The 568,095-nt window shown below is 39.0% G+C and overlaps 9 protein-coding genes, 2 long non-coding RNA genes and 1 other non-coding gene across 34 annotated transcripts in view; 5 read left to right on the top strand and 7 right to left on the bottom strand.

The window, feature by feature from the left end:
* HEATR5B (HEAT repeat containing 5B) overlaps window positions 1-64,491 on the bottom strand; it is an 85,748-nt gene extending 21,257 nt beyond the window's left edge. Inside the window, exons 1-27 of one of the 4 annotated variants that reach the window (XM_027113379.1) lie at window positions 64,419-64,491; window positions 63,398-63,545; window positions 59,724-59,935; window positions 56,130-56,238; window positions 54,394-54,543; window positions 50,022-50,193; window positions 47,991-48,148; window positions 46,736-46,985; window positions 44,066-44,221; window positions 43,126-43,376; window positions 41,246-41,357; window positions 39,928-40,080; window positions 38,771-38,870; window positions 38,120-38,229; window positions 37,136-37,299; window positions 36,255-36,430; window positions 33,648-33,753; window positions 31,721-31,911; window positions 28,693-28,852; window positions 24,960-25,149; window positions 22,252-22,421; window positions 16,142-16,286; window positions 13,219-13,458; window positions 12,090-12,341; window positions 9,819-10,000; window positions 7,618-7,686; window positions 2,443-2,622 (exon numbers count right to left, since the gene is read on the bottom strand). In XM_027113379.1, the coding sequence (XP_026969180.1) occupies window positions 2,443-2,622; window positions 7,618-7,686; window positions 9,819-10,000; window positions 12,090-12,341; window positions 13,219-13,458; window positions 16,142-16,286; window positions 22,252-22,421; window positions 24,960-25,149; window positions 28,693-28,852; window positions 31,721-31,911; window positions 33,648-33,753; window positions 36,255-36,430; window positions 37,136-37,299; window positions 38,120-38,229; window positions 38,771-38,870; window positions 39,928-40,080; window positions 41,246-41,357; window positions 43,126-43,376; window positions 44,066-44,221; window positions 46,736-46,985; window positions 47,991-48,148; window positions 50,022-50,193; window positions 54,394-54,543; window positions 56,130-56,238; window positions 59,724-59,935; window positions 63,398-63,523 (4,284 nt within the window). In that variant the 5' untranslated portion in view covers window positions 63,524-63,545; window positions 64,419-64,491. Of the gene's footprint in view, window positions 1-2,442; window positions 2,623-7,617; window positions 7,687-9,818; window positions 10,001-12,089; window positions 12,342-13,218; window positions 13,459-16,141; window positions 16,287-22,251; window positions 22,422-24,959; window positions 25,150-28,692; window positions 28,853-31,720; window positions 31,912-33,647; window positions 33,754-36,254; window positions 36,431-37,135; window positions 37,300-38,119; window positions 38,230-38,770; window positions 38,871-39,927; window positions 40,081-41,245; window positions 41,358-43,125; window positions 43,377-44,065; window positions 44,222-46,735; window positions 46,986-47,990; window positions 48,149-50,021; window positions 50,194-54,393; window positions 54,544-56,129; window positions 56,239-59,723; window positions 59,936-63,397; window positions 63,546-63,670; window positions 64,312-64,418 lie in introns of those variants that run through there. The other 3 variants (XM_027113378.1, XM_027113380.1, XM_027113381.1) reach the window with 3 other exon arrangements.
* A 98-nt stretch (window positions 64,492-64,589) lies between these two features.
* On the top strand, window positions 64,590-77,328 carry GPATCH11 (G-patch domain containing 11). Of its 6 annotated transcripts, XR_003434094.1 has the most exons (11): window positions 64,610-64,722; window positions 67,431-67,548; window positions 68,389-68,460; window positions 69,379-69,605; window positions 70,437-70,478; window positions 71,256-71,376; window positions 71,498-71,588; window positions 73,025-73,141; window positions 74,052-74,133; window positions 74,846-75,381; window positions 76,928-77,328. XR_003434094.1 is itself a non-coding variant. In XM_027113386.1 (10 exons), the coding sequence occupies exons 3-10, from the start codon at window positions 68,402-68,404 to the stop codon at window positions 74,899-74,901; spliced, it is 795 nt and encodes a 264-aa protein (XP_026969187.1). In that variant the 5' UTR covers window positions 64,596-64,722; window positions 67,431-67,562; window positions 68,389-68,401; the 3' UTR covers window positions 74,902-75,276. The 6 variants fall into 6 exon arrangements, 5 of the variants coding, with proteins under 5 accessions (XP_026969184.1, XP_026969187.1, XP_026969185.1 ...); XM_027113386.1 differs by lacking the exon at window positions 76,928-77,328 and having other exon boundaries at window positions 64,596-64,722; window positions 67,431-67,562; window positions 74,846-75,276; XM_027113383.1 differs by lacking the exons at window positions 67,431-67,548; window positions 76,928-77,328 and having other exon boundaries at window positions 64,590-64,722; window positions 74,846-75,276.
* A 4,030-nt stretch (window positions 77,329-81,358) lies between these two features.
* On the bottom strand, window positions 81,359-115,796 carry EIF2AK2 (eukaryotic translation initiation factor 2 alpha kinase 2). Of its 6 annotated transcripts, none has more exons than XM_027113372.1 (16): window positions 115,669-115,796; window positions 108,433-108,567; window positions 107,959-108,079; window positions 105,874-106,022; window positions 103,980-104,103; window positions 103,543-103,619; window positions 103,278-103,374; window positions 101,692-101,726; window positions 99,988-100,059; window positions 98,270-98,392; window positions 95,358-95,474; window positions 93,716-93,896; window positions 90,179-90,307; window positions 85,366-85,470; window positions 84,253-84,306; window positions 81,359-84,175 (listed from the first exon to the last, which is right to left on the bottom strand). In XM_027113372.1, the coding sequence occupies exons 2-16, from the start codon at window positions 108,549-108,551 to the stop codon at window positions 84,053-84,055; spliced, it is 1,626 nt and encodes a 541-aa protein (XP_026969173.1). In that variant the 5' UTR covers window positions 108,552-108,567; window positions 115,669-115,796; the 3' UTR covers window positions 81,359-84,052. The 6 variants fall into 6 exon arrangements, with proteins under 6 accessions (XP_026969173.1, XP_026969175.1, XP_026969174.1 ...); XM_027113374.1 differs by having other exon boundaries at window positions 99,988-100,044; XM_027113373.1 differs by lacking the exon at window positions 115,669-115,796 and adding an exon at window positions 112,665-114,190.
* An 18,374-nt stretch (window positions 115,797-134,170) lies between these two features.
* CEBPZOS (CEBPZ opposite strand) lies at window positions 134,171-140,398 on the top strand. The gene is made up of 5 exons (XM_027113371.1): window positions 134,171-134,231; window positions 136,779-136,894; window positions 137,944-137,988; window positions 138,629-138,713; window positions 140,195-140,398. Exons 2-4 carry the CDS (start codon window positions 136,780-136,782, stop codon window positions 138,709-138,711), a joined length of 243 nt encoding a protein of 80 aa, XP_026969172.1. The 5' UTR covers window positions 134,171-134,231; window position 136,779; the 3' UTR covers window positions 138,712-138,713; window positions 140,195-140,398.
* Window positions 138,557-161,158, bottom strand: CEBPZ (CCAAT enhancer binding protein zeta). Its single transcript, XM_027113370.1, has 16 exons — window positions 160,950-161,158; window positions 156,349-157,838; window positions 151,110-151,341; window positions 150,367-150,556; window positions 148,862-148,950; window positions 146,540-146,593; window positions 145,898-146,000; window positions 145,720-145,788; window positions 144,126-144,192; window positions 142,840-142,940; window positions 142,329-142,386; window positions 141,827-142,014; window positions 141,338-141,427; window positions 139,881-139,939; window positions 139,703-139,784; window positions 138,557-138,892 (listed from the first exon to the last, which is right to left on the bottom strand). The coding sequence occupies exons 1-16, from the start codon at window positions 161,103-161,105 to the stop codon at window positions 138,753-138,755; spliced, it is 3,168 nt and encodes a 1,055-aa protein (XP_026969171.1). The 5' UTR covers window positions 161,106-161,158; the 3' UTR covers window positions 138,557-138,752.
* A 46-nt stretch (window positions 161,159-161,204) lies between these two features.
* On the top strand, window positions 161,205-177,746 carry NDUFAF7 (NADH:ubiquinone oxidoreductase complex assembly factor 7). Its single transcript, XM_027113369.1, has 10 exons — window positions 161,205-161,298; window positions 161,607-161,770; window positions 165,902-165,982; window positions 166,944-167,054; window positions 170,679-170,892; window positions 171,669-171,727; window positions 172,415-172,525; window positions 175,088-175,231; window positions 176,556-176,729; window positions 177,259-177,746. Exons 1-10 carry the CDS (start codon window positions 161,247-161,249, stop codon window positions 177,472-177,474), a joined length of 1,326 nt encoding a protein of 441 aa, XP_026969170.1. The 5' UTR covers window positions 161,205-161,246; the 3' UTR covers window positions 177,475-177,746.
* Window positions 177,747-180,873: 3,127 nt separating this feature from the next.
* On the bottom strand, window positions 180,874-258,099 carry PRKD3 (protein kinase D3). Of its 2 annotated transcripts, XM_027113360.1 has the most exons (19): window positions 257,977-258,098; window positions 249,363-250,320; window positions 220,089-220,227; window positions 218,427-218,558; window positions 217,461-217,618; window positions 211,835-212,027; window positions 208,735-208,812; window positions 205,870-206,053; window positions 204,440-204,563; window positions 202,153-202,230; window positions 200,691-200,967; window positions 197,780-197,832; window positions 195,137-195,209; window positions 193,980-194,086; window positions 189,350-189,511; window positions 189,015-189,113; window positions 186,490-186,757; window positions 184,334-184,419; window positions 180,874-183,571 (listed from the first exon to the last, which is right to left on the bottom strand). In XM_027113360.1, the coding sequence occupies exons 2-19, from the start codon at window positions 249,648-249,650 to the stop codon at window positions 183,398-183,400; spliced, it is 2,673 nt and encodes an 890-aa protein (XP_026969161.1). In that variant the 5' UTR covers window positions 249,651-250,320; window positions 257,977-258,098; the 3' UTR covers window positions 180,874-183,397. The 2 variants fall into 2 exon arrangements, with proteins under 2 accessions (XP_026969161.1, XP_026969163.1); XM_027113362.1 differs by lacking the exon at window positions 249,363-250,320 and having other exon boundaries at window positions 257,977-258,099.
* LOC113623840 (uncharacterized) lies at window positions 228,027-230,138 on the top strand. Its single transcript, XR_003434093.1, has 3 exons — window positions 228,027-228,240; window positions 228,994-228,997; window positions 230,112-230,138. It is a non-coding gene; the product is annotated as an uncharacterized LOC113623840 (long non-coding RNA).
* Window positions 258,100-258,318: 219 nt separating the features above from the next.
* QPCT (glutaminyl-peptide cyclotransferase) lies at window positions 258,319-307,507 on the top strand. 6 transcript variants are annotated; one of them, XM_027113368.1, is made up of 9 exons: window positions 258,319-258,375; window positions 287,690-287,836; window positions 294,206-294,484; window positions 295,568-295,609; window positions 298,999-299,022; window positions 299,711-299,887; window positions 302,191-302,290; window positions 305,271-305,387; window positions 306,866-307,499. In XM_027113368.1, exons 1-9 carry the CDS (start codon window positions 258,334-258,336, stop codon window positions 307,009-307,011), a joined length of 1,074 nt encoding a protein of 357 aa, XP_026969169.1. In that variant the 5' UTR covers window positions 258,319-258,333; the 3' UTR covers window positions 307,012-307,499. The 6 variants fall into 6 exon arrangements, with proteins under 6 accessions (XP_026969169.1, XP_026969165.1, XP_026969168.1 ...); XM_027113363.1 differs by lacking the exon at window positions 258,319-258,375 and adding an exon at window positions 279,125-279,300; XM_027113367.1 differs by lacking the exons at window positions 258,319-258,375; window positions 305,271-305,387 and adding an exon at window positions 279,119-279,300 and having other exon boundaries at window positions 299,711-299,897; window positions 306,866-306,979.
* LOC113624211 (U6 spliceosomal RNA) lies at window positions 271,598-271,703 on the bottom strand. Its single transcript, XR_003434257.1, has one exon. It is a non-coding gene; the product is annotated as a U6 spliceosomal RNA (small nuclear RNA).
* Window positions 296,698-299,045, bottom strand: LOC113623838 (uncharacterized). Its single transcript, XR_003434092.1, has 3 exons — window positions 298,739-299,045; window positions 297,371-297,414; window positions 296,698-296,806 (listed from the first exon to the last, which is right to left on the bottom strand). It is a non-coding gene; the product is annotated as an uncharacterized LOC113623838 (long non-coding RNA).
* Window positions 307,508-564,889: 257,382 nt separating the features above from the next.
* The window catches only part of CDC42EP3 (CDC42 effector protein 3), a 23,246-nt gene continuing 20,040 nt past the window's right edge, over window positions 564,890-568,095 (bottom strand). For all 4 annotated transcript variants that reach the window (XM_027113359.1, XM_027113357.1, XM_027113356.1 and 1 more), the window contains exon 2: window positions 564,890-566,890. In XM_027113359.1, coding sequence (XP_026969160.1) covers window positions 565,890-566,654 — 765 coding nt within the window. In that variant the 5' untranslated portion in view covers window positions 566,655-566,890 and the 3' untranslated portion in view covers window positions 564,890-565,889. The remainder of the gene's footprint in view (window positions 566,891-568,095) is intronic.

Genomic DNA, 568,095 nt, shown 5'->3' with positions numbered 1-568,095 from the left:
GGGGGGGGGGTAAGTGAGATACAGAAGCGGGGTAAGTGAGATACAGAGGCGGGGGTAACTGACAGCACTTAGCTTGGAACAGTCCCCTCCAGAGACTTATGCTTACTACGTCTACTCTCATCCTCCAGGTCTCAGCTTAAGTGTCGCTTTCTCCAAGCAGCCTCCTCTGAGCCCTCAGACTATTTTAGGTGCCTCTGCTGTGTGTTCACCACAGTCTGGACTTCTCCTATAACAGTCATTATTTTTGTTGCATATACTCGTTCACTAGTTTGTTTTTCTCAGTAAAGGTAGAACATCTGGCTTGTGCACCACTGTATTCTCAACTTCTAGCCTGGCACAGAGCCGATGTTTAGTAACACCGCTGAATGAATCAGAGAGTGGGAGGTAAGAGAATGAGAAAAGGTAATCCTAGGTTAGAGGAAAACTTTAAAGTAATAATAATTATTATATTAATAACAACAGGTAACATTCACTGTGCACATAAATAAGGTAGTTATTGAACAAAGTTATTATTACCTCATTTACTTCAAAATGTAATTCTGTGAAATGTGCATAATTATTATCCACACTTTAGGGCTGAGAAACAAGGTTTAGAGAAGCAGTTAAATAACTCACCCAAGGTCACATGGGTAAAAGGAGTTTTCAACTCACACTCATCTAAAGACTTGAAGGTAACAATCTGAGGAACTGGAAAACTAATATCCTCAATTTTTTGAGTAAAAAGTAGAAGCAAAGATAGATCTTGAGTAGAGAAATCTAGAATATATTGGGCCTTTCAGGAAAAGGACGAAGGAAAGGAAGCTAAGCAAGGAAAAGAGTCACTAGACAATATTACAGGCTGAGGCTCGAAGTGCAAATTATTTAATTATAGAACGAAGTTACCCCCAAATAAGAAAAGCGTCTCAAAAAAAATGTGCATTAATAATTTAGTTATGTGAGGTTTTGATCTAATTTGTTAAAAGCAATTACTTATCTTCCATTCAGTGCCAGATAACAATGCCTGGTCCTTTTACATACCTCACCTTAGAAGAAGACATTACTGCATTTCCATGTTATAATGAAAAAACTGAGTATCTGAAAGATCAAATCACTTGAACAAAATCACAAAGATGGTGAATTATAGAGACAGAACTTGTTCTAGGGCCTCTGATTCAACATTTAATGCTTTTTATACTGAACTATGTCAGACTTCTTAGTAGGTGAATCAAGCACGTTAATGCAAGTCAGCAGAGAACCAACTAACTGGCAAATGGTCTTATGATCATCCAACTACATACCTGTCTCTATGTTTGGGAAATTAATGAATGGGGCTGGAGAATTAAGAACAATTTTAGAAGCTATCTTTTTAAAAATCATTCAATCATTTAGAATATAATTTCTACAGACAAGAAAAGTAATAGTAAGTTTTAGTTAAAAATTAGATATGTGAAAATTAACATTGAATTTCAAAGTAAGAAAACAATCACATTATAGTATCTTTCTAATACTACTTTCCACCTAAAACTATGGATTTGCATTAATTTGAAAAAAATTTTATCAATAAAAACATTTTATCAATGCAAATATTATTTTACTTCTCTACGCCAAAAGATGGCAGCAGAGTGAAAATAAAGGAACACTCAGGGATACTCTATGAAAACAACTTGATCTAAAAATCAGAGAGAAAAACTAATTTATACAATATCTTACTGTTCTACATTTTCCTTTTTTTCTCCCCTTCTGTGACAGAAATAATCCACAAAAACCCAGAGGTCCTTTATCTAAACTATATCATCTGGATGTTGCATGCCTTGAGCCAGCAATTGTCTGCTGGGTGGTCACAGGCTGCTGATACCATGGAAATAGGTAAGTGAGATACTGGGTTGGCAGAGGAAGGAATAAAGAGCTACTTGAAGTACCTGAGTGCAGACAGATAAGTATTTGAAAACTGGCAGAAGAGATTTAGAAAAGTGAATTTAAAATAGTATCATTATTTTTAAAAAGTGGCTATGGGAATAAAAGAGGTAAAAACAGCTATAAAACAACAAAACATACAAACAACAACCAAAAAACCCTACAGCCTCAGTATCAGTGGGTGGTGGCATGTCTCCTAAAATTTAATCAAATAAGATTCTTGGCATAAATTTTTTCTATTTTTTTTTATATTTGTAGGTTTTCCCAGCCTAGTTTTTCCATAGTAAGTAAGAAGAGCCCTTCTTCAACACAGATGTTTTTAAAACACTGATTAAAAATATAATTTTCAAAGGTTCAATAAGAGTTCTTTTGAGACATAAATGTATATGCATTTCAGTGAGAAAGAGCAAACAGCAGATTTTTTAAAAAGCACTCTATAGCACAGGTCAGTTTTAAACAAAAATCAAACAAAAATTTTTTTACCTACAGGAGTAGGGGAACATTTTCTCATGGATGGAGAAATGGTTAAAAACAACAGGTCATGGTTACCTCTGCCCATGCTTTGAGAACAGCCAGTTTTTCCATGGTTGTGGCACTCTCGCGGTAGAGTTGGCTGGAAGATCCTTTTCCGGCCTGAACTTTGTCCAGTGAAGAAACAAGCAGATTGTGTACTCGACGGAGATCATTGAGATCACTGACAACTCCACTTCCAATCCATGTACTACATACCTAGCCAAAGGAAAAAAACTTTAATTTTTATAGTAAGAAGTTAACATTAGGGACTTCCCTGGTGGCGCAGTGGTTAAGAATCCGCCTGCCAATTCAGGGGACATGGGTTCGAGTCCTGGTCTGGGAAGAACCCACACGCCACGGAGCAACTAAGCCCATGTACCACAACTACTGACCCTGCGCTCTAGAGCCTGAGAGCTACAACTACTGAGCCCGTGTGCCACAACTACTGAAGCCCATGCACCTAGAGCCCGTGGTCCGCAACAAAGAGAAGCCTCCACAACGAGAGGCCCGCACACCGCACAACAAAGAGTAGACCCCGCTCGCCGCAACTAGAGAAAGCCTGTGCACAGCAACGAAGACCCAATGCAGCCAAAAAAATAAAATAAGTTAGTTAATTTTAAAAAAAGTTAACATTAAACATATAGAAGAATGGAGTAAATATGATTGTTTCCTAGGGGGAAGAAACACAAATAAAACCAATGAACAAAACAAAACAAAAAAACCTCAATGCTATGCTTTAATATTATTTTTTTAATAAAAAATCAACAGCAAGTATGGAACTTATTGTACTCCTATGTAGAAAACAAAACAATATATACTTAACATGTTTCCAGTATCTAATTTCCCAAAAATTTTAACAGAAAAGAATTTCCACCCAAATCGGTTTGGTTATGAATAATTCTTCAATTCAACAACATCTCTGTTTACTATAGGCAAAAGGTTATTCTGAGTGCTATAGAGGAGTTAAAAAAAAAAAAGTAAAGGGAAAAAATCTAGTCCCTGTCCTCAAGTAAGTAAACTCAGATTAAATGAACACATGAGAATGTTTTATGACTGTCACACTGCACTTAAAAAGAGAGAAAGGGGCTTCCCTGGTGGCGCAGTGGTTGAGAGTCTGCCTGCCGATGCAGGGGACACGGGTTCGTGCCCCGGTCTGGGAGAATCCCACATGCCGCGGAGCGGCTGGGCCGTGAGCCATGGCCGCTGAGCCTGTGCGTCCGGAGCCTGTGCTCCGCAACGGGAGAGGCCACAACAGTGAGAGGCCCGCGTACCGCAAAAAAAAAAAAAGAGAAAAAAAGAGATTAATTCTAGCAGGAGAAATGGGAATGTTTAGATATCAGGAAGTTTTATGTGTATAGATACAGGGGAGTTTCACGGAGGAAGAGACAAGATTAGGAAAGTTAACTGGGATCAGATTACAGTACAATTTAAATTCCACGTGAACTGAATTCAGACTTGTTCTGTAGGCAGTCATGAGTTTCTAAGGCTTCTGAGCAGGGGAATATTATTAGAATTGTGCTTTAGGAAAACTGCTCCAATACTAAGTATAGGAAAGCATGTGTTTAGACAGTGAGTACTGTGTTCAGTCACATGACTATTATAATACCACGGAACAGAGATGATTCGGATCAAACTGAGAATCAAATGAAAAGAAAGAGGCATCTGAGAAAGACTTGGAAGTAGAAATCACAGGATTTGGAAACCAATTACATATTTTTAGGGGGTGAAGGCAGGGACATGCAAACAGTATGAGGCGATAATCAAAGACTACCAAATTTTGACTGTCAAAGTTTCTAACCCGGATGAATGTAAGGAAGGTGACACCACTGTTTAAGAGAGATAACATAAGAACAAAGAGAAGTTTGGTGGAGATGAGAAGTTAGAGAACATGATTTTGACTGTGAACTTTGTGACATGCTGAGTTCAAAGTACCAGCAAGAGACACATGGAAAGATATTCAGTGGGCAGATGGAAACCTGGGTCTGGATTTCAGGAGCAGAGACAGAGGTAACTAAGTCGATCTAGGAATTCTCCACATAAAGATGATCACTAAACAGATGGTCCTAGGTAACTTTCTTCAAGGACTGAGGTATTAAAAAGAAAAGCCTTAAGGACAGAACACAGGGAAAATATACTTCAGGGACAAGTAGAATAAGAAACTGAAAACACCAGAAAAGCAATAGGACAACCAGGCAAGTGTGGTGATACTGGAAGCAAAGGAAGAATGCCAAGATGGAAGGGGCTGGGCTTCCCTGGTGGTGCAGTGGTTAGGAATCTGCCTGCCAATGCAGGGGACATGGGTTTGAGCCCTGGTCCAGGAAGATCCCACATGCCGCAAAGCAACTAAGCCCGTGAGTCACAACTACTGAGCCTGTGTGCCACAACTACTGAAGCCTGCGCGCCTAGAGCCTGTGCTCCGCAACAAACAGAAGTCACCGCAATGAGAAGCCCATGCACCGCAACGAAGAGCAGCCCCTGCTCGCCGCAACTAGAGAAAGCCCACACGCAGTAACAAAAGCCCAACCCAGCCAAAAATAAATAAATAAATAAATTTATTATTTTTTTTAAAAAAGAAATCAATCATTACTATCGTCTCACTCAGCTTCATGTCAGGGCCAGGTGAGTATAGTCAGTTCAGGCTTCGTTATCAAATAAATTATGAAAAATCTTTTGGTTTTCAGAGCATTTGGATACTGAATCATGGTTAATGGATTGTGTTCCTATATTTGAAACGTTTAAAAAGTTGAGAATAAATATATATATAAACTACTTCATTCTCTTATAATAATCTTATTCTCAAAGAATTCAAAACTAAATTAAATAAAATTCAATAAGGACATTTAAAAACTGTTTGTTACCAATACTGATGGCAAAAAAAAAATACCAGCCACAACAGTGCTGAAAATATAATGGAATTTAAAGTGAAAATAAAGATTAAATATGAGTGTGAAAATAAAGAGTTGGTATTCTTAAGGAAAATAACATTTTGGAGATATTTGATACTATTTCTGTGAATTTTGGTAGAAATATAACTGAAAGTTGGGGGAAACTGTCAAAATCGAGAATTTGGTGCTAAGTTTGCTTTGCAAAAACCTAAGTACCTTCTCCACTTTAAAGAACATGAAACCAGAAAGTGCAGATACTGCATTATAGATTTGGTTTATGAAGAAAGACAAAGCAAAACTGAATCAGCAAAATCATACTTAGAGAAAAGACTCTGGCCTTATATCAAAAGAGTGGTGAATGAATGTACACTTACAAATTTTAGACTGAAATAAAATATCTAAAGTATGTATTATGTTTATGATTCCAATGCTGCTTTAAATGATTTATTAACCTACTGATTACTGTCCCCAACTGTCCTCAATTGAAAACATTTGAGGGTTTTCCTATAATATCTAAGAATTACTTGATTTTCAGGTTCAACATGATGTTTACTCTAGTAAACAATCTGGGATGCCATGTTTCAAGATCTGCCCGAAGCCAACTCCTTCGGTTACCTTAAAGAAAGAAACTTGCAACCCAATGCTCCAGCTATTTCAAAACCAGGTTTCCTCCCAGAAACAGGACAGGAGGTCAAAAATTTAAGCCTGCCACTAGAAAAGAAGAAACTTCAGAAAGCAGGTAGGGCCACATAAGAAATAAGAAGTGTTCTTTTTCTTAAGATTTTTTTGATGTGGAACATTTTTAAAGTCTTTATTGAATTTGTTACAATATTGCTTCTGTTTTATGTTTGGCTTTTTGGCTGCAAGGCATGTGGGATCTTAGCTTCCTGACCAGGGATTGAACCTGCACTGCATTGGAAGGCAAAATCTTAACCACTGGACTGTCAGGGAAGTCCAAGAAATAAGACGTTTAAGGCAAATTCAGTAATGGGAAATTTTCATACTACTCATTCACAAGATGAAATTCTAATAGCTTTTGCCTTTCTGATGATCAGGAGCTTTATAGGATGTTTTGTCTGCTTAAATATTATGATCTGAAACACTACCATAATACATTTAATTATACATGACTGTGATTTCTGATGTCTGTGTGCCAGTATCCCAATCTAAATGACTTAACCTACTCTAACTCCAAGGTTTGTACCATGATCCACAGACTTCTGTCTTAAACAAGGCTTCCTCTTCTCTCTCTAGCCTGCTGTTGGTAGAAGGAGTTCATTTCTCTGAAGGCCACCATTAAGATAGCAGGCTTCAGAAAAATAAATTCTAACAGAAGGAAGAGGCAACTCATTGACCAAAGAGTAATCAAACCTATTATTGCAAACAGCAGAACATTCTCTGCATAGAGGACACATGTAGCTTGACTGAATTCTAAGCAATAAAGATGGAATACAGCCCTGTACTCCGGAAAACTGAGAAGGATGGAGTTGCTTCTCTTCTATCCTTAGGTTAGCAGACAAAGAATTGGATTTTTTTTTGAAAGATTAGAGCTTAATGCACAAATCCTTTTTCAGGACAGAGCATGAAAAAGATGAACTTATTAAAGGTGTAGGAACATAGGTGCTTCTGTAACTCTCTTCAGAAAAAATAATATGAGAATAATCCCCTGGAATCAATTTTGCAATAAAACTTCCATATTGTGAAATTGTCTTTAGGATAATTTTAATACACAGAAACTTGTAGAATTTTCACAACCTGTGGTCAAAAACCCTTTTATTACCTATTTATTATTACTATATATTCTTCAATGATTATAGATTTTGAGATTTTACTTTTATTCTAGTCCCTCTTATGACTTTACATCTCCACTGACTACTGGACAATGTAAGAGCTATGTATTCCAAAGTCATGTCCTCAGCTACAGCAAAAAAAAATGTGATTAATAGTTAGTACTTCATCATTTCACACAGAATAAAAAAGGAAGCTGTCACTGTTGTATTTCTGAGATAAAAATAAATACTATTTGGGGCTTCCCTGGTGGCGCAGTGGTTGAGAGTCCGCCTGCCAATGCAGGGGACACAGGTTCGTGCCCCGGTCCGGGAAGATCCCACATGCTGTGGGGCGGCTGGGCCCGTAAGCTATGGCCACTGAGCCTGCGTGTCCGGAGCCTGTGCTCCACAATGGGAGAGGCCACAACAGTGAGAGGCCTGCGTACCGCAAAAAAAAAAATAATAATACTATTTGATTTTTCTCTCTTGGAAGTGAAATTCTAAGATATCTATAATTTATAGAAGATAACTATTGAAAATTCTATTTTTCTTCTTACCTGGCAAGCTTTTGCTATTATGTCTGATGGAGTATCTTGTGAAAAGGCTGGTCTTAGAGCAGCTCCCACCTAGAAAAATGAATACAAGCATTTTATTTTTAAAGATAAGTAGTAAACCTTTTGTGTCTTTGGAGATGAAAACACACAAAACACATCTTTGTTCCTTTCCTTTTTATCTCTCTTTTTGGTGACAATAAACTCAATTATACCATTCTTCTTTTGCTTTCCAGGAGATTATCATTATCCAATCTGCAGGATCCTATACCAAACAGGCAATTAATCTTATTTGTTTTTCATTTATTTTTAATAGTAAATAGGATTTTCTGACAAAGCCACATGTTCCCAGAGATAACAGAAAACTGCTTTTTTTTTTTTCTATCTATATTCCTGAACATATTTCTAATAGTATTTACTTCATGGGTGAATCTCATATAACTGAGATTAAAGGCTCAATTTCTTTAAATAACTGAGTAGCACTAAAAATTCACATAGTCACTAAAAGACCTTAAAAATCATTTCACCTCAAAAAGAGACGCTTTAAAAGAAAGTTGCTCAAGAAATATTAATGTACTGTTATCATAGTAATAAGTGAAGAAATATGAGCTTTAGTTTTTTTTATCCAAGTACTAACCAGGTCCAGCCTGCTTAGAGCTTTAGTTTTAATAAGCCAGTATCAGTCACAGATTCTTAGATATATTACATTTAATATGTAGGAGCTGAATTAGGAATTAAATATAGTCAACTCCTAATTTGAGATTTCTTCCATTACACCAGGTAAAGATACCTGACTTAGATAATTTACTTTTAAATGGTTTATGAAAAAAAAAGTGAGAGAGTGAGAGAATGTGTGTGTGTGTATGTGTTGAGTGTAGAGAGAGAGAAAAAAATCAATGTTAAAGGAAATGAGGCAAAATTCTCAATTGGCAAATATGAATGAAGGATGAAGGGTATAAGACAGGTTTTTTTGTACTATTCTTGCAATTATTTCTGTAGGTTTGAAATTATTTCTAAATAGAAAGATTTTTTTAAAAAGACCTTCATTCTGATAGGTTGGGTATTTGGGAGTAAATAATTATATACAGGTTTTCTACAGCCATTTGGCCTAGAAAGTATAACTTCTTTACCTATACTTATGATGGAAAAAAATGGACTATACATTATCCACACCTTTTAATTTTGTGTATGTTTGAACACAGATTTTAGATGAAGTATGATGTGTCTAGAGCCAAGATTTTGGTACAATCACAGTGAAAAAAAAAGTTCGTTCTTTTCTTACATAAGTTTTTTTCGCCTTCATATAATCCATTACTAGGATTACATCTATTGTGCCGCTTTTGAAGAACATAAATATAGGCATAAATTTCAAGGGAAACAAGTATATCTCTGTTTAGAATATAATAAAAAAATCTTTTGAAAGTATACAATTCTTTCAGTAATATTTTTCACTATTATTAAAAGTTAATTTATCCTTCAGCATACAAGAGGCAATTGCTTTTTTTTAAAAATTTATTTATTAATTTTTGGCTGTGTTGGGTCTTAGTTGTGACACATGGGATCTTAGTTGCGGCATGCGGGATCTTTCGTTGTGGCGTGTAGGCTTCTCTGTGGTGCACAGGCTCCAGAGCACGTGGGCTCACAGCTTGCGGCACATGGGCTCTCTACTTGAGGCCATGAGCTCAGTAGCTGTGGTGTGTAGGCTTGCTTGCCCTGCAGCATGTGGGATCTTAGTTCCCCAGTCAGGGATCGAACCCGCGTCCCCTGCATTGGAAGGCTGATTCTTTACCACTGGACCACCAGTGAAGTCCCAAGGCAACTGCTTTTTATTTAAAAAAATGCTTATCAAGTCTTGGCATATAAAATAACAGCAGTAAATCCACAACACTCTTTAAATGTTCCTTTTATCTTTTAAATGGCATGGCTAAATATCTAAACATAAGACTGGAAAGCCAGGCTGGAACATCTATTCTAGTTTTATCACTAATACTACATCATGACTTAAAAATAGTGACAAGTTTTATACAATTGTTTCTTCAACTGTGAATTGATTCAAACTGTGTGACAGGCAATGGGAGTAAAGATATGCATTCTACATGAATAAATAGGTTACAGGTCCAAATACATTTCTCCAGGGGATCTTCACTTCTTTAATCTTCACTTTTCAAAAGATCAGTTTTAATTTTGAAACAAATAAAATATCTCACATTGGCTTGATACTGCTCCAGAATCACATGACCTGGAAATTCTGGCTCAGGCACAGATGCAAACTTCTTGATAATGTCTTCAAGTGCTTGGAGCCCAGCCATCCGCAGCTGGTTACTATGATCGGTTGCAGCCATGAATGCCATGCGAATCAGGTCAGAGAGATGAAGTACCAAGAGATCATCTAAAAATAAAAATAGAAGGCAAAAAGGAAAACATTTCCAAAATTAAGTGTAATCACATAAAAATACGGAAAGAAATAAACTTCTTTAAAAAAGCATTTATGATCCACATATTTCACCATGTTTAAAATAACAATGATACACTTTCAAGAAAGTTTCCATGCCATAATCTCTCAAGAATATTGGTAAACCTTTATACAATAACACTGACGACATTGTAAACTGACATCTGAAGCAAAATAACTGGTTATCATAATTTTCCCCAAAAGATTTTGTAATTTTTTTGTCAGCGGAGGTTGGCAAATTTTTTTTGTAAAGAAACAGATAGTAAATATTTTTGGCTTTGCTGGCCATATAATTTCTAACATAACTACTCAACTCTGCTGTTGTAGTATGTACAAAGACCATATGTACACAAATGGTTACACTGTGCTCCAATAAAACTATTTATAAAAACAGACTGCAGGCTGGATTTGGACTGCAAGCTGTAGTTTACCAACCTCTACTCTGGAAAAGATTTTTATAAGGACAAGATGTAGAAAAGGGAAGCCTTTTTCCTTTTAGCCTTAGAGTAAAGGCTGCCCTAGATCAGTCCTATCAAAGCTTAAAAGCAAGGCAATTGTTCCCAGAATGAAACTGCTATTGCTTCTCTACACAGTCTCTACCTACACCCTCTCTCAAATCAAGACCTCTATCTTTTTCCAAAATCCAAGGTGATGAACTCCTAACGTGGGGGAGAAGAAAGGGGCACTGGGCAGAAACTCCAAAATGGGGAGACAATTAGGGGACTGATAGAGGTTTATTGCATTCTGGGATCTTCTGGCCCACAGAACTATAAGTTAATAAACTTCTGTTATTTTAAGCCACTAAGTTTGCAGTCATTTATTATAGCAACAATAGAAAACGAATACATCCAACCTCTTCTACCTGGAAAACCCTCTCTCTGCCTCTAAAACCCAGCTTCAAAATGATCCCTTCTGTGAGGTCTTCCCTGGTACTTCAAGAAATGAGTAGCAGTTTTTTATGTTCCCAAAGTACTCTATCCTTCCACTATTGGGATATATGATTATTTTTGAGTGATAACTTTGTCTCTCTTTCTTCTACACTAGAAATTCTTCAAGAGCAAGGACTATGTTTTTTTCTTCTTTGGATCTCCAATGGGAAGTAAAGAACAAGATTCGGTAAATATCTGATGAATAATGACATGATTAAAGACACCCTGTTCACAACATATTGTGCTTTGCTGGTACCCTATATTCAGATTCCAATTTTATACATAGTATAATACTGTTTTACTTTTTGTTTTTTAGTCCATTTGTGAGTTTTACTGCTTCTTATACACAACAAAGTAAACTGAAAGGCATTTTTAACATATAGACTTCAATACAGATAACATATACGATGTGTCTTCAGATATTTTAAAAAATGACACGATGACGAAGAGACAACAAAGCGTAAGATAAGACAGTCTGTTACTCTACTACCTCTCTCAGATTCTCTAGGTTTCTTCATTTGTAAGTGAAGATACTGGCCTGATGATCTCTTTGTAAATTCCCTATAATATCTGATCCAGGGGATATACGGTATAAAAGCTTACAAATGATCAAAAAGTAAAAGGTTTCAGTAATAAACACTTTTCACCTTTTCAAAAATACCTAATAGCAGTTCTGAAATCTGAGAGTTTGAAATCTTCCATGGCATTCATGAATTCTGACATTCTCCAAGGCTGGGGATTGCCAAACTCACTTTATTTATTCACCTTAAACTTTTCCTAAAAGTAGGATAAGGTACCAAGGAAACATAAGTTACTGCCATCATTATGCTTAGGGCCATCATTATCCTTAGGGCAAATGATTAAGATAAATATATCTTAAGATAGATAGATATATAACTTTGGACTGCTTTCCTCAACTTATCTTCCCAATAGGGATCAGAAGTTGGACAGTATATAGAGAGGACAGAAAACAAAGGTAAAAGGCAAGAAAACGTACAATAAATGAAAGGCATAGTCTAAAGCATGTTACAAAGCAGTAAAATATTTCAAACCTATAAAAATATTCTGGGGAAAAGAAGTACTGATTTTTAATTTACTTGTAGGGTTTCGCAGTTTAGCAGAACGTGCCATAGCAAGGTCAAAGTGAGCCTGGTCTGCATTCTCACACAAATTGATGATTCGACACAGGCAATCAGCAGCAAATACTCGAGTGGCCCAGCGAGGTGCCACAAAGGGCTTTGATTTATCTTCTTCTCCTAGTGTGGTAAACATGGTATCATCATCCATCTCATCTTTCTTTTCAAATTCTTCATCTTTTCCACTACTTAAGGGAGTTGCAGTACTCATATCTGTAACAAAAATAAAAGCATATTATAACAACCTTACATATAGCAAAAACGATGCTTTAGAAATAGTACTGTTTGATGATATCTAATTTAAAACCAGTAGAAAACAGTAGAATTGGCAAGATTTTTCTTTTAACAATCAATAAAAAGCCAAGGAGGGGGAGTGGGAGGTACAAACTATTTGGTGTAAGACAGACTCAAGGACGTATTATACAACATGGGGAATAGAGCCAATAATTTTGTAATAACTGTGAATGGAAAGTAATCTTTAAAAATTATATAAAAATTTACAATAAATAAAAAATTTAAAAAGATAGCAGCCATCAATTTTCAACTTGAAATTCAATAATATTGTTTTGTCTTCATTGTATGCACTTTCACAATGACTTTACTTTTATGAAAGCTATGATGGTTGTTCTGTTTATGACAGCCATATAAAGTTTCTCCTTAAAATAAATATATTTAATTTAAAAAATAAATAAAAATAGAAATTAAAAAACCAGGGAAAGAATAACATAAAAATATTTTATATATTTCACTAGTTTTACATCTTATGTCAAATGACAGAGTAGCCTGGGATTTTTATATATGAAAATTAGTTTGAACTTAGTCATTTGTCAAAAATAACCAAAGTTCATTAGTTTGTAATATAATTTAATCTTCAACATTTTACAGGGATTTACAGATTAAAAATTATTAGTATTTTAAAATGTAAGCTCTATGTATCTGTAATGTAATATATGTATCTAAATATATCTATATATGGTGTATATCTATATATGCATCTATTTCTATACATGGTATATATATCTATAGATATATATCAAAATTAAATAATTTTCATTATCTTAAGAATATATTTTATATATTAAATACATACCACTTGAAGCTGCTAGGACATCTTTACAAAGCATTAGCCAATGGGAAAGTTTTTCTACAGCCAGTGATGACAGCATATGTCCCAAAGTATCATGAATATCAGAACATAATTTTCTATCAGTCTCCCGGTCTAGCATTCCAAAAAGAAGTCCCTCAAGACCAGTTTCTGTTATATTAACACCCTGGTGCCGGCAATGGACATCACTTCGAGAACTAGCTCCAGTTGCAAAAGGACTGACATCTGAAAAACAGTTTTTACAAATGAACTTGTAAAGGATTTTATCGTATACTACAGGTAACAATTATGTTAAAGACCATGATTTACATGTAAATTCACAATAACAACAAAAACAGCTAGCTATATACACAATTTAACTATGGTGTCCAATTTACCTATCTTTAGAATTAGAATTTTATCTGACAATAAAGGTAAAAACTCTGATCTTTAAGACTGTTTATTCTGTGGTATTTTAAACAAATCTCCAGGGAATGCTCATTAAATATATATTTGATTTTAACAACAAAAAGTGTGGGAAAGAGACATTTTTAAATAGATTTAATAGTCTGAAAAAATTATTGCTATATATGTTGGGTGAACGAATTGAAACTTAGTCTTCTAGTTCAGATTTTACAAATCTATAAAGCTAGAACACAAATTATAAATAGATTATATCCTAAAAGTTTATTTAAAAATTGGGAAAGGGGCTTCTCTGGTGGCGCAGTGGTTGGGGGTCCGCCTGCCGATGCAGGGGATGCGGGTTCGTGCCCTGGTCCGGGAGGATCCCGCGTGCCACGGAGCGGCTGGGCCCGTGAGCCATGGCCGCTGAGCCTGCGCGTCCGGAGCCTGTGCTCCGCAGCGGGAGAGGCCGCGGCAGTGAGAGGCCCGCGTACCTCAAAAAAAAAAAAAAAAATTGGGAAAATCCTGCCCAATCAAAAGTTGTTATGAAATAGTACTTAAATTTCTTGCTTTATCTGAAACTCTTTTTATTCTTATAAACAGTAGGAGTAGAACAACTGGCAGCCTTTAAGAATGAATACTATTAGGCTCCCCGAAGTCCAAAGCCCTCTGAACCTTGAAGAGAGTGATAAAGAGGGATGAGGGCTGAAAAGTGGCTTTTTAAAATTGAGTCACTCCAAAGACAGAATAAGGGGAGGTTTGCAGAAAATAGCCACAGTGAGGGGAATTCAAAGACAGTAGGAAAGGGAAGGTTCCAAGGAGGGAACATTACGGACAGATTAGGCACAGAGGCCTATTTTTCACTTAGCAGTATACAGTGAATATTTTCCCGTATCAAGAATTTTACTTCCATGACGTGAATAGAAGAAAAATGCTATCTTATGATTGTATTAACTTGCAACTATTCAATCACTAGAGGTTAAAAGTATTCATATGTTGATATTTCTCCTTTGATAAAACACCTCTTTTGTGTGCTCTCATGATTTTTACAGATGCATAAAAGAGTTACCATAGCAGATCCGAGACTACCCTATTAAGGCCTGATATTACGGGAACTGGGTTTCAGGAAGGTTCCCATCATTTCCTGATAAAAGTGGCTTACTGTGCCTAAATCATCTGTACCAACAATATAGTTTATGCTGAACATCTGCTTTCCTTCTGAGAGTCTGAACTTTTGGTATATGCCAGGCAGACCACGCCTATTTGACCAGTCCCCAATAAAAATCTTGGGCACTGAGTATCTAGCAAGATTCGCTAGCAGACAACATTTCACATGTGCTGTCACAACTCCTTGCTGTGTGACTCCATGGGGAGTGGACTCTTGGAAGCTTGTGCCTGGTTTCCTCTAGACTTCACTCCATTTATCCTCTCCCTTTGCCGATTTTGCCTTGTATCCTTTTGCTGTAATAAATCACAGCCATAAGCGTGACTATATGCTGAGTCCTAGCAAATCATCAAACCTGGAGGGTGGTCTTAGGCCCCCGGCACACTAATCTGTAAAAGCTTTAAAAATATTAAAATATAAATGCGCACATTTAATACAATAAGCATATTTTGAAACTATCTTTCCCTCTCTTAGTTTGTCTCTTTCAATTTTGATTATGGTGACTGACATCTAGAAGTTTTGAAATTTTACATGTATTCAGGAGAATTCTGTAACTATTTTTGGTGCTGTTTTCTCTCCAAAAAGCAGTGATGTTTACTGTTAGACTTTTATAATAAACTTCTTTTACATTCTACAGTACAGTATGCTTGTTAATAGAGCTCTTATTACACTATGCTAAAACTGAAGTTATTTTGGTATGTTGCTTCTTAGTATCCAAGCAACTTCTATGCATTAGGAAGTAAAACTTTTCTCTCACAATAGGGGAAATCTCTGTCAAGCTCTGAAAAAGTTCCCAAACCACCTATCCCTAGAAACAGAAGACCAGCTACAAACTCAAGCTATACTTAAAACTCTCCCAAAAGCAAAAAGAACTGAAGAAAGCGAAGATCCACCTTTCGTTACCCAAACATCTACTGACATTTCACAGTTTTACTGGTTACTTTGGTCTTACCTTCTTCAGGGAAAAGTTACATCACAAAAGGTTAACTACTGTCAAAGACTGGAAGCTTTCAGGTAACCCTAAAATAGATAATTTCTCTTTTCAGAAGCCTACTAATGATACAAGGCAATATCCTTAGTCATCCCTTATACAGCTAAAACATTCTCAAGGGATGGCGGAAGTGTCCAGATACTAAATGCTACAAAAAATTTTTTTCAGCTATGAAATTTTAAAAAAGGTAAAAATGTAAAGTTACCAAGAAAACTACATGGGAATTTTAAAAATGATAACAGTTTTATTTTACCTAAAAGAATAAGAAAATTGACCATATTTCAATGCAAAAATGTTATTTAATAAGTAATACTCATTTGAAATGTTAAAATACTTAAACAAAAAGAATATTGACCAATAATATAACTTACTAGCACCACTGCTCTCTTTGTCCCCTGCATTTTTTGCTAGACTCATGGCATATTCGCATACTTCAGCTGCTTCTCTTTGGGCAAGCTGCCGGAGACATGCCACAGCTGCTCGTCGAAGTAACAAATGGGAACTACATAAGTGAACCTGTAAACCACAACAGTTTTAGACTTTTCTTAAAAAAAGCTGTAATCTCACTTGCCTAATGAATATATATGAACACCTTACTTGTGAAGAGGCTCTTCATTTAACCACCTCAGTTGTTTAAGATATAGCCAAATAATGGCCTTTTCAATAAATAGTAATACCAATAAAATGTATAAAGAATATTTTAGTAGCCTATAAAATAACTGCCCCAAGACTTGGGCACTAAAGATCACAAAATATACTTAGATTAAAATCCAGAAAGATCTTTTGCACATCTTATTTTACACATGGTCGTACTAAATTCTGTCAACGAAATTTTTTAAGTGCACAGAGATTAACTGTAGTGAATGAACAGTTAGGGGGCAGAACACACAGTAAGAATTGAAAGCAAAGCGGGGTGTATAGTAAAATAAAAAACCAAAATCAAGCAAACATAAATATCTGAAAAGAACTGCAAAATGGATCCTTTCGGTATAGCATTTTTTTTAATCTCACATGTTCGTGAAAGAATCAATATAGTACACTCTAATACATGAAGTAAAGTATAAGAGGCAGTACTGCATAATAATTAAGAGCTCAGACTCCAGGTGCCAGACTGGATTTGAATCTTGGCTCTGCACTTACTCCTGTGTGATTAGACAAGTTAGATAAGTTACTTAACCTCTCTGTGCCTTGTTTGCCCATATGTGAAATGGGGATAGTAATTCTTCACAGGAATATAGTGAAAATAAAATAAGTTAAAATAAGTATTTTACTTAGAACAGTGGATGACACCTGGTAATTGCTCAATAAATGTTAGCTATTATCACTATTACTATAAATCTGACTCATTGAGAAAATATTATGTTCCATATGCTGCTTTTTAAGCAAAGAACTAGGTAATATATTTTAGAAAGAATCTCATCCAGAAATGATGGGGGGGGAAATAAAATAATAAATAAGTGATGTAGAATACATAACTCCTTCACAATGCTAGATAATATATTTTATCCTCTTAATATAGCATTTGTAACTTATTTTTGTGTAAAACTCACAGCCCATGAAATTACGCCAAGTATTAAAAAAAGAAAATATAACTGAGGAGAGAAAACCTGACAGATCAGATTTTTTTCAACAGAATATATTTTTTTCACGTCTCTTCCTGAAAATAAAGACGTTTTGGAACTGGCAAATATCTTATAATTAGAAAAGTTAAGCATGATCATATGAGATGGGAAGAACAAGTATCTCAGAGTTTCTGCCTTTTTATCTGTACAATGGGGACAATGTCCACCTTACCTCTATCTTACACAACTGTGGTAAGACCAAAACATTAAATATATATGAAGCAGAACACCATAAATTTAATTACATAAATTTAATTACAACTAAATAGAATTATAGCTAAGAAAATACACTCAAGAAATGCTGACTAGCAGAATCAAAGTCAAAGAAATAAAACATTTTAAGGTTTACAAAGTGTTTTCAAAAACTCAATTTCAATGATTCTGAGGTGTACTCTCCCACCCCATTTTAACATCTCTGATATTAGAGATGCAAATTATCATTAATGGTGTCTTGCAGCCACTGTAAACCAGGTAACAACAAAGTTGTATTTGTTTGAAAACTTTCCCTTGACACTTCCTGGTAAAATCCACAAAATGTCAGGAATAAACCATATTAAATTTGATAAAAATATACGGCTTCGTGCAGACTTCCTAGCTGCTTAGATATAATCACAATCTACTGTGACATCCATCAGTATAGCTTGGTGGAACCATGAAGTCTGTTCTCTTCTGTGTCTGGTTTCTTTTTAGCAGTATGTCTGTGAAATTCATCCATGTGATTCCATGTAACAGTTCATTCATTTTTATTGTTGTGTAATATTTTATTGAAGAATTATATCACTATTTATCCACTCTGCTGATTGGTGGACACTTAGGTTGTTTCTGGGTTTTGGCTAGTATGAATAACGAAGCAATGAACATTCCTGTACATGTTTTTTGCACACATGTGCATGCATTTCTGTCAGGTGTTTAGAGTGGAGTTGCTGGGTTATACTGTATGCACACTTTCAACTTTTTGTAGATTATGCCTCATTGTTTTCCGAAGAAGCTGTTTTTTTTTTCTTACATTCCACAAACCTTAGGAATTTGTGTGCTGCTTGCTCCTACATTAAGACCTCTACCTTCCTATAAAAAGCTCTGTTATTTAAACTTTATGTTACCTTGCTATCCTATCCCTTCTGTGCCTGCCATATACTTATATCATGGTCAACTGGATATCCCTGCTCTGTCACTGACGACATGGGCATTCAGCTCAAGTCTTCCTCTCACTGACATCTCCTATAATCTTCCCAGATGACGTAAATGCCATGTGTGGAATAAATGTGCACAGGAGAATGACTGGTCACATGGTATAAAAAGCACCCACTTGCCAGGAGGGAAATAACACTAATTCAGAGTGGTTGTTGTTCTTTCAAAAACACATTTTGAACAGTTCTATCATTAGATACATTTTAATACTTTTAGATCGTTTAATCAAGATTACTATGGTGAAACTTACCTCTTAATACATTTGCTGAAAAAAATCATATTTCATTTGTGTTAGGTATTACACGTGGTATCACATGATACGGCCATTTCTGGTGGCAATGACTGAGTAGAGACGAACATGAAATTGATAAAAATCATCACTGATTTCACTAATTTGGATGAATCCATGTGTGGACTGATTTTTAGAGAGTGTCAAAGATTTGGTAATGAATACAGCTTGAAGGGCATTTGGCAATGTGCAAACAAGTTAGCCACTTAAGTGGCCCCTCTGTCTCATCTTTATCTGCCATGCCATCTCCTTCCCACCATTCTTACCTCCCACCAGTTTTTTGGAAGAGGTTCAGGAAAGTACTCCAACATGCCTTGTAATAAAACCCTTGATGTGCTACGGAAATCATTTTGGAAACATTATCTGCGTTAACACATAGGAAACTCATTGTGTTCCCTACGGCTTACTGATAACCTCCACTGAGATAAAGAAATTCATGTTATTACTTGACCAGATCCTCTTAAATGTGTTCCACCTCATAAGGTCAACTTTCACAGAATAATTACATTTAAGGAGGAAAAAAATGGAGAGAGGAAGCAGACAATTTGAGGAGTGTGTGTCTGCATCTTCATCACATTTATCAGTTGCCTATTAGAGCTGTATCATGCAACAAGTCCACCTTGCTCAAGAGATGCCATCTGTGCCCTCAGAACTTGGCATTAGGCCATGGCTTTTGGCAGGATGGTACATATCTTGTTGCAGAATGCAATCTAGTGTATACTATTAGTTGACTATTTTCTTTGTGGATGTTCTCTGTAAACATTTCATGTGCATCTGGTTTCCACCCTGCAGCACACCTTGACGGTCTGGGACTGATTCAGTTCCCTCCGGTCTACGGTGAAAAGGAGCAAATCTTGTTGAGTAAAGCTAAATATACCACACCAGATCTAATGGCTAAGATCTTGGCCTTTCAGTTCCTTCACCTCCTCCTGCATAACCTTCTCTTCCCTTTCCTCAACAATATTCTCCCACGGTTACCTCTATGGTGCCCTTCTTGCTCCTCTTGTCTTTACCTTCCTCCCTCACCCAAATGAGATTCCATAACCCATCATTTCAGCACTGTCTTGTTAATATCCTTCCTCCCCCATCCTGCTGTCATTTAAGTGAATCTGCTTGGCCAAAGTCCAACTATGAATGTATCAGCATACCTGCTCAATGCCTGCACCTAAGATGTTTACAGCTGTTGGAGAAAAATCTCACAACTAGATGCACTGGTACCATCATAAATCACACGACAGAGCTGAAGAGGGTCACTAACCTCTACTGAACCCTCAGAACTATCACAGAATCTTTTATTTCTGCAGTTACTTCAATCTCCCACATCCCATTCTCCTCAAACTTCTGATCCTCCTCTTTGCTCCCTCATTCACAGAACTTGATCTTCCCTATTACTTGATTAAGAAAGTACCAGTCATTATATAATAACTCCCTCAACTTCCAGTCACCAAATCCAAAACCCGCCTGTGTCTACACTCATCCTCTCCATGCCTACACTCATCCTCTCCTCCTTTCTTCATTTTGCACTGGAAGAGATACTTGTGTCCTGAAAACTATGCCACTGGAAACCTTGGAGGAGTAACTATTCCCTCTCTGTCCTACACCTTTAACTCTCCCACCCTACTGGCTCCATCTTGTCAACATATAAACACGCTCACTCTTCTCACTACTGTAGAAGTAAAAGCATCTCTTTTGACGCCATCACCCACTTGACCTATTGTCTATCCTCTGTCCTCTCCTTTACAGTCAAACTTCTCGAAAGAAGTTCCTATTCACATTCCATATGTAACCCGGTATATTTGGGCTTCCGTTTGTACCACTCTACCAGATGAGCTCTTGCTAAGGACACCATGTGACAAAAGTCAAAGGACACACTGTAGCTGTCATCTCATTTGATCTCTTGACAATATTTGATATGGCTGACCACTCTGCTACTCCACCTGGCATCTGTGAACACCACAACCTCTATTTTCCTTTTTAACTCTCTGACTGCTCTTTCATGTTTTTTGCTGACTCTTTTTCCTTTACTAAATTTTATATACTGGGTTCCTCATTCAGCACTCTCTCCCTGGCGATCTCATCTACTCCTATGTCTTTACCATTTAAATGCTCATGCCTCCCAAGTGAACCTCTCCAACCAGACTTCTCTTTTCCGAGCTCCAGGTCCACGTAACTATTCAAATGTCTAAAACTGAATTAATGATATCCACTCTTTCAGACCTTCTCCTATTCGAGTGTTGCCAATCTCAGGAAGTTATATTACTTTGCTCAAGTCAGAAACCTGGGTCACATCCTTCCTCCATCCCCTAATTAATCAACAAATTCTATCAATCCTTTTTCCTAAATATCACTCAAATCCATCTATTTTTCCCCATTCCCATTGCTACTAACTTGGAAAAGTCATTTTCCTCTCCATCCCTAGACCACCATAATTCCTACCCTGTAGAGTCCATTCGCCACTATGCAGCAAGAATGAAATGTAAAAAGTGCAAATCTGATCATGTTACTCCCCTGTGGAACTCCTTCTACTGGTTCCCAATCACTTGCAGAATAAAGTCCAAAGTTTTAACATATCTAGAAAGTCTGCAAGATGTGTCACCTGGCTAATTGTCCAGCTTCATCTTGTGACCCTATGACCCAGTTCCCCCTCTTCTCTCTTAGCCTTAACCACACTGACTAAAACGTTCCTAAAATGCATCCCCTCCTTCTCATCTCAGGGCCTTTCACATATTTTTCCCTCTGCCTAAAAATAAGTGCTGTTACTCTAACGTCACGCTTTTCCCAAAACTAACTCCTATTTATCCTACCTACAGTTCACACCTTACATATCATTTTTTCAGGGAAATCTTTTCTGAATGCCTGGGTTATGATAGGCTCCCCTGTTATATGCTCTCCTGTAGCCTCTTCTAGCACTTATTTGTAAATAATCATTGTTGACCATATTCCCTTTAAACTATAAACTCCATTATGACAGAGGCGTCATCTTGTCTCATCCACAAATGTATCCCTAGTACTTTGCACAGTTCCTGACATATAGCAACCTCTCAATAAATATTTGTTCAGTGAATCAATTAACAACTGTGATGATAGTAACAGATCCTCAGAAGTTAACAAGCAAACTTTAGGAAAAAGAATTCTGAGTGGGAAAGACTGAAAATATGATACATTCTTAGCCAAGAAATGAACAGTTCATTAAAATATTTCTTAAAGGGTAAAAAAGAAAATCAGTGAATAAAATGAATAGTCATAAAGTGACTACTAAGCTGAAACTCTAGAATGGATAGCCCAGGAAACATGTTTTTTTGTTTTGGCCTAGTCTGATCTTTTGGGAAACAAATTTGGGGCTCCCTAATTAAATCAATGAATGAAATAGCTTCATACTTACACAAAGGCTAGGAACGAGACTAGACAGATTGACATGTCGTGGTGCAAACATGTGAAGCTGCTGAAGGCAAGATATGGCAGCTGCCTGCACGAGAGAATCTGAATGGTCCTGGGTTATTGCACAACCCACCAAACAAGAAGAACGGATTGTGGATATTGTTGCTCCATTCCCTAGAAGCAAAGTCAAAGAGAACATAAAGTACAATGATTTTATTAGTAACACCAAAAATGTCCCTAGAAAATAATTATCTTCTAAATAACCCCTTTCTAAACAAACAAACAAAAAAGTACACCTGAAATTAATACAACACTGTAAATCAACTGTACTTCAATTAAAAAAAAAGAATAACTGTTGAATTAATATTAACTAGTATGTTTGCTCTATGATTAGGTTTGGTACTGCAATTGTTAAACCAATAATCACTATAAGAAATGCCCTTACTTTTTTTCCCCTTACATTTTGACAGCTTACATTTTATCAAGCAAATAAAATCCTACAGAACAGGAGTCAGCAAACTTTTCTTTAAAGGGCCAAAAGTAAATATTTTTTACTGTGCTAGCCAAGAGGCAAAATCCACACTACTCTATTATGTAAGTGCCTATATAACCATTTAAAAATGTTAAAACCATTCTTACCTCATAGGCTGTTAAAAAAAAAAAAAAAGGACCAAAAAACCAGGCATCTGAGCAGATTCGGCCCATGGGCCATAGTTAATTTGCCTATCCTGCCTATCCCCTGTTATAAGAAAGTCATCCCAGAAATTCCTTTCCTTGAAAGCCAACCTCAAAAAAAGAAAACTTTATTCTATTCTATTCTATTTTTTTGGCCACGCTGCACGGCTTGCGGGATCTTAGTTCCCCGACCAGGGATCCAACCCGGGCCCCTAGCAATGAGAGCTAAGAGTCCTAACAACCTCTGGACCACCAGGGAATTCCCCAGGAAGTCACTTTTTAAAGGATGTAATGTACAGCATAGGGAATACAGTGAATAATATACTAACTTTACACAATGACAGATGGTTATTAGACGTAATGTGGTGATCAATTCATAATACATATAAATGTCAGTTGTACACCTGAAATGAATATAATATTGCATGTCAACTATACTTCATCAAAATAAAAAAAGGAGTTACTTTTAAGATAAATAAATATTTCTGATTACTATTCAGACTGTTTTGAAAACAAAAATTCTGCAAAATCCATACAAATGATTTCAAAACACAACTGCTTATGAATGATGATAATGTGTCTCTCTTAGATTTAGCTAGCTTTACATTTATCCCCTGATAAACTATATTCTCTTTTAAACCCATCATTGTTGTATTTGATTCTCTGTTCAAACAATAATACCACATCTATTATATAATAACGATAAATCCTATTTTCCTAACAAGATTAATGGCTCATCTCTGAATAAAGTTTTACTTCTTAAAAAAAAAATTAATGGCAATTTTTACAAAGGTAGGAAAAATAAATTGCAGTATTATATACTGTCTAGATTAAAATGTCTTAATTGCCAAATATAAGTGATTTAAAATTTTTACCAATGCAAAATAATTTTATATACAACAGAGACCAAACAAGGAAATCATAGACTCATGCAAGAGTCACATTCTAGTCTGAAATACACACTGCCTCATCAGAAAGTACTTGGTAAACACCTACACTTAATCAAAGGCACATATTTATACTCTCTACATCCTTGTGATATTCACTGAAAGAAAGAACTATCAACTTTTCTCAGAGGACACTGAGTCCAAGATAGAGAAATGTCTAAATCACATTTTTTGAATTCCTACCATTCATCCTTAAGATCTTTTCTTTTTTCACTTCCGTCTTTTTTTTTTTAATATCTGTCCGAATGGAGGCAACATATAGCATAGTGATTAAGAATACAGGAAAAGGAAATTTATCTGAGCTTCACCTCTGATTCCAACTACTCATTGGCTATACACACACACACACACACACATATATATATATATGTATAAAACCTTGGACCGCTTTCAGCCTCAGTATTTCATCTGTAAAACAGAGAGATATACCTTTATCAGGACTGCTGTCACAATTAAGTGAGGTAATATAAATAAAAAGCTTGATCCATTGAAAGATTTAATAAATGGTAGGGGAAAAAAAGGAATGCTCTGAAAGTGGCTTATATATTTTGCATAAATTCACAGTAATTTTCTTACCTGAGTGTTTAATTTAACCATTAGTAGAATTATTTCAGTGGAAGTGCATGGTAAGAATATGTGCCTTAGGATCACAAATCTGCTACTCCTTAGCTGAGTAACTTATCTTCTCTGAGCTTACTTCCTCAGAGAAAAACTAGATAATATTATCATCCATAGAGTTAAAAAAAAAAGTGAAGCTAAAGTCCATGAAGACAATTGTATGGCACTCCAGGCCAAAGGAACTCCACTTTTATCTTTGACTTCAAGGGGCTCCAGGTAACATTTCACTTAGATGTTTTCTCTGCTCATAACTTCAAATCACCTTCACATCACAGGTTTGTTGCAGGGATTAAATAAAATAGCACATGTAAAAAGCAGAGTTCCAGGTGTTCAGTAAATTGCAAGCATTCAATACATAGTAATTATTATTATTGTTACAAGATTTCTTTAGGCAACGTTATGGTGACATTCAGGAAGTTGAAAGACAGTAATTATCTATCTAGTCCCTTTACTTTAAGATGAATTTACTCACCTTGTAGTTCAGGGCCAACAGTAGTTATTATAGCACCCAAACATCTACCCAAACACTGATGAACTTCTGTATGGGAGGGTGGAACTGTCAACAGCAAGGTAAGAACTAGAGATAATGTTGGCTCCACATATCCACGATACATTGGGCCACTGGAATCCACTATCAGAGCAAGTGAATGAAGGGACCAAGTCTGGAATAAAATATGATTTTATTTTATTGTAAGTAATAGAGTATACTGAATTGATATTTAACTTAAATTTTCATAAACACCAACATCGTAGTTTTTTTTGTCAACATCGTAGTTTTTAATCAATAATCTAGAAATATATTCCTTAAGAAATAAAAGCTAGCACATAAGCTACCAGTAGCTAATAACCAAAGTCACTGATGTACAAATGCTATGTTTACAGTTTCTCTGTAGTGTGGCTTTGAGTGTCAGAAAAATAGTTTTGTTGATGAACTCATTTTTCTGTTATAATGTACATGTATTTCATACTTCCAAAAAACAATGACTGATATAATAAGTGTTTGATTTAGTGGTTGCTGTGGACATCAAATATATCTTTATTGCCTGTATTGTTGGAGTTTTACTAAGAAACTAGTCTGAAATAAAACAATCTGAAATAAAACAATGTTCTGCACTCAGATCTATTTCTCGAGCAATGACATTCACAAAACAGTTCCTCAAGTGCATCAAACCATTTCAGGCCCAAATTTTTGTTTACTAAGCACAAATAATCTTAGTGGCTAATAGTATTTGCAAAACTAACCCAGAGCAATGTACTGTAATCAGCACAGGCTTAAGAAAACGCAAAGTCCTTTAAGCTGCCCACATCCACCTGTTAAAGAACGAACCTTTTATTTTTGCTGTTGGCAGCCCCAAAGGAGAGCTGCACTACTGGGCTGAGGACAGAGAGGTCTCAACAGAGAAGCTACCCAACTTACCACCATGGCAGAAAAAAAATCCATACCTTAATTTCTATTACCTATCAATCTACTCCAATCCTAGGGAATTTAGCAACCTGAGTTGGACAATTATGTGTAGAAACCACACCTATTGACAAAAGTAATAGGGATATAACAGCTTGAGGGAGGAAAACCAGAATACACATCCTGGAGAAAAAAAATTAATGGAAGAAACAAAAGAAAGTATTTTAATAAAACTATCATAAGGATTTTTAAGACAAATAATTAAAGCACAAAGGAGATTCTAGAAGTGTTTTTAAAAAACAAACACACACCCAGTATTTATATTAAATTGTTCAGTAGAAAACTGGAAAAAAAAAGAATTATTGTTAAATACCAAAATCATTATCTTGAAGTTCAAATGGAAGATTATCCTGTAACCCACAGTGAAAATACAAAAAAATTAAAATAATGAGGATAAAGACAAGAGACTCAATATATAAATAAGTACCAGAAAGAGAAAAAGAAAAGATAAACTTATATAGAACTTGATGAAATTTCTAAGCTGCAAGGATAGAGAGAAAAATTCTTACACACTGTGAAACCAAAATATAAGGTTACAAACATACAGACATATTTCAGATAAGTTTCTTAGCAATAAAAAGATGGGGAAAAAGATAGTTATGATGTCCATAAGCATCATTAATTCAGAAATTTATTACATAAACCAATGTCTTTTGGGCATGTGAAATATATCCATTGTGTAAAAGAAGAAAATGAATTCATCATTAAAGTTTTATATCTGAATATTCAAAGCCACACTGCAGAGAAACTTTAAATAGAGTAGTTGCACATCAGTTGTTTTGATTATTGGCTTATATGTTATCTTTTACTTCTTAAAGAACATATTTGAAAGTTTTTATAGATAGCTGATGAAAAACTGAGATGTTAATATCTATGGAAATTTAACTCAAAAAATTAAGCTACTATTAGCCTCTTACACGCAACACAAAAAATAGTGAAACATTTATGAATAATGAAAAAAAGGACTGTGTGCCAGGAACAATATACCCAACCCAAATATCATTCAAATTTGAAGACAGAATAAAGCCTTTCTTTTTAGATATGCAAGGAATCAAAAAGCACACCAGTCAACGACCCTTTCTAAGATTATTATTGCTAAAGGAAGTTTTCCTATCAAGTAAAAATAAAATAAGAACAAAGATCTGAAGACAGGAGTTGAGGATACAAAAAAGAAAACATTATTGAAGACTAAATCTCTAGTAGTTACAACTAAATACATGTATACAATAATTTGACTGGAAAGTATAAATTTTGAGTTAGGATTCTTATAACAGAAGAGACTTTAGAAAAAACTGAAGAATGCTACCATACTATTCTTGTGCAGATGTGAGCTGAAACAGAAGCTCTGAGGAAATATAAGTGGTCCACGTTACAGTAAGATGTCATGTCATAGAAAAAGAATCATGTGAAGCAGTCACTTACAGGAGTGTAGTTTTAAGAAATTAAAGCAAGAGAGGGCTGAGAAAAAGGTGAAGACAAAGGAAAGATAACTAGCACGTACTCGTTGACAGAAAAGAAGAAAGCAGCAACTTCTTAGGTAAAATAATTTCACAGTTGTGTTCTTTTCTTCCAGATTACTATGGAAACAGCATTAAGAAAAAAACACAAAAAACAGCATAGCACCTCTTTAGGAGCAACATTACTTCATTTTTGATTTTAGTCCTTTTGGGTCTTTTGTGCTTTACACAGCTGGAAACCTTTACCAAGAAGTCAAAGGCAAACTAAGACTGTAGACGAAGAAGTCTCTGGTGGATTTTGCATTCTTTTCTTATGGTGAAGGAACCCATTTATTAACAAACTAATGACAGGTAGTAATGGCAATCAAACTTGTCTATTCCAGCTTCTGAGTCCCAATATGAAGCTGGCGAGTTGAATGTTATTGGTTTCATATACTCGATATTTTTAGATGCATCACTGGGAAATGGCAAATCAAGGATATTTTCACACATGTGAAGTTCTTGCCTCTTATTGTAGTTATACCTATTTTTGTATAAAATATTCAAGAAGAGAGAAAAAAGAAATTCAAGGAGTACACCTGAAGATTCAGCCAACACTGTACCTGGGTTAGGGTATTAGAGAAGAGAGAGAAGACTGCTATTAAAAGAAATTTGATCATCCAACAAATGTAAGGAAATACAAAGAAGAGGAAACATGTACAAAGGATGATAAATAATAAAAAGAAATCATGTTTCAAGGAATGTTGTGAATGGGTTAAACTCCCAGAATAAGAAAGACTTTAGGATTAGGTTCAGATACAAATTCCTTTTATACACTCATAAAGCAAAATGACAGAGAAACACCCTAAGACATTTTTCCTAACAGCCCATCAGAATCAATACTATTTTTACAAATAATTTTCCTCAAAATAATATTTTAAAATTTCATAATAGGGCTTCCTTGGTGGTGCAGTGGTTAAGAATCCGCCTGCCAATGTAGGGGACATGGGTTTGAGCCCTGGTCTGGGAAGATCCACATGCCGCGGAGCAACTAAGCCCGTGCGCCACAACTACTGAAGCCTGCACACCGCAACTACTGAAGCCTGCGCACCCAGAGCCCATGCTCTGCAACAAGAGAAGCCACCTCAATGAGAAGCCCACACACCGCAACGAAGAGTAGCCCCTGCTCTCCACAACTAGAGAAAGCCCGCGTGCAGCAATGAAGACCCAACACAGCCAAAATTAATTAATTAATTAATTAATTAATTTATCCAAAAAATTTCATAATAAACAAATCCATATTATACCTGGACTTCAGAGGATGTCCCATCCTGTGCTAGAGCCAATAAAATGCTGACGCTGGTCTTCAGATGTTGTCCTGAGCCGATACCACCAACATAACGATGCAAACAGCCCAGAGCCAAAGAATGGCCAGTTCTGGATACAACATCTCGAGCTGATTTCAATCTGGAAAAGAGTTATGCTTCAGGGATTGTTTTTTCTATTTCCCTATGGCAATAACAAGCTTATGAATCACACAATAAAAGGGATTTATTCTGGAAATCAGAAAAGATTACAATCTTTATTACTTCTTTCTCTACTCACTAACAAGAGTTAGAGATTTACTTTAAACTGGTTAAAGTCATACATTTCACTGAAGAAAGCCTACCTTTAGAGAAATATGAAAGAGGACCTACAACTTCACAGCTTTTAAGATTAATTATTCCTTGAAAAGACAAGAGCCATTTGAAATGTATTTTTTACCATTGGTGTTTTAAATAAAAGACAAATAAGACAAAAAGACTATGACTCATAATCACACACCAACATAGTCAGTTACTATTAGAAAACATTAAAATACCACTAAGAACAAAACTCCTAAAATAACAAAGGAGGCTAGAAAGCAACTTTGGATGCATTTTCAAAACTGTATTATAACTCTCAATAAGCCATCCATGATCAAACTTCTGTCACAAGCTCATAAAAATGAAATAAAGCCAAGATATGAAAAACCATCACCAAGACTCTGGCTGGTCAGTTTGCCTATGGCAAAGAAAGAAAAATTCTAAGTGCTGTCACGATGGAACAGACATTAAGAAATGTAGTAATGAAGGAAGTGAACTAAGTCCATCCTTAGCAGTATTTCTAATATACTATATCCTTGGATAAGTGATCTCTCTCTCTCTATGCCTCAGTTTCTCCATCTGTAAAATGAACATTATCATTACTCCTATATAGCAGTTGTTTTGAGGAATGAAAGAAGAATGAATGCAACCTGTGAATTCTAAAAAGCCTTATACAGATTAGAAAGATTGTTACTTTTCAGAGTTCATTTCAGTGAGCTAAAAAAAAGCTGAGCCAATTTTCTCAGTGACAGTCATCTATTCAATAAAGTAAGTAATCTAAGATACAAAAATATATCATATATATACTTTCCCAGGGGTCTCAGAGTGATTTTCAATTTGAATGGAAACTAATTTAACCAGTAATGGTTTTTATTTTTTTCTGAACTGGGTCTTAAGCAATTGAGTTACTCCCTATTAACTGAGAACGGTTTATAAGAATGATTCCAGTCTTAATGCTAAGATGGCATACGATTTTAACATGCAAAAACAGCTGACAGATCTGTATGTATAGGTGATTTGGCTTTTCACAGTTGGATACTATATCAGCAAGAGATAATGTTGATAAAAAAGTCTGATATAATGAAGTTGCAAGATATTGAAGCTTTTTCAAAATAGAACCAGATTTTGTCAAATCTAAGATACCACAGATTTTTCTTAATGTACCATTATTTTATATAACAGTATAAAAGAAAAAAATGCTGACAAATAATTATGACATTTCTTAGAGATTTTAGGACAAATCCCAATTTCAGATAACTTAAAATGTGAAAAAACAGATAACAAAATCTGTGTACTAATTAATTTCAGATCATAATAAATTATTTAGAAAAGCTAATGAAATTAAGCACTGAGAACACTTGCAAACCATTAACCAGACAGGTATGAATATGAATGAAATGTCCTTGTGTTTTACCAGAATAAGTATAAATACTCCTATAGGTATTAAAGCACTTATAAATTAAAACCACTTGTAACTAAAGAAAAATTAACCAGTCAAGAGTTTTCCAAAGAAATACACTCTTATTTTACCTACTATTAACAGAGCACAAACCATGAAACAGGTAGCTAAGACTGGTTCTAACTTTTAAAAATTCTTTAACAAAAGTTGATTTCAGGATTAATGAGAGACACTTGGAAAAGGCAAAGTTAATCTATTGCTAGAAAATAAGCAAAGTCATCCTGCAGAAGACTAAGTGCCTGGGAATGGTTTAGCTACATTCTGCCTGCTCACATTATCCTTAGTGAGTCAAACAATACACTGGGGCATCATCCTAAACCAGCCAAACTGCCACTGTGTGTGAAGACAAGGACAGCCATCCTCAGATACGCAAGAGTTCAGAAAATACTTCTTCCGAACCACTACTTCACAACCACTGCTTCTCCCAACCTCTCTCTTGTTAATAATTATGATATAGTTTGGTATAATTAATCCTCAAAATATACAATACTTAAGAATGATTAATTTGGGCTTCCCTGGTGGCGCAGTGGTTGAGAGTCCGCCTGCCGATGCAGGGGACACGGGTTCGTGCCCCGGTCCGGGGGGATCCCACATGCCGCGGAGCGGCTGGGCCCGTGAGCCATGGCCGCTGGGCCTGCGCGTCTGGAGCCTGTGCTCCGCAACAGGAGAGGCCACAACAGTGAGAGGCCCGCGTACCGCAAAAAAAAAAAAAAAAAGAATGAGTAATTTACATAACTCAAGTGTTAATTCTTGACCACTCTTGATTTTCAACTGCTCTACTTCAAGTACTTGATTAACAATCAACAGTCACTAATAACTGCATTTATCATCTTAATCATACTTATTTGGATCTCTGAGATCACTCTTTTAAATTAATATTGCCAAGAAATTCTTAAAAGCTAATGCTAAATGTATCCCCTGTTTCAGGGATAATTTAAGAAATGATAAACTTGGTAGTAGTTAGAAAAAGAATGGCTTATCCCAAAAAGTGAAAATTAACAGAAAGAATAATGGCGGGGGGTGTGGGAGGGCAGAGATAAGAGAAAAGGACTACATATAACTGAGAGACACCGTCACTAACAATCCTCTTGATTCTGTTATGTAACATTCAAGAGCTGAAACAGAAACCTGCACCACACTGAAAGTATCTACCATGTGGAAAATATACAGTCCAGTTAATAATTACTGATAACTTAAAAGACATCTTTGTGTATGAGAGAAAATTACTTGTTGATAAAGAGACCCACTTACTTGTCAAAGCTATATTGGGCCATTCTAGCAATGAAAGTTGCTTCTCCAACCACCTGAGCCATTCTTCCAAGAGCTTCCCCTGCTGCACATCGTAAGATGGGGTTTGGGTTGTCAAGGGCCCCCATAACTAGTGTCAGAGCAGATTTACGAACTTCCTCAGGTCCTAAAGTACTTTTGTTTTCAGCCAGGCCCTATGGTTATTTAAAAAAAAAAAAAGGACTGCAATCTTTGTAAATATACATATATCTTCACACATTATTTTCTTCAGCCAACTTTCCCATGCATATACTATGCCTAGAATTAATACATGTTAGACTGACAGTAATCACTTTCCTAAACAGGATTTCACAACATGATATATTACATAGCTGTAGTTGAATCAGCCCTAAAACCAACAATACCTGGGAGTGTCTCTATCCAAAGACAAATACTTAAAAGTTGTTTTTATACATAAAGGACACTGTATTATTAAATCAACTGTTATTTAACTGACTGAAATTTATCATTATAACTTTAAGGAAGGAAAAGGCCTCATGAACATGAAACTTTGATACATTTATATAAAAATGCCAGAGACGATAATTATGTCATAAAGAGTATATCCAATACATACCTAAAGACAAAATGAGGTAAGAATAATCAGTAACTGAATGTTGAACTGAATCAGTATGAATGTTCATCATACTAAATGTTAATATCTCTCTTCTAGTTACACTTACTGTCCTGGAACTTAAATTACTTACTTGAGACCAAAAATATAAGTCATGGTAGCTAGGGAAAATGTTAACTACAGCAGAGGCATTAGTGAGCACATATATGAAGAAATACATACTGTACAGCAATATTACAGCTGTTAACCAACCTTCCAACCACTGAGGGAAACTATGACCACCCCACTCCTTTCTTAAAAAACTCAGATGTTGGTAGCTGATGGTCTCTGAAAAGGGCATATACTAATGATTATATAAATGGTACAAGCCTTTATTTGTATAACCAATGCCTACATCCCTTTTCCCTGAAGTTTACAAAATGTGATTTAATTCATGCTCATTTAAACACTTGTACTTGTTGCCCTTTTAAAGCAGTGATATCTTATAATAAGCTTAGTGCTGAATAACATGACTTTTCAAATACATCATGAGAGGCTATAAGCTCCATAGTACAGTACATGAACTCTGAGAGATAAGCAAAATATTTGTTATTTCACTTCATACATGTAGAATATGAGGTTTAAAAAAGGCTAAAGGAACTATACAAGACAGAAACCTATTGAGTAGCTAAACCAGAACACAATCTCTAAATGCAGCACTCTTTTAACTACATAACAAACATAGCCTCTCCTGCTTTATGATCTAAACCACAAATCAAACTTAAGCTTTATCTAGTTAGCCTTCAATAGAATACCAAATTTCATTAGTCAGACATGTTTGAAAATTCTGAATATACCAGCACTTGTAAAATTTGAGGTATCAAATCAAAATATGAATTTTAATATTACTAAAATATAAAATACTTATTTAAATACAATGAGCCTAATATAAAGTTTCTAGTCATTTAAATGAAATAATATAAAAGCATGGTTATCCAGAGCTATACATATAAACGTAATAGTCTAGTTATGTCTGAATTACTATATTAAAGGTATTAATTAAAATCTTAGTTCAGGGGCTTCCCTGGTGGCGCAGTGGTTGAGAGTCCGCCCACCGATGCAGGGGACACGGGTTCGTGCCCCGGTCCGGGAAGATCCCACATGCCGTGGAGCGGCTGGGCCCGTGAGCCATGGCCGCTGAGCCTGCGAGTCCAGAGCCTGTGCTCCGCAATGGGAGAGGCCACAACAGTGAGAGGCCCGTGTACCACAAAAAAATAGAAATAAAAAATAAAATAAAATCTTAGTTCAGAATATTTGCTATGTTTTAAAAGTAAATACCTTTAGTGCACTAAGAACAGCTGTAAAAATATTAAGCTGCACAGCCTGCTGGCGAACACCTTTGGCTTGTTTAACACATTCGGCAAAGTGATCCAACATCTGTAATCTGTAACAATAAAGATCACATTAGCAATACTTTTTATTCAAACCTGGCCCAAAAAACAGAGATAAGAAGAAGGGTATAAGCTGATTGTTTAACAAATAATGCCCCATGCTATCTCTTTTCACTTCATTCCCTGGTCTAAACTGGATCTCCTACTTCTGAATTAATATACGGACATGAACTACTAACTGGCACAACACAAGGGACTAATATTAAGTTTCAATCAGCAAAATAATGTCATAATTTCAGTGGTCTTTAGTGTGCAACAAAGCGCCTGGCATAAAGTAGGTGCTCAAGGTTTCTTGAATAACAATCATTAATTGTGCATCTCTGTGGAAGATTTTTAAGTTGGAAATCTTAAAATGTGGCATAATTTTTTTCTCTTTAAAAAATACTCTCACACACAGAAGAAAATAGTACCTCATGTCCTATCTTTAGAAGCTAATTGGGAGATTTTTTTTAAAAAGATTTAGCTTTGGTCAATTTTGTTAAATGTGAAAAATCAGAGGTGAATTGGTTTTCTTGTTTCAAATTTTTAAAATGAGACAGTTATCCCTCTTCCCCAAATCACAGCCATTTGAGACTCTTCTGATTAAAGAGAATGAGGTCATATCAGATTCTTCTAAAAAGAATAGAGGTGGGGCAAAGGAATCTAGGGAAATTTCACTGGAAGGATTTATGCTCAATTATAAAAGGCCATGGGTCTCAGGGCAAAGCATTCTTCAAAAATCACATAGGAAGAAAACATCTAGCCTCCAGCAGGAACTCCAGTTAGAGGTACTTGGGGCTAAAGCTGACACTTGTACACCTGTCTGACACAGATCCACATCTATGCTGAAGAAGCAGGGCACTGTCCACACTGCTTTCAAGCACACGCCTGAAAAGACACACATGGTCTCCAACATAGACATCATGTGCCTATAACTGACCTCAAATACATGACTTAAACAAATTTTTTTCCTTACTATATTTATTTCTTTTAATTTGAAAAATATTAACAAAAAGTTCCTACCTAGAAATAACCATTGAACATTTTCACGTATTTTAAAATATCAAACTGGGATCACTTCTTGCCTTTTACCTTCTTCATTTAACACTATATAATGAGCATTTTCTGATATCAAAACATTGTCTCTGTAAAATGTATTCCAGCCTATCAACTTTCCATAATTTATTCACTGATTCCTACATCCCTGGATATTTATGTTACATATTTTAATAGAACTTATGTATTTTTACTTCATCTGGTTCCACAAAAGTGATTTAATAAAGTTAAGAGGACTTCCCTGGTGGCACAGTGGTTAAGAATCTACCTGCCAATGCAGGAGACACGGGTTTGAGCCGTGGTCCGGGAAGATCCCACATGCCACGGAGCAACTAAGTCCGTGCGCCACAACTACTGAGCCTGCGCTCTAGAGCCCGTGAGCCACAACTACTGAAGCCCGCGTGCCTAGAGCCCGTGCTCCGCAACGAGAGAAGCCACTGCAACAAGAAGCCTGCGTACCACAATGAAGAGTGGCCCCCGCTCACGTCAACTAGAGAGCCCACACACAGCAATGAAGACCCAATGCAGCCATAAATAAATAAATAAATTTTTTTTTTTTTTTAAAAAGATAATCCTGAATTCTAGTTACAGGTCTCATAACTAGCTGTATAATTTCTGACAAACCACGAACTCTTAGACCTAGATTTCTTTAGATTTAAAACAAGGACATTAAAGTAGATGCCTTATAAGATCCTTTCACCTTTAATGATCTTTAACATTTATGTGGCAACCAAATGTTCTTAAAGATAACCGGATGAAGTAAAATTTCATATTTAAAAATTTCCACTCAAATTAAAAACCAATTAATCAACTAACCTACATATGTAAAGATATGCTATCTTTTCTATACAACTACAACAATGTTTTTAAGGCATAGTTTGTAAAACCTGAACTATCTGTGAAGGTCTTGCATTAATTCATTTTTACTCCTTCTTCTGGGAAAATCACTGTAAGTATATAAAATGCTTACTAAGTTAAGTATGGTGTCTGTGGACACAAAGTATAGCAAATTAAAATGTTCCTATTAAAAAAAGAATCAGTTACTTCAGTGTTCCAAGTTCCAGACTTTAACCATCTGACAAATGTCATATTAGGGAGTAGACTTCTCACTCATTTAATTCCTCAGTAACAAGACTTGGAAAACTGGTGTCCCTAATTAAAGATACAGGCAAACCTACTTATAAACTGGCAAACAAACTACTATAATGAAAATTTTGTTGTTTAAGACCGAGTTCACAATACAAGTGGATATCATATGCTAGTACATGGGGTCAAACTTTAAAAACAGTTTCAAATTATGTGGAGTTTGCATGCAATTTATTATGTGCCACTTATGTTATTACATTTAGGAGACTATTGTTCAAACTCTTCTTATTGAAGAGTTAGCTTGGTTGGGAAAATGTACTGCTTGAAAATAATTTATATTTAACTAAAATCACCTTATTGACTTTATACTAACCGGTGTTTAAAAGAAACATGAGGAAACACTACACCAAAAAGAGCCACAGAAGCATCAATGACTGAAACTCCAAGGGGAAGAGGCCCAGGCACAGCTTCTCCCGCAGGTATTCGTAAATAAATGGAGGATGGATCATGCTCCAGGGCCCCACTTCCAGATGCACTGTTTGGCTGGAGCTGCAAAAGAAGGACATAAAAATCATTCAAGATCCACTTTGGGAAATTCACTTACCAAGTACTGGGCGTGACAAAACAGGGGAGGCGAGAGAAAAAGTAACAATGAAAGAACAGAATGATTAAATCTGAAAAATTTTAAATAGAGAGATATAATTTGGCCATTAAAAAAAGTCACAACAGTTCATGCAATTTTTTTTAAAAGTTTTGTTCATTCTAAAACATTTTTGCAGTAATGTGTAAGCAAAATAATGTCAGGAATAACTTAAACCCGCAAAAAATTTTTTAGAAGCGGCCTTTAGTAACTCTTTTTAAAAGGTACATAAGAAATAATGTGTTCAGTGGGCAAAAAAGGTTCTAAATCTTCAACCTACTAAATCCTATTCCTCTCTAACCTGTCACAAAATAAACTAAACCAAAACAAACACCAACAACCAAAAAGCTAGTCAAAACCGATCTTTGCCAATGAAACCACAGCGTACCTAAATACACAGAATATTGAATAAAGACAGTTCGCCAAATTCTAACTGTTGCTGCTTTCCTTTTTTCACTATTTATCCACCCCTAGGAAGGTATCTTTAAACGTCTAAGAAAGCTAAATGAAAATTAAACCTTAGTCTACAATATTTTCTTTTTAAATGACAATGTGTAATAGTACCATTGTTTTTCAATCAAGCTAGTATTTCATTTCACTTTATAGCTTACTACCTGGTCTTCAATTGATTTATGATCAGTTTCTTGAAGCCAGGAACCAAGAAGAACACTATCATCATAGTGGCAGAGGGATCTGAGGAGGGAAGTAGTTGTGTTGGCTGAGTTGTCAGTCAAAGTGAATTCTGCTACCAGTTCTCTAAGAAGTGCATTGAAAGAGCCTAAAAAACAGAACTTCAGGTCAGATTACAGAGAATACTTTTTAAGAAAATGACAATCACTGCCCACCAAGAGCAGCAATATGTTCAACAGGAGTAAAATAATTAAGTCCCCGTTCCCTTTTAAGAAAAACCAGTATTAAATATTTTAACACTGGTTTTAATACACAATAATGGCACTTCCTTTTTTGTTATTGTATTATGCCTTTTAGCCCAAATTATTTAAAGTAATCAAAAACTCAAATAGAGAAAAGATTTTTTATTTTAAATATATTAAATATGATGATTATTATTTACTATTAATTACTTAACGATGTGTGAACACTGAACCAGAGCATATCAAAATTCTTGGGCATGGTTGCACTGGAATATTAACATTTTATATGACATTTAACTTCTGCAAAAGTACATTACTATTCTCCCTCCAGATTCCTAAATTTTGGCTGTATTATAACAGTTGGGATAGTCATTAAAAGCATAGACTCTGAAGATGAACCAACTGGGTTTGAATCCAAGCTCTGCCACTTAACTACCTCCCAGACTTGTGCAAGTTACACAACCTCTAAGTACCTGAGATTCTTTATCTTTAAAGAAAGCTATATTTTAGCCTCATAAGGTTGTGGTTAGAGTCAAAGATGCTAATACCTGTTAAGGGCTTAGAACGAGACCTGGAACACAGTAGTGCTCAACAAGTGTTAGCTACTATGTATGAAGAAAAGGAAAATGGTTGCCTTTCTTTACATGGTCAGAACTCTATGATATTGTGAAGAACTGCAAAGGTAAACTGAAGAATTTTTATTAGACATCCACAAATTTTATTTACCTTCATAAGTTTTTGGAGGTAACAACGCCAAGATATCATAAAGTCTTAAACGGACCATTGCAGCACTAGCTTTCAGATGAGCTCCGTGGGCTTTAATTACAGATGGAATGCTAAAATGTCAAAAGTATAATTAGTATTAGCTTATTAGAATAAGCATTACTTACATTTTTTTCCAGCCATGTATCAATGTACCATCAAAGTACATTGATAAGTATTACATTTTTCTTTTAGTTTATTTTGTGACTTTTACTGTTAGTAACAGAAACACTATAAAATACAATTTTAGGGACTTCCCTGGTGGTCCAGTGGGTAAGGCCCCACGCTCACAATGCAGGGGGCCCAGGTTCGATCCCTGGTCAGAGAACTAGATCCCGCATGCATGCTGCATCTAAGAGCTTGCATGCTGCAATTAAGAAGCCCACATGCCTTAACTAAGACCCAGTGCAGCCAAAATAAATAAATAAATAATAATTAAAATAAATAAATAAAATACAATTTTATTTCAATCCACACCGCTACTGAAATTTTTAAAGTCACTTCACACAAATAAAATTTAGTACATTTCCTATATGATACTATAGGGAATTACAAAACATGGCTATTTATAAATATATAAAATTGGATGTTAATGTGTCCTAATTGCCTACTTACTGTGACATCATAGTCATGGCACATTCAATAGGGGTCATCAATTTTCTAATCACATCTTCAGTTAGGAGTTCAGGACAATGTGCAACAAAACTCCTCATTGCTAAATAAAAATTTTAAAAAGACATATTTGAAACAGCTTTTGTGAGGATGAACAAATTTATAAAATTATATAAAGGTACCTAAAATTTTTAATTATTACAAAATATAAAGTTCTAAAACAAGGTCAAACCAAAAAAAGAACCAATTGCAACTTTAGAGAAAACTCATTAGAAAAGGCTAGAAGAAGAGTGGACAGCAAAAATGGAGGGAGGGAAGATGTCTGTTAGAAAGATTTCTGTGAACGAGAATTCAGAAGTCTATGATCCCACGTGAATTCAGATAATTACAAAAAAAGCTGTTTCAGAACAGAACCAACAGTGGACATAATGGCCCAGTGAGAGGACATAGCTTTATTGGCTCTTTAGCAGTAGAGCTAAGACTAAACCAGCTCTTAGATGTGTGGGAACAAAACTAACACCTTGCCCTGTGGCGCTTATGGTTAAGTGTACATCTGTCTCCCACAGTTTGAAAAAAGAAGCACTTTTCACCCTCAGATAAAGCAAAAAAGGACAGGGTCACTCTGTGTAATTCTAGTTTTCAAATAAAACAAAACTTGAGCCTTTCCTGTAAGTTGCTGACTCCCAAACAAAAACAACTTTGATACTTTTTAAAATGCTGGTATCTAAAAGACGTATCAACTTTTGCAGATTTGATGGGAGAAAACAGCTATCTGTCCATTAAGAAAAAACTAACTGTAAACTCAGTAACCTTGGTAATCCTGTTTCTTTTTCCTTTAAATAGGCACTGGGCTTTTTTACTTGGTGACCCAGTGCTTCTTCAGGAGGAAGAATGCAATAACTGGGAATTAAGACACCTTGGTTGTTCCAGCTCCTAATTGATCATGAACTCTAACCTCCTTTTCAGAGTCTCAGCTTCATTTTTATTACGAAATTAGTAAACTGGTATAGATTACTTATAAAGTTTCTTTCTAAATCCAAAAGTGTACAGATTCATCATTATATATTAAAGTAAAAAATTGAAGTAATCATTTTCCTTCACTTCACAAATATTTTAGTAAGAAAATAATATCCTGAAAGTGCAGTCCTTTCAGTTCTTACCACATAAAGCTCCAGCACGACCTTCCAATGTTACCTGCCAGGTAAAAGAATCACCTCGGGCCTTCTCAGCCTCCAATTCCTTCAATGAACGAGGGAAAACATTTCGCCACAATAACAACATCTTGGGCAGATGGTAACGAACAACAGATGGTCCTGACAGAGAAAATGAGAACACCAAACCATACATATATATAGCATTACAAACAAAAGTCAAAGAAAAGAGCCCCAAACAAGCTCTAACAGTATCTATCATTTCACTGTATCTTTGTCTCTAATATTAACATTTTCAAAATGTTTCTTATTCAGTAAGTAAAATATATATTAAAGCATAATAAAATTCACCTAAAAACTATCAATATTTTTAGCATCCAACATAAAACAAATCCACAAAAAGTCATCTAAAAGAAATTACCCAAATATATTCAGAATGATGGATTACATTCTATCAATGATAAAATATATCTGGGACATATTTTATGATGTCTTTTCTATAAATATTATATATGTATATAAACATGTACATCCACTCCCAAACACATACATATATTTACTACTCCATTTTAAGGGCAATTTATATGGTTAATTTAGTTCTATGGAGTAGTATATTTAGAACCAGGAACCTATATTTCCATTGCTAAGGAATTCATTTAACATAGCACACAACATAAATTTCTAGAAAAAAAAGTTACCACTTTTTATTTTCTTTAAAAAATGAAGTCAAGGTTTAATTTCCAAAAGGTAGATGCATCAAGCAGTGAGTAACTTTGTAGCACACACATGCATACTTTTTATAGTAGAAGCCAAACACGTGAAGTAAAAAGTGGACACACCTTATCACAATGATAAAACATATTTCTGTTCTATGTACAGTGCAAAACTTTGCCTGCATCTCAGATTTGTCATAGCACTTAGGAAAGTGAAGTGCATAAAGATAACCCCAAGAAAGCAACACCAATGGGAGATGCCGTTTAAATGTGACTTTATCACGCTACTAAAATCATGTCACTGGTCTTTACTTTGGGCATGGAATATGCCCCATACTCTCATCTCTTTACATTAATACTAGGCTAATCATTTAGACCATGGCTATTCTGATGGCAAAGGGGAAACTTTGCTAACACCTTTCTCACTAAATGTACATAAACAGAAATTACCAAAAAGAGAAATCTAATACCAAATGATGAGAAAAACATCATTACCATTTTTTAACTTCATTCAAAGTCTAGAATGTGAAGTTGAATACTTGTAAATTAAAATTTCTTTACAGTCTACTGACAGTTATAGAATAAGACAAAATCCTACTCAAATATAATTGTACCTAAAGTCATAAGTGCTCCAAGCAAGAGCCATCCAGCTTGGGTGCGCTGTAAAGATAGCCTGCTATTTTGGGCAGCAGTTCGTAAGAGATCTTCAGCAATACTAACTACCATCTGCAAGAAAAGTTTAGAATTGGATTTTAACAAAATCAAGTAAGAAATACACAGCTAGTATACTTCATTAAGAAAGAAGTTATCCTTTTTTGTTGTTGCTGTTAACATGTTTTTAAAGAGGCAACATCAATACCTAATCAATTCTGATTGCTCTGCTGACTTTGAGAAGACCCATTACAACACAGTGGTTAAGAGTGAGTTCTAGAGCCAGAATGCCGGAGTTCATATCCCAGCTTTGTCATCTCCTAGCTTTCTGACTTAGGATAACTCAATCTCTCTGCCTCAGTTCCCTCACTGCTAAAATAGGAATAACAGGAGTGCCAACCTCACTCTTATGAGGATTAATAAATTAATACAGCAAAGTACTCAGAACAGCACTGGTCCATGTAATCACTCAATAAATGCTATTATTAGTAGTACTGTTATCCTACGTTTAAAGATTTGTTGAACTCTTATTATACATCTGCCATTAAGCTAATCTTATGGTGCTTATAGTCTTAGAGACAGAAGACATAGGAAAAATGGGAAGTAACAAGCAGCACATAATCAAATGATAATAGTACAGATGTAGTGGTCAGCAAAGAGACCTAAAGCAGCTATGTTTGGTGCAGGTGAACAAGAAGAGGGATGAAATTCTAATGTAAGAGATTAGCAAGAGCAAAGACATGGAGGCTGAAAAAAGCACGGAAGGAAAGCAAGATGACTAGTCTGACTAGAGCAGTGAGAAACTAGAATGAAAGGGCAGAATAAAGGCAAATTATGAAGGTACCAGTTTAGCAGACAAAGGTGATTATATTTTATTCTCTGATCCCTGAGTAGTTCCTAAGGGTCTCTGAGCAAACATAAAATACGAAAGTGGGGTGGAAGAGATGGGAGAAAAAGATTCCAAGAAGAATAATCAGTGAGGAGGCAAGCATATGACAAAGGGAGATGGAAGCCCAGATTTGAGTAGCAGCTATGGAACTCACAGAAATGAATGGACATGGGCCTGGTAACCCAGGAAGAAAAAAAAAACAGAAAAAAAAAAGATCTAGCCCCAATATAAAGTTGCAAATAATATTTATACAAACACAATATTCCTAAGAAGAAAATCTTGATAGTAGTATAAGGTATAGGAGAAAGGGAAAAAAAAGTAATTGATTCATGAAAACCATTCAACTTTTATTAAGTATTACCAAAATGCTAACTATAGCAATAGCACATTCTCTTGACGTTTTGAATATAGCAATGTGAATTTTTATTTCTAAAACCCCAAAGAAAAGCTCTGATTTCTAAAGAATTACTATAAGGGCTTTTTTTTTTTCCTCTCTCTAAAATAAATTATAAAATGATACTATACCCAGACAAAACTATTATTCCTGTATCAGGATTAAATACCAAATTTTAATTAGGGGGCTTCCCTGGTGGCGCAGTGGTTGAGAGTCCGCCTGCCGATGCAGGGGACACGGGTTCGTGCCCCGGTCCGGGAAGATCCCACATGCCGCAGAGTGGCTAGGCCCGTGAGCCATGGCTGCTGAGCCTGCGCGCCCAGAGCCTGTGCTCCGCAGTGGGAGAGGCCACAACAGGGAGAGGCCTGCGTACCACCATAAAAAAAAAAAATTTTTAATTAGGGTCTGTCGACTCCATATTAGCAGAATACTGTATCATTTATTATCACAGTAAAACTGTTTTTGTTTGATCACCCAGTTCAACATCAATCACAGAAGGTGTTCCAATAAAGACTAAAGTCCATGTGACAGCACTTACAATCTTAGGATCTTTGTCATACCTTTCCCTTGGCATGAGGAATGCCCAAAGGACACTGATGAACTCCACCTAACAAAGCAGCCATTGCAAAACTGTATCCACTAACAGCTTCTGGTGAAGTTTTCAGGTTGTTGAGTCGTTCTGCACACCTGTCTAGAAATGGTGCCAGCTGGAAAGGCAGTGCCACAGCCACACAGCGCAGACACCACGCAGCAGCAAGTCGAGCTGCCATGCTTGGGTGAAGAAGCACTGAAGTCACTGTCTCCAAAAGGCCTAAAAAATACTCAAAAAATTACTCTTAATGAAGTCACACAATTTCATGAGTTAAAAGAACTATGTGTAGGGCTTCCCTGGTGGCGCAGTGGTTGAGAGTCTGCCTGCCAATGCAGGGGACGCAGGTTCGTGCCCCAGTCCGGGAAGATCCCACATGCCGCGGAGCGGCTGGGCCCGTGAGCCATGGCCACTGAGCCTGCGCGTCCGGAGCCTGTGCTCCGCAACGGGAGAGGCCACAGCAGTGAGAGGCCCGCGTACCGCAAAAAAAAAAAAAGAACTATGTGCAACACAATAATTAAAATCATAATTGTTATGGTTTTATACAGATACATTTAGAACTGTGCCAAAAAACACATATATCAACTAATAAACAGGAAAGTACTTTAAGGAACATTTTCTACAAAGAACATAGTACATCCAATAAAATATAAATGTTGGCATAAAGTACTCAATAAAGTTTAGAAACAAAACTACCATGACTGTTTTTGATTTGTCTCCCAAAACTTTATTTCAACATTTAATTCAAGATTCACTATCACAGTGAATCCTAAATAAAACCCAACTTTTAACAAATGATGTAAACTGCTAATTACCATGATAAGCAACCAATCAGGAGTTAAATATCAATTACACCTATGACTTCTAAAAATATTGAAAAAAATATTCCAGCATATAAGTGAATATCATACCTATAGATGCTTCCTGAATAAGAGGGGATGCGGTGGCATTTAGGCTCTGCACCAGACTCCCAAGCTCCTGCAGGGCGCAAACCATCACATGCTGGCTTGCTGCAATGTCTGCTGCTCCAGATTTGTTTTCGCCACTAGTGTCATTCACTACCGCTTCTGGAAACACAAAATCATGTACGAATGTGGGTGAATTAAATTGTGATATAATTTTTTGATCTACGCAATTTATGTTTTTAAATTATACCAGCTGATACCTGACTGTTAAGAACTCTGTTTGTATGCTGAACATCACTAACAATTAGGGAAATACAAATCAAAACCACAATGATAAAAAGTCAATATAAAGAATTTAGCACAATGCCTACCCCCAATATACATTCAGTAAACATTAGCAGCTATTATTGTTACTTTATTATTATCACTGCTATTTTAAGAGCTGTAGTGTGCTGGTAGCATCACTGTCAAATTACTGACCAGAAAGAAGATCTATAAGGAAAGTGACTTTAGAATTTCTTACTGGGATGGTCCTCAAAGTTTCCATTAACTTGCTGGTCCCTGGCCCCACCTTTTAGCTTCCAATAGAATTGAACCATATTTAATCATGAAACAAATAAAAATTCCTTGTCAAATTACTAATTGAGAATATATTCTGCTCCATAAATTCCAGGTACATAGCACTATGTTTAATTCTGCTTTTACCATTTTAAAAATCGAATGGCTTAATGGCTTAAAAATCTGTGACCTTAAGATTAATAACCCTTAAATGACAGTAAAACTTTCTTATTTACATTCATTATGAATTACCAGGTTATAAAATGTAGAATAATAGGATATAATAGATTAATATACTATGGATTAAAATTAAATGCCTCTTTTCTTCTTAGACATTTCTGCACTTGGAAATGCACGAACTTTTTCTTTTAGGTACTAAGCTCTAAGCTCCCTGAACAGGTGCTATCTACGTGTGGCTCGCTGTTTTACTCCCACTGTTTGGCACAGTGTCTTTGACACTCAAACATTTCTTCAAGGAATAAATATACAAATATTTATAAAGCTGTGAACCTAGGACAGATTATATTTTAACATACCTAAAGAATGATACCTCATTAATTTAAACACCCTTTAATTCACAATTCCTAACTTTCAGTTAGTCCCATGCATTTAAAATATGGTTTGCCTAGTAAGCTATTATAAACAACAAAAACTATAAACTATTTGTGGATTTATTTTTATTAATTTTATAAGATGTTCAATATACATTCTCTAAATATAAAGTGCTGGATATTTTCTATTCATTAAATTCTTATTTCTAAAGACCCCTGTTAAGCAATATAATTTTTTTGTTGTTGTTGTTTTTTGTTTTTGTTTTTGTTTTGCAGTAGGCGGCTCTCACTGTTGTGGCCTCTCCCGTTGCGGAGCACAGGCTCCGGACGCGCAGGCTCAGCGGCCATGGCTCACGGGCCCAGCCGCTCCACGGCATGTGGGATCCTCCCGGACCAGGGCGTGAACCCGTGTCCCCTGCATCGGCAGGCAGACTCTCAACCACTGCGCCACCAGGGAAGACCAATATAATTTTCTTGATTAAAGTTAATGTATATTCCCAAGAGTGATAAAAGTAAATTATCTTATAGAATTTATATTTTACTTTGCGTTAGTTCCTTAATTGTATTATTATAAGCTCCAGGAAGGCAGGAACTTTATCTTACTCACTGTTCAAAACCTGAATTACTGCTTTGCAATCTCAAATGCTCAATAACTACTTGTTAAACAGAAAAGTTTATAAAATTGACACTTCCTAGAAAAGGATTTCTTTTAATTATGAATTACTGAGGTTTCACAGTATATCCTATAGTGGGCGAAAAACCACCTGTAACTGTTTCTCTCTAAATTTTCACATTAAGCCTATTAACGGAGGGGAAAACAACATGTATTTATAAAACAATAGGTTCCAAGAAGAAAAACCACAATAGATTATTCCTCAAAGATTCCTCAATGTGCTGCGGCATACCGGGAGAGCGATAAAATCGGTAGATACTAGATATAAAACAGAAAGCCTAACCTTACAAACACACTAACCAAATACTGAAAAACTCCACTTCACTGTAATTATATGTTGTTTGAATATCAAATAAGAGTACACAATAAAAATGACTATTAAAACACAGTCCAGAAAGGTATATGAACTAATCAGATCTATTAGTATTTATTAAGAATAACAGTAAAGAACTAAATGACTAAAGTAATCAACAATACAGATCATGACATTAATTCTTACCTACTGGGACTTCCCTGGTGGTGCAGTGGTTAAGAATCCGCCCGCCAATGCAGGGGACACGGGTTCTAGCCCTGGTCCGGGAAGATTCCACATGCTGTGGAGCAACTAAGCCCATGTGCCACAACTACTGAGCCTGCTCTCTAGAGCCCGTGAGCCACAACTACTGAGCCTGGGTGCCACAACTACTGAGTCCGTGTGCCGCAACTACTGAAGCCCGCACACCTAGAGCCCATGCTCCGCAACAAGAGAAGCCACCACAATGAGAAGCCTGCACACTGCAACAAAGAGTAGCCCCTGCTTGCCGCAACTAGAGAAAAGCCTGCGCACAGCAATGAAGACCCAACACAGCCAAAAGTAGATAAATAAATTAATTTATTAAAAAGAAAAATTCTTACCTACTGCTTTCATTTGCTTTCCAATCGCTTGGCATATTTCTTTGGCAGCTGCAATCTGGGCTTTTTCACCTAGCAAACTGCCCACAGTAGCTCTCAGGATAAAGGAGACGCACCGTCTGGAGTACACAGCCTCTACATGTGTTTGCGTTGCCCGAGGATGGGAAACCAGATCAAGTACATGAGACAAGAATGTGGCAAAGCTACGCTCTAACCACTGACCACCCAATGTTGTTACAAAAACAACATATGCCTGTAAATAGATTAAGATGCTTTAGATAAATTTATATAAATGAAATGAAATTACAGATAAAGCAACTACGTAAATAACTGATGACAGCATGAAAAATAAATTATCTTTGAGATTAAAATTGAGAAAGTTTAAAACTTGAGACCTTTTTAGTACTTCTAGCATGGGAATTACTGGTTGAAGTATCTTTGACTAAAAACAGCTCTCAGGATAATAACTACAAGAAGAACACAGAGAGAGAATGGTGCGGGAGGGAAGGAAAGGTGAATTCACCCTGGTGATGAAGGGGATAAGTTATAGTAATAAAACCCTAACATGCTAAATAAACGCTGAGCTAGAGCTACAAAACATTTGCTTATGACTGTAAGATACAAATGGTTTACTTCCATTTTATGCTTGTTTCTGGAATAAGGTATAATTGGATGATTTTGACTAAGATCAAAAAAACCATTTCATCCTATTAGGTGTTAATTATTATTAGGTGTTAATTATTATTAGGTTATTAACCATAACATCTTATTTGGTATTAATTATTATTTTGAAACTATAATTTCAAGTCAGGTTTAACTGCATAATTGCACTGGTGATTAATCAATGATGATAAATCCAAAGTACTAACCAATATTTTTAGCTACAAGAGTTGTTGGAAAACATTAAAACCTAAATGCCTCAAGTTACTTGAATACAATTTCAATTAAAACTCAATTACTTTACTTCTGATTTTCTGCGAAGTAAAATTTGGAAAAATTTTGTTAAAGACAGACAGATAGATATAGCAGACATAGGCTTCTTTACACATCAAATACCTACCTTTCCATATAAGATGCAATTTAGATTTGAATGTAATTCATTCGTTTAGTAAAAGAAATGTTTTGAAAGACATTTTAAAAATTATTTAATTTTAGACAGTATTAAAAATCTCTGTACGCGCTGTTACTTAGTAAGAGTCTTCCATGAAATTTCACACGTGATACCAAGAGAATTCTTTTATACATATATATTACAAACCTGTGTAACTCCAACTCTCACTTCACGATTAACAGACCCTCCAACTTTTAACATTTCTCCACCACTCTTTAAGAAACCTGACCCTCCACGTAGAAATCCTGTGGCCATGAGTTCTAAGACTTCATCAAATGTTGCTCGCTTCACATTCTGGCGCATTACTTTCAGGAAGAAAAATATATTTATAAGCAAATATATTTTGCTATTAAATAATATTTTCTAATAATCTAGCTTTAAAATTCAAGTAATTGCTTTTAAGGATACTTAAACTATTACAAAGGAGATAGGGTCATTTATTTTCTTATGATCTTAAAATTTACAATATATTTGTAAAATTAAATTCAATTTTGAAGCAAAAAAATGCTAAAAAAAAGGAGCTAGAAATTAAAACAATTCAATATATCTATGTCAAAATAGTCTAACAATTATGTTAGCCTTGATATGTGTAACACAACAAAGACAACGCACATTCACAGCAGATACTGCTGACTGACTGCAGCCCTCACTCCCAGTTGAGATGGACACAATACTTTTTTTTTTTTTGGCCACAGCACATGGCTTGTGGGATTTTAGTTCCACGGCGGTGAAAGCACCAAGTCCTAACCACTGGACCGCCAGGGAATTCCCAAGACCACACTTTCTATACAACAATTACCAATGGATTGAAACGTCACTGGACTGCAACCGACTTGCCATCCCTTGTAAAGACCTTCCTATTTTATAAAGTCCTTTCCTACACAGTAGCAAACATAATCCTCACAAAAATTCTGTAGGAGAGGCATAAAGTTCATGATTAACTATGCAGGCTTTGGAATTTGAATGCCTGGGTTTTAATTTCACTTAATAGAACACTTATTACACCACAAACGACACAATCTCTCTAAGCCTAAATTTCCTTGTTTATAAAATGAGAATAACAACAGTACTTAGGATTCCTAGGGCTTTTGAGAGGATTAAATAAAACAACTCTGTTATATGCTTAATTCAGTGCCTTATACATAGTTAGCACTTAATAAATTGTTACCTATCATCATCATCACTGTTATCTAATTCAAACACTGAAGTAATCATGATTAAAGATGAAGAGACCAAAGCTCAAAGGGTTTCACAGCAAATAAACATAAAAGCTAGACAGGCAGATCAGCTCGGCGCTTTGTGACCGCCTGGAGGGGTGGGATAGGGAGGGTGGGAGGGAGAGAGATGCAAGAGGGAAGAGATATGGGAACATATGTATATGTATAACTGATTCACTTTGTTATAAAGCAGAAACTAACACATCATTGTAAAGCAATTATACCCCAATAAAGATGTTAAAAAAAAACAAAAAAAAAAAACCCAAAACACATAAGAGCTAGGACATGAATCTGTAAGATCTGATTCTCTTTCTACAATACAGAGATGGAATAGGGGTAGGGACAACAGCAGAGCTGGATTCACTCAGCATCTACTCAGAACTGTCCCTGAAGCATCTCTATGGAACTGTGAGGCACAGTAGAAGTCACTGGGAAAATCAATGCTGTCTCTGATTCTGCTTATAATAATGGTCAAGAAAAATATACTATGCTATGAATGGGGATCTACTCACCAGGGACTGAAAGTAAGAAGGCATGTAAAGTGCCAGATTCCAGTCCCTTGAACATGATACAAAACCATTTCATAAATCTTATTTGCTTATATGTCCAACATACTTGATGCATGTAATGTTGCACAGTATCATCATAAAAAATGTCTTGACGGGGACTTTCCTGGTGGTCCAGTGGTTAAGACTCTGTGCTTCCACTGCAGGGGGCCTGGGTCCGATCCCTGGTTGGGGAAGTTCTGCATGCCCCACGGTGTGGCCAAAAAAAAAAGTCCTGACTATATCAAGGAAAATGCCATTTGGGTACTTCTATTTTATGAAAAAGTAGACAAAGATACTAATTTAAAGCCTTTAAAGTGACTTGCCTAGAAGTAATAAGTCATTTAGAAGGAAGCATTCCATATACCTTCAAATACCTGTTACAGTCTAGATCGGGGGCTAGCAAACAACGATACCTGTTGCTTGTTTTGGCATCAATGCTGTAGCCATGACTGTTCCTAAGAGTTTAGACACTGCCACCCGTACCCCATAGTTTGAGTTTTCCAAAGCCTTAAAGCAGAGAGTGGCTATATTTTCCAGTTCAGCAGTCCACATGAACACAGCTTCATTCTGTAGTTCTAGGAGACACTAGAATTTTTAAAAAAAAAAAGTAAATTAGAACTTCCACTTGAAAAGATGGATAAACAAGAACCAGATTTACTCTCTCTCCTGAAATAACTAAAAAATTGGACAAAATATATGAAACAAGTTTCAAAGACACTGGACATCAGGCAATGAAGGATGCTAATCCTTAAGAGATGGAAAATGCAAGTTGAACCCTACATTTGTTCCACCCTACTGCCTTGAGAGTTTCCAGCAGTTAGGAGGAAACTATAACCCTAAACTCCTGTATTAGAAAGAAGAAAGGTCTCTGGGGAATTCCCTGGTGGCCTAGTGGTTAGGATTCTGGGCATTCACTGCCGTGGCCTGGATTCAATCTCTGGTCGGGGGAACTGAGATCTCGCAAGCCGAATGGCGCAGCCGAAAAAAAAAAAGAAGAAGAAATGTCTCAAATCAACAACCTCTGCTTCTACCTTAAGAAACTAGATGACACAGAGCAAATTCAACACAAAGTAAGCAGGAAATAAAGGAAGTAATATAGATAAGAGAGGAAATCAGTGAACCAGCAAACTGAAAAACAGAAATGAAACCAAAAGCTGCTTCTTTGAGACTACCAATACAATCCCTGGTTGGGGAACTAAGATCCCACAAACCGCAGAAAGCAGCCAAAAAAAAAAGAAACCCACTTAATTAGAAAATAGCAACAACTGAAACGACACAAGAAATGAAATTTGACAAAATCCATTCCTGATAAAAACTTCTTGGAAGGCTAGAAATATAAGGGCACTTCCTCAACTTGATAAAGATCATCAAGGAAAACTGACAGTTAACATCATACTTAATGGTGAAGGACTGGATGTTTTCCCCTTAAGGATCAGGAACAAGACAAGGATGTCACCTCTCATGTTTTCTATTCAATATTGCACTGAAGGATCTAACCAGCCAGTGCAGTAAGAAAGAAAAATAAATAAAAAGCATCCAGATTGGAAAAGAAGTAAAACTGTCTTTATTCATAGACAACATGATTGTCCGCACAGAATACCTGATAGGATCTATTAAAAAAGCAAGGGCTTCCCTGGTGGTGCAGTGGTTGAGAGTCCGCCTGCCGATGCAGGGGACACGGGTTCGTGCCCCGGTCCAGGAAGATCCCACATGCTGCGGAGCGGCTGGGCCCGTGAGCCATGGCCACTGAGCCTGCACCTCCGGAGCCTGTGCTCCGCAACGGGAGAGGCCACAACAGTGAGAGGCCCACGTACCACAAAAAAAAAAAAAAAAAAAAAGCTGATAGAACTAGTAAGGCCGTTTAAGAAGGTTGGTGGATACAAGACCAATGTACAAAAATCAGTTGTATTTCTATATATTAGTAATGAACAATTAGAAATTGAAAAAAAAAGCTTTTAATCAATACTATTTAAAATAGCATAGAAAATGAAATACTTATGGATAAATCTGACAAAAGAGGTGCAAGATCTGTGCATTTGAAAACCACAAAATGTTGCTAAGAGTAATCAAAGAAGACCTAAATGAATGAGAGATAGAGATATCGCATTCATGAGTTGGACTTAATACTGCTAAGCTGTCAACTATCCCCAAACTGATCTATAGATTCAATGCAACCTGAATAAAAATCTCAGCATGTTATTTTTGTAGAAATGGACAAGTTAAAATTTATATGGAAATGCAAAGGACCTAGAATAGCCAAAACTATTTTGGAAAAGAAAAAGTTGGAGGGCTAACACTACCTGATTTTAAGACATTATAAAGGTACAGTAATCAAGAAAGTGTTATTGACATCAAGATAGACAAACAGATCAATGAAACAGAATAGAGATTCCAAAACTAGATCCACATTTATACGGACAACTGATTTTCAACAAAGGTGCAAAGGCAATTTAGTGAAGAAGAGTCTTTTCAACATGGTGCTAGAACAAGTGAATATCCATGTGCAAAAATCAAAACAAAACAAAAAATCTTCAATTCATACCTCACACTATATACAAAAATTAACTCAAAATGGATCATACATCCAAGTGTAAAACTATAAAACTAGGAAACATAGGAGAAAGTTTGGGCTAGGAAAAGCTTTCTTTGATACAATACTAAAAGCACAATATAAGAAAAACTGATAAATTGGACTTTGACAAAATTCAAAACTTCGCATCTTAGAAAGGCACTATTTAGGGAATGAAAAGACAGACCACAGAGTGGGAGAAAATATTTGCAAATCACGTATCTGATATAGAAATAAAGAACCTACAAAGTAGACTCAAAACTCTATAATATATGTGCCACATCTTCTTTAGCCATTCATCTGGTTTTTTTTGGGTTTTGTTTTTGTTTTTTAATTTTAAATTTATTTTTTATATATTTATTTTTGGCTGTGTTGGGTCTTCGTTGCTGCGCGTGGGCTCTCTCCAGCTTCAGCAAGTGGGGCCACTCTTCGTTGCCGTGAGCGGGCTTCTCATTACAGTGGTTGCTCTCGTTGTGGAGCACTGGCTCTAGGCGCACGGACTTCAGGAGTTGTGGCGCACGGGCTTAGTTGCTCCACGGCATGTGGGATCCTACTGGACCAGGGCTCAAACCCATGTCCCCCACATTGGCAGGCGGATTCTTAACCACTGCACCACCAGGGAAGCCCCCATTCATCTGATGATGGACATTTAGGTTGCTTCCATGTCCTGGCTATTGTAAGTAGAGGTGCAATGAACATTTTGGTACATGACTCTTTTTGAATTATGGTTTTCTCAGGGTATATGCCCAGTAATGGGATTGCTGGGTCATATGCTAGTTCTATTTTTAGTTTTTTAAGGAACCTCCATACTGTTCTCCATAGTGGCTGTATCAATTTACATTCCCACCAACAGTGCAAGAGGGTTCCCTTTTCTCCACACCCTCTCCAGCATTTATTGTTTGTAGATTTTTTGATGATGGCCATTCTGACTGTGGCACATATATACAATGGAATATTACTCAGCCATAAAAAGAAATGAAATTGAGTTATTTGTAGTGAGGTGGATGGACCTGGAGTCTGTCATACAGAGTGAAGTAAGTTAGAAGGAGAAAAACAAATACCGTATGCTAACACATATATATGGAATCTAAGGAAAAAAAAAAAGTCATGAAGAACCTAGGGGCAAGATGGGAATAAAGACGCAGACCTACTAGAGAATGGACTTGAGGATATGGGGAGGGGGAAGGGTAACCTGGGACAAAGTGAGAGAGTGGCATGGACATATATACACCACCAAACATAAAATAGATAGCTAGTGGGAAGCAGCCACATAGCACAGGGAGATCTGCTCGGTGCTTTGTGACCACCTAGAGGGGTGGGATAGGGAGGGTGGGAGGGAGGGAGACACAAGAGGGAAGAGATATGTGGACATATGTATATGTATAACTGATTCACTTTGTTATAAAGCAGAAACTAACACACCATTGTAAAGCAATTATACTCTAATAAAGATGTTAAAAAAAACTCTATAATAAGAAAACAAATAACTCAATAAAACAATGCACAAAAATTTTGAATAGACTCTTCATCAAAGAAGATATGGATGGTAAATAAGCACCTAAAAATATGATCATCATTAGTCTGGAAATGCGAATTAAAGCCACAATGAGATTCCTGTACATATCTCTAAGAATGGCTAAAATTAAAAAGACTGGCAATACCAAATGTTGGTGAGACATGGAGAATGAGGAAATCTCATAGTACTTTGGAAAACAGTGGCAATTTCTCCAAAAATTAAATGTAAATCTAAAATATGATCCAGCCATTCCACTCCTAGGTATTTACCCAAGTGAAAGGAAAGCATGTGTTGATAACAAAAACTAGTACACAGATGTTCACAGCAGCTTTTTTTGTAATATCCAAAACTGGAAGCAACACAAATGTCCATAACAGGTGAAGGAATACACCAATTGCGGCATAGCCATACAATGAAATACTACTCAGCAATAAAAAGGAATGAACGATTGATACATGTAACAACACTGAGAAATCTCAAAAGAATTATGCTGTTTAAAAGAAGCCAGGCAAAAAGAAAAAAAAAAGCACATACCACCTGATTCCATTTTACATATAATTCTAGAAAATGAAATGAAACTAATCCATGGGAACCAAAATCATGCCACCTTATTTTGAAACTTTCAAAGGAAAAAAAAAATCATTGACTGTTTCAGAGCAAGCAGGATAAGGAGCAACATTATAAACAGCCGAGTACTAACCTTGGCAACTGCACATCGAACAGCCATTGACCTGTCAGTTAAGAGAGACCTGGCATTCTTATAAATATCACGATGACAGGAAGCTGCTGCACCACCCAGTCCATTTAGAACTTTCTGTAGACTCATTAAGATTTCACTTCGCCCTTGAGACTAGAGAAGAACATAAAGCAAATTCTACGTTTAAATAAGAACATACCAAAAGACCAAAGTTCTCTGGGCCTAATGGTCTTACCTCTAAAGGTAAACAGTTAAGTAATGAAAAATAAAAAAGTATTTTAGAACGTCCCTGAAAGGTAAAAATAATTATTAACTTCAACAAAATAATTATTTGAGAAATTAGGTTACAATAAGTAAACATATTCTTATGTTTCCATGATCTGTTGAAGTGCAAATAATGAGAACATGACAAATTCAAAAGCTTCAATATAATACCTCAAGGATCCAAGCTTTCAGAATGTGAAAAGTTAAGTAAAAAGTACTTAAGAATATAAACCATCTAAAAGAGGAAGAAAACATCCAACACATTTTAAAAACTTTCTCACAGATATATTCCAAACTATCAACTTCTTGAGACTACTCTGAACTCTTGTTTTTATACTCTTATTGTGCTTGATTCGTATTTCTGATAGTATACTTATTCAAACATAGATTTCTTTCACTAGACTGTAAGCTCTTTGAGGTCAGGGAGTAGATCTTATTCATCTTTATATGCCTAATGCCTAAGAATATGCCCTCAATTCTTGCTTAATAAATTAATAGACAAAGAGTTCCCAGAAGAGGTGTTGTCCAAGAAATCTTTAGCTTTCCTAGACAAAGAATTAGACTATGAGACCAGTGCTTGGTCTATTTTCAGTTAACCCCAAATGAACAAGGAATTTTCAGAAGTAATACCAAACTGACATGACAAAACAGAACTATTTTTACTTCATATTAGTTGCTGTGGATTGAATACTGTCCCGCCAAAAGATGAGTTCAAGTCCTATGCCCTGTTACCTGTGAACATGACTTTATTTGGAAATAAGGTCTTTGCAGATGAAATCAAGTAAAGATGAGATCATACTATATTAGGGTGGACCCTAATCCTTATAATAGAAGAATTTGGTATCCTTATAATAGACCGGTATCCTTATAACAGAAGAATTTGGACACAAAACACAAGATGCATAGGGAGAACACCATATGACAATGGAGACAGAAATTGGAGAGATACATCTGCAAACCAAGGAATACCACCAAAGCCAAGGACGGTCAGCAACAACCAGAAGCTAAGAAGGCTTGGAAGGACTATTCCCAAGAGCTATCAGAGGAAGCACGGCCCTGCTGATACCTTGATTTCAGACTTCTAGCTTCTAGAATTGTGAGGCAATAAATTTCTGTTATTTTAAGCCACCCAGTCTGTGGTAATTTATTATGGCAGCCGTAGGAAACTAATACATTAGCTATGGCACAAAAAATAATATGGCAGTACAATAATATTCCTAGGGCTAAATAAAATAATACATAAACCTATTCTTTGTCAAGGTAAAGCATTCTTTCCCTTCTCCCTGAAATATGAGGTAATGTACATTAAAACAAGGGGCAAGTAATATTTTTTTGCAAGTAAAAATTTTAAATTACCCTCTTGCTAAGCAATATTAAGTACTACACTGACAGAGAAAAGGCAACATATATTTTTAACTAACATCTAACTCCCACCACAAGCAAAACATTTAAATAATATTTGTTGTAAAACTTACCTCTGCACTTTTCAGAGATTTCAAAAGATTATTTACTGTTTCTGGAAATGCACTGCCTAACATTCTCCCCATTTTTTCATAAAATGCTCCAACACAAGCCACTGCAGCCCTGTAAGAAGTGACATTTTCACCAGTCACTGTTCAGATTAATAATTTTATAATATTTTTCTTATTTTCAGAAATCAATTTGTATTTGTGCAGGACACTTTTGGCCACAAATCCTTAATTTTCAAGAACACCTTGTTGATTCTTGGCTATCATCAAAAAGTCTACAAATAATAAATGCTGGAGATGGTATGGAGAAAAGGGAACCCTCCTACACTGTTGGTGGGAATGTAAACTGGTGCAGCCACTATGGAAAACAGTATGCAGGTTCCTTAAAAAACTAAAAATATAGCTACCATATGATCCAGCAATCCCACTCCTGGGCATATATCCTGAAAAGATGAAAACTTTAACTCGAAAAGACAGAGGCACCCAATGTTCGTAGCAGCACTATTTATAATGGCCAAGACATGGAAACAACCTAAGTGCCCATCAACAGATGACTGGTTTAAGAAGATGTGGTGTAAATATACAATGGAATACTACTCATCCATAAAAAAGAATGCAATATTGCCATTTGCAATAATGTGGATGAACCTAGAGAATATCATACTAAGTGAAGTAAGTCAGACAAAGATAAATATTATATGATATTACTTATATATGGAATCTAAAAAATAATACAAATGAACCCAATAGACAAAACAGAAACAGACTCACAGACACAGAAAACAAACTTACGGTTACCAAAGGGAGAAAAGCGGGGAGGGGGATAAATTAGGAGTATGGGATTAGCAGATACAAACTACTATACATAAAATAGATAAGCAACAAGGATTTACTGTACAGCATAGGGAACTATATTCAATATATTGTAATAACCTATAATGGAAGATAATCTGAAAATTATATATACATATAAAGCTGACTCACTTTGCTGTATACCTGAAACTAACACAATATCATTAATCAACTATATTTCAATTTAAAAAAATTTTTAAAAAGAATACCTTCTTTATTCTGTATAATTGTAACAGATACTATGGATAATCAAATTGTATTCTTGTTAGGAAAATAAGAGAATAAACATATATTTACATAACAAATCATACCCATCCTTTGAAAGAAACCCAACCTTTCCTTTTGAGGACTTTCCAAATTATGTTCATCCACAATGATCCCTCTCTTCTTTCATTATACGTAAAATGTCAACCACTCATTCTGACAAAATTATATTGTTTCCTGTGTTGCAACTTGACAATTTTATATGTCTATATCTTATCCTGCCCTGCCAACGGAAATGTAAAGTCCAGAAACACAGAGGTGGTTATACATTTTTGTATTACTCACAGTGTCTGCCTCTTAATATATAAATAATAATAAGCAATTACTTGTAAAATTTAATCTAAATGGGTTTAACAGAACAGCTGACAACATAGAAGAAGAAATGTAACAGCAGCCCATCTCTTCCCATGGTAGGGAAATCACCCTACCATCACTCATGTAAACAGTAAATAAGTGAATAGCTCTGAGCTTAGCTTAGCGGCAGGAGCTGGGCATAAAGGTGTAGCCTCTGGAGTCTGGCACATCTGTACCTAAATCCTAGAACCTGTCACACAATAGCTATGTGTCCTGAGCAAGTTACTCTGAGGCTGAGAGAGATTAAATATAGTTTACTATTGTACAAGCAATTAACAGCAGAATCAGAGAATCGACCTTCACTTCTTTGACTCCAAATCCCATGTTTTTTTCAATACTCTATAGGCTGATAACAAAGCTAAAAATGACTGAGGTCACATGCCAGAATATATTAGTGAATTCCTAAATAGAACCCATGAATCCACTGGAAATACGTATGAATAATATGTAATAAAGTCTACTTAGCCTGAACTATAAAATTACGTGTGGATTTGCCAAGTGGTAGAGAACTAAATCACAAAACTATTACATAGCTTCAAACTCCAAAATAAACTGGAAAACACTAATACACTCTAATCTCTTCTAAAACTTTTGAGAGCTACATCTATCCCAAACAACACAAAACTTAATCACAACATATCTATGAAGTTGAAAACAGACCTAAAAATCAATGTCTGGGTTCAGAATAATTTCTCCATTTCCTCTAAGCTATGATACTGGTCCTGGCTCCTTGAATGTTGGTGTTCTAAAGTTGTATCCTTGCTATCTTCTCTTCTCACACAGTATTATAATACTCTTCCTAGGTAACTTTATCCATACTAAAGGGTTCAGCCTACTCTAAAATCTTCATTCTCTACTCACCAAAATGACATTCTCAGCTCAGGTCTCTGAAATCCAGACCAGGATTTCCAACTGCTTACTACATACTGTCACTTGGATATTCCCACTTGGACTCCAGATTCAGCATGCCCAGAATTGGACTCATCATTTTCCCCTCAACTTATTCCCCCCACTATTTTGTATCTTTCTGTAAGCACTGTATATAAGGTATAAATAAGCCACTTCTGTTTCCAATTATCAGTTTCCTTTGTCTAGAAAATAGGTTAGCAAACCACAGCCTGCAGGCCAAATCTGGCCCATCATCCAGCCTGCCACCTGTTGCTGTAAATAGTTTTATTGGTACGCAGCTGTACTCATTTATTTACATACCAGTTATGGCAGAGTTGAGTAGTTGCAACAGAGATGATACCCTATAAAGCCAGAACTATTTACTATCTGGCCCTTTCCATAAAATTTGCCAGTCCATGACCTGTCACATCCATCTTCCCCTTTTCCCATCTTAACCCCTTACTTGACTCATTTCCATATTTCCTCCTGGATGGTTGATCTTTGGCTGATGCTTCTTTAAGAAGGCTTTGTTGACACTGCTCTCCCGTCACACCACAGCTAAGTTTATTCAGGTGTTACTTTCCCGCCCACAACACTCTTCACTACTATAATAACTCCTGATTTTCTTATTTGACTCTTTCACAGGATGCGTCCCTACGCCATTATCCTCAAAACTTGCTCTCAAAATGTCTGCCCTTGACCCAGACCACAGGTATGGGCTTGAAATTGGGTCAAGCTCTTAATTTAGGAGTCAGCAAACTTACAGGCAAAATGGTCTCTGTCTCAGGTACTCAGTTCTGCCATTTAAGCATGAAAGCAGCCACCGCCTAAATGAAGGAGCATGTCTGTAATTCTAATAAACTTCATTTACAAAATAGGTGGCATGTTGGATTTGGCCTGTGGGCTATAGTTTGCCCATTCCTGCCTCAATCTCATCACCCACAAAATCTTTACTTTTCTTTCCATCCCAGCCAAGAATATTATCTCCTCCCAAAATTACCAAAAACCCCTGTGCAAATTGCTGACATCATACCAATTCTCTGTAGTTTGCTAAAAGTCCCAGGGGCAATGGAGCACATGTTGAAATAGAACTCCTTTCCCAGACCTACTTAGAGCTTTTATTGTCAGCAGCATATCTCAGGTTCCATCTACACAGGGGTCTTTATGATCAGCAGGCCCTTATTAAGATAAATTACTCTGAAAAAACAAGTTTCAAAGGTCAATCTCAAAGTAAGTACTTACAGTTTTGTTGGTAAGTAGGCTGCAGTGTCATCTTTATTTCTGATAATGTCATTACATTTATCAAGTGTTTGAAAAACAGTGAAAGTATCTCCAATGCTATAAAGGGCTGCAAGATTTTTAGCTAACAATTTTCGCGTAGGTGGTCCAGGTGAACTACTTATTAATCCAGTTAATTGTTCAACAAGTTTTTTCTGTTTTTCCTTTACATCAGTCTGTTATAAAAAAATAAAGATCATCAGTTTTTTTCTTATACATAATTTTGTTATCTTTTAGTGAAAATTTAAAAATACTTAACAGTTAAGGCACTCTAATAATTAAAATCTATATTACTTTAGGTATAAAACCATAAATGAGAATTTTCAAGATAAGGAAGAGTTCAGTAAAAAAATGAACCGTTCTTTCCTAGATTAAATATTCTCCTCATTCTCCTCCAATTCCACAAAGTTAGCTGCCAATAAAAGTGACTACTCTATATCCAAAAAGTTTCCATGCTGACTTATTAAAAATTAAAACCAACAGTCAGTCAAAGGATGTAAAATATTGGGTGTATGGACAATTGACATCTTAGAACTCAGCTAGGGTCCCCTGTAAAAGCAAAGTCAGTAGTTCATAGAGTTATAGGTCAGTAAAGGAAACCAAAAGAAACTCTGAAGAGCTCTAGGCAACAGAAGAAATATTCAGATCTACTCGTAATCAATGCTGGGAATTCATCCATCCATTAAAGAAATACTTACTGTACACTTATATGCCATGCACTATTCTAGGTACTGGGGTGCAAATGCAAGAGTGATTACAATAGACAGTCTCTGCCCTCATGAAATTTACATTCTAATGGGGAGAAACAGAGTTTACCAAATAAACAAATGAATACTGTGAGTTCTTCCTGTTTTATACAGATTAGTAAGAAAAAGGCATCTCTGAAAAGAAGTGAAGATGTGAGTTATGCAGATATCTGGGAGAAGAACATTCCAGGCAGGCAACAAGTACAAGGGCCTTGAGGTGGGAGCATACTCAGCATGCTTGAGGACAGCAAGAAGCCAGTGTGGCCGGAGCAAAATAAGACAGAGGAAGTAGCAGGAGATGAAGTCAGAATGATAGAAGGGAGCAGGTCATGCAATGCCTCATACACCATTGTAAGAACTTTGTATTTTATTCTCAGTGAGAGTCTGAGGCAGAGGAGGGACACGATTAAATGCTTTAACAGGGTTTTTCTGACTATTGAGCTGAGGATACTCTACAAGGTACATGGCTGGAAGCACGGTGAGCACTTAAGTTGTGGCAATAATCCGACAAGAAATGAGGGTGGTAACAATGGAAATAATGTGAAGTAACTGAATTCTGGATATATTTAGGGGAGAGAACCAATATGATTTGCTGATAAATATGATGTGGAGTTTGAGAAAAAGAAGGAAGTGAAGAATGGCTCTAAGATTTATGACCTGAGCAACCAGGATTATACGGTCATTTCCTGAGATAGAAAGCACTGGGGCAAGGATAGGTTTGAGACAGTGAAATCAAGAACTTAGTTTTAAATATGTTAACTTTGAGATGCTGTTTAGATATTCAAGAGAAAGAGGTGGAGTAGCTAGTTGGATATCCGGTAATCATTACTACATAGATGGCAGTAAAAATCATGAGATTAGATGATATCACTGAAGGATTAAGATGGGTTTTTTTTAAAAAATAAAAATAAAAAAAGAGTGCCCAGGACTGAGAAAGAGCCAGCAAAAGAGAATGAGGAATAACTAGTGAAGCAGGAGTAGAATTAAAAGCAAATAGTGTCTTGGGAACCACAAATAGGAAAAACTTCACACCAACTGTGCATCAACAGTAATGATAACAATTTATTTTTTAATTTGGGTAAAGGGTGTACAGATGTTCATATTATTATGCTTCATAATTTGGATATACTTTTTATATACTCTTTTGTATTTTTCAATTTCACAACAAAAAAAGATATTTTGTGCTTTAAGATAGAGGATCAGCTATGTCAAAAGCTGCTGACAGCTCCATTAAAACAGAATACTGACTGTTGGTTTGGGCAATACAAGATCTGTTTCAGTGTAATGGAGGCAACAAATACCCAGCTGGAGTGGGTTTAAGAGAAAACAGAAACTTCTAGTTAAAGACTGTAAATGAATCCATGCATTAACTCTGTCTCTCCAGAAACTAAAAGTATACTAAAGGGCAACCAAAAAAAAAGCACCAATATAAAAGGGCAAAGAAAACAGAAAAAGAATCAATGCAAAATATAGAAGCCAGGTATCCTCAATATGGAAAGTTAAGAAGAGCCCCAGCTTCCAACAGAGGACTCCTGAAAAGCTCATGTTTGTTCGTTGTTGCTCTTGTTTTGAGGCCCCAAATGCTTATGGAAGAGACAGTAAAGTTGTGTCTAGAAATGGAAGGAATGGTTGAGAGTCTATTTAAGAAGCTGTAAGACTCCCACATCTCTCTCCTCCATCCTGAACTCAGTGAGCTCGGGCACAACCGTGGGCTGGGAAAACTGCACTGAAAACAGGGGGATTAAGTAAAAGTTTAGACACTGAATGTTGAAGTCCCCAGCCTTCTCCCCCAAATCCTAGAACCTAGGCAGCTAGTCATGTACCCTAGGACACTACAGTAAAAAAGTCTCTTATAGGGAATGACTAGCTCAGAAAAACCTAAAGGGGTTCCTCAAAGAATTGGACTAGTCTATGGCGAAGCACACTTCACCCTGACTAGAAAACTTTTACTACTCACTCTAAAATTTGAGCAGACTGCCAAATTTTCCTCAGATGTTTGAAGAAAGCATCTAATTTTAAAGACAGCATCTAATTTTAAAGACAGAAAATAAACACACAAATAATGAAAAGTAACTTGGGTGAAAAGATTGTGAAGGAAGAAGGAAAAAGAAAGAAAAGCCTATTATTAACTCTTCAGAGAGACAAGTGAAGATACTGGAATTGCTACACAGCACTGAGGGACCACTTGATGTTGGAGATAATGAATTTAAAGTGACAGCAATCAGGGCTTCCCTGGTGGCACAGTGGTTAAGAATCTGCCTGCCAATGGCAGGGGACACGGGTTCAAGCCCTGGTCCGCGAAGACCCCACGTGCCGCGGAGCAACTAAGCCCATGCGCCACAACTACTGAGCCTTGCTCTAGAGCCCGCGAGCCACAACCACTGAGCCCGAGTGCCACAACTACTGAGCCTGAGCTCTAGAGCTCGTGTGTCACAACTACTTAGCCCGTGTGCCACAACTACTGAAGCCTGTGTGCCACAACTACTGAAGTCCGTGCACCTAGAGCCCATGCTCTGCAACAAGAGAAGCCACTGCAATGAGAAGCCCGTGCAAGACCCAACGCAACCAAAAATAAAAATTAAAAATAAATAAATTTATTTAAAAAAAAGAAGTGACAGCAGTCATATAATCATGTTTTTCTCCACTCACATTCAGATGTCCAGGTAGAAACATAAAGTCTCTATCCAGGCAATAAGCTGGATTTAAACGAGGTTTGGGTTTTGCCACAGGATAGAAAAGGACAGACAAATTCTTACTACAGTACAGTGTAATATTCTCAAGTTCCACAAATGACCTACAATCTCCAAAACATAATGTGTTTTCTTACAAATCATGTACACATAATAGTCTTTATATATGTTAACCCAGCTAGAAAAAAAAGTAATACCATACCTTGTTGGCAGCAACCAAGACTTTATCAAGAAATCGCAACCATTCAAAGATAAAAACTGGTCTCTTCGCTTCAGTGATTTGAGCCAAAGCGTCTTCATTCAGCAATAAACTGTGGGCTAACTCCATTACTGAAGTTTTAATTTCACACCTTAAATAAACAATTTTAAAATACTTGTAAGAACTTGTTAATATTAAAAGTCAAACTTAACAAATGTAATCACTAAGAAATGAAAAATAAGGCTTTACTTCTCATTTCATTTGGAGGAAACTTACATAACTTCCTTGAGGCAAAACCCGAGAACCTAATTTTAAAGGATAAGGGTGCAAACAAAAACAAAGGAAAGTCATGCTTGGTGAGGAAGAATGAAGAATGGGTTCAATGGAAAATTAAGATAAATATTGCAAATAAGGCATTATTCCAGAAGGAAAATGCCTAGCAAAATACGTCATTAACCCATTCCATAAACGGGAAAACTGAAGCACCGAGATCAAACACCAGCCGGGCCTGACAACCCATCCTCCTTTTTCCTCTTCCACTGCTCGGTGCACAGCACCCTTCCGCTTCCCCTGCTGCACCTGCCCCAGGAGGAGGTCAAAACGTCCCAGCAGACAGATCCCACACTGGAAGGCTCCGAGAGTCTTCCTACGGGGATGAGGTGGCGGCGGGAGGCCAGGTCCCCGCGGCCGAAGCTTCAGCTACAACGCCGGGCGGTCCAGGAACGCAGCTGGCAGAGGCCGCGCGCACTGCAGGTCCGGGTAAACCGGCTATCTGGAGGAAGGCAGCGCAGCGCCGGGCCCGAGGCCGTCTCAGGCCTCGGCCGGGTCACCCGGTCTGTCAACCCCAGGAGGCGGCGACTCGGAACCAAGTCCGGCGCCTGAAAAGGGCAAATGTTCATTACGAACTCGAATTCCGTCCCCAGACCTCTGACAACCTAGTGGGGGCCTTGGTGTGTGTGCGCGCGCGTGTGTGCGTGTATGTGTGTCAACGTGCACGCTACGGTGGCGGACGGGTCGGCCTTACCTCGTAGTCTGGCAAAGGTAGACGAGCCGAGCTCCGCGTCTAGAAGAAGCCGCTAAGGGACCCGGATGCCCCACCTCCCACACTTCTCCCAGCCGGAAGCGCGAGGAGAGCGCGTGCGCGGAAGGCTGATCCTGCGCAAGCGCACTTAACCACGTCTGCCTGGCCCCGCCTGCCTCCGATTTCCAATTGACACTGGCCGCGGAAACTCAGGTGGGAGCGAAGGCCCAGAGGTCCCGCGCAGGTTGGTGAGCGTCTGCGCAGCGCTAGCTTTCGCGAGCTGGCCTGGGGAGAGTACAGCTGCCAGGTAAGGAGCTGTGGGCGCCTGGTGAAATGATGAAGGGCGGTGATCTGTGCACTGGCTGTGACTACCCATCACACCATCACCAATATTCCCACCCGTGAGTGGTCGCGTCTGTGGCACGCTTGCACCTGGGAGGGGCGCGACAGGGAAGGGATCAGCGGCCCCTGAGAGGAGTGTTTGGGTCTGACGCGCTTCTTGTCACCTTTCTACTGTACATCCAACTACTTAGTCCATCTCTCCACTTGGATGTGTAATGGGACTCTCAGTACATGTGAAGCAGCACTCTTATTGCCACCTCCCTGTCCACTATCTGCCAAAAAACAAAACAAAAACAAAACCTGATGCTACAGTCTAACCGCTCTCAAAAACTGGTAACTCCATTCTTCCAGGTATTCAGACCAAAAGCCTTTTAGTAATCCTTGACATCGATCTTTCCCACCCCGCCGCCAATCCAGCAGCAAATCCCGTTACCTCTATCTTCAGAATATACCCAGAATCCGATCATTTCTCACCACTTACACTGCTGTCACTGTGATCCAAGCCACCGTCATTCTGCCAGGATTATCACCTTGTGAAGTTTATCCTTATCCTTATGGGAACAGATGATGCTAAAGTATAGTGTACCCATAAAAAGGGGGTTTAAAAAACCTGTAACGCCTCTGCATAGCACTTTAGAGCTAAGTAGTTCCCTTAAAAATAATCGAATCCTATTTGCAGTAGAAAGAGCTCTGAGACCTGGATTTTTTGTGGTGTTGAGCAAGTCATTTAGCCATACTGAGTCTTAATTAAAGCAGGACTAATTGTCCGTACCTTACAGAGTTGTTAATGGTAATTAAATGGGATAAAAATGTTTGATACACTCGGTAGGTGCTAGATCATTATGTATAAAAATACTGTTATTACAAATGAAGAATCTGAGGTTTAGAGACAGTGGGTGAATTACCACAAGTGCTGGATATAATCTTACATACTTTTAACTTATTGTATTATAATAAAAGGAAAATTAGGCAAAACTAAGCTGTAATGTTTAAGGATGCATGTGTGGGTGATGAAACCATAAGGAAAAGGAAGTGACTGGAAGGGGTGTGATAGGGTAGGGGACAGGGAGGGCTTCTGGGGGGCTGACAAGGTTCTATCTGCTGATATGGGTGATGATTTCTATTATCTTTTGCTGTAGAACAAATTATTCTAAAGTTTAGCAACTTGAAATAACTATAATCATTTATTATCTCACAGTTTCTGTGGGTCAGGAGTTTGTTAGTGGTTTAACTTAGCTTGGAATTTAAGAAGTTGTAATGGGGACTTCCCTGGTGGTCCAGTGGTTAAGACTCTGTGCTTCCAGTGCAGGGGGCGTGGGTTCGATCCCTGCTTGGGGAACTAAGCTCCCACATGCCGCACCACGCAGCCAAAAAGTAATAAATAATCAAAAAATTAAAATTAAAAAAAGAAGTTGTAAGGAAGATGCCAGCCCACAGTGAGCATCTGAAGGCTTGACTGGGGCTGGAGGATCCATTTCCAAGGTGACTCACTCATGTCACTCCCAAGTTTGTGCTTGTTGTCAACAGGAGGCCTCAGTTCCTCCTGCGTGGACTTCTCCATAGATCTGCTTAAATATCCTCACTATATAACAGCTGACTTCCTTCAGAGAGAGTGATCTAACTAACTTCAGAGTTAGAGTGATCTAAGAGCTGTAGTGTCTTTTGTGACCAAGAAGTCACACTCCACCATTTCTTCAATATTCTGTTGGTTACATAAGTCAACCCGTTCACTGTGGAAGGATGTTGAAAACCAAGAGGTAAAAATCACTGGGGGCCATCTTGGAGGCTACCACATGGTTACAAGAGTGTTTGCCTCATAAAAATGCACTAAGCTACACATTTATTTTATGCAGTTTTCTGTATTGATAGATTTACAAGAAGATTTTAAAAAAAGAAGACATGGCGACACAGGAAGAAAGTATTCCGTTACTACAAAATCAGAAATATAATTAAAGACCCTTCTTATCCTCATCATAGCTAAACACTAAGGATTTATGATGTTTGGGACACAGTGGTAGGCAGAGGGTATACAGGGGACTTATCTTTGTGGTTTACAGCCTAGTTGGGAAGATATACATTAAAAATATAAAAACCAGTACAGTAATACTGTTTTCATCCAATGTAATTGTCCAGACTCTTGGTTACAGTTGACAGAACCCCTGTTCAAACAAGCTTAAATAATGAGGAAACTTATCAGCCTATGTAGCTGGGAAGAATGGGAGGTCATAGCATTAAAGAAAGAGCTGCAGGAATCAGGGCCTTGAGAACTAGGGTTGGAGACTCATTGCCTTTAGGCCTGTCTCTATCTGGCTTCATTCTGCAGAACAGGATCTCTTCGAATGACCAAGAAGATGGCCATCCACAGCCCAGCTTCACATACTTCCAGTTTAGAAACCCCAACAAAGAGAGCTTCTTTTCCCTGCGATCCATATATTCGTATCATTAGGGAAAGAGATGCTTACTTGCCCTGTTTAGGTCATCCCCTCGCCTTTGCTAGGACATAAGGTACTATAACTGGCCATCTTGTGCCCAAGAGAGTATATGGTACTAAGATTGCCACCTTCCACTAGAACCACAAGGAGGGCAGAAGGCCGGGTTTCCAAAGGGAAGGATGGTGAGCAGGCCAAAACAGCATATGTGCACTGCAACAAGTGACTCCACTTTTGTATCCAGGAACTGGACCAGCAGCATTGACAGCACCTGGGCGCCTGTTAGAAATGCAGGACCTCAAGCTCCAGCTCAGAATCAGACTCTGCATTTTAAGAAGATCCCAGGGCAATTCATATACACAGTAAAGTTTGAAGTGTAGTTTATAATTACATGATTTTAACTACTTCGGATAGAAACTGTCCTCAAAAGTGTTTCCACATAAGTGAAGTGTTAACTATATCAAGTTACAAATGAACAGCTTGAACATAAAGTGCTGTGGAGAGAGGCCTGAAGTGGTCAGGACAGGCTTTTGTGAAGGAGGGTAGCCTAGGCCTAGGAGGAGGGAACTGTCTGTGGTGTGTTCAGAGGGCAATGAGAGAGACCATGTGGCGTGACTAATGAGTCCTAGAGGAGAGTCAGAGGTCAGATTATGAAGGATCTCTCTGGCTACCATGTGAAAATGATGGTTCCTCCACTGCCCACAGGGTAAAGTTTACAAAGGATTTGAAACTGGCAAGTAACATGTCCTGACATGTTTTTAAAAAACCACTCTGGAGAGGTTCTAGAGGATGGGTTGGAGGAGGAGAGGCCAAAGGCAATGAGACCAATTTGGAAGCAGTTGTAATAGTTCAGGTGAGAAAAAGATGCCTGAACGAAAGCAGTGGTCACAACTATAGGAAAAAATGCCTATGGGGGATAATATGGAGGAAGAGTTGACAGAGGTTTATAAGAGGTCAGGAAGGGGGAGATAGTGGTGACGTTAATTTGGAAATACAGGGATGAAGGAGGTCTTGGGAGGGGGAAGAGAATGAGTTGTTTGGATTATTGAGTTTGAGAGCTCCACCCAGAAGGATGTCAAAAGGACACTTGAATATGGAGTAGAGCTCTAGAGAAAGGTCATGGCTGGGAATGCATACAGGTTTATTTCCATTTTGGTAAACTGAAAATTAGTAATCGTTACTTTATCCTATTTGATTTGTAGATGGTTTTGCCATATGAAGCTGAAAATGGCAGAAGAGGAGGACTATATGTCTGATTCCTTCATTAATGTCCAGTAAGTAAATATGCACACTCCATGAAATGATATGTGTAAGACATTAGTGGAGATTTTTCAGCAATGCCATTGATTTTATATATTTTTATTTTTTATAAATTTATTTATTTAATTTATTTATTTTTGGCTGCGTTGGGTCTTTGCTGCTGTGCAGCCCCCTTCCAGCTGCAGTAAGCAGGGGCCACTACTCGCCGCAGTTTGTGGGCCTCTCACTGCCGTGGCCTCTCCCGTTTCGGAGCACGGGCTCCAGGTGAGTGGGGTTCAGTAGTTGTGGCATGCAAGCTCCAGAGCACAGGCCCAGCAGCTGTGGTGCACAGGCCCAGTCGCTCCGTGGCATGTGGGATCCAACCGGACCAGGGCTCAAACCCATGTCCCCTGCATTGGCAGGCGGACTCCCAACCACTGCGCCACCAGGGAAGCCCTAAGCAATGCCACTGATTTTAAAGGTGAGGTTGGAAGTTAGTCTTATTGCTTCATGGAAATACTTCCTACATGTCTATAGTACAAAGATACTAGAAATTTCTTCTTCCTTTTTAATGCTAGGTGTTTTTTTCCTGCCCCTGATTCTTTTTATTCCCCTTTTCCAAGGATATTTACTGTTTTACTTCATTTCATCTCATCGCGTCTTAATACCTGCTGTCCAGCTTTGCTTTTTATTATAGCCAACCTCTTAGAAAAATTAGTTTGAACCTACTATTTCTAATTTCTTCAACTCTGTACTTTTAGTTTCTTACCATATGGTACCAGCCTTCATCATTTTAACTAACACAGCCATTCTCAAAGGACATTGGTTATGTTCTAACAAAGATGCTCCTAGAGGTAGCACTGAAATATTAAGTAGTGTCAAGTGAGTAAGTGGCAAAGCTATGAGAAACTTGCATGTACTGGTCCAAAATAACCTTTTCCCTCATTCTTCAGAGAAGATATCAGACCAGGCTTGCCAATGCTGAGGCAAATCCGAGAAGCCCATCGAAAAGAAGAAAAGCAACAGGAAGCTAATTTGAAAAATAAGCGGAAGAGTTTAAAGGAAGAAGAACAAGAGAGACGTGACATTGGACTGAAGAATGCACTAGGCTGTGAAAACAAAGGGTTTGCTTTGCTCCAGAAGATGGGATATAAAAGTGGTCAGGCCCTCGGCAAAAGTGGTGAGTCACAGCCAGAAATAAACAGCTGTAATTTATTGATGAGTACCAGTGATGACTCTTTAATCTCTGTCCCTCTACACAGAAATTGAAACAACTTAAGCTTCCTAGGCTCTTACTGTTGCTGGCAAGCTTATGGAGAACTTACATCTTCCCACATCCACTTTAGACATGTGCCATCAAGAGCTGCTTATCTGCCCAGCTCGGCCTCAAAGGCGCTAACAAGTGGGATGGACGAGGCTTACAATGGAGGCAGCAGCTAAGAATGGTGACAAGAGAAGGGTTAAGAAGTACAGTGGCCCAAAGGACAGTGAAGCAACATCGAAGATGATGGCAGGACTCTGCCCTGCTTGCTCTGTACCTGTGGCAGCTGCCTGAGTGACCCCTCAGCTGGAGAAGCTCAGTTCTCACCTCTCTTTTAGGAATGAGATTGCTTATTAAGAGATAGAGGCCATATACGTATAGTAGCTTCTGTAAGCTGTTTATCTCCTCTCCTCTCCTTTATTGTCATTGCTTTGACCTTCACCTCGCAAGGCTTTGCTCTCTCTTGTGGCTCCCACCCTCCTGGATATATATCAGTGTTTTTACTTCTTAAAATCCTTCCTACCTTGAGGTGGCGTTGCAGGCTGTGGATCAGCCTTATCGAGGACTAAGTATTTGAAGGCAAGGGTGGTAGTTGATTGTAGAGTATTGATGTTCAGTTACAGTTTTGAGTATCATTGAAACTGAAGGGGATAAGTATAGAACATTATAAAGTTGCATACTGCACCTGCCTGTAGTTTGAGGAAGAATTTCTAAAGTAGTTTGTGTTTTGTTCTCTATTTTTTTTTTTAGGAGACGGTATTGTTGAACCAATTCCTCTTAATGTCAAAACAGGTATGTAATTATTTTTGAGGCTATTTACCAGTAATAACAACTTACACTTAAATTTAGCACATATATTTGCTTAATAAATACTTTTTTATGGTGGTACTGTTACAGTTCTTATCATAAGACACCCTCAGTAAAATGTTTCTCAGTTAAATTTCTAGACCTTTTAAACTAAAAATACAAGTAAGTTTTAGTCAGTATAAAATAAAATTTTAATCATAAAAATAGGGGAAAAAGTGTTGTAACCATTAACAACACAAAGCTATTTTTGTCCACTGAGTGTCCTAAAAGTATCCTGAGACAGATGTATCCATTAAATGTTTTTCTTAATACTTTGGACAAATTAAAGAGAAAAAATATATACTTTATTTGTTCAGCATATTTATATGTAAGTATGACAGTTGATACTGTTTTCCCAATTTGAAAAAAATGTGTGTAGTATTACCATCTTATTAGATCAGACCAATGATCTTTGTAAAAATCAAATTATGTGTTTGGGTTAAAAAAAATCTCTAGTGTTTTCTCCCATCCTTCTTATCAAATGATTTTGAGTGACTGTACTCAAATTAGAATTGCATTTAATCTGTAAGTATTTAGGGAATTCCCTGGCAGTCCAACAGTTAGGACTTGGCGCTTTCACTGCCTAGGGCTCGGGTTCAATCCCTGGTTGGGGAACTAGGAACCCACAAGCCGCAAGGTGTTGCCAGAAAAAGAAATTTTAAGTTGTCATGCTTTGAAATATAAAGTCAGTACATTTCTCATCAGTGTTTACTGTTTGAGCAGGAAAAAGTGGCATTGGTCATGAGGCATTACTAAAACGGAAAGCAGAGGAAAAATTGGAAAGCTACAGAAGAAAGATTCACATGAAAAAAGAAGTTGAAGAAAGAGCTGCAGAACAGTTTCGGTATTTTAGCAGTTTATAGTTTCACCCTTTCTTTATTGTGGTATGTTTTCTGCTACTTGGACATATAAAATGGATGAAGAGAGCACAGACCTCTAGTGTACTATTTTTTTCTTTGAATCAGAATGCGACTTAAAAATAAGCAAGATGAAATGAAGCTAGAAGGAGATCTTAGAAGAAGCCAGAGAGCCTGTCAACAGTTGGATACTCAGAAGGTAAGCCTTTTACCTGCTTTCAGTTTGGTAAAGTGTTTTGGCACCCAGTGTGATTTGCTCTGTATTTTTATTGTTAAAAAGAGAGAGAGAAAGAGAGAACTCCAAGCCTGGTGTATCTACCCACTAAAGCTTTCATTTAAGATGCATTATTGATCTATGATAACTGCTCCACAACAAAGAGAAGCCACCGCAATGAGAAGCCCGCGCACCGCAATGAAGAGTAGCCCCGCTTGCCACTAGAGAAAGCCCGCCTGCAGCAACAAAGACCCAACACAGCCATAAATAAATAGATAGATAGATAGATAGATAGATAAAAGTGGGGGGCTTCCCTGGTGGCACAGTGGTTAAGAATCCACCTGCCAATGCAGGGGACACGGGTTCGAGCCCTGGTCTGGGAAGACCAACATGCCGCAGAGCAACTAAGCCCGTGCACCGCAACTACTGAGCCTGTGCTCTGCAGCCTGCGAGCCACAACTACTGAGCCCACATGCCACAACTACTGAAGCCTGCGTGCCTAGAGTCCGTGCTCCTCAACAAGAGAAGCCACTGGAATGAGAAGCCCACGCACCACAATGAAGAGTAGCCCCACTCGCCGCAACTAGAGAAAGCCCGCCCGCAGCAACGAAGACCCAACGCAGCCAAAATAAATAAATTTATTTATTTATTTTAAAAATAAATAAATAAAATAAAGTCTCAAAAATGGGGACTTCCGTGGTGGTGCAATGATTAAGAATCTGCCTGCCATTGCAGGGGACATGGGTTCAATCCCTGGTCCGGGAAGATTCCACATGCTGCAGAGCAACTAAGCCCGTGCGCCACAATTACTAAGCCTGTGCTCTAGAACCCGTGAGCCACAACTACTGAAGCCTGCGTGCCTAGAGCCCGTGCTCCTCAACAAGAGAAGCCACCGCAGTGAGAAGCGCTCGCACCGCAATGAAGAGTAGCCCCCGCTCGCCGCAACTAGAGAAAGCCCACTCGCAGCAACGAAGACCCAATGCAGCCAAAAAAATAAATAAATAAATTTTTTTTAAAAAAGAATAAAAAAGTTTCCTTCAATTAAAAACAAAAGTCTCAAAAATGTTTGTAAAATTCCCTTCATATGTAAATAGATTGCTGGAAGCAATCTCTCTTTTCTCTATTTCCATAGGACATTATTTTGAATATGTGTCGTGATACTTAAGATTTCCTCACTGATATGTATCATTTTATACCCATTAAGCTACTTATACCCATAGCTTCTTTTCCCTACTAGATTGTCTGCACCTGGGAGGCAGTATTCTAACTGGGTTTTGCATCCCCATAGTTCATAGTGCTTTACTCTTAAAGCAGCACTCAGTAAATATTTAATTGAGAGAATGAATTCATGTTGACAGGAGCATACTTGTGATAGAGTTATGTTTAGCTGTGTTTAATTGGGAATAATTCTACATTTTCAGAATATTCAGGTTCCCAGGGAGGCATGGTACTGGTTGAGGCTTGAAGAGGAAACTGAAGAAGAGGAAGAGGAAGAAAAAGAACAAGATGAAGATGAATATAAGAGTGAAGACTTAAGTGTATGTGTTGGGACCAGTTCCGTAAGCCGGCTGTCTCAGCCTTGGCACGATTAACATTTTGAACTGGGCAGTTGTTTGTTGTCGGGGGCCGTTCTGTGCATTGTGAGATATCTGAGAGCATCTGTGGCCTCCACCCACCAGATGTCCATTGCACTTCCCCCTTGTGACAACGGAAAACGTCTTCAGACATTACTACATTTTCCCCCGAGGGGAAAAAATCACCCCTTGAGAACCACTGCATTACAGGTTTATTTCATGAACCCCAGAGCAAAACTTAATATAATTTTCCCCGTTAGCTTCAGTCTACCCTCTCACCTCAGTTTTAGTTTGGATGATGGATTAGCCGCAAATGTAACTTATGTTAATTTCTACCTTGTTTCCTGCTGAACTCCTGGAAGTGATTCTGAGTACCTCCCTCCCCCACCCACAAACAAAACAAAGGAAAAAAACACAATTCAAAGGAAGTAGAGATTATTCAAGGAAAGAATACACATTTCTATGGTTACTTTGTATAAAAGAGTATGTAGGAGACGTTCACAATTTGAAAACCATATGTTCCACTTAACTGGGAGACCATTGATGAGAACTTTAGTGGTAGAGAGAGACAGTTTCAGCCAGATTTGTTGAAAGTAGAAGGGGTCTTTAAAGGATGCTTATTCTAATAGAGCCAGCCAAGATCTATTGTTGAAATGTTAACAAGGGGTCTCTGTTGTGTCTGACAGATGTGAAAATAGGGTAACTGGTAAACTGGGACATGTTCTAATATATTCTGCCCTTGACACCTCTCCTAACTGGTTGAGCGTGTAGTAGAAGATTTAGGGCCTTAGGGTAATTCAGCATGATCTGAGAGACCCGAAAACCAAGATTCTGTTCAATGTGAACTATTAATATGCTTGTATCCTATACCTAGGTACTGGAAAAATTACAAATATTGACTAGTTATTTAAGAGAAGAACATCTGTATTGTATTTGGTGTGGAACAGCCTATGAAGGTAAGAAGATACTTTATACTTTTTAAAAATATTGAGTACAAACACAAAACATTGATTTTAGCTTTGATTTTTTATGAAAGTCACATTTCCCATAGACAATGGAAATTTTTTTATTCCCTCCAAATGGCCATGTTGGATGAATGCTTTAAAGAAATAGTGGACAGAGAAATAATTGAGGGTTGATTAAAGGTGCTTTTAACTTTTCAGAAACTGAATGTGCAGAAGGGAATTTTTCAGTCTTCTATTTCAAAAGAAATAGAGTTTTTAATCACTTCAGGATGTTGAATTTTTTTCATGCTTTATTTTCCATGACTCTTCAGCTACCTGAAAAATATCGTAAATTTTTAGAACTAATTTTTTTGTATTTAGGTAGAATACTATCCCTGAACCATAAAAATCAGAATGTTGAAATCCACTCCATTGTTTTTTCATTGTAAGGAAAGAAGTGGTTTAAAATGTGTCAAATGTCTTAACAGACACAAGTGCTTTCTCTTCTAACACACTTGCCCAAGTCAGCTTTGCTAACTTGAATTTAAGGACTTTGTACATGAGAGGTGAAGAATTTTGAGTTATTGTTGTATCTTTTCCTGGTTTGTTTAGCAGAGTAAGAAGCAAACACAGCTACAAAATACATGTCATGTTGAAATAATTTTCTAGAATAGTATACTATGCAATTTGTATTAATTGTTCCTTTTCCTCACATAAATTACAGATAAAGAAGACCTGTCTTCAAATTGCCCAGGACCAACTTCTGCAGATCATGACTAAGATTATTCTCAATAAAGTAGAAGCTTGGCAAATGTTATTGTTTCCTAGACAGTTGAGCAGTTAGAATTTCCAAATTTTTGATACCAGTAAAGAAAGAGGGCCTTTATATGTTTCATTGTTTTTATACATTAGAAGTACTTTGTACTTTAGAATATAATTGTTCACTGGCTTCAAAAACATAATGGAAAGCCATTTCAGAACACAAGTATTATAGACATGGGCAATTACAATTTATGACTCTTTTGTGACGTTTATGGAATTTAAGGACACCAACTCTCTTACTCACTTTGGAACAAATTGAGAAATAAGACATAGGAGTTAGAGATCAAAATATCAGCTTTATTATCAATGAAATAAAGAGCTAGTTGACTTGTTCTCCAGTCATGCTCCCTGCGAGATCTCCCTGGTTAGAGAGAACTGCCGACCTTGCCTCGGAGGGACAGAGCCCATCTTTGCATTAGGAGACCATTAGCTTTCAAGGTGAGAGAACCAACCCCTCAGGGGTGGGGCCATACATGCTCAGTTCCTTTTCCCAAAATCACTCATCAGATGAGACACCTCTCTGTTGAGACGGAATGAATACAGGTTCACAGAGCTTGTTCCCACACTTCTCTCTTCCAAGGAGCAAGAAGTTCCCTTCATGCAAGCATGAGAAGGAGGGGAAAAGTATTCCCCTCAGTAAGAGTAATGTCAGAGGCAAGGTTCCATTAATAGTACTTAATTCTAATCAGTTTTAGAAACAAAGTAGTGATGATATTCCGTAAAATCGTTGAGTTTTCATAGCAATGTGTATATCCATTATAAGTGAACAACTGCCCATTTTGGCTAAAGAAACAATAATTAGGAGTAACCTTAAATATCAGGTGATCCAACTTCTTAATCCCTTTGACAACATTCCTAGCAGGTGGTAATCCAACCTCTGCCTTTATTCCTCCAGCCACAGAGAGCTCACTGCCTTAAAATGGACCGTTGCATTGCTGGGTAGCTCTAAGTCATTTTAAAAGTTATTTTTCTGTCTTAAGCTGAATTCTGCTTCCCTATAATTTAACCAGATATAGCTAAAGACATACCATGTGGCACACCTCTAGAGAACTCCATCTAAGTTTGGGCATCAAAATCATGAACTTTTTTAAAGTTCACAAGCTCAGGTGCCACCCTTAGTGACTTGATTCAGCTAGTCTAGGATAGTTTCTGGATATCTATTTATTTTAAAGTTCTAAGAATGTGTCTGATTATCACCTGTGGATGAGAACTAGTGCTCTAGGTTAAACTAGAGCATGACTGTTCTTCGGATCAAGTTGTGACCTCATCTGTACAATTTTACAGCTCACCTTTCAGTAGCATTGAGCAAGAGATCAGCCTCTTTTTATTATAAACAGCATACCTGACAACATAGCAGAAGCTAACCTACACTTGCCCAAATTAAGATAATCAATGGTATGAGTTGTATTAGCCTCTGACCTAATTTGACCTAGTTCACTTGTTCTAAAGTCTAACTTGGGGAGCTTTAAAAAACATGATATTACAAAGGTCCCACCTCCAGAGATTCTGATGTAATTGGTCACTGTGGCCTGTGTATCACTACCCTTGATTCTAAAATGCAGCAGAGGGACTTCCTGGTGGCACAGTGGATAAGACTCCACGCTCCCAATACAGGGGCCCGGGGTTAGAGCCCTGGACAGGGAACTAGATAACACACACATGCCGCAACTGAGAGTTCACATGCCACAACTAAGGAAGCTGCCTGCTTCAACTAAGACCCCATGCAATCAAATAAATAAATAAATAAATAAAATGCAGCAGAGCTTGAAAACGTAGTTAACTTCTGGGCCTCAGTTCTTCATCTAGAAACTGAATTATGAGTTTTATGACTATAAATACATATATAAAATATTGGAGCTTATATAGTTGGATAAAACTGATAGTTACTTTTTCCATTTAAAAAAATCGTAACATTGTATTAACAGCTAAAACAAAGTATATCTTCTTCTTGGAATTATAGTCACATCCTTTCCTGTCATTTCAGCCAACAAACCAACATTCATTTGGACAGACCCAACGCCATGTGGATAATTTCAGACAGAATGGAGTTAGGAACTGGCTTCCTTTTCTCCTCTTACTGACTGTAGGGCAACCTGCCCAGTGGCCTAGAGTATTTTGAATATGTCTGTGAACAAATATGCTGTGAATGTAGGAATAACCTTGATGGAACCCATAAGTCCACCAGAGTTGTGGTCTGCATTTCCAGGCCAGAGGCCAGAAATTTACTTGTTGTCATTTACTTTTGTTTATATTGTACTATGTTTATTTTCAGAGTCCTATCTAGAATTTCTAAAATGTTTCATTTTCCTACTTATAAACCCAAAATACTGGAGCTTTTAAAATTCAAAATAAATAGACTTTAATATACTAAATTGGTTTACCATACCCACCTTTACTTTGTTATTTATCAACATTTAATTGTTGAAATTTTACAGTGAACATTATTATTATTTAGTATTAGACACATTTTGCAGGATCAAGTATATGAAATTCTTAACACTTTTATTCCCTACTAATTCAAAAGCACTTATAGAGTTCCTGCTTAAATGCAGGGTAATACACTTGCTGCCTTGGGGCAAATCAAAATGAGAGAGCCTGTCCCTGCTTTCCAGAAATTTACAAGGAGGGAAACACCCATGCAGGAATAACTGAGCTCCAAAGCAAACTGGTAGGTACAATACTGAAGAACTAAATAACTGAAGTATTAGGGAGAAGTTTCATTCCGAGTGGGAGATGGTAGAACACTATGGTAGCAGCACTGAATTTGGGCTTTCAGCATAACTTTGATATGCAGTTATGAGGAAGGCGTTACAATATGACCCAGCATTTCCACTCTTAAGTTATACCCAAGAGAAATGGAACCGTGTCCAGATAAAACTCATACACCAATATTCATTGCAACATTATTCATACTAGCCAGAAAGTAGAAACCTAAATGTCGATCAGCTGATGAATAGGTGAATTAAATGTGATATATCCATATAACTGAATATCATTTGGCAATAAAAGGGGAAGGAATTTCCATCCATGCTATACCACAGATGAAAACATACTAAGTGAAAAAGACCACATACTGTATGATTCCATTTACACAAAATGTCCAGAATAGGCAAGTCTATGGAGATAGAAAGTAGATTGGTGGTTGCCTAGAGTTGGAGGAAGATGAGGAATGGCTGCTAATGGGTACAGGGTTTCTTTTTGGAGTGACAAAAATGTTTAAAAATTGATTGTGGTGATGGTTGCACAACTCTGAATATACTAAACACCACTGAACTGTATACTTTAAATGGGGTGAATTTTATGGTATGTGAATTATGTCTCAATAAAGCTGTTACTTAAAAAAAAGATTGAAGGGAATTTCAGGTAGAAACCATAGCCGAGCGCCACTGAGCACAAAAGCCTATTGAGGTGACCCTGAACAGACCTGTGTGGCTGGGGCCTATTCAGGTACTGCTGAATGTGAGATGCAGAACGGGAGACCCCAGAGGAGCACAGCCCTGCCAACACTTTGAAACCCATTTCAGACTTCAGGCCTCCTGAACTGTAAGAGAATAAATGTGTGTCACTTTCAGTCATCAGTTTTGTGGTCACTGGTTACAGCAGCCCTAGAAAACCAATACAGGTCTCAATCAAACTGACCCCTCAAGAGCCACACATATTTGAGAGATATCTGATTTGCCTCAGAGTTTCACCCATTACACGGTTTTTAGTCAGAGTGTAAGCCAACAGTGGGGCCTCTGTACATCTATCAACTGTAGTCCCTGCATCTGTGACCATCCTGAGGACATGTCGTGACTGCGAGAGCTCACGGTCACAGACGTAGGGAGTGGACTGACATGATATAAAGAGTAAATATCTAAATGGAGGTATCTGCTGTGCTTTTGTTTCTGAGCCCTCTCCTCTATGTAATCTCTCCCTGGGCAATCCCTTGGATTCAAAGTTAAGCATCAGGGCTTACCTCCAGATAACATACACATCTCTTCTGTGTATGATTCCAGTTCATCCCTTCTCTCAAGTTCCTCTCCTGCATTTCCTAGAGTCTGCTCTTCACCCTCCCCTGAATTTATGGCAGTACCTCCAACTTGGCATCTCCAAATGAGATCTAGTGTTTTACCTCCCAAATCTGCTCCCCCTCACCTTGTTGACATGTGAAAAGCAGCCCCACTATTGGCTTAAATTCTAACTAAAAACTGTGTGAGACAAAATCTCTCTGAAATGTGCATGGCTCTTTGACGGGGTTAATTTGATTGAGATTTGTACCTTCTTTAATGGCATCATACTCCTGGCACTCACCATCCAACCAACCTAGAGGTAATCTCTGATGCTTACATTTCCCTAAATCCTCACATCCAGTCAGTTGCCAGCTCCTCTTGGTTCTGTCCCCTCCCATTGTTCAGGCCCTCTTAGCCTCTCGGACTTCTGACCTTTCAAATATAGTCTTTTCCTGCTCCAACCCAGTCTGAACACTTTCAAAGTATAGGTTGGATCACACTCCTGCCTAAAAAAAAAAACCTCTTTGTCACCTTTGGACGTTACTGGGATGCCACTTCATTCTAAAAATTAATAAATATTTATCCCATCTGTCCCATTCAACTTTAGGGAAAGTTCTTCATAGAAGAATCACAGATGATAAATGTGAGAGGTTTGATAGAATCCAAAAATCACTATTTTGCAACCCCTAATGAAAAAATGGATCCAGGCAATAATCATCAATGGCTGCTAACACCATTAGGTGAAAGATTGACAAGGAAGACTGATCATAGTAGATGACACCACCACAAGCCACCGACCAAACTTAAAATCACCGAAAGCAGAACAACCAGACATCATGTTCCTCCTGAAGTGAAGCAAAAGAAGGTATATAGTATCACCTAGGAGTATTCTCAGAAAAAAATTTCAGAACAGAATCAAATCAAGTTTCTAGATCTAACTAGACACCATGGGGATACCATCAGCCAAATCCTAAGTGAAGGAAATTCTGTAGGATATGTGACCTACTCCTTCCTCAAATAAATGGCAAGAGGAAAGAAGTTAAAAATGAGGTGGATGTTATAGAGTAAAAGAGACATACCAACTAAATGAAATGTTGGATCCTGACTTAAACAATCTACAGAAAGACATTTTTGAGATACGAAAACTCAGTACAGGCTGATTATTACATGATAGTTAAGAAAATCTTATTAATTTGTTGAGTGACAATGATGTGGTTTGGTTAAAATTAAAAAGATCTGTTAGAAATACATCTTTAAGTATTTACAAGTGAAATGATACGATGCCTGAAATTTAAAATCCTCCAGCAAAAGACATTTTTTAAAAGGAGGGGTAAATGAAACAGGAAAGACAGAATATTGATAGCTGTTGAAGCTGGGTAATGAGTACACAGAGTTTCATTATTCTAGTCTCTGTTTTTGTGTATGTTTTAACACAAAAACGTATTAAAATATGAATAATATTGAAATCATTCCATATTCATAATGAAAAAGTTAGCATGCCAAGAACCTCAAGCTATGCTGAACACTCAAGTGGGAAATAGATGCTATGAGTTTCTCTCTCAGGTAGGTACACTGGATGATGGAGTCTGGGAAAAGCTTGCTTTTAGACTTCTAAACATTTCATACATAGGTGTGCATGTACGTATATATGTGTGTATACACATGTGTATGTACACGCAAGTCTGACTTCATAGACACGCAACCTGTGTGGTTGCATAAGGCCCCATGTTAATTTTTGAACAAGGGCCTCACATTTTCATTTTGCATTGGGTCCCACAAATTATATAGCTGGCCATACACACAAACACACACACTTTATATGTGTATTTATACTAAATATACCTAACACAAATAACATACATGCTCTGAGTAAGCTACATATATATGTACCTATGTTAAATATGTGCACATTTAATACAAAATATATGTGTGGTTAGTAATAAAAATTTCCTAGAAGTTCTGTTTCTAGTGAAGCAGCTAGGTCACAATAGCTCTTCAAAATCTCTGCATGTATGTATGTTTTAATTAGCAAATAAGGTCCCTGGCCTTTGCCCCTCTCCTCCTCTGATAAGAGGGTACTTTTTTTTTTTAATTTATTTAATTTTGGCCGCGTTGGGTCTTTGTTGCTGTGTGCAGGCTTTCTCTAGTTGTAGCGAGCGGGGGATACTCTTCATTGCGGTGCATGGGCTTCTCATTGTGGTGGCTTCTCTTGTTGAGGAACTTGGGCTCTAGGCACGTGGGCTTCAGTAGTTGTGGCACGCGGGCTCAGTAGTTGTGGCTTGCGGGCTCTATAGCTCAGGCTCAGTAGTTGTGGCGCATGGGCTTAGTAGCTCCACGGCATGTGGGATCTTCCCGGACCAGGGCTTGAACCCGTGTCCCCTGCATTGGCACGCGGATTCTTAACCACTGTGCCACCAGGGAAGCCTGAGGATACTTTTTATTTACTATAGTTTTGAGGCTGAGAAAACATATACTCAAATAAATAAAAGCATCAAGGGATGCTTTATTTACTTCATAGTAGTAGAAATATTAAAGTGAGAGAAGGATATATAAAAGTATTCAATCACTATGTTGTACACTTGAAACTAATATAATAATGCAAATCAACTATACTTAAATTTAAAAAATGAAAGAAGGTAAAAATAAGGCCACATTCACACTAATTTGCCACATTCATTGGTTTTTCTTTTGAGTTTAGCCTTATTCATCAAATCCAGATAATATCAGTTTCTTAAAAAAGATTTCTCTCCACCCAGAAAAATTTCAAACCTACAGGAAAGCTCCAAGAATAATACAAGAAACACTTCTATATTGTCTACCTAGATTTATCAATTTTTCAATTGTTAACATTTTGCCACATTTCCTCTCTCTCTTTCTATATATATATGTACTATCTTCCTATATATATATGTATTATCATTGATTTTTGCTGAACATTTGGAAGTTGCATATGTCATGCCACTTCACCCCTAAGTATTTCTGCATGCATTGCCTAGGAATAAGACATTTTCTGGCATGACCATAATATCATTATCACACCTAAGAAAATTATCAATTATTCTATAACATCATTTAATATGCAGTCTATATTCAAATGTTCTCAATTACCTGAAAAATGTCTTTTATAGCTATTTTCTGGGTTTTTCTTTTTTTTTATATCCAGTATACAATCAAGATTCAAGCATTGCATTTGGTCATTGCATTTGGTCATTATATGTTTCTAGTCTCTCTGTATTTAGAAGAATTCCCCTACTTTTTTTTTTTTCATGATACTGACTTTTTGAGAAATCCAAGTTAATTACCTTATCAAATGACTTCTTTCAGGATTTGTCTAATCATTTCCTCATGATTAAATTCCAGTTAAACACTTTGGGCAAGAAAACTAAATAGGTGATAGTGTATAATTCTTACATCACATCAGGAGGGTCATGATGTTAGGTTCTTCCACTTTCAGTGATACTAAATTTAATTACTTTATTATTGTGGTGATAAGAGCTTTCCATTTTAAAGATACATTTTCCCCTTTGTAATATCATCTGTCGGACTATATTTAAATCCTTTTGAGGCTCCTGTTTCCCAACGCCTTTTCAACCAATAATTTTAGTATCCATTGATGAACCTTGCCTTAATCAAATACTGCATGGGAGTTGAAGACCATATTAAATGCTTTTAGTAACACTTTTTAGAAATTGCTATAAGCCTTCACAAAAATATTATCTATTACTATGATTCTTCTGCTAAGCCTAAATTTGGCTCATTTTAAAAATTGTAAAATTATACGACAATTCTAGAACGGTAGTTGGATGCTATAAAGCTTAAAGGAACCCTCAGGTTCTTCCAATATACAGCTCATATTATTTTCCGGCATTCCCTACAGCAATTCAAGGAAACAAACTAGTATACCCAATGTTCCTCAAATCTATCTTTTCCAGAACGCATGCCATGCCCCTTGCCCATACTGCCCAAATGCTCTCCTCTCTATTCATCTAAATCCTTCACATACTTGGAAGTCTCACTGGAGTGTCACTTCTAAGCCCTGTGCCATGGGTCCTCAGCATAGAGTGATCTCACCCCTCCAGACTGATTGTTTTCTATGCTCAGCTACTGTCTTACAGCATAGTTATCATCTCTTTAAAGTGTCTGTTATAATAGGTACAAAATGTATTTAAGAGAAATAGAATAATTATGCAGTAAACACTAGTGGACTCAACAGCCAGTGTAAGAAAAGAAAGTTAACTGTTACCTCGGAAGTCCGTTTCTCCAATCACATCACTCCCATCCCTCCTCAGAGCCAATCACTATCAGAATATAATAATAGTTCTCAATCCTTTCCTTCCCTTTATTGTTTTACCGCATTTGTTTGAATACCTAAGCACACATTTCACGTAGCATGTTCCTGAACTTTATACAGTATTTTCTGCAATCTGCTTTGTTTGCTTAATATTATGTTCCTGAGAGATGTGGCATGTTAGTTACATGCATTTAGTTACAGCATTTAGCTGTAATTCCTTCATTTTCACTATAAAACACTATATAGTATTCCAGTGCGTGAATACAATTTATGTATCCATTCTTCTTCTGGTGCACATTAGCGTTGTTTCCTGTTCCTTTGACTATAATAAACGGCATTTCTATGAACATTCCTGTGCACATGTATGTAGCAATGGAACTGATGGCTTTTCAGGAATGGCAATATACATGTAACTTTGCTAGATGATACCAAATTGCTTTCCAAAGTGATTATACTTATCTTTTCATGGTTACCATATTTCTCCAGCTGGATTGTTAGCTATTTTGGACAGAGATAGATCTTATATCTTTTTGGCCTAGAAACAGCAGGTATTTAATAAATAGTCATTCATTAATTGATTAACTAATTGGTATTAAAAAGAAAATTTGAGGCATTTCCCCCCCATCTTCATAATAAGGAGATGAGCGAGGGGAAGGCAAATATAAGAATGTTTTTGAAGTAAGAAAAAATGCAAACCTTTCTGCAAATGTGGCAAAAAATTAAGGGAGAAAGGAAAATAGAAGATAAATACCATTAATATTCCCAAGCAGACTTTAGACAGTTATAGGAAAATGGAGTATCAGAAGAAGGATACTTTTTTAAGTATCTAACATGTATTCCGTTTCTTTTTCTCTGCAATATTTCTCCACTCCTTCAAAGTCTTCAGTATTTTCAATGTGTTAGGTCGTTTCTTGGGATCCTTTGAGAGTAATTGCTGTAGAAGATTTTTCTGTAATGATAGTAAGAGTCAATACTAGGAAATAAAACATTGAGTAAATAAAATTCCGATTATTTTTAAGTGCTTACTTCTTTGTTGTCAAATACATCTGAGAAGGTGCCATTCCTTAGACCTTTAAGAATCTAAAAATTAAACATACATATTCATTAGGAAATTATTCACTTTGGAGAAAAAACAAACTTAGGAAGCACTAAAGCTGGGGATACTCTAAATCTGGGATGTTTCTAGATCTTTGAAAAATCTCGTTAGCCAAGAAGCAAGCAGGAATCCTCTCCTCCACCCACCCCATGTTATAACCATCCTGAACATTACAGCATGTTGAAGTGTTAAGAGCATCATACGAATTATCTCCCTTCATCCTTTTTGGAACCCTATGCAACAGGTACTTTCATTATTCCTGTTTTACAGAGAAGAAGGCTGTGGAATCCAGGTGAGTCCCTTTTACTGAGCTTCAGACTAGGATATCCAGTTGCATGCAGGCTTCAGTGGCTCCCTGCTGCCTCCACAAGAAAGTCCATATTCTTGCCTCAATTTAGCCCCAATATATCTTTCCAGTACCATCAACCACTACTTCCTTGACTGATATACTCCAATAAAAATGACACCGGCCAGCTATTCCCAAACACACTTTTCACATTCCTGTCTCCACATGGCCTTCTTTCCAATCTGGACTATTAGAAGTCAACCAGTCCTTCAGAGCTCAATTTAAATGTCTCCATGAAACCTAAATCCCTACAGCTGGCAAGACCTCCCTCCTAGCTGTTTCCATTAGACCTCATGCTTTCTCCTAAAACATTTACAGCATTGTCTTATGTTACCTTTCCTCCTAGAATATAAGCTCCTTGAGAACAAGGCTTATTTATTTTCATAATCCTTGGAGCACGTAGCACAGGGTCTTATGCAAAGCAGGCAATCAAAACAATTTTACAGAGTGACTCAATTAGGAAGAAACAGCTACAGTTTTATGAGATGTACACACCTTCCAAAGAAGACCAAAGTTTTTGATCTTTAACAAAAAATACTGGTTGCCCAAACATGAAAGGGATAAAAATTCATATTTCATTTGCAGTCAGCACTAATATGCCCCAGCCCATCCTGGAGGCAATAACTGTTTGCAGCAGCACTTTGGACATGACGGCCAATAATATTTGTTGCTTAATTCTTTCTGTGAGATTATTTACCTTCATTGTTTCTATCCCAGTGGAACATATGTGAAGAAGTTCTGCAAGAATTAGTCCCAGAGCAAAGATGTCCACTTCATTTCCATAGTCTTCTACACAAGCAAGCTGAAGAAACCAAAGTATATTTACATTTGTGACTCATCTGATATAAACATCCATGCCTTCTAAAGCCAAAAAAGTTATCTGACCAAAACGTATCACACAACAATGTATGTTTATTAGCAAGATGTGTGGAGTCTGACTGCCCAGGTTCAAACCTCTGTCACTAAATAGTTGAATCACCATCAATGTGGGAATAATCTCAACCATAAAATGGAGGTAACAATAGTTTTAACCTCATAGCTTAACTGCAGGGTTAGATGAGACGAGCAGGTGAAGCAGTTAAAATCGTGCCCAGTAAATCAGCTGTATGCAAATGTTCATAGCAGATTTATTCATAATATTCCACAACTGGAAGCAATCCAAATGTCCATCAACAGAAAAACGGATGAACAAATTGTGGTATATTCATACAACAGAATAGTATTCAGCCACAAAAAAGAATAATCTGCTGATATGAGCAACAACTAGAGGTTCTCCAACAGGCATTACTTTGAGTGAAATAATCAAATACAAAAGAGTACATACTATATGATTCCATTCTTATTAAGCTCAAGGACAGGGAAAACTAACCTATGGTAAAAGAAATCAGACCACTGGTTGCCTCTGGGCAGTGGAGAGGAGTGACTGACTGGAAAGGGGTCTAGGGGAATACTCTAGGGTGAGGAAAATGTTCTACATTTTCATAGGCTTGCAGGTTTCACAGGTCTATGCCTTTGTCAAAACTAAAAAAAAAATGTACATTTAAGATCTGTGCATTTTATGGTGTATAAATTATTCCTCAATAAAATGTGACAATATAGGATGCAGGAGATATTTTAGAGAGTGGGAGTTAAAAGGGAGCTGTCAGTCCCCTACTGTCTTCTACCTTCACACTTTGCAAAAAACTTATGTTTTTATGCTGAATGGTCCCCAAAGGAAGAGGTGTGTTCCTTCTTCATTCTAGACTCTCAAACCATCAGATGGCTCACTGTATTTTTTCTTAGATGACAAAATAGTAGGGGTATTTTGAAAGATATATTACCTTTCAGTAAAAAATTATCTTTAAAGGGCATTTATAAAAAAAAAAAAGATAGGACAAACAACCCCAAAAGATGAAAACAGACAGTAAGCAATCAACCAAAAAAACAAACAAAACAAAACAAAAAAGCCCCACCTACTACAGTAATGAGTCTATATATAAGCCAAACATTCATGAATTGATAGCTGTACAACAATATTCATAGCAGCAATACAGCGATACTCAAAGTAGCTAAAAGGTAGAAGCAACCCTAATATCCATCGATGTGACAGATTAACATAATGTGATATATCCATACAATGGAATATTATTCAGCCTTAAAAAGGAAGGAAATTCTGACATATGCTACAACATAGATGAATCTTGAGGATACTATGCCGAGTGAAATAAGTTAGTCACAAAAGGACCAACACTGTGTGATTCCACTTATAAGAGGTCCTTAGAGTATCCAAATTCATAGAGAAAGTAGAATGGTGGTTGCCTGGGGCTGGGGAAGAGGGGAATGGAGAGCTATTCAATGGGTCCAGAGTTTCAGTTTGGCAAGATGAAAAGTTCTGTGGATGGATGGTGGTAATGGTAGCACAACAGTGTGAATGTACTTAATGCCACAGAACTGCACACTTAAAACTGGTAAAGATGGTAAATTTTATGTTATGTGTATTTTACCACAATTAAAAATAAATATATTTAAAAAATCAGCAGCCTCACTAATAACCAATAACCCATTTTAATAGCAAAACATGATACATATCCAGGGAAAAGCTTTAAAAATATGAACAATATTCATAAAGAAAAAACAAATTTTCATTGAATGTTTTCATTGAAGAATATAAAAGTGGCCTTGAGGTAGAATATATTATTGCTCCCAATTGTGCACTGGCCTCCCAGAGAGAGCATGACACTTCCCCACCATGTGCTTGTCTTGAGCTGGCCAATTTGCTCTGGGCAATGACTTTCAGTGATGCCACTGAGGAGCAGAATCTTAAAAGCCATCACAAGGTTCTGACACTGCTTTCTGCAGTGAGGACAGAAATACTCAGATAGGGTTCTTCCTTCAGCCTGGGTTCTAGAATGAAGGAATCACGTGGGGCAAAACTGGGCCAAGACTGCAGCCATCACACCACGTGAGCAAGAAATAAACCTTTGGTGTTGTGTATGCCACTGGGAAATCAGTGTCATTTGTTACCATAGCATAGCCTGGCAAAAGCTGACTGAGGAGGATTTGAATAATTGGGAGAAATATACCAATTTCTTGGAGACTTCTTGGAGAAGAAGTCTCAAATATATAAAGATGTCAATTCCCCTCAATTGAATCCTTAAATATAATGCAATTGCTATCAAACATCAACACCAGTTGTGGAACATGACAAACTGATTCTACAGTTTATTTGGAATAGTAAATGTGAACACTAAGAACATTTTTTTCTTCCAGTTTCATTGAGATATAATACAGTACTGTATAAGCTTAAGGTAGAACATTTTTTAATTGAAGAATAATGTCCTGATATTTATCAGGACATTATATAATGCTATAATAATTCTATAATGCTAAAATATAAAACATTTTATAATGCTATAATAATTAAACAGGATGATATTAAAGAGGAAGAAGATTAAATAAATCAACTGGACAGAATAGAGTCCAGAAACAGATCCATAAGTGTGTGGGAATTTCATATATGATAAAATAGCATATTTATATTGTGTTAAATATATATATATAATTTACCGTTTTAATCATTTCCATTTGTACAATTTAGTGGCATTAAGTGCCTTCACAATGTTGCATAATCATCACCACTATCTATCTCCAGAAATTTTTTCATCACAAACAGAAAATGTACCTATGAAACAACAACTTCCCATTCCTCTCTCCCCTCAGCCCCTGGTAACCTCTGTTCTACTTTTTGTCTCTATAAATTTTCCTTAAAAGAATATTTTAGATCATTAACTATTTGATATATGGTGATGGGGCAGTTTCATACCCACATGGGGAAAATCAAGTTATACTCCTTCATATATATACAAAAATTAATTCAGCTAAAGTATCAATAAAAACACGAAATATTTTTATAATCTTGTGGTAGGAAGGACCTCCAAAATAAAAATGATTAACCCAGAAGCCATAAAGAAAGTATTGAGGGACTTCCCTGGTGGCGCAGTGGTTAAGAATCTCGTGCCAATGTAGGGGATACAGGTTTGATCCCTGGTCCAGGAAGATTCCCACATGCCGCAGAGCAACTAAGCCCATGCACCACAACTACTGAGCCTGAGCTCTAGAGCCCGTGAGCCACAACTACAGAGCCCGTGTGTCACAACTACTGAATCCCACGCACCTAGAGCCCATGCTCCGCAATGAGAAGCCACCGCGATGAGAAGCCCGTGCACCGCAACGAAGAGTAGCCCCTGTTCACTGCAACTAGAGAAAGCCCGCGCGCAGCAACGAAGACCCAACGCAGCCAAAAAAAAAAAAAAAAAGATTAAGCTACACCTCATTCATCTCAGTGACCAAAACTGCAGTCTGATAATTCCATAGTCTGACTGAGAGTGTGAGGGAGGAGGCGGCATTCTCGTACACATTAGTAGGAGAACATACTAGAGTCACTTATTTTGAATGACAATTTCAAAGCATGTATCAATTTTTTTTGAATTTTTGTATTTTATCTATTTTTTATACAGCAGGTTCTTATTAGTTATCTATTTTATACATATTAGTATATACACGTCAATCCCAATCTCCCAGTTCATCCCACCCCTGGCCACTTTCCCCCCTTGGTGTCCATATGTTTGTATGGACATCGGTGTCTCTATTTCTGCCCTACAAACGGGTTCATCGGTACCATTTTTCCAGGTTCCACATATATGCATTAATAGTATGTATCAACTTTGAACTGCACCTGTCATTCTAGTCAACAATTTCAATTCAAAGAATCTATCATTGATTATCATCGAAATATTTGTTTTTAGACTCAAAGATAAGGAGGAAGACACATAACATGTCTATAAATGTAAAAAGTTGGAAACAATCTAAATAAATGCCCATCAATAAGGCAATAGTTAAATGCGTGCCGGTATATCTATACTTTGGCATACAATACACTTGTTAAAAATAATGTGTCAAGGGCTTCCCTGGTGGCACAGTGGTTGAGAGTCCGCCTGCCAATGCAGGGGACACGGGTTCGTGCCCCAGTCCGGGAAGATCCCACATGCCACAGAGCAGCTGGGCCTGTGAGCCATGGCCGCTGAGCCTACACGTCCAGAGCCTGTGCTCTGCAACAGGAGAGGCCACAACAGTGAGAGGCCCGCGTACCGCAAAAAAAAAAAAAAAAAAAGTGTCAAATCTATTTGTACAGCTATGGAAAGATTATGATATACTGTTGAGTAAAAAAAAATTAAGTCACAAAATGACATTATAGTATCTTGTAAAATGTATTTATGTATGTTTTTATGTAAAAAGTCTCTGTAAATATGTATTTTTATCTGTATATTTTTTATAACTCAAAGAAAATGATCTAAAAGGATAAACCACAAACTCTAGTGAGAAGAGTAGAAAGGAAGGGTAAGGAGAGCTTTCCATTTTTATTCTATTTACTTCTGTACTGTTTTAATTTTATGAGAGGTGCCTATTATTTTTATAGTTAAAAAAATGAAAGAGATAAAAATATATATCAACAGAAAGGAAGGGGACCTCACCTGTTCTGGGCTCATGTATAGCCTAGTTCCCTGTTTACTTGTCCGCGCTTCATCATTTTTCAGGTATGTTACAAGTCCAAAGTCTCCAATCTTTATTTGGTTCGTCTCTACTAAAAATATATTACCTGGCTACAGAAAAAAAATTTTAACTTGTAAGTACCAATTTGACAAGACTTTTATCACACATCCAAATCATATTTAGTAACAGCTATTTTTATATTTACTTATAAGGCATTTACTCTTACATAGGTAAGCCCAAAACAGGAAATTTATTATTATCGGTCTTTAAAATGCTAGCTGAGGAAGTAAGGACTTTTTGGCTGAGAGCAGAGAAGGCTTGGGGCATAGCTGCCTTCAAATATCTTAAGATAAGTGGAAGGTGGACTCACCCTGCCTGGTCCCAGGGGACAGATCCAGGACTAGAGGATGAAAACAACCACAAGATTTGCCTTAATATATCCTGATATACTAATCGTGTGGTCCAAAGAATGGGAGTTAGAGAGTTCCCCATCCTACGAAGTATTCAAGACAGGGCTGGACGCCCACTTGGTGGAAACATTGCAAATATGAGTCCAGGATTTGATGGGGATTGAAGTAGACACCCTTAAGATCCTTTCTAATTTTGAGATTCTCAGAATGAGGCCATTCCCAATAATGCTGCAGAATATCATATGCAGAATTTCCCCTGGAGCCTTCCTTTACGTCTATTTCTCCAGGCGTCTGACAACTTCTTCACAAACGTAGCCCATCTTTTTTTTTTTTTTAATATCTTTGAATTGATACAGCCACTATGGAGAACAGTATGCAGGCTCGCCCTCTATCTTTGAAGGCATATCAAGTTAACTGGAAGCTGATGAGTAGCACTGAAATATTTTTTTTCCACGTAATTCTTTAAGCAGATTGAAAAAAAAAAAAGGAATAGAAGAACCGAATGACAATTCCACAACTTTGTAGAAGGTATTGACCAATATTCTAAAGACCATGAAAACATGAAGGTTGTTGATGAGGAAATTAATATTTTGCCATTCTTGAGAAAGCTACTTTCAATGCAATGTTGGGCTATCCACACACACACACAGACTCAAGGAGACAACACTTAGGAGAGGGCCTAGTAAAGAAACTGAAAGAGAAGAGACCATAAGCCCAAGCAGGTTGAAAGAGCAGCTTCGAAGAACCAGCCTGAAAAAGCCCATGCAGAAATCAGCAGTTAGATTAGAACAATTAATGGTTAGATTGGAACCTACCGCCAGTAACACGGACGGAAACCTGTAGACTTGTGGGGATGTAGAGAGAAAATGTGCCTCTGCTGTATTCAAGTTACAGTGTAGGAAGATGTTGGGTTTGCAGGTACAACTGCTGGTCCCACACAAGGCTACAGCCTGGCTCTGAGAAATAGGAGGTTGCATTTACGAAACTGTCTAAATATATAAGCTGGATGGGACTGTCTAATAAAAATATTAGATTGCTTGTTTATAGTTCATTAAAAAGAAAAAAACATGATGCCACATTTTGTCTAATCAGTTATGGTATGACTAGGCAAAATGTTGGATGGTAGAACATAAAAAAGGGTGCGAAAAAAAAAAGGGTGCCAACTGGGAATTCCCTGGTGGTTCAGTGGTTAGGACTCTGAGCTTCCACTGCAGGGGGCCCAGTTTAGATCCCTCGTCGGGGAACTAAGATCCCACAAGCCGCAAGTTGTGGCCAAAAAAAAAAAAGGAGCAAACTTTATCCAGGAGGTACAGGAATAAGGGCTGAGGCTGACTGAGGGGCCTGGGCCGATTGGGGGACTGAACTCCTCAGGCCCTAAGCCGTCACTCCACAAACCTCTGTGTCCATCACCAGCATTTTTGGTCTGGTTCTTAAGGTAAATGCTGGTCGACTTTATAGAATAGGGGCTTTATTGGGTAAAGACTGTTCTCTGGCAAAGCCACCAGGAGCAGGTATTTTGCAAAGCATCACAAAATAAGGTGCACACCTTTGTTCATATCTTGTCTCAGATATGAGAAAACAGTAACTGTAGCAGTGAAGCTAGGAAGTTGAAGAAGATGAAAAGAAGGCTCAGTAGTATTAAAGTTTGACCTTTGAGCACCTGCCGACATAGAGCAAACATTCTCTGCAGACACAAGAAAAGATCACTCCCCGACACGGAGCACAAGCAGTGCGGAATACAGAAGGGAACTGGCAGACCAGGTGGTGGGAGAAGGGAGCACCGATCAGAATTTCATTAACTCATCCTGACAAGGGTCTGGGAGGTAACACTCAAACTGCTGAGTAGAGGAAATGACTGTGTAAGTAGGTAATTTATTTGCAAATGATTATATAAATAGATAATTGTGTTTAATTTCTTATTTAACTCTACGATTTATTTCGAAGTGTAGGTATAGCCATTCTAAATGTAACCTTTTGAACAGAGTCATTATATCATTCCAACTTCAAAGAACACCTTCAGATACTGTTAAAAAAAGATACTGGAACGAGGTAGACTCCTACTTGAAGGCATCAGACATCCAGCCCCCGGGCAGACCAAGGATGCAATACCTCTTAAGGGCCATCTTTTTCTACCTAGGCCAAACAAACAACTATGTACATGGTTGCTTATTTTTCTCAAGGAACTTTTTGCTTTGTTTCTCATTCCCGGCTGTTTTAGACAGGTGGGATAAGCAGAGAGTCAAGGTCCACATAGACAAGGTGCTTCTGTCTGATCCAGAGTGACTGGGAAAGGCTCATAAAGGAATTGGTACCAAAGGGGACAGGCAGAGAGTGTCCAATGCAAGAACATGAGCAAAGATTCGGTGACAGGATTCAGCATGGCCAGTCTGTGATAAGCGTAGGCAAATCACAGGGAGTATGGAGGAGAGACTGAAAGCTCTTCTGTCTCTCTTCTTTCACTTTTGAGGAGGAAATGGGAAAACTGCTCAACTAGACCATAAAAGAAGCTAGGAAGCCCGAAGAAAATGAAAATACAAAGATATGCTACATGTTCCAAGGTTTGGGTTACTGCAATTTTCCAATCATGGGGCACAGATGTCTAACCAAATGCCAAGGAAATTCTAGACTCTGGACCTAGTGGCTGTGACTGCCCTCAAGAGTAATGACTGAAAGGTTAAGAGACCCATGTTCCCAAAGCCAGTTACCAGAGTCCCTTCTGTCTCTCAGACAAGCCTGAGAAGCAGTAGAGGCAGGGACAGAGCAGCCAGCTGGCTGTGCCAGCCACAATAATTATTTGCACAAGTGTTCAGTATACTAAAGCTCTTAGTGTTTACAACTGGGGTGTGACTCTCAGCCAGGATGACAAATAGAACCAGAAGTGAATGAGCTTCTTCCTGTGGAGCTCAGTGTCTCCGTAAGTTTACAGCCCTGGAGACCTTCTGCGTGGTTCTATAGATTGGTATTTGGGGCAAGTGCTAGATCCATTCTAACTTTAGAGGATCAGAGATGTTATTTCCTCATGACTGTCAATCGATTCTGAAACTAAAGAAGATAGACTTTTAAATTAACTAATTTATCATTTCCTAACAAAGTACTTTTTCCACTTACCTTAAGGTCTCTATGAATTAACTGTTTTGAATGTATGTAATGCACTCCTTCTGTTATTTGTGCAAAGAATAACAAAGCCAAACGTTTGTCTTGTTCCTTGTCTCTTCTACTCTCAATCCATTGCTCCAATGTCCCTTTATCACAGTATTCCATTTGGATGAAAAGGCACCTAGTCTTTGATCTGGGTATAAAACTCACAGTATGTTAGAAGTAGCAATACAAATAAATTTATTAAAAAATACACTTAAAATTCCAATGAAAAAATTGCACCTTCTTAAAAATGCCAAAATATGTCTCTAAACAAACCTAAATATAACAAATTTGAATCAAAACATTATAACCCAGTCTTTATTTAAATCATAAATTCCCAGGTATCCAAAGCTTTGTTTAGCTAAGTTATAAAGTAGCAGCCTGCCCATTCTTTGTTGCTGAAGGTCCTTGATTATCTTTGCTAATAGATAGGAATAGAAGCATAAATACAATGGAATTGCAGAAAACCAAATTTCATTAATATATACAGTAATTTTGAAACATTTTAATTCACCATTGCTCTACTGAGCATCTATTTTGTGAAAGGCACAGAACAGGCATCTAAAGATAAGAAAGTGAGTTAGACACTATCTTTGCTGTCATGAGGATTATAGTTTAATAGGACAGAGATAAAGGAAAAACAAACCTAAATAATAGTACGTAGATAAGAATTCTAAGAAAAGTGCCAACAAATTGCTATGAGGTATAGCAGGGAGGACTGATTTTGCTAACCATGGTTTTTTGTTTTGGTTTTGGCTTTTGGGTTTTTTTCTGAACTAAGTTGGCCTCAATACTAATTTAAATTCTTTGAGCATATATTGGCTAGAAAATAGAAAAAGGTAACCAGGAATTTGCTGAAAGCTGAAGAAGTCTGTATGTTGATGGTACTTCTGAAACCGATGATAAGGTTCTCAATTACATGGTGTGGAGACGGTGATGAACAGGCCCACAGTGGCCTCAGGATTATACTGAAAGGACTGTCTCCAAGAAACAATGGGTGACTTTCCAAGGGAGGCGCCAGCTCTTTAAAACCCTTCAGTCCCTTTGCAGTGGCTTATCTGAGACAAATCGTCAGTAATGCAAGGTTTGAGGGGAGGGAGCCCCCGTCACAGCTCAGGGTCTGGGAATTATTTTCACTGCCCACCACCTGACCGTAAGGGGTATAACTGCATTCAGAAGAGGCCCCTTGACTGCACCCTGCCAACCAGGTGAGAGGGACAGAAGAGGGCTGGCAGTGGAGGAAGGAGGGGAGCCTCCAAATGCAGCATAGACAGCAAGTTCAAACCTTCTTCACAAGACTGCGTTTATGGCCTGGACTGAAGTCAGGGCATGGGAGCAAGCCTGTACCTTAAACAACAGAGTCAGGAAAGCTAAACCTGAGATTTCAAAAACCACGGAGGACAATTAAAAAAAGGTTTTTTAAAGCAAGTCTGGAGCAAGAAAAAGACTATTCATTGTCTCCTTACCTGTAGAATGGAGGCATAACAGTGTCTCAGTGTTTCTGGCTGTGATTATTAAATGTAATAATTAATGGCCTTACCCAGTGGCCCACACATAGTAAATGACTGTTTCCTCTATCCCATCATGACTATGGGAATTTCCTTTTAGTTACCTTGAAGAATTTATGCTTTGCTCAGGATCGTAATCAAGCCCATCCCAACAACTGTGGTAGTGAACGATATTTGCATGATCAAGCATTGCCAAAGCTTTCACTTCACGCTCTACCTTCCTAGTCAAAAGAAACAGGGAACACAAAAGCGTCAGTATCCATCCCTGATAACAACAACAAAACGCCTCGAGCAACAGCAGACAACTACTTATATTCCCTTATTAAACAGTCACCATGGTTTCCACACGGAGTTTTAGAATGCAAGCCAGCAGTGCTCAAAAGGAAAGAGTGAACACACAGAAAAAACACAGCTGTTCTCACTCTCAACATAAGAGAAAAAAACAGTAACTTAATTATTCTAAACATCACAGTTTAAAAGTCATACGTAGTAGTCTGTGAACTGCCAGTGATGGAATTTTTTTTTTCTCGGGGGGAGCTAAAAAAAATCATCCACTATGTTTTATTTAGACGTGTTAAAATCAATTTGGATTTCATAAGCAAACCCATTTGGGCAGAAGTGGTAGGTAACACAAGCAGCATGAAGAATCTAATTCAGAATTTTCAGTGTGTGGCAAAAGTACACAAAGGGGGTGATCTATGCAGAGAGACTGAAATTTCATTGCACAATGTGGAAGCTTTACAGGGATGTGTAGTCAAGAGCTATGACAATTCTATGCCAAATGGAATAAATAAATTTGTGATTTCAAGGATGAGAAAATAAGCAAACATTTTATAATTTCTTTTTTTAATTTGAAAAGTTCTACATGATGTAAAATTTATAAAAATAAAGAAAAAAATTACTCATATGTCAACGCAATTCTAACATAATCATTTATTATTTTAGATTATTTATTATAGTCTTTCTTCATATACATGTTTACATATTTGTAATTATAGGGTATATTTTTATCCTATTTTTTTCTATATAATGTATTAGCTTTAAAATTTTCCTGATTATTATACAATCTGTATAACCATCATGTATAAAGTTTTTAATGTAAGATTTCAAAAGTATAAAGAAGTAGAGGAAATAGTAGAATGAGCCCCTACCTGGCCATCACTGTTTCATCAGATAAAACAGTTATTAACTCCTGGCCAATCTTGTTTCATTTATACTCTTACCTACTTCCTCATCTTCCCCCTGGATTATTCTAAAGCAACTTCCAGCATCATACTATTTCATGTATAATATTTACAGTACATAACCCTCATTTTTAATGACTGCAAAATAGCCATTGATCAGGGGAGAGAACAAAACATACTTAATCATTTCTTCATTGCTGAATATTTTGTTTGCTCTAATTTCTCACTGCTATAAATGACATTGTGATTGTGATTTTTATCTTCTTGAATAGCTTGTCCCATAATCTGGGTAATATCCTTGGAATAGGTTCCCAGATAGGAAATCCATGGGTCAAAGCATCTAAACATTTTTATGGCTCTAGATTAATATCTCCAAGTGTATTTTTCACCAATTTATGTTTTACCAATTTATGAAGCCACTAGAAATGTCCAAGACATTGCACCCTTATCATAATTAAGTATGACCATTAAAAAAGATGTTAGGGGAGAGAAGGAACAACCGTATTTCATTTCTGTTAAGCAAAACGATGAAGAAGGAAAAAGCCTTGTTTTGATGCCGAGTAGGTATGAAGGTATTTCAACTGCAAGGCTTTCTGTCCATGGGACAGAAAGTAGGTTGGTTTAACTGGATGAAGAACACCTGGGACACCATGCCTGCTTCTCCTTTGCTCATGTCATTTTCCTTCACCCATATCCCTTTTCCATGTCCTTCTCTAGTCCTTGAGGGATCAGTCCAGCCAAGTTACAAATAGTTAACAACTGCCAGAAAACAACAAGCAAGACTGGTGAACATGTGATTTAAGACCTGCTTCCTCTGTGTTCTCCTTCCTGAAGGAGTTCTGCTATCCAGTAATTGGAGTGGGGTGGGGCTTGGGAAGGGCACAGATAATACATAAGACAAACATGGGAAGCACTGGTATATAGTGGGAACACAGCAGACTGGTATTCCAGAGGATGAGCTCTAAATCTCCACTTTGTTACCACAATAGATAGTGTCCAATATGGTCATCAGGAATTCCTTCTCTCCACATACTTGCATCCACTCCTCAGAGTAAGAAGTAGTCTATTTGCCCTCCCCTTGAGCTGCTCTTAGTGACTCTGTTTAACCAATATAATGTGGAACTTCCAAGACTGCTCCCTCCTGGGATGAGTTGCTCTGGGACAGTCCTCAGAACCCAACAACTAAGCTGTGAAAAGCCAAGACCACATAAAGGGGCCATGTGGAGGTGCTCTGGTTAACAAGTGCCAGTGGGACTTGTAGCCACAGCCAGCACCACCGCTAGCCATGTGAGAGAGCCATCTCTAGCCATGTGAGAGAGCCTTGTCAAGCTCCTAACTGCAAATGCATGAAGAATGGCCCAGATGAGCACAATCAACTCATAGGACCACTAGAGATAGTAATAACTAGGTGTTTTTAAGCCACGACATTTTGGAGTGGTGGATTATGCAATAATAGACAACGAACACCCACTAGCTTTTACCTTTGTCAAATCAGTTCATATCTTTGGATCTCAGTCCCCTCATCTGTTAAGATAAGGAGATGAAACTACAAAATCTCGAAGGTCATCTTAAGCTAAATGATTTTATAACTTTAGTTTTCATCAAGATGGCCTCAAAAGGATGATCAGTGGTATATCCATTTTTTAATTGAAGTAACCACGGTAAAGTGAGATCATTTCAGAGTAAGCCAAGCTCCTCATGGTAGAATGACATTTTTAAGGAGGATTAAAAAATAATAATAATACGCTAGTGCAGAAGAGAGATACATAAAAAAGAATAGTTGCAGATTCAAAACACCTTCCCATTCAAAAAAATAAAATATTACTACTTACTCGTTATTATATTTAACACATTTAATAACATAAGTCTTCTCGTCAATTTTGTGTTTGGCTTTGAAAACTTGGCCAAATCCACCTTCGCCAATTGGTGTTATTTCTGTAAAATCTCTGATAAACCTTGAAAGATGAACGTTACTGTTATTCTGAGGTTCAGGGTTCGCTGCTCCCCACTCCCACCCTCCCACTTTCCCTTAACAGCACTGGTGAAATGGACTGTCTAATAAGCAGGACTCTCCTCTTCTGAATAAGAAGGATCCACTTCACAGAAATTCTTGAATTGCAAAGGATAGGTCTTCCCTCTTCCCATCCCTACATAACAGATCACCCCTGAGAGTCAGTCACCTTCTGGTTAAACAAAAGCCATGGTAAAGAATCTTATCCCAAGTATAAAACTTTAGAAAACAGTGCTACACCGTGTTCCCCGGCTACCACCAAGCTGTTACAAGAGAAATGAGCACATGCTCTGAGCCTGCCTACGTTGGCAACTCCTTGGGTTTCCCCTCTCCCTCATGCCCCACATTCCATCATTAACTCTGCCAATTCTCCTTCTAAAACACATCTGCTGGTGTCTGCCCACCTTTTCCCTTCAGTCCAAACTTCCATCAGACTCCCGCAGAACTTTGTTCACTGGACACTCCACTTCCCCTCCTTCCTCCGCTCCAATCCGTGATCCACAAAGCAACCAGTGTGATAAACACTAAGTCTGATCACATCTGTTTATTGCCTAGATCCTCCCATAGCCTGCCCCTGCATTCAGCAAAGCCCAGAAAGTCCTTGCATGGGCTACAAGGGGCCACCTGTTTGGCCCTGCCTCCCTCTCCAGCTGGTCTCATGGCCCCGGGCCCTTGCTCACTGCCCTCCCAGCACACGGCCTTGTCTCCGCTCCTCCGACGTTCACATCACCTTTCCCACCTTCACCTTCCCACATGCTCTTCTGCAGAAGCTCAGGGCCTCCCCACAAATGTGACCCCAGAGAAAGCTTTGCCTCGCCCCTCACTCTACATCCAAGGGTTCTGCTTTCATTTCTAACCATGTCATGGCTTTTCCTTCAGACCTCTGACCACGGTTTGTAATTACAGACTTTTTCATGTAATCATCATCCCCTCAAAACTCCAGGAGGGCAGGAGCTGTTTCTATTTGTTCCTGCTATAAATCCGATGTCCAGCACAGTGCCAGGTATATACTAGGTACTTATTAAATATTTGGTGATTCTTTATTATTTTTTAAGCTCATATTCAATGTCCCCCTGTTGCAAATAGGCCTCCTTTGTTTTAGATACTTTATTTAAGCCCAAACACATGATCTACCACAAAAGCAACCCCTTTTCAAAGTGAAATCTGCTATGGAGCTGGAAAATGGAATACAGATCCAAGTGGATCTACTCTGATTCCTGCAGGAGTACTTTTGTTGAAAAAAAAAAATCACTGGTTTATAGAAATATTTGCTTTCAATATTAAAACCTTCCATAGATGTCAGAGAAATCCACCTGAGTATCACACAGATCTACACTTACCACATTCCATTTGGATACATCTAAATTGTGTTCCTCCAAGAGACAATGATCCTTTGTGGGCCTGATTGTGCTAAAACAATTAAACAGTTCAGGTAGAAATATAATTTAACCTGCCTGATGTTCAACAGTCCCTTAAGAAACTTTTGTCAGAGGAGCAAATGTATCCTTAAACAAATTCTTTTTCAGTTTTCCCTCTTACCTGGAGTCCACAGTATACATTCTTTCTTTTTCTTCCCTCTTCACAGGAGAGTCAAATCTAGGTGCCAAAGATCTAAAAGTTAAGAGAAGCCCGTAAACTCAAAACTGAAATCAAATGTAACTTGTTTATGTTAGTAGGTTTCATGTCGCACTAGGCTTTATATATATATATATATATTTTTTTTTTTTTGCAGTACGCGGGCCTCTCACTGTTGTGGCCTCTCCCGTTGCGGAGCACAGGCTCCGGACGCGCAGGCTCAGTGGCCATGGCTCACGGGCCCAGCCGCTCTGTGGCATGTGGGATCCTCCCGGACCGGGGCACGAACCTGTGTCCCCTGCATTGGCAGGCGGACTCTCAACCACTGCGCCACCAAGGAAGCCCCGGCTTTTTATATTTTGAGTCAACTATTAGAATAATGAGGTAGCAAATACTAACCTTTTTCTTTAGAAACAATATGGTTCTCTGTCCTCTATTTTTCGCTCCTTTCTTGGTTCCTCTTTTGGCCTTAACACATTCATTGTCAGCATGCCGCTGGCCTCTCTTTTTCTCCCTCTAGACTCAAAACCTCAGGAAATATATCTCTTTGGACTCTCATCCTGGTTGTGTTTCCTTTGACCTTTATTCCTTGCTGGTGGTAAGCCTCCTACAACTGGAAGTTCAAATACCACCTAAAACTAAACAAATACAAACTGCTATCTCTCCCCTAAGCCGTCAAGTCTTCAACTCCCTTAACAGCATCAGTGCCATGACTCTTGTCAGCATCTCATCCACAAGGAACAATCTTTGTATCCTTTTTCCTTTGCATCTTCTTCAACCAGTTCTGTAACTCAGTTCCCTCAAGTCATGTCTACTCTTCCTTTACAGTCTGTCTCACAAACGCTCCTCCTTCCTCCTCCCTGACACTAGAACCACGACTGACAGCCTGATCATCTCACACACAGACCTCTCCCATCTTCATTCAAATACCCGCATCAGGCATCATCTCTCTGCAAACATCACCTACTGTTTGGAATGTACTGGTGCCTTATAATGGCTCCTGCTGCCATCTCACTCTCACTGCTGACTATACTGACGTCCTTGCTTTTCTTTTCAGTTCAAGAAACCAAGTCACCATAATTTACATAACATTTGGTCTTTTTTTTTCTTCCCCAAGTTATGATACCATTTCTACTCTACCTGCTTATCTGCAAAATAATGCACTTCTCTATTGTGTGTGTGTGCGTGCGTGTGTGTGTGTGTGCGTGCGTGCGTGTTTCGGCCGTGCCACACACCTGTGGGATCTTAGTTCCCCCACCAGGGATTGAACCTAGGCTCCCGTAGTGAAAGCACAGAGTCTTAACCACTGGACCGCCAGGGAATTCCCATTATGCACTTCTCGTGAAAACATCTCTGCAAACCCATTTCCTGTGTCAGCCTCGTCCAAAATAATGCCCTTAGTCAATTACTCGACCAATAGCCCCATAGGCCTTTATGTCTACAGTGTAGTGTGTGCGTATGTTCAAAGAGTTCTCCACGTATTTAAAAGTATTGTTTGTAGATTTCAAGATTTCAGTGAGCCTTAATTATGCTTTCTACTCTGAAACTCCACTCAAATAAGGGCATATAGTACTCTACAAATACTGAAGACTTAATAAATAAGGCTAATAAACTAAGTCTGAAATAAAACTACATTTCAAAACATGTTCAATACATAATGATACTCACCTCTTCACCTTTCTGGGATTATTTCTGGAACTGTTCTATAATAAAAGAAAATGGAGAATATCAATAGTTTCGGATGATTAAATTAAGTATCTTGCTTTTTCTTGCCATCCTTTCTCCTGTATATCTAGATGGTTCTTTGATCACATTTCTTTGTCCTTAGATTAACAACCTCATCAATTTGTATGCTCTCACTAAGCCCTGCTTTCACTGCACTTGGCTATATCAAAGTTCTCACCGATTTTAGCAACCAGACAGATATGGCAGGAAGGTCAAAAAAGACAAATTGTAGGGCATGTTCTGCAGAAGCACTGATTTTCCAGGTATAGAATATGGCCTCCTAGGTGATCCTCTGGCCAGCAGATCTTAGCAAGAAGGTGTGCATCACAATCACTCACACTGCTAGTAAAGACACAAGTGTGGCCCAGAGATCTAGTTTAAAATATTGTCATTTTTAGGACAAATTAATAATTTAATTTTAACATTTAGCCAAAAAAGGAGTCTTTGATATATCTCTCAAAAATTAATATCATATAGCTCTTCTTCACTCATATTCACTTTCATTCTGTTAGGTTTTGTGGTTTTTTACCAATTTTAATATGCTGACACAGACTGCGAACACCAGACTAAGATTTCTTGAGCTCATATCACCTGCCAGCCTCAGTTTTGCACAGTGACTACATTATGATAAATTCAGACATTCTGTTCATGGACAATATTGTTTCCAGTATCTTCTATTACAAACAATTTTGCAAAGAACATGCTTATACATGTTTCTATATGCACACATACCCATGTTTCTCTAGAAGATGTACCTAGGAACAGAACTGTTTGGTGGTACAGCTGGCACACCCTCAAGTCTACCACATGTTGCCAAATTGCTCTCTAAGAGGGCTGTACCAATTTATACATCCACCAGCAGCATATAATGGTTATAACAGCAACAGAGCTGTGCTAACACTTAGTATAACCAGACTCAAATGGATGGGTTTAAAATGGTATCTAACTGTTGTTTTGATTTGCATTTTCCTGATTATTATGAAGTAAAGCATCTTTTCATACTTTGTCTGTTGCCCATTTGGGTATTGCTTCTCTGAACTGTCTGTTCAGCTCTTTCGTACATTTTTTTACTGAGTTGCTTATCTTTTTCTTATTGATTTGCTTGTAGTTCTTTATAAATAGGATAACTTTGATAAACACTAATCATCACCACAAAAACTATCTGATTTTTAAGTTTAGTTTTTAAGTTTAGTTCTAGTTTTTTAAAACAGAAGCAGAACTCTATTCATAAAACTTTTAAGTACTATCCAATTGATAGAAAAGCTGAAGCCAGATCATAGAAAATATATGAAAATACAAAGGTGAGTAGGGGGAGAAAGATGGGAGTGAAGAATAGAAGAATTTTGCATGTGAAGAATGGGAGCTAATAAAGAAAGGAGAGAGTGAAAAGGCTGCAAAGTATTTTGATTTAGTAAGAACACATGAGAAAAAAATAGAAAAATCATGGTTGGGCACTGGAGGTCATTTTTAAATGGAGAAACACAAAGGAAAAGAAGATTAACTAGGAAGCACAGAGATTAATACTATACCTCTGGAGATTGGAAAGACTTGTCTAACGCGTCACTGTTATCATTGCTTTCCGCTTCACTTGTTGAGAAGTCATTTTCAGATGGTGATTCAGAAGCACTAGAAGAAAAGGGGACAACTATTAGTTTATGAATTTTGCCTATTTTTTGTTGATCAGTAATTGCTTTTTCTAACTTCTCCTTAAACATTAAACATTTTCATAAATATTTGCTCTTTCAGGCTACAATTTGAATCTGCTAAATAACACAACCGTTTCTCCACACTTACGATGTGTTTGTCGCTGAAGAGTTGCTTTGGACATCACCACACACAGTATTGGAACAACCAGAGGACGCGTCAGCTTTCTGAAAGATTTAAGTGCAACTAAATTACCTCTCCATAGTGACTCAGTCTCTGGGAACCAACTACCACATTTATTTCCCCACATTTACCAAACTCACAGCCATAAAGAATTATGGGGTTAATACATTTTTTATGGATGTTTGATCTGGATTTAAAAAAACAACCCTGAGTTGTCAACAGAACCGTGATCCCTCTGGGGCCTCGTGGTCCCATGGTTCATGGCTCATTTTGGGGACACAGAATGGAGGAATCCTTTTGCTATGTGATTGGCTGTCTTGGCATCATCTAAACATCATCTAACCTCAAATCAACTTCAGAAAGAATTTTGAAATATAAAAATTAAATCCAAAGGCAGTACATACCATTAAATTTTCTGACTGTATCTTTTCATAAGCCAGTTTAGCAGCCAATTGTTTTGCCTCCTGTTTAGTGGAACCTATACCAATACCATATTCATTCTGTCCAATTTTGCATTTATAATGAAATCTAGGAGAAATGATAAACAGTATTAACCCAAATACCAAAAAACAGTAAATCTAACTCATGATTCAGAAAAAAAAACACACATTAACAAAGGCATAATATAACACTAATTTAATAGGTGGCTTCATAGTTCATTTCTTCTTTAATTTAAACCTCCAATGAGATGGCTGACCAGTTTGCCAGAATAACCAGGATTGGCTAACATCTCAGCTTGCATTTTCCAGGCAACTGCTCTTTGTTGCTTCATTGAAAGATCTGGCATTAAGGTACCAAGTGGTGATTTTTTAAAATTCCCCAAAAGTCAAAAGACATGGAGGCAGAGAAGGAAGACAGATCCAATGAATTTTTCAGAGATGTTCAACTGGAAAGAAAAAGCCAGTAGAGGAAGTGGGGCTTCTACAGGAGAAATAATAAGGTTAGAGTGTTTTTGCAGGAGATGGGCAAAGCATCCCTAACTTCAGCTCTAACTTTAGCCTTTTCTGCCCCCTGCTCATGTGCACAAACACCTAAGAAAATCCTCACAGTGCAAAAGCCCCATGCTGAAGTCACCCCCTCCTCATATGAGCTGTAAGGATGCCTGTGGTTAGGCAAGGATCCTTGGACAATTATATAAGAACTTATCGTGGAGTTACCATGCAGTGCTACAGAATTATTCCAGTATGATTTGTCACAGAGGGAAACACACCCTACCAGGGTGAGTCTTCCCCGCTAGGCTCTGAAGGGAAAGTTAGGGAGCTGGGCTGAGTGACTGGATCATTTCTAGGGCTCCTATTTTTCTCCAGCACTCCCTAAATAGAATTCTCTCTTTCAGCGATCGAACGTTAAAGCCCTTAATTCAAAGAAACCAAACAGGTGAGCTACGGGAAAATAAAATAGCCTCTTAATTTATTGAGATTGACTCACAGAATTCACTTTTGAATATTTCACTCCAATGAATCCTATCACATTTTTCTCTTCCTAGTTCTGGCCTAAAATCCATCAGGGTGAAAAGTAAAGCATCCATAGCTGAGTCAATTCCGAGGACAGTATCCTAAAGTGGTTGTTTGGACTATTTGCCATTTAGATATTTTTTCCTTCTCCCTCATTTAACTGGTTGGTTGTAGCTGAGAAACAATCTCCCTCGTGCTCATTTGCTTTCTGCTTTTCCCAGTTCAAATCGATTCTTCTTCCTCACGTCCAAAGTCTTAGCTCACTGGTGACATTCTCAATATCTCTGACTGACGCTCTCATCTGTCCCCCTCATCACATCCCTCAAATCCTGGTCTCCGCACAGTCCAGGGTGAAAGCCCATTCCTTCTAATACATGGTATTTGTTTAGAGAGTGACATCAGTTAATCAAATCTGAAGGGCAAACACCTGGACAAACAGCTCTACTCTGACAAGGGTGGAAAGAGAGTCATTCCACACGTGTGGCAGAGATGTTTTCACACAGTGACTGCCACTGTGACCTCAGGGATGGGGAGATTTTCACAACCCTGCAGCAGGGGCACCCCACCCACTCTTAGGCTTCCTACAGACTAAACCATCCAGATATACCTCAGAAATAAAGGATTCCTCAGATTTGATCAATTATGGGATATGGGTCCCAAGTCTTCACCAATTAAGCATTTCAATATTTTAATTACAAAGATGTCCCATTGCTTGTAAGTCATATAAAACCTTTCCTGCAGAACATACCAAAAAGGACAGATATTTCCAGAAAATGAGACATGAAAATAAGCCTGTTCTGTTGCTTAGATACAATGAAACAGAAGGAAAAGCACAACATCTCACTTATCGGGCCCACTGTCCCTCGATTCACATTCTTCATAAATTACAGATAGGTTTTTCTTCTGGGCAATCGTATTAACACGGCCTATGTAATTCTCAATGGGTGGTACTTCTGAAGGATCTCCTGTCTGCAGTGATGAAGGACTAGCGGCCTAAAAGAAAGAAATGTTTTGTTTAATATAGATGATAACCAAAATTTATTTTGTCTAATAAAATTACTATTTTTTGCCTAATAAAATTACTAAATGAATAATTTGAAACACCACTTCGAGTTTATGGATTTCCCTACTATAATACTTTAATAAAAGTATAAGTATATGTCTTCCTCTGCCAGAAAAAACCCACAAGGATAAATTTTAACAGGAGAAAAGAAATCAGCCATTTCCCTTTTATAGTTTCATAAAGAAAAACAAAATAGTCAATTTTCTTGTTTATCCGGTAAAACTCTATAACATTTTCTGGTTTGCTGTGCCCTTTGTAAATCTCAAAGAACAAGACAACAAATATCAAAGTAAAGCTATATCCTGGATCACAACTTCATAGGAAACATGAACATAATAGCATTACTCCTTCCATTGTTATCTGTCCCTTTTAAAATTCTTAATCTGACAAAATCTTGTCCAAAGTTTTTCTACTTTGTTAACTTTGTCAAAGAACTTTTGATTCTACTTATCTTCTTTATTATTTCTTTGGTTTTTTTCACATTAATTTCTGCCCTTATTGTTATCACTGTCTTTCTTCTGCTTTTTTGTGGGGAAAGGTATTCTACTGTTCCTTTTCTAACTTCTTTTTTTTTTTTTTTTTTGGCGGTACGCTGGCCTCTCACTGTCGTGGCCTCTCCCGTTGCAGAGCACAGGCTCCGGACACGCAGGCTCAGCGGCCATGGCTCACGGGCCCAGCCGCTCTGCGGCATGTGGGATCTTCCCGGACCGGGGCATGAACCCGTGTCCCCTGCATCGGCAGGCGGACTCTCAACCACTGCGCCACCAGGGAAGCCCCCTTTTCTAACTTCTTGACTTGGTTTTCTGGCTCTTTAACAATTTATAAGTTTGTGGGTTTTGCCTGATTTACTTTTCTCAATTTTGATTAGAAGGGTGACATCTTTAACTTAGATTTTTTTTTTTAATTAAAGAAAAAAAATTTTTTTTTCTTTTCTTTTTGGCTGCAGCGCATGGCATGAGGGATGTTAGTTCTCAGGCCAGGGATTGAGCCTGTGCCCCCTGCTGTGGAAGCACGGAGTCTTAACCACTGGACCGCCAGGGAAGTCCCTTCAAGTAAGATTTTTCAAGAAAATATCTTGAATACTAAAATTTTTCAAGATTTTCAAAATCTGAGAATGATCCACTTTTGTCCCACATGTAAAATGACTTCTTGTCTCATTTTACAGCTGCTGCTCCAATGTCTCCTAGTTTTTAATGGTGCTGTGAACAGCATGATATTTTTTTTTCATTTTTACATTTTATATAATTTTTTCTGCCTAGATGCTCATAGGTTTCTTTCTTGACCCCTGGAGCTCAGTACTTTCACAAGGGCTGATGTTGTTCTTGGTGGTTCTGTATTTTTCTGTATCTGTTTAGTTGCTGAGTTGTTTTAATCTGAAGCCAGGTCTTTCTTTATTTCAGAAATGCTTTCTACTGAAGTCTCTTCAGATAGCTTTTTCTGTACTAGTTACTCTGTTCTAATCTTCAGGGATACCAATTATACATATGTTGGTTCTTCATCATCTGCCCTCCATATAGATCATTCTCCTCATGGTCACTTCTATCTCTGTCCTTTTTCACTGCATTCCCTCAATTAGGTGGAGGAGCTCCTTCCAGAACCTGTTAGCTCATTTCTCACTGTTTCCTTAGAGTACGTCACTGCTGCTGGCACTCTAAATAGTATTGTCCCATTTTTCCCACTCTTCCATTGGTGTACCTCTCATTCAGGGTTCTACAGAAATGGGGCCAGGAAAAAGACTGAACGAAACTTTGAAAGCAAAAGAAGTTGTAAATTTCTTTATTCTGCATATAAGTATTCTCTCACAGAGAAAAATACCACAGATATTTCTGAGTTCCCTTTCACTAGGAAAAAAAGGTAATTACTCACCTTCTGTTCTTTACTAATTATTTCAAAAGCTAATTTGGCTGCAGCATTTTTGGCTTCCTTCTTTGATCTACCTTCAGCCTTTGGAAATTCTCTGCCATCTATTGTAACTTGATAGGTAAACCTAATTTCAAAGAAAAATTCACAAAATATCATAAAATTCATGCATTATCTAACAACAAGTGTTCTGATCACCACTGCTTCCTATGACTACCTTCGAAAATTTTAACCTATGTTCCACATAAAATTCAAGCAGTCACCCCCAAACAGCAAAATAGCATATCATCTTGAAGCATGGAAAGGCTTAAACCCTCTTTTTTCTCTGGAGTCCTCTGAAGTTACCACTTTACATCAAGAAGACAGTACTCTCTGGCAACTCTGCTCTCAAGCTAAAGAATTGACTTCAAAATTGTGCCAGGGCTGCCATTCTCCCAGTTCATATTTTCTAGGGATATACCCTTTTTTATAGCAACTTACCTTAAGTTATGTGGAGGTCCTGTCTTAGATAGTTCACAATACTTAAGTACTGCAGTGTTCCTTTGTTGGTACTTATTAAGTTCTTCTATATAGAAACATGGTGAACGACCACTGGCCATTTTTTCCTACAGTAACCTACAATAAGAGAGATGTTTGAAAGAGGTGATACACTCAGAACATACTTAATATAATTATCCCAGTCTAGTTTAAGAGACAAAACAGGATAAGATGACTCTCCTTTATACAACTCATCTCAGTCCCACATAAACCCAGAGAAAACTTATTACAAAATCTTTCTTTCTCTCTCAAGGACTACACAATCAAGCTAATTTCTCCACGATTTTCTACTTTCAAAACTCAACTGGCCAAAAAAAGGCTGGAGGTCCTTCTCTGTAACTTTTCTTTCTGCTTCCACTGAGTGTCAAGTGCAAGTCTGTCCACCTGCTTGAGAAGTTAAAAGCCTGCAAGAGTAGAATTATAATTATTTATGTTGAGAAGAAAAAGGTTGAGAGTATATATAAAGTTTATGAAATCATGAAGGATTTAGCTGTATGGACATTGATCCTCCTATGAAATCCCCAAAAATCCCCCCTTTGAAATTGTCAGAAGTCAGTTTTAGGACAATTTACTTGGCAGGCAAATTATGCCCCTGTTTATGGTTCTCACTGGAGCAAGACAGTAGCAATGATTTAAATTACAAACAAAATCTAAAAAATATAGAATCTAAATATAAGAGCCAAAGCTATAAAACTTTAGAAGGAAACATAAGGGTGAATCTTCACAACCTTAGATTTGGCAATGGAATCTGAGATATGACAGCAAAAGCACAGCAACAAAAGAATACATAGATAAATTGGGCCTCATCAAAATTAAAAATGTTTATATATCAGAGGACACTATGAAGAAAATGAAAAGACAATCTACAGAAAGGAATTTTTATAAATAATATATTTGATAAAGACCTAGGATCCAGAATATATAAAGAACTTTTACAGCTCAACAACAAAAAGAGTTAAAAAATTAAAAATAGGCAAAGGACTTGAACAGACATTTCTCCAAAGAAGATATACAAATGGCCAACAAGCACATGAAAAGATGTTCAATATCATTACTTATTAGACAAATGCAAATCAAAACCACAACTAGATACTACTTCACACCCACTAGGCTGGTAATAATAATAATAATAATACAGAAAATAAATGTGCTGTTGAGGGTATAGAGAAATTGGAAACCTCATATATTGCTGATGGGAATGTAAAGTAGTGCAGCCTCTATGGAAAAGAATTTGGTGGTTCCTCAAAAAGTTAAACTTAGAATTACCATATGACCCGTCAACTTCACCACTTTGGTGTATACCCAAAGAACTGAAAAACAGGTTTTGAAATACTTATGCAGGAATATTCATAGCAGCACTATTCACAATAACCCAGAAGTGGAAACAAATCAAATATCTATCAACTGATGAAGGGTAAACAAAGTGCTCTATATCCACACATGGGATCTTATGCAGCCATAAAAAGAATAAAGTATTGAAACATGCTACAACAGAGCTACATGTCAAAAACATGCTAAATGAAAGAAGTCAGACATAAAAGGTCACATAGCGTATGATTCCATTTATGTGGAACATCCAGAATAGGTAAATCCATAGGCAGAAAGCGGACCCTGTTGATCTCTCGTTTCTTATTAGAAAGCTCTTCTGATTTTCCTTCTTCCATGGTCACTCTTTCTAACACTCCTTAATCTTCACAGCCTTTAAATGCTGGAGTTTCCCCAAGGCTTGGTCCAAAGACGCTATTCTCTTCACTCTATACTTTCTCCTCAAGGTAATTTCTCTCATGACCATGATTTCAAAGATCATCTATTTGTCATTAACTCTAAAGTTTATACATAATTTATGAACCTCTTACTGAGTTTCAGATCTCTCTATCCAACCTCTCCACTTGGACAACTTGAATGACTTTTAAACTCAAAAGATCCAAAATTGCATTTTTAATCTTCCCTCAAGCTGGTTTGGAGTTTCCTTTCTCAGAAAATGACTCCACTGTGCATCCATGTCTGAAAGCCGTGAACCTGGGAGGCATTCTTGACATGTCCTTTCCCTACCTTCTGATCTATACCTAAGTCCTGTCCTCCAAATCCTTCTACTTCTCAATGACGTCTATAGCCACCATCCTGGTTCAAGCCATCACCATCTCACTCCTGGACTGCTGCAAGAATGTCAGAACCAATTCCTCACAGCCGCTGCAATTCCTTCTCTACACTGCAGCCATCATGATTTTTTTAAACTTTTTTTTCATTGTCGTAAAATATACATAACATGAAGTTTACCCTTTTTACCCTTTTTACGTGTACAATTCATGGGCAAAAAGCATTTTCACAATGTTGTAAGGCCACCACCGCAATCCATCTCCAAAACTCTTTACATCTCCCCAAACAGAAAGTCTATACCCATTAAACAATAAACATTTCCCTTCCCCCTCAGCCCCTGGTAACCACCATTCTATTTTCTATGCCTATGAATTTGCCTATTCTAAGTACCTCATATAAGTGGCATCATACAATATTTGTCCTTTTGTGTCTGGTTATTTCACTTAGCTAATGTCTTCAAGGTTCATTCATGTTGTAGCACGTATCAGAATTTCCTTCCTTTTTAAGGCTGAATAATATTCCACTGTATGAATATCCCACACTTTGTTTATCCAGTCATCTGTTGATGAACACTTGAGTTATTCCAACCTTTTGGCTATTGTGTGCAATACTGATATGAACATTGTTGTACAAATATCTGTTCAAATCCCTACTTTCAAATCTTTTGAGTATATACCTACAAGTGCAATTGCTGAATCAGATGGTAATTTTATGTTTAACTTTATGAGGAATTGCCAAATTATTTTCCACAGTGGCTGCACCATTTTGTATTTCCACCAGCAGCGCACAAGGGTTCCAATTTCTCCACATCCTCACCAACAGCTGCTATTTTCCATTTTTAAAAGAGTCACATCATAATCTTTTCAAAACATCAATTCAATCATGCAGCCCCCACAAACCACCAAAATTGTTCTTGTCAAGATTACCGATGGCTTCTCCATCTCTAAAATTAGTAGTCAGTAGTCAGTTCTCAGCCCCTGTCTACTTGACACATAACCAGCATGTGACACGGCTGCTCATTCCTTTCTCCCTCCTTATTCCTTTGCTTGGACACCCAAGACACCACCCTCTCCTGGTTTCTCTCCTTCCTCACAAGATATTTCTTCTCTGTCTCCTTTCCTTGTTCCTCCTCCTCATCCTTTCTTTTAAATATTATAGTGTGTCAAGGTCCAGGTCTCAGATCTCTCTGCTCTACTTACACTCATTCCCCTGATGATCCCCCTGAGGCTTGTGGCTTTAAATTCCACCTACACAGAGATAGTTCTCAAAAGAACGCCTCCCCCACTGACTCTTTCCTGGCTCCCAACTGCTTCTGTCCAACACGCTCCCTCCTGAAGTGCTCTGGAGTCTACCCGTGATGCTGCTTTGCCTGGTTAACTCCTGCTTCCTATAGATCTCAGCTCAAATGTTACTTCCCAGACACCCTAGAAGAGGTCCTGGTTTGATGCTCTATCATAGCCCTTGTCTCCTTTATTACAATTGCTAATTTAACCGACTGTCTTCCAAAAGAGACCATGAGCTATAAGAGGGGACAGGCTTATAATAGGTGCTTAATAGTGAATAAATGAATACCAAAATATCTGCAGATCTCCCTTACCTCCATGACTTGTAACATGCTTTTCTCTCTGTTTGGAACGTAATAGCTGCATCCTCTATCTACCAGGAAATTCCCACTCCTCTGTGAGGATCAATACATCCTTCTTTGATGCTGCGAGAGCAGCTAGTACCCCTCCACGGGCCTGCCACCCACCTTGCTCAGCTCCCATCATAGTCGAGACTGCTTTTTAAACCAGTTAGTGAGCTCTCTGGGGAGCTAGTTCTATGTCTTACTCATCTTTGTATAACTGGCACCCCGTGACAAGTGGTAAATGATGAACACTTGGACAGTATATAGGTAAATGACAGAATGATTCATGAAAATTAAGTACTCCACTTTAAACCTCCTCACCGTCTCCCTTTTCTTCATCTGCTGTTTTCTTTGCATCCTTTCTTCATTCATTCGGTAAATGCTTAGTAAGTGTCAGGCACTGTTCTGATGCGGGGTATACAGATGTGTACAGGACAAATCAAGCCCCTACCTGCATTCCACTGAAGAAAGAAAGAAGACGACCAAGTCCAGAAACAAGTAACAGGAGGGGATAACAGTTGGCTGGAAGTGCTACAATGAAATGAAATACGGCTATGAGATAGAAGAGTGTTAATAGGTGGGGGCAGAGAAACGAGGGAGGTGGTTTTGATACAGTGGTCAGGGAAGACCCCTCTTAGGAGGCAATATTTAAATCAAGCCTGGATGATGAGAAAGTCCACCATACTTAGATATGGGGGAAGACCATCTCAGGCAGAGGCTGCCTGGAGGCAGGCACCAGCACAGCTTTTGGAGGGATGACAAAAAGGTCAAGGAGATTGCTGCACAGTGAACAAGGGGAAACGGTGGGAAATGAGTCTGAGAGGTAGGCAGGTGCCACAGCACAGAGACCTTGAAGGCCAAGGTGTGGATTGTGGAAGTTATTCTAATTGCAGTGGGAAGCTATTGGAGGGTTCTCAGCAGAGGGGTGATGCGGTTGGATTTATGTTTTTAATGGTCACTCTAATGTTATGTAAAGAACAGAGTATGAGGGGTGGGTGTAGAAAAGATGAGTGGAGCATGAGTATAAGTCAGGAGACCAAGTCGGGGCTGCTGCAGTGGTTTGGGTGAGCAATGCTGGTGGCTGGGAGGGCTCAGATCTGAGCAAAGGTGCTGTCTTCACATCACCGCTTAGTGTTGTGGAGAGGGCTATGCTTTAAAGCCACATAGATCTGGGCGAGGCACCTCTTTGAACCTTTGATTCATGACCCGAAAACAGAAATGAAAACACCTGATTCACAGGTTGTTGTGAGGAGTAAATCAGACAAAAAGCATCCAGCAGGGTCTCCCACACCACTGGCCCTCAATAAACAGTGCTTCTGGTCTACAATTCCAAAATGCAAAAGCACTGAAAACTGAGGTTTACTTTGTTTTCATTTGTTTTGTTTTTGGTGGGTGTGTAGCCCCGCATCTAGACCTGAACTGACATGAGCTATTTAGAGTCTTAATCGTACTCTGTTGTCGATTTATACATTTCACTGCAGAAATGTTTTATGATAGAGTGTTGCCCCCAAACCCTACTGAGAACATTACAAATAGATGGGATTTATACTGCCTTGCCTTTCTAAAATCCAATAATCTCTGAGTACCACAACATACCTGGCCCAAGGGTTTCAGATAAGGATCTGTAGCTGTATCATTATTTTCAGGAACCGAAGTGTCATTTAGTTTAGTCACGAGTATGAGACCATACATCCAACTGGAGGAGGTCATAGATCTCAGAACAGTAGTTATGGAAGAGTCCTTAGCAATTATTTAACCTGAAGTCCTATTGAAATACCCTAAATCCTCAACACTTTTAACTTTAAGTAACTGCTGATCTTCAGAATGACAAGCCAGTTTGAATTTAAGTGAAATATATGTGTAAACAAATAAGGAGTTAAATTGGCATTTTTGAAAAAGTACTTACAAGTTTGGAAAAAAAGAAACAGGCGTTTCTTTTCAATTTTTTTTTTTTTTTTTTTTTTGCGGTACGCAGGCCTCTCACTGCTATGGCCTCTCCCGTTGCGGAGCACAGGCTCCGGACACGCAGGCTCAGCGGCCATGGCTCACGGGCCCAGCCGCTCCGCGGCATGCGGGATCTTCCCGGACCAGGGCACGAACCCGTGTCCCCTGCATCGGCAGGCGGACTCTCAACCACTGCGCCACCAGGGAAGCCCTTCAATTGTTTTTAATAAATCTTATTTTAATACTATGTTACCATCTTCCTAAAAGAAATCTCCATCATAATCACTAATAAATATTACATATCCATCTTACTCATGCCCAGAAGTTACTTTGGCTGTGCCTTGATACCCTTAGGGCAGACCCAAGCCCCTGTGGACCCAGCCCCCTCAAAGGACCTGTGCAAAGCTTGGCAAACAACGTGCATTCAACTAATATCTGATGAATTGAATGAATAAACAGTGTTAAGGATCTTCAGGTTCAAATAAGCAAACAGAAGAACAAGAGCATAAACTGCCCAAGATTCTAAGTTCCTAAGATTCTAAGTTCCTAAGTGACAGCAGGGAGTCTGTCCTTTAGCTTCCATCTGGCAAGGCATTTTTAGTACTAAAGAAATCACAGGCAATAGGAAGTCTCATATTCTGGAATTCAAAAAAGAATTTATGAATCAAAAACAAAGATTTAATGAATACCTATCACATACTGGGTTATACTGGCGAACAAAACCCTGCTCTTGTGAACTTACTAGTGGAGGAAAATGGACAAACCCATAAAAAATGTCACAAGGTGATAAGTACTACGCTGAAAACTAAAGCAGAGTAGGGGTGACAGCAAGGGAAGAGTGGGGTTTCTTACATGCAGGTTGTTCAGGGAAGGCTGCTCTGATACAGTGACATTGTATCTGGGGGAAGAGCTTTCCGGGAAGAAACAGGCAGTGCAGAGGTCCAGAGGCAGGACAGCGCTTGGCTCTGCCCCAGGGACAGCCACGAGGCCTGTGTGGTCAGAACGCAGGGAGCAGGTGGCCTTGTCTGTAGATCAATAACCTTTTATAGGATTCTGATGAAGCTATTGGGGAGCGGGGTTCGGGGGTGTCCTGTTCTGCCTTAAAGGCCCTCGGTCGGCTACGGTATTAAGAAGAGGTGGCGGGGCGGGGGACAGAGTTGGAGCGGGGGCTAAAGATGGGCAATTGGGGAACGATTGCAACGACCCAGGCAAGAGATTTGTGGCTGGGGATTCTTTTAGCCAATGTTTTGGGCAATTCAGGCCCCCGTATTTCCCATCTGTCTGTCAAGCCATAGGGCTCTTCCGTTTTCCACTAGTCGCCCCCGCCCCCGTCCCGGACCAGGGCTAGTAGTCGCTTGCTCTGTCAAGAATTGTTCGCGGGAAGAAAATGACTTTCAGCGCCCACCGCGCGGCACGCTCCTTTCCCCGAATCCAGCAAGGGCTCCGCACCTCGGCTGAGGGCCTCGGACAGCATTATCGAGGCGGCGGCGCAGGGGTCAGGGGTATCTTACCAGAGTCCAGTACCGGGCTGGGGACGTGAGCTGCGGCCTCACTGGAAGCTCGGCGGGGTCTGGGCAGTTCGCTCTCGGTTTCGTTTTCCCCGCGGACTCCGCCTTCCTTCCTCTCCGCCTTCTTCCCGCCCTCCCGCACGGGTCCGTACGACTCCGTACGGGTCCGCACACGTCAGCCCACGTCCGCACAGGCTCAGCGATAGCGGGAAAGTGTCGCCTCCACCCCGAGTCCGCACGGGTCCGTACGGGTCCGCACACGTCAGCCCACGTCCGCACAGGCTCAGCGATAGCGGGAAACTGGCGCCTCCACCCAGAGTCCGCGTGGGGGGTACCGCGGGGCGGACCGGGCACGTCCAAGACCCTGCAGCCCTACCCCTGCTTCTGGGGGTGCTCCCGGCCCCCGTGCGGGCAGGGTACTCCGGGAGGTGGGGAGTACGTTGAGGTCTCCGAGGCCCGCGACGTGGCAGGCGCTCTGTGATCAACGCTCCAGTTTCCTCTTCAACACAAGTATTTGGGATGGGGTTGGGGGGCTGGATATCATCAGCTCCATTTTATTAATGGAAGAAAACTGAGTAAATTAACTCTCCCAGGGCAAAGCCAGGATTCCTTTTCCCATAACCACCATTTCTTTGCCCTCCTCCTTCTCCTCACGTTAACCAGGCTGGGGATGAAGAGGCCTGGGGGCATAATTTCCCTATCTGTTTCCACCCATCCATCCATTCATTCAACAGGTACTTGCCAGCTGCTGTATCAAGTACCAGCCAATCCAGCAGTTAGGAGAGCTACCTGCTGCCTTCGGGACCTCCTGGAGTTTACCACCAAAGTCCTTACCAGTAGTCCCAGAGTTGTAAGAAATCCTACTCACCTAAGGGACTATGACACACTCCCAGAGTAATACTGGCACCTTGACACAGTGACTGAGGAGTGCTGAAGACTTAACCTCATAACAGTACTGCAAGGTAGGTGCCATTTAACAGATGAGAAAACTGAGGCCTGAGGCACAGAGAAGTAACAGCTGGTGAGCAGGGGAGCTGGAATTAGAACCAGGATCCTGTACCTCAATATCCCAGTGAGGGTGAGGGAGAGAGGCAGTTCCAAGATGGATTTCAGGTATACATTACATATTGACCATTGGCTCCAGGCATCCTTTCCCATATCTCTTCTGCACACACACCCCCCACCCCCGTATTGCAGGGTATCAATGGCTAAACACTATTTTCCTTGATTTAAGTTCCCCAAATATGAAGCACTGGTGGGAGGTTTAGAAGGCAGATAGGAGGCAGAGACATCTTTCTGTGACCCTTTGAGATGACAAGAAATCTCCAACTGTAGTGGCCGTTCGTTTGCAGGAGTCCATTTCCCAGCTTCGTGGGTGTGGGGTGGTTGTTTCAGATGCAATGGCAGTAGCAATGACATGTTTTCTGACTTTCTGAAGCCCCTGAACTGTCCAAAAGAGCTTAAAGAAAGAAAGCTCTGACAAGCTCAAGCATGGTCAGAGGACACAAGCTTTTATGACTGCCCCAGAAGAACCTCTTACTTCATGTAGTCTCAAGGCTGATGGAGCAGAAATTAGCTACAGAGTCCAGTGCTGCAGGTAGCCGAATTTCTATATAACTTTAATTTGCAGCCTCACCAGGTCTCTTCTAGGAACATTAAGGCTATTGACTGGGAAAGAATGAGGACCTGGGAATTTGGGTGGATTTGAATGAGTCCATTGCCCTCCTAAATTCTGCTGAGTCACCACAGTCCTTCCATCCTTGTTGGATAAGTCTGGTACAGCCAAGCTTGAAGAGCCTGAATTGGTCACCTTGCAAGGACGTGCTGAAATTTCCAAACGCCCCATTCCTCCCTCTTGTCTTCACTCCTAGAACTAGAATCAGATGCTAGAAGGCCCCAAGAGGATACAGACAAGATCTGATCCAGAGGATATAGTTTACATAATGAAAGAATTACAAGATTTCGCTAATTTTTATCAGCAGAAACCCAAGAAAAGTGCATGGATATGCTTCTAAAGGTGACATGAAAGACGGAACATAGTTTAGATTATGCTCTCAGTGTGCTGGCTCCAGCAGCTGGGAATGGTTCTAAGAGTTTGTTTAGTTGGCTTACTATAACCTGGGCTCAGTGGTGGCCCATATTAAGTGAAATTGTGATGCCAAGTATACAGATGAAGAAATCAAAAATACTTAAGGAGTCAGGAATATTAGAGTAGATTAATCATATGCAACCTATTCCTTCATTTTCTAACCGTGTCCCCCAAGAATATCCAAAGGACCCTCCACCAGGCATTCAGAAATATAGTTTCATCTTTGAAAAGCTCTGTATTGGCTGCCCACTGTGCCTGGAGAATGTTGATGGGAGATGTTGCCATTGAAAAACTACCTGATTTCAATGGGGATTATGGCTCCCAGAGTGGCAAAGGCCATGTGGCAACACTTAACTCCACCCACCCCTCCAAAAAAAAAGGGCAGCAGGGTCAGAGCAGTAGTCAGAAACGTTTGCTCACCAGAGATCTTTAGTGGTGGTAAACTGGTCCTGGAGTTTCTAGTACTGAAATAGATGGCAGCCCACAGGTGTGTTACATGAGCAGATATGTGAGACCCCCATGGCACTCACTCCCACTCTATCAACCCACATCCCCGGTCTCATGGGGAGTTCCTTGTGAACAGGTGACTTAGAAAGAAAAATTCAGTTGAAGCACAATACGCTAGCATTAATTGGAAGTAGACTGATATATTCCGACAGCACTTCAGGGAGGTAGCCCTAAAAGATAATGGGAAAAAGGAAAATCTTCCCAGTTCGTGGAACTTTGAGCAGGTGGAACTATATTTAGTTGTCACTTGGAAGGCAATAAAGCTAGTGGCCTGGACAGTACCAGTAGCTAGCAATTTACCTGGATATTCAGAGATTTGGAAAGAGCAAGATCAGAGGGTTGATGATAAGGAGGTCTGGGGAAAAGGATGTGGGTGATCACTTGGAATGGACAAAGAGGATGAGTGTATTGGGTCCCCTTGTGAATATTCATCAAAGGTACCCCCTGCTGAGGAGACTTTTGAGAAGCAGGTGTGCAAGAAACCTTCTGTAGATGTCAGTCGGGCTGTTCCCCAGCTACCCCGGTGCTTGCTTGTTCCACACAAATGAAGAGCCTTCGGCAATAGGAATGGATGATGTGTGTGACTTCATCAACATCGAGTTCTTGTCAAGGTTGATCCGGCTGCTGAGCACCCAGCCTTCCAACAGCAAAGACCAACACTGAGCTCCCAGCACAAGTACCCCGTACACCGAAGGAGACCAGCCTGCCACTTGGGGACGGGTGGGTTACATGGAGCCTTTCCATCGTGGAGTGGAGAGGGATTGCCCTCTGTGGAGTAAGCATTTATTCCAGGTATGGAATTGCTTTTTCTTCCTCCAGTGCTTCTGCCAGCACCATTATTGTTGGCCTTTCCAAATACCTTGTTTACCATAATGATATCTGTCAGTAAGGAACCCATTTTTTTTTCACATCTTTATTGGAGTATACTTGCTTGACAATGGTATGTTAGTTTCTGCTGTATAACAAAGTGAATCAGCTATACATATACATTTATCCCCATTTCTCCTCCTTCTTGCGTCTCCCTCCCACCCTCCCTATCCCACCCCTCTGGGTGGACACAAAGCACCGAGCTGATCTCCCTGTGCTATGCGGCTGCTTCCCACTAGCTATCTATTTTACATTTGGTAGTGTATATATGTCCATGCCACTCTCTCACTTCGTCCAAGCTTACCCTTCCCCCTCCCCGTGTCCTCGAGTCCATTCTCTAGGTCTGTGTCTTTATTCCTCTCCTGCCCCTAGGTTCTTCAGAACCATTTTTTTTTTTTAAGATTCCATATATATGTGTTAGCATACGGTATTTGTCCTTCTCTTTCTGACTTACTTCACTCTGTATGACAGACTCTAGGTCCATCTACCTCACTACAAATAACTCAATTTCATTTCTTTTTATGGCTAATATTCCACTGTATATGTGCCACATCTTCTTTATCCATTCATCCCATGATGGACACTTAGGTTGTTTCCATCGCCTGGCTATTGTAAATAGAGCTGCAATTAACATTTTGGTACATGACTCTTTTTGAATTATGGTTTTCTCAGGGTAAATGCCCTGTAGTGGGATTGCTGGGTCATATAGTAGTTCTATTTGTAGTTTTTTAAGGAACCTCCATACTGTTCTCCATAGTGGCTGTACCAATTCACATTCCCACCAGCAGTGCAAGAGTGTTCCCTTTTCTCCACATCATCTCCAGCATTTATTATTTCTAGATTTTTTGATGATGGTCATTCTGACCAGTGTGAGATGATATCTCATTGTAGTTTTGATTTGCATTTCTCTAATGATTAATGATGTTGAGCATCCTTTCATGTGTTTTTTTGGCCATCTGTACGTCTTCTTTGGAGAAATGTCTATTTAGGTCTTCTGCCCATTTTTGGATTGAGTTGTTTGTTTTTTTGATATTGAGCTGCATGAGCTGCTTCAAATTTTGGAGATTAATCCTTTGTCAGTTGCTTCGTTTGCATATATTTTGTCCCATTTTGAGGGTTGTCTTTCCGTCTTGTTTATGGTTTCCTTTGATGTGCAAGAGCTTTAAGTTTCATTAGGTCCCATTTGTTTATTCTTGTTTTTATTCCCCTTTCTTTAGGAGGTGGGTCAAAAAGAATCTTGCTGTAATTTATGTCATAGAGTGTTCTGCCTATGTTTCCCTCTAAGAGTTTTATAGTGTCTGGCCTTACATTTAGGTCTTTAATCCATTTTGAGTTTATTTTTGTCTATGATGTTAGGAAGTGTTCTAATTTCATTCTTTTACAGGTAGCTGTCCAGTTGTCCCAGCACCACTTATTGAAGAGGCTGTCTTTTCTCCATTGAATATTCTTGCCTCCTTTATCAAAGATAAGGTGACCATATGTGCGTGGCTTTATCTCTGGGCTTTCTTTCCTGTTCCATTGATCTATATTTCTATTTTTGTGCCACTATCATACTGTCTTGATTACTGTAGCTTTGTAATATAGTCTGAAGTCCGGGAGCCTGATTCCTCCAGCTCCGTTTTTCTTTCTCAAGATTGCTTTGGGTATTCAGGGTCTTTTGTGTTTCCATACAAATTGTGCAATTTTTTGTTCTAGTTCTGTGAAAAATGCCATTGGTAGTTTGATAGGAATTGCACTGAATCTGTAGATTGCTTTGGGTAGTAGAGTCATTTTCACAATGTTGATTTTTCCAATCCAAGACATGGTATATCTCTCTATCTGTTTGTATCATCTTTAATTTCTTTCATCAGTGTCTTATAGTTTTCTGCATACAGGTCTTTTGTCTCCTTAGGTAGGTTTATTCCTAGGTATTTTATTCTTTTTGTTGCAGTGGTAAATGGGAGTGTTTCCTTAATTTCTCTTTCAGATTTTTCATCATTAGTGTATAGGAATGCCAGAGATGTCTGTGCATTAATTTTGTATCCTGCTACTTTACCAAATTCATTGATTAGCTCTAGTAGTTTTCTGGTAGCGTCTTTAGGATTCTGTATGTATGGTATCATGTCATCTGCAAGCAGTGACAGTTTTACTTCTTCTTTTCCAAATTGGATTCCTTTTCTTTCTTTTTCTTCTCTGATTGCTGTGGCTAAAAGTTCTAAAACTATGTTGAATAATAGTTGTGAGAGTGGGCAACCTTGTCTTCTTCCTGATCGTAGTGGAAATGGTTTCAGTTTTTCACCATTGAGAACGATGTTGGCTATGGATTTGTCATATATGGCCTTTATTACATTGAGGTAAGTTCCCTCTATGCCTACTTTCTGGGGGGCTTTTATCATAAATGGGTGTTGAATTTTGTCAAAAGCTTTTTCTGCATCTATTGAGATGATCACATGGTTTTTCTCCTTCAAGTTGTTAATATGGTGTATCACATTGATTGATTTGCGTATATTGAAGAACCCTTGCATTCCTAGGATAAATCCCACTTGAGTGTGCTGTATGATCCTTTTAATGTGCTGTTGGATTCTCTTTGCTAGTATTTTGTTGAGGATTTTTGCATCTATGTTCATCAGTGATATGGGCCTATAGTTTTATTTTTTTGTGGCATCTTTGTCTGGTTTTGGTATCAGGGTGATGGTGGCCTCATAGAATGAGTTCAGGAGTGTACCTCCCTCTGCTATATTTTGGAAGAGTTTGAGAAAGATGGGTGTTAGGTTTTCTCTAAATGTTTGATAGAATTCTCCTGTGAAGCCATCTGGTCCTGGGCTTTTGTTTGTTGGCAGATTTTTAATCACAGTTTCAATCTCAATGCTTGTGATTGGTCTGTTTATATTTTCTATTTCTTCCTGGTCCAGTCTCAGAAGATTGTGCTTTTCTAAGAATTTGTCCATTTCTTCCGGTTGTCCATTTTATTGGCATAGAGTTGCTTGTAGTAATCTCTCATGATCCTTTGTATTTCTGCAGTGTCAGTTGTTACTTCTCCTTTTTCATTTCTAATTCTATGGATTTGAGTCTTGTCCCTTTTTATCTTGATGTGTCTGGCTAATGGTTTACCAATTTTGTTTTATCTTCTCAAAGAACCAGCTTTTAGTTTTACTGATCTTTGCTATTGTTTCCTTCATTTCTTTTTCATTTATTTCTGATCTGATCTTTATGATTTCTTTCCTTCTACGAACTTTGGGGTTTTTTTGTTCTTCCTTCTCTAATTGCTTTAGGTGTAAGGTTAGGTTATTTGAGATTTTTCTTGTTTCTTGAGGTAGGATTTTATTTCTACAAACTTGTTCTTAGAACTGCTTTTGCTGCATGCCATAGGTTTTGGGTTGTCATGTTTTCATTGTCATTTGTTTCTAGGTATTTTTTGATTTCCTCTGTGATTTCTTCAGTGATCTCTTGATTATTTAGTAGCGTATTGTTTAGCCTCCATGTGTTTTTATTTTTTACAGTTTTTTTCCTGTAATTGATATCTAGTCTCATAGTGTTGTGGTCAGAAAAGATGCTTGATACGATTTCAGTTTTCTTAAATTTACCAAGGCTTTATTTGTGACCCAAGATATGATCTATCCTGGAGAATGTTCCATGAGCACTTGAGAAAAATGTGTATTCTGTTATTTTCGGATGGAATGTCCTATAAATATAAATTAAGTCCATCTTGTTTAATGTATCCTTTAAAGCTTGTATTTCCTTACTTATTTTCATTTTGGATGATCAGTCCATTGATGAAAGTGGGATGTTAAAGTCCCCTACTATTACTATGTCGCTGTTGATTTCCCCTTTTATGGTTGTTAGCATTTGCCTTATGTATTGAGGTGCTCCTATGTTGGGTGCATAAATATTTACAGTTGTTATATCTTCTTCTTGGATCAATCCCTTGATCATTATGTAGTGTCCTTCTTTGTCTCTTCTAATAGTCTTTATTTTAAAGTCTATTTTGTTTGATATGAGAATTGCTACTCCAGCTTTCTTTTGGTTTCCATTTGCATGGAATATCTTTTTCCATCCCCTTACTTTCAGTGTGTATGTGTCTCTAGGTCTGAAGTGGGTCTCTTGTAGACAGCATATATATGGGTCTTGTTTTTCTGTCCATTCAGCCAATCTGTGTCTTTTGGTGGGAGCATTTAGTCCATTTACATTTAAGGTAATTATCGATATGGATGTTCCTATTCCCATTTTCTTAATTATTTTGGGTTCGTTATTGTAGGTCTTTTCCTTCTCTTGTGTTTCTTGCCTAGAGAAGTTCGTTTAGCATTTGTTGTAAAGCTGGTTTGGTGGTGCTGAACACTCTCAGCTTTTGCTTGTCTGTAAAGGTTTTAATTTCTCCATCAAATCTGAATGAGATCCTTGCTGGGTAGAGTAATCTTGGTTGCAGGTTTTTCTCCTTTATCCCTTTAAATATGTCCTGCCAGTCCCTTCTGGCTTGCAGAGTTTCTGCTGAAAGATCAGCTGTTAACCTTATGGGGATTCCCTTGTATGTTAATTGTTGCTTTTCCTTTGCTGCTTTTAATATTTTTTCTTTGTATTTAATTTTTGATAGTTTGATTAATAGGTGTCTTCACATGTTTCTCCTTGGATTTATCCTGTATGAGACTCTCTGTGCTTCCTGGACTTGATTGACTATTTCCTTACACATATTAGGGAAGTTTTCAACTATAATCTCATTAAATATTCTCTCAGTCCCTTTTTTTTTCTCTTCGTCTTCTGGGACCCCTATAATTCGGATGGTGGAGTATTTAATGTTCCAGAGGTCTCTGAGACTGTCCTCAATTGTTTTCATTCTTTTTTCTTTATCCTGCTCTGCGGTAATTATGTGCAGTATTTTATCTTCAGGTCACTTATCCCTTCTTCTACCTCGGTTATTCTGCTATTGATTCCCTCTAGAGAATTTTTAATTTCATTTATTGTGTTTTCATCATTGTTTGTTTGCTCTTTAGTTCTCCTAGGTCCTTGTTAAACGTTTCTTATATTTTCTCCATTGTATTTCCAAGGTTTTGGATCATCTTTACTATCATTACTCTGAATTCTTTTTCAGGTAGACTGCCTGTTTCCTCTTCATTTGTTTGGTCTGGTGGATTTTTACCTTGCTTCTTCATCTGCTGTGTATTTCTCTGTCTTCTCATTTTGCTTGACTTACTGTGTTTGGGGTCTCCTTTTCGCAGGCTGCAGGTTCATAGTTCCCATTGTTTTTGGTGTCTGCTCCCAGTGGGTAAGGTTGGTTCAGTGGGTTGTGTAGGCATCCTGGTGGAGCAGACTGGTGCCTGTGTTCTGGTGGATGAGGCTGGATCTTGTGTTTCTGGTGGGCAGGACCACATCAGGTGGTATGTTTTGGGGTGTCTGTGAACTTACTATGATTTTAGGCAGCCTCTCTGCTAATGGGTGGGGTTGTGTTCCTCTCTTGCTAGTCGTTTGGTATAGGGTGTCCAGCACTGTAGCTTGGTGGTCGTTGTGTGGAGCTGGGTCTTAGCATTGAGATGGAGATCTCTGGGAGAGCTTTCGCCATTTGATATTACATGGGGCCAGTAGGTCTCTGGTGACCAATGTCCTGATTTGGCTCTCCCACCTCAGAGGCTCAGGCCTGACACCCGGCCAGAGCACCAAGACCCTGTCAGCCACATGGCTCAGAAGAAAAGGGAGGAAAAAAAGGAAATAAATAAATTAAAAATAAATTTTAAAAATAAAATAATTAAAATGGAAAAATTATTAAAAATAAAAAATTAAAAAGCAATTTAAAAAAAGAAAGAGAGAAAGAAAGAAGAGAGCAACCAAACAAAAAAAAAATCCACCGATGATAACAAGTGCTAAAAACTATACTAAAAAAAACAAAACAAAACAAAAGGACAGTCAGAACTCTAGGACAAATGACAAAAGCAAACCTATACAGACAAAAATCACACAAAGAAGTATACATATACACACTCACAAAAAGAGGAAAAGGAAAAGAATATATATATATACAAGGAAGAGAGCAACCAAATCAATAAACAAATCTACCAATGATAATAAACTGTAAATGCTAAACTAATATAAACATAAAACCAGAAACAAATTAGATGCAGAAAGCAAACCCCAAGTCTACAGTTCCTCTAAAAGTCCACTGCTTCAATTTTGGGATGATATGTTGTCTATTCAGGTATTCCAGAGATGCAGGGTACATGAAGTTGACTGTGAGATTTAATCCACTGCTCCTGAGGCTGCTGGGAGAGATTTCCATTTCTCTTCTTTGTTCGCACGGCTCCTGGGGTTCAGCTTGGATTTGGCCCCGCCTCTGCATGTAGGTTGCCTGAGGACATCTGTGCCCAGAGAGGACAGAGTTAAAGGAGCCGCTGATTAGGGGGCTCTGGCTCACTCAGACCGGGGCGGGGGGCGGGACGGAGGGGTACAGAATGCAGAGTGATCCTGCAGAGGCAGAGGCCAGCGTAACATTGCAACAGCCTGAAGCACGCCATGTGTTCTCCTGGGGAAGTTGTCCCTGAATCACGGGACCCTGGCCGTGGTGGGCTTTACAGGCTCCCAGGAGGGAGGTGTGAATAGTGACCTGTGCTTGCACACAGGCTTCTTGGTGGCTGCAGCAGCTGCCTTAGCGTTTCATGCCCGTCTCTGGTGTCCGTGCTGATAGCCGCGGCTCATGCCCGTCTCTGGAGCTCATTTAGGCAGTGCTCTGGATCCCCTCTCCTCGTGCACCCCAAAACAATGGTCTGTTGCCTCTTAGGCAGGTCCAGACTTTTCCCGGACTCCTTCCCGGCCAGCTGTGGCGCACTAGCCCCCTTCAGGCTGTGTTCACGCAGCCAACCCCCATCTTCTCCCTGGGATCTGACCTCCGAAGCCATAGCCTCAGCTCCCAGCCCCAACCCGTACCGGCAGGTGAGCAGACAAGCCTCTCAGGCTGGTGAGTGCTGGTTCGCACCAATCCTCTGTGCGGGAATCTCTCCGCTTTGCCCTCTGCACCCCTATTGCTGCGCTCTTCTCCATGGCTCCAAAGCTTCCCCCTAGCCCACCCCCCGTCTCCGCCAGTGGAGGGGCTTCCTAGTGTGTGGAAACTTTTCCTCCTTTACAGCTCCCTCCCAGAGGTGCAGGTCCTATCCCTATTCTTTTGTCTCTGTTTTTCTTTTGCCCTACCCAGGTACATGGGGAGTTTCTTTCCTTTTCGGAAGTCTGAGGTCTTCTGCCAGCGTTCAGTAGGTGTTCTGTAGGAGTTGTTCCACATGTAGATGTAGTTTTGATGTATTTGTGGGGAGGAAGGTGATCTCCACGTCTTACTCCTCCACCATGTTGAAGGCACCCCTATATCTTTTTTTTAAACCAGCAAAACTCCATGCAGTTAAATATCCTAACAGAACCTGAAAATGCAGTCACATAAATATCTGAGAAATATTTTATAAGAGAAATTCTTGTCAGTATAAGAACTCTGTGTTTGATTCGTTTTCGTAATCTACTTCTACTGATAATTTAAAAAATGAAGCTACCTGTTGAATCTGCCAGGGTGATGGCTTTTATCTTAAAATCAGACCTTTAGTATATGTTATGTGTGTGGGGAGAGCTAAGGCTTTGTTTATTTCCATGCTTGTAGGAGGCTTTCACTGCTCGGTCACATTATTTCAAGCAATGAAATGATATTTAGACATTTATAGTCAATTGTTCTGTGAAAAGTTAGTAGAGATCCCAACTCAAGCAAAAGGGCAAAGAATGACTTAAAAAAATTTTTTTAAATCAATGATATGGGTCCAAGTGATGATTAGTAGTCATAATACTTGATTTATTTCAAATTACACTTTTCAGTTTTGGAAGTGCTTTTACATTCATTCACAACAATCCTCTCAGGTAGATATTGTAATGCCCATTTTAGAGATTAACAAGAGGCTTTGAGGTTTTAAGTGCTTTGTGCAAAAATCACACAGTTGGTAATTTCCTGATTAAGTGATAGAGTGCCATTTCCACTAAACTGCATGGCGAAAAGTCACTTAAAGACATGAGAAAAATCTTAGAGTTCCTAAAAAGATTAGAATAATATCCAGGGGGAAAATGGATTAATTGTAATAAAACTAGATAAACGTATGATAAACGTAGATATGTTCATGAACATATGTGATATAGCCAAACTGTAAGCAATGTAAAGGCAAGATATAGATATATCTTAAGAAAAAATATATATAGTTTAGGAAAATTTTCTGTAAAGTGAATTACTATTAAATGAAGCTTATCTTCTCGCTCATTTCCATTTTAAAATAAAAGGCACATTGCATAGAAAAGTATCTTTGTGTATGGTGAAGTAACAATTAAAATGCAAAAAGTACTTTTAACAATACCCAAAGAGAAAAATAAACATTTCTGATAAATTATAGGTATCAAAAGACTTCAAAACCCAAAATACTACACCAAGTTAAAACATTTTCCAGAGACACTGGAGCTAGAATCATGTCTCACTCACCTTGTAGAACATTTTAATGCTAATTTAGGTGGTTCTAGAAGACTTCCTTGGTTTTAAAAATCATCTGGATCTTTTTACTAAAGCTGGGAATTGTCTTAACAGGAAGTGCAACTTTTTATTTCATATTAGAGCTAAAATTTAGAATGCAAGTACCTGAATACAGAAGCAGCGCTTCATTTTACCTTCACACTGAAGTACATGGTGAAACAGGAAGAAATATGGGCAAGGAACAGGAACACCAGGTTTCCCGTGAGGTGAAAGAGTGGTTCTGAGAGTATTGGGTGCTTAAACTCAGAGTCAAGTCTTGGCATATCAAAATCTTAATAAAGATTTGTCAAATTAATAAAATTAGAAATGAAAAAGGAGAAGTTACAACTGACACCACAGAACTACAAAGGATCATAAAAGACTACTACAAGCAGCTATATGCCAATAAAATGGATGACCTCGAAGAAATGGAAAAATTCTTAGAAAGGTACAACCTTCCAAGACTGAAACAGGAAGAAATAGAAAATATGAACAGACCAATCACAAGTAATGAAATTGAAACTGTGATTAAAAATCTTCCAACAAAAGTCCAGGACCAGATGGTTTCACAGGTGAATTCTGTTAAACATTTAGAGACGAGCTAACACCTGTCCTCAAACTCTTCCAAAATATTGCAGAGGAAGGAACACTCCCAAACTCATTCTACAAGGCCACCATCACTCTGATACCCAAACCAGACAAAGATATCCCCAGAAAAAGAAAATTACAGGCCAGTATTACTGATGAACATAGATGCAGAAATCCTCAACAAAGTACTGGCAGACAAAATCCACCAACATATTAAAAGGATCATACAGCACACTCAAGTGGGATTTATCCCAGCGATGCAAGGAGTCTTCAGTATATGCAAATCAATCAATGTGATACACCATATTAACAAATTGAGGAACAAAAACCATATGATCATCTTAATAGATGCAGAAAAAGCTTTTGACAAACTTTAACATCCATTTATGATAAAAACTCTCCAGAAAGTGGGCATAGAGGGAAGCTACCTCAACATAATAAAGGCCATATATGACAAATCCGCAGCAAACATCATTCTCAATGGTGAAAAACTGAAAGCATTTCCTCTAAGATCAGGAACAAGACAAGGATGTCCACTCTTGCCACTATTGTTCAATATAGTTTTGGAAGTCCTAGCCATGGCAATCAGAGAAGAAAAAGAAATGAAAGGAATCCAAATTGGGAAAGAAGAAAAACTATCACTGTTTGCAGATGACATGATACTATACATAGAAAATCCTAAAGATGCTACCAGAAAACTACTAGATCTCATCTATGAATCTGGTAAAGTTGCAGTATACAAAATTAATGCACAGAAACCTCTTGCATTCCTATACACCAACAATGAAAGATCAGAAAGAGAAATTAAGGAAACAGTCCCATTTACCATCACAACAAAAAGAATAAAATACCTAGGAATAAACCTACCTAAGGAGGCAAAAGACCTGTACTCAGAACACTGTAAGATACTGATGAAAGAAATCAAAGATGACACAAACAGATGGAGAGACATACCATGTTCTTGGATTGGAAGAATCAATATTGTGAAAATGACTATACAGTGATGTTAAAAAAAAACATGGCTGGATCCTGTTCTGACACTAATGCCTGTAATTATAGGAGGATTTGGGGGCTGTCTGGAATTGGTAATGTGATCTCTGATTCTTGTTAGTCTCCCTAGGTTCACAGCAACCTGTCAACGTTACAATTCTGAGTACTTGACTCTTAATTGTCTGGCATGCATGATTGCAAAATAACCCAGATTGGATCATGCATTTACACTAGTGAGCCTTTGACTGCAGGTGGGCCTGATGTTCTGCGAAATCCCAGCTTCCCGTTTGGCCCGTGGATCCACCCAGGCCTGAGGTAAGTGGTGGTGGACCTCTACAGATGGTGCTGCCCTGGCTTGGCTCTTGCCTCTGGTGGCAGCAGCCTAGGAGGCTTATTATATTATATTTTATTTATTTATTTTATTTTTGGCTGTGTTGGGTCTTCGCTGTGGTGTGCGGGCTTCTCATTGCGGTGGCTTCTCTTATGGAGCACGGGCTCTAGAGCGCAGGCTCAGTAGATGTGGCGCCCGGGCCCAGTTGCTCCGCGGCATGTGGGATCTTCCTGGACCAGGGCTCGAACCCGTGTCCCCTCCATTGGCAGGTGGATTCTTAACCACTGCACCACCAGGGAAGTTCCATGGGAGGCTTCTTTAAAGCTCCTTTACACAGAGGGAGAAGGAGAGGGAGAGAGAGGCCTGTGTGTGGAGAGAGAGCACAAGCACAGGTGATCTTTAAAAAGTCTAAGGTGATTGAAATCAAGGCTGATTAGTAAAGCAGGGTTTATGTAGCAGAGGGCTCCTGTGTGCTGATTGGCCCAAGGCTGGTTTTTAGGGGCAGGTAAACTGGCCCTTCCTGTGCCATCTTCCTCTCTACGTAGTGGGGTGCCCCTTCAGGTTAAGTTGTGTTTTGGGTTTTTTTTCCTCTTCTTTAGCAAGAGAAGTGCTACTTCTCAGTGCATTTCAGGATTGAAATTTAGCTTGGAATCCAATATGTAGGGAGAGAGGTGTAACCTCTGTATTTGGGGACTTTACTAAAAACTGGCTCCCCTCATTGGAAGTTGACCATGAGGAAGTCAGGAATGGAGTCCATGAAAAGTGGATGCTGGAAACATTCAGGATCCAGAACGGTTTATCTGGTAACACTTTGGTCTCCTAGACTGAGGGTGATGGAGAACCACTCCACTCCAGAGGCCGGCAGCCGGCAGAGCCGGGGTCCTGCTCCCACCGCCCCTGCTTCGGGGACAGTGCCCCAGAGGCCACAGCTCTCCACTGCTCTGTGTCCTGGGCCAACTGAAGGGAAGGCTAGGCCAACCCCAAGTTCCTGGGCCCCTCTTGTCCAGTAGGTGCCCTTTAGCAACCAGCAGCAATGGGTTATCTAGAGTAAAATTTCCTAGGTACTTGGTTTTTATTTTTTTGTTTGTTTTTAATTGAAGTATTTATTTACAATGTTGTGTTAGTTTCAGGTGTGCAGCAAAGTGATTCAGTCATACATACACATATATCTATTTTTTTTCAGATTCTTTTCCCTTATAGGTTATTACAAAATATTGAGTATAGTTCCCTGTGCTATACAGTAGGTACAGTAGGTCCTTGTTGGTTATCTGTTTTATATATAGTAGTGTGTATATGTTAATTTCAAACTCCTAATTTATTCTTGTTAACGTGGAGATCCCTGCTGCCCTTGCATTTGTGACCATTACAGCAGACTGGAACTTTAGCCAGCTTCTGTGTCTCAGGCATGATGCAGCAAGGAGGGCTTTTTCGTGGCTACTTGCATCCCTCTGCTAGAGTTAGCAAATCAGGACCACACTGGGAATGTGGACCCTTTGGGATGGGTGCTGGAGACTTGGAGGAGGATGGCCGGGACTTCTGAATGGGAGAGCTTGAGTATTTGCATTCTGGGGTTAGGGCTGGGGCAGGTTAGTTACCTTCTCGCCCGGATCATGTAGAGGCACAGCCCTTATACCTGCTACTTGTGTGTCCCTCCACTTGACGCTTGTGAGAATCAGTGCCACTTTGGAAACCTGCCACCAGAGTCTCTCCCACCTCCCCCAACATCCTCTGCCTTCTACTCCAATTCAGTGATTGAATCAGCTTGGTAAGAGTCTCCACTAGAGTCTAGTCTAGTTGTCAATTAACAACCTCCATTAATTAGTTTATATACATTCCCCAGTGGAAGTGATTTTCTGTGCAATTATTTTAGTCTTTGTTATCAAGCTTTTTTATTTTCTTTCTTTTTTTCAGTCTGAACCATTCCAGTTACCTTCCTAATTTGTTTTGTCATCCTGGTTCCTTTAACACTGAGGCTCTAATATTTCAAACCAACATAGCAGGGCCTGGCAGCTCAAGGCACTGAGTAGTGCCTTAAGTGATGTATACCAATATCTATGTATCTCTATATTAAACAAGTTGCTGGAAGTCATAGAGGTTGCTTTTAAAATGAGAAGTATTTATTGTGGATGAGTCTTTGAATGGGAATGAATCTCTAAAGATTGTGCATGTCCTCGTTGGAGGGGAAAGCGAACCTCAACAGAGTAGGTAACGCCTGCGGGGTGGAGGTCTGCAAAGTTTTGAGAAAAATAGGTTACGACAGCAAAAACAATAACAGACAAAATAAAAAGCATCTTAGTACTAAAAGAGATCTTAGGAAAGCGTGAGAGAAAGTCAGACACAAAATGCTAATAAAATGGAGGTTCAGGGCTTCCCTGGTGGCGCAGTGGTTGAGAGTCCGCCTGCCAATGCAGGGGACACGGGTTCGTGCCCCAGTCCGGGAGGATCCCACATGCCACGGAGCAGCTGGGCCCGTGAGCCATGGCCGCTGAGCCTGCGCGTCCGGAGCCTGTGCTCCGCAATGGGAGAGGCCACAACAGTGAGAGGCCCGCGTACAAAAAAAAAAAAAAAAAAAAATGGAGGTTCAAGTGAGAGACAGTTTCTATAGAGCAGATAGAAGAGATCAAAAGATTGTACAAAGCCCAGACGTTAAGAGGATACCAGTAGTGGGAGGGATGGTTTGGGGCTCTGGATCTGTATAGCCCTGGGTGACTTTGACTAATAATGACATGCTTTAAACAAATATAGCTTACGCACCCATATTTCTCACATGTATCTATCACATTTATGATTGTTCAGTTGTGCCAATGAACCATATCAGCTGACTGTGGGGCTGACCACAAACTGGGTCTCCTCTTGGTGGGTGTCAGACCAAAAGACACAATCAAGCCAAAGATCGGGAGAAGGAAGGACTTATTACTTGCAGTGAGGAGAACACCGGGGACCTTTCCCAAAGCAGTGTCTCCCTGAACAGCAAGACTGGGGAAGTTTTAAGCTAAGGGGGCGCATGCATATTCATGAAGGGGTTTGGGTGGTATATGCATATTCATGGAAGGGCTTGAACAGAGGAGAATTCAGCATAGAATTGGGGCACAGGTTGAGAGAATCCAAACTTTAGCTGATTGAAGTCACAAGTGTCAGAAAAGGTCAACTCATCTTCTTTAGGTTCCAGTTGATCTGGTGGTTGAGTGGGTTTTGAATTCTGCAAAACAGCTCAAGAATGTGCTTCAGGCTAACCTTTACCACTGAAACAGAACTGGGAGTCTTTACAACCTGACTTATTATCTTGCTATTGTTCCTTCTCTTGCCCCATAAGAGTCATTTTGTTCCCTTAAGATTATTAATTACTGAGACCTGTTCAAGGGCAAGCATTGCGGCCAGGCTTGGATCACAAAATGGCTTAGGCCAAAAATGGCTTCTCTTATGTCAAGAAAGCCATGCCTGCTTCTCTTTCTCCAGGGACCCCCTACCCTATCTGCTCACAGGGGTTGAGTAAGAAAATTGAGGCAGTCACAGAAAGCTCCTCAGGGGCATTTCCTTTACCTGGCATTAACAACGCTCCAACTATTACACCTTCATGGATCCCTCAAATCAGAACAAGACCCTAATCATGGTGTACTCTTCATTAGTTATTTGTGGATATATTTTACCCCCCCATTTGACTATAACTTCAGTGAAGGTAGATCTGTGTCTAACTGTTTCGAGTGTTTCAGGCTTTGTCATGCACATGTGTACGGTCAGCATTGAAGATGGCTGCTCTCTTGCTCTCTACCTCCCCTGCTTGACCAGTCCCTGCTTCACTCACATGACTATCCAATCCTCTTAGTTATAGGGCTTAATTAGTAACTGCCTACTTGCTTGCGCCCGGCCCCAGCTGCTGGTTTCCCTGATGGGCCAACCTGATATCAATTCCACCTGTAAATGGTAGCCTCCTTCACCCCCTCCCTTCCAAAGTAGCGAAGATTGCTGCCATGTTCTGTCCACTCTCTGCCACACACAGTGGGGTGTTGCTCCAGGACCTTGCTTCAGATGTGTAAGATCTGCTGTCCGTAATCTTTTGATGTCTCTGTTGCTGTCTCCAGGCTGTTTCTTCGGTTTCCAGGCTAGCAACTACAAAGCTTGCAGGCCTGTGGGGTGTAGCCCAACCACATGGAACCTTCCTAGACCTTTTTATATTCCTTTTCTCCTCCTCCTCCCCTTTCCCCTTTTCATTCCCTGCTTTTCCTCCTCTTATTTAGTAGGCAGTACAGGCAGTGACTCAAATTTTGATTTACGAACGAATTGTTTAGGGATCTGGCTAAAATGTAGATTGACTCAGTACGTCTGCAGTTCTAACAAGCTCCCAAATGATGCCAATGTTGCTGATGCCACTTTGGGTTGAAGGGTGTAGAAAAATGATTGAGCACAGGCTTTCCAGTCAGTGCCCTGGGTTCAAATCAAAGTTCTGGCTCTTACTAACTGTTTAATTGTGGGCAGGGTTAAACTCGCACCTCCTCTGTAAAATGAGATACTCATAGCACCTATCATGACACAAAGTTGTTGGGAGGATTAAATAAAACAATGTAAGCAGCCTGCAGTCAGGGTAGACTTTTAGTAAGAGAACAGTAACGGGTGATTACGGTGTGGGGCGGGGCGGGGCGGGGCGGGCCCAACCCGGGAGGGGCGGGGCTCTGCCAGCCCTGGAGCTTGCGCAGCCCGGCGAGTACGTGCCTCAGGTAAGGTACACGTGCGGGTCTCTTGCTCGCTCAGCTGCCTCCCTTGGCAGGTCTTCAGAGCGGGGAGCAGAGCAGGCTTTTGGGGGGACCTCGGCAGAGTTCTGGGGCGATACGAAGAACACTCGGTGTCACTGTATCCGTCCGCCGGAGGGGCGCCGGCCCGGCCCGAGTGTTTCCGGGTCGCTCAATGACCTTGGCGCGGCACCGGTGCAGTGCTGCTTGCGCTGCGCGTGTGTCGGCGCCTGGCTGGGAGCCCGGGTGGGGGCGAGAAGCTGGGTGTGGGGGGGAACCGGGGGAGCTGGGGAGCTGGCTGGAGCCGGGGCACCGGAGATGCGGAGGCCGCGAGGGGCTGAGGATCGCGGGTAGCCTCCCCGAGGCCACTCTCGGAGGCGTCGGTGGTTGCTTGGCGCTTGACCGTGGGAACCTGGAAAAAGTGCCCTTGTAATTGAACCCGGGGTCGTAGCAGGGAGACCTTGTCCCACATCTGGAGTGTGAGGAAAGACCTCGCTGTTTGAAATGTTGCCTGGAGATGCTGAGCCGCGTCGATCTCCAGCTTTGGTGCATAGAGGAGGCGTTTTCGGACGCAAACATTGCACATTTGTCTTAAGCTTGTGCACCCTAAGTCAGCTTCTCAGCCCAGTGTGATGTAACCTCATGACACACAGCCCTGCTTTTCTTCGAGCCCATCAAAGGACTGCTTTATTTTAAACTTCACCTGAGTTCCATCCTTCTCCAAAATCTTGTCTAGTCTTAACTCCGTCTCTGCCCGTTAGTAACCTGTCGTGGATGGCTATGCCTTTGGTGGTCTTTATCAAATGGGTTTTATCAGTCATTATAAACACCTTTTCTGAAGTTGAGGGACTTGGAATGTAAAATGTATGTATATCCGTTTTTAAGAAAGGTAAATGCTTTACTATACAGTTACTTGGACTTTGTTTTTTGAACCCTTATCCTCTCTCCCTCCCAACAAAACAAAGCAGAATTCTATTTGGAGTCCTTACACTGTGGATCTGACTGCAGGCAGGCTTTGTTTTGTTTTGTGTTTCACCCTTTGAACATTAAAAATAACCCCAGGAGAGCTCCCTGTACTGATCATGGCTTATTTCCTGTCAGTTATGTACAGCATAGTAGTAGACAAAGCAAAACAAGTCTCCCACTCCCTCACCGCCTCTTGGTTATGTGTAAGTTCTTTTTTAACTCCCTCCACTTCACTTCTCTTAGGTAAGAATAATAAAGTTTTAATCTTTTAGTCCCTAGGGTGATCACATTATCAAAATGAGAGAAGGGAACCTGGGGGCTGGCGGGGAGGGACACCTGGTTACAATATTAGTAGGATAATCCTACCAAAGTAGGGTATTTAATTATGCCCACCCTCAGACATTGCGAAAAGGAGTTAAAATTGAATGGAATGAGCGGGAGAGCTGGAGCTGTAGAGTATTAGAGAGGAGGTGCCACCTCACACGGAGAATGGAAAAGTGTTACAGAGCATACACAGGACAGTGTTGAAATCCTGAGTTTAAAAACCACTGTTCTCCTGTCCTTCCTGACTTTGATGGGCACAGCCAAAAGGAAAAAAAAAAAACCAACAACTTGGGTTTACATTTCATATATTCAGTAAGTCATATATGCTATTTTCTTCACTTGTTATATAGCCCTTTCCTTGTTAGCTTTTGCTTTAGTGAAAGAGAATAAAGACTTAAGCCCTTCCTTCTTACTGGCTTTTATTTTAATTATAGGAAGAGAATCAAGATTTGAAGTCTAGTTTTGCCACTTACTGGGTGATGGTGGTCAGTGTTCTCCTCATGTGGTCCAGAGGCCTCTTGTATACAAGTCACTTGGAGTTGCCCGCAAAAGGGCAGATTACTGGGCACCAACCCTAGAGTTGCTGAATCAGAACCTGGGGATTGGGGAATTGCTCTCTGAGGCCCAAGAATGTGCATTTCTAACAAGCCCTTTGGGTGACGTAATTAGTTTGCAGCTTAGAATAGCAGCTCCTCAGGAACAAGAACCAGTTTATTGCTCAACTTTATATAAAATGCCCAGAACTGTGGCACATAGTTCAGTATGTTGTATAAATAAATGAAAACTTCTAGCTATAAAACATGTACGACTTGCAGAATAACCATACTTTTGTAGGGTACTTCATAAAGAACTTCACATATTGTGCCCATTAGATCATATCTTATTTAATTCCTAGTTCAGCTAAGAAAAAGTTTTACCCTAACTCCCACCATTCTATATTCTTAAGCAATTTAAAAATCTCAGTTCCATAAACTGTTAGTTCCTTTCACAATGCCTTCCATTTTGTCTCCGCGCTGTGCTTTCTCCAATCATGTCTTTGGTTCACTTGTGCCCCTTAGGCATGGAGGTTGAAAACTAGGAAAGTGAGACATGTCTAATACAACTAAGGATACGGTAACTTTAGGGTTTTATTCCTATATAATCATTCAAACTATGGGAATGAATTGGGAGTTATTTTTATAGAAGTGGTACTAAGCTTGTATATGCTTATTCAGGTTTACATTTATTTGTTATTGTTAAACTTAGGATGGCCCGTACTATGGATCCACTGGCAAAGAAGATCTTTAAAGGAGTTTTAGTAGCTGAACTTGTGGGCGTTTTTGGAGCATATTTTTTGTTTAAAAAGATGAACACAAGCCAAGGTAATCATAATTCAGAAATTAGTGTTTTGTAGGGGGGTGTACAGTTTGCTAATGCATTTTAGGTTAAATGGCTTCTTTAGAGAAACTGCCTTTTCAGATTCAGTGTATTGATATTAGCCATTTTATAGGCACAAGGGGAAGAAGCTAGGTGTTAATTATTATAGAATAAATTACTCTTCTCCCTAAAAAAAAAAAATTGTTTGTAGACTAGGGAAAATGTTTCATACTTCCATGGATTTTACTAATGAGGGGCATAGAGCAGTGTCCTTGGTCTGGCTTAGCACAGATGGAAAAAATCCAGCCTGCCCATTACACCTCATTGTTTGGTAAGACTGAAAAAGCAAGAGGTAGCATAGCTGAATTGTCAAGTAACCAGTTTCTCAAGCTAGCAGAGTGCTTCCTCTGCATCAATACTAGCCACTAAAAGCCTTTCCCATGCCACTGGCCATCACCAAAAGTGCTTTGTCATTTTGTGGGGGAAATTTTATATTAGCGCCTTCAACTTTTAAAATCAGAAAGTGCTACTTTCTCTTTCCCTAAAGCAGGGAATAGTAGTCCTGGGGTGGTGGCCATCTTTGAAACTTGTCATTTGCCTTCTTAACGGATGGAAGGGCATAAAAGAAAACATCCAAACAGTATTTAAAAGGAAAGTAAAGTTTAAGATCACTTCAAAAATTGGGTGTAGTGAAGTCTTATGTCTAATTCTCTAAAAAGGTAAAATGGCATCCATAAAAAGTTTATAAAATTACACAAGGGAATTTCACATTAACACTGAAAATTTGCTTTTAAGTACCATTTCAAAATAAATTACATCATATATATAGGCCAAGTTTTAAAAACTCCAAAATAACTAGGGAAGGCTACATATAAGGTTTAAGTGCAATTTACACCCTATTTAAAAAGATACAGTTCCTGGATTACCAAGGACTTTAACACAAATTTCTAATAGGATTCCTATCTTATAGACCCTAAAGCTAGCACTAAATTATGGCTCCATGTGTTAAAACAATGAATTTCTAATCATGCCTAATTTTAAGACTTTTCTTTAGATTTCAGGCAAACAATGAGCAAGAAATTCCCTTTCATCTTGGAAGGTATGTTTTTCCTTAAGTGAAATTAAGAGTACAAAACAACTTCTTCAGGTAACCTTTATAAATTGTTTCTTTATGACCAATTACGGGCTAAATGGCTTCTTAATTTTGTGATGCCAGTTTCCAAAAATACAGTTCATTTCTATTTTCACTCCTTCTGAGAACACAGTGGAGAAAATTCTCATCCCAGTTAGCCAATGGGTAAATCCAGCTAATGGGCTGGATTCTTAATTCTTCCAGTGGGTTAAGAATGTAGACTTTGGAATGAGACATATCTGAGTGTGATGGAATCAAATCCACAGCTTAAAACTTAAAACCAATCTCTGGTTTGCGAACGAGCTTTTTCTTTCTCATCAAGTAGAGATAATGATGCCCATCTCATGAATTGTTGTAAGGATTAAACAAGATAACATTATGTAATTACTTCACACAGTATCTGGTATAAAGCAATGCTTAGTAAATAGTGTTCATTACAATGATTAGCAGAGATGCTAGAGCTTATATACAACACATGTATCCTACTGTCATCCTTTTCATTTTACCATGTAGAAATAAGGGGAAAAAATCTTGATTTTTTTCTCAATATAGTTTAATTTTAACACTTTTACATGATTTCATAAATGACAGCTATTTCTATTTATAGTTTATTACAAATCCACTGAACACTCTGGAATGTATGGCATCAGAGAGCAAGATCAAGAAAAATGGCTGAACAGCAAAAATTAGGAGTAAGTAGAATTTTAACTTGTAATTTACTTAGAAAACACTCATTTTCTTTGCTTTTTAATTTTTTGAGTGGTTTTTGGCCTCTTCTTTCTAAAATTTTTCTTCCTCTTGATGATGTTTTTCACATCTCTGTTGTGTAACCAGTCATCGCGTTCAGCCTCCCACCTAAGCTGTTTGAGACCTTTGAGGAGGGAGAAAAAAGATAAGCACATTGTAGACTCTTGGAGGCCCCACCAAACATCCTAACAGGAACTTCCAGTCTGCCATGACCTACAGTCATTTCCCATCCACTATGTAAACCCCTCCTCGGTTGTTGCTTTCCTTCCATATTTACCGTCAAAGATTTACTATTTACAGCAAAGGAATAAATGCTTCACAGATTTTATTTCCCCTGAACACTTACTGGTGAAAGAAGAGCAGCCAGTAACTATCAATATCAGAAATAATTAAAATGCCTATATTTATAAAGTTACTTAGCAAATTCATATTATATAAAAATAACCTGCTTCCATAAAAAAAAAAGTAACTTTTGTAGGCTGTAGTCTTTTTCTGTAGTATAAATACTTTTTAATCCCATGTGCTCTGCAGACAGAGGTGAAAAAGCCATTCTTTTCAGGTTGTGAGGAACCATTTATCCCTTCTTACTATAAAAAGGTCCTCCAGGGCTTCCCTGGTGGTGCAGTGGTTGAGAGTCCGCCTGCTGATGCAGGGGACAGGGTTCGTGCCCCGGTCCGGGAGGATCCCACGTGCCGCGGAGCGGCTGGGCCCACGAGCCATGGCCGCTGAACCTGCGCGTCCGGAGCCTGTGCTCCACAACGGGAGAGGCCACAACAGTGAGAGGCCCGCATACCGCAAAAACAAAAAAAAACAAAAAAAACAAAAAAAAAAAGGTCCTCCAGAAATATTCAGATTTTCAGAAATTCTAAGTTAAAGCCTAAGTTAGTTAACCTAATTCGAAGTTAAAACCTAAATAAAAATTCAAGTTACTTACTTGCATTATCTTTGTTAGCCATGGCATTCATGCCAATGTTATCAAACTTGGATCCCATATTTTCATCCAACAGGTGGCCAAACTTTGAAAGAAAAAAGGGGGGGATGCATGTATTAGAAAACTTAAAAAACAATATCAATAGAATAGCTAAGTGCTTAAAGTAGTACATTAGCCTTACCTCTTCAGCAGATACAAATAGGTTGGAGTCATTGAAATTTCTTTTTTTTTCCCTTGGTCCTTAAAAAAAAGTGTAAGTCTAGATTATTAAATTGTAAATCCAATGATTTTGGATAAATATAATCTTCAACATAGTTTTGTTAAAAATATATATTTGGGTTAAAACACACAATTACAATTATCTTCTAGTATCATTAGGTAGCTGGCATTTAAAGACAGAAAAATAACTCAAAAGTTAGTATAAGGTTTTTTTTTTTTAAGTTAATATCCTAAATAGGACTGTTCAGGTGACAACAGTGTCTTCTTGTCTTTCAGATTTGACCATCGATCAAAGTTCGTCCTATTTCACAGTATCAGGCAAGATTACAATTCTAAAGTTGACATGGATGGATTTTAGACTATTTAAGTGTAAACTCTAAGTCAGAGGTTTCGTTCTAAGAAACTGATGGAAGGTTTGTTTATGATGTGATAAATGGAGTTTTGTTTACTACTCAAAATAAACCTGTTCTTTAAAAAAAACTCCCCTATAATTCTTAACATATAAACCTTTCAAAATAGATGATATAGTAAAATATCTATTTTTAATATTTATTACATTTTTTCTTTTCCATTATAGTTTATTAGAAGACATTGAATATAGTACCCTGTGCTATACAGTAGGACCTTGTTTATCCAATTTATCCTCCTCTCCTTTGCCCTTTGGTACCACAAGTTTTTCTTCTATGCCTGTGAGTCTGTTTCTGTTTTCTAAGTAAGTTCATTAATGTTTATTACATTTTAACTCACACTATCTAAAACTATATTAACTAAAAATATTGCTTTTATCCATTTTCACTTTACCTGAAACAATACTTAAAACTCTACATCAATGTCTCTACTAGAGCCACTTTGGAATAAAATTCGTCATAAAACATTTATTGTGCTTTCTACATTTTTATCAAAAACTTAATATTGTCACCTGATACAGTACTTTTTTCCTTTTATTAGCACCATAGAAATTACACTAAAAGACATAATCTGTTATCATATACTTTAAAAATTCCTATCTGTTTTATATATTTTTGAGGTTATAATCATTTTGTCACGGCAGATCTCATTAAAAAAGGAAAATGAAGTTAATAAAGAGCATGGGTTTTTAGATGGGTCAAATGGGAAGGATAAGAGTTGATAGAGAAAAGGAAAAAGGCAACAGGTGTCTATGGAAAATCCATGGCTTACGTATTATTGAATGGTTTAAACATGAATGAAATGATGATCTAGAGCTATTTAAATGAGAGGAGTGAATTTGGGAAGAAAAAATAATTGAAGGTGGATGTGAGAAACAACGTTTTTCATATATTAAAAATATGTTTAAGACTTCTTATCCATTAGAAAAGTTAATTTCCCAAAATGATAATGAACAATAGCTTTCCCATACTCATTGCTTAGGTTTAAAAGAGACTCAATACATTTTCTTACCTTGAAATGATCCAGCAAAGTCAAAATCATTTGCACCTTTTCTCTTGCTTTTTTTACTATTGACTTTGAAGCTGACATCATCATCAAGTTCTGTTACCAAAAAAAACACCACTGTTATTAAGCAATTTAAGAAAACAGTAGAACTGCTATAGGGCTATGATGATGAATATTGATTAACTTTTAAAAACTACAAATTACCATTACCAACATTTTAAAAAGGCAATATAACAGCTCGACAGGTATAGCACAGATAGCCTCACTGCTGATTAAAATAAAAGCCCAAAACAGAAACTCAACTGCTGATAAAACAACAACAAAAAAACCCTTCAGTTTCAAATGAGAGGAGAAAAAAGGTCCTCTTTAAATTTCTGTCTGATCTGAGTATTAATCTGAATACAGGGTAATATTAAAAAGCCTTCAACAGAAAAACTAGCCTATGCTGAGGAAGAAAGCTCCAGTTTGTTTTTGTCTTATATTTTAAAAGTTTACCTGGAATGCCCTCATTTTCATCATCTAACACATCCATGAATGTTCCTCCATCTTCCTCAATTTCACTAAATTCTTTATTCATACTTCCTAAGGAAACTTCATCATCATCCAAATTACCAAGGTCCTCATCTTCTGAATCTTCATCTTCTAAGTCATCCTTAGCTCCTTTTGCTTTCTTCTTCATGTTGCTGAAGAAAAACAACAACTTGAAATGTAAAAGAGGACTTTGTTTTCTCAAGTATGTTTTGGTGACCAGCAGGGCATTAGGCTGTTAACAGAATTCAAAGGAGAGTGACAGACAGCTCAGAGCCTTTATTTAATATACTAACGGGCATTATAAAGGTCCAAAATGAAAGAACTGTGTCCACTTCCCAAACTTCCTTCAATACCTAATACCTTTCTCCTATACAACACATATTCCTGTGCTCCACTGTTCCGAGGGACAATAATTTGAGAAATGCTGGGAAAAGTTAAAAAAAAGAACTGAAGAAAAGTATTTTACCTAGCAAAGTCAAGGTCATCCTTTCCAGAGGTGAAACAATTATCATCTTCAAACGTGTCTGCCAGAGAACAATATACAAATTGTAAGACGTAGCAAGGAATAACAGTTGACATGTCTTATATTTGAATCAATCAACACATCATGATTTGGCTGTTGATGATAAGTAAACACCAAAATGATATACATTTGACACTGCTGGTGTTTTATTAATCTAAACAAACCCATGAATATGCTGACCTTAATTAAATCCCTAAACTAAATGCGTTCCAGTTAATTTTAGCTTCTTTCTACAGTTCTTTTACGGAAAGAGGGAAAATATCAAATAAAACAATATTTAGCAATTGCAGACCTTTTTACTCCATTAGAACTATTTATGTGCTTATTTTTAGTAGGTGTAATATGATATGCAACATGTGAGCTCAATGTAAGCTTATCTAATTTCCCATTTTATTTTCAGTCTAAATTCCAATAAAATTTTTCTAACTCTGGATTATAAAGGTAAACAAATTACCAATCATCTTTTCAAATTCCTCATCATCCACATCTTCTATACTTTCTTCATCTTCATTCCGTTTTTGTTTCAGTTTAACACTAGCAACTTTTTTATAATACCTAAAATAAAATGCATGTTATATATTTGGTAGTTTTATCATAGGGCCCATTTTACTATAATCAAAGCACCTATGGCCAGTGTCACAAACAAGTGTAAAAACTGTTAACTCAGCTGGATATAAATGACTAAAATCTGTATTTATTATAGAAAAACTAGTTTTGAATTCAAAACAGTTCAAAACTTTTGAAACGTGAAGTATAGTAAATTTCAATGATTTAGGCTTGGTTCTTCATAAAAACACCTTAACTCGTCTTAATTAAATGGCACCGTAAAAGGTTGTTTTAGCATCAGCACGACTGCAATGATAAAAGTATTCGAATATTAGAAACTGGGGCTCTAAATGACCTGTAATCACAGTATTTTATCAGTTAGACTTTTTCTTCTATCAGGGTACAGTGAAACAGCATTTTGCAGATGGGATCATAGCCTCAAAATTGTTTACACAAAAAATTTTTTAAAAAAGCAAACCAGGGACTTCCCTGGTGGCGCAGTGGTTGGGAATCCACCTTCCAATGCAGGGGACACGGATTCAAGCCCTGGTCCAGGAAGATCCCACATGTCGCAGAGGAACTAAGCCTGTGCGCCACAACTACTGAGCCCGTGCACCTAGAGCCTGTGCTCTGCAATGAGAAGCCCGCACACCGCAACGAAGAGTAGCCCTCGCTGCAGCTAGAGAAAGCCCGCACACAGCAACGAAGATCCAGTGCTGCCAAAAAAAAAAAAGGAGCAAACCAAATCGAACCCAATTACCCAATCAACCAGATGAGATAATAGTTCCTTTACTATTACAAGGCATTAGTTTTAATACTAGTAGGTTTAGGACTTATCTCCATAGTAGTGCAGTGTTTTGCTAATTCTACGCAGAGCCATGTTTTGGACAAATAACTCATGAGTTACAGATTTAAGCCTGTAAGAAAATTACTAGAGTAAAAAAACTTTTTTCAAAGTCAAGGTTCTTAAAATTTATGCTAAATTATTAAAAACAAAACCCTCAAATTTACTTGTTTTAGTTTCATTTATACATCTCAACATTAGCAAAATGACATTTCTAAACTCCCCTCACAAAAATGGATTGACATATCGTTCGCCCTTTTCAAGATAGGCCTATGTTAACAAAGCATTTATGGAATCTAAAAATTTTAAATTTAACAGTTCTCCAAATGAAACAGTATTAAATATATTACCTGTAGAAAAACACTTCATCCTCTGGTATTTGACTTTCTTCTTTTGCAAGGAACTCCTTACTGTTAACTAGGAAAACAAGAATTTTATTTAAGTAATTCTTTTTATGTTATTCAAGCTCTTAAGACTAAATACAGAATACCTATAATTCTTTAGAATCTCTCTAAAGTCTCATAATGTGAGGAAGTTGAACAGAAGGCATCTTATAAATTTATTTATTTATTTATTGGCTGTGTTGGGTCTTCATTGCTATGCACGGGCTTTCTCTAGATACAACGAGCAGGGGCTACTCTTCGTTACGGTGCGTGGGCTTCTCACTGTGGTGGCTTCACTTGTTGCGGAGCACAGGCTCTAGACACGCAGGCTCAGTAGTTGTGGCTCATGGGCTCTAGAGCGCAGGCTCAGTAGTTGTGGCGCACAGACTTAGTTGCTCTGTGGCATGTGGGATCTTCCTGGACCAGGGCTTGAACCCGTGTCCCCTGCACTGGCAGGCAGATTCTTAACCACTGCGCCACCAGGGAAGTCCCTGGACAGAAGGCATCTTATAGTGCGAAGGACAACCTCTGGAAAAGTCTGTGTGGAGGAAAACCAACATTTGAAACTTCATCGGCTACAATACAGTTTGTAGCCATCAGTGCGTCACAGTGAAAGAACAGGGTTCTCTTGTCCTCCAATTGCATCCAGGATCCAAATTTCAAGAGAAACAAAGACTCAAAAGAGTTCTCTTAATAATCACTTTAAACTCGTCATTTTTCACCTTGGAAAAATGACAACAATGCCTGCCATTCTGGGAATAGGAAGCAAACACAGAAGTATCCACAATTTAACTTAATACTGAGGAAAACTAAGAAACAAGAATAAGGAACTACAATATATTAGTGTTTCCTCATCAGAATAAAAATTTCAGGCTCATCTTGGTTAAAAGAGTATTTGGCTTCTGATTCCAACTCTAACTTTGGGCAAGTCCTTTTATGTCTCTGGACCTCTGTGATGTAAGTTAATTAGAAATTAAATGATTTATAAGTTGTAACTGAACCCTAGACTGTGAAAAAAAAGGAGCTGGGATCTAGTATGTAAAGAAATACCTGCTGTGAATACAAAAGCAGAATTAGATCCACAAGATTGGTACTAAATACCTGTTGAAATAAGTTTAAAATGAGGCTCTGTGACAAAATCTGTTGTGGGTATTTCCACCAAGCCCATTAGAGAGCTTAAAACAATCTGAGCTGTAAAAGGTAATTATATATGGGGGGTGGCGGGGGCAGTGTCACTGATAAAGCTATAGCTTTACCTATAGATGATACAAGAATGGCAAATGCTAATTGTTGAAGATGGGTGATGGTTAGGGGTGGGGTGGGGTGGGGTCCATCATATCACTTGTGTATATATGCTTTGGATATGTTTGAAATTTTCTGGGAAAAAAAAAAAGGCCCAATCTCAGTAAACTTGAAAATGCGTACCAATCTTGGCAACAAAGATGGATAATATCTCTGGTGCTTAGGTTTTATTCTGATAAAGTAGAGCAAAGAATAACACAATTTATGTGTTACTGACTTGTACTGTTGTCAGGTTCAACCGTCCAGGCTTTATACTTACCAGCAAGACTACGAATATCCTTCATAAAATGTTTTCTTTTTGGCTGCATCACAACACTGTCTGTGTTTTCTGAAATGTAAAATCAAGACAGTGTAATGTAAAACCTAGTTATATATGCTCATGTTGTTTATTGAATATTAACAGGGAAAGCCAAAAAATTCATCAAATAGAAGCATACCTTTCCCTTTATGTGGCTTTGGATTTCGGTATACAAATCGATCCAAGAATCTCATTAGTGTGAAATCCTGTAGTGGATCCCCTGAATACTCAACATAATTTCCCTGAAAGGTAGGGGGAGGGAATTAAGAAATTATATATATACATCCAGAGAAAAAACAAGAAGAAAAGCATAAACATCTATTACATTGCTTCGAAGGCACAAATACGCAATAAAAGACCCTTCAAATATCCCTCTCATGCATGTTATTCTTTTCTTGAAGAAATTAAACACACACTCATACATATTCTACAATGCACTGCTGATTTTATGAATAGTCAAATAGTATTATGTAGGTTATCTAACCATTAACCAGGAACCAAACCCCGACTGGCAAACACGACAAAAGGGAAAGGGGAGGGCAATCTTTCTTCAGGAGCAAAGCCAGGATGTAGTAAATAACTCTTGTGGTTTTGTAATATCCTATATTTCCATTCATCTCAGAGTGGGAAGAATTATCTGCTGCTCTGTATCAAACAAGTCATTGCTCCTTTACAACAGCAGAAAAATGTACACGATTCTATCTAGTAAACACTGACTAATTATTATCTAAAACTGGATTATTTTCTTTAATTTCTTGTCTTCTGAATATTTGAGACTTACCTGAAGGATAGTCTTTGCAAAAAGGGCCACAGAGGGATGAAAATGCTCAGAAAGCTAAAAAGAAAAATGTGAAGTAAGGTCAACTCCTACCACAGTTGCAGATTATTTAAGAAAATACAAAAAACTGAAACTTAAGCCGATACATCAGAAGAGTGATTCAAAATTTTGGTCTCAGGAACACTTTATATACTTAAAAATCAACGACCTCAAGAGCTTCCGTAATTTAAGTGGGATATATCTATTGATATTTACCTTATTAGAAATTACAACAGAAAAATTTTAAACACTTATAGTTCATTTAAAATTAACAATAGGGCTTCCCTGGTGGTGCAGTGGTTAAGAATCTGCCTGCCAATGTAGGGGACACAGGTTCGAGCCCTGATCCAAGAAGATCCCACATGCTGTGGAGCAACTAAGCCCGTGTGTCGCAACTATTGAGCCTGTGGTCTAGAGCCCACGAGCCACAACTACTGAGCCAGCGTGCTGCAACCACTGAAGTCCATGCACCTAGAGCCTGTGCTCCACAACAAGAGAAGCCACCGCAATGAGAAGCCTGTGCACCTCAACAAAGAGTAACCCCCACTCGCCGCAACTAGAGAAAGCCCGTGCACAGCAACAAAGACCCAACACAGCCAAAAATAAGAAAATTTTAAAAATAAAAAAAAATTAACAATAAACCTATTACATATTAATATAAATGTTTTATGAAAAATAACTTTCAGAATAAATATTAGTGATAAAAGTAGCATTATTTTACAGTTTTACAAATCTATTTAATGTCTGGTTTAACATAAGTGGATTCTCATATCTGCTTCTGTATTCCATGTTATTTTAGTTGAAGTATATGAAGAAAATCTGGCTTCACACAGATATATAGTTGGAAAAAAGAGGATTAACCAATAGTCTTTCATATAATTGTGGGTTTTTTTCCTTTGATACTATATAAAAATTGAAGATTAGTTGCAGTATGGAATCTGAAACCCTATCAATCAGCTTTTGGTACTTGCTACTTAAAATTAACTGGTCTACAGTGAATGGATCTTTTATCCATGCTTGACTTCATAACACTGTGTATTAGTCATATGGAAAATACTGACTTTGTGAGTTATGCAATTCTTCCAAATGCTGGTCACATTTCATTCAGTATCACAAAAATCACATTGTTAGTATCACCACTCCTTTCAATCAGAAAAGGTATCGAGAAACTGTTAAGCTCAAGATGGTGGTTACAGGAGTTCTAAAATTTTAACCTTTGCTTAAAAACTTGAACTTTATCATTGACAACACATACTGTCAGCTGTTTTGATTGAAGTAACAGGTTCACGTCATTCATTTTCAAGAAAATATCTCCCAAATACCCAAGTCTGAGTGACCAGCCTGTCAGCCAGACAGCTTAGCTGAGTTTCCAACAACTACACAGGCACTTTTCGTTGAGACATGAGACAACCCTCATACTTAGGTCTGCAGCAGAGTGTGTTATGTGTTCTTGTTTTATATATATACACACAGAACATTAAAAAGACATGTATGTACTTTGGAGTCAAGATAATAAAATCAACAGTTTTTCCTGCCTCATCATTCTTATGTGATACTGGCTTTTTTCCCCGGCTGCAAGTATATGGCAATGAAGAATGTAATGCCCATGAGTGCAGCTTGGTACTACTGTCTGTATTTGCTTTAAGGCACCAGCAGTTTTATCCATTTCTTTAATACCATCAGCGCCACTGTCAATAGTGACAAAGGCAAATAATGTCCTGGTATCACTATGAAAGTAGTTGTGACCTTGCAGACTCGCTAACAAGGTGTCAGGGACCCACAGGAGTCTGCATGGGTAGACACTTGCTTTAGCAAAAAAAATCATAGAAAGCTTATTAGAAATATGCGTTCCTCTCACATATTTAAAAAGTAACTTTGCTTGCAAAAAGTTCTATTATCACAAAACCTTTCAGAGATATCTAATGCATAAAGCAAAATTTAGCCATTTTACAGAGCCATTGTATGCAATAGTGTGCTTACAAAAAGCAAAATTTACTTATAGCCATGTATAACATCCTTATTTTGCATGCACATTATTTAAGATTTTCTACACGTGAATGTAGCAATGTGTAAATTTAATGTTTTTCAGAGGCAACAGAAATATGGGTTATAAGGCATTACAGCCAGGTGACATACTTCAAATTACTTTCTTCTGCCAATTAATGTCTAAATAACTAAACTCCTATATTTATCACTTATAAGAAAAATGGAAACTTCAAGGTGTTAAATCCATGGGGGCAAATATATAGCACAGTTGAATTAAGAGACAATTTGAAATTATTTTACCTTTTTGAGTTCCCAAAGACTTGTATTTTCAGCTCCACAGAACAAAGGGTTTCTACTGAATGGATCATATGTGTTTAACTGTTTGCCACCTGAGAACACAAATATAGTATTTCTCAAATGCTCTATTCCTAGCCCAAGAGGTCACTACACCCACCGGGATCAATGCTGTCACTGACAATTATTAAGTATCAGCATTTTTAGTTAGCCAGGCATCCTACCTAGAATAAAAACTCCAAGCCACCAGAATTTATCTTGGTACCTAAGCTAGCATTTGCTATTGAGTAAACCAGGCAGCATATTTATCCCAACTACTAAAAGCTCCCCTTCAAAATTTATCCCCTTTCAAATAGGTCCCCATTTCTCGGTCAATTAGGTCATAAGTGTTAAGATGACAAATGACTTGAAGATGAAACAGGTCTAAATTCTTTTGGAGCTTTACAGTACACTGAATGTTTGTCATTAAATTATGCCCAGAAGTAAGTCTCACTTGGAACAGGTTTTATATTATCTTCTTCATATTTTTAGCAACTCCGGATTAGAAAATGTAAAACAAGGAAACTTCAGAACACGCAAGGAACTGTCTACTTCACAATGCACGTGCTTGTCATCCTTCTAAAGGATTATTCCCAATTTAGCCTTCAGGGCAACTGATGGATTCTTTTAAAAACTTCCTGGTGGCTACCATATTTCTCTTTTATACTTCACAAGCAAACTAAAGTTCAGAGAGATGAAATAATTTGAACCAGAGTCCCACAACAAGTTTGAAGAAATGGGTCTGGCACCTTTCTTGATCCTCAAGGCTAGTGTGCTTTTCTTTACAGCCTCAAATGAAAAGCCTGCATTTCTAAGATTTCTTTTGGCTCTAATAGTCTATTAATAGACTTAATTCAGTTTGTGTTTATGGAAAACATAGTTTCTATATCAAGACTGTTTTCAATCCTAAAACATTACTTTAAGGAACTACAGAGGGTAAACATGATGCTTGAACAAAGTAACCACAAGTTCCACACTATTCACAATATGTAACCAAATACCTTTGTAAATCAAACTTTGTGTACACACGTGTTGTTTTCATATATGTTCCATGCAAGAGGCCTTTACATGTACAGATAAAGATCAAGAAACTAAAACTCATTCAAAAGTATAAACTTATTACACTTCAGCTGAAGGAAAAGAGATCTACTGTGCATCTAACATGGCCACATTTTTCTCACTAAATCTTCACAGCTCCAAAAGGTATCTGCTTTAATTTCTAAGATTTAAATTATTTTAAAAGATGTATTTATTATCTGTAGTACTGTTCATAAGTAAGTCAATGATTCACTATATTAAAAATTTACTTCTAGGATCCTAATTATATCTGGTTATGAGTGCTCCCATCTAAAATAAAGCAATATTGAGGACTTCTAAAATGGTATAATATTAATTTCTATTAAGATTAAAGGGGAATCCAGTTCCTCGGTTTAAAAATTCAAGAAAATAATTTAAAGATTTAAGAAACTCACCTTTCAAATTATCAAAGTGCACCCAAGAAGCAGACTCTAACTTTTTGGTTTCCACATGACGTTCAGACACAGTTTCTTCCATCTCAACTTTTTTCATGGTATCTGTATCTGTTTCTTTATCTGCATCAGTGAATTTTTCTGTTTCTTCATCATCTCCTATGTCAATAAAATTTTCTTCCTCATCAAACTCCTAAAAAAAAAATGGTTTAATGAATCTGGGTTAATCAATGAGAAAAGTATTCAATTACGTGAAGTAGTTTTGAAGATTTGTTTACTGCAATTCTGATGAAATGTGAAAGTTCCATCAATGGAATTTAGAATGAGAGGAGGCCACATTCTTATTCCTAAAGGTAACAGAGTTAAGTTTTGAGCCAAGAATCCCTGAGACTTTGAAAGCATTCAGCCCTCAAATGAATTTTTGAGTTGTTGTAAATAACCCTACGAGGTAGGTGCTATTATGTCCATTTCACAACTGAGGAGATAGGCTTAAGAGATCTATTAGCTCTATAACTGTAACTATCTCATATAATCACATTTTAGGGTAGTTTCTTATGTGTAAAGGGGTGAAGCAACATGCCCACCTAGTAAACTGTACACCTGGGACTAAAATCCAGGTCAGTCTAATTCCAGGACTCACACTCTGCTCCAGAGAACTAACTAAGTTATTGTCACTGAAGCAAAGAAGAAAAATACCAAATATATTTCAGAACCCACTCAATTTAAAAAGCAATTGTAAAATATACCGGAGGATCATCTAGTTGACTTCTTAAACCTGGTTTTGCTTTAAGGATCTCAGACACGAGATATAAAGCTCCACATATGAATGGCGGCATCTGTTCACATGTAACTTGAAGTAACCTCTTCACAAAAGCCTTCACCCTCCGCAACACGATGTCAGCTTTCAGAGACTTGTAGACAAGGTTAAGAAACATGGCTTGCTTAGAACACAACATTAACCCCGGATCCAGCATCTTCCTGCAAAACAGAAACGAGATTGTGTGTATTCATAAAACATCCCCATACCCAGCAACTACTAGAGGCAACTACTAACCTCATCTTAGTCAGGAATAACCTTGCTGCTTATTTTAGAACAAGAGACCATTTCTGCCCTAAGATGGAAGATGGAAGTCAATGACCAGAATAGAAAGAGTGATGGTAGTACCAGGGGGAAGAAAAGCCACAGAAGCACGACTTTCTTTTTTGTGTGTGGTTTCTTTTCTCTTTTCCAAGTGGTTTTCTATTCTCTAGACCAACAGGGCACAGCCCTAACAGTATAACTTTTCATATAGATAAAGAACTGCACATGGAAGGCTAATCCAAAACCAAACAGTGAAAACTGACCTATGAAAGCAGTCAACTAGACCAGGGTTCTTATCCTTGCATCACTACCTACTAGCTGGGGGACCAGAGGCTGCCTCCACATGGCTCTAGTGAAGACTGTACATGTATAGTAGAAAACTGAATTGTGAGAATCTCTTGTTCAATGTACTACCTGTGTAAATCCTTCCTATACACTATTCTGTGCCCAGAATGCTATTCTCCAACTGTCTGCACATCCATAGGTTCCTCCATTATACTCTATCTCAGTCCCACGTTTATCTTCTTTATAGTTTAACACCTTTTGTTTCCTTTCTCTTTTTCCCCCAAAGTCCAATGAAACAGGGACTGTGCCTGTGTTATTCACTGTTGTAACCCCAGTGCCTGGCACTTAATAAGCACTCAATATTTGTTGAATGAGTAAGTGGTTCATTCCATGGCAAGTGCTTGTTCAATATCTCTCGTGACTGAGGACTGCTCACTCTCACTCTAGGAGCACAATCCAATTTTGGACAACTCACTTTTGCCAGAAAACATCTTCTTTATCCACAGCTGAAATTTGCTCCTGTGTAATTTCCAACCATTAATTTTACTACTGCCTTCTGAAGCAACACAAGCAACAAGAGCAAAGTAAACAAGTGGGACTACATAAAACTTAAAAGCCTTCTGCACAACAAGGGAAACCATCAACAAAATGAAAAGGCAACATATGGAATGGAAGAAAATATTTGCAAACCATGTATCTGATAAATGGTTAATATAAAAAATATATTAGGAACCTCATACAATAGCAAAAAACTCCCAAATAATCCAATTTAAAAATGGGCAAAGGACCTGAATAGACGTTTTTCCAAAGAAGACACACAAATGGCCAAAAGGTACGTGAAAAGGCTCTCAACACTACTAATCATCAGGGAAATGGAAATGAAAATCACGTCGAGATATCAACTCACACCTGTTAGGATGGCTATTATAAAAAAGACAGGAGTTAACAAACATTGACAAGGATGTGGAAAAAATGGAACCCTTGTACACTGTTGGTAGGAATATAAATTGCTACAGCCATTATGGATAACAGTATGGCAGCTCCTCAACAAATTAAAAATAAAACTATCATATGACCCAGCAATGCCACTTCAGGGCATATATCCAAAGGAAATGAAATCGGTATCTCAAAGAGCTATCTGCACTCCTACATTCACTGCATTATTCACAATAGCCAAAGTATGGAAACAACCTATGTGTGTGTCAACAGATGAATGGATAATGAAGATGTGGTATATACACACAATGGATTATTATTCAGCCACAAGAAAGAAGGAAGCCCTTTTTGTGACATGTATGAACCTGGAGGACATTGTGCATAGTAAAAAAAGAGAAAGACAACTACTCTAATGTCATGTATATGTAGAATCTTAAAAAAAACATCAAATTCATAGAAACAGGGAACAGGTTGGTAGGGGGTGGGGGAATGGGGAGATGTTGGTCAAAGGGTGTAAGCGTTCAGTTGCATGGTGAATATAGTTAATAATACTGTATCGAGTACTTGAAATTTGCTGAGAATACATCTTAGGCATTCTCAACCCCTCCCCCCAGTAGTTAACTATGTGTGTGAGGTGATCGATGTGTTAATTAACTTGATTATGGTAATCATCACAATGGATACATGTATCAAATCTTCATGTTGTATGCTTTAAATATATACAATTTTATAGGTCAACAAACTGGTTAAAAAACCCACAACAAAATAACCTAATTATATTTTTACACGACAGCCTTTCAAATACTTGACCATTTACTATAGCTATTATTTGTCCTTCTCTCCCCCAAAGTCTCTCTTCTGCAGGCTACTGAGATATTATCTCATACAATAATTTTTAAATTCTCTCTTTATCCTGTTTGCTGAATCCTAGAGATGCTCCAAATGGTCTGGACCCCCAGACATTAGGACACCCAGAATTAATACAATCCTCCAGATAACCACTCCAAAAGTGGAATCAATCCTTTTGTTTTAAGCACTTTAATTTTTTTCTACTAACACCAGAAATGAAAATATTTAACCTTGTGAGGCATTTTCATATTGCTCACATATCTAGTTTTCCCCATTTGTCAGTTCCACAATTCTAGTACCTATTGGTGATATTCTGAGAAAGTCTATGTTATTCATATAATCTTTGCTATTCCACTTTCTCTCTTCTCATTTGAATTTTCAACATTGCCATCCATTTTGGCACTCATTTTAAATCATAAGTTCCATTACGCATCAAGAGAAAAACTTGAGAATTTAGATGGTTGTTGTCTCCACCATTTGACCCAGAATATGTTCCTGGAGTTTTTGATAAATCACGTTTTTGTAAACCAAATCACTTCTTCATTTCTTTTACCCCTCAACTAATATCAGGGAATTTTTATTTAAAGGATTTTTAATAAAACCAAGAGAAAATAAATACTTTAAAAAGGCTTAGAAGCCCTTTGAGGGAATCCATCTGTGAGAGCTCTTGACAAACAGTAATTTAAAGAGTTTAGGAATGTACTCCTCAGAGATGTTAGACTGTTGTGTTAAACTCTGAGATGTTAAACGGATATTAGAAATATGTTTTCCAATAGATTCCACACACTTTCTAAAAATGAGAAATTCTTATGACCCTCAAAAGTTACCAAAAAACCTAATCCTAAAACCTCTACATTTTCAGCCTTGGAAGTCTTTCCAAACTAAAAAAAGTTTTAAAGTATTTATTACTTTATTTTTATTTATTTATTTTTTGCGGTACGCGGGCCTCTCGCTGTTGTGGCCTCTCCTGTTGCGGAGCACAGGCTCCGGACGCGCAGGCTCAGCGGCCAAGGCTCACCGGCCCAGCCGCTCTGCGGCATGTGGGATCTTCCCGGACCGGGGCACGAACCCGTGTCCCCTGCATCGGCAGGCAGACTCTCAACCACTGTGCCACCACTGATGCATTTTATCTAATGTTTAAGGGGGAAAATACCAATCTTAAACTACTTCAATAAATATAGGAGGAGGGCACACTTCCAAATCATTTATGGGACCAGCTTTATCTTGGATACTAAAACCATATAAAGATAAGACCTATTCCAAATGATCATTGACATGTCTTTCATGAACATGTATATAAGAACTCTTATCTAACTTGCAAATCAATTCCAGGAACTTATAAAATGAATAATATGTCACAACCATGTCCCCTGCATCGGCAGTCGGACTCTCAACCACTGCGCCACCAGGGAAGCCCCTGCTTTATTTAAAAACAAAAATTAAAACATTTCTTTTTGGCCACAGTGTATGACTTGCGGGATTCTTAGTTCCCCAACCAGGGACTGAACCCAGGCCACGGCAGTGAAAGCGTCAAGTCCTAACCACTGGACTGCCAGGGAATTAGGGTTACGGTACTTTAAAAGACTGTAGACTCTTAAGAGATGTGGAAAGGCCTCTGAGATTCTTTTTAGTGTATCAGTGCAATCAGGGCCATGAAACACCATGAACTCCAAGTCAGTAGGCCTGGATTTGCCACCTAACTTGGCCTCATACTGTCTGTGAGACCTTGCACAAATTATTGTACCTCACAGCCTGGAGAGCTGTTAAGAGGATTAAATTTAAGAAATGTATGTGAGTAGTAATAATAATAATGATGATGATAATGGTAGCAGCCAGCACGTACAGAGCACTTACTATGTTGTTGGGCATTGTTAAATACATACACTGACGATGACATGGGTTTCCAAATACATTAACTCCTTAATCTTATTAAAATCCCAGTTCTGTCATTTTTTAGCTGTGTAACTGTGGGGAAGTTTCGTAATCTTCATAATAACCCTACGGGATAGGTGCTTCCCTTGACATTTTATAGATGAATAAAAGCACAGTAAAATGGGATTGATCATGTTTACCAATATGGTTTTAATGAGGATTAAGTAATTTGTCCAAAGTTACACAGCAAGCTAATGGCTGGTATTCAAATCCAGGTCATGTAGCTTAGGTCCAAGATATTAACCACTATGTTACGTTTCTCACAAGATATATGTATGTAAAATTAGAAAAATGAATTAGAAGGAAATACATAGCTTGTTGGCGTACTTCAACAGTTCCCAAGTGTACAAACTGTTCAAAATATCAGCCCTCAGTGGGTGCACTGCAGGACAGTTGCAAAATTCAGTAAATCTAGTACCAAAGTCTTAATCCCAATATTTAAGAAAAATTCTAAAACTGCAACCCCCAACCCTCCTATCTAAAAACATTCTTGTTTACCATTTGTCCTCCGCAATTTGAACGGAAGTGCCTCTAGAGGTGCGAATTTTGTTCACTGTGCTATATCCCGAGTTCTGGAATAGTGCCCAGCACATAGTTGACACTCAAAAAATTCTTGTTGAATGAATGACTAAATGGCTGTGTGAAGGACAGGAGGAAAGAAATACAGGACCAAGGATGGGGACTTCTCAAAATAAAAAATAATAAATGACGTATTCAAAACATATAATACAGATGCCCAACAGGGAACCAAAGATTAAATGACTCAAAGTTGGTGAATAGCAAGTTGCTGAGAGGGGCCAAAGATCCTACTTTCTAAGTCTTTCTATTGCCCCACAGAGGGGCACTGCGTTATATTAGACCACATTACTTCTCATTCACACACTGGAATAGTAGGTACTTACCGATATAATGCTGCATAATATCGATCTGATATCGTCTGCTGAGAATTCATTACTTGGAAGAGCAACATTAAAGCCTGCACACTGGTATTAAAATTCACCATATGCAGCACTTTGAACAGCGTGTCAACCTGCTCCCTCACTTTGTCATCACCAGTCTGGGCATAGGGATATGCCCTATTCACTCCTGTTAAAAGGGCACTGAGCATTTTTGACTCAATATCTTTTTTCTTGATGCAAGTCCGAAAAAAACAAAAATAAAGAGTTATTAGTTTGTTAGCTAATTCACTTTCTTCATGGGAGAGGGCCATTTGATTTAAAAAGCAAATTGCATAATACTGGGCTTTGGAGCTGATATTTGAACGGAAAAGCAGTCTTTCTACTTCACTACACACAACTCCTTTCATATTGGGATGTTTACAAAGCAATGTCTCCAATAGATGGGAGGCTTTGGTGGCTATTCTGTTCTGAGGATCTCCCAGTTTATTTACCACCTGCACAAGAAGGGCCTTTTCTTCCTCGGGTTTGTTACAAAGAAGCTCATGAGCCACCACAAGGGCTCGAATTTTGGTGGTTACTAATGAATCATGACTTAAAGTGTCTAAGACTTGCACAAATTCAGCCACTAAGTGTTTCAGCTGGTGTTCAAAATACCATAATATGAGTCTTCTATCTCTTGAGTCCTTGTTGCCACTGGACAACTGTTCTAGTTTGTTGAAAGGATGCTGGCTGAAAATCCGTAGCTTTCGACTGTCTGGCAAAAGGTCTGTAATGAGTAACTCTTTGAAAGTATCCAAAGCCATGAGGCACTGCTGTTTGCTGCCCTTCTTTTTAACAAGGTTCAGGAGAGTTTCTACAAACTGGAGTGTGTGAATAGCATCATCCTGAATAAGAAGAATCATGGCTGCCATTCTGTCACCTAGCGTCCCTGATGACACAATTGCCTTCATCCAGGTAGAAGAGGCTCCCTTTTGATTATTTGTCTTATTTTTGAATAAGTTGATTTCATGTTCATACAACTTCTGAGCCAAGGTTTTGTACTTAGACACAACATCCCGAGGCTGGGGTCCCAAAGAGTATTCATTGCTATACTCCAGATCATACCATTTGCCTCCAGACTTAAGTAACAATGTCCGTCTCTCAAAAAATTCAAAGATATCCTGTTGCTTATCTCTCTTTGCTTTTGTTATGGCACTGCTGTTCTCATCAGAATGTTGTTCTGGCCTCTTCTTATTTTTCACCTTACTTTCACTTCCTACTGTATTTTGCTTTTTATTATCTACTTTAGATACTCTTGCTTCTTTTTTGCTGCCTTCTTGTTTTTTAGCTGGTTGATCTTCTTCAATTAAGAAAGCTTTTGCATACTTGGCTAAACTAAGATTCTTAATAAATGCTTCCAATTCACCCTGCTGAAGATCATCAATTGCTCCTTTTTTGCCTCCATCCACCACTTCCTCATTCTCATCCAAAGCAGTCAGCATAAGGTAATCTTGCTGCATAAAAATATAAGTTAAAAATAAGTTACAAATCCAACAGTTTAGTTAAAACCTCAAAAGTTAGTTTGATACCTATATCCTTGAAATCAATTATCCATGAAATTGAGTTATCACAGTATTGCCTAGGCTCCCACCTACACCCAAAGTACTTACTTGATAGATCAAAGATTTAAATGTGAAAAATAAAACCATAAAGTAATAGGAGAAAGCACAGCATAATTAAAAAAATAATTCCAGGGACTTCCCTGGCGGTCCAGTGGTTAAGATTTCGCCTTCCCATGCAGGGGGTGTGGGTTCAATCTGCTGGTTGGGGAGCTAAGATCCCACATGCCTTGTGGCCAAAAAAACCCCAAAACATAAAACAGAAGCAATATTGTGACAAATTCAATAAAGACTTTAAAAATGGTCTGTACCAAAAATAACTTTAAAAAATAAAAATAAAATAAAATTTTTTAATTAAAAAAATAATAAAAAAATAATTCCAGAGTAGGGAAAAATCTTTCCAAATGTGACATAAAACTCAGGGTCCATAAAGAAAAGAATGGATATATTTATCATTCTCTTACACACAAAACATATACAAAAACTGAAAAGACAAATAATAAGCTGGAAAAAACAACTGGCAACTCATATCAAAGTAATTTGGCTTAATATGTAATATAAAAGTTCCTATGCATCAGTTAAGGAAGTGACAAACCAACAGAAAGATGTGCAAAGGATATAAACAAACGGTTCATAGAAAAAAAAAGTGGTTCTTTAAAAATGTGAAAAGATGCTCAACCTCACTGACATTTAAAGAAGTCCAAATCAGAACCACAATGATACATCTATTTTTTAATCTGCCAGAGAAGCAAAGATAAAATTAAGACAGGTGGTGTTGGGGAAAGGGTGGAGGAAAAGGTACTTTCCTAAATGGTTGATGGAAGTATAAACTGGTACCACTTCTATGGAGAACAATTTGTCAACTTCAGTCAAAATACAAGACACATCCTTTGACCCAGCAGTTCCATTTCTATAAATTTAGGTTATGCATACACTTAAAAATGCGGAAAAAGATATATATGTTCAAGGTTATTTACTGAAGCATTATTTAAAATAGCAAAAGACTGGCAACTTAAATATCCACAATAAATGGCTAGTTAGATAAATTAAGAAAATGATGTTATGGGCATAAAACCAAAGACAGAACTTTATACTGATGTGCAGGGATCTCTAATAAAACAGTAAGAAAAAAAAGACTTAAAATATTATATAGTATGGTACCTTTTGTGTAAAAAATAACAAACATAGGTGTGTGTGTGTATTTGCTTGGAAGATATAGAAGACACAAAAATAATTGCTTCCTGGAAGGGAAACTGCATGGCTGGAGATAAAAGTGGGAAAGATTTTTCATCATGCACCCCCCTCCTTTAAACAAAACAAAACAAAGCAAAAACCAAAACAAACCTTTTCGTAACATGTGCATACATTATGTACTCAAAAATTAAATACAAGGGAGACGCAAGAGGGAAGAGATATGGGAACATATGTATATGTATAACTGATTCACTTTGTTATAAAGCAGAAACCAACACACCATTGTAAAGCAATTATACTCCAATAAAGATGTAAATAAATACAACCCAAGTACAGAGCAAACTGAATCTGCCCCAGTAAGTTGCATTTCTCCTGCCTCTAATCGCTCATCCTCCCCCTCCCCATGTTGCCCAGAAAGTCTAGTCTGAAAACAAAACATTTAATAAGAAGCAAAGCTCTGTCACATATTTGCTACAAATCTTCTAAGGTTTCCCATCAAATTCAGAACATAAGCCCATCTTCTTACCTCTCTGACCTCATTTCTTTTTTTTTTAAACATCTTTATTGGAGTATAATTGCTTTACAATGTTGTGTTAGTTTCTACTGTATAACAAAGTAAATCAGCTATACATATACATATATCCCCATATCTCCTCCCTCTTGCATCTCCCTCCCACCCTCCCTATCCCACCCCTCTAGGTGGTCGCAAAGCACTGAGCTGATCTCCCTGTGCTATGTGGCTGCTTCCCACTATCTATTTTACATTTGGTAGTGTATATATGTCAATGCTACTCTCTTACTTCGTCCCAGCTTACCCTTCCCCCTCCCCGTGTCCTCAAGTCCATTCTCTACATCTGCGTCTTTATTCCTGTCCTGCACCTAGGTTCATCAGAACCATTTTATTTTTTTAGATTCCATATATATGTTTTAGCATATGGTATTTGTTTTTCTCCTTCTGACTTACTTCACTATGTATGACAGACTCTAGGTCCATCCACCTCATTACAAATAACTCAATTTCGTTTTTTCATGGCTGAGTAACATTCCATTGTATATATGTGCCACATCTTCTTTATCCATTTATCTGTCGATGGACACTTAGGTTGCTTCCACGTCTGACCTCATTTCTTACTGCTCTCCTCTCACCTCACTTGCACTATTTTTATTGTTCCTGGAACTACAAAACCAAAAAGGCTCACTCCCTTCTTTCCTTCAATTTTCTGCTCGAAAACTCGGGGATGGGTCCCCCGATCACCTCGTTTAAAACTGTAACGCCTCTTCCATTTATTATCCTCCCTCCCCGTTTTAATTTTCTCCACTCAGCGTCTGATATACAATGTATTCCAAAGTTTGGTTACTGTTTCTTTGCCTTAATTAGGATGTAAATTCCAAGAGCGCAGAGAGCTTCTTGGGCGTAAACTGAGCGTGTGGGTGTACTTTGTGAGAATAGAAGTTAAATTCCAATACCAGTGGGGCTCCAAACACTGATACCACGAGGTCAGGACCAAAAAAAAGGTCAGTCCTCTCCGACCTGATGGAGTGCCAGTTATACTACGTCAATAAATGAGATGACGCCTACATCCTAAGAAAAGACACGGCATAAAAACGTTCAATTCTAAACGACTTTTCTCTTGCAAAGAGCAATGGGAAAGAAGTGCGGGAAGCGCACCGAGCACATTTCGAAACTGGGATCTGGGTCCACGACGCCCTCCCACTCTGCAGCTCGGGGGCTGCCGCGCCACTTGCCCGCGCCACTCGCGGGACCACTCCACGCGCCTATGTCTCCCTTCTCCTGGAGTCCAAGGCCATTACCTTGGTGCCTCCAAGCCGTAAAACCTCCTGCAGGGAGAACCCATCGTCGGCTTCATCGTTAGCATCCTCGTCGTCCTCGTCCGGATCTTCCACCGCTTCCTCCGGGAGCCAGGGCCGCTTGGCGTGGAACTCCAAAGGTTTCTTAGCAGCCGCCATGGCAAGCAGAGCTCACGCACACGGCCCAAAGTTTCCTTCCGCTTGGCCGGGTGACGTACTTCCTGCAGGGGGCGTGTCCTCCCCCGGAAATAGGAGCATTCCGCACCTACGGACGCCTTGCAGCTGCGTGCGGAGTCTGGGATGAGCGTCTTGGCAGCGGCAGGCGCTGGGCGGCTGTGCGCCATGCGCGCAGGTAAGCAATTGCGGTGCCCGAGCCCCCGTTGCCGCGAAAACCGCCCGGGGCGCCTTCTCCAGTTGAGGGGGCTCCGGGGCGCTCTGGGCTGCAGCCTGGAGTCCAGCGTCAGACACGAAACGGCTGTGTGGTCGTGGGCCAAGCGCGTGCCTGCTGCGCCCTTTGGGCGTGCTGAGGGCCCGAGACCGCTTTCCTGGCTTTGGCCGAGGTGAAGGGTTGACGAAGCCGCTTTGAAATCACTCCGGCTGCTGTGCAGATGCCAGTACTAAGGTTTCTAATGAATGCCGTTTAATGTGTGTTTTCTACAGTCTTTACTTGTCTTTGGAGAGGAAAGTACTTCAGCTCCGGGAATGAGCCGGCAGAAAACAACCCGGTGACCCCTATGCTGCGGCATCTTACGTACAAAATCAAGTCTACTGGTCCCATCACCGTGGCCGAGTACATGAAGGAGGTCTTGACCAACCCAGCCAAGGTATGGGTCGGGGAGCCCGGGGACCAGGCCCGCTCTAGCTGCGCTGCGAGGTGTGAACCAGGAGGATATGCTCAGAGAGGACCCCGAAGGTCCTCAGCCCTGGCAGTTGCCTTCCAGGGGAAGAGCCACGCTCGAAGACCTGGGGACACATAAATGAATCTGTCAGTTGGTCAGGGCTGGGTCAAGTCAGCGGCAGTGGCTTTTAAGAGAGGACAAGTTACAAAGATGTTCAGGGGACGATGTAACCGATTGGATTTATGAGATGAAGGAATGATGACTTCCCTGCCTGGGTTTATGGTAGATACTGGAGTCATTTTTCAGGAAGAAGTGAGTTCAGGAGGAGGTAGAGGTAGGAAAGAGTTCAGTCCGAACTCTTTGAATTTGAAGTGTTTGTGGGACTCAGGTGGAAATGTCCAATAGGCAACAGGAAATACGAATTTAGTGCCTGGAAAGCTGTGTTGGGATGGCATCAGCAGGCACTGGAAGAGTATTCCATTGAGAATGGAAGGTCTGGGCGTTTACGTTCTAGCATTAGGCATTGTCACAGGTTTTTGACCTTCATTTCCTTGTCTGCTCTGCAAAGTCACTTGGTGAAAGCCTGTGGTCCTTTTATTTTAGAATGTTTCACCTTTTGGTTGGGTTGAAATATGAGATCTGTGGAATGCTTGGATTCATTTGGCCTTTTGCTGTTGGATATAGTAGAGTGACTCAGGGTCCAGAGGTTTAGTAATGGAAGAGATCCTTTAATGCCTGTATGCAGTGTTACAATGTACCAAAAGTTCAGATAAGGAGAAGTTTTAAAACAAACATCTCTGGGTTAGAGTTGAGGTCCACTCATCATTTATCCATTTATTGAGGCGCCATATGTGCCAGGCACTGTCTCAGGCTCTGGGAATACTGCAGTGGACAATGGAGCATAGCACTTATGTTCTAGTGAGATAATGAACCATAAACAAGGAAACAAATAATTAAACAGGATCATTGTGGATTGTTGTAAGTGCTTCTGAGGGAGGAAAAAACAAACAAACAAAACTGGGTTAATAGGGATTGAAAGCAAATACTGTGGTGGGAATAGGGATTGTAGAAGTTCCTTAGGTAGGTGGTCAGGGAGGGCCAGTACATTTGAGCTGAGGCTTGAAGGATGGGGATGGGCCAGCCTGGCAAAAGTCTGGGAGAAGTGGGTTCCCAGCAGAGGATCCAGAAACACAAGGTTTTTAAGCTGGGAAATGCTTTGGTACACAGAGAAGAGAAGGGCACCAGTGTGGCTGCAGGGCAGTGACTGGTGGGTGGGAGGGTTTGATGGTGAGGAAAGTAGTATGAGATGAGTTTGGAGAGGAGCCAGTTCATGCAGTGCTTTCATGAAATTTAGATTTTTGTGTTAGTGCAATGGGAAACCTTTAGGAGGTGCATTCATGTACATTGTGTTGGCAGTGACGTCAGGTGGAGATAGTAAGTGAGCTGTTGGCCATAAGAGTCTGGAGTTCGTAAGAAAGATTGGGCATGCATATATAAATTTGGTCATCATCAGTATATAGATGACGTTAAAATAAAAAGGAACCGGGGGCTTCCCTGGTGGCGCAGTGGTTGAGAGTCCGCCTGCCGATGCAGGGAACACGGGTTCATGCCCGGGTCCGGGAAGATCCCACATGCCGTGGAGCGGCTGGGCCCATGAGCCATGGCCGCTGAGCCTGGGCAGCCGGAGCCTGTGCTCCGCAACAGGAGAGGCCACAACAGTGAGAGGCCCGCGTACCGCAAAAAAAAAAAAAATAATAAAATAAAATAAAATAAAATAAAATAAAAAGGAACCAGTGAGAGTATACTTAGAGAAGAGAAGGTTTTTCAGGAGTAAGCCTTGAGGTAACTCAAATGCAAAGTAGAGGTTCTTAACCTAGGGATCCTTGAATAGAAATCGGGGTTTATAGACGTGGATGGGAATAAAAATTACACTTTTATTTTCATTAACCTCTAACTGAAGTTTAGTGTTTCTCTGATTATGAACATAGGCAACAACCAGTACCATCAGCAATACTCTGTGATTTTAGCGTCAGTGGAAATCACTGACATTGTCATATCACAACAGAGTGATCATGATATTTCAGAATACTATTGTACTTCTCTGTACTTCAAAACTTCATTATTTATTAGAACTTCAGCTCAATTTTGCTTTTTAATACACTTATAAAGGTGTATATATATTACTATATCACAAATTTATTTTTAAAATATTTGATAAGTATTTTTCTTTTTTTATAAATTTATTTATTTAGTTTTGGCTGTGTTGGGTCTTCGTTGCTGCGCGCGGGCTTTCTCTAGTTGCGGCGAGCGGGGGCTACTCTTTGTTGCAGTGTGCGGGCTTCTCATTGCGGTGGCTTCTCTTGTTGCGGAGCACGGGCTCTAGGCACGCAGGCTTCAGTAGTTGTGGCTCGCGGACTTAGTTGCTCTGCGGCGTGTGGGATCTTCCCAGACAAGGGCTCAAACCTGTGTCCCCTGTGTTGGCAGGCAGATTCTTAACCACAGCACCACCAGGGAAGCCTGATAAGTATTTTTCAGTTGATTTCATATTTAGTCCTGTGTGTTTTAAGTCCTGTGCATTTAAAAACATTCTATGAAGGGTCTGTAGTGTTCATTAGACTGCCAGAGTGGTTTGTTTCTCACACACACACACCCCACCCCTGAAATACTTCCTTATGAAGGGAAAGAGAAAGGCTAGAGGGGAGATGCTGTATGGAGTGAAAAAAATTTTTTTAAAGATGGAAGTGACTTAATTAAATTTATAATGCTGAGGGAGAAAAGTTGAAGCTGTAAGAGAAAGCTGTGATAGAAAGATCCTGGCCCATGGGGGCTATGTGAGGAATGGTGATTGAGCCAGAGAACAGGGTTAAGTTTGGAAAAGAGCAGAAGGTGTAGGTGTTTCAGACTTTGAGTCCCAAGGAAAGAATGGGAACAGTGGAGGCTGGATGGGGTCAGGAACCTGAGGAAGTCTATTTAATAACATTCTTTAATTCCTGTGTGGGCCAGAGCCCAGGTCACCTGCTGAGAGTAAGCTGGTAGAAGGAGGGGCTTGAAGGGCATAGGGAAATTTTAAACAATTCTTGAGTGTTTCTTGAAGGCTAGACACTACGCTAAAACTTGGTATATGAAGGTAAATAAGACATAGTCCTGTCCTCCAAATGACTAATCCTTCTGGTGAAAAATTTAGATATATAAAGAAATAAGTTTAGAAAAGGAGGCATGCAGTTTTGCCTGAGGTTGGAGGGCTGGAGGAGGAGGTCAGAGAAGATGGCATTTGAGCAGATTCAGTCTTACTGAGTAGAAGATTGCCAGGGAGAGATGGGAGAGGAGAAAGGAGAACATTTGTGATGGCAAGGATGTATGCCCAGGCAGGGCAAATTAAAAACAAAACAAAACAAAAACAAACAAAAAAATCAACTTTTTATTGAGATATAACATTCACATAGAAAAATGCAAAATCACATTTATACAGCTTGATGAATTTTTTTTTTTTTTTTGCGGTACGCGGGCCTCTCACTGTTGTGGCCTCTCCCGTTGCGGAGCACAGGCTCCGGATGCACAGGCTCAGCGGCCATGGCTCACGGGCCCAGCCGCTCCGCGGCATGTGGGATCTTCCCGGACCGGGGCACGAACCCGTGTCCCCTGCATCGGCAGGTGGACTCTCAACCACTGCGCCACCAGGGAAGCCCCAGCTTGATGAATTTTGACAAAGTGAACACTCCCGTGTCACCAGCACCCAGGTCAAGAAGCAGCCTCAAGAGCAGGCAGGGCTGATTTGAAACACAGTGGGAGAGGTTGGGCGAGGGGCTTGCAGGGCAGCCAGGGTCTTCGTGTGGGGGCAGGAGAGGGAGGGCAGCTGTGCAGTGTGGAGAGGGGCCCTGCTTGGCTTCTGCCTTTGTAGTCAAGGAGTGATTGTTTTTCTACCAGTTCTGCAAAATGACTGTTACTTTGTAAAATTTACATAAAGACGCTGTTTATTTTGCTTATTTAGAAGAGAGAACTTTCTTATGAAATAACTTGTTTTATCTCATTGTATACATTATGTGAGATTTTGGAGGGGTGTTTTAAAAAGCTTATTTGAAAATTAATTTGTTTTCTCCATTTTTTCTTTTTACTTAGGGCTACTATGTGAACCGTGACATGCTAGGAGAAAAAGGAGATTTCATTACTTCACCTGAAATAAGTCAGATCTTTGGGGAGGTAATATCCAACGTAAACTCTAGAAGAAACTAATTATCAAACATTTGAGAGTAGATCACGTAGTATTCTACAGTAGTGTTTTACAGCTTTGTTTTCGGTGATTCATCGAGTTTTAATTTTTTAGTGGTTTATATACTGAAGGAATAGAGAGTAATAGAGGTATCAAGGACATTTGAAAGGTTTATACCTTACTGTAGAAAAGGAAATTTAGAGATACAAAGGCCAGAAGGAAAGAAAAAGAAAAGAAATGGAAGAAAAGGTGTTGGAAAAGAGGAGAACCAGATGAAAAAATGAGAATGGAAAGACAAAGAGAGACAACAGGCAAGGTGAAGAAGAAGGTTGAGAGTTCCCTCAAGAAGGAAGAGAGAAAAGATAAAAAATACTGAGGAATTAGTGGAATCAAAATGCACTCTATAGCCTATACCCCTTATTTAGCTGTATTTACAGTAGAAGTCTCCTTAAGAACTTTGAATTCTTTTCAGGAATTCTAGTTCATTTATTTCCATATATAACCTTTGATCACTTTAGAAATAGAAAATAGTACACAAAAGGAAGAAAAATCTAGGCATTAAAAATATTATGACTTAAAGCCATGTAATTATTGAAATTACATGAATATGAAGAAATGGCAGAATCATATTTCATATGTCTGTTTGCTTTCAAATACTAGTACCTTTCAGTAAGTGATATCCTCTTATCTGTGTCATGGGACCTTTTATAGTAGAGGCTGCCTTTTAACTAGGTGTTTTCTTCTGTTATTAAGCTTCCTAAGTGGTGTGTGTTGTACTGTAGTCCCAGTGAAGTTCCTGTGTGCGTATACATATATTAACATGTTAAATAACGTGTATGGTTGTTAGGAAACATTTTGCCTTCCTGCGTAAAGTCTATTTACATAGAGTTTTATATTGTGGTATACTTTTATGCTTTATAATGCTTGAATGTAGTTCTTTCCTTGTCACAGCTCCTAGGGATATGGTTAATCAGTGAATGGATAGCCACTGGAAAAAATGCAGCTTTCCAACTGGTGGAACTGGGCCCAGGCAGGGGTACCCTCTTGGGAGATATTTTGAGGGTAAGTAATAAAAGAATGTCTTAAAGTCTCACGTACCTGACCCTTGTTACTTTTGACTGAGTTTGAAAACTTTGTTGATTTCCTTGGTTTTCAGTCTTATCTCCTTAATCTCATATTTCTCAGCTAAAATGTAATGTCAAAATAATATAATGAATCATTACTTGTTATGTTTCTAATCTTAAAAAATGGGGGTGAGGGGAGAATGTAAAAGCTAAAAGTATAAAACATTTAGAAGATATTATGGGAGAATATATTCATCTTCTGAGTAGGAAGTTTTTTACATTATATAAAAAGCAGAAGCCATAAAGGAAAAGATTAATAACTTCAAATACATTAAAATTAAGAACTTTTTTGTTCTTTAAAGAAACTAGGAACATTTTGTTCTTCAAAGACACCATAAAGAAAGTGACAAGACAAAACAAAGTGGGAGGAGTTATTTGTAACACATATAACTAACAAAGAACTGGTAGTTAGAATACATAAAGAACTTTTTTCTTTTATAGATTTATTTAATTATTTATTTTTTATATTTTGGCTGCGTTGGGTCTTCTGTTGCTGTGCACGCTTTCTCTAGTTGCGGCGAGCTGGGGCTACTCTTTGTTGTGGTGCGAGGGCTTCTCATTGCGGTGGCTTCTCTTGTTGCGGAGCACGGGCTCTAGGCTCGCAGGCTCAGTAGTTGTGGCCCATGGGCTTAGTTGCTCTGCAGCATGTGGGATTTTCCTGGACTAGGGCTCGAACCTGTGTCCCCTGCATTGGCAGGCAGATTCTCAACCACTGCGCCACCAGGGAAGCCCCGAAGATCTCCTTTAAATCCGTAAGAAGGTGACAGATAACTCAGAAAAGTCACGCCAAAGATGTGAACAGGCCTGTCGTAAAAGAGGAAATCCATGTGGCTAATGAAAACAAAAAGATGCTCAGACTCATTGGTAGTCAGGGAAATGAAAATTAAAATCACAGTGAGTAACCCCTGTACCCTCAAAATTAGAAAGTCTGACAACACCAAGGTTGTCAGACCTTGGTTGGTGAGGATGGGGAGCAAGGGGAACTCTCATGTACTGCTTGTAAGTATATTTTGGTACAACCCCTATGAATAGCTGCGGGGCATATTCTACTAACATCAAAGTTACTTACATTGTATGTTCCAAAATAAATTGTGAGTTTATTTTGTGTGTACCTGACAAATCAGTGTAAAGAAAATGCATATTCAATTTAAAGAAATTTAAATTTCTTGGGCTTCCCAGGTGGTGCAGTGGTCGAGAGTCCGCCTGCCGATGCAGGGGTTGCGGGTTCGTGCCCTGGTCCGGGAAGATCCCACATGCTGCGGAGTGGCTGGGCCCGTGAGCCATGGCCGCTGAGCCTGTGCGTCCGGAGCCTGTGCTGCGCAACGGGAGAGGCCACAGCAGTTAAAGGCCCGTGTACTGCAAAAAAAAAAAAAAAAAAAATCAAAAGAAGAAATTTAAATTTCTTGATGCTATATGATTTCTGCTTGAAATTAAGAATTGAAGGATTTTTTTTTCAAAGAAAATTTACAAATATCTGACAAATAAGAATCCTTATTATATTGTATGTTTTTGGTGGTGGGGGTAACCCACTGATTTATGTTTCCAGGGCTCTATTTTGTATCTTTTTAAATTGGCAAAGTCATTTGAATATAAAATATTTAATAAGATTCTCAAACAATATTTTGTTTCAAGAATTTTAAAAATTAAGCCCAAAGCTCTTTTTTCTTAAAAAAAAATTTTTTTAATTGAAGTATAGTTGATTTACAGTGTTTCAGGTGTACAGCAAAGTGATTATATATCTATTTTCAGATTACTTTCCATTATAGGTTATTATAAGATATTGAATATAGTTCCTTGAGCTATACAGTAGGTCCTTGTTGTTTATTTTATATATGGTAGTGTTTATTTGTTAATCCCAAATTCCTAATCCCTGTCCCCCATAATCCATTCTTTATGCTTGTCTTTTGGAAAGAAAATGCTTGGCTTTATCATTCCCCTGCGGAAACATCTTTGGCAGCTACCCTCTTATCAGTACAAGATGTTCACAACCAGACTTGTTTCTGTGCTCTACCTTGAATTCTGTGCTCCAAACTATATGCACCAAACTATACCCACAGCTCTTAAAATGTCTAAAGGATGCTTCCCTAGATCAAGTCCTGAGAACTCTTAAAAAAACAAAGAATTTAAAGGAATGTAAAGAAAATAGCCAAAGGTGTAGTTACAGACTTTATTTTTGATGATATTTCTGAAGGATTTTTCTCTTGGGGAGAAGTTTTTCTATGTATAGTTTCATCTCAAAACTAAATTTGGAAAAGTCGCCTTGTCCTAATCAGTCTGTACCTGCATATTCATGTCTCAAAAGTAGGAGGCAAATCACCAGTATTAAATTCAAATGAAAAATATATTGATGTACTTTATGCAATTGGCATTGAATTTTTAGCATTAAGATATTGATAAAACATTAGTATATTCCTTTTTTTCCTCATGTTTACAGTAGCAAAAAAATGTGTGTGGCTAAGAAGAAATTGAAAATGGGAAAGAATCTCAGAGTTAAACTGTCAAGTAATTAGTGCCATTCAAATCTGATTTCTTGTGGATACAGTCTGATCATCTCAGGGGTGAGACTATTTTGTAGGCATAGCAGCTTTTTCGTTTTCTTTTTTTCTTTATTTTTTTTCAAGCTGTTGCCACAGCCTCCTGCTGCCCAAGGTTTGCTGGCCTAATCACTTGAGATACAGCAGTTTGACTTGCGCATCACTTTCTAGGGCCCTACTTGCTGTATCAGTGGCTAGCCAATGATCTTCTTTGGGATACTCCCTTCATAGCAGCTTTCTATTTTTATTTTATTTTTTTTTAATTTTATTTATTTATTTTTGGCTGTGTTGGGTCTTGTTTCTGTGCGAGGGCTTTCTCTAGTTGCGGCAAGTGGGGGCCACTTTTCATCATGGTGCGTGGGCCTCTCACTATCACGGCCTCTCTTGTTGTGGAGCACAGGCTCCAGACGCGCAGGCTCAGTAGTTGTGGCTCACAGGCCTAGTTGCTCCGCGGCATGTGGGATCTTTTCAGACCAGGGCTCGAACCCGTGTCCCCTGCATTGGCAGGCAGATTCTCAACCACTGCGCCACCAGGGAAGCCCCCATAGCAGCTTTTAAAAATCAAGCCTAGCTCTTTACCCATGAACTTGCTGTGTGGCCCCAGGTGTGATGTGTATAATAATTTTCAGGTCTTATAAGTAATAAATCTGTTTTTTCAAAGTTAAAAAAAAATCAAGGTTATTTACATTTTATTTCTTGGGTCTTTTTTTAGACTCCCTAATCTGAATCATTGTTTTTATTGGATGCTAAAGCTTTTATTTTCATTTGTTAGTCCTAATTCTAATTTTTATCAGTAGGAAACCAAACTGTACTGTGTACTATGTACTGTTTGTTTCTTATATGGACTATGTTTAATAACTCCGGTAGGTTATGATGCTCATAGACTGCTGGAGAGTGACTTGTGTGAGGTTCTCTGAAACCAATTATTACTTTTGCTGTGACATGAGCAAATTATTGAGGTAAATGGTTAGAAAACCTAAAATCTGCTCAACAAGATTTTGCCAATTTCTTCTTTTTTTTATATTTAGGTGTTCAGTCAGCTTGCATCTGTGCTGAAAAACTGTGACATTTCAATACATCTGGTAGAAGTGAGCCAAAAATTAAGTGAGATTCAAGCATTAACGTTGACTGAAGAGAAGGTCCTATTAGAGCGAAATGCTGGATCCCCAGTATATATGAAAGGTGTCACTAAGTCTGGAATTCCAATTTCCTGGTACCGAGATCTGCAAGATGTTCCAAAAGGTAATTATTTTACATTGATTAATGAAAGATTTTTGATCACACCCCCTCACAGTAGTGCTGGGTGACCACAACCTTGTAGAGCAATGTAGTAGATTGAGTTAGGGCTGCCAAGTCCCTTACCTATGGAGAACAGCATTGTGTTAGAAAATAATTTCACGTGGTGGTGCAGAAACCAAAGCAAACCAAAGCCACAACATGGATCTCGGTTGTACTTTTTATTTTTTCCCTACCCCGAAGGAAGCAGTGTTAGTAGATGAGTTTACTTTAATTACCTCATCTTTTGATCATCCTTACTTGCCTAGAGGCAAGCAAGGGGTGGTAGGAGAATCCCTTCACTCCTCGAGAATGTTATATTGACGAGCCCCAGCTCAAACCTAAAGTGGTGGTCTGACCTTGGCCAAGGCACCACAGCCATTCCTGGCCTTAAGCGTCTTGGATGATTTTAGGAAATTCAAATCCTCTTCCAGCTAACAAATTTGAGTTCTGATTTCTTTTGGGCCTGGTGATGAATAAAACATTAAACTGATAACTGGGATATTTCAGCTCTCTGACCCTCTATGTGGAAAATGGGAATAGTAATAATTGTTCCTATGTATGTTCTGCACAGTAGGTTTGCCATGAAGAGGTGGGTGATTCTGTGGAAATTATAATTATGGAAGCATCACAAGTTCCATTACGAAGAACTATGCATTTTCTTTTTGTTAATGTTCAAAACAACCAATTGATTGCCTTGAAAATGCTGAAATGTTAATTTTTTTTCTTCTGTTTTTAAATAGAGTACAGCTTTTATCTTGCACATGAATTTTTCGATGTTCTTCCTGTGCATAAGTTTCAGGTATTGATGGGAAAGAAGTCACATTTATAATTGAATAACAAAGGGCCTTATGTTGTAAGAATAAACATTTATGGTGTTTAATTATTGTTGAAGTTAGCTATATCTGGAAGTTTGATGAATATAAATAATTGAAAGGCAAAAGTGAAATATTAAGAATTCTTAATTCTTAGGATATTAAGGATTCTTAATTCTTCTGGGATAAAGATGTATGAGAATGTAAGATAGTAAATCACTATAGTGCAATGAAGGATTATTTTTTAGCAACTATTTTTAAATTCCAAAAATTAAAAATTTTCTTCATTCTTTCTGTGAAGAGATTTAAGATTTGGTGGTAATGCACATGTACTGGTAACTTGTAGGGTTAAGAGTATATATTATTATGTAGTAATTTGTTGGCAGAAGCTTCTGATTAGTCCTCCTAAGTCTGTTTTCCATTTTTGGGGCACTTTCCATGTTGCTTACTTCCTCCTCCATTTCTTATCTAAACAGCATTAATAGTTTGCATCTATCATTCTACTCATACTGTTAAAAGGAAATGAAGTAATGCCTTTAAATAATTTAAGTGGTAAAGTGCTCTGTAAATGTTATTTATCTATCTTGTATATGATAAGAGGAGAAAAGTTATTTTGGTAGAGGCAATTTTGAGAACTTGCAAAAATTTGTTTTTATGTGTTATTTTGTGTTTAGAAAACACCACACGGATGGCGAGAAGTACTCATTGATATTGATCCACAGGTTTCTGATAAACTGAGATTTGTTTTGGCGCCTTGTGCCACCCCAGCAGAAGCCTTCATACAAGTAGGAATAATTTTTTTTTTCTTAGTTTATTGCCAACCAAATCTTCAGTCTTATTTTCTGAGTTAGTATTTTAGAGTTCCTTGTAACATGAAAGGTGCTTTTTATTAATAGTGAAAACGCACAGGATTTAGAGTCAGGAGACTGGGTTCAAATCATTTCTTACCTGTGTGACCTTAATGTAATAAGAAAGTAAGTGCTTACTCAGCAAGTCCCTGTCTCTGTTTACCTCAGTTCTCTATCAAATAGTGACAATATTGTCTACTTGACAGGAAGTTATGTATCTGTGAAAACAATGTAGTACAGTGTAAAGTAACAATAACAATATTTATTGAATATTTTGTATGTATTACTTTTTTTTTTATTTTTGGCTGCACTGGGTCTTCGTTGCTGTGCGCCGGCTTTCTCTAGTTGCAGCGAATGGGGGCTCCTCTTTGTTGCGGTGCGCAGGCTTCTCATTGCGGTGGCTTCTCTTGTTGCAGAGCACAGGCTCTAGGTGCGCGGGCTTCAGTAGTTGTGGCATGCAAGCTCAGTATTTGTGGCTCGTGGGCTCTAGAGTGCAGGCTCAGTAGTTGTGGCTCGTGGGCTGTAGAGCACAGGCTCAGTAGTTGTGGCGCACAGGCTTAGTTGCTCCGCGGCATGTGGGATCTTCCCAGACCCGGGCTCGAACCCATGTCCCCTGCATTGGCAGGTGGATTCTTAACCACTGCACCACCAGGGAAGCCCCTGTTACTCTATTTTCTCATTTAATTCTCAAAACTATTATTAGGTAAGTTGTATTATCACTCTCTTTGGGCTACTGTTAGAGCATGCCTTTTTTCTCATGCTTCCACCCAAATTAAAATTTGATTACTCCTTCTTTCTATTGTTCTCAAGGAATAATTGCAAGAGCCTGTGTATCTTCGGTTTGAGTTTAAACGTTCAAAACACCTGTACTTCTCAGGAATGTTTGAGCTTTAGATTGCCTGTTTTATTCCCTTTTTTTCGAGCTCAGAAAAAGATGATTTCTACTTTCTGGACCATAACTAAGAATTTCTGACTTAGAAGTTATCGATTTTAAAAGCAGAAGAGCTTTTAAACGTAAACCTATGAATTAAGTTTTCATTGCAAAGCTTAAGTTTAAAATGTCAGCCTAAGTGCTTGTGAACATTTCTACTTTTTCATAGTCTGGCTAATTTACCTGAGTGAGAAACAAATTCATAAAGCTCCTGAGAGCTAACCCCCCGGGAGTTCATTGTTTTTAGGTCTTCACTTGAACAGTGTACACTTATGAGAAAGGGAGTGATGATTTCCCTCTCATTTGGATGGAGCAAATGGTAATGGAATCTCTTGTCTTGAAGAGCAGTCTAGGATATTAAGAATGTCAGCATGGAACGCTGAGTCGTGTCACTTTATGCCTGAAGCAGCTGACCCCATGGTTTATATAGTCAAACCACAGTAATTTATTTAATAGCACTGGAGGCTTAGTGGTTTATTATTTCATTTAATTCTCACAATAAGCCTAGTATATGAAATAGACTGTGAAAGGTTAAGTAACTTGTCTCTAGTAAGCAGTAGATGAGGTGAGACTCAAGGGCTGAGTCTGCCTGACTGTGTACCTCTTAGACCTGTGCCATTATAGGCAGAGACATCAGAGCAGGTCAGTACTTCACTTGTACTAGGTGTTAGGAGGGAGCAACAGTTAATGTACGTTTGCACAATGAGGAAAAAAATTTTTTCATTATCATAGGAATTAGTGAAATTTCGTATCTGCTAGTCCAGTTGGTAAGAATTACTATTTATTGTCAATACACGTTTTAAGCTAGTATGTACTTCTTGAGGACCCTTAGTTGAACATCTTGGGAAATTAGGGCTTCAGGTACATTGACACTAGTTTATAAGCTGGTATTACTAGATATAGAGCATATCGTTGAGGTACCTTTTCCCGCTTAAGAAGGCAGATATACTTGCTTTAATAGGGTCTGTTTTGTTATATTGGATTTATATCATTTGTTCCGCCAGCACAACTTTTCAGTGTCTCTATGTGTCAGACACTGTTCTAGGCAGACAAAAATTCCTTTTCCATGCTTTCAACCCAGTGGAATATATTTATATGAATTACGATACAGAAGTAAAATCACCATAAATAAAATGATAATGTTCTTAGCCATCTGGAGGGTTGACGGGGCGTATGCCTTTCTATAAAAGGCATTAAAATTAAAATATCTTTGTAAACTGAATGGATATCAGAGAACCAAGGAGTTCTGTATAATAGAGAGGATGTCATGTGAAAAGTTGAGTGTAGACAACATATTCATATTGAGAAGGAATTTATTTTATTTAAAAAAATTTTTTTTTTTTTTTTTAATTTTTTTGGCTGTGCTACATGCGGGACTTTAGTTCCTTGACCAGGGACTGAACATGCGCCCCCTGCAGTGGAAGCGTAGTGTTCCAACCACTGGCCCACCAGGGAAGCCCTGAGAAGGAATTCATTTTTATTGTAACTAAGAAATGCTCATTGTAGAAAAACCCTAAGGAAACAGGTTTTTTGAATGATGTATTTTGATTCAACTGTTCCCTTACTAGTGTGATGAAACAAGGGATCACGTGGAAGTGTGTCCTGATGCTGGTGTTATTATTCAGGAACTTTCTCAACGCATTTCAGAAACTGGAGGTGCTGCCCTGATTGCTGATTATGGTCATGATGGAACTAAGACAGATACCTTCAGAGTATGTATAATTCAGTCACATGATTTATCAGAATTTAACTGGTAGTTTACTTACAGTTGTCATTTGTTAGGTTTGAAGCTCGCTGAAGATCTTTATCTTATTTTGGTTTCTACAGTGCTTAGCACTGTTGTATTACATTATTTTATAATTAATCCATGTTATTATAATTACCCTTAACCCTGTATCTTACTGTCCACCTCTCCTTTGAACAGGGTCTGGATTGTCCGCATTATTCCTTAAGTTGCAGAACCTAGGTTTGCATAGATCCTAGTAAGCACCTGAATAATTCAAATTGAAAGATTTTCTTAAAAGTTCTTAAAAATTTCCCCTCCTTCATTTAAAAAAACATTGTTACTTTTTATAGATTTGATCTAGCTACTGTAATCAAACCTTTTCTGTCATATTTTCAACACATTTTTTCCTTTCCAGATGTATTGTTTTATCCTTCCTAAACATCCTTTCTTACGCTTTTGGAACAGGGGTCCCCAACCCCTGGGCCTCAGACCATTAGTGGTCCTCGGCCTGTCAGGAACCGGGCCGCACAGCAGGAGGTGAGCAGCAGGCCAGTGAGCGAAGCCTCATCTGCTGCTCCCCGTCGCTGCCATTACCACATGAACCATCCCCAAAATTGTCTTCCACGAAAGCGGTCCCTGGTGCCAAAAAGGTTGGGGACCGCTGTCTTGGAATATGATCAATTCTGTTCGATATACTTTAATCAAAGTATACTGAAATACATTTAACTAGATGTTATTAAGTCATTTTCTAGATCGGTGTTTCTCAGTTTCTAACTTTGTTCTTTTAAAGAAAAACCTGGAGAGTTTTTTTTCTTTAAGCACTGATTCTCTAGGCTTATCTCCAGGATTCTGATTTGGTAGGTCTGGGTAGAGTCCAGTAACATGTTCTCAGGTGATTTTTTTAAAATAATTTTTATTGGAGTATAGTCACTTTGCTCTCAGGTGATTCTGATGCATATAGTTGATGGATACACTTTGTAAAACACCATCTAGGTTCTGGTAACCTGAATTCATCTGGAGAATTCTCTCTTATACTTCATCACCATGGGCATTAATGAAAATTTTAAACAACTGTCAAAGGCAGCATCTTCAGGCACTATAACATAGCACTTTATAGTGGGTTTTCCACATAGCATCTCATTTGAAGAAAGGGTGCTATTTGGTAAGAGTTTGTAAACCACTGATATTGGCTATATTTTCCTTTTTAACAGTTGTTATGTAAAATGTACTAAAATGGTAGCATTTCTTTAATCTTGATAATGATAACCATAAAGGTACAAAAACTCATCGTTCAAAAAATTATGTTCAAGGGGTTTTCTGGCCACAGGCTTCACGATGTCTTAACTGCCCCGGGAACAGCAGACCTCACAGCTGACGTGGACTTCAGTTACTTGCGCAGAATGTCCCAGGGGAAAGTAGCTTCTCTGGGTCCAATAAAACAGCAAACATTTTTAAGAAATATGGGCATTGATGTCCGGCTGAAGGTAATGATTTATGTTATTTCACTGTTATTAAATATTTTAATTTCATACTATTTCAATAAATATTTTAAGTTCACTTGGCCTTAATGCTCTTGTTGTTAGTCAGATCCTTGGTATTCCAGTCTTTTCAGTAGTATAGGGTTCAGTGTAACCAGACAGCCTGGGGGTGGAGCAGCCTGGTACGTTCCATGCATCTCTCCTGAGGTAAAATGAAGACTTGCAAATAATATTCACGTTTGTTAAGAAAACTTGACTGCCTGTATGAGTACGAATTTTACAACTGTTTTGAAGACATCTTAACCCTTCAGTGTAGATCAAACCACCTGGGAATATTTGCTAAACATACAAATCCATAGGTTTGGGTCACAGCAACCTGTGTCTTTAATAAACACACCATGATTCTAAGGTAGATGATCAGAAATTACATTTTAAGCACTGTTTTATTGAACAGCTAATAGTCATTAGTATTGCTGCAAATAACTAGGAATCCTTTCTCCTCGTTATTTTCACTAAGAAATCTTTTTCTTTTCAGGTTCTTTTAGATAAATCAGATGAGCCATCACTGAGGCAGCAGTTACTTCAGGGCTATGATATGTTAATGAATCCTACGAAGATGGGAGAAAGATTTAACTTTTTTGCCTTGATACCTCATCAGAGACTTCATGGTAGAAATCATCAGATGAATGCATGTCAGTCAAAACCCTCTCCATCACCTGTAGCTGGGTTTGGTGAACTTGCTTGGCGGTGATATTTCAGTTTGGACTTTCTACTCCCAAGTTGGCCTAAGAAACTAGACTAAAGGGAACACATTGTATATATCACAGGTAAAATAAGTACTAAAATATTTTATCTCTTTACAGCCAATAAAAATAGCCCATACAGTACAACTGAAAATTGATCTTTTAAGAAGATTGTGTTTGATTCTTGGTACAAATGTGTGTTCTCAATTTAATGAAACTTATTATTGGGTTTCCTCTAATTAATAAAGCTCGTTGCTGTATTTTTATTTTAAAATGTAAACATGAATTCTGATTGGTTTTATAACTGGAAACAACTGGCCATTCACAGGGGACTGATTAACTAGAACTATCCATGTATTTTTAAAATGAGGTAAAGTAGTATGTTCTGACATAGATTGCTAAGATTCAGTAAGTGAAAAAGTAGGGTGCAAAATGTTTTGTAGTTATGATTCCATTTTTGTTGGAGAAAAGCTACATTTAAAGAAATGCTTAGAAGTAATTTCACAGCAATTAAAACACTAAATGCGGACTGGTGGTTTTCTGTTCAGTGATACTTACTTTTATATAAAAAGTAAGGAAAGGATGCCCAATAATCACTAGTTATTAAAGGGACTGTCTTCTCCATTGTATATTCTTTCCTCCTTTGTTGTAGATTAATTGACCATAGGTGCGTGAGTTTATTTCTGGGCTCTCTGTTCTGTTCCATTGATCTGTGTGTCTGTTTTTGTGCCAATATGCTGTTTTGATAACTGTAGCTTTGTAGTAAGGTCTGAAGTCAGAGAGCATGATACCATCAGCGTTGTTCTTTTTTCTCAAGATTGCTTTGGGAATTTGGGTCTTTTGTGGTTCCATATTAATTTTAGGATTATTTGTTCTAGTTGTGTGAAAAATGTCATGGGTATTTTGATGGGGATTGCATTAAATCTGTACATTGCTTTTGGGTAGTATTGACATTTTAACAATATTAATTCTTCCAATCCAAGAACATAGGATATATTTCCATTTCTTTGTATCATTTTCAGATTCCTTCCTCAGTGTTTTATAGCTGTCAGAGTATAGGTCTTCCACCTTCTTGGTTATTTATTCCTAGATATTTTATTCTTTTTGATGCCGATTTTAAATGGGATTGTTTTCTGGCTTTCTCTGATAGTTCATTATTTGTGTATAGAAAAGCAACAGATTTCTGTGTATTAATCTTGTATCCTGCAAGTTTACTGGATTCGTTAGTTCTAACAGTTTTTTGGTGGAGACTTTAGGGTTTTCTATGTACAGTATCATGTCATCTGCAAATAGAGACAATTTTATTTTTTCCCTTCCAATTTGGATTTTAGAGGGAAGATTTTCAGCTTTTCCCTATTGAGTGTGGTTAAGTGGCCTTTATTATGTTGAGATATGTTCCCTCTATATCAACTTTGTTGAGAGTTTTTATCATGAATGTTAAATTTTGTCAGATGCTTCTTCTGAGATGATCATGTGATTTTTATCCTTTTGTTAATGTAGTGGGTCACACTGATTGATTTGCAAATATTGAACTATCCTTGTGTTCCTGGAATACATCCCACTTGATCATGGTGTGTGATCCTTTTAATATATTGTTGGATTCAGTTTGCTAACTTACGAGGATTTTTTGCATCTATATTCATCAAAGATACTGGACTGTAATTTTCTTCTTTTGTAGAGTCCTTATCTGGTTTTGGTACTAGGATAATAATGGTGGTCTTGTAGAATGAATTTGGGAGCATTCCATTCTCTTCAGTTTTTGGAATAGTTTGAGAAGGATAGGTATTAGCTTTTCTTAGTATGTTTAGAATTCCCCTGTGAAGCCTGAACTTTGGTTTGCTGGGAGGTTTTTTATTAATTACAAATTCAATTTCACTACTAATGACTGGTCTGAACTGTTCAGATTGTCTGTTTCTTAACTCAGTCTTGGCAGGTTGTATGTTTCTAGAAATTTTTCCATTTCTTCTAGGTTGTCCACTTTGTTGGCATATAATTGTTTGTAGTATTCTCTTATGTTTTTTTTTTTTTTGTATCTCAGTAGTACAGCTGTTGTTTCTCCTCTTTCTTATTTTGTTTATTTGGGTCCTCTCTTTTTTCTCAATGAGCCTGGCTAAAGGTTTATCAATTTTGCAAAAAGGTTTATCAATTTTGTTTATCTTTTCAAAAAGCCAGCTCTTGGTTTCATTGATGTTTTCTGTTGTTTTTTGGTCTCTATTTTATTTCCTCTCTTATAATTATTATTTCCTTCCATCTACTAACTTTGGGCTTTGTTCTTCTTTTTCTAATTCCTTTAGACAGTAGGTTAGGTTATTTGAAATTTTTCGTCTTTCTTGAGGTAAGCCTTATATTGCTATGAACTTCAATAATCACTATTAAATTTCCCAGTCTGGTTTGAGGGGTGGGAAAAGACTTACTTTTTTTTATTTGTCCTCCTTTTTGGTATTTGAATTTTTTACCATTTTCTTCTGTGAATTTTATAATTAAAATTAGATTAAAAAAATTTTTAAAGTCACAGTAATACCAGTAAACCTAACAGGTACTTAAAATATGACTTAGAATAAATCCAGACTGCTTAGGAGGAATAATTTTCTAAATTGAGTTAATTCTCTCTTATTTTCAGATAATTGTCAAGATTTAGTTCTATAAGTTCTCATTTTTTGGTTCAAAAAACTTTTATTAATAGCAGACATATGGACTTTCTGAAGAACTGTTATATAAGCAACACAAATTTGTGAAATTAAAGAAAATACTAGCTATATGTTTTGAATTTATAGCTTAACTATATTGGAAATTCACTGGCAGAGTGATGAATGGTTGTTTCTTATTGCTTCTTTGGCTTCACTGAGAACAGGACTAGCATTCTCTATCTCACGCTAAATTAAAGGAAGATGGAGGCCTTATTTTTCAGATGCTGCTCAACTTTGGGCCATTCCTAGCCACCCTTTAAGACTCGGTTGGAGAATTTTTAGAAGATTAAAATGCCCATAGTTGGCCCTTCCCAATTATTTATTAGTTTTTATGATTAAGGGGAAAGAGGCAATGCTTCTTGACACCTATACATGTACTTTGGTATTAGGTATTTAACTTAAGTCTTTTGGCAGTTGCAGTAGTGGAATATTTGATGGTAGTTTCTGAAAAACCTAAAATTATTCCAAACTTTCATTCCAAGAAGTGAGACCTTGAGGTTATTACCTCAAATTTTGTATAAAATTGTAATAATGAGTTGTTTTTTATTTTAGTCAGATTTAAAAAAAAAAATCTGTGTTCTTAAATATAGCATTGGTTTCATTTACAAATACTATTTCCAAAACAGTTCTATTACCAAAGCCTGGGAAAAGAACACAACCAAATAAAATATTCTTTGGATACCTCTACTAGAGATAGGCTCAGGTTTTCACATGGAAAAGTATGGTGATATGGAAATACATTTTATTATCAAGCTTCTTTGAGGATATTTACAAAAAGTGGGATGTAATAAAAAATAAAAATGTACTAAACAGTGTCATTATAGACTACTTTGTACATTATCAAATGTTTCTAACAATTATTTCTTATACAAACACAATGACTTCAAGACAAAAAAAGGTTATGCAGGTTATACAGTAACTGGAGAAATTACTCAACTCCAAATTATCTGACAGTGCCTTTACATTTTTTTTTTTTAGAAAACTTCTTAGGCATTCAACAGAAACAAAAAGAGTGCAATTAATTTCATGGCTTGTAAAGTTTGATTATATAAGTATAGCAAACAAACGTCATTCCAGTTAATTATCATTTTACGCAGTAAAACCACAATAGGGTGCCTAGTGACTCAGAATTACTTCATTTTAGCACACTGATATAAACACTTACTTTAGAGAAATTTGGGGAAGTTATCCTCTATCACAGGGAAAATACACTTTCCAAAGGTTTTGCAAAATTAATTTGGTTTAATTTTTTAAACTCCTATTTGACAATGAAATACTGAGACATTGTGGAGTGTCTCCTGGAGATATTTAGGGGTAGGCAGTATAGTAAAATGTTAGGAGGGGTAAGAAGGACTCTGGAGCCACACTGCCTGGGTTCAAACCCACATCCTAACTGTGACCTTCAGCAGCTAGTTACTTAATTTCCCTGTGCCTCAGTTTCCTTATCTGTGAGAGAGAGTTCACGTGCACTTACCTGATGGCTGTTGTGAGAGTAAAACACATAAAGAGCTCAGAAAAGAGGAGCACTGTGTGTTTCCTTCCATTCTCTCAAGGATATTTTTAGTCCTAGATAAGGCAGTAGCTTCAGGATCTCTAAGGGCCCTCTCAGTCTTAGTCTGTTCACAAGAAGAACATTCTTTTCCTTTGCTACCTCAAATTCTGTGGGCAGTGACAGTTAACACATTTGTAACTGTTAGCTTATCAACATCTGATCTTCACAACAACACTGTGAGAAAGGTACAGGCAAGAATTATAATCTTTATTTTATAGATTGAGGAACTCAAGGCTCAGACAGATTGTCACCTGCTGAGGCCAACACAGGTAATTAAAGAACGGAGCCAGAGTTTTTGGCTCCACATCTTTGGCTCTTTTTTGGAGGGAAAAATGTTTACAATGATTTTGAGGACTCAAAAAACAAAAAGTCCCTAGATTTTTTATAAGTGAATGGTCCCACCAGATCTTTAACTTGGGGGAAAACTGTTAGTAACTTTTAAAAAGCTATGAAAAAGTCTAACCTCTTAAATATGATATCTGGATAGAAAAAAATGTCTTTAGCTGGCTGCTGAAGCTGCAGTGTTAAAAAAAAAAAAAGCTTATTTCATTCTTTCATTTGCTCAGCTGATAATACAGCCGTACTCTTATAAACTGTTTCATGCTCCACCCCGTCCACTCCCTCAAACTGCTTAAAATATAATTGGTTTTAAAACATTCCAGGTATCTGTAAAGCCTTCCAATAAGCTAAAGGAAGAACAAAAGGATGCTGTTACTCTTTCCTGTAGCATTAACTGACTCTGCACTGGCCTACTTTTAGCATATATTTAATTTTCTTCCTCAAATTATTCAACCCTATGTAAAGATAAATTGTGTAGTTAGAGTTCAGATCTATACCTATTAAATGTTGGAATCCAATTGTGGCACCACAATGGCGTCAGTGGGAACGTGAATATTTAGCAGCAGAGTTGAGCTATAAGAAGACATACATAACAACTCAGCACTGAGACCAGCAGTTCCTACTCCTGGTTTTGTACATCAGTTGTCCCGAATGACCTTAGGGGCTGTTGAAACATAGCAATACTTACAAAAGGTGACAACTTAATTTTCATGTTCCAAAGAGCATATTCAGAATTTCAACTCCAAAAGGGTTAGGGATCACTGTTTTGGAGTCTTGACTGACCTAAAAAAGAAACGTAAAACAGTCCAGCACTCCCTTTCCAGGAGTCTAGGAAAAACCCCTCAATGCCTCTATGGTCGGTTAAACAAATGTTTATAAAGTCTATAGGAAATGGCATGCTGGCAGCCTCTCAGTTACCGCATAAATGCACATCTGTTTAGTAATCAACCTTGTAACTCTTGTATGATTTGGTCAAGCTATGCAATAACTGGACTCTAGCTTGCCTTTTTCTCCTTTTTAAAAAAATGTTAAGAATAGGAAAGGGAAGATAAATTAAGTGCCACTATTGTACTAAAATGAACGATTAGGAAAAATACAAAAACCAGTTATTGCTTATGCTGTAAAAATTTATGAAAAGCTTTATCTTGGGTTCCATTATGTGTTTTTATTACTCAGTTTCCCCTCTTGTACCTACTCAATATGAACTACAGTATTGGTGTCATTGATTCCTTATCATATTTCCTCATGTCTTTGCATCCTTTCAGATGACAACCTACAAAGAACAACAGTTATGCAGCAAAATACCAGTCCATAACATGAAATCCTTCCTTATTGAAGTTAGCTCAATAATAATTAAGGATCCTCTTCCATGTCATCTGGATTGGGAGCCATAATGAAGTGCTTTGGGTATACAAGGTTGTGTGTATATGCATGTATTTCCCAGCGGGCATCGTCACTTTCGTGTGTAATGTAACGTTCACCAATGCGAGTTTCAAATTCTCTAAGGTCAAGCCAAGTCTGATAGTCCTAGGGAAAAAAAAAGATTATGAACCATAAAAGAAACAATACTGTCAACCTTCTTTTTTTTTTTTGCTCAGCACCCTAGTCATAAAATTGACAACCCCTACCTCCTAAATACTTGTTATACGATAAGTTCATTTGTAATATTTTAAGTTAGCAATGTTAAAGATAAATACTTCTTCAAATTTAGAGTCTCTCATGAAGGAAGGAACTAGTTTCTAAAATTAAAAAAGAAAACATTGCCTCAGGCTTCTGAGGTGGCTAATAATAACCACTAAAATATTTTGTTGGAGAGGCCTACACCTTACTTCTCAAAATAGGGGAAAGTGCTTAGAATCTGTTATCAGGATAATTTAATAACTGCTGAGACTAAATATGATTATATTTGAAGTTATTTCTACCCCTCATTCCCTTTAAAATAGTTCTGAAGCTTCTCTCTTTACTCTGAAGTTTGGGGGTATCTTGACAAATCTATGCAATAGCTTTTGGGGGGAATTAAGCCAAACATTTTAAATGGCATCTCTGATCTCTTCAATGCAAAACCTTTTAGTGGACACTTTAAAAATAAAATATATCTGACAACATAATGTGTCATCCTCACCTTACAGAAAGGTAAAATGAATACTATAAGGCCCTAAGACATGTAGAATCTATTGCTTTTAAGAGCGGTTTCATTAAGACAATCACCATGAACTGCTCAAATGAGAATCGCCGAAGAGAGGTACATTTTTTTTTTTTTGCGAAGAGAGATACTTTTTTTTTTTTTACCTGCAGCCAGGGATGACTAAGAGATTTGTCCACACTGTAACGTTTTCTCATCTTCACTTGAAGTAGGTTGTTTATCAAATCAATTGCTAAGGGAAAAGACAAAATTAGATACATGAATTTGAGCGTATGGAGCATCTCAAACCTGTGACTCTGCCTGGAAAGCAGTTCAATCCATAGAAATATAAGGTTGAGGATTTTTGCTTCTCAAGGACATGGCCTTTAAGCTAACATGCTGGTGATCCATAAATATTTACTGAATTCACAGTGTATCTGGTTTATTAAGGAAACAGTATAGAGTACAGGTTAAAAGTACAGACTGGAGCCAGCCTGCTTGAGCTGGCGTTGTTACTACGTGTGACATAGGGTGAGTTACTAAAGTATACTGTGCCTCGGTCAACTGTAAAATGAGGTTGTTGAGAAGATGAAATAAATTTAATACACATAAAGGGCTTAGAATGGTGCTCAGCATATAAATGCTGAGTATTAACTATTATTTTTTAAGATGAATAAGACAGACTCTTATTATAGGCTGATTTTTTTTGGTTTCTTTTTTCCCGCCCCAATGATGCCATGTTCTTCTCTAGTCTCGGGCTTGGTCTGGAAAAGTAGCCGAAGCCATTGCCTTGCTTCTACAGATATGGTTACAGTGAGGTGATAACTTATTACCAAAAGTTCATACTTAACAAGTTTTAGCAAACAAGTTCATGGTATTTTGGTGTATGTGGAGAGATCTTGGCATATATATCTTATCTAATTATTTGGAGAAATGGGCCAACTGCAAAACCAAAGCAACCAGGTAACTATACACTGACAACATCCCTATGTAACAATACAGTTGTTACTAAGACATGGATCCAGGGATGAGCCAAATGAATGACTTATACTACACTATTTCTAGTTCTAAATACCACCAAACTAGCAACGATTTTCCATATTTTTGTTTTTGCCCTAATCATTTTTTTCCCATAAGTATTTTAATTACTAACTTCTCTGTATTCTAAATACTTCAGACTTTTATCCATTGCTCCTTAAATGGCGGTCCACTATGTGCATCAGAATCATTCAGTGTATTTATTAAAATGTATTCAGTGTATTTATTCCTGGGCATCAATCCAGCTGGTGAGTCTGAATCTCCGGGATAGAGCCAGTGGGGTCTTCTCTTTAATAAATTCACCAAGTGATTCTGATTTAAGAGGTCTGCAGACCACACTGTCCAAGGAGCTCTAAGATGACTTTGGCAACATCCCCAAACCCTCATATGTACTTCTTTAGTTAGCTCTGTTCATTACCAAGTAAGCCTACTACTTATATGTTGTTCCTCAAACTTTTCCCAGTTTAATGGGCTATATCCCTATGATTAGGCACTTTTGGGAAAACAAAAAAAAGACCCCCCTGTTCCAAGGGTTGGCTAAGTTCAGGTGGGGATGTTCCCCAGTACTGGTTCTATCAAATGCTATGGGAATGTTAAATAGTGTTTTAAGTGATATATAAAGAACCTAAGTTACAGGTCTCCATTCTAGGAGATCAGAATCTAGTTCTGAAGATAAGTGGTCGTGAAAAGATACGCCCAACTAGTAGCCTAAGTAGATCTTACACAGTTTGGAGGAGGGGTTCAGGGAAGACTTCTCAGATGAGCCACAAGTTAAGGGATCTCTGAACTGGAAGGATTTCAACAGCAAGGAGGAGAAACGGGTAGGCAGGGAAAAGACCTAAGCAAAATGCAGCGAATAGTTGTAAGTACCTTGCGTAGGGCAGTAATGGCGGATGAGGCTAGAAGGCAAACTTGGGCCATATCACAGAGACCTACAGGTGCAGCCTGGTTAGAGGGAGGCTGAGATTAATGTCCGGGAGCAGCGTAAGATGAAAGTAGTGTTTCCTGAAGAAGGATTTGGCAGTGGTGACTGAGAAGGACAGTTAAGCTATTTGAGTAGTTTCAAAATGAGGCAGCTGGGGCCTGGATTAGTGCCCTGCCTGCGAACTATAAGGAAGATAAAGAAAAGATAATGTAAAAGGAAGTGTGCTCAAAAAATTGGTAAACAGTTGAATTTGGAAGGTGAATGGGAAATATTAAAAAGAGAAGTCAGAAGAGACAGGGTGATTTGGGATCACAAAGATTTTGACTAAAAGGCACAGACCTAAAACATTTTTTTTTTTACCTTCACCAGAAATTTCTCTCCATGGATTTGGTGGGTACATAAATGCAGCATTTTGGATTTGGTCGTTTATATCTTCATCTTCATTAAAAGGAAACGTGCCGCTGAGGCTCACATAGACAATAACTCCCACTGACCACATATCTAGAGAACGGTTGTAGCCTTTGCTCCTGAGAACTTCAGGGGCCAAGTATGCAGGAGTTCCTACCACAGATCTCCTGAACGACTTTTCACCAATGATGCGGGCAAAACCAAAGTCACACAGCTTCACCTGGAAATTAAAGGATGATGTTAATTTTATATTATTGATATATGTATCAATCTATATATACATACCTGTCCCTAAATATGATACTGTATCATTTCAACACATTTGCCAACTGTATTATGAATGTCAAGATTATAGATAAGGAAATTGTAAAATACCAATATTTAGATACATTTATAACCCTGTGATCCATTACTAACAGTATGAAGAGCTTTGCTAATGCTCATTTCAAAAAACCACTTTTGAATTCTAGCTTCCAGAATGTCAAATACCAGACTGGTGTTATAAGTGCTCAGCGTTTTTGATGAAATGGAGGGTGCTGATCTTTTATCATTTGGCTTTTAGGAGATCACTTTCTATTACCTGTAAGCGGGAATTACATGTTTCACTTTTAAATGCTCAGTGGCCTCACAGTGCCTGGATAGAGGTACTCAAATGTTTGCTGAATGAAAAATAAGTTGTGATATTTAAAAACTTACCCTTTATTTTGCTTAATCCTAGAATCTCTCTTCCCAAGGATACTATATATTGGCAAGTAAATGAAATTGAGGTGTATTAAAGATAAGTATTAATGTGGCCAGTAGAAGAGTCATATTAGAGATTGTTTGAAAGTGTTTTCTATGACTATGGAACAAAATATTGCTAGTTAGATGTTCAGATTTGAAATAAGTTATATCTGGGGGTAGCTGCAGTCACTACCATGCCCCTTTGGGAAGAGAGTTCTGGAAATGTAATAAGATTGGCAGAGCTCAGAATACTTATCTTGCTGCCCATCTTCTACGAGGTTCAAATTTTGGTGATTAATGATACATCCATGCGAACAAGCAAATGCCAAGTACTGTCCAGGGGAAATGCCTTGATTCACAAAATGTCTTCACTAAAAACTTCAAGATAAATTGAGAGGCCTCTACAAACCAGTGGTACAAACAGTGAGTGGAAAGCAAAGACGGACCTTCATACATGTTTTTATGATATTTGTTCTGTGTCATTATTGAATTCAACTACTTCCTCTGAATATTTGAAGAAGAGGATTATTGACCGTGAAGAAATAACTTTTTTCATTAAATGCCATATTTCAGTTAGCATTTTGATAAAGATGACTTGGCATTTTGGCAACTGAATAAAGAAGAGGGGCCATGGCTAGCACTTGACCAAAAAAAAGAGTATCAAGTAAGTGACATTATTTTCCCTTTGTTCCTAATGGAGGTCAGAAAGCTGGAGTTTTAGCCTTAGCTGTAGGGGTGTACATCCTTTGTCCATACTCTCTTGAAGATCAAATGAAATAATACATGAAATAATAATTCTTTAAAATATTGCACCAATGCTTATGGAACCTTTCTGACCTCACAAAGATAGAGGATTATTTTTATTCACATAGGCATTACAAAAGGAATATGGTTACTTCCTTAAAAGTAAAAAAGTTGAATAATTTTTCTTGAAAGAGAATCTGAGTTGTATTTACCAAGTGAAATAGTCATCTGTTGTCCTTATTCTAGCCACTTGTCTAATTGTGTTTTAAATGTACATAAACAATAATTTGGCAACAGATTCTAGCTGATGACAATCATGAGAAATATTCATAGGTACCACCAATATATATTCCTCAGGACAAATGTTTCAGACTTTGGGTTAGTAACTATTTTTAGGTTATGAAATAAATTTGGATCAAGATCAACACTTTTTAATGAAATGAAATTTAGCCAAGTAAAAAAATTAATGCATCACATGCAGGACAGACACACACATACATATCGTAATACGTATGTGAGCACTGGCGGTGATGGGAAATGTCATTCTTCCATAGGTTTTGCTGAAAATGTTTGAAATATAGTACTCTAAAGAGGAAGAAGTGTTGGCTGCCTGCCTCAACCAAAATCGAGTCTTCTCATTTCAGGGTCATCCCTCAGTTTGTTTCATTTCATGGGGAATTTGTCCTGAGCACCAAGCACCAACCAAGGCTGACTCTCCCTACTTCATTCCCAACCCACAGGGAGGGGTGGATTGTGCAAAAAGTGCAAAAAAATTATTCCTTTGAGAACTGGTCTAAAAATTCTTCATGAAAATAATATAATTAGTAAAATCTGAATTCAGACTACTCAGGTATACATCCTCAATGGCAGTTATAAGGTAGAAACTTTTTTTCTGTAAGATGGTTATGTACTGAACCTACAGCACTGCCTTTCATTACGTGGGTACTTCATAATGTTGTCAGACAGATACTTAAAACCGTACTTTAAAAAGGTTCTGGAGAATATCTCACCTGAGGAAATGGCTCTGCTGATGCGAGTAGCACATTTTCTGGCTTTAAATCACAGTGCACAATATTCTTAAAATGTAGATTCCTTAATGCAACAAGTATCTGTTATTGAAGAAAACAGAATTTTTTTCTATTTCTGGAAAAATCACAGCTAAACACCAACTGGACCCCTTGAGTGGTATAATAATTTTAAAAGTCCACTACAGTTCATCAAGATTTAACTAAAAGTGTTATTCTGTTCTTCAAAGTTAACAATTCCCACAATGTTACAATATGTAAAAGCACTACCATTTCTTGTAGTTTTTATTATTTTCTAGTTTCAAAAAAAGTTAAAATACCTGTGTGACCATGAATTTAGTTATTCGTTCTGGTAGTCGACTTTTCTCACTGGATAGAATCATCTCCAACATATCTCCATGCAGCTTTTCCATTACTACAAAAACTCGTTCTGGGGTTTCAAACATACATTCCAGGTTTACAATCCCAGGATGGTGCAAATTCTGAAGAGTTGCAGGATATTTATGTGACCAACTTGAGTAAAAGTTTTACTGTGCAAATATTAATATCTAACAATGTGCTGCAATTAATTGTATGGAATAACGGCACAGAAAGCAAAAAATAGCTTAGAAAAATAAATAAAAGCAAACAAAATAAAAAGGATCACAGAATTTGATTTTCCAAGTTCTGTACTGGAGAGTGGATGCACTGAAGGGAAAGAATACCTTCCCAGTTTTTCCAATATAAATGCCCTTGTCCATTACTACTTCTTTTCCTTCCTTCTCATCTTTTTAATCTTCTGATAGTACTCTAATTTTATGCTGTCCATGAATAGGCACCAACTACCAATCAAAGTTTAGCCAATTACACAGAGCTTTGGTTCTTTGGGGCTGTTTGTGAGGGTCTTAGCTCAAACTGGTGGTTTTGTCTTTAAGGTAGTTATTTATCTAAGTCTTGATCTCGTTGTATTATACCTTGATTTGGTCTTCCCTCTTCTAGGCTCAGCATGTCTTTACTACCATCACCCCTTTTTCTTAAGCACTACTAGGTTAACAGGGTTGGAGAAATACAAAGCTGAATGTGATACTGTATCTGCTAATAAAAAAGCAATCTATCTTAACTGATATTAAAAAAACAAAACTTCTTCAAAAGCAATTTGAGAAGTCAGCCATACACAAAAAACATTCAATGGTTCTTTATTTCTGGACATAAATCTAAATTCCTCTGTGTGGATTTTAATATCTTCAGTAGTCTGGTTTCATTCTTATTCAGTCTTAAATATTGGCCCAAGTGATTAAACTTTTTAATACTTATTAACAGAAACATATTTTTCTTATGCTTTTTTTCCTTACTATGGGTATCTAAGTATGCCAAGAGGGCAAACTTTTTCGGCCTATGTGAAGTTGGGCTCCATCTCTAAAATGTGTTTTGAATACACCATCATTTCTCAATTCCCACTGTAATGCCTCCAGTTTAGCTCACGTTACCTCTCTTCCAGACTACTGCAGTAGTTGCCACTGCACTCTATGCAGCACTGCTTATCCCCTGGTACTGTATTACGTGTATATGTGTCTTACTCTGTAGCCTAGTAAGTTCTCTGAGAGCAGAGACTGTGTCTTAGTCACTTTTAGCTCAACTTCTGAATCATGGTTGGTGTTTTAAAAATGTTTAGAAAGTGAATAGCAAATGCAAGATAAATACTGTTTACTAATCAGCTTAAAACAAGTTAATGACATGGTGTTCCAGGTAGCAAAATAAAAAGTGACACAATCTTATAGTAGATACATGAAAGTGAAATACCCCACAGTGGTGGGGCATGATAATGGCAGTAAGTAGAAGATTCAGAACATCATAACTCTGACCGATTTAGAGTTGGAAGTGTGGTTGGCTGTCCCCTATGTTGCAGCTGACTACCTCTTAAGTTTCTTTTTTCCCCCCACCATCCTTGGAAACACATGCATGCACACACAAAAATAGAAGTATGCTGTAACATAAATTCTTTTAACCACTTCTTCTATTTGTTTAAATGTCCTATTTCCTCTAGAGTCTGTTTTGGTAAATTATACTTTCATAGAGAATCATTTTCTCCAGGTTTTCAAGTTTATCTAACAGAGTTACACAAGATAGTATCTTAAGATTCCCTAAGCCCGGTAAGTCAGGTAGGGTTGTTAAAAAAAAAAAAAAAAAAAAAAGATTCCCTAAAATTTTTTCAGTATTTGTGATCGTCTCTCCAAAATGTTGTTATATCTTCTTATATTGATTCGGTTGGACACTTATTTTATTGTTATCCACTCCCCGCCCCCGCCCAATAATCAACTTTTGGATTTATTATACTAAATTTATTAATTTCCTTTTTTATCTTTGTTAATTCCTTCTGTTTTCCTCAGGTTGACTGTTCATCCTTCAACTTCTTGAGTTAGACTCTTAATTTATTTATGTTCATTTTTTCTTGATTAAATATTTGAGGTTACCAAGATTTCTGTAAGCAGCAGTCCAAAAGCTCTGATATACAGTATTTCCACAATTATTTTCTAAATACTCCAATCTTGATTTTGCTCTCTGATTCAAGAATTAAGACTCAAAAAAAAATTTTTTTCAGGTGTTGGGAGTTTTTGTTTTCTGATTTTATAATTTATTCCTAGCTTTAGTGCATTAAGACCAAAAAGTACTGTTTATTCTACTGTTTTTTTGAATTAATAGGGTACTTATTTGTTTTTAGGGTACAGTGTTCAACATAAACTGGTGAGATCTACCTTATACTGTTTAGGCCTCCTATGTTCCTTTGTCTATTTCATCTGTCATGGACTACTAATGTGCTCCCTGTATGGTCTCTAGTTTTCCTTTATAGATGTTGTTGATGCCATTTGGTTTAGTGTGATTTGCACTCTTCCACCGTTACAGTGCCCTACTTCAATTCACTTCATGTGTTTTCTCTTGAATTAAATCTTATTAGATCATGACTCCCTTGGCTTTCTTCTATTTAAGAGGAACTAGAGAGAGGCTGTCACGACTGTAGAGCTCAGAAAGAGCCAGCAAAACCAGTTTTTATTGTGGTGCGTCTTCCTGCATTTGCCTGGTCCATTTCCACTGTTTTTGGAAAAACTTCCACCTATTTTGTAGGGCTGAACTCTTTTCTATTTTTGTTAAAGACAGAGTATGCTTTTCTGTTTATCATTTTTCTTGTAGCTTTTGGGTGATTTCCAAGAAGAGAAGGGGAAAATACTGAATTTATACTACAACAGTCAAACTAGAAATTTTGCTCTTAAGTTTCTGAGAACGTTTTCCCCTTTACATAGGGAGCCATGAGAGTGCCTCACCTTTTCTCCCACTACTCTACTACCCTCTTCAGGCAACAGCAAAAGGACATTTGACATTACTATAGCCCTGTAAAATGAAAGTGAAAAATCCCACAGGCGACAATTATTTAATTCTGAAATATTTTCATTCTGAAAATAACCAGAGGGCTATAATAATAAAGTGTTTACATTGTGTATTATCTGGAAATTCCTAAATTCAGTTAAGATTTGCAGTTGCTAACATGTGGGAAAAAAGCTTCAATATTTAGTACAGAGCTGTGTTTGTGATGTGATCAAAGTAACAAGGAGAACTTTTACGTGGAATCTAAAATACGACACAAATGAACGTATCTACGAAATAGAAACAGACTCACAGACAGAGAGAACAGACTTGTGGTTGCCAAGGTGGAGGGCGGGTGGGGGAAGGATGGATTGGGAGCTTGGGATTAGCAGGTGCAAACTAATATATATATAATGGATAAAAAACAAGGTCCTATTGTATAGCATAGGGAACTATATTCAATATCCTGTGATAATGGAAAAGAATATGAAGAATATATATATGCATAACTGAGTCACTTTGCTGTAGAGCAGAAATTAACACAACATTGTAAATCAACTATACTTCAATAAAAATTTTTTAAAATGACAAGGAAAAATCAATCCTTATGAATAAATCCTTAATATTTATTTTTTTGCATACTGATTGGATATTGAGAAAGAGTCCAAAATTAGATATGAAAAAAGATCTCTAACAGTATATTCAAACCCTAATGCAGAGTCTGAATGCTGTTAATATCCTATTTTAAAGGTAGCTTTATAGGAGGAGGCAGCCTTGAAGTGACCACAGGTAGCTTGTAGACCACAATCTTTTGATTATCACTCCTCTGAAAAAAAGTGAGGCAAATGTTACTAACAGTGACCAATAATGTAATAAATGTAAAATTAATTACATGTTTATAAGTTTCTTACCTTCTTCTCCAAAGAAGCACAAGTCAATAGGCTGTGTCTTCTTGAACTTCACCCACAAGCAAATGGGGCTCTCACAGCATTAACTATTATATCATCATGATTTCTTAAATACTATGCAAAAGCTACACAATGAATTAATAAATATTTGCATATTATAAATTAATTATATGATATTCAGAAAAATAAAGCTAAATTTTACTCTTCTAGATGACGTCCAAAAGAGATAAAAATGCTAAATAAAAATACACAGTAATTTATTTTATGGGATTTAAGTCATTGCCAATATATCTTTAAAAATATACCTTAATGGACTAAACTATTATAATGAAACGTGGTGGTAGAAGTATCAAAGTATTTTGAGCTCATGAGTGATGAATTAAGAATGAAATTTGAGTTTTTTTAGTTTAAGATTTTCCTTAGGAAAATGTGTTCTAAACAAACTACTACCATAATGGCAGTCCTTGTAACTCCTAGATTATTGTAACCTAATGTTGCCTTTAAAAAAAAAAAAACTTAGGGAGTTAATTCAGATGCTCACCAGCCTCTCACTGAGCCAAAAGGTCATAAAATGAGAACGAAGAAAAATGAGAACAAAGAAAACAAAAACCAACATCTTATCAGCACACTAACTAGACTTGGATTTAAAAGCTCATAAATCAAAAATTAAAACCAATACAAAGCAACTTTTGGGGGATTTTTTTACCTGTAAAATAGCCACTTCATTACGGAGCTGACTCTCCTGTTTTGTGGGGAATCTCATCTTATCAATTACTTTAATAGCCACATCCCTTCCAGTCTTTCTGTGTTTTCCTATTTTTAAAAAAAGTACAGAAAAGAAAGAAGACACAAATTGACATCCCACATACAATACAAAAGCTTTATCAGGAAGTTATCCACAAACTGCAATTGATATGTATGTATTTTTGTATTTCTTTTTTTCAGCTCATTTTGTTCTTTCTCCATCACTAACCTTTAATTTTAAGAAATAAATTATATTTTCCCTTATAGTAATTGCCCCTAATAAAGGCTGTTTCATTATTTGAAACAGCAGGAAATTTGAATGAACCTGTTTGCTGAAAAATAATCCACTTTATTAAAGAAATGATAGTTAAATATGTGACTTAGTCTTTAAAAATTCTGTCAAGATAGAAACATCGTACCAATTCATTAATTTTATTCTAGGTTTACTGGATCAGCACAGAGTGACTTAACTATACAGCCTTCAGGCAGAAAGGCCAACTAGTCTCAGCAAGGAATGAAAGGGTTTAACATTACTTTCCTTTTATACCTTGTTTCATAGCTTATAAAGTACTTTTATATATATTAGGTTTAATGAATATTAAAAATCCTGTGAACTATGCAGGTCAGGTTTTATTAGCTCCATTAAACTGATGAAGATACTGAGGCACAGTGAGGTTAAATGACTTTGCCAGTGGAAGTCACAGAGCTGGATAAGATTCCATGTCTTCAGACCTGATACCATTCATGCCAATAGTAGACAAACGGTGCCATTTGTGTGAGAAAACCAGTGGGGCATATACTTCAATAAACAAACTTTCATAGTCCAACATAAACTTCAAACCATTTATTTTTCCCAAACAACTTTATGTGTAATCTACAAGAAAAGATAAAGACTATTGTGAATTTTCTTATTCTGTTACTTTTTAAAGTTCTTAGTTTAAATTAAGGAATTAATACTCAGTTATAGTGAAAAAGGCTTAGCTAAATGTATGTAGGTTAACCTTTGAGAAAAACACCACTTGACGAAACTGTGACAAGATGTTAACAGCTGGTAGATGTTTTTAAATTTCATAATTTTTCTATGTTATCTACAATATGCAAAAGGCTGTAGTTGCTTACCTCCATAGACGATACCAAATTGGCCTGAACCAAGCACCTCATCTGCAAAGATCTGGTAAACGGTACTGATGTCCTATTTAGGGAAAAAGTAAGCAGTGTTATTACCTCTATGAAATAATGGCAACATCTCAGACTCTTTTCATTCAAATATTTAAATACATTTTAGTTTTTATGATTGACAGAACTAATTTTCACAAAATATTTTATGAAATATAGGCTAAGTCCTAAAAAAGCCCAACTTTAATACAATGACTCAATGCACAACTATAATGTATTCTGTAAGAAGACCCTTGGGAGAAAAATGCTTTGAATTAAAAAATATATTTATTGGGCTTCCCTGGTGGTGCAGTGGTTGAGAATCCGCCTGCCAATGCAGGGGACACGGGTTCAAGCCCTGGACCAGGAAGATCTCACATGCCGCAGAGCAGCTAAGCCCGTGAGCCACAACTACTGACCCTGCACTCTAGAGCCTGCAAGCCAAAACTACTGAGCCCACGAGCCACAACTACTGAAGCCCGTGTGCCTAGAGCCTGTGCTCTGCAACAAGAGAAGCCACCGCAACGAGAAGCCCGCGCACTGCAACGAACAGTCCCTGCTCGTCGCAACTAGAGAAAGCGGCACACAGCAACGAAGAACCAAAGCAGCCAAAATATATATATATATATTTATTTATTTATTAAGTAGTGATCTATAAAAAGTAAATTAACATAAAAAATTAAGAACAAAGTTTTACCTACTTTACCATTAAAGAGATTTGCTATCTTTGATTTGAAAGAAAAACTCAAAGGTTCATATTATTGAGATCAGGCTAATTTTAAAGACTGATGAAAAGAGTATGTGTAGCTCAAATCCACTCCTCTATATCCTCCCTTCCGCCCCTCCCTTCCATCTTCCTTTTTCTTCGCTAGTGGTTGTCGCTGTCAGAGAGCTCCTGGAAGGCGCTTGGCAACGCTCCCCACAGGTCTTCAGTCAAGGTCTGTCTTTTGTTTAGGTATGTGCTACAGTCTCCATGAAGCCAGGGACTACACCTGTCTCGTTCGGTGTTACATTCCCAGACAGTGTGGGTCTCACAGCAGTCACGTGACTGGATAAACCAAGTCTCCTAGGCCTCATTCCCTCATTGGTAAAGTGGATATAATAACATCTATCTCACTGGATTTTTAAGTGACTTAAATGAGAATATATACAAAGTGTCAAATCCAGTGCCTGGCATATAAAAATCAGTAATTCTGGGCTTCCCTGGTGGTGCAGTGGTTGAGAGTCCGCCTGCCGATGCTGGGGACACAGGTTCGTGCCCCGGTCCGGGAAGATCCCACAGGCCACGGAGCGGCTGGGCCCGTGAGCCATGGCCGCTGAGCCTGCGCGTCCGGAGCCTGTGCTCCGCAACGGGAGAGGCCACAATAGTGAGAGGCCCGCGTACCGCAAAAAAAGAAAAAAAGTAATTCCACAAATCCTAATTTCTGTTTAAATTAGGTAATCGTAAGTAAGCTGAATTCTCTGGGACTGGTCTTCTTATCTGTAAAACTGAAATGAGAAAATGTCTTTCTCTCCCCAATAATCTGGTACCTATTCTACCTACCCCTAGGACAAGAGAGACACGGATTAAATCTCACTGAAACCCTCTATCTCTCATAGCACTACTGGATATCAGTCTTCACTGCAATCTTAGAAAATCCAACAACATTTACATGTTATAGAGCAATAACAGCTGGATGCCCCAGTTAAAGAATAAGAGATTTTATGAGAGAAATTTATATATAGCTAATGAACAATTTTCTGACTTCTTTTTCTAGGCTTTTTTCTTTCTAATCCAGGGGTTGGCATACTATGGCTTGTGGGCCAAATCCAGCCTGCTGCCTCTTTTTGTACAGCCCCTGAACTAAAAGCAGTTTTAATTTTTTTTTAACAGTTTTAATTTTTAAATGGTTAAAAAACATCAAAATAATAATGTCTTGTGAAACATGAAATTATATGAAATTCAAATATTTGTGACCACAAATAAAGTTTTACTGGAAAACAGCCATGCTTATTCCTTTAAGTATTGCCTACGGCTTTCTCATGACAACGGCCAAGTTGAGTTCATAACTGTATATGGTCTGCAAGGCCTAAAATATTTACTTCTATCCCTTTATAGAAAGTACACTGATCCGTACTGTAATCCCCCACATGTACCTACATACACCAGCTGAAGTGAGTCTTGACTCTTCCTTAAAATCCTGCATTTCCTGCTTCTCTGTACTTGCATGAAATGTTCCCCCAACCATATCCTGTCAACACTTGTGTCAAAACTCTTTTCCATCCTCTTAGGCATATTTCAAGTTGTACTTCCTTTGAGAAGCTTTCCGGCTCTGACCCAGAAAGAAGTAGCCTCTCCCTTCTCTTTGAACTAGTCTATCACTTTGTGATATTCTAATGTCACTTACAAAAAGTTAACTTTATTTTCATAATTTAAAAGGAAACTGCCTCAGTTTCCTTCATAAAGCAGAACTCCTCAGGGAAGTTATCACCCACACAGCCTAGCCTAGTGTCTTTAGGCAAACTGCGCAACACTCTGGGCTATAAACTTATTTTCCTAATAAGATTTTCACATTTTATTTTCCTTAATCACCCAATTTGCATATTTTAGCTGTAATGTTTACTCACCACATTCTCCTGGATCTGACAATTAGATACAGAGATACTGGTAGACAAATCTTCTGTAAAATATAAGAATGATGTATGGAAAAAAAAATTGTTAGTCCATAACTTAGTAAAAATAGTTACTGACATGTGAATGCTCACAATATACTAAATTTTAAAAACTAGCTAACATACACTTAATATAATTACATTCATTAAAACAAAATTAAAAAAACGATTTATCCATATACAATACTAATCCATCAACAGGAAACTGGTTAAATAAAATATGATACGTCCATACAAAAGAATACTATCTAAACATTTAAGGATGTAGGGCTATAAGAACTGAGTCAGAAAGTTATTTATGACATTATTAAGTTGAAAAGGTAAGTTGCAGTGTAGTGGCATTTGAATCGAAAACAAACAAAATATGATTACTTCTGGTGAGTGAGAGAGGTGGGGTTGAGGAACAAAGATTTAATCTTTATACACTTTTAGACTGCTTGCATTTTAAAAAATGCATAAAAGGTATTACTGTCATAATAAAAAATAAAAACATATCTATATACTGACATTGAAATATATCTGATATAAAATAGTTGATGAAACCAAGTTGTAAAGATCACACATCTTTTACAACAAAAATGTATAATACATTTTTGTGTGAAAATAAAATTGTAACAACGTAGTATAGACTCCCCTCCCCACAAGCCATCCCCAAATCAAGACATATACACCAAACTATTAATAATGGTTTTCTGAGGGGAGAGATACATGATTGGGAATAGGGGGATGTGTCACATGTGTATACGGAGGAATTTCTCATATTACATATTTCTATAAAGTTTAAATGTCTGTATTACTTTGGTAAACAAAGGAAGAAACTGACAAGAAAAAGGAAAAAGGGAAATTTGGAAAGTAAGCAAGAGACTAGTTGTCAAAAATCTAGAATCTCAGTGACAACTCAAAGATATGAAATTTCCTTCATAATCCCAAATATAAAAATGTAAAACTTCATTAAGAAGGAAATATAAGCAACTATACATCAAAAATAAGTAAGATGACTGTGGAAAAACTCCATTTTAAAATATTAGGCCAATTTTAAAATATTTTTAAAAATCCAAAAATTAAATATTAATGAAACAGACATAAAAGGCATAGCATCAACTAAATTAATGAGCCTAAAACTCTGCTTTTCAGTAGTTCCAGTTTCCTAGTTTAAGTCAATATTTTATTTTCTTTCGAAGGCCTCCACTGTCTAACTTCACCCAGTTTTAATTTCTGTTGCTTCCCAGGAGAACTCTACTCTAGACACGTTACAAGGACAGCGGCAGCAGCAACACAGTAATAGTTTCACTAATGGGTCAGGAATGATGCGAAGTGCATCATATGCATTTATTATCATTTCCCTTTCAGATTAGAGAACAGAAGAGGCCAAGATCATGAAGCTAGTAAAGCAGCAGAACTGGGCTTTCATCCTCCAGAGTTCTCACTCTTAGCCCTTCTGCAACCTGTTTTTAGGGACTCTTAACCCTAGGGAAGAGGTCCATGGATGGGCTTGAGAAGGTCCCTAAATCCAGTTATATATAAAATTTGTGTGTTATGTGCCCGCATTATTTTCTGGGGGAAAACGTCCATGGTTTTAATTAGAATATCAGACAGTTCTGTCTAAAATCCCCTCAAATTTAAGAAGCACTGTGGATATCCATTTATTCAACCTTTAGGAATCAACATTCAACACCAAACATTTTCATGGTCATTACCCTCATCCCTTTGATCACACCTGTCTCCTCAACACCAGTGACACCCCCTCCACCCCTCCCAGGTTAGCTCTGCCTATCCTAACTTACTTGAGATCCAAGGTCAAGGTTCAAATCAGGCTCCGCTATCATGAAGTCTCTGCTTACTCTTCCTATCCATATCTGAGTTCCTCGAGAAATGCACTACTCATTTTTGCACTCTACTGCTTTATGCTACCATCTAACACTTATATACGTTATGTCCTATTTCCCTTAGTAGCTTTTAAATTTTCTGTGTTTCTTTCGTATTCTAGCTCAGGGCGTAGCATAATGCCGAGAACAGGCATACCAAGTAGCATAGCTGAACTGAAATAAAGAACATTTAGAAACTGGTTGAGGGAACTCCCTGGAGGTCCAGTGGTTAAGACTCAGCACTTTCACTGCCGGAGCCTGGGTTCAATCCCTGGTCGGGGAACTAAGATCCCGCAAGCTGTGCAGCGCAGCCAAAAAAGAAGAAAAAAAGAAAATGGTTGATACCTCTTTCAATTTAAATATTATTTGTCTAATGAATGAATGATGTTTCCCCATAAACAAAATAATGCCAATGGAAGGGAAAGTGACATTTTACTATGGCTTTCTGATTAAGTGTTCACTTGAACCTTTATCAAATTTAGGTTTGACTTTATAAATTTTGTTAGTGCAAAGGACATGTGTTTCAATATTTTTTTAATGTTTCTGAATGTTTTAATTCAGTTAAAAGAAATACAGCATTTCTGACTTCACAGATTTCCTGGGTATGTGAACTGTAACACTTTATAGCCTGAAAATCCCACCATGAAGCAAAATACTAATACTAGTAGTTTACTCAACACCTTATGGTTCTCTTTCATTTAATGCTGACAACCCTATAAAGTAGGTACTATTACAGACAACGAAAGTACTTGCTAAGATCACATAACAGGTTGGCAGAACCAGAATTTAAATGTAGTGACACTGACTCTGGAACCTAGCTCTGGGGATTGTATACATGTACTATAACCAACATAATTTTATAAAGGAATTAACTAATGGTATTGGTTACTAAAAATGAAGCTTAAAATGAGCATTAAAAATAAATACAGAAACACAACTACACCCACAAAATGCTTAAGAACCAAAGGGGGAAAAAAGCCATCAACAAGCTTATTGCTTACTGTGATCTCTCCCTTGCCCTGGAGAAGTACAAACACTTGCTTGAGGGGTAACAGGCATGAGAGCTTGGCGAATTGCTTTTTCCCAGCTCTGTGCTACGTCAAGTCCCACTCCAGTGGCAGCAAGAACAGGATTGTGAGAGCTGTCCCCACTGTTCTCGCCAACAAAGTATACCATAGTATCAGTGATGATTTCAAAACAGTGTGGGTTGCTGCCTTGTGAAATGTTCGTGAAATCTTGTGGGGAAGATATGCGAAGAATCTCTGAAAGTGGAATTTCCTGAAGCAAAAATTAAGCATTATAAAATATGAATACATCTTTTTTAATTTTCAAATACACTAAACATCAAAGATATGTGTTTCTAGTGAATACCATTAAGACAAACACAAGTACGTGACACATGGGACATACAGTCAAGTCTTAATGATGGTATCTGCTTTGAATGATCTGCATGTCCATCAATGCCAGAGGCAGAGCATGGGGTGTAATAATCAAGCTAGTGATTCAGGCCTGTAGCAGATCATTAGAATGAAAGGAAGGAAAGGATTTAGGAGGGCAATTGCCACTACACTTGTCATTTCCCAGTTTTCATTGAATCAACTCAACAGCTACTACTCTACTGGCTATCTGCAAGATACAGCCCCAAAGAAGTACGAAACAGAAATAACAGCAGCAAAAGAAGAATGTTAGTGTTAAGTTATTCAAGCACTCCATTCTGGTTCTGTCCATAACTGTAACAATCATTTATGTTTAGTCCCCTTCCTAAAGCAAAAAACTTATTTTAAAAAACCCAACCAGTTCAAAGCAATTCACTAGTTTCTATACTTTTTCTTACTGATACAACTGCTACACTGACAGTTTTGTTGGGTGTCAGTCTGTGACACGGCAAAATGTGAAGCAAGTCAAGCAAAGAGGACTATACAAAGGAAAAGAAGAGCCAAAGGAAGCATCTAAGAACTGGGGTCTAAGGTAAAATGGAAGATGGGAGAAATGCCAAATACCACATTTGCCTCTTCTGGACCAGCAATGATCATGGGACTTTCTTAACAGTCTAATCTAAATCATAGTATAGTCATCCCTCAGTGTGCAAGGGGGATTGGTGCCAGGACTCCCCGTGGATACCAAAATCCACAGATGCTCAAGTCCATTGTATAAAATGGTTAGGCGTCCACAGATATGGAGGACCATTTGGTACCCAGAAGATAAGCAGCAGCAACCTGACAGGACAAAAACAAACACGCAACAAAAACAACCTTTGGTAGCAGGGCTGTTATGGGGGGTGAAATGGAGGGGTAGAGGACAGTTGCTTCAACAAGGAACTTAACAGTAACTTCTATAAACTACATTAGGAACAGTTGTAATAGGTATAAGCCAATATAACAATTAATAAATATTATTTGGATATATTTGGAAAACATACAGTATTTTAATGTACATATTTTTTTAAAGATGTGAAATCTTTACCTTATAATACTTTGATCCCGATTCGTTTTGAAACAATGTTAGACATTTGCTGTCCAGTCTCCAATAATGCCTCTTTCTCTATAAAGAGCATAAAACTGTGAGGTTCAAAAGTAATGATTCCTCCAAAGTGCCTGAACTTTCCTTTCCCTTTCATTTCTATCCATAAGCTTGTACTTTTGAATAGGTTTAAAATTCGTGCGGTTCAAAATTCGGAGAATTAAAAAGATATATAGTGAAAACTATACTTGCATCATCACTCCTATCTCACTCCCACCCTTACTCCAGGCAAGCAATGTTATTAGGTTTTGGGGATTCCTTTGCAAGAATCTTATGCGTGCATACACAGATACATATGTATTGCACACACACAGATATGTAATTTACCTATACGCTAAATTTCTAAAGGTTGGCTTACTGGGTCAAAAGATACATGCACATGTCATTTTACTTGACAGTGTTAAATTATCTGGCACAAGATTTGATCGAATATACAGTCTCATCAGCAAACATGCCTAACTTGCTCAAACCTTCACTAATGCAGCATGTTACTAGACCTTTTGATCTTTTGCTACAGTGCTAAATAAAAATTGGTATTTTGGTAAAATTTTAAATTGTATTTTTAATTAAAAACGAGATCAAGATCTTACATTTAAAAGTCATTTGTACTTCCTTGTCTGTGAATGTTCATATTCATTGCCCATTTTTCTACTGTATTCTGGTCTTTTTTTCCACTTGTTTAGAATATGAGTTGAAAATACTTTTTCCAGTTTGTCATTTGTCTTTGCTTTTGTTCTTTGCCATGCAGAATTTTTTTTTTACGTATGTCTTTAAATCATTTTTTAAAATTAATACTTTACTTTTTTGGAGCAGTTTAAGGTTCACAGCAAATTAAGGGGAAGATACAGAGATTTCCGATATACTCCCTCGTCCCAACGCATGTGTAACCCTCCTCATCATGAACACCCCTCATCAGAGTGGCACATTTGTTACAACTGATAAACCTACACTGACACATCATAATCACAAAAGTCCAGTTTATATTATGGTTCACTCTTGGTATTGTGCATTCTATGGGTTTGGACAAATGCATAATGACATGTATCTATCATCATGGTATCATATAGAGTATTCTCACTGCCCTAAAAATTCTGTGTTATGCCTATTCATACTTACAAGTCTCCACCCCTAACTGTGATCTTTTTACTGCCTCCATAGTTTTGCCTTTTCTAGAATGAATATCATATGGTTGGAATCATACAGTATGTAATCTTTTTACATTGGCTTCTTTCACTTAGTAATATACGTTAAAGATTCCTCCATGTCTTTTCATGGCTTGATAGCTCATTCATTGCTTTTTAGTGCTGAATAATATTCCATCGTCTGGATGTACCACAGTTTATTTATCCACTTACCTACTGAAGGACATTTATTACTTCCAGGTTTTTGGCAATTATTAATAAAGCTACTATAAATATCCATATGCAGGTTTCTGTATGAACATAAGTTTTTATCTCCTTTGGGTAAACAGCAAAGAGTACAACATATGGATCACATGGTAAAAGCATTTTAAGTTTTTTAAGAAACTGCCAAACTGTCTTCAAAAGTCGGCAATACCATTTTTGTGTTCCTACTAGCAGTCAAAGAAAGTTCCCGTTGCTCTAATCTTGCCAGAATTTAGTGTTCTCAGTGTTTAGGTTTTTGGCTATTCTAACAGGTGTGTAGTATGTCACTGTTTTAATTTGCATTTAATTTGCCTGATGACATATGATGTGGAGCATCTTTTCATATTCTTATTTGCCATCTAAGTATCTTCTTTGGTGAGGTACGTGTTAAGGTCTTCAGAACACTTTTTAATCAGGTTATTTGTTTTCTTACTGTTGAATTTTAAGAGTTTTTTGTATATTTTGGAGAACAGTCTTTTATCAGATGTCTCTTTTGCAAATATTTTCTCCAAGTCTGTGGCTTGTCTTCTCAATCTTTTAACATTGTCTTTTGCCAAGCAGAAGTTTTTTATTTTAATGAATCCAGTGTTATCAATTATTTCTTTCATAGATTGTGCATTTGGTGTTATACCACCAGACCCGCTTTGAATCTCTACTGCTCTACCAGTTTATAAAAATAGTACATTAAATATTCCACTTTTGAAATACTCTTTACAAATGTAATGATAGTTCCAGTACTATGATGTCTTAATATATATCTCATTCTCATTTTGATTTTAAAAATGCACAAAATAAAGCACATAACAAAGTTTCACTACCATAATAAAATGCCTGTGATTACTGACCAGTGTGTCCCTGCTGGTGTAATGGACCATCCACCCTTCCTTCACCATCGTGCTGCTCTTCCTCTTTGTGTGCTTGATGGATTGTACGACCCTCATTAGCGGAATATTATTGCTTGTTGATGGACTAAAAAATATTTTAAATTTATGACAAATATTTACAACTTCAACTTAAAAAATCATAAATACTGTAAGCTCATCAAGCCCTTTTAAAGATAATTAAGCTAAAATTCTTCAAAATATCTTAGGAAGATAAACAATGGCTTAAGAAGAAGAAAATAAATTAATCCTGTTATGATGATACATAGTTAATTTATAAAAGACTAAGGTAATACTGTAAGTCATCATTATTTGTCATCACATTTTTTTGGAGGGTCACAAAACATAAGAAAACAATGAGGGACTTCTCTGATGGCACAGTGGTTAAGAATCCGCCTGCCAATGCAGGGGACACGGGTTCAATCCCTGGTCTGGGAAGATCCCACATGCCGCGGAGCACCTAAGCCCATGCGCTACAATTACTGAGCCTGCGCTCTAGAGCCTGCAAGCCACAACTACTGAGCCCATGCACCACAACTACTGAAGCCCGCACACCTAGAGCCCATGCTCTGCAACAAGAGAAGCCACCGCAGTGAGAAGCCTGCATACTGCAATGAAGAGTAGCCCCAGCTCACCGCAACTAGAGGAAGCCTGCACACAGCAATGAAGACCCAACACAGCCAAAAATAAATAAATTTATTAAAAAAAGAAAAGAAAAGAAAACAATGAATAGAGCAGAAAGAATCCTCCCCATTTGGAAAATCCGGAGCCTGGGAGAGGGTCTCATTTGGGATTGCTGCTAGAAATCTTCCTACCCTAGGCAGCATGATAAATTTTATCACAAAGCAGTATATCCTATAGGCTGTATCTATAAAAAACTGAATTTCTATAAACATAGGAAGATATTTAAGTCTTATAATCTGGTAGCATTTTTACAAAGTGCCAATAGATTAATTGTAATATGAAAACTGTCCCCAAATTCATCACCATCATCTTTGTGCAACATTCTCAGATATAGATTCTTACTGGTGTTTCCAACATCAGGTAATCTGCCTGTGTGAAGAAATTGGTTGCTTCAACTGATGGTTCAATTTTGGCACTTTGTGGTGGATGCTCTACAGCTAGATATCATATCTAGACTATATTTAAATAAAGCATTCTCCTCTTTAAGAAAACAGGATTCTCATACCTTCCCATCTTGAGTGGATAGCAAGAGTAATATAATTTATTTCAGAAAAATACTGTGGTACATGTAAAAGTATTAGGCACAATTTAACCGATTTTAAATTACATTTTAGGTCCCACTTAAAGAGATGTGGCTTGTTCTTTCTTAACAGAGCTCCTGGACTGACCCTGCATTTGGAAGTAGCTTGCAATCCTTACACACACGTTACCTGATTGTTTTAACAGCTTCTTCATCTCTTTCCACATCAAGATCCGATGGATCCAGGAAGAACATTTTATCTTCTGGGGGAGATGGTTCCTCTGTGTCATCCAAGCCCCGACTACCATCACTGTTCATGTCACTACTGTCAATATCCATTGGTATATCTGTATCTGTTCCCAGAGTAGAAGGTTCTGGCAAAGTTTTAAATGAATTCAGAATTTTATATTAATGGAGTATCAATACACCTAAACAGAGACAGTGTATTAAATGTGAAAAAAAGTTTTAAAATTCTTAAATGAAAATATAGAAAAATATTTTTATGATTCAGGATAAAGAAATATTTCTTAGGACAATATAAAATGTACAAACCATAAGGCAGAAAATTAATTTGATTGCATTATAATTTTAAATTCTGACATGCCGAAAGATACTAGAAGCAAAGTAAAAGATTAGCTAACACTATTACACATCTAGTCAACTGATTTTCTGCAAGGGTCTAAGACAATACAATGAAGAAAGAACAAATAGTCTGTTCAATATATGGTGCTAGGACAACTGGACATCTACATGCAAAAAAAATGAAACTGGAATTCTTCCTTAAACCAATTACAAAAATTAACTTAAAGTGGATCACAGACCTAAATGTAAGAGCTTAATCTATAAAACTCTTAGAAGAAAACATAGGAGTAATCTTTGTGACCTTGAGTTAGGCAAAGCCTTCTTAGATATACTACCAAAAACCTAAGTGACAAAAGAAAAAAATAAATAAATTGGACTTCATCAAAATTAAAAACTTCTCTGCTGCAAATGATACCTCAAGAAAGTGAAAAGACAGCACACAGTGTGGGAGAAAGCATTTTCAAATCATATATCAAATAAGGGACTTGTATCCAGAATACTTAAAGAACTCTTACAACTCAATAATAAAAAGATAAGTAACCTAGTTAAATGAGCAAAGGACGAGAATAGATATTTCTCCAAAGCAGATGTAAAAATGACCAATAAGTATATTAAAAGATATGCAATATCTGGGGAATGCAAATCAAAACAACGAGACATCACTCCATACTCACTAGGATGGCAATAATCAAAATGACAGACAATAACAAGTGGTGCAGGATACATAGAAATTAGAATCCTCATACACTGCTGGTGGGAATGTAAAATGGTACAGCTGCTTTGGAAAACAGTTTGGCAGTCTTCAAAATGTTATACACAGGGTTACCATATGACTCTACAATTCCACTACCGGCTATCTACCCAAGTGAAAGGAAAACATACGTACTCATCAGTACTCAAGTGTTCATAGAAGCATTGTTCATAATAGCTCCAAAGGAGATACAACTCAAAGGACCATCGACTGACTGGTGAATGGATAAATAAAATGTAGTCTATTCATGCAGAGGAATATTATTCATCAATAAAAAAAGAATGAAGTATTGATACATGTTACATGGATGAACCTTGAAAACATTATGCTAAATGAAAGAAACCAGTCACAAAAGACTACACATTGTTTGATTCTATTTATATGAAATGTCTAGAATAGACAAACCCATAGAGATAAAAGCTGATTTAGTGGTTGCCAGGGCTAATGGGAAGAGTGGATGGGAAGTGACTACTAATAGGTATGGAGTTATTTTCAGGATGATGAAAATGTTCTAAAATTAGATTGCAGTGATGGCTGCATAACTGTGAATAAACTAAATGTGTGAACTGTAAGGTATACAAATCATATCTCAATAAAGCTGACAAAGAATTAGTAGAATATATAGCATATGAACAGGTAACTTATAGGGTAAAAACCCATAATTAACCAGTAAACATCTGAAAGATGCTCAAACTCATTAATATAAAGACAAACGCACATTAAAATAAATAAAATAGTATTTCATATCCATTTGTCAAAAGGTAGAGAAGTACAAAAATACCTGAAATAGATAAATCTAGAAAAGACTTTAATCATTGAAAAACTGCATCAATTCCAAGCAACTGAAATGAGAAAACCAATCATGCTCTGTCAATGGTGTTAAATAGCAACCACAGAAAACATGCGGTAAGAGAAAATGTTAAATTCTTAAGGAGTTTAATTTCCACTCCTTATGCTTTTCTTCTACAGAACTACTTACATTCAATTTTTACTAGTCATGTAAATGTTACGGAAAAATTATGCTGAAAGTTTAGAGTCATTACTCCTTCCTTCCAAAAACGGTAATCACTTTGCATGATATAATATTGAAAAGAGAAAACAAACAAACGAAACAAAAACAAAAAAAAAATGGTAAAAAGCAAAAATGTTTCGCTAATGATTATTTGATGGAGAAAGAGAAAGTGAGACAGTACATTAAGTTCTAAAAGACTATGGACTAAGAAACCAGACCATATGGGTTCAAATCCCAACTCTACCACTTATTGGTTGTATTTTTGGGCAAGTTATTTAATTTAATGTTTTTGTGTCTAAGTTTACTCATCTGTAAGTCCTTATCTCAAAAGGTTGTTCTTAGGTTTAAATGTCAATATATGTAAAGAGTTTAGAACAGTGCCTGGCATACAGTAAGCAGTCAAATACTAGAAATATGAAATAGTTCTAAGAACAGCAGGGTTATAAAATAAGTATTAAAGATAAAAGAGGATATGCAGCACCACTGGCCACACTAGACTACAGAGTGGTAGGTGGTTAAAGGTAAGACGGAAAGGTATAATTAAAAGTATACTGTTACTGATCTCCGTATTTTGCTTGATTATTAAATCAGAAAAAAGTCAAAGTTAAAAAACAAAGTAAGCAAAATAAAATATGCAAATATAACCTTATACAAAGATAATACACAAAAGAATTGTGATCTTTTCTGGAAATTAAGAAAAGGACTTTTACCTCCATTGAAAGTAACCTCTCCAAGGCAGTCTCTCGGTACTTTTGATGCACATCGTTTATGGCAGTTGAATTTACAATCTAAAATAAAATATTCACCTTATTAATTTATATAAAAATGTCAGGCAGTATCAGAATATGGTTAAAGACTTTCTTTACTCACACACAGAGTATTATTAATAATGATGATGAAATAATAAAGATTTCCTCTACTAAGAACTCAGGCTTTGGATTAAAGGTCTGGTTTCAAATTCTGACACTACCTCTTAAACAGTTGTTAAATCCCTCAGGGCTCAGTTTCTATATCTGTAAAATGAAGTTTATACTACTTGTATAACACTTTGCCAAAATGTTGCTGCAGCTCCATGTTTCCTTCCCTTACCTCACATTCTTCTTTCCACATACCCCTTAAGAGTTTCTCAGGCTGATTAAATTCCTTTCCAACATATGTCAGGCACTTACTTTCAATTCCTAATTATTAGGACCTGGTGCACATGCAGAAAAGGGATTGCAATTCTACAACCATTTATTAGGAATTAGTAAGGGCTTTCCCATACAACCCTGTAAGGAAGGCCTGAGCTTCTCATGCACAAGGTCTCTCACCTGCATTACAAAATGGCTCTGTTCAGCCTGCAAGAACCTCAGAGCTGATTGCATTGCAGATCAGTGTCAGATCCCAACTGTACCATACTACTGTGTAACTCAGTGGTCCCCAACTGTGGCCATCAGACCAGCAGTAGCAGCATCATTTGAGAACTTGTTAGAAACGCATGTTCTTGGGCCCTACCCCTAACATCTGTAACTCTGGGAGTGGGGCTGAGAAATGTGTGCTTTAATGACTTCTTTAGTTAATGCTAAAATTGAGACCCACTGCTGTAACTACTGTCTAACACAACCTTCGAAATACTTCTACCAACAATGAATGGGTAAAAATAATTTCAAGTCCTGCTTTAGAATAATTCTGTAACCCCTGTGATTCAAGAAAATTCTGGGAATCATGCCAATAGCACAGGGCAAAGGTCATTACAAGAAAAAGCACCATGAAATTAATATTTTGGTGGAGGATAAAACTTGCATTATATAGTAATGTCTTTAAAAATAAGAGACCCTAAGAAATTCATATATGATATTAATATCTTGCATATATCTTAAATAATTAGTTTTTTATCTCATGAGATTTGCAAATTCTGAAAATAACAAGGTTTCCCTTTCCCTTTGAAATATACAGCCAAATTTGTGGCCCACCTGCAGCCAAGTATGTAGGTTCTAATGACAGGCATTTATACTTCTCCATATTCCTACCTATGTTTTTATTAATTAGTTTATGCTTTCTTTTATTCTATATATGCTTATATAAGCTGCCTTGAAATTTTAACATAACAAAGTAGAAAATAAACAGATGAATGAATAAATGAACTGCTGTTCTTAGAATTGTATGTTTTCTTAAACGTTCCAGCATAACTGTTTTATCTTAACTACTTTTTTTTTCTTAGCTTGACAAGTGAATGAAAATGACTACTTTACTTTATAAGTATCTTAATTCATATTATAAAAATACAAGGATCCCTAAATTAAATTATGATTTTTTCATAGATAACTAAAATACTTAAAGAGAAATATAACCTGATACTTTCTGAACCAATATAAGCATAAAACATTATTCTTTTAGAGCTCTAAGAAGTTAAACTAATAACCCAGTGGTAGAGTTCACTGATTTTATTTCAAAATTCATTAATCTACATATTTATTTTAGTTCCTTTATAAAATACTGTATTTTTTTGCATGTGGTTTTAGAATGTTTCTGTTCTGCTCAGCAGAACGGTGTTATTTACTACCTTTACTAAAATCATCTGCTGGCTAGAATTTGTACATCTGTTCTTAATGTTCTTTCCCAAAACATTCCTTAGTGGCTGCTTGCCAATCCACTTTAGTGTTGATATTTTAAAGTATTAATTTATATATTAACTCATATTCAAAAGTAAGCTGTTGAAATAAAATTTCAACATTTAATTAAGCCTGCCTGATGGTTATTAAATATTGGCAACAAATGTACAACCTATTCTCTATTTGATACTATCCTATGTAGCCATATATTGCCAAGAAAAGTTTTCTTATATATTTAAGTTAAATTTACATATAATTATTTGATTCAACATTGTAAACAGGATTTATTGTTGCAAAGATCTCAACTGTAATGTTTTACCTAGATAAAACTAGGTAATTCAATTCCACAAATAGTTCTATATAAAAAGTATAGTATCAAGAACTATTAAAATAATCACATGAAAAATAAGTACATAAGATTATAGACAAATTAGTTATGTCTTATCCTGGCTCAATGCCTTAAAACATATTTGAACTCTATTTTGGTTTCACATAATTGTGTAGCACTGTTGAGAAGAAGATATGTGATAAAAAGATAAAAGCATCTTTAAAAAGCATTAAAACATTATGTAACTAGAGGAAAAACTTATTCCATTGTTCTATTAAAAACCTAGTTCATTAAGAGATGTTTTTGGAATACTATGATAGTGTTCTGGGTTAGTATCCAAATACAGGTGGTCCCCATTACAATTCCACTGGCTTCTACTATAGTCTGCCTATTTCAGTGTGACTACTGTCTGGAATGACAATTTTTGTACAGCTCCATAGCTACGTAATTAGAAAAAAAAAACAAAAAAACACCTGTAATATGTTGGTGTGCGTTTGTGTGTATGAATATTTAATGGCAAGAGGAGGGCATTATTTTATATTTTGGGTAGTGTCTGGCTTTGAAATTAGAAAGACTTAAGGTCAGATATTAGCTTATCTGCTTACTAACTGTTCCATATTGGCAAGTGTTAAGCAGCCACACCTCAGATCCAAATTCTAGTTTTTCTGTTTATACTCTAATTTTTCTTTAGCACAGCTCCTGGTACAGAATACACATACTGCAGATACTAGTCGTCGCATGCAGGTGCGTGCATATTAATTTTATCTTTCTTAAGTATGAGCCCAATTTACAGGTACCTGCTTAATGCTTCTGAAATAAAAAATATTTTAAACCTGTATTTGCTAACAAAAACAAATATAAATTTTACTTAAGAAAAACATCCAATCCTACCTTTACACTGCATTCCTTGCCGAAAGAGGCCTTTCAGTAACCGCTTGCAGTACTGACATATGGTGGGACGGGTGTAAGAGTGAACAGCAAATGTGTGTGGAACTTTTACCCTGCACATGACCATCTTTTCCATCCAAATTGGGCGACCACTCCAAGAAGGAATTCTCTTACTGGGTTCCTGGTGAACATGTGACTAAAACATAAGTAATTTCTATAAGTGTAAGTCGATATTAAAAACAAAGTATTAAGATCAGGGCTTGACCACAAAAGTCATTTATTTCAAACACTAAAGCCAAAAACCTAAAAATGTGCATCTCAGCAGTTTCCTTTGGAAGCTTAGCTTACCAACCCTTGAATGAGAAAAGTGCAGACTTTTTTTGCTATTATTTATCCTAGAAAACAAAAAGATATTTTCATCCTCACATACATATATTCACTGATTAACTATTATTTCCAGGCACATATGACATTTTACAAATAAAAAACAGAACTTAAAATGTATTTATAACATGTTCAAATACCTTCAAAAACCTTACCAAGAAATTAGTCACAGGAAAATTAAGTAAATTCAGAAAATGTTAGTGCTGCTCACGCTGAGTTACTGAATACAACGTCTGAAAACATTCTGAAACGAGCCTTAGTTTTTCTAATTTATTTTAACAAATACTAAAACAAGCATGTGAAAATCTAAGTTTAATTAATGTTGATGATACAAACAATGGCAGATACAAACTAAAACAACTTTACCCTTAGTAATTATGCTTTAGGAAGTTCCTTAATATTTTAAGTATTTTCCAATTATTTGGGTTTTTTCTCTTAGGTGAGCAAAAAGGAAAGTTAAAGGTGGTATTGGTTAAAATTTTTTGTGTAATCTGAGGGATAAATGGATTATTTAACTATGAACTTTTCTAAGTATACAAAGGAAATAATCAATTTAAATTATAGGTCAGATGAATATGGTTCATCATATTAATTCAGCATTCACTGATTATAACAGGCCAGGCTCTATATCAGAAATATGAAAATGAATACAGTCTATATTCTCAAGAACAAAATCCAAATACCTAACTACCACCTAGATGTATAACAGATTTTGTTGTAGCTGCTTGCATCTTCACTGCCAGAACTTCCTTCTATAACTGGTAATGTCTGTAACTCAGAGAAGCTGAGTCATGGTACATTGATATGTTCAACCACTAGAAGCAAAAGAAGCCAGAAAAAACCAAGAGATAGAGAAGTATACAGGAGAAATGAGGGGAGGAGAAAATAAAAGGCTTTTTTGAAAAAAGTAGGAAGAAGGAAAAAGAAAAGGACTGACCATTGGAGGACAGCACTATAAAAATAACACAGATACAGCCTCTGATGGGTAGTTTTTCACTAAAGTGTAGCCAGAAATGTTCTAAAGAAAATTATGAAGCAGTTTAAGAAGAGTACAAAAAGATGGGACTTCCCTGGTGGCACAGTGGTTAAGAATCTGCCTGCCAATGCAGGGGACACGGGTTCGAGTCCTGGTCCAGGAAGATCCCACATGCCTCGGAGCAACTAAGCCCATGCACCACAACTACTGAGCCTACGCTCTAGAGCCTGTGAGCCACAACTACTGAAGCCCGCATGCCACAACTACTGAGCCTGTGCTCTAGAGCCCGTGAGCCACAACTACTGAAGTCTGCACGCCTAGAGCCCGTGCTCCGCAACAAGAGAAGCCACCACAATGAGAAGCCTGAGGCCCGCAATGAAGAGTAGCCCCTGCTCGCTGCAACTAGAGAAAGGCCACGCACAGTAATGAAGACCCAACATAGCCAAAAATAAATAAATTAAATAAATAAATTTTTTAAAAAAAGGAAAGTACAAAAAGAATGTTAAAACACGAACCAAACTTACATATTTCAGCTGTCTAAGGTATCCTGCTCTAGTGTGGCCCACCCCTTCTCCATTTACACACCACCTTCAGCAAAAGGAGCACCACAGTGATTCTGCAGAGCTGATAAAGCAGCCAGTGGGAACCAGAAACAGATGCTTTAAGCTTTTCCTCATCCCTGGCCCCCTAGTCTAGTGGTGACTCAACACTGTGCTTCTCTTGCTTCTGCCTCTACCACTCAGTTTGTCTCAAGTTTAAAACATGTAACATGGAAAGGCTGATTTAGCCAGTTTTGCCTTTTGTCAGGTCCTGCTGGGATTGGGGTATCAGGGACATGGTACAGAGCATGTTTATAAGGAACGACTCAGGGGACTGTGGTTGTAGGAGCCACCCAATTTTTCATGTCTAGTACAAGTAGTTATTTATGTTATTAGCCCTATTTTACATACGAAAAAACAGGCTCAAAGGGATTAATACTACTAAAGCATTAGTATTAAAATCAAAACTTAGACCTGGGTCTTCTACATAGCAGTCCAGTGATTCTTTTTTTTTATAAATTTATTTATTTTATTTTTGGCCGTGTTGGGTCTTCGTTGCCGCGTGCGGGCTTTCTCTAGTTGCGGTGAGGACGGGCTACTCTTCGTTGCAGTGCACAGTCTTCTCATTGCGGTGTCTTCTCTCGTTGTGGAGCATGGGCTCTAGGTGCGCGGGCTTCAGTAGTTGCGGCACGCGGGCTCAGTAGTTGTGGGTCACAGGCTCTAGAGTACAGGCTCAGTAGTTGTGGTGCACGGGCTTAGTTGCTCCGCGGCATGTGGGATCTTCCTGGACCAGGGATCGAACCCATGTCCCATGCATTGGCAGGTGGATTCTCAACCACTGTGCCACGAGGGAAGCCCAGTCCAGTGATTCTTAACCTTTTCCCAATCCCAGCATACCTGGGCACATATTGCAATCTTACCAGTAACAGTGGTTTACCGTCTATTTAGTGAGGAAGGCAGGAAACGTACAGAGGACTTAACCAGAATTTGGAGGACAGAGAATGTTGGTAGAATTACCTAGAGCACTTGGTTAAAATGTGAGCACTCAGATGAGAGTAACTAGAATTAAATGAAAGTTCTTTTCTTACTTTGCTTTAATGTCTCTCTTTACAAATTACTGCTTAGCTTAAACTCTTATTTCTTTCTTATTAATGTATAGCCAGAAATCTTCTAAAAGTAATTATTTCCACAGTGTGGGCTTAAACTAATTTTGGCTGAAGTATTGCTCACAAAAACTTCATAACAATATTGCCAACTCTCAATCATGTAAAACAATAAAGGCAATAGAAGCATTTAAAGGGGGCAATTCCCCAATTATATATATTTGAGTTTGGAACATTATTCAATGAAAGAAATATCTCTACTTTTATGTGTACACTTAGGCCCAGGAGTTTCTTTCTACTTTGATTCTGTCCTACCCCTCAGGAATTTTCCCAAATGGGTAATTCCCTGGTGTCCAGTGGTTAGGACTCTGCGCTTTCACTGCTGAGGGCGTGGGTTTGATCCCTGGTCGAGAACTAAGATCCCACAAGCTGTGCGGCACGGCCAAAAAAAAAAAACCTTCCCAAATGCATTGCAATGAACATTAATCTCTCTCATCTCCAAATAGCCATCACTCAATTCTGGTTTCTCTAATCTCAGTGGTTCCATTTTAACCAAATTCAATGAACAGTCTATCTTCTTCTGCCTCTCCATCTCTTTACTTGATTCCCTTTAGACTGACTTCAGAAACTAACAGAAGCTGCCTTCTTACGTGTAAACGATGACAACCCCGGAGTCAGATTCAAAGGCTCCTGTTCCAACTGGCCTTTTCTTATCTAGTAGTCAATGAAGTTTAATATCTTGACTCCTTAGAAACTTTTCCTCGTGCCTTACATACGAAATCAGGATAACAGCTATACCTTCCAGGACAGTGGTGAGGATTACACAGAAAAGCTAAGTGAAGCAGCCAGCGTGAAGACTGGCACCTGAGAAGTTATGAGGCTCTTACTGGGCAGCCACTTAGAGTTAGTGCTTCTCTAAACTTGGTTCAGATTCAGGTTCAGATTGCTCCCATCTCCACACTGCTATCTCCTTCATTCCTTTAGAGTATACTCTTTTACTACTCTTTCTTCCCTCTGATTTTCCTCCATGAGCTCTCAGCTCTTCTCTTACTGTACCTTATTCATAATTTTGAGACTGCATGCTTGGACTGACAAATGTAACCCTGAGATTCCTCTCTACAATTTCTACTTGTTCTAAAATACTCTGCACAATCTAACCAATTCAAACATGTCACTCTACTTCTCATATTTCCCTAAGGAAGTTTCATCTTTGGGATAAAATATAAATGAATAATACATTATTCATCTGCTCTGCCCTGCCATTTCCTAATCTTGCAATACTCAGTGGGTATGGCTGACACACCAGTATCATTTGTGGGGTTCTCAAAACAACATGTGTTCATCCTACAGTTCCCAATCTTAGCTAAGTTTCCTGAGCAGTTTGTGTATAAAATGTATTAACTTTTCTATTACCAATCTTTCCCCAAGCTTTTGTGTGTGTTTATAATAACTCTTTGCTCTCAGTTCCTAATGCTACAGCATTCTTCTTCTACTTTAAAAATCTCATAGTAGGGCTACGCAATATGGAAATATGGGATTTTTGTGAAAGAATTTCAGAAGCTTTTACTCCAGTGCCTCGGTTTAGCAAAATCTTGTGACGAGGGTGTCAAGACAACAGCCCAAAGACTTGATTTTGCCATTAATATACAGAAGACCAAAGGGGTTATAGAAATAACTACATGTTAAGATTGTAATGTATAGATGGAAGTCATTTTAAGTAGTACCAAATGAATAGGTGGTTATTTCTTTCTTCCCTGATCTACTACATTTACCCTTGAGGGGTACAAGATATGAGGAAAAGTCACTGATTTACAAATAATCAGATCTGGGTTGAATTCTAATATTGCTTAGTAATTTGCTCTGTGACTTCAGTCAAGTCACTTGACTGTTCTGAGTCCCAGCGGTCTCATGGTATAGAGATCTACTAATATACCTCGCTGGAATATTAAGGATCAGTGGTCAGTGGTGTCACTCAAACACTCATTCATTTATGAGTGAGTACCCAGAAGTACAAGGTATGGTGCTGGGCATGATGAGGCAAAGTCGTGAATATTGTCCTCTCTAAATAGATCATAAACTACAAACACTATGATATTAAGGTAGAATGCTATACACACCATTAGGGAGATTTGAAAAGTGCTATGTCATTCAGAAAAGTAACTTCTAGGTAAAGGGGAATCAGGTAAGGTAGCTGCTGAGCTAGGTCTGGAAAAAAGCATGTAGGATAGATACCAATAAGAGCAAATGTAGGGGGGAAAGGGTGTGTTCAAGGAATGATGAATATTACAGATTGTCGGAAACATAGAATATATAAAGGTGTCCTAGTGGGGAGTAATCTAATCAGAGTTGTTGTATATTAAGCTGTAGTGAAGTGTGGAGACCAGGAGTCGGGATACTGGTTAGGAGGTTGATCTTATGGTCCAAGTGATAAGGTTATCACAAAGTATACAAAATGCAATTCACGACTATTGGTAAGCCCTGTCTACAGTAATACGTTTTAAGTTTCTTAAGTGTAGGAATGTTACTATTTTTCAGTATATAACTTATGTTTTAAGATGATGTTATGTATCCTGCAGAAACATACGGAGTAAGTAGTAAAATGCCCTCTATTACCTTAGAATACATACCTCTTCAGTGGGAAGGGCTACATATTCAGTCTGCAGGGGTCTTGGAACTGAGAGGCCGGGTCCTGGCAGGGATACATTTGACAGACGTCTCTTTCTTACACCACTACAGTTATTTGGAATCTTGAAGGCACATCGTTTATGGTAATTTAATCCACAGCCTAAACATATTTTAAAAGGTTAAAAAAAATTTTTTTAACTTTACTATATAAGTGTGTACATAAAAAAATAGGTGCTTCCTTTATTTATTTTCTCTGGCAGCAATAGTTATCCTAATGAAGAACCCAGATGACAAGCTAAGAAGAATAGGAAACGTGTAGAAAGGTTATTTAGAAAGGTTAAGTTGGCTAAAGCAGTGGTTTCTTCAAGTGTGCTCCTCAAGGCAGCACCTGAGAATTTGTTAGAAATCTAAATTACTGGGCTCCACCACAGACCTACTGAATCAAAAACTTTGGGGATGGGGCCTAGCAAAGTATGTTTCAACAAGTCCTCAAGGTGATTCTGATACACGACAGAGTTTGAGAACCTCTGGCTTAAAGAACTTCAGCAAACTGTAGACTGTGTACCAAATTACTCCTATGACATGTGAAAATTATATTAAATTCAAATTCCAGTGTTCATAAATAATTTTATTGGAACAAAGCATACTCATTTGTTTACAACCTGTCTATGGCTACTTTCATGCTATCAATACAACAGCAAAGTGAAGTCATTGTAAAGAGACCACATGGCCAGCAAAATTTAAAATATGTACTCTCTGGCCCTCTACAGAAAATATTTATTGACTAATCAGAAATGTGCACCCGCATCCCACCCCCTGGTAATTCTAATACAGGATAACCATACCTCTCCAATTCTAAACCTTGGGTACTACCTAGTCACTACCAATGATCTTGTTTTTTCATTGATGATTACTGAACGCAAATGTGAAATCCTATTTCAAATGAAACAAAAATTTAGAACACATACCTTCACATTTCAGTCCCTGACGTACCAATCCCCAGAGCATCTCACCACAGTAATCACAAAAAGTAGGAGCTTTGTAAGAATGTACATAGAGAGTATGTGGACGAATCTGAAAGTCTTCTACTGTGGCCAAAGCTTTTAAAAAAGAAAAATATTCAAATAAACCCGGTACTTGTAATTGTGATGAGATTAAGAACATTGATCATATTCATTTGTCAAAGTACACAGAATCTTTTTTCCTGAAAGTTTCATCTGACCATAAAAATAAATTATTTTCAGCAGCTAATATTGTGGTTTTCAAACTCTATTTTAGGAACTTCACCAAATTCAAATAATTTGAGCTCCAAAAGTAGGTCTATAGGTAGGTATTTTGACCTCCAAAAGCATTTTCTCGGAGTGGTAACATTGCAAATAATTGTCAAGATTTATTTTAGCTAGTTAAAACTATTTAACTTATAATGTACTGGGAAATAGAACACTAAAGTTAAAAAAAAAATTGCAGAACTTAACATTAAGTTATAGCAATGTTTCTGTGGGAAACACACTCAGTTCTAATTTAGGATCCCAGGATACACTCTGTTCTCCAGAGTCCTAGTGGTTAGGATAAAGAGGCTCTTCTCCCCTTTGTGGGCAAGCCAACAGCAGCAGACACAACCACCATCAGACATCCTCTCAACACTACCTGCAAGTCATTAGTGGATAGCCCCGTGGCCTGATGTAGGGTCCAGGGCAAGAGAGGAATAGATGTGAGCATGACCTCCAGGGAGGACCGGGAGTGAAGCCCCTCTGGAGTGAAAAGAAAGACAAGGATTGCGATGTGTATAGAATTTGGGGTTGTGGCAGAGAAGATGAATGGGAAGGATAAGAGACTAATAAGGAAAGGTGATAGTCAGAGAGGATCTCAAGAACAAGCTGCAAATATGAATTTGGGAAGAGGAAAAAAAATGGTGGCAGGACTCTGGACTCTTGACTAGCTTTTCTTCCTTTCTCTTCCATTTCTTTCCTTTCTTCCCTCCCCTTCTCCTCTCTTCCTCCCTCTTTCCTTTGCTGCCAAACAAGAAGTTTTGCAGGCCTACTATATATATTCTTTGTTCCTTTACACTTCTCACTAACAATCCTGCCCACTTGTTGGATGAGATAATAGCAGGAGCTAAAGACAATGGATGGCAAGAATGGGTGAGAGAGGAAAGGAGAGAATAAGAAAATGTCCACAGAGAACAAAAAGAGAAGGAGCATTATTTAAGTCATGGAATCAACCAGTATTGCAGTTTCCTCTTCCAAATCTTCATTATTTCTCCTTTTTTTCTCATTTTCTTTTCTGAACCCTAATTCTCTTCTATGCTCTTCAAAGAAACGGGGAAAGGGACCAGAATTTCAGTGTAATTGTTTTATTTCTTTGACTCAAGAGATGAACATATTCCTCTTCTGGTTCAACTGATAATTCCCTTAGCTTAGTAACACTGAAATAAGTAATTCAGGGCTTATTTTCCTACTTTCTCATCTGTGATATAACCTTCCTGAAAGTAAAAATCACATAGTAACCATTATTACAGATGAAAGAAGTAAGCAACTGTAGTACAAAGTATAACTGAACACAGCATTTAGTTAAATGCAAAAAATAAGGCTCGTTGAAAAGAAAGGCAACAAAATAAACTATTTACTTACCTGAAAGAACAACTTCTACTAGGTCTCCTTCATGTATTTCTTCTGCTGAGGTAATCAGCTGCAAAATATTTTCTGAGTTCATGTCATGGCGAAAGAGAAGAATTTTGTCATACATGCCAAAGAATCCACACTCTGGAAACTGCAGGAAAATGGTCCTATATCAGTATACCTACAGCTTTCTAATTTTATAAGTAAATGTCTCAACCTTATAAAATAATTTTAAATGTAGTTTTTAGCCTAACACTATTTGCTAACAATTCTATTAATATCCAAAAAGATCAACCATGTGCATCCTGGTTAATTCTCAAGTTCAAAAATATAAAAGTAAGCAATATAAATAATCGTTGATTATCTTAAAACATGTGTTTCTTAGAAGTACAGAATTTCTTTATTCAGTTACTGATGGAGAATACAATCTTGAACTTAGTGCTTCTCTTACAAAGCCTGAAAGATAAGCAGTCTTTCCTGTCCTCTAGAACTGAGCTTCCCATACGGTTAGCTACCAGCCACATGCAGTTATTTAAATTGAATTAAAGTTAAATAAAATTAAAAGTTTAGTTCCTCAGTCACTCTAGACACATTCCATGTGCTCAATCACCACCTCAGCTACTGGCTACCATTCTGGACAGTGGAGATACAGAACACTTCCATCATCACAGTAAATTCTATTGAATAGTGCTGGTAGAAGATCAATAATTCCCAAACTACAGTCACAGGAGTACCAATTCCTACATTTCTGCCAAATGGACCTATAATTCCTAGCATTTATCTAATATTTTCTTTAATATACTCACTGTAATTACAAATACATGATTCTTTATGGTAGCTTTCTTTTCAAAAAATCTTTGCCCAGAGCAGGACTTACAGATCTGTTGACATATGCCCTTTGTGTAAATATTTCAAGGCTTCTACATTTTGTGACTACATTACTGAGACACTTTGGGGATTAGTATACCAAGGACTAAAATATGAAGGTGTGAGTCTAAAATGTTTTGTAGTTACTAAAGTTGTTTAAGAGACAACTTTAAGTACTTGCCTTACAAAATAACTTTAATTTTTAAAACAATTTTTAAAAAGACCATTTTCTAAACTATCAGTACCTTGCAAAATGCTGCTGTAGACAGTTCTAATTTCTTTAGCTGATTTCAAAACTGTATACTCACTGATTTATTTTGACTCCTCACAGAATATCCTTTAATGCACTATACAGTATGTCACTGTCCTGCACTGAACAGCCTGATATATATCTGTCACACTAAACTGTAAACGCATTTTTGCAGGGATGTTGCTGAGGATGGTTCACCTACCTCATATAGTAGCCCTTCTTTGTGAGGGCCCATAAAAGAAATTTCTCTGGTTGGTTTTATAATATGAACAATTTGATCATGTAACTAATCATGTTTTCTTGTTTACTTTGCCCACTGTAAAACACCAAGCCTAATTTGTAGCCTAATTCTAACATCAGTCTAGGATCTTATGGCATATGTTTTAGGTGCAGATACCAACCTAGCTTCATCTTATTTTGTGACCTTAATTTTCCCATTAAAAATTCTTACATGTATCTCTAAAAGAGTCTCAATTTTTTGGGAAAAAGTTGAATTTTTAAGAATTGAAAATAATGACTTAATTAGAAATTTTAAAGTTTATTTGCATTTTAAAAAACCTACCGAGTAAATAATGAAAAAGTGCAGAAATATTTAGATTTTTTATAATGCTCATTCTCTTTTCAAATATTTGAGTTACCAACATTCATAAAACCTCATAATATGCTTTAAACATATCTCTAACAGCTTAAAAATTTTCCTTTGAAAAGAGTAAAAATATAGAATCAAAATTATTTTCATTAAATTTTAATTTAAAATTGAAATGTTATTAAGTTTGATTTAGTTATTATTAAATTAGAAAACATCTAATGGGAAGTAAAACATCCCCATAACTTAGCTGCAATAATTCTTAAGGATTAATAAAAAGGATTTCACATTCCATCTTTACAAAATCTCTAACAAAATATTTGTATGAATAAAACTCATTTTAAAAATTCACTTTTTAAAAAATTCACATCCTCTAAGTGTAAGGCCCTATGGTTTGTAAAGGTAAGACAGTCAGTCTTTGCCTTCCAGGGGCTTACAATCTAGTAAAAAGAGAAATAAAACAAATATATAACATGATAAGAGAAATGCCAAGAATGAAAAATAAAATTCTAGAAGAGGGAATAAAAACTTTAACTGGGAATGTAGACAATCACTTCAACAGTGATATTTGAGCAGAATCATAAAGAGAAGCAAGGTTTCCATGGGTAGAAAGTGAAAGTGAAAGGGTCATCATTGAGAAAGTACAAGGTAAATGAGAGAAGGTAAGTCAGTGGACCCATACGATTGGAGAATGAAGTGGGTGGGTAGAAAGAAGGCAAAAAAGTACACAGGAGCCCAACAGGGACCATACAAACAGAGAAGCCTGGAATCAACAGAGCTGGGTCCAAGCTTTGCAACCTACCAACTACAGCACCTTACATAAGCTGCTTAACCTCTCAACGATCAACAGGAATATTAACTTTAAATGGTTCTTATCAAAATTAAATTACTTGATGTTTATAAAAAACTAACCACTATGATCAAGAAACACTAGTGGTTTATATTATTCTATATCCAAAGGGGGAGAGACAAGGGGTTCCAGAATAAGGCAGTAACATGATCAAATCTGTATTTTAAAGGGATAATGCTGATAGCACTGTGTAGCAGGAACTGGAATAAGAAGAGACAGAGCAAGCTCCTAAATAGAAGGCAGAAGCTATCTGTCAGGAAAGAGGTATCAGGGTCTGGATTTTACCGTAAGAAGATGGAAAGCAAGACAACAAGGAACACTGCCCTCTAGAAACTACCTCTGGTAAATTATATGGATCACTTATACTGTTTTGACCAAACTAAAAGTCCCCATAACTAAATAACTAAATAAACACATCAATGAGAGAGGAAAAATATTAAAATAAAAAATTTATGTCTTAGAAAAAATACATATAAAATAATCTTGATAAACACATGACCCAATGAAGTCATATTAGCATTATTAAGAGACTAAAGAGCAAACAAAAAGAATTATAGGGAGTATTAAGAATATTTATTTAAAATAAGCATTTGTGTACCAAGCTGGGAAGTCTTCAGTGATGATAAGGAATAAAGTAACTTTCTAGCAAATGTTTACACACTAGATTCATCTATATAATTGAGAAATTACAGAATTCCAAGGGAGAGGAAATGTAATAACTAGCCTGTGAAAAAGAGATTTCTGCTACTCATAATTATGATCTACAGGTGTGTTTAGCAGGATATTTAGGAATTCTCTGAAAACAAAGGTCCCCACAAAATGAAGTAAAAGAAAATGTGGCCTGAAGAAAAGCCAGAGAGAATATTAAATATTGTCACTGAACATCAGGAAACACTGTGGCCAACCTTTAAAAATATTATGAATCTTGAGGCATGAGTATATTAAACATTTAAAAAGAAGAAAACAAGGAAATAAAACATAAACACACATTTTAAAAAACCTAAACAACTGTACTGAGGAAAAACCCCACAAAAAAACGAAAAATAAAACCCTGTTAATAATTATTTGAATATATAGGGATTGACTGTTCATGATTTTTAAAAATTCAGAAATTGGTTTTCAAGCAAGAGAACCATTTCCTAAGACAATGTCTCACCTTTGGTCACACACTGGAATCATCCATGGAGCTTAAAATCACATCTGGTATTTTCATCCCAAGCATCTTTACCATAGACCTCTCTTTGCAGCAATCATTTTTGCCATATAACTAATTGGCCATAAGGCAATTTTGCCATCAAAGATAAAATAACTGGTTGACAGTTTGGTTTCAAAGTTCATTAGCATTTCTTTTTTTTTAACTCCTTTATTGGAGTATAATTGCTTTACAGCGGTGTGTTAGTTTCTGCTTTATAACAAAGTGAATCAGTTATACATATACATATGTTCCCATATCTCTTCCCTCTTGCATCTCCCTCCCTCCCACCCTCCCTATCCCACCCCTCTAGGTGGTCACAAAGCACCAACCTCATCTCCCTGTGCTATGTGGCTGCTTCCCACTAGCTATCCATTTTAAGTTTGGTAGTGTATATATGTCCACTTTGTCACAGCTTACCCTTCCCTCCCCCATATCCTCAAGCCCATTCTCTAGTAGGTCTGTGTCTTTCTTCCCGTCTTGCCCCTAGGTTCTTCATGACCTTTTTTTTTTTTTTCCTTAGATTCCATATATATGTGTTAGCATACGGTATTTGTTTTTCTCTTTCTGACTTACTTCACTCTGTATGACAGACTAGCATTTCTTCTAGTTAGCAACATTACTGATTGCTTTATTGAGCTGACGAATGAGGATGAAGAGTTGCACCAAGAGTTGGTTTCTTATTTTAAAATACACTACACATTGGAGGAGAAAGAGGCTGAGGGCCTTAAAGGTGCAGAGTTGATCCCACATTTCTCACACAATTTTGCAATGTCTACCAACAGACATGTGATAGAAACAACAATGTAGAAGGCTTTCACAACACAATACAAAGCTCAGTTACAAATATGCAACCTAGTATTTGGAAACTGATACCTCTCTTAATGAAGGAAGAAATTTTAATGAAAAAGTGGAATGATGAACAAGAAGAGGAATGAATAAGCAAAAAATTGTGTACGGTAGAACAATGTGTGCACTAGGAGTGCTGACCCCTATGCAATCAAAAATCCATGTATAACTTGACCGTTGGCCTCTGTTCTGCAGTTCTGCACCCAGATTCAACTGACCATAATCATGTACTACTGTAGTATATATGAACAAAACACTTGAACGTTTGTAACAAAAATGACTGCAGCAAAGTTATCTACAGCAAAGATGCTTAGGGAAAGTATCTAGAACGCTTAAAACAAAAGATGCTAAGCCTCTCTTCCCAGGATTATGGTTAAGCTCTGGGGAACAGGACATAGACATCTGAATTTTTTTTTTTTTTTTGTGGTACACAGGCCCCTCACTGTTGTGGCCTCTCCCGTCGCAGAGCACAGGCTCCGGACGCGCAGGCTCAGCGGCCATGGCTCACGGGCCCAGCCGCACCGCGGCATGTGGGATCTTCCTGGACCGGGGCACGAACCCGCGTCCCCTGCATCGGCAGGCGGACTCTCAACCACTGTGCCACCAGGGAAGCCCCTGGACATCTGAATTTTAAATTTACTTTTATATTACTCAGTGTATTTATTATATATACTCTTTTAAAAAAATAGACTTTTAATAGTTTGAGTTATAGAAAAATTGAGACAATAGTACAGTGAGTTTCCATACACTCCATACCCAATTTCCCCTATTATTAACATTTTCACTATGGTACATTTGTTATACTTAATGAACTAATATTGATACATTATCATTAACTGAAGTCCTTAGTTTTTTTTTTACCCAATGTCTTTTTCTTGTCCCAGGATCCCATTTAGGATACCATATTTCCTTTAATCATTGTATCTTCTTTGTATAATCATTGTATCACGGCCCCTTTTGGCCGTGACAGTTTCTCTGATTTTGCAGGGTTTTGAGCACCCTGACTGTTTTGAGGAGTACTACTGTTCAGGTGTTTCATCAGATGCCCCATTATTGGAATTTTTCTCATTATTAGACTGGAGTTACGGGTTTGGGGGAAGAAGACCTCAGAGGTAAGGTGCCATTCTCAACATATCATCATATCAAGCGTACCTACCATCAACATCATTTATAACCACTGATGTAAACATTCATGATCTGGCTGAGGTTATGTTTGTCAGGTTTCTCCACTGGAAAGCTATTTCCCCCTCCCACCAATACCTACTCTTTAGAAGTATGTCACTATGCACATCCCACACTTAAGAAATGACAATTTACGTTCCCTGTCCTTCAAGGCAGAGTATCTATATAAATTATTTGGAATTCTTCTGTATTGGAGATTTTTCTATGTCTTACCATTTATTTATTCATCCAAATGTAGTTCATATATATATATATATATATCAGTATGGACTCATGGATAATTATTTTATACTTTGGGATATAATATATACTCTTTTAGCATATAATTTTATTTATTTTTTAGTAGGCAATTTATTCACATGGTTCAAAATTTTATAAGTACAAGAGTAGAGGGACTTCCCTGGTGCCACATGATTAAGAACCCGCCTGCTAAAGCAGGGGACACGGGTTTGATCCCTGGTCCGGGAAGATCCAACTAAGCCCGCAAGCCACAACTATTGAGCCTGCGCTCTAGAGCCTGCAAGCCACAACTACTGAAGCCCGCACACCTAGAGACCGTGCTCTCTAACAAGAGAAGCCACAGCAATGAGAAGCCCACATACTGCAACAAAGAGTAGCCCCCGCTCGCCGTCAACTAGAGAAAGCCCTCATGCAGCAACAAAGACCCAACACAGCCAAAAATAAATAAATAAATTTATTTTTTTTAAAAAAAGGACAAGAGTAGAGTTCAAAATCTATGCCCTAGTTGCCCCAGTGATCTCTGCCATAGTCAACAATATTGCCAGTTTTCTCAGTATCCTTCTGAACGTATTTTATACCTAGATAGTAGACATGGACATATCTTTTCCTCATTTTACACAAATGGTGGCATACTATAAACAGTGTTGTGTCTTGTTTTCTTTTCCACTTAGCAATATATTTTAGAGATCATTCCATAACAATATACAAAGAACGTTTTTATTCTTTTTTTTAACAGCTGCATAGTTTTATTTTACCAGTTCCCTACTGATGGGATATGGGTTGAGGAGTAAAACTGAAACCAAACAATCTTGAGTTCAAATCCTGATCCATTTCACTTACTAACTATACAAGCTTGGCTTATTTAACTTCAGTTTCTCCATTTGTAAAATAGTACCTACTTTGTAAGGTTGTCATGAAAATTAAATAAGTGAATATGTGTAAACAGCTTAGAACTCCTGATATGTTCTGAGTGCCACATGAATTGAAGCTACTATTTCGAATCTTGTTATTACAAACAATACCCAGTGTATAATCTTATATACACATTTTTTTTCCATCTTTTGAGTATATGAGTAGGATATTTCCTAGAAGCAGATTTGCTAGGTTAAAGAACATGCATATTTGACATTTTTAGACATTGCCAAAATGCTCCTTACAGAGGCTATACCAATTTATAAGTAATATAATAAGAATCCATGTTTTTTTTTTGTTTCTCTTTGTGGTTGTTCACTGTCCTTTGTCTCAAGGCATTTTTAAATTTCCTCTTTGGTTTCATTGTTGACCCATTGGTTTTTTAGTAGCATGTTGTTTAGTCTACATGTAATCGTTGAAATGCAGACTAAACAACATGCTACTAAAAAACCAATGGATCGGGCTTCCCTGGTGGCACAGTGGTTGACAGTCCGCCTGCCGATGCAGGGGACATGGGTTCGAGCCCTGGCCCGGGAAGATCCCACATACCACGGAGAGGCTGGGCCCGTGAGCCATGGCTGCTGAGCCTGTGCGTCCAGAGCCTATGCTCCGCCAACGGGAGAGGCCACAACAGTGAGAGGCCCGCGTACCGCCAAAAAAAAAAAAAAAAGAAAGAAAAACAACAATGAAAACACAACCATATAATATCTATGGGATGCAGCAAAAGCAGAGGGAAGTTCATACCAATACAGGCCTTCCTCAAAGAACAAGAAAAATCCCAATTAAACAACCTAATCTTCCACCTAAAAGAACTAGAAAAAGAAGAACAAAGAAAACCTAAGGTCAGCAGAAGGAAGTAATAAAGATCAGAAAAAATAAATAAAATAGAGATTAAAACAAAACAATAGAGAAATCAATAAAACCAAGAGCTAGTTTTTTGAAAGGATAACAAAACTGACAAACCTCTGGCCAAGTTCACCAAGAGAGGACCCAAATAAGCAAAATAAGAAATGAAAGAGGAGAAATAACAACCAATACCACAGAAATACAAAATACCATAAGAAAATATTATGAACACTTATATGCCAGAAAAATGGACAAGCTATAAGTAATGGACAAGTTTCTAGAATCATACAGCCTGCCAAAACTGAATCAAGAAGAAACAGATAATTTGAACAAACTGATCACTAGAAATGAAATGGAATCTATAATTGAAAAAACTCCCTGCAAACAAAAGTCCAGGACCAGATGGCTTCACCGGGGAATTCTACTAAACATATGAAGAAGAACTTATACCGATCCTTCTCAAACTCTTCCAAAAGACTGAAGAGGAGGGAACACTCCCAAAGTCATTCTATGAAGCCATCATCACCCTGATACCAAAACCAGACAAAGACACTACCAAAAAAGAAAATTACAGGCCAATATCTTTGATGAACATAAATGCAAAAATCCTCAACAAAATATTAGCAAACTGAATCCAACAACACAGAAAAAGGATCATACACCATGATCAAGCTGGATTCATTCCAGGGTCACAAAGATGCTTCAAATCTATCAATGTGATACACCACATCACCAAAGCAGAGACAAAAATCACATGAGCATCTCAATAAATGCAGAATAAGCATTTGATAAAATTCCACATAATTTATGACAAAAACTCTTGCCAAAGTGGATATAGAGGGAACATATTTCAACAAAATACAAGCCATTTTTGACAAACTCATGGCCAACATAATACTAAATGATGAAAAGCTGACAGCCTTCTCACTAAAACCTGGAACAAGACAAGATACCCACTCTCACCACTTCTGTTCAACACAACACTGGTAGTCCTAGCCACAGCAATCAGACAAGAAAAATAAAAGGTACCCAAATCAGAAGGGAAGAGGTAAAACTGTCATTATATGGAGATGACATGATACTTTATATAGAACACCCTAAAGACTCCACACAAAAACTAGTAGAACTGATAAGTAAATGCAGCAAGGTAGCAGGATACAAGATTAATATACAGAAATCTGTTATATTTCTTTACACTAACAATGAGGTATCAGAAAGTAAAAAAAAAAAAAAAAAAAAAATCCCAATTTAAAATTGTAAAAAAAAAAAAAAAAAGCCACAAAAACACAAAAAAAAAAAAAAAAAACTGCATCAAAAAAACCTGCATCAAAACAAACAAAAAAACAAAAAACCACCTAGGAATAACCTTAACCAAGGAGATGAAAGACTTATCTGCTGAGAACTATAAAACATTGATAAATGAAACTGAAGTTGATTCAGGGAAATGGAAAAATATCCCATGCTCTTAGATTGGAAGAATTAATATAGTTAAAATGTCCATAATACCCAAAGCAATCTACAGATTTAATGCAACCCCTATCAAATAACCCATGACATTTTTCACAGAACTAGAACAAATAATCTTAAAATTTATATGGAACCACGAAAGACCCAGAATTGCCAAAGTAATCCTGAGGAGAAAGAACAAAGTTGGAGACATAATCCTTCCAGATTTCAGGCAATACTACAAAGCTACAGTAATCAAAACAGGATGGTATTGGCACAAAAACAAACATATGAATCAGTGGAACAGAACAGAGAGCCCAGAAATAAACCTATGATCAATTAATCTTTGACAAAGGAGGCAAGAATATACAATGGAGAAAACGACAGTGTCTTCAGCAAGTGGTGCTGGGAAAACTGGACAGCGGCATGTAAATCAATACAGTTAGAACACTCCCTCACACCACACACGAAAATAAACTCAAAATGGCTTAAAGACTTAAATATAAGACATTACACCATAAAAATCCTAGAAGAGAAGACAGGCAAAACATTCTCTGACATAAATTGTAACAACATTTTCTTAAGTCATCTATCAAGGCAACAGAAATAAAAACAAAAATAAACAAATAGGACCTAATCAAACTTAAAAGCTTTTGCATAGCAAAGGAAACCATCAACAAAACAACAGACCACCTATGAAATGGGAGAAAGTATTTGCAAACGAAGGGACTGACAAGGGCTTAATGTACAAAATATACAAACAGCTCATACAACCCAGTATCAAAAAACAAACAACCCAATCAAGAAATGGGAAGAAGGGCTTCCCTGGTGGCGCAGTGGTCGAGAGTCTGCCTGCCAACGCAGGGGACACAGGTTCAAGCCCTTGTCTAGGAGGATCCCACATGCCGCGGAGCAACTGGGCCCGTGGGCCACAACTACTGAGCCTGCGCATCTGGAGCCTTGCTCCGCAACAAGAGAGGCCGCGATAGTGAGAGGCCCACGCACCGTGATGAAGAGTGGCCCCTGCTCGCCGCAACTAGAGAAAGCCCTTGCCCAGAAACGAAGACCCAAAACAGCCAAAAATAAATAAATTAATTAATTTAAAAAAAAAAAAAGAAATGGGAAGAAGACCTAAATAGACATTTCTTCAAAGCAGACATATAGATACCCAACAGTACATGAAAAGATGCTCAACATCGCTAATTATTGAGCAATGCAAATCAAAACCACAGTGAGGTATCACCTCACACTGGTCAGAATGGCCATCATCAAAAAGTCTACAAATAATAATGCTGGAGAGGGTGTGGAGAAAAGGAACCCTCCTACATTGCTGGTGGGAATGTAAATTGGTGCAGCCACTATGGAGGTTCCTTAAAAAACTAAAAACAGAGTTACCATATGATCCAGCAACCCCACTCCTGGGCATGTATGTGGAAAAACAAAGCTCTAATTCAAAAAGATACATGCAGCCTAATGTTCATAGCAGCCCTATTTACAACAGCCAAACCTACTGTATAGCACAGGGAACTCTACTCAATATTCTGTAATAACTTATATGGGAAAGAATTTGGAAAAGAATGAATATATATATATATATATGTATAACTGAATCACTTTGCTGTACAACTGAAACTAACACAACACTGTAAATCAACTATACTCCAATAAAATTTAAAAAAAAAAAAGTCAAGACATGGAAGCTACCTAAGTGTCTATCAACAGATGAATGGATAAAGAAGATGTGGTTGGTAGATAGATAGACAGACAGGCAGAATGGAATATTACTCAGCCATAAAAAGGAATGAAATAATACCATTTGCAGCAGCATGGATGGACTAAGTGAAGTAAGTCAGACAGAGAAAGACAATATATAATCACTTATATGTGGAATCTAAAAAATAATACAAATGAACTTATTTACAAAACAGAAACAGACTCACAGACACAGAAAACAAACTTACGGTTATCAAAGGGGAAGGGGGGGGGAGGGATAAATTGGGAGTATGGGATTAACAGATGCACACTACCATATATAAAATAGATGAACAATAGGGATATACTGTATGGCAAAGCGAACTATATTCAATATCTTGTAATAAACTACAATGAAAAGAATTTTAAAAAAAGAAATATAGATACATACATATATATGTATAACCAAATCACTTTGCTGTATACCTGAAACTAACACATTATAAATCAACTATACTAAAAAAAAAAAAAAAAAAAAAAAACGGCTTCCCTGGTGGCGCAGTGGTTGAGAGTCTGCCTGCTGATGCAGGGTACACGGGTTCATGCCCCAGTCCGGGAAGATCCCACATGCCGCAAAGCGGCTAGGCCCGTGAGCCATGGCCGCTGAGCCTGTGCGTCCAGAGCCTGTGCTCCACAACGGCAGAGGCCACAACAGTGAGAGGCCCAAGTACCACAAAAAAAAAAAAAAAAAAAAAAAAAAAGTCTGTTTCTTCCACATACTGTTTTACAGTATTATACTAGTCAGCTCAGGCTGCATAACAAAATACCATAGCTGAACAGCTTAAAAACAGAAATTTATTTTCTCATATTGCTGGAGGCTGGAGTTGAACATCAGGGTACCAGCATGGTCAAATTCTAGTTGAGAGCCCTCTTCCTGGCTTGCAGACAGCAGTCTTCTCACTGTGTGCTCAGATGACCTTTCCTCGGAGTATGCACATGGAGGGGGAGAGATACCTCTTTCTCTCTTCCTCTCTTCTTATAAAGCCACCAATCCTACTAGATTAGGACCTCACCCTTACGATCTCATTTAACCTTAATTACCTCCTAAAAGTCCTATTTCCAAATATAGTCACACTGAGGGTTAGGGTTTCAAAATATGAATTGAGAAGGAAGAGGAGCACAGTTCAGTTCATAGCAAGTATATTATCGAACTTGTTGACTTCAGGTAAAAAATGTATTTCAGTATAGAATAAGAAGTGAATAAGAAGTGAAGTTGAGCATTTTTCACATGCTTAAGAGACAGCTATATTTCCTGTAAATTGGCTATTCATATTTGCCTATTTCATGGATTGATGATCTTTAAAACACCAAATCCAACCATTCCTCAGAATGTTTCTCTTTGCGTGGGAGATCCTTAATAAGGCCTGAACAACATATCAAAAAACACAAACAAAATCCCTGTATATTTAGCAGTATATATGTTGAATTTCTCAAAATGATCTGATGCCAGTAAAATACCCTATATAGAAAAAGAGAGCTTTTTCAAGATAATGGCTTCTTTTCCTAAGCCAGCCTCCAGCACAATAAAGAACAAAGGAGAACTTTTTTTCCCCTTTCAGTTGTATAATTTTTTAAGAGGAAGAAATATGTTACCATACTAATGAAAATCAATTCTTGATTACATTGTGAATTTCTATTTTCAATGGGCTTCCTTCTATTAATCATTCCAGAATACAAGTCTTACCTAATAAAATGGTATAATGCTTTCTAAGTACCCTTTTCTCATGAGGGAGGAAAAAAAGCTGCTTGTAATAGGGACCGAGATTAGAAAAGCAGCAGAGGTGGTAACAAGCTTAGTAACTCTCAGCAATTGTCACTGGCTATTTATTTAGCTTATTCCTCTAGGGCAGTAGTTCTCAATTGGGGTGATTTTGCCCTCCAGAAGATACGTGGCTACGTCTTGAGACACTTTCGGTTGTTACAACTTGTGGTACTGATACCTGGTAGGTACAGGCCAGGGATGCTACTAAACATACTACAATGAACACTACACAGAACAAAGAATTCTCTGGCCCAAAATGTTGACAGTGCTGAAGTTGAGAAACACTGCTCTGGGGAAAAACGGGGTCAAGAATATAGAAGGACTGGAAAATGTGGAAGTAAGGTGATAACCTTCTGAAAACTAGACATGCCTATATTTCCTTCCCTAGCCTATTTCAGCCTTGATTAAAAGAAAAGGAAATGAAAGAAACAGTAAAAGAGCTAGCAGGGCAGAAGCAAAAGAGGCCTTTAGTTTGGCCTCTTTCCAAATCCCCCCCCCATCACTATGCCAATGATTTCTCTTGACTGTGCAAAATGAAGTCTGTTCCCAGTCCACGTGGGAAAGTAACAGAACTTCATAAGTTATCAAATGCTCACCCCTTCCTTATGCACTCACTTTGCCCACTTTAGACTTGTCTGTCTTTGCTTATGCATTAGAGATGGTTTCAAGAATAAAAAACAGATCATCTTATCTTTCTATGCCCATTTTGTGGAAGTTACTTTTTATGGTATTAACTTATACTTATCCTAAGTAAAAAGTTCTAATACTTGCAAATAAAATTCCTTCAAGCAACACTATATTTTGAGTTATTTAATGTGAACAGTTTAAAGTTCACGCCATTAAAATTCTGTCAATAAAATATGTTAGATGAGGTAGGAAGTTTCCAACTTTTTAATTCTACTTGGTCAAATACAATTTTTACATATTAACAAAACAGCTTCAGAATTTAACATTATCTGACATATAATTTATCATTATACACTTTTAAAAAGGGAATATGAGTCTTATTCTAAATGCAATGGAAAACCATTGGACTTTTTTTTTTAATTTATTTTTGGCTGCTTTGGATCTTCGTTGCTGCGCTCAACCTTTCTCTAGTTGTGGCGAGTGGGGGCTACTTGTTGCAGTGTGCGGGCTTCTCATTGCGGTGGCTTCTCTTGTTGTGGAGCACAGGCTCTAGGTGCATGGGCTTCAGTAGTTGTGGCATGCGGGCTCAGTAGTTGTGGCTCGTGGGCTTAGTTGTTCCAAGGCATGTGGGATCTTCCTGGACCAGGAATTGAACTCTTGTCCCCTGCATTGGCAGGCGGATTCTTAACCACTGTGCCACCAGGGAAGTCCCACCACTGGAGTTTTACTGTACATTTAATTTAAAAAGCATTTTTAACTGAAGTATAATGAGCAAAGTACACTAATGTTGATTAGAAGATAGATAACTCTACATCCCCTACCCCATGTAAGCACCACCCAGATCAAGATATAGAACATTTCCAGCAGCACAGGGTTTTTTTTATGTTCACTTAATTTGAAAGGTTGAATACTAAAGTCATTTGATGCCAAGTAAATCTTCACAGTAAGTCTTTCTAATAATAAACCAGATCATAGTAAATAACCTCCAAGAAGGCAAGGACAATCTCTTTTCAATGTTCCCTATTGATGGCCCAGCACCTAGAACTTAGTATCTAACCGGAACTTACTGAAAAAAGTTGTTGCCTACTGAGCAAAGGTAAACTAATTTAACACTAAAGTATTTCTCAGAAACAAATATAATTATTACTTTAACATCACTTTTTAGTAAAGTATTTAATTGAAGAGAAGAATTTCAAGGACTCTGTTTCTATACACAGATAGAAGGCACTAAAGTCTAGGTGAGCCAATGAGAAAATTATTCAATGTGGACTCTGAATCTCATCATTAATCTCCAACAGGATTTTCTAAATATGGCATTCCAGAGGAGTTGCTTCATTTAATACCATTTTCTTTGACACAATCCAAAACATTCATTTTATTTTTTCTTTGTTTTTCAGTTAGTTCTGATTATCTTTAACTCAAACTTCTTGGAACTTTCTATTCTAGTCAAGGTCTTAACCTGAATACCCAGCAGAATTTTAAAAAAAAATCCTTCTTCCAGTTTGAGACTCCAGATTAGTTCATGGTTGCCTGACACTGTTTTGCCAAGACAAAAAAATGTAGGGATAGGGTAAAGAGTAGTATGTCACCTAGTGACTGCAACACAGCTGTAGTGCAAAGAACGGGGCGGGGGGCGGGGGGGAACAGAGAATGACAACTGGTTTCTAGAACACAAAAAATACAGCTGGGGCTTTCACTCTATTTTGGCAGAACCTGAAAATTACACCATGTCTGCAGAGACAATGTATTCTGTCAAAGTATAGACCAAAATCCTCCTAAATTAGGATACATAAAGAGCCTTCAGGTCTAGTGTCATGTAAATGGTCAAAACCAAAAACAAATGTTTTAAGTCAGTTAAAAGCAGTCAGCTTTAGTTAGAATCATTTCAATTTCAGTAAACATCATTATAGCTTAAAATGAATTGCTGTCTGCCAATTTCCTCTCCTACTCCAATTACATCTACTATCTTCATTCAGCAAACACAATAGCAGTAGCATTATAGTGGTATTTCTAAGCCTCTTGGCAATGTGAAATCAAGGTAAGAAGCTAACATTCATTGAGTGTAAAAGTTGCTATGCATCAGGCATTATGCAAAGCACTTGACATAGGCTATCTCATTTCCTCAAAATTCCTAAAACAAGTAACCACACTCCTCTATTAAGTGAATATTTCAACTCTATTTTTAAGTTTGTTATATGCTAAATACTAAAATCAAAGGGCAAGAGTAAAGCAAAGTTACTGTCATGTGTATAGCATGAATGCTATACATGCTTTGGTATTTACTAAAATTTTAAAAACACTACAGGATCAATGATCTTTCCAGATTTCAAGAGATTTTAAAACCATGAATATTACTATTTTGAAGGTACTAATTATGTGCCAGACAATGTATTAAGGGCTTTATATTTTAACATTGAGGTAGGTATTATGACCCTTGCATTACTAATCAGGATTAGAAGTCAATGACGGAAGAAAGGATCTATAATCACAAAAAATAAGAAAGTTACAGAATCAAAATCTTAACCTGCATGTGTCTCTTTGATTTGAAAACACTGTTACCTCTCTCTCGGATTACTATTATCTTTTTAAAATACACACCAATAACAAAAAAAATAACAGAACAGATTTAAATGCTAATGTAATTTTGACACTGGGAATCCATGCATGAACACTCTCTTCTTAGATGGGCAAGGCATGTTCCCTCAGTTTTGATTTGCTCATTGTAATCTGACTCTCTCTCTGGTAGTGGCCTCCTAGCAGAGATCTGATCAGCCAATTTCTGCTTGGCTCAATCCCACTTCTACCTACTGCTCCAAGTGTCTGCCTTCTTGTTCTCCTGAATGACAGTTCTTTGGATTTCATCAGTATAAAAAACACTCCCTTCAGCTTATAAACTCCTAGAAGGCAGAGATTCCGTGTGTTGTTAAGTTTGCTTTATAAACCAATATGAAGATACAGAAATCTAATATACACAGGTTAAAAACTTCCTTCCATTGTTTAACTATATCCATACTCATAATGGAAACTGTGTAATATTCTTAAAACAAACACACCCAAGCCAAACTGGAAATCCTATTTTAAAGCTCTCAAGCTACAATTCACATCTAGAAGACATTGATTATCACTAATTTACTAAGACCCTACAATATTACTAACAGAAGTTTTCGATTTCTCCAAACTCATAAACTCTATTTCTATATAGTTTAACTCAGGGTTTTTCAACTTCAGCACTACTGGCATTTTGGACCAGATAATTCTTTGCTGGGATGGGGGGTGGGCCGGGCAGGTGGGCTCTCTCATGCACTGTAGCAGCCTCCCTGCCCTCTATCCACTAGATGCCAGTAGCACTTCCTCTCCCCATAGCTGAGACAACAAAAATAGAACGTCTCTAGCCACTGCCCAGTGTTCCCTGGCGGGGGTGGGGGGGTGGGGGGGGGGGGGGGGGGGGGGGGGGGGGGGGGGGGGGGGGGGGGGGGGCGGTGGTGTCGACCCAGTTGAGACCTATTGTTTTAATTTAATCTTATATGTTAAAATTAGATACTGGGGCTGTAGTATTTGCCAATAAAATTGTCCTAATCTACATTCTTACAAGGAATAAGGATGAAGTTCACTGGTATTCTCAGAGTGAATAAGTTAGCGAATTTCAGAGTTTTCTAGAAGAACCTGGCCTTTTGCACAATCCTAGAAAAGAGCTCTAGAAACTACATATCTGACCATCTAAACTAGTGGGAGCAGGCTGGCAAAACTAAGGTGCTGATACATGACACAGGATGGAAAAGAATACTGGTGCTTATCGGCTCATTCCTTTTTCTTTGTGGCTCTAACTATACGTTATTTCATCAAGGGAAGTAATTAGCACCACAGATTAATTGCAGTATCATGTTTTTAGCAGTAAAAGCAGGTAGAATGTGTCTTTTAACAAATGTCTACTGAGTATAAGGCAGTTGGAGGGATAGAAAGAGGAGTAAAACAGAACCAACCTCAATGTAACATAAATGTTGGAAGCATTTCAAATTTTCAAAAAAAGGAAGCTAACTTTTTGGCTTAAGCTAAAGACAACAACAACAACAAAAGAAACTCCACCCACTCCACCCTCAGGATGTGTCATGAAACTGGACTGAATTCAAAGAGTGATCACTTTTGGTTACATCCAAGTTTTTTTGTTTTTTTTTTTTGTGGTACGCGGGCCTCTCACTATTGTGGCCTCTGCCGTTGCGGAGCACAGGCTCTGGACGCGCAGGCTCACGGGCCCAGCTGCTCCACGGCATGTGGGATCTTCCCGGACCGGGGCACGAACCCGCGTCCCCTGCATCGGCAGGCGGACTCTCAACCACTGCACTACCAGGGAAGCCCCACATCCAAGTTTTAAGCGAAGTTCAACAATCAATGATTTGCTGGTTACAGAGATATATTCATTGAGGGGGAAAAAAATCTCAGTGTATATGTTTTATATTATCTGTGTTAGTTAGAAATTGATCCAGTTTTTAACTTTTATAAGCCTGGAATCATTGATTGTTCTCTATTTCTATGAGGTTTTACCATACCCTGACCTATAATGGAAATACCAATCACACTTTTCCCCTAATTGAGCACATAATACCTAATGTTTATTTATTTCTACTATTTTGAACATTTTCCCACATGCTTGTTTACTAATTTAATATCTTTGTGAAATATATTTTTTTATCAATTGACCAAATATTTAGAGACCAGTGTTTTTCTTACAAATATATGAGCTCTTTACAGAATAGATATTAACTTTATATAATACTTGTTGTAGTATTTCCTCCATCTTATTTCTGTTTTTATTATTCTTACATATGTAAATATTACACTTGGAATATTCAAATCTGCAAACTGTTCTTTTCCCTTTTGTTTCCTTTTATTGTTTTGAAAGTGAAATACCCACTCTCTATTATAAGTTTGATAAATATTCAATTCTACTTTATTCTAATTTTCCTTTGATTTGAATGCTCATATGTAACCTTTAAATCCTCTGAAATTTATCTTGGTGTCAGGTATTAAGTGGAGGTCTATGTTTATGGCCCTTCAACTGCTTAATGAGTTTTCTAAACACAAATTTCTGAAAAATGATTCCTTTTTTTTTCTCATGCCTCCCTTGGCATGTACCTAAAATGTACCATGGATCTATTACTGCTTTTAGCAGTATTTGGTTTCAGTTATTGTAGTTTTTCTCTTCCCGTTCTCTCTTATTTTTCAGATTTTTAACTTAATGCTTTTGACTACTTTTTCTCCCAGATAAACTTTAGAGAAACATTGTCAGAGTAAAAAGAATCCCAATAACAATCTGAATGGAAAAAATAATTTAAATTGGGGAGTAAAAATTATATACTATCAGCCTTCCTTTTCAGAAACATGATACTACATTTATTTCACAAAGCCTTTTTCTTAAATATTTCAGAAAATTTTTAAATTTTATTTGTAGTTGTATTCATTTATTTAAGATAATTATCAATAAATACTTTTAATCACTTTTTCCCTAATGGAAATATTTATGTACTCTTGGTTAGTTTTCATGTCCCTCTTGTGATATCAAAAGATCTTACATAGTTTCAATGAATGCTCCTCTCCCTATACCTTTATAGTTGCTCTATAGGCTCTTTCTGGCAGTTCAGTCCTTGGGAATATTCATACAATAAGGAATATCTCAATTCCATTATATTAGATGTAATAGCCTAAGGGTATAGAAATATAGAAAAAGCATGTTTGCTCACTTACTGCTCAACAATAGTAATTAACTAGTTAAATCAGCTGAACTCAAAATTATGATTCTGAAATCACATCTGTAATCACATTAATCTAAAGAAACTAATCCCCTGATGAATATATTACAATACTGAAGACAAAAGTCACAGGTTTTCAGGAGCTAAGACTGCACATGAAACTCACACATACAGACCAAGAACAGAAGATTAAATAAACCACAGAATTGATATATCATTAACCTCCAATTTTCTGCATCAATAAAAAGAAGCATTAGTAGAGCTAATATGAAATTGTGAAGAATTTACCCATACAGATCAAGAAAGGAATCAATTGTCTTATACACAGTAGAAAATAGATTATGACACAAATGTATATTCCATAAAGCAGAAAACCAAAAGTTAACATAAACTTAACTGGTAGCAGCTTTCAGCTATTTCTGGATCACCACTAGTTTCTTATAAGCTCTCAAAAGGGAAAGGATCCCAAAGTACAGTGTGGTTAAAGTTTTGTTTGCTTGTTTGTTTAGTTTAGAAGCCACAAAGATCAGACTAATAAATAATATTATTGTTAAGCTAACACTTACTGTGAGATTACTATGTGCCAGGTGCTGGACTAAGCGTTTTATAAATATATCATTTAATGTACACGTACACACACACACAAAAAACCATGAAATTAGTACTATTTTTAACCTCGTTTTCCAGATAAGAAACCAAGGTTACACAACTAGTAAGTTGTAAAGACAAACCCAAATTTTACTGATCCGCAAACTCATGTTTTTAACTACCATGCTACACTGCTTCATATGAATTCTTTTCTTTACTTATTCAATTATGAAACATCTTAAAAGCTTTTGCACAGTAAAGGAAACCATAAACAAGACAAAAAGACAACCCTCAAAATGGGAGAAAATATTTGCAAATGAAACAACAGACATTTATTAATTTCCAAAATATACAAACAACTCATGGAGCTCAATATCAGAAAAACAAACAATCCAGTTAAAAAATGGGCAGAAGACCTAAATAGAAATTTCACCAAAGAAGACATACAGATGGCCAAGAGGCACATGAAAAGCTGTTCAACATCACTAATTATTAGAGAAATGCAAATCAAAACCACAATGAAGTATCACCTCATGCCGGTCAGAATGGCCATTATCAAAAAATCTAGAAACAATAAATGCTGGAAAGGGCGTGGTGAAAAGTGAGCCCTCCTGCACTGTTGGTGGGAATGTAAATTGATACAGCCACTATGGTAAACAGTATGGAGGTTCCTTAAAAAACTAAAAATAGAACTACCATATGACCCAGCAATCCCACTACTGGGCATATGCCCTGAGAAAACCGTAATTCAAAAAGAGACATTGGGCTTCCCTGGTGGCACAGTGGTTGAGAGTCCACCTGCCGATGCAGGGGACACGGGTTTGTGCCCTGGTCCAGAAAGATCCCACATGCCGTGGAGCGGCTAGGCCCGTGAGCCATGGCCGCTGAGCCTGCGCGTCCGGAGCCTGTGCTCTGCAACGGGAGGGGCCCCAACAGTAGTGAGAGGCCCGCGTACCGCAAAAAAAAAAAAAGATACATTTACCACCAATGTTCATTGCAGCACTATTTACAACAGCCAGGACATGGAATCACCTAAATGTCCATCAACAGATGAATGGATAAAGAAGATGCGGCACATATATACAATGGAATATTACTCAGCCATAAAAAGAAACGAAATTGAGTTATTTGTAGTGAGGTGGATGGACCTAGAGTCTGTCATAGAGTGAAGTAAGTCAGAAAGAGAAAAACAAATACCGTATGCTAACACATATATATGGAATCTAAAAAAAAAATGGTTCTGATGAACCTAGGGGCTGGACAGGAATAAAGACACAGATGTAGAGAATGGACTTCAGGAAATAGGGAGGGGGAAGGGTAAGCTGGGATGAAGTAAGAGAGTAGCACTGATATACATACACTACCAAATGTAAAATAGATAGTGGGAAGCAGCTGCATGGCACAGGGAAATCAGCTGGGTGCTTTGCGACCACCTAGAGGGGTGGGATAAGGAGGGTGGGAGGGAGACACAAGAGGGAAGGGATATGGGGATATACGTATGCATATAGCTGATTCACCCTGTTATACAGCAGAAACTAACACAACACTGTAAAGCAATTATACTCCAATAAAGATGTTTTTAAAAAAAAAGAAATTAGAAAATTTAAAAACCCCATTTAAAACTGCATCAAAAACATGAAACACAGATAAAAAATGATATACACAATTCTGGTAAGCTTTTATGTATAAATCACCAAGCTGATTTTAACATTTATATGGAAATGCAAAGAACGCAAACTGGGATAAATAGTTTTGAAAAAAAGAACAAAGTTGCAGGATTTATGCCCTGACATCATGTCTTTATAAAACTAAAGAATTCAAGACAATGTGGAATTAGTTTAAGGATACAGACACATAAGTCGATAAAACAAAACAGTGTTCAGAAATGGCCCAAGATATATGTGGTCAACTGATTTACAACCAAGGTACTAAAGTAATTGAGTAAGGGAAGAATAGTCTTTTCAACAAATGGTCCTGGAAAAATCTGATGTCCTACAAAAAGAAATGAAGTTTGATTCTTATCTTACCATATACAAAATTATTTTGAAATGGACTGTTGAATTGTGCCCCTCAAAGAGATGTTCAAGACTTCCCTGGTGGTGCAGTGGTTAAGAATCCGCCAGCCAATGCAGGGGACACGGGTTCAAGCCCTGGTCCGTGAAGATCCCACAAGCCGTGGAGCAACTAAGCCCGTGTGCCACAACTACTGAGCCTGCGCTCTAGAGCCCACGAACCACAGCTACTGAAGCCCATGTGCCTAGAGCCCATGCTCCTCAACAAGAGAAGCCACCTCAATGAGAAGCCCATGCAGTGCAATGAAGAACAGCCCCCGCTCACCACAACTAGAGAAAGCCCATGCACAGCAACGAAGACCCAATGCAGCCAAAAATAAAAATAAAAAGAATAAAAAGAAAACAGAAAGATCTCAAATAAACAACCTAACTTTATACCTCAAGAAACTAGAAAAAGAAGAACAAGAAGTAGTAGAAGGAAGGAAATAACAAAGATCACAGTGGAAATAAATGAAATAGAGACTAAAAACACAACAGAAAAGATCAATGAAACTAAGAGCTGGTTTTTAAAAAAGATAAACAAAATCGACAAGCCTTTATACAGACTTAACAAGAAAAAAAGAAGACTCATATAAACTAAATTACAAATGAAAGAGAAGACATTACAACTGATACACATAAATACAAAGGATCATAAGAGGCTACTATGAACAATTACACACCAACAAACTGGACACTTAGAGGAAGTAGATAAATTCCTAGAAACATGCAACCTACTAATCCTGAATCATGAAGGAATAGAAAATCTTAATAGATCAATTAATAGTAAGGAGGCTGAATCAGTAATCAGAAACCTCTCAACAAACAAAAGCTCAGAACCAGAGGGCTTTACTGGTAAATTCTACCAAATATTTAAATAAGAATACCAATCCTTCTTAAATTCTTCCAAAAAATAGAAGTAGAAGGAACACTTCCAAACTCATTTTACAAGACCCACATTACCCTGATAATAAAGCCAGACGAGGACACTACAAGAAAATTACAGCCTAATATCCCTGATGAACATATACATAAATATCCTCAACAAAATGTTAACCAACTGAATTCATTAAAAGGATCGCACACATCATCAAGTGGCATTTATTCCAGGGATGAAAGGATGTTTCAACGCACACACATCAATAAACGTGACACACTACATTAACAATATGAAAGATAAAAATCATAATCATCTCAATAGTTGCAGAAAGAGCATTTAACCAAATTCAACATCCATCATGACAAAAACTCTCAACAAAGTGAGTGGAGAAGGGACGTACTTCAAAATAATAAAGACCATATATTAACAAGCCCACAGCTAACATCATACTCAATGGTGAAAAGCTGAAAACTTTTCCTTTAAGATCAGGAACAAGACAGGATGTCCACTCTCACCATCTTTATTCAGCATAGTACTGGAAGTCCTAGTCAGAGCAGTTAGACAAGCGAAAGACATAAAAGACATACAAATCAGAAAGGAAGAAGCAAAACTGTATATGTGCAGAAGACGTGACACTATATATAGAAAAGCTTAAAGACTCCACCAAAAAAACTGTTAAAATTAATTTAAAAATTCAGTAAAGTTACAGGATACAAAGTCAATATACAAAAATCAATTGCATTTCTATATACTAATAACATACTACTGGAAAGAGAAATTAGAAGCTATCTCAGGACTTCCCTGGTGGTCCAGCGGTAAAGAATCCGCCTTCCAATACAGGGGATGCAGGTTCCATCCCTGGTCGGGGAGCTAAGAGCCCACATGCAACTAAGCCTGTGCACCACAACTACTGAGCTCATGCGCCTCAACGAGAGAGCCTGCATGCCGCAAACTACTGAGCCCATGCACCCTGGAGCCCGTGCACAACTAGAGAGAGAAAAACCCACACCCCACAACTATAGAGAAGCCCGCACACCATAACTAGAGAGAAGTCTGTGCACCACAACTAGAGAGAGAAAAACCCACACGCCACAACTAGAGAGAAGCCCGCATGCCACAACTAGAGAGAAGTCTGCGCACCACCACTAGAGAGAGAAAAACCCGCATGCCACAAGTAGAGAGAAGCTTGCATGCCACAACTAGAGAGAAGCCCCCACACAGCAACGAAAGATCCTGCATGCCTCAACAAAGATCCCGCATGCCTCAACAAAGATCCCACATGCCTCAACTAAGACCTGACGCAGTCAGAAAAAAAAAAGAAACAAACTCACGTGCAGGTGTATCAAAAAGAATAAAATACCTACAAATAAATTTAACCAAGGAGGTGAAAGACCTATACACTGGGAACTGTAAGACATTGATGAAAGAAATTGTAGAAGATGCAAATAAATAGATATTCTATGTTCACAAACTGAAAGAATATTAAGATGTCCATACTACCCAAAATGATCTACTGATTCAATGCAATTCCTATCAAAATTCCAATGATTATTTTTCACAAAAATAGAAAAAGCAATCTTAAAATTTGTATGGAACCACAGAAGACCCCAAATAGCCAAAACAGTCTTAAGAAGAACAAAGCTGGAGGCATCATGCCTCTGATTTCAAACTACACTTCAAAGTCACAGTAATCAAACCAATATGGTATTGGCATAAAAATGGACACATTAAATCAATGAAACAGAATAGAGCCCAGAAATAAACCCATGCGTACATATTTATTTACAACAAAGGAGCCAAGAATATACAACGGGAAAGGACAGTCTCTTCAATAAATGGTGCTGGGAAAACTGAAGAGCCACATGCAGAAGAATGAAACTGAAGCCCAGTCTTACACTGTACACAAAAATCAACTGAAAATGGACTACAGACTTGAACATAAGATCTGAAACCATAAAACTCCTAGAAGAAAACATAAGAGGGTAAGCTCCTTGACATCGAACCCAGCAATGATTTTTTGGATTTGACATAAACAGCAAAGGCAACAAAAGCAAAAATAAACAAGTATGACTAAATCAAACTAAAAGCTTCTCTATAGCAAAGGAAACCATTAAAAAATGAAAAGGAAGGGCTTCCCTGGTGGTGCAGTGGTTGAGAGTCCGCCTGCTGATGCAGGGGACACAGGTTCGTGTCCCGGTCCGAGAAGATCCCATATGCCGCGGAGCGGCTGGGCCCGTGAGCCATGGCCGCTGAGCCTGCGTGTCCAGAGCCTGTGCTCCGCAACGGGAGAGGCCACAACAGGGAGAGGTCCGTGTACCGCCAAAAAAAAAAAAAAAAAAAAAATTAAAAGGAAACCTATGGAATTGGAGAAAATATCTTCAAATCTTATATCTGATAAAGGGTTAATATCCAAAATATATAAAGAACTCATATAACTCAATATCAAAAGAAAACAACACAAAACAAAACAAAAAACCACCTATCAATTAGATTAAAAAATGGGCAGAGGAGGACTTCCCTGGTGGTGCAGTGGTTAAGAATCTGCCTGCCAATGCAGGGGACACGGGTTCGAGCCCTGGTCTGGGAAAATCCCACATGCCGCAGAGCAACTAAGTCCGTGCGCCACAACTACTGAGCCCGCGTGCCACAACTACTGAAGCCTGCACACCTAGAGCCCATGGTCTGCAAGAAGAGAAGCCACCACGAGAAGCCCGCACACTGCAACTGAGTAGCCCCCACTCGCCACAACCAGAGAAAAGCCCACGTGCAGCAACGAAAACTCAATGTAGCCAAAAATAAAATAAATAAAATAAATTTATTTTTTTAAAAACTGGGCAGAAGAACTTAATAAACATTTTTCCAAAAAAGACATACAAATGGCCAACAGGTACATGAAAAAGTTTTCCATCAATAATCATCAGGGAAATGCAAATCAAAATCACAATGAGGTATCACATCACACCCGTTAGAATGGCTACTGTCAAAAGGATAATAACATATGTTGACAAGGATGTGGAGAAATGGGAACCCTGGTGCACTGTTAATGGGAATGTAAATTGGTGCAGGCACTATGGAACAGCATGGAGGTTCCTCAAAAAATTAAAAACCGAACTACCATGTGATCCAGCAATTCCACTTCTGGGTATACAGTCAAAGGATATGAAATCACTATCTTGAGTGAAATCTGCACCCTCATGTTATTGCATCATTATTTACAATAGCCAAGATGTGGAAACAACCTATGTGTCCATCTACAGATGGATAAAGAAAATGTGATACACACACACACACACACAATTCAATCTTAAAAGGAAGGAAATCCTATCATTTGCAACAACGTGGATGGACCTTGAGGGCATTATGCTAATAAGTAAGATAAGTCAAGCAGAGAAAAATAAATATTGTATGATTTCACTTATATGTGGAATCTGGAAAAACCAGAGCTGGTGATTACTAGAGATAAAGGGTAGAAGGTGGGGAAATGGGTGAAAGTGGTCAAAGGGTACTAACTTCTAGTTATAAAATAAGTAAGTTCAGGCAATGTAATGTACAGCATGGTGACTACAGTTAACAATACTTTATATCTGAAAGTTTTTAAGAGAACAGATCTTACAAATTCTCATCACAAGAAAAAAAAAAACTCACATTAACTATGTGAGATGCACCAAAACTTGTTGCAAGTATTAAGCAGAAAGGGTGTGCGAAGCTCCTGACATACAGTAGGTACTCAATAAATGTTGTCAATTATAATCTTCCTCCTTTCCCCTCCCATATCTTTGCTCATCCTGATTTTTTTGCCTTGGTATGTACTCCTTACCTCCCATATCACTGATATCTTACTCATTCTTTAAGTATCAGATGAAATGTTACATTTCACATGAAGTCTTTCATATCTTTTATCAACCTGAGAAGAGCACTTTTTATTTTAACTTCACTTCCTACTTCTCATATTTTATTCTGGTAAATGTTTCCCTTACCAGACTATAAGCTTTTTGAGGGAAGGGACATTTGGTTAATCTACTTCTTAAAATTTAACCAGTGCTCTACCTTTAAAAGGTTCAATAAATGTATTTACTAAGAACAGAAATAAGAAAAGCAAGTGTGCCCATCAGAGTCCTGGGAGTTAACCTGGAGCTATGCATGTGTAGGTAATGGAAGTAAGTGATTAGCAAGCAAGAATCTAAGAGAGAATGTAAAAAGAAAAGAATTTCTGACATGGTTTTTCCATCTCCCAGGTGACTTAGGGATCCATGAAACCTCTCTATCAAACCCAGAATCTGAGTTGGTTCCCTTAAGATTTCTTTCCAGTTAGGACCTGAGTAGATCATTCCTTGAAATTCCTTTCTCCTTTATCTGTCTCTAAAGTGAAGACTTAACTTTAGGTTAAATGATTCAGAATTTCACAGCTGGAATTACACACTAGAAATCATCCCAACTCGGGCTTCCCTGGTGGAGCAGTGGTTAAGAATCTGCCTGCCAATGCAGGGGACACGGGTTCGAGCCCTGGTCCAGGAAGATCCCACATGCCGTAGAGCAACTAAGCCCGTGCGCCACAACTACTGAGCCTGTGCTCTAGAGACTGCGAGCCACAACTACTGAGCCTGCGTGCCACAACTACTGAAGCCTGTGCTCCGCAACAAAGAGTAGCCCCCGCTCGCCACAACTAGAGAAAGCCCGTGTGCAGTGACGAAGACCCAACACAGCCAAAAATAAAAATAAAATAAAATAAATAAATTTATTTAAAAAAAAATCATCCCAACTCAATCATTTGATAGATGTGGAAATGTAATACAGAGAAGTCAAATCACACAAAGGTATGCAGTTAATAAACAACAGAGCTGGGCATTCCCTGGCGGTCCAGTGGTTAGGACTCTGTGCTCTCACTGCTGAGGGCCTGGGTTCAATCCCTGGTTGGCGAACTAAGATCCCGCAAGCTGTATGGGATGGCCAAAAACAAACAAAAAACAATACAGCTGACCTAGTTACAAGCTCAATACTCTTTTTCACTACACTTAAACAACAGTTAGGATTCTAGCACATGTCAAAAGGAGTGTGTAATAAGATTATGTCACATACATGTTTTATATTTTTGCCAAGCACATCCCCATATCACTATAATATTGATTCAAATTCAGTTCACCATGATATTCATTTTATGCTGGCTATCTCCATAATCAATAATTCTATTTTATATTTGCATAAAGTTCACCCTGAATTATCTTTTCTTGAGCCATATCTTATTTCCTTGGCTTCACTAGAATTTTTCATAGATTATGATTTTTAACCTAGCTTCCCAAGAACTTGACCCATCTGACCCACTTCTCACATCTATATTAATGAGGAAGTAACATTCATTCTAAAGTGATCCTGTAGAAAATCAGTATGCCTCTGTATAAATATAAGAACTAAGTCAAATTTCCAAAGGTTGAAAACTGAATAATATAGACTCTACCAAAACATCAGTTATGATTTTCTATGGGCTCAAAAAAAGAGAGACAATAAAGTTACAAATTGTATTTAAGTTAAAATCTTACCATTAAATTAAAAACCTAGTTGCAAAAATATTTATTAAAACATCTGTTACCATCTGATGAAAGGGAAATTAAAAGCAAAGATACTTAAAGACACAAAGATCGTTCTACAGATCTACAAAAGAATACCTAAAATTACTTTTGGCCACATTTAAATAGATAAGTCACTGTTAACACACAGGAGACAAGGGTCATTTTCACAAACCACATAACATTTTTTTGACTGTTAATTACTTCTACATCAGAAGATAATGACAAACCATGTAAAGCATAAGTAACTGAAACAAAAACAGTAAGATGAGGAGCATTATCCAAACACATTAATCTTACTGATAGGATTTTTAAAACATAAAGTATACTAAGTTGTTTGAAACATAGGCTTGGTCCATTAAAAAGAAAATGTAACCAATTCATACTACTTATATACAGTTTTATGATAAAACATAGAACATACCAGCTCATGCATCAAATCAAGATTATTAAAGAAATTTAGCTAAGATTCCTTAAAAAATGGTATGGTACAGGGCAGGGGGTGAGTTGATTGGAAGCAAAATAAAATCACCCTCAATTTAAAATTTGAGGGTGATTTTAAATTTAAAATTTTTCTTCTATTCTGATATATATTACAGCTGATTCACCTAATTTTTAAGAGACAGAGAGAGTGTGGTCCTCTGGCAGTTTAGGTGAAATCAGGATCTAAAGGGGACAAAAGGGCAGCATACAGGGGACCTAGGAAGAACGAGGTATGGACCTGGACTCAGCAGCAGCTGTGTCTCATCCTTTTGGTAAGCCCCCTTGATGCCTTGTGCCTTCTACCTCCTGACTGTTTTCTCTGAAAACAAGTGAGACTGCTTAAGTCCTCTTGACTTTACACTGATTTTCCTGCTCTTCAAGAGATGAATTGAATAAGCAGTATTTTAAAGCCTGGATATAGGCTCCAGCTGTTAGACTCTGAAATTTCAGACTTTAAGCTTTTAGTCTATCAGGACTCTCTCCCAATGCTCAGAATTAAGATATAAACAACTGATTGATCCATATGTGTTAACTCACTGTTGCATGTATAATTTATAGAAAAGCAGTAGAAACAATATTACTTAGAAAAACTACTGACATAAATAGCATGCACAGTACCTTTTGATAAACAATGGAGCACACAAGATCCTTGACAGCAGATAAAGATAGTTCCTGGGCTTCGATGGTAATACTCTCCCGTGTAAGGCCAATTTGCAGTAGAAATGAGATTGTATGCACTGAGCCTCTGGAGTTGGTGAGTGATGGTGCACTGAAGCTTCCATTAGAGAGTCGCGCAGAGAGTCCTGTTTTAGGACTTGAACACGGAGAAGGAGCTGGAAGCACAGCAGGAAGAGTTGCAGGTATTACAGACTTCTGGGATGATGGAGGAGAATTGTTTGCAGACATCTGCCTTTCTTTAATCTTTTAAAACAGTTGTCAATTCTTTTTCAATGGTTATGAAGAGGCCTTAAAATCACAGTGGTAAAAAAATGACTGTACTTTCAGATTTAGTTGAAAGCTTCTTTATTTCCTCTTTTAAGCCACTCATGCTGATGATGGCAAGTTCTACAACTGTGAGTTGAATATACAAAAGGTCCCACTTCCCTTAATATCAGTCCCATCAAAGAAGAGTCTTGTCTTTAGGACCACAACCAGGGTTTTGGAAAGGATTTAACATCACTGAATTATCCTCATCAGAAGAGAGTTGACATTGTTTATTTACTAAACATCTTCATCTATTTTCTTTTAAGTCTATTCTTGTCTCTCTCTTTTAATTTCAGAAAATACATAATGAATAAAAGTTGTTTTTCTGTCAAAATAAAATCCTCCTAGTTTAAAAAATAAAAAGTGTTTAGGATTAGTCTATTCAGTACTTATCCTTTGGTTCCTGAATCTAATGGGACACTTTCTCAAATGTCCACACCTTAAATCACCTTCTCAAATGTCCTCATTTTCATTTTGGAGGAGCAAATTTTTCCAGGATTAAGCACAAAGGCTTTTTAAAATAGTACAGGCATATTCCACTTGGTGAATGGGCCCATGGAGAAAAGTTGATGCTTTCTGAAATGTAGGTAGCCTGTAGGTAGAAATTTTTTAGAAACTTTTAATATTTTATACTCATTTAACATTATTTTAAAAATGCAAGAATCCCTGGGGCTTCCCTGGTGGCCCAGTGGTTAAGAATCTGCCTGCCAATGCAGGGGACATGGGTTTGAGCTCTGGTCCAGGAAGATCCCACATGCTGCAGAGCAACTAAGCCCGTGCGCCACAACTACTGAGCCTGCGCTCTAGAGCCCGCGAGCCACAACTACTGAGCCCACGTGTCACAACTACTGAAGCCCGTGAGCCTCAACTACTGAAGCCTGCGCACCTAGAGCCCACGCTCCGCAAAAAAAGAAGCCACTGCAACGAGAAGCCTGCACAACTGCAACGAAGAGCAGCCCCTGCTCACCGCAACTAGAGAAAGCTCGGGTGCAACAATGAAGACACAACACAGCCAAAATAAATAAAATTTATTAATTAATTAAAAAAAAAGAATCCTTGTACTTTTTTAAAATGATATGTTTTGGCTGTATGTTTATAATTCACCAATAAATCCTAATGGGTAGCCTTTTTTTTTTTGGTCTAGTTATCAGAGCCCATGATTTCAGGGAGAGCCTCCTGATAAAAAAAAAAAAAGAGCAAAAAACAAAACCCTGCTATTCCTCACTAATACCTAAAACTTGAAGGTCAAACACTTTTATTCCACAAATACACAACTGAGTTATGACAAAAACAGAAGGGACAAAAAAGAAAAGTAAAACTGACATCGTCATAGAAATAAAGTACCACTTGGCCATACAAAAGATGTATAATACTGCCCTAACATAGACAAGAGTATTCTTTTTTATATTAAAAGTTTAAATCTAAGCAGATTTCTTTCAGAAAACTAAGGAAGCATATACTAAACACAGTTATATGACACACAAAGAAGTATAAAAGACATACAGGAACATAGGAAAAAGCGATCTTGTCATAAAAAATTTCTAAAAGTGAAAAAGAGAACACTAAGCACAGTTACATATGTATCACAGTTTTACATAAGGACAGTTCAAAAACTAAAAGTACGACCCCATGGCTAAGTGAAATGGCTCACAAGAGAAGGATCTTTCAATTTAAATTCCATCCATATACCTGTAAACAAGTCTAATGATGAAAAAGAGTGAAGCATCCAATGTGGTTGCAGAATGACTCTGGAAAGTAGTTAATGGGGCTAAATAAATGAGGATGAACATAACAAAAGAGCAAAAACATACAGATACAGTATTAGGAATGAGCAAGTTCAAGAAAAAGTATGGCTTAGAAAAAAACTGCTTAAAGATAACAGCTTTTAGAACTACATTCAGATAAGTAATTTTAACCCATTTTATATTGTACAGCACTTAACATCTTGTAAATGTTTTATATGCTTTATCTCATGATATCTCTTTGGAATTTGACAAGGCAAATATTATTTATTATTTTTGCAGATGAGTTAACGGAAGCAAAAGCAGATAAAGTAACTTGCCCAGCATCAAATGGCCATTAAGAGGTGGAGTGGGAATCAGGACCCAAGTTTCATACTTTCCTACCAAGTGGTGTCTCCACAATCACATACCATTTCTGAAAGAACAAGGAACTGAGAGAATCACCGCTCAGAGAGGATGTTAAGGTTGAGAGAGCACATTGAGAAGCACAATTGCTCAACTTGTCTTTTGCTTACTTTCTCTGAGTTTTTAAACTAAAGTTGTAGCAGAGCATTGAGAACTGAAACCTGAGCCTCGTGAATACGAGGGACTAACACATCTTTATGGAAGTGCAAGTCTTCGGGTTCAGATGCAATGCACTCCATATTGCTAAAGCAATTAGTCAGTGCAATTACAAAGCTGACTCCTATCATCTTGGAGAAAGAGCTCAGAAAGTGAGAAACAGTCATGGGCTGGAGATGGGTCAGAACGGCTTCAAGTTTTGTGGGCTGGAGGAGTGGGGAAGTGATTTCAGAAACTGCAGACATATAAACAATGTTAACCCTTAGTCAAATCTGAGAATAGATTATGAAAGCAAATGGTTTTCCAATACTTAGAATATAATGATCACTAGAAGTCAGCATGAATTCAAACTGAATGCCAAATCAGCTACATTTACACCTTTTAAAAAGGGGGTTATTGGCCTTTTTAGATGGAGGAAATAATAACTCACAGTAATTGAGCTCTATCTGCCAGACACCGTTCTAAGCATTCCATATGTGTTTCCTCACTTAATCCTCACAACAACCCATTTCATAGTTGAGAAAACTGACTTAAAGTACTTGCCCGAGATCACACAATTAGCAAAGCCAGAAAAAAAATTAGTGTATTCTGGCCAAAACAATTCTCAAGATGATATTCCATGCTATTTTTGTAAATACGTTGTTTGAGTATGAGTTAGATGTTAGTGTAGTTGGTTAAGTTTGCTGCTCTGTATCAACTTAGAGAAGTCTTTAGGGGAGTGCATTGGAACGCTGCCCTTGGCCCTATATTGTTTTTGATTATTTATAAGATAATAAAGACATGGAAGACATGCTTATAAAATCCTCAGAGTGTACAATCTGGGAGAAATAAACTAAAATTCAAGTGAACTATAACAATGATGAGAGTAAAGCTTTACATTTAGTTCAAAAAGTTAAATGTGCAATATAGAAATGGAGAAATGCTGACTTAGAACCTGTTCACTAGAGGTGTGATCAACCAAGAGTTTAATAATGGCTGCTAATATAATGGGTGACTAAAAGAACTAATGTAAACATAAACCCCCAGGACACTGAGAACACATCAGCATCAATCAGCATACTGGTTGCTAGTCAGCTTACGTTACCACTGTATTCATTTTTACAGTCCACACTTTTAAGAGCTATATTGATGTAAAAAAATAATAAAGAGTACATATCTAGATAAAGCTGAAAACAATGTCATGTGACAAATTATGCTTAACACAACCAAGCACAATAATGGTCTTCAAATATTTGAAAAGGTGTTAAGAGAATAATTGGTTTTTCTCCCCATTTTTATATGGATGATTTATTTATTTTTTGCTATTGATAACAATGTATTCATTTATGAAGTGTTATCCCTACTCACACCACACACCCAGGAAGTTGTGTTACTGGGTGGACACAGTGCAAACATAAGATTAGGAAATTAACAGAGAATAACTGGTTTTATTCAGTATCATTGTAGAGGGTAGATAGAGGGTAGAGGTAAAATGAAGATAACAGCTATGAGGACTGCGCTACTGCATGTACAATATCTACAGTAGTACCTGGCTTATCCTAAGTGCTAAGTTTTAGCAATTTTCACAGTAATTAGGTGAAAGAATTAACAATTAAGCTCCTACTTCATACTAAACACTGAAATTGAGATATCATACTTCATTAAATCCTTGCTATGACACTAGGAAATTTGTTTAACTGCTTTACAGAAAAGGAACCAGAGTTTCAGAATTGTTGCCTATCCACGACTACACAGCTAATAAGTGATGGAACTGGGATTCACACCAAAGTTTCCCTGACTCCAAAGCCCATGTTCTTTATACTACTTCACTTCATTACCAACAATCTAACAACAATCTACAACAGGTTTTCTCATGAGGTAATGAGGTCCTTAAAATACCTGGCTTGAGAAGTTTCAAAAAGCTGAACAACTGTCATAAAAAGGTGAGTCAAATATCTATGAATAATACTGTATGCAGGTTAAATACTTCAAAATACAAGACACTGCTGTGTTCAAGAATAATAATTTATTTGTGACAGATATCTTCCCACTAAATTTCCATTTTATAATACCTGCTAATATTAGCCAAATAACAGTAACTGTCTTATGATTATAATCAACTATCAAAATGATCGATAACTATTAACAAACTATGTCATACTTTTGCATAAAAATATTTTTTACAGTTTCAGCATGAACACAAATAGAAGAAACTAAGTGAGCTGTCATATTAGCTTCTGCCCACTCACCCCATCTGTTTTCCCTCTCCTTGTTTTGCTTTACGGAACCTTGATTTGATCTGTAAGATGCAACAAGATGTAGGGTGCAAAATATTAAGACTAAATATCAAAAAAAAAATCTAACAACTCTAATTTTGTCTTTATGCTTCAATCAGAAATCTGAGACAATAGTACACATACTAATTCATAAATCAATTAGATATGTTTGTTGCTAATAGCTGTGAGTTGGCAAGCATTTCTAATATGTTTATTTGCAACATCTCAAATATTCTTTGGGGGAATTATCTGTCACATATTTCATTCAAATGAAATTGTCACTATTGCTGAATGGAATCAAAAGATGGCATTTTAAAGGAATCTTGAGCCCAACCTGCCCTATTATTACAGACAAGGTAAAAATAAAGGCTCTGGAGGTTTAGGTGACTTAACAGAGGGTTACTTCACGGTAACATCACAAGTTGATCTACCCTTTCTCTCCCTCTCCCTCAACTCCCCCTACATATACATTATCTCATTTCTTAGCAAAGCCTCTAATTATAAGAAGCTCTAACAGCAGCATTGTCATTCAACAAATATTTATTGAGTGCCTATTATCTGCTAGACTGTTATGAGAGACTCGGGTTGTACAGCAGTGACCAAAACAGACATGGCTATTGCTCTCTCCGGAGCTTAGAGTGTGATATAGGACACACACATTAAACAAATATTCACATTAATAGCAAGGCAATTACAAATCATGAAAAGTGATATGACAGAGTATACTGAGAGGAACTAATTTCAACTGAGGTTCACAGGCAAGGCACCTTTAAGGAAGCTAAAACCAAAGGATAAGTAGGAGTCAGGGAAGCAGAGAGAGAAGCAAAGAGGATTCCGGAAGACAAAACAAATCCAGCTAGTAAATACTTCAAAACGAAGCTCATCATTTAGTGTAGCCAGTGTCCTTTTTGTACTCAGTAAAGGCAAAAGTTAAGAGGTAAAACACTTTTCCTAGTCAGAATAGCATAATATTTACCATGACTCCCTACCAGTAACAGTTTTCCTGGTTCGATTAAGTTTTGTGTGCTAGGAATGCTAATGAATGCAGGGTCTTTTTTCTCCTGTTGATATGTACTGTATTCTTTTAGTACGTACAAAAAGCATATGGCCTTTTTCAATGCAATACTGACCAGAGTCCTGAAGTCATTATCCATATTCTACCTTGATACAGGCCTGACTTTGCTTAATCCTGATGTTGCTTTTATATTGTATGAAAAATCCAAGTAACTTTGTTCATGGTTTTTAAAATCATAGTTTCTAGCAATTTCCTACATCTACTTATATATTTTCAAAAATGTAACTATTACCTTAGATTAATATAAATACTTTTCCTCCTAAAAGCTCAGTATTCAACTAAATTGTTGCTGGTAAAATTCAGCTCATCTAGACCAGAGGTATTTGAATCTCAGTCTTTTCCAATGTCAGAGAGAACAGAGAGAGAGCACACCAAGTCTGCTCTCTGCTCAGGCACTAAAAAGTTTATCCAGTAACCAGATTACGGACTGCCAGTCTGGTGATGCTGTACAAATTTACGTTTGGCTTAATGTATCTTCATAACCTCTCTCTGCACCAGTGGTATCTGAGAAATCTGACTCATAGCCAGTGAGCAATTTCTTACATACAGCCACTATAAACTAATCACACAAGTGGAGAAAACCTTCTTCTACACTGAAATTAAAATTAAAACATCTCCTAAGTACATTATCTCAAGTTTTTTCATTAATGAGACAACTGCTCCAAAAAGGCTCACACACACGTTCAATTTGAATTACATAATCAGACTCAAAGTACTGTCTGCACAGATTATGAATCATAAGCATGATTATTAATAAATCAAATTAAAAACTGTACTAGCTAATAATTTCCCAATATCAAGTTCTGTAAAATCAGTTTATTTTTAAAATGAGCAATTAACTCTAATATGGTAATATTTTCATCAACTTTAGAATGTCTTTTAAAAATGAGAACAAAATGTCCCTTAAGAAACATGCATTTAAATGACCATTCTTTTTTTCTGTATAAGATTTTTCCAATTCTTATATAATTTTAAAAATTTAATATCCAAGAACTTGATTTATTAAGCTCGTTTTTGGGGGGGCCATGGCATTTTTTAGATTAAAAGCAATCCACTAAGAGAGAAATTTCTATTTTAAAGACGTCACCTCATGAAACTGAAAGCTTCTAAAATTTATGTATTTAAAAGACTCACTACGATCTGAGATGCTTAAAACATTCACTTCAAGATAATAAACCAGTCAACATTCTTGAATCTGAGTCATCCTAAAAAGTTAAAAGCTATATACCAAATTATAGAACTGAGGATGGAAAACTGGCTTGTCAAATATTCAAGTTCCTCTGATCAGGCCGACCACATCTACATTACCTACCGAAGCAAAACCTAACATGAAGGCTTCTGTGACACGTTTTAAATACTTTTAATAAAACTTGTAACATTTTTTTTGGCTGAATGTCCATGCCAGCTCTGAATCCAGATCCTAACACGGAAGGAGGAAAGGGTTCCTTTATTAAGTAAAACTGGCCTAGATCTCGGTCGGGGAACTTTATGGATGCTTTCAGCCACAAATCCAGAGGTGTCCTCACAGCCTTAAATTTACTAAGTAAGCTTGATCTAAAGAAAATCATAGCCGCTAAAACTTTAGTAACTGCAGCATTAAGTACAAAGGAGAAACAGTATAAGAGTAACACGCTAACGTTTTCTAGGGTACAAATTGCGGTATTTTAAAAGTTTTCGTTTCATTTGCCTCTACAGCTCATTAAGGCTGTGTCGAACAAAGTACCAGTTCAGGGTGTAACTTATCCTCCCTAATCAAAGATGACACCGATAGTCTTATTTCCTGTGGGGATGGGTGTGGTTGAAGAGACAGTTACGTCCAAGCCATCAATCTGTGTATGGAAAAGTCTGCAGCTCTCACACACGCTGTCGCTCGATTTATACTCGTGCCTGCACACGGCAAGGCCTATGCTTCTGACTGCGATGACTTCAAATAAAATATCCAACAGGCAATCGAATAGTATGGAGTTATTTTTACTGCTCAAAGACGCAGTTGCGCTCCTCAGTGTTTGTCTTAAGAAAACCCTCCCGGGGATGAGACCGACTCGGAGCTACGCCGCAACTTGCAAAACTAAAGAGTCAGGAAATTGGGGTGGGGGCTTACGTTCTCTAAGCGCCGTCGACTCACTCTTTGCGACGCGTACAAGGTAAAGTGGTGAAAAGAAAAGGGGAAGGCTCATCCAAAATTCGTCAGCGTGAGTGCCGCCAATCTGGCGTTGGGAGCTAGTTGGGAGGACCCGGTAAGAGACTGGGTCCGAGAGGCCAGGCGCGGTGGTCGCCGGCGGAGCGTGACTCCAAGTTGGCGTCGGCGCCCACGCCGGAACTTGGCCCCATCTGGCTGCAGCGCCGGCGCCCCCGCTCACAGCGGCGCCCACCGCCCGCTCCTCCCGCCGCGCGCTCTACCAATTTCCCGCCCAACCCCGGCGGCCGCCGCCCAGCCCCGCGCGGGATCCGAGTCCCTCCGCCACCGCCGCCGCCACCGCGTGCGGGTGGGTGGGGGAGGGGAGGCTGCAGCCGCCTCCGCCGCCTCACCCGACGTGCCGGGAGAACAAAGCGGCAGCCGCTGCGGCGCTAACTTTTTCGGTGTCTGTTCCGCTCTCCCCGAGGCGACTACTTACAGAGGCGGGCTCCGCCGGTCGTGAGAAACTCCGCGCCCGCCAGCGTCTGGGTCCCGGACCAGGCGCCAGCGAGGCTTCACGCGTCTCGCAGGATCCCGCCCGCCGCAGGCGCCCCTTCCTCTGTCCCTCCCTCCGCCCCGTCCCGTCCTGAGGCCCGAGGGCGGGGGGGCAGGGGCGCGCGAGGGGCGGGGGCGCGCGGTCGGCGCGGGGCCTGCCGGGAGCTGTAGTCTCCTCGCGAGCTCGAAACGGTGGTAGCAGCGCGGGGAAGTTGATCACTGTCTTGACACCACGCGCGGGCAGCAGGAGCTCCTGGTGCTCTCAGGCTCGCTCTGCACCCTCCGAGGTCCTGGAGTCCCCATGAGCACTGGGGAGCGGGGCGCGACCGTGCACTTATTCCAGGTACGCACTGTACTTGATACCCATTATTGCTACTGAACTGCCTTTTTCTCTTATGTCGCCCGCTCTGATGTAGGCGATGGTTGTTAGGGGGCAAGAGGTGACAAGTTGGACACGGGACTTGTAAAGGGTCTATAGTAGAGAGCAGTTTTCACCCTGAGGTATCGTCGCACTTCTCCACCTGTTTCACTCCCGAGTGTTTGCCCTCCAGCTGGCCGTTTGGCACAGGGGCCCCGGGCGTTCCACACCCAGGCGGATACGTCCGGAGCCCTTCACCTAAAGCGGAGTAAATGGAAGTCTCTGCTTTCAATGTGTTGGTGTATCCTACTTGTCCATCTTTAAATTCGAGTGTGTCCCCTACCATCAGAGTGAAGTGCAGCCAAGAATCACCGAACCTAGGTTTCCAAGTGACATTGACAAGGGTGACAATGCCGGGTGAAGGGGGACTCGGGTGAGATGAGATCTAGAGGGAAAATACACTAGGTGTTAAATTATACATATTTTATGTGAGGGAAAAGCGTGAGCAGCTGACACCCATTGTCCCAGAAAAGACCCAGGTCTCCTTATGTCCAAATTTCATGCCCAGTATATCTCAATTAAATTATATTGAAACAAGCAGATGGGTTGCAGGCAATAATCCATCCATCCCCATGCAGAGGTCGAGGGCAGTTTTTGAGAACAGAGAGAAAAGAAAGCTAAGTGGGTCCCTACTTTTTATACCAAGTCATAAATCTTACTGGATGTCCCTGGATTTAAACTTAAGCGGGAATTTTTTAATAAATTATATTAAAGACCGGGCAAGTAAAATTCGGTATAACTCTGATCTACTCCGAAGCTATATTTTTAAAAGATGTTTCTGAAACATTTTTTTAAATTAGAAGATACTAATTGTCTCACATTCAGTAATATCTAATTCAGTCTAATTATATTTTGTAGTCTTATTCTGCTATTCTTTTACTTTAAAATTGAAAGTAAATTCACTCAAGTTTCTTTTAAAAAAAAAGCAAAACCGAAAAATGCTCTTACCTAACTTTGCCTTTTTCTTCCTTCCACTTCACAACTGACATTTTAGTCCAAACCCAAATATCCTCTCTCAGCAAGATTCCCAGGATCTCATTGGAGCAGTTTACAGCCAGTCCCATCTCACTAGTGACTCCCGTTTTCACTCGTGGTCCTTAAAGAGACAGAAGTTACTCTTTCTAGAAGTAACTTTTCTAAATGAAGCAAGCTGCTATTTTACAGAGGTGCAAGGATTTGTGTATATGAGAATATATATATGTGTATATACATATATATTATATATACATATAAACATATATACATTTACATTATATATACACATACATATGGTCATTTCATTTCTACTTTTCCACTTCTCTTTTGAAAAATGAAATCATCTCCTTTCAAATCACTGAAAAGTGAATCTTTCAATAATACATTTAAGTGTAAGACTGTCTTTGTCCCTGTAATTTTTTTGCTTGACATGAACTACAGTTTCCTCAGGACATTCCATTCCTATGCCAGGAGCACTGAAGGGTAAAGATTAGGTTTAATACGTGCATGTGAGATTTTTATCCTTGAGAGAAAATATAATCAGAATGACCAAGATGGAAAAGATTTTTCTTCTTGGTGCTTTTTGAAAACTAGGAGCTCAGTGTTCCTCTTCTGTGACTGTAGTTGCAAATCTTGCCCTAGAGTTACTGCCCCCACCCCTTGTACTTAATGGTTAACAACACAACCATTCACACATGTTATTTAATAGAAGCAAAGAAAGTCAACACTGTTGTGACCTAAGGTAGCAGAGTTACTTAAGTCAGAATCCTAAATGCAGAAAAACATGATTTGTTAAGGCCGCACTGGAAGAAATAGTCATTATTTCAAAACTTGAAGTAGTTTTAATTTATAGAACGTGATTACTGGAAAATTATTTTGGTTTTGTGTCTTTCTTCATGACCTTGAAAGATAGGTGAAAAATTCAGAAAGCATTTGGGTATCAATATAGAGTTAGTAAAATAGTTATTGGAACAAATGCTTCAGGATCTATTTCTTTTTCAGCAGAAATATACTTGATATATTCTTCAAAATGTCCTTCCTCAGTTTCCACTGCCACTACCCTGGTCCAGACCCTCCATATCTGGATTGCTGCAAGAGATTTTCGTTGGTCTTCTAGACTAGGATGAACTATTATATCCTTGGAACTCTCTTTTCTGATTTGCAGGCTGTCAATAATTGTTCTGTGCTCTGGTAGCCCTTGATGGATAATTCTCATGTCACTTATCACATTTGATTGTGGATTGAGTATATAGCAGATCCCCCTGTGCTCCCCTTATCTGCCCTTTCCCTTACTGAACTTGTAGAAGCCCATAGTCTTCTGCTTGGATATAACCCCTACAGATAATATCTATATCTAATATTCATTATATTATTTGAACACCAGCTCTGGGCCAGGCACATTCATCCATTTTTTTATAGCTTTCTCTGTTTATTCCATATAACACCTCCCTTGTCTTTTTTTTTTTTTTTTTTGCGGTACGCGGGGCTCTCACTGTTGTGGCCTCTCCCGTTGCGGAGCATAGGCTCCGGACGCGCAAGCTCAGCGGCCATGGCTCACGGGCCCAGCCGCTCCGCGGCACGTGGGATTCCCCCCGGACCGGGGCACCAACCCACGTCCCCTGCATCGGCAGGTGGACTCTCAACCACTGCGCCACCAGGGAAGCCCCCCTCCCTTTTCTTTATTTGAACTTATATGTAACTTTATATACTTTACTATTTGATTATATATTATTTTATCAATATATGCAAATATATTTATATTTGCATATTTATATATACAGATATTTATAACACAGTGTATAATCAAAGAGAGGTGTGGTGAGGATGATTGGACTAAAAGGAGAATTAGAAAACTCTGGTAACTAAAAGGAGTGGTTACTGCCTATGTTCTACCTAGGATTTCATATGGTGTCCTTAAAGTTTAATATCAGGTAATTTGCAATAAAAAAGCAATTACCTTGCTCATTCACAATAATTCCTGTTTATCTTTGTGGTTGCAGAGAAAGAGGTTTCCCAAGAAAGACGAGGTAATGTACAAATGTGCTTCTGGATTTCATTCTAATTGAGTATTAATTAAAAACCTCTGCTTGAAATACTGTAAACTGGTTATGACATACATAAAAAGCCAACTGAGAAAGAGAATAAAGGTGCTACAGACCTGGGTAGGGAGCCAGTATTAAAATTAATTTTTGTACCATCACTGAGCAGAGCAGCAGAGTTAGGGAAATGGGCCCCCCCTCACGCACAGTCTGGAAGCTGCACCAGCCCTGAGGAACCAGCTGGAAGGAATGGCTTGGAGTAGGACTTTGAAGACGGAATCCAACCTAGGCTCTGCCAATTAGCGACTGCAAGTTACTTAATCTCACTAAGAATAGGTTTCTTTACATATGAAATAAGGGGAGATAATTACTCACCCTATAGTGTTGTTGTGAGAATTAAATGAAAAAAAAATGCATCGAATGCACTACACCTGTAATGGGCATTAAAGGTAGTCTGCCTGAGGATGCGTTGTGAGGTTACCTTTTATCAAGCTGTGTGACCATGGGCAAGTTAACCTCTATGTGCTTCAGTCTCATCGACTGTTAACTTGGTTTATAGTAGTCCTTCCCCCATGAGTTGTATAAAGACTAAATGAGGTAACACATGGAAAACATTTTTAAAAACTCACATGGTGAATGCTCAGTAAATGTTAGCTATTATTATTCATGTTGAAGAGTTAGAGTTCTTACATCGCCACATCTCCTGCTGTTGTAGCAGAACAGAGAAAGAAAAGTTGCTGAGCTTGAGTGTATGGAGGGAAATTTAAAATAATAACAAAGAGTTTAAAAGGAACAGGAATCCCTATGCTTATACAATGAATTCCTTTTCACTTCATCAAAGGAAGATCCTCAAATGACCAGAAACCATCACTGCAACATTTTCTGCACTAGTAGTTTCATGTGTTCCAGTGCAGGATAAAATCACTGAACAGTTTTATGTTTGGTGGTTTTACTTTTAATATAGTTAGACTATAATGACCTGAACATTTTACTATAAATTGTACTCTGATCATGACATCTCAAATTTCAAAATCTCAAGTCTTTCCAGAAAAAATTATGACTATACAACCCTAGACTTTACATTGTATCAGTCACTTAAATGATGATGATGGCATGTTTAGCTGAAAGCTGATTATTGTTAGTTTGTCTTTTTTTCCTAGATTCTCCTTGAAACATTACAGTCCTTGATGTATTGATTTAATAAACATTTTGAAAGGCTACTATGTGCAAGACAACTGATAGGATCTATAGATGAAACAACTCCTGCTCTCAAGAATCTAAAGTTTATTAAGTGAGATATATGAAAATCTATTAAACAGAGAAGAGAGTAAAATAAATAAGTAGGAGGCGAAATAAGCAGGAAATGTCAGAGAATTACAAGACATAACCCCTGACCTGGGGAAGCCTAAATGCATACAAAAAGAGGATTTTAGCTGGGCTTTGAAGAAAGGATAGGATTTGGGAATATGGGGGAGAGGAATGGGAGAAAAAAGAAAATTCTAGGTAGAAGCCACAGTTGAAAAGGCACATAGGTGTGAAAACATGGGCCACATTTGTGGATCAAATAGTTCAGTTAAGCTGAGCCGTAGGATTTTCTTTTTCTCACACATTTTTAAAAAAAATGAGATATGATTCACAAACTATAAGTTCACTTTTTAAATGTGTACAGTCTACTGGTTTTAGTATATTCACAAAGTTACACAACATCACACTACCTAATTTCAGAATATTTTCCTCACCCCAAAAAGAAACCTCATACCTGTTAGCAGTCCCTCTCCAGTTCAGACGTGGTGGGTCCACCCACCCAGCTCCCAGTGGAGTCACGGTGCTTGCTGTTGGAAGCCCCCTGGGTGGGCAAGCACAGGATGGTGAGTGGGGTGGGAGTGGGATACTGGCAAGGCACCTGCTGCATCTGCTGCATGTGGCTTTAGTCTCTGTCTTACAAATCTGTATCTCTAGCCTCGATCTCTTTCTGCAATCCCTGGAATGTTCCACAGAGAGACCACAAATTCAAAGTGTCCCTAAATGAACTCACCTTTCCTTGAAACCTCTTCCTATCTCCACTCCTAGTGCTTAGTACTAACATCTGTTTGGTCATCCAAGACAGAAACTTCTTAACTCCTTTTCCCTCTTCTCCAAATCCAGTTGGTGACCACGTCCCATCAATTTTGTACCATCACATCTCTGTGTTTTATGCCCTTTCTTCTTTTCCATGACTGCTGTCTCAGTTCAGGCCTTCATTAGCTCTCACCTGATCTACTGAAATGACCGTCTAAGAGATTTCCCTGCTTGAATCTTCTCTTCTTTAATCCACTATCCACTCTGCCATCAGAGTGATAGTGCTAAACTGCAGAATTGATCGTATGATTTCCTGAGCCTAAAATTCTTCAGTAGCTAACCAATGTCTTTATTGTGCAGACTTTTTAACATGGCATGTAATGTCCCTCCTCATGGTTTCTCTTAATGCTACTCCTCATTCCTCACATATCTAGCAACTTAAGCAGTGGTGGACTGCTGGCCGTTCCCCAGTGTGTTTTTGCTCAAGTGATACCCGTCTCCCCCTTTTCTACCTGGTAAGCAATTCCAGGACTCATTCAGTTCAGTCTCTCCTCTATGTCACCTTTCCTGTCTACTTCAGTCAGATGGTAATAGCCATTCCTTTCTTTGTGCTCCAAACTTGTCCCTTTCATATTTATTTATTTTTTATTGAAATATAGTTGATTTACAATGTTGTGTTAATTATTGCTGTTCAGCAAAGTGATTCAGTTATACACACATACACATACACACACATATATATATATAGAGAGAGAGACATTCTTTTCTGTGTTCTTTTCCATTATGGTTTATCATAGGATATTGAATATAGTTCCCTGTGCTATACAGTAGCCTTGCTGTTTATCCATTCTATATATAAAAGCTTACATCTGCTCACCCCAACCTCCCACTCCATCCCTCCCCAACACCCTCCCTCTTGGCAACCACTGGTCTGTTCTCTATGTCCATGATTCCAAACACATTCCTTTCATAGTTCCTGTGATACTTTATGGCACAACTCTCTTACTAAACTGTAAGCTCCTTGAGAGCAGGGGCCATACCTAATTTCCTGTGTCCCTTGCAGAGTGCCTTGCACAGTCTTAGTGCTCCACAGACATGGTTGAATACTAGACATCTGGGAGTCACTGCATAGGGGGCAGAATGCAAATATGAGAAGGGATGAAATTACCCCGCAGGAAGACCAGAGACAGGAATTACATTTACTGAGGTCCTATGATGCTGAAGGAGGCATGATTCTAGGCTTAATTCTGTCCTTTTCACTAATCATATGAGGACTGAAGAATGTCCATCCTATTTGGCAATAATAAGTTTATAATTTGTTGACTCTGGTGAGAGAAGTGCCAGGAGAAAATTGAGGGCTAAAGCCAAACTGCAATGAATTTAGGAGACAAACAGAAGATAAAAAGAGGACATAGAGAGTACACTGGCAGTTCTCAGATTTCAAGGACCAATAAATTTACAAAAAAACAGACTGAGTTGCCAACTTCTTGTTTTACCAACAGAGAACATTAAAATAAAGCAAGACCTCAAAATCACTAATCCTTAGGAAAATGCAAATCAAAACTACAATAAGATACTGCCTCATACCCATCAGGATGACTACTGTCAAAAAACAGAAAATAACAAGTGTTGGCAAGGATGTGGAGAGATTGGAATGCTTATGCACTGTTGATGGAAATGCAAAATGGTGCAGCTGCTATGAAAAACAGTATAGCAGTTCCTCAAAAATTAGAAATGGGATTACCATGTGATCCAGCAATTCCACTTCTGGGTATATATATCCAAAAGAACTGAAAGCAGGGTCTCAAGGAAACCACTGACAAAATGAAAAGACATCCTACTGAATGAGAGAAAATATTTGCAACTGATGTGATAACTAAGGGGTTAATATCCAAACTATATAAACAGCTCATATAACTCAATATAAAAAAAATGATTAAAAAATGGGCAGAAGACTTGAATAGACATTTTTCCAAAGAACACATACAGATGGCCAAAAAGCACATGAAAAGATGTTCAACATTGCTAATCATCAGAGAAATGCAAATCAAAACCACAATGAGATATCACCTCACACCTGTCAGAATGGCTATCATCAAAAGGTCTATAAATAACAAATGTTGGTGATGATGTAGAGAAAAGGGAACTCTCGTACACTGTTGGTGGGAATGTAAATTGGTGCAGCCACTATGGAGAATGGTATGGAGGTTTCTCAAAAAAACTCCTAAAAATAGAACTACCATATGATCCAGCAATCCACTCCTGGATAAAACAAAAATACTACTCTGAAAAGATACATGCACCCCAATGTTCATAGCAGCATTATTTACAGTTGCCAATATATGGAAGCAACCTAAGCATCCATCAGCAGATGAATGGATAAAGAAGCTGTGGTATATATATATATACACAATGGAATATTACTTAGCCATAAAAAGAATGAAATTTTGCCATTTGCAGCAACATGGATGGACCTGGAGGGTATTATGCTTAGTGAAATAAGTCAGACAGAGAAAGACAAACACTGTATGTTATCGCTTGTATGTGGAACCAAAATATAAAACAAATGAATGAATATAACAAACCAGAAACTACTATGTATGAAATAAGCAAGCTACAAGGATATATTGTACAGCATGGGGAATATAGCCAATACTTTCTAATAACTTTAAAAGGAGCATAATCTATTAAAATATTGAATCACTATGTTGTACATCTGAAACTTATCTAATATTGTAAATCAACTATACTACAATTTTTTTAAAAAAGGCAGGGTCTCAAAGAGACCCATGTTCATAGCAGCAAAAGCCACCTGTGAATGAATGGATAAGTAAAATGTGGTATATACATACAACTGAATATTATTCAATCTTTAAAATGAAGGAAATTCTGATGCATGCTGCAACATGAACCTTGAGGACATCATGCTAAGTGAAATAAGCCAGTCCCAAAAAGATAAATACATCCAAGGCAATATATGATAATTTGTTGAGTATTTACATATGTGCTAAGCATTTTATACTCAATATCTTATTTAATGTAAACAACATTATCAAGAGTTTAAATAGTAGGCATTGTAAACTCTACCCATAATTCTCCCTTATGAACACCAAATAAATAGATTACTCTCAAAAAAAAAAAGACAAATACTGTATGATTCCATTTACATGCGATACTTAGGGTAGTCAAGTAGTCAAATTCATAGAGATAGAGGTAGAACGGTGGGTTGCCAAGAGCTGGAAGGAGGAGGGAATGGGAATTATTGTTTAATGGGTCCAGAGTTTCAGTTCTCCTAGATGAAAAGGGTTCTGGAGATAGATGAGGTGGTAGTTGCACAACATTGTGAATATACTTAAAGCCACTGAACTGTAATCTTAAAATGGTTAAGATGGTCAATTTTATGTTATGTGTATTTTGCCACAACTAATCAACAACAGAGCATGACAGTAAAAAGCAAACTCAGGAAGCTACACCAATTATTATGTTAATTAAGAATATGTAGCACCAAATATGAAGGAAGAGTATAAGAATAAATAAATAAAGCTTTTGATTAAATGCAATTACTTTATTAATAAAACATTTTTTTCCCTTAATTTTCTCATTTTGTAACAGACTGAATAAGTATAGTCATGCACAGGCATTAATATGGAACTGACATTTGAGAACTAATGCTGTTAATTATATTAAAAATGGAAGTGAAGGGAAAGAGGGCAATAATTAAAGAAGGTAGCAGTGTCAAGGGAAGATCATTGCCGGCCATTATTGGTTAAGCTGTACTATTAGGTACTATGATGAGTCACATATTTCGTCATATTTCTGGCAGGCACTACTTTGAATAATCATAAGGTATTTGTTTTCAGACATTCAATATTTTATTGAGAACTTAGTATGCTGCCAGGTCCCTGATCTTGTAAGGATTATATTATCAAAATCTTTGACACATAAAAGCATATGCTAAAGGTGTGTGTGTGTGTGTGTGTGTGTATGTGTGTGTACTATAAAATAGTAGTGTTAAGTAATGCTGCATAACTTAATAAAGATGAACATGAAATACCAGCACACAGAGATGTATGTAATCAAGCTATTATCTAGCTACTATATCATGTTTCCTTCATATTTTCAGTCTCTAAAAATCCTGAATAATAATTTTTACTGTATCCTATATATATATGGCATGGTCCTGAGTGCCATGTTTCCTGTCTGAGCCATTAGCTTGTTTTCTGATTGGTGTTCAATTTCTCTATTCTAAGAGTAGAATTGAAAGGAGGGGACAATTTTGGGAGTGTGGGAGGGATGGATTGGGAGTTTGGGATCAGCAGATGCAAACTATCATATATAGGATGGATAAACAAGGTCCTACTGCATAGCACAGGGAACTATACTAAATATCCTGTAATAAACCATAATGGAAAAGAATACAAAAAATAATCTATATATATATGCATAACTGAATCACTTTGCTGTACAGTAGAAATTAACATGACATTGTAAATCAGCTTAACTTTGATAAATTATAAAAAGAAGAAAGAAAGGGACCATTTTGACTCAGAGGAGAATGCAGATGCACAGTTCTCTTACAGCCACTTCCTTTGCTTATGAAATTTCCTCCCAGCATCTTTCTCAGATTACAACTTTGCTTCTTCCTAGTTTGTAATTTATATTTTACCCTGGACTATTAGAGGGATTTTCTTGGAGGACTAAAAAAATATATCATGAAAGGCAATTATTCAATCTCTTTTGCTTTTTTTACAGATCTCTAGATTCAAACTTTAGTGTTCACCATAATAGATATATGTGACTTTCTGAGTGAAAACCACAGAAGATCAAGGTTTGGCTAGCGACAGAAGGGGATTAGTATTACTAAAATTATATGCTGAATCATTTAAGCTCCTTTTAAAGGGAAATTTAGGTACACTATTGGCCTGGTGCTGATGATGAGCTCTGTTGAAATGCTTTTTTTTTTTTTCTTTTTCTTTTTTTTTTGCTGTACGCGGGCCTCTCACTGTTGTGGCCTCTCCCGTTGTGGAGCACAGGTTCCGCACACGCAGGCTCAGCGGCCATGGCTCACGGGCCCAGCCGCTCCGCATCACGTGGGATCTTCCCGGACCGGGGCACGAACCCGTGTCCCCTGCATCGGCAGGCAGACTCTCAACCACTGCGCCACCAGGGAAGCCCTGAAATGCTTTTTAAAACATTAAAATTGAAGGTGAATTAGTTCATCTAATTTATTACAGTCTGAACAATGGAGTATATATAAACAGTAGGGTTGAAAGGATTTTTTATGACCACAATCTGTACTGCCTTAGAATTACTAAAATACACAATATACTTTACTAATGTTTTCAGATACATAAATAAAGCAAACAGCATGCATTCATCCTATCCTACATTTAGGCAAAAATAAAGAGATATATGGGGACATATGTGGTTTAAGGCAGAATTTGGGTTATGGTATTATGTCGCCACTTTCCATTATTATTAATAATAACTACTTGAGGCATTGTCAGCTTGGTTTTTTTAATGACTGCCACTGTTTTCTGTGGATCTGTGTCATTTTTATTTGCTTTCTTAACGTTCTATTTTTGAATCCTGTGGAAAGAGATTTTAGAGACTTTCTTCCTCTTTCATTTGAGACTGCTGGGCTTAACTGAATCTTAAAAACAAGCATTTTGGGGGGGGTATGACTTGAAAATTACTCTTCAAACGATTGTTCTTTCATGAAATGTCAGAAAGGGCCTAATTAACAATCACAATTAATACTGCTTCAAGATTACACAATTGAGAGAAAGAGTGTTTTTACAGTTAAATCTGATTGTGGTCTGTGTAGCCTGATCAGTAGAAAAACCTCACAATTTCCTATCATTAAAACATAGGTAAATAGGATGTAATACCTCAGAAAACCCGTAAATGACCCCAAAGCAAACGGCAACTAAGTGCTTTGGTCTTGACTTTAGATTATATTAACTTACATTTTAGTATTTAATTTTAATACCTATGGTATTAGATATCTGTTTAAAGGAGAGAAAGCAACACAAAATGAGTACTCTGCTTAAAACTTGGAAATAAAATAATTTCAGGGCTTCCCTGGTGGCGCAGTGGTTGAGAGTCCGCCTGCCAATGCAGGGGACACAGGTTCCTGCCCCGGTCCGGGAGGATCCCACATGCCGCGGAGCGGCTGGGCCCGTGAGCCATGGCCGCTGGGCCTGCTCATCCGGAGTCTGTGCTCCACGGCGGGAGAGGCCACAACAGTGAGAGGCCCGCGTACCAAAAAAAAAAAAAATAATAATAATAATAATAATTTCAAAAGGTTTCTGGTTTTACACTCAGTAAACGCTTACCTCAACATATTCCAAATTAGATTTTACCACCTGCTTAAATTTTCTCCTTTGAACCTGGAAAAGCCTGTAGGTTAAAGTGTGCTGCCTGCATTGAGTTGACTTTGCATGCCCCTGGGCAGGTTCTGTAACCTCCCTGTTCTTTAAATTTCTTAACAGTAACACTGAGGATAATAATATCTCTCATCGTATGAATTTATAAGAATTAGAGGATCTTGAAAAACATATTATTGACACACCTAACCTCTTTAATCATATTCTCAACTTAAACCATAAAAATTTAGCTAGTAACTTTGAATGGAAACAAGTTCTCAAGCTAACAGCTTTTTGTCTTCCACGTATTTTCATTAATAGATTCCAGAAATTGGTGCCTTTTCACCTATTTGATCCTATGAGGTACAAAAAAAAAACCCACAGAATTTTCTGAATAAAAAGTGAAAATGTATACACTATGTATATATAGTCTCCATAACAATCAGTTGCTTGAACATTCACATTACAGTCAATTTTGGTAGTGTGTAGATCAGAGCTGTCTGTTCTGTGAGCTGTAAAGAGATGATGTTTCTCTTTGGTTCTTCATCTTTTGATTCTCTTTGCCCTCATCTCCTTGAACGGATTAAAATTCCATACTAGAGATTCATTTCTATGGATCTTGAAGACTTTTGGTTTTCAGAGCCCACAGAGAAAAACTGGTTAAAAAAAAAAAAAAAGCAGCACAAAATTAGTAAAGGAGTGAAAAGAATTTTGTTTGGGGCCAAGATTAGTGTTGGTGAAAGGAATCAGGGTTTATGGGGAATGTTCTCCTTCCCTTCTTTGAGGGGTGCATAAACTTATTCTAAAGGGCTGGGAAGGGAGAAAAGCAGAGGAAAGATTTTTTTCTTAACTTTTGTTGCCACCTTGACTTGACCTCTGATCTGGTGAAAGGAGTTGGGAAGATTTGCAGGAAATCTGGATTCCTGAGATTTCTAGGGAACAGCAAAAGTCTGACTCTGTACTGCGGAAGCAAACATTTTAATTTTTTACTCCATTTTTGAAAGCAGTGGTGGACAGATGTGGGCAGGGATATAATGTGGGCCTCTTTATATTCTCTGTGGTTTTTGCTAATGTATTTCTCAGAGTGTGTGATTAATGCAGTGGTTCTCAGCCCTGCTAGAATCACCTGGGGAGTTTTAAAGAAATGTGATATCTGCACCACAGATCAGGCTAATCATATCAGAATCTCTAGGGGTGACACCCAGGCATCTTTTTTTTTTTTTTGTAGACAGTCTTGATGTGTTATCTTTATTCTGTATTTCATGGTGTAAAACCAGTGAATATAACTAAAGTGTTAGTGGACTGGATGAAAAGAAACTGGTTATTAGGCAAGAACAGGGGTTGTAGTTACCCATGACTACTTTTAGCTATGCAGATTAATATATTCTGCAGGTTTACAGCTCAGCACCTTCACCTTTTTTCACTGGTATTTCATGTAAGTCTTCAACCACTGTAATTTTTGCTGATGACGAAGCTTGTCCTTGGGAATGGGATGCATTGCACTCATATTCTCTGGCATCTTCCTTACTAAGAAGGAGATACCAGCACCCAGCCAGTTACTTCATGCTTTTCTGGGCCACCCCGGGTCTGAATGGCCAGGTTGCCTCGGTCACCAAGCAAGAGTTCTGCTCTTTGAACTCCATAGTGACCCCTTTTAACCTTGTTCCAGTTGAGGACAGGGGTTGGGATTCCGATGACCTCGCAGCTAAAAATACGGAACGCTTCACGATTTGCGTGTCATCCTTGCGCAGGGGCCATGCTAATCTTCTCTGTATTGTTCCAATTTTAATGTATGTGCTGCCGAAGCGAGCACCAGGCATCTTCATTTAAAAAAAAAAAAAAAGCTTTTTAGATGATTCCAATGTGTAGTCAAAGTTAAAACCATTGGCTTAATGTTTTAGTTCTCCTGGGTAAAATAGCCTTAACACAGGACTTATCAAATGTTTCACTCCTTTACATCAGTAATAGTTATTGAGGGCCTCTAATAGCTTTCATTTACATGGGTTATGTCTATTAATATTTATTGTATTGAAAATTAGAACAGTCATTTTATAAATATTTAATTATGGATTTATTTTAAAACAACAAAAGCATTACAAGTTAATAACACATTTTTATGAAAAATATTGTTACGCTTTCTAAAACAAAAAGGATTTCATGAGAAGATTGGCATTTTTTAACATTTAAAAAATGTTACCGACTTATTAGAAAACACCTGGATTTGTTTATGCATTCAATCTGCTATGACATGTTGTTTTGGTTGAAGTATATGAAGAAAATGCAGCCTCACATGGACATGTAGTAGGAAAAGGAAGGAGTATTTTAATCGCCTCTTCAGATAATTATGGATAATCTTTTTTCTTATTAAAACAAAACATGACAAATAATAATGTCATAAAAGTTAGTTGTAATGCAGAATCTGAAACTGTATAAATAAACATTTTTACTCCATTACATTAAAATCCATTGGTCTCTCTTATACTTTGAATGGACCTTTTCTCTGTGATTGGGCATGGAGCATTTGGAAAACATTTATTCACTGAGTTATACAGATATTCCAAATGTTGAACACTTTATTATAAATTATTTTAAAAATCACATTTGTTAAAATAACTGACTTTGTCAGCAAAGTTGTTACATGTCAAGAAACTGTCAAGCTTATGGAAGCAGATACAAGTTTTCCAAAATTCCAGTTTTTCACTTGAAAGATGCAGTTTTATCACTGACAAAAAATACTGTCAGTTATGGTCCTTGAAGGCCTAGGCACACTTTATTCATTTTCAAACAAATGTCTTCCAAATAGCCAAGTCTGAATAATCAGGATATCAGTCAATTATTCTTTCAAGTAAAAGTAGAATTTTATGAAAAAGCAGGTAGCTCATCTCACATCTCAAACAATCGTACACGTGCTTTTCCTTGAGACAATATTTGTCCTTCAGTATGTAGCATCTGGTAGAAGTACTTTATTTGTATCTCCCATTTTGTCATGCGGAATATTAAAAGATTCATAATCTCAACTTCTGCTTCTGGTCAAGATGGAGTAACAGACTGGATTTATTATCTTATCTTCAAATATATATATCAAACAGTGATGCTCAAATATTGGAAAACAGACATCACAGGAGAGTCATAAAAGAAGGAAAACAAATGAGATGAGCTGGATGCTTTCCCCATCTTGCTGTCTTGAGAGATTTCCCAGGTTGGAGGAATCCAAACAGAGCTGGGTGGTCTCTATTAGATGAAAAGACAGAGTTGAGAACTTGGGAAGGTCAAGTGGCTAGAATTTGCAGAGTATGGGAGGAGAGAGAGGGAGCTTCCAGGAGAGAGTGCTTCAGGGATCAGTAAAGGTTTCTCCATAAGTCTTCAGCTGAGTTCAGGTCAGCACATGCGTGTGAGGAAACTACTCAAGGTGGGGGAAAGATCTACTGAAAAGGAGCAAGCATAACAAGCCTGAGAGCACAGATAAGGTTAGGAGTATTTTGTGTTTCCACCAGTTAGAGTGGAAAAGCCTCAAAATACCAGGGCAAAAGTAGAATATCCAGAGAGTATCGCTTCTGTAAAGTGTCAAATTATACCAGGATTACAGGCTGCTCTGCTCCAGTCTAAGAAAACTGGAAAGCAAGCCTCCAGAGGACCAAACTATTTCCAACTCAACTGTGTCTCAGAACAAAGAGCAAGAATATTTAAAGGATGCAAATATGCCCAGCACCTCCCAAAAAAGTAAAATTCACATCTAGTATCTAATAAAAAAATTACCAGGCACGCATTAGAAATAGGAACCCATAATGAGGAGAAAAACCAATCAATAGAAATAGACACGGAGATGACACAGATGATAAACTGGCAGACAAGGATATTAAAACAGTTGTCATAACTATATCCCATATGTTCGAGAAGGAAGAGGAAAGGTTGAGCATGTTAGGGAAAGATATGCACAGTATAAAGCAAATCTAAATCAAACATCCAGAGAAAGAAAAAAGCACGTCTGGGATGAAGAGTACATTGAATGGAATTAACAATGGTGACAACAAAGATTAGGCACTGCAAAAGAAAATCTTAGTAAACTGGAAGACACAGGAATAGAAAAAATACAAATGAAATAGACAAAGAAAAAACAGGAAAAATAAACAGAGCACTGGTGAACTGTTGAAAAGCTTCACACAACTTAATATGTGTGTAATTGGAGTCCCCAAAGCAGGAGGGGGCATAAAAATACTTGAAGAAATAATGGCTAAAAATGTTCCAAACTTGATGAAAACTTAAAACCCACTGATCCAAGAAATTCTATGAACCCCAAGCACAAGAACATAAAGAAAATTCCACCAAGGCATGTCATAATCAAATTGTTTAAAAACTGGGATAAAGAGAAATCTTAAGACAGAGGCATGTTACATGCAAAGGAACAAAGATTAGGATAACAGCTGATTTCTCATCAGAAACAAGCAAGTAAGAAGACACTGGAGCAACATCTTTAAAGTACTGAAAGAAAAAGATCTGTCAACATAGAATTCCATGCTGAGAAAAAATATCTTTCAAAAACAAAGGCAAAATAAAAAATTTGTATTCAGCATACAGAAATCACCACCATACCTTCACTACAAGAAATATTAAAGGACATACTTTATGCAGAAGGAAAATGAGACCAGGTGAACATATGCATCTACACAAAGGAAGGAAAAAAGAAGACTTAAAAAACCCCTTATTTTAACAATCTCTTTGAAAGATAATTTTTTTATGCAAAGATAATAATAATGTATCGTGGGGTTAATAACATATTTATAAGTAAATATCTAAATACCATATTTAGAAGTAAAATATCTGACAACAATAGCACAAAGACTAAGAGGGGAAATAGAAGTAAACTATTTTAACATTCTTGTACTATACACTAACTGATACAATAATTCTTGATGGTGTATAGTGACACATTAAAGATGTATACTATAAATCCTAAAACAACTACTAACAACAAAACAGAGGTATAGCTTACAAGCTAATAAAGGAGATAAAGTAGAATAATAAACAACAATCAATTAATCCAAGATAAATGAGAAAAAGTGGTAAAAACAAAGAACAGATGGGACAAATAGAAAACAAACAGCAGAGTGGTACATTTAAACTTGGCCATATCAATAACCACAGTAAGTATAAATAGTCTAAATACCCCATATAAAAGCCAGAGATTTTCCAATTGGCTAAAATTTACAAGACCTAACTGTATGCTACTTATAAGAAGCCTACTTTATTTGTAAAAAAGAAAATAGTTTAAAAGTAAAAAGGATTGAAAAAGATACACCATGCTAATGCTGATCAAAAGAAAGTTGGAGTGGCTATATTAATATTAGGAAAAAAGTAGATTTCAGAGCAAAGAATTGTTACCAAATAAAAATGGGTCATTTCACAATGACGAAGGGGTCAATTTCTCAAAAGGACGTTGCAATCCTAAATACTTATGCACTTAATAAGAAAGTTTAGAAATACATGATATAGAAATTAATGGAACTGATAGAAGTAGGCAAATCCATAATTATAGTTAGAGATTTCAACACCACTTTCTTAGTAATATATAGAACAAGTAGACAGAAAATCAGATATTGTATGGAAGATTTGGGGAACATGATCAGCTACCTTGACCTAACTGATATTTATACAACACTCTACCCAATAGCAGCAGAATACACATTCTTTTCATGTCAGAAGGAACATTTACCAAGACGGATCATATTCTGGGCTATAAAGCAACTCTCAAAAATTTTTAAAGGATTCATCCATACCAGGTCCACTCTCTGACCATGATGGAATTAAATTTGAAATCAATAGCAAGAAGATATAAGGGAAATCCTCAACTATTTGGAAACTAAATAATATAATCTAAATAACCCATGGGTAAAGATGGATATGAGTAAAGATAGATATGCTCATTCTCTTGATTGTGATGATGGTTTCATGGGTGTAAACATATGTTAAAACTCATCAGATTGTATACCTTAAATATGCACAGTTTAACATATTCTAATTATATCTCAAAAAAGCTGTTAAAAAAAGACATGTGCTCAAAGGTTGAGATTTAATAATAACCACAATTTTTATTTCTTCATCAATGATATTGTTAAGTGAGACTGGCTCTTTTTCTTTTCTTTTGTCTTTCTATCTCTTTTTTCTTTTTCTTTTTTTTACTGTGCAGGGCAGTGAAGTAGGTTTTGTTTTTTTTAAAAATAGTGCAATTTTGTGTTCTGTCTTGATAAGTGCTAGGGTGCCAGAAGTTTTACCCATTATTACTTTAGGAACATCAGTGCAAAGTTAATACAGTAAAAAAGTAAAACTTGCTTTTGTATTATTGTAAAAATTGATTTGACCTTGCAGACATCCAAAAGGGTCTTTGGCAATCCCCAGGGGTCAATGGATCACATTTTGAGAACTACTGTTTTAATACAACTTTCTGGTCATTACTGCTTTAGTCCAATAGTGTGTCTTTAAAGGTAAGACTAGGTATATGAAAATCCTGCCACCAAAACTGCATGGGGAAGACCTTTATTAACAGTTGAGTCCTTAATGTGATTCAAATCACAGTATAGAATCTATACCATAATAAAGATGATAACCATTCCACTTGTGACTAATGCTATCACTGCATACACAAATAATTTTTTTCCATGATGAAAAATGGGGCCTGCGGTTGTTTAGTTCAATGTAATAGTCATGGGTTATCTTCCACATAAAGAGTTTGAAGACAGAAAAAGTTGTAGTAGGGAAAAAAATAGCAGATAGAAGGCATTTCTGAAAGTCTCCAGAATGAAGGAGGAGAGGAAAGAATGAATGAAGAAAAGGGGAAGGGTATATTTAGGGTATAAGGCATAAGAAAAGATAAAAATAAAGAGGGAAGGGACACATAAATAGAGAGTTGTATTGGATTCGTAGATTTATGGAAAGTTGTCAGAAAAGCCCGCATGTGTAAAACACGATTTACTAAAATCAGTTTCACATACTATGCAAAATGTTTTAGATGTATGGGACACATCACACGGATACATGAGTAGTGGATACAGAGATGTACTGTTCATATTCCCTTCAGTGAAGGACTCTGTTCCAGCTGTTGGAGTGTCGCTGGCAGACAGCCTCTAGCTGTCAGCTCCTTTGGCTGCAGAGAACTGCTTATAGGAAGTCACCCCACTGAGGTGAGGGTACAAAGCTTCAACCATTTGGGGTCACTGTGGGACAACTCTGACAGGCGCTTTCAGCTCCAGGGCTCTCCATGGGGCTGGGTGAAGCTGTGGAGGAGGAGGCCGCTTCTCTGCTGACTCTTCCCTCTGCCCAGTCTGGTTGCTCTCTCTCCCTCCCACAGGGGTTTGTCCCAAGGGCACTCCCTAATACACATCCTGAATGCTAAGCTGTGTTCCAGAGTCTACTTCCTATAGATCTCAAACTGCAACAGCATCTTACTGACTTAAGTATAATCAAAATTGGAGAAGATTGGGGAACTTAGGCAATGGAAACTGTCAAAATTATGTGTTAACCTTTTAACTCAAGCATTTCTGTATTTCTCATTTTGAATTGCTTATACTTAGCATGCTATCTTTAACATTTTGTTTCATGTAGGTTTGCTATTTCCACCTTCCCTTTCTTATAGAAATCACACTGTGGAAAGATAAAAAGCTAATAGGATAAGAAAAACAATTACTCTGTTTCTTACCCAGCCACTCAGGAAACCCACAATTTCAAGGTTGGCCTAAGCAGCAAAAGAGGAAAAATATATTGGAAGATGTGATAGTGGTTTTGTTCTGAATACAAACCAATGGACAATTCTGGGGTGGTCCGATTATCAGAACTGACCATGGATGTACTAAAGAAGCTATTTAATTTTGTTTGAGCCGGAAGATTTGAATTGTTACTCAAAATTCTTAGACGTGAATAGGATTAGCAATTTTGAACATCAGGGAAGTGTGTATTTCCATCCTGTCTTCCACCATAGCTCCAGAGGAGGGCAGACATTATTCTCACGTCAGCCCTCTCCCTCTTTAAATTTACTCTTATAGCCAAGCCTAAGAATATAGAGTGGGTGAGCCTTCAGGCTGACTGCATTACCTTCAGACTTTTGCTGTCTGGCAAACAGGTCTGTTTCAGTGTCCTTGTTTTTTTTCAGGGATCTATATGTTACTAGATGACTCATGGCAAGCCACACCCTGATCCTTAGTTTGGAAGAAAAAGAAGATGGTGAAGTAATTGTCCAGACAACTTAGACTAGAAAGGTACAGACCAAACTGAGATACCATTTTGTTTCTAGAATTATCTTGATAACAGTGATTTTTTTTAACATCTTTATTGGAGTATAATTGCTTTACAATGGTGTGTTAGTTTCTGCTTTATAACAAAGTGAATCAGTTATACATATACATATGTTCCCATATCTCTTCCCTCTTGCGTCTCCCTCCCTCCCACCCTCCCTATCCCACCCCTCTAGGTGGTCACAAAGCACCTAGCTGATCTCCCTGTGGCATGCGGTAACAGTGATCTTGGATGTTACAGAGTAAATACAGTTTTATTTAGCTTTTCCTTTGGGGGGCATGGATTCCACTGTGAACATTTTAGGTCTCATGTATATCAGACAGTTACTTCAACCATACTTCTCAGCTTGGGAGTATGATAGTCTGTCCCCTATAAGGCAAGGTAACTATCTGTGAGAAAAAAAGAGAAAAGATATGATGGACTGTTATAAAGGAAATATTTTGAGGGTCCCAGTTCAGGCTTTGTTTGCTCATCTGTTAAATGGGATTAATACCTACCTCACATGGTTAGGAAGGGTAAATATGGGAACATAGGAAAAGCACCTAGGGCAGTGGCTGGTACAGAAGTATCCGGTAAATATCGATCCCTGGCCACCCCTTCTTAATGAGCCGTAGGAAAATAATTCTTAACCTCACAGGGTTTGATGAACCCTCCCTCCCCTTTCTATTCCCAGTCATGGCAGTGGAGATCATAAAAATGCTTCCTCCATGTCTCTTCCCTCCTTCCTTTCTTCCTCTCCTAGACAAGGAAGTGGCCGTCTCTGTTCCCATGGATTCGGAAGCTTGTGCCTCTCAGGACAGCCCAGACCCCGGGTTGCTAAGGTGGTGGGTGGTGGTGGAGAGCTGCGGCTTCGGCCTGCGCAGCGCAGTGGGGCGGCGACCGGGAGGCAATGGGGAGGCGGGCGCAGTCGACCCAAGGGTGGAGAAGGGGGAAGGCGAAGGACGCGCGTTCCCGGGCTCGTGACCGCCGGCGGCTCGGGGAACCGGCGCTCAGAGAGCCCAGGAGAGATGGCAGGCGGCGGGGACCTGCGCGTCATGGACACCCTCCGCCTGCTGCTGCTGGTGGCCGCCCTGCCCCTGGTGTCCCGGGGTGTCAGTCGGGGAGCGGCAGACTGGACCCAGGAGAAGGTGAGGGGCTGCTGCTGGGCGATTGTACCTGGGAGGCTCTTGCGGGTGCGGGGACTCAAGAGTCCCGTGACCCCCACCTAGGTAGGATGGGAGGCGGGGCAGAGCCGAAGTCCCCGGCCCCTGCGCCCCGAGGAGTCGGGGCTCTGCGTCCTCCCTGGCCGCGGGGATGCTTTGGAGATGCCACGGGAGCTGGGTGATGTCACCGGCCTCCGCTCGGCTGCGGTCGGATGCGGGTACTGATAGGCACAGGAAGTGTGACTTGCCTGCGGTGGCGGAGCCGGGAGGTGAGGGTGCATCGCCGCGCCGCCGCCCGTTCGGGACACGCGAGGCCAGCGGTCTCTGCGCTCCTGGCCGCCGGGGTGCTGGCCGCGTCTGGCGTTGTGCCCACCGCTCCCTCGCCGCGGCATCCAAGGAAGCCCACCCGACGTTGAGGTCTCCATGCAGTCTCTGCACGGTCCTGTCACTGTCAGTCTGTTTTAGATTTTTAAGCGGATCAGCTCCGAACGAAGGAGCTTAACTGGAGACATGCTTTACTTTAAATATATATATATATATTTCTCAAAAGACAGTAAAATGCAATTGTCAGAGAAATGTATAGAGTTGGAGATTTCACATGAGGAACTTAGGATAAAAGTGATTGGCAGGTTCCCTTTGTGTGAAGTATATAGGTTCACAATTATTTCCCTTTCTTGTGTAACAGTTTTGAAATCCTGAAATTGCTAGGGACTTAAGCAAAGGTTAATGGTATTGGAGTAAATAGTATACTTTTAAAGATACTAAGAAAAGCAGCAATGTAAAGGGATATAAACTTTGACAGTGTTGTTGAACAGATCTTTTAAATGCTTACAGTCTGCCAGTATTGATTCGCAGCTTGGAAATCCAGGACGTAAGGTGAATGCATAGGCCCTCTCGTGGTCCACATGCCTCTCCTGCCCAGCCACAGGCGATGTGTATGAATAGCCCACTTCAGCTCTCTGGGTGACACTTACAGCTTCACCATTCAAGGGCCACAACGTGCCCCACTTACACATGGACACCGCTAGCCATAGGGAACCTGGGGAGGATGAGGGTAGTCAACCCAAGAATAACTTCATTATAAGAAAAGCTTCCTTTGCTGTGCAAAAGCTTTTAAGTTTAATTGGGTCCCATTTGTTTATTTTTGTTTTTATTTCCATCACTATGGAGAACAGTATGGAGGTTCCTTAAAAAGCTACAAATAGAACTAGCATAAGACCCAGCAATCCCACTATTGGGCACATACCCTGAGAAAAACCGTAATTCAAAAAGGGACATGAACCACAATGTTCATTGCAGCACTGTTTACAATAGCCAGGATGTGAAAGCAACCTAAGTGTTCATCAACAGATGAATAGATAAAGAAGATGTGGCACATATATACAATGAAATATTACTCAGCCATAAAAAGGAACGAAACTGAGTTATTTGTAGCGAGGTGGATGGACCTAGAGTCTCATACAGAGTGAAGTAAGTCAGAAAGAGAAAAACAAATACTGTATGCTAATGCATATATATGGATCTAAAAAAAAAAAAAAGGTACTGTTGAACCTAGTGGCAGGGCAGGAATAAAGACAGACGTAGAGAATGGACTTGAGGACATGGTGTGGGGGGGCGGAGGGGGGAAGCTGGGGCGAAGTGAGAGTAGCATCGACATATATACACTAATGTAAAACAGTTAGCTAGTGGGAAGCAGCCGCATAGCACAGGGAGATCAGCTCTGTGCTTTGCGATGACCTAGGGGGTGGGATAGGGAGGGTGGGAGGGAGGCTCAAGAAGGAGGGGATATGGGGACATATGTATGCATATGGCTGATTCACTTTGTTGTACAACAGAAACTAACACAGTATTGTGAAGCAATTGTACCACAATAAAGATCTATTAAAAAAAATAAATCAGCAATATCTTAGCAAAAAGAAAAAGAAAGAAAAGCTTCCCATAGGGATTCAGCACAGACTTAAATCTTCTCCTTCCTGACCAGAAATTGGGAAGGGGCATTAACTGCCGAAATGTGGAGCCGCCAAATGTGTCTATGATACATGGACATGAATGGAACTAAACAAGGTGGGGACTGTTTGAAGGAGCTGCTCTGAAGGGATCATCTACAGGCAGGATGTATTTGTGGGTGGGAGAAGGTGCTGGATTCTTACAATGTTTTAAATGAATGAGACTAACTTTTGAGAAATGTCTTTTAAAGCATGCATCCCTTTTATATTTAAGAAACTTCTGATCGCTTTTCTATTGGGAAATTGTTTCCTTTGAAGTGATGCACGCTAAAGAAGCAAATGACAAAATCAACCATGACAATTCCTGGTTTCTGGTCCCCTGCCCTCCCTCACTCTCCAGGCTTTCATAAAGTCTTCCAGATGTCACGTACAGTTTGAAGCCTGGGAAATGAATTAATCCACACTAAAATACATGCCTTCCTGCTCTGAATGGCATTTAGCTATTTTAGTCACGTGGGGTGTGCCCTTGGCACACTGGTCTGCCGAAAGGTGAGGTGTGGTAAAGGAAGCATTGATTTTGAAATCCATTTTCTTTGCTTTGAAATAAAGGTGTGTCTCTAACAGTGGGATCTAATATGTAAGAACAGTTCAACCCTAATTTTTGGTTGTGTCTAGAAGACCGTGATTTGCTTATTTGAAACTTGTAAACATTGTTTTCCAAAGAAGTAATATTATAAGTTGGTAGATTCACAGGTGGGCCCACAGGTATATATTTAGGGGCATTGGCATCTGGGTACCAGGATTCTATATATAAGCATCTGACTTGAATCTCACCGTGCCTCTGTGAGGAGGGTACGTTCATCCCCAATTTACAGATGAGGAAACTTGACCACCATTACAGCAGCGAACTGAAGAGCCCTCATCTTTCTTTAGTTTAACTATCCCTTTATTATTGGATAGTTAGGTTGTTTCCAAACTTTATTGTAAAGCTGGGACCCAACATATTTTAATTGGTAGAATTTTCCTTTATTATTTGAGTCATATTGAGGGTGGAGGGACAGATTTTTTGAACAGAGGAACCTTGAACAGGAAAGTTGGCCTCACCTGAAAGTCCTCCTCCAGGGTAGTTCTGGAGGACAATTACTGCTCTCACAGCATTTCACATGCTTCTGCCTCTGGAGCCACATACATTCTAAAAAACCTTAGGGTTCCCCTCCTCCATGGTTCGAAAAGTTCTTAGCCATCTACCCCTCTACCCATCATGATTCTTGTGAATCATGAAGCAGCAATGGAGACTCCAAGGAAGGGACAGGGGGCCAGTGGTAGCCTGGGTATTGGTGGCAGAGGGAGAAAGAAAATGTGCCATTTTTTGAGCTTCTACCATCTGGCAGGTAAGTACTATGACATCCGTTATACAGATAAGGAAATTTTTCCTAGCTAGTAAGTGAGGGAGCTGCGATTTGGCCCTAAATTGTTGTTTTCAAAGCCTGCACTACTTTGCTTTTAGATAGAGGGCTGCTAGCCTTTAAAGAAGACAGAACTTTATCTTATTCACTTCCCAACTGTTCCACAACTGCGTTTGTAATATCAGTGGCATCTGACACAGAAAGAGTTCAGTAAATGCCGGCTGGGTTGAATTTGCCGTAGACACAGGTGTTAATCTGAGTGCTGTCTGGGAGACGCTCATATGGGATGGAAACTAGAATTGAATTGGCTATGCTTCTGTAATGTTCTCCCTTTAATTCAATGGTTTGGGACCTCAAATCCCTCTGCAAGCTGGGCCAGCTCTACAAATTATGTAATTAAACTCCTCTTTGGCCTGGCACCATGTGATTAGTCCAGAGGAGATGCTGTAGGATATCTGGGTCACACTTTTTTAGCTGAAAGATTCTTGTCACCCAGAGCAGACTTATTGTCCTTTCTGCCTGGATGAAAGACAAGGCAGGGGCTGTAATAGAGACTCATTCCTCTGAGAATGCCTGTCCCAATAGAAAATTGTCTACATGCCTTTTAACTGAAATAAACCTAGAATAATTGGGGGTTGGCATTTAACATTGGGCTCAACATAGTTTTGCCTCATTTGTTTACTCTCCTCACGCCCAGCCCACACTTTCTTTCCAGGTTTCCCCTCTTCCTCCTTCCTCTCAGCCCCACATAGATGTTTAGATTTATTGGATTCTGAGAGTCAGCCTCCACAAAAATAGAATGGATGCCATTTAGTTTGGAAAAAGCGAATGCTTTTCCATTCAGGGCTTTAATAAATATCAATAGAAAGGCTTAAGTAATTAACTGAATGTGACTGTTTCCCCTTCTCTATCCATCACTGACTGGGAAGCTTTTGATCTCTGTGATTTCACAGGGGCATCTTTATTCCCAGGGAGGCAGGGTGAAGGAGGGCACTTTACTGAAGTATGTTCATTAAGTGGGTGAGCCCAGGAGATTGAGGATCAACACAGGTCAGTGTCTGTACTCAGGCGCACTGATGGGCCTGTCTGCTGAGCTTACCCTTTATGCATCCATTAAGCATTTTTTGGTGCTATTTGTCAACTGTGTTTCATCCACGATATCTGTTACAGGTAGAGATGCTGGAGGGTTATTTATTTTGTTCCCATTTTTTCTTAAATCTCTTAAGAACTCTTTCAAGCCTCCATAAATCACCTATTTATATATCTATCTTCTTCCTCCCCGTCCTTATTTCCCAACATCTCGGGGCTCACGGGAATTTCCTTGGCCTCCTGTTTGGCCCACCAGTTGTTGGACTGTACCCTGCAGGCCTGCAAGCCTTGTAGTTGCCTAGTTTCAAGGCCAGAGAAAGAGCCCGGTGACAGTGATAGAGACATCAATGATTTATTGGACAGGGGGATCTTACATGTCCAAAACAAAGGGTCCTGGAGTGACACTCCACCCCACTGGGCAGGTGGGCAGTGCGGCGGGGGGAGGTCATGGCAGCAATCTTTAATATAAATTGCCCATTTACACATCAGCTTGATTTCCTTTCACTGTGGACATGGAGTGAAGGACCACAGTGACCAGGTAGGTTCTGGGATGGAGTAATAGTGCATAGAAAAGGAGCCCCTGGCCAAACAGCCTTTGACACAACAGTGCTTGATTGTCACAATGACTACTGGGCCAACTCAACTCTAAATCATCACAAGCATCGACTCTCAGAAATTCAAAAAGAACAAAGCCCACCAACATTGACCCACAGCACTTCCTGGCCCTTTGCAGCAGGCAGCCACTTGTCTTTCCTGACTTTATAATTTCTGTTCATTCAACTGATTTGGTATACATGATGGCAAACATGCCCATTTTACTTTATTATTATGTAAACATAATCTTAGTGAAGTTGAAACTATTTTAGAAAAATAGTTCATCTGTCGATTCCACATTTGATGAATTCATCCAGTATTTATTGAGTGTGCCACGTGAGCTGGGTACTGTGTGGTTCTGGGGAGAGAGTGGAAAGTAAGAGAGATAGTTCCTGTCCTCCTGGAGTTGCCTCTTGCATGAAATCAGACATTAAACAAGTAAACACACAAGGCCTCTGGGCTACCACCCGAAATGAGCAGGAGTTAGCCAGGTGAAGAGGAAGGGGAAAACCTTCAAGGTAGAAGGCACCACAAGGCAAAGGCCCCAGGAGGCCTGAGCCTCACACTGCTTTGGGTCCTGGAAGGATGCCAGGTGACTGAAGCATGGTGAACCCGGGTGGGGGCTGGGTGGGGTGGGGTGGGGGGTGAATGGCCCTGCATGGGGCTTGTGAGGCAGCAGGAGAGACCTGAGGCTCTTGTTGGCCCAGTGTTAAGTAATAATTAACCATGTAAGTTTCCCACTTCTTGCCTCCATTCTCTTTTCACTTCTCACATTTCTATTGTTGTCTTTTAGCTCCTTCTTCCTTCTCAAAGTGCTGTTTGAGAGTTAACAGGAGGACTTAGATCTGAGGTACCAAGGAGTTTAAAGGCTGCAGCAACAAATTTACTAAGGAAATATATTTTAAAATGTATTACCAGTAAATAAACACAAACCTTGAGATGTTCCAGATACAGCATTGATACGTTGTGTTTAACAGTGGAAATTCACAGACAGTGTAGGAAGGCAGAGGAGAACTAGCATGGGATGGGGAATCTACAGGGCCAGGATCCTTTCTCTCGAACTTACCTGTAACTCTCCTACAACCTTGGGAAAATCAGTTGGTTTCTCTGACTCAGTTTCCACTGACAGAAAGCAAAGAGATTGGATGATAATCATCTCTCAGTGGCCTTTCCAGCTTGGAATTCTATCCCTCTTAATGTTTGATAGACGGTAATAGAACTAATAAAACTTTCCAAATAGTTACTGAGGCAATTTATATGTATTAGCTCAATTATAATTACCCGAGGAAGTAGGTGTTATTACCTCCCTTTTACAGATGAGAATGTTAAGCCTTAATAAGGTTAAGTAACCTGGCCAGCTAGTAAGTGATGGGGAGTTGAGTTGAGAGGCTGAGTTGAAGGGGGGTGCCTGGACCCACAGCTCACGCTCTTTGCGTAATACCTGAGAGTGACGCTGAAGCATAGCAAAGTGTAGATGGGTATAAGTAATTAGGCAACAAGCATTCTCTAATTCCACAGTGTCCCATGGAGTGAAGATAGCCATGTGGTAACTTAGACATAGTCAATTTACACAGGTCTTGGAAAAAGCTGTAAAGTAGACAGGGCTCCCCTGAGCTCTGTTTTGCATTCCAAAGAATTTATGTTACCTTCAACATTCCCCTTAGGGAAGAAATCCTCTGATCAACGAATCACACTGATCCCTATGGGGAGGAGTAACACATTCCATCATTGAGTACCTGATAAACATGTAATGAATGGGCGCTTCCCTGGTGGCGCAGTGGTTGAGAATCCGCCTGCCGATGCAGGGGACACGGGTTAGTGCCCTGGACTGGGAAGATCCCACGTGCCGCGGAGCAGCTGGGCCCGTGAGCCATGCCCGCTGGGCCTGAGCGTCCAGAGCCTGTGCTCCTTAACGGAAGAGGCCACAGCAGTGAGAGGCCCGTGTACCACAAAAAAACCCAAAAAAAACAAACATGTAATGAATGAATGATTCATCATTACTCGTATCACATGTAAAGTCATATCCAAAATACAAATTTGAACGTTATGTTTGTTCAGCTGCTTAAATTAAGGTTCACTTAATTAATATATAAGTGTACCAAAGAGTGTGAGCATTAATAGAATATTAAAATAATTTTCACTGAAGGCAAAAGGTGTACTATTTAGTGGGTCATAGAATCATCAAGCTCTGGCTGAAAACAATTGCAGCAATCATCTAGGTTAGTGCTATTCAATAGCAATATATAATGTGAAGCACATATATAATTTAAAATCTTCTAGTAGCTCTATTAAAAAAGTAAAAGGCGATAGGTGAAACCAATTTTAATACTATATTTTATTTAACTCAATATATCAAAAATTTTCATTTCAACGTGTAATCACTATAAAAATTATTAGCGAGATATTTTCCATTTTTTTCATGCTAGGTCTTTGAAATTCAATATGTGTATTTACACACATTGACTGTCTACATTTCAAGAGCTTAATGGGCACATGTGGCTTGTGGCTACCACATTGGACAGTGTAGATTTAGCTCAAATTCCTTTATTGGTATTTTGAGGGGAATGAGAATTTAAGGGACCTGCCCAAGGTCATCCAACCTATAAATGGCAGCCAGAAACTTTGAATCTAGTTTCAAAGTTTCTAGATTCAAACTTTGAATCTTTTTTCAAAAAAAAAAAAGACCTGAGGCTTAAGTATGCAAATTAACTCGCTCAAGGTTGTACACGTAGCAGTGATGAGGCCAGAACCTGGACTGGTATCTGCTTGACCTCTCCATCCAATCCCTGGAGAGTGGTAGCAGGGAGAGACCAGCTCTGTGGTGTGTGCTTACAAATGTGTCCAGCTCTGTATCTTCTCAGGCCCGGGTCCGAGAGTGAGGTGCATACCACTCATTTCACCCCAAGAATATACTTATTCTGTAACACCTCACTGGCTTTTATAAAACAATTATGCTAACAAATTATATTGTTTTTTGGCTGTAGTTTTTGAAATATTAAGTTTTCTTAAGACTAGGATATCAATTGTTATTTGTAAACCTTAGTTTTACAAAGCAATTGTACAAAAGTTATTAAAATTACACAGGCTATAAGTGTTAAATATTAATTCTCAGGTTCAAAGCATTATATTAATTCTGTTTTAAAAACAAGCCACCAAAACAGTTCTAGATCTAAGAGGCCAATTTTAAAGTTGAGTAGTTTAATTTACTTTGTATAACGTAAGAGCTATCCCTTTATTTTGAGGTTCAAAGCGAATATTTTACAATTGCAAGTGTCTCAGGATAAGTCTTAAACATATTCTGAAATGATAGCCAGTTAAATAATTTTATTTGATCCTCAGAATTATCACCAACCAGCCCTTTTGAATGTATCGTCTCTTCGACAAGTTGCAGAAGGCACCAGTATTTCTGAAATGTGGCAAAATGACTTACGACCGTTGCTGATTGAGCGATATCCCGGATCCCCTGGAAGCTATGCTGCTCGCCAGGTGAGAAAACAGCACACAAACCTGAAGGCTGTCGAACACTTTGTTTTCACATGAGAGATAACATTATGCCTGAAGTGCCGAGTTGTCTGATATTCAGATCTGTCATCTCATCTTTTTCACTAAAATAAGCACCCAGAAAACCAAACAACTGAGAGCAAATATCTGTTCTGAATTAAAAGATGCATGTTAACCTAAATCAATTTATGTGTGAAATCTCTGTCTGGGGTGCAACATCAGACAGGGTACTAAGTACTCAACTCTTGATCATTTCTATGACACAACCCCAGGTACCCAACCGAGTTCTCTTGGACCCTAAACACCCAATATCAACAGGCTTGGACATTTCTTTCTTAACGGCTCTGGGTCAAGAGTGAGTTATTGTCCTAACAAGCCTTTATTCCCCTTTGGGAAATTGTATTCTCCCAGGAGGGAGAGTCAAGATCAGTGATAAGCTACTCTGTCCAGTACAATGCTTCTCAGGCTTCTGACTCTGGCCCATGGTAAACAAATATATATATTTTACGTTTTATACACACAAACATAGAGTTAACTGATACAAAAGTTTCATGAAAAATACTCCTATTACCTGCAATCTACCCTGATATTAATTCTATTTTACTATTGATTATTATGATTTTTTAAAAGCTGGTCATGACCCACTAATCTGTTTTCAAGGAACACTGATTTGCACACTGCAGTTTGAAAGGCACTGCTATAGAGGGTAGATTAAGCCATAAGGTGGGCTAGACCTGAATGTCTCTCTGTCTCCTTAGTGTCAGTCCTCTTAAGCAATCTGAAACCCCAGCTCTGAATGACTATTTTTTCAAAGTAGCCCCATTTTAAGGGGAAGCTTGGGAAGGAATCGGGTGAGGCTGGCCTCTCATATCCTCCTCTGAGAGTAGTCCACCTGCCCTAACACTTCAGGCAAATACCTTGGCACTCCGCTGCTGTGACAGAGTGACACCTGCAAGGCCTGGCAGCACAGCTGGTGGGCTCTTCCTTTCTATCCAGTATTTGGCTTCTGCTTTTCAAGTTGAGCCCAGATGCCATTGTCTGTTGCCCCGTTAGCCTCTTGTCTTCTATCCAAACAGCTCTTGCTTCCCCTAAGGACTTAGGTGGCAGAGACCCAAAGAGCACCTTAGTTCTTTCTAAGCTCTAGGCAGAGTGAGGAATAATACTGATGATGGCTGATGTTCATCTGGCACTTTTTTCAGGTCAGCCACTTTACAGAGGTCTTTGCATGGATCGTTTCATTCCGTCCACACAATAATTGTGGGTACAATTGTTCTCCCAGTGCTACAGATTTAAAAAGACCTGAGGGGGCTACTGTGGTGGCGCAGTGGTTAGGAATCCGCCCGCCAGTGCAGGAGACATGGGTTCAAGCCCTGGTCTGGGAAGATCTCACATGCCACAGAGCAAATAAGCCCGTGTGCCACAACTACTGAGCCTGCGCTCTAGAACCCGCGAGCCACAACTACTGAAGCCCGTGCACCTAGAGCCCGTGCTCCACAAGAGAAGCCACAACAATAAGCCTGCGCACCACAACGAAGAGTAGCCCCTGCTCGCTGCGAATAGAGAAAAACCTACATGCGGCAACGAACACCCAATGCAGCCAAAAATAAATAAAATTAAAAAAAAAAAAAAAAGACCTGAGGCTTAAGTATGCAAATTAACTCGCTCAAGGTTGTACACGTAGCAGTGATGAGGCCAGAACCTGGACTGGTATCTGCTTGACCTCTCCATCCAATCCCTGGAGAGTGGTAGCAGGGAGAGACCAGCTCTGTGGTGTGTGCTTACAAATGTGTCCAGCTCTGTATCTTCTCAGGCCCGGGTCCGAGAGTGAGGTGCACACCACTCATTTCAGTGACCTCCCCTGGGCCTCGTCTCCCAAGCATTTTCTAAAAGAAGTTCAGGGCACTTACTGGGTCTTCCCCAAATCCTCAGTTCCTCATTAGAAAAAATCTAGGTCTGTAGCGCTCACTTATCTCCACTTTTTTCATTTCCCGGTACCATTTGCTCAGAAGGCCAAGTATATACTGAGAAATGTATGTGCATACTTCAGACCTGAGGTTCCTTGCCTGTGACCTCTAGAAAGCCATAAAGACAACAAATATTGCTATTTGATCTTTAACGTCAACAGAATAGATTTCACAAATAATACACATAGGTTCTGTCGTGGTTTAAAAAATTCATATTCATTTAAAAGTGTTACGGAATCCATAATAACATCTTCCATGTCATGTGGGGTGGCGGCAAGTGAGAAATTTATTGACGGTGCTTTGGAATGTGCTGGGAATAGCTGCTGGGCTACCTGCACATGGGCTGGCTGACAAAGTAGTAGTCCTAACAGGATGGTTGGGTTAGAAATCCCACTTAAGAGATTTGATTTTATAATTTTGGGGAAAGAAAATTACCATGAGTTTTAGGAAAGCTGTCCCCTAAGCTGTGGAAGATAAATGGTTCCCTCTTTTGAAGATGAGGTAGATGACACTGAGTTATTATGAGGGAACTACACTTAATGGCTTTAATTTGACTAGGATCAGTACCTTTTACTCTGAACTACATTTTGACAAGAATGGTGGAAAATTATTTTTTTCTCCTAGGCATTTTTGAGCACTAGATCAGATGTTTTATAATTCATAGAGTTTCAGGGTTATAATTAAAGAAGACTCTAAAATCTAAAAAAAGTGTGGACTTGATATAAAATTGGTTAGTGATTTAACTTTTATTAGTTATCAATAAAGATGTGCATTGCTATGAATTCCCTTTCAGAAGATAATATGGGAACAATATCCCATAGTCTGCATTTTTATTGTCTCCGATCAATGGGCCTAAAGCGGCCTGTTGGATTTTTAGAATATTTTTATTAGAGAAGATACTTTATTTGTAAATTTAATACTTTGACAGTATTAATTTTTAGAGGATTTCAGTGATTTCTAGCTGAGAGAGGAATAAAAAATAAATTTAAAAAATCAGGGTGGTAAAGTCTCACTAAGGAGCAAGCCAGAAACTTTGTCTAAAAGAGGCAACCTAGAAACTTGGTGGTTAAAATCCCCTGTGTATGTCCAGTGCATCCGAGTAGCTAAAGCTGGGCTTCTTCGTTGAAAGGTATGTGTATCCCTGAATGGAGGGCTCTGGGTGGAGGGCCTTCAGCTTGGAGCCTGAGAGACTAATATATGGTCCACCCAAGAGGGAGGAGGACCCTGAAGTCCCCAGTGGCAGGGTTCAGCATCCAGACAGTGGTCTGTTTGCAGACTTATTGCAAATATCACAGGATCTGCTTCCTCCAAAGAAATCTGCTCTACTAATGACAGTGTTTCTCAGAACTTGGAAATGAGAATGTAAGTTTAATTAATTTGACCCAGGATCATTCACCAGTGTTAACCTAAAATCCCCTGGGGCCTTCCTCCCCAGGAAGTAGAATGCCATGTTTACTTTTATCTTTCTCTCTCTTCCTCTCTGTCTCTCCACTCCCACTCTTGGCCTGTCTCTGTCTCTCTCTCCTTGTCTCCCCCTCTATTTTCATATCCTTTTCTTTGTCTCTCTTTTCAATCTCCATCTCTCTCTGTCTCAATCTATCCATCTCTCTTTGTCTCTTTTCTGCCTTCTCTATTTAAAAAGATAGATGTATAGAAATCCAAAATACAGTCTGTATTTCTAAACTGCATTTTAGCATGCCTGGTAGGCAGAGGCTTTTGCTACCTGTAGTTAGAGAAGCACAGCTGCTTTATGCCCTCTCATAGCCAAGCACTCCCTGTTTAGGGGCACTCTAGTGAGAAGAGCAGTAGCTTCTGGAGCCTACTCTAGAGAATTATAGTGGGAACTTGCAGACTAAGTCTGCAAGCCAAAAGCTCAACTGTAAGGGATATTGGTGACCTAATTAGATTATGCAGCCAATTTGATTGTTTATAAAGAAATTAGTTGCTAAGATAAATAAAAATATTTATCCTGAATAAAAAATGTTAGTTCAGGCAGAACTCTTTTTGGGGGCATTTGCTGATGCTTTTGTGGATTTTAGTGTCAACACAGATATCAGAAATTATGGCCAAAACCTGTTCACTGGATGAGGAATGAGTTTGTGTGTGAGACTTCAGCTGAGCAAAGCTAACAGATATAGCTTTTAAAATCCCAGTTCATTTTGTAAGCATGCAGGCAGCTATTGGTATTGAACACATTTTATGGAGCAGCTCATCATCTGGATACCAGATGTTCTGGCGGATGTGCTTTTTATTTTTTTTTAAGATTGACCCCTTTTATGGAAAAATATCTTTTCGCCAAAGTCTGAGGATAACTTATTTTCAAATTCTCTGGAAAACTTGTCTTAGATGCAGTGATTTCTCTCTAGTCAAACTATTAATGTTCCATATCATATAATTTTATATAATCTCATTGAGAATAACTTATTTGTTATAATCAACCCATATTTACCGATAGCCTACTGTGTACAAAGCTCAGTGCTAAGAATTGTGGAGAATAACAAAATAAATGAGATATGAGTGATAATTTCAAAAAGGTTATAAAGTTTTAAAAATTATTTTTATATGAAAAGACAACCTGTAAATGTGTAATAGAAAAGGTAAGGTACTGTGTATACATGCTCTTTAGGCCAAAGTCCACCTCCTGACAGAGAGCAAGGAGTGAATATCTGGGAAACTGTTTATTTATTTGGCTTTTGCAGGGCTGACTGTAGAAGCACTGTCCTCCCTCTGGCTTAGTTTTCCTCTTCCTGGAAGCTTCCTGCCCCAGTTGTTCCAAGGCCCTTGCCTACGTGTCATGTCACATTAGTTAGGGCAGGTCACACAAGACTTGGCTAGGCTAGAAAGTCGTGTGTGGAGGGGAATCTCCCATTCTTTTCCAGTCATTATAAGTTATTTGTTTATCACCTCAAGGTCCATCCCCACTGGATGTTCATTGTGGAACAAACTGCCGGATGTGTTGATGGTTAGTTTGTTGTGTGACTTAAAAATAATTTTTTAAGGCAACTTACAAAAATCTGTATAATATTTCAAAATGAAATAAATGGAACATAGTGAGGAAAATAAAGCAAAGAGAAAATAAAGATAGGAGAGGGCAAATGGAACAGCAATGAACTCACCTGTAGCTTTTCACACCACAAACTCTAGATTCTTTTTATTTTTTTAATAAATTTATTTATTTTATTTATTTTTGACTGCATTGGGTCTTTTTTGCTGTGTGCGGGCTTTCTCTAGTTGTGGCGAGCAGGGGCTACTCTTCACTGCGGTGCGCGGGCTTCTCATGACGGTGGCTTCTCTTGTTGTGGAGCACCAGCTCTAGGTGCGTGGGCTTCAGTAGTTGTGGCACGCAGGCTCAGTAGTTGTGGCTCACGGGCTCAGCTGTTCCGCAGCATGTGGGATCTTCCCGGACCAGGGCTTGAACCTGTGTCCCCTGCATTGGCAGGCAGATTCTTAGCCACTGTGCCACCAGGGTAGCCCTAGATTCTTTAAGAAGACACCTCCAGTCCCTGAAGTGGTGTTTCTTTTCCATCTGCTGTTTTTCCCTGTCAGTCACCATGTTGCTCACAAAGCCCAAGATGACCAGGAGAGATGGGAAAATAGATTCTTCCTTATTTTCACCAGCGTTTGCAGTGGGTCTGGACCTGCCTTGAATGCAAAGGGAAAACTGCTTGATATGTCATTATGGTTCAGAGTTGCTTATTGATTATTAGAGCGGGCAGAACCTCAAATATCCCCCAACCATCCCCTTGTAACGGGACTCTCTGTGAATTATCCTTAACAGGTGAGCATTAGTATTTTTTGTTAGTGTTTGTTACATTATGAAATATTTGCTGACTGGGGGCACATACTAAGTGCTTCGGACAAAAAGAGCTGCCATGTGCAGTTCTCACCCTCAAAGAGCTTAGAGTAGAAGTTATGACCTGTACGACCCACCTAGTATATCTAATTTCTCAAACCTGTCTTGTTATCCTCCTAGAAATATTAAAAGTGGGCTTTAATATATACTGAACTGGAGCTCCCTCTCCTGATGTGCAGAGATGTCCATGATACACTGTTAAGTGAGAGGGGCAAGGAGCAGAGCAAATATAGAGTAGGATTCTATTCTTATAAGAATATGCATCCCTCGGCCAAATATACGTGTTTGAGTGCTAGTACATGTTTGTATAAATAGGAGAAAGGTGTGGAAAGATATACAGCAGACTCTTAACATTGGTAATATTAACAGTTGGTTGAGTTGGATTGGCAGGGGGAGGTTAAGGGAGAGGGAGATGATTAGCTTTTCCTTTAAACATCCTTGCTTCATATAATAAGCATGGATTGCATTTTTAGCTTGAAAGGCATTACATAAAATTTAACTGTCTAGAGCTGAAATTTTGTTTTTTGTTTTGATCAGCACATCATGCAGAGAATTCAGAGACTTCAAGCTGACTGGGTCTTGGAAGTGGATACCTTCTTGAGTCAGACACCCTATGGGTACCGGTCTTTCTCAAATATTATCAGCACCCTCAATCCCACTGCTAAACGACACTTGGTCCTCTCCTGTCACTATGACTCCAAGTATTTTCCTCATTGGGACAACAGAGTGTTTGTGGGAGCCACTGATTCAGCTGTGCCGTGTGCGATGATACTGGAACTTGCCCGGGCCGTAGACAAGCAACTCCATTCGTTGAAGGTATCTGTTTCCCTCTTGTAGATTCCTCAGATAAAACATGTTAGCAGTAATTCAGAGTGAATTCTAGAATCCTTGGGTGAGTGAGAAAGCCATTTAGAAGTGTAGACTTTCTGTACATTTTGTACTAATTTGTTGTAAAATGAAATGAAGTTGAAATAATATTAATTGGAAGATTATATTATTTAAAATGTTGGGCTTCCCTGGTGGCGCAGTGGTTGAGAGTTCGCCTGCCGATGCAGGGAATACGGGTTCGTGCCCCAGTCCGGGAGGATCCCACGTGCCGCGGAGCGGCTGGGCCCCTGAGCCATGGCCGCTGAGCCTGCGCGTCCGGAGCCTGTGCTCCGCAACGGGAGAGGCCGCAACAGTGAGAGGCCCGCGTAATGCAAAAAAAAAAAAAAAAAAAAAAGTAAAATGTCCACCATGGGCAATAAGTACATGACAGTATATTCATTGATTGGCACTTGATTCCTTAGTTATGAATACACATCAAATTAAAAAAAATTTTTCTTTTTTTTTTTGCAAAAAATGAAGAAGGTGGAAGGTTAGTACAGGCATGTGTAGGAGAATTATGTTTATTTCTTCTTGTTTATATAGTCATGGAACATCACAGCCTTCTATACTGAGATGTGGCGGCCTTGAGTCAAGGAGGGAGTTTCTGCTAGTGGTTCTGAAGTAGACAGTGGGTAATTCAGACACATCAAGATGAAAAGCATGAAGCAGAAATGTATTATTGTTATTATCTGTGAATCTTGGCTCAATTTTATGCAGCATAGCAGAGCTTTTGTTACATTCTCAGCTCAGAATACTTCTGGGACTCTCAGATGTTATTTCAGTCTCTGTGTTCTTAAGTGTATATTGAAAAAAAGTGCTAAGCTAGATGAAGACACTTTGTTCAGATATCACTCATAACCAAGTAAACACAACAAAGCAGAAACAAAAAACTTTGTTCGCAGGCAACAAATACCTTTTTTTCCCCTCAAAGCTTTATGAAGGGGCCAGCTTTTGATACAAGGGGGGTAAAGAAGTAAAAGATTTATCTTGTAATGGAAGTAATAGAGATATTTGGTTCTATTTTTGCTTTAGATGCTGAACTTGAAGAAAGCAAGAATTGTTTATAACCTCTCAGTATCCTTTTCACTGTTTTTTCATTTTGTTTTGTTTTCTGAACCTTCTGTAATGTCTTTGTCCCATTCTCTGTCCTGGTTTTAACTAGCATCCTTTCCCAGCAATTGGGTGAGAGAGTTCAGAAGCTGATATAAAAGGTTAATTTTTCGTATTTGCATTTCTAGTGTAAGGACATGAAGTGAGGCGAAGTATGACTTAAAGACACAATCTGTGTGGTGGGCTCACAATCTCTTGGTGAGCTCCTTTACCTTTTTCCATGTAATTCACACCTGCTTTTGGTGAACAGAAATAGAAAGGACTGAATGAGTTGTGGAGTGGGGATCTCCATTAACAAAATACACATACATTCTTTTAATTATCTTTTCTAATAGAGGTAAGCAGTGATGTGGACAATTAAAAATAAAGACTGGTTTTGAATGCAAACTTTGAGAGTATCAGTTTTATTCTTCCAGTTGTACTTTAACTAGATTTGTATTAAGGACATATTTTATGTCCTTCAGCTGTCATGGGTTGGGTAAGGGGTGGAAGAATGTGACCTGGGAGAAGACTGGATAGGAGACTGGATGATGGTTCCAATTCTTTGCAGTCTTCCTCCTCTAGCAATAAGATTGTAATTATACATTCACCTCTTTTGTCTTGTAACTTTGCTGTGCCCTCCCACTTTAGCAGGTGGTACTTCCTCATTTCTTGTCTCTGGAGTTGGTTATTTGACTTGCCTTGGCCAATGGGATGCTAGTAGATGACACAAACAGAGGCTGGAAATGTGCTTGTGCAATTGGACTTGCTCTGTCATGTCTTTGCCATCGTCATGGGGAGAGCGTGCCTTGGCTGGCCTGCCAGTCCCAGGAGGAGGCTAAGAGGCTTGTGGAGCAGAGCCAAGCTAGATGACTGCAGGGTGAAGCAGAGCTTCTCCAGCCTAGACCAGTTGTCCCCAGTTGACCTGCAGACCCCACAGAACTCATGATTGTTGTTTTAGGCCACTGAGTTACACCTTAGTGTTGTGGCATTAGCTGATACAGCCTTGGTTGGGGAAAGACTGCAGGTAACATACTGACCCTGTTAACACTGGTTACTAGGCGTTTGTCATATTGCCAGGAAGAATGACTAGAAGAAAATCTAGCCGTGCAGATTTTCTAGCTCCGAGATACTAGGCTGAGTTATTAGAAGTTGAAGGCCACAGTTATTTTTCTGCCAATCCTAAAAAGAAGTAAAAAGAGCAAGTTGCCTCACAGGACTCAGAGTAATTGTCCAGAACGGTCTATGCCTATCTAAATGAAATGGTGCTAAGAGAAGAGAATGAAAGGAAGTCATTGCACTGAACACTGGAGTCGCCAAGCTGTTGACATTTCTGAGGCACCCGAACCTTCAAGCTTGCAGAATATGAAGACTGCCTCCTTTTGCTTCTGCCCTGGGCATGAACAGAATGTCTCCGGTCCCAAGCAGTCTTATTCTGCCCTGATGTTCTGTTTGATTTGGAATTAGAACTTTGGAACCAGTCAAGGCCCTTTAGACAACTGGAAACTTAGACTGTCTCCACTAATGTATGCACTATACACGTGTTGCCAGTGAGACAATCTGTTTCATTACTGAGTTCTTATTAAACCCTGAATGCATATATAGTATACAGATAGACACATCCTGTGCTTAGTACTGTCAGGAGTTATGAGAGACTCAAAATACAATAAACTGTCCTTTTCTTGGGGCCTAATTAAGGAGTAATATTAAGACAATTGAAATGATTACCATGCAAAGATAACTTACTTTTCACTTGATAAAGACATTTTCCTCCTTCTGATGAAATCACCCTAAAACAATCAAGAAAAATTCCATCTTTGAAGAATCCAGTGAACATCTGGAAACCACCATATGAAGACAGAAGGTGAATGGAGAAAAGGCAGACGACATATCAGAGTAGAGAGACGTCACATTCCCCAGAGGGGAAAAAGGAAGCCAGTGGTCCCCTGAAAAATCCTGACTGCCTCAGGGATGGGAGGGGACAGTAAGGAAGGCAGAAGTGAGGCAGAGGGCAGAGGAGGAGAGTGTTTTAAGTCTGTATAAGGAGTACTTAGGTATATAAGATTTCTACCCCACAGCTGGCAGGTAGGTATTCCACCTGTACCCTTGTAGGAGATGACACGATATTTTTCTGGAGAAATTGAACCAGGGAGGTTCTGGATGTTGGGACATCAGTTATAAAGGAGGGCAGTAATGATGTGCCTCATGGAAATCAATGAGATTAGGGGAAAGACTACACACTGAGCAGTGAGATTCCCTAGCCTTCCCTCACTTCCAGCACGAGAAAGACAGCGGCTAGCTCACACCCATCAGACAGGAACCTGGAGGATCCTTCTCTGGAGAATGTGAACCACCTCATAGAAAAGACCCACAGACAGTGACATTTGGGGATCCTCAGTGAAAACACTCACTGGGCATCAGATTGCCCTGCAGTGGAGCCAACCAATCTGTGTCTCTAATCAGTGTTTTAGTATCTTATTGTTTAATGCAAATGAACACAAAGGATGATCAGATATTTGAGGGCCATCTCCAGCATGAAAGAAAGAAAACAAAACAAATAATACAAGTTGAAAAATGAACTCAGAAGAAATAGTGTACAGGAGCAGAAAATAACTTAAAGAACACTATTTTAATATCCTTAGAGAGATAAGAGGAGAAGTGTTATCCATAACAGATTAAGGAAACATCAGATTCAGTTCCTCCAGCGGGAGCACATTCCCCAGTACTGCACAGGGGCGGAGAGAGCAAATGGTGGTGTATTTTTCTTCATCCATGTTCAGCTGCCTGAGTGCAGGCACAAAGCAGGCAGAGAGTTGGACTTAATATTATGTTTTTGCCATGTGAGTTTGACCAAGGCAGAGAGAGGCACAGGAGTTGAGTGTGTATGCAGGGAGCAATTAGAATGATTGACTCTGGAATTTAAGCTGAATATATAGTGAAGTGAGGACATCATAAGGGTAAAGGAAAGACTGGGAAAAGGTGAACATTTCAAAAGATTATGGATTCCAATGGGGTTGAAGGATTGTGAGGATAGAGTACCAGAAGGACTAATCTGAAAGGTGAGAGTTGTTGTCAGACAGTGGAAAGTATAAAATCAATCAGAATCCTACTCACCCTTCTAAGTTCCACTCAAATACTGTCTCTTTCATGAAGTCTTCCTTGACACTCCAAGGATTCCACTTCTCAATCTATCCAATTTCCAGAGGAGTTTTGTGTTACATTTGTGACCCTTGGTACATTTTGCCATACCCGTGTATTTGTTTCATCTTTCCCTAACCCAACTCAAGTGTAGGTTCCTCTGAGGAAGAGGCTGTAATTACCATTCTTTGTATCTCTGTTGCATTCCAAGGGCAGATTCTTGAACCTAGACTCAGTACAACATTGCAGACTTACATAAGGTGAGAAGCAAGAAAGATTTGCGTTGTTTCAGGTTGGATTCCCTGGGAGGTGCACTCTGACGTGGAGGTTAGCCTTTCAATCACATAGTAGGGAGTGGCCTTGGCTCACCACCTGTGGCAGGGAGGGGAAAGAAATGGGAGTAGGCAGAGGGAGAAGCCGGGCTGCCATGCAGGTTCAACAACAGCCTCAGTCAACCCCTGGGGAGCTCTGGAGGTAGCATGGCCCTTTAGAGAGCCCCCAGCACCTGCTTAGGCCAGTCATTGGACGTAGGAACCCCCATGGCTGAGCCAGTCCTTAAAGGGACAAACAACTGAAGGCCTTCTGCGGACACCTCTACTGGCAACAGGGACAACGCACCCTTCTGAAAGGGACCTGGGTGTTGTGTCACAGTGTCTGCCACTGCAGTTCCATAGTTCCATAGTTCTCTAAGGAGTCAGAAAAAAGTGTAAGACTTCTCTTTTCAGAGGGAGTGAAGAAGGTGAGATTTCTGTGGCTGAAGACTGTGGGACCCGTGATGATTTTCAGAGAGGAAATGGTGCAAAATAAATTTTGGCATATTTTCACTTGCTTTGGCTTCTTCCTTTTCTTTACGGCACATCTGTCTTTTTGTCCAGTTAACAGGAAAGCGTGCTATTTTTTAGTTCTCATATTTTTGCTCTTTTTCTACTGTTTATTTTTTTAAATCAGAATATTTCAGACTCGAAGCCAGATCTCTCACTCCAGCTAATTTTCTTTGATGGAGAAGAGGCTTTTCTTCACTGGTCTCCTCAAGATTCTCTGTATGGGTCTCGGCACTTAGCTTCCAAGATGGCATCAACTGCACATCCACCTGGAGCGAGGGACACCAACCAATTGCACGGCATGGTGAGTCCAGGTAATTTTCACGGTGCTGCAGCTACAGACTCTGCTTCAAAGGAAGCCTGTGGCAGGGAGGGGAAGCCAATTAAAGACCTAAAAATGCCAAGGCATTCTTGGAGCAGAGTGTTTATAATAGAACATTTTTTTGGCAGGCGTTGGGTTTTTGAGGAATCCCAGAGCTAAAAAAGAATGATTCTAGGTTAGAAGTTATGTTTGACTGAGCTCAATTAAAATGATGTAAAAATTCAGAATAAGGAAACATCAGATTCATTTCAGTCCCACGGGAGCACATTCCCCCAGTAAATATTAGAGGTGGAGAGAGCAAATCCCATCTTTGAGGCCTCTGTCAAGCCAGAGGAGGCTGGGGTCTTGGGAAAAGGAGTAAGAGTGGAACGTAGTATGGGGATGAGAGTGAAGAATTTCCTCGGTGGCTTCAAAGCATTATAGTGACTCCAAGTGTGTACAGGACATTTTGATGTGTCAGTTTTGATGTGGTGTTTTGGCATGGTGGTGGACACATTTCAGTGCTGCCTTAAAACCCTGCTCCTATTACCAAGTAATGGGTGCAACTTATGGCCCCTTACTCATCCCCCATTCTGACCCCACAGCCCATACCTAGTCCCTTACCCCACCTTTGAATTTCCTTCCTATTCTGGCTCTCTTCCCATATTTGACTCACTCAGTATTTGAGTCCTCACTAACCGCAGCATGGAACCCCTGAGACTTCATTCTTCCCTGTGGCTCCATCCATCCCTGGCCCTCACCCTACCTGTGAACTGATAGCCTGTTTCTAACCCTCTCCGTTCATCCCTGTCCTTTGCCCTATCACTGACCTTCACCCTATGAGTCCAAATGGCCACATTCAATGTCCTCTGTGAATCCAGCACATCTCATGTTGGCTTTCTCTCTGTCCCGTTGCCCACTGGCAGCTCATAAGGGGTTAGGAGAACATAACTGGTACCTCATTTAATCACTTTTGCTCAAGTGGCTAAAAAGGGTTCAGAGGAGAAGAGACCTGATTGATCGGCAGGAGGAACAAAGTTATTTGTTTACCAGTCCAAATATATGAATCCATAGTGATAGTTAGACCATTTTTTTCCCCCAGAAACAAACTCTTAGGCGCTTATCCAACCTTATGAATATACTCCTATTTCAAACAAGCCTATTTTTTCCCAGTGAATATATTTAATCATCATTCATGAGTTAGTAGATACTATGTCTTTAGAGTCATATAGACTCTGAAAATATTTATCTATTGCATGTCAGGATCAATGCTAGATATTTACCCATACCTTACCTCACGTATATAAATCAGGAGTTCTTAATCTGGGGTTAGTCTTCAGGGAGTCCTCAAGCCTGCTGATGCTTTATGGCTCAAATAAGTTAAGAAACACTGGTTTATTATAGAGGCTTATAGCCAGAAAGGACCTTTAGTGATCAGCGAGCTTGAGCTTCTTGTTTGATAGAAAAGGAAATGGATATCCAGGGACTAAGCTCATAGAGCTTCTAGTCAAGGAAATTTTCTTATATGCTGCTTTAAGGAATAAATAGTTACTATCCAAATGCTCTCCTTTGGCAGCTGTGTTATTATAGACTGGGGATAAAATGGCTAATTAGAATGGAATAGAAGATCAGACAGGCTTGCATGCCTACCTGAAAATAAAGCAAATGTATTCTTTTTTTTTCTTATGAAATATTTATCCAAATGTCCTCCTTCTAATTTATCCCTAGTGATATCCTTCTGGGGTTACAGACAAAAAGAATCTACAATTTGCCATTTGTCCACATTGCATAAGCAAGATTTAAAAATTTTCCCCAAAGGATTCACTTACAATGTTATTAAACCTTTTGTTCATTTATACAGCTCCGCGTTTTATTCTCAGTTATTAAAGTGCAGTTAGTTTTTTTTTTTTCACCTATTCTGCCTTTTATTAATTTTATTTATTTATTTTTGCTGTGTTGGGTCTTCGTTTCTGTGCGAGGGCTTTCTCTAGTTGTGGCAAGCGGGGGCCACTCTTCATCGCGGTGCGTGGGCCTCTCACTATCGTGGCCTCTCTTGTTGCGGAGCACAGGCTCCAGACGCGCAGGCTCAGTAGTTGTGGCTCACGGGCCTAGTTGCTCCGTGGCGTGTGGGATCCTCCCAGACCAGGGCTCGAACCCGTGTCCCCTGCATTAGCAGGCAGATTCTCAGCCACTGCGCCACCAGGGAAGCCCCGTGCAGTTAGTTTTGACTGATTTTTTGTTTTTCCATTGATGAGTATGAAATGTGTTTTGGCGACAGTAATTATACAATATTTTTTCTCCCTTAGGACTTATTGATCTTACTGGATTTAATTGGAGCTCCAAACCCAACATTTCCCAACTTTTTCCCAAACACTGCCAGATGGTTTCATAGACTTCAAGCAATTGGTAAGCACCACGGTTATTAAAGAGTCAAACCTGGTTTCTTCCCACTGACAAACACTGAGTTTTAAAATTCAGAATTTATGATTTAAGTGTGCGATTTGAGTACACAATATACTTTACTGGCTTTTTTTCTTGCTTTATTGATTAGTTTATTATTCCTATTCATCTCTTTTAGAAGACCCACTTTATTTTCCTGCATGAAACTGAATTTTAAAACGGAAACATAAAATACTACATTTCATATTTGCATATCCTTAGAAATGGCTTGGAAATATTTTCTCAGAGTCCTGTTTGAAGCATATGGAATGCATTTTTAGGGAAAACTCAGCAAAGCATGTTGGATAATGATGAATGTTATGTCCTCATAATGATACCAAAAGATATTCTTTAATGTTTCTTTCTTTTCCATCTCAGTCTTTGTCATCTTCTCTTTTCTGCTTTATGCAGATGTGATTTTCTTTTAAATCTAGTACAATCTCTGCTTACTTTCCAAAGGTGTAAGAGATGGCGATGCAACAGCAAGCCAAAATCCTTCAAGAGTCATTTAAGAGAAGGTTCAGTGTCAAATAAATGAGTGGAAGGGACCAGATAAGGTTAGGCCAGACCAGCCAAGGAAACAAAGATATCTATGGCTCAGGAGAGAGGCTTGGGGCTTGCAGAAGGAAAAGGAGAATAACTTCTTTCTCTTGTACTTCCACTCCATACACCCTTCCCTCTCCACACACATACACACGAACACCCCAAAACAAAACACAACAAAGCACAAAAAATTGGCCTCAGGGAGAGGTGAGCATGCGATAGAATTTTATTATAGAATCCAGGCCAGGAGCCCTGCTTTGAGGCAAGAACATCAGGCTAAGAATTCCTTTCTAGCCACACAGACTTCTTGGAGCAGGATAGGGTGGTACTTTCTTCTCAGCAGTGGGGAAAATGCTGCCATCTCAACTCATGCTTTTGCCACGAGTTCAGAACGTGCTTATATCCAGATCTAGAATATTATGAAAGAAACTTTTACCTGAACCTCAGACGCTTATCTTTGGCAAATTTAAATTTCTAGTTTGAAAGAATTGCTATTATGGTATTATTAATGTAAGCTTCTTGGGGACACTTCCTTACAGCATGTTTTCCTTACTTTGAGTAGCCTCAAGAAATTGGGTTTGGCCTTCTGTCGAGGATTTGATTCCCTTCTCTTATTTCCTCCACTGGAATGAATTTATATCAGTAACTCACATCTTAATACAATTTTAACCCATTGTATAACCCACTGAGTGATACTTACACTTCAAACCATATCTCTAATTGTATAAGGCAAAGTTGTAGCCTAAGGTAAAGGAATTATAATTATCAATAAACAGATGGGAATATTGTTTTGGTCATAGTAGGGGCTTTCTTGATGTTCCTAAAATCACATTATATATGAATGCTTACCACTCGGTCTAATTTTACCCTTTAAATTTAGTAATTAAAATAACCAATCCTGGAAAGTTTCATTCAGTTGTCTTAAACTCTTCTTGTGATCTCTTATCATCTTGTAACATAGGCTCATGTTATATGTAATCCTGTATGTAATACATGGGTTCTATATTGCAAGATGACAGGACTGATGGAATGTAGGCCGATGGTTCTCAAATTTTAGTGTGCATTAGAATCACCCGGAGGGCTTGTTACACCACAGATCGCTGGACCTCACCCCCAGAATTTCTAATTCAGTTGGTCTGAGGTGGGACCAGATAATTTGCATTTCTAACAAGTTCCCAGGTGGTACTGATGCAGCTGATGAGAGACCACTTTGAGAACCACTGATGCAAGTCATAATAGGTATCCCTTTCCCAAAGAGTGGTCACTCAGTCTAGTACTTCATGCCTGTTCTCTCTAAGGATTCCCCTTTCAAGCTCTGCATCTCCTCGTAAGGCATCCTTCATGCAGGATTGAGGATCTGTAAGTATCTACACCTGTGTTTTTTCTCTCCATTTTCCTCTAGCTTTCTCATTCTCCATCTCTCTATTGTTCTGTTGAGTTTCTGATTCTAAGGAGGTTCTCACCTGTAAAGCTAGAATCATGTGTGACTCTTAGAAGGACTCCAAAATGTCCATACCCAAGTTCAGCTCAGAGGGTTTTTTTTTTCTTTTTTACCAACAGGTTTATTAAGATCCATGGTCAGTTACAAGTTTGGTTTGGTTTTTGGTCACTGGCCCCAAATGCCACTATTCTGAGTTTACATCAAAATACAAAGCCCAACATTTACAGTTTGAAAACTTAAAAAAACAGACGCCAACGACAAAGGCTTTTAAAAATCTCGGTTGAAATGTTCTCCCTCCTGCCTCATCTGTAGAATGAAAGGCATGTGAGATGCTGTGAGGATTTCTGACAGTGAACTCGTGTTCATCATGTACTTTGAATATTTAAATGTTACCAAAATATGACTGTGTCTTTGAGTGCTTGATTTGATTGAAGGTACAAATGATGCTTTTGACCATCTTTGGTTGTAAACAAAGCCGGCAGCCTGCCCTCAGGGGACAAGGTGGTGACGGCCCTGATGACCTGCTGAGTGGCCTGGGGGCGTCTTTGCTCCCGTAGGGTCTCTCCTTCTCAAAAGCAGGCGTGTGGCCCAGACTTGGAACTGCTGGGAGAACAGAGTGGCCCTTGCTTTGCCAAACGTGGCAGCAAAATCAGCTTTAAAATCGCGAACCAGAGGAGAACGATTGTCTAATTTTGTTAGGGCTCCCTTTTAGGGCCTGATTCTTCTTTGGAGCCAGAGGCTGGGTTCCTGTCCTGGGGTCTCACCGCCCACCTCCAGGGCAGTGAGGGCAGAGGCCCCGGGCCCTCTGGGGAGGCCTGACTCCTGCAGCTCAGAGGTTTTTGTCATGGGTGTACTACTGCATAATGTCTTAAAACCAAGTGTCAAGATTTCAAACTCCTTATGCATCTGACTGTTGATCAGATAAAAGGATATGTTCATCTGCTGTCTAATTATCATCTGCAGAACATGAACTCCATGAATTAGGTTTGCTCAAGGATCACTCTTGGGAGAGGCAGTATTTCCAGAATTATGGTTATGGAGGTGTGATTCAGGATGACCATATTCCATTTTTAAGAAAAGGTAATGTATGAGTGTATATATGTATGCATGCCTGCACATGTGTGTTTTTTACCTATTATATTTATTGTATTTTATATGCATTTGCAACAGTCTAGAAGTGTGAAGAACCATTAAATTTAATAACTGATTAAGTAAATCATTCACCAATCATCTCATGGCTTCTATTTTTTTTTTATGAAAGTCATTCCAAATCCCTGAGGACACTTATATTTTTTCCTACACATTGAATATTTATCAAATCTCTTATACCTCTGACATCCTGCCTTCCCTTTCATAGAGCTAGATTGTATTCTTATAGTTTGTGTAACTGTGGTGTTTTCCTGCTAATAAAGAAGAAATATTCTTTTTCTTCTTTAAAATTTATTTATGTTTGGCTGCATTGGGTCTTCGTTGATGCGCGCGGGCTTTCTCTAGCTGTGGCGAGCAGGGCCCAATCTTGGTTGCGGTGCGCGGGCTTCTCATAGCGGTGGCTTCTCATTATGGAGCACGGGCTCTAGGCATGCAGGCTCAGTAGTTGAAGTGCACGGGCTTAGTTGCTTTGCGGCACGTGGGATTTTCCTGAACCACGGCTCAAACCCATGATCCCTGCATTGGCAGGCGGATTCTTTACCACTGCACCACTAGAGAAGTTCCGCCTCCCTATTCTTTACGTAGGAGCAAGAGTTATCTTTAAAAAATGTCAATCAAATTATGTTACTTCCCTACTCTAAAGCTCTGGTAGCTTGCCATCAAGTAGAAAAAGACCCAAAGTCTTTATCATGACCTACAAGGGCCTCCATTTTATACCTCTTTTCTCCCTCACCATCACCTCCTACCTCTCTCTCTAATTATTGCTCTGATCCAGCCACATTGCTTGAGGAACACATTGCCATTCCTCAAGCAGGCCAAGCACACTTCTACCTCAGGACCTTTGCACTTGCTAAAACTGCTGCCTGGAATGCTCATCCCCAGATCTTCACACAGCTTGCTTTCTCCTTTGTTACATCTGTTTAAATGTTAGCTTCTCAAAGAGGCCTTCCCTGGTTTTAAATACCTCTTATTGGCCCTACTCTCTGCCTCTCATTCCCTATTCCCTTACCTTGTTTTACTATTGTTTATAAGCCTTCTCACTTTCTAAAATTATTTTTTGTATTTGTTTATTTGTTTCTTTCTCTAGTAGAATGTAAGCTTCATATGAGCAGGGCTTTGCCTTTTCACTGATGAACCCTCAATTCCTAGAATAGGGGCTGGTACATAGTAAGTGCTTTATAATTATTTACTGAATTACTTAACATTTGTTTAACGAATGAATGACTTTGGAGTGTAAGGGTAAGATACAGGGAAGTACACAGAAGATGATGAACGATCAGCTGTGTTTATATTACTATAGTATAGTACAGTATATAGTACAGTCCTACTCAGATTTCCTTGAAGAATGATACTTTCTAGTTTACTCATGGGAAATATGCACTTAATTACAAGTTGTTTCATCTTGTTAGGTGTTCCAGTTTTGCATCTGATACCATCTCCTTTCCCTGAAGTCTGGCACACCATGGATGACAATGAAGAAAATTTGGATAAAACAACCATTGATAATCTAAACAAAATCCTAAAAGTCTTTGTGTTAGAATATCTTCATTTGTAATATTCTGGTTTAGTTTATGATAATTGCATCTAGTATTATATTCAAAAGTCAAAATAATAATCTGACTCCAGATGCTGTGTGGAAACTTCTGTGTGGAAACTTCTATCCTATAGATTCATTCTATAGGTATCTTTGAATATCCTAGATTTATGTCATGTCCAAATTGCTTATTCATTTTCATCTAGTGATAAAGAAAGGGAAATGTAAGAAAAACTGAAGGTAAATATCTTTTAAAAACTTCTTTAGATAAGAAACTATGAAGCTAAATCAGATGTGTATAGTCAGTATCACGTTTTTCTAAATAGTACTTAAATATGATGGTCATGTGCAAAGTGCAGCCTTAGTTTTATGATTTTCTTATCCTTGGGAATCTATTGCATATAATACAAAACAGAGATGCAGTTTGAAGACTCAATTTCTTTGAGAAATCTTTGTACGGTTTATTTCATGGAAGTTAAATCAGAATTAAATGCCATGTTGTGAATGTCTTTTTTAATATATGAATGAAAAATTGTATAACTTAAAGTATAGCTCAATTTTTATAGAGTTTTACAAATTTAACATTTTTATTGTAAAATAATATAGTCAGTACCAAAAATCTAGAAAATGGAGAAAAGAAAAAAAACCTATAATTTCATTATATTAGCAGAGTAACCATTTACTCTAGTTTTCCCTCACATATTTTCAATGCAGTTTTTATGTCATTATAATCAAACTCTACCTACAAGTTTTTGGCCTTTTTTCTGTTAAATTACATAATTACCAGACATTTATTTGCTGTTTTGATCTTGGGTTGAGATGAAGACAGAGACTGTTGAGTGTGTCCTCCAGAGTCAATATGAAGGTAACACACTGGGAGGACAGAAATTAGGATCATTTTTGTGTAGGTAAATTATATGGTATTCAAGTTTGTTTAATTACTTATAGCCTATTTCTTTCAGGAGATTCATGGAAGCAAAATTGTTTGGGCTGGAAACACAGAGGAATTCATGGATTTTTCTTTGGCTATGGGAAACAGTTATCTAAAAATACAAACTTGATCAGTTAAAAAATTAGGAAATTGATCCTGCCATATAGATGAAGTTAGCTGGGGGCTGTTTTTTTCATGTGCTATCTGTTCTGAGCAGACATTTAATAAACCTCACTGAATTAATGTGCTGAGGCTGGGTAGGGAGTGAGATAGACAAGCTGAGTGGGAAAGCGATGGCAACCTTAAGTCCAATAACAAAGAAAGTCATTGGAAAAGGAATTTACTTATGAAAACAAACTTTCCAGGTTAAAAAAAGGGATCAATATAATTTTATCTATATGAATTGATACAATTTTATAAAAGAATAGCCAGTTATAGACAATTATATCTAACAATATCTGTCTATAATCTCATGTTGGTAAATTTTATAGAACTAGATTTTGATAGGTTTCTTTTTATTTTACAAATCTTCTAAAATTATATAAAGGGAAGTCGTGCCTTTGTGAGTTAAGTAATGTGAACAGCTAACACTTATTGAGTACTAACTCAGTGTCAGTGTCATAGGTGCTTTATATGTTTTTACCAACTTAATCCTCACAACAATCCTAAGGGGTAAGGGGTATTATTAACCCCATTTTATGATGCTCAGAACGGTTAAGTCTCTTCTTCAAGATCATGAAGCTAGTAAGTGGCAGTGCTGGGTTTAGAACCCAACCAGGCTGGTTCTAAAGCTCATCCTCTGAAGCACTTTAGAGTACTGCCTCTTTACATGAAAAGACCTTTGAAGAAAGTTCTTAATGCCAAGTGCAAAGCAACAATGGTGTCTTGAAATTTTTATAGGTCATTCATTCACTCAGTCTGGGAGAGCATTCTTAAATCACTGCTGCCAGGGTTCACCTGACAATGTTAGGCTTCAGAGGCACGTCATTTGTGATAGAATTATTTCTCTGCCATATCAAAGGCTATTTTTACATAAGCATGCATATAACAGAAATCAACATGAATGGATCCAGGGCTAAAGAATCTAAGCCACAAAGCAGGATTAAAAGAGGCTGAGTTTTCTGGATTAATTTTTGGATGAGTGAAAACATTTGCAAGGGGTTCAGGGAAAACATTTTTTTTTAAACACCAGAAAAGAAATGATTTAATTGATGATATTAAAACAGAATGAGGGCTTCCCTGGTGGCGCAGTGGTTGAGAGTCCGCCTGCCGATGCAGGGAACACGGGTTCGTGCCCCGGTCCGGGAAAATCCCACATGCCACGGAGCGGCTGGGCCTGTGAGCCATGGCCGCTGAACCTGCGCGTCCGGAGCCTGTGCTCCACAGCGGGAGAGGCCACAACAGTGAGAGGCCCGCGTACTGCAAAAAAACCCAAAAAAACAGAATGAAAAGAAGTTTTAATAAGGAACCTAAAAATTAGTTGACAGTACTACATATATAATTATAAGCCTAAATAATAAATTCTTTTTGAGGCAGAATGAAATAAATAGATCTACTATAATCTGTTGGGTTGACAGTTGAATTATTTTTAGAGGAGGAAGTTGGAGGATATGTTGAAATGAGATAAAAGGAAAAATAAAAACATAAGCAGATTAACTCAATGAAAGTTTCCTTCCTTCTAAGTGGCATATTCTAAAATTCTACTCACTAAGAGTTTGTACTAATATGGGAAAAGCAATCATGATACTGGAAAGGGAGACATTTTAAGGCATTAATCTTGATATTAATCCCTGAAATATGTTCTGTATAAAAATGCCAGTCAGAAATATTACTTTAAAAATTATAGCTACAAAGGCAGGGTTCCATAAACATTATGCTGTATTTGGAATTTTTCTATATGCATTTTGGAGCATTTTACTGCTCCTAAGAGAACAATTTGTATGTTTTGTCTATTACTGTCAACCCTGCAACACACAGGGCTATTTTTCTTCTTCAAAGAAATGAGTTCAAAGGAAAATATTCATAAAAGAGTGTTCATAACCTTGGCATCTAAAAAAATCAAGAGTCTGTTATTGTAGCTCGAGGGTTGTGGCTGGGAAAGACAAATCCTTCAAACTGGAGAAATTTTTTAGATGGTGAAGCAGTTGTCATAAGAACAAAGCAGCCCATGTTTTCAGCTCCAACTCCAAATCCTTAAGTTGTTTTTTCCACGGAGCTTCTTTCTTCCATCAAAGAGGTGCATTCATTATGATGCTGTAGCAAGATCATGTGAAAACTGAGCATTTGCTCCACTTGGCTCAGCTGGAGGTGATTACTTCTTATAAAGGAGGGAAGGACAAGCCGCAAGACATTTCTATTTCTCTGATGTACAGACGCGCCACATGAGGCTTGATCGTGATATATTCTGCTGAAAATGAAATCTCAGTTTCTTTGTAAGCCCTAAACCTGAGGAAAGAAGGTGTGGGGATAAAGGATATAAAGAGAAGATGCGGGAGACTATTTATGGCAGCCCTAGTAATTTAAAGCAAAGCTAACATAGGAGATTTGGGGAAATTACTTAAATTTGCTGTTTATGAAAGTATGGGGCTTGCTTTCATAGCCAGTCTTTTCACCAACTTTTGGCTTCAAAGATGAATGTACGAAAGATTGAGGTTTCACTCTGAGTTTCAGAGCCACTTTCTACGCAGTCTCAAACTCTAAAAGTCATTTGAAGTGGTTTAATGGCCTCCCCCTCTCCCTTCTGTCTCCCTTCTCTGTCGTCTATGCTACATCTTTCTCAGCCTTCAAATAGCTAACCTACTGCTCTGTTGCGAGGAGCAGGTCCCACTGTGGAAAGTCACCGCCATATTTCACAGAAGGACTGAGGTGGAGAGGAGACGTCATTAGCTAGTTGAGCCAGTAGGGTGGTATGGGACACCCTTCAAATCCTCTTAAACATGAAAATGGGCCCTAGGATCCTGGCACTACAACCAGCAGCAATAATTTATGGCAGTTTTGAAGACGGCTGATATGAAAGGACTGTGTCATGGCTGTAGCCCTCAGCCTGAATTTGGTTGCTGTGCTCACATGATGTGAAATCATCTTACTCTGCCCATATTTCAAAGGCAACACATGGAACGTAGCCCAATCTCCCAACACATCCAAATTTGCCAGGGAGAATTTAGACCATTTGTTTGAGAATTAATATTAAGAGCACAGAATTGTCAAGAAGAGAAAAAAACGATGACTTAAAGCAAAAAACAGACAAGCAAGTAAACAAACAAAAATCCCAACCAACCAACCAAACAAATTAAAACCCTACAAAGATCACAAAGGTAACATTAAAAATAGATTTTAAAGCTGTTAAATTATAAATAGCACTGAAAACTTTGTACTATTATATTTACAGATTACTACAGGGTACAAGAGGTCCTTGGCAGTCAAGGATTTAACGTTTGTGGTTTTGGTGAACAAAGAATGACATGCAGTGAATTATCTGAGCTAAGAGATTAGCGTGGAGAAGTGGATGAGCCTAGCTGGCTTCCAGCCATCAATTTCATTGTTATTCTCTAGTCATCCTTGCACTAACACTTGGAAAGTAGTAAAACTAACTTGTTTGTAAAAAAATGAATGTATGCCTCCCCCCCATCTCCTAAGCCAATTGCTCTTACTGGAGATGTAATTAAAGAGGTCTAGAAAAATAATGGTGCTGTACAGATAAGAGCAACAAATGTTCACCATGGTGAGCGAATGAGCTAGGTGACTTATGCACAATGCTGCCATTCTCTTGTCTTACAAAGGATGTGGCATTATAATGTTCCCCTAGAATGAAGATGTACTTGATCCTCCATCAAAGTTCTTAAAATATAGGGTGAAAATCTTGGAAGAGGAGCACAGATGTTATAAGAGTATCTTATGGCTCTGTTATCAAACCAGTTCCATTTGCCTGATGCACAGCAAGCCAAATGCTGAGATGCTGAGGTTTACAGCTGAGAAGGTGTTTATTCACAAAGCAGCCGATCGGGAGACTGACGAATAAGTCTCAGATCTGCCTCCTGGGAGGCAAGGGTGTTGGGATATTTATTGGATAAGCAGAGTGTCTTAGGCATGGGGGAAGGTGATTGGAGGTCAGGAAAAGATGAGGTAATCGGTGTTTTGTGCAGGTGCATCTGGGTTACATGCTTTTGCATGTTCAAAATAGAGGCACTTAGCTTGATGAGAGGGTGGAGTTTTCCAGCCCACTGATGTCTGACAGGACACCTGGGCAGGCCCTGTTTTAGGGTCGGTGGTCCCAACCAGTTCCAACTGCCTTGCACTGGACAAGAGTTGACTCCAAGTTCCTATAAAACAACTGAGCTGTGTGAAGCTGGGAAGGTATGTAATTAAAGAGAAAAGAAAGAAAGAAAGAAAGAAAGGAAAATAAAGTGAGCTTAATCAATGAAGGCAGTTTATAAGCCAAGGGGTTTTAACAAACTGTTCCTTTATCTGTTGTTCTGTAAGACAAGCTCAAGAATTTCTATAGTTATCAGCTTCTGTTAACTCTATGCAGTATGCTTTCACCTCAGGCTTTGAACATCTGGATTTAGAAGATTCCTAAATCCAGCTGCTCATGCTTCATTTCTTTGCAATTGGACCCTAGTGTTGGAAATGAGAGTTTGTCATAGGAAAACAACGTTGCTTTCCCTAAAATCAGATTTTCTTCAAGATCATTGTGTTTCTTCCCCAGACCTATACTGCAAATTGGTAGAGCTTAGAAAGTTACATTCAAGGGAAGAGCATCTTTGGATACCTAAATGTGTTAGCACTTCCTCTGGGCAAAAGATAGAGAAATGACATTATCTGAGAAACCAAGAAAAATTGAGAGTACTGAGAAATTGACCAGGAAAGGTAAACTTCGGTGCTGCAGGAGGCTGGCAGTCGTGGATGAGACCTTGTCCAGACACTGCCTGAGGCCCTAAAGACTGTGAAACTGATGAAGATCAGGGGCGGCAGAAGGAAGGGTTTGTTAACTCACAGTGAATGTTTCAGTCCAGCAGTTCTCAAAATCAAAAGGTTCAAGGCACTTTGATCAAATAGATGTTTCTTATACCCCTCCTCAAAGGCCCGTAAATGTTATCAGACCCATGTATTAGGGCTAGCCAGGTCATATGTCTCCATCAAAGTCATTATCAGACCAGGGCATGAGTGGAGTCTGAACTGAGATTGTTGTTCAGGGGTTGGGAATAAGAGAGTAGAATTCCAATCTTTTAGAGCTGAAAAGGCCATAGAAATCATCTACTCTCTGGTTTTTTGCCCTCAGCTTTAGATTTTTCCCTGCAGGTGGTACTGCAGAAAGAGCTCCTCTCCACATTCTTGCCCCGTCTCAGTGGTAGAATGGGCTCCAACAGATTTTAAAGTTTGTGTATGAAATAGTAGAACACTTTCTTTAGAGGAGATCTCACATGGAACCCTAAAGCTAAAAGAGCAGGTCTGACTGAAGTGGGGAGAGAGTCCTGGAACCTTGTCAGCTAAGCCTTGTTCAGTAACCACCTGCCTCCCCCAACATCTCTACTTAACCCCACAGGGACTCCATGAAACCTAGGGTTGTGCAGAGCATAGCTTGGAATTATGACTTCATTCTCAGTCTTCTTTGACTCAGTACTTAGAAATAATGACTTGGCTGATCACATACTATTTGGGATTCTGGACCCAATTCCATTGTGCAGGGGTGAAAGGGGAGCTTCCCACACAACCAAGCAATGCTCTGCACACCAGCTGAGTATCTTACAATTCAACTCAATTCTGACACGATCTTCCTGGAGGTAGCATCAAATCAAGGGTTCAGTCTCACAAACTGGCCCCTTTTCTCCCCACTTCAGATGCCAGTCTAAAGCCCATATCATCACCTGTGTTTTTGACCCCCTGGCAGTAGATTGGAAGTTCCAATGACACCCTCCAACTCAGAATGCCAATCACCAGTCCAGGTTGTTACCTGGACTTCTGACCAGCTGGCTATGTATCAAAGGATCCCACTACCCCCTCCTTGGGTTCTACTGATTTGCTAGAGCAGCTCACAGAACTCAGAGAAACATTTCACTTACTAGATTACAAGTATATTATAAAAAGATACAGCTCAGGACAGCCAGATGGGAGAGATTCATAGAGCAGGGCATGTAGGAAGGAGGGCGGAGCTTCCATACCCTCTCTGAGCATGCTGCTCTCTCCAGATCCCCATGTGTTAATCACTAACCAGGAAGCTCTAGAACGCTGTCCTTTAGGGGTTTCATCACATAGGCACGATTGATTAAATCATTGGCCACTGGCGATCGATTCAACTCAGTAGATGGAAAATTTTGACCCATTTACTGACTCCTCTTTCTCTCAGTTCAGCACGTTAGCAAATCCTGTTGACTCTCTTTCTACCATGTCCCAAATCTGTCCATTTTTGAGTACTGCTCCCACTCTGGGTCAGGCCACCATCATCCCTCTCTCACCTGGCCTCCCTGCTCCATCCTTGTTTCCTTTTTCACTTCTCCACACAGAAGCCAGAGCCATCCTTTCAAATTACAGTCATGTCACGTTACTGCTCTACCTAAAACCCTCCAATGGCTTCTCCTTTCACTTGAAAGAGAATCCAGTGCCTTCTTGTGGGGCTGTCCAGGCCCCACAGGACCTGACCTCTTTTACCTTTTTGATCTCACCTCCTACCACTTTCTTCCTCACTCATTTCACCCCAGTCACACTGACTTCCTGGCTTTTCCTAAACAAGCTGGGCATATTCCCAAATCACCTGGGGAGCAGATGTAGCAATAAATGAAGTCTCACCAGCCAGGAGGCTGAGGCTGGGTTGTGAGCGGTCTGCACCTGGTCTTATTTCCCAAGGCCAACTGAAGAGGTTCTGGGCTCAATGCTGGGCTGTGGCCATTAGTTTCCAGCAGGTTCTGAGAGTGCTGCCCTTAGAGATGAGGCTGACTTAGAAACAGAACAGCAACAAGTTTCAATGTGTCCAGAGAATTCTCAATGGGTCCAGAAAACTCCCTAGGTCTGTCTCTTGCCTCCCTTCCCTTCTCTCCTTCAAAAGATGGATATTTTAAGAAAGCCCAGGGAAGAGATATGAGAAATATGGGATATAAATAAAGTGGAATGAAGAACCACATTATTGTGTATTTTTCAGCATTGGGTCATGTTTTTTGGATGATACTTGGTTGGGGAGCAAAAGGCCAGAAGATGATAGAGGGAAAAAGAGAGGAAGGGACAGTTGAGGTTCCTTTAGGCTTTAAGTGAGAAACCTGTCCTCAGATCCTCAGAATAATCATACTCCATCTCCTTTAGGCTTATGTGTACTAGCAAGGCCTCTGGGCCTAGGTTGTTCCTTTGTGGTAGTAAATAAGTTCCAAGAAAATTTGCATAGGCAACACTAAAGCATCAACTAAAAAGTTTCTGACTTATCCCTGTGACTCCCTCCTACATCTGCCAACAGAGAAAACTCCAGGGATGAGGTTGTTTCCTACCTCCCTGTTCTGGACAACGTTCCTCCCTGAGAGGTGGGGTGGAAGTGGAGGGGGCATTCTGCATCCTCATGGTCCCATGCCCTCTCCCTTCTTCCCATTCCTCTCTACCAAACTCTTTTTCCATTTTGAGTTGAGAGTGATGGATAGCAGTGTTTATTGAAAACATTTTTAAATCAAGAGATTAAACTCTGATAACAGTTGAATTTCATACATGAGTCAGTGTATAAATCAGATCATAGAGTTGACGCTTTAAAGATATTTCCACGTTCTCAGAATTGCAGACGTGAACTCCTAGACATTGTTTCCTCCTTAGGGCAACTTCAGCATGTTACTCACGAAGATAAAAGGCAGGACCCTTGCAGAGGCAATAGGCTACAAGGCTCAAGTTGTAGGTTGCTCTGGGCCCCTGAGTCTATGTGTCTCCTTCCCCGAATTCAGTGCCTCACCTTTTATATGCGGTTGAGCTCCCACAAGCTGTGTGACACCCTGACAGTTTGCCCCAGGCAGGCTGGCTTGAGTTTCTCTCATGCTGTGTTTTGACAGTGTTGGTTAGGGCACAATCCATGGGATCTGTTTGGATTGGCGGTTCTCCCTCTGGACACGGGTCGTATCAAAGCAGCAGACAGGCTGCCTGTCTGAGCCATTTTTCTGACATCAGGGCTACTGCTCTGGCTGCTTTCAGACCTACACAGTAATCATGTGGAGAGGGCTTGAAATGGTTGGGCATCAAGTGCAAAAGAAAAAGCACTCAGAGGTGTGGGATTTATTTGCATTGGTTCGGGGAACTAAAGAAAGAAGTTATTGGAGAACAGAATATTCCTGGCCTGTGTGTCCACTGAAACCGGAATTTGTCTTACTGTGCTTTCTTGGTTCTCCTCCAACCCAGATGGATCTTTCCCAGGTTCTTTTGCTGGTTCCTCTTCATCTCCAGTCTGGTTAATATTGAAGGGCCCAGGGTTCAGTTGTTGGTCCTCTTTTCTTCTCTATCTCTCTTCATCCATTCTTGACCTCATCCAGCTCCAAGTCTTTACCTACTTATTGATGACTTCCAGGCCTCTAACTTGCCTTCCAGTCTCGTGTATCCAACTGCCTATTTTTTTTTGCGGTACGCGGGCCTCTCACCGTTGTGGCCTCTCCCGTTGCGGAGCACAGGCTCCGGACGCGCAGGCTCAGCGGCCATGGCTCACGGGCCCAGCCGCTCCACGGCATGTGGGATCTTCCCGGACCGGGGCACGAACCCGTGTCCCCTGCATCGGCAGGCGGACTCTCAACCACTGCGCCACCAGGGAAGACCCCCAACTGCCTATTGAACAGCTCCTTTTGGAGGGCGTACACAACATGCCTTCAATGAGCTCCTGGTCTTCTCCCCACATACCTGCTCTGCCTATGGCCTTCTTCCAGTAGCCTCATTCTTCCTGTGGCTGAGCCAAAACCATTGGTGTCACACTTGATTTCTCACCTTCTTTCACATACCACATCCAATTAGTCAGGAAATAGCCAGATCAAATCTACTTTCAAAGTCATCCAGAATCCAATCACCTTTTATCACCTGCATTGTTGCCACACTGGTCCAAGCCATCATTACCCCTTGTCTCGATGACTGTAAGATGCCCTCATCAAGTCTTCCTGCTTCTACCCTAGCCATCTATTCTCAATGTAGCAGCAAGAGTGATCCTTTAAGGAAGTAGGTCAGATCGTGTCACTCTTCTGCTCAAAACTCTACAACAGTTTCTTATTTCACTCAAAAGTTAATGCCAGCATCCTTACAGTGGCCTGCTTGACCCCCTGTGATCTGTGCCCTAACACCACTCTGACCTCATCTCTGACCAGTCTTCCCCTTTGCTCACTTTGCTTCAATAACACTGGTCTCCTTGATGTTTCTGGAACATGTCAGACTGGATTCTATCTCAGGACTTGTACACGGGCTGTTCCCTCTGCCTGGAATACTTTTCCCCCAGATACCTTCATGGCTAATTTCTTTATGTTCTTCCAAGCTTTGCTAAAATGTAACTTTTCAGTGAAGTCTTCTTTGACCCCTCCATTTAAAATTTTAATGTTGTTCTGTTCTATATTTTCTTTGATTACCCTCTAACATACTGTACAATTTATGTAATATGTTTGCTTTTTATTTTCTGCTTTCCTCTTTTAAAATGTAAGTTCCACAAAGGCAGGGATCTTTGTTCATTTGAACAGTACCTGGCATATGGTGGGTTTGTTAAATGAATGAATGAAATGCAGTGGAAACAAGAACAGTCTTACAAGGCAGCCAAATGAAAAGTGAGCAGTAGAGGCCACAGAACACAGGAGTTTAAGTTGTGGCCAGGTATGGTTGAGGACCAGAAATATTCAAGGTTGTAACTGGAGACAATGCTATGGGCTAGAATGGTCAATTCAGGAACCCTCTGGGGTCTGCTTCATGGTCATTGATAATAAGCCAATTGACTAAAAGCAAAATCAGTCATCCTACTAGTTAGTCGCCATGTAGAGACATGACTTGTAAATTAGTCTTTCTCCTCACCTTTGTTATTGGAAAGCTGCATCATACTTCACGATGCAAAATAATCTAATACGATTCTTGATTAGGATATGGAAATGGATACTTGTTATATATTCTCACTTTCACACAGACATACAAGATGGAAGGGAAAGTGAAGGTTTCAGAGGGAAATGCTGCAGTCATAGAATTGGAGCTGGAGTAAACCAAATGGAAATTTTTTTGTGGTGAGTTTGATTCCCATATGTACTTGGTGTATAAGTTGACTTTTAAGTTGTTTGTGATCTCTGCATATACTACAGCCACTTCTGCCACAGCCTATGGGCTAGGGCATAGCATCAGAGAAGTGACAGTGATGTATCAATGAAGAACAAATCATCTGATTGTTTCAGGACAACTTAGAGGGATGCCCAAACCCAGCTTCATCTTTCTGCCTCTAGTCTCAGACCCTTTGATTTCTGGTATTCTTCCCCTTGCTAGCTTCTCCTTCAACTCAGTTCTGCTTTACCCTGTGGATACGGTCACTGTAATTATCAGTAGCATCCCCTTCCACTCTCAAGGGACTTACTTAAGATGATAATTTGGGGGAACATCCTACGTCTAGAGCTCAGATTGCCTGGTAACCTTGGAGCCTCCTCTGGTGGCCTCTCTGCCCCTTGCCCCTATGCCCCCTCCCATTGGCTTTGGCTGTGGTGAAAACTTGATGGTGTGGAAGTTCACTTTCTCCAGAAATTCAAAATTTCACTCAGTTCAGAATATGTAATTTGGCCATTGAATAACAGGGTGGATCCAAAAGTTTCCAGTTACCAGCAACAGAGAAGCAGGGCTAACCGAGAACAGAAGCCTCAGCCCACTCTTTGGGCTTGGGTGACCAGGAACCACATTGGCTCACAGATTGTGCAGAGGATCTTGGTGTTCTGTGAAGTTTGTGGCGTTTTTGTTGGTCATATGGGCAAGTCATGCCCCCTCTCTGGGCCTTGGTGTCCTCATCTGTAAACTATAGGGATTTAACCTAATGATCTGTTGGGTCCCCTCGAGTGCTAAGATTCTATGCAGTAGTAGAGCATAGTGTTTAAGAGCCCAGCCTTTGGAGATGGAATTGAATCCAAATCCTGGCTCTGCAATGTAAATGGCATTCGATTTTGAGCAGGTTATAAACTCAGTTTTCTTGTGGGTAAAATGGGTTTCACACTCACTCAAGCTTTTTATGATGACTCAATGAAATAGGTGATACAACACCTTGTGGGGTGTCTGACACATGATCACTCAATGGGGGATGTTGGCTACTATGATCTTGGTTGTAATTTGCATGGGATTGCTTTCAAAACACATGATCTCATGCAAAGCTCACAGCTGTGGAACATTAGCAGGGTGGCTATTGTCATCTGTATTTTATCAATGAGAGGAGTGAAGTGCAGAGAAGTCAGGTGATTTCACAGAGCTGGTCTGTGACAGTACCAGGGCCTTGCCAGGTATGGTGGGGAAGCAAGAAGTGCATCGGTCAGGCATTCATCGAGGAGGCGGAGCTGTACTCGCCTACCCAGCAGGACAGATCTTCAATCACAGTCATTTATGTAAGAAAATTCCCCAGAGATTATATCAAAGGAGAGCCAGTTGTAAAAAGCCTGAAGATGAGGTCAGGGAGAACAAAACATTTTCTACTTTTCAGACAATGAAATAGCCCCGTTTTCTCCTTCTGTTGTTCCACTGTCCTGACACATTGCAGTATCGGATGTTGCTAATGTCATCATGGGGATCAGACTGTTTCTCATCAGCCTCTCTGATCATAGTTCCCGAGTTCTGAGACTCAACTCTTCACCTCTGATCTTCGCCACTTTTCCATCTGTATCTCTTCTGAGGCCCCTCTTCTCACTTAAAATGGCATTGAGAGTCTTTTTCTTTTTTTAAAAATACTTTTAAAAGAGAGTAGATCTTTAATGTTCTCACAACATACCCACACACACACAAATTGCAATTATGTGAGGTGATGGAAGTGTTAACTAACCTTATTGTGGTAATCATTTTGCAATATATGTGTATCAAATCATCAAGTTATACACCTTAAACCTACACAATGTTATAGGTCAATTATATCTCTATAAAGATGGAAAAATTAAAAAATAATTTTTATTCCTTTGCTTTCTATTCACTAAGGTAATACATGCTTATTGCAGAAATGTTGAAAAATACATAAATATATAAAGAAGAAAATACTAACCTCAGAAATGACTGCTATTAACATTTTTACATTTCAAGCTAGATTTCTCCTATGATCATATATCAATACATCAATTTTACTTAATCAATATTCTATATATGTTTGTTTTATAATCTTACTTTTGCATTTAAAATCTTTATGTGAGCATTTCCTCATGTCATTAAAATGGTTTGAAAACAGCTTAAAATGGATGATTAATGGCCCATTATATGCATATACCAAAATGTATTTAACCCATTTCCCAAATGTTGGACTAACTCTTTCCAACGTTTCATTTTATAAATAATACCTGATGAAAACTTTTGAATGTAAACCTTTGTCCACATCTCTGTTTATTTCATTGACAACGCTTCCAATGTAAGAGGGCAGCAGGATGAATAGCAAGGATTAATCCTTGTTGGAAGCAGCTGAGCAACAGAAAGGGCTTTTGCAGGGGCCTTGCTCTGCCAGTAGGTGTCATCTTTGCCTCATGGTTTCTGCTCTTACCTATTTTTCTCAGGATTGTTTTTGAAGGCCAGGAATAGAATACATTTGTGAGTCAATGGAGTTCAACTCCAAATATTAAAGTCTCCCACAAGAGACACAAATCAACAGTGCCTTGAGGGCTGCAGGCCTGGTTATTTTGTTTTCTCTGTTGGGTTCATTTCATCCAACCCAGCAGCATGTTTGCTTCTGACCTGATTCTAAGAAAAAGCTTGCCATCTGGATTGTCGGCAAAGCGCCACCCTGTTAGACTCTCTAGGGAAAAAAACACACAAAAGTGTGGAAAAAGCGCTACTGCTTTCTAAAAGCATGGGGTTAATTAAAAATTCACAACAATTTAAAAAGATAATGATTATCAACACCCTATTTTAGATATGGAAACTGAGGCTCAGAGATGCTACCTTGGCCAAGGGGCCATGACTAGTTAATGGCCTAAGGCAGCATTCAAACCCAGGTACATTTATTTCTGAAGCCTGTAATTTTAACAATTTTCCTATTCTAGTTAAAAAATATAGATTCTAAGCCCCGTCCCAAGCTTATTGGACTAGAATATCTGGGCCCAGGGGCTTAGACTTTGCATTTAAATGACCTCCTTGGGAGATTTGTATGGGCAGTAAAGGGAAATGCCCATTTCATCTGTTAAGTGACCAACTGAACCAACTAGAAGCCATGACTAGAGAGGCTGGGTTGACCTTGGGTGGTCTGAGTCTTGAGTCACTTGTGCAGTCCCCATTTTATGTCAGCAGCAAAGGTCTTGAAATACTCTAGGGTGGCTTGGCTCAGAGCATATGATATGTTTTGAAATTGAGAACTTTATTGCTTGGGCAACCACTCTCCTTTCTTTTGCTAAAAAGATTCTTTGAAACTCTTTTAATTCCTTAGCAGATCAGCAGCGTGGCTTACGGACTGGGCCTGTGCATGTAAGTCAGACAGGTTTAGATTTGCATTCTACCTCTGCTACTGCTGATCTGTCTGATCCTGGCCAAGTGACTTAAGCTTGAAGTCTGAAAAATGGGTGTATTTACACCAACTTCATAGACTTGAAGTGAATATTACATGTTACTAACAAGAGGTGAGATAACTAGCACTTGTCTCATAATAGGTGACCAGAAAATAACAGGGGAAAAAATATAACCATTGGATTAAATAACAGGGAGAGGAAAAAAAAGTTATTTTAAACATAGATAGCTGACTTTTTTTCTAGCTATTTAAAAACAGCTTTATTGAGGTCTATTTACATCCATACCAGAGAATTCACCCATTGCAAGTGTACAATTTGATAATTTTTAGTAAATTTATTGAGTTGTGCAACCATTGCCATAACCCAGACTTTGACTGCTTCCATGACCCCAAAGCATTCCCTCGCACCTGTTTGCTGTTTCCATCAGTTACGCCCAGCCTCAGGCAACTACTGATCGGCTTTCTGTCTCCATACGTTTTCCATTCATGGACATTTCATAAAACTGGGATCATACCATATGTAGTGTTTACTGTCTGGCTTCTTAGCATAATGTTTTTTTGTTTTTAACATCTTTATTGGAGTATAATTGCTTTAAAATGGTGTGTTAGTTTCTGCTTTATAACAAAGTGAATCAGTTATACATATACATATGTTCCCCTATCTCTTCCCTCTTGCGTCTCCCTCCCTCTCACCCTCCTTATCCCACCCCTCCAGGCGGTCACAAAGCAGCAAGCTGATCTCCCTGTGCTATGCAGCTGCTTCCCACTAGCTATCTACCTTACGTTTGGTAGTGTATATATGTCCATGCCTCTCTCTCCCATTGTCACAGCTTACCCTTCCCCCTCCCCATATCCTCAAGTCAATTCTCTAGTAGGTCTGTGTCTTTATTCCTGTCTTACCCCTAGGTTCTTCATGACATTTTTTTTTCTTAAATTCCATATATGTGTTAGCATACGGTATTTGTCTTTCTCTTTCTGACTTACTTCACTCTGTATGACAGATTCTAGGTCTATCCATCTCATTACCAATAGCTCAATTTCGTTTCTTTTTATGGCTGAGTAATATTCCACTGTATATATGTGCCACATCTTCTTTATCCATTCATCCAATGATGGACACCTAGGTTGTTTCCATTTCCGGGCTATTGTAAATAGAGCTGCAATGAACATTTTGGTACATGACTCTGTTTGAATTATGGTTTTCTCAGCGTATATGCCCAGTAGTGGGATTGCTGGGTCATATGGTAGTTCTATTTGTAGTTTTTTAAGGAACCTCCATACTGTTCATAGTGGCTGAACCAATTCACATTCTCACCAGCAGTGCAAGAGGGTTCCCTTTTCTCCACACCCTCTCCAGCATTTATTGTTTCTAGATTTTTTGATGATGGCCATTCTGACTGGTGTGAGATGATATCTCATTGTAGTTTTGATTTGCATTTCTCTAATGATTAAAGATATTGAGCATTCTTTCATGTGTTTGTTGGCAGTCTGTATATCTTCTTTGGAGAAATGTCTATTTAGGTCTTCTGCCCATTTTGGGATTGGGTTATTTGTTTTTTTGTTATTGAGCTGCATGAGCTGCTTGTAAATTTTGGAAATTAATCCTTTGTCAGTTGCTTCATTTGCAAATATTTTCTCCCATTCTGAGGGTTGTCTTTTGGTGTTGTTTATGGTATCCTTTGCTGTGCAAAAACTTTGAAGTTTCCTTAGGTCCCATTTGTTTATTTTTGTTTTTATTGCCATTCCTCTAGGAGGTGGGTCAAAAAGGATCCTGCTGTGATGTATGTCATAGAGTGTTCTGCCTATGTTTTCCTTTAAGAGTTTGATAGTTTCTGGCCTTACATTTAGGTCTTTAATCCATTTTGAGCTTATTTTTGTGTATGGTGTTAGGGAGTGATCTAATCTCATACTTTTACATGTAGCTGTCCAGTTCTCCCAGCACCACTTATTGAAGCGGCTGTCCTTTCTCCACTGTACATTCCTGCCTCCTTTATCAAAGATAAGGTGTCCATATGTGTGTGGGTTTATCTCTGGGCTTTGTATCCTGTTCCATTGATCTTTCTGTTTTTGTGCCAGTACCATACTGTCTTGATTACTGTAGCTTTGTAGTATAGTCTGAAGTCAGGGAGCCTGATTCCTCCAGCTCCGTTTTTCGTTCTCAAGATTGCTTTGGCTATTCGGGGTCTTTTGTGTTTCCATACAAACTGTGAAATTTTTTGTTCTAGTTCTGTGAAAAATACCAGTGGTAGTTTGATAGGGATTGCATTGAATCTGTAGATTGCTTTGGGTAGTAGAGTCATTTTCACAATGTTGATTCTTCCAATCCAAGAACATGGTATATCTCTCCATCTGTTTGTATCATCTTTAATTTCTTTCATCAGTGTCTTATAATTTTCTGCATACAGGTCTTTTGTCTCCTTAGGTAGGTTTATTCCTAGATATTTTATTCTTTTTGTTGCAATGGTAAATGCGAGAGTTTTCTTGATTTCACTCTCAGATTTTTCATCTTTAGTGTAGAGGAATGCCAGAGATTTCTGTGCATTAATTTTGTATCCTGCTACTTTACCAAATTCATTGATTAGCTCTAGTAGTTTTCTGGTAGCATCTTTAGGATTCTCTATGTATAGTATCTTGTCATCTGCAAACAGTGACAGCTTTACTTCTTCTTTTCTGATTTGGATTCCTTTTATTTCCTTTTCTTCTCTGATTGCTGTGGCTAAAACTTCCAGAACTATGTTGAATAAGCGTGGTGAGAGTGGGCAACCTTGTCTTGTTCCTGATCTTAGTGGAAATGCTTTCAGTTTTTCACCATTGAGGAAGATGTTGGCTGTGGGTTTGTCATATATGGCCTTTATTATGTTGAGGAAAGTTCCCTCTATGCCTACTTTCTGCAGGGTTTTTATCATAAATGCGTGTTGAAATTTGTTGAAAGCTTTCTCTGCATCTGAGATGATCATATGGTTTTGCTGCTTCAATTTGTTAATATGGTTTATCACATTGATTGATTTGCGTATATTAAAGAATCTTTGCATTCCTGGAATAAACCGCACTTGTATGATCCTTTTATTGTGCTGTTGGATTCTGTTTGCTAGTATTTTGTTTAGGATTTTTGCATCTATGTTCATCAGTGATATTGGCCTGTAGTTTTCTTTCTTTGTGACATCCTTGTCTGGTATTGGTATCAAGGTGATGGTGGCCTCATAGAATGAGTTTGGGAGTGTTCCTCCCTCTGCTATATTTTGGAAGAGTTTGAGAAGGATAGGTGTTAGCTCTTCTCTAAATGTTTGATAGAACTCGCCTGTTAAGCCATCTGGTCCTGGGCTTTTGTTTGTTGGAAGATTTTTAATCAGAGTTTCAATTTCAGTGCTTGTGATTGGTCTGTTCATATTTTCTATTTCTTCCTGATTCAGTCTTGGCAGGTTGTGCATTTCTAAGAATTTGTCCATTTCTTCCAGGTTGTCATTTTATTGGCATAGAGTTGCTTGTAGTAATCTCTCATGATCTTTTGTATTTCTGCAGTGTCAATTGTTACTTCTCCTTTTTCATTTCTAATTCTATTGATTTGAGTCTTGTCCCTTTTTTTCTTGATGAGTCTGGCTAATGGTTTATCAATTTTGTTTATCTTCTCAAAGAACCAGCTTTTAGTTTTATTGATCTTTGCTATCGCTTCCTTCATTTCTTTTTCATTTCTTTCTGATCTGATTTTTATGATTTCTTTCCTTCTGGTAACTTTGGGGTTTTTTTGTTCTTCTTTCTCTAATTGCTTTAGGTGCAAGGTTAGGTTGTTTATTCAAGATGTTTCCTGTTTCTTAACGTAGGATTGTATTGCTATAAACTTCCCTCTTAGAACTGATTTTGCTGCATCCCATAGATTTTGGGTCGTTCTGTCTCCATTGTCATTTGTTTCTAGGTATTTCCTCTTTGATTTCTTCAGTGATCACTTCGTTATTAAGTAGTGTATTGTTTAGCCTCCATGTGTTTGTATTTTTTACAGATCTTTTCCTGTAATTGATATGTAGTCTCATAGCGTTGTGGTCGCAAAAGATACTTGATACAATTTCAATTTTCTTAAATTTACCAATGCTTGATTTGTGACCCAAGATATGATCTATCCTGGAGAATGTTCCAGGAGCACTTGAGAAAAATGTGTATTCTGTTGTTTTTGGATGGAATGTCCTATAAATATCCATTAAGTCCATCTTGTTTAATGTATCATTTAAAGCTTGTGTTTCCTTATTTATTTTCATTTTGGATGATCTGTCCATTGGTGAAAGTGGGGTGTTAAAGTCTCCTATTATGAATATGTTATTGTCGATGTCCCCTTTTATGGCTGTTAGTATTTGCCTTATGTATTGAGGTGCTCCTATGTTGGGTGCATAAATATTTACAATTGTTATATCTTCTTCTTGGATCGATCCCTTGATCATTATGTAGTGTCCTTCTTTGTCTCTTCTAATAGTCTTTATTTTAAAGTCTATTTTGTCTGATACGAGAATTGCTACTCCAGCTTTCTTTTGGTTTCCATTAGCATGGAATATCTTTTTCCATCCCCTTACTTTCAGTCTGTATGTGTCTCTAGGTCTGAAGTGGGTCTCTTGTAGACAGCAAACATATGGGTCTTGTTTTTGTATACATTCAGCCAATCTGTGTCCTTTGGTGGGAGCATTTAGTCCATTTACATTTAAGGTAATTATTGATATGTATGTTCCTATTCCCATTTTCTTAATGGTTTTGGGTTCGTTATTGTAGGTCTTTTCCTTCTCTTGTGTTTCTTGCCTGAGAAGTTCCTTTAGCAGTTGTTGTAAACATGGTTTGGTGGTGCTGAACTCTCTCAGCTTTTGCTTGTCTGTAAAGGTTTTAATTTCTCCATCAAATCTGAATGAGATCCTTGCTGGGTAATCTTGGTTGCAGGTTTCTCTCCTTCATCACTTTAAATATGTCCTACCAGTCCCTTCTGGCTTGCAGAGTTTCTGCTGAAAGATCAGCTGTGAACCTTATGGGGATTCCCTTGTGTGTTATTTGTTGTTTTCCCTCGCTGCTTTTAATATGTTTTCTTTGTATTTAAGTTTTGACAGTTTGATTAATATGTGTCTTGGTGTATTTCTCCTTGGATTTATCCTGTATGGGACTCTGTGCTTCCTGGACTTGATTAGCTATTTCCTTTCCCATATTAGGGAAGTTTTCAACTATAATCTCTTCAAATATTTTCTCAGTCCCTTTCTTTTTCTCTTCTTCTTCTGGAACCCCTATAATTCGAATGTTGGTGCATTTAATGTTGTCCCAGATGTCTCTGAGACTGTCCTCAGTTCTTTTCATTCTTTTTTCTTTATTCTGCTCTGCAGTAGTTATTTCCACTATTTTATTTTCCAGGTCACTTATCCGTTCTTCTGCCTCAGTTATTCTGCTATTGATCCCATCTAGAGTATTTTTCATTTCATTTATTGTGTTGTTCATCGTTGTTTGTTTCACCTTTAGTTCTTCTAGGTCCTTGTTAAATGTTTCTTGCATTTTGTCTATTCTATTTCCAAGATTTTCAATCATCTTTACTATCATTATTCTGAATTCTTTTTCAGGTAGTGCCTATTTCCTCTTCATTTGTTAGGTCTGGTGGTTTTTTTTTATTGCTCCTTCATCTGCTGTGTGTTTTTCTGTCTTCTCATTTTGCTTATCTTACTGTGTTTGGGGTCTCCTTTTTGCAGGCTGCAGGTTCGTAGTTCCCGTTGTTTTTGATGTCTGTCCCCAGTGGCTAAGGTTGGTTCAGTGGGTTGTGTAGGCTTCCTGGTGGAGGGGACTAGTGCCTATGTTCTGGTGGATAAGGCTGGATCTTGTCTTTCTGGTGGGCAGGTCCATGTCTGGTGGTGTGTTTTGGGGTGTCTGTGGACTTATTATGATTTTAGGCAGCCTCTCTGCGAATGGGTGGGTTTGTGTTCCTGTCTTGCTAGTTGTATGGCCTAGGATGTCCAGCACTCTAGCTTGCTGGTCGTTGAGTGAAGCTGGGTGCTGTGGTTGAGATGGAGATCTCTGGGATATTTTCGCCGTTTGATATCATGTGGAGCTGGGAGGTCTCTTGTGGATCAGTGTCCTGAAGTTGGCTCTCCCACCTCAGAGGCACAGCACTGACTCCTGTCTGCAGCACCACGAGCGTTTCATCCACATGGCTCAGAATATAAGGGAGAAAAAGTAGAAAGAAAGAATTAGTAGAAATAGAAAGAAAGAAAGAAAGAAAGGAGGGAGAGAGGGAGGAAGGAAGGAAGGAAGGAGGGAAGGGAGGAACAAAAGAAAGAAAGAAGATAAAGTAAAATAAAATAAGATAAAATATAATAAAGTTATTATAATAAAGAAGAAGTAAAGCTGTCACTGTTTGCAAATGACATGATACTATACATAGAGAATCCTAAAGATACTACCAGAAAACTACTAGAGCTAATCAATGAATTTGGTAAAGTAGCAGGATACAAAATTAATGCACAGAAATCTCTGGCATTCCTATACACTAATGATGAAAAATCTGAAAGTGAAATCAAGAAAACACTCGCATTTACCATTGCAACAAATAGAATAAAATATCTAGGAATAAACCTACCTAAGGAGACAAAAGACCTATATGCAGAAAATTATAAGAAACTGATGAAAGAAATTAAAGATGATACAAATAGATGGAGAGATATACCATGTTCTTGGATTGGAAGAATCAACATTGTGAAAATGACTCTACTACCCAAAGCAATCTACAGATTCAATGCAATCCCTATCAAACTACCACTGGTATTTTTCACAGAACTAGAACAAAAAATTTCACAGTTTGTATGGAAACACAAAAGACCCCGAATAGCCAAAGCAATCTTGAGAACGAAAAACGGAGCTGGAGGAATCAGGCTCCCTGACTTCAGACTATACTACAAAGCTACAGTAATCAAGACAGTATGGTACTGGCACAAAAACAGAAAGATCAATGGAACAGGATACAAAGCCCAGAGATAAACCCACACACATATGGACACCTTATCTTTGATAAAGGAGGCAGGAATGTACAGTGGAGAAAGGACAGCCGCTTCAATAAGTGGTGCTGGGAGAACTGGACAGCTACATGTAAAAGTATGAGATTAGATCACTCCCTAACACCATACACAAAAATAAGCTCAAAATGGATTAAAGACCTAAATGTAAGGCCAGAAACTATCAAACTCTTAAAGGAAAACATAGGCAGAACACTCTATGACATACATCACAGCAGGATCCTTTTTGACCCACCTCCTAGAGGAATGGCAATAAAAACAAAAATAAACAAATGGGACCTAAGGAAACTTCAAAGCTTTTGCACAGCAAAGGAAACCATAAACAAGACCAAAAGACAACCCTCAGAATGGGAGAAAATATTTGCAAATGAAGCAACTGACAAAGGATTAATTTCCAAAATTTACAAGCAGCTCATGCAGCTCAATAACAAAAAAACAAATAACCCAATCCCAAAATGGGCAGAAGACCTAAATAGACATTTCTCCAAAGAAGATATACAGACTGCCAACAAGCACATGAAAGAATGCTCAACATCATTAATTATTAGAGAAATGCAAATCAAAACTACAATGAGATATCATCTCACACCAGTCAGAATGGCCATCATCAAAAAATCTAGAAACAATAAATGCTGGAGAGGGTGTGGAGAAAAGGGAACCCTCTTGCACTGCTGGTGAGAATGTGAATTGGTTCAGCCACTATGGAGAACAGTATGGAGGTTCCTTAAAAAACTACAAATAGAACTACCATATGACCCAGCAATCCCACTACTGGGCATATACCCTGAGAAAACCATAATTCAAACAGAGTCATGTACCAAAATCTTCATTGCAGCTCTATTTACAATAGCCAGGACATGGAAGCAACCTAAGTGTCCGTCAATGGATGAATGGATAAAGAAGATGTGGCACATATATACAATGGAATATTACTCAGCCATAAAAAAAAATGAAATTGAGCTATTTGTAATGAGGTGGATAGACCTAGAGTCTGTCACACAGAGTGAAGTAAGTCAGAAAGAGAAAGACAAATACCATATGCTAACACATATATATGGAATTTAAGAAAAATAATGTCATGAAGAACCTAGGGGTAAGACAGGAATAAAGACACAGGCCTACTAGAGAATGGACTTGAGGATATGGGGAGGGGGAAGGGTAAGCTGTGACAAAGTGAGAGAGTGGCATGGATATATATACACTACCAAATGTAAAACCAATAGCTAATGGGAAGCAGCCGCATAGCACAGGGAGATCAGCTCGATGCTTTGTGACCGCCTGGAGGGGTGGGATAGGGAGGGTGGGAGGGAGGGAGACGCAAGCTGGAAGAGATATGGGAACATATGTATATATATAACTGATTCATTTTGTTGTGAAGCAGAAACTAACACACCATTGTAAAGCAATTATACTCCAATAAAGATGTTAAAAAAAATGTAAAGGAATACTAAGGGAGAAAATATTTCCTATGGATTTTTTAATGACATGAATTTCTTTAACAATATACACATATATGAAAGAAAAATATAAAAATAACAATGCTTAATTTTAAGTAGCATATAAATGAATTTTTAAATGCTTTTAGTTGATTTCGTATATATTTTAAGGTTTCAAATGATTGACTTTATCTAGATTCTCCAATTCTCCTTCCCTTCTCACTTAAATGCACTCCAACCATGCTTTTGCCCATTTAAAACTTCATGAAACCACTTTTTCAAAGAAAATTATGGTGAAATACAAATAACAATATTTACCATCTTAACCATTTTTAAGTGCTGAGTTCAGCAGCATTAAATATATTCACATTGTTGGGACTTCCCTGGTGGTGCAGAGGTTAAGAATCCATCTGCCAATGCAGGGGACACGGGTTTGATCCCTGGTCTGGGAAGCTCCCATTTGCTGTGGAGCAAAAAAAAAAAAAAAAAAAAAAAAAAAGAAGATAAAGTAAAATAAAGTAAGATAAAATCTAATAAAGTTATTAAAATAAAAAATAATTATTAAGAAAAAAAGTTAAAAAAAACAAACAAAAAAAACGGACGGATAGAACCCTAGGACAAATGGTGGAAGCAAAGCTATATAGACAAAATCTCACAGAGAAGCATACACATACACACACACAAAAAGGAAAAGGGGAAAAAATCATAAATCTTGCTCTCAAAGTCCACCTCCTCAATTTGGGATGATTCGTTGTCTACTCATGTATTCCACAGATGCAGGGTACATCAAGTTGATTGTGGAGCTTTAATCTGCTGTTTCTGAGGCTGCTGGGAGAGATTTCCGTTTCTCTTCTTTGTTCTCATAGCTCCCAGGGGCTCAGCTTTGGATTTGGCCCCTCCTCTGCGTGTAAGTTGCCGGAAGGCGTCTGTTCTTTGCTCAGACAGGACGGGGTTAAAGGAGCCGCTGATTGGGGGGCTCTGGCTCACTCAGGTCGGGGGGAGGGAGGGGCACGGAGTGCGCGGCGAGCCTGCGGCAGAGGCCGGCGTGATGTCGCACGAGCCTGAGGCACGCCGTGCGTTCTCCTGGGGGAGTTATCCCTGGATCCCGGGACCCTGGCAGTGGCGGGCTGCACAGGCTCCCCGGAAGCGGGGTGTGGATAGTGAACTGTGCTCGTACACAGGCTTCTTGGTGGCGGCAGCAGCAGCCTTAGCGTCTCATGCCCGTCTCTGGGGTCTGTGCTTTTAGCCGCGGCTCCCGCCCACCTCTGGAGCTCCTTTAAGCAGCGCTCTTAATCCCCTCTCCTCGCGCACTAGGAAACAAAGAGAGAAGAAAAAGTCTCCTGCCTCTTCAGCAGGTCCAGACTTTTCCCCGGACTCCCTCCCGGGTAGCCGTGGCGCACTAACCCCCTGCAGGCTGTGTTCACGCCGCCAACCCCGGGCCTCTCCCTGCGCTCCGACAGAAGCCCGAGCCTCAGCTCCCACCCCCGCCCGCCCGCCCCGGCGGTTGAGCAGACAAGCCTCTCGAGCTGGTGAGTGCTGGTCGGCACCGATCCTCTGTGCGGGAATCTCTCCGCTTTGCCCTCCGCACCCCTGTTGCTGTGCTCTCCTCCGTGGCGGCTCCGAAGCTTTCCCCCTCCGCCACCCGCAGTCTCCGCCCGCGAAGTGGCTTCCTAGTGTGTGGAAACTTTTCCTCCTTCACAGCTCCCTCTCACTGGTGCAGGTCCCGTCCCTATCCTTTTGTCTCTGTGTGTTCTTTTTTCTTTTGCCCTACCCAGGTACGTGGGGGGTTTCTTGCCTTTTGGGAGGTCTGAGGTCTTCTGCCAGCGTTCAGTAGGTGTTCTGTAGGAGTTGTTCCACGTGTAGATGTATTTCTGGTGTATCTGTGGGGAGGAAGGTGATCTCCGCGTCTTACTCTTCCGCCATCTTCCCGGAAGCTCTCAGCATAATGTTTTTGAGGTTCATCCATGTTGTAGTGTGTGTCAGTAGTTCTTTACTTTTTACTGGTGGATAAAATTCCATTATATGGATATTTTACATTTTGCTTATACGTTCGTGACTCCAGTATTTTCAACAAAATCTCACCAATATTTGTTATTGTCTTTTTTTTGGATTATAGCTATTCCAGTGGGTTTGTACAGGTATATTCTGGTTTTAATTTTCATTTCTCTAATGACTAACAATATTGATTATCTTTTCATGTGCTTTTTAGCAATTTGTATATTTTCTTTAACAAAATGTCCACTGAAATCTTTTCCCCATTTAAAAATTGGGGAAATTGAGCAGTTTGTTTTATTATTGAGTTCTACGAATTCTCTACATATCCTAGACCCAAATCCTTTACCAGATATACAATTTGCAAATATTTCGCCTCCTAATTTGTGGCTTTATTAATAAAGTTTTTTTAATGAGCAAATGTTTATAACTTTTAAATGCTGAGAAACTTTATTCATATAAATAAATAGAAGAGTGGATCAAGTATTGTTATATGCAAGTCACTCAATTTCTTGAACTCTTCCCAATATATAGGCTATTATTTTTCCTCCTCTTTCACTGATGGTTTGGCTATGGAATCTCAGAAAACTTGGACTCTTGCCTATAACTAAGAATGTAAAGGCCTTACACAGAAAATGTTGAAGTGTATAAAAATCTTCAATATATACTATTTTCAGATTGCATATCAACATAAGACTTAGGATTCAAGTCCCCTGTCTTTATCTAGATGCTATGCAAAAGCTACCCCTTTCTTATGCATAAATGTGTGGAAATGGTCCACTTTCATTTCCAGGACTTTGGTCCTTTTATCTACCTCAACCAATAATATTAAAATATTTTAGATATCATTAAAAATATTTTGAATTTTTTAGCAACTGACAGCTTGATTAGGTTCTCTTTTATCTTCTTAAATAACAGTTTTATTGAGATATGGTGCACATACTACAAATTCATCCTTTTAAAGTGTACAGTTCAGTGGTATTTATAGAGTTGTGTAACCATCACCACTATACAAATTAAGAACGTTTTCATCAGCACAAAAGGAAATCCCATACCCATCAGGATCATTTCCCATTCCCTCCTTCTCTAGTCCTTGACAAACACAAATCTATTTTTTGACTTTACGGACTTGCCTATTCTGGACATTTCCTATAAATGGAATCATACAATATGTGGCTTTTCATGACTAGCTCCTTACTATAATGTTTTCAATGTTCATTCATGTTGTAGCATGTATCAGTACTTTATTCCTTTTTATGACTAAATAATATTCCATTGTATGAATATTCAATTTTTTGTTTATCCATTCATCAACTGATGGACATTTCAGTTGTTTCTACCTTTTGTCTATTATTAATAATGCTGTTATGAAAATTTGGGAATAAGACTTTGTGTGGACGTAAGTTTTGAGTTCTGCTGGGTACCTATTTTTAATTTTTTGAGGAACTGCCATACTGTTTTCCATAGTGGCTGCACCAATTTATATTCCTACCAACAAGAAAAGGGTTCCTTTTTCTCTGCATACTTGCCAGCATTAATTTTCTCTTGCCTTTTAGATAATAGCCATTTTATCTTCAAGGCTGCCTAATCTTTTTTTTTTGACTTTTTCATAATTTCAGAATTGTTTATTTCATTAACCATATTTAACATAATTTATATTTGATAATTATAATACTTATGTTAATTGTAGGTGTGAATCAGTGGTTTGTTTTTCTATCAACTCATTTTCATTGGCTTGTTTTCTTGGTTTTATTTTTATTTTTTGGTGATTTGTATGTATGAACTTGTATTCCTGAGAACTTTTATCTGTGAAAATTCTTTGAGGACTGGATTATGTTGCATTCCTTCAGAGAGGATTGGTACTTGGTTCTTTTATGTCACTTGTGGCACTACCAATATGGGACAACTTTAAACTAAATTTTTAACTTGGGAGTTTTTTGGTCACATGCATATTATAAATTCAAGTCCTAGACCTAACTTGGAATCAGTTTATGGGTATGAATTCTCAGAGAATATGCCTTTTCCCTCTAGATCCATTACTAAGAGTCAAGGTTCTTTATGGTCTATCTCTGTGAGTTATTGCTGTTTTTCTCTGAGGGTATCATCCTATTCGTGTCCAGCCTTTATTAGGAGTCCTTCATCTGGCATCTTATCTTCCTCAGGACATAAGCCTTGTTGCTTATAGCTCATTGAAACTTACGTTCTAGGTTACCAGAAATCAGTAGATCCTTGGGGGCAGCTGTTTGCTTCAATGTTTAGTTATCTTGCTGAATTTGTGCATTTTTTTTTTTAAACAGCTTTGACCATGAAGGATTTCCATTACTTTCTTGCCAACTCAGCTGCTAGGCATTTAAAGAAGTGCTTTGTGAAGATATACAGATTGCTAACAAACACATGAGCGGATGCTCAACATCACTAATCATTAGAGAAATGCAAATCAAAACTACAATGAGGTATCACTTCACACTGTCAGAATGGCCATCATCAAAAAAACTACAAACAATAAATGCTGGAGAGGGTGTGGAGAAAAGGAAACCCTCTTGTACTGTTGGCGGGAATGTAAATTGATACAGCTACTATGGAGAACAGTATGGAGGTTCCTTTAAAAGTTAAAAAAAAAAAAAAGCTAAAAATAGAACTACCATATGACCCAGCAATCCCACTAATGGGCATATACCCTGAGAAAACCATAATTCAAAAAGAGTCATGTACCACAATGTTCATTGCAGCACTATCTACAATAGCCAGGACATGGAAGCAACCTAAGTGTTCATCGACAGATGAATGGATAAAGAAGATTTGGCACATATATACAATGGAATATTACTCAGCCATAAAAAGAAACGAAATTGAGTTATTTGTAGTGAGGTGGATGGACCTAGAGTCTGTCATACAGAGTGAAGTAAGTCAGAAAGAGAAAAACAAATACTGTATGCTAACATATATATGCAATCTAAAAAAAAAATGGTTCTGATGAACTTAGGAGCAGGGCAGGAATAAAGACACAGATGTAGAGAATGGACTTAAGGACACGGGGAAGGGGAGGGGGAAGCTGGGACGAAGTGAGAGAGTGGCATGGACGTATATACACTACCAAATGTAAAATAGATGGCTAGTGGGAAGCAGCCGAATAGCACAGGGAGATCAGCTCGGTACTTTGTGACCACCCAGAGGGGTGGGATAGGCAGGGTGGGACGGAGACGCAAGAAGGAGGGATTATGGGGATATAAGTATACATATAGCTGATTCACTTTGTTATACAGTAGAAACTAACACAACATTGTAAAGCAACTATACTCCAGTAAAGATGTTAAAAAAAAAAAGTGCTTTGTATATTTTTTTCAGCATTAGAAAGTGTCTTTTATTAGGAGAAATTTTCATTATACTTAGTCAGCTATATTACCAGAACGAGAAGTTTTGAAGGGTTTCTTTGAATATTTTTTATTGGAGTATAGTTGATTTAAAATGTTGTGCTAGTTTCTGCTGTACAGCAAAGTGAATCAGTTATACATATATATATATATCCACTCTTTTTTAGATTGTATTCCTATATAGGTCATTACAGAGTATTGAGTAGAGTTCCCTGTGCTATACAGAAGGTACTTTGATTAATTAATTATTTTTTATACAGCAGGTTCTTATTAGTTATCTATTTTATACATATAAGTGTATATATGTCAATCCCAATCTCCCAATGCACCCACCACCATCACCTTCCCCCCTTCCCCTGCCACTTTCCTCCTTGGTGTCCATACGTTTGCTCTCTACATCTGTGTCTCTATTTCTGCTTTGCAAACCAGTTCATCTGTGCCATTTTTCTAGATTCTACACATATGCGTTAATATATGATATTCGTTTTTCCCTTTCTGACTTACTTCACTCTGTATGACAGTCTCTAGGTCCATCCATGTCTCTACAAATGACCCAATTTTATTCCTTTTTATGGCTGAATAATATTCCATTGTATATGTGTGCCACATCTTTATCCATTCATCTGTCGATAGACACTTAGGTTGCTTCCATGTCCTGGCTATTGTAAATAGAGCTGCAGTGAACATTGTGGTACATGACTCTTTTTGAATTATGGTTTTCTCAGGGTATATGCCCATTAGTGGGATTGCTGGGTCATATGGTAATTCTATTTGTAGTTTTTTAAGGAACCTCCATACTGTTCTCCATAGTGGTTGTATCAATTTACATTCCACCAACAGTGCAAGAGGGTTCCCTTTTCTCCATACCCTCTCTAGCATTTATTGTTTGTAGATTTTCTGATGATGCCCATTCTAACTGGTGTGAGGTGATACCTCATTGTAATTTTGATTTGCATTTCTCTAATAATTAGTGATGTTGAGCAGCTTTTCATGTGCCTCTTGCCCATCTGTATGTCTTCTTTGGAGAAATGTCTGTTTAGGTCTTCTGCCCATTTTTGGATTGGGTGGTTTGATTTTTTAATATTGAGCTGCATGAGCTGTTTATATATGTTGGAGATTAATCCTTTGTCCATTGATTCATTTGCAAATATTTTCTCCCATTCTGAGGGTTGTTTTTTCATCTTGGTTATAGTTTCCTTTGCTGTGCAAAAGCTTTTAAGTTTCATTAGGTCCCATTTGTTTATTTTTGCTTTTATTTCCATTACTCTAGGAGGTGGGTTTAAAGAGATCTTGCTGTGATTTATGTCAAAGAATGTTCTTCCTACGTTTTCCTTGAACAGTTTTAGAGTGTCTGGTCTTACATTTAGGTCTTTAATCCATTTTGAGTTTATTTTTATGTATGCTGTTAGGGAGTGTTCTAATTTCATTCTTTTACATGTAGCTGTCCAGTTTTCCCAGCACCACTTACTGAAGAGACTGTCTTTTCTCCATTGTGTATCCTTGCCTCCTGTGTCATAGATTAGTTGACTGTAGGTGTGTGGGTTTATGTCTGGGCTTTCTATCCTGTTCCATTGATCTGTATTTCTGTTTTTGTGCCAGTACCATATTGTCTTGATTACTGTAGCTTTGTGGTATAGTCTGAAGTCAGGGAGTCTGATTTCTCCAGCTCCGTTTTTTTCCCTCAAGACTGTTTTTGGCTATTCAGGGTCTTTTGTGTCTCCATACAAATTTTAAGATTTTTTGTTCTATTTTTGTAAAAAATGCCATTGGTAATTTGATAGGGATTGCATTGACTCTGTAGATTGCTTAGGGTAGTATAGTAATTTTCACAATGTTGATTCTTCCAATCCAAGAACATGGTGTATCTCTCCAACTGTTTGTGTCATCTTTGATTTCTTTCATCAGTGTCTTATAGTTTTCTGAGTACAGGTCTTTCACCTCCTTAGGTAGGTTTATTCCTAGGTATTTTATTCTTTTTGTTGCAATGGTGAATGGGATTGTTTCCTTAATTTCTCCTTCTGATCTTTCATTGTTAGTGTATAGGAATGCAAGGGATTTCTGTGCATTAATTTTGTATCCTGCAACTTTATCAAATTCATTGATTAGCTCCAGTAGTTTTCTGGTGGCATCATAAGGATTATGTATGTATAGTATCATGTCATCCGCAAACAGTGACAGTTTTACTTTTTCTTTTCTGATTTGGATTCCTTTTATCTCTTTTTCTTCTCTGATTGCTGTGGCTAGGACTTCCAAAACAGTGTTGAATAATAGTGGCAAGAGTGGGCATCCTTGTCTTGTTCCTGATCTTAGAGGAAATGCTTTCAGTTTTTCACCATTGAGAATGATGTTTGCTGTGGGTTTGTTGTATATGGCGTTTATTATGTTGAGGTAGGTTCCCTCTATGCCCACTTTCTGGAGAGTTTTTAATCATAAATGGGTGTTGAATTTTGTCAAAACTTTTTCTGCATCTATTGAGATGATCATATGGTTTTTATTCTTCAATTTGTTAATATGGTGTATCACATTGATTGATTTGCATATATTGAAGACTCCTTACATCCCTGGGGTAAATCCCACTTGATCATGGTGTATGATCCTTTTAATGTGTTGTTGGATTCTGTTTGCTGGTATTTTGTTGAGGATTTTTACATCTATATTCATCAGTGATATTGTTCTGTAATTTTCTTTTTTTGTAGTATCTTTGTCTGGTTTTGGTATCAGGGTGATCGTGGCCTCATAGAGTGAGTTTGGGTGAGTTACTTGTGCTGCAACTTTTGGAAGAGTTTGCGAAGGATGGGCATTAGCTCTTGTCTAAATGTTTGATAGAATTCACCTGTGAAGCCATCTGGTCCTGGACTTTTGTTTCTTGGAAGATTTTAAATTACAGTTTCAATTTCATTACTTGTGATTGGTCTGTTTATGTTTTTTATTTCTTCCTGGTTCAGTCTAGGTAGGTTGTGCTTTTCTAAGAATTTTTCCATTTCTTCCAGGTTGTCCATTTTATTGGCATAGAGTTTCTTGTAGTAGTCTCTTTTGATGCTAGGTATTTCTGCAGTGTCTGTTGTAACTTCTCTTTTTTCATTTCTAATTTTATTGATTTGAGTCCTCTCCCTCTTTTTCTTGGTGAGTTTGACTAAAGGTTTATCAATTTTGTTTATGTTCTCAAAGAACCAGCTTTTAGTTTTACTGATCTCTGCTATTGTTTTCTTTGTTTCTGTTTCATTTATTTCTGCTCTGATCTTTATGGCCTCTTTCCTTATATTAACTTTGGGTTTTGTTTGTTCTTCTTTCTCTAGTTCCTTTAGGTGTAAGGTTAGATTGTTTATTTGAGGTTTTTCTTGTTTCTTGAGGTAGGATTGTATTGCTATACACTTCTCTCTTAGAACTGCTTTTGCTGCATCCCATAGGTTTTGGATTGTCGTGTTTTCATTGTCACTTGTCTCTAGGTATTTTTTGATGTCCTCTTTGATTTTTCAGTGGTTTCTTGGTTATTTAGTAACGTATTGTTTAGCCTCCTTGTGTTTGTATTTTTTATGTTTTTTTCTCTGTAATTTATTTCTAATATCATAGCGTTGTGGTCAGAAAAGGTGCTTGATATGATTTCAATTGTCTTAAATTTACCAAGGCTTGATTTGTGACCCAAGATGTGATCTATCCTGGAGAATGTTCCATGCACACTTGAGAAGAAAGTGTAATCTGCTGTTTTTGGATGGAATGTCCTATAAATATCAATTAAATCTATCTGTTCTATCATTTAAAGCTTGTGTTTCCTTATTAATTTTCTGTTGGATGATCTGTCCATTGGTGAAAGTGAGGTGTTAAAGTCCCCCACTATTATTGTATTATTGTCAATTTCCTCTTTTACAGCTCTTATCATTTGCCTATGTATTGAGGTGCTCCTATGTTGGGTATATAAATATTTACAATTGTTAATCTTCTTGGATTGATCCCTTGATCACTATGTAGTGTCCTTCCTCCTCTCTTGTAATATTCTTTATTTTAAAGTTTATTTTTCTGATATGAGTATTGCTACTCCAGCTTTCTTTTGATTTCCATTTGCACGGAATATCTTTTTCCATTGCCTCACTTTCAGTCTGTATGTGTCCCTAGGTCTGAAGTGGGTCTCTTGTAGACAGCATATATATGGGTCTTGTTTTTGTATCCATTCAGCAAGCCTGTGTGTTTTGGTTGGAGCATTTAATCCATTCACATTTAAGGTGATTTTTGATATGTATGTTCCTGTTACCATTTTCTTAATTGTTTTGGGTTAGTTTTTGTAGGTCCTTTTCTTCTCTTGTGTTTCCTACTTAGAGAAGTTCCTTTAGCATTTGTTGTAAAGCTGGTTTAGTGGTGCTGAATTCTCTTAGCTTTTGCTTGTCTGGAAAGCTTTCGATTTCTCTGTTGAATCTGAATGTGATCTTTGCCGGGTAGAGTAATCTTGGTTGTAGCTTCTTCCCTTTCATCACTTTAAATATACCATGCCACTCCCTTCTGGCTTGTAGAGTTTCTGCTGAGAAATCAGCTTTTAACCTTATGGGAGTTCCCTTGTATGTTATTTGTCGTTTTTCCCCTTGTTACTTTTAATAATTTTTCTTTGTCTTTTTGTCAGTTTGATTACTATGTGTCTCAGTGTGTTTCTCCTTGGATTTATCCTGCCTGGGTCTCTATGCTGTTACTGGACTTGGGTGGCTACTTTCTTTCCAATGTTAGGGAAGTTTTTTACGATAATCTCTTCAGATATTTTCTTGGGTCCTTTCTCTCTCTCTTATCCTTCTGGGAACTCTATAATGTGAATGTTGGTGTGTTTAATGTTGTCCCAGAGGTCTCTTTGGCAGTCTTCATTTCTTTTCATTATTTTTTCTTTATTCTGTTCTGCAGCAGTGAATTCTACCATTCTCTCTTCCAGGTCACTTATCCGTTCTTCTGCCTCAGTTATTCTGCTATTGATTCCTTCTAGTGTAGTTTTCATTTCAGTTATTGTATTGTTCATCTCTGTTTGTTTGTTCTTTAATTCTTCTAGGTCTTTGTTAAACATTTCTTGCATCTTCTCCATCTTTGCTTCCATTCTTTTTCTGAGGTCCTGGATCATTTTCACTATCATTATTCTGAATTCTTTTTCTGGAAGGTTGCCTATCTCCACTTCATTCAGTTGTTTTTCCAGGGTTTTATCTTGTTCCTTCATCTGGTACATAGCCCTCTGCCTTTTCATTTTGTCTGTCTTTCTGTGAATGTGGTTTTCGTTCCACAGGCTGCAGGATTGTACTTCTCCTTGCTTCTGCTGTCTGCCCTCTGGTTGATGAGGCTATCTGAGAGGCTTGTGCAAGCTTCCTGATGGGAGGGAAGAGCTAGTGGTGGGTAGAGCTGGGTGTTGCTCTAGCAGGCAGTGCTCAGTAAAACTTTAATCTGCTTGTCTGCTGATGGGTGGGGCAAAGTTCCCACTCTGTTGGTTGTTTGGCCTGAGGCGACCCACCACAGAGCCCACAGGCTCCTTGGTGGGGCTAATGGTGGACTCGGGGAGGGCTCATGCCAAGGAGTACTTCCCAGAAGTTCTGCTGCCAGTGTCCTTGCCCCCGTGGTGAGCGACAGCCACCCCAGCCTCTGCAGGAGACCCTCCAACACTAGCAGGTAGGTCTGGTTCAGTCTCCTGTGGAGTCACTGTTCCTTCCCCCTGGGTCCTGATGTGCCCACTACTTTGTGTGTGCCCTCTAAGAGTGGAGTCAAAGGAGAAACTCCTGCAGTCAAATCCTGTTAGTCTTCAAAGTCTGATTCTCTGGGAATTCCTCCTCCTGTTGCCGGAACCCCAGGGTGGGAAGCCTGACGTGGGGCTCAGAACGTTCACTCCGGTGGATGGACTTCTGTGGTATAATTGTTCTGCAGTTTGAGTCACCCACCCAGCAGTTATGGGTTTTAATTTTATTGTGATTCACCCCTCCTACCGTCTCATTGTGGCTTCTCCTTTGTCTTTGGATGTGGAGTATCATCTTTTTTGGTGAGTTCCAGTGTCTTCCTGTCGATGAGTGTTCAGCAGTTAGTTGTGATTCCGGTGCTCTTGGAAGAGGGAGTGAGCACACATCCTTCTACTCTGCCATCTTGAACCAATCTCCCTGGGTTTCTTTGAATTTTTAACATACAGAGGAATGTGAATTTGATATTAAACGTGAATTTCTTTGGAATTTTCCTTTTTTAAGCCTTAAATTTGTAAAGAGATTTCATTTGAGGATTTAAATTTCTTTCTAGGAACATGATGGTAAGCAGGCTTAAATTTGTACATAGGGTGTTTCTTTCTTTATTTATTTATTTGCAAAACAGCTGATAAGATATTTTGGACACTGTGGATGGACTAGAATAAGGTATGAATGTTCTCCCTTGGATGAAAAGTCGAATGGGAAGAGGGGGAAGTGAGGTGGTGGTGGTGGGATGAATTGGGAGATTGGGATTGACATATATACACTAATATGTATGAAATAAATAACTAACAAGAACTTGCTGTATAAAAAAAATAAATAAATTAAATTAAATTAGAAAAAAAAAAGAAAGGAAAGAAAAGTGCATTGGGATCAGTTTACTTGGTGAACTCCTAGGGCCTATTTTAGAGCCTTCTGGGGGCAAAACTGTCATTGTTCAACAGAGCCTTTATTAATAATAGAGGTGTTAATATGCTCTCCATGTGCTTTACTCCTTTGTCTCTCTCTATAAATTTAGAACTCTGACAGAGGAGAGAGTGTGATTTATTGGGTCCTCTCAAACTCCAATAATTTTTTTCATAAGTATATTACCCAACAGTATAATAACATTGGATAAGAATAAATCCTTTTTTATTATTCGGTTAGTCTCAGGACATTTAAAATGACTTCCTTCCCACCCCACCCCCCATTTCCCAGCCCAAGGTTTAAATCATGAAACTGAGAGAAAATCTTTAGCACTCCAAGCTCATTCCTCATTCAATAGCTCACTCCTTCCAGAAACTGTCTAGTAGCATCTTTACAATAAAATAAAATAAGATCAAAAATATAATCAGTTTGGAGGGTGTTATCAGCAACAATGAGGTCAGTCTTGAACTCAAACAGAGGAGTCCAAGGATGTCTCTTGATAGCAGAGGAGATTCTGGATGCTCCTCAGATGCTCTGTCTATCATGTGTTCCCCTATCTAAGGCTGATAAGGAAAAAAGCAAGAATGGGGTAACCAATTGCTTAATGATTTTTTTGCTCTATCTGGTTTGCTGAGTAGGAAAGATTTAATGGAGTAACTAGCATTGTTGAAAAGGCAATTTGATGTCTTTTCTATGACAAGTAGAATGAGGAGGTCTTTCTTCCTGATAGGTAGTATAGGAGTGTTGAAGCCCACTGGCATTGGTCGGCCCTAGCCTAAAATCCTGTCTCTGGGACCTAATGGCTGTACAACCCTGGAGTTACTTATTGGAGATAGTTATTCCTGTTTGTAGATGAGGACACTGACTTGAGAAGTTGGGTGGGAAAATGTCTGTAAGGTACTTATCAAGCACTCAATAAATCGGAGCTGTAATGAAGACTTATTACTCTAGAATGTAACCTCTCATCAAGTAAGTGCATTACCAGTGGGCTCACTGGTATCTAGAAAAGACCGAAGAGATATTTACATAGGATCTTGTATGGCATATTACAAATCATATACACTCACTGTTTTAAGAAATTAAAATTAAGAGATGACTTTCAACATTCTTGACTCACCCCCTTCCTCTCAATTTTGTCGCTAACACCAGAACCTTAACAATTTTATTATATTTCCTCCCAGTGTATGGCTATAGTACTATAATTTCTATTTGTGCAGATCCATATCATTCTGAAATTTAAGTTTGCTCTTCTTCAATATATCATTGGCTGCATATACTATCTTTTGGTGAATTCTCTGTTCTGACTGTCTTATACTTTGCTAACCTGCTAACTTTTGCTATGATGGTGGGAAGGGTTTTGTATGAGTGAGAGAAGACTAATACGGTCTGAAAAGGATTCCCCTTAACCCAGTTCTATGATAGCCCTCAAATACCTCCAAGCATCCTTATACTACTGTTGAAATAACTCAGGATTTTACTGTTTACCTATATCTTATGCACTATTATGTCCAAAGTGAAGCTCTCAAGATGGTCTATGTGAAAACAAAAGAACTACTATTTATATTTAGTTTTTAATTTCTTCCTTTAAAAATTCTAAATTTAGTGTATTTTGAAGTACAGTATCCATATATATATATTATAAATAATATACAGGTACTGTGAGTACATAACATACTTTTTTTTTTTTTAACTGTTGGGAGAGTAATTAAAACAATTTTAGAGACCACTGGTATAGATTATACTTGCAGAGTTAATCATTATCAACTCTAGTACATTAATAAGGGCAAAACTCGTCTTTAGTAATAAGATCCAAAAATTACATATCATTTATATCTGGTAACAGCTGAACTTCTATTACTCAAATTTTTGTTTTGTTTTTTGTAAAATCATGTCCAGAACATGTCTAAATTGTTTGATGGGAATAAATAAGCTGAATAAAACATAAGTAGAAATGAGATAGGACTAAATCTCTTCAGAGATATTAGCTAAATTTCAAAGGAGAAATACAACTTTTGGTTTGTTAAGACTTATTCCCTAAAATGAAGTATCCCAGGGTGGTATGAAATGTGTTTCTAACAGGTTCACATAGAACTTCAAAATGTCACATCCTAATTTAAAAATAGACTTTCATTTAAAAGACTGTTTTGGTCTTCATTATGCAAAAGAGGTGTTCTCTCTTTTAAGCTTTTGTTTTCAGACTCACTTCTTAATTTATTTGCATGAATATACAGTACATTTTTTCTACTAGCTGATTTAAAGCAAACATGAGATGCAAGACTTAACAGTGCCTGTTACTTTTTAGAAGGGCAAAAGTTGCCTTTCACACCTAAGAACCCAAAACAAACACTATTTGAGGTCAAGATGTTGAGTAACACAAATCTCAACTTTTTAAGTGGGGAAGGGAGGACCCAAGGGAGACTGGAGGTGATTCCCATTGGAGAGAAAAGGTAACTCTGTAGGTTTAGGGGGAAGAAGCCAGCCATAAAAGGAAGAAAAGGAACTGAGTTTCAACGCTTCTTGTGAAATTTTAAAAGGCTCTGCAGTGTGAGAGAATTCACAACGGTTGCTATGTTAGTTTCCTAGGGCTGCTATAACAAAGGACCACAAGCTGAGTGGCTTAAAACAATGGAAATCTAGTCTATCAAAGTTCTGGAGGTTGGAAGTCTGAAATCAAAGTGTTGGTAGAGCCGTACGCCATCGGAACTCTCCATGGAGAGATCCTTCATTGCCTCTTGAAACTTCTGGTAGCCCCAGGTGTTCCTTGACTTATGGAAGCATCACTCCAATCCCTGTCTCCTATCTTCCCTCTGTGTCTCTGTTCAAATTTCACTCTTCTTATAAAGATATCAGTCATATTGGATCAGAGGTCCACTCTACTCCAATATGACCTCACCTTAACTAATTACACCTGCGATGACCCTGTTTCCAAATAAAGTCATCCTGAGGTATTGGGTGTCAGGACTTCAGTACATCTTTTGGGGAGTGGGGGACAAAATCCAACCCATAATAGCTGTTGAGTGTCCTGTAGTTTCTTGGGAGGAGAGAGGGAGGGATTGTGCAGTGATTCTGGATTTCTAGGCTGTGGGTGGGAGGTGAACTATAAAACATGAGAATGGAGTGGGGATGACGATCCTTAGACATTCTAAGTCAGGACATGAACGTGGAAACCTGAAAAATACTGTGGGGAATTAGGGAAGAGAGAATTTGCCCACATTCATTACCAGCCATCAAGTTAATATTAAGTTGGATGTTTTTGTTCGCTGACCTTGTGGAGCTCTGGAAGGTTTGTTTGCAAGTGGGTGAGTGGCTGAGTGGGGGCTGCCGTTCACCAGTGCCCCCCGCATAGCCACACTCCCTCTCCACGTCTGCTGCCCAGTCTGTTTGGTGCGTGTTCCTTTCGGATTGATGCCATTTCAGTTGTTACACCTTTTAAATACCACCCCTGGGAAGAGCTATTTAAATAAATTATCACTCTAAGTAGCGAGGAGGAGGAGTCAGCACAGAAAAATTTTTAAAGAAATTGGTGGTAAAAGGAAGGTTATAGTAGTTTGATGGGAGAACAGATTAATTTCTTTTATTTTTATTAATATTTTTTATTTTAATTTTTACATAATGCAATTTGAATGTACTTATTGTCCAATGGGAGGGCTGGAGGCCCCGCTGTGGGCAGGAGAGTTTGGGATCAGGCACATCCGTGCTGGGTTAACACTGGAAGGGAGTTGTTTCTATTTGGGAAATTATTTTACTCCAGGCCTGACCTTTCCTAGAGTGTCCTCCAGGCTCTTAGTCAGGGTAGCTGGGATGAGTGCCCTAATTCATGGATGCTTTCTGAGCTTGGAATCCACCTGGCCAACTGGCAGGCAAGGATATGGCTGTTTTCTCCTCATGGGGACCATGGCACTTGGGCATGCTCACATGTACTACCGCCAGAGGCAAGCAACTTGGGAGAAGCCAGGGCCATTCTTGATTTCCGTCCTGTTTTTCTATCCTTCAGTGGCAAACTGACCTAGTTTCCAATGGGAATAAAAGACCCATTGGCTTGATTTAATAATATTTTTACCAGTATAATTTCATCTAAGATCTTTATGCTTCTGAGTTAATAGAATTTATTTTAAAATTAGACCTCCTTCCTTCTACCAACTCTGGGTTTAGTTTGTTCTTCTTTTTCTAGTTCTTTGAGGTGTAAAGTTAAGATGTCAGAGTTTTTTTTTTTTTTTTTAAATGTAAACATTTACTGTGATAAACTTCCTTCTTAGAACTGCTTTTGCTGCATCCCCTAAGTTTTGGTAGGTTGTATTTCTGTTTTCACTTGAATCAAGATGTTTTTTGATTTTCACGTTGATTTCTTCTTTACCCCATTGGTTGTTCAGGAGTGTGCTGTTTAATCTCGACATATTTGTGAATTTTTCAGTTTTCTTCTTAGGATTGATTTCTAGTTTCATACCATTGCTTGTTTTTGGACTTTTCTCTGAGGGAATTGCTCCATGTGTAGCTGTAAATTTGGTTGTGTTCATGGGAGGAGGGAATTTCAGGAGCCTCCTGTGTTGTCATCTTGGTTCCTATTAAATTCTGAATCTATCTTATTATTTTTATTATAAAATTAATACATTGCAATTAGAGAAATTTTTGAAGCTTGAAAAATAGAAAATAATTACTCTAAATATTACCATCCATAAAAAACTACAGTTAATGGTTTGGTATATTTCTTGCCAGACTTCTTTCTTTGCATCGTTAATATAGATGTGATTATACTGCATACACAAAATTTTTTCCTGCCTTATAAACTTTGTTATAGCATAAACATTTTCCATGTTACAGCAAGTTCTTTATAAACATTCTACTGGGTGCATAATATTCCATTATGTGAGTGTGTGATAGCTTATATAACTGCTTACCTATTTTGCCATCAAATAAAATTGTGGACACTGCCAAGGACATCCTTGTGCAGTGTAGATGGGATAATTGGAGAACTTGATGGCAATGTATACATCTGTGTTGAGAGACATTGTCGCTTAGGGGATACACCAACTGTGGGGTAGAGCCCACGTGTGAAGACTAGTTCCTTAGCTCTTTCAGAGGTAAAGTTTCTCAGGGCTCTGATCCTGCCTGGGAAGGGACCTGGGGATGGATCAGGGTGAGAGACAGGAAAATGGAACTAGAGACTGTTTACCAGTCAACAACATTTTCTTAGTTTTTTTTTTTTTTTTTTTTTTTTTGCAGTATGTGAACCTCTCACTGTTGTGGCCTCTCCCATTGCAGAGCACAGGCTCTGGACGCGCAGGCTCAGCAGCCATGGCTCACGGGCCCAGCCACTCCGTGGCATGTGGGATCTTCCCGGACCGGGGCACAAACCCGTGTCCCCTGCATCAGCAGGTGGACTCTCAACCACTGCGCCACCAGGGAAGCCCTTCTTACAGTTTTAATTGGGGTCACACAAAACACACTGTGTCTCGTGGCTCTTGTACTCAGAAGGCTGGAGGTGAGATTTCAGTGGCCCTTAATTTCCTTGATGCCTCTTTATAGGAAGCTATACTTACTATCTGTCCCTTTAACAGGGAAGTGTCTTGGATTGGTGAAAGAAATTGAAGAAGACACAAATAAATGGAAAGATATCCCATGTTCATAGGATTAGAAGAGTTAATATTCTTAAACTGTCCATACTATCCCAAACCATCCATAGATTCAATGCAATCCTTATCAAAATTCCAATGGCATTATTTATAGAAATAAGAAAAACAATACTGAAATTCATATGGAACCACAGAAGACCCCAAATAGCCAAAGCAATCCTGGGAAAGAAGAACAAAGCTGGAGACAGCACAATTCCTGATTTCAAACTATACTACAAAACTACAGTAATCAGAACAGTATGGTACTGGCATAGAAACAGACATGTAGACCAATGGAACACAATTGAGAGTCCAGAAATAAACCCATACATACATGGTTTACTAACATTGACTAGGGAGTATTCACTCAGCAGGGAAAGAATAGTCTCTTCAATAAATGGTGTTGGGAAAACTGGATATTCTCATGCAAAAGAATGAAACTGTACCCCTATGATATACCATACACAAATTTCAACTGAAAATGAATTAAAGACTTGAACATAAGACCTGAGACCGTAAAACTCCTAGAAAAAAAACATAGAGAATATCCTCCTTGACACTGCAATATTATTCACAATAGCCAAGACTCGGAAACAACCTAAGTGTCCAACAATGGATGATAGAAAAAGAAGATGTGAGAGATACACACACACACACACACACACACACACACACAGAGGAATATTATTCAGCCATAAAAAAGGAAATCCCTGGGCTTCCCTGGTGGCGCAGTGGTTGAGAGTCCATCTGCTGATGCAGGGGACATGGGTTCATGCCCCGGTCCGGGAAGATCTCACATGCCACGGAGCGGCTGGGCCCGTGAGCCATGGCCGCTGAGCCTGCGCGTCCAGAGCCTATGCTCTGCAACGGGAGAGGCCACACAGTGAGAGGCCCGCGTACCGCAAAAAAAAAAAAAAAAGGAAATCCTGCCATTGGTGACAACATGGATGGACCTTGAGGGCATTATGCTAAGTGAAATAAGTTAGAAAGAGAAAGACAGATAACTATACGATCTCACTTATGTGTGGAACCTAAAGATATTGGACTCATAGAAACAGAGAGTGGAATGGTGGTTGTCAGGGGCTGAGGAGTAGGGGAAAAGGGGAGATGCTGATCAAGATGTACGAACTTTTGATTATAAGATGAGTAAGTTCCAGCAATCTAATGTATAGCATGGTGCTCTAGTTAACAATACTGTATTGTATACCTGAAAGTTACTATGAGAGTAGAGCTTTCATGTTCTCACCATAACAATGACAACAAAATGGTAATTATGTGAGGTGAAGTATGTATTACTGTGGCAAACGTTTTGCAATCTATACATGTATCAAGTTGTCACATTGTACACCTTAAACTGACACAGTATGTCACTTATATCTCAATAAAGCTGGAGAAAATCCCCTAACTAACGAACCAACCCAACAAAAAAACCCAGTGAAGTGTCTTGATGTGTTGCTCAGACTCCCTTGGATGGCTGAATGACTCCTCTGGTTTCTCCTTTACTCTGTGTGAAGGATGAGTTTTCTGAGTTATTCTGGGAGATCACCACTAGGAGATGCACAAGACTCAAGGAAGTTAGAGAGAGCAGAGCTAGATGATTTTTTTGTTCCAGGTTTATCTGAGTTTTGCAGGTTCCTTTTGTTCTAAATCCATTGAAAACTGAGGGCAAAATTTCCATTTCTCAGATCCCATTATCTCCCCAAAGTGAAAAAAGAGTGGTTTTGCCCTTCATTTGACCTAGTGAAATAGACGGAAGGAAATGGCAAAACAGACTCCCTATGATAAGGATAATGGTAAGTGTAGCCCTTGATTCCTTTCAGGGAGACATAAACACTGTTTTGCCATTTACTGTTTCACCAGAGGATGGTGATGATGGCAATGCAAATGGTTAACATTTATTGTGTTTTTACTTTGCTTCACAATAAAAAATTTATGTATTTTATTAAATTTAGTTCCCATGTACATTGTCTCAGTTCATTGACACAACAGCGTTATTATCCCCATTTTGCAGATGAGGAAACAGAAGCATAGAGAAGTCAAGGAACTTATCCTCAGTTACCCACCTAGTAAGCAGCTGAGCTGCAATTTAAACTCAAGGTCTCTGACCCCAGAGCTCTGACCCCTTAACTATAAAAGGGTTGAACTATAAACTATGCTTCCTGGTTATTATCCCAACTTGATAATTGAGGATCCATCAGACAGAGGTCAGACCAGTTAAGCGACTTGTCCTGGGTCCCAGCTGGCTCAAGGAGATGCCTAGACTTGGTGTTCATTCTTCTGGTCCAGAGTTTTCCGGTGCTTTGTTTTGTAGGATCACCATCTGAAGAGGGCCAGGAGGGAAGAAAGAGGAAGAGGTGGGGCTTTTTGGTGGGGACACATGGAGGGGATCTTAACACAGAGGGAAAGTAGAAGGCTGCTAGGTGGCAGACCCTCCTATCACCAGGTCCTTGTGGGCTACGGCCACCTTGACCCTGGCTTGGGTCATGGACTGATTGGAGATTGCCTTCATTTTGGGTGCTGGGTAGAGCAAGCTGGGGTAGATGGGGCAGCTTGAACAAAAAAGTGTAACCCTGTTTGAGTCATCCTGCCTTTGGAACTGCCTGGTCAACAGTGGGTGGCAGCAATCCCTTCCTGGAAGGGGCAGGTGCTTTGGGTTCCTTTCTACCACCCTTGCTTTGTTTTGTCCATGGCAGTGCTGGCCACACAGCACTGTATAATCTTATTCCTGTGTTTGTATGAACTTGTTTTACTCTGTCTAGTCTTCTATCCCTTAGCTGCTTGTCTTCAAGAGAGAGGCTTGCAGCTGTCACTCAGGCAACCTTTACGCTTATTCCCACCCCACCCCATCCTTGTTGTCATCAGTAGCTGCCTTTGCATGGAGACTTCACCCTCACAGTGATCCAGGAATTCAAAGCTTGGTAGAGCTGTGGATGCCTCCTCCTATGGTGGGTTATGATACTGTCTCAGGAGTCTCTTCTGCAACATACAGTGCTGACCTGCAGGGAGAGGTAGCACGTTTACCTTCCCAGGAGAGGGCGAGGGGCAGGCCAGTTAGTTGAAATCCTTAGGAATTGTGGATGAACGGGTGCTCTCTGATGGAGAGGAGTGGTTTCTGGGGCAATGAAGGGGAGCCTCCGGTATTTCTATTTATAAATTATGAATGAGAAAACCAGACTTTAAGTCTTCCTTTTTTTTTTTTTTTTTTTCCCTAATAGGCTTGTAGGCACACAGGTATGTATTTCAGTTACAGTCAACAGTTTTGCTGACCTTTGTAACCTAAAAAAACATTTGACTGTGAGTTGGTAGTAAAGCTAGAATTAGAATAGGGCTGGCTCAACTGGTGTGTGAACCACTCTGGCTGCCAGTTTCTTTTCTGAAAATTAGAGATTTGGACAAGAAGAACTTTGGGAAGTTTTAAGACTCTTGTTAATTCTAACATTTTGTTTTTGGGAAAAAATGGAAATTTCAAACTGACTTTTTGAGTAAGACAATGACACAAATCTTTAACAACACAAAGTGGATAAGGGTGTGGGGGGTCTTTAATCTCCCGGGTTTTCTTGGATGCAAAGAGTAGACTCTTCTCATGGCCACCTACATGGTGTGACCCACTACAGGGTTTCTAAGCAGAATCCACATAGAATACTCTTCAGACTTGTGTGGTAATTGTACAAAGCTGACCATTTATAACCTTCTGGGGCTTGCTGTGTGTCTTAAACACTCTTAAGACAAATTGTCCCAGTACTCTATATATGGTGTCTTTTTTTTTGGCATCCCTGTGTATAGAGCTGAACCGAGCTGGCTGCTTGTTCTTGGTACCAATATAATGGCCCAATTGTCTCCTCGTGCCAGGGGGTGGACTATGGAGCACACCCAGAGCCCTGTGGGAGCCCACAGAAGGGAGGTGGCTATTTGGACATTTAGTCTGTAGTGGAGACAAGTTAACAATCCTGCCTGGGGCATTCCAGAGCTTATTTAAAGATAAAATTGGCCCCAGACTCTCCACCGGGGCTTGTAAGTTCTGTGCAGTGCACGATGGGGTGAGCATGCAGTTAAACATGCATCCTAAAGACATTTTAGTTTGTGAGGAAATGGCAAATCCCCTCTGTGATTTGAAAATACCATTTAAAAAATTGCGCCAAAAGATTTCTTTTTTTCAACCTAGCGCCTATAAAACAGAAAAACAAAATGGGAGCTTAATCTGTAAGTACACTTGTCAAAACAACTGATTAGGGCTTCCTTGGTGGTGCAGTGGTTAAGAATTCGCCTGCCAATGCAGGAGACACGGGATTGAGCCCTGGTCCGGGAAGATCCCACATGCTGTGGAGCAACTAAGCCTGTGCACCACAACTACTGAGCCCGCGAGCCACAACTACTGAGCCCACGTGCCACAACTACAGAAGCCTGTGAGCCTAGAGCCCGTGCCCTGCAACAAGAGAAGCCACTGCAATGAGAATCACGCACGCTGCAACGAAGAGTAGCCCCTGCTTGCCACAACTAGAGAAAGCCCGCGTGCAGCAACAAAGACCCAACACAGCCACAAATAAATAAATAAAATAATAATAATTAAAAAACCCCAACTGATTAAAGAGTGAAAGATCCATCACCGGTGTCATGGGAATTAAGAAAATGCAGGTATCTGATTGAATTATACGCACACATATTTCTCTGAATTCAGTCAAACTGATTTATATTGATGCAGCCTAAATGCGCCATTGGTCTGAAACTCAGTCAGTAAATTGGATGTGAAAGTCTTTAATAGAGCAATATGCATTCTCCAAATATCAGCTGCTTATTATGACTCCAGTAGGTATTGAGTTTCTGGTTTTGTTGGTGCTGGTGACAAACCCGAGTTAAGTGTTGCCAATAGGGCTGTTGCTAGGAGGACATCTCTGAGCCTGAGGGTGGACTCCTGGAGTGTTAATAACCAGGTATGGCAGAGAAATTGAGAAGAATGGGAAGTCACCTTCTGGTGATAGCACCACCACTGGCACCTTATACTGATGGGCCTTTCCTTTCAAGCCCAGGGAGTTTAACACATGTTCTCTCATAAACTAATTAGTTATGCTAATTAAGGGGCTCTGGGAAGGAAGGAAGGTGGGGGCCAGAGGCTCTAGGTATTCATTTCATTTTCTGTTTTTTCTGGTCTGATGAGGACAGGACTGGTGGTAAGTGGTCAGGGACACCACGTCTTAGGGCAGAGTGAGGAAAGCAGTGTCTTTCACTCTCCCTTGATGGTTTCTTCCCTGGACTTGTGCAACAGGAAGTGTAGTCTGGTGGACTGGGAATCCGTGGGTGGGTCTGCAGAGGAAAGATTCCCTCTGAGAAGGGAGACAGTATCAGCTGGGACAAGGAAGGCTTGTGTTAAATATACTTGTCATGGCAACCTAACTATTTTAAAATGTAGAAAGACATTGCTTGGAAAACAGCGACTGTACTGTGAAGCAGAGGGGATCAGGCAAAGGCGTTAGAGATGGTGTAGTTTTGGCAAATGATGGAGCAGGGCAGGGCCTTCAAGTACAAGAGGAACCAGGTCAGGAATTAGAGAGATCTGTGGAAAGAATAGGTAAAAAAGAGGTGAGGGAAGAATGTACACCACCAGGAGTGAAGTCTACTTTAAACTGTGTATCAGTATGGGTTTATCTGTAGTAACAAATGTATGCCAAAAGTTAATAATAGGGAAAACCGGGGAGGCAGGTATGTGGGAACTCTGTACTTTTCTCCAATTTTTCTGTAAACCTAAAACATCCTCTCCAATAGAGTCTGTTAGTTAAAGAGACAGATAGAGGGAGAGAGAGAGACAAGAAAAAGAAGGAGAAGAGGAAGAAGAAGAAGAAAGGAGAAGGAGAAGGAAAGAGAAGCTTGTGGCAAAGCAAAGAGCCCCTGTCTAGAGCTAACAAGTTAAGTCTAGTTGAGTGGAAGGTGGAAAGGAGAGAAGTTTCTCAGCGCATTGAAGAGAGAAAGTAGAACATACCCTTGGCAGGAGAGAAAATGTAACGTTGGTCAGAATTTCCACCGGATCAAGGAAGCTGGGAGGGCAACAAAGTCAGTGCACTTGGAGAAGAGAACTTGCATCTGGCATCAAAAAAGACCATCATCCTGTGAGACTGAATAGGAGCTAGACCTAAGGAGAAGACTAAGGTTAAATGTGTGAGGGTCCGGTTAACAACAGTAATGCCACTGGTAACTGTCACTTATTAAGCACCTACTCTACTGTGTTAAGTAAGCCCTTTACAGTCATTATTTTATTTACTTTCCTTAACAACCCACCACAGTGGGCACCATTTTTGATCTCCACTTCTGGGATGAAGACGCTGAGGCCCGGGGAGGTTAAATAACTTGTTAAGGATCACACAGCTCGAAAGCATCAGGCCAGGGTTTGGAACCAAACTGGCTAATGCCACAGGCTGACTCCTAGCCGTTGTGCTTTATTCCCTGAGAGTGGCTCTCAGAATAGTTTCTTGCTTCAGAAGCAGTACTTTAAAACTCAGTTAAGATGACTATCATGAAATTGTACTTTTAATATTTTGCCTCTGGAATTCATTTCTACCACACCACATACTTCCTTATGCTACAAAAAACTTCAGTCGTCTGATGACATTTGCTGCACCGGAGAGAAACACAGGCTGAACTGTGCTGTCAAAGAAAGAGGCAAAAACAACGACTTTTTTCTTCCTTAGGGAAAAATCAATCCTTGTTTGTTGTAGCCAATTTTGAAGTGATAAGCACGAAGAATATGCACATGGTTATTATTCCTACTTTCAAAAGGGGAAGAGGATTCCTTCCGAGAGCTGTGTGCAGTTAAGTGAGGTGCAACAGGTTTACCGAGCGGTGCCATGTGCCGGGCACAGGACCAGGTGCCGAGGAAGGAAAAATAAGGCAGGCCCAGTCCCTGTTCTGCAGGAGGTCATGATCATGACAAATACGTGAAAACAAAGAGCTACACTTTGTGTGGTAAATAAACTTGAAATTCTGTTTAATACCCGCATCCCATCCAATCCACACCCACCTCTCACTCCTGAGAACTCACAGGCTAGAGGCACCGGCTCTTCCACAGCACATTGTACCGAATCTCGGCTGCTGAGTCTTCATTCAGAGTCAATATCCTGGTGGTGTTTCTAGGCTGTGTGAAAATGGCCCAGATGAGGAAATCAAAGCTGCGTGCAAACCAAACCCACACGTACTCCCAGTATCACGCAAAGCTCACACCACATTCTTGGCTGCCTCCAGTGTTGGAGAGACGTAGAGGAGGAAGCTACTCACACCCTGGTGGATTCAACCTCAAGGAACTCTGGATCCAGAGTCCCTGTTCTGTGCCAGATATGAGGATCCCTGGGGAGCCAGCAGGATTCGGCTCACCCAGCTACGGAGTTCCCAGATGAGCTGGGCTTAGCTTATCCACCTAGCCTTCTATAGTGGCCCAAATGAATTACCCTAGACCCACGGTGACTCAAGGAGTAGTGTTCTCAGAGACTTGGTGTGAATGCAACCTTTCCCTTAGAGTTCACAGGGACCAGTGACTGGACAGGTCAGCCACGTGCAGTCTAGAACAATGTGTCTAGCTGCCAATCATAGAGATGTTCAAACAAGAAGACCTGTAAGTACACACTGGATATGCATATTGTTATCAGGCACTTGGGTAGTTACTCACTCCTCCCAACTTATTACCCATAATTTGGAAGTATACTGCTCATCTCAAGTAATTCATTTAGCAGATATTATAAACCTGTTGTGTGTCAGGCACGGTTCTAGGTGCTGGAGATATAGCAATGAGCAAAAATGTAAGCCATTGTACATGTCAATTATATCTCAGTAAAGTGTTCTTTTTTAAAAAATGCAAGCCATTGTGGAGCTTACATTCATGTGTGTGTGTGTGTGAATGTAAGAGAGACAGAGAGAATCAATCATTCAATCAGTTAAATGTCTAGTATGTTAGATGATAAGTGTGATGTAGAAAATTAAAAAAGGGCAAGAGGGGGAGAGGATGGCTCTGGGTAGGTGTGAGGTTGCAGTTTTCAATAGCGAGACACCTCATGGAGGTGATTAAATCGTGTTCGTTTGGGGAAGAGTTGAGGGAAGAGTAAAGCGCAAAGGCATTGAGGCAGGGCTTGTTTAGCATATTCAAGAAGGATCCTGGAGGGCACTGCACAGGGGAGAGTGAGGAGAGGCAAATGGAGGGAGGTGAGGTCAGACAGGCCAGATTGACCTTGGCTTTTCCTAAGGGAGCAATTGTAAGATTTGGGCAGGGGACATGATCTGACTTTTGTCTTAGGAGAATAAAGCTGTGTGCTCTGCTGAGAAAAGAGCAGAGGGGGTCCAGGGCAGAAGTAAGGAGATAAATTAGAAGCTTATGGTAATACCCTGAATGGTAGACGATGGTGACTTGGACCAAGGTGGTAGCAGTGGAGGTGGTGACAAATAGTTGGATTCTGGATACATTTTGTAAGTTGCTGAAATTGATGTTAACTGACATGGGGAAGAATGGGGAGGAGCAGACTTGGGGGCAAATAGCAGAAGCTTAGTTCAGCACGTGTTAGTTCGAGACATTTATTTGACATCTAAGTGGCGATGGCTATTTTATACAAGTCTGGAGTTCAGGGGACAGGTCTGGGCTAGAGATAATTTATGCTTTGCCAAAGAGAGGAGGTATGCACAGCTACAAGCCTGATGAGATCACCAAGGTGGTGAGTGTAAACAGAAAGAAGAAGCCAGCGCAGATCCTGGGGCTCTGTCTTTACTCCAGCCAGTGGAGGCACAAGATGGGGCACAGGCTGTCCTACAGTTGTGTAGTTTTCCACAGGAGTAAGACTATATCCGGCTTTAAGCCTCTGCTTCAAAGAATGCTTATTTCAGCACAGAATGTCAGGAATGGCTGGGACATTAGAGATCATTTCAGGTAGAACCACCTTATTTTGGAGATAGAGAAGCTGAGACCTAGAGAAGTAAATTGCTCCTTGTACTTAAGCTTGCTGTAGGGGTGGTGTGTGTGTGTGTGTGTGTGTGTGTGTGTGTACTGTGGTAGGGATGGAGGTGTTTCCCAGGTGTTGGGTGCCTGCTCCCATTGGCAAAACCAGTAAGTGACCCTGCCTTTTTTCAGATGTGGACTCCTCCAGAGTCATAGGATCTGAGAAATGGAGGTTAGGCTATGGAGCTGAGATGGGATCAAGACTTTAAAGTTTGCTCTCATCCAGTCTTCTTTTGAGGTACAAGTGCTCTTAGATTCTATAACAAGTTCTCTTTAAGAGATGATTAGATCTTCTATCTTAAATACTTGTATCAGATTCTCGTATTTTCTGTGCTGGCTCTTCTAGGAATAATTGCACTTGAGGTCCTATATCTTCCATAGTGGAGTGGAAGGCTTTGCAGTGGTGGGGTTGCAGTTGAGAGGGTGGTTGGTAGAGTTGTATAAAGCAGTCAGCTCATGGTCTTTTCCCCATGCTTCCCTGAGATGCAGAAAGCATGCAAGAATGAGAATAGATGGTCTGTACTAGCACACAATATGAACCACACGATAGAGATTCTGGGCACCCAGGGCTGGAAGCTGGGAGCATAAATCAGGAAATAAAACAACAGTAATGGAGTTTGTGGTTAAGACTATGTATTGTTTATACGCATTAAGTCATTTAATCTTTAAAACATTCCATGAAAGGAGATGTCATTACCTTCATTTTATGAATGGGGAAATTCAGGTTCAGAGGTAACCAAAGGGCAAAAAACTAGAGAGGAGAAGAAGCAAGTTTTGATCTCTGGCCTCTAAGACTCCAAAGCCACACTGAGAAGCAGTTGTAAAGGGATTAAATCTATTAGATACCACGAAGATTAAGAGCATAGGCTTCCGAAACAAAACAGTTGGTTTTAATTCCTGGCTCTACTATTTACTGGCTGTGAGATCTTGGGCAAGTCATGTAGCTTTGAACCTGGGTTTCCTGTGAAGGGTTGCTAGGAAGATTAAATGAGATAATGTATGGTTAAGACATAGCATGGTGCCTGGTGCTTTATACATGATGAATGAATGGTGGAAACAACTAAAGTTCTAGTTGCCAAGAGGCTGGGCTGCAGCCTGATCTTCAGCTGGCATAGCACTGTTTATTTAGTGTTAGCATCTGCACAGACTGGTCGATGCTCATGGTCTGGAGGGTTCAGGAAAGCAAGAGTCTTAACTAGGGCCTTCAAAGATGGGTAGAATTATTTTTTCACAGAGAATCAGAAAATTTTACCAAAAAATCTCGTCATTTATTTTTCAGCTATCAGTTCATTTTGAAAAATGTTTATTAGGCAAGAAAATGAATCAGACATTTCTTTTTTGAACTGGTTGGCTACACATTTTGAAGAATATTTAAATAGAAAATATTTGGGTCACATTTTTAACAGAAGCCCTAGAAGTGTAAGCCATTAATTTAGTTCTGACTTTCACTGCCTGACAGTCTCAGGAAAAGAGAAGAACTTTGCTTGATTTATTGTCTTATATATTTTAGTCAGGACTAAAAATGGGCTTTTGATATTTTTACTGGTCTCTTTAGAATTTCTCCTGCAGAAGATTTTCATGAGGAATTTATTTCCTCACTTTTATCAATCAGTTGTAAAACAAAAATACTTAAAGAGTGAAAGGGTTCCTGAACCCACTAAACCCGTCAGGCTGTTAGGGCCATGACGATGACATTGGAGTTAAATATATCAAAACTGTTGCAACACAAAGCAAATTTTGTCCTTGAGGGAGCTCACAGCTGGCTTATCTCGGATTTACTGAGGTTTCAAACGTTCTGCTGAAGCCAATCTAAATTGCTCTGACTCACTTTCCAAAGTGTACGTGTTTGCATGTTTGTCGTTGTGGTTGTTGTCAGTGCTAAGAGTCATAGACGCTCCCTTTGCCAGCATCGGCGGGGGGTGGGGGCGGGGCTCAGTTCTGTGTCTTTGAGGTAACCATAAGAGCTGAGCTCACATTTGTAATGTTAATGGACGATACACCCCAATTAAGAAAGTGAAATTGTCAGAATGGATACAAAGGCAAGACCCAACTCTGTATGACTAGGAGAGATGCACTTGGAATATAAAGATACCGATAGCTTGAAAATGTAATGGCAGGAACGAGATGTACCAGAAAAATGGCATATGAAGGCTGAGGTGGCTATTATAAATTTTGGCTGCGTTGGGTCTTCGTTGCTGCGCGCGGGCTTTCTCTAATTACAGCGAGTAGGGGCTACTGTTCGTTGTGGTGCGCGGGCTTCTTATTGTGGTGGCTTCTCTTGTTGCGGAGCACGGGCTCTAGGCGCGTGGGCTTCAGTAGTTGTGGCTCACAGGCTCGGTAGTTGTGGCTCATGGGCTCTAGAGCACAGGCTCAGTAGTTGTGGCACACGGGCTTAGTCGCTCCGTGCCATGTGGGATCTTCCCGGACCAGGGCTTAAACCCGTGTCCTTTCCATTGGCAGGCGGATTCTTAACCACTGCACCACCAGGGAAGTCCCTGAGGTGGCTATTTTTAATATCAGATAAAATAGACTTCAAGAAAAAGAGTATTGCCGAGATAAAAAGGAATGATAAGGAAAACAAACATAAATGTGTATGTGCCTAAAAACAGCCTCAAAATATAGGAAGTAAAAATTGACATAAATATAGAGAGATATTCCAGAATTTTAGTAGGAGATTTTATTAACTGTCTCTCAGGAATTTATAGGATGACTAGCCAAAAACCTCTGTAAAGACACAGAGGATCTGAACACATGATTAATTGTCTTAACCTAATTAATAATTATAGGACCTCTCACTCAACAACTGCAAAATAAACATTTATTTTAGTGTACAATACACATTAGTTTTATTGTAGATGGTTTATTCACCAATGTGTATGATATTGGGGCCATACAGTAAGCCTTAATAAATTCACAAGGACTGAAATAGTACAGATATATTCTCTGACCACAATAAAATTAATTAGAAACCAATAACATTAAGATATCTGGGTGAATCCCAAATATTTTGCAATTAAAAATGATATTTTAAAATATTAATTGTTCAAAGAAGTCACAAAATAAATTAGAATATATTTTTAACTCAGCGATAAGGCAAGTACTGTATATCAAAATTTGTGAGATGCAGCTAAAGAAGTGCTTAGAGGGAAATTTATGGTTTTAAATGCTCAGAGTAGGAAAGAAAAAATAGTATGATGTAAGGTACCACCTGAAGACACTAGAAAAAGAACAGCAAAGTAAATCCAAAGTATGTAAAAGGGACAAAATAATAAAGACAAAAGCAGATATCAACAAAACAGAAACAATTGATCCAAAGGTAAGGTTCTTTGAAAAGGTCAACAAGATGGGTAGACTCCTAACAGATGAAGAAAAAGAACATAAATCACCAATTCTGGGAAAAAAAGAGGATTTATCACTGCAGATATTATAAATATTAAAGTGATAATAAGAGAATATTCTGAACAAATGTATGGCAAAAAATTAGATACTTTAGGTGAAACAGACAAATTCCTTGAAAAATACAACTAAAATTGATGTAAGATGAAACAAAATTTGAACAGCCTCTTTAAGAATGAAATTGAATTCATTATCAAAAACCTTTATATAATGAAAAAACTTCAGGCTCGGATTGTTTCACTGGCGAATTCTATGGAATAGTCAAAGGAATAATAACCCAAACTCTTTTAGAGAATAAAGGAAAAGAGAACCTGTTCCAGCTCCGTTTTTGAGGCCAGCGTAACCCCGATACCAAAAACCTGACAAAGAGAATAAAGAAAAAACAATCCAGACCATTATCCCTCATAAACCTAACTGCAAAAATCCTTGAAAAGATTTAGTAAATTGAATCAAACTTTATATAAAAAGGATAATACAAAAGGTTTTTTTTTTTGCAGAAATTGAAACACTGATTTTAAAATTTACATAGAAATTCAAATGACCTAAAAGAACCAAAGCAAATTAAAAAAAAAACAAAGTTCAAGGACTTATACTACCTGATTTTAAGACTTACTATAAAGTTAAAGTAATTAACATTATGGTATTTGTGAAAAGATAGGCATATAAGGTCAATAGAAATAAAATATCTCAAGAGTGGGGAATAGAGTCCAGAAATAGTCCTACATATGTATGTTTAACTGATTTTCAACAAATGGTGCTGGAGTAACTAATCTCCCTATGAAGAAAGAAAGCATCAACCCTTGTTTTCTCCATACACAAAATTAACTCAAAATTAAAAATAGACATAACTGTAAAAGCCAATACTATAAAAATTTTAAGAGAAAACATGGGAGAAAATTCTCTGACTTTGGGTAGACAAGAATTTCTCAGAACACATGAAGCACAAACCACAAAAGAAAAAAAATGGTAAGTTGGATTTCGTTAAAATGAAAAACTTTTGCTCATCCACGGACACCATTAAGAAAATAAAAGCGCAAGCCATGGAATAGGAGAAAATATTTTCAACGCGTATATCTGACAGTGCATATATCTGATTCAGTTCCAGAATATATACAGATTTCATCTTGCAACTGAATAATAAGATGCACAACTCAGTTTTAAAAATGAGCAAAAGATTTTCACATATAAATATAAAATGGTTCAACTATTTTGGAAGAGTACGCAGTTCTTTTTTGTTTTTTTGGCTGCATTGGATCTTCATTACTGCACTCGGGCTTTTTTTACTTGCAGCAAGCGGGGGCTACTCTTCGTTTTGGTGTGTGGGCTTCTCATTGCAGTTGCTTCTCTTGTTGCGGAGCACGAGCTCTAGGCGCGTGGGCTTCAGTAGTTGTGACACGGGGGCTCAGTAGTTGTGGCTCACAGACTTTAGAGCTCAGGCTCAGTAGTTGTGGCTGAAGGGCTTAGTTGCTCCATGGCATGTGGGATCTTCCCGGACAAGGGATCGAACCCATGTCCCCTGTGTTGGCAGGCAGATTCTAAACCACTGCGCCACCAGGGAAGTCCCCAAGTACACAGTTCTTTAAAAAGGTAAATGTACTGACTTACAAACCAAATAACTCTCCTAGGCATTTATCCAAGAGAAATAAAAACTTAAATGCACAAAAAGATTTGCACACAAATGTTCACAGCATCATTATTCATGATCATCCAAAGCTGAACCCAGCCCCAATGTCCACCAATGTTTGGAAAACAAAATGTGATATATCAATATGATGAAAAATTACTCAGCAATTAAAAAGAATGAACTCCAGGGACTTCCCTGGTGGTCCAGTGTTTAAGAATCCTACTTACAATGCAGGGGACACGGGTTTGATCCCTGGTCAGAGAACTAAGATCCCACATGCCGTGGGGCAACTAAGCCCACACGCTTGAAAGCCTGCGTGCCACAACTAAGATCTGATGCAGCCAGATAAATAAATAAATAAATAAAAGGAATGAACTCCTGATAGATGCAATAACATGGATGAATATCAAGTCACGGTGAATGAAGGAAGCCAGACACAAGAATGCATATGGTATGATTCCATATATATATAAAATTCTAGAAAAGGCAAACAAATCTATAGTAATGAAAAGTGTATCAGGGGAGGATGGGGTGAAGAGAAGGAAGAATCTTTCGAGGTGTTGGAAATGTTTTATATTTTGATTTCAGTGGTGGTTTAGTGTGCATATACAGTTGTCAAAAGTCATCAATTCTAAACTTTAAATGGGTTTAAAGTATTTAAATTATATTTCAATAGATTGATTTAAAAAAAGAAATCCTTCAAAGCAAGAAAAAGAAGGTATTAACAAAGAGTGCAATTGGTAGTTCAATCAATTTATAAAAGAATAGATGGCTGAATCTGTACCACAGTCCTTTAATTAATAATTCATTTTTATTTTCTACCATTGATAGCATGAAATTCCATGTTAGAATAATGAATTAAACTAATGAATCACCATGTTTGTCAACATTATAATAGAAACCCCACAATTAATTTAAAAACTCCAGAGTTAAAAAACAGAAAATACATTGGTGATTAAAACTAATTGACTTTTCATATATTGAGAATAAAGGTTAAATACCCTGCAATGAATTATTTGCAGAGAAATGTTTCTAAATAGTACTTGAAAGTCTTCTTTCTTATGTCTTTAAAAAAATAAAATCTTAAATTTTTAAAAACATGAAATGGAAGAAGTTTGAACATTGGGTCAAATAACAGTTTTTGATGCCAGAACATAGGTAAATTTAATCTATAGTTTCATAAATATTTAGACCCTAATTCAAACACAGTATTTTAGAAATCATTTTGAATGTTTTTAAAGTCATTTTAAAATCTATTTGTTGAGAATCATATTTTATATTATATAATTAAATTAAGGATTTTATCTTATTTGTTAAATGGCAAAAGGATGGATGTTTTCCTTGATTTATTAAAAATATTCAGTATAGTAATAAAACTTATTTAATGCAACTTTAGTAATATACTGATCTACATGAACTATGTGTAATAAATAGTTGGCTGGCTTCTGGATCCTGGGAGGTAACCTCTAAACCCTTGGAATCTCTAGAGTGGTATGTGTCTTTGTTACTAGGGGTGGGACCCTCAGATGACACCTAGTAGTTTATGATAATGAGGTGACTTAGGCTGGGGGCTGGTCACCCAAAAAGACCAACTGTATGATTAGAAGTTTGGGACTTTGAGCTACATGACATCAGCCCAACCTTCACCACAGCCTAACCTCTGCGTAGGGGAGGGGGATGGAGATGGAGACATATGGCCAATGATTCAATCAAACATGCCTATGTAATGAAACCCCAATAAAATCTCTGGACACTAAAGCTCAGGTGAGCTTCCCTGGTTGGCAGTATCCTTTCAGTATTGTCACACTTCAATGTCAGGAGGGTAACACATCCCTGAGGATGACAGAAACTTCACATTTGGAACTCTTTCAGAAACCTTATTCCTATGCAGCTCTTCCTTTGGCTGGTTCTGATTTCTTTTGCTATAATAAAACAGTAAGTATAGTGTTTCCTGAGTTCTGTGATTCATTGTAGTGGATTATTAAACCCAAGGAAGTCTGTGGGGCCCCCAAGTTTGCAGCCAGCTGGTCTGAAATGAGAGTGGCCTGGGGACCCCCAAGCTAATGATGGGTGTCTTCACCGAGGGCAGTCCTGTAGAGAACTGTGTCCTCAGAATTTTTAGTTTAGAAACTTCTTTGCAAATATTTTAACTTAAAAATCGTTCACATAAAATACAAAAATCATATAATGTTTTTTGAAAGTTCCTAGGAGAGGTTCTTTAGATAATATATACATTATTATATAAAACGGGTTTGAAAATAAAAATTTACGTAATGGGCAAATGTAACCATAACCCAGGAAGAAGCAGATTCTCAGCTCCGGAATGCAAATGTGCTGCTACTTCCTCTTGGATGGCTTTTTCTTAGGTAGACATTCATGTTATTTCATGACTGTGGTGGCCATATGCTATTTTAACTTATTATCCCCATTCTTTTTTGTAATAGGCTCTAATTTCTGTTCAGAATTTACCCATCCTCATCTTCCAAGCCCCCCATCTCATACATACCTCCGTTTCTGGGACAGATAACCTCAATCAACTTCAGATCTGGAGTGTGCCCTTTTTGGTTTAAAATCAGCACATTCTTTTCCCCTGATCACAGTGACTGACTCATGTGACCTATTTTGGTCCAATGAGCTGTGGAGAGACATTTGCTAGGGGCCTTTGGGAAAGAAATCTTCTTGAAATCTCAAAAAGCCTGTCTGACAAGACACTCTTTTCCTGCTGGATGTTAACAAGAAAGTAAGTCTCTCTGGAAACCCTTGGCATCCATCTTCCAATCAGAGGATGAAACCTTAGGATGATGACAATTAAGCAGGCAGTGTTTGGTATCAGTGTGGAACTGTTACATCAAGCCCCATCTGAAGTTCACATGACCTCTGAAACTTTCAGTAATGAGGGTCAAGGCAGTCCCTTTACGTCTACAGTCAATTTGAATCAGCACTTTCTGGTACTTGTATCCAACACATTTCTGAGACAATTGCTTTAATATGAATGATGATGATTGTTTTGATAGGGAATAAAATCAAACGTAAAATAATATCATTCTTACAATAGAGAAAAGGTATGATGTATTGGATCTATGTGGTGGTTTAGGCATGCTTGACCACCTCTACCCCCCTCCTAAATCCTTGGAAAAGAAAGAAAAAATATATTCACTAAAGACTAGACCCACCATGGTCAAGGAAAACAAGAAAGGGCAATATCAACATATCAGAAATCGTGAAGAATTTCCTGGAAGATGGAGAGTAACAAGGATTGAACTGATAAGGGTTGAGAAAATCCCAGCCTAAAATACACAGAGAAAATGGCCAGGGAGATAAGAGCAGATCCTGAGAAATTTTAAGAGAACAAAGAACATTTAGGGACTGTGTGGCAATAGACTGGTCATTATTACTGAACAGGGGCCAGTTGTGCCCACAAACTCTCTGTCACTGAGCCATAGGTCACAGGGGTGGCGGGGGGAGGGGGCATAGATTCCAGGTTAAAACACTGGGATCTGAATGAACACGTGCATGAACTGCTGCCTAGGGAGGGCTCCTTGTTAGAATCTTGGAGCCTTCTAGAGAGCCTACAGTCAATCCTCCCATTCAGGCAATTTGGGGTGGAGGTGGGGTGAGATCTCTGCAACAGCAAAGCTACCCAAATAAAGCTTCCCAAGCCTTCATTCATAGAGATGAGTGGGAAATCCAGGAATACCAGCTATAAGGGGAAAACCAACGTCAAGACGAATACCAAGATGATTAAACAGATCAGTGGACTCTAGAAGAGACAGGAAATTCAGAGAACCAAAAAGAATTCCATCCTTAAAAGAATTCCATTTTCTATGGAAAAAAAACACCAAAACTATATTGCACTTATAAAAAAAAGAATAGGCAGCTATAAGAAAGTAGTAAATCAGAGAATGAGAGATTTTATGAATATAGAAAATAGGATTGTAAGAAAAATGTTCAACAGAAGGTATAAATAGCAGAATGACCTCAACTCAAGACTGAAATAGTCACCTAGTAATGAGAATGGGCAGAAAGGGGGAGTTTTCTTTTTCCTTTTATATGTCTCAATATTATTTGAATCTTTTAAAAAAGAAAGTGTTAGTTGAGTAAAAAAGAAGAAAAAATTTAAAAATAGAACTCTGACCCAATAATTCTACTTTTCAAAATTAATTTTAAGGAGGTCACTCCGGATGTAGATTAAAATGTACATATAAGAGTATTTAATACATCTTTATATTTATAACAGCAAAACATTACAAACAACCTAATATCGAATAATAGCAAAGTGGCTTAATGAATTGTTAGACATCCATATGATAATATGTTATACTATTAGTTTTTTCATTTTTAAAAAATTTATTTTGTTGAAGTATAGTTGATTCACAATGTTGTGTTAATTTCTGCTGTACAGCAAAGTGATTTAGTTATACATATATATACATTCTTTTTCATATTCTTTTCCATTATGGTTTATCACAGGATATTGAATATAGTTCCCTGTGCTATACAATTGTTAACACTATTATTAAAAAAATCATCTTTTCATAGAATATATCTAAATGTGGGGAAAACATACAAGGTATACTGATAAAAATAGAATAAAAGTTATACACAGTGTATTCTAAATAGAAACTACAACCAAATGTTCACTGTGATTATCTCTGAATGATGTTGTTTTTTATTTCTGTATTCTTAAACTTTCTATATTTTAAGTCTATCAGTAATTTACTTAGAAAATGCTCTTAGAAAAGAGGAGGAAAGGAAAACGTGTGGTAGCAAGGAGAATATGGATGGTGTCCACATAGTCTCTCTTTGTCTCTCTCTCTGAGCTGTGTATTTCACTTCATGTATGGACTGGATCAGAGAGAAACCCTAGATGGAAGAAGATTCTCTTGCTTCCAGCAAGAGAAGGTACATTTGCTTTTTTGTCATTTTGGGGGCTTTGTTTTTTGTTCACTCAGAGCAACATTGACATGGACCCACTCAAATAAATCACATTTATCTCAACCAACTCATTTAGTAAGAACAAAATCTTTACACACTCACGTATGGGTTGACACAACCACTATACACACATACAATCTATTCATGTGCTTTCCAGCCAACAAGTGTTGGGAAGTGTTAAGCTTTTCTCCATTTTTTTTTTAAAGCACACATCTGGCAGTTTGAAAAGTATGTGTGCACCAGAGAAGTTTGCAAAAATATGATAATCTTTCTTTGGCCTAAATTTTATAAAATCGTAATTAATTGGTGCTTTCTCACATTCTAGTTGTTTTTAGGAATTAAAGATTATTTAACTTATTGGTTAAGACATTTTATTTTTCTTTATGAGTTGCTGTTTGATATTTGCAGTGCCCCTACAACACACAGGCATTTCACTATGTTTTCCCCAAAGTTAGCTGATTAGAATAACAATCTTAGTCTTCATAGTAACTCTCTCTTCCATGTATCGATGAAGAGATCACAGTAGTTTTGAAAAGTCCATTGAGACTTCTCAGTGACTTCAGGTCACTGGTTTATTTGGAACTGGTTTTTAACGTGAGGATTCGGGACCTCTCAATACACTTACGGAGGTTTATTTTCTTTGCAAATCCATTTGATAAATCACCACTTTATGTTTAAATATAGGAGCTTTCATCTACTCTGCCTTCCCTGGTTTTCATGAGATCAGTTTAGTGTAGTAGAAAAAACATGGGGTTTGGGGTCAGAACGACTTGAGCTGGAATTCTGGCTCCACCATGTCTAAACTGTATGATTCTGGGAAAGTTACTTCTCTCAGCCTCAATGTATTTATCTGTAAAAAGAGGGTAATATCAAGGACTAAAGAGGAGGACATTTGTCAAAGAAAACCAAAAATACGAACTAGTATAGAGCTTGGATCTGAGCTGATTAACTGTTTTTAATTATGTATACATCACTATTACTATGTTATTTTTCAATATTGGGGGTTTGGTATTCTGTTTCACTGAATTAGAAATTGGGGGGCTTAGAATCCAGTCTGTTTTACCACTAGTATCTGGCTGGGGTGACCACGAGCCTGTTTTCTCATCTGTAACATGGTGAGGTTAGAGGAGATTACTAAGGCTCCTCCCGGCCCTTAGTGGGAATTTTGAGTAAAAATCTTTTACTTCAAATGGTCACTTATATGACAGGCATTACGGCCACGTCAGAGGTAAGACTGGGTCAGGCTGGCCTGTGGAATTAGCAATACTACGCTTATTATCTTTGTGTTTAGGGCTGATCGATCTTCTGACGGTTTTCAAAAGGTGGGGGGGGCATTTCTTAACGTCTCAACTATTGTGGCCTATTCAGGGAATGAGATTTAACCATATTTTTTTGATTGCTGGGAGCCCAAGAGTCTTGCTGGGAAAAACATGTGAACTCTGTCCATTTTTGGAGTTTTGATATGTATTGAGTTTTCTGATGTACTTAGGGAGTCTGCAGGAAGCCAGAGTGAAGACAGAGACAAAACTCTGTTTTAAAAAAAAATCACTCTGTGTGTGGAAGAATTTTGGCAGTTTGGGCCAAGCTGAGCATCAAGGCCTAAATCTTAGAGTTCAGAGGTGAAGTGATTTTCAGCCCAGACATGGCCTTTCCTCCCTAAATATTCCTGCATCACCACCAGGCCCCCTTTCAAACCCTGCGGTGCCTGCCCGCCCTATGGAGAATGGCCTGTGATACGGAGGAGAGAACCAGAGGAACTCAACAGTTCTGTGTGGGAATCCCTTCTGTAGGAGTTCTTATGGGAAGCAGATGTTTCCCAAAAGTCTGGAGAGGGAGAAGAACAGCCAAGCTTGGCAGTTTAGAGGAAACCAGTTGGCCTTGAGTGGGTAGTGGCCTGTGGGTGATGGAGCTACAGTGGTTAACAGGGCAGGACAGAAGAGGGCAGGCCGAAGCCATGATCCTACATGTGACACCCCACCCTTTTCTTTGTGGCTCCCAAGGAATCCAAGGACCTACCAACTAGTAGACATTTGGGTTACAGCCTTGGAAATTCTTTGGACTGATTGGGGAAAGTAATTCCAAAAAAAGACTGGACTTCCTGCTAGGAAGTAGGCATGTGCCCATGAGGGAAACTGCTTCCTTCATCCTTAGATATTTTTCCACAGATAACATGAGTCGTAGATTAGAGCAGTTCTAAAATATTATTTTATTGTTAAAAATATTTTTGAAAAAATAGATAAGCAAAAAAAAAAAATTTTCCACTTGGAGCTAACTACCGTCAATTTGGTATAAACTCTTACAGTCTTCTTTTTATGCATATTTATTCTTTCAACAAACACTGAATCTGCTGCATTTACAACAATGAATCACTCTGTATATGCAGTTTTGTAATTTGCCTTTTCATGTAATAATACGTTGTGAACAATTTTCCATGGATAAACTAAAAGTGTTCCTCACTTGGGTCTCCTCAGTGCAAATTTCCTGGCACTTTTTCTTAGGGATGCTCTCTTTAATTAAAACTCAAGTTCCATGTACAGATCTTTCCCTTCCATCTCTAAATTTGCTTATTCCAAGAAGCCCATTTGTTAAAAATTATGAACAGAAGGATTGAAAGAAGAGAAATCTTTCTTTCCATTTAAGAACCACATAAAAATGCTCTGAATGTATATTTGACGTTATCATCTGCTTCACAGATTTCTTTGGCTGGTATCCATTTTAATTGTTTTGCTGTCTGCCACGTGGACTCTAGGAAACGATCAGCTTGCCTTCAACTAGGGAGATGTGGTAGAAGAGAGCTGAGAGGTGGTGGAAGGTGGGACTGAGGGCAGGGAGAAGAGTTGAGAGTAACCACCACTTGTTCCTGATCCAGGGACTGGGGTTCATGTGAAAGTCAGCATTACTCTACTGAGAAATCATACATAGAGAAGATTTACTTTAGAGGCAAATTTGCCTTTTTCTTCAAGCCAAACAGTATCTAAGTGGCCAAATGCAGGCTTTTCTTTTTTGAGAGCAATGTTTTCTGCAGAATATTAATAGGGGTCACACCTAACAAAAAGGGATTCTGGGATCAAGCAAACTTGCAAAATGCTGTATTTTAGATAAATGCATTTGTTCAGTGCAGGATGTCTCAGACCATTTAGCAAGCTAATATGCACTGTGATCCTCCAAGAGAGGGAAGTAATCAACTTTTCCTAAACTCACACACTCTCTCTCTTTTGATGTTGGATGTATGCATGTTAACAACTTTGGGAAATGCTAGCCTTAGAAGTACAGTTCTCTACTGATATCGAAATCAGGAAAAAAACAAAAGTAGTTTTCATTGTTCTACTTAGGATTGAGGTGTTATCTTGTAATTTGCCTTCTAGGGGGTACTTTAGTCAAGACCTGCCTTCTACATGGAGGGTGATAGAGTCATTCTTGGGGATTTTAAGTGAGAAACCCTAAGCTGAGATGCTTTCCTGAGCAATGTGTGAGTAACATTTGTTCTCTTCTTGCCTTGCTTACTTGCAAAATAACAGGTGCCGGCTGAGAGATGAAAAGTGTGTTTATAGGTCTCGGTTTCTTCCCTCTTATATTCCTCAAACTCTTGTCCTCTATGGGGGCTGTCATCCTGGAATGAGGCCCAGGTAGCCTTCCTTCCTGAAGCCAGCTAAAAGGCTCTCCAGTCACCCTCTCACCCAACCTACTCTTCCTAGAACTGGTGATTTACTGCCTTAGGCTGAGTTGGGGAAAGTCCTTAATGAGCCTTAGGGCCTGGGGCTGTGCTTGGAGCAGCCTCTAACCACAACTATTCTTATCGAAAAAATTTACCAGAAAACGAAGACCCCAGAAGAGGTTCTCTGATGGAGGAGTGGTGGGTGTTTGAAAAAAAGGAGGTGGAGCAGCATTCCTGGTCGTCCATAAATTAAAACAAACAAAGGGAAATCACATCCAACTGTAGTCAATTGCTCCTGTAAGAAAAGGAGTGTAATTCAAAGAGGTTTATGTATTTTGGCGGAGGATGGGGTGTGTGTAGGAGTTTGAAAGCATAGAATAACATGACTGGGAACCAGCTCCAGCCGCTGGCTGGCTTGTGCTTCCTCACTCAGCCAGCTAATGTGCCTTGAGCCAGTTTTTTTTCCTCCCTTTTTTATCCCTATTTGATCTCTCCCATGTCTGAGACAACAGGGCGTGTTGAAAGAAGGGCTGCATGTGTCCGTGATAACATCTTACATTTCATAATTAGTAACCATTTCAAAGCACAGTCCTAATATTGTATTTTGTCTTGTTCTTACACTAAGCCTGTGAATGAGCATAGGATTTGTTCCCATTTTATAGAGGAGGAATTGAAACATAAAGACAAACCTGAAATCACAAAGCAAGTTAATGGCAGAGCCAAGAGGGGACTATGAGTTCCCAGCCAGGGGTCTAGGCTTCTGTGGTCTAGAGCCCTCTGGGTTGCCACACTTGCCTCTGGGCCCTGACATCTCAAATGAAAAAGGACTAACTCTTGGTTACAATAATCTGCCAACTGTGGTTTGAATCAAGATGTGAAGGGTGTTTATTAGAAAACTCTGAGTCACCTCTCAGCACCAGGGCTTGAATTGAGGTTGTGGAAATATCAATAGAGGAAGCCTATCCGAATGAGAATAGGCAAAGGCAATTTATTCAGAGCTTGCTGCCTATAACAAGGGAGTCAGTCACCACCATTTGCTTTTGGCAGAGACTCAAAGAAACAGGCGGAGGAGTGGAAAAGCTTTATAGTGGGGGAAAAAAAAGGAATGCTTTAGGTAAGCCCTGTTGGCATGGGGAAATTTAGGTGGGCTAACTAGAAGTGGGACATCCTCTGTGACTAGTTAGGGGGCCATATTTGGCTTTCTCTGGATGGTCCTAAGTTAGAAGTGGGAGCAAAAATTAGAGAAACTGTCAATTAGTAATCAACCCTTGGCCATTTTGGATTGATGGTTACAATGGTTATTTTTTGGCTTCTTGACTGGATACTGCAGACGGTAGGTTGTCTAACTGGGTTGGCTGCTGCAGGTGGTAGGTCACAGTTCTGCTTTTATATAGAGTCTGGCCATCATCTCTTTGTATCTTAAGTTTCTCAGGATTGAGTGGGGAAAAGGAACAAGGAGGGGATCTGGGAAGTGCATAGAAGTGAGAGCTCTGGCACCTGGGAATTGTTAAAGCTCTGTCCCTACCTTTTAAACCAGGCACTGTTGAGTGTTATTAGGAGAAGAAAGAAGGGAGTGAGAATAAATCTTGTAGTCTTAATATCCTCTCTTGGGCTCAATTTCATTTCATTTGATATTTTTAGTTTCTGCTGTTTGAGAATGACTTTAATGCAGTGGAATACTGTGTATTCGTTCCAAGATAGTGAACTTTTAGATGTTATTAGCAAGTGTGGATCTGGATCTTTGCTTTCTGGTCCTGGATACTTTGGGTGTTTCTTCATTCTGGTTCCTTGGGGGAGATTCTATTTATTTTATTTTATTTAAAAAATTTTTAATTTTATATTGGGTTATAATTGATTTACAATGTTGTGTTAGTTTCAGGTGTACAGCGAAGTGATTCAGTTTTACATATATGTATACTTATTCTTTTTCAGATTCTTTTCTCATATAGGTTATTACAGAGTATTGAGTAGAGTTCCCTGTACTATACAGTAGGTCCTTGTTGATTATTTATTGTATATACAGTAGTGTGTGTATGTTAATCCCAACCTGCTACTTTATCCCTCCCCCACGCCCTTTCCCCTTTGGAAACCATAAGTTTGTCTTCTAAGTCTGTGAGTCTGTTTCTGTTTTGTAAATAAGTTCATTTGTATCATTTTTTAGATGGGGAGATTCTATCAATATTTTGACTGTAGGAAATGGGGATGATTCCTTTTTTTTTTTTTTTTTTTTTTTTTTGCGGTACGTGGGACGCTCACTGTTGTGGCCTCTCCCGTTGCGGAGTACAGGCTCCGGACGCGCAGGCTCAGCGGCCATGGCTCACGGGCCTAGCCACTCCACGGCATGTGGGATCTTCCCGGACCGGGGCACGAACCTGTGTCCCCTGCATCGGCAGGCAGACTCTCAACCACTGCACCACCAAGGAAGCCCTGGGGATGATTTCTTAAAGGAGGTGACATAAGAAAAAAACTTTGAAGAATGGATAGATTTTTGGGGCAATGTACAATTGTACTTGAAAATGGAAAGTACAGGGCAATAGGAGCAGTGTGGGCAAATGATTTGGATAGAAATAGGTTGTGTGCACAGAATGGCAAAGAGTCTGGTACAGGAGTAAGATTAGTATGGGGTGGGAGTGGAGAGACCTAGAACGTCACTCTTAGGAACTTGTATTTTATGAGTGTAGGAGGCCTTAATGTTTTTGAACAAGATCTAGAATGATCAGAGTTGCATACTTACGAAGATTATTCTGGCAGATGGGTGTGTGTTGACTTTTTCTTTTAATGGATAGTTATTTATTTATTTATTTTTTATAACAAAGTGAATCAGTTATACGTATACATATGTTCCGATATCTCTTCCCTCTTGCATCTCCCACCTTCCTTATCCCACCCCTCCAGGTGGTCACAAAGCACCGAGCTGATCTCCCTGTGCTATGCGGCTGCTTCCTACTAGCTATCTACCTTACGTTTGGTAGTGCATATGCCTCTCTCTCGCTTTGTCACAGCTTACCCTTCCCCCTCCCCATATCCCCAAGTCCATTCTCTAGTAGGTCTGTGTCTTTATTACTGTCTTACCCCTAGGTTCTTCATGACATTTTTTTTCCTTAAATTCCATATATATGTGTTAGCATACGGTATTTGTCTTTCTCTTTCTGACTTACTTCACTCTGTATGACAGACTCTAGGTCTATCCACCTCATTACAAATAGCTCAATTTCATTTCTTTTTATGGCTGAGTAATATTCCATTGTATATATGTGCCACATCTTCTTTATCCATTCATCCGATGATGGACACTTAGGTTGTTTCCATCTCTGGGCTATTGTAAACAGAGCTGCAATGAACATTTTGGTACATGACTCTGTTTGAATTATGGTTTTCTCAGCGTATATGCCCAGTAGTGGGATTGCTGGGTCATATGGTAGTTCTATTTGTAGATTTTAAGGAACCTCCATAATGTTCTCCATAGTGGCTGTATCAATTTACATTCCGACCAACAGTGCAAGAGGGTTCCCTTTTCTCCACACCCTCTCCAGCATTTATTGTTTCTAGATTTTTTGATGATGGCCATTCTGACCGGTGTGAGATGATATCTCATTGTAGTTTTGATTTGCATTTCTCTAATGATTAAAGATGTTGAGCATTCTTTCATGTGTTTGTTGGCAGTCTGTATATCTTCTTTGGAGAAATATCTATTTAGGTCTTCTGCCCATTTTGGGATTGGGTTGTTTGTTTTTTTGATATTGAACTGCATGAGCTGCTTCTAAATTTTGGAGATTAATCCTTTGTCAGTTGCTTCATTTGCAAATATTTTCTCCCATTCTGAGGGTTGTCTTTTGGTGTTGTTTATGGTTTCCTTTGCTATGCAAAAGCTTTGAAGTTTCATTAGGTCCCATTTGTTTATTTTTGTTTTTATTTCCATTTCTCTAGGAGGTGGGTCAAAAAGGATCTTGCTGTGATGTATGTCATAGAGTGTTCTGCCTATGTTTTCCTCTAAGAGTTTGATAGTTTCTGGCCTTACATTTAGGTCTTTAATCTATTTTGAGCTTATTTTTGTGTATGGTGTTAGGGAGTGATCTAATCTCATACTTTTACATGTAGCTGTCCAGTTTTCCCAGCACCACTTATTGAAGAGGCTGTCCTTTCTCCACTGTACCTTCCTGCCTCCTTTATCAAAGATAAGGTGACCATATGTGTGTGGGCTTATCTCTGGGCTTTCTGTCCTGTTCCATTGATCTTTCTGTTTTTGTGCCAGTACCATACTGTCTTGATTACTGTAGCTTTATAGTATAGTCTGAAGTCAGGGAGCCTGATTCCTCCAGCTCCATTTTTCATTCTCGAGATTGCTTTGGCTATTCGGGGTCCTTTGTGTTTCCATACAAATTGTGAAATTTTTTGTTCTAGTTCCTTGAAAAATACCAGTGGTAGTTTGACAGTGATTGCATTGAATCTGTAGATTGCTTTGGGTAGTATACTCATTTTCACAATGTTGATTCTTCCAATCCAAGAACATGGTATATCTCTCCATCTATTTGTATCATCTTTAATTTCTTTCATCAGTTTCTTATAATTTTCTGCATATAGGTCTTTTGTCTCCTTAGGTAGGTTTATTCCTAGATATTTTATTCTATTTGTTGCAATGGTAAATGCGAGTGTTTTCTTGATTTCACTTTCAGATTTTTCATCATTAGTGTATAGGAATGCCAGAGATTTCTGTGCATTAATTTTGTATCCTGCTACTTTACCAAATTCATTGATCAGCTCTAGTAGTTTTCTGGTAGCATCTTTAGGATTCTCTATGTATAGTATCTTGTCATCTGCAAACAGTGACAGCTTTACTTCTTCTTTTCTGATTTGGATTCCTTTTATTTCCTTTTCTTCTCTGATTGCTGTGGCTAAAACTTCCAAAACTATGTTGAATAGGAGTGGTGAGAGTGGGCAACCTTGTCTTGTGCCTGATCTTAGTGGAAATGCTTTCAGTTTTTCACCATTGAGGATGATGTTTGCTGTGGGTTTGTCATATATGGCCTTTATTATGTTGAGGAAAGTTCCCTCTATGCCTACTTTCTGCAGAGTTTTTATCATAAATGGGTGTTGAAATTTGTCGAAAGCTTTCTCTGCATCTGTTGAGATGATCATATGGGTTTTCTCCTTCAATTTGTTAATATGGTTTATCACATTGATTGTTTTGCGTATATTAAAGAATCCTTGCATTCCTGGAATAAACCCCACTTGATCATGGTGTATGATCCTTTTAATGTGCTGTTGGATTCTCTTTGCTAGTATTTTATTGAGGATTTTTGCATCTATGTTCATCAGTGATATTGGCCTGTAGTTTTCTTTCTTTGTGGCATCCTTGTCTGGTTTTGGTATCAAGGTGATGGTGGCCTCGTAGAATGAGTTTGGGAGTGTTCCTCCCTCTGCTATGTTTTGGAAGAGTTTGAGAAGGATAGGTGTTAGCTGTTCTCTAAATGTTTGATAGAATTCGCCTGTGAAGCCATCTGGTCCTGGGCTTTTGTTTGTTGGAAGATTTTTAATCAGAGTTTCAATTTCAGTGCTTGTGATTGGTCTGTTCATATTTTCTATTTCTTCCTGATTCAGTCTTGGCAGGTTGTGCATTTCTAAGAATTTGTCCATTTCTTTCAGGTTGTCATTTTATTGGCATAGAGTTGCTTGTAGTAATCTCTCATGATCTTTTGTATTTCTGCAGTGTCAGTTGTTACTTCTCCTTTTTCATTTCTAATTCTATTGATTTGAGTCTTGTCCCTTTTTTTCTTGATGAGTCTGGCTAATGGTTTATCAATTTTGTTTATCTCCTCAAAGAACCAGCTTTTAGTTTTATTGATATTTGCTATCGTTTCCTTCATTACTTTTTCACTTATTTCTGATCTGATTTTTATGATTTCATTCCTTCTGCTAACTTTGGGTTTTTTTGTTATTCTTTCTCTAATTGCTTTAGGTTAGGTTGTTTATTCGAGATGTTTCCTGTTTCTTAAGGTAGGATTGTATTGCTATAAACTTCCCTCTTAGAACTGCCTATGCTGCATCCCATAGATTTTGGGTTGTCCTGTCTCCCTTGTGATTTGTTTCTAGGTATTTTTTTATTTCCTCTTTGATTTCTTCAGTGATCACTTATTAAGTCGTGTATTGTTTAGCCTCCATGTGTTTGTATTTTTTACAGATGTTTTCCTGTAATTGATATCTAGTCTCTTAGCATTGTGGTCGGAAAAGATACTTGATACAATTTCAATTTTCTTAAATGTACCAAGGCTTGATTTGTGACGCAAGGTATGATCTATCCTGGAGAATGTTCTATGAGCACTTGAGAAAAATGTGTATTCTGCTATTTTTGGATGGAATGTCCTATAAATATCCATTAAGTCCATCTTGTTTAATGTATCATTTAAAGCTTGTGTTTCCTTATTTATTTTCATTTTGGATGATCTGTCCATTGGTGAAAGTGGGGTGTTAAAGTCCCCTACTATGAATGTGTTACTGTCGATGTCCCGTTTTATGGCTGTTAGTATTTGCCTTATGTATCGAGGTGCTCCTATGTTGGGTGCATAAATATTTACAATTGTTATATCTTCTTCTTGGATCCATCCCTTGATCATTATGTGGTGTCTGTCTTTGTCTCTTCTAATAGTCTTTATTTTAAAGTCTATTTTGTCTGACACGAGAATTGCTACTCCAGCTTTCTTTTGGTTTCCATTTGCATGGAATATCTTTTTCCATCCCCTTACTTTCAGTCTGTATGTGTCTCTAGGTCTGAAGTGGGTCTCTTGTAGACAGCAAATATATGGGTCTTGTTTTTGTATACATTCAGCCAATCTGTGTCCTTTGGTGGGAGCATTTACTCCATTTACATTTAAGGTAATTATCGATATGTATGTTCCTATTCCCATTTTCTTAATGGTTTTGGGTTCGTTATTGTAGGTCTTTTCCTTGTCTTGTGTTTCTTGCCTAGAGAAGTTCCTTTAGCAGTTGTTGTAAAGATGGTTTGGTGGTGCTGAACTCTCTCAGCTTTTGCTTGTCTGTAAAGGTTTTAATTTCTCCATCAAATCTGAATGAGATCCTTGCTGGGTAGAGTAATCTTGGTTGCAGATGTTTCTCCTTCATCCCTTTAAATATGTCCTGCCAGTCCCTTCTGGCTTGCAGAGTTTCTGCTGAAAGATCAGCTCTGAACCTTATGGGGATTCCCTTGTGTGTTATTTGTTGTTTTTCCCTTGCTGCTTTTAATATGTTTTCTTTGTATTTAATTTTTGACAGTTTGATTAATATGTGTCTTGGTGTATTTCTCCTTGGATTTATCCTGTATGGGACTCTCTGTGCTTCCTGGACTTGATTAACTATTTCCTTTCCCATATTAGGGAAGTTTTCAACTATAATCTCTTCAAATATTTTCTCAGTCCCTTTCTTTTTCTCTTCTTCTTCTGGAACCCCTATAATTCGAATGTTGGTGCGTCTAATGTTGTCCCAGAGTTCTGTGAGACTGTCCTCAGTTCTTTTCATTCTTTTTTCTTTATTCTGCTCTTCAGTAGTTATTTCCACTATTTTATCTTCCAGGTCACTTATCCGTTCTTCTGCCTCAGTTATTCTGCTATTGATCCCATGTAGAGTATTTTGCATTTCATTTATTGTGTTGTTCATTGTTGTTGGTTTCACCTTTAGTTCTTTAGGTCCTTGTTAAATGTTTCTTGCATTTTGTCTATTCTATTTCCAAGATTTTGGATCATCTTTACTATCATTATTTTGAACTCTTTTTCAGGTAGACTGCCTATTTCCTGTTCATTTGTTAGGTCTGGTGGGTTTTTATCTTGCTCCTTCATCTGCTGTGTGTTTTTCTGTCTTCTCATTTTGCTTATCTTACTGTGTTTGGGGTCTCCTTTTTGCAGGCTTCAGGTTCGTAGTTCCCATTGTTTTTGGTGTCTGTCCCCAGTGGCTAAGGTTGGTTCAGTGGGTTGTGTAGGCTTCCTGGTGGAGGGGACTAGTGCCTATGTTCTGGTGGACGAGGCTGGATCTTGTCTTTCTGGTGGGCAGGTCCACATCTGTTGGTGTGTTTTGGGGTGTCTTTGGACTTATTATGATTTTAGGCAGCCTCTCTGCTAATGGGTGGGGTTGTGTTCCTGTCTTGCTAGTTGTATGGCCTAGGATGTCCAGCACTCTAGCTTGCTGCTCGTTGAGTGAAGGTGGGTGCTGGTGTTGAGATGGAGATCTCTGGAAGATTTTCGCCATTTGATATCATGTGGAGCTGGGAGGTCTCTTGTGGACCAGTGTCCTGAAGTTGGCTCTCCCACCTCAGAGGCACAGCACTGACTCCTGTCTGCAGCACCACGAGCGTTTCATCCACATGGCTCAGAATAAAAGGGAGAAAAAGTAGAAAGAATTAGTAGTAGAAGAAGAAAGAAAGAAAGAAAGAAAGCAATAGAAAGGAGGGAGGGAGGGAGGAAGGAAGGAAGGAGGGAAGGAAGGAAGAAAAGAAAGAAGATAAAGTAAAATATAATAAAGTAAGATAAAATATAATAAAGTTATTAAAATAAAAAAATAATTATTAGGAAAAAAAGAAAAAAATTAAAAAAAAACAAAAACAAACAAACAAAGAAAAAATGGACGGAGAGAACCCTAGGACAAATGGTGGAAGGAAAGCTATACAGACAAAATCTCACACAGAAGCATACACATACACACTCACAAAAAGGAAAAGGGGAAAAAAATCATAAATCTTGCTCTCAAAGTCCACCTCCTCAATTTGGGATGATTCGTTGTCTAGTCGTGTATTCCACAGATGCAGTGTACATCAAGTTGATTGTGGAACTTTATTCCTCTGCTTCTGAGGCTGCTGGGAGAGATTTCCCTTTTTCTTCGTTGTTCGCACAGCTCCCAGGGGCTCAGCTTTGGATTTGGCCCCGCCTCTGCGTGTAGGTCGCCAGAGGGCGTCTGTTCTTCGCTCAGACAGGACAGGGTTAAAGGAGCCGCTGATTCGCAGGCTCTGGCTCACTCAGGCTGGGGGGAGGGAGGGGTGCAGATGCTGGGCAAGCCTGCAGCGGCAGAGGCCGACGTGACGTTGCACCAGCCTGAGGCGCACCGTGCATTCTCCCGGGGGAGTTGTCCCTGGATCCCGGGACCCTGGCAGTGGCGGGCTGCACAGGCTCCCCGGAAGGGGGGTGTGGATAGTAACCTGTGCTCGCACACAGGCTTCTTGGTGGCGGCAGCAGCAGCCTTAGTGTCTCCTGCCTGTCTCTGGGGTCCACGCTTTTAGCCGCGGCTCGCGCCCGTCTCTGGAGCTCCTCTAAGTAGCGCTCTTAATCCCCTCCCCTCGCGCACCAGGAAACAAAGAGGGAAGAAAAAGTCTCTTGCCTCTTCGGCAGGTCCAGACTTTTCCCCGGACTCCCTCCCGGCTAGCCGTGACGCACTAACCCCTGCAGGCTGTGTTCACGCCACCAACCCCAGTCCTCTCCCGGCGCTCCGACCGAAGCCCGAGCCTCGACTCCCAGCCCCGCCTGCCCCGGCGGGTGAGCCGACAAGCCTCTCGGGTTGGTGAGTGCCGGTCGGCACCGATCCTCTGTGCGGGAATCTCTCCGCTTTGCCCTCCTCACCCCTGTTGCTGTGCTCTCCTCCGTGGCTCCGAAGCTTCCCCCTCCGCCACCCGCAGTCTCCGCCCACGAAGGGGCTTCCTAGTGTGTGGCAACCATTCCTCCTTCACAGCTCCCTCCCACTGGTGCAGGTCCTGTCCCTATTCTTTTGTCTCTGTTTTTTCTTTTGCCCTACCCAGGTACGTGGGGGGGTTTCTTGCCTTTTGGGAGGTCTGAAGTCTTCTGCCAGCGTTCAGTAGGTGTTCTGTAGGAGTTGTTCCACGTGTAGATGTATTTCTGGTGTATCTGTGGGGAGGAAGGTGATCTCCGCGTCTTACTCTTCTACCATCTTCCTGGAAGCCTCGTGTGTTGACTTTGAAAAACAAACCAAGGTTGAAAGTGGGGAAAGTAGTGTTTTAACTGTTTTCAACAAAGAGGAAAGAAGTTTGAACAGAAGTCAACATGTCTTTTGGAAGGCAAGTGTCAATATACTCCAAATGAAATGTTTTTAGGACCAACTTTCATAGCCACGTGAATCATGAACTTGTTCCAGATCTTACATGGGGTTTCTGAAGCTATTCTTCAGGCTCAGCTGTGAGCCTAGGTAAAGCAATCAACAGCCAATCCTAAAATGCAGCTGGTGACAACAACAATTATGATCAAGAGGAGGAGCTATAGGAAGTGAAGGTAAGAAATACCAACTTAGTGAACAAAGACAGCTTTGTTTGTTTTGCAAAGGGCAGCAGGACATAGAGTGGATTGTTGTACAGTCAAATGAGAGGAGAGACAAAGTTATCTTTATCATAATATGTCCTTGAAAATCTTGAATTATTGTTTTTAAAATATTTAAAATTCTTCAAAGTTGTGACTAAATTTATATTGACCTAAAATCCTGGTTTGGGGGATAAATGCCTAGGATTAGGTAATGTACTTGTAAATAACCTAAACGCCTTAAAATAAATGCATAATCTTTGATCTAATCCATGAATTGAACTTACTGAAACAATCAGATGAGTTTTCAAAGATGTGAGCATGAGGACTTTTTCACAACATTATTTATAATAGTGAAAAATGGACGCCACAGGAAAATAATTATATAAACTTTGATATAGTTAAACTAGATATTGACATATTATGCAGCCTTAAAAATAATGCTATAACTATATGCTAACTTGGAAAGACATCCATGGAATGGTGTGAAGTTTTAAAGAAAAGAGGTATCCAAACTATGCATAGAATATGTTCCCATTTTAGAAAGAAAATATATATTCTAACTAAATATATAATATATATATTCCAGATGTTTCTACATACATAAGAACATTATATATAATGATAACATATATACATATATATATAATGCTTTTTAATATTCTTATATATAAACATCTGGAATGTTACAAGCAAATACTAACAGTGGTTTTAACTAGGCTGTTTGATATGGCTTCTTTATTTTCTCTTTAAATATTTCTATATTTTCTGAAAGTTTTTTTTTGGCCCCTAGAAAATAGAAATTTATTTAAAATATTTACTCTGTAAAAAGAAATGGGGTGATTTGACTCCCTGAAACTACTTTGGCATAAAAAAATGGTATTTACTCTCTTTCTAATGTACATATATAAATATTTATAAATATAGGAATATTTATAAATGATATACATTTATACATAATATGTGTTTATATAGTGTGTGTGTTTGGGATCCAGTAGCAAATGTACACATTTCTTTATAAAATGCTATACATGCATAGCTTAGGAAACCTAGAGAGTATACTTTTCCAATGTGGTTAAATTCCCTTTTGTAAGAAGATTGAGTGACTCTGCATAATGATGTGGTTTTCCTTAGAATTTATGGTCCCTTCCAGGTGGGAAAAAATCACTACCTTAGCCCTGGATCTTTCAGCCTGAACTTTGGAGGGTGGTTGCATAGCAACTGCTGATGTAATGACTAGTGTTGGTTCTCTGGGGGATGATATTGATTTGTACAATAAAACAGTGCATTCAGATCCTTTGCTGGTTATACTAGGATAAAAGAGCTGCATGAGCTGGGACCTTTTAGGAGCCTTTTGAACAGAGACTGAGTGGGATGAAGGACATTTAGTTGGTTTCATTGCAGATTGTGGATTGAATACAGGGCAACTTTGAGCTCTGAAATTCAAGAGTGCAAATCCCTCAAAAAATGCATTATTTCCCTTCTATCCATCAGTATTTACTGATTTCCTACTAGGTGCCAGGCATTGTACTAGTCATTAGGGATACAATAATTATTCTATGTGGTCTCTACCATATGGAAGCTCATACTCCAGTGGGGGAAAAAAACACAAAAATTAATAACTTCAACACCTGATGTTAAGTGATGGAAGAATGTGTGGAGAAATTATGGGACACAGAGAAAGGGTATCTAAGGCCACCTGGGGGTCATTCCACAGTCATTTCTTGAGCAGTGATTGTGTGCCTTGGCATTGGATGTACAAAGACGAATGAGACATGGCTCCTGGCCAAAAGGATTTCACCGTCTACAAGGGAGACAGGAAAAAATTCAATCTAATGCCATGTGGTATATGCTTGGCTAGCACAAGGATTAAAGTATGAGAGCACAGAGGTGGAGATTAATGATGATTAATGCCTATTTAATACTCTACTGTTTGCAGAGCCCTTAAAAATATACATTACCTCATTTGATGTTTATGAAGAGGTAGGATTTATCTCTCTTTTATTGATGAGGAAACTGAGGTTTGGAGATGTTGTGACTTGTCTGAGGTTGGTGTATTAGCAACAAAATACCATTGACTGAGTGGCTTAAACAACAGACATTTATTTTCTCATGGGTCTGGAGGCCAGAAGTCCCAGATTAAGGTCTGGTAGCGTCAGTTCCTGATGAGAACCCTCTTTCTCGCATGCAGTCTTCTCGCTGTGTCCCCGCAAGGCAGAGAAAGGAATTGAGCTTTTTGGTGTTTCTTCTTATAAGGACGCTAATCCTGTTGGACCAAGGCACCACTCCTATGACCTCATTTAATCTTAATTACTTCTTTAGAGGACCCATCTCCAAATATAGTCACACTGGGCTTTAGTGCTTCAACATATGAATTTTGGGAGACACATTTAGTCTACAGACATTTGGGCTGTGAACTTAGGGCTTTAGCCTCCAAATTGTGGGTGTGTGTGTGTACGTTTATATTTTCCACACAACACTAGAGGCATTTTTTTCCAGCACGATGCATCAGTGACTCACATGACACAGGGGACAGAAGGAGCTCTGACACTTTTCTTTTTAATTGAACTGTAGCTGATTTACAATGTTGTGTTAGTTTCTGGTGTACAGAAGAGTGATTCAGATATACATATATACATACACACATATATGTATACATTTTTTTCTTTTTCAGATTCTTTTAAATTACAGTTTATTACAAGATATTGAATATAGTTCCCTGTGCTCTACTAGTAGGACTTTGTTGTTTATTTTATATACAGTAGTGTGTATCTGTTAGTAAGCTCCTAATTTATCCCTCACCCCCACCTCTCTCTTTGGTAACCATAACTTTGTTTTCTATGTCTGTGAGTCTGTTTCTGTTTGGAAATAAGTTCATTTGTATCATTTTTTAAATATTCTGCATATAAGTGATATCATATAATATTGGTCTTTGTCTGACTTACTTCACTTAGTATGATAATTTCTAGGTCCATTCGTGTGGCTGCAAATGGCATTATTTCATTCTTTTTTATGGCTGAGTAATATTTCATTATATATGTGTGTGTGTATATATGTGTATATATATATATATATATATATACACACACACACATATATATACACACCACATCTTCTTTACTCATTCATCTGTTGATGGACACTTAGGTTGTTCCCATGTCTTGGCTATTGTAAATAGTGCTGCTATGAACACTGGGATGCATGTATCTTTTTAAATTAATTTTTGTCTTTTCTGGATATATACCCAGCAGTGGGATTGCTGGGTCATATGGTAGTTCTATTTGTAGTTTTTTAAGGAACCTCCATACTGTTCTCCATAGTGGCTGCACCAATTTACATTCCCACCAACAGTGCAGGAGGGTTCCCTTTTCTCCACACCCACTCCAGCATTTGTTGTTTGTAGATTTTTTTGATGATGGCTATTCTGACTGGTGTGAGGTGATACCTCATTATAGTTTTGATTTGTATTTCTTTAATACTTTGTGATGTTGAGCATCTTTTCATGTGCCTGTTGGCCATCTGTATGTCTTCTTTGGAGAAATGCTTATTTAGGTTTTCTGCCAAGATTTCTTTTTTTTTTTTTTTGTGGTACGCGTGCCTCTCACTGTTGTGGCCTCTCCCGTTGCGGAGCATAGGCTCTGGACGCGCAGGCTCAGCGGCCATGGCTCGCAGGCCCAGCCGCTCCGCAGCATACGGGATCTTCCCAGACTGGGGCATGAACCCATGTCCCCTGCATCGGCAGGCGGACGCTCAACCACCGCGCCACCAGGGAAGCCCTGTGCCAAGTTTTTGATTGGATTATTTTTTTGATACTGAACCATATGAACTGTTTGAATATTTTGGAAATTAGGAGCTCTGACGTTTTGGGTCTCTGTTTATGCTCCCTCCTCCAGCTTGCCTTTAGGTCTTACTGAGATATGGTCCTTTCTACAGTGCCCTGGGATTATGCACAGTCCATCCATACTCATTTGGGGCTTGTCAACTAGGAGCCTCTAGTTTTAAGGAAGGGGTGGGGCTAGGGTGGAGACAGAACAGGGTTTGTGAGGACTGGGGCTGGGATGGTGGGTAGAGAGCAGGACCTAGAGGCGAATTCTCTTTTACAAGAGGAGGTTGCTTGAGCAGGTTCCCATTGCTCAGTCCAAGATGAGACTATAGCCTGCTCCAGGACAATTTGGAGGAGTAGGAGGCGGTGGTGCAGGTGGGCCAAGGGCAGCAGTGAGGACTACAGGGCTGGGAACGGGCATTTTGTCAACATCGGTAGCTGCTGCTCCATGTTGCATTTCCCGTCCTCTTACCTTCCCCTTCGAAGAGACCAAGATGCTTCTTCCTACTTGTGTGGGGCTGACGTTGCCCCTTTTGGTCTTCTCCAGCCTTGCGATCTTCAATCTTGGCTACACCTTCAAATTACCAGGGGGACATGTAAATAATCTTTGTAGTCATGGCCCATCTTCAGAGATTCTGATTTCACTGCAGTGGGTTTCTGTCATTTGAAAGCTTCTCAAATGATCTTAATGTGTGGCCAAGGATGAAAATCAGACACATTCCTTCTGTCCTGTTCTGAAGGGTATGGGGCATATACTTTGGTTCCCAAGCTTCTGACAACCTCATCCATTTTGATCCTCTTAAGATCTGGGAGGTAGACAGGTATCGTGACCTTGCAGGTGAAAACCTGAGACTGCCTTTGGCCTGTGAGTTGGGAAGTTTTAGTTGGTAGCCAGGAGGCACAGACAGAAAGACCAATCTTAGTATGAGGAATAAGGAAGGACTGATTTTAAGTTCCTTTCCTGGCTTGGGCAGACACAGTTGCATTCATTTATTCATTGAACAAATATTTACTGAACATCCACTATGTACCAGATGCTGTACCAGGTACTGGGTTAAGAACTACCCATGGCTTGTGGCAGGGGCTGGCGATGGTGGCACAGGGAGAGGGCTACCACCTCCAGGGCCCAGCCTTGGGTAGTGGCTCCTTGGAGAAGTGTGCATTGTCAGAGCATTGTAGAACTAGAAAAGGTAATACCAGCCACAGTTTTCTTTGCCTACATGACATATACTGAAAGAATGAAACAAATTTGTTTTTCCATTTAAAACTAAGCCTAGTTAGAATCTATAATCCTGTTGGGATGAAGGTTTACAAACTGTAGAAAAGGATAATTATGGCAGAGTTGAACTTATGGCATGCTGATCAGGAACAGAGAACACATAGCTTTAGACTCACGTATTCTACTCCGGCGAAACTGACCGCTCTGACACCCACAGACATCCATCCAGCTCTGTGCAGGGACATTCCACTGAACAAAGCAAGTTGATAGCTCACATTCTGAAGATTTTTCAAATATTATTACTAAGGCATTTCCCATTGTTTTGTTTTAATTCAAGTGGGCTTTTACTTAAGATGTAGAGGTCATAAGTTTTATATCCTTAGGCTTGATTTAAAACCTAGCCATGACAGATAGTAAACAGTGGTCTCATTTTCTTGTAACAATAGTTCATGACATTGTGGTAAGAAACTAAAACTTTGAAGCTGAACATAAGGGAAAGCGTATGGTCTTTGAAATTGAACAGATCCAAATATGAATCCTGACTCTGTCATTTACTTCTTTGGAATCTAGGACAAGTTATTCAACCATTTTGAACCTCTGTTTCTTCATCTTTAAAATGGGGATAGCAATGTGATAAAGTATATATATGCCTCAAATAGTGCCTAGAATGTAATTGGCTTTTACGAATAATCCTTTCTTCTTTTGTGATGACATGATATATTGATTTACACAAACTTAGGGCTCAGTTTTGAGGAGAGGTAGAGCATACAGGTCTTAGCTGACATTCCACCTTGGAAAAGAAGACCACTTAATTTCTACCATGAATTATAAATATCTAAGGAAGATAAACAGCATGTTTCTTATGTGTGTAAATTACATTTGATTTTGTATGTTTGTGAATTGTTGAATGGTAGGCAGACACAATGGCGTATGTTGAAGTAAGAAGAAAAACAATAATACCTGTCAAGAGAGCCTTATATACATGCTAGGCACTTTACATATGTTATCTTACTTTATCCTCACAACAGGAAGTGTTATCTACTCTATTTACAAATAAGGAAACTAAAGAATCGACAGGTTCATTGTCGTTCCCCAAGTCACACACCCAGTGGCAGAGTTGGGATTCCAAGCCAAGGGTTGGAATCATTGAAGTAAATCATTGAAGATGCTGGCTGTTATTATCAATAGCATTATTTTTTGACTAAACTCAATCATGAGGTTAGCTTTCCAGTATCAATATCCTGGAACTTGCTGAATAAATGAAAAATAGAATCAGTGCCTGCAAGTAGGGAATGCTTAGTTGTCCAAGATGATTATTACTGAATGGGGGCTTAAGCTGAATGAATGGAATAATTTTCTCTAAAGAGCCCAGGGCTCTTTGGGCTGGTGGCATTTACAATGTAATGATCACACACTAATAATCTTAATATTTGCCTTATAGTTGATTGACCGGATGAACAATGATTTCCTTAATTGTTTTCCTTTGTTGGACATTTTGGTTGAATGCAAATTTTCTGTATCATCAATGGACTCTTTTGAATGTTTTCCTGAATACTTATTTTGACTTGTTTAATAGTCTTTACAAGTGTGTGTTTTGGGTGATGTTACAGTGTTTTGACATTTATGTTATAATGACACAAAAAGGCTTTAAGATTTATAGTAAGCCTAGAATTCATCCAGCGAATATATTGAGTAACAACAGAATACACACTTTGTAATGATAAAAAGTCTTAATGATATTTCTGTAGTCAGCATAAGGATTTCAACAACCGATCTTTATTTATTTATTTTACAAACATAATGTATTTATTTATTTACTTAAACTTTTTTTTTTTGGCTGTGCTGTGCAGCATATGGGATCCTAGTTCCTCAGCGAGGGATCAGACCTGTGCCCCTGCATTGGAAGCAGGGAGTCTTAACCACTGGACTGCCGAGGAAGTCCCAACAACTGATGTTTTTTTTTTTTAACATCTTTATTGGAGTATAATTGCTTTACAATATTGTATTAGTTTCTGCTGTATAACAAAGTGAGTCAACTATATGCATACGTATATCCCCATATCCCCTCCCTCATACGTTTCCCTCCCACCCCTCTAGGTGGTCGCAAAGCACTGAGCTGATCTCCCTGTGCCATGCAGCTGCTTCCCACTAGCTATCTGTTTTACATTTGGTAGTGTATATATGTCCATGCCACTCTCTTACTTCGTCCCAGCTTACCCTTCCCCCTCCCCGTGTCCTCAACTCCATTCTCTACGTCTGTGTCCTTACTCCTGTCATGCTCCTAGGTTCATCAGAACCATTTTTTCTTTTTAGATTCCATATATATGTGTTAGCATATGGTATTTGTTTTTCTCTTTCTGACTTATTCACTCTGTATGACAGTCTCTAGGTCCACCCACCTCACTACAAATAACTCGATTTCATTTCTTTTTATGGCTGAGTAATACTCCATTGTATATTTGTGCCACATCTTCTTTATCCATTCACCTGTCGATGGACAATTAAGTTGCTTCCATGCACTGGCTATTGTAAATAGAGGTGCAATGAACATTGTGGTACATGACTCTTTTTGAATTATGGTTTTCTCAGGGTATATGCCCAGTAGTGGGATTGTTGGGTCGTATGGTAGTTCTATTTTTAGTTTTTTAAGGAACCTCCATACTGTTCTCCATAGTGACAGTATCAATTTACATTCCCTCCAACAGTGCAAGAGGGTTCCCTTTTCTCCACACCCTCTCCAGCATTTATTGTTTCTAGATTTTTTGATGATGGCCGTTCTGACCAGTGTGAGGTGATACCTCATTGTAGTTTTGATTTGCATTTCTCTAATAATTAGTGATGTTGAGCATCCTTTCATGTGTTTGTTGGCAATCTGTATATCTTCTTTGGAGAAATGTCTATTTAGGTCTTTGGCCCATTTTTGGATTGGGTTGTTTGTTTTTTTGATGTTGAGCTGCATGAGCTGCTTGTATATTTTGGAGATTAATCCTTTGTCAGTTGCTTCATTTGCAAATATTTTGTCCCATTCTGAGGGTTGTCTTCACCTTGTTTATAGTTTCCTTAGCTGTGCAAAAGCTTTAAAGTTTAATTAGGTCCCATTTGTTTATTTTTGTTTTTATTTCCATTTCTCTAGGAGGTGGGTCAAAAAGGATCTTGCTGTGATTTATGTCATAGAGTGTTCTGCCTATGTTTTCCTCTAAGAGTTTGATAGTGTCTGGCCTTACATTTAGGTCTTTAATCCATTTTGAGTTTATTTTTATGTATGGTGTTAGGGAGTGTTCTAATTTCATACTTTTACATGTACCTGTCCAGTTTTCTCAGCACCACTTATTGAAGAGGCTGTTTTTCTCCATTGTATATTCTTGCCTCCTTTTTCAAAGATAAGGTGACCATATGTGTGTGGGTTTATCTCTATGCTTTCTATCCTGTTCCATTGATCTATATTTCTGTTTTTGTGCCAGTACCATTCTGTCTAGATTACTGTAGCTTTGTAGTATAGTCTGAAGTCAGGGAGCCAGATTCCTCCATCTCTGTTTTTCTTTCTCAAGATTGCTTTGGCTATTCGGGGTCTTTTGTGTTTCCATACAAAATGTGAAATGTTTTGTTCTAGTTCTGTGAAAAATGCCAGTGGTAGTTTGACAGGGATTGCATTGAATCTGTAGATTGCTTTGAGTAGTAGAGTCATTTTCACAGTGTTGATTCTTCCAATCCAAGAACATGGTATATCTCTCCATCTGTTTGTATCATCTTTAATTTCTTTCATCAGTGTCTTATAGTTTTCTGAATACAGGTCTTTTGTCTCCTTAGGTAGGTTTTTTCCTAGGTATTCTATTCTTTTTGTTGCAATGGTAAATGGGAGTGTTTCCTTAATTTCTCTTTCAAATTTTTCATCATTAGTGTATAGGAATGCCAGAGATTTCTGTGCATTAATTTTGTATCCTGGTACTTTACCAAATTCATTGATTAGCTCTAGTAGTTTTCTGGTAGCATCTTTAGGATTCTTTATGTATAGCATCATGTCATCTGCAAACAGTGACCGTTTTACTTTTTCTTTTCTGATTTGGATTCCTTTTATTTCTTTTTCTTCTCTGATTGCTGTGGCTGTAACTTCCAGAATTATGTTGAATAATAGTGGTGAGAGTGGGCAACCTTGTCCTATTCCTGATCTTAGAGGAAATGGTATCAGTTTTTCACCATTGAGAACAATGTTGGCTGTGGGTTTGTTATATATGACCTTTATTACGTTGAGGTAGGTTCCCTCTTTGCCTACTTTCTGGAGAGTTTTTATCATAAATAGGTGTTGAATTTTGTCAAAAGCTTTTCCTGCATCTATTGAGATGATCACATGGTTTTTATCCTTCAAGTTGTTAATATGGTGTATCACATTGATTGATTTGCATATATTGAAGAATTCTTGCACTCCTTGGATAAACCCCACTTGATCATGGTGTATCATCCTTTTAATGTGCTGTTGGATTCTGTTTGCTAGTATTTTTTTGAGGATTTTTGCATCTATATTCATCAGTGATATTGGCCTGTAGTTTTCTTTCTCTGTGACATCTTTGTCTGGTTTTGGTATCAGGGTGATGGTGGCCTTGTAGAATGAGTTTGGGAGTGTTCCTCCCTGTGCTATATTTTGGAAGAGTTTGAGGAGGATAGGTGTTAGCTCTTCTCTAAATGTTTGATAGAACTCACCTGTGTAGCCGTCTGGTCCTGGGCTTTTGTTTGTTAGAAGATTTTTAATCAGAGTTTCAATTTCAGTGCTTGTGATTGGTCTCTTTATATTTTCTATTTCTTCCTGATTCAGTCTTGGAAGGTTGTGCATTTCTAAGTATTTGTCCATTTCTTCCAGGTTGTCCATTTTATTGGCATAGAGTTGCTTGTAGTAATCGCTCATGATCCTTTGTATTTCTGCAGTGTCAGTTGTTACTTCTCCTTTTTCATTTCTAATTCTCTTGAATTGAGTCTTCTCCCTTTTTTTCTTGATGAGTCTGGCTAATGGTTTATCAATTTTGTTTATCTTCTCAAAGAACCAGCTTTTAGTTTTATTGATCTTTGCTATTGTTTCCTTTATTTCTTTTTCATTTATTTCTGATCTGATCTTTATGATTTCTTTCCTCCTCCCACTTTGGGGTATTTTTGTTCTTCTTTCTCTAATTGTTTAGGTGTAAGGTTAGGTTGTTTATTTGAGATGTTTCTTCTTTCTTGAGGTAGGATTGTATTGCTATACACTTCCCTCTTAGAACTGCTTTTGCTGCATCCCATAGGTTTTGGGTCTTTGTGTTTTCATTGTCATTTGTTTCTAGGTATTTTTTAATTTCCTCTTTGATTTCTTCAGTGATCTCTTGGTTATTTGGTAGCATATTGTTTAGCCTCCATATGTCTCTATTTTTTTACAGTTTTTTTCCTGTAGTTGATATCTAGTTTCATAGCATTGTGGTCAGAAAAGATACTTGATATGCTTTCAATTTTGTTAAATATACCAAGGCTTGATTTGTGACTCAAGATATGATCTATCCTGGAGAAAGTTCCATGAGCACTTGAGAAGAAAATTTATTCTGTTGTTTTTGGATGGAATGTTCTGTAAATGTCAATTAAGTCCATCTGTTTAACGTGGCATTTAAAGCTTGTGTTTCCTTATTTATTTTCATTTTGGATGATCTGTCCATTGGTGAAACTGTGGTGACAAAGTCCCCCCCATTATTGTGTTAGTGTTGATTTCCCTTTTATGGCTGTTAGCATACAGCTGACAGCATATAGCTGTTGCCTTATGTATTGAGGTGCTCCTATGTTGGGTGCAGACATATTTACAATTGTTATATCTTCTTGTTGGATTGATCCCTTGATCATTATGTAGTGTGCTTCTTTGTCTCTTGTAACAGTCTTTATTTTAAAGTCTGTTTTGTTTGATATGAGAATTGCTACTCCAGCTTCCTTTTGATTTCCATTTGCATGGAATATCTTTCTCCATCCCCTCACTTTCAGTCTGTATGTGTCCCTAGGTCTGAAGTGGGTCTCTTGTAGACACTGTATGTACGGGTCTTGTTTCTGTATCCATTCAGCCAGTCTATGTCTTCTGGTTGGAGCATCTAATCCATTTACAATTAAGTTAATTATCGATATGTATGCCCCTATTACCATTTTCTTAGTTGTTTTGGGTTTGTTTGTGTAGGTCTTTTCCTTCTCTTGTGTTTCCTGTCTAAAGGAGTTCCTTTATAATTTGTTGTAAAGTTGGTTTGGTGGTGCTGAATTATCTTAACTTTTGCTTATCTGTAAAGGTTTTATTTTCTCCATCCAATCTGAGTGAGATCCTTGCTGGGTAGAGTAATCTTGGTTGTAGGTTCTTCCCTTTCAGCACTTCAAATATGTCCTGCCATTCCTTTCTGTTTTGCAGAGTTTCTGCTGAAAAATCAGCTGTAAACCTTATGGGGATTCCCTTGTATGTTATTAGTTGTTTTTCCCTTGCTGCTTTTAATATTTTTTTCTTTGTATTTAATTTTTGATAGTTTGATTAATATGTGTCTCCGTGTGTTTCTCTTTGGGTTTACCCTATATGGTGCTCTCTGTGCTTCCTGGACTTGATTGACTATTTCCTTTCCCATGTTAGGGAAGTTTTCCACTATAATCTCTTCAAATATTTTCTCTGACCCTTTCTTCTGTCTTCTTTTTCTGGGACCCCTATAATTCAAATGTTGGTGCATTTAATGTTGTCCCAGAGGTCTCTGAAACTGTCCTCAATTCTTTTCATTCTTTTTTATTTATTCTGCTCCCTGGCTGTTATTTCCACCATTTTATCTTCCAGGTAACTTATCCGTTCTTCTGCCTCAGTTATTCTGTTATTGATTCCTTCTAGAGTATTTTTAATTTCAGTAATTGTGTTGTTCATCACTGTTTGTTTGCTCTTTAGTTCTTCTAGATTCTTGTTAAATGTTTCTCCATTCTGTTTCCAAGATTTTGGATCATCTTTACTATCATTACTCTGAATTCTTTTTCAGGTCGGTTGCCTATTTTGTCTTCATTTATTTGGTCTTTTAGGTTTTTACCTTGCTCCTTCATCTGTAACAAATTTTTTTGTTGTTTCTTTTTTTTTTTTTTTTTTTTTTTTTGCTGGGTGGTGCTGTATTCTTGTCTTACTGGTTGTTTGGCCTCAGATATCCAGCACTGGAGTTTGCAGGCAGTTGGATAGAGCTTGGTCTTGATGCTGAAATGAGGACCTCCGGGAGGCCTCACTCTGATTGACATTCCCTGGGGTTTGAGGTTCTCTGTTAGTCCAGCAGTTTGGACATGGAGCTCCCACCACAGGAGCTCAGGCCTGACCTTTGGCCTGGGAACCAAGATCCTGCGAGCTTTATGGCATGTATAAAAAAAAAAAAAAAAAAGGAAGAAAGAAAGAAAAAAGGAGCAGTACAACATCAAAAAATAAAAAACAAAATAAAATTAGAAAGATAAAAAATATATTAGGAAAATAAAAGTATAATTGAAACAACTGCAACAAGGTAAAATAGAACCACAACAGAAAAAAGAAAAGTAAAGGGGGGTGGGAAACAAGCCAAAGGAGAGATCACTAACAAAGTATAAAGAATAAAATAAAATTAGAAAACTAAAAGATTTTTTAGGAAAAATAAAAATACAAAAGGATCAGCAACGATGAATCAACAAGGTAAGACAGAACCCCAATCTAAGAGAGGAAAAAAGACAAGAAAAAAAAGAAAAGCCTTGGCCATGGTGGTGGAGTTTAGGTGGGGTGTGGAACTTAGGCAGGGGTGGGGTTTAGATTGGGATGGGACCTAGGCAGGTGGGGGGGTGACATTTGAACATGGGTCAGGACCTAGGTGGGGTGACGTTCAGGCATGGGGTGGGGCCTCTGCTTAGGACCTGCGTGGAAGGGGAGAGGCAGCAGGTGGAAAGGAGGGCCTCTGGAGTGTGGGGTTCCGGAGTTTGGAGGTAGGGCCCTGAGTGAGGGTGTGTGGGTGGGGTTTAGTCCCAGTGCATTGGAGGGGTCTCCGAGTGTAGAGGTGGGGCCCTGGGTGGGGGTGTAGGGGCAGGGCTCGGGTTCTGAGTGGCAGGAGGGAGGCTCCGAGGGCAGAGGATTAGGTCCGAGCCCAGCAGGCTCCCTGGTGCCTAAGTGGACAGGGAAGGCACTGGCCGCATCCCCTTCCGTTCCTTCTCGCTCCTCCCCCACCGTCTCCCCCAGGGTCTCCCCTGTCACTGCTGGACTCCTAACCGTGGCTGGGTCCCGCTGGGCATAGGAACTCCTCCCTTCCCTCAGCCACCCCTCAGGGGTGCCGGTCCCAGAGGTCCAGACTTTACTTTTGCTCCCCCTTCCCTCCCTCCCACTCCTCAGGACCCGTGTGGCTGGAGGGGGTCTCAGGGGGCAGAGGATCAGGCCCAGGATCTCAGAAGGTTCCTGGGGGCCCAAGTGGGCAGGGGAAACCTGGCCATTCTCCCTTTAGATCCTTTGCACTCCCAGTGGTTCCCCAATTTTCCCCTTTGGCGTGGGATCCCTTTCCCTCCCCCAGCCTCCTCTCAGGGGCGCCAGTCCCGTCCTGCCTCCACTTCTCCCCCTTCACTCCCCCCACGCCCCACATCCTTCCCGGTTTCTGGGGGGTCCTCCAGTTTCCTTAGGTGTCCGTGGTCCCCCACCAGTACCTGGTAGGTGCCCTAGTTGTGAGGAGACGCGAATTCCACGTCCTCCTCCTATGCCACCTTGACTCCGCCCCTCTCAACAACTGATCTTTAGTATACATGAGCTTAATTCCTATTAAGAGCAGAAAGCTTGGATTCCTTTCAGGTCTCCATTCATACTTATCTTCAATAATTTAATCTTTTTCTGAGTATCAGCCTGTAGTTGGTTATGTTTTCTCCATTTATATGCATTTATCCAGGTCAAGATGTGGTTAGAGTGATGACATACAGAGGAAATTCAGGACTCTTGACCCAGCGCCAGAGGCCTGAATAAACATTCCTGTGTCTGAGATTTTGGGGTTGGAGAAGGTCTTTGGACCTGTCCCCTCAAAATCTCAGGAGTTTACTGCATTTCCTGAAAAGGATGGTGCCTAGAAAATGTAGCCTTTGGTGATAAAAAAAACAAAACAAAGCATAGTGGTCATTACGTACACATTTGAAGTATCTGGTTCTTTTAAAATTAGGCAGATGATATTAAAAGGTTGTTGCTGGTGTTGATGAAGAAGAGAGTGCTTTGTGAGAAGGATCTTAGTAAGTGTCCTTTACTGAGGCAAGCAAACAAAACCCCCAAACGCAATATATGTACTATTAAAAGCACAGCAACACAAAATCCACAGGGCTTCACAAAAACGCAAACAAAAACAAACTCCAGCCCTCCTGGTTTACATAATTCCAGAAAAGATGCAGTAAGGATATTAATTGGCTGCATGAAGTGTCTAGAGCCAAGAGGAGCTGACAGGGTCAAACCTCCATGGGTCTTCACATTTTTGTTTTCCCATCAGATTTTATCTCTTGTCTCAAGCAGTAGGATCTGGCAAGAGGGATAGAAAAGACCCTGTGATTCAACTTTCGGAAGAGCTGAGGGAAGAAGCAAGGCCAATGCCTCTCTGTTAACCATCCTCTGTGCTTAGACCACAGTGTGAGAATTTGGAGGCGTGAGGGCAGGAGGAGGCTGCAGCAGGAATCTTGGCCTGAAATCAATTTTAGGGAGTTTTGCATAAAGTTACTTACTTTTGGAAGATAATATTAGCTCGCTTATTTCCTATGGAAACTGGAAAATAAACACCCAGTTTAAAATAAACACATGCACATACTTAATTTCTATTTGTACCCTTTCCTCAACTAGTGAGGAAGAAAGATGTGTGTGTGTGTGTGTGTGTGTGTGTGTGTGTCTATCTGTCTGTCTGTGGCTACATTTTTGGTTTGCTTCAAGTTCTTTCACTGTGGCTGCCAAGCAGACATGAATGGATGGATTTTGATCAGCATAAAGGCAGTTTGCCCATAACCTGCCATGATGGGACTTATGCCTACCAGTGCGTAGGCCTCCCTGAAGTTCAGCTTGTTTGTCAACATGCCGATGCAGCAAGATGGATGTGTTTTGAGGTGGAATTATTTTTCAAAGTCTGTTTAGGCCAGTTCCTGGTTTAGTGCCAGGTCTTACATAATACTGTATGTAATGAACCTTCACTGAGAAAGAAACAACAGGCCCATGTTTCTGAAGGGCCCTTCAGCCTAGGGCAATCCTGCTTGCCCATTTACTTTTGGTAAAATTCTTTTTCCAGTAGCCTCCAAGGGAGTCCAGGGTGCAGAAAAGAGAAATGTGTTGTGCTTGTGGGTAGCAGTTTATCTGTCACCACTCCTATGAAAGAGCCAGGCTGTCTCACTGGTGATTAATTCAATGCCACTCTTCTCGGGTAACAGGGCATCATTTACTGCATATGTTTTGCCAGGCTCTGAAGTAAAAGTGTGCTGATTTCTATATTGGAGCAGTGAGTCTGAAGGGAGGGGAATAGTTCTAGGTTTATTAAAAAGAATGATGATACCACACCTCCTCCTTCCATTGATTTTGAGCACTGTGTCAAGTGTGGTGTTGCTGGGGGTATTGTACCAGTTACTTATTCTGCATATCAGATCACACCACAGTTTCTGTGGGTCAGAAATTTGGGAAGAGCTATGATAGGTTGTTCTGGCATGGGGTCTCTCCAGGGGTGTAGTTAAGTGATGGCTGGAGCTGGAACAGCAGGTGCCTGTAGGAGCTAGGGTCTGGCTGGGGATCTTTCTCTCTCGCTCCATGTAGTCTCAGAGCTTCTCCATATGGTCTCTCCACTTGGGATAAGTTGGACTTCCTCACAGCATGGTGGCCTCAGGGAGTTGGAATGTTACATGGTCGATCAGGGTTCTAATACTATTTTGCTCCAGTGAGTCAGGGGGAGGTTATGTCACCCTTACTAACTAAGCTTTGAAAGGCATGCAGTGTCACTTCTGCTGCATTTCCGTTGGTTCTAAGCACATCTAAGTGTACTTAGAAGTAAGGGGAGGGAACACAGACCCCATTTTTTGATGGGAAGAATATCAAGGTCATATTGTAGTATAGCCTGTGGGATGCTGCTGTTTTTGGAAAATACAATTTGTCATAGGTACAGCGCTGCTCAAGACAAAAGGATCACAAGAAGGACAGTCCAAGTGGAAATAGGCCTTTTAGGAAGCTCTGTGCTCTTGAAATCTTGTATACCAGTTTGAATGGTAAAATATACATTGGTCATTCTGTGAAATCTGATTTCTTTTGTATATAAAATGCCTCATTGAGGTATAATTTATATCAATAAAATGCACACAGTTAAAGTGTACAGCTCAATAAACTTTGACAAATGTAGGCAACTGCGACAACCACTCCAATCAAGACACAGAATATTTCTATTACTCTCCAAATTCGGTGCTCCTTTGTACTAAATCCCTGTCATTCTTGACCTCTGGCAACCATTGATCTGCTTTCAGTTATTATTGATTAGTTTTGCCTGATCTAGATTTTCATGCAATCTTACAGTGTGTACTCTTTCGTTGGCATATTTTTGAGATTCATCCATTGTTGTATGTATCAACGTTATTGTTGAGCAGAATTCCACTGTATGTATATACTACAATTTGTTTATCCATTTTCCAGTTTGTAGACATTTGGGTTGTTTACAGTTTCTGGCTATTATGACTAAAGTTGCTATAACCATTCATGTACAAATTTTTGTGGAGTCATACATTTTCATTTCTCTTAGATAAATATCTAGGAGTGGGATTGCTGGGTCATAAAGGACATTCATATGTTGAACTTTATAACTGTTATTCTGTTTTCCAGAGTGGCTGTTCCATTCTGCATTCCCAGCAATAATATATGAGAGTTCTGGTAGCCTCAAATTCTCACCAAACTTGAAGGTGTCCGTCTTTATTTTTAGATAATTCAATGGTGTGTAGAGGTTTAAAGTGCATTTTCCTGATGATCCAAGATGTTGAGCATTATTTCATGCATTTACTGGACATTTGTATATCTTCTTTTGTGAAGTGTCTGTTCACATCTTCTGCCCATTAATATTTTTTTGGTCTTCTTCCTGTCTAATTGTAAGAGTTCTTTAAATATTCTCGACAAAAGACCTTTATTAGGTATGTGTATTAGGAATATTTTCTAAAAGTCTGTGGATTGCCTTTTTTTTCTTTAAGATTTAGAAAGACCTTTTTCTGTTTTTTTTTTTTTGTTTTTTTGCGGTACACGGGCCTTTCACTGTTGTGGCGTCTCCTGTTGCGGAGCACAGGCTCTGGACGTGCAGGCTCAGCGGCCATGGCTCACGGGCCCAGCCACTCCGCGGCATGTGGGATCTTCCCGGACCGGGGCACAAACCTGTGTCCCCTGCATCGGCAGGCGGACTCTCAACCACTGCGCCACCAGGGAAGCCCTATTTTATTTTTTTAAACATCTTTATTGGAATATATTTGCTTTACAGTGTTGTGTTAGTTTTTGCTGTATAACAAAGTGAATCAGCTATATGCATACATATATCCCCATATCCCCTCCCTCTTGCATCTCCCTCCCACCCTCCCTATCCCACCCCTCTAGGTGGTTACAAAGCACTGAGCTGATCTCCCTGTGCTATGAGGCTGCTTCACACTAGCTATCCATTTTACATTAGGTAGTGTGCATACGTCAATGCTACTCTCTCACTACGTCCCAGCTTACCCTTCCCCCTCCCTGAGTCCTCACGTCCATTCTCTACGTCTGTGTCTTTATTCCTGTCCTGCCCTAGGTTCATCAGAACCATTTTTTTTTGTTTTTTAGATTCCATATATATGTGTTAGCATATGGTATTTGTTTTTCTCTTTCTGACTTCACTCTGTATGACAGAGTGAATATCTCTTGTACTCACTACAAATAACTCACTGCAAATAACTCAATTCTACCTCACTACAAATAACTCACAAATAATTTCATTTCTTCATATGGCTGAATAATATTCCATTGCATATATGTGCCACATCTTCTTTATCCATTCATCTGTCAATGGACACTTAGGTTGCTTCCATGTCCTGGCTATTGTAAATAGTGCTGCAATGAACATTGTGGTACATGACTCTTTTTGAATTATGGTTTTCTCAGGGTATACGCGCAGTAGTGGGATTGCTGGGTCATATGGTAGTTCTATATTTAGTGCTTTAAGGAACCTCCATACTGTTCTTCATAGTGGCAGTATCAGTTTATATTCCCACCAACAATGCAGAAGGGTTCCCTTTTCTCCACACCCTCTCCAGCATTTATTGTTTGTAGATTTTTTGATTATGGTCGTTCTGACTGGTGTGAGGTGATACCTCATTGTAGTTTTGATTTACATTTCTCTAATGATTAGTGATGTTGAGCATCCTTTCATGTGTTTGTTGGCAATCTGTATATCTTCTTTGGAAAAATGTCTGTTTAGATCTTCTGCCCATTTTTGGATTGGGTTTTTTGTTTTTTTGATATTGAGCTGCATGAGCTGCTTGTATGTTTTGGAGGTTAGTCCTTTGTCAATTGCTTCGTTTGCAAATATTTTCTCCCATTCTGAGGGTTGTCTTTTCATCTTGTTTATGGTTTCCTTTGCTGTGCAAAAGGTTTTAAGTTTCATTAGGTCTCATTTGTTTATTTTTGTTTTTATTTCCATTTCTCTAGGAGGTGGGTCAAAAAGGATCTTGCTGTGATGTATGTCATAGAGTGTTCTGCCTATGTTTTCCTCTAAGAGTTTGATAGTTTCTGGCCTTACATTTAGGTCTTTAATCTATTTTGAGCTTATTTTTGTGTATGGTGTTAGGGAGTGATCTAATCTCATACTTTTACATGTAGCTGTCCAGTTTTCCCAGCACCACTTATTGAAGAGGCTGTCTTTTCTCCATTGTATATTCTTGCATCCTTTATCAAAGATAAGGTGACCATATGTGCGTGGATTTATCTCTGGGCCTTCTATCCTGTTCCATTGATCTATCTTTCTGTTTGTGTGCCAGTACCATACTGTCTTGATTAATGTAGCTTTGTAGTATAGTCTGAAGTCAGGGAGCCTGATTCTCTAGCTCCGTTTTTCGTTCTCAAGATTGATTTGGCTATTTGGGGTCTTTTGTGTTTCCATACAAATTGTGAAATTTTTTGTTCTAGTTCTGTGACAAATGCCATTGGTAGTTTGATAGGGATTGCATTGAATCTGTAGATTGCTTTGGGTAGTATACCCATTTTCACAATGTTGATTCTTCCAATCCAAGAACATGGTATATCTCTCCATCTGTTTGTATCATCTTTAATTTCTTTCATCAGTGTCTTATAGTTTTCTGCATACAGGATTTTTTTCTCCTTAGGTAGGTTTATTCCTAGATATTTTATTCTTTTCATTGCAATGGTAAATGGGAGTGTTTCCTTAATTTCTCTTTTAGATTTTTCATCATTAGTGTATAAGAATGCAAGAGATTTCTGTACACCAATTTTGTATCCTGCTACTCTACCAAATTCATTGATTAGCTCTAGCAGTTTTCTGGTAGCATCTTTAGGGGATTGTCTTTTTATTCTTTAATGGTGTTTTTGGACTAGAAGTCTTCAATCTTGATTAAGTTTAATTTATAATTTTTTCTTTTATGTTTTGTGCTTCTAATTTGCTCTATCTAAAAATATTTTTACCTATCCCATGGTCACAAAGATTTTCTCTCATGTATTTTTCTAGAAGTCTTTAGTTTTAGCTTTTATCTGTGATCAATTTTGAGTTAATTTTTGTGTATTACATGAGGTAAGGGTCAAGGTTTATTTTTAAAATATGATATCTGATTTTTCTAGAACTATGTTGGAAACACTATCCTTTACTTATTGAATTGCCTCTGTTGAAAATCATTTGATTATGTCTGGTTCTGTTTCTGAACTGTCTATTCTGTTCCATTTATTTATATGCCTTTTATGTAAATGCCACACTGTCTCCATTTCTATAACTTTATAGACAGTCTCAAATTCAGATAGTTTAAGTTTTCCAAGTTTGTGATTCCCTTTCAAAATTTGTTTGACTATTCTAGGTCTTTTGCATTACATCACTATGTTTTAATAATAGCCTATTAATTTCTTTAAAAAAGCTTCCTGGGATTTTGATTGGAATTGCATAGAATATATAGATCAATTCAGGGAAAGTTGACCTATGTACAATGCATTTTGAAGAATTGAAAGCCATATTAAGCATATTCTCTGATCACAATGGAAATAAATTGTAGATAAATAACAAAAATATGGCTTGAGGATCCCCACACTTTTTTGAAATTTTGTAAAACATATCCATATAAGCCCTGGGTCAAAGAAGAAATCACAAGGGAAATTTGCAAATGTTTTAAACTGAATGATAAAACACACATGTCAAAATGTATAGAATGTGGCCACAGCAGTGCTTAAAGGGATACAGCTTTATATGCTTACATAAGGTAGACTAAGCTTTAAAATAAATAATATAAGATCCTACTCAAGAAGCTAAATTAAGCCCTAAGTGAATAGAAGAAATCAAAAACAAAGAGTGGATATCAGTGAAATAGAAAACAGAAAAGCAATAGAGAAGTCTCCCTCACTCCCAATTGTGTCACTCACTCTGGGGGAGTTCAGCTGTCACATTGTTAAGAAGAGGCCCAGGTGGTGAGGAACTGAAGGTACACTTTCAGATGGCTGAAGCCCTAGCCCATGTCTTTACTGCAACCTCATACTAGAGCCTGAGCCAAAACCACTGCTAAGCTATTCCTAGATTCCTAATCCACAGTGACTGTGTGAGATAATAAATATTTGTTGTTTTAAGATGATTTAGCAAGATCCTTTTTGACCCACCTCCTAGAAGAATGGAAATAAAAACAAAAATAAACAAATGGGACCTAATGAAACTCAAAAGCTTTTGCACAGCAAAGGAAACTGTGAACAAGACAAAAAGACAACCCTCAGAATGGGAGAAAATATTTGCAAACGAAGCAACTGACAAAGGATTAATCTCCAAAATATACAAGCAGTTCATGCAGCTCAATATCAAAAAAACAAAAAACCCAATCCAAAAATGGGCAGAAGACCTAAGCAGACATTTCTCCAAAGAAGAGATACAGATTGCCAGCAAACACATGAAAGGATGCACAACATCATTAATCATTAGAGAAATGCAAATCAAAACTACAATGAGGTATCACCTCACTCTGGTCAGAATGACCATCATCAAAAAATCTACAAACAATAAATGCTGGAGAGGGTGTGGAGAATAGGGAACCCTTCTTCATTGTTGGTGGGAATGTAAACTGATACCACCACTATGAAGAACAGTATGGATGTTGCTTAAAAAACTAAAACTAGAACTACCATATGACCCAGCAATCCCACTACTGGGCGTATAGCCTGAGAAAACCATAATTCAAAAAGAGTCATGTACCACATTGTTCATTGCAGCTCTATTTACAATAGCCAGGACATGGAAGCAACCTAAGTGTCCATCGACAGATGAATGGATAAAGAAGATGTGGCACATATATACAATGGATTATTACTCAACCATAAAAAGAAACAAAATTGAGTTATTTGTAGTGAGGTGGATGGACCTAGAGCCTGACATACTGAGTGAAGTATGTCAGAAAGAGAAAAACAAATACAGTATGTTAGCACATATATATGGAATCAAACAAATAAAAGAAAGAAATGGTTGTGAAGAACCTAGGGGCAGGACAGGAATAATGACGCAGATGTAGAGAATGGACTTGAGGACACGAGGAGGGGGAAGGGTCAGCTGGGATGAAGTGAGAGAGTGGCATGGACATATATACAGTACCAAATGTAAAATAGCTAGCTAGTGGGAAGCAGCCACATAGCACAGGGAAATTGGTTCGGTGCTTTGTGACCACCAAGGGGGGTGGGATAGGGAAGGTGGGAGGGAGACTCAAGAGGGAGGAGATATGTGGATGTATGTGTATGTATAGCTGTTTCACTTTGTTATAAAGCAGAAACTAACACATCATTGTAAAGCAATTATACTCCAATAAAGATGTTGAAAAAAAATAGAGAACATTAATGGAATCAAAGCTGTTTTTTTGGAAAAGATTTATGATCATCTAGCTAGAGTTATCAAGAAAAAAATTTCAAATTATCAGCATGAGGAATGATATGACATCACTACAGATCCCACAGAAATTAAAAAGATAAAAGAATATTATATGCTGTTATATATTACTTTATACCAATAAATTGAACAACCTAAGTGAAATAGAAAAATATTTTGGAAGGCATAAATGACACAAACTGGCATAGAAAAAAATTTAAAATCTGAATACCTCTCATTCTTTTAAAGACATTAAATTTGGAATTTATAAACTTTTCCCAAAGAAATCTCCAGGCCTGGCTGGTGTCAATGGTAAATTCTAGCATATGTTTAAAGAAGAAATAATATCAACTTTACACAAAGTATTTCCGAAAACAGGTGAAGAGAGAAGTATTACCCTGATACTAAAATCAGACAAAGATAATACATACTGATAGCCTTCATTAACATATATGCAATAAACAATAAAATATTACAAAATAGAATCCAGCAATATAGAAAAAGATAATACATCATAACTAAATGGGAATTATCTCAGGAATGCAAGTTGGTTTACCCTTAGAAAATAATGAATGCAATACAGCGTATCAATGAAGTCAAGGAGAAAAACTGTATAACCATCCTGATAGACGGTGAAAAAGTATTGGAGAAATTCAGCAACCATACACATGTATTTTTTAAGTTCCTCAGCAAACTAGGAGTAGAGGGAACTTCCTCAACACAATAAAAGGCATCTACAAAAAAAAAAACTACAGCTAATGTTATGTTTAATGCCAGACTGAATGTTTTCACCCTAATACTGGGGATAAGGCAAGGATGTATGATCTCATCACTTCCATTCGGTGTTGTAATGGAGATCCTTGCCAGCTCAATAAGGCAATAAAAAGATAATTAAAGGCCTACAGATTGGAAAGGAAAAAATAAAGTTACTTTATTCACAGATGACATGATTGTACATATTGAAAATCCTAAAGAATCTATGATAAAAACCATTATAACTAATAGATGAATATAGCAAGATTACAAGATACAAGATTAATATTTAAAAAACCATTTGCTATTCTGTATACTAGGACAATGAAGAATTGCAAAATAAAACTCTAAAGCAGTGCCACTCAAATAGTATCAAAAAACATAAAATACCCATAAATTTAAGAAAAATATCTAAGACCTCTACGATAAAAATTACTATTTCAGAGACAAATTTTTAAAGCCCTAAATAAATAGAGAGATATACGGGTTCATGGATCAAAAAACTTAATTTTTGTAAATAGATCACTTTTCCCTGAATTATCTATAAGATTTTAAAATGAATCTATAGATTCAAAATCTTAGGAAGCTTTTTAAAAGAAATTGACGGATATTTAAAAATCTTATAGTGCTATAAAGCAAAGGACCTAGAATAGGTGCTGAAAACTAGATATAGAAGCTAAAACTATAAAACTTCTATATGTATTATAGATCTCACAGTACACTGTTATCATTTTTGTTTTAAACTGTATGTTAACTTTTGAAGAAATTTTAAAATGAAATAAACTTCTTTTTTTTTTTTTTTTTTTTTTTGCGGTACGCAGGCCTCTCACTGTTGTGGCCTCTCCCATTGTGGAGCACAGGCTCCGGACGCACAGGCTCAGCGGCCATGGCTCACAGGCTCAGCCGCTCTGCGGCATGTGGGATCTTCCCGGACCGGGGCACGAACCCATGTCCCCTGCATTGGCAGGCGGACTCTCAACCACTGCGCCACCAGGGAAGCCCTAAAAATGAAATAAACTTCTTTTGTATTTATTTGTATACTTAGCATTTTTAGACTTTTTTTGTTCCTTTTGTAGATATGAATTTCCTTCTGTTATCATTTTCCTTCAACCTGAAAAACTCCCTTTTACATTTATTGTAGTTTAGGTCTGCTGATCATAAATTCTCTCAATCTTTGTTGAAAATGTCTTCATTTTATTTTGAACAATATTTTTGATGGATATAGAATTCTAGATTTACTTTTTTTTTTCCTTCCTTTTGGTACTTTAAAAAAATGTCATTCAGTTGTCTTTGGCTTATTTTGTTTCTGATATGAAGTCAGTGATTTTCTTATTTTTGTTATTCTATATCAAGTGTGTGTCTTTTTTCCGCTGGTTACGTTTAATATTTCCTCTCTTTCTAGTTTTCAGAAATTTAAATATGATGTGCCTTAATGTGTTTTTCTTTGTGTTTACACTGTGTAAGCTGTATCGCTATTCTTGGACCTGTAAGCTTATATTTTTCATTAAATTTTGAAAAATTTTGGCCATTATTTCATATAGTTTCTATTTTTATGTCTCCAAGTTCACTGATCTTTCTAGTGTAACCTGCCATTAATCTCATTCGGTAAATTTTCATTTCAGATAATATATTTTTCAGCTCCAAAAATTCCATTTGTGTTCTCTTTTATTTCTTCAATTTCTCTATTTTTTTGGTTTATATTTTCTTTGAAATCTTTGAACATATGTATAATATCACTTTAAAAATCGTGAATACTGTCATCTCTGTAATTTCTGTGTGTGTTTCTATTGGCTAACTCGGCCCACTGTCCCTGTCCCCCCCTTACCCCCCATTCCCCCCCCAGCTAAAGGTCCCATTTTCTTGCTTCTTAGCAGGGCTAGTAATTTTTAAAAAAATTTTTATTGAAGTATAGTTAATTTACAATGTTGTGCAGGACTAGTAATTTTTGATAGGACACTGGACATTGTAATTGTCATATTGTTAAGTGGATTTTGGTATCTTCTTTTAAAAATTACTGGATTATTTTGGGGCAGAGAATTAAGTTACTTGCAGATGATCTTGATCCTTTGGAGGTTTTTAATTTAATTTAATTTAATTAATTAATTAATTAATTAATTTTTGGCTGTGTTGGGTCTTCATTACCGTGCAAGGGCTTTCTCTAGTTGTGGCAAGCAGGGGCCACTCTTCATCACGGTGCGCTGGCCTCTCACTGTCGCGGCTTCTCTTGTTGTGGAGCACAGGCACCAGGCGCACAGGCTCAGCAGTTGTGGCTCACGGGCCTAGTTGCTCCGCGGCATGTGGGATCTTCCCAGACCAGGGCTCGAACCCGTGTCCCCTGCATTAGTAGGCAGACTCTCAACCACTGTGCCACCAGGGAAACCCCTTTTGAGGTTTTTTCGTGAAGGTCTGCAGTGGCCTTGCTCTAGTATAGTTTAGACCTAATACTTCTGAGTCTCTTCTAAATGCCCTGCTTGTTCAGTGAGATTTTTCCACCGCAGCTGGTTAGAACTTGGATGACTCCCAGCCCTGTATGAGTTCTGGGAATTGTTCAGCTTACGGCTCCTTGTTCCTTGTTCTTTCACTCATAGTTATTCTTTGCCTGGTTTTAGTGGTGTCTTACCACACATATACAGAAATGGATATTTTGTCAAAGACTCAAGGGGCCACCTATGCAGATTTCTGGAGTTCTTTCTCTGTATATCTCTCTCCTCTCTGACACTTTGCCCTAGAGTCTCCAAACTCTAATATTATCTCTTCAATTCAGTGAGATCCTGTGATCTACTTGAGTTTTGCTTTTATACACTCCAGTCTTCAGTAGAAAACTGGGGTATTTTTAGGACTTATCTCATTTGTTTCCTTTCTTTCTCGAGTCAAGTCCTGTGCAGTCTGCAGCCCATGTTAGAAAAGAATTGTTTCATGTATTTTGCCCTTAAAAAAAGTGGTTTAGGACTTCCTGGTGGCGCAGTGGTTAAGAATCCGCCTCCCAGTTCAGGGGACATGGGTTCGATCCCTGGTCTGGGAAGATTCCATATACCATGGAGCAGCTAAGCCCATGTGCCACAACTACTGAAGCCCACGCACCTAGATCCCATGCTCTGCAACGAGAGCAGCCACTGCAATGAGAAGCCCATGCACCGCAATGAAGAGTAGCCCCCCACTCGCTGCAAGTAGAGAAAGCCTGTGCACGGCAACAAAGACCCAACACAGCCAAAAATAAATAAATAAATAAATTTATTTTTTAAAAAGTGGTTTATATTGGGAAGGCAAGTATCAGTTACTATATCGTACTTGAAGTATAAAATTGAATTTTAAGGTAATGGTATAATCCTTTTCCATTAGTCTTTGTAGGCATATATAGTTTTACTTGGTGACTGGTTAACTGAAAAAAATCCTCTTAGCTCAATTTTTAGAAATTAAGAATTACCAGTAAGGAAACTAGACTCTTAAAGGTGAGTTGATTTCATGTGTCCTTTGCCCACCAGACAGGACTCCAAAATGACTTTGAAGGAAACTTGGCTTCATTCTCTCTTAACAAATATCAAAATATCCTTCATTTTCTCACCTTCTCTGTTCTTGTCTACAGAAAATGAATTCAAAACAGATGGAGGAGAGACACATTAGATCAGAAGGGACAGTGCTGCTCTGGATGCCAGTTACAGTGCACAAAATACGTCACATACCTTTTCACAGAGCTACTAGTGTGGGATACATAGAGAGGTCTCTTATCTTGGCTTTGCGTTGTGGTTTTATGTTTTAAGCCATAACTTAGGAAGTGCCATGGTACCTGGCTGACAAACCAGTTGACATAAATGTGCTAACCATATACTGGCAGGTGGCCTGGTCTGCTAGCTGGCTTCTGAGAAATGATAAACACAGAGGCCTCACAGACAGATCACCACTATCTCCAGCCTCTAAAAGTTGTGGAATCAGAGTCTACAGCAAGTTCACTGCTCTCTATTTTCACTGGAAATGGACCAAAGAAACTGCCAAAGGCTCTTTCTGTGTCTGACATCCATCACACAATGCACCATTGTTTGTCAGGCTGTTGGGTTCTTTATCTGGGTGGACCTAGAAAGTTAAATATACATACATACACTATCTACCTACCTATTTATCTAAACACGGATGTGCTATAGATGTGTATGTTATAACTACAGTTTTAATGTATAGATGAAACTAGTGGAGGTTAGTTTCTCAATTCCCTCATCTGTAATATAGGGGTAATATTAATTCCCACTGTAAAGGGTAGAAGGATGTGATGAATTAATACATGTAAATAACTTAGTGCCTAGTACATAGTGCCTTAGCTCAACATGTTTTTTACTACTGTTATTATACATTATAGATGCAATAATCTTGCTTTTTGATTATCCCAAGACTCATTCTATAGGGTATGCTATGAGCTTGGCCCCCGCTCTGGCCTTGTTTTAGCTTTTTTGTGGTATTTATCTGCATACTCTATTTAGCATATACTTTAGGATACACATTTTGACGGTTGAGATAACAGATCTACCTGAGTATTAATATCTTCCAGCCAAAACCAAGAAGAAAACTGAGGTAAGAAAATTCAAGTTAAATTGTGGTCATTCATAAATGTTGCATGGAAAAGACTTGTAGACATAGTTGTTCTGCCTGAGACCTGGACACAGGTGTGACAGACAAGAATGGGATTGTACAATGCTGAATGGAAAAGGTATACAAAGTTAAAAGGCATCACAGAAGCCACCCAACCCATTTTAAACAGAAGGAACTGAGAAACTTACCACTATATGTGGTGATCATTTACTTACTGACTCTGAGCCCCAAACACACCATTCTATACTGTTTTGCCAGCTGACTTCCTGTTGGGTCCTGTTAATTTCTATCACTAGATTGGAAAATGTGGGAGCGGGGGAATAAAGGTTTCCTTCTTATTTTTATTTAGTCTTGTCAGTGTTGCCTTGACTTTGGAGGTTTACTCTTGTCTTTGGCTTCTTTTAGCTTTGTCAGAACCAGCTGTATTTTACGTGCTCAGGGATATTGCTGGTAGCCAGATGTTGCCCCTTTCCCAGTTCCATGGACATCCTTCTCTGAGATTTTCAGATTTTTTCAGCAGCTGGAAGTATTGTCTCCTCAGAGGGCTAAGCTCCAGTCAGCTTAATGAGTATCCCTCTTCTGAGCCTCTAGGTTTTGATAATCCCAACCACTTCCCTTTTTTCCACCTAATCCTAAGGGTTGTAGATTCTTCCTTCAGTTATCATGTTTAAATATTTGGTGTAATTTCTCTTTCTTCTTCCCTCCTTCCCCCTTTCTTTTTTCCTTCCTTCCTCCCTTCCTTCCTTCCTCCCTCCCTCTCTTCCTTCCTTCCTTCCTTCCATGAACAGAATGTTTCTAGTAGGAATAGTCTTATTAAACATATTACAAACAATGGGATTCTTGGATTGGTTCCGTTATCACGTTGGCCTTGAATGTAGCGCTAAGCTCCTTTCCAAAGAAAAACAAAGAAGATGTAGTTGGCCCTTTAACAACATGGGTTTGAAATGCGTAGCTTCACTTATATGTGGATTTTTTTCAATAGTAAGTACTACAGTACTACGTGATCCCCGGTTGGTTGAATCTGTGGCTGTGGTGCTGCCAATATGGAGGAACCTTGGATGTAGAGGGCCGAAAAGAGGGCCGAATATAATTTATATGCGGATTTCTGACTGCTGGGGAGGGTCGGTGCCCCTGCGTTGTTCAAGGGTCAACTATACTCTTAGTCTATGGCATGCAGTGGCATAATCACTACCTTATCAACTATGGTTACTTGGAATAAAGTTCCTGTTAAAGTAAGTTCCTTGGGGGACAACGTGACAGCTGCATTCGATTGTTGTGTAGTGATAATGAGGACAAGGGCTGTTGGATGATGGCTTTTTTCAGTCTTCACTAGAAGAATAACAAAAAGAAAATGACAAGCTCAGTGTTTTAAATTCTCTGCCTAAGCCTCAGAGAGACAGAGAATTTCTATGGTTGTCTTATAAAAGACCATTATATTTCTTATAGTTGTGGAACAAATATTATTGATGGGAGACGGTCTCTCCCTTCCTTGAAAACTCTATTTAATCTCACCTGACCCTGTTGTCTTGTGAGAGTATTTTATTCTGCCAAGGCCATCAAGACCCACTTTTTATTGCCTCTAGACGTATAGGTAGAGTCAGATCCCACCGTGTACAGGAGTACAAATGCAAATCTGACTTGTGAAGAGATAGTATATATTCCAAGAGAATTGCATGATTTAGTTAATTTATATCAGCTCAGACCTGGGGAGTATGGACTATGTGTGGGAATAAATTCTAAGTGTATTAAACCAAGGAGAATAGAATATAATGTGACGTTAAGCTGAATGTATTGATATTGGTGCATTTGCCAGAGCTACTGGATTTAGTGAGTTAGCTTAACTAGCTTGAGGTGGTCCTGACAGTGTGCTTGATTGGTTGCCTGAAACTAGGATTAAATAGTGACCTACATTCTGAGATGTCAGAACTTCTGTGACATAATGTAGAACAGGGTCAACAAATTATGGTCCATGGGTCAAATCTGCGATCTAAGAATGGTTTTTACCCTGTAAAGTGTTATAAAAAGAAGGAGGAGAAGAGGAAAAGGAGGAGGATTACATGCAGCCTGCAAAGCTGAAAATATAAGCCATCTGGACTTTTATAGCAAAAGTTGAGGACCTCTCATATAGAGAAAGGAATCAAAGGTTTAAGGTGGTAGGTAATGAAATAGTTTTATCATGTCCAAACTCTCATTTTCTCTGTGTCATCCAGGTGTGTTTACAGCCATGGCGTATGTGGGCTCAGGTTAAACATAACTGGGAAGAATTTGATTTCTCTTAAACTCCTCAATGTTTGCATTGATGGGAGAATAATGATGTAAAAGACTCCTCCTTGCCTGTACTCTTGTTCTCTGGTACCCCTTGGAAGATGGTGGACAGGGGATGTTAAAAACTGGTGAGCTGTTGGATAGGGACTGGTTATGTGTTGGGTCTTTTCTTCTTTTAGTATTGTGGCTTCCTGAAGGGCTAAGGGAAGAGAAGACTTAGATATTTCTGAGACCCATGCTTTAAAACACCTTATTCAGGCTGAGGTAAAGTTTCCTAAGATAAAGTCGTTGTGCATAACTCCACATACCTTCTTAACACTGGGGCTGACAAAGTGATTGCTGATTGTGTGATTCATTTCCATGGTTACCGCAAATTCTTTTGGGGAGAAATTCTGTTCCTTTTCCAGCTTATCTTTTCCAACTCACAGGCTTTTTAAAAAGCAATGTTTGCAGTTCCTGCCACTCCAGTGTCAACGAGAGAATTTATTTTATAATGCGTATGAACTGGCAGCTTCTCGAAAAAAAAAGCATTGTTGTCAGAATGAAGTCATCTGTTTGGAGATCAGAGCCTCAAGTGTCATTCAAGGGGCAGGAACCCAGTGCCCTCTGCATGCTCAACCCTTTGGCACACAGAGCCGTTGTCAAAACCTGTTTCCAGAGCAACTGAATTCTCCCCTGAAATTAGTTGGCAGCTCCTCTCTCTGAGGGTCTGGAGTAAATCCTTTCAAGGGATTTTTTTAAGGCAGCTTGTCTCTGATGGAAACCGAGATTGCTGCCAGCTAAAGAATTTAGCAATACCCTAAAGTGGGCTCACCTAATAAATGTTTAGAGTCTACAGGCCAAGGTGTGTGTTTAGGGGTTGGGCGCTATATGTCCCCATCAACTCCGAAACATGTAGATGGTCAAAATAACATCTGGCATTTGGGGTACTTTCAGAATAATATAATATCTGGATACATAATGCTGAGAAACAGCTTCTGAGGGTATTCCTCCCATGCATCTACCCAAATTGAGTTTGGAATAGATAGTCAAAAATTCTGTTTTCTGACTGTGGCACAGTGGGGTCTGGAGAAAGAGAAGACTAGACGCTCTTTTGACTTTTTACGTCTTTACTTTTTTTTTTTTTAAAACATCTTTATTGGAGTATAATTGCTTTACAATGGTGTATTAGTTTCTGCTGTATAACAGAGTGAATCAGCTATACATATACATATATCCCCATAACTCCTCCCTCTTGCATCTCCCTCCCAACCTCCCTATCCCACTCCTCTAGGTGGTCACAAACTGCCAAGCCGATCTCCCTGTGCTATGCAGCTGCTTCCCACTAGCTATCTATTTTACATTTGGTAGTGTATATATGTCCGTGCCACTCTCTCACTTCATTCATCTTATCCTTCCCCCTCCCCATGTCCTCAAGTCCATTCTCTATGTCTTCGTCTTTATTCCTGTCCTGCCCCTTGGTTCTTCAGAACCTTTTTTTTTTTTTTTAGATCCATATATATGTGTTAGCATATGGTATTTGTTTTTCTCTTTCTGACTTACTTCACTCTGTATGACAGACTCTAGGTCCATCCACCTCGCTACAAATAACTCAATTTTGTTTCTTTTTATGGCTGAGTAATATTCCATTGTGTATATGTGCCACATCTTCTTTATCCATTCATCTGTCAGTGGACACTTAGGTTGCTTCCATGTCCTGGCTATTGTAAATAGAGCTGCAATGAACAATGTGGTACATGACTCTTTTTGAATTATGGTTTTCTCAGGGTATATGTCCAGTAGTGGGATTGCTGCATTAAATGGTAGTTCTAGTTTTAGTTTTTTAAGGAACCTCCATACTGTTCTCCATAGTGGCGGTATCAATTTACATTCCCTAAAACAGTGCAAAAGGGTTCCCTTTTCCCTTTTCTCACACCCTCTTCAGCATTTATTGCCTGTAGATTTTTTGATAGTGGCCATTCTGACTGGTGTGAGGTGATACCTCATTGCAGTTTTGATTTGCATTTCTCTAATGATTAGTGATGTTGAGCATCCTTTCATGCATTTGTTGGCAATCTGCATATCTTCTTTGGAGAAATGTCTGTTTAGGTCTTCTGCCCATTTTTGGATTGGATTGTTTGCTTTTTGATATTGAGCTGCATGAGCTGCTTGTGTATTTTGGAGATTAATCCTTTGTCAGTTGCTTCGTTGCAAATATTTTCTTCCATTCTGAGGGTTGTCTTTTCATCTTGTTTATGGTTTCCTTTGCTGTGCAAAAGCTTTTAAGTTTCCATAGGTTCCATTTGCTTATTTTTATTTCCATTACTCTAGGAGCTGAGTCAAAAAGGATATTGCTGTGATTTATGTTATGGAATGTTCTGCCTATGTTTTCCTCTAAGAGTTTTATAGTGTCTGACCTTACATTTAGGTCTTTAATCCATTTTGAGTTTATTTTTATGTATGGTGTTAGGGAGTGTTCTAATTTCATTCTTTTACATGTAGCTGTCCAGTTTTCCCAGCCCCACATATTGAAGAGGCTGTCTTTCCTCCATTGTATATTCTTGCCTCCTTTATGAAAGACAAGGTGACCATATGTGCACGGATTTATCTCTGGGCCTTCTATCCTGTTCCATTGATCTATATTTCTGTTTGTGTGCCAGTACCATACTGTCTTGATTAACGTAGCTTTGTAGTATAGTCTGAAGTCCAGGAGCCTGACTCCTCCAGCTCTGGTTTTCTTTCTCAAGATGGCTTTGGCTATTTGGGGTCTTTTGTGTTTCCATACAAATTGTGAAATTTTTTGTTCTAGTTCTGTGAAAAATGCCAGTGGTAGTTTGATAGGGATTGCATTGAATCTGTAGATTGCTTTGGGTAGTATAGACATTTTGACAATGTTGATTCTTCTAGTCATCTTTAATTTCTTTCATCAGTGTCTTATAGTTTTCTGCATACAGGGCTTTTGTCTCCTTAGGTAGGTTTATTCCTAGGTGTTTTATTCTTTTTGTTGCAATGGTAAATGGGAGTGTTTCCTTAATTTCTCTTTCAGATTTTTCATCATTAGTGTATAGGAATGCAAGAGATTTCTGTGCATTAATTTTGTATCCTGCTACTTTACCGAATTCGTTGATTAGCTTTAGTAGTTTTCTGGTAGCGTCTTTAGGATTCTCTCTATGTAATATCATGCCATCTGCACACAGTGACAGCTTTAATTGTTCTTTTCCAATTTGGATTCCTTTTATTTCTTTTCCTTCTCTGATTGCTGTGGCTAAAACTTCCAAAACTATACTGAATAATAGTGGTGAGAGTGGGCTACCTTGTCTTGTTCCTGATCTTAGTGGAAATGCTTTCAGTTATTCACCATTGAGAATGATGTTGGCTGTGGGTTTGTCATATATGGCCTTTATTATGTTGAGGTAAGTTCCCTCTATGCCTACTTTCTTGAGGGTTTTTATCATAAATCGGTGTTGAATTTTGTCGAAAGCTTTTTCTGCATCTATTGAGATGATCATATGGTTTTTATCCTTCAATTTGTTAATATGGTGTATCACATTGATCGATTTGCATATATCAAAGAATCCTTGCATTCCTGGGATAAACCCCACTTGGTCATGGTGTATGATCCTTTTATTGTGCTGTTTGATTCTGTTTGCTAGTATTTTGTTGAGGATTTTTGCATCTATGTTCATCAGTGATATTGGCCTGTAGTTTTCTTTCTTTGTGATATCTTTGTCTGGTTTTGGTATCAGGGTGATGGTAGAATGAGTTTGGGAGTGTGGGAATATTACTCCCTCTGCTATACTTTAGAAGAGTTTGAGAAAGATAGGTGTTAGCTCTTCTGTAAATGTTTGATAGAATTCGCCTGTGAAGCCATCTGGTCCTGGGCTTTTGTTTGTTGGCAGATTTTTAGTCACAGTCTCAATTTCAGTGCTTGTGATTGGTCTCTTTATATTTTCTATTTCTTCCTAGTTCCGTCTCAGAAGGCTGTGCTTTTCTAAGAATTTGTCCATTTCTTCCAGGTTGTCCATTTTATTGGCACATAGTTGCTTGTAGTAATCTCTCATGAGCCTTTGTATTTCTGCAGTGTCAGTTGTTACTTCTCCTTTTTCATTTCTAATTCTATTGATTTGAGTCTTCTCCCTTTTTTTCTTGATGAGTCTGATTAATGGTTTATCAATTTTGTTTATTTCTCAAAGGACCAGCTTTTAGTTTTATTGATCTTTGCTGTTGTTTCCTTCATTTCTTTTTCATTTATTTCTGATCTGATCTTTATGATTTCTTTCCTTCTGCTAACTTTGGGGTTTTTTTGTTCTTCTTTCTCTAATTGCTTTAGGTGTAAGGTTAGGTTGTTTATTTGAGATGTTTCTTCTTTCTTAAGGTAGGATTGTATTGCTATACACTTCCCTCTTAGAACAGCTTTTGCTGCATCCCATAGGTTTTGGGTTGTCTTGTTTTCATTTTCATTTGTTTCTAGGTATATTTTGATTTCCTGTTTTATTTCTTCAGTGATGTATTGAGTATTCAGTAGTGTATTGTTTAGCCACCATGTGTTTTTTTTTTTACAGATTTTTTTCCTGTAATTGATATCTAGTCTCATAGCGTTGTGGTCGGAAAATATTCTGGATACGATTTCAATTTTCTTAAATTTACCAAGGCTTGATTTGTGACATAGGATATGATCTATCCTGGAGAATATTCCATGAGCACTTGAGAAGAAAGTGTATTCTGTTGTTTTTGGATGAAATGTCCTATAAATATCAATTAAGTCCATCTTGTTTAATGTGTCATTTAAGGCTTGTTTTCCTTATTTATTTTCATTTGGATGATCTGTCCATTGATGAAAGTGGGGTGTTAAAGTCCCGTACTATGATTGTGTTACTGTCAATTTCCCCTTGTATGGCTGTTAGCATTTGCCTTATATATTGAGGTGCTCATATGTTGGGTGCATAAATATTTACAATTGTTATATCTTCTTCTTGGATTGATCCCTTGATCATTATGTAGTGTCCTTCTTTTTCTCCTGAAATAGTCTTTATTTTAAAGTCTATTTTGTCTGATATGAGAATTGCTACTCCAGCTTTCTTTTGATTTCCATTTGCATGGAATATCTTTTTCCATCCCCTCACTTTCAGTCTGTATGTGTCCCTAGGCCTGAAGTGGGTATCTTGTAGAGAAAATATATATGGGTCTTGTTTTTGTATCCATTCAGCCAGTCTATGTCTTTTGGTTGGAGCATTTAATCCATTTACATTTAAGGTGATTATCAGTATGTATGTTCCTATTACCATTTTCTTAATTGTTTTGGGTTTGTTATTGTAGGCCTTTTCCTTTTCTTGTGTTTCCTGCCTAGAGAAGTTCCTTTAGCATTTGCTGTAAAGCTCGTTTGATGGTGCTGAATTCTCTTAGCTTTTGCTTGTCTGTAAAGTTTTTAATTTCTCTGTTGAATCTGAATGAGATCCTTGTTGCGTGGAAAAACCTTGGTTGTAGGTTTTTCCCTTTCATCATTTTAAATATGTCCTGCCACTCCCTTTTGACTTGCATGCAGAGTTTGTCCTGAAAGATTAGCTGTTAACCTTATGGGGATTCCCTTGTATGTTATTTGTTGTTTTTCCCTTGCTGCTTTTAATATTTTATCTTTGTATTTAATTTTTGATAGTTTGATTATTATGTGTCTTGGCATGTTTCTCCTTGGATTTATCCTGTATGGGACTCTCTGCACTTCCTGTCCTTGATTGACTATTTCCTTTCCCATATTAGGGAAGTTTTCAACTATAATCTGTTCAAATATTTTCTCAGTCCCTTTCTTTTTCTTGTCTTCTTCTGGGACCACTATAATTTGAATGTTGGTGCATTTAATGTTGTCCCAGAGGTCTCTGAGACTGTCCTCAATTCTTTTCCTTCTTTTTTCTTTATTCTGCTCTGTGGTAGTTATTTCCACTCTTTTATCTTCCAGGTCACTTATCTGTTCTTCTGCCTCAGTTATTCTGCTATTGATTCCTTCTAGAGAATTTTTAATTTCATTTATTGTGTTGTTCATCATTGCTTGTTTGCTCTTTAGTTCTTCTAGGTCTTGTTAAATGTTTCTTTTATTTTATCCATTCTATTTCCAAGATTTTGTATCATCTTTACTATCATTACTCTGAATTCTTAAAAAGTATTTAAAAAACACAGTAAAAGCTTCATTTAGAAACGGACATCCAGGCTGAATTGCTGGGTCAAAACTAACAAAGGTGGAATTTAATATAAGTGTGAAAATCCTGTGATTAGGGTAAAAAATCAGTTTCCTAAATAACTACCAGGTGGGGAAACTCTCTATTTTTCAGTCACAGGGAATCTTTTTCTATTAAGGGAAATGGACTTATATCACTTCTTCTACCTACCCCCCAGGAAAGCCTCTCTTGGGCCATGTGCAAACAAAGAATAATTTAAAACTCATTTAAAAAAAAGATTAAACAGAATCCTTCATTGTTGAATGGTATCCATTAATTAAGAGCAAAAGAATAAGAGCATTTTAACTATACAGCTGAACTAACAAAATTTGATATTTATGCTATTAGAACCTAAAATCCAGGTCAATCATTGAAAATAAAATTGGACACATACAGAAAGTAAAAACATAACTAAGAAAATGCAAGTGGCTACACAGAGAAAAGAAGGCATTGCGTCTCATGGATTATCCTTCTTGAGCTAAGTATGTTGAATAAACATGGGTCTCTTGATTAAACCCAGGATGATTTTGGCATTTACGTGGGATGAAAGAGGGAACTGGGTCCATTAGGCTGTATGAGGATGGCTGCAGCCTATCAAAAGTAAGACGTATTATAAAGGTTGTACATGGCTAGTCTAGAACAGGCCTTTCATGTGCCATAGTGCCAGTTCCAAAGCACCTTCACCTTCATTATATCTCTTGCTCCTCCCTTCTTACAGATATGGTCATTGAAGGACTGAGAAAAAAATGTTGCAAGTTCCCAGAGCCAGTTAGCAGAAGCTTTTTCATATTAATTACTTCCCCTAAAAAACTGCATCCTTCAAAAGGTTATCATATCTGGGAAACGTTAATCCTAATTTCTACCTTGAATTAAAGTTGACCGGGGGTAGAAATGGGAATTAAGTGACTCCCTCTCCAGTCTCTCCTCTTCCCCGGGATAGCCTGAGAGCTGCTTCTGAAGTCACCCTCATTCTTGCTTCCTTTCAGTGGGGTCTCCAGATAGACTGGGAGTTGGCAACATCAACTGATGCTTTGGGGTTGCTGATGCTTTGTTGCCCCTTCTTGAACCAGTAGAGCCTGGGATACTCTTTCCAGGAAGCCATGGGACCCACAGAAGCTGTCACTCTAAAGTCAGATGCAAATGTCCTAGTCTTTCCAGAGAGCAGCAATTCTGATGGTACTGAATTGGGAGAACCTCTGCCTTTTAAACTCCTCCTTCCTATTCTTTCTTCTCATATTTGACCCCCTTTCCCTGTCATTGCTCACATTTCTGGCTAATCCAGAATGTTCTCTTGTCTTCATATACCTGGCAGCACTGGCTCACTAATGAACACTTGTACTTGGGCTTTTTAGATGGGTTAGGGGTTCTCAGCCATGAAACCTCATAGCTGGTCTTGATGTGTATTCCCATGATGTCATCTCTGGCCCCTGTGGGGGCAACTCTCAACTTGTGAAACCAGTTGGTCTGGGTTGCAGACTCATTTACTTAATTACTAGCTTCAATGCTTCTCTTTGCTCCCACCTCTCCCCACTTTGACTATATGTCATTCCATATCTCTGTGGTTCAGAAACTTAATTGCAAAACTGAAATTGTATCAATTCGGTTTACTCAATCATTACAGTACTGAAAAGTATTTGTTAAGTGCCTAATTGTACATGGTGATATAGAAAAAGGGCTGACAATGATGTGAAAATGAAAATAATCTCTTTCATTTTATGACAACTAATGCTATCATATCCATTTTCTCCTTTAATGCATCAACTTCAGCTATTTATGTCTTACACATTTGTCTCTCAGGAGATGTGGGATACTTTTTACACACTCAGAACACTGCTTGTAGGAAGGCCCCCTAAGTCTTATGGGCAAAGGAGCTGTGCAAAGGACCTCAAGGACCAACAGAAAGCCTTTTGAAATTTCTCTGCCACTGATTTTGAGTTAAACACTATTGTAGGGAAATGGGGATTGTGGGGAAGGACAATAGACATCCCTCAAGTTTAGCACCATGAGAAGGTGACCTGGAGAAAGGAGAACAAGTGTGTCATTGTTTAACATTCTAGGGTTGGTCTTGTGTCAAACAGATAAATAGTCAAATAGATTCTTGCTAAACTCAAAAAATATTTCATTCACTAGTGAAACTCTTTAGTGAGATATTAATAAGTGTGGCACAACAAGAGCACCTATGGTCAAAGAAATTAGGAAATGAGCAATCTTCAAAACACATTAGCATATTAAAGGCTCTGAGAAGTCCTGCAAGAAAGGAAACATTTAGTAAAACATTTTACCCAGAGTTTCCTGACAGTATTGGATCATGGAACAGTTTTTGGGGGAGAAACACCTGTGAGCATCTATGTACCTCTAGTAGGGTTTTCTCAAACTCATTTTGAGAGGTGCTGAATTTGACTAAGTTTTAAAATAGAAGGGGATGTAAAAATGAAAGAAACAAACAATCTTAGGGATAAGGAGGAAACAGAACAATGCCTGTTATGAGAGGCAGAAGTACTGGCTTGGGGGTTTCGTTGTGGCTCTTGCTGTTGTTAGTCATGGAGAGGGACTTACTGATGAGAGGTCTCTAACCCTAGTTGTGTCACTATGAGTTTTCTTTTGGGAAGGGTAGATTGTTTTTTACTCCTGTCAAAGAACACCTTCAATTTAGGGAGAAAGAAGATTCTGAGGTAGAGTTTCAATCTAGGGTCACTGGATTCAAACCTGCACTCTTGATTTCTCCACTGCACATGTTGCCAGGAAGCAGATACTTGTTAGAAATTACACTGTTGACCCTTAACCTACTTTTAGGATTCCTTTTCCAGTTTTTGCATGATTTTCCTTGGAGGAGGTTTGGGATCAGGCTGTTGCCAATCTACCAGATGATATCCACCCAAAGCTGCTATTTCTGGAAACTCTTGGCCATATGAAAATACCTAGAATGTTTTTTTCCTTGTCAAAATATAAGACTTGGTCTTGGTGAGATTTTAATCATAAATTGATTTTGCTTGGAACGGTCCCAATATTTGGTCTGTTTTTTAGGATGGACTTTGAGGTTGAGTTCCAGGGTTTTAGCACATGTTCTTCAACAAATAACCTGATGTGTTTGAATGGTGCTCCGAAATTTCTGAAACAGCACTAAAGGTTGTTATTTTTTGGTGTGGTGGGAATAAAAATACCATGTTAAACTTTTGAACCATACATCCCTGTGCCTAGTTAGGGGGGGCAGTTGGGGAGAGAGAATCCTCCCTTTTTTTTGGAAGGGGGTGGGACTAAGTGAAGTTTTCTCCGAGCATAGTTTTACTTTATCTGAAGAAGTTTATTAGACAAGATTAGTCTTCAGGCAATAATAGAGATTCTTTGAGAACCAAATATTTACACTTTGAACTGGCTATAGAAATATTTACTGATTTCTATGATTTTAGCTTAGACCCTGTTACTCATTGTATTCATGCTTTTGAGGTAATATATGAAATGTATAGGCAGCTAATGTGATGGAAGATATTTTTAAACCGTGGGACAATTTTTCCACTGAGAAAGGAATGATTTAAAAGAAATCTGAGGCGGTTTTTAAACTTTAGAATAAATTTTTGAGGTAAGAAGGACACAAAAAATGCTTTCTTTGAATTATCTCTGTGATTCTTTCTGTGAAGGTTACGACTTCTAGGAAGGGGGCTGAAACATTTCATAGCTAAGGTCTATTTTGATTAGCTTTGATTTGAATTCATTGCTTTTAGTTTGCCGTTTTTCTGCTATTATTTTTACATGGGTATGAAGGGTATTCTGGCTGTCAATGTTTTGACATTTTTATTAGATAATTTGAAAATCGCTTATTCATGCCAATTCCATATCCTCTGGAGCTTCAAATGAAAGCGTCTGCAATATCCCAGTCATGGAACACCTCAAGAAGAACTTATATTTATCCTTAAAAATGAAGTTTCAGTTGGTATATGTTTGGCTGACATACTGAAGTTCTAAAAACTTTTACAGACAAGCATTTTGAAAAGATAATTCCACTAATTTAAATGTGATTATATAACATCTGTGAACTCAGTGTACATTTCAAGAAAAATGCTGTTGGCTTTGTCCTCATGCTTAAGCCATACATTTCAGCAATGAAACCCAGCGATGTCCTCCTGAGCTGTCATTATTGTTTCTTCATCTGTCTTGTCTCTCATATTTTGCAATAATTGTATATGAATGAAATCAGAATTTCATGTAGAATAGGTTTTAATGACAAAATACAGTAAAATTCTTCCAATTTCTCTCTTTTTGTTCAAGGATCAATTTATTTTGTTGTGTTCCTTCAAAACCAGAATTTCCAAAACTACGAATGACGATTATACATTAAAAAAGCAAGCTGATCTCAGATTCTTCCAGATTCATCTTGAGGATGAGCCTACTTTGGACAATTTTGTGAACTGTGTAGGACTGGGTTACTTCCTGGTGTGATTTTCTGATATAGCAGTAATTTGGTGGGATTTCAGGGTATATAGATTACTGCTGCCCCCCATGTCATTAAAACAACAACAAAACAGGTTATTCTGTGAGTAATTGGAAAAATTCCTAGGTAGCTTTTGGGGTGACCAAATGTTAAGCAGAAGCATAGTTCTGGCCCCGCTTTTTGATGAAAAAAACAAATGCATGGATAGCAAGCCCATGAAAAGCTTTCATCTATCAGAGCCTAGCTGTGGAGAAACTTACTTAATGGATCTGCTGATAATGAAGTTGCAAAGAACCAGTACTGTTATTTTGTCATATACAGCTGTCTCAGATGTCTTCAGTATTCCTGCTGCCCTCACCTTAATCCAGACGCTCATCACCTTATACCAAAGCTGCTGTAACAGCTTCTTAGCTAGATTCTTGCCTCCAGCCCTGTGTATCTTCTAGTTCACAGTGGGTCTAGCTGGCTCAGAAATCATCCTAAAATGTCATGTTCATTCTGTCAATCCTTTCACAAGGACCTGCAGTGGCTCCCCACTGCTGACCTCATCAACTTAAAACACCTTATCCTATGCAGCTGTATGAGTATACTTGCTCCTCTCCTGCCCAACTTAGTGTGGCCCCCGAGCTTCTACTTATACCCTTCCATCATTTTTTCTTGGTCAAATTTTTACCCATCAAGCTGTTTGGTAGTATGTACTGGGTCTTAAACTTTTCCTACTATTGAGGAAATAATTCTTCATATAGAAAAACATTTAATGTACAAAAATGGCCATTACAGTTACTTATATAATTAAAAGTTACAACCTAAATGTTTAGCAAAGGAGAATTAAGTGTGGCACATTTATAAAATAGACAATATATTGTTGTTAAATACGTTGTTTGTTAAGATATTTGTTACCATAACATAACGAATTTGTTAACGTAAGAAAATACTTATGTTCCAATAGGAGAGAAGAAAAGATTCTCTATAGAGTATGAGCTCAAATAATTAAAAAAATGGGGAAAAACCACTAGAAATACATATTCCAAAACTCTCAAGAGAGATTATCTACGGGTGGTTGGATTACGGGTTACTTTTAGGGTTTTTTTTTCACACTTTTTCAGTGATATTTTAAACAGAAAAACTTATTTTTTTCTTTTGTATCTTTATTGCTTTTTTCTGATAATGAAAGTAGTTCATACCCATTATTAAAATTTCAGACAATACAGAAATATATAAATTGTTTTGAAGTAAAAATTACCTGTAATTTCAATTAAAAAAAAAATCACCTAGTGGTAGTTACTGTATTTCTCAAATTTGTTCTGGTACCAAATGACACACACTAGCAGTGGCTTATACAGCAAGCCTTTATTTTTCCCTCCTGTTACAGGAGGACTGTAGTTTGGCTGTGGATAAGCTCAGGTTCTGGGATGTGCCCCACATGTCATCCTTTTTTGAATCTCAGGCTGAAGGAGCAGCCCTGCGACGTACCCATCCTCACTGCAGAGGGGAAGAGCGAGAGGCTGAAGCAAACCACACCCTCACTTTTAAAGCATTATCTTCGTCGGGTGGCACATCGCCTCACATTCCATTGCTCAACACAAGTCATGTGGCCAAGCCTAACATTACTGTTGCGAGGAGGTATGTATACCCCACCCAAGGCAGGAGGGGTGTGTTATCTGCCATAACCACCAGCAACATTTTGCTGCATACATTTTTTCAGAGTTTTCAGTGTACAAGGGCATGTGTACCTACACACACATTTACTTTTAAAACATGAGATGACTCATACTGTGAAATTACTTGTCTGTATTTTTTTTCGTGGATATCTTTCTATGTCAATATATATTTTTTTGTGTGTTTGATTGCCTATGTAATATTCCACTTTATAGATATACCATGATTTCTTTAACCTGTCTGCCTGCTTATGGACATTTAGGTTGTTTCCATTTTTTCTGCTATTATAGACAGTCCTGTTATGAACATCTTTGTTCATATATCATTGAACATATCATTTAACATACATTACTCTAAGTAGAATCATTGGGGCATTCAGAATCCACATTTTCCAGTCTTTTGTAAATGTTGCAAATTGTCTTCTAGAAATGCAATTTACACTCCTGCCAAAAGTGACAATTTTCACTTAAAAATATAAATGTATTTACTCTTCAAGACCAAGCTTAAATTCAACTTTCCATAGCTCTTTTCCCTAATAACTCCAGCTAGAATTAACATGATGTCTTAAATTTCATGTTTTATACGTACAGTTGTATGTATGTGTATGTATGTGTTTTGTCATCTTAATTATAAGTTTCTAGAGGGCAAATACTCTTCCTTGGACTGTTTTGTTTTCCCAAAAGTGATTTTCACATTGTCCTGATTTATGTGTATCTGGATAATATTTTGAGTGATTAACCGTTTTTTTGCCACCTAGTATGTTTTTCCTGTCCTATCTCAATACTCTGCGTTCCTGTTCCTGCTCCCCCATCCCATACCAGGCAGGTGCTGTAATTCACATTCCCTCAGAGGAGGTACATGGGGCGACGACAGGGATGGCAGTGCACAGGTAGAAACAGAGAGCAAGTCTTTCTGGCTTTTGTTTCTAAGACATTAAAGCCCCAGGAAAAGAGAGAATTCCCAGGCTTAGAAACAGCAAAGGAGAGAGTGAGACTTGTTTCCAATTTTAGGAAATGATTCCCTTGGACTGGGGAGGGGGCTGGGAACCCTCTGAGGGGTTGCACTGTACCTCCTGGTGGTGCAAAGACCATGAGACCAGAAAGCAGTGCCTGGAGGGAGTGTCCAGGCCTGAGCTTCCATGGCAGCCATGGGCAGGAATGACCCTCAGACAGCCTTTGTCTTCTGTACGCGTTTTTTTTTTTGTTTCTGTTTTTTTTTTTAAAGGAATTTCCATTATTGAGAACTCAGATGATTTACTGGACCACATTCCTGCGTTGGAAACTCTCGACAGGGGTTGAACGGTTCTCTTCCCTTTAGATAAGGCATGAGGTCTCCTGACTTCCACAGTCTCCTTTACTTTGATTGTCCTATTTCACCTGAGAGATGACCCATGTTATCCTGTATTTTCTAGCCCCTCATTTCCTCCCTGATCTCATGGCTGTCACTCCCTACTTTCCTCAGTCAGCTCTAGCCATGTGTCCTCCGTGCCCTTCCCCAGAGTCCTTGTATTTATTGTCCCTTTGTCTGAAATCCTCTCCCTGACTACTATGTTTATAATTGAAGTAGCCCATTCCACAAAACTGTCTATCTTCCCTCCTTGACTAATTTTTCCCCACGGCACTTATTAGTACCTAAATACTGTGCATTTTACTTACTTATTTAATTGCCTGACTCCATCCACTAAACTATAAGCTCCCTGAAGCAAGATTGTTGTTTCTGCTGCATCCCCCATGCTTGTGCTGTACTCAATAAATATTTGTTGAATGAATGAGTAAATGGGTGAATCTCAGAGGACAGTGTACCTGAGTTGATAAGTGGGTTACAGGGAGGAGGTGTGCTTGTTTATTCCATACTCATTATTGAGAATCTGCTATATGTTGGGCTGTGTGATCATTACTGGGGAAACAAGAAAAACATAAGATTGTCCTCTCTCCATTCCGAGTCCATGTGGTGATCTGGCCCTGCTTATTCAGAATATGCCTCAGAGGTCAAGGCTGGTTTACCTAGACAGAACTACTTAGGAAGCTGTGGGGCAAGTTTTTCCATTTTTTCCTTTTGAAAATCTAAGGAACTGTGTCAAATGCTTTTGGAAAACTTTTTAGAAATTAGGTTTCATGAAATTTTTCTATCTGTCTAGTGGAGCTAGAGGGGATCAGAGATGAGAAAGAGACAAACTTTTAATAAATCAGTTTTACTATTAGACTATCACCCAACTGTGTTGGTGGCTAGACTTAGGAAAATAAAGTTTTGGGATTACTTTTTGATGTAAATGTATCCTTATGAGTTCTTTTCTCTGTCTCTGGGATAATAGAGATATGGATGAATTGTATTTTTTGTATAGGTCAGGCCAGGGTGTATCACAATTTGAATTTTAAAAGAAACCTTTTATTGTCACTACAGTTCTGGGTCAAAGCAGTTTTGGGTAGCAGGAAGATGATTGATTAAGAATTATTTTATCTTGGGCTTCCCTGGTGGCGCAGTGGTTGAGAGTCCGCCTGCCTATGCAGGGGACACAGGTTCGTGCCCTGGTCTGGGAAGATCCCACATGCCGCGGAGCCGCTGGGCCAGTGAGCCATGGCCGCTGAGCCTGCGCGTCCGGAGCCTGTGCTCCGCAATGGGAGAGGCCACAGGAGTGACAGGCCCGCGTACTGGAAAACAAACAAACAAACAAAAAAACAAGAATTATTTTATCTTGAAATATGTTTTTCAAATATTATTTTAAAGGAACTTAGTAAAAGCCTGCAATTTGACAGGGGAGGTAGAGCGTGCATCACAAATTCACGTGGAACTGCATAACAGGTGAAGTCAAGGGCCTTAGATAAAAATTGTGAATGTGGGAGACCCATAATCTTTATAACAATGACATGGAGTTCTAAAACAGCCTTCTCGAACATTGAGATGGTCTTGATCATAAACTGCAGGGTGCTCAGAGCAATTGCCTGATAGTAGAAGGAGGAGAAATTGAGAAATGTACTCTCTGTTGGAAAAAGAGACCATCATTGCTGGAGGAAGATTACGGTCTTTACGCCCATATTCTATGCTAATGAAACTCTAGAAGATAAGGATTTTGCATAAACATAACAAACAAATCAGAAACAAACAGGAAAAAATGACAGCATAACAGTTTCTTACTCTCCCTCCCTCTCTTTCTTTTTTGGGGAAAGCCACTGGCACTAGCATTTTCCCCGTTCCCTTCCATGGTTATATACCAAAGATTCTCTGGCATTTAACAGGAAAACAAAACTTCAGAAGACCCAGGTAGAGTTTTGGTGGAAAAGACTAACAAAGACTTTAATCTCAGACCCTGGGAGATGTCTCGCTTCTGTAAGTAGAAGCAGATTTGATATCATTCCTTTAATTACAACCATCTGATGCACAAAACTCCTTCTGAGTTGCCCTGAATCACTTATTTTCCAACTCCATCTTCAAACAGTCTATCTTCCACTAAAGCCTGTTATCGTTTGTTCAGAAGACTTGATAACCTAAGAGTCGTGAATAATGGAAAAATGACAAAACTTGCTGTACATAATCAGTTGGCAAAGGAAGGAGAAATAACAGCTGCTTGCCTGTTGAACATATATTTTTAAACTGAGCTTGTAAGTCATTATGAATGCCAAGTCACAGATTTTCTTCAGCAATCTCAAGATAGCTCCAGGCCATGCAGATAAGAGTTTCTTGGTGGCTCTTTTCTATCCCTTTGGAAGGATATTGGACAGGGGAAAGGGGTGCTTTTAGAGCCACAGTGCTCAGGATCCCAGACCCTCCAATGTAAATGCCAGCTGGAACCAGACAGTGACGTTATTATAGACTCTTTTTTGTCAGCTGTATGGAGTAAACCACCATGAATTCAGGTATGCACTAATTTATGGGAAAAAAAAATCAGTGTTATCCTGGAAGGTTGATTGCCAGTCAAATTTTGGTAAATTGAAATAAATATTCAAAGCAATAATAGAACTTGATCTTTACAGGATTCTATGGATAATCATTTTGCAAGATAAGGAATTTTTGGAGGAATGTATTTGTTAGGTGAGTTAGGTTGGAATCCCAGCTCTTCCCCTTTCTGGCTCTGTGGTGGTTGGTAATGAATTTAACCTTAAGGAACCTACTTCTCATCTATGAAATGGACACCAAACAACCTTATTTAGGAGGGTCTATCAAAATGAAATCATGGATATATAAGTGATTTGTTGATTTTAATTATTAATTTTTTTAAATTATAAAAATGAAAAATACGGAGAATAACAGATACCCATGTACCAACCACTAGATTTTAAAACTAGTAAAATGTGCCTTATTTTCCCCTTTTTCCAGAAACAAAATATTAGCAATGCAGTTGATTGCTCCTTATTCTATCCTTTACCTTCCTTCCTAGAGTTAACCACTATCTTGAAATTGGTGTATATCTTCCCCATCTGTATTTTTTGTGTTTATTATATATGTACATATCCCTAAATACTACATAGTATTGTTTTTCAAGTTTTAAGTTACTGTCTAGTGTCCCATTGTATGTAATTATTCTTCCCTCAGTGACTAACTGAGCTTGCTTCTGATTTTTTGCTGTTCAAACAAAGTTTCAATGGACTTTCTTGGGCACATGTGGGATGGTTCTGGGTTTTGCATCTAGAAGTGAAATTCTGAGCCATAGGAATGTGCCTCTTCGGCTTTGCTAGATATTGCCAAATAACCCATCAAAGTATTTGTACCTGCCACTTAGGAAAGTTCCAGTTTCTCCATTTCCTCCTCAACAATTAGTACTAATTTATCCTCCTCAACTATTAGACATCTTCTTTTTCTGAAGTGGTATCTCACAACAACTTGAATTTCCTTAATCACTACTGAGGCTGAGAAATTTTAGGTGTTTCAGTTTTCTTTTCTGTGAATTTCCTGTTCATATCCACTGCCTATTTTATTATTGTATTATTTGTATTTTTCTTACTGATTTGTAAGAATTATACTTATTTTTAAATTTATGTGTGACAAATAGCTTCTCCCAAGTATGTGGTTTGTATTTTAACTTAGTTTATTGTATCTTATATCATGGAAATTTTAATTTTCAATAAAATCAAATTCAGTATAATCAAAAAAGGAAATCAACCTTTTCCTTTATGATTTGCTCCCATGACATTTCTCTCAAGAAACAGTTTATTTCCCTATGTTCACAAAACTATTCTCTCCCTATTTTTTTCTTTCAAATTTCTAATGCTGACATTTGGGTTTTTAATCTGTCCATGAAGTAGGGTTGGAATAAGTTGTTCCTTTATTTTTGCATATGGACAACCTTAGTTGCAGTGACATGCATTTTACTAGTCATACTTTTCCATTGATTTGTAATGACACCTTGTATACATGTGTTTTTCCCCTCTGAGCTTTCTCTTCTAAGTCATTGGTTTTTTTCTTTTCCTTTGGACAGATACCATGTTTTCTTAAAGTTAATATAACTTCATTTGTTTTCATACTTGCACATCTCCTTAGTTATCAAATAGTCTTTTCTTCTCCATATGACTTTCAACTTGTAAAATTCTGCAAAATACTCTGTGGCAATTTGATAGGAATTGCATTAAAATTTATAGATCAGTATGGGAAGAAATAATATTTTAATGATATTGAGTCTCCCACTGTTTACCATTATATATTTCTCCATTTATTTAGTTTTTTTGGTCATACGATAATATGTTAAATTTTTCTTCAGAAATGTTGAACATCTTATGTTACATGTATTCTCTGTTAATGTTTTTTGTTGCTTCTGTAAATGGATCCTTTTTTAAAAATTAAAATTTTCTCTTCAGTTGTTGTCCTGTAAGTAATATTAGTATTTATGTGGTAAGTTTTTATCAGGCAACTTTGCTAAACTTGCTTAAGTTCTAGTTATTTGTGTATTTTCTTATATTTCTCTGTGTAATTAAATTGTTCGCATATAATGAGAATTATATTTTTTCTTTCTAATCATTAATTTCTTATTTTTTTTTTATCTTATTGCACTGGTTAGAACCACCAATGTTATAGTGAGCAGAAAGTATAATAATAGACATCCTCAGCTTGTTCCCAATCTTAAATAAATTGCTTCTAATACTTCACAATTAAGTATGATGTTCACTGTAATGCAGCAACATGCATTAGATTAAAGTTTTTACCTTCTATTCCTACTTTCCTAAGAGTATGTTTTTCTTTTTAACCATGAACCAATGTTAAAGTTTATTGGATGTCTTTTGGGGGGGGCATATATTGGAATGATTTTATAGTTTTTTGTCTTTAAGGGGTAAGTTATATTAATAGATTACCAATAAATGAATCATCCTTGCATATCTGGGATAAACCCCACTTGGTCATAATTTGACACACATGTGTGCACACACACACAATTGGATTTATTTATTTATAGAAATTTCCACTTGCTTTGGTCAACTTCATTTATTTATTTATTAACATTAAAAAAATGTAAATGTATGTTAACATTGATTAGAAAAAGAAAATTTTGTTTACATTTATTATCGTGTTTCTTTTTCCCTTGAGAAACATTTTTTTGGGGGGGAAGGGCATAATGTTTTCCCTTTTGATTTTATTTTATTTATTTATTTATTTTTTTGTGGTACGCGGGCCTCTCACTGTCGTGGCCTCTTCCGTTGCGGAGCACAGGCTCCAGATGCGCAGACTCAGCGGCCATGGCTCACAGGCCCAGCCGCTCCGTGGCATGTGGGATCTTCCCGTACCGGGGCACGAACCCGTGTCCCCTGCATCAGCAGGCGGACTCTCAACCACTGTGGCACCAGGGAAGCCCTGTTTTCCCTTTTTAAAAACAATTTTTTTTCTTTTATATTGGAACATAGTTGATTAACAATGTGTTAGTTTCAGGTGTACAGCAAAGTGATTCATTTATACATATATCTATTCTTTTTCAAATTCTTTTCCCATTTAGGTTATTACAGAATACTGAGCAGTGTTTCCTGGGCTATACAGTAGGTCCTTGTTGGTTATCTATTTAAAATATAGCAGTGTGTACATGTCAACCCAAACTCCCTAACTATCCCTCCCCTGCAACCTTCCCCCTTGGTAACCATAGCACAACTGGATTTATTTTGCTAGTATTTTATTTAGGATTTTTATATCTATATAATTAGTGAGATTAGGCAGTGATTTTTTTTCCCATACTGTTCTTAGCTAGCTTTAGTATTAAGGTTATACCAGTTTCATAAAATGAATAGTGAACTTTTATCTGTTTTTCTAAGCTCTGAATCATTTGTATGGAATAAGAATTATCTGCTATTTGAAGATTTGGTAAAGGTTGCTTGTAAAACTTTGGAGGCATTTTTTTTTGTAGTTGGATATTTACTGATCACTTTTAAATTTTATATAGGGTTATGCTGGTTTTCCATCTTTTCATTAGTCAATATTGGTAATTTATATTTTTCTAGAATTTTCATTCAAGTTTACACTTATTGGCATAAAGTTTTACACTTGAAAACATCTCCATTCTATCTATAGTTATATCACTTCTTTGTTCCTAATATCTATCTATTTATTTATTTATTTATTTATTTATTTATTTATTGCGGTACGCGGGTCTTTCACTGTTGTGGCCTCTCCCATTGCGGAGCACAGGCTCTGGACGCACAGGCTAGCGGCCATGGCTCACGGGCCCAGCCACTCCGCAGCATGTGGGATCTTCCTGGACCAGGGCATGAACTCGTGTCCCCTGCAGCGGCAGGTGGACGCTCAACCACTGCGCCACCAGGGACGTCCCTCCTAATATTTATTGCTAATATCTTTTCCTTTTTTCCTTGATCAGTCTTCTGGAGATTTATATTTCCTTTGTGTGTGTGTATTCTTCCCCCCAAATCAGTTTTTGTTTGACTTATCAATACTAATATTTCTTTGTTTTCTCTTCTATGAAGTTCGGCTTTTATGTTTGCTATTTCCTTCAGGCTTACTCTGTTCTTTTCACTTCTTGAGTTGCTGGGTTTATAACTATTCTGTCTTTTTCTGTTTCCTGACATATGCATTTAAAAGTATATACACTTCCTTTTAAAGAATACTTTAGCTACTTCTCACAGATTTTATGTTATGTTTCATTGTTATTCAGTTCCAAGTATTAAAAATTTCCAGCATGGTGTCTTTATTGATTATGAATGATTCAGATGCATGTTTTTAAATTTCCAAATGCATATTTTTGCCTTTTAGTTGCTTCTTTCTAATTTTATTTCCATTTATAATTTTTTTAATACTGTTATTTTATGTCTCTTTCAGATTGTTCTCTCTTCTGTTGTCTAGTTCTAGGATTCCTAATTGACCTGTTGGTCACGTCTGTTGATTTTTCCCCCAGTGCAAATAATTTCCAAGTGTTTGGTTGTGTTTTTCATTGTGAGCTTGTCTTCAGTGGGGTATTTTTACATAGGCTTCCTGTGTCCATGTTGTGGACATTTCTCTACAAGGTATTTTATATTTGTTTCTACTGGGAGTCCCAATGTTTTAATGGTCCAGGACTTGTTTTAAAAAATTAATTTCTCAGTTTTCTATTTCTTTACTGCATAGGCAGTGCAAGTTTAGAGCCTGCCCTTCTGGAGTCCTTGTTTTGCAGGAGACTCTGTTCTAACCTCTGGCCTATGATGGGATCAAAAAAAAAAGTGCCTTATGTTTCTGTGTGGACACTGAAACTCCATCCCAGTCAGGATATCCCCTGGGCCAATGAGACCCTCAGCTTGCATTCTTACCACTCTGCTGTTGAGTAATTTCAAAACAGTCTTGGTTATACTTTAGAATTTCTAATTTTCTAAGAGTAGGAGGAGATACGTGCTCAGATCAAGCAAACTTGTTATAACCTACGTACAAGTTTATGAAAGTATGCTAGAGACACTTATCTTGTACCATAAACTATCATTCTGAAAGTAAATTATTCTTGTAAATAATTGTCAATGCATTAGCTTTGCTTAAGGCAGGGTACACATAATTATTTTAAATTTAGCTAGAGAGGGGAAATCTAAATATGAATCACAGTTCTGTTCTAAGGTTGTCATAGAACCTTGGAAAAATGGATGAGTCCTGGCTGTAGGGAGAAAACATAATTCCATTTACTTCTGATTTATAGGATTATTTACATTTACATCATTGTTAATTTTCTGGACCAAGATCAATTGGATCCTGCTGGGCAGTGTGAAGCCAAGAAGCTCAAAGAGATGTGTGTAGTTTTGTGTGTCTAAAATGATGGATTTGGGCATTTTGATATATTTGACAAGCTTTGCACTTGTCAGCTTTTTCACTGAGTTCTAAACATAGAAATGGGCTTCTTTCCCCACATGGAGAATACTAAGAATTTATTTCCTAAGGAAGAAATTTTTTCCCATTCTGGGCCTAATTCTCTCTTACTGGATGCAGTTTTGTAAGCAAGAGAGATTTCTGTTGGTTGGCCAGAATACCTGTCTATTGCACTACTGAAATATTAGCTGATACATTCAAGTTAATATGGACCCTCTCTCCTTTTTAAAATGTTGATTACTCCCAGCCTTTCATTTTGCATTGTAACAGAAACTATTTTCAAAAAGCAGAGGGGCAATTAGTAAACTCAGATAATTTCACATTAGAACTGTTAATTGTTTTGTTGTGAAAATAGGAAAAATTTTCCTATTTCCTGATTTAGGAAAAATCAGTAACTTGATTATTTGAGCTGATACTTGAAGGTGTTACCTGAGTTTAGGTACCTACTATGAGAAGGAATCTACTAGCAAGCTTAAAAATTCATATATGTTAGTGCATTTAAAAGATAGAGCCCCTTTAAATAATTGGTAAAAAAAAATATAAACAGGATCCTAACTAATAAATATCTAATTGTTTTTCCCAGGTTTTGACATTGATGAATATTTCTCATTAAAAAAAGAGTAACCACTGGCCTTACCTTCTGTTAAAAGCTTTTTGTCTGATTAAACCAAAGGACTGTAGAGGAGATCGGAGTGAAGGTGGAGAGGTTAATCAACCATCGCTGTGACCAAGTTGTGCTCACCTTTCCTTAAGTGGTCTACATGAGGCCAGCCCTAAAGCATCATTGGATAATTCAAAAACTAAACTTTGGGCTATATGGGCAATGATTTCATCAGACAAAAAATTTTAATCCTTGGTCATATTGAGTCTTCTTGACACTTTCTACTTACTTGAACTCTTTAGAGTAACTACCCTGAATTCGTGGTGCACAAGTAGTTAGATATTTTTTTGACACACTACTTGCCAGTTGGTGTAGGTAATTCCTTCCTGTTCCTGAAATAATACTTTCATTAGCATTGTAGAGAAGCTATTTTGAAACATTTTCAAACCCACCTATGACAGTGGTTAAGAAGAGAATTAGACTGTCTGGGTTCAAATCCCAGCTTGTCCTATTCAGAGGTTACCCTTGACAAAGTTGCTTCAGTGTCTCTTTTGTAAAATATAGATAAGAGGAGTACCAGCCTCACTGGGTAGTTGGGAGGATTAGAATATATGGGGAAAGCATGTGCATCCCATGTAGTGAACATTCAGTGCCAGCCATTGTAGTTAAATATGCATATATTCTGCATGGAAACACACTCAAAGTACCTGAAGTATAGTTCTTACCAGCATACTAATGATTGAAACAGTATCAACCATCCTTTTGGGAAGTAAAATTTGATTTTTCTCCTGACAAATCAAGTGATCTGTCTAGGTCGATGATTCTATGAAAAAAAATAATGCCTGTCTTTTCAGATATTTCAACCTCTTTGGGAGTGAAACCTAGAAAAGTAAAATCAAATTTTAGCCCTGGCTGTGCTTTGCTGATTACTCATCTTTCTAATCCAAAATTTAATGACAGAAATCTGATGTTCACATCTGGGCAAGAGGAACTTAAACATCAATTGTTCTTTATTCATGCTGCCTTGTCCAATTCCTTTAATTGTCTTTGCAAGGTCATTTGGCTGCCCCCATCCCCTTTTCTTCTGCTGTTCAGAACTGAGGCTTTTTCAGCTAGAACTATCCACCCTGGCTTTTGAAGTGCTAGTTTTCCAGCTGAGACTGGAGTGTCAGTAAACTGCAGAAAGCCTGAGCTTGTGAATTTCTGGTTTGCATTAGACCATCATGGTTTATTGTTCTGAAGGCTCTTGAAGGAGTATTCAAACCCTTGGTGCCATGCAAACTCCAGGGTGAGTTTCTTTCAAATGGCTGTTCGGTTCACATGTCTGCATTTAGAAATCACTTGGGTAAATCTTTAGATACAGTTCATCACCATCATGTATCAAATGAGGATGATCTAAATCCCTTGAAAGCATGCATAAACTATGTAATTGCCCCTGAAAATAAAGACAGATAATTTACTGGTAAATATCTGTTTAACCAGAACACATCCCACTTCCCCAGGCTGTGGTCTGAGCTCCACCAGTGCTGGTGAAACCCACATGTTTTTACTGGTTTACTGTGGTCCTGAATCAGGGGCTACTTCTAAAGTTGCTTTTTGTTTTGTTTTTTTTTTCTGAGTCAAAAACTAATAAGAGACGCAGTAAAGAATCTTTTATTGATTCCACTGTTGACTTCCCCAACAGCAGTTTCTATTATTCCCTGGGCTGATTTGCTCTTGCTCATTAGACCTCCTCTTAGCCCTTGGCAGTCAAGACCCTCCACGTCTGAATTTTTGATCCGTACCTCTCTGACCTTCCTAAGTACCATTTCTTTTCCTCTGCAACCAGGTGTGTAAGGACCAGTCTTATGCCCGTTGTCCTTACTCGTGATCTCATACTTAGTCTGATGTTCTCCTTCTTTCCTTCCAACTCTGCACTCTCATTTTTTAGCTCCAAAAATTCTCTTAGACTTAGTGCATCACCCCTCCCCTCAACTCCCTGAGAAGTTTGTCATGTCCAGTTCCACTGACCTAGACATTCTTGAGTTTAGAAGTCAATCTGTGGGCATGTGAAGAGTATTCTCATACATTGCTTTGGATTTCTAACACACCCAGTGTGATCAATGGTGTCCCCCACCCCTGCTCTAGCCCATCCCAGTTGGATTGTAAGGACAAAGATAGACTTTTACTTCTTAGGCATCTCATGTCATGTTGAAAAAGGACTCCACCATCCATATCTGTACATATGTTTTGTTCATTGCCTCATCTGTGTCTGGTGTATCTTTTTTTTTTTTTTAGCATCTTTATTGGAGTATAATTGCTTTACAATATCTTTGTTTTCAAATGACAGCTATAGGGTATATTCCGAAATTTATTATTGAAGGCATTGTTCAAAATAAGTTTTCAGAGGTACTCTTTCAAATAGAGTATAAAAACAATATAGTGTCTAGGCTTATTATTTTGCTTTCTCATTATCTAAAAATCTGGAGGAAAAGTTGGGAAAGAACAAGAGGGGAAAATGGAAAGGCAGTAAAAGCTTGTTTTAAGAAAGTTAAAGATGGGCTTCAGGGTATGTGGAAGATACCAAAAGGGATAAAATGTTTTCCAACTATATGATACGTACATATTTGCTTGTTCATTTCTTTTTCATCGTGTCTTTTGTCTCATCAAACTAAATCATCGTGACAAAAAGAAAACTGGTGGTATTTTGTTTAGGAAGGCATCTTATTAAGTTTTTGATTTACATTTATGGATATATTAATTCAGTTTTCCTGGGTCTCAACGTATAAGATCAGCGTTCTGAAAAGGGTTGATGAATTAATTTGACTGTAGTGTGCCTGCATAGCGTGCTAATGTATAGTAATTTACAAATACTGCAATTATTCATAGCTATTTAAGAATGGAGAATATTCCAACTATGCTTAACAAATCCATCATGCATGAAAAACTGTACGTATTTAGATGATTCCCAGGGTAATATCAGTCTTCATTCCATATGTTTGAAGACGCTTCCTTGAGCACTTCAATTCATCACAGCGTCTCTTGCCTGCTGACCCCAGTGAGGTCTGCTCACTACAGGAAGAAGGCTCTTTGTACCCCAAATGGCCCTTCTTATCTCCACTGTTCTTGGGATTAGGAATAAAAAGAAAGAGAAAACTAGACCGGATTTACTTGTCAGGCTGGGTACAGTCCCATGAGGCACCTTGTATTAAACGTCTAGAAAAACATTTTATGTGATGCTCCTTGTAGGAAGTTGGAATAAAGTTAGGGAGGAAGCAAAGGTTTCTGCTGATGTCTATGGCTGTTTTAACCTTTGAAAGTCAACAAATGTGCTGTGATCACAAACTCTACCATTTTTCTGAATACCTTGATTAATTCATTCAATAAAAATGTATGGAGCGACTATGATGTGGAGTCACTGGGCCTGGTGCTAGGGGAAGGGTGATAAGAAGAACAGTCTAACCTCATGGGGCTTACATTTCAGTGGACAGACAGATAGTAGTAAACAGTTACACAGTTTTATACCTACCCCCCCCCACCCCCACCAAGCACACACATATTAACCCCTGGCTGTGGGAGGTGCTAAGAAGGAAAGGTCCAGAGTGCTCTAAGAGTGTCCATGTAAGACAGGGTTGAGGAAGTCTTCCTCGGGGAACTGAGCCTTGAGCTGAGGCGTGAAGGAGGTGGTGTTAATCAAGGCTGGTGGAGGTGTGGGTGCATAGGGGGACAGGAAGAGGAAATGTGATAGTTAACATTTATGTGTCAGCTTGGCTAGGCTAATGGTGCCCAGGTATTTGGTCAAACGCCAGTCTAGATGATACCATGAAGGTTATTTTTAGATGTGGTTAACTTTTTTTTTTTTTTTGCGGTACGCGGGCTTCTCACTGTTCTGGCCTCTGCCGTTGCGGAGCACAGGCTCCGGACTCGCAGGCTCAGCGGCCATGGCTCTCGGGCCCAGCCGCTCCACGGCACGTGGGATCTCCCTGGACCAGGGCACGAACCCGTGTCCCCTGCATCGGCAGGCGGACTCTCAACCACTGCGCCACCAGGGAAGCCCTAGATGTGGTTAACTTTTAAATTAGTAGACTTTGATTCAAGCAGATTACCTTCCATAACATGGATGGGCCTCATCCAATCAATTGAAGGTCTTAAAAACAAAGACTGAGGTCTCCCAAAGAGAAAGGGATTGAAATTCTGCCTTCAGACTGCAACATAGAAATTCTGCCCGAGTTTCCAGCCTTTGGACAAAGACTGCAACACCAGCTCTTGCTGGAGTTTCCAGCCTGCTGGCTGCCCTAGAATTTTGAGCTCCCCAGCCCCCATAATCAAGTAAGCCAATTCCTTAAAATAAATCTGTCTAGATAGGTAGGTAGATAGATAGGTAGGTAGATAAACAGATAGAGATATATCTCCTATTGATTCTGTTCTCTGGAGAACACTGGCTAACACAGCAGATGAAGAAGACCTTAGAAGAGGGAACCGCATACCCATAGGCTCTGAGATGGGAGGGAGCTGGCGTTTGAAGGAATAAAAAATGAGCAGCATCGAAGCACGGAGAGCTAGAGTGGGAGGAGTATCCAGGCCAGAATTTTGTATTATGAAGGTCTTTTTGAAGAGCTGGGACTTTAAATACAGCTGCAAAAATTAATTCCTTGAATTTGTATAAACGTCTATTCTTTTAAATTCACTCAATCTCCAAGTTTTTAATTATTAAGTATATACACATTATGCATTCTTACACTTTTCTTATCGCATGTAAGATGTCCATGAACCATTTACATAGACTAAAATGCTCCTTCCTTTCCCTCTCTCCCCATTTCTCCCTTTTTCTTTCTATACAGTGCGTTGCCTCCCTGGACATTTCCTCCTTTAACTTTCAAATTGCCTCTGCATTTATGCTCTCCGAGTCTTTAGGTCCAGCTCCACACTTCGGTCTCCCAGTTTATCCACTCTCAATTAACCTTGCTCCCCACATCGCTCACTGTGGTATTTAGTTCTGGGACCCGCCTTTCCTTTGAGAATTATTCATCTCTTTCTAAACTGTCTTGGAGGTCTGCCAGTAAAGGTGCCCTGCCCTCCCCAAGCTGAAGTGTGGAATGTGGGCCTCTGAGACTTGGGCAGGATAGGAAGTGGCTGGAGCTGATTCTTTCTCATGGGGTCTCCCTGAAGAGAGCTGTTCTCGCCATCTAGGTCCTCAGCTCTACCCCGGTCTCCGTCCTTTCTGCAAACCTGTTTTTCTTGATGCTCTAAGCTACCCCATATACCCTAGTAAATCCCTTTGCCCCTTAAGTTAACCAGAAACAGTTTCTGGGGCTTGCAGCCTAAGGAACCTACTGCTCCAGCATGAAAGGAGAAGAGTGAAGAGTTTGGTGTGTCTGGAGAGAACAGATATGCGGGAGTAGCTGGAGATGAGGCAGTTTGGGGCCAGATTTTAAAGGGTGACAGGAAGAGACCCCAAAGAAGCTGGAAATAAAGCTGAGAAGACATAGATGGAATGTGTTTGGTTATTGAGAGAGTGAAGCACTCATCAGTTGGGTCCATCCGTGAGTTTATTATTGAAGATTTCCAGAATCTCTCCTAGAATTCCAAGGCAGAAGCAATCTCCGGGAAGTGCATGAATTCTATGCAAAATGTGGAAACTTAATCCTCTGTTTGTGCTGACAGGAAATGGCTGCTCAGCCTGGATTGTGGAAGATAGAAGCCCAGGAAAGCGGAGTCATGGGAGACAGCTCCCAGTGTGCGGTGCACGTACTTGCGGTGATGTGGTCACAGCCAGAACCGTCATGCTCTTAAGGTCCCATATGGCCAAACAACTCACTCTCCCGAGCGGCCTCCAGGGACTCCGTATTATAATAACCTTATTATAATATGGCTTTTCACGTAACTCTGCTTCTGGGGGAGGCCCATGCAGCTCAGGCCAAGATGAGGATTAGGGCTTGCCTAGCAGCTACATTTCAATGAAAATTAATATGCTGACAATTTTGGTTCTTACATGAATCTTGCAGGATTAGTTAATGTGGGTCCATCACTGAGATACTGCACGAGTTTCTGCGCTTATGGATATGAGGATAAGGTTGCAGACTTTGATGAATTCATTCATTCAAACGAGGTTATGAAGCCAGAACTTCTTTGCACTCCCATAAAGCCACATTTTTTTTTTTTCTATTCTAGGAAGGGAGTGACATGATCAGATCAGAATGAATCCTGGTTTCAGAGCAGAGACTGGCAAAAGGGAGACCAGGTAAGAGGTCACTGTGAGGGCCCTGAGGAAAACCAGAGAGATCTGAACTCAGGTACCAGCAACGGGGAGAGGGGAGATGCCGGCTGCTGGACTGAACTGGGGTCTTTAGATCTTGGTAATTTGTTGGATGTAAAGGGTGAGGAATTGGCTAAAACCAGGGATGGCTAAAGAATGTCTTACTTGTCATTTTTCTTTCATTAAATAACCTTATCTGAATTCCCACAAACAATGCTGTACATAAATTGTGACAGTATGAAAAACAGAATCTGAGTTAAATTTGTGCTATGTCAGCCCATCACACTAGACCACGAATTCCCTGAGAGGTTTAGCAACATATTGGATAAAGTGAAATTAATCCTTTAGAGCCACAAGCTGACATATGCATATGCCACGAATCCATAAACTATACTGGAAGCATTAGAAAAGGAAGCTAAAAAATGCAAGGGAGCACATCTGTATTCTGTCCAGTGAAGCAAGCCTAGTTCACAATGTCATTTTCTTTTGTTAGTGTTGAACCAGTAGGAGGCTCTGTAATGTTCACCTTGTTGACCTTTACAATACAACGTGTTGTCGATAGCACCCCTGCACAAACTTGATGAAGCTTTGCAGTCAGGTCACTGTTTCGTATGATTCACTATCCTAAATTTAGAAAAGGCTGCGATGCTAACTGCAAGTGACAAAAACCAGAGAATTTCAAGTTCTGGTTGGCAGCTCTGGGTTACATTCCCCTCCAGGCGAAGTCGGAGCTGCCAGCTACATTAACGAAAATGACCAGCCTGTCGGGAGAAGAATAATCAGGAGGTATTGCAGATAAGAAGTTGCCGAGATTTAAAACTCTCCTCAACTTTTGGCTTCATAGTTAAAATATTTCTTTTGTTTTAAATAGCAAGACCCATAAGTGAATCCTGTGACTTTTCACTAGCTCGTATGAAATAAAGAGTTGTGTGGTTAACGTGATGAATTTACGGTCATTACCGCAACCAGTCTTGATGGTGGAGAGCAGACTTTTGGCTTTAGTTTGTGTGAAACAGTTGCAGATTTGCCAATAAGTCATAGAATACAGTAGTTCACATGTGACTCTGGAGCCTTAGCCACAGACCTTTTGAAAACTGGACCTCGCTGATGCCAGAAAGAACCAGAAACCTGTCTCATCTGATTTCTTTGGGCTTATCAATACCTCGGTTTCAGGAGTACAAAGAAGGCTTTGTGTGCTGAGCTGATAGGCTCTGCTGGAGGAAATGTGCCAACAAACTTTAAGAGAAAAGAAAATAGAAAAAGGCAGTTTAGACATTGTCAAAATGAAGTGCCATGTTTGTATTCACTCTGTGGGGCCACATCTTTATGCTGAACAGATCCAGGGACATCAAAATGCTGGTTTTCCTTCTTAAGTAAATACCTCCTCTATCCTTTACATTCTCTTCTGATTAGCAGTCCTTATGTAACAGGCTTTGAATGCCAATATGCTTAATTTTATTAGAAAACAGCACAAGCTTCTCAATTTGGGATAATAAAAACTATATCTATTTCTCTACTTTAACTTCTGGGTGCAGACAGAACTCGTGGGGCCAGTGCGGGTCGGGGAAGAGGCATGCTTATTTCCTGGGTTCTAATCCCCAGCTCAGGGGTCTCAACATTTTTGGATTCAGTGCTGATGTTTGAAAGCTGGAGATTTTGATGGCAAATCTCCAAATATTAAACTGGACAGCAGAAACATCCCTGTAACTACTCCTACTGTATAACCATTTTTCCTAGCATCTCTGAAGTTATCCCACAGTTATTGCAATAGTCACTGTCACCCATCCGCGTGATGTTGCTGTTTCAGTAGATTTACTGTCCTGCCTAGATTCTTGTGTATACTCATGAGGAGAGTATATCACATTTCCAATAAACACACTATCTTTCTTTGAATACTCTGCTTCTTAACACTTGTTCTAAACTTGTTACTCCCTGCTCTGTACCCCACTCTGCAAACCCACGAATCTTAACATTCCATCTGGCACACATAGCTAGAATGCTGAGTTTTACTCTATTGTAGCAAAAATAAATTTTATACAGAGAAGAAAACTTGGCAGCATTCTTATGTGGCTTTTGAGCATGCCGTGGCACACTGGCTCCACACAGTATTGGCACCTCTGATAATCTCAAGAAAATCACGGAAATTTTGTGCCTTGACTTCTCCTTCTGAAAATTCTGAGTAAATTCTGTTTCTATAGAAATATCAATGAACGTGTTGTGAGCTCTTTAACGGTAACTGGCTGTGTAACCTTACTGCAGGTTGGATTCTCCAGGAAACCGACTCTGAGAAGGAGATCAACACACAGGAGGGGTACTAGGGAGGGATTGGCTGTGGTTCCAACTAATAGGGCTCAACCAACCTCATGGGAAGCTCTGAGGCTGGTGTGGTCCTTTAGAGTTGTACCAAGTTGGAGTGAGGGAGCAGACACTGTGTCTAGGTTGACCAGGCACTGAATACAGCCTGACCTATGAAGGGGCAGTGACTTTGGGTGACATGGCTCTTTTCTGTTGAGGCAATTCCCAGGGAGGGCTCTTTGCAGAGAGCTGTCATCTGACAATCTTCTCAGCAGTGGGGAACCCAATCCTTCATTCTTGGAGTGGGGATCTGGGCGGCACAGCATGGTATATACAACAAAGACCAAGTTGGGAGCACCTTATGTGAACAACTTTGCTTTCCTATATGGTGGTTGGTGGTTTCCGACAGAAACAGAATTATGGCATGAATGGGTACAGTGAGAATTCCTTTTCTTTACCTCTATCACCATCACACAAAGTTCCACTACACCCTGATGGTGTAGATTTAGCAGGAAAACTGCTGAAGGATTCTTCCTGGGATTGGGTTGATCTTCTTGCCTTCAATCAGCCTTGTCATCTTTGTGCACTCGCTACTATGTAACCTGGCTATATTTCCTCTCTGATATTCAGACTGGAACATTTGTAACGCTATGTCTCTCAAGTCTTGGTTGTTTATGCAAAAATGATCAGCTGTTTAAAAGAAAGCATTGCATTTACTTGATATATCTCCTAAGTCTTATTAGGGCAGTACTCCTAACCTCTCCCTTTTTATGACATTAGCATTAACATTTTGAAGAGAACTTGCCAGTTATCTTGTGTAGACTGTCCCTTATTCTGGATGTGCCTGATTATTTCCTCATAATATTATTTAACTTTTTCCTCTTCAGGAAATTAAATGGGCCTAAAGACTTGATAAGATTCTGGTTAAACATTTTTTTGTGTGTGTGTGTGCTATGCGGGCCTCTCACTGTTGTGGCCTCTCCCGTTGCAGAGCACAGGCTCCGGATGCGCAGGCTCAGTGACCATGGCTCACGGGCCCAGCCGCTCTGCGGCATGTGGGATCCTCCGGGACCGGGGCACAAACCCGTGTCCCCTGCATTGGCAGGCGGACTCCCAACCACTGCGCCACCAGGGAAGCCCTGGTTAAACATTTTGGTAAGGATACTTGATTATATCCATTTTGGAAAAGAAAAGTTGTAAAATGCATTTTGGAGCTTGAAAATATATGAGATAAAAATTGACAGAAGAAAGGGGAAACATGATTCTAAAGTCATAGTTGGAGACTAAAGACTCATCTCTCAGCAATTAATAGGAAAATAAGGCAAAAAAAATCAGCAAATATAGGGAATCTAAACAGGACTATCAACCATCTTGACCTAATTGATTTTTATAAGACATTATACTCCAATACTGAAGGAAAAACATTCAAGTGTACACGGTACGCTCATCAACATACACTGACCATATTTTGAGCCATAAAATAAGCCTCAATAATTCAAAAAAGACTGAAATTATGCAGACTGTGTTCTCTGATCATAATGTCATTAAATTATAAATCAATAATAATAAGATATCTAGGAGGTCCCCAACATTATGGAAATTAAAACACTTCCAGTTAATTTATGAGTGAAATAAATCACAAAAGAAATTAGAAAATATTTTAAACTAAAAACAAACAGAAGTACAACCTATCAAAATGTGAAGAAAGCAGCTAAAGCAATGCTTATAAGGAAATTCATCGTTTGAAATTGTTATATTAGAATAGAAAGGTCAAAATCAGTAATTAAGAATCTACTTTAAAAGGTATAGAAAAAGAAGAATGAAGTAAATCCAGAGTAAGTAGAAGGAAGGAATTTAAAAAGATAACAGCAGAAATGAAGAAAGGAAAACACAGCAATTGGAAATCTTATGCACTGTTGGTGGGAGTGTAAGATGGTATATTCACTCTGGAAAAAAAGTCTGGAAGTTTCTTATAAAACTAAACATATACCTACTGTAGGCCCAGCAATTCCTCTTCTAGGTATTTATACAAGAGAAATGAAAACACACATTCACGAAAAGCATTTGTACAAGAATTTTCATAGAAGTTATATCTGTAATAGCCAAAGCCTAGAAACAATCCAGGTGGAATATTTCTCAGCAATAAAAGAAATGAATGACTGATTCATGCAACAACATGGATGATTCTCAAAAGCATCATTCTGAGTGGCAGAAGCTAACACCAAAGAGTACAAACTGTATAATTCTATTTATATGAAGTTCTAGAATGGGTAAAAAGAATCTATGGTGAAAAACATCAGAACAGTGCTTGCCTTTGAGAGTGGAGTGTGGGGGAGGGGAGTGACTAGGAAGGATCATGAAAGAAACTCCTGGTAATGTTCTATTTCTTGGTATGGATGTGGGTTACGTAGATGTATGTATTTGTTGAAACTCAGCAAATATAATTTAATATTTGTGCATTTCATTGTATGTAAATTTTCCATCAAAAGAAAAAATTATAAACAAGTATTAGGCTCCACCTAATAATTTGCATACAGAATATTTAGGGGTAAACTGCGGATGCACTTTACCTTGAAATATGTCAAAAAATAACATGGATTGATGGATAAATGTAAAGATATAGCAAAACAAGTATAGTAAAAAATTAATGGCACCATCTGGGAGGTGGGTATATGGGTACATTGTAAAATTCTTTCAACTTTGCTCTTTGACAGATGTCAAAATAAAATGTTGGAGCAGAGACATTTTGGGGACAATTGGGCAAAATTCAATAAGGACGTGATATTAGGGAATTATTTTTGTCAGTTTTCTTCAGTGTTTTAGTAATATTGTGGTTATGTATGAGAGCTTATTCTCAAGAGAAATGAGCTAACATATTTAGTAGTGAAGTGTCGTGATGTCTGCAACTCACTTGGAAATTTTAACAGAAATTTAAATAATAGGACAAATAGGGTAAAAAGTTAATAATTGTGGAATCTAGACCATGATTACTCAGATGTTTATTGTCCTTTTCTTTCACTAAAAAGTGTTGAAAAAGTAAGCAGTAGAAGTAATGATATGTTATGTCAAAGGGCAGAGAATATAAAGAATGGAATCTCTACACTGGAGACATTTACAATTTCCAGTTTTTCTTCAAAAGGAGCTGTAGGAGGGAGATCAGCTTGGTGATTTGTGACCACCTAGAGGGGTGGGATAGGGTGGGTGGAGGGAGACGCAAGAGGGAGGAGATATGGGGATATATGTATATGTATAGCTGATTCACTTTGTTATAAAGCAGAAACTAACACACCATTGTAAAGCAATTATACTCCAATAAAGATGTTAAAATAAAAAAAGGATCTGTAGGAACCTATTGCTGGACCTGGTTCAGAAGGCCAAGTCATGAGCGCTCTCTTCTTGCCTTCTGTCTGATTTTACTTCTCTGGACTGTTCCACTGTTCTATTTTGGCGGCGGGAGGGACACGCCTTGGGGCATGCGAGATCTTAGTTCCCCAACCAGGGATCGAACCTGTGCCCTCTGCAGTGGAAGCACAGAGTCTTAACCACTGGACCACCAGGGAAGTCCCTCTCTGGACTGTTCTTATTTCAGAGTTTGAATGTGAACATGACCTTGTTCATGACCTTGACTTTTTGTCTTGACTCTGGACTACATCGTTTGTGAATTTGATGCTATATCTTTTCATCACAGAATAAGATCTGGGTTTTTAGATTCAATCTAGTCACTGAACCTTAATGCCTGAATTTTGCTTCACTAAAGACTCATTAGACACTTAATAATAAATTTATTGCCAAGAAGAAATGTAGGTGGAAGTGTAGGTATAACACAGCAAAGTGTCTGTAATCATTCAGGCTTCACTTCTGTTATGGGACAGTACCCTGAGAAATGACACAGGAACAGACTGTGCACACAACTCTGGGCCTGGGGATGAGACTGGGGGGACAGATGTTCTCACAAAGACCAAGTAATTATGGCCACAGTGCTGTGAATGTATTGGGAAGCAACATTTGGTTATCTTCTTAGTCTCATTTTATGTTTGTGTCTGTGTCTGGGTACACTTACAGCTATGTGGGTTTGCTCCAGGAGCTGGAAGGCCTTCTTTGGGAATATTAGGCTTTGCTTCATTTCATTGAAAATTCCTCAGCTAACATGCTTTCCTATTATGGAATCTAGCTCTCAGAGGATTTTTTTGGCTGAAAATAGATTAATTTCTTGATAAAAAACTAAATCTAGTGAATCTCAGAGCATCTCAAGCTGCTTTTGTTTTAACGTTGTATGATTTCTGATGAAAACTTGGGTGCCCTTTACACTGGATGCTCTGGATTTGTGAGCCCCAAACCCGTCTGTTCTCAAAGCTTTCACGGAGAACTCTTTTAAAATGTAGATTCCTGGGTCCACCCCAAATTCCACTGAATCAGGATCTTGGGGTGATGGGCTCTTGAATTTTTGTTTTTAAGCTTACCAAGTTACTCAGACGGTAAGCAAGTTCTCAAACTTTAATGTGTATGTGAAGCAGCAGGACATCTTGTTAAAAGCCAGATTCTGATTCAGTAGGGCTGAGGTGCTGCTGGTCTGCAGATCACACAGTGAGTAGCAAGGAACTAGGTCATGTCCCCACATCTTTTCCCTAAAATCAGGGTCACATCTTCCTTTGCAGAAAGTCTATTTGGCTAGCATTCAGCATACAACAGACTTTCTTTTCACCTCCTTGCTTGATATCTCTTTGCTTTGAAATATTGCTTGAACAGTTGATAATTCAGATTAGGGTAACCACTCACTTCAGTTTGCCTAGCAGAGTTCTAGTTTATGCCTATCATTCTGGAATAATATTAAAATTCCCTCTGCCACATTCATTCTTAGAAGTATCTCCATTTGAAAGATAAATTATAAAGTGACCCTTTCTAAGCCCACAAACATTGAGAAGTGATATAATGTACACAACATAGGTTGCCTAGCCAAAGTCTTGTGTGGATTGGATTCCTGGCTTCATTATTCCACACTCCATCTACAATCTTAAACAAGTCAAGCCTCAGTTATCTTATATGTAAAACAGAAGTGGTTTATTATGAGGATTTATAGAAATGATAAAGGAAGCTTCTAATACAGTGACTGGCATATAAAAGTAGGCAGCAGGCTTCCCTGGTGGCGCAGTGGTTGAGAGTCCGCCTGCCGATGCAGGGGACACGGCTTTGTGCTCAGGTCCGGGAAGATCCCACATGCCGCGGAGTGGCTGGGCCCGTGAGCCATGGCCGCTGAGCCTGCGCGTCCGGATCCTGCGCTCTGCAACGGGAGAGGCCACAACAGTGAGAGGCCCGCGTACCGCAAAAAAAAAGAAAAAAAGTAGGCAGCCATTTATTTAGGCCCCTGTCTCTTTACAATCCATGAAGTGAACATGTAGTCTACTTTGGAATGATAAAAATAGAGTGCTACTAGCAAGTTAGGCTCAGAAGCAGCTATAATATTAAAATGATGCATCTGCTACACTTGTATTTCCGTGCAAGCCTGATGAGTCTACTATAGAATCTATCTCTGAACCCGATAGTCCCATGTGATTTCTGTGTTGTGTGTACTTTAGCACTATATTGATAGACTAAATCCTGAACTAGGAAGATAAAGGTATTAACATTTATGGAGTTCCAACTATATACCAGATGGAGGGAATTCCAAATTGGAAGAGATCACTAACATTGTTGTAGGACAAGGTATAGAAAAGTTTAATCCATCTGTAAAAAGAAAGAGTTAACAGATTTCCTGGGCAAACATCTACATCCAGTATTTTAGACCGGAAATGTCATAAAAGGACTTTGATACAACTATAAAAACGAGAAGGGGAGGTGGGCAGGAAGAGAGAAAATGTGGAGCCTTGGTTATACTCTTTCCACTATAAAATCCTCATGAAAACTTACCCAGCAATCAAGGATTTTGAACAAGGTATGATTGATGATTGGTTCCTAGAACCCCCATCAACTAGCTATTCAGGCTCACGTGGGTAATTTCATGACCTTGCAGTAACATGATGGAGTATTGTAAAGAACTGAAAAATTTGGGATAACATTTGAGTGTTAATAGCAGGGTTTTCATTTATTAGAAACCTATCTGAGCCAGGCATGTGCTGTATTTGAATTAGCCTATTGAATATCCAGAACAATTTCATGAGGTGAATAGTATTATCTCCATTTTACAGGAATGAGGAAACAGACACAGGAAATTTAATCTCATGTAAGGTCTCGTTGCAAGTGAGAGATAGAACTGAGATTGGGTAGGTCTAGCTCTGAGATCCTTATTCTCTCTTTTTTTTTTTCCCGTTGCGGAGCACAGGCTCCGGATGCACAGGCTCAGCGGCCATGGCTCACGGGCCCAGCCCCTCCGCAGCATGTGAGATCCTCCCTGACCGGGGCACGAACCCATGTCCCCTGCATCGGCAGGCGGACTCTCAACCACTGCGCCACCAGGGAAGGGAAGCCCTCTGAGATCCTTATTCTTAACCACCGTATATGGTTTGTGTGTGTTAACTAATGCTTCCATTCTTTCCACATTTCAAAATGACTTTTTATTACTCTACAATCTAAAGGGATCAATCTTGGAAATTGGGCTTAAGAGCAGGGACTATGTGAGTACATCTAAACGTGGAGCAAAGATAGCAATCCCCTGCACTGACTTGAAGTTGGGGCAATTAGACAAAGTGCATTAATTTATTTTACATCTTTATTGAGGTAAAATGGAAGTACAATAAACTGCACATATTTAGAGTGTGCAGTTTTATCTGTTTTGACAAACATAATACACCCATGAAACCATCACCATAATTCACAATTATTTCTCTGTCCCTAAATTGTCCTGCAGCTCCTTTGTAATCCATTCCTCCCTCTGCCAAGATCCACAGGCAACCACTGATCTGCTTTCTGTCACTATAGATTAGTTCAGATTTTTTAGAATTTCATATAAATATTTAGAACCATACAGTATATATTCCTTTTTTTCATGCTTCTTTCACTCAGCATAGTGATTTTGAGACTCACCTGAAATTTCAATTTGTTGAGCACACCAGTTGTTTGTTTCTTCTTATTGCTGAGTAGGTTTGCATTGTAAGGACATACCACAAGTTGTTTATCCATTTACCTGTTGATGGACACTTGAGCTGTTCCCAGGTTTTGGCTATTACAAATAAAGTTGCAGTGAACATTTGTGTACAAGTCTTAGTGTGGACATGTTTTCATTTCTTTTGGGTAAAAACCTAAGAGTGGACTAGCTAGGTGGTATGGTAGGTGTATATTGAACCTAAGAAACTGACAAGCTGTTGTTGTATTTTATATTCTCAACAGCAGTTCTCATCCTCATCAACACTTTGTATCGTGGGTTTCAAAAATATATATTAGTCATTCTATTGGGTGTATAGTGGTATCTCATTGTGATTTTAATTTGCATTTCCCTGTTGACTAATAACTTGGGCATCTTTTCATATGCTTATGGAAAACTACAGATCTTTCTAGGTAAAGTGACTATGTAAATTTTTTGCTTATTTTAAAAATTAGATTATCTTCTTACAATTGAACGATAAGAATCCTTTATATATTCTGGATAAAAGTACTTGTCTGATATGTATTTGGCAAATGTTTTCTCCAGGTCTGTGGCTTGGTGTTTTGTTTTCTTAGTGCTGCCTTTCAAATAGCAAACATTTTAGTTTTGTCAAAGATTACTTTATAATTTTTTCTTTGTGGCTCAGGCTTTTTATGTTTTATCCAATAAATGTTTGCCTACTCCAAGACTGCAATTCTCCTATGCTTCTAGTAGAAAATTTTTAGAGTTTTGTGTTTCAAATTTGGGTCTATGATTCATTTTGAGTTAATTTTTATGTAGGATATGAGGTAAGGGTCCATGTTTTTTTTTTTTCTTTTTCTGTATAGTGTATACAGCATCATTTGTTAAAAAAGACTTGTCTTTCTTCAAAGAATTGCCTTGGTATCTTTGTAAAAAATCAGTTGACCATGTGTGGGTTTACTTCTGGATTCTCTGTTCTTGTCCATATATGTGTATTTTTCACCAGCACCAAACTACTTTGATTACTGTAGCTTTATAGAAATTTTTGAAATCAGGTAGGGTAAGTCTTCCAACCTTGTTTTTCTTTTAAAAAAGTTCTTTGGTTTTGGTTAGTCTAGGTCCTTTGCTTTTCTATATACATTTTAAGGTCAGTTTGTCAATTTCTACAAAAGTCTGCTAGAAATTTTTTTTTATTTCATCTGTTTCCTTTTGCATTTTGCTTTTAGTTTATTTTTATTTTTTGTTTTTATTTTTTTTTGGTCGTGCCATGTGGCTTGCAGGATCTTAGTTCTCTGACCAGGGACTGAACCTGGGCCTATGGCAGTGAAAGTGCTGAAAAGTAACTGCTGAACCACCAAGGAATTCCCCTGGAATTTTGATTGGTATTGAACTAAAACTACCTCAGATCAATTTGGGGAAAATTATTATTTCAATGATATCAAGTCTTTCAATCTATGAATATGGTATGTCTTCCCATTTATTTAGATTTTATTTACTTTCTCTCGGCAATGTTCTGTAGTTTTCAGTGTGGACATCTTTGACTAGATTTTCTTTTTGGTACTACAGTAAATGGAATTTTTAAAAATTTCATTTTTGAGTTGTTTGCTTCTCGTGTATTGGAATACAATGATTTAAAAATAAGTTATGTATCTTGCTAAATTTATTTATTCTAATATTTTGTAGATTCTCTGAGATTTTCTACATAAACAATTCTGTCATCTGCAATATAATTTTACTTCTTCCTTACTGATCTTTATTCTTTTTATTTCTTTTTCCTTTTACCTTCTCTGCCTACCTTTTTAAAAATTACTGGAATCGCTTAGGACCTCCCCCTCCCCAGTATAATGTTGAATAGAAGCAATGAAAATGGGTATTCTTGCTTTGTTACTAATTTCAGATGATAACAATGCAGTCTTTCCCCATTAAGTATAATGTTAGCTGTAGGATGTGCATGGATTTCCATTATCAGTTTGGGAAAGTTCTCTGATATTCCTAGCTTGCTGAGAGTTTTTCTTTTTCTTTTTTTTTTTTAAATCATGAATGAGTGTTGAATTTTGTCAAATGCTTTTTCTCCATCTATTGAATTGATCATAGAGATTTTCTTCTTTATTCTATTAATATGATGAATTATGTTTGATTGGTTTTCAAATGTTAAACTAACATTGCTTTCCTGTGATAAACCATACATGGTCATGATGTATTTTGACATTTGTTTATGTATTTTTGGACTCAATGTGCCAATATTTTGTTAAGAATTTAAAAATCTATATATTTTCAGAGTCTTCTGGTAGTTATTTAAATTTTTTTCAAGAGTATTTAGTTTACTCAGTGGGAGGCATGCTCTGGAGTAGGCTTATGATGCTATGTGGAACATGTGGAAACAAAATGTGTTCTTTTTCTAAATTAAAATATTTTCAAATGATTCTGTAGGTGAATGTGGGCTGCTGATTGGCCACGGTTTCCAGCTAATCTCCTCAAATATTGGTAAAGAATAAACTCTCCTTACAAAGTGTAACATAGAATTTTTGCTGTATTTATCTTGCAGGATGTGAACAGGACAATCCTTATGCAATCAGACTGTAACATGCTTAGGAAGCCAGATTTTTTTGTTGTTAGTTCATTGTTTTATGAATAATGGATGTTGAAATATATAAACTATTCAACTTTTCAATTCTGGGCTTTATTCTTATAAGATCTCAATCCCAGATTACCACAGGAACTTGATCTGGCAATGAGAACTTGCTAAGCAAGTGGAAGCTTATTGAGTATTAGTATGCTTGTGGAATTAGGAAACCTCAGATTGTGTTGTCATTGGAAGTGGGAGAGGTTGTCTTCTTTGGAGATTTTACATAAGGTTGAGACTTTTTTTTGCTTTTTGACTCTTACACAATTATTCTTATCAGAGGTAAAGATATCAGCTAGAGAAACTTGTATGTTTACTTCTAACTGATGAAAGAGAAGTCTGAAGCAATGTGAACTTTCCCACTAAGGTGCCAATGAAGACTTCGTTGAGGGAGCCAGAAGGTGTGGGGGTAAATGCACAGGTTTTGAATCCGATGAATGTGGATCTGATTATTGGCTTTTGTTCTGGACACTTCCACCTTTTAAGCTCGTTTCCGTTGTATCTGCTTATAAAGATCTTTGTCAAAATTAAATGAACAATATATGTAAAGTCCTAGACTTACAGTAGCAATTAAATAAATGTTAATTTCTTTATTTTCATAGGTCAATATATAAACATTGAAACAGTGTATTCATCATTTTTTTGAGAATTGTTTAAAAAAAGGCCAGACTTCTTTGACAGACAATTTTTCTTCTATTTGTGCAATCAGTTAAATTAGTGTTTTTGGTCTCTCTCTCTCGACCGTAAGCTCCATGACGACAGCAAAGTTGTCTACCTGGCCCATGGTTGCATTCCCAGATATTAGTATAGAAATTGGTATGTAGTAAGCAGTAGTATTTATTTCTTAAACAAGTGAGTAAATACTGCTTGCAAGTCATTCCTATACAACTGTGGGTCTCTGGAAAGCTTCTTAATTGCCTGTTTTTCCCCAAGAGAGGCCAATATAGCACAATACATTCCAATCAGCAAAGGCTATGAAAGTGATAAAATATACACAGATGGCCAGAGGCAGTCCAACTCATTCTTCTTCATTCCAGAAAATAACTCCCAAAATAGAATACTTTTTTGGATAGGGATATTTTGTCTTGTGAGGTGACTAACAGTTAAACCAAAAAAGTCTGGGTTATGAATGTTGTGACTATCAGTTTTTATAAGTTTATTCTGAGTGAGCAGGGCATTCCTTTTTCTGCTGTAAATTTCTTTAAGTTTAGTGTCTGTTTAACTTTGCAAAAGTACCTGGTACGTAATACAATTAAAGCTAGAGCCTCATCTGCCAAGTTGAGAGCTATTGAGACTCTGGTTATTTAAACCATTCAGAAGAGATTTTGAATGACCTTGAATCAGATCTCTACAGGAGTGACACAGAATAAAGGACTGCTTATATACAGTGACTGAACCCAGAAGAGTCCTTCTGAGAGGCATACAGGCATAATGACGGGAGGTGAATGTAGCTAGCTGGCTTCTTGGCTGGCATGTTAAGGCAATTAATGAAAAGGTACACCTGGCAGCTGAATTTTTTCTATCTCATTCCTTTTTTCAAGAAAGGTATATTTAAGAAAGAAAGATAAAAAGAAAGAAATGCAAAAGAAAGAGCAAGAAATGCATCCTGTTTTATTTATTTATTTTTCACCATTTGTTCTTAAAATTTTCCTTCAGAAATAAATGCAAGAATGTGTTTTTGGAACCATCTGAAAAAGAAAAAGTGTGCTTCTATTTCCAGTAGGACTTGAGCCAGCTTTGAGATAATATTAAATTTAATTGACAGCTCTTCAGCAGAAAGGCGGAAAATTCAAATCCTCAGCCCTCTCTACAAGCGGAGTTTTTCTTTAAAATTGTTAAATCAATATGTTTGGGGAATATGGTAATTAAGTGTGAACAGATGGCGATTTTTAGCTGAGATATTAAGTCTAGGTATTTAATAGAATCATCTTCTTGTTGGAGTCAGTGGGTGTGATGTAGTATACTGGTTGGCAAGACATCAATTTTTGTCAAAGCTAATTGCAGACTATGATAGAGATTCAAATTCCTTATATGGTTTTTAGTATTGGAAAAGGGTTACAGTTGGGAGGAAGATCACAACACCGTACTACATTATGCCAAAAACTTACGCTGGGGATCTATAGACTCAAGAATGCCAAGACAGAAATATACTATTTACAACGAACAACTCTGTGGTGGCGAGAAAAGGGCCCTGTATACTTGGTCTTATGACTACTTTGTCTTTCACTGATCTAGTGACCTGGGGCAAGTCCTGAATCCCCCGGGGCCTCAGAGTCCCCATTTTTCAAATGGAGAAGGGTTGGAATTAAAATGCAGTTCAGTTATTTTTCAAAAGCATCTTCCAGCCGGGAAGGTCTTATTAGATCAAAGGACACTCATATGCCTTTTTTGCTGGGGCTAGGGTATTGTGGGTACTTTTCTGTTTTCTTGTTAGTGAGTGCAAAGTGCTGCTTGAAACTTCCAAGCACCAGGGTTTCAGTCAGCATCCTTCTTCTTTGTGCACTTTATATTCAAGGATTTGAAAGGCTAGGGATGTGTAAGTTACAGATTTCAAAAAAATTCAGGAGTTGAACTCATAGCTAAGAATATGTCAGGGGAAGCTAAACAGCTCTGAGGTTTGTAAAAATGTCCACATGGAGGCGTCAACCAGAACATTCCCCACTCCACCTGTGGGTGAGGTGAAGGACTGTCAGAAGATGAAGTTCTGGGTAGCAATGAGGATTTTTCAGCTTTCATATACCATCTACTCATGCTATGTTTACCACGCATTTAAATAAAAGTTTTCTCTGAAAAGCTTGTGATCAGCGTGCAGGCTAAACGATTTTTGGTTCAATCAAGGCATGGGAGCTGTTGTGAGGGGAACTTCACAGAAAAGATAATATTTAATGAAACCAAAGATCTGGGGAACTTGAAGAAGGAAAGGCATGTGACCCAGGTGCAATCCAATAAAAAACTTTACTCTTCAGAAACAAGCATTAACTATTCAGAAACAATAATAGATATAATTTCACTAAAGGAGAAGAAAAGTCATGTCTTAATAAGCCTAGTGTTTGCCAAGTATGTAAGTTACCTGGGAAAAAGGTACTTATGGTCATTATTATCCCCAATATCTTAGCCTCATTATCCTGAAGTACATGTTCCTGCAGTCACTGTCAGGAGTTAGGTCTGTTTCTTAACTAATGGACGCTCATAGACTTGGAGGCTGACAATTTCACTGACAGGGAGCAAGAGACTTGGAAGATGACGGCACATCCTGACGCACAGCCCCCCATTCCGGTAGAGGGAAGTTGGGGCTGTTAGGGCAATGTTCCTACCTAGTTGTGGCTGAATCAGGTTGGGCACTGGACCCCCTCACCCAGAATCTTTGGATGCTTCTGTCTGAGCCTGAACAATCGGCCAGATGGATGATAGGTCTGCCTTGGGTGGTGTTGCTTACAGTTTTAATTAGACCTGAATTTATCAAATGCTTGGCAAGTGACCAGAATCAGGCAAGGATGAGATGCCTTTCCAGCAAGCATTTTCTTTCCTCTTAATCAATGTCAAAACACGTCTTGCTTTGTATTCAATCCGTCTGATTAATGAGTGAGTCTAAAATTTAGAAGTTCCTCTCAATTTACTTTGGAGCAAGATTTCCCCATTCCATAATCTCTTAGCCTCTCCATGGAGCTGCCCAGCAGCTTAGGTTATGGAAGGGATGGCAAAGGGTGTGGAGAAGATGGTAATTGCTATTTGGAAATTGGAGAGGATTGGAAAAACAGATGGAAATATCAAACTTTCAGAAATTAGTTTCTACCATACAATCATCTATATAAATTCTCCACTGTGACTATGTGTCAGGTGTATTAAAAGCAACCTGGTATGGAATGTAAACAGGATTGAGAAGAGGGGGAGAGATGTGTTTTATTATTGACATCATCCTAAATAATCACATATTATAACAATTTTTTAAAAAGTGAATTAAAACTTTAGTTTAAAACATGCATATGTCTGTTGTCATCTTAGCTCATGGTTGCTGATTTTTTTAACTCCCTGTTTATTACATGACTGCCTTCCTGTTGTCTTTTGGGGCTCATCATTCCCTGACTACTTTATCTAAAACACTCCCATCTAAAAAAGACCTCACCAGTCTTGTCTAGTCCACGGTACAAAAGGACAATTATGAAAGAGACAACAACTTGTGCCTTTTATTCCCTTATTATGAAAATAATGGAACTCCCTGGGTTTTAGATAGGCAGTAAATAGATACTGCATTTCCCGGTTGGCCTTGTAATTAACTGTGGCCATGTGACTAAGTTTGGGTTAATGGGAAGTGAGAGGAATGAAAATATATCACATGTGGGTAACTTTCTTTTTTTTTTTTTGCGGTACGCGGGCCTCTCACTGTTGTGGCCTCTCCCGTTGCGGAGCACAGGCTCCAGATGCACAGACTCAGCGGCCATGGCTCACGGGCCCAGCCACTCCGTGGCATGTGGGATCTTCCCGGACCGGGGCACGAACTCGTGTCCCCTGCATCGGCAGGCGGACTCTCAACCACTGCGCCACCAGGGAAGCCCAAGAGTAGTATTCTTATTCTACCTAAAACTTGAGGTCATAAGTAGGGTGACTATATCATTCAGTGGCCACATTGCCCACTTTGCGAGTGCTATGAATAATTAAACTGGGACAGTAAGTGCAAATAGGAACTGTTTCAGGCAAACCCGAGCCCAACCTTGTTAATTCACAGAGAAAACTTGCCTGCTTGCTTTGAAAGAGAGGCACCACATTTGAGAAATGACACTCGCCAGTATTTAACGAGTGACAAGCAAACCAGGAAACACAGAAGTGGTCCTAAGTTTTCTTCTGTGATGGAATGTTTTGCTGAAACATGAGTTAAGTCACTCAACATATCAGCTCCCAGAATATTTAACCTCCAGATTCATTCCACTTTAAGCCATTTAAGACTATGAAGTAAAAGTTGACCAGTAGGCACAATACAAAAGAAACAATTACTGATGTAGGTTTCACGATCAGGAAGGGCTTTAGTGCAGCAGAATTGTTTAAAGAAGATTTACTTTCAGCCATAATCTAGAGGCAGAAAGAACACATATTAGGGCATCTATAAACTGAGAAGAGTAGCTGCCAGTTCTTGGGAGATAAAAGCATTTCAGAGTGCCATGGAAATGAGCAGAATATGAATACAAAAAAGAGATGTGCTAGAGAGGAAGATAAGGAAACACTTTGCAAAGGAAAGATAGATATAGATATAGATATATATGATGAGAAATTTATTAAGGCATCAAAATCACAGGGATCAGTTATGGGTTATGGTAGAGCCTGTGGGGTCTTTGAGTGGATTCTCAACAGCCTTTTGATATATGTGGTGAGATAACAGAGCAGTGGGATTCATTTGGTCATTCATTCCACATGTATTTATTGAGGGCCTACCAGCCAAGATGATGAACTGTTGGTGTGAGGGGGGTTATTCCTTTATCCTAGTGTCAGGACAGACATCAAGACATTAAATTTACTCAAAGAGGGATCACATAGATTCACACTTGGTACAATACAAGAGAGTCACACAAATGAGGACCTTAGCCAAGAATGATGTTTACAACTAATTCTGTAACGAGGAGCCACAGAGGAGCATGGTGCCATGGTAACACTAATTTGCCCATCACACCTGTTCTTGGAGCTTTTTATCTTATGAGGAGAGATGCATTCTGTCTCACAATGAAGCGGGATGCAGTCTGACTCCCATAGAGCCATATACATAAAATGGTGAGGTATTTTATATCTGGATTTTACTGACTAGTGAAAGTCAGTAAAATCCTTTTTCCTGCGTTTTACTAGAATTGGTAGGGAGAACGATAAAGCAGGTGAGAGTTGACTCGACTTTGAGTAAAGAAGTTGAGAGAAAATTAGGAAAGGCAGACTGAGGTTTCTGGTTGAGTAAAATCCTGCTTGGCTTCAGGGGAAATGATTGATCTTAGAGTAGGATCCAGATGACAGTGGTTCTCAAACTTTACCATGCTGAAGAATACGCTTAAAATGCAGACTCTGGGGCCATTCCCAGAGATTCAGATTCAGTGAGTCCAGGGTGAGGTGGAGAAAACTGCGTTTTCTATAAGCTCCCCGGGTGATTTTTGAGCAAGGCGTCCTTGGACCACACCTTGAGAAACATTGTTCTAGGAAAACCATCCGATCACCTGAAAGCTTCTGATGGGATGGCAGAGACCTGAGGCAGGGTTTTGGAAGCAACCTGGCACAGGCTTCCAGAGGACAAGCTGCTGCTTTAGTGTTCCATCCCTAATTAATAGAATCTGGAGCCTACAATAGCTGGCACGCGATTTAGAGCTATTTTAAACAAGACAAAACAAATGATGTGCAGCTGGAAACCACTACCTTGAAGTATAAATTCAGTGCAATTTGTATTCAGTTCCTTACAGATGTGGCACAGCAACATGACAGCACATTTTAAAACCTATAATGCCAGAGTGGTGACCTACAAGAATCTGATGAGTGCAACCTGCACCGGGACACAAGTGGCCATTATTATTTCTTAAAGTTATGGCCGTGTAAATATGCAGCATCCTCAAAGTTGAAGTGCCTCAGCCGTTCATTTCAACAGAGCACTTATATTTCCCTAACTGTGGCACAGAATCACCTGTGAATATACTGTCTATGTGTTTTTATTTTTCTTCATGGGCAATATTATAGCTGCCATGTTGTATTAACATTACATCACAGCAACCTTAACTTTCTGACACTTGTTTGCTATTTAGTGAAACATGCCAGTGGAGAAATTTGCGGAGGATGACTGTGGCTGATTTGGGCTCACTCTATCTTTGCCTCACCTGGCAGAATGCTGACTATACCTGTACGCATGCTTATGGATTTAGGTTAGATTGATTTAGGAGACTTCATGGAAGAAGTAAAGCCTAAGTGGCATTTGAAGAACATGCCATAGAATCCATGAAAATTTAAGTGTCTGCCATGTGATCCATCCTCCTTTGAGGAAATTCTTTCCACATAGATTTGTCACACTTTATGTCAGGTGATTTCATAACTCCAGTCATAACTGCCTAGGTCAGAGACTGGTGCCCAAATCAAATGCAATCATTTAGAAGAAGGTGACAATCAATCCATTTGTTTGGGAAATATGAATGCAAGATGTACCCAGGAAGCAATGAACATCTGTGTTTGAGGAAATGACAAGATGTCAAGGGCACAGCTACTCGAAGCATGATCTATGAATCTGTGCTAGTCCATGAACTGTCTGTTACAGGTACGTGAAAAGAAAAGTACTGACACTGAGAGGAAAAGTAAAAATTTTCATAGTGATTGAGCATTGCCAGGACATCTGAGCACATGACTAGCAGTTGTATTAGTTATCTGTTAATACAAAACAAATTATTCCTAAACTTAGTGGCTTTAAAAAGCAATAAATATTTATCATTTCACACAGTTTCTGTAGTTCAGGAAATTAGAAACTGTTTAGCTTCTCAGCTGTTGTTTCCTTAACTTGTACCATTTTTATTCTAATGTGTCTTGGTGTGTGTCTTTGGCTTTATCTTATTGGGAATTCTCTGGGCTTCCTGGAACTGGATGTCTGTTTCCTTCCCCAGATTAGAGAAGTTTTCAGCCACAGTTTTTCAAATAATTTTTCTGTCCCTTTCTCCCTTTCTTCTTCTGGCACCCTTATAATGTGAATGTTATTCTGCTTCATGTTGTCCCAAATGTCCTTTAAAGTATCTTCACTTTTCAAAATTCATTTTCCATTTTGTTACTCTGACTGGGTGAGTTCCACTGCTTTCTCTTCCAGGTCACTTATTCATTCTTCTACCTCATCCAATCTGCTGTTGAACCCCTCTGGTGTATTTTTCAGTTCAGTTATAACTTCTGTTTCGTATTTGCTTATATTTTCTGTCTCTTTATTGAAGTTCTCACTGCGTTTGTCCATTTTTCTTCTGAGCTTGATGATCATTTTTATGACCAGTACTTTGAACTCTATCAGGTAGATTGCTTATCACCATTTTGTTTAGTTCTTTTTCAGAGATTTTGTCTTTTTCTTTCAATTGGAACATATCCCTCTGTCTCCTCATTTTGCCTAATTCTCGGTGTTTGTTTCTATGTATTAGGTAAATAAGCTACCTCTCCCAGTCTTGAAGGAGTGGTCTCATGTAAGAGACGTCCTGTGGAGCTCAGAGGTGCAATCATATCTGGCCGCCAGAGCCATGCACTCAAGGGGTGTCCCCTCTGTGAGCTGTGTGCACCCTCCTGTTTTGGCAGGGCATGGCTGCTGATGTGGTATGCTGGTGGGTGCGGCTGGCCCCTGGAATGCGTGTAGGGCCCAGCCCTGGCAGCTGCTGGGCACTGGTGGGTGGGATGATCGCTCCGCCAGCTGTGAGGCCCAGCTGAGGTGCAGGGGTGGGCAAGGCTGTTGGCGGGGTGTGCCCACTGGTGCTAACAGGTTAGATGGAGATTTCCAAAATGGCACCTGCCAGTGTTGTATTAGCAAGGTAGCCTGAGATTGCAAAAATGGCTCCCCTCAGTGACTCAGTCCTTGTGGAACATCCCAACTGGTTCCTGCCTCTCTGGCAGATGCTTTAAGATTAGTAAGTGGCTCTCCTTCACCTACGGTTCATGTGTTTTTCAATCTGGTGTTTCTGTGCTGGTTTTTGGATAAATTGAGTTTGTGTGTGGGTCCTTTAAGAGCAGGTTTTCCATTTCCTGCAGTTCTGTGATTTTCTTGGGCATATTCCCTGTGGTTTTCAAAGCCAGGTGTTTTGGGGGCTTGTCTCTCCTGTGCAGTATCTAAGGGTTTCTGTGCCTGATGTGGAGCTCAGATCCCTCACTCTTCAGAAAAAACAACCATACCTTTGTGATTCTTCTTGATTTGGACCCAGGTCTGACTAAGAATAGGGCCTAATTTCCTGTTTGCTATGACCACTTTCCATCCCAGTGATCCAGAGATGGGCCTGTGATTTAAACAGGCCAAGCAGAGTCCTGACCTGGGATTTTACAAAGGACACCGGGAGAGAGAAAAATATTCTCCTTTTCTCAGATCATAAACTGTAAGGATGGGATTTCCAATCTGCAGGTTGCTATGTCCCTTGAAACCTGTTTACAGAGCAGAGAACAAAGCCGAGCAGAGAAAAACAATTTGAGAAGCAGATGGAGAGACCTGACATGATTGCTTGAGTCTGTGAATTCTGATTCTCCCGAAGTCAGATTCACCACTGTCCTTCCCAGGTATGTGAGTCAATAATTCCTCCTTTTTATCAATTAATTAGTTAATAATTTTTTTTATTTTTTTTTTAGCTTAAGCTAGTTTGAGTTGAGTTTCTATAATTTGTAACCAAAAAGTACACACCAGTATAGCTGGTCAGATCTAGCAATTCACAGAATCACATAGTATAATTACTCATGCTACTTCATTCAGTTGTTCTCCCTTCGCATGTTTGTTAGGTGTTTTATGCATAAATAGGAAGATATCTTCATTTATTTAGAAAAAAAATCATTGAGTACTAATTATTGTGCTTTGATCGTGCCAGATGATAGAGTTACAAAGAAGAGATAAAGTACAGCTTCTGTTCTTGTGGAACTCACTGTGTAAACAGAGAGAGAGATATCCAACAGTGGGTTAAGTGCTAGCAAAGAGTCATTGGAAAGGACCTGTGGAACGAACAGGATGAAAGATTGAGGCAGGGATACCAGAGAGGTCTCACTTGAAGTAGTCTTGAAAGAAGACTAGGAGAGCTCCTCACGGAAGGCCAGGGCAAAGGCTTTTTAGGCAAAGGGAACAGTTGGGGCAAAGGCCTGAAGGTGTAAAATGGCATGGTATATGGAAGTTAGCACTGGTGAATCATGGAATATTTAGTATTCAGATTAAACAATCAGAACTTTTTATCAATATGTTAACAACTGCTACTGGGAGAACCCAAAGTTGTTTGATATGTAAAAAGAGTTTGCTCTACTCTGCTTCTTGTTAATTAAAGTGAGTGTTTTTGGCAGCAAAGCAACTCTGCGTAGTTGGCTTAAGGAACTTTACAAATGCCATTTCAAACTTCAGGTGTTTGGTTGGGGCCTGGTTAAATGGTATCTTGGAACACAATAGAAATCTAGTTAATTTCAAGGATTGTATAGGGGAAAATGAATTTCTTGTAACCATTTGGAAATAGTCCTAATCATTCTTAGTATTTTCCTATATTGACCTCAAAATATCAAAGCAAAATAGGAAGATGTGGCTTTATAACTGGCTTATTGAGAAATTGTTCCCCCCCAGCCCCGTCCCTTTTAGGGTATAAATACAGGTTGGTTTTGTTTTGTTCTATCATTGACCTCATCTATGCTCCACCGAACCTCTTTTCCCATCACTTGATGATATCCTAGGCAGATTCTATAACTTTCCAGTCTTCTTTTGCAGTTAAAATCTTCAACCTCAGTTCTGTCTAAATCCCCCCTTCCTAACCTCCCCCAGTGCAGGCTTCACCTATGGTTCCAAAGGCTGGTGTGGGAATGGGGTGTGGTCTGCTCATTCACTCCTCCTCACGCTCCAGCACCAGATGGGAGGGTGACAGGAAGCGTGGTCTGTATTAGGGACAGAGGGAGACCTCTGTATCCCTTTTCTAGGCTACAAAAGCTCAGGTATTAGGTGAAGGGAGAAGAATAGAAAGAAGGGGAAATGTCTTTTTTCCTGCCTAGTAAGGATGCCTCTTCATTGGTTATAGGACCTCCTCCCTATTGGTTTTGCCAGGTATAAGTGCAAGGTGTTCCACAAGCTGTTTTTTTGGTGGGGACCGTGTATTGTTTCCTCAGAGAGGACCATGGCCCCCGCAATCACAATTTCTTCATGAGGGAGATCCAGCTCTTGCTTGAGCTTTTCACTCTTTCGCAGCCCATTTGGTTGTATTCCCCAAAGGTTGAGGCAGGCTTGGTGTCAGACACTTATTTTTGGTAACTCTAGAATGTGGGACACTTGAAGCCTCTTGTTTCTGAATCTGAGTTCTAGTCACCAGCTCCACAGCCACAACAACAAACAGTACAATTTAACATTTTTTGCACTGTTTTATTTTAGTGAATCTTTTCTTTGAGTTAAGTAGAAGGGCCTCTCTAATTTAACTGCTTTCTTGTGGTCAGTTCTGGTACTGCATTTTAAGGGCGATTCTGAAAATCAAGACTCCCCCACCCCCTATTCTCCTGCCACATTCAAATTAGAGAAACTATTTGGGATTGCCAGATAAATTGATGGTAAGGAGATTAGAGGCATCTTTATTGATGAGACATTTGGGGGAGTACTGAATATGCTTAGCCTGGAGAAGAAAAGATTCAAGGGTTATATGATAACTGTCTTTAAATATATGGATTTTCAGGTAGCATAGAGATTAAGACTTCTGCCCCTGGGATGTTACAGGGAGATTAATGTCATTCTATGTAATAACTCCTGAAAAATCAGAGCTTTCCAAAGGTGAAACTGACTACCTCAGGAGGTAGTGAGCTCCCTATTATTGAAAATATTTAAGCATAATTTGAATACTACTTGGTAGGAATATTGTCAAGGGGCTTCAACAATAGTTGTAAACCATGAGTTGACATTCAATATTCCTTTCAATCTTTTGGTTCTTCTACTCAAGAAACTGACACAGTATAGGTAACCGCTTTAGTCAATACTTATGAGGATTCAGAATATTGGTGGGATCAACACTGATCTAGGTTCTGATTCTCAGCTTTTCAGCTTTTCAGTTAAAAAACACAATATATGCAATTCTTTGTTACTTTGTAAAATGACAATTTTTTTTTTTTTTTTTTTTTTGCGGTATGCGGGCCTCTCCCGTTGCGGAGCACAGGGTACGGATGCGCAGGCCCAGCGGCCATGGTCCACAGGCCCAGCCGCTCCGCGGCATGCGGGATCCTCCCGGACCGGGGCACGAACCCGCGTCCCCCGCACTGGCAGGCGGACTCCCAACCACTGCGCCACCAGGGAAGCCCCTAAAAAGACAATATTTTGATGCTAGAATGTTTATGTGTTTATTTTAATAGGCAAGATACGTTTTTAGAAAGAACACTTATATCTACTTTTTAGGGCATCATTTTACCAACATCAAGGCATTTATGAAACTAATTCATAATCAAAAGTTTTTATCCAGCAAAAGCTCAAAACCACGGTTATTTGATGGTTTCAGGAAGAGCACTGAGTATTATTGCTATATTTCTATGTATTAGTCATGGAATATTGGTGTTTCAGTGATGACCCTTTATGAAACAGATTACGATTAAAATTTCATTGGGATTTTTTTGAACCTGAAGAAGTTATTTCAAAGGTTAATTAAAGGAACAAACTGAAGAAAATAGACAAAATTTTTGAAAGTGGAGAGATTATAGCCATACTTATATTTTATTAAAATGCTATAATAATTAAAACTGTAATACTGGTATTAAATAGGTTGATAGCTTGATGGAAAAGAGTAGCTAGCCCCAAATAGACTTTGTTGTATAAAATAATTTAATATATTTTAAAGGAAGCATCATAAATAAGAAAGGTAGTGTTGTCAGAGCTGCTCCAGGTCTTTGCTCAAAACCCTCCAACCTCCACCTTTAGCAAGAGTTAACATAAATCTTTATGGTAAGGGGTCCAGAGTTAAGACAGGAAGCTACAAACAAACAAAAACCCAGATGGAATCATCTGGGACCAAGATGGCGAGGAATCTGACCTCCAGCAGACCTCGAGTCTCATTATACGTTGATTTTACTACATTAGCGTATTAAAGGACACACCTACCTGCAGCCATGACCAGATGTTAAGGATCAAAAAGAATAAAAAGAGGCTCGCACGCCACTCCCTCGAAAAAAGCCCTGCCCCTTCCCCGGTAGACTAATGCGTATGCCTCCCCAGCATTAGCCTCATTCCTCCCCACTTTGTCCTCACTCTTTAAAATTAAATCCCTCACGCCAGGTGGGCGAGAAGTTGATCTGTGAAGTTAGTTCCCGCTTCTCCATTCTTTGGCCACTGAATAAAGCTTGTGCTGTGTCAATCTCAGCTTCAGTTTCCTTATTTGCCTGCTTGAACCCGAATGAAAAAAGAACACTCCGCCACCGAGGCACAGAGCCTCTGCCAGGGTAGGGCCTGAGCAGGGTCCATATGACTTAACAGTAGGGAAGATTTATTCAGTAAATTTTAGTTCCACACACCTAATTAGCAATACAAGAAAGTGGAAAAAACGAATTCAGATCCTTTTTTTTTAAACATCTTTATTGGAGTATAATTGCTTTAAAATGTTGTGTTAGTTTCTGCTTTATAACAAAGTGAATCAGCTATATGTATACATATATCCCCATATCCCCTCCCTCTTGAGCCTCCCTCCCCCCCCCCCCATCCCCCCCCCCTAGGTGGTCACAAAGCACTGAGCTGATCTCCCTGTGCCATGCGGCTGCTTCCCACTAGCCATCTATTTTACATTTGGTAGTGTATATATGTCCATGCTGCTCTCTCACTTCATCCCAGCTTACCCTCCCCACCCCCAGCCGTGTCCTCAAGTCCATTCTCTACGTCTGCGTCTTTATTCCTGTCCTGCCCCTAGGTTCTTCAGAACCATTTTTTTTTTAAGTTTTGAAAACATACCTTTTATCTTTTGAATAAAGCCATCAATGCTATGGAAGACAGTGAATCTTCACTTTAATTTGACTCAGTCTCTGTCTTCTCATCTGAGAATGTAGATTAGTTTAGAACTTTTTATCAGGTAAATTACTTATCTCTGTTTCATTAACATTTCCTGCCCCCCCCCCCCCCGGTTTTTATTTTGCTCTTTCATTTGGAACATAGTCTTCTGTTTCCTCATTTTGCTTGCCGCTCTGTGCATTAGATGAAACAGCCACCTCTCCCAGTCTTAAAGGAGAGGTGGTTCATCACGTGGATGAACCTTACCATTCAGTCCTGCCCTAGTAGCTCTTGGGTGTCTCTCAAACCTTTGTGACTGTCCCAGCTGCCAATTTTATTTTTAATGGCTCCCAGGTGTTGAGGCTGTGCCGAGACCTGGCAGTGTCCCAAAGGGGAGGATTTCAGTCTACACCTGGATTTGGGCTGACAGAAAGCCTGAGCCTCAGGCAAGAGCTTTTAAAGAGTGCACATATGCACAGTGCTGTGAGACCCACTGTGGACAAAGAATGCCACTTGCCAAGTCAGCAAACAAAGGATGCTGCGGCCACTAAGCCCTGAGCCACCGCAGCCACCGGATGGTGAGCCCTGAGGGGACTCAGGATGGAGACCAACAGGCTGCCTGCCACCAAGCCCTCAGCCACTGCAGTCGCCTCCAGTAGTGCACCCTGAGGGACTCAGGATGGGAAAGACCAGGGTACTCGCCCTAGATAGTTAAGGTGCACATCAAAGGAGTGATTTCAATGAACCCACACTCTTTCATCTTCCCATCTTGTATCTTCCCATACTCTTGTATCTTCCCATAGAGAAAAAGCACTAAAATCATTAATCTGAGATATCTGGTTTTCTTTAATTAACAGTAATCTTTCGATGTTCAGACTACCTGGTCTTTGTTGCAAAAACCCCAATATATCCCAGCTCCTCCCTTACCTCTTCAGAGCAGTGGGTGAGAGCAACCTGCGAGGCTGCCTCCCAGGCTTAAGTCTTCAGAAAGTACGCCAAATGAAACAAAATTCTCAACTTTTAGGTTGTGCATTTTTTTTCAGTCGACAACATGCAGAAGACCCCAGAGCCAGGCCATCCGGAGCTGACGCCTGTGCACAGGGGTAAGAATCAGGCCTCAGACGAGCATCAAGGCTCCCGCGTGCGAAATATCGCGGGCTGTGGGCGCGCAGCGCGAGATCAAAGATGGCGGCTCCTAGAACCCTGAGAGCGTGCTCCTAGGAAGCCTCCGCACCGGCGCCAGACCTCAGTGGCCTCTCCGGCCGAGGCCCCAGGACAAACAAATAGGCCTCTTTCTCTGAAAAATGGGGATGTGTTTCAGTTGCTGTCTGGCTGTGCCCTGAGGGCGAGGGGCGGCTGCCAAGATCCGTCTCCCGTGCTTCCAGTTCTGTGGGAGCCAGGAGTGCAGGACTCCTGCCCACCAGAGCCCGGAGTTCAAGGGGCGTCTCCTGGGCAGCGGTTGCAAAGATGGGGTCAGGAGATGTACGAACTGGGCCACCCAGAAGACATGTGTAGAAGCTCCCTTCCGGGAGATACTGGCACACTGTGCGCAAAAGAAGAGAGCTCAAAGATGTTACCCTCTGAGAAAAGAAAAAAAAAAAGGATGGTGCCTGCAGGCTGGAGCAGCGCTACTGGAGGGCGGGAAGATGGCGCCCACCAGCCTCCGGTCCCGGAGAGCAGCCCAGCTGGCTGCTGCCCTTCAGACCACTGCTTTAAAATTAGCAAATGACTTTCTTTCACAGAAAGTCTAGGCACTTTTCAAGGGACTGCGTCAGCGGAAGGCCCTGGAGTGAGTGGGTGAGTCAAAGCGCCAGCCCTGTTCAGAGTCGTTTCTCATTTTGTCCCAGCCTCGCGGGGTCTCGTGGGTGTGGGCCATGTTGGTCTTCAAAGCTAGAGGTTTTGGGGTCTAGTCTCCAGGTGCAGGTCTTCATAGTTGGGTGTCCCATGTGGGGTATGAACCCTTCGCACTTCAGCCAGAAGCTCCAGGTTTCGAGTTCCCTCTTAATTATCCATGCATATTTCAGGTCATACTTCAAACTATATCCTATGTTAGTTAAGTGTTATTAATAAAACCATAATGAAATCTGGATTCAAATAGAATATTTTAAATCTAAGTGTGAAGAAGGCTTTTAAATTAAAAAGTGATAGAACAAATACCAGAGCGAAAGAAATATTTTGATTATTCAGAGATGTAAAACATTAAGAAATAATATTAAAAGGAAATTAAAAGGAAAAACTGGTAAAAAAAATTGGCAATATATGACAAAGAAAAGCTTAATTTCTTTACCAAATAGAGCTCTTTCAAAATCATAAGAAAAATTACTAAAACTAATGGGACAGAAGGCATGAACACACAATTCACAAAAGAGGGAAATCAAATGGCAAATAAACATATGGGAAAATGTTCAGCTTCATTAAGAAATGTGAATTAAAATGAGGTGTAATTTCACCTTCTAAACTATTAAAGATTTAATTGTTTTGAAGACTAATATTGATGAGAGAGCAGAGGAAAGCAATTTACGAATATGTGTCAAGAGCTTTTAAATGTTAATATTCTTTGGCCCTGTCATTCTATTTCCAGAATCTGTCTTGAGAAAATAATTCAAAGCAGAACGAAGATTTTTCAGTTTTGCAAAATATTGAAAATCATGAAAAAAAAAGTTAAACTAAGAAATAAGGCAGTACTTAAGTAAATTATATTATCTCCATATTAAGGAATATTGTGATGCCGTTAAGATTCTGTTTATGAGCAGCGTTTAATAATATGGGGAAATGTTATTATGCTAGGCAAAAAGATAAATGTATGTAATTCCTTCAACATGCTTTACAAAAAGACTAGAGGGAGGCTCATCAAAATATTAACCAAAATTGCCATCAGAGCCATCACTGTATTTTGGACCATGTTGGATAAACCCAGCCAAATTCTTGTTCTTTGGCTCTGCTTTCGCTCGATGCCAGGTGGTTTACCACCCTTCCATTAACTCATAATTTCCTCAGTCAGATGACAATGAAGTCAATTTGATTACCTCTTTCTTTCCATTAGTGATATCAGCAGGTAATCTTGATTATGCTTGAGACATTTTGGCCTCTTAGGTTTGGGAATCTTTTTAGAGTTTTGAGAAACACATTTGCAAACAGATTTGGATGAAGTTCTTTTGTAGATGACTGCTGTCACTTATTAAGTTGATTTTACTAGCTTTCGTTTTACAGAATATCACCCTCTCAGTTGGTCCACAAATTCTTGAGCTGTGTTTGGAGCCTATAGCTTTCCTTGTGCTGACTATACCATATATTATCTTTTGTTCCTCTCCTCACCCACCTAATCTTGAATTTTTTTTCTTTTTCTCTTTTGTTGGCTACAATGTCAGGTTTGGCTGTTTGGAGGCTTGCATGTGGGGGAGGAAATTTTCAAGCAATCCGACCCAGTTTAGAAATCTTGGTCTTCCAGTCAGGAATACAGGTAAGTAAGTTTCCTTGTTGATCGCTCAAGACATGCCCTTGAATTAATCACTCTTCTTTGTTGAGCCATTCCTGTCTCTGTCAAAGAGACATGAATAGCAATCATGGATGCCGAAGACCTGCTACCTTTTCCCTGATCCTAACAGGAATGAGGTTAGTTTGCCATGTCTTTTCCCTAGTAAACTCATGCTGACTTCTGGCAATCACTGTGGCCTTTCCAAGTGCTCACGAACTTCTGTTTACTAATCCCTGCTAACATTTTGCCAGGGTTACATGCAATAGAACTTTTTCTTCATTTTTGAAAACCGGGAAATCTACTTACGTCCAGTTTTATTCTTCATGTCTTGCTCTTCGTGATTGCTCAAAGTTTATCATAATCATAACTGCATGCTACTTTAGTCTGCTGAAGTGTAGTTACTTTGTGTGCAGTGACCTAAATTCATTTAGCATTAGGTGCTTCCTTTCCAGCTTACTTTATGTGTAGGTCTTTGATTCCCTACTGATGACTGATGTTAGTTCTATCCTTTTCAGGTGGCAAAGGTAAAGCCACACTGGAATGAAGTAATAGTTTTTCTGTGTAATCTGTAAACCATTTTCTCTAATAGATTCAAGACCTATTGTGTTCTTACTGTAAACACAGTTGACTTAAACATTTTCTATAAATCTCAGCTACTTAGCGCTTCTTGGAGATTTGTGACAGCTTTTTGCTGTGACCTGAGGCAAATTATTTAAACCTGGTCTCTTCATCTGTAAAAAGGGAATCATAATGGTGATTTATGTCATCAAATTATTATGAAGACTGGATGAGTCAATATTTGTGAAGGTCCCAGGATGTCAGTGCTACCTATATGTTAAATAAATATTCTTTAAAAAAAAATTGTGCTCTCTGAAGAAACTCTCCCCTTTTTTTAGATGCCATCCATTTTGTTCCGTCATTGAGATTATCATAATTGAATGATCAGAATTTATTTCTTCATTGGTGGATACTATAAAGTAACCTCATCGATTAATATTTATGAAGCACATAATATGTATTTGATCATTTGGTGTATTATTCATTAGTAAACTCTTTGAATTGCTTAATCATTTTGATGGTAGCTGACTAAACTTTTCATACTGTTTATGAATAATGACTTTCGAAAAGGCTTTTATGACCTCTGTGTGTTCTGGGTTTTGATATATTTTTCAAAAACAAAGAACTGATACCATTTCTCATTCTTACAGAGAATAATAATATAGTACAAGGTTTTTTGTTTTTCCCCACTGATGTATGTTTGAATGAAGACAAAATGATTCAAATCTCATCTACCAAGTTATTAAATATGATTTATAGCCCTTGTCTACACAGTGATTAGCAGATTTATGTGCTAGAAAGTTCTGATAATTCTTATGATTACTAAATATAAATCAATTTTTTCAACTTTTACATGGAGCCTATTTCTTTTCCAACTTCGACAACCGTATACTTAGGTAAATTTCTCCATCCCAAACTTCCATGGCTTCTATCTTGAGTTTCCCACTCTGATTAAATAACCTTATTTCATAACCAGCTTTGGTCCCTTTTTATCAGCTTAGGAAAAGAAGCTGAAATGTATTATATTTAACACACATATCTATGATGCAAATCCCACATGTCTAAATGCATAAATATGTATTTTGTCTCTTTTTCCTTTGGGGGATAGGTAAGACTGAATGTTTGCTGAAGTTTGTAAGGTTTCCCCCCCCCCCACTTTTGAGCAGTAGTAGAGAAGCTCTGTAAGAGAATGTATAGAATTTTTAGTGATTTAGAAAATGTACTGTTCCCTGAAATCCTTTGGGCAGAATTTGGTAAGTGAAGAGCAGAATATCTCATAAGTACTTAGGAAATGAATCACTCAGCTCTATAAAAGTAGGTGAGGTATCTCCAGCTTCCAGTCAGGAGGACAGCGTGGGGCAGAATGTGCCTGTTGACTGCTGGCATTTCTAATCCATCCATATGAGCAGCAAAGGGCGAGTTAGCAGCGCTTCATGCTTAATGCTTACTGTACACTCATTACCTCCGTGGAGAATTTGTATAAAAGTGACCCAGAGGACATTTAAAGGTCTCTTTTCTTGTTCTAGCCTGCTTTGCCAGCCTTATATACTGAGAACTCCCTACTAGGGCCTGCCATCTTGGCTAAATTGAAATATTTGCTGCTTCCTAAGTCTATCCTGTGCCTTCTGCTATCTATAGCTTAATCATAGCTAATTAGCATACTGGATGTCAAAATTTTATTAATTGGTGAAACTAATGACTTGTTAATTAGCATGATAAATGCTGGAAGAGGGAGGCTGTTGGTGAAATTAAAAGTATTCTATATATGTAGGTTGGCTAAAATACTTTAAAGACACTGTCTCCATTCTTGCATGAATAGAGTTTCAGAATCTGGCAAGGTTCATACCTTGTCCCCTTTGAGATGGTACCAGAGGCTTCATCCCTAATTGTTTCTGTGTCCAGCCATTGACTTGGGACAGGATTCCTCAACCTCAGCATTACTAATGTTTTGGGCTGGATAATTCCTTGTTTTGTGGGCTGTCCTGTGTATTGTAGGATACTTAACATCATCTCTGGCCTCTGCGTACTAGGTGTCAGTAGTGCACTCCCCTCCTTGTAACAAAGAAAACTGCCTCCAGACACTGCCAATGTCCCCTAGGGGGCAAAATCGCCCCAAATGAGAACCACTTGGTTAGGAGGATTTCTGATGGCATGATTCTTTTTTTTTTTTTTGATCAAAGTATAGTTGACTTACAATATTATATTAGTTTCAGGTGTACACCACAGTGATTTGATATTTTTATAGATTACATACCATACAAAGTTATTATAATATTATTGACTACATTGACTGTGCTGTATCAATCTGATGAGAGGAAATAAAATCCTGCTTAAGGTCTGTGCTGTGCCTCAGGGAATATCACATGGAGATGGGAACCTAAAGGATGCTGAGACTTCCCTGAGTTACAGAGTAGATCCTGTGATTAGTTTGTGCCTGCTATGCTCCTGGATGTTTGTCCAATCCCTCTCCATCTGGCATAACTGGGTCTGAGCCTTGGTTTCATTACAGCCTAGTAGTGAGGTGGTAACTAGTTAGCCCTCTCCACCCCAGACTTCTTTGATGGCTTCTGTGACTTACCAAAAAGAACTTAAGAGTTGTGACCAAATTGACTTTTGTTCACAAAAACGTGTCACCTAGTCTAGTGATTTGCACATAGCCAAACACTACATTGTAGACAAATGCTACTTTGCTGTAAAGAAGGCTTCGTGGAGGTATGACTGAGCCTTGGGGAGCCACACTTGAGATTGGCCCAGTGTCAATCAGCATGTTCAGTGATAAGGCTGGATTTAGATGCTAGTTGCCACTTTATATAGATTCTCCCAGTCTTTAAGGTGATTCTCTTTGAAGCCACCATCCATTTGCCTGGGTGAGGAGGTTTGAAGGAAAAGAGAAGGGACAGCCATAGCACTTCTTCTAGGCTTTCCGTTACTTCCCCAAGCTTCTCTGCTCATCCGCTGGGTGGAGATGAGCAGCAGATTGAGGGGGGGCTGGTTCTGCCTCTCCTGTGTGTCCTACAGGAGTCCTCTTGCTCTTCAAAGTTGAGTGTTCGCTTTAGAAAGTGGTTAGCTCCTCTCAGTGCTCAGCTTGAGGCCTAAACTATGGATTCTGGGCTTCCCTGGTGGCGCAGTGGTTGAGAGTCCGCCTGCCAGTGCGGGGGACGCAGGTTCGTGCCCCAGCCCGGGAAGATCCCACATGCCGCAGAGCGGCTGGGCTGGTCCCGTGAGCCATGGCCGCTGAGCCTGGGCGTCTGGAGCCTGTGCTCTGCAGGGGGTGAGGCCACAGCAGTGAGAGGCCCGCGTACCGCAAAAAAAAAAAAAAAAAAAAAGATAAACTATGGATTCTAAAGTAGCAGTTACATTCATTCAACATCCTGTTACAGAAATGACAGAGGAAAAGCTGGAATTCCTTTCTCACACACTTCCCAATGTTACCCCCTCCACTTAATTTTTTCTGAAAAGTTTTGAAAGAACTAAAAAATACAAATATAGAAAGCACCTGTGTACCAACTACCTGCTCCTCAAAATTGCCAAATGTAGCATATTTTCACATTTTCTCCCAATTTTTAAAAGAAAAGTAATGGAACATTATACAGTTGAAATCTCTTTGTTCACTTCCAAGCACATCAAACGCCTCTTCCCAATGGCAATTTTTGTCATGAAATGGGTGTGTATCTTTCATGGTTTTTTTTAACAATACATTAATGAATCAGCAGACTATATATATCATTTATGTACATAAATTATATGCTATATGTATTGTTATGAAAACTACTTTTTACTCATATACTTACTATGCTTTTGAGATCTCTGTTAATATAGAAAAATATTTAATCATGTTAACTTCTGTGTGGTAATCTATTGTATTAATATACCATATTTTGTTTAGTCATTCCCTATTGATGGATATTTAGGTCATTTGCACTTGTTATTTTTATAAACGAAGGTACAGTGAGCACATTTATCTGTATCTCCTCGTGCGCGTGTGCAAAATTTTCTCTAGGGCGTATGGCTTGAAGTGAAACTGTTGGATCACATTTTCAAAGTTACTATCTGTGGCCACATTGCATTCTAAATTTGAGTGTGCAAGCTCTTCTTGAGTTGGAGGTGTGTGTGTATGTGTGTGTGTGTGTGTGTGTGTGTGTGTGTGTGTGTGTGTGTGTGTGTGTCTCCGTCCTGTTTCCCAGATCTCATGTCTCCCTGTTGGGTGATGTGATAGCCTTTATGTGACCCACCTGGGTCCCCTGTTGTAAATAAGGTCTCCCGTTAGTGACTTCAGGATCTCCTGCAACTTCTAATTGTGAGCCAGTGGGCATCCTAGCTCAGTGCATGGTCGTCTGACTGCCCATGCTTCCTCCTGCCACCTGGACAGCATCTGGGTGCTGGGGGAGTTCAGAGCAGGGGTTGCAGCTCTATTCTGCTCTCTTTTCACCACCAGGGGAGTCCTTCTCACCTCCCATTTCACACAGTGACCCTGGCTCCTTTCTCTTTCCAAGGTCCCATTACCCTGCCTGACTTGAATTCCTGATAGCTTCTGCAATTTCCTGTTGGGAAGCCCAGTAAGTCTGAGCCTTCTCACCGCTGTGTACTTCTGTTCCTTTTCTGGACCACAGGAATGCTTCTTCTGTTTATGAGCACAGCTATGTCTTTTTAGTGCATTAAAAATATTTATTAATGCTTTGTGAATTTTTGGGGGGCGGGTGCAGAGTTGGTAGCTTACAGAGTTATTTTGGCCAGAAATTTAACATAACCATTTTTAAGATTTTGGAGTCCGTCTTTCTAGATCTTTGTCCATATATTTATGCACACACACACGAGCGTATTGTGCGTGTGTGTATATATATACACATATATATCTGTCTTAAGGTAAATGGAATTGTTATACATATAGTTATACAATTTATTATAATAATATATCTTAAAAATACATTCATTCAGCACATCTTCCTTTCTTCCTTCTGTTTCTTTCCTTTGTTTCTTACATAGTATTCCTTGATATTCATGTAACATAATTTATTTAACCATTGCATTATTAGTTGACATTTAGGTTGTTTCTAATATTTCACAATGAATAACTATGCTATAATAAACGTGCATTTTTGTACATATATATTTTTTTCCAAACACATGTAAACATTTTTGCAGTGTACATTCTCCAAAGTGAAACTTCTGATACAAAGGCCATGACTACTTTAAAATTTAAGAGACTACTAAATTGTCCTTCAAGAGCGCTGCACCAAGTGGGTTTTGTCTCCCCAAAGCCTAGACCAGTCCCACCTGGATTTTATCACAAGGTAATAGTCATATGTTGTGATAGTATTTGTTCCACACCCCGGTGTAAAGAGAAGATGCTTCTGCATCTTCTGGGATGCAACTGGTTGGGAACTCTGTGGGATGCAATTGGTTGGGAGCTGTGTGTGCCTCAGGCCTCACCCCAAGAATGAAGGGAGAACTATCTTAACACCTGTAACCCATTCCAGCACAACCGTGGGTGAGAAGCTCTGACCTAGACAACATCATAATATCAACTTTTCAACTTTGTCCATTTGATGAGCAAAAATATGTCATTATTATTTTAATTGGCATTCCCCTCATTACTAGTGAGATTGAGAGTCTTTTCATGTCTTTTTTGACCATTTGTATTTCTTCCTTCACAAATACCCTTGTCTATTTCTTACTGATTTGTCAGAACTCTTCTTCATGCTATGTATAAAATTTTTTAATCTAAGATATCGCTATAGATATAGGTAGATACGCTGATGCCTCTTTTTTAACTTGCACATGTTACATTTTGCCATAAAGAAACTTTGAATTTCTGAATCATCAAATATTTCAATCTTTTGTCTCTTGGCTTTATTTGGGGATACAGAAACTTTTCTTTATCAGGAAATCACTTAAAATAATTATCATTCTTTTAATACTTTTATAGTATTAGAACTCCATTTGAAATTTATTTTAGGGTCCAATTTGACATAGAAATCTAAGTTAGCTTCTTTTTTTTAACCTTAAAAATTTTTTTAAATTAAAATATATTTGATTACAATATTATATGTTACAGATGTACAGCACAGTGATTCACAATTTTAAAAGGTTATATACTCCATTTATAGTTATTATAAAATATTGGTTATATTCCTTGTGTTGTACAATATATCCTTATAGCTTATTTTATGTATAATGGTTTGTACTTCTCAAACCCCTACCTCTATACTGCCCCTCCCCCCTTCCCTCTCCTATTGGTAACCTCTAGTTTGTTCTGAATATCTATGAGTCTGCTTCCTTTGTGTTATATTCACTAGTTTGTTTTATTTTTTAGATTCCACATATAAGTGACAGTGTACAGTATTTGTCTTTCTTTATCTGACTTATTTCACTTAGCATAGTACCCTCCAAGTCCATCCATGTTGTTGCACATGGCAAAATTTCATTCTTTTCTTATGGCTTAGTAGTATTCCATTGTATATATATGCCACATCTTCTTTATCCATTCATTTGTTGATGGACACTTAGGTTGCTTCCATATCTTGGCAATTATAAATAATGCTGCTATGAATATTGGGGTGCATGTACCTTTTCGATCTATAGTGATACCATAATTCATCAGATCTAATATGCCATCAATCATGAGTCATCAACTGTGAATGCCATTATTTTATGTACCACTAAAGAAATGCTGCCAAATAACCTATGACTTGTTAAAGGATAGTTTTCAAAAGTTTAAAGAACCATACTCACATGCAAATTTAAAATGTAAACCATACTCACATGCAAATTTAAAACCAAAATTAGTGTTCTTGGGGTTTTTTTGAATATATACCCAGGAGTGGAATTGCTGGGGCATATGGTAGTTCAGTTTTTAGTTTTTTGAGAAACCTCCATACTGTTTCCACAGTGGTTGTACCAAATTACATTCCTTCCAACAGTGTAGGAGGCTTCCCTTTTCTCCACACCCTCGTCAACATTTGTTGTGTTCTTTTTGATAGCCATTCTGACAGGTGTGAGGTGATATCTCATTGTGGTTTTGATTTGCATTTCCCTGATGATTAGTGATGTTGAGCATTTTTTCATGTTCCTGTTGGCCATCTGCTTTTCCTCTTTGGAAAAATGTCTATTCAGGTGTTCACCCCATTTTTAAAATTGTGTTGTTTTTTTGATGTTGAGCTGTATGAGCTGTCTATATATTTTGGATATTGGCCCCTTATCAGTCATATCATTTGCACTATGAATATGTGTGGAAGGAATACGAGTATTGATTTTGATTTATAGTCTTCTACTGACACCAGGAAAAATCAAGAATGCTTCAGCATCAAAGATTGCAGAATGGTATGAATAGCAATACTGTACTGTATACTTAAAAATATGCTAATAAGATAGATCTCATGCTAAGTGTTCTTACCACAATAAAAATTTTTTAAAAAGAAAGTAAAAAATTGCAAACTGGTGTGTCACTTCTTGGAAGAAAATTTCAGAAAAAAGAGTGGAAGGCTCAAAAGAAATGCTGCACCGCCAGTGCTCTTGAGGAACATGGGGAACAGTCATGAGTGGAAAAATACAAACTTTGATGACTTTCATTTGAAAAACAAATGATAAAATTTTGACTTCAGATGTGAATGCATAGAGTTCTCTATTTAAGTAACATATTCCTTTTTGTGTATGTACCAGACTGATATATAAAACACTATTCTAAATAAGTCAGAAAGAGCTCTAATATGAAATCATTGAGACTGTCAAAAATATTATCCAAAACTTGGAAACAGACAAAAGAGATTACTAGATGTTCTTTCAATGCAGTGCTGGGTTTGATTTCCTATTTACTTGGCTATTTTACAACTCTGTAGGGGCAGAGGTTAGTTTGTAGATTTATGTCCAGTAGAAATGCAAATAATTTTGTACAGAAGAACAGATAAGCTCATTGATTATGGCTATAGCCTTGTCTGACATTAACTAAAAAAAAAAAAAAAAAAAAATCTAACCCAGAAACCTATTAAATCGCCTCTGTATGCCTAGCTTCTCAAATTCTCTTTGGAGTGGTTTTAACATCTTACTGTTTTCCTCAATAACTAATGAGTTAAATAACATTTTTGACATGTACTTATTTTAAATTTGCATGTGAGTATGGTTCTTTAAACTTTTGAAAACTATCCTTTAACAAGTCATAGGTTATTTGGCAGCATTTCTTTAGTGGTACATAAAATAATGGCATTCACAGTTGATGACTCGTGATTGATGGCATATTAGATCTGATGAATTATGGTATCACTACAGCATCAACTTACATCTTAGCAGTGAGCCAGTTAAAAGAAATTAGCGAGACCAATTCACAAGTGTTGGTGGCATGCCTATCTCAAAATATTTTCATGAAGCTTTAATCCAGAAACACTTTGCGGTAGGCATTTGTCATTATTTTTCCTGCCCAGCATCTGAAATCTGATTCCTGCATTTGGGGAATTTCCTATCTCTGATATCTAATAGAACGTCGAGCTGCTTTTCCACTATAGCAGCTAAACATGACAGTTTTTTCCCCAGTCTCCTCTGAAGCTGGGACTCAGGTATATGACATACTGCTCTATACTTTAAATTGGAGGCCAGTGCCTCAGGGAAGTATCTGCAGGTGTCCAGTCTGATGGTGGCACTGGCTGTTATAAAATGGAGTCCTCACAGTGGCCATGACTGGGGCAGGGGCACTGATGGGGGTGTCCTGGGCAAACACCTAGGGTGGAACATTGGTAGCCGCATCAGTTTTGTGGCCTGATTTGATGGCCTGGGTCCTCTGAGGTGTGTAGCTCCTGAGTCAACCTTTTAGCTACTTTGGAAATTCTGTGACCCGCTCAATACCCCTTAACAACTTCTCAATCTTCTTTAGTTCATGAGAGTCAGTTTCTGTTACTTGTAACAGTGAACACTGACTGGACCAGACATTGGCATGAGAACTGTCTGTGGGCAGCAGTGTTTCTGAGAATAAGTTTGGCTTTCTACCTGCCCAGGTATGGTGGATAACCCAAACTAATTGTATTTGAGATGACAGAAATTATATTATTTAATGTAGGTGAAGGAACCCAAACACTAGGGAGATAGAAATGTTGCAGAATATTTATCATGGCAGCCTATTCTGCCACCCCCCATCAGCTGTGGCCCCTGAGGTAGCCTGCAAGACACTCCCTTTACCAAAGTGCTAAGGGCAGTCCCAGCACCTTTGAAAAGCAGTGGGGGATAAAAGATAGCTATTGGGGCCTGGTTGGGGCTAAAGGCAGTGAAAAGACACTAGTGTCCTAGAATTATCTCCTGGTTTTCTGACTATTCCTTCTTAGTCCCCTTGATGGTTGCTTTCTAGAGGCTAGTGATGCCAATGAAAGACACTGCATTTGAAATGGCTCCTTGCTTTCAGTGGGGTATCAGGATCCCCAAGATTCTGGCTCTGAACTAACTGATGATTCCTGGGGACCTAAAATGCCCCTGTGACCTCCTAGTCAAGGGGTAGGAGTTTATTTGGTTATGTAATAAATTGAATTTTCAGCCAGGTCCACCCCCTAGTAGGCCCAGAGGAGCAGGGCAGGGCAGCATCCAGTTCCTTAGGGTATAATTGGAATAGATGTAGTCAGCATCTGGCAGAATTCCCCCATCGGCTCCCTGACCTATGGTAGGAACCACTACAGTAGAAACCTCTGGAACTTCTCCTCCATGCAAAAATTGTAAATCAAGAAGGATATTGCACCTGTGGGAAAATTGTGTACGTTTACTTCGTCCTCTAGCCTTCCTGACAATTCTTAAGCTGCCCAGTATCCTTAAAAAAGTTGTTCTGCTTAAATCAGCTGGAGCCAGTTCCATGGGAAGTGCCCTGATACAGCCATATATGATTACCTTCCCAATGAATTACATAACTAAACCTACAAATAAGAAAAAAAGAAGCTATGGTCATGTTAGTTGATATAAGTATGAAAGGAAAGTAACAACATTTTAAGCAGAGAAAACTAGCTCCTATGATAAAATAGCCGAGAGCTTCTTCAGGCACTTTGCTGTTCACCGACTAGCCAGGAGGCCAGGGTTAGACACTACTAGCATATTTTACTGATTTAAGCAGTGTGTGCACACCCATTTATTGGGCCACAGGCAAAAGTCCTGAGGTTTGGTCAAAATCAGAATGCTGCATTATAATGGAACAGGGATCTGGGGAAACATAAATGAATTCAAATTCTTTAGGACCACTCTACTACAAACAAATAATCGAGGTCTATGCTGCTCTTCCTGGAAAAATAATAACTGGCTTCTAATAGGAAAATAGTTCCAGGAAGAACAGGCATTTAGAAAATACAATTTGCACAGAGAACAACAAGCATACATTTAAGGGATCATAAAACCCTTCTGTATAATAAATGCAGTTTTTCAAAAAGGCAGAATTAAATTCTGCTAAAAGAATTAAGATAGTCTCTTGCTGCTGAAATGACAGAAGCCATATTTATGAAGGCACTGTTTATCTTTGTTTGTATAATATTAATTTATACATTCCTAGGAAAAAGGAAAAAAAATTAAACTACAGAGTTTTTTTTTTCAATCACAATCACCAGCAACTATAGATGTCTTTCATATTCAAGCGTTTGTTCATTCAACACAGTTTTTTTTCAGAAACTCTCTTTTCCAGGCACAGGACAAGCATGGCAAGGGCTGGAACATGAAAAAAGCATGGTACATTTGGGCAATGGAAAGCAGTTGTTGGAGAATAGAAAGCATAAAGGGCTGCAGATAAGCAAGGACCAGATGATAGGGTCCTTTTAGACTGCATTAGAGAAGTTAGACATTATACGATGTATTATGGGGAAACACTGACATGCTTTGAGTAAGACATGAACACAACAGATATTTGTATTTTAGAAAGATCACAGCTGCCTTGTGGAAATGGATTGGAGGGGCCCAGACTGGGTACATCAATATCAAGTATGAGGTGGTGCAGGAGCTTAGGGGAGGGAATAGACACAATAGTTGAAAGAATTCAAGAGAAATTTATGGAGTGAAATTAATAGGAGTTGATTAGGTAAGTGTGTATGTATGAGACGAGGGGGGATTTGATTTGATCCAGGGTGGCTGGTGATACCAATCTCAGTTATAAATTACACAAGAAGAACAGGATTGAGGGTGGTGTAAATGATGAGTTCAGTGCTAGGTCTGCTGATTTCCAAGTGCCTGTGGGACATACGAGTTAAGATGTCCAAAAGGCTAATGGATACATGAATCACGGATACATGAGCAGAGATCGAGGCTGAAGATGTAGGCTTTGAAATCGTCAACCTCATCCCACAGGTGGCTGAAGCCAAGGGTTAATGTAGAAGAGAACCTTGAGGAACAAGCCTAAGGGCTATGGACTCCACAAAGAAGACTGAGAATCATGAGACAAGTCAGGACTGGAGATGTCATAGGGGCAGAGGAAAGAGAAATTCAGGAAGGGGGGATCAAGTAGGCTGTTGACAGAGAAGTAGCCAACAAATTGAGTAATCAGGCTGTTTTCCGTGAGCCATTGCTCAAGAAGAGTGTCATGCTACCTATCGTAACAAAGCAACTCTTCTGCCCTTCTTTCTTCCTTCTCCTCCACTTCCTCTTTCAGAACTCCTCCATCTTTTTTCCCTTTTCCTCTGTTTCTCTTCTCTTCCTATCCCTCCCCTCTCCTTTTTCTTCTTCACAGACCTTTCACACTCTGTGACCAATGGGATATTAGAAAATTCAGCTATGTTCTTCACATCCTGTGGGTTTTTATTGTTGTTTGCGGTGGTGGTGGTGGTGGAAACATTTGCTCTGATGTATCCAGCACAGACTTTCCCATCCAAGATGAACTGTTCTTACCTTCTTTAGGTGATTGTTTGTCCTAGCACAGAGCTTGAAGTGGCAGAGGGAACTCTTGAATCAGAAAAATTGGTAGGAAAAGAAGCCTGTTGCAAAGTTCTAATTGTCAGAGTGGTGGTGGTGAGAAAGATTCAAACATGGTGTTTTTAGGGAGAAAAAAAGAGTATTTGAATGTTGATCAGAGAGAGAGGAGGTGAGGGGAAATAGAGGGGAAACAGTTCAGATTAAGAGCTAGGCAACTGAATATATGCAAAAGGAAGACAAACGTTCAAGAAGTCTAGGTTTCAAGAGCCAGGGAGAAAGTTAAGCTTTGGCATTGCTAAAGCAAGCTGGCAGCCATAGTTAGGTAGACACAAAGGACCCATGAATTTTCTCTCCCTGAAGGCACCTCCCTGAAGCTTCTTTCTCCGCTCACCTATTTTCTCTTTGATCTTTCCTATTTGGATTATCCTCTATCTCATTTCTATTTATTTATTTATTCACTCATTTATTCAACAAAAATTTGTTGAAAGTTCATTACGCATTAAGCAATAGATATGCAAATGGAAAGACAATGTCCCTGGCCTCAAAATATTTAAAGTAACGATTGGAAGACTCATAAATAAGCCTTTTGACTCACTATGATGAGTGTTGTAGGGAGTTAAGTACAAGTTCTGCTGAGGTCCTGAAGGAGAGGACGCCTAAGTCAGCAGGTGTGGTGAAGACTTCAGAGAGGAACAAAGTTCTGTGAGTCCTTTTTCACAGTTTCAAGTACCTGTTACTTTGAGTAGTCTCTGTGATGTACTTACCCAGAGGAATAGTCTCTCCTCACTGCAGCACTCTTTCTCTTAAGGGATAAATGTCCTTCATTTCACTGGGCCTTCAAGGAAAATGTCTCTTGGAATTTTCATGTTAGTTGTTTTGACCCCTCAGTCAGAAACTCTCAGTTTTGTATTTTGTCCTAATCCTCTATTAGCAGGATGTTAAGTTCTGGGCTAGACACTCTCCTCTCTCTACCTGTTTCTTGGACTGTTTTATCCCAGGAACTCATTGACTCACACTCTTAGAGTGAACATTTCACATCTTTTAATCTGTTTTCTTACTCATAGCAAAAAACGGGAATCTTAACCTCCTTGCCCCGGCCAAACCTTATGACGTTGATGATAAAGTGCTTGGGAATAATAAAATAGATTGCCACTTTATGAACCAGAATAACATCCTGCTAGGAATGTCTTCCTGCAGTTACAGAAAATGAGAATCTGGCACTTAAAACTCTAGAAGTAAACATCCAAGTCTGCTGATAATAGAGCATTTTAAGTTAGTGGAAATGGTGTTCAGGGAAACAAACCAGGGCAGTTAGAAAGCTAACTGGTGCTTTCTAGGGGTGAACTACAGGCAATGTTGTAAATGAGCGCAGATAAAACCCCACTCTATGGCGAGTATATGCCACTCTAAGCTATCCTTTTGTTTTTCTACAAGTATATTTTATTATAAATTCTGTCTAATGAGAAAATCAGAAAAAAAGATGATGTCGTTACCTCAGAATAAAGCTTAAGAATTATATTAATGCATTAAACATAAAGGATATATTAGTATATTTTTATTGGATTATTTGCAATCAGTTTACAGCTATGATTATACTGTGAAAACTGGTTTATGGTATTAATAAAGAGGGTGCCTATGCATTTTTCCCCAGAATAGTAAAAATGGGTGATCATAATGGTAAGTACTATAAAATTACTGTGAGCTTTCTGAATCATCAAAGAGAGACTATAAATGTGTAGAGGATGTTACAAGGGGTCTCTTCCTTCCTCAGTTTCAACTCAAGCAATAGTACGATAGACATTAGACACCACAGTGAGTATGAAAGAGACTGTCATATGCAGACTTTACAAAAGCAAGCCCAAGAAGCATTTCCACATCTCCTAAAACTCTTGAGCACCCTATTTCACCTTGAGAATAAAAAAGGGTAGAAAGAGAGGCGATAGAAGAGGGAGGGTTTTATCAGATTTTCCTGGGGAAGAAGTGTTGCTTTTTGACCATTCCCATCTCTCTTCCTTACAGGGAAAGGGGAGGATGGAAGGGCTGCTTCTAATCCCAGGTCTCAGGAGAGGGGAGTTTCAAAGGGTCACTTGGAGAGGTTGCTGGATGTTCCTTGAGGGGAACTGCAGTTAGAGGGGTCATGGACTAATCCCTGGCCCAGACCTGGGAAAGCTAAGGAGGCCGGTGGCAGCTGGATAGACATGGTCACTCTGTGCCAGCATTTGTCAGGGTGGGGGATACATAATTGTTTCCATAAGAGGGTCAGGCAGAAGGAGAGGAGCTGAAACTGTTTTATGTCTGTGATAGCTTTCAAAAGTGGCTCTCAGTGATCCCTGCCTTCTGGTATCAATGCCCTTCTGTAATCTCCTCCCACTGAATGTGGGCTGGACCTGGTGACTTCTTTCTAATAAATAGAATATGACAAAAGTGATGGAATGTCTCTTTCATGACTGGGTTTGCAAAAGACTGAACTTCCATCCTTTGGGACTCTGTTTATTGCCTTCTCAGGTTGCAGGCTTTTTTAAAAAAACTATTTTTATGGGAGTATAGTTGATTTACAACATTGCATTAGTTTCAGGTGTTCAACAAACTGAATCAGTTATACGTATACATATATCCACTCTTTTTTAGATTCTTTTCTTTATAGGCCATTACAGAGTACTGAGTAGAGTTCCTTGTGCGATACAGTAGGTCCTTATCAGTTATCTATTTTATATATAATAGTGTGTATATGTCAGTCCCAATCTCCTAATTTATCCCTCTCCCATACTTTCCCCCCAGTAACCATGAGTGTGTTTTCTACATCTGTGACTCTATTTCTGTCTTGTAAATAAGTTCATTTGTACCATTTTTTTAGATTCCACATATAAGCAGTATCATATATTTGTCTTTCTCTGTCTGACTTACTTCACTTAGTATGACAGTCTCTAGTTCATCCGTGTTGCTGCAAATGACATTATTTTGTTCTCTTTTATGGCTGAGTAGTATTAGGTTGCAGGCTTTGACAAAGCAAGCTGCCATGTTGGAGAGGCCCACATAGCAAAGAAGTGAGGGCAAACTCCAGTCAAAACCAGTGAGGAGCAAGGCCCTCTGTCCAACAGCTCATGAGAAACTGAGTCCTGGCAACAACTATGTGAGTGACCGAGGAAGCAGCTCCTTCCCAGCAGAGCCTTGAGATAACTCTGAGGGTCCCTGGGGCAGAGGACTCGGCTAGGCCAGGTGTGGATCCCCGACCTAAAGAAACAGTGAGATAACAAATGTGCTTAGTTTTTGTGGGTTTTTTTGATAAATTTATTTTTGGCTGTGTTGGGTCTTCGTTGCTGCGCGCGGGCTTTCTCTAGTTGCGGCGAGCAGGGCTACTGTTCGTTGCGGTGCACGGGCTTCTCATTGTGGTGGCTTCTCTTGTTGCAGAGTACAGGCTCTAGGCATGCAAGTTTCAGTAGTTGTGGCATGTGGGCTCAGTAGTTGTGGCTCGCAGGCTCTAGAGCGCAGGCTCAGTAGCTGTGGCGCACGAGCTTAGTTGCTCCGTGGCATGTGGGATCTTCCTGGACCGGGGCTCGAACCCATGTCCCCTGCACTGGCAGGTGGATTCTCAACCACTGCACCACCAGGGAAGCCCCATGTGTGTAGTTTTAAGCCATTTAGTTTTAGAGTCATTGGTTACACAGCAATAGATAGGGAATACAATTTCTTGCCAGAAAGGATAACCTAGGGAAGGAGGAGGCTTCAACAGTCAGAATCTGTATAGAGTGGACCACATGGACCACAGATAACCAGGGACAGAGTGGAGAGCAGCAGACAGAGGGACAAAAAACATCACTGTTGTCAAGAAAGCCCTGCAGAGGAGCCTCCAGTAAGCCCTTAGAAACATCAGTGAGAGAAATGATGGATTGTGACACTGGGCCCAGAGAGAGCAAAGCCATCAGCAAGGAAGACGCTTCCCTTGGACCTCTTTTCCTTCCTCCATCCCTCATACCAGCCCCAGAGGCCTTGTTGCCAAGCTAGCAGAAAAAGCACAGGAAGTGAGGAAGCAGCAACCACACCCTCATGGCTCTGCCAGTGGTCTGCTTAAAACAGGTTCCAGATGGGGAAGGGAAGAAGATTTTGCTCTAATTTGAGTTCAGACATTGATTAATATTTTGGGCTGGACAATTTCAATTTGTGAGTTGAGCTTTGTGTTTTGTGACTTAATGTGGCCAGAAAAGTCAGGGCCTAGGGAAGGTAACCCATACCAAGTACATTTTTACAGTAAAGTTGTGTTTTGATACATCACTGTGTTTGTTTGACATGCTGGTTACAAATATATTTTAAGTCTTTGAAAATTGATAAATTAGTTATGATGTCTATAGCAATACTCCTATGTTATTCCATTTGCCAATAATTTTAGGTGATGATTTACTGTATTATTATTGTTTGTTTACTCATGTACCAGGAACATGCCTGGTTTTTAAAAGTTCAGGATATAATCTCTTGAGACTTTTGATTATAGTGATTAAAAATTAAAATATGGATGAATAGACAGAGCACAGAGGATTTTTAAGGCAGTGAAAATACTCTGTATGATGCAGTAACAGTAGACACATGTCATTTATACATTTGCACAAACCCACAGAATGTTCAACACCAAGAGTGAACCCTAATGTAAACTATGGACTTTGGGTGATAATGATGTGTCAATGTAGGTTCATTAATTGTAGCAAATATACCACTTGGGTACGAGGTTTTGATAGAGGGGGAAGCTGTGTCTTGGGGGACGGGGTTATACGGAAGTCTTGGAACCTTCCTCTCAATTTTGCTATGAATCTAAAACTGCTCTACAAAATAAAGCCTATTTTTAAAAATTAAAATTAAATTAAAATTTCTCCCTTTCTGGCTATGTATGTGATGAGTTACTAAACATGTAATAAACTTGTAGTATCCCCAGATAACAGAGAGAAGCACTTGCTTTAATTTGTAAGTTAGCTTCCATCATGAGCTCTTTTGGATTCAACAGTGAAAGTAAAGAAAATTGAAGTGACTTGAGAGAGAGAGTGTGTGTGCACTCAGCAAAAGGTAAACAGAACATAACTAGTCTGGCCAAATAGAGAAAAAAGAGAAAACATTTGTTCACAGTTACAGACAGCATCTTTTTTTTTTTTTTTTTTTTGCGGTACGTGGGCCCCTCACTGTTGTGGCCTCTCCCGTTGCGGAGCACAGGCTCTGGACGCGCAGGCTCAGCGGCCATGGCTCACGGGCTCAGCCGCTCCGCGGCATGTGGGATCTTCCCAGACCTGGGCACGAACCTGTGTCCCCTGCATCGGCAGGCGGACTCTCAACCACTGTGCCACCAGGGAAGCCCCAGACAGCATCTTTTAATTAGGTGACATGGTAAGCCAGCCAAATCCATTTTCTCCCATCTCTACCCTGTTCTGTGCCTGCAAAAGAGTGGTCTCAGTGGACTCCATCACCCAGGGGTCCTTGCCCTCTGGTTTGCAGTGTGGAGAAGTGTTAGGAGACTGGAGTTTGGAGGAAGGGACCAGTTGAAATGTTTCTCCTTGCCACCTGCCCTTTGCCTTGGCACAGTTCTGACAGTGGCCACGTTCTTTCATGGCCACAGCTCCCATCGGGTTGCTCCCTTTCACAGCTGCAGCTCTCACCAAGTTCTGGTAACAATAGCTCCTCCCCCTGCCTCTTCCTGCCCTTGTAGTCATGGGATTCCCCAACACGCATGGTGGATTCCTTACACCTGACCACACCTCTGTGAAGAATCCCACCACTAAAAATCTTTTCAAAATCCCAATGGAATGCTCTGTTCATTTCCTGCTGGGATCCTGACTGACACAGGTAGAAGCCAGTTATATGACTGAAAGATCCAGAAACTCCAGTGAAATTATCTGAACTTTATCTGGTTCATAGTTGGATTTTTTGGGACTTCCCTGGTGGTCCAGTGGTTAAGACTCTGTTCTCCCAATGCAGGGGGCACAGGTTCGATCCCTGATTGGGGAACTATGATCCTGCATGCTGTGCTGCCTGGCCAAAAAAAAAAAAAAAAAAAAGGGGGGGGGGGGGGGTGGGAAGAGAGTAGATCTACATGTACTAACACGGAGAGATTTCTAAGATTGCTGAGTGAAAAAAAAGTTACATTACATAGTTGGATTTTTGTTTTCTACAGCTGTCCACATCTTAGAATTATATAATTAATTCTACTTAATTAAATCTAATTTAATTTTAATTAAATTTGCTTTTGATGGGGGGCTTAGTTTTGCATCCTTTTGCTTTTTGTATGATTTAACAGTAAGTACCCATTTGACCTTCTTTCAGCACCTTGTGATTAGAGAAGCTTGTTTGCAGGTTTGGTCACTAGAGTGGACTCTGAGCCCTTCTCTCTTTGCTGGCCTCCTGTCGAGCTGACACTTTGCTACACACGTTATACCAAAGCCTTGAATCTGGCCTCTGACCTCCCAAGAATCTTTGGCAGTGGCTCCCTTTGTTCTGCGTGCACCCAACCTTGTCAGGGGAATTTTGTGCTTTGAAATCTGGATTCAGCAACTCTAAACTGGGTGTAGAAAATTAATAATAAGGAAATAAAGTTGAAACCGCAAGATCACCTACTAACCCAAATTTGCTTAAGTGAAATTTCCTCAAAACACTGGTGTTAATTCAACCCTCACGTGAATGGTGGGGTGACAGATGAATCCTCTGTGTTGTGAAGGTTGACAGGTTCAGACGTCATGGAAAAAGGAACTATACCCAATCCCAAACCTGGGAACTTTCCAGGATGAAAGCTGTGTCTTCGGCACAAGACCAAATTACCCAACCTGGGATCTGTGGGCAGGATTTTGTCTTATTCATTTCTATGGAATTTTGCCTGACATGAGGGGTACAAAAAAATCTGTATTTGGTTAAAGTGTCAGATGAACTAAAGTTTACACTGATAAGTCAAAATGTATACTTATTCTAACTTCATAATGATGTTGCTGGTTGATAGCTAAGTCAATATAGCTAAAAAAATAAAACACGTTTTAAAACAGGAGACCTTATTTTCCAAGAGAAGGTTTGGTAGTCACTAGGCTTAGCCATCGGTACTCTCTCTTCTTCAGGGTTGCATCTTCTGCCTCCTTGGGATTAGGCATGACCACATGGCTTGCTTTGTCCAGTGAAATGTGAAGGAAAGGGGCATGTGCCACTCTTGGGTAGAAGCTCTATGTGTATGTGCCACACTTCCTTTTCTTCTGCTAGGACCTCTAGCAAGGGACCTGATAGGCACCTACACCACCACCTAAATGACAGGCAGGGAGAGCAGAGCCCCCATCCACCCAAGGCGATCAGGTAGCATGAATGGATAAATACGAGTTCTGTTGTTTTAAGCCACTAACATTCTGGTTTTTTGTTTGTCCACCGTATAACTAAGCCCATCCTGACTGAAATACACATAACGAGTTCCTAAAAACTCAATCCTAAAGCATAAAAAATACAGTCCCACAAAAACATTAGATGAGGAATATTATAATTGGACGTTGCATTTCTTTTTTTTTTTTCCCACATCGTTATTGGAGTATAATTGCTCCACAATGGTGTATTAGTTTCTGCTGTATAACAGAATGAGTCAGCTATACATAGACATATATCCCCATATCTCCTCCCTCTTGCGTCTCCCTCCCACCCTCCCTATCCCACCCCTCTAGGTGGTCACAAAGCATCGAGCTGATCTCCCTGTGCTATGCGGCTGCTTCCCACTAGCAATTTTACATTTGGTAATGTATATATGTCCAGGCCACTCTCTCACTTCATCCCAGCTTAACCTTCCCCCTCCCCGTGTCCTCAAGTCCATTCTCTATGTCTGCGTCTTTATTCCTGTCCTGCGCCTAGGTTCTTCTGAACCTTCTTTTTTTTTTTTTTTTTTAGATTCCATATATGTATGTGTTAGCATACGGTATTTTTCTCCTTCTGACTTACTTCACTCTGTATGACAGACTCTAGGTCCATCCACCTCACTACAAATAACTCAATTTCGTTTCTTTTTATGGCTGAGTAATATTCCGTTGTATATATGTGCCGCATCTTCTTTATCCATTCACCTGTCCACGGACACTTAGGTTGCTTCCATGTCCTGGCTATTGTAAATAGAGCTGCAATGAACATTGTGGTACATGTCTCTTTTTGAATTATGGTCTTCTCAGGGTATATGCCCAGTAGTGGAATTGCTGGGTCATATGGTAGTTCAAGTTTTAGTTTTTTAAGGAACCTCCATACTGTTCTCCATAGTGGCTGTATCAATTTACGTTCCCACCAACAGTGCAAGAGGGTTCCCTTTTCTCCACACCCTCTCCAGTATTTATTGTTTGTAGATTTTTGATGATGGCCATTCTGACCGGTGTGAGGTGATACCTCATTGTAGTTTTGATTTGCATTTCTCTAATGATTAGTGATGTTGGATGTTGCATTTCTAATCAAGGACTGAGCAGCAAATAATTCTAATAATTACATAATTTCATTATAGCTTAAAGTAGTCAGAGTCTTACACAGTGTGCACTGATCCTGTAAAAAACTAACTCTTCTGTCATTAATTTTACCCATCAGAAATGATTCAATGTCAGAAGCTCGACTTTGTTGTTGTTTTGCTTGCTTTCTTAAGGTTTGAATTTGAGCCGGTGATCAGGGGATGGAGGTAGGGGAAATGGAAATGATTTGGATTGTCCATATCTCTTTAAAAAGTCTGTGCCTTCTTTATTTGATGATAAATATTCCTGTTGGATTCCAACACCATTCAACCCCAGAACTACACTCAAAATTTCATTTGTCTATTAAAAATAAAAAGTCATGACATCCAAATAATTGAAGGCCTCTCTGGGCACTTTAGTTCTGCAGGCCTGTAGGACAGGGATTCTTGACTTGAATTTGTCCGGCCTACTTGCTTACCAGATGTGCTTTTCTCTTTCCTTTTCCCGTTAAACAATGCTGGATTATATTTAGTGTGAAGAAATTTGACCTTAGAATGTCTGAAGGCTGTGTGGAAGCAGGGAAACTGGCTGTCATCCCTCTTGGCTTTTAGGATAGATGTGGGCACTTGCTTATTGATAAACATTTCTGGTTATTTTTTTAAAAGACAATTTTTCAGAGCAGTTTGAAGTTCTCAGCAAAACTGAGAGGAAGGGGGCTTCCCTGGTGGCGCAGTGGTTGTGAGTCCGCCTGCCGATGCGGGGGACACGGGTTCGTGCCCCGGTCCGGGAGGATCCCGCGTGCCGTGGAGCGGCTGGGCCTGTGGGCCATGGCCGCTGAGCCTGCGCGTCCGGAGCCTGTGCTCCGCAACGGGAGAGGCCACAGCGGTGAGAGGCCCGCGTACCGCAAAAAAAAAAAAAAAAAATCAAAACTGAGAGGAAGGGACAGAGATTTCCCACATACCCCCCGTCCCCTCCATATGCACAGTCTCCCCCATTTTGAACATCCCCCATCCGAGTGGTACGTTTGTTACAATTGATAAACATACATTGACACACCATTATCACCAAAGTCCATGGTGTACATTAGAGTTCACTCTTTATGTCGTACATCCTTTGGGTATGGACAAATGTATAATGATATGTATCCCTCATTATAGTATCATACAGAGTATTTTCGCTACCCTAAAAATCCTCTATGTTTTGCCTATTCATCCCCCTACCCTCACCCCCTGGCGACTACTGATCTATTTACTGTCTCTATAGTTTTGCCTTTTCCTGGTTATTTTTTAAACACTAGATAATATAAAGACTTTGCTCCCATAGCCTCCCTGAGTCAGTCCCTAGTTCCAGCATCAGTGACCTGTCAGAAAGTTACTAGTGGGGCTTCCCTTGTGGCACAGTAGCTAAGAATCCGCCTGCCAATGCAGGGGACACAGGTTCGTGCCCTGGCCCAGGAAGATCCCACATGCCGCAGAGCAACTAAGCCCGTGTGCCACAACTACTGAGCCTGCGCTCTAGAGCCCGCGAGCCACAACTACTGAGCCTGCGTGCTGCAGCCACTGAAGCCCGTGTGCCTAGAGCCCGTGCTCCGCAACAAGAGAAGCCACCGCAATGAGAAGCCTGCGCATCGCAACGAATAGTAGCTCCCACTCGCCGCCAATAAAGACCACACGCAGCAACGAAGACCCAACATAGCCAAATAAATAAAGAAAATAAAGAAATAAAAAAATAAGGAAAGTTACTAGTAACTTCAAAGTAGCCCCAAAGTAGCCCAAAGAGAGTCCTGATTGTTTTTCAGTGGAGTGCTGAACTTTCTATTGGTTGCCTATTTTAACCCTCTGTGGAGACAAGGGTTAACTGGTGGATCTTTTCCAAAAGAGATGCAAAAATATTCCTGTCTAGTGGAAGAGATAACCCAAAAGGTTTTTCACCTTTTGAGATATCAGCTAGTTTTTATAGATACCGAGCTTCTCAGATGTTTTCTAGATCAGTTCTAATGTCTTCCTGAGAGTCTTGATTCTACCTTTTGAAAATTATATTTTAACAGGTGCTATTTCTGTTACAGGCATTGGGAAGCAAAGCATTGATGGTGCTCTGTGCGTGGAAAGGTAGCATGAGCACACTCAGCTCTTATATCTTATTCTTATGACATGACTGTGGATTGTTGTGTTATGAAAGCAGACATCTCTCTTTAAGTTGGAAACTTTCATTGAAAAATACTGGCGTTGGAAGGACACTAACATATGGATATTGATTTTACAATCAGAGCAGCAGTTATTGTCAGCATCCCGCTCAGCTCCAGCTTCTATGGTCTTATTAGATAGTAGTAACTCTAAGTGACTGAGCCCAGTGTTCCTCCCTCACTGTAGTGGACACACATGCATGTTATATATGTCATATATGTAATGTATATTTATGTGTGCTATATGCTATCGCTACTTGATCAAATTTCCTTGGTCTACCAGGTGAGACTCATGGCTTTAGAACCCTGAGAAGGTGGGTCAAAGGGAGATCAATCTGTGGGTTAGACAGACGGCAGAAGACAGACCTAAAAGGTCTACAAAATCTGGAGATGCAAAGGGCCTGCAGTCTGGAGTCAGAAGTCAGTAGGGCTGGAGTCTGCTAGGTTCTGAGCCTCTTAAGCATGGGAGACGTGTATTCTTCTGTATCTGCCTAGCACGGCATTTGGTACTTAGTAGAAGCTTAACCATTCTTCTTTAAATGAATGATGGCCCAGGTGACTGGGTGAAAGAGAAGGCTTGAAATGAACGATAATAAGTTTTAGATGGGAAAATGATAGAAAAACTGGCTGAGGAAGGCTTCATGAGGCTGAGCAGAGGAACAGAGAAGTGCTGGAAGGGAAGGCTGCTTTTTTTTTTTTTTTTTTTTTTTTCCAGTACGCGGACCTCTCACTGTTGTGGCCACAGGCTCCGGACGCGCAGGCTCAGCAGCCATGGCTCACAGGCCCAGCTGCTCCGTGGCATGTGGGATCTTCCCGGACTGGGGCATGAACCCGTGTCCCCTGCATCGGCAGGCGGACTCTCAACCACTGCGCCACCAGGGAAGCCCAAGGGAAGGCTGCTTTGGAAGACTTGTCTTCTGACCCAAGTTAAGGCCTGTGTCCTCTGTGTGCTCTGGAAACAGGGCTGAGCTGAGAACATAGAGGTCTGTGCTCTGCCATCGACAACTCCAGTGATGTTGAGTAAATATCTGTACTTCTTCCTAGATGAAAACTAAAAATAACTCTGTCTGCACTCTGGCTCCATCACAGGGAAATTGAGGCTAAAAGGAAATCTGTGTGAAAATGCTCAGCAAATTTCAAGCACCACTCAGTGTAAGTAATTACCTGATGGGGTGGCAGGGCAGAGGCAGGGAATTCCTGCACCACCCATCTTAACGCTGGACCATGGAAAGAATTTAAAGCCCAAGTCCTGGAGTCTCTTAGGATGGGGAGCAGTTTTCAAATTATCAAAAAACATTCTAGTAACAGGAAAACTAAGTTCCTTGAGATCAGTTTCGGTGTCCCAGGATGGCAGCAACACCCCTAGTTTTCTGACAATTGTTGGATTAGGAAAGGTGTTCATGAAGGATATGTCAGCGAGATTCTCCCCTTGCCCAGGGCTGTATCCAGCCTCAGGGGTCTGTTTTACTTGGGCTGAGTTTGCTGATGTTCTGTGACAACCAGTTCTGGATGCTTTATAAACAATTAGCTTGACAGTTTGATGGACGAGAGTAACATTTGGGTATCATCTGTACTGCAATGAAAGACAGATGATTATTTTCGACGGAAACAATCACTGGCAATGAGGAAATGGAGAAGCCAGAGCCCTGAAGCTCACGCTGTGTTAAGATGTGGGGCCAGATCAAAACGCATTTGAGATGAGGCCCAGCAGCCTGGGTGACAGTCCTGATCTGGCTGGACATTGAGTGGAGCTTCAGGGCACACAGCATGTTTTAGAAATGCCTATGTTGGCAGTGGCCAATCTCAGCAAAAGAAGAAGAGAAAGGAAGGCAAGTTTGGTTGTGGAAGTTGTCAAATCAGCAGGCCGGCCTGGGACCTGGGATTCACTTTGATTCACACTTTTTCTTTTTTAATTTTTATGTCCTGTTTTATCCTTTAATCAATTTTAAAATTCACATATCATGAACTTCACCCATTAAAAATGTACAGTTCAGTGGTTTTTAGTATATTCAGATATGTGCAATCATCACTACCATCTAGTTCCAGAATATTTTCATCATCCCAAAAGGAAACCTCAGTGGTCACTCCTTATTTCCTCCACCCCTGCTTCTCTTTATCTGTATGGATCTGCCTATTTTTAGACATTTCATATAAATGGAATCATACAATACATGTGGTCTTTTGTGTCTGGATTTCACTCAATGTAATATTTTTGAGGTTCATTTATGTTAGCATATATCAATACTTCACTCTTTTTATGACCAAATAATATTCCATTGTATGGATATACCAGTCATTTATCAGTTTATGGAAATTTGGGTGGTTTCTCCTTTTTGGCTATTAATGGATAATACTGTTACGGATATCCATGTACACATTTTTGTGTGGACATATGTTTTCAGTTTTCTTGGGTGTAAACCTAGGAGAGAAATTGCTGTGTGTATGGTACTCTATGTGTAACTTTTGGAGAAACCATACCTTAAACTTTTAAATGAATCAGGTGAGCATCAGTATATCTCCTCATCTTTGTAAAACTCCCTGAATTCTTTGGGGAGAGGGCGGTGCTAATAGAGAAATGTGTAGGCCAGGTGTTTGGAGGAATAATATTAGTGGGAGCTGCCCCTTCAGATGTCCAAATCTCTTACAGCAGCAGAGGTTTTTCTTTAGAAGGGAAGCAAAATTCTGTGGCTGAGGACGGGCACTTCTGCTGTGGGGATGAAGCCAATGACTTGACAACTGGGGTGACTGATTTCCCTATTTTGTACTACAGCAGACCATCTAGAGAAATACCTGTGTACCCAGTCCACTGTGAGGTTTCTCTGATGGACATATACATGGCCTTGGCTCTCCACAGCTTAACCTAAGGTATAAGGCATATCAAGCAAAAATTTTTGACCAAGTATTAAATTGTGTGGGACACATGACAGGTTTTCCAGGGAACAGAGCCTTCAGCGTGGGCTGTGAATATATGTGGAAGCCCCACATTCACAGAATCCCCAGGGAGAGTGATGTGAGGCTAAGTTGGCTCTAGTTGTACATACATAATTCATCTTGGGATGGAAGATGTATCCACTTTGCCTGCCTTTCCTCCTCCAGGCATTGTCTGGCACAAAAGTCAAAGACTCATGAACCCTGCTGGGGCAATGATAGGATTTGTTTTGGTCACATGGTAATCATGAACAAAAGGGCCTGGAAGACATATGGACCTTGTTCCGATGTTCTATGAAGAGCAATGAGTCACCTGGGCAAGTCATCCAACCTTCTAGGTTCTGGCCATAGAAAACAGTGGGTCTTTCTGGACACCAGATGCCTCTGCGATTTGATTTCTTTCTGGCGTATGACTCACGTGGAATGTTTTTAAAAATTGCTGTGGACTGAACAGTCTTTTCTGTAGCTGAATCTGGGCACACAGAGATGAAGCTGAATCAGTATGTTTTCCACACTTAATTCAATTCAGCCCAGCAGGATCTGGATGAGGCAGGAAATCAAGAAGCAAAGGAACCAGGGTGAATGTGAGAAAGGAAGGTTCTGGTTCAGTTTAAAGTTAAACCAACACCAGGGGTAGACAAGGTATTATGCTAATCAAAATTTTGTTTCTGATTCAGAAGCATAGACATTTTGGGTAACAGAAATAAGAGCCATCTGAGCTGCATAGGGAAGTTTTGTTTTAAGGGTCACACTTGAATTTCCTAGAAATCACTGTTCATATCATCTCCTTAAAGAACATGAAGAGTGAGGGTTTGGTCTTCTAGTCACCACTGATCAATTTAATATTCTGTTAAGAGTAATACAGCCATTTTGTAAGAAAGGAAAAAGAATACCAGAGTTCTTTAGATTTAATAACACACAGTAATTTAGAGCAGATACACTCAATACCCGTGTTCAAGGCCAGATACATATGGCATAGAAAATTTTTTTTTAGGTCAGTCAAATTCAACACACTTGAAAATAAGTGAATTTGGCGTAAACCTTTGAGAAGGGCAGAGTCATAGGGATGGACCCCCAGCCTGTTGGAGATTCCACATGGGGTTGCCACCAAATCACTGGAATATGAGATACCCGTTGAACATCTGGAAAGGTCTTTGGAAACCAAGCATAAGAGGTAATATTTTATGAGAGCTTATTATGTGTACCAGGCATTATTTTGAGTATTTCACACATATTAATTCCTTTAATCCTCAAAACAATCCATTGGGCATGGTGGCTGAAAGTTACTCTTAAACACTTCAGAAAGAAAAATAATAGAAAGGGAAAGAAAGGTAAAGAGAATGTTAAAGCAGATGGGGAAAAATATTACAAAGGGGTCATCTGAATAAAGAGTAATAGGATTTCTATGTACTATTTCAGCAACTTGTCTGTAGGTTTGAAATTATATCAAAGTAAACATTTACCAAAAACACCCCCATGAAGAAGATCTTATTATTCTCATTTTAGAGATGAGAAAAGTGAGGCACAGAGAGGTTTAGTAACTTGCTCTGGGCCACCTGATACTAGGTTGTGGAGCCAGTGTTCCAGATTATTGTTCTGGGAGATTGACAAGGTGAGGCAGATATAGAGACAGAATTACTGTTATATGCTCAAGTGGTTATTTTGGTCTTTGTTGCTCCAGAAGCATAATTTTGATCTGGCCACCAAGCCCAGCATTTGGACACTTGGGCAACCTGAGTGGAGGTGCAAGGGAGGGATATAAGATATTGAGTGTGGTCTCTGCACAGCCACTGGTCCATACACTGTTACCTGCTCATGGGGAGTTAAATACAGCAAGTAAGGGTAAGCATTTAGAAATTTTGATAGCAATCTAGCATTGCTACAACATCCAAACATTATCATTTATCTGGTAATTCTTTTTTTTTCTTTTCACTGATTAATTCAAAGATTTATTAAGGGCCTACTGCATGTTTAGTATTGGATGAGACTTAGTTTGCTAAAAACAAAGTTAGAGCAGTAATTACATAATGTCCCATCTGAAATACAATAGCAACTTCAAATATATCATATCAAGGTTTTTCTTTCAAAAATTTTCTAATGTGTGTGTTTTTAAAACTGAGATATAATTGACATATAACATAATGTTAGTTTCAAGCATACAGCATAATGATTTGATATATGTAGTGAAATGATCACTACAATAAGTCTGGTTAACATCCATCACCATGCATAGTTGCAATTAAAATTTTATTTTTAGTTGAAGTATAGTTGATTTACAATATTATATTAGTTTCAGGTATACAACACAGTGATTCAATATTTTATAGATTATACTCCATTTAAAGTTATTACAAAATAATGGCCCTATATTCCTGTGCTGTACGATATATCCTTGTTGTTTATTTATTTTATACTTAGTAGTTTATATTTCTTAATCCTGTGCCCCTATCTTGCTCCTCCCCTTTTCCTCTCCCCACTGGTAACCACTGTTTTTTTCTCACAATTTTTTTGCGTGTATGTGATGAGAATTTTAAAGATCTGTTGTCTTAGTAACTTTCAAATGTACAATACAGTATTATTACTATGGTATTCATTTTTGTTGTATTTCACGAAAGATCCCCAACAAATCAGGGGATGGGGTGATGGGGTGAAGGAAGGAAAAATCTTGCTCCTTTGCCATAGATAGTTTGTAAAGCACTGGTCTAGTCGTGTTCTCTATCTTAACAGATGAGAAAACCAAGGCTCAGAGAGGTGAAGTGCTTTGAAAGTCTCATAATTAGTCGGTGGGTGGCAGGAACTAGGGCTGAGTCTTCTGATTTCAGCCTCGTGCCTTGCTCATCTCCAAGGGATGCTGTTCCCTTTGTGCCTTCACACAGCTTAGGCAGCCATAAGGACAGCCCAGGACCCCTCCCTCCTCTATCTTCAAGTTGCCGCTGGACACCAGAATAGGAGCCAGAACTTGGCTAAAGCCTGCTCATATCAGTCTTTGGAGAATTCAGGCTCAGGACTTAGGGATGGGGAAGACCCTCTGGAAAGGTTGCTGCTGAAATCTGATTGTTGCCTGCCTCCACTGCTCATTTGCTTGTTCTTACTTAGAAAAGATTGATTGCTGGTGAGAATAAAGAAGAATTCAGATTATTAGGAATATTTCTCAAGGATATAGCACCTTTTTAATCCCAAAGAGGTTAATATATTGTCCAGCTGTACCAGAGGCACATGGTTGCAGGGGGTGGAAGCCAACTGGCATCCTAAGTGGAACAAATGGAAAATGTTGGCTGCGGAAACCAAAGGGAATTCTTCACCTTAATTAAGAAAGAGCTCTGCAATATTGAAAGTCTAGGTGGAGGAAGCCAGAAACCAAGCCAGAAACTTGGTTTCTGACTTCATTAAAATTAACACTGCTTAATTAGAACTTAGTTAACACAAATTGGAAAGAAACAAGACTCATGCCCATTGAACTTGGTCCAGGTTAGGAATTAAAACCCGATAGTTCAGCTCCTGCCCTTGAAAGCTGTCCTCCACCTTCGTAGTTTATAGGTAGCAAACCTGATCTGCTTCTCACATTATCTGTTTCCCTAGGGGAAATGGAGTCTGGTGTTTTTGAAATATTACATTTAGAGGGAAATTTTTATTTAAAGTTCTCTAATTCAGTAGATATGGGGTCTCACACCAACCAAGAGCTTGTTTAGGATCATTCTTGCTGTCTGGCTGCTTGCAAAAGTCAAAACAGTAAACTATGCAAGACAAAATGTTACTCAGGTTGGATAACTTCATATTAATGAAATGTAAATAAAGCAAGAGAAAGGGAAATTTTAGAAATTCAAATAAACACACTTCATGTCATTTGTCTTCCCAGACAGTTTCTCAGACTCTCTTTTCTCCATGGTCATGTCTCAAGTGCTTTTTAGTGATAACCCTGATTACTCCACATTTCAGCAAAATACAAACATTTCTGTCTTGTGTTTTTGTTTACTGTTTCTGTTAGAAACATGAAAGCCACATCAGCTAGATGGAAATCCTGGAGGGATCTAGGAAGAAAAGATCAATTGTTTGACAGTAAACATGGCAAATCCCATGTGATTAAATAAATGCTTATAAATGAGAGCAAGAATATTGTGTTTTGAATTGTTAACTGTAAAGTTAGGACTGGCCATGATTGGGCAGGCTACCTGCTGCTGGGGCAGAGGAGTTGTGTTTCAGCCCCAAATCTGAAAACTCTTGGATGACAAAGCAGAGATCAAGAGGCACGTGAGAGCTGACTTTTCTTTTACTGAGGTTGTTTTGTTCTTGGCTTAAGAAAATAGATCTGGGATAATCTAGTTTTTATAAACTCCTGCAAATGAAGTGGCTTTGGTTATGTTGCCATTGTTGAAAGGCAATGGCCTTTCTCTGTAACCTTGATGTGCAATTTGAATTCAGGAAATGAAACTTAAGTTTGCCTTTCAGTGCTGACCAGCTAGAGGTACCATTAACCAGGCCTATATGTCAGAAAAATCCCTACTCTCTTGATAAAGCTCCCTCTGTCTCAGGATCATGTGAGATTCACCACACAACACTCAGAAAACATGAGATCATCTTTACATAATGAGAGAGTGAGAGCTGGGACCTGATTTCATATTTTTTCCCACAGATTTTGCTTTTTACTCTTGTCAGTCATATCTGAAAGGCTGACAGTTACCAGGGGCTGTGACCAGGCATGAGGGGGAATGCGTCATTGCTGGCTGTGTTGGCCATAGCAACATGTCTGCCTCGGAGCAAATCCAGCGTGGACAAACAAATAGAAAAATGTGTCAGAAGGCTTGGACAGAAAAGACCAAAAGTGAGTGCTGGGGCCGTCCATCAGAAACTTACAATGACCAACAACAGGATATTCACGTAGTCATTTTACTTTTCAAGAAATTATCAAGCTGGCTGAGAAAATAATTGCTGGTAGCTTATCACTAGTTGGCAACTTCTCAAACGGTCCATGGTAGAGAAGCACCCTCATTTCTCAAATAAGCCCAGTCATTGCTAAATTACAACGTCAATCAACAAATGTATCAGGCACCAAGAGCATTGTGTTAGTGGCAGTGGAGGCATCAAATACAAATAAGATATAGTTCTTATTCACAAGAGAAGCTCAAAGTCAGTGGGATAGAAGAATATCTAAACATGTTTTTCCAGTGAAGTAAAATGAGAGCTATAATAAATGTATGGAGTAGGTGCTACAGGAACACAGGTACGGGTCAATTGATTCTACTTGGGGACGTCTGAGAAGCTATCAGAGTGGAAGAGAATTTAGCTTCCTGGAAGGAGGAATAGAATTTACAAAAAAAAAAAACGGTTTTAGTGAAGAAGTATATCAGGTATGAAGGCATGAAGTGCTTGGCATTTTCAGGGTATAAGTGTAGGGCAATTTCATTATCATTATCTCTGTGTGTCAAGAGGTATATTCTCTCAGTAAATCCAATTTTCAAGAGTATTGTCTTACTTTGGACTCAAAAATCTAATTTGAAATGCAAATCTGAGCAATGAATTTTGTTCTGATTATCTCAGATTGCCCCCAGAAACAGTGACTGCATTGGTCCCACAGGAGGAATTATTGCTGTGGAGTTGGTCAGCCCCACAGAGAAGCTCCCCAGAGCACTGCATCAGCCTTGAGTAGGAACAGAGAGAAGCAGCTGCTCTGGTGTGGCATCACATACAGGGAAAGACAGAGAGCAGTGGAGTTCTAGGTCACCCCAGGGTCAGCACAAGGAGGTGGGGGTTTGTAGACTGGAGGCTGAAGCGGGATCCATGGTCATCAGGCACAGGGGCCAGCACAGAAGACCCGGGGCGGGGGGAGCACTTCATTCCTCTGTATACCAGAAGAAGATTCCCTCTGTGGGCCTCAGATCCCTCTGTAAAATGAACTAGTTTGACTAAATCAGTCATTGGCCGACTTTGTTTCTTAAAGCCCTAGGGTTCCGTAAAGGTGCCTGAGTGCCTGGAGATGAGAAAAAGGCCAAGTTAGAAAGGCTAAACCTTCCTACCTTCACTTCAACCAGAGTGTTTCGATTCCATTTGTTTTCTTATTGGCAATCCACAATTTGAAAAGAGTATATTTATTGTTCAAAAAACCATCGGTATCTTGGACTAGAGAATCACATTCTGATGCTGTGATTCTAAGCCTCCCTTACTTTCTCTGCAATCCCATAATACTTGATTTATGCCTCTCTATAACACTTACCCAATTTTACCTTGTATCATTCTTTATGTCTCAAAGATATGAACTTCTTTTTCTCTTAATGCATTTTTTTGCTCCGTAAAGGCAAGTTCACGGCTGTTAAACTCTCCCTACTTATACTGGCCTTCTTCCTGTTCTTCAGGTTCACCAAGCTTGTGCCCTGGGGCCTTTATATTTGTGGGTTTTTTCTATCTGGAATTGTTTTTCCCTGATCTCCGTAAAACTTGCTCCTTCACTGCCTTTAGGTTCCTTCTCAAATATGACCTTATCTGATGGCCTTTCCTGAACACCTAATATATAAAACAGAACCACATTACCCCTATACACACACATTCCCGAGGCTCTGCGTTCTGTTTTATTTTTCTCCATAGCACTTACCATCCCTTGCATATTTTATATTTTGTTATTTGTTTCAATTATGTCTCACCCCACTAGAATGTAAATTTTACGGGGCAGGGACTTTTTCCATTTTGGTCACTGCCCTCTCCCTGGAACAAATTCTGGCATGAAGTAACCATTACCCCCTCCCTGGAGCAGTTAGGACCCAACTCCTGTCCAGCCAAGACCTCCCGTTATATAAAGGTAAGACCCCACCTGCAGAGACTTACAGTTTAGCGGGGTTTTCTTTTTGTCTCTAACATCCAAACCAGTGACCCAACAGTCCCACTTCCTCCAGTACTAAGAGTAATTGGACAGACTGGTAAAGAACACGCATGGGATTTAGAGTTGAGGATTTGGATTTGGTTTTAACTGTGACTTTGGGGTGCTTTTAGGCAAAGAACTTAATCTCTCCAAGCTTCAGTTTCCCTCTCTGTAAAATGAGGTAGTAATTTACCTGTCACACAAAGTTGCCATGAGGATGACATAAATTACGGTGTGTGAAAGGTGCTTTGTTATCTGTAAAGGACCCTGTTAGGTGTGACCTCCAGAGAACGAGGCAGTGGAAGACCTGGATTCTAAATTGCTCTTGCGTCAATACTAAATCTATGGCTTCTGGTGCTTACCTAATTTCTCTGGAAATGGAGATAAGACTACTCTCCTGCCTTCAAGACTACTGTTTGAAGGCAGGAAAATGAATCAGACTCTCGAATTGAAACATCTTTTAACTTGATTTTGGTGAAATTAGTAAGAAAATATTTACCAATAAAGTATTTCTATTGACATTGCAAGGTTTTCAAGTGAATCTTCCCTCTAAACAGTCCTTTTCAGCCCTGTACCATTTGAAAAGGCCCCTTTATTTGGGGTTGTATGCTAATTTCTGTTTCCTCACATTTATGCCATGTGCCTCAGCCCCCTAGATTCAGAAAAAAAAACCCATATATCTATGGAATGCCTTTGACACTTAACTTGAATTGCCTCCTCCAAGAAACTATTTTACATTTATTATCGTTGATGTAAAATGCTTGAATGCTTAGGAGGCAGTGTGTTCGGAGGTATTGAACACTGAAGAGACAGTTAAGACTGAGTTTTTGTCCTGGTTCTATCACTGATTAGTTAAATGACCTTGGGAAAGTTGTCATCTCTCTGGGCCTCAGTTTCTGTGCATGCGTGCGCGCGCGCGTGTGTGTGTGTGTGTGTGTGTGTGAGAGAGAGAGAGAGAGAGAGAGAGAGAGGGAGGGAGGGAAAATCACATCAAGTGCTGACTGCAGACTCTCTAAAAGCTGCCTCTGCTTAAGAACACCCCTTATATGGGTACATTTGGTTACGAAAATGAGACCCACTGGGCACAGCTTCACTGTGAAACAAAAATAATTGTTTCTCTACATTATAAAAGAGAAAGATATTGACCTAGGAAAGAAGTGGAGAAAAATGGAGAAAAAGAAAACAACACAGAGCCTCGGGAATGTGTGTGTATAGGGGTAATATGGTTCTGTTTTATATATTAGGTGTTCAGGAAAGGCCATCAGATAAGGTCATATTTGAGAAGGAACCTAAAGGCAGTGAAGGAGCAAGTTTTACGGAGATCAGGGAAAGATATTGACCTAGAAAGAAGTGACCTAAGAAGAAAGAGATACTGGAAGAGGGGCAGTGGGCAAGAGGAGGAGGGTGGTAGAGTAGGCCCAGCAGAATGGCCAGAGTCTGGGACTCAGATGGAGAAATGGAAGCTGTGAGTGATGGGAAAGGCTAACCAATTCTTAGAACAGAGACAACAAATGTTCAACAAGGAGTCATTTTCTGGAAGGTCTGGGTTGCAGATCTACAGGACTGACAGACGTTTGTTTTGGAAGCTCTCCTGTTAACACACAGTCTCCCTTTTCTCAGCCCCAGCTCTCTGCTAGATCTCTTCTTTCCTTAGAGTTGCCATGGCTCTGCTTGGGGCCACCAAGTCCCACCAAATCCCTGGCACTCAGGGACTCAGTTACAGTTGCCTTTTTAAGAATACCTCCTTTCAGGGGGAGCAGTGGACAATATTGGTGCTCCTGCCCAGATCTCCTAAGATCTCTTTTTTTTCTTGACCATTTTTGTGCACACCCCCTCACTCCTCTCTTGTGCTTTTGATTCTAATTGACAGCATTTGAAGCTCTTTGGAAATCTGCTTTTAGTTCTACCAGAGCCCATGCAGGGAGCCGTCACCCCAAAGTGCCTGGGAATTTATTCTCCACAGCCCTGCCCCACGGCCCTTGATCAATGGCCTACAGGTAAGGGGCTATGGAAGTCCAGCACTCCTGCCTCAGTTGGTGCCACTAGGAAGTCAGCCTCTGCGGGGGCTTTGCCTGAAGACTGCAGCCTTGCTTCACTTTCTCCCATCTCCCCTCTACCTCCCCTACTCTCTGGCTGGTCTCCTCAAGAAGCACTTTCTTGGGAATTCCCTGGTGCCCAGTGGTTAGGACTCGGCACTCTGACTGCCGAGGGCTTGGGTTCAATCCCTGGTCGGGGAACGAAGATCCCAGAAGCCGCGTGGTGCAGCCAAAAACAAAAAACAAAAAACACTTTCTTAATAAATCACTTGCTCAGTCTCAAATACTCATCTCAGGAAGCCCAACCTAAAAACACCTCCCTGTCTCCTAACACTTCGATCCCTTTAAGAGTCTGATGAAAGTTCTGGGCACTTTTCCTAAAAGAAAATGTACATATGTATGTAATTGGCTTGCCTTTGCTCCCTGGTCTTGGAAGTATAAGAAATGTCTTCTCCTTAATTTTTCCAAGTCCTCTCTGGCTCAGCCTTCCACCCACCAGTTGGTTGAGAAATACAAGTTCAGTTATTTGTGGGAGCGTCTTTCTCGTTCTTCCTAGCTATTCACTTCAGATCATACAGGAAACCTGGTCTGGAAATACTGGGGAGAGGCTTGGGACTTAAGTCTAGTACTCTTGGGGGTTTTGTCCTTCACTCAGAGGTGCAGGTGATAACCTGTGGTTCTGCTCGGGCATCTGTGTTGAGTTCCCATACGGCAGCACTAGCATTCAGACTCCTTAGGTACCTCTGCAAGGAAACACCCAGCTTTTCTCATGTGAGGCCCTGATACCCCTGGACTACTCTGTGTGAGCTCTGTTACCAGAAGAACTCCTATGGATAGCATCTCTCCCCTCACTCCCTACCCCTAGTTCTATTCTTAGGAACTATCTCTTGCATGATGTTGGTGCCATTTTTCCTTACCATTGTTGTCATCATATTGCTATTATGACAGTACTTGTTGAACCTGTGTCAGAACCAATGTCATTCAGAGTTTTGGCTCATAAGATGGTGACAGGCCTTGGGCAAAATATTTTCTTCAAGTGATGCCAATGGTAAACATTCCCAGTGGTCAGATAGTGGTTCAGGTACCATCACCTTTTCATGGATAGGGGTCATATATTATTTATATACCTGGCAAATAGCATAATACCTGGCACTTACATTACTAATAAGTAAATGTTAAGTTGATCCAATTGATCTCATATAAACTCTGTTAGTTGGTTAGCATGAAGGATTATATTGATAAACTTTGTAAATATTCCCCTTTGGAATAAGGGTATATTTTTACATTTGCACTTGATGTGTGTTTTACCATCTTGAGGGAAATACAGAAGGTCACATCTCCTTATATATTCAAATAAAAATGACTCTCCCTTTCCATTATTGCACAAATGTCTTTGAGTACAGAAGTCCCTCCTCCTGTATAAGAACTGGAAGAACTTACTTAATCCAATTACAAGGTGCTCCCACCTTGTGCTGCTATCAGAGTGGGAACCAGAAATGTCTCTGAGACTAGAAGACTCAGTTTGGGGAACCAGATACTCCAGAAAGAGCCATTGTGCAGCAGTTGCCGCCACCATGGTAGGAGGTCCTTTATTGCTGCTGAAATGGGCAGTGTGAAGAGATGCCTCCGACCCCCTGCTGCAGCAGCACATTGCTCCCACGCCATAGTTTCAGAGGATTACTCTTACTGTTCTTGACTCCTTCCTAGGATAAGAACTCAGATGCAGCTCCTTGAGGTGGAGGACATCATAACCACTGCTTGACATTTAAAAACAGAACTCTGGGGCTTCCCTGGTGGCGCAGTGGTTGAGAGTCCACCTGCCGATGCAGGGGACACGGGTTCGTGCCCCGGCCCGGGAAGATCCCACATGCCGCGGAGTGGCTGGGCCCGTGAGCCATGGCCACTGAGCCTGCACGTCTGGAGCCTGTGCTCCAAAACGGGAGAGGCCACAACAGTGAGAGGCCCGCGTACCGCAAAAAAAAAAAAAAAAAAAAAAAAAAAAATAGAACTCTGCCTAGGCATTAGAGGAAGGAGGATGGGAAGTACATGTCTACTGGGGAGTATATATTTATGATTCCTTTCATAATGTGAAATAGTCCATACCAGGTAGGTCAGCCATGCTTATACACATTCTCTGTTGCCCTTCTTATGTTTGTGGGGCTGAGGTTTTATTGGAAACCACCCTTCTACGAGTGGAAGCAGAACATGCTACAAAATAGCTTTTATTAATTTGATGACCAGAAAGGGTATAGTAACATTCCAGTAGAAAGCCTTACAAAATATAAAACGATAGCAGTGATTGCCACAAAGAGATGCCTTGTTGGTCTTGGCATCAAATTAACAATTAGGCTTTGACAGAAAAAAAAGTTATTTGAATTAAAGTCTATTTTAAAAATCTAATTCTAATTTTGGTAAGATAGAAATTTATTTACCACTCATGCTTTTCATACATCTGAGCAAGTAAGGAAGTGGTTATAATATGGCCAACTGGTCTTCCATTGATGAGAGCACAGACAAAGGTCATGCCTGAGTTCCTCCACTACAGAGTGGGTGCTCTGTAAATCACCTTGTTGTAGAAATCTCTATTTAATTGTGATGCAACATCTGCTTAAATGGACAGTGATGGGAAACGCTTAACATCACACAAGTGAAATGTTACTTTAAAGAAAATTCCTGACATTTGCTCCATTTTGCTTGGTAGTGTCATTTCTCTGGAAAGATTTACTTGTTTACACCAAATCTTGTTTACTTGTTTCCAAAACTGATCAAGTGGTTCAAATAATAAAAAACAACAAACTGTTAAGAAATACATAGGAAGTCAAATGCTTATAAGGGAATCAGCAACAAATATGTTAAACAAGAGGGCTAAACCAATTATTGTGATTAAACATGAATTCTAACCCAAGATTTCTGGTACCAAGAGCAAAAAGGATGATGTTAATGTGTGGCATAATTCTTCTTTGAAAAAATTGAGGTATAGTTGATTTACAATATTATATTAGTTTCAGGTGTATAACATAGTGATTCAAAAATTTTATAGATTATACTCTATAATTATTATAAAATATTGGCTACATTCTTTATACTGTACAATACAGTACCTTTTTTATTTTATACCTAGTAGCTTGTTCCTCTTAATCCCCTATCCCATTTTGCCCCTGCACACCCTCTCCCCTCCAGTAACCACTAGTTTGTTCTCTATATCTGTGAGTCTGCCTCTTTTTTGTTATATTCACTAGTTTGTTGTAATTTGTAGATTCCACATATAAATGATAATAATATACAGTATTTGACTTTCTCTGACTTCTTTCACTAAGCATAATACCCTCCAGGTCCATCCATGTTGTTGCAAATGGCAAAATTCCATTCTTTTTTATGCCTGAGTAATATTCCTCTCTCTCTCTCTCTCTCGCTCTCTCTCTCTCGCTCTCTCTCTCTGTCTCTCTGTCTCTCTGTCTCTCTCTCTCTCTCTCTCTCTCTGTCTCTCCACATATATAAAAAATATCTTCTTTATCCATTCTTCTGTTGCTGGAAACTTAGATTGCTTCCATATCTTTGCAATTGTTAAATAATGCTGCTATGAACATTGGGGTGCATGTATCTTTTCAAATTAGTGTTTTCACTTTCTTCAGATATACACCCAGGAGTGGAATCACTGAATCATATGGTAGTTGTATTTTTAGTTTTTTGAGGAATCCCCATGCTGTTTTCCACAGTGGCTGTATCAATTTATATTCCCACCAACAGTGTACAATGGTTCCCTTTTCTCTACATCCTCACTGACACTTGTTATTGATGATCTTTTTGATGATAGCCATTCTGATAGGTGTGAGGTGATATCTCATTGTCCTTTCGATTTGCGTTTCTCTGATGATTAGTAATGTTGAGCATCTTTTCATGGGCCTTTTGGCCATCTGTATGTCTTCTTTGGAGAAATGTCTATTCAGGTCTTCTGCCCATTTTTTAATTGGGTTGTTTGTTTTTTTTTTCTTTTTTGATATTGAGTTGTATGAGTCGTTTATGTATTTTGGATATTAACACCTTATCGGTCATATCATTTGCAAATATTTTCTCCCATTTAGTAGGTTGTCTTTTCATTTTGTTGATGGTTTCCTTTGCTGTGCAAAAGCATTTAAGTTTATTTAGGTCCTATTTGTTTATTTTTGCTTTTGTTTCCTCTGCCTTAGGAGACAGATCGGAAAAAATATTGCTACAATTTATGTCAAAGTGTGTCTGCCTATGTTTTTTTCTAGGAATTTTATGGTTTCTGGTCTTGCATTTAGGTCTTTAATCCATTTTGAGTTTATTTTTGTGTATGGTGTGAGAAAATGTCCTAATTTCATTCTTCTACATGTAGCTTTCCAGTTTTCCCAGCACCACTTATTGAAGAGACTGTCTTTTCTCCATTGTATATTCTTGCCTCCTTCAATAAGTGACATAATTCCTATCTGCTTGGATAAAGCATGCCAGTTCCTCATGAAACAGAACACTTTTCTAGTAATAAATTTAAAAAGGAATCTATTAATATAATTTATAATGAAATTAATATAATTTATAATGAATTAATATAATTTATTATATTAATTAATATAATTTATAATGAAAAATATATATACTTGTATCAACTAAATACTGTGGAATTAATTAAAGAAACCACAGCTAAAATTGGAGCTGGGACAGACGGTCAGTCTCAGAGCATGTCATCAGTTACTCCAAATAGGAAGAGACTTATGCCTACATCTCCTACAGGGAGATGTAGGAGTACTTTACTCTCCAGCAGGAAGAAGAAAACTTCTCTCCATCAACAGTCCAGTCAATCAGAGACTGTAGCAGCCCAACCAATGAGAAGCCTCTATACTTTGGACTCCTAGCTTCTTCCAGTGGACTCTGATTATTACAGCCACTTCCAAGAATCCCCTTTTCCCTATAAAAGCTAGTTATTCTTGTCCTCTGGATTTGCCTATGATCTGCCGTAGTTCAAATATCCCAAATTGCAGTTCCTCTGGCTGTTCCTGAATAAACTGGTTTTTGCTGGTAAAATAACTGGCTATTATATTATTAAAGTTGACAATACAAAATGTTGGGATAATTTTTAAACATGTTCCTATAAATGATGAAATTTTTATATACTCAAATATATAAAGTAATATGGTCACTAAATGAGGTGGCTCTGTGTCCTCATTCAGAACAGCTCTGAATTTAGTTGATTATGTATTGGGGTTTCAAATATGATTCTTTCATACAAGAATTTCCCTTCTGAAAAAAAGGTTTGAGAAGTGCTGAGTTTGGACAGGCTGCTTCCTTGACTCAGGCTACTTAAGGATCAGAACCCGCTTCCATTGGGATACAGGAGCCAGAAAGGATCATGTCAGAAATGGAAAAAAGGACTGGCCTATTGGACAAAAGAGTTTTCATAATATCCATATTATTCTTGCTTTAAGCCCTGTGTCAGCACCAGCTTGAGCTTCAGCTGATCTGAAACACTGTGCTTGAAGGCAATTTTGGAAAGTTAATCAGCTTGCATTCATGAACGCTTGCATTTTATGACGTTTCACACCCATACATTGGCTTTGAGGTTTGCTTCATTCAGACTTATATTGGAAAGGCTTGAATTCTTGTCACAGCCAGGATTTTCTTCAGCTCCAGGGATTTGTTTGGTTTTGTGCCATTTTATCCTGACTTTTATTTATTTATTTATTTATTTTCGGTATGCAGGCCTCTCACTGTTGTGGCCTCTCCCGTTGCGGAGCACAGGCTCCAGACGCGCAGGCTCAGTGGCCATGGCCCACAGGCCCAGCTGCTCTGCGGCATGTGGGATCTTCCCAGACCGGGGCATGAACCTGTGTCCCCTGCATCGGCAGGCGGACTCTCAACCACTGCGCCACCAGGGAAGCCCTATCCCGACTTTTATTTCTTCCATCTGATTCAAATGTTGCCTTACCAACGCATAGTTCTTCTTAACAGGATGGGGAAAAGAAGATAGAAAAGAAGCACAACAGCACCTCTCTTAAAACAGGAAAACATTCTGGTTTGAATTTCCTGTCAGATTTTTAGGCAGGTTAGTTGGCAACTGGTGATTTGGACATATTTCAAATTTCAGAGTAAATTTCACAGAGCTTTATTGCCTCCCTCTGGGCCCCTGTTAGAGAACAATAAGATGCTAGGCTTAGCTTAATAACCACACTTTTCATTAGTCAGCTGCTCTTTCGGTGCACATCGCAAGCGCTTTATCTTCATCTTATTGCTTTTTACCCCATCTACATGATTGGAAAGGGACTCTGAATCAGCAGCAGCAGCATTTTACAGTGGCGGGGGCGACGAGTGGTGATGGGACTAGGGCTTAGGAAGGAAGAGCCTGGCATTACTGCAGTATCCGCTGCGTGTCAGCCACTGCCTTTTCTGTTGTTAATGTTGTCTTAATAAGCTTTTTATTTTAGAATAGTTACAAAGATAGTGCAGAGAGTTCCTATATACTCCACACCCAATTTCCCCTATTGTAGCATCTTGCATTATTATGGTACATTTTTTACCCTAATGAACCAATCAATAGTGATATATTATTATTGTTAGCTGAATTTCAAATTTTATTTGAATTTCCTGAGTTGGAACCTAATGTCCTTTTTGTTCCAGGATATGTCATACTGGATCCCATATGACATTTAGTTGTCATGTCTTCTCTCTTTAGGTTGCTCTTCCACTGTCATCTTTTGTGTGAGTGTGTACCAAGTTGTGATGTAATATGTAGGTCATGGTCTACCAGACAGAAAGCCATTGAGAGCAAATTATAGTTAGTCACCCCTTTAAGCTCCTAACAATTGAAAGGACAGTGTTAAGGAACATGTTAACTATTAGAAATATTTCTGATGCTAGTTTGTTACAGTCAAAAAAAAAAGGAGAGGAGATAGTTATATTTATAGAAAATTGAACAGCAAATAGTAGGCATCCTAGAGATGGAGAGAATTCAGGCCTTAATACCATTCAGGTCTATAGGGACCTATAGAGTTTCAAAGCAAGCACCAATGTGTTTCCACTATTGATGTTCATTTCTTTCAGGAATGCTGTTTGTCCTTAGTGACTCATAGCTGCCACTTTTACTGATTTTTTTTTTGAATTGTTAGATGTGGTGAGTTGCCTGGGTCTAGAAAGAGTTTGGTACCTAGTTTTGGGCTTCATTGGCTGTTTCTCATGGGAAAGTGGGTTGATGAGATTAGAGATGAAAGACTGTCCTGGTCAGCTGTTTTAGGCTGTACACAGATGGAATGAAGCAGGGAAGGCAGGGTGTGTGCATTTGTCATAATACTGAGTCTAGATAATTTAATATTGATTTCCCACCTCATTGTTTGTGGAGAGTAGGGAGTGGTAAGGTCAAAGATGTTGAGAAATCCTAAAGTATTTGTTAGTTCTGATAGTGTAACCCCTAACCCAGCAAATTACTGCACTTAGAGTATCCTTATAGGCTTTGGAAATGTGGCAGGAGAGAGAGAGAAAGAGAGAAGGAAATGGAATCTGTTTCTGGCTACCTGAGAATAAAATCTCTATGGGGTAGACAAATAGGATTTGACAGGGATAACTCATTTTTACGTTTCAAGCCAAAGTGAACAGAATCCATACACTTAGTAGTTGCAACTAAATAGGATTTGTGTGTGTGTTAACTTTTAAAAATTAATTTCCTGAACTTAGAATCTGTTGTTGGAAGGAATTTTCAGAGACTTTTAATCTTTCTCGTTACCTCCAAGTAGATAACTCAGTCACAACCAGCTATTTACTTTTTATTAAGTAAAAAGTGATTTTTACTTTGCTCTCCTATACCTTTTTCATTTTAGTAATTAAAATGAAGTTGGATAGATTACTTGGAAAAGTTAAAATAAGATAATGATCATTCTAAATTGTAACAATTGCTTGATTAAACACTGATTGAACAGTTTGTGGCGTATTCAACTTATTCATATTTATTTGCCCTGGCTTTCCTCCCCCTGCCAACTTTTGAGTATTTTACTGAGCTATGAAAATAAAGAGGGAAACAAACAAGAAAACAAAAAATAGAAGTGAATCCATTCTGCATTGCCAAGTGATCTGATAGTTTTCGGATAAGCAAGAGAGTTGAAGAGGTAAAATAATGCATCTGTATTAATTTGTTCTCTCTCATTAGAACTAAGAGAAGAAGATTATTTCTAAGTTCAAGATATTTACTGCCTCCTGCTCATCTTCCAAGTGAGAATGAACACACACACACACACACACACACACACACACACACACTCTCACCCTCAAGTCTCCAGATTTTACCCTAACATCTCAGCACCCCCTTGGCTTTTCATGTTTACTTTCAATTCATTAAAGATACTTTGCTGTTTCCAGTCTGCTAAGGCTTGGTGTTTCCATTGGGAAAGTAAATGGCAAAAGACCACATGACTGTCAAGGGCAAACACTGCTGAAGGCCACAGCTGCTGCTTAAAGGGGGAAAATGTGGGCTGGTTAGAAAGACAAGGCAGTATGTAGGGGAGAGCTTAGAGATGGGGTAAGAAGAAAAATGTTCTGCTCCTTCCCCATTGCCTGTGTTTAGGTCTTCCAGGAAGCAGACACCAGGATGGAATTAGAAATGTAAGACTTTTGTGGGGGATAATGCTTGTAAAAGAGAAAGGGGAGAGAGAGCAAGAGGCAGTGGGGAGGGCCTCAGGTCATGATCCAAGTTCAATATCCATGAAAGGGGAGCAGGAAGGAAGAAGAATTGGGTAGATAGAGCTTTAGACTGCAGGGCAGCTCTGAGAAAGTCTTGGCTAGGTTGATGGGGAGCCCCAAAGCAACAATTCCCACTAGAGAAATTCCTCCATTGGGCAGGAATACCTGGCTCTAGTCTGCCCCCCACCCCATACTCAGTCATTGGCTAGGAGGTGCTCTGGAAAACTGTAGCCTTGGTGTGAGAGCTGCAGTGGATCCCAAAGCTTCAGAAGCCGCAGACTGACAGATAAGTACAGTTCTCACTAAAGAATCTCTCTTAAAGGGAGATCTGAGCAACACCTCTCCACGGCTGCCATATGCATGAATCACATTAGTATCAGAACTCAAAAAAGGCAAAGATGGGTGAATCTCATCTTGGATATCTGGCCACCCTTCTATCCCGCCCCCCCTCGCCACCATAGACAATTAACAAGAACCACAAACTTGAGTTACAGTGCTAAGAGTTTTCCTTCATCTCCTAAAATTCTAAGACACCTTGCAAAAGTTAGCTTGACCCAGTTCAGTTTCTTCCAGCTACCACATGCGTTCCAAAATCTCTCTCACAACTTGCAGCATGCTGACTCAACTTGTCAGAGACGGAAGCCTCTTGGCAGAAATGAGAACTATCTCACCTCTCAGATCTGTATGGAAAGGGAAATTGATTCACTGATGTTTTCATTCTTTTTTTGTTTTTGTGGTTCTGCTTTTTAGTGCTGGGGAATTTTGGCTTTTTTGTGACTCAAAAGCATAAATCTTTTTCTAAGGTGAAGGATTAATTTTCACAATGGAAAAGAGTTAGTCTCTTCTTGTTTTACACTTTAAATGTGAGAATTGATTACACAGAAGCAGTTGATCCAAAATATTACAATGGGGGAGGACAGGAGCATAAATGAACCACAAGCCAAAAGGTAGTTTCTGAACACCACTCTGTAGGTAAATGCAGCTTTGCAAGGAGCTTTTCAAAATCATTAGGCCACTATGGTTCAGTTGAGCCTTCACACAAATCGTCTGCTTATTTATTTTGACCAAAAAGTTCACAGCTCCTTCTCATATTCCATGTCTCTGGATCTAGATAATAAGATTATCTTCATGTGAGAGATAAATTGGAGACTGACAAGTTACAGGCTTCAAGGGACATGAAATTCTATCTTCAGATTAACAATTGGCCTCTCCCAGAGTTTCAACTTTTCCAGATACAAATTCCCGAAATATTCCACAGTTGACCTCTCTGGCTATAGCACATGTAGGCACCCAAGGAATGGAAGTGACGCAGTTGATGCAAGAAAGATGGCCAAGCTTAAGTGGAGAAGGGATGATGGAAGTGGGTATTGGTTGAGGTTGGAAACCTTTGCAGAGAATATATTCTATATGTTAGGTCTCCTGCTGCCCCTCTAAACTGAGCTTCCTGAGAAAACCATATCAATAGGAAAGAAAGGAGAGATAAGATTTGCTTAATTTATTAAGCAAAGTCCACTGCTTGATTTCTTATAAGTTTTCATTTCTTTAAGGTCAGGGTATATAGTCCTGTCCTTTGCTTGCTATTGATTTCATTTTTAATGACAGCATGGTGGAAATCAATGGTTTGCAGTGGTTTTCAAAATTATTTTTAGGAGTGGAGCTCTTGCTTCCAAAGAAATATAAAATAAAGAGAATAGAAGGTCTAGAGCTCTGTCTGTCCAACTTCTCCTTTAAGCACGTCCTCTAACCTTGAGACTCTATGGGACATAGTTTGAAGGTCACTATAACGTGGAAAGAAGTTTTGAGTAGGAGTTGAGGTCTAGAGCAAAGATGATTCTGGTTTGAGTCTAGTTACTTTTATGCCTTTGTAACCCTGAGTACATAACAATAACAATAATAGCAATAATGGTAGTAATGTAGTGAGTGCTCTATAAATGCTTGTTATTATAATTAATAATTATAAAGATCGTTTATAGGGCATGCTCCATGTGCCAAGCACTGAGCGAAATTACATAAAATGCATTATTTCCTTTAAATACAACAAGCCTAAGAAGTTTAGGTGAGGTTACCAGAATAGAGAGGTTAAGTCATCTGCTCGAAGCCATATAGCAAGTGATGAGCAGGGAGGGGACACAAATGCAGGAATATCTGACTCGAGAGTCAGGGCTCCAAGCCCCGTGTGTGTGCAGCTTTACAGCCTCAGGGTCCTAATCTGTAAAATACAGAGATTGGATTAAGTGATCATTAAGCGTTTCATAAAAAACTTATTTCCTTGACAGTTGTGTGCTGAGCTTTAAAAAGAACAGAATTGCAGCTTCTATCTATTATTATAATCATCTGCTAGAATCTACTTCTCATCTCTCTTTATAGGATGACAGGCTTTACCCTTTTTTCTAAAGCCCTCTGCTATAAATCATTAAACCCATTACAGTTCTACCCAGTTTACAAATTTTAACTGGCATCACCAGTAACTTTACTGTCTCACTTCAACCCTCCTTTTTTCTTATCTCCTTTAGCAGAGAATTTGGCATTTTCACAACTTAACCAGAAGTCAGTAGATCATTGTTCATGTAATATTAGCTTGATGCAAAGGGAGGGTGGTGGTGTGGTTATTTTTCTAGCTTTGTCAACTGAAATTCTCTAGAAGCAATGACATCCCTGTAGTAATGAATGGAACCCATGGCTAGATCTTGGTTTCTAAATACCATTCTCCACCAAAATGAGCACGTCGCTGTGTTTGTGACTTTGACATGTGCTGTCCACCCCTGAGTGTGTGGTAAAGTCAGTGTGACCGAGTAGACAGAGGGCATTGGCCATGGCATTGGCGGACTGGTTTTGTGACTCACCAGCTCAGTGAACCTGAGCAAGTCAGATTATTTATGAGGGAGTCAATATTTTTTACTGTGAAATAAGAAGGTTTGACTTGCTTCTTGCAATCCATTTTCCAGTCTGTAGCCAGGCGTTCTTTCTCAAAAGTGAATTTGATCCATATCACTTCTTTGCTTCCACCTGTTTGTTGGCTCCACGTTGTTCCAAGAATAAAGCCCACCTTCTGTAACATGATATGAAGTGGTCCCTGCTCATCCTTTCTGAGCAGCGTTTCTTCTGCTCTTGTCCCACCCACCCCCAGCGTATACTCTCCATATGCTCTGTGATGCAAATTTACTAACTTGCAGTTCTTTTATGAGCTGTGCTGTCTCACCTCCACATCTCTGCTCATGCCCCTCCTTATAACCTGTACAGTTTTCCCTCTTCTTTTTTGCCTATCTATGCCTTTCTCATCTGAACTGGATGTCATTTCTTCCAGAATGCTTTCCTTGGGCCCCAAATGTAATTAAATGCTTTCTGTATGTGTCTCTTTAGCCTATACACTGTGTTGTAATTACTTGTATTGTACTGGTCTGTCCTACTAGTCTCTAAGCAATTAGAAACTATGCCTTAGTCATTGCCATATCCCTAGGGCCTAACACAAGCCCAGCACCTGGTTATGGACTCAAATATTTGTTAAATGAATTAGTGATTCTTTTCATCTTCTCTGACCCTCAGCTTACTCATCCATTATGTGAAAATAATAATATGTATCTCCTGGATTGCGATGAGGATTGCCAGAGACAGGGTACAAGAATGCACTTTGCTAACAGGAATCACTATCCCTGCATAAGATGGGAGGGAAGACTTCTTTCTGGTATGCAGTTTCCTCTTATCCGGGGTTGGCAAACTGTGACTCACAGACCAAATCCAGACCATCTCCTGTTTTTGTATTACCCCCAAATTAAGAATGATTTTAAAATTGTTAATTGGTTAGATAAAATCAAATGAAGAAGAATATGTCATGACACGTGGAAATTGTATGAGATGCAAATTTCAGAATCCGTGAGCAGTTTTATTGAGACTCAGCTATGCTCATTTGCTATGTACTATGGCCATGTTTATGCTACAATGGCAGAATCAAGTAGCTATGACAGAGACCTACTGGCCCACAAAACCTAAAATATTTACCCTCCAGCCTTTAATAGAAAAAGTTTGCCCACCTCTAAACGTAAAACTTCTTCTGTCCCGTCACTGCCCAACCCCTGCTTTGGGCTTGGGTTCTGCTTTGATGTCTCAGCCTTAGAGACATTTGATATTTCATCACAGATCTAGAGGGAAAGAGTTGTTTCTTATTTATCTCCAAACAACCATATGAGTATCTATGTGGAGGTTTCCACAAAGATATTTCATATTTGAGCCTGTATAATGCAGGGGATTTAAGAACAAAATTACTGGGTTCCCCTATAAACTATCTCATTACTTGGGTTACTTGCTAAAGGAAGTGTTCCTTCTGGTTTTCTCAGATTAATATGAGTCTGAAATTTGTTCAGATGTGTATAATTTTTTTTATTTTCTGTGTGGAGCTTCCTTTTTATTGCATTTTTTAAAAGAAATTAATGGAAAGGAACTAAAAGCCAAAGCAGTTCCCACTTTAAAAATGAGAGGCTCAACAAACGGAAATAAAACAAAATTAAAATTAAAAAAAAGAAATAAAACAAAAGAAAAAATGAGGGGCCAAGGGGCATTAAAATTAGATTCAGTTACATGGCTAGAAGTGAAGGGAGAGAGAAAGGAGAGAGGGAGAGACAGAGAGACAGAGGGATGGAGAAACAGGGAGGGAGAGAGGAGAGTTGGAAAAAGTGACCAAGAAGTACAGTGGTCATCTGATGAAAAGACAGGCAAGCTAGAAATCCAGTTTAGGAAGCTGGGAGCCCAGGAAGATGAAAGGAGAATACCTCAGGAGTCAGCCTGGCTCTGTGAGGACATTTTTGTGGTAGTTAAATTTCTTCCTGCAGAATCTCAGTAGTTGTTTGGCATCAGAGTCTCCCCTGTTCTGTCTCCCCTGTCTGTGTGGTATAGCTGTGGTTGTACGTGAAAGAGAAAACTTAAAACACTCTGTTACGCAGAGGAACGTGATGTACCACCCTCCAGAGAAGAATCCAGTGACTGCCTGGACTCCGAGCTGCATTCCTGAGCTCCTCTGAGGATGTAATAAACAAGTTGTAGGGTCCAAAGATTCATGAGGAGAAGCTTCGACATTGTGAAATACTTCTGACATCTTGGTTGCTCCATTTGGCACCAAAACATGCTTTGTGCGAAAACAATTTTTTTGACAATGTTGTAGACTGGTCTAACCACTAAACCACCAACTCCTCCCCTCTCTGCCTTCTAAAATTGCTCTGACAAAATAAAAAACCCCAACAAACACAATATTACAGGATGATGGAAAAGCAAATACTGAGGGTTAGAGGGTGATGATATAAAGTACATATGTGTGCTTTCAGTTTGACCAAGTTTATAACACACACTGTGTGTGTAAATTCACAATTTGAATCTATAAACTGGAGATACAACACTGAGTCGGTTTTGGAAATTGCATAGTCTTACATGAGCCAGTGGCTGCTACCAAGTATTTTTTTTAACTCTTTAAATTGAGAGTTTTTACTAGATTCTGAGGATCAGCTTAACCCGCCTTGGATAATTGTATCATCCTCCCCGCCGCACCCCCGCCCCCCATTTTTTACAATGCTTTGAAAGAGCAGTTTAAGTTATATCAACTAGAAACATATGCTTCAACTTCATCTGTGATTGGTATTTCTCTTTACACAGGCAAATTTTTGGTGCCTGTAAACATTTTCCTTTTAGGGGAAGGGACTGGATTTATGGTGTAGAATTCCATTGACCTATATTGGGTCACAGTATCTGGGAGATGCTTATTACATAGTGTACCTGTTCACTAGAAGAATTTCCTTCTGTTTATGTGCCCAATTACAATGTAGTTTATAATAAAATGCTCTTCCAGACATCAGCTTTCCAGGGCTCATTTTTTCTATTAACATAAGCAAAGCAGTGTGTACTTGGCTGATTATTAATCAGCAATTTGTAGATGTTGCTTATTTTTCCTCCTAAACCAGGGATGGGCAACAGTTTTTCTATCAAGAACCATAAAATTGTAGGGGAAATATCAAATAAAACCTCAAACTTAAAAATAATAATAATAATAAAAAAGAAAACTAGAAAGTGGTTTGTCAATGTATTTTTTAATTTAAAATATTAAAATGTACAAAAATAGCAATTATTCATATTTTCACTTCCCAGTGTTAAATATTTATCATCTTGGTATATTCTTATGCTTTAAAAAATAGTTATTTTTGTAAAAAAAAAGGGGGCTCATTATAAAGAATTCAAAAATAGAGAAAATATAAAAATGAAGATGAAATAACCTCAAATGCTACCACACCCCCAAACCATTATTAACATTAGATAAACATCATTTTAGAGTCTTATCTTTTTATGCATATATATAGACAGAGCAATTAAAAATTTTTATTAAGATGAAATCTTATTATAGAAGACACTTTAATGAAAAAAGTGTAAGTTTACTTGAATTTAATAGAAGAAAAGCTGAAGGAATTGTTGAACTTCAAATAAATGTTTCTATAGACAAGATACATTATTTCCTACAAGTCTCCTCTCAGAAAAAAAGGAAATTAACACATGAAAAGATGCTCAGCATCACTAATTATTAGAGAAATGCAAATCAGAACTACAATGAGGTATCACCTCACACTGGTCAGAATGGCCACCATCAAAAAATCTACAAATAATAAATTCTGGAGAGGGTGTGGAGAAAGGGAACCCTCCTACACCATTGGTGGGAATGTAAATTGATAACAGCCACTATGGAGAACTGTATGGAGGTTCCTTGAAACTATAAATAGAGCTATCATATGATCCAGCAATCCCACTCCTGGGCATATATCTGGAGAAAACCATAATTCAAAAAGATACATGCAGGGGCTCCCCTGGTGGCGTAGTGGTTAAGAATCCGCCTGCCAATGCAGGGGACACGGGTTTGATCCCTGGTCTGGGAAGATCCCACATGCTGTGGAGCAACTAAGCCTGTGCTCCACAACTACTGAGCCTTCACTCTAGAGCCCGCAAGCCACAACTACTGAGCCTGTGTGCCACAACTACTGAAGCCCGTGTGCCTAGAGCCTGTGCTCCGCAACGAGAAGCCACCGCAATGAGAAGCCTGCGCACTGCGATGAAGAGTAACCCCCACTCACTGCAACTAGAGAAAGCCCGTGTGCAGCAACAAGGACCCAATGCAGCCATAAATAATAAATTAATTAATTAATTAATTTTAAAAAAAAGATACATGCACCCTAATGTTCATTGCAGCACTATTTACAATGGCCAGGACATGGAAGCCACCTAAATGTCTGTCAACAGAGGAATGGATAAAGAAGATGTGGTACATATATACAACAGAATATTACTCAGCCATTAAAAAGAATGAAATAATGCCATTTGCAGCAGCATGGATGGACCTAGAGATTGTCATACTGAGTGAAGTAAGTCAGACAGAGAAAGACAAATATATGATATCGTAGAATCTAAAAAAATAGTACAAATTTATTTACAAAACAGAAATAGAGTCACAGACGTAGAAAACAAACTTATAGTTACCGGGGGGAAGGCATGGGGGAGGGATAAATTGGGAGATTGGAATTGACGTATACACACCAGTATACTAATAAGGACCTACTGTATAGCACAGGGAACTTTACTCAGTACTCCATAATGGTCTCTATGGGAAAAGAATCTAAAAAAGAGTGGATATATGTATACATATAACTGATTCACTTTGCTGTACACCTGAAACTAACACATTGTAAATCAACTATACTCCAATAAAAATTTTTTAAAAAGGAAATAAAAAAACCCAATAATTAGAACAATTTTAAAGTTACACGTGTCATCTTTGATAGCATTCTCAGACTTTCTCCCATTGCTTCCCAAATTTTGTTAGTATTTTTACATTGTCTGGAAATCGAAAATTTACATTCTTTTTCTGTAATGATAATTCTCTTAGTTCATATAGTTCAGTATTTATCTCAATATTTAAATGGATTTAATGCTTATCAGAGTCTTAAAATCTGGATGTTTTTATTTCTATGCTCTTTATTTTGATTCATATTTTAATATTTCCCCCCCTGAGAAGTGCTTATGAGCTTTGTATCTCCTGAATTCTGTCATGTTTGAGGTACCCATCACCCTTGTAGTCGAACAGCATCTTGGCTGGGTACTATGTGCTTGGATCACACCTTCTTTTTCACATTGGAACTTTATTTCATTGTCTGCTTTTTCCCCAATGTACATGATTTACTTTTCAGGCTGTTCTCTTAAAGGCTTATTTCTTTATCCTTTATTTTAATGATATAACTGGGCTATGCTCAGTGTAGAGGATTCTGTATCAAACTTTTCTGTAAAAGAAAGGACCCTTTTAAGCTACAGATTCAGGTTATTTTTCCCCCTTAGTTTCAGGGAAATTCTCTTGCATCATATGTTTTGCTTCATTTTCTGTTTATTTGTTGGGTTTGGTACCTCAAGGACACCGATTATCCTCATGTTGGATCATATTTGTTTCCTTACCTATCTATTAGTTCATCTCTAAATGTTCCGATTTCTATTCTTTAACTTTATTCATCAGGATTGGCTTATCTTTCTTCTATGCTAGTAATTTGATTGATAGCAGTAACTACTGTGTTTCTTATTGTTTCTAAATTATTTATTAATTCCTTAATCCTGTTGTTTGGGGCCTCTGTTTCCTTAAGTCTTCAGTCACTTTTTCCATTTTGGTTCATTGTTGTTATCAGGCCTTTGAATCTATGTTTTGTCCAGACCATGTACTTAAGTTAGTCCATAGTGTAAAGCAATTTTTCTCCTGGTCCTTCATGTTTTCTTATTATTTAGTCCTTTGTCTTTCCTTTGCTTTCTTCCTTCCTTACCGTATTTATTTAATTTCCATGCCATTTCTTTTTATCTTGCTCATGTTCAGGTGGTTCCATTCAGGCATTTTGTCTGCTCTGATGAAATGAGGTTTACTTCTTGATTTTTTTTTCACATTATATAAAACCAATTTGCTTTTCCGAGCTATACGTTGATGGCTGTATCCTTGTGTTCTACACTCTTTTCTGTAGCCCAAGAGAATGACAACAGAAGGAGAGAGTCCAGCTTGGATATTTTCAGTCTTTGTTAGATAATCTAGGCCTTGTTCGTTATTTTGAGATTTTGTTAATAGTTCTTTGTCAGGATCTGCTTAATGGACGTACTCCTTTCCTGTGGGAATGTCACCTTGACCCCTGGACTGTATAACTGTGGAGTTTTTTTTTTTTTGGTACAGCCAGTCCCTGTGTTACTCCCTTTTCTCCCAACAGTCTTTCTGTCCCCACCCGACCCCCGACCCCCATTACTCAGTTTGAAAAGGGAAAAGATAGTGACTGGGTTGGTTTCTTTCCAGGTTTGATTTGATCAACTTGGCAGTATAATTTCTGGGGGTTTGGGCAGGGGTGAAAGGAAAACTACTACCTCTCTGTTTCATTTCACAATCATTTGTGTCTTTCCTCATTTGCCGGTTTTTGAAGTTCATAACATTAACCTAACCTTTTTCCTTGCTTTGTGGCTGTTAATAATTTTTCCTCTAGCTTTAATTTTTTTTTCTGTCTGATTTTGTTAGATACTTAGAAGGGAAATATTGTGATTCAATTGCAATATATAATCTTAAAGCTAAGACAGGATTAAAAAATTATATTCCAGATAAAACAGATGATTTAGATGTAAATTCTATGTCATAAGCAGTTAAAATGGAGGAAGTTGGGAAGAGATATATGATAATTTGAAGCTATAGCAGAGAAAACCCAAGAGAATAAAATAACAATAGGAAAGAGCAGGGGCAATAAAAGAAGAGGGAAATTTGTTGGTTCTGATAATTGCAAAGTAGTGATAAACTGCTCTGGTGGGCAATCTTGTCTCTGGACTGAGGGCATTGATGCTGGAAGTGCATTATCACTGTCCTTTGAAATTTTGGTAGGCTTTTCAACTTTTGAAAAACAGTCTTTCCTGTTCTGGGAAATAGCTTAGCTGTTTTTATTTTCAAGCTGTAAAGTTTATGTTTGAAATAAAGTCTTATTTTCCTATGTAACCTTGAAATTTTAACAGATGCTTGAAGCAATTACTCAGGTTTTAAAATTTATTTTGTAATCTGAGAATTGTTGACCCATGTGCTAACTATCCTGAAAGTTCCTGTCATCTTGCATCATAGACTGCAGCATTAGAAGGTGCTAAGAAAGCAAAGAACATGTGAACACTGGGATGGAGAAAATATAGTTAGGGTGATAATGGAATCAGAATCAGGGAGAAGTGGACCCAGACACTGGGTTTGCAAAATCCTTGCAAACATCTACCAAGGGATGTTGTAGAAACTGTGTAAAATAGGAAGTCAAATGTCCACGTAAAAGTCAGCAACCGAAACAGCCATAGACAGCAGGAGCAAATGGATAGGAAATCAATGCCCACAGACAAGGAGAGGAAGTTGAGGTAGATTCTCTTCTGGCTCCTTTTTTCTACCTTGACTGTGAAGAGCAAATTACGAAATGAGAAACCTGAGATGATGGGAAATGATAATTCTGGCTGAGAGGAGAGAGAGAGAGAGAGAGAGAGAGAGAGAGAGAGAGAGAGAGGAGGAGGGAAAACATCTTATCCTTTTGAGATAACCAAACTGTCTAGTTGACATATTTCTCTTCTCTCATACTATAGGTCTGCCTCAAGATTGCATTTCTTTTGAATCAGAATTTGTGACTCTTTGACTTTTTAATTTTTCTGTTTCACATTCAATTTTTGAAATTGAATTAACAAGTTGATTGAGGTAAAACATACATATACTGTTCTTATTTAAAATATGCAATTTGATAAGTCTTGACAGATGTATATACTCGTGAAACCACTAACACAGTCAAGATACCGTACACTGTCATCAAAATATACAACATTCCACTCCCTTTGCAATTTCTCCCTCCCTCCACATCCTTCTTGATTCATTTTATTCAGCTTTACTGAGGTATAACTGACAAATAAAACGTTAAAATATTTAAAGTGTACAATGCAATGATTTAATATACATATACCTTGTGAAAGGATTCTCACCAATGATTTAACACATCCATCACCTCATATATTTATCTTAGCAAATTTTAAGTATACAATATAGTATTATCAACTATAGTCACCATGTTATACACTAGATCCTTACATTGCATCTTGTCACTAAAAGTTTGTGCACTTTACCAACCTCTCCCTATTTCCTCCAAACCCAGCCCCTGGCAACCACCATTCTACTCTCTGTTTTGATGAGTTCAACTTTTATTTTAGATTCTGCATACAAGTAACACCACACAGTATTTGTCTTTCTCTGTCTAGCTTATTTCACTTCCTATAATGCCCTCCAGGTTCATCCATGTTGTCACAAATGGCAGGATTTCCGTCTCATTTAAGGCTGAATAATATTCTATCATATGTATGTGTGTATATATATATATATATATATATCACATTTCTTCATCCATTTTTCATTTGACAACATTTAGTTTGTTTCCATACCTTGGCTATTGGGAATAATGCTGCAATGAACATGGGAATACAGATATCTCTTTGGGATAATTATTTTTTTCCCTTGGGATATATATCCAGAAATAGAATTGCTGAATCATGTGATAGTTCTACTTTAAGTTTCTTGAGGAAACCCCATACTGTTTTCCATAGTAGCTGTACAAGTCTACATTCCTACCAAGAGTGTACAAGGGTTCCCTTTTCTCCATGTTCTGGCCAGCATTTGTTATCTCTTGTCTTTTTGATAATAGCCATCCTAACAGGTATGAGGTGATATCTACTTGTGGTTTTGATTTGCATTTCCCTGATGACGAATGATGTTGAATATCTTTTCATGTACTTATTGGCCATATGTATGTCATTCCAGTTATGTGATGAGAAAACTGAGCTTGGCTTTGAAGCAGGCAGCCCAGCTTCAATGAGGATGCCCAGCACTGTTTTCTTAAGGTATATGCCCAGTAGTGGGATTGCTGGGTCATATGGTAGTTCTATTTTTAGTTTTTTAAGGAACCTCCATGCTGTTCTCCATAGTGGCTGTATCAATTTACATTCCCACCAACAGTGCAAGAGGGTTCCCTTTTCTCCACACCCTCTCCAGCATTTATTGTTTGTAGATTTTTTGATGATGGCCATTCTGACTGGTGTGAGGTGATACCTCATTGTAGTTTTGATTTGCATTTCTCTAATAATTAGTGATGTTCAGCAGCTTTTCATGTGCTTCTTGGCCAAATGTATGCCTTCTTTGGAGAAATGTCTATTTAGATCTTCTGCCCATTTTTGGTTTGGGTTGTTTGTTTTTTTTACTATTGAGCTGCATGAGCTGTTTATATATTTTGGAGATTAATCCTTTGTCCGATGATTCGTTTGCAAATATTTTCTCCCATTCTGAGGGTTATCTTTTCGTCTTGTTTATGGTTTCCTTTGCTGTGCAAAAGCTTTTAAGTTTCCATAGGTTCCATTTGTTTATTTTTGTTTTTATTTCCATTACTGTAGCAGATGGGTCAAAAAAGATCTTACTGTGATTTATGTCAAAGAGTGTTCTTCCTGTGTTTTCCTCTAAGAGTTTTATAGCGTGGGGTCTTGCATTTAGGTCTCTAATCCATTTTGAGTTTATTTTTGTGTATGGTGTTAGGGAGTGTTCTAATTTCATTCTTTTACATGTAGCTGTCCAGTTTTCCCAGCACCACTTATTGAGGAGGCTGTCTTTTCTCCATTGTATATCCTTGCCTCCTTTATCATAGATTAGTTGACCATAGGTGCGTGGGTTTATCTCTGGGCCTTCTATCCAGTTCCATTGATCTATATTTCTGTTTATGTGCCAGTACCATATTGTCTTGATTACTGTAGCTTTGTAGTATAGTCTGAAGTCAGGGAGTCTGATTCCTCCAGCTCCGTTTTTTTCCCTCAAGACTGCTTTGGCTATTCGGAGTCTTCTGTGTCTCCATACACATTTTAAGATTTTTTGTTCTAGTTCTGTAAAAAATGCCACTGGTAATTTGATAGGGGTTGCATTGAATCTGTAGATTGCTTTGGGTAGTGTAGTCATTTTCACAATATTGATTCTTCAACCCAAGAACATGGTATATCTCTCCATCTGTTGGTATCATCTTTAATTTCTTTCATCAGTGTCTTATAGTTTTCTGCATACAGGTCTTTTGTCCCCTTACGTAGGTTTATTCCTAGGTATTTTATTCTTTTTGTTGCAATAGTAAATGGGAGTGTTTCCTTAATTTCTCTTTCATATTTTTCATCATTAATGTATAGGATTGCAAGAGATTTCTGTGCATTAATTTTGTATCCTGGTACTTTACCAAATTCATTGATTAGCTCTAGTAGTTTTCTGGTGGCATCTTTAGGATTCTCTGTGTATAATACCATGTCATCTGCAAACACTGACAGTTTTACTTCTTTTCCAATTTGTATTCCTTTTATTTCTTTTTCTTCTCTGATTGCCGTGGCTAGGACTTCCAAAACTATGTTGAATAGTAGTGGTTAGAGTGGACATCCTTGTCTTGTTCCTGATCTTAGAGGAAATGCTTTCAGTTTTTCACCATTGAGAATGATGTTTGCTGTGGGATTGTAGTATATGGCCTTTATTATGTTGAGGTAGGTTCCCTCTATGCCAATTTTCTGGAGAGTTTTTTTTATCATAAATGGGTGTTGAATTTTGTCAAAAGCCTTTTCTGCATCTATTGAGATGATCATATAGTTTTTATGCTTCAATTTGTTAGTATGGTTTATCAGGTTGATTGATTTGTGTATATTGAAGAATCCTTGCATCTCTGGGATAAATCCCACGTGATCATGGTGTGTGATCCATTTAATGTGTTGTTGGATTCTGTTTGCTAGTATTTTGTTGAGGATTTTTGAATCTATATTCATCAGTGTTATTGGTATGTAATTTTCTTTTTTTGTAGTATCTTTGTCTGGTTTTGGTATCAGGGTGATGGTGGCCTCATAGAATGAGTTTGGGAGTGTTCCTTCCTCTGCAGTTTTTTGGAAGAGTTTGAGAAGGATGGTGTTAGCTCTTCTCTAAATGTTTGTTAGAATTCACCTGTGAAGCCCTCTGGTCCTGGACTTTTGTTTGTTGGAAGATTTTTAATCACAGTTTCAATTTCATTACTTGTGATTGGTCTGTTCATATTTTCTATTTCTTCCTGGTTCAGTCTCAGAAGGTTATACCTTTCTAAGAATTTGTCCATTTCTTCCAGGTTGTCCATTTTATTGGCATAGAGTTGCTTGTAGTAGTCTCTTAGGATGCTTTGTATTTCTGCCGTGTCTGTTGTAACTTCTCCTTTTTCATTTCTAATCTTATCGATTTGAGTCCTCTCCCTCTTTTTCTTGATGAGTCTGGCTAATGGTTTATCGATTTTGTTTATCTTCTCAAAGAACCACCTTTTAGTTTTATTGATCTTTGCTATTGTTTTCTTTGTTTCTATTTCATTTATTTCTGCTCTGATCTTTATGATTTCTTTCGTTCTGTGAACTTTGGGTTTTGTTTGTTCTTCTTTCTCTAGTTCCTTTAGGTGTAAGGTTAGATTTTTTATTTGAGATTTTTCTTATTTCTTGAGGTAGGCTTGTATAGGTATATACTTCCCTCGTAGAACTGCTTTTGCTGCATCCCATAGGTTTTGGATCATCGTGTTTTCATTGTCATTTGTCTCTAGGTATTTTTTGATTTCCTCTTTGATTTCATCAGTGATCTCTTTGTTATTTAGTAGCGTATTGTTTGCCTCCATGTATTTGTGTTTTTTACGTTTTTTTCCGCCTGTAATTGATTTCTAATCTCATAGCATTGTGGTGAGAAAAGATGGTTGATATGATTTCAGTTTTCTTAAATTTACTGAGGCTTGATTTGTGACCCAAGATGTGATCTATCCTGGAGAATGTTCCATGCACACTTGAGAAGAAAGTGTAATCTGCTGTTTCTGTATGGAATGCCCTATAAATATCAATTAAAATACCTGTGTCTCTTGGTTGGAGCATTTAATCCATTCACGTTTAAGGTAATTATCAATATGTATGTTCCTGTTACCATTTTCTTAATTGTTTTGGGTTTGTTTTTGTAGGTCCTTTTTTTTTTTTCTGTGGTACTCAGGCCTCTCACTGTTGTGGCCTCTCCCGTTTTGGAGCACAGGCTCCGGACGCGCAGGCTCAGCAGCCATGGCTCACGAGCCCAGCCGCTCCACGGTATGTGGGATCTTCCCGGACCGGGGCACGAACCCGTGTTCCCTGCATCAGCAGGTAGACTCTCAACCACTGCGCCACCAGGGATACCCTGTAGGTCCTTTTCTTCTTTTGTGTTTCCCACTTAGAGAAGTTCCTTTAGCATTTGTTGTAGAGCTGGTTTGGTGGTGATTCTCTTAGCTTTTGCTTGTCTGTAAAGCTTTTGATTTCTTTGTCGAATCTGAATGAGATCCTTGCTGGGTAGAGTAATCTTGGTTGTCGGTTCTTCCCTTTCATCACTTTAAGTATATCATGCCACTCCCTTCTGGCTTGTAGAGTTTCTGCTGAGAAATCAGCTGTTAACCTTATGGGAGTTCCCTTGTATGTTATTTGTCATTTTTCCCTTACTGCTTTCAATAATTTTTCTTTGTCTTTAATTTTTGCCAATTTGATTACTGTGGGTCTCAGCATGTTTCTCCTTGGGTTTATCCTGTATGGGACTCTCTGTACTTCCTGGACTTGGGTGGCTATTTCCTTTCCCATGTTAGGGAAGTTTTCAACTGTTATCTCTTCAGATATTTTCTTGGGTCCTTTCTCTCTGTCTTCTCCTTCTGCGACCCCTATAATGCGAATGTTGTTGCGTTTAATGTTGTCTCAGAGGTCTCTCAGGCTGTCTTCATTTCTTTTCATTCTTTTTTCTTTATTCTGTTCCGTGGCAGTGAATTCCACCATTCTGTCTTCCAGGTCACTTATCCATTCTTCTGCCTCGGTTATTCTGCTATTGATTCCTTCTAGTGTATTTTTCATTTCAGTTATTGTGTTGTTCATCTCTGTTTGTTTGGTCTTTAATTCTTCTAGATCTTTGTTAAACATTTCTTGCATCTTCTTGATCTCTGCCTCCATTCTTTTTCCAGGGTCCTGGATCATCTTCACTATCACTATTCTGAATTTTTTTCCGGAAGTTTGCCTATATCCACTTTATTTAGTTTTTTTTCTGGGGTTTTATCTTGTTCCTTCATCTGGTACATAGCCCTCTGCTTTTTCATCTTGTCTGTATTTCTGTGAATGTTGTTTTTGTTCCACAGGCTGCAGGATTGTAGTTCTTCTTTCTTCTGCTGTTTGCCCAATCACAGTTATCTTAAAGTCTGTGTGTGATAACTCTAATATCCAGATTACTTGTAGATCATTTCTGTTTTCTTTTTTTGTCTGTTTTTTCAGTCATTAATCTGATCTTATGGTTTATCTTCTAAGTTTTGTTTGAATGCTAGATGTTACATATGAAAAAATTATAGTGACAATTTGAAGCTTTAGATAATGTTTTCTTCTTTTAGAGAGGGTTTAGAATAGAGGCATGGGACTGTTCTGATTTGGAGGTTTTGGTCTTAGTAAGGATGAGTCTATTTCCAGTTCACCTTTATTCCTAAGGTACAGCTGTTCAGAGATCTTATCTGAAAGCCTGGGTTTATTGGTTTATAGGGAATACTCTCTCTTGGTGAGCTCTGAGGTTCATTTTTGTCTCCCTGTCCTGTTGAAATGCTGAAAGTTCTGCTTAACTTCTCAGCTTTTCTGTGAATGCCTATAAATTGGCAGCTGTCTTGGAGGAAAAGAATCACTGATTGTCTGGCTCACTTCAGTGTCCTTCCCTTCTCTTTAGAATCTTGGCCCTTCAAGTCTGGCTGCTTTGATAGAAGCTCTCTGATGCCTTCTGGCTGAGGGAAGGCAGAAAAAGGATAAGCACTCCAGACTTAATTCTTCAGAGAGGGTGGTAAACTAGGCTTGCCAGATAAAATACATGCAATATTTGGGATATATTGATGGTAAAATTTTTTGATTGCTTATCTGAAATTCAAGTATAATTGGGTATCATGTGTTTTATTTGCTAAGTCTGTCAACTCTATGCTAGGTCAAAAGGGTTAAGGTACTAGAGTGTGGGATTTGTGGAGGGTATCTCTATAGATTTATATATAGATGATATAGATAGCTGGTAAGGAAAGAGTTTGTTATTTAGGGGCTGCGTTAATAGACCAGTTTGGTGCGTAGATTTGGCCCAAACTGGATCTTCAGTTGGTGTATTGTAATTTTGACTTTATGTGGGCATCTTACTATCCCTTTTTCATGAATGTATTAAAATTTCCCCCGAGTAATCTTTTTCAGGTTTATGCTAGGAAAGAACATCAGTGTGAGTTCAAAACATGCAAGTGGATTGGTCTTTGCTAGCATAATCTGAAAAGCAAAATTCATTTAATTGGCTCAGGAACCTTTTGTGAGAGTTAATGAATAAATAACTTGGACCAAATTTTTCCCCAGCAAAATAACTATCAGTTAAGTTGGTCTTGAATTGTGTCCATGTCTGTTTTGGAAATAGAGGGCTGGGCAAATCACTCAGTGATTTCTGAAGGGCTTATCACTCACCACAGCTTTCTGGGCAGCAGAATTAACAAAGGAATTCAGAACGGAAGTGTTGATCAGATATTAGAGTGAAAACAAACTGATGTCTTGAAAGATGCTTCTGCCAGTGTCAGGGGCTCTATAAACTATCATCATCACAAAGGCCCAGAGCTTAATTTATGAGTTAGTGCAAATCAGATTTTATTTTTAAGCACACTTTCAAGAAAACTTGCAGGAATTCCTTTGTGAAACAGAGAAGCCTTTTGTAATGCAAACCATTCCAAGTTTGGAGAATGCAATGAGAGAGTTACAATGGTCTGCCAAAATCAGGTTTAGAATCTGAATCGGGAATTGTGTAGTTGGCCCTTCAGTGAGGGGACTGACTTGTTAAAAAAAAAAAAAAAAATCAATCACCTGAGTAGAAACATTTACTAGTAGAAGGCAGCTTCTAGTATCAGCAGTTAATCTCTGGCCTGGGCTAACTTAATCACCATGTTTGAGTGAGGACCTGGCAATTGATCGTTAGCAAATTGATGGTATCTGTAAGTTAAAAGAATGTAGAGCAGAGATTTTCAAACTGTTACTGCACTTTGGAATCACTTGTGGAATTTTTAAAAACCTGATGTCCAGGGACTTTTAAAAGCTGTACTAATTAAATCTGAACATTGGAGGCTGGGCACCCAAGCATCAGTAGTTTTGATTATTCCCCAGCTGTCTCTCCAACCTTGAGAACCAGTGGTTTCAAGCAGAGCTGAATCCCTGCTCTCTCCTGTCATTTCCTTCTTGGTACCTTGAAATCCCCTTAAGCTATTGGATCATCAGCTCACTGGCAGGGGTTTCTACCAGAAAGACCAGCCTCCCTGCAGGCCAATTTCTGGGAGGATGCTCTTTCATGGGGAAAAAGTATTAAATATTAGGTAGGTAATTTCATAGGCTGTAGGGCTTGTTTCCTATTTGTAAGTGATTTTTTAAATGAGAACTCAGGGTGGAGATGGGGAGGTGCTAATTCAAGTCACAGGGAGAAGCAGATCAGCTTTCCCGGGCTTTCAGAGAAGGTGGAGGGAAATGCTCTTCTCGGCAGCAGCTGAATCTCATGGAATGAGTAGATGGAGCCATTTTTCATGAAAGCACATTCCCAAAGATTCCCTTGAAGAATGTAAGAGACCAGATGGACTGAAACTGGATTTTTTAGGATCCTAAGGGAAATGTAAAATCCAGCAGCTATTCTGGAATTGACGCTTCTAAGGAAAGACAAAATTTGGCTATGATGCTATCTTTGAACTCTTAAGAAATACTTGAGAAGACACAAACTGACTGTGAGTATTCGTCTGTCTTCCAGAGGGCTCCTGAGGATACTCTTCCTGGATGCACTCTATTAATCTGCTGAAAGAACCCATTATGGCACCCCTCCCTTTTACAAACTGGATTTTCCTCAGAGCCTCTTTACTTTTCATGAATTTCAGAGACATTCCCTATAAGTAATGCTCTCTCTTTCTCCATCACACAGTACTACTTCACAGAACCTAACCTCCATTTATAGCAGGGATATCACTTCCCTGGTCTCTTCAAGCAGAGAGGCCCAGCTCTAGTCTGTTTCAGGGTAAGACTTCTGTAGGGCAGCAGGTGCACACGGACTGGATCCTCCTTCTTTCCTGTGGGAGGAGCTTGGCTGTTCTACCACTTCTGCCCCCTCATGCTCCTCTCCACAGGAGGTGGGGGGACTTATTTGATTGGAGAACTTGGGAGCAACCCCTGAGAATGAGGGGCTCAGCTGCCTCCAATCCCCTTTAGCTTTGGGACCTGCCAGCCTCAGAGACCATGCTTCTCCGCCCCTCGGCTCCTCTGTGCTGGGGTTTACTAGGGCAGACTCCTTCATGGGACACTTGGGGGCTGTCCAGTGCTGCCATGTGTACGTTTAATTTGGGGGTGCAATGCTGGCATGTTCATTTGGTCCTTGTATCTAAGCCACAGTCTCCAACAGCTTTATCAGTAATAAAAGTGATGTCTCCATCTGCCTGACTGCTGTGTTTATCTCTTTCTATTGGTTCTGAATATGAGCAGGTAAGGGAGGGATGTTTGTATTAATTCTCTAAAATTCCAATAATTACTTTTGAAGGAAGGCTTTAGAAAAGCTTGATGCCTTCTCATCTCAGGTGCTAGGGGTGGTTAGCAATGCAGGGGCATCAACTGTGCTGGCAGACAGTCACTAAGCAGGAGATCCTGGGGCAATGAGGGAACAGAGGTGAAGCAGGTGAAGAACTGGTCACCCCAGCAACCACAGAAGTCATGGCACCTTGCCAACCTGATCTTCCAGCTTGGGCTGGCTTTCCATTCCTCTCTCCTGCCAGACTGACTGTGGGAGATGCTAACCAAAGATTGCCTATACCAATGAATGTCTAACCAATGTGTCGAATTAAGCGGCATTTGATCTGGAAGGGGAAGAGGAGGATTGGGAAAGTTCTTGCTTGGTGGCCCTCATGTGATCTGGTGCTGTCTCCTCTGGTAGTGGCTTCTCAAGAGATTCTGCTACAGGGCCCCACTAACTACAGCTTCTAATCTTTTGGGTCACCATTCCCCTTCCAGAAAGTACTCCTGGTGAGATCATTTTTAAAAATGATCCAAGTCAACATTTCTACCGTAAGTTGCACAACTGGGAGTCATACCTGTAGCCTGGCTTTTAACCCAAAGGAGCTTCAGCTAACATCCTCTTATAACCGGTAGCAGAGTGTTGGTGGCCAGGGTGTGAATGCTGGGAGGACAGCCAGAAGGGACTTTTCCCGGGGAGTTGCTTCTAGGGGCTTGGATGAGGACATGGGTGGAAATGTGGGCCTTACCCTCTTTCAGCCTGCAGTGACCTCTCTTTCCTGCTTCTGTTGCCTTGCCATTGGCTGCCCAGTCTTTTTCTTCACTTCTCACAGGCCTTTACCCTGTCCTTTGCATGGTGACATCATCTGGCCCCTCTCATAGAGTCTTGGCTTCTTGGTGACATTAGCGTTTTTGTAATTTTTTTTTTTTTTCTTTTTGGCCCAGCTACATCTACCCCTTTCAGGTGCTATACTGAGAGTGTTTGGACCACTTTGGGAAATGAATTAAGCAGATGTTCCCTGGGCAATCTCTGCATTCAGGGAAGTTCAATGGGACGTCAGGAAGTTTGAGCTGATCTGCAGACATAAGAAGGGATCTGCTGGGACCAGTGAGCAAGGGCAGGAGCACAGATGTCACCAATCAGATAGGAGGAGGGAGGAGTTGCCCCAAAGAAACACAGGATGGGCCAAGAGCCCAGCAACCTGCCCAGTTGTCATAAGATGAGAGGGAATTACACAGAGGGAGGACTCAGCCACCAGTACATTCTAAACCATTTAAGGATTCCAAGCAAGACAACAAGTGCAGTGGATGTCAATTCAGTAATCCCTTCCAGTCCCAGGATTCTGGGAAAACCCTTCACCAATACCCTCTAAAAAGTTTCCAGATCACTCAGAAAATAGTATGTTTTTTGCCAGAAAAACATTCAGTCTTTCCTTATCAACAAGCTTGTGCTGCCAGCAAAGGTAATTCTCTGCTTTCCTCTGAAGATGTGCAGGGTTATGGGGTGTTTGAGGTTTATGACTATCCCTACTCAAGCCTGATTTCTTTTAAAATAACATCTTTTAGGTGCCTTCTAATATGCACTGACTGCATTTGCTAGCAGCCTCCTTTAATGCAGAGGCTCAATTCCTTCACTAGGTGGTTCCAGGAATGCTTGGATTTTTGTAAAATTCTGGCCTTTGGTTAAGGCTGAACCCGGGCTGACTGCCCGAGTGATGCGTGGGGAGTTAAATCTCTGCGAACCTGGTCTTGGTATGTTTGCTCTGATGAACTCTTCTCATTTCTGGTAAAATGGCAGTGCGTGTTCTTTCTCTCCTGGGCTGGATTCCTGGAGCTAAATCAGGTTTGCTGAGGTTAGCATTGCATCTTCTTCCCCGTATAAAAGAAAAACAAGGACAGGTGGTTGCATTAAAGGGCCCAGTGAGTAAATTTAAAGCATCTGTGAAAACTCAAAGTCAGTATTTTCTTTAAAGGAAAAGAGAATGTACACAATTGTAGGTCATTTGACTCAGTTGCCATAGCAGAGATGACATAGATATCATCAATGACAGGCTTCTTTAGTGGCTCAGTGTGTCCTTAGGGTGCCCTCTGCCAACTTATTATTAACAAGATATCCCAGCATTTCAAACAAAATTTCTGTGCTTCTGTTTCTGCCTCAAGGAAAACAATGATAACATCACTTACACTTTTTAAAGGCTAGCTGTGCGCTTGGCACTGAACTAAATGTTTTATATGAATCATCTTTTTAATCCTCACAATAATCCTATGAGGTAACTACTATTATATTCATGCTTAGATTATCAAAATGAGACTTAGGAGAATTAATTTGCCCACAGTTATGGTTAGTAATTGGCTCAACCTATGTGTGTTCTGACAGCCTTCATCAGCTGAGTGGAACTCATCTTCTAAATTTGTTTTCTTTTTCCTTCCCAGGTGTTTCAGTTATTTATCAGCCACAACTTATTATTTCTCACACAGCTATGGGCTGCCCTTCTGCTCTCCGTGGTGTTGGCCCCATTTGATGAGAGCTCAGCTGGGGCACCTCAGTTCTCCTCCACATGGCTTCTCTCTACATGTGGTGTCTCACCCATGGCCTCTTCAGGTGGCCTCTTTCCAGCAGGATAGTCTAGACTTTCTCACAACACGGCAACTGGGATCCAACAGGGAGTGTTTGGACAATAACAAACCTCATAGGGTAGGTGCCCATGAAGCCTGTGTTGTGTCACACTTGCTAAAGCCTCATTGGCCAAGTCAAGTCATATGATCAACATCAGCTTCAGTAGGGGAGAGGGGACTTTACAAGGGGGTGAATACCAGGAGGTGTCCTTCAATGGGGAGGCCACAATGTAACAGCCTACTACACCAGTAATAATAGTAATAGTAATGATATCTGTCATTTATTGAGCACGTACCATGTCCATGTGATCTCCCTTTCATCGTCATAGTAACATAACTTATCAGCTTGGTATCTTTACCATTTTACAAGAGGGGAAACTGAGACTCAGAGACTCTAAGAAACCTGGTAAGACGACAAGAGTGAATTCAAACACTGGTCATTCTATTTCCAAGGTCCCAGTATAATAAATAGAAGTGTGGTATGCAGAAAAATAATTTTTTTTAAAAAAAGGAAAAGAGTCTATTTTTAATGTAACAATGGATCTTGGAATTTGGAAGGAAAAAAGAAACGTTCTAGTCAGTGGGCTTCCATGCAGGATATTATAGTGTTTGGGGCCTTCCTGTCCCAAGACTAACTTTCTTCATTTGCAGTCTTTCTAATTCTGGCATTTTGAATGGAGAACATAGTAAACAAGATTGGGTATAATTAGGCTAATCAAAATGCAAAAAGAATATAATGCAACTTTTCTTTTAATCAACTCTTGTTTTAATCCTTGGCAAAAAGAGCCAGTCTCTACCCTGGCTATGTTTTCAAAAGCTCTCCCCCGAACCATTTGGGAGGCAGAGAGCAGGAGAAAGAAGGGGAGTGGAGGGAGCTAGACCCTGTAATAATGCAGATTTCAAAACATAGCTTAGATTTTTGGAAAATCCCTTCATGAGCATGAAAAGTGCAACAACTTTCAGATGCTTTTGCCAGCTGAAAACCACCATGACACTTGAGCACGGTTTGCAAATGTTCCCTCCTTCCCCACCAGCACCCAGGTCTGTGTTCCAGGCGATGAACACAGTGTTTGGCCTGTCTCAGGACTGAGAGTGTATGAAGCATGGGCATTGTTGGGTGAGCCTGGTTGGGAGAGCAGTTCTTAAAAGCAAGGGAATCGTGGAAAGATTAATGGAAACTTATATTAAAATATGATACGTCCAAAAATAATTTCTTGCAAGCAGTAAGAATTAAAGCATTGTGAAACAAACAGAGCTTTCACTATTAACCTTAGGAAAGAAAAAAAAAACGGTGGCTGGCTCAGTGGAAAATATCGGCTGTGATTTTTTTTTTTTCTTTTGGCCTTTTTCATGGTAGATGGCACTAATTGATAGAAGGGCTTGGTTGTTTGAGGGGAGGGGTGCCCAGAGAGGAAGGGATAAAATCAGACCATGTGATTTTTGGTATATCATGGAGGGGGGCGGTCCCTATTTTATTTTCAGTGTTCTGTTCCATTACTTCACTATTATTTTGGTCTTAGAGGTAATTTTAATTTTAAGTAGATTGCTTGGTTTTTCTGAATGTAGACACTTGGAGGAAAAGCTGACTAACAGGTCTACAAAATCACTGGGGTGGGTGTTGACAGATCTGACTGACATTTGCTTGGCATTTCCCTGTGTCCTTTTTCCCCACCCTGCACCCTAGCGGCAGTAGTTTAATGGCACAAAGATCCCGGAAAATAGCATTTCTTAACCAATTTCTTTCAAAGTGAAGTCCATAGAGAAAGGAGTCATTTTATCTGAGCAAATAACAAATTCTTACAGAAGCTTGTAATCACTGTCAACTCTCCCTCCCACCCCCCAAAAATAGACCTTGTGGTGTGAAATGAGGACAGCAAGTGATTCATATGTAAGTGAGTTTATAATTCATTTTAGAAATAAAGCTGAGCCTATAAAGTACAGTCCAGGAAAAATAAGGAAGAATGAATAGCTTTAAGGGTACATCAGACTACTTGGGCCAAAATAAAAATATTTGGTATAACTTAAAATAAGTCTGTATTTATTTTTTGAAAGGTAATGTGCAATTAAAGTTTCCTCTGTCTGTTGAATAGTCACTTAAAAAGTTTTGTAACATTCATAAAGTGACTTCTAGTTTATGAAGGGATTGTACGCTTTGATCTTATCAACAGTTCTGTGAAGAAGGCTTCTCATGTAAAGTTGACAGACGACAAAACAGAGGCTGAAAGATTTTGTCACTTTCCAAAGGTTGCATGGGTTGTAAGTGATAGAACGAGGACTTGAACTTGGGTGTTACGGCTCTACAGCTCATTAGCTTTCCATTAGATGGTACAGCACATCCCTCTCTAGGGCTTTATAACAATGGTGGCCATGGTCCTCTTCACCTCGGATCTGGGTGGTGGAAAGAGTTTTTATTTAGAATTAGGAGAGGTAACTTGATTAGAGTCTCACTTGATATTACTTAGCTGAGTGACTTGTTGCCCATCACTAAAACTGCAGGGCTCAATTTTATCATGTGTAAATGAGGGGAGATATTTACCCACAGGATTGTGAGAACAAAGATCATGCACAAATGTAAAAGTTCTTTGAAGATGGTAAAGTGTTCTACAAAGGTATATTATTATTATTTATTAAGCATAGACTATATACCCAGCAATAGGGCAGGAGCTATGATAAATTCAGAAGACTTTTTAATAGTCTGTCCTAACAACCTCTCCTTACTTCTTTCCCATCCATTCTAGAAGCTCCATGCCCTAATCACATTGAACTTTTAAATTTTTCTATGCATAACTTGCCTTTTCCTATCTCTGTGCCTTTGCATATGCTAGTCTTCCTGCTGGAATGCACTTTCCCTATGAATTCTCATGCATCCTGCAGAGACCTTTTCCAACTCACCTGGGTAGAGTTAATTTTTCCTCTTCTGGGCTCCTATACACTGTGTTCACATCTCTATTATATCACTTCCCACAGTGTATTGTAATTCATCTGTTTATATATCTGCTTTTGCCCCTTCCTAAGCCACGAGATTCTCAAGGGCAGGTGCTGCCATCTATATTAAGTGTACCTGGTACAGGGAGACATCCAAAGTCTTGATTAGAGGTGAAGTGATTAGAGGTGTAAGAATTACTGCCCTGACTCACAAATACATTACAACCTAATTGAGGGGCAAGACAGAGAGACACGTGGAACGCTAGCAAAGTACACAGGACAATAGATTATATGATATGGTACGTACAGCCCCTTGGCAGTGTGTAAATTCATATGAACAGGAGATCATTGAAAGCTTAAGTAACCAGGGAAAGATCAGTAAGTTGTGTGGTATTAGTTAATGATAGGAATAAGGCGGGGGCAGGGGCCCGGGGGAGGCAAGCAATCAAATTCACTAGAATTCCTTTACGGAGGAAATCCCATTGGTTTGGAAGCCCCACTGTAGTACACAGAGTACTGCTAAGTAGTCAAGATCTCTGCTTGAGGGCAGAACTGTTCTCCAAGAGGAAGAGGATTTATCTGAAGTCCCAAGGCAATGAAGGATGAGTAAGGGGAGAATGGAGGTGGATTGAGGAAGATGCCTGAAGACCACAAGCCCAACAGCTCTCAGTGAAAGTTGCCTAAATCCTGAAGAGCTTGAACTGAAGAGATTTTTTTTTTTTAATGGAAGCAATGGATGGACTTGAACCAGAGTCATTTCATGTGAATCTTAGAGCAGGGAGGCAAAGAGGAAAGCAAGGTGCACGTGCTCCGAGAAAACCTGAGAAGGGCTTCTGAAGGTCCAAAGACATCAATTTGGGGTTTGGGCTAGGTTTAACCAAATCTCCAAGAAATGGAGCTGGGGCGCTGAGGGATGGGGAAGCTGACATCTGGATGACAATATCCAAATGGAGTGTTCCTCCAAAGCAAATAATTGGCCACGATTCTTCAGGAATCATTCATGGTAAAGTACAGTGATACTTCAGTACTCTCTATAGACATTCCTGTAGCCACGGACCTTTTGACCCGTAGTCCATAAATGTCAGTCTGCTGATCATGATGAGGCTACAGGAAGAGTGTTCACCTGCTTCTGGCTAAGTGAGGAAAAGCAGAAATGGGGTGAGTTGTTTATAACACTAAATTCATTTAATTTAAAGGACTATCTATCTTAAAATCATGTTTTTGTATATCTTTTTGTTTAAAATGACCTTTCTTTTATGAATTGATGGTTTCTTTTTGATGTCCTCACATGGCAAAATTAAATTGTCCATCTCCTAAATTTCTTGGAAATTTCATTGGTCCATAAACCCCCAGATTCTAGGAACCACCTCTCTTATGTGTAATTAAATATGATTTCAATTACCTAGTTTGTTCTGAATGAAATGGAAGGAAGAAGATTTATTTTCAGGGGCTCAATCCACTGTTGCTGGTCTTGGTTGGCATTGTTTAAGGCAATGCCTTTTGGGTCACATCATTCACAGCCTCTTCAAATTAAAATATGTAAGTGGAGGAATTGCCATAGTCTCCCCGCCCCCCAACATTACCCCCTCCCCCGCCTGCACATGAACAGGGTTTGGTTCTGTAATCAAAATTGACAAAGTAAGTCTTGTGCCTAGTAAAAACAATACCTTGCATTGTATTATCACAAGATACAATGTTTATGTAATGATTAAATATTTTCACATATAATTATGAAATGCACAATTTTTATTATGCTGCACAGTAATTGACCACAAATGGCACATATTTCACATAAATCGCTGCAATTCCTGTGACTTTTCGTATCAGGGCCAGCTTCATGGGCATGCAAACTGTGTAGTCCCACAGGGCCCCTTGCTCCAGAGAGCCTGCGCTTGGTTTAATGCTCTGCTGTCACTGTCCTGAAATTGTTAATAATTTCTGAGCAAGGGGCCCCACATTTTCCCTTTACGCTCAGCCTGTAAATTATATAGTGAGTCCTTTTTTATATCCATCCACTCTTGTAAGGAATCAGGTCAGGCTGGGAGATAGGGACTGGGCAGAGAGAAGGAGAGAGACCACACTCTGGATGTCTTTAGCCAACTCAGGAGTCCTTGCCTCCAATCCAGCCTGGAGGGCTTCTCCTATTACTTATAAGATCCTGGCCCTTTTCTTTCCCTGGAGGAAGGAGGAGGAGTTAGCTTTTCAGAAAATAAATGTTTTAAGTTAGCTTATTATAAAGGGAGGAGGCTGGGGATGCGTGTGAAGAGGAGGGACCACTGATAGAGAGGATGGAGAAACAGGAAAGATGTATTTGGAGGTCTGAAAACATGAGGTGATGCCAGAAGTCAGTGGCAGCCCCTGAGCCCTTGGACACAGGGTTCAGGGGGGGCCTGGGGAAGGAAGTGCTCCAAAGGAAATCTTTCTCAATACTTACCTCCGTCTGGTACTGGCCTCTGCCTTAACCTAGAGGCCAGGCTCAGCTGGCTTTAAGTCTTATTGAGACTACCTGGTGGAAGGATGGGCAGAAGATTCTGGGCTGTCTGATTTTTTTGCAGAAAGAATAGGTCCCAAATATCTCCCCATGGCCTAAAATCCCATCTGACAGAGACCATTTAGGTTAATGTGGAGCAGTTAACCTGCAAGGATTAAAGGATGGGCTGAGGAGTTCCTCTTCAGTCCCTCCTTCAGCGTAACCCTTGAGCTGGTGGTGCCTACAGCAGGAGGTGGGCTCTGCTGAGAGAGGAACAGAGAGAATAACTCTCAGTGGTCAAGTAGCCAAGGAGGGGTCTTCAGTAAAACAGAAGTACTTAGTGGGGTAAATTGTTGCTGTGAATATGCGATGCAACCTATCTAGCTCTCTCCGACTCTTCTGTAACATCTTCAGCAAAGATGATATTGCTCCTTATGGTTTTGTGTGAGTGGATTTCTTTGGGAACTCAAAAAAGGTACCCATTTCTGAATCCAAGTTGATTCAACCTGAAAATAAAAATTGTTCATATGCACTCAGGAACCAGAGGCAGAGGGACAGTGGGCAGTTGGCCTCTGGGTGGCGTGGCCTCAGTGAGAATTTCAATTCTGCCGTGGTTTTCCTGATGAGGTTGTGAGAATGAGTGTCTGTGGCCCCAGACCATGGTGGGGATGGTGGGCACTCTTGTGAGCAGAGTGAAGCCTGTGTAAGCTGTGAACCTGTCAGCTTTGGGATTTGTCATCCTTGCTTGGGCTCTTTATAAAACGCTTGCCCTTGTTAGGTCGGTGTTTTGCTTAACTCTTATGGTAGACTTCAGACATCATGGGAAATAATAGTACTTTTGTCATTAGCTCGGTTGCTTTTAAAATTCTGTTTCAAGTTTCTTAATCTTTTTCTCCTTTGCTCTCTCTCTCTCTCTCTCTTCCTCTTTTCTTTTTATTCCTCCACATTCTTCATAAGTACACTTAAAGCTTTACCAGTGCTAGGAGGTTAACTTAAGACAGAGGGTGTATTGCCAGCTACAGGCCAGAACACTGGGCAGCCATGTGGGAAGAAATATTTTGGCAGCAATAGAGCTTAGGAAGCCAATATTTTTAACCATAAGTTACAATAAATATTTACAAATTCAGTCTCATGTGGCTGTTCAGACTTTGAATGAAAAGCAGTCTCATGCACTGATATTTACTTTGAATATATTCCCCTCTTTTTAGTAACCATGACTAATTCCCCTTTTCACAGAGAGTAGAGAGCAAGTTGGCTCTCAGTCTAAACACACACAAACACATACACACACACACACACCGGTTTACTAGGCACATTCTGGCAGTAGGCATACAGTTAGAATGAAGGAATAAGAAACGAAAGGCAACTCCTAAAATCATAGTACCAATTAATAACTGAACTAAGCATTGTTGCTAAAGAGGCTCAATCACAAGTCCCCTGATTCTTACTCTGGCTTTCCATAGGAAGGCAAAGAATCTGCAAACTCTGAGTGTGATGCAGCAAATGAACTGAATCTAGTAGAGACATTTATTGAGTATTGTTGATGCTGTGAGAGATGTGAGGATAATATGACAAGATCCTTGCCTTCAAGGAACTTATATTTATAAAGAAGATACAAAACAATGCAAAGTTAAGTGATCATAAAAGATGTGAATGACACTTGAAGATATCAGTAGAAGAGAGGCAGAGGTGATGAATATATAAATGGAATGTGTGGAGTTGTCTCAGAGACATTATTTGGGGCTGGCAGGAAAGGAAAATCTCTCTAGAGGAGGTAGATTTGAGTTGAGTATTGAAAAGGGGCATTCCAGGCAGCAGAAGCCACGAGCAGAGTCACAGTGGTGGTGAAAGTTTCGTGTGCACAAGAGTGACATGAGAAAGCCAATTTAGCCGTAAAGAAGTTTCAGGATGATAAATAATTGTAGATAGCCAGTGTGTTGGACTACAGAGGGCCTGAGCGTTGGGGATAGGAGAGTCACCACGCACCATGAAAGACTTGCTCTGATGTGGCAACCATCTCTGAATCTTGGCCTTCTTTCCCTTTCTGGTTTAACCTTGATGCCAAGGGTCCATTCTTATTGGATAGGCCTGACCTTTCTGCCTCCAGGGGTCCAAGTCTGACACAAATATAGACATGGCAGGTGAGTTTCAAGGCCATGTAGGAACTCAAATCTCATTACTATTCCAGCTTGTTCAGGGCCAGTTTAGAAAATGGAGTGGTGAAGTCTTCTTGCCTCTGAATGTGTGGAAATTCCTTCTATGTGCACTGTAAAAACAGAGAGGGCTTCTCCTATTTTTTATTCTCCTATTATTATCTCCAGTACCACCCCGAGGACCCACTCACTTGGCCCCCAACCCAAGGACTCAAGAAATGGATGTAAAATTGAGAATTTCTTCAAACGACTAGTATTGCATCAAAATTCATTCTTTTTATTTATTTATTTTTTTGTCCATGCCGTGCAGCTTGTGGGATCTTAGTTCCCTGTCCAGTGATTGAATCTGGGCCACCAGAGTGAAAGCGCTGAGTCCTAACCACTGGACTGCTGGGAATTCCCTCAAGATTCATTTCAATCCCTGAGCAAGGCTTTATGAATACAGACCTGATAATGCATTATTATAAGAAAATGAAAAGCACAGACTTTGTGGTGGTGCCTTCAGAGCTGAGTAATTCTGGAGAGTAATTATGAAGCAGGAGAATGATTATACAAACTGCAAACTAAACATTTAAGTCCTGTGTAAGGGCCAGCTGACAAGTGAAGGTAATTAATAGGCAGTTACAATGTGGAAGATTCCAGAAAATAGAGTTTTGTCATCTGCAATTCAGTTTCTGACAGAAGAATAGTAGCAGGTTGAATGTAGTTGGATCAAGTAATCTTGAGAGGAAGGGCATTTTCAAATCATTTTTGGAAAGAATCCCTGGTGGTGTTTGGTTCCCTCTGTCCCTTTATGAAAGAGCGTTCTTATGTATTACGGTTGGCAAGCATGTGGGTAAAAGAAATGTCACAAGCAGCTGCTACAGCTGTGCAAGCAAGCCGCTGGGAGGATCAGACTCTTGTTAGCCTTTATGAAGTTAGGTGTCTGGTCTCTGTTTCTTTGCCTTCCAAAGGCACTTCCTGGCAGAGAGTTACAAACAGTGAGTGCCTCATCGAAAACCCCAGGTTGGCAGCATCTGCTCTAGCGGTTGGCAGACTGCAGCTGGCCCTGAGCGTGGCTTGCTAATTTTCTGGGTCAGGTGTGGCTGTGGTAGTGATGGGCCTCAGCCAAATAGGACCCTCTAATCACTGCTCCCTTCTCCTGCCCCAGATGCAAGGACTTAAGAAGGCTGACAGGGATTATTCTTGCCTTCCTTTGGGACACAGGGGAAAAGAAGGGGAGCATAATGGGCTTTCTGGAAAGCCAGGAGCCCAGTTTCCAGAGCTAACTTTCAGACAACCATGAGACTGACCTTTGATGACCTCCATCATCTTCTATGTTTTTTTGGTACGCTTTCCTCCACACCACTCTTATCCTCACTGCTGACAGATCCCTTTGTCCTACTCTCTAAATGTCCAATTTAATCTTCCTTTGGAATACCGCCAAAGTCTTCTTTGCTTTTACTGTATACCCCACCTTCCAAAATGATCCTTTTCCCCACTTTTTCAGAATGTCCATTCCCTCAGGACTAACCCTAGAAGACTTGCAAACTGATTAATTCACACAAGTATGTAACTGTTTTGTGCCCTTGGAGGGTTATAAAATTAAGGTGGTTATTCACTGTAGAAGGCCTTTAAAAGTCGAGTGATCAAGAATATTTTATATCCTGTTCATCCCCATGCAGCAGATAATCATACTATCTCAGTTTTACAGATTGGGGCTCAATAAACGTAAGCAACCTACTTAAATAAATAGTCGAGGCAGGGCTTGAACCCACATCTCTGGCTCCAAGAGGGCTTGTTCATCCCTCACACTCTGCTGCCTGAACAACAGGTGAAAATATTTTTAGATAGTTGATTCTTCTCAACTTTTAGGATAACGAATAGGTTAATCTCTAAAAGTTAGCAATCTGGTAAGGGGGTGCAATGAACTGAGCTGTGTCTCTACCAGATAAATTCATATGTTGAAGCTCTAACCCCAGTGGGAAAGTATTTGGAGATGAGGTCTTTTGGGGAGATAATTACATATAAATGAAGTCACGAAGGTGGGGTCCTTATGATGGGATTAGTGCCTTTACAGGAAGAGACGTCAGACAGCTTGCTTTCTCTCTCAGCCATGTGAGGACACAGCAAGAAGGCAAGCCAGCAAGTGTTCTCACCAAAACCTGACTGTGCTGGCACCCTGATCTCAGACTTCCAACCTCCAGAACTGTGAGAAAATAAATTCCTGTTGTTTAAGCCACCCAGTCTGCGGTATTTTGTTATGGCAGCCCAAGCTGCCTAATACAGGAGAATGCAAAGAGGACAAGGTCCATTGTGCCAATGTGTAGCCATATCTTTTTACTTACCAAATGCTCACCTGATGAATCCCAAGAAACCAGGAAAGAACTATGGAAAAAGCAAAACAAAACAAAACCCCCCCCAAACCCCCCAGGAAATTCTGCTGGTGCATATTCTTACTAGGTTTTCTTAAAACTATGTTTTGCTATGAAACCCTGAGTACAAGCCACTTGCTACAAAATAATCCATAATTTCTCTTAACCTAGTGATATCAGCTTGGAGTTTTCCTTTTTTCCCCCCTTCCTAATTGGGTACAATGTTCCCAATTGTATTAGTTATTTAAAAAAAAAAGAAAGAAAAGGAAAACCCTCCACAAAAGCCATGCACAGTCATTTAAAATAATTCTCTTCTTGACCTAGTTGTTTCCATCTGGTGTTCTGGATGAAAGAAGTGCCCTCAAATGAGCTTTATTCTCTGCAAGTTACTTTCTCTGATGCCAAAGCCACACATCTGGTGCGTGGCAGACAGGAAAGTTTGCCCCAGGATAAGTCAAGTGGGGATGATTCATATAACCCAAGGGTGATGTCATAGTCCAAGGTCAACTGAAACTTGCTTAGGCAAAGGAGGAATTCATTGTATCACATAATCGAACCATGAGAGAACAGGGATGTGGCTGGACTTTGGGGGTAAAGGGGATGAGGACTCAAGCATCATAAGCCTCCATCCCTCCATCCCTGGCCTCTTCTGTTCTCTCCTTTTTGCTTCCATTCTGCTTGACAATGTCCTCCTGACGGCTGGAAATAAGACCAGCAGAAGCAACCAACCCACGCAGGTCATAGCTTAGGTCCAGTGTTCACACCCAAAACTGGTTGACATTGATGGTAGCTATTTTAAACCACATGAATAGAATGGAGGAAGGGATTATCTCCCAAAGATAAGAAATGCTATTCGTAAAAGAAGTGCAGAAATGAGCTGTGTAGATTCCAAATAAATGATACTATAAATGGTTATGGGAATCACACATAAATGATGGTAAAGCAGGTTATTTATGCATTACATGTATTCTTGAAATATAGTTTTCCAAAAAATTTTGATTTGTAGCATCTAAAATTCCCGCTGTTTTATATTACTGAAATAGAAATATGAATGAACAGAAAATTTTTATTTTAAATACATAATAAAGCTACACTTAAAGAATTTTGACTCACACATTTTAAAGACTGACAGTTTTCAGATGGCAAATAACTCTATAAAAGAACTTTTGAAAAATGATAGTAATGAGGAAGAACTCAAGTTATGAAATATTTATTCACCTATCATTTTTCCTTAAGTATATACAATGTAACTGTAAAATAAGGAAACAAACAAAAAGTGACAGGCACACTAGAACCTTAAGCCAATAGGTTTAAAATGTAGTCATTTTGTTGGTATAATAACAACTAATATTTACTGAATGTTTATTAAGTGTTGGTAACTATTAAAAAACTTTTATTGGCATTATCTGAATTAATGCTCAAAACAAGTAGTTGCTAAACTAATGCCTGTGGCCAAATCCAACCTACCATCTGTTTTTGTAGAGAGTTTTATTGGAACACAGCAGCACCCATTCATTTATGCATTGTCTATGGCTACTTTCACACTATAGAACTGAGTAGTTGCAGCAGACTGTATGGGCTGCCTGAAGAATCTATCAACTGATCTTTTATAGAAAAAGTTGGTGGATTCTTGAAAAACAATCCTAAAAAGTATTCAATACTATTATCCCCACTTGATGCCAAGGTCACATACTGGTATTGTCAGAGTGGTGACTCAGCCTCAGTTCTGTCTGAATATAAAGTCTATAATCTTTTTAGATATTTTCACAGCAGAGAACACAGGTCCTAGAGTCAGACTGTTTGGGTTCAAATCATACTCCACCACTTAGTAGCTGCATGTTGGACATTTTGCTTAATGTCCCTGTGTCTCAGATTTCTCCACAGCTCTTCCAGCTGGTAACAGATGTTGCTGGTCATCCTTGACATCAGCAGAGCCCTTGGACCCCAGTGTCTCTCTGCTTTGAAATAATCTCCTCAACATTTTCAAAGTTCCCCTCAGATACCCGGGAACAACTTGTGTAGCAGTGTTATCTGGGCAGGGTGCTGGGACCAATATCCTTCTGGACCCTGGTCCCTATTTCTCCTCTTTGGGGTGTTTCTTGATCTCTCCACCCACCATGTTGTGTCGACCAGATGCCCCAAAGAACTCCAGGCCTCATATCTATGGGATCATTTTTGGGCCCCTGTCCTGGCCCTGATTTTAGGAGGGTGACCTGAAAAGCAGTTGCTCCTCAGGATAGCTCTGTCTTCTCTAGTAAGATTTTGTGGGACTGAGACACCATACAAGTGCAGACACACTGATTTTTTTTTTTAAAGATTTATTTATTATTTATTTTATTTATTTTTGGCTGCATCGGGTCTTAGTTGGCTCACCCAGGATCTTTGTTGAGGCAGGCGGGATCTTTCGTTGTAGTGCCCGGGCTCTTTGTTGTGGTGTGGGGACTTCTCTCTAGTTGTGGCATGCAGGTTTTTTCTCTTCTCTAGTTGTGGTGTGTGGGCTCTTTAGTTGTGGCGCACAGTTCCAGAGTGCATGGGCTCTGTAGTTTGTGGCATGTAGCCTCTCTAGTTGAGGCACGTGGGATCTTAGTTCCCTGATCGAACTGATGTACCCTGCATTGTAAAGCAGATTCTTTACCACTGGACCACCAGGAAGTCCTGACACACTGATTTTGATGACTCCCACGTAGGAGACACAAGTTCATGGCTCTGGGGTATCCATGGCCCACTGCCAACCCTTGGGCTGCCACGTGTTGGGTTCATTTGTCAGCTCTCACCCCTCCATGTTCCGATATATGGCAATCTCTGGTCTCTGTCCCCCCCGCCGCCTCCCCCACCATCCCCCCAGGGCAGCAATGGTGGAATCATACTTCCTTTACTTTCTGCACCTCCAATCACTGGCACCAGGATGGCCAAACCCCCTCCCTGCCCAGTCCTCCAGAGGTCTTTGACATTCTCTTCAGAGAGCTTTCGAGCTGTTGGCCTGCAATTCCTGTAGACCCTTCTGCCTGATGCCCTCATTAGGCTTCAAGTATTTGTTAACATTTGAACTCCATGTTTAAGCCGTGTTGATGAAAGATGGACATTCCTTGCACAAATAGGAACACTCATCTTTGTCTGCTCCCAGCGTCTTCCCCTCTCTTCCCACTGATGGTGGTCTGTGGAAGGCAGAGGTGCTATCAACATTGGAAGAAATCACATTCTAGGAATTCAGTGATTCCCCAAAGGAGTTCAAGAGAAGATACGGTCCAAAAATGTGCTCTTCTACGTTTATTCTAGAAAATTTCAAACAGTGAATTTAACATGATCAGAAAGCAAATTAACATTCACATTTTCCTTTATATTCTGGGTAAGGCTTGCCTTTGTGGTCACCATCCACAAAGCCAGTAACAGCCCTTGAGAGAGTCATTGGAAGTTGGGATACATGGGTGGCAGGATAGGTGACATGATCAGCATTAAATATGTAAATAGTATCAGGGAAATGCAGAGGCAAGCAGATCTATGTTGTCTCAGTCCAAACATGTTCTGAAGAGCCATGCTGTTGTGAGTAATAACAGCATTGTTAGCCTCTTCTCCCCGGGGAAAGGTGAAATTAGCACATCTAACAATAAAGAACACAAAGAGATAGTTCTGGCACTTGTACAGGAAGCGATGGTGCCTAGACACCATGAATAATCTTCACTCACACTACTTGGACAGTAAGCAAATGTGAAAATACCTCTTCTCTACCCAATGTTCTGTATTTCCATAAATAAATCATTATGCTCATGCAGGACCATGAATTTTGTAAAACATTTAAAAAATCAAATTGCAGGGACCCTGCAAAAAATACTTGCTAGGACACACACCCTAGGGACAGTCTGCCTGGGGGTCACCTTATTTTCATTTCTATTGAGGCACTCTTGCTTTTATTTGTAATTTCTCCTGTCTTTTTTTTTAAAAACATCTTTATTGGAGTATAATTGTTTTACAATGGTGTGTTAGTTTCTGCTGTATAACAAAGTGAGTCAGCTATACATATACATACATCCCCATATCTCCCCCTCTTGCGTCTCCCTCCCACCCTCCCTATCCCACCCGTCTAGGTGAACACAAAGCACCGAGCTGATCTCCCTGTGCTATGCGGCTGCTTCCGACTACTTATCTGTTTTACATTTGGTAGTGTATATATGTCCATGCCACTCTCTCACTTCATCCCAGCTTACCCTTCCCCCTCCCAATGTCCTCAAGTCCATTCTCTATGTCCCATGTCCTCAAGTCCATTCTCTATGTCTTTGTCTTTATTTCTGTTCTGCCCCTAGGTTCTTCAGAACTTTTTCCTTTTTTAGGTTGCATATATATATTAGCATATGGTATTTGTTTTTCTCTTTCTGACTTACTTCACTCTGTATGATAGTCTCTAGGTCCATTCACCTTGCTACAAATAACTCAATTTCATTTCTTTTTATGGCTGAGTAATATTCCATTGTATATATGTGCCACATTTTCTTTATCCATTCATCTGTCCACGGAACCTAAGTTGCTTCCATGTCCTGGCTATTGTAAGTAGAGCTGCAATGAATATCGTGTTACATGACTCTTTCTGAATTATGGTTTTCTCAGGATGTATGCCCAGTAGTGGGATTGCTGGGTCATATGGTAGTTCTATTTTTAGTTTTCTAAGGAACCTCCTTAGTGGCGGTATCAATGTACATTCCCACCAACAGTGCAAGAGTGTTCCCTTTTCTCCACACCCTCTCCAGCATTTATTGTTCGTAGATTTTTTTTGAGTTGTAATTTTTTTTTAACATCTTTATTGGAGTATAATTGCTTTACAATGGTGTGTTAGCTTCTGCTTTATTATTGTTTGTAGATTTTTTGATGATGGCCATTCTGACTGGTGTGAGATGATATCTCATTGTAGTTTTGATTTGCATTTCTCTAATGATCAATGATGTTGAGTATTCTTTCATGTGTTTGTTGGCAGTCTGTATATCTTCTTTGGAGAAATGTCTGTTTAGGTCTTCTGCCCATTTTTGGATTGGGTTGTTTGTTTTTTTGTTATTGAGCTGCATGAGCTGCTTCTAAATTTTGGAGATTAATCCTTTGTCAGTTGCTTCATTTGCAAATATTTTCTCCCGTTCTGAGGGTTGTCTTTTGGTGTTGTTTATGGTTTCCTTTGCTATGCAAAAGCTTTGAAGTTTCATTAGGTCCCATTTGTTTATTTTTGTTTTTATTTCCATTTCTCTAGGAGGTGGGTCAGAAAGGATCTTGCTGTGATGTATGTCATAGAGTGTTCTGCCTATGTTTTCCTCTAAGAGTCTGATAGTTTAGGTCTTTAATCCATTTTGAGCTTATTTTTGTGTATGGTGTTAGGGAGTGATGTGATCTCATACTTTTACATGTAGCTGTCCAGTTTTCCCAGCACCACTTATTGAAGAGGCTGTCCTTTCTCCACTGTACATTGCTGCCTCCTTTATCAAAGATAAGGTGTCCATATGTGTGTGGGTTTATCTCTGGGCTTTGTATCCTGTTCCATTGATCTTTCTGTTTTTGTGCCAGTACCATACTGTCTTGATTACTGTAGCTTTGTAGTATAGTCTGAAGTCAGGGAGCCTGATTCCTCCAGCTCCGTTTTTCGTTCTCAAGATTGCTTTGGCTATTCGGGGTCTTTTGTGTTTCCGTACAAAATGTGAAATTTTTTGTTCTAGTTCTGTGAAAAATTCCAGTTGTTTGATAGGGATTGCGTTGAATCTGTAGATTGCTTTGGGTAGTAGAGTCATTTTCACAATGTTGATTCTTCCAATCCAAGAACATGGTATACCTCTCCATCTATTTGTATCATCTTTAATTTCTTTCATCAGTGTCTTATAAATTTCTGCCTACAGGTCTTTTGTTTCCTTAGGTAGGTTTATTCCTAGATATTTTATTCTTTTTGCTGCAATGGTAAATGGGAGTGTTTTCTTGATTTCACTTTCAGATTTTTCATCATTAGTGTATAAGAATGTCAGATATTTCTGTGCATTAATTTTGTATCCTGGTACTTTACCAAATTCATTGATTAGCTCTAGTAGTTTTCTGGTAGCATCTTTAGGATTCTCTATGTATAGTATCATGTCATCTGCAAACAGTGACAGCTTTACTTCTTCTTTTCTGATTTGGATTCCTTTTATTTCCTTTTCTTCTCTGATTGCTGTGGCTAAAACTTCCAAAACTATGTTGAATAAGAGTGGTGAGAGAGGGCAACCTTGTCTTGTTCCTGATCTTAGTGGAAATGCTTTCAGTTTTTCACCATTGAGGATGGTGTTGGCTGTGGGCTTGTCATATATGGCCTTTATTATGTTGAGGAAAGTTCCTTCTATGCCTACTTTCTGCAGGGTTTTTATCATAAATGGGTGTTGAATTTTGTCAAAAGCTTTCTCTGCATCTATTGAGATGATCGTATGGTTTTTCTCCTTCAATTTGTTAATATGGTTTATCACATTGATAGATTTGCGTATATCGAAGAATCCTTGCATTCCTGGAATAAACCCCACTTGATCATGGTGTATGATTCTTTTAATGTGCTGTTGGATTCTGTTTGCTAGTATTTTGTTGAAGATTTTTGCATCTATGTTCATCAGTGATATTGGCCTGTAGTTTTCTTTCTTTGTGACATCCTTGTCTGGTTTTGGTATCAAGGTGATGGTGACCTCGTAGAAGGAATTTGGGAGTGTTCCTCCCTCTGCTATATTTTGGAAGAGTTTGAGAAGGATAGGTGTTAGCTCTTCTCTAAATGTTTGATAGAATTTGCCTGTGAAGCCATCTGGTCCTGGGCTTTTGTTTGTTGGAAGATTTTTAATCAGAGTTTCAATTTCAGTGCTTGTGATTGGTCTGTTCATATTTTCTATTTCTTCCTGATTCAGTCTTGGCAGTTTGTGCATTTCTAAGAATTTGTCCATTTCTTCCAGGTTGTCATTTTATTGGCATATAGTTGCTTGTAGTAATCTCTCATGATCTTTTGTATTTCTGCAGTGTCAGTTGTTACTTCTCCTTTTTCATTTCTAATTCTATTGATTTGAGTCTTCTCCCTTTTTTTCTTGATGAGTCTGGCTAATGGTTTATCTATTTTGTTTATCTTCTCAAGGAACCAGCTTTTAGTTTTATTGATCTTTGCTATTGTTTCCTTTATTTCTTTTTCATTTATTTCTGATCTGATCTTTATGACTTCTTTTCTTCTGCTAACTTTGCGGTTTTTTTGTTCTTTCTCTAATTGCTTTAGGTGTAAGGTTAGGTTGTTTATTTGAGGTTTTTCTTGTTTCTTGAGGTGGGATTGTATTGCTATATACATCCCTCTTAGAACTGCTTTTGCTGCATCCCATAGGTTTGGGTCATCGTGTCTTCATTGTCGTTTGTTTCTAGGTACTTTTTGGTTTCCTCCTTGATTTCTTTTTTTTTTTTTTTTCCAGTACGTGGGCCTCTCACTGCTGTGGCCTTTCCCGTTGCGGAGTACAGGCTCCGGACGCACAGACTCAGTAGTCATGGCTCACGGGCCCAGCTGCTCCACGGCACGTGGGATCTTTCTGGACCAGTTCACAAACCCGTGTCCCCTGCATCGGCAGGCGGACTCTCAACCACTGTGCCACCAGGGAAGCCCTCCTCCTTGATTTCTTCAGTGATCTCTTGGTTATTTAGTAGTGTATTGTTTAGCCTCCATGAGTTTGTATTTTTTTACAGGTTTTTCCCTGTAATTGATATCTAGTCTCATAGCATTGTGGTTGGAAAAGATTCTTGATACAACTTCAATTTTCTTAAATTTACCAAGGCTTGATTTGTGACACAAGATATCATCTATCCTGGAGAATATTCCATGAGCCCTTGAGAAGAAAGTGTGTTCTGTTGTGTTTGGATGCAATGTCCTATAAATATCAGTTAAGTCCATCTTGTTTAATGTATCATTTCTGTGGTAGTTATTTCCACTATTTTATCTTCCAGGTCACTTATCTGTTCTTCTGCCTTAGTTATTCTGCTATTGATTCCATCTAGAGAATTTTTATTTTTATTTATTGTTTTGTTCATCATTGCTTTTTGCTCTTTAATTCTTCTAGCTCCTCTTAAAGCGTTTCTCCATTCTATTTCCAAGATTTTGAATCATCTTTATTATCATTTTTCTGAATTCTTTTTCAGGTAGACTGCCTATTTCCTCTTCATTTGTTTGGTCTGGTGGGTTTTCACCTTGCTTTGTCATCTTCCATGTATTTCTCTGTCTTCTCATTTTGGTTGACTTACTGTGTTTGGGGTCTCTGTTTCACAGGCTGCAAGTTCATAGTTCCCGTTCTTTTTGGTCTCTGCCCCCAGTGGCTAAGGTTGTTTCAGTGGGTTGTGTAGGCTTCTTGGTGAAGGGGACTTGTGGGTGTGTGCTGGTGGTTGGGGCTGGATCTTGTCTCTCTGGTGGGCAGGACCATGTCTGGTGGTGTGTTTTTGGGTGTCTGTGAACTTTTTATGATTTTAGGCAGCCTCTCCGCTAATGGGTGCGTTTGTGTTCCTCTCTTGCTAGTTGTTTGGCATAGGGTGTCCAGCACTGTAGCTTGCTGGTGGTTGAGTGGAGCTGTGTCTTAGTGTTGAGATGGAGATCTCTGGGAGAGCTTTCACTGTTTTATATTACGTGGGGCCGGGAGCTCTCTGGTGGACCAATGTCCTGAACTCTGGTTTCCCACCTCAGAGGCTCAGGCCTGATACCCGGCCAGAGCACCAAGATCCTGTCAGCCACACGGCTCTGAAGAAAAGGGAGAGAAAGAAAGAGAGAGAGAGAGAGGGAGAGAGGCAGGGAGGGAGGGAGGAAGAAAGAAAGAAAGAAAGAAAGGAAAAACAGAGAGAGAGGGAGAGAGAGAGAGGAATGATGGAAGGAAGGATAAAATAAAGTTATTAAAATAGAAAAATATTATTAAAAATAAAAAAATTAAAAAGTAATAAAAAAAAGAAAGAGAGAAAGAAAGAAGAGAGCAACCAAACCAAGAAACAAATTCTCCAGTGATAACAAATGCTAAAAACTGTACTAAAAGAACCCCCCAAAACAAAAACGGACAGTCAGAACCCTAGGACAAATGGCAAAAGCAAAGTTATACAGGCAAACTCACACAAAGAAGCATACATGTACACACTCACAAAAAGAGAAAAAGGGAAAAGATATATATATAAAAATTAAAAAAGGAAGAGAGCAACCAAATCAATAAACAAATCTACCAATGGTAATAAGATTTAAATACTAAACTAAGGTAAACATAAAACCAGAAACAAATTAGATGCAGAAAGCAGACCCCAAGTCTACAGTTGCAACCAAAGTCCACTGCCTCAATTTTGGGATGATTCGTTGTCTATTCAGGTCTTCCACCGTTGCAGGGTACATCAAGTTGACTGTGGCAATCTAATCCGCTGCTCCTGAGGCTGCACAGAGTTATTTCCCTTTCTCTTCTTTGTTCGCACAGCTCCTGGGCTTCAGCTTTGGATTTGGCCCCGCCTCTGCCTGTAGGTCACCTGAGGGCATCTGTTCCACACCCAGACAAGGCGGGGTGAAAGGAGTGGCTGATTAGGGGGCTCTGGCTCACTCAGGCCAGGGGGAGGGATGGGTATGGAATGCGGGGCAAGCCTGTGGCGGCAGAGTCCAGCGTGACGTTGCAACAGCCTGAGGTGCGCCGTGTGTTCTCCTGGGGAAGTTGTCCCTGGATCACAGGACCTTGGCAGTGGCGGGCTGCACAGGCTCCCGGGAGGGAGGTGTGGATAGTGACCTGTGCTTGCACACAGGCTTCTTGGTGGCGGCAGCAGCAGCCTTAGTGTTTCATGCGCGTGTCTGGGGTCCGTGTTGATAGCCGTGGCTCATGCCTGTCTCTGGAGCTCATTTAGGTGGTGCTCTGAATCCCCTCTCCTCACGCACCCTGAAACAATGGCCTTTTGCTTCTTAGGCAGGTCCGGAGTTTTTCCCGGACTCCCTCCCGGCTAGCTGTGGCTCACTAGCCCCCGTCAGGCTGTGTTCGCACAGCCAACCCCAGTCCTCTCTCTGGTATCTGACCTCTGAAGCCAGAGCCTCAGCTCCCAGCCCCCTCCCGCCCTGGCAGGTGAACACACAAGCCTCTCGAGCTGGTGAGTGCTGGTCGGCACCGATCCTCTGTGCGGGAATCTCTCCGCTTTGCACTCTACGCCCCTATTGCTGCGCTCTCCTCCGTGGCTCCAAAGCTTTCCTGCCACCACCCCTGTCTCCGCCAGTGAAGGGGCTTCCTAGTGTGTGGAAACTTTTCCTCCTTCACAGCTCCCTCCCGGTGGTGCAGGTCCCATCCCTATTCTTTTGTCTCTGTTTTTCCTTTTTTCTTTTGTCCTACCCAGGTACGTGGGGAGTTTCTTGCCTTTTGGGAAGTCTGAGGTCTTCTGCCAGCATTCAGTAGGTGTTCTGTAGGAGTTGTTCCACATGTAGATGAAGTTTTGATGTATTTGTGGGGAGTAAGGTGATCTCCACATCTCACTCCTCTGCCATCTTGAAGGCACCCCTCTCCTATCTCTTTTAAGGGTTGTGCTTTCCTGTATGTTTTCTTCTTATTTAGGTTGCTCTTTCTTGTCTCCTTTTCAAAAATCAACTTACGCTTCATAGTACTGTATACCCCCCAACTTCTTTTCAAGCAGATAAATATTGCCACCCTTTCTCTTTGTCTCTTTGATCATCTGCCTGTCTTAGTCTGTCATTCTCTTTCTTTCTGTGTCACACACACACACACACACACACACTCTCTCTCTTTCTCTTTTTCTCCACATATATACCACACGACAAATACGCACATACAACTGATGAACATATTGTTTTAATGTATAGGCAGTATGTTTACATAGAATTTGTCCCTTGCTTTAGGAACTTCGAAACTCACGAAACAAAGAGCCCCATATTTGATACAGGAAAGAGAGTCCAGGATTACTTACCCTCATTCTCAGATCTGGCATCCGGACAATCAGGTCATCGTATGCTAAGAATGCCAAGATGCCCAGGACGGCACAAGTGGGAATTCTTTTAGATGCCCTGTTGTGTACTCCTGTCTGTGGTTAGAACTTAGCTCTTTCAATCATTACTTGCCTGTGGATCAAGTGTCCTGTGACTTGTGACAGCTGTGGTGTTGGATGAGATGAGGCATTATGTGTAATAATTCAATGGCTGTGTGTCTACATTTTCAATATAGAAAGCTACTAAACTAAAGTCACCTTTTCTATCATTTAAAAATATTTGGATAGCCTAAGATTCACATTTTGCTTTCTACCAGGAGACAATACAGTCAATTTTTACATGTTGTTTTTCTTGGTTATTATGAATAATTTATGTCTTTATTCCTGACACTATTTGGCTGTTCTAGAAATAACCAGTGCCACCAGTTAGGACACAAAATCAGTCACTGCTGACTTCCTGTCCTGCATGTGTTCATGCAGCAGCAGGGTAGGGCATTTGAAATGCATTTGCTTGAGCACATTTAGATAATGTATGGTAAAGGTGACAGGATTCTTTTTGTGTGTGTGCCAATTTATACATTAGCGTCTCTTAAGTGTCAGCTTAAAAATTTCATAAAGCAGTAACACTGATTCAAAATGTTTGTTTAGGGGCTTCGCAGTGGTTGAGAGTCCACCTGCTGATGCAGGGAACACGGGTTTGTGCCCCGGTCCGGGAAGATCCCACATGCCGCAGAGCGGGTAGGCCCGTGAGCCATGGCCGCTGAGCCTGTGCGTCCGGAGCCTGTGCTCCGCAACGGGAGAGGCCACAACAGTGAGAGGCCTGTGTACCACAAAAAAAAAAAAAAAAAAAAGTTTGTTTAGGCTTGTTCAGGACTCTGAGTGCTTACAGCCCCAAATCACATTCTTGTCCTTCTTTAAACCGACAACATTTAAAAGTTTGCTGTAATAGCTCTATCTTATTGTAGTAAACAATAATAAATTTCTTTAGGGCTATATTCTTCTATAAGGCAAATAATGAAAATGTGTAAATATGTAAAAGAATCCAGATCCATGGAAACATTTGCAAGTATACATATTTTAAAAATGTTTCAATCGTATTAGTTTCTACATCCTTTGAACATGTTGGAGACATGCATTGTACCTTGTTTTCTTTTCCTCCAAAATGCTTTTTCAGAATTTATGGCATTTTTCTCATCCAGCTGAGGCTCCTGAGAAGTCTTAATTTCTTGTGGAATTTATATCTTACGGACTAATAAAAAGAATTCTTCTGGTGAGCTTTAATTTTACTGTCTACTCTTAATGCATTTATTCATTCTTTCATCTAATAGGATTGAAGCCTTTTAAAAAATCCACCACCAACAAAATGAAACAAAATACATTGGCAGTGGTCATACTGAAGACAGGGAAATCGTTAGGAATCTGTTTCTGTAATAGAAGCGAGGAATGACGAGGATCTGAAAGTTAGCAGCAGTAGGAATGGAGAAAAGAGGTTGGATATGAGGAATATTAAGGGGGTAGAAGCAAAGGTTTGTGGGGTCGGGGAGCAGAGTCAATTCCCAGGTTTTCATCTCAGGCAGCTGGCTGTGGTGTCATTCACTAGGAGAGGAGAAGGGGGATGGAAGCGTATTTATTGGTGATGGTGAGCTCTGTTTGGAATATGGCGAATTGGAGGTTCCTGCAGGACAAACAAGTAGAGAGGTGCAGTCCTTGGTTACACATTCAGGTATGACGCCCAGGAGTTGAGTTTGGGCAGGAAACACAGATCTGGGAGTCATCAGTAAGTAGCTGGTAGTTAAAGCTATGCAACCAAACTGAGGGACAAAGAGAAGGACAGGAATGACCCCACGTGCTCAGTAGTGATGGGGCACATAGAAGAAGAGAAACCAGGAGGGATCCAGAGTGGGGTGGTCAGAGGGGGAGGAGGGTGTGAGAGAACAAGCAGTGTCCAGTGGAGTCAAAGCCTGCAGAAAAGGAAGGGAGGTGGCATAGGAGATGTCTGTGACTTTAGGAACAGAGTTTATTGGTGACTCTGTTGAGGGCAGGTGGTGGAAGCCAGCGGCTCAGTGAATGTGAGGTGGGGGTCTGGGGACCCGGCTTCCAACTAACCTCTGAAGGTCATGAGATGGATCAACAGGTTTGAGATGGGCTGTTTAGTTTCCAGTGGGAGAGACTTGAGTACATTCTCTGCCCCATGTTCTCCAGGAGTCTATGATGCTGACAGACCGTTTTGGCCACGGTTGCTCAGAAGCAGTCTCAGTTCTGCTCCTCTTGTCGGGTGGAAGGCTTTGCTGTTTAGGTCTCTTTCCCAACTCACCAGATGGCTCCCGGCCCTCCCAGCCTCCCTGTCTTGGATGTGCTTCCTGTCCACTGTCACAGGCAAGGGGCTCACTGTGCCCCTGCTGCTGCTGCCCCTGCCACCTGGCAGTCAGGCCTCACCTGTGCCACATTCAGTATCCCCTCTAGAACCATATTTTCTCCTCACCCACTTGTGCCCACGTGGGTCTCAGGACTCTGAGTCCCAGGAAGAGCCCAGCATGGTCCCATAAGTAGCCAGGTGGCCAGTATGACGACAGGTACTATGGGGTGGGACTTCCCACAACCCAACTGCTGGGCGTCAGGTGCATTACAAGGGCGCTGAGGCATTGACTGTGTAGCAGCTGGGGCAGGTGTGGGGAGGTGCTGCCTCAGCCTAGCAGCCCTCTCATTTCCCCAGGGTGTCCCTCAAACCTCTCCATTTCCTTTGTGAGCTGGGCTGTGGGAAGCACTGCCCTGCAGGGCTCCACCTTCAGCACACTGGTTGTCTTTTTGCCAGTCGGCTTCCTGAAGGGTATTTACAACACCTGTCACGACACTCGGGTCTCAGTGATGCCTCTGGCTTCTTTGATTTGCCCTCGCATACTGGGAAGGCCTATTTAACCTCGCCTGGCTTTTGTGTGGGAAGGAACCCTTCTGAGGAAACAGCTACTGAAGAATATCTTCCTAGCCATAACTCAGAGCCCCTCTGCTGTCTTCTCTGCTTCCCTTTTGTTGTTATCTGGATGACAGGGATAATCTGGCCCCTGCCCACATCAAATGCTATCTGGGGCTGGGAACAAGCCTCAAAACATGTTTTAAATCCTTTCTTTCCCTTCATCTCCCCCAAGTCTGCCCACTGTGCACACACTTGACTTGTTTTACACCAGCAGCAATCAATTGTGAGTGACAGTGACCCTCCTGAAGGTAGCTGACTCCGCCCCCACGGGCCAAGACATCACACCTGTGTCTGATTAGACTTCGCATTACCCCGTGTAAACATGCGGTGCGTGAAAGCAGCCTTCTCTTGTGCACTTGCAGGGGAAGCTTTCCAGAACTCTTAATGCGGGGCTCGACTTTGCTCCTGCTGATCTCCTGCCTGGGATGTTTCCCCCTTCCTTGCCACCACTGACTCAGTATAAATCTTGTCTTACAGGGGAGACAGACATCCAGGGAGGGGAGGTCATCCTGGCTTTATTTCCTTGAAGAACCTAACTGTTAAAGGGAGTCTTCTTTGTTAACTGCTTGAGCTGCCATTACAAAGTACCACACACTGTATGGCTTAAACCACAGAGATTTATTTTCTTACAGTTGTGAGGGTGCCAGTGAGGCTAGTTTTTCCTGAGGCCTCTCTCCTTGGCTTGCAGATGCCACCTTCTTGCTGTGTCCCCACATGGCCTTTTCTGTGCGTGGAGTGACACAGGTATGGGGAGGGAGGGAGAGAGTTTTCTTTCCCCTCTTATAAGTCCACAAATCCTACTGGATTAAGGTCTACTTTACGACCTCCTTTAACCTTAATTACCTCTTTAAATGTTGCCATCTCCAAATACAGTCACATTGGGGATTAGGGCTTCAGCATATGAATCTTAGGGGAACACAATTCAGTTCATAACATTCTATCTTTAACACACTCTGTTTTTCTGCATTCTCTCTAGTACTTGGGTATTGCATTAATTTCCTATGACTGCTTTAACAAATTACTACAAACTTGGTGGCTTAAAACAACAGTAATTTATTCTCTCACAGATCAAGAGGCCAGAAGTCCAGAATCAGTATCACTGGGTTGAAATCAAGCTGTCAGCGGGACCTCACACCCTCTGAAAGCTCTCAACTCAAAGGCAGAATCTGTTCCTTGTCTCTTCCAGCTTTTGGTGCCTAATAGCATTCCTTGACTTGTGCCTGCATCACACCAGTCTCTGCCCCTGTAGTCGCTTTGTTTCCTCCTCTTCTGTGTATCAGATTTTCCTTTTCCTTTCTCTTATGAGGACAACTGAGATTGCATTTAGGGACAACCTGGATAGTCAAGGATAACACCCCATCTCAAGATCATTAATTTACTCATATCTGTAAAGATCCTTATTCCAAATAAGGTAACATTTTCAGGTTCCAGGGACTAGGACCTGATATCTTTGGGGGCCATTATTCAGCCTGCCACAGGTATATTGTTCATATACTATCATTTCATATTTTGGTAGTGGAGTCAACCTGTGTAGGGAAGTCTTGTTGGAAGGGCAGGAGACTTAGGGATGTCTTTCTTGGGCATGTCCAAGCAGTCTCAACCCCCAAACCATCCTCCAGGCAGCTGGTTCTGTCCTTTCCCATGGCCTTCTCCTAGGACCTGAAGGGTGGTCTGGAGGCTGGGAAGCTGAGGAGTCTCCCTGGAGAGAAAATGCTTGGATGATTAGGGGTGGGAAGAAAGAAGAGCATCTTCTATGCATTCCTACTTCATGGCTGGTTTGAGGGGTGGGCACCTCACTCCTGGAAGCCATTTCATTTGCAATACTTTTACTTCTAGTTAGAGCAATCTCCAGGCTGGGGTCTTGGGTAGTAAGACCCTGCTTCCCCTCCTCTTACACAACAGGGTCTGCCCCTCTTCTGTGTTCCCCTGTCATGACATATTTTTTTCCTCTGGATTACTTAAAGCACCTGATCAATTTTCAATGTGCTTATGAAGTCCAGAGAGGCAACTGTTTTGAAAATTAGCAATTTTAATCAACAGTGAAAGCACAACTTTGCTTTTTTTAAAAAAAAAAAAAGGAGGAGGGTTACTGCAGAGTGAATTTTCAAAAACAGTGCTTTATTTGGTCACAGGACCCATGGTCCACTACGAGGATGGGAGAACTTTATTGGATGCTAATCTAACATCTAAGATAGTATTCATCTGCTCTTGCTTCTTGCCATTTATGGTGAAAAATCTGAAGCCAGAGCAGCACAAATGTTTTGTCTCTAGTCCCATCCCAATTTCATTTTCTTGCAATGAGAGGAGGGATTAGAAGATAATTAGCAATGTTCTTCCCTGATATGTCCGAACGTTACTGTTTACTCTGAAAAATTCAATATGTAATGTGAATGTTGTTTCAGGCTTTTCAAAGTTTCATGTGTTTCTGGGGGCATTGCTAATGGTTTACCTTAGAATGCAGGAAAACTGTTATAAAGGAGACTTCAGAATAAAAGCATAATACCCTCTAGGAAACCACGTCACTAAAATGCCATTGCTAAGGGGTGGCAAGGGAGAGGCAGAGGGAAGCTTAGACAGTGATTTAGAAATATCAACATTTGGCGTTAAGGCATTAATGCCTCTATGCCTGGTGGCCTGTAGGGCGAATGGAACCATGTCAATCACTGAGAGCTTTATATTAATGTTCTCTTGCACTATCTAATTTACATTGATTCAAAATTAGATTTAATTACAATGTTTGCATTTACTCCTCCGGCACCAAGGACATCAGCCAACTATAACCTATATTATCACCTCCAGTGAAGGCCGCATTGGTGACAGGTAAATCTTTTAGAAAAACCTGTTTCCTCACCCCCTCTTTTTTGGGGTCCTGGGCAAAATAATGCATTACATGACCTCACTCTTCATGCTTTTCCTGGTCTTGCTTAATTCTCCTTTGTCTCCCTTGCCCCAGTCCAGTTGCTAGAGGCTTGTGCTCCTAGAATAGACATCTGATAAGTGAGTTCATATCCTGTTGTTGATGGCTTTAGGATGCCGATAGCCCTGGGAGTGTTTTAAGGGGACTCCATGCCTAGCATAATGCTTTATCCAAAGGAACCAATCTCCAATGGTAGATATTCTGGCTCTGGGGCAGCTACATAGAGGAGAAATTTTTTTGAGCAGTTTTGTCTTTCCAGGGTCACTCAGATTCTGCCCATTTCGCTTACAAACAAGGCTGCTCATGGGTATGGGGACAACATCCTTTGGAGATTTTAATACACATTTCTGGTGACTCCTATTAAAGATGGAATTTTCCATGGAAGCAGTACCTCAAGGGTCTCTGTTCAAGACCCAAATGTAATGGAAGGATCTTTCCACTTCTCACTGTGGGCATTTGTGGTGTAAATGCTGGGGACTTCCCGCTGTGCTGAGATGACCATTTTTCTGATGTATCTCGTAGGGTTAAGGGCTTGTGCTAGGAGAGAATTTGGTCTTTCCTGAGGGGTACATGGCCCAGAAGTCACCCCTGGGAAGATGCACGTTCTGAGACAGGAAACCAGGGTTTGGAAGTCCGGACTTCCGTCTCTCTGGGCTTCAGTTTTGTGAATTTGGACTTCAAGGAGCTGGAGAGCACTTCAGGGGCTGTTTGCTTCTACTCCATTTAGTTGGTTTTTCTACTCAGCCCAACTCTTCAGTGACATTTGGACTTTTCCTTGCTGTTTTCCAAGGCACTTTCTCCCCTAATCTTGGGGCTGCTCAGTCAGAAATTACAACCCAGCCTGCAAAAAGATGAGTTGAGAGGGAGAGTGAGGAAACTCCCCAGAGGAACTGCTGGTGGGATAGCTGCCCAAGTGTGTTCAGTCCAGGGGCTGGAATATGAACTTGTTTCACCTGGTGCTGTTTCAGGAGAAACTTTGCCCCCTTAGTTTTTTTTTTTTTTTTGTCTACGGCATGGGGGATCCTAGTTCCCCGACCAGGGATCAAACCTGTGCCCCCTGCAGTGAAAGCGTGGAGTCTTAACCACTGGACTGCCAGGGAAGTCCTACCCCTCTCACTTCTTTCATCATAAATGACTTTCCCTGACATCCAACAGCCTCAGTGTCTGCCTTCAGGTTATAGTGCAGGCACTGACTGGCGTGAGCTTTCACAAGTTGGTGGCTTACTGGATACAAATTTCTAACCCTGGGAACCACCTGTTCAGCAGTCTTAGATTCCAGTCTTTTCTTAGTCCATGGGGAGAGACTTCTCAGGCATGGACCCAATCCTTTCAAGCACGGAACTGAGCATTTTCTGTTTCAGTCCCTGTTTCTGAACCATTTTGAGTAGAAACCCTGCTAGGATGTAGTGTAGTCTTTTGTTTGCTCAAAACCTTCTTCATCTTGAGTGTGCCCCTCCCCCTAAAAAAGAAAAAAATCTCACCAGTCCCTCGAGGCCCCATTTGGGTCCTGCTCTTCCATGGAGCCATCCCAGGTCCTTCCTCCCCAGAACTCAAAGTTCTGTTTTCCCAGTGATTTGGCAACAAATCACACACATGCCTGATGACTTACTCCAATAATCATTTAATGGTGAGCATGATACCCACTTCACGTATTCAGCCTCATTAATTTTGATGTCTGGCAGACATCTCTGTCTTCACGATGAGTCTCTGAAAATATTAACTCTATTCTGCCTAGTGGCTTTGATTTGGGCAGGTTTCTAAAATCTATCACCTGTGGCAATCTGCTTCCCATGAAGGAAATTTGGCTGACCTTCAAAGGATGAAGATTATTGACCTCCCTTAGAAGCCAATGGAAGTGAATTCACTGTCAGAGTTTTTAAAGTAAAAATGGAAGATAATTAAATGCAGCACAGTAGTTGTAAAACAGATCTCATTGTGTTGTATATCACTTCATAAAATAAGCATATTTCCCATTCTTCAACATGACTTTCTTTGCACCATTTACCACAGAATAATGATTCCCTGACAACTCAAGTAAGAAATTTTTAGGCCTACTTTTTAATAAGCACTTGCTCTAAGGTGAAAATTAAACATTCTCAGACAGAAGCCTGGCTGGATGAAATGGTGTGCCATCAGAATAAAGCATGTGACGTTCCAGGTATCGTCAGGTGAAACAAACGTGTCTTAAAAATCTACAAGGGAGACCATCTTCTTTAGAAAATAAATGTATTGCTTAGCCAGAACCAACACATTGAATATGTGTGAGTATAGTTTTGAGTATTTGTGACGTTCTTGAGTCCCATACAGTCAAACAAACCAGAAGCCTACCCGTCTGGGTCAATGGTAGCTTATCACTTGGCATCTGTAAACTTCTTTTATTTTGCTGGATCTGACCCAAAAGTATGGGTGGAGACACAGGGCAGCACCCAATAACCCTATTTATATGGCTTACTGACTTGTGTAAGAAAGAGTTCATTCATTCATATTGTCTGGTGGACTCATTCTAAAGTCTGAGAATTCTCTTTATTAGACCTGCTAAATTTGGGAGTAGGTTGGGAACATAATTTCCAAAGGAGAAACTCTTATTGGAGAGAAACCATCATGTTGACTTGTTCTATTGTGTTGACATATTTCACAGTAAAATTGAGTCTCATCAGGCTCCACATTAAGAGGATCAGAACCATCGCCTAATGTATAACTTTCTTTCCTCTGTTTTACAATATTTATCAAGTTAATTCATGGACTCATGAACTTCCTCCATGCCATGACTTCAAGTGTTTTTGTGGGGACACTTGAGAAAAAATGGTAACTTTCAGTGACATAAAAAAGGAATAGACCGTGACTCTGGAAACCTGAGTTCTCTTATGTTCAGCCAGTTTAGTCATTTGTTTGTGACTCTGAGTCACTGAAATGTGATAACTAATGGCGTTACACTTAATGAAGAGCTGAGTACCTTGATATTTTGATCTTTTTCAGTAGGTGATTTTAGGTAGAAATTATCTATCTTATCCTTTGTTAGGCCTCACTGCAAAGGGAAAAGACTACCCACAAGAACCTTGACTGCTACACCAAGGGTCTCTACTTATATAAATTGCATGGTCTCTTTTCTGGTTGTTGGGTCACAGGTGGCTCGCATTCTGAATTTGCAAGTAAAGTGCATCTCGGTAAATTAGGTTAAAAGTGGCAGAACGGTCACAGGCTGAGAACATCAATTCAGCTCTCAGCAGGTGCAAGCTGGAAGAGCCTTTTTGCAGGAGAAAGCTTCCACCAGCTCTGCACCTGCTCCCTAGAGAAGGAACCAAGTATTAGAAGGGCTGCCACAGGAGAAATGACTCAACAATATCGTTCATAAGCCGGATGTGGCTGTGTCCTTTCTAACAGGGGCATGTTTGTTGCCATCTCAATGATATCTAACCTAATGGGAGGGACTGTTTGTGAAAGGGCTCAGAGGAAGTCTAATGGGTAATACCTAAAAGGATGCATTATTGCTTAGATTCTATCAAACAAACCTGATACTGGCAGAGCTGTTCTCCCTATTCACAGAGGGAGCAGAGGAAATGCACAGATGTTCCTCATCATTTCACCTAACAGTTTAATCTTTTCCTTGAGGTCATGCTGCAGATGAAGAGTAAAATGATAATATGATCAACAAAAGTTAAGATGGGGAATGTGTTGAAAGAGTATGATTTAAAATGATGAGATACATCAGACTCTTCTTCATTCTCAAGATTTAGAAGAGGCTATTTGGAACTGTGAACTGTAAGTGGGTGTCTCGCAGAAAAAGAACACTGGAAAATTGTGGGACAGAAATACAACCGGGGAATTAAGGCAGGAACTCAGTGCTCTAAGGGAGCTTGTTGCCTCTTTCTACTTCAAGTCATCCTAACTGCGTTTCATCCACAGCTCAGATTATTTCAGCTAACCAGATGATGGAATTGCAGCATCTCCAGACATGGTGAGAATATCACTGAAACGTTTGGATGAGGCAGTCATTTCAGGGATACATTCTTTTTTTTAATATAAATTAATACATTTATTTTTGGCTGCGTTGGGTCTTCATTGCTGCGCACGGGCTTTCTCTAGTTGCGGCAAGCGGGGGCTACTCTTCGTTGTGGTGCATGGGCTTCTCATTGCGGTGGCTTCTCGTTGCAGAGCACGGGCTCTAGGCACATGGGCTTCAGTAGTTGTGGCAGGCGGGCTCAGTAGCTGTGGCTCACGGGCTCTAGAGCGCAGGCTCAGTAGTTGTGGCGCACAGGCTTAGTTGCTCCGCAGCATGTGGGATGTTCCTGGACCAGGACTCGAACCCGTGTCCCCTGCATTGGCAGGTGGATTCTTAACCACTGCACCACCAGGGAAGTCCCAGGGATATATTTCAAGGAGAAATGAAAGTTTTTGCGTGCAAGTGTTTGTCTTTGAGGGGGAAGGGGTGTTGACAACAGGATCAGAATCGGTGTGTACATTTCCTGTTCCTGTTTCCTTAACCAACATCCTCAGGGCATCTCTGTCTTCTTGGGGGCAAGGTGCTCTGCTGCCCTCTTTTTTGGCCTCCTTAATCTTGTCTGTATGGCACCTGCTGCATGGAAGCATCTATCCTGTAGGGACGGGGCTGGGGTTGCACGAGTTTGCCGTGTTAAAGTAAGGGAGGAGATTCACAGAAATGAGTTTTTGAGAAGTTGGCATCAGTGCTGACTTAAAAAAAAAAAATTCTCATCTCACATGTTCATTTTTCCTAAAATTGAGGGGCCTTATTTTTAGAATCTCAAACCTTTGGGCAATAATCAAAATTACTGAGTGGGTGGAAATCACCTCTTACCTTATTTTAAAGGCTCATGTACACTTTACAGAAGCAATTTTTCTAGCCCTGGACTTGAAGAAAATATAATTACTGTCTTATGTTTTTGTTTATTACTATAACCAAGCAAGTTGATTTTAACATTTACTCTTTATTGTGTTGTATGAAGTACCTATGTAATGCAAGTATGTACTGTACTAAAATACCCATATTTCCAAATAACATTATGTGGTGTAGCCCACAGTCTCTGCAGAAGCATTGTGAGTAACCTGTGCCTTTACACTTTACAATCCATTGTTGGCTGATGTGAAAAGTATGATAACAGATGAAGGAAAAAAAAATAAAGCTAAGTATGAATACATTTTTCCAAACATACACATACACAGCTTAGAATGGAATCCCAATGGAAAGTCAAATGACCATATTTGATGTAGTACCTATAAGATGTAGACTCTGCAATAAAGAGCCAAAGGCACATAAAAATATATTTTAACTTTAAAAATAACTTAGTTACAGTAATACTTTGCTTGTGTCTTACCAACATGTAGCTGACAGTCAAAATTTCGCAATATAGATATAATATATAGAGATATATAAGAGCTACAAGCAAATCCCCAAAACCCATAAAGTTGTTCAAATGTGAAAACAGAGAAAAGTTTTAACACTGAAGAATTTGCTATGGTGAGCCCAAACGATATAATATAGAAAAGAGTCTAGAAAAAAGGCGTGGGTGTTAAATAAATTTTGACTTCCTCTCGCTCAGAAAATGCCAGAGTACTGTAAAGGTCCTTAATGTGACTGGCACGGCCCTTCATAAGTAGTGCCAGCCTTGGCCAAGCCAGATTTCTTATGTGTCTGAAAACAAAAAATGTGAGCTGTACATCAGCAATGCCCGCCGAAAATGGGTTCTGACTCACTTCCTCTCTTTGCCAGGATAGGTTTGTTTTTTTTCCACTGTTTTTGCAAACAGGGTATACCAGGTAAAAAAATATTTTGTAGGAAAGTTATTTTAGAAAACCCATCACATGACAGCAAGTATAGCCAGCGAAGCTCTTCTCTTTGTGGTTAGTTTTGTTTTGTTCTGTTTTTTGATACCTTTTACCCCAAATGAAAAGAGCCGGCGGTGTCCTGTTACTTATTTTTATCCATGACATTCAGCACCTCATCTAGAAATGAGGGCCCAAGATCGAGCTGCAGGGAGAGGAGGGAACCCGTGAGATCAGAGAGGGACTCCTCTGATTTAGTCTTTTCCTTGACGAGCTCGCACGGGGCGGAATGGTCAAACATGTCCTCGGCCGCCCAGTCGGGATACTGTTCGGAGAGGCTGGAGGAGTGGCTGCCCCTGCCCTGGCTGGACTGGGATGCGGACCCGCTGGACCCCCACGAGACGTCCCCCTGGTGGACCGTCCCGTTCTCCAACAGGCTGCTTTCCTCCGGAGCCTTCTCCTCCATGACCGGCTCACAGCTAAGCCGGGGCAGCTTTCCCGGCCCTAAGGACTCCTGTTTGGAACTGAATGTCACCGGTGACAACAAGGGCAACATGAGTGCCTGGGACCCTCCGATGGTTGGGAGGGAGATGGCATTTTTGAGCACCGGAGAGGGCGTTTCTGTGAACATGGAGTCGGAGGTGCTGTTGGCCCGGAAGAACTCGTTATGCCCAGGGAACTGGCCCATGCGCGCTTTCTCCTGGTTTCCAGGTAGAAGCTCATAGTTGCCTTGAAGAAAGGAAATGTCTCCAAAGACATCGTGCTGGCCCTCTTTGCCAATGTGAATGGTGTGGCGGAAGTCTCCAAGGGGAGGACTGATCATATCTGGAGACAAGATGTCCCTCAGTTTAAATTTCTTTCCTTTCTTGTTATTGGCAGCTTTCAGGTAAATTGGGGTCTTGGCTGGCATTTTGGAGTTTGAGGATGTCGATTTTGCAAAAGGGGAAAAGGGCGACTTTCTTCACAGATGTTATATGTTTCCCAATATCCTTTTTGATAGGAACTGTCACATCATTTTTCTCAAGTAGCTCAGAAGTGGCTCTGAAATGAGATGGAGGTCTAAGAGGCCTTCCTGGACTTACAGCCAAGCAGGGCTTTCTGGAGAGCCGGTTACATCCGCCAGTCCCTTCCACAGCATGGAGAAACCTGGAAGAGAAACCAAAGCAGGTTATAATTAGCTGACCCTTCAGGGATCACTTGGGCTTGACTTTTTCACTTTTTCAAGAGCCTGTAAATAATGGCAGGACCAGTTCCCATCTGAAGCCAAACTTTATTTTGTTTCTCTCCATTAAGCAGGATAAAAACTTTGATCTTAACAAGGGTCCACTAATCTTAGTCTTACTTCAGGGGAAAAAAGAAAAAAGGGAGATAAAGAGAGATTAAAAAACCCAAACATATGACATCAGCACTTTTTAAACATGGTCATGGACACAATTTTCTGGATACGTCTGAGATTTTAGTCCTTTTCCTCTGTTATAAGAACTGCTCTCAGCACATGAGCAGAGTGATTTCAGCTCCTTAGACACAACTGAATTTGTTTTAAAATATATATTCTCTCTTGCATTGGCGTTCACACTAGCAAGACGAAGAATATTTTGTTGTTGATTGACTTCTTTATATAAATAAAAATGCAATACAATGAAGTCCTATAAGGAAAGGAACTGGAAATATCATTTACTAAGTGACAGTGAAGCTAGTATCCAACAAAATCTCAGTGAAAATGCATTCTTACAGTTGAGACAACTGAGATTCGGAAGTCAAAAAAAAGGAACACCCTTTCTCAGTAACATAAAGCCATTATGGAAGTTGGAGCTGGAATCAAGTTGTGGCAGAGAGAACGGGGCTGTCAAAAATTTCAGGATTTTAACCTAAATGGGAAAAGAATTTGAAGAAGAATAGATACATATATATGTATAACTGAATCACTTTGCTGTACACCTGAAACTAACACAACATTGTTTATCAACTATACTCCAATATAAAATAAAATAAAAAGATTGTGAAAAGCAAAAAATAAATTCAGGATTTGGCGACATTCTGAAATGGAAGGAAAAGAACAAAACTGCTTCTTTTTCAAAGAGAAAAGTGTGATCATACATAATAGGTTGGGTCTTCACTTGAGAATACTTTAGAAACATTTGCTGATAAGCTTGTATCCTTTCCCTGTGGTAGGCAGGGTTCCAAGTAAGTGGCCGCCTGGTGTTAATGCCTTTGTGGGTAGAACCTGCGAGTTGCTTCTAAACAAGGTGATGAGATGTCACAGCCCTGATTAGGTTACATTATAAAAGATTCCGTCTTAGCAGACTGGAGGGAGGCTCCCTTTACTGGTTTTGAAAAAGTAAGCCACTGAG

This window comes from Aethalodelphis obliquidens, unplaced genomic scaffold (assembly GCF_003676395.1).
Source record: "Aethalodelphis obliquidens isolate GAN/ISIS:26980383/991018 unplaced genomic scaffold, ASM367639v1 scaffold12, whole genome shotgun sequence".
NCBI classification, from domain to species: Eukaryota; Metazoa; Chordata; class Mammalia; order Artiodactyla; family Delphinidae; genus Aethalodelphis; species Aethalodelphis obliquidens.
This window is presented reverse-complemented; position numbering and strand designations above follow the sequence as displayed.

What these genes read in the sequence shown, in the direction of transcription:
- GPATCH11 (XM_027113382.1), top strand. Translation starts at nt 64,749, where the DNA reads ATGATGAAGGGCGGTGATCTGTGCACTGGCTGTGACTACCCATCACAC. An exon ending in TCAGGCCCTCGGCAAAAGTG is followed by an intron (nt 69,606 to 70,436) that starts GTGAGTCACAGC and finishes TTTTTTTTTTAG; the next exon opens with GAGACGGTATTGTTGAACCA. An exon ending in AGAGCTGCAGAACAGTTTCG is followed by an intron (nt 71,377 to 71,497) that starts GTATTTTAGCAG and finishes TCTTTGAATCAG; the next exon opens with AATGCGACTTAAAAATAAGC.
- EIF2AK2 (XM_027113372.1), bottom strand. Translation starts at nt 108,551, where the DNA reads ATGGCCAGTGGTCGTTCACCATGTTTCTATATAGAAGAACTTAATAAG. An exon ending in CTGGGATAGAAACAATGAAG is followed by an intron (nt 84,307 to 85,365) that starts GTAAATAATCTC and finishes TTTAATTTTTAG; the next exon opens with ATTCTTAAAGGTCTAAGGAA. An exon ending in ATGTATTTGACAACAAAGAA is followed by an intron (nt 84,176 to 84,252) that starts GTAAGCACTTAA and finishes CTATCATTACAG; the next exon opens with AAAAATCTTCTACAGCAATT.
- CEBPZOS (XM_027113371.1), top strand. Translation starts at nt 136,780, where the DNA reads ATGGCCCGTACTATGGATCCACTGGCAAAGAAGATCTTTAAAGGAGTT. An exon ending in AAAGATGAACACAAGCCAAG is followed by an intron (nt 136,895 to 137,943) that starts GTAATCATAATT and finishes ACTTTTCTTTAG; the next exon opens with ATTTCAGGCAAACAATGAGC. An exon ending in ATTCCCTTTCATCTTGGAAG is followed by an intron (nt 137,989 to 138,628) that starts GTATGTTTTTCC and finishes TTCTATTTATAG; the next exon opens with TTTATTACAAATCCACTGAA.
- CEBPZ (XM_027113370.1), bottom strand. Translation starts at nt 161,105, where the DNA reads ATGGCGGCTGCTAAGAAACCTTTGGAGTTCCACGCCAAGCGGCCCTGG. An exon ending in AAAGCCACATAAAGGGAAAG is followed by an intron (nt 145,789 to 145,897) that starts GTATGCTTCTAT and finishes TTTACATTTCAG; the next exon opens with AAAACACAGACAGTGTTGTG. An exon ending in CTTTGCTGGATCATTTCAAG is followed by an intron (nt 139,940 to 141,337) that starts GTAAGAAAATGT and finishes CTTTTTTTTAAG; the next exon opens with GACCAAGGGAAAAAAAAAGA.
- NDUFAF7 (XM_027113369.1), top strand. Translation starts at nt 161,247, where the DNA reads ATGAGCGTCTTGGCAGCGGCAGGCGCTGGGCGGCTGTGCGCCATGCGC. An exon ending in GCTGTGCGCCATGCGCGCAG is followed by an intron (nt 161,299 to 161,606) that starts GTAAGCAATTGC and finishes TGTTTTCTACAG; the next exon opens with TCTTTACTTGTCTTTGGAGA. An exon ending in TCTGCAAGATGTTCCAAAAG is followed by an intron (nt 170,893 to 171,668) that starts GTAATTATTTTA and finishes GTTTTTAAATAG; the next exon opens with AGTACAGCTTTTATCTTGCA.
- PRKD3 (XM_027113360.1), bottom strand. Translation starts at nt 249,650, where the DNA reads ATGTCTGCAAACAATTCTCCTCCATCATCCCAGAAGTCTGTAATACCT. An exon ending in GAAGCTGTTAAAACAATCAG is followed by an intron (nt 204,564 to 205,869) that starts GTAACGTGTGTG and finishes AATATTTTTTAG; the next exon opens with TCCATCAACAAGCAATAATA. An exon ending in CGGGATCAAAGTATTATAAG is followed by an intron (nt 200,968 to 202,152) that starts GTAAAGATTTCA and finishes TTTTTGCTTCAG; the next exon opens with GAAATTCCACTTTCAGAGAT.
- QPCT (XM_027113363.1), top strand. Translation starts at nt 279,181, where the DNA reads ATGGCAGGCGGCGGGGACCTGCGCGTCATGGACACCCTCCGCCTGCTG. An exon ending in AGCAACTCCATTCGTTGAAG is followed by an intron (nt 294,485 to 295,567) that starts GTATCTGTTTCC and finishes TTTTTGCTTTAG; the next exon opens with ATGCTGAACTTGAAGAAAGC. An exon ending in TCATAGACTTCAAGCAATTG is followed by an intron (nt 302,291 to 305,270) that starts GTAAGCACCACG and finishes TATCATCTGCAG; the next exon opens with AACATGAACTCCATGAATTA.